The following is a 576,716-nucleotide window of genomic DNA, read 5'->3' on the forward strand; positions in this document are numbered from 1 at the left end:
ATGAATTCACGGTGTTCTTATTTCAATTTCCAGGAGTGTAATTCCTGCGTCTTAAGATGGACAAAAAAACTTACATCACCCGCCCCTGGTGGAGATGATGTAAGTTGCGTTGCCTATTTTATGGTGCGTGAAATATTTTCCTGTCCAGTTTTGTCTTGCTCACCCTAAAGAACGCACAGTCCAGGACGTTAAGTGATGTATATCAGAACAAATGGGAAACATTCTCGAATTTAAAGACTAATTGTAACTATAATAGCTTCATAGATTCAGTGTCCACAATGTTTGTATTCATGGCCGTAGGACGCAACACTATCATATGAGGTAATGAGTACAACCTACACCATAATGGGATTTATTCTTTCACGGAGAAACACTTATCAACCACGAATAACCTGTCTCCACATGATCTAGTGTCCATGACGAAACACATGTGGATGTGGTCCCCTAACGGACTCGGAGACCATTTGGACCATAATTACTTTCGCTTGCGAGGTAAATAGTACAATTCCAGCAATACTAGAGCTGCACCTTTACACCAAGATTCTGCTTTTAACTGATATTACAAAGTAAAATTTTGTGTTGAAACGTGCTACTTCGTCTTTCGCAGCACCGTGGTGCAGCATGCTGCAGCTACATCAACGATCGTGGCAGAGTGACAGAGATACAACATGATGTGTCGTTGTCCAGCCAAATAAGTAGATCGTATCCAGTGATAGTGATTGATCCCATCTCCGATTAGAAAATAGACGCAAAACTCAAACCTGAGACGTGGCTTATCATTGGCCAAGGATCCATTACAGTGACCCTGTTTCATTCGAGAGTAACTTCAAGAGTTTTTCAATCATTTAGTATTCTTTTTTTACTTTAGCAGAGGCATACGATGATGGATTTCAGTACTTCTCAACATCTATCGCGCACAAACGTACAGTACGTTTTGTATGTGATCAACTCTGAATATTCTAAGTTATATGATCAAAACCCTCGGTACGTCAGTCCGACACAAAGCTGTCCACTGGCTCATATCCAGCGGTGGCAGGCCCTAGTGTGTTGGCCCACTCGCTGCTCGAACGGAATCCAGAGTCGCCGCCGACATATTTGCGGATGCTTCCTGGAGAACCACATTCTTTGCCAGGAGCTGGAACGAGGGCAGCTATTGAGGTGAGTCTTTCTGTGTGGGTCTGGGTTCTGGCGTCCCAAGTATCCAATAAATATTCAGCAGGATTCACGTCAGTCCATTAATGGTGTGTCGTCACGAAACCAGTCCCAAAAGACCGTGTAGTGTGGTCGTGTGTATACTAGCTCTATACAAGAGAAACAGCCCACTATTTGTCGTGACACTGCAAAATCTGCGAGTGATATAGATATTAGTGTCATTGATGTTGCGAAACAGTTGATATCACTAAAATATATCAGTGCTCACGGGCATGATGAAAACCTTACCAGATTCTATACAGAATTTGAGACTGAATGAGCACCTCGTTACATAATCAACCAACAGACCTTGCCCAGTAGTAGGAAGAAAGCACAGATCACAGTTGCACTCAAGAAGGATAGCAGAAATGATCTACAAGCTACCGTGCTGTATCCTTGAAGTTTACTTGTAGCATCTCAGAACATACTCTGCGCTCAAACGTAACGAGGTATCTCTCAAAACATTGACCTTTTCCATGTCAATCAGCATGGATTCAGAAAACATCGATCATCTGAAACCCAAATCACATTCTTCTCTCATGATATCGTGAGAGCCTTTGATAAAACAGTCAGGTAGATGCAGTATTTCTGGATTTCCTAAAAACATTTGACTCAGCAACAGGTCTACTCTTGTTATTAAAAGTACGGTCGTATGGGGAATCAAGAATAACTGTGACAGGGATGATTTCTTGGTAGGAAGGAAGCAGAAAATTATTCTGGATGGAGGTTCATCGAGAGATATAGAAGTAAATTCGGGTAAGCAACAGAGAAGGAAGTGTTGTGGGCCCTTTGTTGTTCACGTTGTAAAGAAATAAGCTTGCAGCCAATATAAGTAGTAACCTCAGACTTTTCACAGATGACGTAGCTATCTATAATCATATACTATCTGAAAAATGTTCCACAGTAATTAAGTCGGATTTCAGATTGTTGCGAAGACTGGGAATCAGCTTTAAAATTTCAGCGGTGTAAATTTGTGAACTTCACAAAACTTAAAAACACTGTGCCCTATGACTGCAGTATATAATGAGTCAAAATTTCAATCTTTCAAGTCGTGCAAATGCCTGGGTTTATTGTACAGATATGAAATGCAATTATCACATAGGCTCTGTTGCAGGTAGAATACTAGGGAAATGCAATCTGTCTACGAACGAGTTCGCTTAGAGTTCACTCGTGCGACACTTCCTAAAATATTGCCCAAGTACCTGTGACCTGTACCAAACTGGACTGCCGGCCGGAGTGGCCGAGCGGTTCTAGGCGCTACAGTCTGGAACCGCGCGACCGCGGGCATGGATGTGTGTGATGTCCTTAGATTAGTTAAGTTTAAGTAGTTCTAAGCTCTAGGGGACGGATGACCTCAGAAGTTAAGTCCCATATTGCTCAGAGCCATTTGAACCAGCCAAACAGGACTAACAGGGAATACTGAACGTATACAGAGAAGGGCAGCGCAGATAGGCACAAGTTTGTTTCACCCTTGGGGAAGTGTCTCAGAGATGATTCACGCTTGAAGATAAAAAAGAAATGGTTCAAATGGCTCTGAGCACTATGGGACTTAACATCTGAGGTCATCAGACCCTTAGAACTTAGAACTACTTAAACCTAACTAACCTAAGGACATCACACACATCCATGCCCGAGGCAGGATTCGAACCTGCGACCGTAGCGGTACGCTGTGCTAGACTAAAGCGCCTAGAACCGCCACATCGGCCGGCGATTGGAGATAGACGCAAACCATCTCGCGGAGGAGTACTTATAAAGTTTCAAGAACAAACCTGAAATGATGAATCATATACCACTATTCGCTATCGTTCCTGTAGGGTATCACAACTAATAATGTGAAGCTATACTGATCATTAATCGACCTTAATTGTTTCAAAAATAAGAAAAGTTTCACACCAGTCACAAAACTAGTTGATTAAAAAAATGGTTCAAAATGGCTCTGAGCACTATGGGACTCAACTGCTGAGGTCATTAGTCCCCTAGAACTTAGAACTAGTTAAACCTAACTAACCTAAGGACATCACAAACATCCATGCTCGAGGCAGGATTCGAACCTGCGACCGTAGCGGTCTTGCGGTTCCAGACTGCAGCGCCTTTAACCGCACGGCCACTTCGGCCGGCCAATTAGTTGATTACAAAATCATTTATTTGGCAACATGTTTGGAGGTCATACCTCATTATCAGGCTATATTGACATTACAAAAACATTTAACATAAGTGAACAGATATTAAAGTCACGTCAAGTCATCTCAAAAACCTTTATTATCTGTATACACTTATGTTAAATGTCTTTGTAATGTCAATGTAGGCTCATGATGAGTTATCTCTTCGAATTATGTTGCTAAATAAATAATTTAACAGCCAACAAATTCTGTGGCTGGTAGGGATCCGTTAAAACCTTTTTGTAATTAATTACATCTACATGACAACTTTACAATTCATAATTAAGTGCCTGGCAGATGGTCCATCGAACCTTTTTCACACTATGTCTCTAACATTTCACTCTCCAACTGTTGGTGGGAAAAAAGATTTAAATCTTTCCGTGTGAACTCTGATTTCATTTATTTTATTACTATGATCATTTCTCTCTCTGTAGATGGACGTCAAAAAGTATTTTCGCATTCAGAGGAGAAAGTTACTAATTAAAATTTCGTGAAAAGATGTCACCGCGTCGAAAAACGCCATTGTTTTAATTAATGCCACCCGAACTCCTATATCATATCCGTGACACACTATCTCTTGTTTCGCGATAATACGCTACATGCTGTCCTTCTTTAAACTTTTTAGAGATTCTCCGTCATTACTATCTGGCAAGGATTCCATGCTTCGCAGCGGTACTCCAGATGAGGACGAACAAATGTAGTGTGGGCAGTCTCTTCATTGAATTTGTTGAATATTCTCTAAGTGCTCTGCTAATAAAACGCCATCAAAACCGATATTTAACGTATTTCTTTTGGTGATCATCACAGTTTTCAATTTTTAGTGTCAACCGCCTCTTTTAGTACCTTACAGATATTTCTTATAAATCAGATTTCAATCGGTTTTAATCTTCTGATGATTTTACTGGAAGGTAAACGACAATAGCATCTGCTTACAACCTAAGATGCGTGCTCGTATTGTCTCCTAAATCACTTACATGCATTAGGAACAGTAGAGGACCAATAACACCTCCTTGGCGAACTCAAGATATCACGTTTTACTCGACAGCTTTCAGTCAGTTACTACGAACCGTGGCCTTTCTGATGGAAATTGGATGAAATTACAGTGCCCAATCGCCTTCCTAAGCTGCTCCTAGAAGCTTTTGGAAAGAGTCATCCTCAACCGAATCGGTCCAAAGATCCATGTAGTTATTCCCATCAAACAGGCAGGATTCAGATCAAACAGAAGCTGCGCGGACCAAGCGCTCAGCTTAACTACACAAATAGAAGCTGGATTCCAACGTCACCTTAAAACATCAGCGGCTTTTATTGATTTTACAGCTGCCTATGATACAGTTTGGAGACAAGGACTCCTGTACAAACTCGCCAGTGTTATACACTGCCAGACAACGATCATGCACATAAACAACATGCTACCGGAGAGATACTACCAAGTAGTCCTCGGCAACCAACTAAACAGACAGAAGAAATTTGATAATGATCTTCCTCAAGGGTCAGATTTGGCACCAATCCTGTTCAACTCGTATACATCTGACCTCCCTGAAACCGAGCCAAGGAAGTTCATCTATGCAGACGATCTGGTCTTGCCCACCCAACAGAGAACTCTTGAATCTCGAGAGGAGATCCTATCCGCTGATCTAAGCACAACAGTGGAGACTGATACCAAATCCAAAGAACAACAGAATGGCCAATGTGAAGTTGAATTGCACCTTTAATGGTCAGGTCCTTCACCACTAAGACTCCCAAGATATCTAGGAATGACTCTTGCTAGAACCCTTTCTTACAGGAAGCACATAGAAATCACCGCAGCAAAACTGAGATCACGCAATAACATCATCATACAGAAGCGCATGAGGCGCAAGAGCTACGACACTGCAATGGGCTGCCTTAGGATTGGTCCATTCTCTTGCCGAATACTTTGCCCCAGTGTGATTTAACAGCACACATGTGAATAAAATTGACGTGGAACTAAATGTAGCAGTGAGGACAATAACAGGCTGCACGAAATCTACTCCTCTATACCGGTTACCACCTCTAAGCAGCATGCGCCACCAGACCTAAGAAAACAGAACGCCATCCTCAAGGAATACCAAAAATTACTTAGAATCCCGGAGCTTCCAATGCACTCTGACTTCCTCGCACTGCGAATGAACCGATTAAAATCTAGGCAGCCATCTGTCCTACTTGCAGAATCGCTACAGGCCCATGAGGAACATTAGACCCTCCAAAGACCTGATACAACACCAGCCGGTATGGAAGTAACGCGACGTGCCTGGAAAGCAATTAATCGGATCCGCACAGGCCACGCCATCTGTGCTGAAAACCTCTACCGATAGGGAAGGGCTTCATCTTGTCAGTGTGACTGTGGAAATGAACACCAGACGGCCCATCACATTCTAACAAGCTGTAGCAGAAGTGCCTACCGTCGGAACTTGGAAGATATGTTTGAAGTGACAGAGGCGGCCTTTGAATGGATCGACAAATTAGATATTAATTTATAGATTAATTTTTTTAATTGTTGTTGTTGTTGTTGTGGTCTTCAGTCCCGAGACTGGTATGATGCAGCTCTCCATGCTACTCTATCCTGTGCAAGCTTCTTCATCTCCCAGTACCTACTGCAACCTACATCCTTCTGAATCTGCTTAGTGTATTCATCTCTTGGTCTCCCCCTACGATTTTTACCCTCCACGCTGCCCTCCAATACTAAATTGGTGATCCCTTGATGCCTCAGAACATGTCCTACCAACGGATCCCTTCTTCTAGTCAAGTTGTGCCACAAACTCCTCTTCTCCCTAATCCTATTCAATACTTCCTCATTAGTTATGTGATCTACCCATCTAATCTTCAGCATTCTTCTGTAGCACCACATTTCGAAAGCTTCTATTCTCTTCTTGTCCAAACTATTAACCGTCCATGTTTCACTTCCATACATGGCTACACTCCATACAAATACTTTCAGAAATGACTTCCTGACACTTAAATCTATACTCGATGTTAACAAATTTCTCTTCTTCAGAAACGCTTTCCTTGCCATTGCCAGTCTGCATTTTATATCCTCTCTACTTCGACCATCATCAGTTATTTTGCTCCCCAAATAGCAAAACTCCTTTACTACTTTAAGTGTGTCATTTCCTAACCTAATACCCTCAACATCACCCGACTTAATTCGACTACATTTCATCATCCTCGTTTTGCTTTTGTTGATGTTCATCTTATATCCTCCCTTCAAGACACCATCCATTCCGTTCAACTGCTCTCAACTGCTTCTTTTTTTAATTATGAATTATGAAATTAATAAATCCTTGCAAAATTTTGTAGAATTATGTAATTCAAAATTGTTAGTTGCTGTTCATATGTAATGACATATGCTAAATAAATAAATAAATTGCGCGCACATAGGCATTTGAATATTCTACACCAATTGTAAGGAGATCGGGGCATTTTGGTCGTAGGGAAACGATGGCCCATTGGTTTCATTCCGTTAAACTTCCGTTAGAATGCGCCACCGACCAAGGAGCTTGGTAGCAACGAGCCGTCGCCTTTCCATAAACGCACTAGTGCGGTTAGATTATCGAGCGAAGTGGGCATTCGTTTTATGTTTCCTTGTTGGTGAAAGTAGGTTTGGTTGCTCAAGATATTTTGTTGTGTTACTCCAAGGTAACGCTCTCACGAGACAAGTAAGTACAACGATTAAAGTTCGTAGATTAAGGATTATTTTGACATAGTACATGGTGACAAAAGTTTAAAGCTTTTTCGAAAAAGAACTAATATAATTGCAATGTGGCAACTGGGCACAATGGCCCACTTAAATAGGGGCACGTCGGCCCGCAAGACAAACCTGCCCAGCTGTCTTTTTGTGATTACTCTTCTTAACATTCATAGAACCAATGCAGTCAAAGTCTAGATCATATTCAATGCAATTTTTATTTAAGAAAATTGTGTTCTGAATTGACTTTACACTGGTAACTTTATTCTGTATTTGTATTACTCCTTTTTTGCCTTCCAAAACCAATAACTTTTCTTCATGTGTTCAACTAAAAAGATCCATTTATTACTTGTGGGACTTATTTGGAAACATCAGATCCAAGTGCATCTTCGAATGTAGCCACGTTTTCACTGATCGTAGTTCTGCCTTTTTTTTAAGGATGGCTCGAAGTTATGAAAAGGAATGTGAAAGGGGAAAAGTTTCTGAAGCAACTAAGAGATTAACAGTGATAAATGTTAGACGGAGTGGAAGATCAGTTAGGGAAGTGACCAGAGAAGTTCAGATGTCTAGAAAAACTTCAGCGAGGTACTGAAGAAAATTGACAGATTTTGCACGACAATGCGCGGGCGCATACAGCGCAGACTGGGCTGCTCTGTTCGGTCGATGGGACTGGGAAGTACTGCACCATCCACCATACTCCCCGGACTTTACTCCTGGTGACTTCGATTTGATTCCAAAGATGAAGGAACCACTTCGCGGCATTCGCTTCAGAAGTGTTCCAGAGATTCGACAGGCAGTAGACCGCTCCATTCGCACCATCAACAGAACAAGCTCTGTCAACGATATACTACGCCTTCCACATCACTGGCAACAGGTTCTACACAACGCTGGTGACTACTTTGAAGGACAGTAACAGGTGCAAACAGGTAATTCTTTTGTGTCGGTGGTGAATAAATAGTTGCCACTATTTCAGTTCCAACCCTCGTAGTTTTCATAAATGTTTCTCTTTGTGACCGATCTTAGGTCCTCCATATTTAACACTGCTGCGTCTCCTCGGCCACAAACGGCTTCCACTGGGTTTCCCTATGACGTAGGTTCTCTTCTGTCTCACTCGCACACTACAGCGCTTAGGCCTCAATAGACAATAGACGCCTGTGAGTTTCTCCATCTCGTGGTGAATTTGCGCCCTTTGTGGGACGCGGTCTTGGACGAAAGGGTTCGTTTCACAATTCCTGTAAGCTGAATCTTTCGGCCAGGTATTTAAATGGAAGCGCAATGCTCATTAACTCACAACATGCATGCAGTCTCGTACTTATACGCCACAAGACATCTCCGTAGTACAGCAGACAGTGAATTTTCGTTCGCATCAACGCAGTTCACTACACATTATTGATCCTTTATTCCGACTATGATCGGCAAATGGGCTGTTGGAATGGCTTTTAGCAATTTTCTACGCTTTAATTTCAGAAAGTAAGTTCACGTTATTTTGCCACCCCTAGCAACGTCTATTGAATGCTGCATTACACTTCAAACTGACACAGATGCATTACACTATATTTCAACGTAGTTACCAACCGACTGCAAACGACTGTCGGAACGTTCTACCAATCGTTCATCTCCTCGAAGAAAGAAATCGGCTTCTTGATCACGGAACCAGTCGAGGACCGCTTTGTGAACGTTCGCTATCGACGGAAGATATGCAACTGCTGCGAAACAGTTGTACTATTGGCTGGACATTATCGTCTGTGGTCGATGTCAGTAGCCTTCTTTCCTGATCAAAATCAGCCATTATGGTGCGACCTCCGTCATAATGTTAGCACCATTTAACTACAACTGGACGCACACTGCTTTTGGTACATACGTTGCCAGAATTTTAAGACGAATTTGTGTGCAAATTTAGAGGTTTTGGCCACAAGAAACGTATTGTCCCGTAAACTTCGACTTTACAGCACCATTTCACATCCACACTGTGATGGACCTGTTATCCTAACAGCTGTAGAGTCGTGTCTGCAGTAAATTCAGAACATACTCTTTTCTGACAATGCACAATGGCCTCACCGTGAGACGACATGGGTATCTTACATTTTTGGAAAGTGACTATCGACAGCCGTCAAGTAGTGTATAAAATGCATAACAAGTTTGTTTGTGTGGCCAAGACAATTATAAAATGCATGTCTGAGCATGAGCTGTTATTTTATTTAAAAACAAATATCGACTGGTTTCAGTCAAAGACCATCTTCACGGATACTATCTAAAGATACACAAAAATACATGTAGTACACAGGAAATGTTACAAATTTTTCCCGAGAAACTGCAAAATGTTTATGAATACCGCCAGAGTTAAACAGTTTAGGAACATAACGTTGCATCTGTCATTACTTAATTAATGGCCACGTCTCATATGTAGAGAGTACCATGAATTCCTGTATAACACACAGGACTTTTAAAGGCAATCATACCAACAACATGCGTTAACAGAGCGGTGCTGAACAGAAGATGAAATGTATAAGTGCTACAATTGTACAAAATATTGAGAAGTTGGTCAAAGAAATTTACAAAATATTTTTGACGTATGGTACAAAAATGTCGCGATGATACGTTTCTTGCTGAATGCAGGAGACTGAACTACCTAAGGCCAACATCTTTGGTATAGTTTCACTTGTAAACAGAAAAACGAATTTGTTATCTCCAAACATAGAATAACATCGATCTTACAACATGTTGTTGTTGTGGTCTTCAGTCCTGAGACTGGTTTGATGCAGCTCTCCATGCTACTCTATCCTGTGCAAGCTTCTTCATCTCCGAGTACCTACTGCAACCTACATCCTTCTGAATCTGCTTAGTGTATTCATCTCTTGGTCTCCCCCTACGATTTTTACCCTCCAGACTGCCCTCCAATACTAAATTGGTGATCCCTTGATGCCTCAGAACATGTCCTATCAACCGATCCCTTCTTCTGGTTAAGTTGTGCCACAAACTTCTCTTCTTCCCAATCCTATACAATACTTCCTCATTAGTTATGTGATCCACCCATCTAATCTACAGCATTCTTCTGTAGCACCACATTTCGAAAGCTTCTATTCTCTTCTTGTCCAAACTATTTACCGTCCAGGTTTCACTTCCATACATGGCTCCACTCCATACAAATACTTTCAGAAACGACTTCCTGACACTTAAATCTATACTCGATGTTAACAAATTTATCTTCTTCAGAAACGCTTTCCTTGCCATTGCCAGTCTACATTTTATATCCTCTCTACTTCCACCATCATCAGTTATTTTGCTCCCCAAATAGCAAAACTCCTTTAAGTGTGTCATTTCCTAACCTAATACCCTCAACATCACCCGACTTAATTCGACTACATTCCATTATCCTCGTTCTGCTTTTGTTGATGTTCATCTTATATCCTCCCTTCAAGACACCATCCATTCCATTCAACTGCTCTTCCAAGTCCTTTGCTGTCTCTGACAGAATTACAATGTCATCAGCGAACCTCAAAGTTTTTATTTCTTCTCCATGGATTTTAATACCTACTCCGAATTTTTCTTTTGTTTCCTTTACTGCTTGCTCAATATACAGATTGAATAACATCGAGGAGAGGCTACAACCCTGTCTTACTCCCTTCCCAACCACTGCTTCCCTTTCATGTCCCTCGACTCTTATAACTGCCATCTGGTTTCTGTACAAATTGTAAATAGCCTTTCGCTCCCTGTATTTTACCCCTGACAGCTTTAGAATTTGAAAGAGTGTATTCCAGTCAACATTGTCAAAAGCTTTCTCTAAGTCTACAAATGCTAGAAACGTAGGTTTGCCTTTCCTTAATCTTTCTTCTAAGATAAGTCGTAAGGTCAGTATTGCCTCACGTGTTCCAGTATTTCTACGGAATCCAAACTGATCTTCCCCGAGGTCGGCTTCTACTAGTTTTTCCATTCGTCTGCAAAGTATTCGTGTTAGTATTTTGCAGCTGTGGCTTATTAAACTGATTGTTCGGTAATTTTCACACCTGTCAACACCTGCTTTCTTTGGGATTGGAATTAATAAAAAAAAATAATAATTCTTACAACATAAGGTAGGAATAATTGTAAAACCCTGATGTTAAAAGTAGCATAATCATTCCATATACTCAATGAAATGTACGTATATAAACAAACATCATTTATGTAACATAAAACATGTTAAAATACCATGTTCGGAAATACGAGCAGTATGAAATGTCACCCAGCATTCATATGCATCTAACCATTACTGTAAAATATCAACTACGTTTAGAGGAAAATATAATATTAAATAAAATTGAGTTGAAATGCTTAATTGGAAGCGTAGTATATCAGTACTACTGATATTGTAAAGGAAGGGGGGAAGGAAGGGGGGCGGTAAAAAGCCACATAATTGAAATTTGCGCTTTAAATAAAAAAGCAGCTAATGGCGAAACGTGCATTTTATAAATTCCTTCATATTGTAGCACTACCGATTCAATAGGGAACTCTCTTTCTAGATACACTATGAGATTAAACTTCACGTTATTGTTCGTCTCACCTGGCTTGCCTGAAAACAAAAAAAAGAAAAAATCGTGTATGTTCTCATAATTTTCAGGGGAAAGATTTCCACTACATTCTGTAATGGCGAGTATTTTCTCATTACTAACGAACAGATTTCGTTGGCATTTTGAGTGAACTTCTGTGTCAGATAACGCTCTAGTTCACCGCAGGGATATCCGATGGGGCTCACACTGGAGCTTTGAGAATGCCAGTCTAGCCAGATATTTTTACGAACGATGATGTAATGGCCCTTGGTTCGTGGCCATCAGCATCAACAAGCGGATGTAGAAAATGTTTTGTCTTACACAGTAACATTCCCACACAAACAATTCTGAACAGGGGTGGTATGTATTATGTCAGCCCCTTCTTAATTTTCAGGAGTTACCGATCACTGTTGAAATTACACCATTGCATTTAAATCGGCATAAATGATTATGTATTTCGGTAGATTCAAGGATTACGATGACTGTCCACAGCACAGCCTGTGTGGTCTATGGAGCAATGTCTTATTCCGATATTTTCACTATTTCATTCTATTAGAGATTAACAGTTAGCTTACTTTCCCTGGATATTCACAAAGAGATATATAAGTAAATCTAACGTATGACAATAAGGTATTTAACTGTCACAAGAATTTAAATTCTGGAGCGAAACTTTGAAGTACCGCAACTTGACTGATTTTATGAGTTGGCCTAATAAGGAATCTCCCTGTCGACTCAGCATTCTATACCTCGTAGAAGAAAATAAATTTTAATCTTAAGTGAAAATCAACAAAAGCTGTTTTCAGTACCTCTTTTCCACTGAGATGGAAAATTCAGTTAGTTCGGTAATAAATGTCACCGTAATGTGACATTAGTTAAAGGAAATGCGCCAGATTACATAACCTGAAGGGACGCGTGACAAGCATTTATAGTATTATCATGAAGTGACATTAACACCGCAACTTTGACGTAAAGGGGAAGCGCGAAGTCAGAGTTATATACTGGACACCGAGGATGTTCTACGAGATAAGAGTCGGTGCGCAAGACACCATATGTGTTTGAAATGGTTTTCCTGACAGAAAATTAATTATGTGCTGGAGACGCCTTTAAGATCCAAGCTGAAATTACTGCTCGTAATGGAACGACTAGCACCAAGAATTTATGACCCTCGGTGTGGATCATAAAGTGAAGAACTGCATAATATTAAATGTAAAGATAAAAGTATTAACAGAAACAAATTTTAAATGAACACATAATTTATTCAATTAAAACGCATCTCACTATGAAATAACTTTAATTTTTATTGCAAATATGCTCTTTATGAATTAAACCAAAAGAACTTTCTGGTTTTCAGATTCACTTGCAGATGAATGAAGAAGTGCCCTTTAGATATAAGTAACACTCAAAAAATGACTCGTGAAATTCTAATTAAATTAACACGGTGACTGTTGGCTTCAGAGTCAGGTTGAGAAACGTATGCAACCACTGAATCAATGTTGGAATTGAGGCAGGTAAATGCAATAATCTGACTAAACACAGACAAAGGGCTGTCCTTAGGTACCGGTGCTGGAAATACCCCACCAAGAAAAGCGCATTACGTTGAAACTGGACTGAATTTCCGATTCACACCTAATTTTTTTTCAAAAGAAAATTTGTGCTTATGCACCGACTTTCCGACTCGAAAACATTTTTACGAATCGCACGTTTTCACACCCAGTAATTAGTCTTGCGTCAGAGGTCGCCTTGTGTCAGAGGTCCTCAGAAAGTAAAAAACTGCACCTGTGGCTGCGCCCTTATGTTTCGTCATGCCGCGTTTCTATAGGGAAGCATGATATTGCTATGTTCTAAGGACACTCTTCAAAACACCTAATGCTAACTGCTTATGTGAATGCTAGAGACCTCACTGGCCGATCGGCCCCAATTTTTTCATTATGTCGGACACTGCCTTGCCCGTCCCGGATCTAGTGTGTGCCCTGTTCCCACGTATTATCAGAAAGAAAAGAGAGAAAGAGGACCTGGACCATGCTGAATGTAGCTAAGATATGAAGTTATTAGGAAGATTGTACATTCAGTCCAATTCACTTTTTTAAAACATTATTATCATATTCTGCTCCCTCATAATCAACTAAGTAACGTGTCATTCTCATATTACATGAAAAGCAACATACAACAGTCTTGCCACTTTTCAGGTGTGCATCTGATTTCCAGAAAATGTAGGGTACTATCTACTGAGAGGAAGTACTCTTGCTAAAGTAGAAGTACCTAGTTAATATGTCTCCTACCAAAAGATAGTATTCTTGTTGTAAATAGCATAATAGTTTCCCACCCACATTCTACTGATCCCTTCCTCCCCTATGCCTACCCGCCGCCCCCTTTCCACATGTTCATCACATGTTATTGTTGTTATGGTCTTCAGTCCAGAGACTGGTTTGATGCAGCTCCCAACGCTACTCTGTCCTGTACAACCCTCTTCTAAAATGTAAACTTTCACGGCCGGAAATATCATGTCCATTATAATTATCCGGGCTGTTATGCCGTGGTCGGTTGATGAATGCTGTGGTGATTCCCAACGTTTCGTCTCCGACTGCGGGAGACATCTTCAAGGGGGTCCGTAGCTTGATGGAAGATGTGTGTGTTGGATCTTCCATCAAGCTACGGACCCCCTTGAAGATGTCTCCCGCAGTCGGAGACGAAACGTTGGGAATCACCACAGCATTCATCATCCGACCACGGCATAACAGCCCGGATAATTACGAGGGTCGGTCAAAAAGTAATGCCTCCCATTTTTTTTCTACTTAAAGAAATTAAGTTAAGTGAAAAATTTGAATTTGGCGCCATTCCTCAAACCTTCTTCTGCAATCCACTGCAGTAGTAACTTTCTGTGTCAACAGGTGGCAGCACAGCAGAAGTTTGTAAGATGGCCGACATCGATGTTCGTTTGAGACAGCGTTGTGTGATTGAATTCTTGAATGCAGAAGATGAAACGCCCATACGCATTCATGAAAGACTGAAGAAGGTGTATGGTGTTGTGACAGTGGATGTCAGCACTGTTAGACGATGGGTTCGTCGTTGTAAGGAAGCTGAAGGGCAAACACCGTTGACTGACGAAAAGCGGAGCGGCAGGCCGGTGAGTGCAGTGACTCCACACAACATTCAGCAAGTTGATGACATCATTCGTGGTGACCGTCGGGTGACTGCAGATGAAGTGTGTCGCATTATTTCTCTAAGTAAAGGCAGTGTGATCACGATTATTAAACAATTGGGGTACTCAAAAGTTTGTGCACGGTGGGTTCCAAGAATGTTAACCGATCAGAATAAAGAGGCAAGGAAAACAATAGCCTCCCAACACTTGCAGCGCTTCCGTTTGGAGGGAGATGAGTTTCTGAAAAAAATTGTGACCGGGGACGAAACATGGGTGCATTTTTTTGAACCCGAATCAAAGAGGCAGTCAATGGAGTGGCGTCACACAAGCTCGCCGAGGAAGAAAAAATTCAAAACTGTGCGATCGGCAGGGAAAGTTATGGCAACAGTTTTCTGGGATACAGAGGGTGTGATTCTGGTTGATTTTTTGGAGCAGGGATGCACAATAAATTCTGTTCAATACGTCACAACCCTCAACAAACTTAAAGCACGTCTTCAGCGAGTTCGCCCAACAAAATCAATGGCAGATGTTCTTCTTTTGCATGACAATGCAAGACCACACACCAGTCGTCACACCTCTGACGAGATTGTCAAAATTGGATGGGAAGTTTTGCCTCATCCCCCATACAGCCCTGACCTGGCACCATCAGACTTCCATCTGTTCGGGCCACTAAAAGAAGCTCATCGTGGGATTCATTTTGAAGATGAGGAGGCCGTCAAAACATCCGTGCGTCAATGGCTTAGGAAGCAGAGCTGTGATTTTTACCGTGCTGGGATACATGCCCTTGTTCAAAGATGGACCAAAACTGTAGAGATGGGCGGAGATTACATTGAAAAATGACAAAATGATCCTCAATGTTGTGGTTTTCAACCTATGTAATTGCATTTAAATTTCCTGACAATTAAACGTAGAAAAAAAAAATAGGAGGCATTACTTTTTGACTGACCCTCGTATAATGGACACAACCCTCTTCATCTCCGAATAACTACTGCAACCTATAGCCTTCTGAATCTGCTTACTGTATTCATCCCTTGGTCTCCCTCTGCGATTTTTAACCTTCACACTTCCCTTCAATACTAAATTGGTGATCCCTCGATGCCTCAGAACGTGTCCTACCAACCGATCCCTTCTTCTAGTCAAGTTGTGCCCAAGTTCCTCTTCTCCCCAATTCTCTTCAGTACTTCCTCTTTAGTTACGTGATCTGTGCGGTAGCGTTCTCGCTTCCCACGCCCGGGTTCCCGGGTTCGATTCCCGGCGGGGTCAGGGATTATCTCTGCCTCGTGATGGATGGGTGTTGTGTGCTGTCCTTAGGTTAGTTAGGTTTAAGTAGTTCTAGGTTCTAGGGGACTGATGACCATAGATGTTAAGTCCCATAGTGCTCAGAGCCATTTGAACCATTTTTGAGTTACGTGATCTACCCATCTAATCTTCAGCATTCTTCTTTAGCACCATATTTCGGAATTTTCTATTCTCTTCTTGTCTAAACGATTTATCGTCCATGTTTCACTTCCTTACAAGGCTACACACCATAGAAATAATTTCAGAAATGACTTCCTGATACCGGCCGTTGTGGCCGAGTGGTTCTAGGCGCTTCAGTCCGGAACCACGGTGCTGCTACTGTCGCAGGTTCGAATCTTCCCTCGGGCATGGATGTGTGTGATGTCCTTAGGTTAGTTAGGTTTAAGTAGGAAACTTCCTGGCAGATTAAAACAATATCCCGGACCGAGACTCGAACTCGGACCTTCGTCTTTCACGGGCAAGTGCTCTACCAACTGAGCTACCCAAGCACGACTCACGCACCGTCCTCACAGCTTTACTTCTGGCAGTACCTCGTCTCCTATCTTCCAAACTTCTCATTCTAGGTTTAAGTAGTTCTAAGTCTAGGAGACTGATGACCTTAGATGTTAAGTCCCATACTGCTCAGAGCCATTTCAACCATTTTTGACTACCTGACATTTATATCTGTACTAGATGTTAATAAATTTCTCTTCTTCAGAAATGCTTTTCTTGCCATTGCCAGTCTACATTTTAAATCATCTTTACTTCGACGATAATCAGTTATTAAGCCCCCCACATAGCAAAACTCATTTACTTCTTCAAGTGTCTCATGCCATAAGCTAATTCTCATACCATCACCTGATTTAATCCAACTGCACTCCATTAGCCGCGTTTTGCATTTGTTGATTTTCGTCTTATATCTGTCCTGTCCATTGCGATCAGCTGCTCTTCCAAGTCCTTTGATGTTTTTGGCAGAATTACAGTGTCAACAAATCGTCGGCAGACCTCAAAGTTTTTATTCCTTCTCCATGAATTTTAATTCCTACTCCTAATTTTTCTTATGTTTCCTTTACTGCTTGCTTAGTATACAGATTGAATTGCATCGGGGATAGGCTACAACCCTGTCTCACACCCTTCTCAAGCACTGCTACCCTTTCGTGCTCCTCAGTTCTTATAATTGCATTCTGGTTTCTGCACAAATTGTAAATAGCCTTCCTCTCCCTGTATTTTACCCCTGTCACCTTCAGAAAGAGAGTATTCCAACCAAGATTGTCAAAAGTTTTCTCTAAGTCTACAAATGCTAGAAACGTAGGTTTCCTTTTCCTTAACATGTAAGATAAGTCGTAGGGTCAGTTTGCCTCACGTATTCCAACATTTCTATGGAGTCCAAACTGATCTTACCCGAGATCGGCCTCTACATGTTTTCCATTAGTCTGTAAAGAATTTGTATTGGTATTTTCCAACCCTGGCTTATAAAACTGATGGTTCTGTAATTTTCGCACACGTCAACATCTGCTTCTTTTGGGAGTGCCATTACTGCATTGTGCTTGAACTTTGAGGGTATTTCGACTGTCTCATACATCTTGCCCACCAGATGGAAAAGTTTTTTCATGGCTGCCTCTCCCAAGGCTATCAATAGTTCTAATGGAATGTTGTCTATTACCAGGGCTTTGTTTCGACCTGGGTTTCTCAGTGCTTTGTCAAATTCCTTATGCAGTATTATATCTCCCATTTCGTCTTCATCAGCGTCTTCTTCCACTTACAAAACATTGCCCCCAAACACATCGCCCTCGCATAGACCCTCTATATACTCCTTCCACCTTTCTGTTTTCCCTTTTTTGATTATGACTGGTTTTTCACCTGAGCTCTTGATATTCATACAGATGTTCTTCTTTCTCCAAAAGTCTCTATAATTTTCCCGTATCTATCTTAGCCCTACTGATATATGCTTCTACATCCTTACATTTGTCCTCTAGCCATCCCTGTTTAGCTGTTTTGCACTTCCTGTCGCTCTCATTTTTGAGTCGTCTGTATTCCGTTTCGCCTGTTTCCTTTATTGCATTTTTATATTTTCCCCTTTCATCAGTTAAGTTCAATATCTCTTCTGTTACCCAAGGATTTACACTAGCACTAGTCTTTTTACCTGCTTGATCTTCTGCTGCCTGTACTATTTCATCTCTCAAAGATACCCATTCTTTTTCTACAAAATTTCTTTCCGCTGTTCTTGTCAATCGTTTCCTAATGCTCTCTCTGAAACTCTCTACAACCTCTGGTTCTTTCCGTGTATCTAAGTCCAATCTCCTTAAATTCCTACATTTTTGCAGTTTCTTCAGTTTTAATCTAATCATAACCAATAAATTGTGGTCAGAGTCTACATCTGCCTCTGGGAATGACTTACAATTTCAAACCTGGTTCCTAAATCTCTGTCTCACCATCATATAATCTATCTGAAACCATCCAGTGTATCCATGCCTCTTCCACGTATATAACCTTCTTTCATGATTCTTAATCCAAATGTTAACTGTGATTAAGTTACGCTCTGTGCAACATTCTACTAAGAGACCTACTCTTTATTCCTTAGCCCTAGTGCATTTTCACCTGCTAATTTTCCATCTCTTCCTTTTCCTAAAATCGAATTCCAGTCTCCCGTAAGTATTAAATTTTCGTCTCCCTTAACTATCTGAATAATTTCTTTTATCGCATCGTACCTTTTTTCAGTCTCTTCATCATCTACGGATAAACTTGTACTACTGTGGTAGGTATGGTTTTCGTGTCTATCTTAGCTACAATAATGCGTTCACTTTGCTGTTCGTAGTTGCTTATCCGCGTTCCTATTATCATTTTTATTCATTATGAAGCCTACTTCTGCATTACCCTTATTTGAGTTTGTATTTATAAGCCTGTATTCAACTGACCATAAGTCTTGTTCCTCCTGCCACCGAACTTCACTAGTTCCCACTATGTCTAACTTTAACCTATCCATTTCCCTTTTTAAATTTTCTGACCTACCTACCCAGTTAATAGAGCTGACCTTCCACGCTCCGATCCATAGAACGCCAGATTTGTTTCTCCTGATAACGATGTCTTCCTGAGAAGTCCCTTCCCGAATGGGGGACTATTATGCCTCCGGAATATTTTACCGAGGTGGACGCCATCATCATTTAATCATACAGTAAAGCTGCATGCCCTCGGTAAAAATTACGGCTATAGTTTCCACTTGCATTCAGCTGTTCGCAGTACTAGCACATCAAGGCCGTTTTGGTTGAGGTTAGAAGGCAGACAGTCAATCATCCGTACTGTTGCCCCTGCAACTACTAAAGAGGCTGCTGCCCCTCTTCAGGAACCACACGTTTGTCTGGCCCCTCCATTGTTGTTGCATCTACTTTACGGCTAGCAGTATCGCTGAGGCACGCAAACCTCCCCACCAACGACAAGGTCCATGATTCATGGGGCAGGGCGCTCATCACAGACACCAGTTAATTTGCCCATATAACATAGTGGTATGTGGCAGTATTCACGCGTGTATTGGTTTGGTCTATATTCTTATACTTTTAATTTAGGAAAATAATGTAATATAGGCACGATTTGTTCATTGCTTCTTTGTGTATTTTTTTATACCTGTGTTATTCCTATAGATATGTGGTCGTAAAACGTCACATATCATAAGCTCTGTTTGGATGGCCTGGCAATCGAAATCCGAGAGATGTTTTACACAGCGAACTATAAAGTAAATTTGCTTGTGGAGCATCAGTACTGTGTATTTAACTTTCTTATAAGAAATAAAATATGTTAGGATCGTTAAAATGTCTTGTTCGAGCATCTCCAGAGCTCCTCATCAATACACCTGCCGGACGAGTTGTGGAATTGGGACAGGGGAATTGATGGGTGATTTCTCGATCTTATCTGCACCCGAAATTCACTTTTTCGCAAATTTCAAAGGGCTCAGTTTACAGGACAGTGTTAGTAAAGCCTAATTTTGAGTCAGTTACAATATATGGATAGAGAATAGATGTCGCAATGGCTAACCCAAGGTAACAAACGGGACCGGCAGTTGATTGTGTAGCGGACTCGGACTCGGATTGTAGACTACATGGGAACTTAGTTGGTGGGATGCGGAGAGGAAATATGGCGCCCCCAGCGTCCGGTAACCACGTAGTTGTGGTGCAGGTGCGGCATGGAAAAGCACAATATTGCTAAAACTCTTTTTGAAAACCTGTGAGGCGGGGAAGATCATTGATGTTTATTTTTATGAGCAAGAATTGATGATCGCTTCTGACGGCTGTGGGCGATATAATTCCTAGCACAACCTATGTCGGAACAGTAACTCCCGTCAAGGAAGATAATAAATAATCCTTATATTTGGTTATTACGTCCTTATAAGAAAAGAAGCATCCTTTCTGTCCTATTTTTCCTCAAGTTTTTTCCTGAAGGTTTTTGAGCGCCCTACAAGTATGCAAAGCAGTGAGAGAGCCGTCAGGAGTGTTCCTGCAGTCGTGTAAGAAGGCAAATTTGCAGTAAGGCGGACTTCAGATGGGCACAGAACCTACGGCTCTCATAATCAAGTAGACTTAGCAGGTAGCAGGACCCATGCCTCCCGAACAAGTCTACTAGCAGGTACTAGTCCTGAGCCATCGCTGTCTCTTCAGAGTGGTAATTTGGGGGAGTTCATATGTCGCTTTATGGCAGATCGTTATAAACTCAAGAGCCAAAGAAACTGGTACACCTGCCTAATATCGAGTACGGTCCCAGCGAGCACGCAGAAGTGCTGCAACACGACGTGACATGGACTCGGCTAATGTCTGAAGTAGTGCTGGAGGGAACTGACACCATGAATCCTGCAGGGCTGTCCACCAATCCAAAAGAGTACGAGGGTGTGGAGATCCCTTCTGAAGAGAACGTTGCAAGGCATCTCAGATATGCTGAATAATATTCATGTCTGGGGAGTTTGGTGGCCAGTGGAAGAGTTTAAACTCGGAAGAGTGTTCCTGGAGCCACTCAGTAGCAATTCTGGACCTGTGGGGTGTCCCATTGTCCTGCTGGAATCGTCCAAGTCCTGTGGAATGCACAATGGACATGAATGGATGCAGGCGATCAGACAAAATGCTTACGTACGTGTGACCTGTCAGAGTCGTATTTACATGTATCAGGGGTCCCATATCACTGCAACTACACAAGCCCCATACCATTACAGAACTTCCACCAGCATGAATAATCCCCTGCTGACACGCAGGGAGCATGGATTCATAAGGATTTCTCTATACCCGTGCACGTCCATCCGCTCGATACAATTGAAATGAGACTCGTCCGACCAGACACCATGTTTCCAGCTATCAACAATCTAATGTCGGTATTGATGGGCCCAGGCGAGTCTTAAAGCATAGTGTCGTGCAGTCATCTAGGGTACACGAGTCGGCCTTCGGCTCCGAAAGCCCATATCGATGATGTTTCGTTGAATGGTTCCCACGATGACATTTGTTAATGGCCCAGCACTGGAATTTGCAGCAATTTGCGGAAGAGTTCCACTTCTGTCTCGTTGAACGGTACTCTTCAGTCGCCGTTGGTTCCGTTCTTGCAGGATCTATTTCGGGTCGCAGCGATGTTGGAGATTTGATCTTTAACCGGATTCCTGATATTCATGGTATACTCGTTGTAGTAACCAAAACCAACTGCAGGGACGCCTGGGCTGCGGATTGGAGCAGCCAGGCGGGGAAGCCGCCGGCGGTGGAGCACGCACCACCGGGTAAACACAAGGACGAGTTGAACGACAGACCAACGACAACTGACAACAACCGACCACGACCGACTATGACCGACACATATAAACAACGGAGGCTTGTGGAAACCACAACACCAAACACCAAACGTAAATCCACTCGGAACCAGAGCCAGGCAAATGTCAACAACGACCAGAACGCAGTACCGCCGAGATAGAACGAGATCCAGAGCGAGTACCAGACTAGCTGGACTAGGGCAGAGCGGGTCCCTATATACGAAACCGGAGGGAGCGGCTATTGGCCGCTGTCTGCACGTGGCGTAGCGGTGGCGCGAGAGTCGCTGTGCGGAATAGCCGCCGCGGAGGCGGAGCCCTCTATGGGCTGACCACGTCCATTTGTTCTGCCGCGTGTTCGACTTCCGCGGCGGAAGGTACTAGACTCGTGAAATGTGCATACGGGAATATCCCCACTTCGTCGCTACCTCGGAGATGCTGTGTACCTGCCATTGTAGCAGCAGTAACCGATGTAACAACTGCGCCAGACACTTATTGGCTTACACAATCACTGTCGACCGCAGCGCCGCATTCTGTCTGTTTACATATCTCTGTATTTGAATATGCATGCCTATCCCTGTTTCTTTGACGCTTTAGTGTGCAATGCATTAGCTCCATACTTAACATACTTAACCATCATATACAACCGTTCGCTCGACGAAAGATCCGTACCCTAAGACTGAAAAGTTGCACAGGTCACACCAATATTCAAGAAAGGTAGTAGGAGTAATCCACTAAATTACAGGCCCATATCGTTATGCAGCAGGATTTTAGAACATATATTGTGTTCGAACATTATGAATTACCTAGAATGAAACGGTCTATTGACACACAGTCAACATGGATTTAAAAAACATCGTTCCTGTGAAACACAACTAGCTCTTTACTCACATGAAGTGCTGAGTGCTATTGACAAGGGATTTCAGATCGTTTCTGTATTCCTTGATTTCCGGAAGGCTTTTGACACTGTAGCAGACAAGCGGCTCGTAGTAAAATTGCGTGCTTATGGAATATCGTCTCAGTTATGTGACTGGATTTGCGATTTCCTGTCAGAGAGGTCACAGTTCGTAGTATTTGACAGAAAGTCATCGAGTAAAACAGAAGCGATTTCAGGCGTTCCCCAAGGTAGTGTTATAGGCCCTTTGCTGTTCCTTATCTATATAAACGATTTGGGAGACAATCTGAGCAGCCATCTTCGGTTGTTTGCAGATGACGCTGTCGTTTATCGACTAATGAAGTCATCAGAAGATCAAAACTAACTGCAAAATGATTTAGAAAAAATATCTGAATAGTGCGAAAAGTGGCAGTTGACCCTAAATAACGAAAAGTGTGAGGTCGTCCACATGAGTGCTGAAAGGAACTCGTTAAACTTCGGTTACACGATAAATAAGTCTAATCTAAAAGCCGTAAATTCAGCTGAATACCTAGGTATTACAATTACAAACAAATTGGAAAGGATAAATAGAAAATGTTGTGGGGATGGTTAACCAAAGGCTGCGTTTTATTGGCAGGACACTTAGAAAATATAACACGCCTACTAAGGAGATAGCCTACACTACGCTTGCCCGTCGTCTTTTAGAATACTGCTGCTTGATGTGGGATCCTTACCAGATAAGACTGACGGAGTACATTGAAAAAGTTCAAAGAAAGGCAGCACGTTTTGTATTATCGCGAAATATGGGAGTGTCACAGAAATGATACAGGTTTTGGGCTGGAAATCATTAAAAGAAAGGCTGTTTTCGTTGCGACAGAATCTTCTCACGAAATTCCAAAGACTAACTTTCTCCTCCGATTGCGAAAATAATTTGTTGACACCGACCTACACAGGGCGGAACGATCACCACGATAAAATAAGGGAAATCAGAGCTCGTACGGAAAGATATAGGTGTTCATTCTTTCCGCGCGCTATACGAGATTGGAATAATAGAGAACTGTGAAGGTGGGTCGATGAACCCTCTGCCAAGCACTTAAATGTGATTTGCAGAGAATCCATGTAGATGTAGATGAATAGTCAACATAACCTTCGACGCTGTTGCAGTTACTCTCAGTAAGATGAGAGAGAAAATGCTTCTACAGAATGGTTACGCTTTCATATTCCAAGCATTGTCAGAAGGCGGTGTAGCGCGATGGATGTGCAACATTCAGAATGGTAAAAGTGTTATTAAAACTACCTCTATTGATGACACGGAGGTGCTCCAGAGTAAGGACGAGTACAACCACGCAGAAATAAATGATGGAAAAATTCAGAGGCAGAAAATAATTTGTGAACTATAGAGGAAAGCCACAGAAGATATAAGTGAGAGATCATTAATAGGATAATACAATCAACTGAAAGGTAACACACGGAAGAAATAATCACTAAATATGTCGACAGCTTATGAAAATCCGTTTACAAATCTTCGCAGAAAACTCTGCCGATATTACCTACGAGTATTTACGAAGTTAACATTGTTTTGAACGCATTAAGTGAGACAACTACATGTGGGGCGAGTTTGTTGCTGCATAATGATGCTGCAAAAAATATTGTCATAGTCTATGAAGATGAAAACCTCAAAATGCGTACACAGTCTGACACAATATATGTTGATAGAACTTACAAGCGTTGCACAAATTTTTTTGCCCGTTATTTACGATCAGTGGGCTTGTCAGTGGAAAGTATATTCCAACAGGTTTTTCTTTGTTGAACGATAGGAAAACATCTTATCAGAATGATATTTCAACAATTTTATCAAAACTAGACATAGTTGTCTCACTGGGAATTCCGCGATCATTCAATAAGTAAAATATGGAGTTTCAGTTTTCGATCGCTATTCTTTATTTTCAATTACCGGTTTCGGGCTAGCTGCCCATCTTCAGATCTGTTAGACAATGTTAAAAATGTAATTAATAAGAGAGATACAGTTAGTGAAAAACTATCTTAGTTTACAAATGAAATTTTGGAACATATAAAATGCCAACATACCATATGTTGCAGTTACAGAGTAACTTGTCCGTACAGAACACACTGTTCACTGTCATAAGTAAAGTAAATCTGTTAAAACATTATATCGCAGTATTTAAGAGTAATCTGATTGGTAACAGTAAAAAGTGCCCTCTACCTATAACAATTGTGCATCTGTTATTATTTCGCCGTATATATTATTGGCGAATATTCTTTTTAATAAAACAATTTTTTAAGGTAATAACAAATGAATAATCTTTTTGAGTGGACCATGAAACGAAAAATTTTTACATTAATTTAAAATTTCTTTATAAAGAAAAATAAATTATAATTAAAATGTAGATATCCTTCCGAAAATGTGCGTCTACTCTTCTTTGTTTTTGATTGGTGGTTGAGTGGATTTCCCTATGCCTGAGCGTATACAACGCCACGCCGAGTTGTCTTGCGCCGCGCCCAATTCACCTCGCCGCCAGTACGCTGAGGGCCGTTCCGCTGTAGCTGTTTCTTACTGGGGCGTGCTGCTGCGTTCAAGAGTAAGTCTAAAACAGGTCTTTGAAAATCTCATAATAATTCCTGTGCATAAAATCACTTTGCTCATTTAATAGGCCTGGGGTTTTTCTTTGATGTGCGTATATTTCAAGCTCTTCTAGCACGTTGAGATAGAGACTTTTTGGAGCTTTATGTAGCACCTCCATTTGTTGATTTATATTACTAACTTCATGTCTACTCTCTTTTACATGTGTTCCAAATGCTGTTCGATTGCTATGGCTACAATGTTCCCTGTATCGAATTTCAAAGTTCCGCCCTGTTTGTCCTATATAATAACTGTCACATTCAGCACATTTAATCTTATATACTCCGGAATTATTGTATTTAATTTGTTTCGTCGTTGCTGGTTTATGTCTTAATCTATGTGCCATTTGCCCTTCGTTCTGAAATGCCACTGCGATGTTTTTTGGAAAGCATTTAGCAATTCTTTCCGACACACGCCCTTTGTATGTCAGGGTGACAAACTTCTTCTTAACTTTAATTTTCCTAGAATCGCTAATGATGCCCGCGGATTTGTTTCTGATTTTGTTAAACATACGTGTAACATCTTGTGTCCTGTATCCGTTAGCTGCTGCTACTTGCTTAATAATACCCAGTTCTTTCTGCAACTCATCTTCCTGTAGTGGCAATCTGAGGGCTCTGTTGCACATTGCATGAAAGTACGCTCTTTTATGCTGCGCCGGGTGGTGCGACGTCGCTACTATGATGTTGTCGGAGCACGTGTCTTTTCTATAGACGCCGAAAACGTGCCTGCCTCCCTCCTTTCTGACAGTCAAATCTAAATAGTTAATCGTCCTGTTGTTTTCCATTTCTAGTGTGAATTGAATTTTTGGATGCTGCTCGTTTAAAACTTTAGTCATTTCCTCTACGTCTTCTTTTTCCCCTTTGAATAATAAAATAGTGTCGTCAACATACCGTCTGTAATAAATTAACTTCTCCTTAATTCCTGGAAAAGAGCTAAAAACTTTGTTCTCAAAGTCATTCATAAAAATTTCAGCTAAAATGCCTGATAGACTGTTACCCATAGCTAAACCTTCATCTTGAATAAAAACTTTATCGTTAAAGATAAAACTATTAAAACTCAGTGTGAACTCTAGCATATCTACGAGTTCGACGATTTCACCCATGCTCATTGACTTATTTTTTATCAGGTTTTTCCTTATAATTTGCAAAGTTTCTGGTATTGGTATATTAGTGTAGAGGTTCACGACGTCCAATGAGGCTAGGACTGCATCCTCTGGGATTGCAATGTCCTTCACTTCGTTCGCGAAACATACACTATTTTTTACGTTGTAAACTTGCTCGTATTTATACGCAGATTTTAACTTACGGTACAAAGCTTTATTCAAGAGCTCATTAACGGCTTCCTTCCCATTGCAAATAACACGCATTGGTTTATTCTCCTTGTGCAATTTTATTTGCGCTCTTGCTTCTGGTGTTCTTGGATTCATCTTTACTAATCTAGCTTTTTCATTTGGAGTGAATGAAAATTGTATTGCTTCTATCCTTGCCTTTAAATCTGTTTGAAACTTCTTTGTTAATCTTTTTTGACTTCTTTAATTCCATTTTCCTGAAAAAACCGCATTGTCTTATCTATATATTCCTTTTCGTAAATGACAACTGAGGTACTGCCCTTATCTGACTTAATCACGATTGCGTTATTAGAATCCAGTTTTAAGTTAATTTCTTTCACTAACCTCATCTCACTATATTTACCGTTATGTAAAGTTTTTTGGCATTCAGTTGCCTCTTTGGCTTTGATGGCGATACATGTCTCCTGGAATTTAGTTAACTTAGCATCCCTACATGCTACCTTAACTTCTGCGATCATTCTCTTGATGTCTCGATCTTGCAAGTTCGTTCGCGGATTATGCTTAAGCCCCTTATCCAAAAGCTTCTGCTCTTCTTTAGAAAAGACAATATCTGTTAGGTTAACGGTTCTGTCATAAAACTTATGTACATACTGTATTTTATCTGTTTCCCTCTCTGCCTTTGCTATTGCTCTACACAGATTAGTAATTTTCTTATTGTGTCTTTTTATGATTTCGTCCCTATGTACCTGGATTCTTGCTTCAATCTCATATTCAACTTGTCTAAACTGCAATGGCGACAATAGGTTACCTAACTTCATATGTAAATCGTGCGTGAGCTTATTGAGTTTGTCTTTCTCGATGTACCCTGATTTGATCTCCTGTCTTATCCATGACTGTTCTGCTCTCTTCTTAACTTTTGTGGCTGAGATACTGCTGTTATTTATCTTTACCCTTGCGTACTTCGGCACAACACCTAATTGCAAACAGTTCTTATTGAAATGTATTTTTAAATTGGCTTTCATTATATTAAGCTTAGCTTTAAAAAATGTTTTCACATCTCCCACAGCCTGACTAGGCACAAGTTTATCAAAACTAGACATACAAGATGTTACACGTATGTTTAACAAAATCAAAAACAAATCCGCGGGCATCATTAGCGATTCTAGGAAAATTAAAGTTAAGAAGAAGTTTGTCACCCTGACATACAAAGGGCGTGTGTCGGAAAGAATTGCTAAATGCTTTCCAAAAAACATCGCAGTGGCATTTCAGAACGAAGGGCAAATGGCACATAGATTAAGACATAAACCAGCAACGACGAAACAAATGAAATACAATAATTCCGGAGTATATAAGATTAAATGTGCTGAATGTGACAGTTATTATATAGGACAAACAGGGCGGAACTTTGAAATTCGATACAGGGAACATTGTAGCCATAGCAATCGAACAGCATTTGGAACACATGTAAAAGAGAGTAGACATGAAGTTAGTAATATAAATCAACAAATGGAGGTGCTACATAAAGCTCCAAAAAGTCTCTATCTCAACGTGCTAGAAGAGCTTGAAATATACGCACATCAAAGAAAAACCCCAGGCCTATTAAATGAGCAAAGTGATTTTATGCACAGGAATTATTATGAGATTTTTAAAGACCTGTTTTAGACTTACTCTTGAACGCAGCAGCACGCCCCAGTAAGAAACAGCTACAGCGGAACGGCCCTCAGCGTACTGGCGGCGAGGTGAATTGGGCGCGGCGCAAGACAACTCGGCGTGGCGTTGTATACGCTCAGGCATAGGGAAATCCACTCAACCACCAATCAAAAACAAAGAAGAGTAGACGCACATTTTCGGAAGGATATCTACATTTTAATTATAATTTATGTTTCTTTATAAAGAAATTTTAAATTAATGTAAAAAATTTTCGTTTCATGGTCCACTCAAAAAGATTATTCATTTGTTATTACCTAAAAAAATTGTTTTATTAAAAAGAATATTCGCCAATAATATATACGGTGAAATAATAACAGATGCACAATTGTTATAGGTAGAGGGCACTTTTTACTGTTACCAATCAGATTACTCTTAAATACTGCGATATAATGTTTTAACAGATTTACTTTACTTATGACAGTGAACAGTGTGTTCTGTACGGACAAGTTACTCTGTAACTGCAACATATGGTATGTTGGCATTTTATATGTTCCAAAATTTCATTTGTAAACTAAGATAGTTTTTCACTAACTGTATCTCTCTTATTAATTACATTTTTAACATTGTCTAACAGATCTGAAGATGGGCAGCTAGCCCGAAACCGGTAATTGAAAATAAAGAATAGCGATCGAAGACTGAAACTCCATATTTTTTTATTTTTTATTTCAACAATTATTGATAATGCGATAATCTAGGTCTGAAATTATCTCCATCAAAAATGTTTTCAGACTTTGAAGGAAGAGCTATGATAGTGAAGTGGAGACTGATGTCAGAATCTTAGCGCATCCTACCTTGCAACACCCTTACAAGTTTTTAAGGCTGCTTCTGACCATCATGTACAAACAAAATCACACTCTTTCCTCCATCCATGTCATCAGACTAATCTGCTGTAGACAGAGAACCAGCAATGCTTGCGAAAGGGTCCAAGGACAGTACAATATTCACATTATTCAGTTATATTCCTACAGCCCAGATATATAAAGGTTGCTTGTGATACTGAAGGAAACTCTTCTCCATATCTAAACTGGAATCATTTCTCAAAAATCAAGGAAGGTGAAAAGTCTGGTCCGGATTTAAAATTCATGAAGTAACAAGCGCCGAACTTCAAAGATGGAAGAATTACAAGAATGCGATACTGGATTTAGTTTCCTATAAAATAAAACCTGGAACTACAGACTAAAGTGAAAAGCATTGCCAGTTTTAAACACTGGCATACGCAGTAGGCTAGTACGACAATGAATTTGTAAGTAAACCTAAAAACACAAAAAATTGTAAATATGTAAAACATTTTAGGGTGTGAGACAGTACGTCTCTTCGTGATGCATCCAGGGTAACGCTAGGCGAATTGTTACGAAGAGAACTAATTCGTATTTAAGTATGAACGTCTCATTTACTTTTGATGTCAACATGCACTATAATGAGAGTGACTTACAACAGGAAACGTTTCACAACTTCGACTAATTGCTTTGAACAAGAGGACTGCGACGCTTTCTTGACGGCTGCAGTTGCGGGTCCTCTGCCGCAAATGGGGCCTTTCACACGGGACGAGGGATGTACTGTAAGATTAGTCCCATTCTGTTTGGTTGGACTCAAACGCAGATCGTTGTCTTCTGTGTGGAATGCTGTTAAAGGCAATTGTCCAAGGGCATCTCACGAACATACTGAAAGGATTACCTCTCTCCTGGTATTCAGATTAAAGGGGAGGTCCTATACGTACGATCTAGATAAAACGCTGCTGAGCGAAGGATAGATGAGACGGTCTTCTATACTGAGGTGATAAAAGTCATAGGATACCTCCTAATATCATGTCAGACCTTCCCTGGTATAGTGTAGCACCTAGAAGTCGCACTGACTCAACAAGTCTACATCTACATCTACATCCATACTCCGCAAGCCACCTGACGGTGTGTGGCGGAGGGTACCTTCAGTACCTCTATCGGTTCTCCCTTCTATTCCAGTCTCGTATTGTTCGTGGAAAGAAGGATTGTCGGTATGCCTCTGTGTGGGCTCTAATCTCTCTGATTTTATACTCATGGTCTCTTCGCGAGATATACGTAGGAGGGAGCAATATACTGCTTGACTCTTCGGTGAAGGTATGTTCTCGAAACTTTGACAAAAGCCCGTACCGAGTTACTGAGCGCCTCTCCTGCAGAGTCTTCCACTGGAGTTTATCTATCATCTCCGTAACGCTTTCGCGATTACTAAATGATCCTGTAACGAAGCGCGCTGCTCTCCGTTGGATCTTCTCTATGTCTTGTATCAACCCTATCTGGTACGGATCCCACACTGCTGAGCAGTATTCAAGCAGTGGGCGAACAAGCGTACTGTAACCTACTTCCTTTGTTTTCGGATTGCATTTCCTTAGGATTCTTCCAATGAATCTCAGTCTGGCATCTGCTTTACCGACAATCAACATTATATGATCATTCCATTTTAAATCACTCCTAATGCGTACTCCCAGATAATTTATGGTATTAACTGCTTCCAGTTGCTGACCTGCTATTTTGTAGCTAAATGATAAAGGATCTATCTTTCTGTGTATTCGCAGCACATTACACTTGTCTACATTGAGATTCAATTGCCATTCCCTGCACCAGGCGTCAATTCGCTGCAGATCCTCCTGCATTTCAGTACAATTTTCCATTGTTACAACCTCTCGATACACCACAGCATCATCTGCAAAAAGCCTCAGTGAACTTCCGATGTCATCCACCAGGTCATTTACGTATATTGTGAATAGCAACGGTCCTATGACACTCCCCTGCGGCACACCTGAAATCACTCTTACTTTCAAGCACCGGCAGAAATATTGCGTCATGGTGCCTCTATAACCAATCGTCCATAACTGCAAAAGTGTTTGCGATGCAGAATTTCGTGCAGGAGTTGATCTCTCGATTATGTCCCATAAATGTTCAATGCAAATCATTTCAAACGATCTGACTGGCCAAATCATTCTCCCGAATTGTCCAGAATGCTCTTCAAACCAATCACGAGCAACTGTGGCCAGGTGACATGGCGCATTGTGATCCATCCATAAAATTCCTGTCATTGAGTGGCTGCATATGGTCTCCAAGTAGTCTAACACAACCATTTACAGTCAATGGACGGTTCAGTTGAACCAGAGGACCCAGTCAATCCTCTGTAAACACAGCCCGCACCATTACGGGGTCACCACCAACTTGCACAGTGCCTTGTTGACAACTGGGATCCATGGCTTCGTAGGGTTTGCGCAACACTCGAACCCCACCATCAGCTCTTACCAACTGAAATCGGGACTCATCAGTCCTGACCACGGTTTTCCAGTCGTCTTGGATCCAACCGATATGGTCACGAGTCCAGGAGAGGCGCTGTGGGCGATGCGGTGCTGTTAGCAAAGGCACTTGCGTCGGTCGTCTGCTGCCATAATCCATTAACGGATACGTTCGTCGTACGTCCCACATTGATTTGTGCGGTTACTTCACCCAGTGTTACGTGTCTGCTAGCACTGATAACTCCATGCAAACGCCGCTGTTGTCGATCGTTCAGTTATGGCCATCGGCGACTGCGCTGTCAATGGTGAGAGATAATACAAGGTTTAACTAAAAAAATTATCCGATTTGGCACGTCTGTATTTCTGAAACTAATAAACATATACAATGAATTTTGTTTTTCAATGAACGGGAAACTCAAAAAGTTTTTTTTTCCATGTCTTTTCATAGGTGTTCATTATGCCCTCCTTAAGATGCACGGTATGTGTCAACGAGGTATTCAAATTGTTCTTAAGTGGAGCGAGCATGTCCTGATTTACAGCTTTCACAGCTACAGTTATGCATTGTCTCAGTTCATTCATTGTTGTTGGAAACGGAGGCAAATAAATGGAATCTTTTACTAAACCCCACAAGAAATAATCAGATACAGTTAGGTCCGGTGACCTTGGAGGCCGGCAATGTAGGGCCGAATCATTTGGTCCAGTACGACTGACCCATCTTGATTTAAAAATTCCCGTACTTCCAGATGCCAGTGCGGCGGTGCCCCATCCTGTCGGTAAATGAAGTCGTTAGAATCATCGGGGACATGTTGAGCTGCCGAGCTCCAAGTTGAATGGATTTCTGCGGACTTCTTTTGAAACATTGCTCTTTCCAACAGTACGTTGTTCACGATCTCAAATAACATAATAGTTGTAATTTTTTGAAAATCGGATAATTTTTTTTTATGTACCCGTATATGAAATACGGAACCATTGGCACACTTTTGACACCGTGGATCTCGGAATATTGAATTCCCTAACGGTTTCCGAAAAGGAATTTCCCATGCATCTGGCTCCATCTACCATTCCACATTCAAGGTCTGTTAATTCCCATCGACCGGCCATAAGAGCGTCGGAATTTTTTTCACCTGAACCACATGAGTACAATTCACAGTTCGGCCAAAGCAATTCCCTTTAATGCATTGTGTATGCAATACTACAGCGTTCTGTATATGTGCATATCTCTGTCCCATGACTTATCACCACAGTGCATATTGTAACGTTGTTGCTTTAATTTGCTATGAAAGCGGTGCTGCTATTCAAGACCATAAAATTGGGTTAAAAGCTGTGAGCTGTCTGAGGAAGTTAACCTTGCGTTACTGAACAACTGTTTGACCAGGTATCCAGTCTAGCTTACCAAATTCCCAACCAGACTAACATTAATTACAACCTTTCAATAGTCATACGACAACCGGTGATATGTATATAAAAAAGAGAATTTAAATAAAAAGAAATAAATCAATTTATATTTGGAAATTTATTTTAACATTGATCATTGAAATTTCAGCATATTAAACTCGATTCATAACTAAGCTGGTGCCTTATTTAGGATTGTGAAAATGTGAGATTGTAATCTTATGGAACACATCAAATATGGAGCCAAGACTGGGAGACAGCATACAACACTGCATTCATAACATAACACACGAAGAACGTTGAAACATATCCAAGAGGAAATCAACCACAACCAACTGATTCAATTTTAACCCAAAGAAGTTACGTTCGTAGCGTAATCCTGTCCGTCATGAAATTACCACACACTGGTATACTAAATTCATACTAACTCTTTGTGAAATTTTCCCGAAAAGAATAGCTGAGGGCTATTTGATGCTTACACCACATGCTTCACGTGGTCAACTTGGTTTACACAAAGAGTGTAACTCCACAATAATTTTGATAATTAAAGTAAATTACATCGAAACGCGAGTTACTAAAGAAAAACCTCGAACTGGTTACTATCGTCTTACTATTAACCTGATGGGTCAAACAACTGTATAAGCACGTGGTACTGGTTTCACAAAGTACACCCCACGTGGGTTGAACATAAAGAAAAGTTGCTATATTGAAAAATATTGTCAAGACAAGACGTTATAATCTCACGCACATTCGCACTGAAGATTGATGACGCTAGTTAGAGTTACTGATCAACACGTTGTTCCACTTTACTCCCAAAGTAGTGACAAAGCAACTTCCGGAAGATATTCTGAACTTCACACTCGAATTACACTGCGTTGCAATTTAAGATAACATTAGATATTTTAGAGCTAAACCTGAAATAAAGGTGATTAAATTTTCAGTTAGGCTGAACTTAAGAAATCCATTGTCCTACGGACTTAGCAGACACGCGCTTAGCCGGAGATCTTACCACTTCAGACGCTCGCCACGGACAGAATGACTTGGTCCCTTCCTGAGGGTGGCTCCCCACTACAAACGGAAGTGGCCAGAGGGGCAGCTTCCTATACCAACATGACAAGGGACGGACAGGACCATACTAAGGATAGAAACCTCTTTGCTTTTAGAAAGCGTAGCTACCTGTTCCGACGTTGGTCCTACTGTTCTCTAGCAGACAGGCTTGTCTGCTACCCTCCAGCATGCAACTAGAAATACATTTGCTCATTCATCCTCTCACACAGAAGGGAAGGGGGATGACAGTATCTTATCGTATACAGTATATAAAAGAAAGCGGATGTAGGTTCCGTATGAGACTGTGTGACATGAATTACATATAAACTGTGTTTTAAAGTGTAGTAGTGTGACAGATAGTTCTTGTTTATGTGTAAAAATAACACGTTTCACTGTTCATTCTCCTCCCAGATAGTCAGAAAGACCACAGTAAATTTAGAAGAGGAACTTATGCCGTCAATGACAACAGATTTAAGAAATTAACATGAAAGGAATCCAACAGAGACCTTTCAATATGACTCGACCTTCATAGTCTAATATCAGTGCTACTGTGATCGCTCAATGGAAGGCTTAAAACTCTTGAGTAACCGAAAGTCGCCGCCATTGTATTGTATACGCCTGTAGGCACACCTTCATATGGTTCGTGGTGGAGGAAGCGTTCAAATGGTTCAAATGGCTCTAAGCACTATGGGACTTAACATCTGAGGTCATCAGTCCCCTAGACTTAGAACTACTTAAAACTAACTAACCTAAGGACAAACAGCCATTCCCGAGGCAGGATTCGAACCTGCGTCCGTAGCAGCAGCGCGATTCCGGACTGATGCGCCTAGAATCGCTCGGTCACAGCGGCCGGCGGAGGAAGCGTAACTGGTGTTCCACCGGTACACTACTCACAGCATACTTGGAAGTGCGCATTTCGGAGGCAAATTGAGGGGTGCTTCTTGGTGACCGAGAGCCATCTCCTCAAACTGTACTACGCTTACAGTGTCGTTCCTAAAACTTTTGACTGGTCTTAGCAATGCGAACGATCAACTTTCTGCTAAGTCTCAAGCTGAGATGACAAATATCTTCCAGTCAGGTCATCCGAAAAAATAATTTTCTCTGAACATTCATTAAATTCATGTACATAGATTCCTGTAACGAATAATGCTTCGGCTTCCACAGCCTGTTACGAATTATAGGTAGTAGTAAACTGTGCCGTGGGCTCATCAATGATGGGCGCTCATTGTTTGCCACGGTAGCGCTACAGACGTCGATATCAGAGGAATAGTTTACTATGAAACTTAAGTGGTTGATCTTATTAGTTTCTACATGTTTGGTGACTACTGTCGTTATGCAGCTGTATATTCAATCAATGAAAGGCTGCAGTTGCTGCTGTGCACTTTAAGTCCACACAGGGTTTCAGCCTTCACATCTCGGTCATTTTCAAGTGGATCTGAACTGCATGGTATGATGGATACGCAAGTATTTAAGTACAAAGAGATGAAAAGCAAAGCTTACTTATGTAAAGTATAAGTACAGAAAGGACATACAGGAGGTCAGAAACATATTCAGAAGCTTTTAAACGTATTACGGGGGACTTTGTGCTAAGAAAGAATTGTTAAGAAAAAAAATTGATATGTTGCGCCATTTCTGAGTTAATTATCACTGAAGTTAGCCAACCAGGTCGTTGCTTTCACAAATGCAAGCACTTGCAGGAGCTAAAATGTGGTAATGCTCATACATCAGTGGGTCTGTGAGTTACTACATATTCAAGTGGTCATTACCAGTTAATGTGTTTCTTTTTCGGAAACCAAATAAAGAAGAAATCTGACGACACTGTCTCTGCTGGCAAGCTGCTTGAATCTGCGCACGCGATGACTTGATTGGATAATTTAAATGAGAAGTAATACGGAAAAAGGCGCTGCATATCGTACTTTTTTTTTGAACAATTATTTCTCAGCTCAACCTCCCCTGCAACATCCTACAGCCGTTTCAGACTGTTTCTAACCACCCTATCTACCTCACATGATGCTGTTGTGATGGAACGTCAGATTATGAAAAGAGATAAGTCTAGTGGATTTTAAAGCTACAGCCTCAGTGATATCGTGAGGAGGAATGAGCGTTTCACAATTATAAAACCTTTCCTTCAGGGTACTCCGCAAGTCGGCAGTGGGAAGGTAATGGTCAGCACAGAAGCTATTGTGTGGAAGTGACTATAGGGCAACACAACAGCAACACCATTCACTGTTAAAAAATTTAAACAGAAAATTTATTTAAGAGCAAGCTTAATTTGATATAACTTGTATTTATGATAGTGAAATCTCATGGGATATTTTTTCAGATCACACCCAACTTGAACAATCTCAGAAATATTTAAAGTAATAATCTCTTAAGAAAATAAAATTTTCTCAAAACACCATATCATAATTTTAACAAATCCCAAGTAAATGGTATTTTAACTAAGATGCTTTCTTTATATATTTAGCAATTATTAAGGGAGCCAACATCTTGAACTGAATTCGTGCCAAAACCTGAGGCTAACAAATACTGAAGTTAAGAAAATGACTGATTAAATTTGTAACATCTAGAATACTAAGACAAATAAGACATCAATCATATCTCAAGATACATAACGGGTAAAAGCGTAAAACCCATATTTCTCAGCTAGCTAGTAATAATTTACAGATATCAAACGTTATTAAATTGATATCATGCACTCGCACAGAATGCAAGAAAATACTGCTGGGCACGCACTTAAACACAATTCAGTTGCCAAGTGGCAACCAAATTAAGTAAGGCACTTTAACAAACTTGTAAACATATTTACATTTACAAGTGTTATGTACATAACTTACTCCATAATAATCCAAGGCCAAAGCGCCGACCCGTTCTCCTTTGTCACAGCAATGTTACAAATACGGTTACTGCATTGTCCAGTTTCTTTTGCCCATCAACTGATCAGCCCAGACCACTTGGACCGCCATAAACAACTTGAATTGCGAGCCAAAAAACATGGAGGGAAAGACGACCAATTACAGGACCAGAGTAGTATTGTACTGAAACAGACTAAGTTTATAATATTTTTAAGGAGCAGTAATGGACGACACTGAATGTTTGTATTTCCTAAAGGGGCGCTTGTGGTATGAGTGTTGATACAAGATTAAACGCCTTTATCTCACAATAATTAAACTTGAACGTACCAAAGCCACTGCCAGTCTACATTATTACGGTTCAACGTATGTAATTACAGCAAGAAGGACATGGCGAGGGAGCATCTACAGTTGCGAATAGTAACTGACTAGATCTTACAGGGTGTTTCAAAAATGACCGGTATATTTGAAACGGCAATAAAAACTAAACGAGCAGCGATAGAAATACACCGTTTGTTGCAATATGCTTGGGACAGCAGTACATTTTCAGGAGGACAAAGTTTCGAAATTACAGTAGTTACAATTTTCAACAACAGATGGCGCTGCAAGTGATGTGAAAGATATAGAAGACAACGCAGTCTGTGGGTGCGCCATTCTGTACGTCGTCTTTCTGCTGTAAGCGTGTGCTGTTCACAACGTGCAAGTGTGCTGTAGACAACATGGTTTATTCCTTAGAACAGAGGATTTTTCTGGTGTTGGAATTCCACCGCCTAGAACACAGTGTTGTTGCAACAAGACGAAGTTTTCAACGGAGGTTTAATGTAACCAAAGGACCGAAAAGCGATACAATAAAGGATCTGTTTGAAAAATTTCAACGGACTGGATAGCGTAACACATCAGACATCTGCACGATGAGTAAATTACTATACGTACAAGTTGAAAGGTAATAAAAAGATAACTTTCGGAATGAATGCTGTGACAGATCAGATTTCATACAAACTGTTTCATTGCTAGCAGCTGTAAAATACAATCACTGGCTAGCAGTAGAGATTGACAATATCATACTGTATCGGTGTTCTATCGATGTTAGTCTTCCGATATGGGTGGGGAGGTCAGTGCACAGCGTCTTACAAAGATTTGCCGGCAGAACAAATGAATGAACGAGTGGTGCTAACAGGATGTTCTCTGGTGGCATTGGTTTCACAACCCATCGGGGACGTTGAGTACTGGGCAAAGAGTGGAGCACATGCAGACATTTTGGCGGGCTGTTTGAAAGTATCGTCCACCACCGAGAGTACTAGGGAAATACTATGTTTTGTTAGTGCTGGTTGCCTACATCAGGTGCAGGTATGCACTCAGGGGCAAACCTATTGTTCTCCTTTGATTGACAAGTCATTAACCTATTGTTCTCCTTTGATTGACAGTTTCTTAACCTATTGTTCTGCTAAAAGGATCCCTCCTTTTGAATGACAGGTCCTTAACATACTGTTCCCCCACTCTCTCCCACTCCCCTCAGCCCACAGGAAACGTCCAACTCAACAAATCCCATCACTGCAACAGGTACACTTTCTGGTCTGAGTTATTCGAATAGCCCCTCTTACGCTTATCACTTCCATTAACTACTTAATTAAATTGATCAAATAAGTAACCCTCCCCCCTCTGGTAAACCCCTCCCCTCACACCCTCCCTCCCAGAAACTGGTGGGAAAATGACATAGTTTTTCGGTCATTTGGACGGAATTCGATTGCAGTGTATGGAATATTGTTTAAGCAATTTAGACAATGTATAGAATATTGTTTAATTACCTTTGGAAATGTATAGAATATAGTTTCTTTATTTAGTTAAAGAATTTGTCTGAAAATCGATTCCAGTGTACGGAATATACAGGGTGTTTCAAAAATGACCGGTATATTTGAAACGGCAATAAAAACTAAACGAGCAGCGATAGAAATACACCGTTTGTTGCAATATGCTTGGGACAACAGTACATTTTCTGGCAGACAAACTTTCGAAATTACAGTAGTTACAATTTTCAACAACAGATGGCGCTGCGGTCTGGGAAACTCTATAGTACGATATTTTCCACATATCCACCATGCGTAGCAATAATATAGCGTAGTCTCTGAACGAAATTACCCGAAACCTTTGACAACGTGTCTGGCGGAATGGCTTCACATGCAGATGAGATGTACTGCTTCAGCTGTTCAATTGTTTCTGGATTCTGGCGGACCACCTGGTCTTTAAAGTGTCCCCACAGAAAGAAGTCACAGGGGTTCATGTCTGGCGAGTAGGGAGGCCAATCCACGCCGCCTCCTGTATATTTCGGATAGCCCAAAGCAATCACACGATCATCGAAATATTCATTCAGGAAATGAAAGACGTCGGCCGTGCGATGTGGCCGGGCACCATCTTGCATAAACCACGAGGTGTTCGCAGTGTCGTCTAAGGCAGTTTGTACCGCCACAAATTCACGAAGAATGTCCAGACAGCGTGATGCAGTAATCGTTTAGGATCTGAAAAATGGGCCAATGATTCCTTTGGAAGAAATGGCAGCCCAGACCAGTACTTTTTGAGGATGCAGGGACGATGGGACTGCAACATGTGGCTTTTCGGTTCCCCATATGCGCCAGTTCTGTTTATTGACGAAGCCATCCAGGTAAAAATAAGCTTCGTCAGTAAACCAAATGCTGCCCACATGCATATCGCCGTCATCAATCCTGTGCACTATATCGTTAGCGAATGTCTCTCGTGCAGCAATGGTAGCGGCGCTGAGGGGTTGCCGCGTTTGAATTTTGTATGGATAGAGGTGTAAACTCTGGCGCATGAGACGATACGCGGACGTTGGCGTCATTTGGACCGCAGCTGCAACACGGCGAACGGAAACCCGAGGCCGCTGTTGGATCACCTGCTGCACTAGCTGCGCGTTGCCCTCTGTGGTTGCCGTATGCGGTCGCCCTATCTTTCCAGCACGTTCATCCGTCACGTTCCCAGTCTGTTGAAATTTTTCAAACAGATCCTTTATTGTACCGCTTTTCGGTCCTTTGGTTACATTAAACCTCCGTTGAAAACTTCGTCTTGTTGCAACAACACTGTGTTCTAGGCGGTGGAATTCCAACACCAGAAAAATCCTCTGTTCTAAGGAATAAACCATGTTGTCTACAGCACACTTGCACGTTGTGAACAGCACACGCTTACAGCAGAAAGACGACGTACAGAATGGCGCACCCACAGACTGCGTTGTCTTCTATATCTTTCACATCACTTGCAGCGCCATCTGTTGTTGAAAATTGTAACTACTGTAATTTCGAAAGTTTGTCCGCCTGAAAATGTACTGTTGTCCCAAGCATATTGCAACAAACGGTGTATTTCTATCGCTGCTCGTTTAGTTTTTATTGCCGTTTCAAATATACCGGTCATTTTTGAAACACCCTGTAGTTTATCTAATTATTTAAGGAACTTTTCAGGAAATCAATCCACCACCCTTCATGCCAACCAATCCCCTCCCTATCCCCTTCCCCTCTCTCCCTCTCTCCTCTGCGGAAATTGGCGGCTCTGCAGTGTAGGGGAAGTATCTCAGGAAGGGAAGTTCAAGAGTTTATTGATTGTTTATAAAAAAATCGGTTTGGAGGGGTTGGATTTCTCTTGCTCTTCATTCTGTGCTGCTTGGAAAGATGCACGTAATTAAAATGATCCCTTTGTTTATATCCCAATTATGCAAGGAAACACACATCATGAAACACACATCACACGTAATTACACAGTTAAAGATCTTTCGATCGCGGGGCATGCACCGCCTGCCATCTTCAGTCCGCTGGACCTCACAGAACGCCACCACACACACTCCCAGGAGCCGAAATGCACCGGCGGCCTCAGCAAAGCAATGACAGGGCCGTCAGCTGCCAAACCACACCCAGGTGTCAGTTCGGGTCCCACAAGCATAAGGCGGCGGCGTCCGTTTCATACCTGAAACTTGAGAAATACCCATCAAAACGCATGTCTACCTAGGCACCATTGCTGGCACAATGACACATAACCATTGTACCTGCGGTCCAGTGAGATATTTGCCTAGCAACTCACCATCTCAAGCACAGCGAAAAAGTTGTCAGTGTTATATTGATGTCGCAGGTCTATGTAAATAAGAGCCCAGTCTCCCTCTGGATGCGCCAGAGAAATGTTTTGGAATAGCAATAGCATAGGATGCATTCTTCCTAGCAATCCTAATGCAACATCCCATCCATTACTTATCAAACCTTCTTGGAATTAGTTAAGTGTTGCAGAAATAATTAATGACTGCTTTTATAGGAGTTTTCAGGATGCCTCAGTTTGTCTGCATGGAAATTCTTGTCCTAACAGCACCTGCTTACGAAAATAGCTCAGAATGACTCCGAATGCATTCTTCCTGGTGGTCCTAAAGGGACAGCTACCTTCTATCATGTCCCTTACTGAATTTCTCTATGAAAATGCTGCTGCTGCCGCCAGTGTGGGAGCACTTTCCGCCATTGTTTTCATCAGACTAGACTTTCACAGCAAAACTATCTTCAACAGATCGCCATATTGCATTAACAGCTAAACCCAGAGAAAGTGGTATATAGATCATCAAATACATCCCACACACTCACCGTGCCACAGTGCAGTCCGACGGAGGTAACTGCCGCTGTAAATGCAGCCCATGACTGCAGACAAAGAAGCATGTGTAAGCCACAGAGATGCCAGCTTGCCATAGGCGATCCCCCACCCCAGGAGGACCTGTGGTAGGATTTAGAATGCTTTCTAAACCTGCAGCACAAACAATCGTACTGAATCTACTCAAATTTATGCAGAATATACATATGACACACGAGGTCCTTAAGGCAACTTAACGTAAACTTGGTTGTAGTTCGCTATTCACCCATCCAGGGGGAGCCGTGAGCATCTGCTGAGATGCTGTTTCCTGGCCCGACCTGTTTGCTTGTTGCTGTGCTTTCTATGGTCATCTCCATACTCACAAGAATATTGGTAACCAGGCACATATTTATCAGTGTAACTACAATTAAATATTAGGATTGCTGCCTTAGTCTAACACCGAGCAATGCACAGGAAATGACTCCTCTTATCGCCTATGGCTCTGGAACGAATCACAATATCTATAGCACACATAATTTTCCATGTAAAAAAAGTCTTTCATTACCGTTACGGCTATTGATGTACTCAATCTATGCCACCTCCACGATAGGAGACACAGTAGCAACCACCAGACACTTGTACACACACTGCAAAGAGCGTTGTACAAACGATGGTTAGGTTCCCCTCGGCACTAAAGCGTTTTTTTTTCTGGCCCTGACCTGCTTGCTTTCTACACCCATTTCCAGACTCTAGGATGAGAAGTAAACATGTAATTTCACATGACTTGACTGAATATTATAACATTTACGCGATACTTCTCGACGTCAAGCACATAGCAACATTGCTTGCATAGCAATATACACTCCTGGAAATTGAAATAAGAACACCGTGAATTCATTGTCCCAGGAAGGGGAAACTTTATTGACACATTCCTGGGGTCAGATACATCACATGATAACATTGACAGAACCACAGGCACATAGACACAGGCAACAGAGCATGCACAATGTCGGCACTAGTACAGTGTATATCCACCTTTCGCAGCAATGCAGGCTGCTATTCTCCCATGGAGACGATCGTAGAGATGCTGGATGTAGTCCTGTGGAACGGCTTGCCATGCCATTTCCACCTGGCGCCTCAGTTGGACCAGCGTTCGTGCTGGACGTGCAGACCGCGTGAGACGACGCTTCATCCAGTCCCAAACATGCTCAATGGGGGACTGATCCGGAGATCTTGCTGGCCAGGGTAGTTGACTTACACCTTCTAGAGCACGTTGGGTGGCACGGGATACATGCGGACGTGCATTGTCCTGTTGGAACAGCAAGTTCCCTTGCCGGTCTAGGAATGGTAGAACGATGGGTTCGATGACGGTTTGGATGTACCGTGCACTATTCAGTGTCCCCTCGACGATCACCAGTGGTGTACGGCCAGTGTAGGAGATTGCTCCCCACACCATGATGCCGGGTGTTGGCCCTGTGTGCCTCGGTCGTATGCAGTCCTGATTGTGGCGCTCACCTGCACGGCGCCAAACACGCATACGACCATCATTGGCACCAAGGCAGAAGCGACTCTCATCGCTGAAGACGACACGTCTCCATTCGTCCCTCCATTCACGCCTGTCGCGACACCACTGGAGGCGGGCTGCACGATGTTGGGGCGTGAGCGGAAGACGGCCTAACGGTGTGCGGGACCGTAGCCCAGCTTCATGGAGACGGTTGCGAATGGTCCTCGCCGATACCCCAGGAGCAACAGTGTCCCTAATTTGCTGGGAAGTGGCGGTGCGGTCCCCTACGGCACTGCGTAGGATCCTACGGTCTTGGCGTGCATCCGTGCGTCGCTGCGGTCCGGTCCCAGGTCGACGGGCACGTGCACCTTCCGCCGACCACTGGCGACAACATCGATGTACTGTGGAGACCTCACGCCCCACGTGTTGAGCAATTCGGCGGTACGTCCACCCGGCCTCCCGCATGCCCACTATACGCCCTCGCTCAAAGTCCGTCAACTGCACATACGGTTCACGTCCACGCTGTCGCGGCATGCTACCTGTGTTAAAGACTGCGATGGAGCTCCGTATGCCACGGCAAACTGGCTGACACTGACGGCGGCGGTGCACAAATGCTGCGCAGCTAGCGCCATTCGACGGCCAACACCGTGGTTCCTGGTGTGTCCGCTGTGCCGTGCGTGTGATCATTGCTTGTACAGCCCTCTCGCAGTGTCCGGAGCAAGTATGGTGGGTCTGACACACCGGTGTCAATGTGTTCTTTTTTCCATTTCCAGGAGTGTACATATGACACACGAGGTCCTTAAGGCAACTTAACGTAAACTTGGTTGTAGTTCGCTATTCACCCATCCAGGGGGAGCCGTGAGCATCTGCTGAGATGCTGTTTCCTGGCCCGACCTGTTTGCTTGTTGCTGTGCTTTCTATGGTCATCTCCATACTCACAAAGAATATTGGTAACCAGGCACATATTTATCAGTGTAACTACAATTAAATATTAGGATTGCTGCCTTAGTCTAACACCGAGCAATGCACAGGAAATGACTCCTCTTATCGCCTATGGCTCTGGAACGAATCACAATATCTATAGCACACATAATTTTCCATGTAAAAAAAGTCTTTCATTACCGTTACGGCTATTGATGTACTCAATCTATGCCACCTCCACGATAGGAGACACAGTAGCAACCACCAGACACTTGTGCACACACTGCAAAGAGCGTTGTACAAACGATGGTTAGGTTCCCCTCGGCACTAAAGCGTATTTTTTTCTGGCCCTGACCTGCTTGCTTTCTACACCCATTTCCAGACTCTGGGATGAGAAGTAAACATGTAATTTCACATGATTTGACTGAATATTATAACATTTACGCGATACTTCTTGACGCCAAGCACATAGCAACATTACTTGCATAGCAATATAGTTTGCACTGTATAATTCCGAAGATATAGACAGGAAATTATACCTCTAGAAATTCGAAATATTAGCGAGGTGCAGCGTGCTGTAAACCACTGCGTAACTAGAAACTTATCCCGTCTGGGAAGACCTATAAGTGAAAGCTCGAAACTGATATTTTCTCCTGTGAATGCCGATGTCGGTGATGTAACAGATTCCAAATTATTCGTACATTTTCAAAGTCAGCTTAGGTATTTCTCATGTCTACAGAACCAGCAAATGTGTCCTCCACCCATCTTTCAACTGCTACATGCCCTCTCCACAGTCGATGTTCCCTGAACCGAACAAAGTCTGGACATGTGCAGACGATAATGGGAGGGAATAATGCTCAAGTGCAAACACACGTCTATATTGAATCTCCCCAAATTTCCATGGGGAACACACGCACTCACCAAAGCTGTCCAAAACATACATTCAGCAGTCTAGAGGACGACATGATTGCGTCAGCTACATTACTGCACCCCAACAGGCCGTTCCACTCTGACAGCTCCTGCAGTTAGCCGGAAACGTGAATCATTCCCGCAACAGACCACCGCCGCAGTGCATCACGCACCCCAGACAGAATCGTCCTAGGAAACTGGCTACATATATATTTTATTGTTGTACTTACAATTAAATATTATGATTGCAGTCTCCATTGGACGACATTCGACAATGATTGAGGTATCAGAAATACCCCCTGCTGACGGCTGTGACTCTGGATATACAAATACCTGTACCATTCTTATGCCTAGACATACTTTTATAAGTAAAAAGAAAGAAAGCTTCCAGTCCGTTTGCTATCGCAGTATTCCACGTCATATGCATACCTTCCTTACGACTATATACAGTCATTTTCTTTTCACATGATGGAAAACGCAAACACACACACACACACACACACACACACACACACACACACACATACACACACAGACTTCTTAAGCCTGATTCTCCAGGCAAACCTAATTTACATGTCACATAAGTTTTTCCTGCCCGTGATACCATTGTGTCTTAGAAAGAGAGACACAGTCGTCTTACAAACCGCCAGATGTTAGAAAACACGATCGCAGCGACCATATTACTATCAATATCGGGCTTGGTTCTATAGGTTCACACAAGGATAGCTAACGATACCCTTGTTAAATACACCTCAAGCCTTATAAATCGAGGTATGGCATTATCTCTGAATGAAGTGGTTTTTACAGACAAATACCGTGACAATGATTATAGACAATGATATCCGAAATGTAAACTATCCGACGAACAGTGCGATTACACACCGCCGATGGGTTTAAGTTCGTGATAAAAACACTGAATTTAGGAAGTGATTCGGCTAAGGAACGCGTTATTAAGCCAGTATTTGCAACTGCCTCATGCCGCTGCTAGATATTTCTCCACTGTCTGTAACGCATTCTATCTCTATGGCATGTCAGAGGTTGTGCGATATATCCACTGGATGATTGAGAAGGGTCACAAACAGTACATTGTGTGCTGATTGAGATCATAAGAAATGTACACAGGCTTTTCGGATCTCTATTGTTACGCTCTCTGGTAGAAATGCTGTCTGTGATTTGGAATTAACCACATACCTGCGTTGGATCCTATGGAGAAGTCCTTTAATGATTACAGCCACTAGAGAATGATATTCCAGACACTCTTATATCTCGAAGCAAATAACCTTTTCAAACCTGTCTGTGTACAGTAAAATTCCAACGTGGCTTTTTAGGCAGTCCCATGCCTCTCGCAACTGCAGACATTCCTGCAGCTTTGCACATGTGATCGTTCCAGTTTAAATCAGAACTGAGCAGAAGTCGCAGAGAGTTACATCTACCACCTTCCACAACCCTTCTAGAAATAGAGAGACCTGAATTAATGCGACAGGCACGTGTTTTGACCATTCGGAGGAAAAGGTAACCCATTGTTGTAGCTCTGCCAACAGTGTACAACGTGTAAGGCCAGCGCCAAATGAAGCCCGATTCTGCAACACAGCACAGTACGGGAACTGGGAGAACGACGAGGATTTCGCTACTGCATTGTAGTGCATCTCCAAATTCCATACAGGTGCTGGAGTTTGAAGCGGAGCCACGTCTCTTAAGCTCTATTCATTCACGAGAAGCAGAATGTAGCGGTCTACTTCTGGTCAAGTGCAGATGAAATTGGTAATGGTGCTGCAGGGCGGGTTGGTCAAAAACAGTGCACAGGGGTCTTTCAGTCTCTAAATTTACCCTAAGAATTCCAGAATGCCCTGTGATTCTCATCTGCATAGAGAAATATCGTAAATTATGCACTATCTTCGAGATGCTAGAAGTATGTAGATCGCCGGCTGGTATGCTTTGATAATGAATATGTTCGAGAAACTACATTCGCAATGATACTCGCAAAATAGAAGAGGGTGTGGTTTACAGATGATATTGAAACTGGAAAACATGCTGCGCATCATTGTTCGATGTTGAAATTACTGTAAAATTTCTAAAATTGACCACACTACCAACAGTACATCGATGGTGTCTTTTCCATCCCATCTGTCCCAAAGTACAGCGTTGGCAACCACTTAATGATTGCCTGACATCCCTTGTTTGTACTGGAGAAAGAGGAGGCCACGATTCTGGGGATGCCAAGCAAAGAAACAGTGATCGTGTACATGACTGTAATATGAGGAAACAATCGAAATGGAACGCAGATTCATCAACTACCCCATCACTGTGACAGATAAGTTTATATGTAGTAGTCGCTCTCCTTTGGAGAGCATTTTGGAAACGCTCCACGATGCCGCAAAACACTTCCAGTTTAATTATGTTGCAACTGCCGTTTATCTCAAATCATCCAGTGTGATTTTGTGTGTGTGTGTGTGTGTTATGGCAGCAGCAGCAACAACATAATCTACACCGTGGGATGACTAGTTTTCTGTGAGAGGCAATGGATCAGAACTTGTTAATGTTAGTTTAGAACCTGACACAGACCTCAAAGTCATGGCGGAAATAACACGAAATGCATGGCAGTGTGCAAAGCGTGTTAGAGCGAAAAAGAACAATGTTTCAAACAACGACACAGGGAGCGTCTCTTGTGACGTACAGTATAGTCTGTGGGAGATGGTCATCGTCCTACAGTACAGGCGATGAAACTTTTTACTGGTCTGTGCAATGGATAAGTACCTGTATATTTAATAGGATCGCCACATGTGTCCGATTACGGCATGCAGACAGTATTTGTTTTCGACGTGTGGGAGGAGAGAGATGCAGTAAAAATCCTGTCGAGTTCTCCATCAGATGACGTTAGAGGAGCTTTTAAAGTTCGTAATTTTTCTCTGTTAAATGATACAGAATGGTGGTGACGGAGTATTGGGGTCATAGATGTGAATGGATCTTGAGGGCCGTACATCCACTTCAGACTGCAGTACCTGTATTGAATTTGGAGATGCACCACAATGCAGTAGCAAAATCCTCGTCCTTCTCCCAGTTCCTCTACTAACTTTTGTACACCCTCCTGTTGCAGGATCGTGCTTCAATTTGGACTGACCTTACACATTGTACACTGTTGGTGGAGCTACAACAATGGGTTCAAAATTCCACAGAATGGTCAAAACATGGTCCTGTCGCACTAATTCAGGTCACTCTCTTTGTACACGGGTTGCGGAAGGTGGTAGCTACAGCTCTCTGCGACTTCTGCTAAGTTCCGACTTAAACTGGAACGATCGCAGCGTAAAGCTGCAAAATTGGCAGCACTCGCAACAGGCATAGGGACTGCCTAAAAAAGTCACGTTGAAATTTTATTGTAACAGGCAGGTTCGAGAATCGTGGGTCGTTTCGGGATATGAAAGTGCCATGAATATGATTCACTAGTGGCTGTAATCATTAAAGGATCCAATGCAGGTATGTGGTTCAATGAAAACACTTGGCTCCAAATCGAAGACAGCTTTCTACCAGAGAGCGTAACAATAGAGATCTGAAAAGCCAGTGTACATTTCTTACGAACTCAGTCAGCACATCATCTGCTATTTGTGACCCTTCTCAATCAACCATCGCCTATAACCCAGTGGATACATCGCAGAACCTCTTACATGTCATGAAGGTGAAATGGGCTACAAATAGTGGAGAAGTATCTAGCGGTGGCATGAGGTAGTTGCAAATACTGGCTTCATAACATGTTGCTTAGTCGAATCACTTTCTAAATTCAGTGATTTTTTCACGAACTGAAACCGGTCTGTAGCATCTAACAGCACTGTCGATCTGATAATATACACTCTGGCTATCACTGTCTATATTGAGTTTTGCGATATTTGTCTGGAAAAACCACTTCATTCGGAGGTAATGCCATACCTCGATTTATAACGTTGGTATTGTTTTTAATGAGGATATCGCTAGCGAGAAGAGAAACTTGTTAACATCGAGTATAGATTTAAGTGTCAGGAAGTCGTTTCTGAAAGTATTTGTATGGAGTGTAGCCATGTATGGAAGTGAAACATGGACAATAAACAGTTTGGACAAGAAGAAAATAGAAGCTTTCGAAATGTGGTGCTACAGAAGAATGTTGAAGATTAGGTGGGTAGATCACGTAACTAATGAGGAGGTATTGAATAGGATTGGGGAGAAGAAAAGTTTGTGACACAATTTGACTAGAAAAAGGGATCGGTTGGTAGGACATGTCCTGAGGCATCAAGGGATCACAAATTTAGCATTGGAGGGCAGCGTGGAGGGTAAAAATCGTAGAGGGAGACCAAGAGTTGAATACACTAAGCAGATTCAGAAGGACGTAGGTTGCAGTAGGTACTGGGAGATGAAGGAGCTTGCACAGGATAGATTAGCATGGAGAGCTGCATCAAACCAGTCTCAGGACTGAAGACCACAACAACAACATCGCTAGCCATCCTTGTGTGCACCTGTAGAACCAAGATCATTTGTGATAGTAATAGGGTCACTGCAGTCGTGTTTTTTAACATCTGGCGTTTTGTAAGAGGGCTGTGTCTCTCTTTCTAAGACATAGTGGTACCACTCGCAGGAAAAACGTATGAGATGCATCCACCCATCGCTGATTTTCGCTCAGTATTGTTATGTATCGCCAGCAATCAGTTATTGGCGAAGTATTATATTTAGTAGTAGATGATGCGTAGTAGGTTCGCCTTGAGCATCAGGCTCATAATGAATGTGTGTGTGTGTTCCGACATGGGCATTGAAAATTACTGTGTACAATCCTAAGGAAAGAATGGATTTGACGTGGAATACTGTGACAGAAAAAAGAAAGGAAGATTTTATTTTCTACTTGGAAAAGTAAGTCACAAAATGATACAGATATTCAAATTTCCCGAGCCACAGCCGTCAGCAGATTATTTCCGATATCTCACTCATTGTCGAATGTCGTCCAATTGAGACTGAAATGTTAATATTTAATTTTAAATATAGCAATCAAATATACAGGGTGGTCCAAAAGTCCGGAAACTCCCTGATAATATCCAAATGGAGTAGCAAACAAGGAAACAGAGTCTCTACACACGAGGAACGGGAAGGGGGAAACTTTATAGGCTATTTCACCAACATGGCGGCCATATTGAAACCCGAGATCTTGAATTCAACTCCAAAATTTCAAATGGGAATGTGGTAATGTGACATATCAAACAGATAGATAATTTCACCAGAAAAACAATGGCGTTGTTATTTTAAACATAGCTTTATTCATTCTCGGGTTATAGCCAATTACTTGCGGCAGCAGTGGGACACTCGGCAGCGTGAGTAGTACGTACTGAGAAGTCATAAAATGGAGTCTGAAACGGTGCAAAGTGACTATTCCATGCCTGATAAGTTACATGTGTTTAACTGTTAAATATCATTTACTCATGCTAACGTTTTAATCATTGCTTCCTTATTTACAGGTTACAAAATGTCCTTACCACATGAAGAACACGTTGAAATCATCTTGATATAAAGAGAAAGAAGCACATAGGTCATTGCTGAGGATTTCATCAGTCGTCACCCAACCAGACAGCCCATAACTCACAGCGCAGTTGCCAAGCTTTTGGCCAAATTCGGAGCAACAGGTTCTGTCGCAGATATACCTAAGGCTAGAAGACCAAAATCCGCCACCGATGAAGCAACAACAGTGAGGCGTGTTGGCATCATTTAGCAAGAGACCGCAACGGAGTACTCGTCGCCTGTCACAAGAATGTGCGGTTAGCCGTATCTCCATACTGAGAATTTTATCGCAGCACAAATGGCACTCGTACAAAATTCAGCTGCTCCAACACCTGAAGGAGGATGACCCAGACCGTCAGGTACAGTTCGCAGAATGGGTGACACAGCAGCTGCAGATAAACCCACGTTTCCCCTATCAGGTGCTCTTCAGTGATGAAGCCAATTTCTTTATCAATGGTGAAGTGAACAAGCAGAATCACAGATACTGGTCCAACACAAAACCGCACTGGGTCGATGCTTCCAAAACGGTCGACTCAGAAAAAGTGATGGACTGGTGTGGTGTGTGGGGTACTAAAGATGTTGGACCTTTTTTATTGATGGTACGTTAACAGCCAACGGTTATCTGAGGTTATTGTATGAAGAAGTGTGTCCGTCGTTGTTAATGGGGCCAGCCGCGGTGGTCTAGCGGTTCTGGCGCTGCAGTCCGGAACCGCGGGACTGCTACGGTCGCACGTTCGAATCCTGCCTCGGGCATGGGTGTGTGTGATGTCCTTAGGTTAGTTCGGTTTAAGTAGTTCTAAGTTCTAGGGGACTTATGACCTAAGATGTTGAGTCCCATAGTGCTCAGAGCCATTTGAACCATTTGTTGTTAATGGAGGACGGGACATTTCCGGAATTCTTCCAGCATGATGGAGCCCCACCACATTATGGGCACAATGTGCGAGCATACCTGGATGTGCAGTTCTCTCAAAAGTGGATTGGTCATAGGAGTGCTGTGGAGTGGCCACCACGTTCACCAGATTTGACTCCTTTGGATTTTTATCTTTGGGGTCATGCCAAAGCACTGCTTTATTCTGTGAAAATACGGGGAATTTGCATCATCTAAAGCAGCGCATTGTTGATGCGTGTGGTCAAATTCAGCCAGATGTGTTGGTCAAAGCTCATCAGGCCTGGGTTCGGAGGATAGCATTGACAATCCAACGTAATGGACGACATATTGAGCCATTCCTATGACTGTTGGTGGTCTCTCAGGACTGTAACATCAGCGTAATGTCTCTTCGACACATAACACACATGCTGCTGAGTGTCCCACCGCTGCCACACGTAACTGGCTATAACCCGAGAATGAATAATGCTATGTTTAAAATAACAACGGCCTTGTTTTTCTGGTGAAATTCTCTATCTGTTTTATATGTCACATGACCACATTCCCATTTGAAATTTTGGAGTTGAATCCAAGATTGCGGCTTTCAAGATGGCCGCCATGTTGGTGGCATAGCCTATAAAGTTTCCCCCTTCCCGTTCCTCGTGTGTAGGGACTGTTTCCTTGTTTGCTACTCCATTTGAATTTTATGAGGGTGTTTCCGGACTTTTGGGACCACCCTGTATATGTAGCCGGCTTCCTAAGGGCGATTCTATCTGGGGTGCGTGGTGCGTGACGGCTGTAGCCTGTGGCGAGAATGGTTGACATTTCTGGCTAACGGCAGGAACTTCCCGAATGGATAGGCCTGTTGGGGTGCAGTAATGTTATTTTAACACTCCGTTTCCTACTACTAACTTGTCTTCTTTGTAACTCAATGTTGTTACTGTTGGTTTCGTTGTTGAAAAGAAGTTTGGCTAGTAATGTGGAACGGTGCACCATTACATGTAAAACTATAAAATTTAAGACGTGTTTTTTACAATATAAGGCTGCAGGTCGTTATTCAAAATAACATGCTGCATGTCTTGAACGAATGAATAAATGAAATGAAATAAACAACCACATAATAAGAGTAACAAGTAGTTTACAAACACGTGCATTACGCACAATGCCCATTGTTGCCCTTACACTTCTCTGACGTATTTTGACTTACGGTCATTGGCTGCTCACTTCAGAATTCTCAGGCCTGCATCGTCCACCACCCATGCTGTCCTGGCCACCCTGTAAAACGGTGTAATAGGAGGGAATTACAGCTTTGTTTCCAATTCATACATTTCGAGCAAGCTTTTGACTGATTTTCTTGAAACTTGTTGGGAATGGAGCAGAACCATGTATGCAAAAGGCTTTGGAACCTGTATAGTGGAATGGCACTGTGATTCAGAAACAGTCATCAGATATCTCAAGACTGCGTCCTTTACATACATAAATAAACTTTTAACTTGGAGTGAATTTTAAGTTACGCATCAGTACTAAACTTTTACCTTGGTGCCAGCAGTAAAATGCCGGCTCATGTGGTTGTCTGTAAGGATTTCTTGGAGCAGCTAGTTCGCTCGTGATAACACACTGCATTGCGTTTTCCGTTTGAACTGGTGCAGTTTACTTACAACTGTGTGGTTTATGTACCGTAACCTGAGAGTGATGAAGAATCCTTGATGGATTCGGCCAAACAAAAGACAGTCATTAGATCTGAGGAACCAGCGAGTGGTTACTGTGTTGTCTACTGTTCCATTCAAATATTAGAAAAGTGTGTGTGTGTGTTTGCAAGCATTTAGAGCTACACAACTGGTGTGGCTCGCTTGACCTTCCGCTTTTTCAGAAAGAAGATACAGAGATGAAGACATCGTGCATTAATGTGGGCAGTAATTATTAATGATGCAGACTCAGTAGACGTTTAAGTCGTAAATCAACAATTCAAACGGCTGCCACTCACTTGCTGACTATTAGACTGCATTGCATATTAAAAAATAATACAACACCTTGAATCAGACGTTGACTTTCAGTCACTCTACCACAGCAAATACTTGACCGGCAGGCACAAGGCAGCGAATATCAATAGCAGAGACAACGGCAGTCTGAGGCAGAAATAGAGTACTTAAACCACACACAGGACAAATTTGTGACTGAATTCTTTGGAATGAAATTCTTTCTATTATTAAAATAGTGTTGCGAAGTTGATCACGAAGACTAACGCATTCCAAGCGAAGTACGGTGTTTACAAGGGGCCATCAAAAATTTACCGTTCGAAGGTCGTACAGTCGAAGATCGGTATGCCGATCAGGCAACATCGCCATGAACACTGAGGCAATCATCCTATCGGCGCACCAGGTTGAAAATCCACTTTGATAAAACACCGTGTCCTGCTGTGTAAAGGAAGCCAATAACTGCCTGCTACACATCCACGTCCGACAGGAATCGTCGACCCTTCAACGACCTTTGTAAGGGACCGAAGGCGTGATAATCGCATGGGGAGTGATCAGAACTATAAGGCGGGTGCTCGAGTGTCTCCCGCTGTAGTTGGCACAACTCCTGCGTTACGACATTTGCGATATGAGGAGTGCCTCATCATGAAGCCGCAGCAGCCCTGGTGACAGTTTCCATGGGCGTTTCACCTTAATTGCACGCTGTAACGTCTCCAGCATTGCATGTTACCGTTTCCCAGTGATGGAGACACCAGCTGACTTGAAATCAATAACAATTGGGCCTGGTAGTCAAACAGCAGGCAGACTATCACCTTTGGAGGAGATGGTTGGGATTTGGCGCACGACTCTACAATGGTGGTTTTCGACAGACGTGCTGGGCCACCCACATTCTTTATTCTCTGATGATTGTCCTTCGGTAGCCAAGAACAGAATAACAGCACGTTGGTCCCATTTGGACTCATTTGGCGATAACATCGCCATGGTTCGCTATTCCGCTTGTACAGTTCGCAGCCGGTAGATGCGCAATAGACAGGGCATTCATGGGGAGAGTGGTAGAGATGGGGGTTATGGGCAGGCTTTGTAAGGCAAATGCCGGGAGCTGGAGGGGAAGTGCCACTCTAAACTGAAGTCTTCGCTCACAGACTGAGCGCCTTCATGCCCACACTTGCATGTTCATTCAAAAAGATCCATCACCTCCACTTTGATTAGTAATTAAAACTACTTCCACTGAAAATGCAACAAATAGCGATTTATTTTCGCCTGGCTAGTTAACAATTTTAACTTTCAGAAAAGCGACATTAGTGCCAAATTTCGAGTAAAACCTATGCATTATTGCCACAATAAAATTTGCTTCTTTTGCCAAAACATAGTTAAGGTTACAAAGTGTCACCTCTCTAACTAATTTTGCCGATGCAGTTCTGAGATAATTCTTAAACAGTGGTTTATTAAGTTTATTAAGCGAGGAACTAACGAAAAAAAGGCCCACAGTTCATGTAAAAGCACATCCTTGGTACAAAAATAAATGTGCAATGTCTTAACTTGGGTAGTTCCAAAGCACTTAGTGTACAGCAAGCAAGGGTGAGGTTGTGGCTCTGTCTACAAGGTCAAACGTGTTACAGTGATGGTAGCAACAAATTGATCTCTTGTTGGGAAAAAATGTGTTCGCGGGCAGGGTAACTATGCTGAGCAATAAATGTGTAGACATGAAGAATAAAGATGTATAATGCTAGTAACGTTTTTTTTTATCTAAAAAGCTTTAAGATGTTTCCTATTAAAAATTCAGAGACACTGCATTTCAGCGCGTCGTTTCACCAGCTATCGATGACCCTTAAAAATTACATTATTTCTTCGAAAAAGTCTGTAGTTAGTGTAATAACATGGTACATAACGAATTTTTGCATAATAATGTTTCAGCAAAATAGTCTCCTCTTTGTAGGACTATGCTATCATTTGTCGAAATCTCATGTCAGCATTTCAAATCGTTTATGATATAAGGAGTGTTGTGGATATTTCTTTCTGGCCTTATCACTGCCTCTCGCGATCGCAAATGAGCGTGCTATGTCAGATCAATTTTCTCGAGACTAGTGACAGATAGAGATATCGACCCCAATCTGAAGTAGACTTCAATATGTCAGGTACAGTTTATATGCAGCAACATATTATGTAACATGCACCAAACACAAAATCATAGCGATCCCGATTTTTCATTGCAAACTTTTTCGAATTTCGCTCAATGTCTTACTTCCATGCTAATACCACAATAATAATGACCAGTAACAAACTGATGCGGACATTATCATGAAGCTCACAAGTAAAGCTATAAATAACGAGAGCATGAAATCGTTTTACCGAATAATTTGAGAAAGACTGCAGAGTGTACGCCTCGATACTGTAATCGCCGACTGGCCAAAAGGCGGCAAACACTTGTCGGCCTCCTCTTCCGAGCAAACGAATGAACTCGCCCACAGCTTTGGACGAAAACTGGTCATTGCACATTGGCCACCATATCCTGCATGGACTTACGTGCTTCGGAAAGACACGAATGCTGCACTTATCTCTTGCCTATGTGTCAGTGATTGTACAGCGTTGGCCACGTGGGAAAGTACATGCTCTGATGGATGACAATAATTCTCAACGAAAAACGTGATACGAACGTAAGCCTTTTTCTTATAAGTGTGCGAGGAAACGTATGAAACTATGGGTAATATGGCAAATGAAGTTGAAGGTGAACGAAATATTGTGATGTAATGTTTTGTTTAATTGTCTGTATTTCCTTACAAAAGGTATTCAAAAATTCCACAGTCAACTGCAGTGGATTTTGCAGCTCTTGTAGACAGCTACTGTGTTTCTGATCTGAGTTTCTTCGTATGGTTCTTTACTTGAGCACACACATGTAAATATATGCGATAAGTTCCTCTTTTGTGCCCACTTTGTGCACTGACATGAAATAGTTAAGACCACTCTACGTCGCCTAATGTCGCTTTGTGTGCTCGCACTTGAGTGGTAGTGAGTAAGTACATGTGACTTATGTCCACGATTTTCAAACGGCTCTATGTTTTATAAAGCTAAGAAAATGGAGTATGTTCAGTTGAAGCTGTTTGTTCAGAATCACCAATACTATCATCCCTCAAAGCATGTGCTTTTACTCCTGACTCACTCTGTATATGCACATCGGAGTTGCCCTACGTGCTACCCTGATGCGACACCCTCAAACGGTAAGTTTTTGATCATCCCTTATAGAGAGTGGGAAAAGGCTGTTAAACCATGACCAGTGCTGACTGTGAGCACCGTATGCTCATAGCTCTAATCAGGGATTGAGTCCCGGCCCGCTTACCACAATTTTAATCAATCTAAATTTTCTCTCATGGCATGCAATCTGGTGCTGAGCAAACGAGTCGTTCTGGAATATTCGTGCTACCTCCTCCTTGCATTAAACCTCTCGCACTACAACCTATTCAGAATACGCCGCCGCACCTCACTGTTTCTTTGCGAGCAGAGCTGTGGTAGAGTGAACAGTGGCTAATAGAATACAAAGATTACGCCAGCTCGAGATAAAGAAATCAAAGTCTGGCACCATTAGCGTGACGCGTCGTTGTTTCTTACTGCAAATGACGCAGCGCGCGTTTAGCGCGAGTAATGAGCGCATTTGTCACAGACCGCAGGCCGGCCGGCTGCGGGGGAAGCAGCAGGCAAGCGCTTTGTCGCCGCTTGCTGCCTGCCTGACAAATTAGCCCGCGACTCGCGCTGTGACTGCTTAATTGCGGCCCGGCATCTCTCCGCAGGCGTCGGCGTCGGCGAGATTCGCAGCTGCTCGCGGTCGAGTTCCGTTACTGCGAGAGGCGGCGGATGCGTCACCCTGTGGCGACATTTGAAAATTCCCTAAACTGATGGCAGGGTACTGTCATAACCCGGCGTGGGTCGCAACATTCTTGCGAGGGTGTGCTAAAAAGTAGTATCTCCGAATTTTTCATGTGGAAAATCCTGAAGGCTTCTTAAATAAAACAGTCGTTATTTGCGTTCTACATCTTTACTCGACATGTGTATTTGCAGCCCTCTGACGATAGAGGGCTCCGAAATGTAGTGTGTAACATGACTGTGTGTAAAGTAACTTTTTCGGCATGTGAGAAACACCCTGCTGAGTTTCGAATTCGAGTTCGCCCACCCTTTCCTTCAGCGCGACAAAGCCAGACCACACCCGACCGCTGCAACGTCTGCGACAATCCGACGCCTTGGGTTCATTGTCATCCATCATCCCTCATACTGACCTGATTTTGGTCCATTCGGTACCCATCTGTTTCAAAAACGTAAAGAACACTTTCGAGGACTTCGCTTTGATAGTGACGAAGCGGAGCACGCAGAGGTAAGATTGTGGCTCCGTCAACAAAGTCAAACGTTCTACAGTGACAGTATGAACAAGCTGGTCTCTTGATGGGAAAAATGTCTTCATCGCCAAGGTGACTATGTTGAGAAACAAATGTGTAAAAATGAAAAATAATAAAATATACCTTTTTTATTTAAAAAACTTTAAGATTTTTCATATCAAAAATTCGGAGACATTATGTTTCAGCACATCTTCGTACTTTGAATGGTAACTATCCCGGAGGTGAGACAGGATTTAGGTTATCCATTTCGGACATGCGAGCTGCTATGCCCAGAAGTTTGATGGTGGCTGGGATCAAGCTGAGCTGTATAAAGTCTCTGTGGTTAGAAAGACTACAAAGTAACTCGGATGTCAGGTTAAAGTGGTAGATGTGGCGGTAATGAGAAACTCACAATCTGGTTTGATTTTTTGTTTGCTTTTAATGTCCCTTCACGTGTCTACGTCAACATGCCGAAGGGCACAGACACTAGTTTCTCACTAGAGTGACTGTAAAAAATAGACAAGGCCTGTGACAAACTATATCAAGAAGCTCCAAAGAAATATCAGAAAAAATGGTCACGCCAGCCCAACACTCTAACAGGAATATGGTGCATTAAGTAAGTAGTAGGTCAAACTTCATTCTTCCCCACTCTCCATTGTTACCAAATTTATTCAAGATGGCGGATTCAAGATGGCAGCGATAGATATGGCAATGTTGCAATGAAGTCATGGCAGGAAGTTCAAATTTTTGTGGGGAGATATGTCAACTGGGCTACCTCCACTAACCTAATCCCCTCCCCCCTGCCCTCACTCCTCTCACCGCCTCCCCCAGAAAATGGTGGGAAGTTCAAATTCCATCAGGACAATGCAACACACCATGGTTACCTCCACTAACCTAAGTCACCTGACGTCCACCTCTTCCTAGGAATTTACAGGGAAAGGACTCAGCCTATGCTGGATAGGTTGGACATGAGTCTTTATTTAAACAGTTTTTATTTAAACAATTTGAGACAGTAGCTCCTTTCAGTTATCCAACATTGGGTCAAGAGTCCAACTCACGTAGTACACAGTACTGCCACCAAAGGGTGCTGTCATCCCTCCTGTGACATAATCTGAGACTGCAGTCTGGGAGGGGGGGGGGGGGGAATGGTGGAAACCAATAAGAACCCTTCATCCAGCCACACATTAGACTTCAGCCAATAGGATGGCAGTATCTGGTAATATCATTGGAGGGGATATAGGGCAGGCTCAGCAGCTCTGGGACCTCAGTCTTACTCAGTCGGCCAGCAGCAGTAGCAGAAGAAAAAGAAGAAAGAAGAAGAACCATGAAGTGTCAGCAACAGCTGCAATCCAACACAGCCATGTAGAAGAGGAAGAAATGGAAAAGTAAGTACCCCTATTACATCTTTTTTGGCTGTGGTTAGCATAACTATTATTATTATTGGTTGTCTTCATATCATAGTCCATATGTAGTGTTCCTCATCTTTGTTCAGCAGTGGCCCTCAACTCATCCAAGCCCACAGGGTCGAGCGCCAACAGACTGATCTCTGCTGCATCAAGACCTGTAGCAACCTCAGTTGCCATCTTGTCGAGAACTGCACTGACTTCTGATCCTGCAGCAGCATCAACCTCCAACATGTCTGAACCTGTAGTGGCCACATGGGATCCTGCAGTGCACAAAGGCCACTTGCTGGGCGAGGACTAGGAGCTGTTGTCTGTCCCACTCATCGATTTGTGTGATGAGGACAAGCGATATGCTCCCAACACATCAAATACTTTTGGCGGTCCTAAACAACAGCAAGATGGAGGACAGTACAGGTCACAAGCATACAGCCGGCTGGAGTGGCCGTGCGGTTCTAGGCGCTGCAGTCTGAAACCGAGCGACTGCTACGGTCGCAGGTTCGAATCCTGCCTCGGGCATGGACGTGTGTGATGTCCTTAGGTTAGTTAGGTTTAATTAGTTCTAAGTTCTAGACGACTGTGCTCCGAGCCTTTTGAGCCACAAGCATACAACCCATCCCAGCAGAGCATCCTTGTGCTGATGTAGGCATAGAGTGCAGATGCTGCGGATAAGAAGGCGTCGAGTGTACCCATGCATTTCAGTTCTACATACAGTTTAACTCCCAGTGAAACGAAGCGTGTAAACGTTGGTATAGACACATATCATGTCTGGAGCTTGCATGGGAGATCAGAAATTGAAAATGCATAGAAGGGTGTTAAAGTGCCAATATCCAAGTTAAACTGGGACGAAATATGTCGCGCAGAACGCTACATCAATAAGCAGATGACTACAGAGTATTATCCAACTCCTTCTCCCCCAGACATTCGCCATGCTGGTGTGACACTATCTATTACAACGGAGTATGATGACTGTGCACTATGTGTGAAATCGGGCGACTCCTGTGTTTATCTAAGGCACACCTCAGTTATGAACTTACACGATCTGGGTACTGCACTACGTCTTGCATTGGAAAGATTGAACCGTTCGTTGCCAAGCATAGACTCTGCATACAATAATGTTGTAAACTTCCTACGTGTGCATAGTGTACTTCTTAATGATTTGGACCAGTACCTTTGATTGTACAGGAATGCTGAACCAAAAGAGAAACAGATTAAATGTGTGTTTGAAACACCTGAGTACTGTGAGGTATCTATTGTCTTGAGGGAGATATGCGCGGAATTTGTGGCATATCAAAAAGCTTTGTTGGGGAAATACTTTGCAGGTGCGAAGAGAAAGAAGATATAGAAAGAGTCTGATGATTTTCTTGAAATACTGCATCCTATATGATATTTAAATAAATAAATAACGAGTGTATATGTAATCTCAGAAGGTGTTTGTGTTTTATTTCATACCTCTCTCATTATAGTCAAAGTATTACACTTAATAATATCATTACTTTTTCAATGTTACACCTATAATGATGCCACAGCAGAGAACTGTCCCAAACATCGCCCCACCAGTTATTGACATAATGAATGATCGAGTTACTCTTCATGAGTAAAATACAAATATAGCTGATTTCTCTGTGTAGCCAGTGTAGCTCAGTTGGTTAAGTGATGGAGCTATAGTGGCTACACGTATTATTACTGTCCCTTCAAGTGTATCTTTCTATATATGTCAACTACTTGTCAGTAGCAGGCGTAGTTAGTATCACAGCAGGGTGGGTGAAACATCCTCATCACAAGGACATTGTTGTGGGTGACTGGTCCTGTGAAGGGGCAACAGAAGATCTGAAGAAGAAGAACGGAATTCTCCTTCCCGATAATATATGAGCAATTATTGTAGATCCATCCAATTGTGGCAAGACTAATGTCTACATGATACTGTTAACACATGTAGATGGAGTCCTATTTGAATATGTTTGTGTATTCTCAAAAACACTGTTTCAACAGAAGGATGAGCTATTACAGGAGATAGTGAATGGTGCAGATGGTGCTACATACATGACATTCAGGGAAAGTGGTGATATGCCTCCAACTTAAAAAGCAAAACCAAACACTGTCTTCATATTTGACAATGTTGCTGAGGAAAACAAAGAACAATTCGAAACTATTTCTGTTTCGGTAGCCATATGGGTGCTGATGTATTTTATCTAAGCCAAACATATTGCAGAATCCTGAAACAGTTGGCTAGGGCTAATGCAAACGTCATTATTGCCTTCAAAAAAGATAATCTGAGTTTAAAGCAAATTTACCAGGGACATGTAGGAACTGATATGTCGTTCAATAATTTTGTAAATATATTTCAGATTTCTGGAATCATTCATAGTATGGGCTTCTCGTTATTGATAAAACAAGAAAACTGAGTGAGAATAGGTACAGACGAAACTTTCAAGAGCTTCTGCATATCTAGCACGGTAAGAGAGGTTAGTACATCAGTATACACCGCACCATGTACAAATTCGCGTGCATGTCTAGGTCTCAACCCGAGAGATCGTTGTACACAGACAGAACCTTCGCCTGTGCATGCATGCGAAACTTCAGGATATTGTGCATAAAGTTGAAAGTATGCACAGGGAACTACAGACGTATTACCAGACTCTTCTGAGAATGGAGAATGCGTTAAATGAGTTAGTTAACGAAGTCGGTAGGAAAGAAACCGACTTAACTGAGAATGTAGAGACTGTTGAGGGGAAAATAGATGTAGAGTTCCTTGTTGGAGAAGGGGGAGCAGGTGCATAGTAAGAGGAAGAAGAAGAACGAATATACAATGCCTCACACTGCGGAAATGTCTGATTAGTATTCACAGATGTCTACGAAGCAGAAAGTGATTCAAGCGCCGAAAGCAGTTCGAGAGAAATTTCAGTTACTAAGGTTAGGGCATATGGATCGACAGCAAAGACTAAGAGAAACCTTTGAGCCGGTTACTCAATTTCTCAGGTAGCTCTCAGCAAAAACAAAAACACCTGATAACCATGGTGTTGCCATTGACGAATTCATTATCCGTCACTCCCCTGGTCACGTAGATACGAGTAGAACGATCGACGTTAGCAGGGAAAGACCGTACTTGTTGGGCAAGCATCTTATAACTGTAACTGATGACACAATACAGACTGATAATGGGCGGTTTGTGAAAACACCTGGCTTAATGAATCTTATTTTCCTAAGACCTACCAAAACACCTATAAATTATTCAGTTAATGATAGGGAAACGTACCGTGAAATACCACACGTGACTGATTTACATAAGGTCGTGTAAGTCCTGAGCAACAACAACAAAAGCAGCGGTGATGGTATTGACATTGAGCATAAAGCAGTGAACAATCGAATCCCGCAGTATATATATTATGACGACCCCAAAAGGCTAATAAATCGACTACGGCTACTCGTGGCATCAGCTGCTGCAGGTAATACAGCTCATTCGAATGAGGCTGTTTCAGTAATCTCTGAGCTTAGAGAGAGAGAGGTATAATCGAATAAGTATAGAGACAGTAGTTCGAGAACTGCACAAACCAGCATACAAAACATACCCTGGTAGGCATGTTATGACTAAAGGTTTGGATGACTTATGGCAGGCTGATCTAGATATGAGGAAATATTCACATGAGAATAATGGATTCAAATATATTTTAATGGTTATTGATACATACTCCTAATTTGCCTGGGCATTACCTGTTAAAACAAAAACTGGTAGAAATGTCGCGGATGTTTGAGCGTTTGCTGCAAACAGGGACGAATCGATGTCCAGACAACCTCCAAACCGTTCATGGTGAAGAGTTTTACAATACGCATTTCAAGACCGTGATTCAGCGGTACAAAATACATCACTACTCGACATTCACTCACCTAAAGGCAAGCAAGAGTACAATAATAGGTCGAATGTGGATGCGATTTAACCTTCGCGGCTCATACAAATGAACAGATGTTCTCCCAGAAATAATTACTCAGTATAATCGAACCAAACATAGCAAAATAAAGATGAGACCAACTGACGTTCGTGATAATTGACTCATGGATACGGTATATTATCGCATTAAAATGCTGGATCCACGCAGACAGAAATTTCATGTAGGTGATTTGGTACGTATCTCGAAAGACAAGACAGCATTTGAGAAATCATACATACGGAACTGGTGAGCAGAGATATTTACAGTTTCAAAGGTGCAAAGAACGAATCCCAGAACTTATATATTGAGGGAAAGTAAAGGCAAGGAAACTGCAAGCTGCTTCTACACCGAGGAGTTGCAAAAAAGCTCAGAACCGAATGTATTTCTGGTTAAGAATGTCATAAGAAATAGAGCACTAGTCAAATGGCTTGGTTTTCCTGCTGCACAAAACAGTTGGATAGATGCTAACGCTTTGCTATATAATGGGGGAGCACAGTCCACAACAATCAAAGTAGCATAACATGCGTGCTAGGAGACGTATTAAAGGAGATGGTGGTACTCTAGACAAACTGCCAGTGGAATTAGACATTCCAGGGTATTACTACTGTGCACCTGGGACAAAGTATCAGAAACGCTTGGCACGAGGTGATGAGGGGGTTAATCTGCTCGACGAAGCGTGAATGGAACATGACATTGCATACACTGCAAATAAAGATCTCTCAATTCGTCACATTGCAGATAAGATTTTAGCTGATAAGGCTAAGGCGATACGGAAAAGAAAGGACACTTGTACAGGTCAACGCACTGCAGCATTTGCAGTTGATAAAACAATGCATGGGAAAATTAAGTTTGGTTTAGGAGTGATGAATTTCAAGCGAGTTATGAATGCTGCACGTTGTGTACTAAACAAGAAGAAGGATGAGGGTGGGAAGCAGAGCTGTGTGAAGAACTGTATCCTGACAGCGATGTATGCAGCTAAAAACGCACTGAAGCAGAAAGGTGCGGCAAAAAGAAGGAAAGGATCGGTTAAAGAACCTGGAGTTTTACCAGTACCCAAGACATCTGGTGGTTTTCTTCTATTTCTCATCCCAGCTGTATCAGCACTCTCGGCGGTAGGGTCTCTCGCTGGTGGTGCTGCAGCTATTGCTCGAACAGTCAAGTATGCGCAAAACTCCCTAGCACAGTTAGAAGAGGCAAGGAGACATAACCACATGATGGAAGCCACAGCCATCGGAAAAGGACTATACTTGAAACTATACAGATCAAAACTCACCGCACCTTGTGACCGTAATGGGCTCCAACATTGTACTGTACAGACATCTACATTTTGAAACGTCCCCTTAGAACAATTATACACGACTGTGCTTAAACTGACACACAATATTTTTTTTAGCGCAACGCAATCTGACTTTCAAAAATCCCTACAAAAGAATGGCCCTGACTAACATTAACCTGTACCTTTCACAAATCACTTACCTCACCAAAAATCTTCGTTATTCGAACTACTGCAATACAGCGAGCGCCACTACTGCCAGCTAAATAACAGATCCAAACTACGGAAGGCACTAACTACTAGTAGGCATAGTTAGCAAATGAAAGATTTTAATAGAGAACAAACATTGTATTTACCTTAATAGTCATAATATATATAGCAGTTCAAAACATCCATTCTTACAAATATCAAAACTCCGCCATTTCTCTCCCCACATCCACCACTGCTGGCGGCTCACCTCCAACTGCGCAACGCTAAGCGCTGTTCACATCCAGCTGCCGCTCCCCAACACTACAATGGCAGACAACAATGCAAACTAGCCACAGACTGAACACAGCACAGCCAGTGATTTTCATATAGAGTGCTACGTAACGTTGCCAATAAGAAAACATAAACAGCCTACTTACATAAAGAAAACATAAACAGCCTACTTACAATTTATACTGCGCAAGCCACCCAACGGTGTGTGGCGGAGGGCACTTGACGTGCCACTGTCATTACCTCCCTTTCCTGTTCCAGTTGCGTATAGTTCGCGGGAAGAACGACTGCTAGAAAGCCTGTGTGCGCGCTCGAATCTCTCTAATTTTACATCTTATCCAGAAACGCACCCTCTCGAAACCTGGACAGCAAGCTACACTGCGATGCAGAGCGCCTCTTTTGCAGAGTCTGCCACTTGAGTTTGCTAAAAATCACCGTAACGCTACCACGCTTACCAAACAACCCTGTGACGAAACGCGCCGCTCGTCTTTGGAGCTTCTCTATCTCCTCTGTCAACCCGACCTGGTACGGATCCCACACTAATGAGCAATACTCAAGTATAGGTCGGACGAGTGTTTTGTAAGCCATGCGATGTCCGCTATACTGACACCAAATGTAGTGGCAACTTCTGCCACCGAATGTATCACGATGACAAAATGTAGCGGAAAGAGGTAGAAGGCACTGTATTAAAACTCTGCGAGAACTTACCAAGTCATTTATTGTTTCCATTGTAATTCTGTCAGAGACAGCAAAGGACTTGGAAGAGCAGTTGAACGGAATGGATGGTATCTTGAAGGGAGGATATAAGATGAACATCAACAAAAGCAAAACGAGGATAATGGAATGTAGTCGAATTAAGTCGGGTGATGCTGAGGGAATTAGATTAGGAAATGAGACACTTAAAGTAGTAAAGGAGTTTTGCTATTTGGGGAGCAAAATAACTGATGATGGTCGAAGTAGAGAGGATATAAAATGTAGACTGGCAATGGCAAGGAAAGCGTTTCTGAAGAAGAGAAATTTGTTAACATCGAGTATAGATTTAAGTGTCAGGAAGTCATTTCTGAAAGTATTTGTATGGAGTGTAGCGATGTATGGAAGTGAAACACGGACGGTAAATAGTTTGGACAAGAAGAGAATAGAAGCTTTCGAAATGTGGTGCTACAAAAGAATGCTGAAGATTAGATGGGTAGATCACATAACTTATGAGGAAGTATTGAATAGGATTGGGGAGAAGAGAAGTTTGTGGCACAACTTGACCAGAAGAAGGGATCGGTTGGTAGGACATGTTCTGAGGCATCAAGGGATCACCAATTTAGTATTGGAGGGCAGCGTGGAGGGTAAAAATCGTAGGGGGAGACCAAGAGATGAATACACTAAGCAGATTCTGAAGAATGTAGGTTGCAGTAAGTACTGGGAGATGAAGAAGCTTGCACAGGATAGAGCAGCATGGAGAGCTGCATCAAACCAGTCTCAGGACTGAAGACCACAACAACAACAACAACAAACTACAGTGCCCTCATTCCTCCCGGTCTGTGTCACAGGGCTACGTGATGCTGAGGAAGCACCCCAGGGCTCGTGCAACACAATGCTGTCATGCCGTCCTTGGACAGCCGCGGAATTGTGACGGCATCAGGATGTGCCGACAGTTGGCTCAGCGGTCAGCGTCCCTGACAAGTGAGCGCTGCTCGGTGTGAGCCGCAGGCAGCCAGCTGCTGTTTCTTCTCGCTGGCAGGGCTGGGATCGCGGCGATGACAAGCACCCATGACCCAGTGTCCAACTCTGCGGCCCTCGCCTCGGGATGCCTCTGGCGTGTGTTGGAAGCCAGAATGACTGCCCGCAATGGCGAGTCGTGGAGTGGCCTGCCGCTGGCTGGCTGGCTACGCACTCTCTGTCGGCCTCAGTGAGTCGAACCAATGACCCGCCATGGACTGGAATTCAGGCACCCCATCTGCTGTTTTGGGTAGCTGGTGGTGTGACATGACCCACCATCCAGGAGTGCTGCCACACTTGAATGAATCTCACTAGTACATAGCACCTATTTATACTCAGCTGGGCACCTCTGTTTTGCCAAGCACGCCGCTTCGCGTCAGTTACTCATAACAGGCTAGGTTAGTCAGTGGACCCCTTCTGCGTGCGACGTGTGACATGCAAAACAGCTACGTATACCTTTTCAGCAATTTGACGGCCCCGTAGCCTCTGTTCTACTTCGCAACTGTTGGTATGCGCAACTCCCTGCAATCTGGCCCTCAACTGGCTGAAACTTGTGCACAGAATGTTGCACAAAACTAACTTTCCCTATCCTAAATGGTGGTGCCAATACAATTTTGCTATCATACATCTTAAACTTCACCTCCTTAATGGCACTCATCTTCAGCCAAACTAACTTCATTTGTGACCTGCACAGCCAGACATGCATATAGGCCAACATATACATATACATACATAATGCAATAGGAGATAACGTTTTTGTAAATAACAACAACAAAGACGTATGGTTTCCTCGGTTATTCAGTTCAAACAAATACAGTATAGTTCTTGAGGCACGGTACAATTTTTGAGGTACGACGTAGTTTTTCAGATACAATAAAGTATTCTTGAGGTATAAACTGACTTTGCTATTATATGCAGAAATATTTTAACTTAAACGCCCTAACAGTAACCCTGGTCGGAATTTTTTAATATAAATCTACGCTAAAGGCTAATGTGGAGATACTTCCTTTGCTACAACTAAATTTCACTGCCTCAGTAGCATAGCTTTTGCAATAATACTGATGAATTGTACACGCTTAGAATCTAATTTCAACAGTCCCCAGTAGCAAACGTTTCTACTATAACAATTCTGCATTTCTACTATAACAATTCTGCACTTACAAACTATTCTGACTTCGATGGCTGGTGTCAGATGAAAAACTTAAAAACTATTCTATTTACAAGACGTACATATCTAATATTCTGCGTGGTGTCTGTTGTTCTAAGTCGTGTCTCCCTACCACTTTCGCGCAACGACGCTCTGAGCGTGTTTTTTAGGCAATTGACTAGTTTGAACCTGGGAACTGTTGCTGGTAAGGAGACGCCAGACCACACATGACATGTAGAGTTCAGAAGAGTTCAGTGAGACTAGGGATTATGTAGCCAAATACTTAATGATTTCAGCGTCAGCTCCACTGCACTCTCTGTAAAAGAATCTTAATACTAACTAAATTTAGTGGAAAGGGTTCAAGGCTTTCCCATTTATAGTAAGCTGGCAAAATAACGTCGAAAAAGTTTACCATTGGAAATTTTATTCTACTCACAAAACATTGTTTATAAATTGCACTATTCATAAAAGGAAATACACTCCTGGAAATTGAAATAAGAACACCGTGAATTCATTGTCCCAGGAAGGGGAACCTTTATTGACACATTCCTGGGGTCAGATACATCACATGATCACACTGACAGAACCACAGGCACATAAAAACAGGCAACAGAGCATGCACAATGTCGGCACTAGTACAGTGTATATCCACCTTTCGCAGCAATGCAGGCTGCTATTCTCCCATGCAGACGATCGTAGAGATGCTGGATGTAGTCCTGTGGAACGGCTTGCCATGCCATTTCCACCTGGCGCCTCAGTTGGACCAGCGTTCGTGCTGGACGTGCAGACCGCGTGGGACGACGCTTCATCCAGTCCCAAACATGCTCAATGGGGGACAGATCCGGAGATCTTGCTGGCCAGGGTAGTTGACTTACACCTTCTAGAGCACGTTGGGTGGCACGGGATACATGCGGACGTGCATTGTCCTGTTGGAACAGCAAGTTCCCTTGCCGGTCTAGGAATGGTAGAACGATGGGTTCGATGACGGTTTGGATGTACCGTGCACTATTCAGTGTCCCCTCGACGATCACCAGTGGTGTACGGCCAGTGTAGGAGATCGCTCCCCACACCATGATGCCGGGTGTTGGCCCTGTGTGCCTCGGTCATATGCAGTCCTGATTGTGGCGCTCACCTGCACGGCGCCAAACACGCATACGACCATCATTGGCACCAAGGCAGAAGCGACTCTCATCGCTGAAGACGACACGTCTCCATTCGTCCCACCATTCACGCCTGTCGCGACACCACTGCAGGCGGGCTGCACGATGTTGGGGCGTGAGCGGAAGACGGCCTAACGGTGTGCGGGACCGTAGCCCAGTTTCATGGAGACGGTTGCGGATGGTCCTCGCCGATACCCCAGGAGCAACAGTGTCCCTAATTTGCTGGGAAGTGGCGGTGCGGTCCCCTACGGCACTGCGTAGGATCCTACGGTCTTGGCGTGCATCCGTGCGTCGCTGCGGTCCGGTCCCAGGTCGACGGGCACGTGCACCTTCCGCCGACCACTGGCGACAACATCGATGTACTGTGGAGACCTCACGCCCCACGTGTTGAGCAATTCGGCGGTACGTCCACCCGGCCTCCCGCATGCCCACTATACGCCCTCGCTCAAAGTCCGTCAACTGCACATACGGTTCACGACCATGCTGTCGCGGCATGCTATCAGTGTTAAAGACTGCGATGGAGCTCCGTATGCCACGGCAAACTGGCTGACACTGACGGCGGCGGTGCACAAATGCTGCACAGCTAGCGCCATTCGACGGCCAACACCGCGGTTCCTGGTGTGTCCGCTGTGCCGTGCGTGTGATCATTGCTTGTACAGCCCTCTCGCAGTGTCCGGAGCAAGTATGGTGGGTCTGACACACCGGTTTCAATGGGTTCTTTTTTCCATTTCCAGGAGTGTATTTTAATACAGGATAATAAAAACCAACTGCAATCAACAAAAATGTGAACGAATATTCCCTGAGTGGGCTTCCAAGTTCTACAATGGATCGAAGGATGACCTATGCCATATCACATCAATAATCTAGGTTTAAATTAAGTCTCACAAAAGAGAAAACTATCAAAATGGTCTACAGTGACCCTCAATTATCTTTAATTACTTATCTAACTCGTCGTAAAGTACAGTGGCCGATGTGGCTTCTCAATAATTATATAACAGAAAAATCAACGCGTTTCAGATTTTAACTTACGTATCAAATGTGAATACCATGAGCTTTAATTGACGATCGACACTAGCAAAACGGGGGTGTAACAGATGAGACTTCTGCAGGTCTGAGTGAAGCTTTATACGCTGTTATGCGGCATCATGTGCATTAATTACCTTGTCGTTGGTTAGGCAGTGTCAGGGGGGCAGCGGGCGGCGCAGCTCCATACAGCTCGCCGTCTCGGAAGCAACTCTCCAGTAACTTCTCCTTACTACAATTTTCCGAAGTTGGTTTAAAAAAAAAACTATCTGGCTGTGTTTTTATCTGACCAATCAGGGTCTCAATGTTAACCTTAAGCTCCGCCTACAAAAATTCTGTCTATCCAATGAGAAACGTTATACTTTTCGTGGTGGGGCAATGTTTTTAACGTTTGCAACATTACAGAGATGCGAAAAAGTCTCACGCTAAAACTTGCGGCTTGTGTAGCCCTTTTAGTGTTATCATAAGATCTATACTGTTCTTCTGGCGGGCTCTAGCTTTTAACATGGGCTGGGGGGTGGTCCTGGCGGTTACTTTTCGTGGTGGGGCAATGTTTTTAATGTTTGCAATGTAACAGAGACGCGAAAAAGTCTCACGCTAAAACTTGGGGCTGTTGTGGCCCTTTTAGTGTTATCGTAAGATCTATACTGTTCTTCTGGAGGGCTCTAGCTTTTAACATGTCCTGGTGGTTAGTTGTCAACGTGGGTGTCCGTCCGTTATCGTAGGGCCTTCTAGCTTAACACGGTTCTGCTCTCGGCTTCTGTTCTCGTTTCTCCCCTCGGAACTGTGTCTGTCTCACGGTGGGAAGGCTCTAGCTTTTAACATGGGCTCGGGGGTGGTCCTGGCGGTTACTTTTCATGGTGGGGCAATGTTTTTAATGTTTGCAATGTAACAGAGACGCGAAAAAGTCTCACGCTAAAACTTGGGGCTGTTGTGGCCCTTTTAGTGTTATCGTAAGATCTATACTGTTCTTCTGGAGGGCTCTAGCTTTTAACATGTCCTGGTGGTTAGTTGTCAACGTGGGTGTCCGTCCCTTGTCGTAGGGCCTTCTAGCTTAACACGGTTCTGCTCTCGGCTTCTGTTCTCGTTTCTCCCCTCGGAACTGTGTCTGTCTCACGGTGGGAAGGTATGACATGCATTTAGCCATTCTTGTGTTAGTCTGTGGTATTCCATTTGCTCACTCGTTACTCGTATTACTTTGGTTAATTTAATGTCACGATTTATTCGGAGCTATGTGACATACTACTGGATTTGCTTATCATGTCAGGGTTTTCATGGAAGGTGTTGGGTTTGCCTGACACCTACATCTCACCACCCCTCGAACTTAATTTTTGCACTGAAGTTAGGCAATGATTGAATTGTTGTCTAAGTTAGTAAAAAATTATTCCTTTATCTAAATTTTGTTGCCTACTGTTCAGCCACGTTATTCTGGTTCTATGCTAGTATGTATTACTAATTTCTATTTTTATATTCTTCCACATTATTCTCAAAAATATGTTTATATTGACAAGAGAAGAATATTTTTATGCTATTATTATTATTATTAATTTTTAATTATTTTCTTTCTTTATTTAAGTGTGAAGTTTGTTTTCTAAGAAGTTGGTTATCGAAAGTGAGGAGTCTTTCACATCGATTTTCTTAGAAATACTTTTTTTTTATAAATGTAGTAATTAAGTAAAATCTATTCCTGACACATTTTCTAAATATCATATACAAGTAAAATATTTTTGTTTCTAGACACTCATTTCAACATTGTTAGACTAACAAATAAGAATTATTTCCAAGGATTGCTTTGACAAAGAAATATACATACACAAGTATTGAGATATTATCCTACAAATGGTACAAATGTTAAAAAAAGGGGAAACATCCAACAAGATAATTTTTTATTCTTTGTTTTTATAAGGAGAAAATAAGTAAAATATAGTTATTATTTTATTTTTATGAGGAGAAAATAAGTGGCATATAATTTTAGTGTTTATTATACCTTACTTTTGTTCTTTATATACTGTCCATTTCAGAACTAATGACTTATTTTTATCGATAGTCTATTTTTTACTTAAGTCCATAGTCAATGACTGTTATTTTGTAGTTTATTAGGTGTGTGGTGTGCTTAACTTATTAAGTTTTTCACACATTTCTTTCGCACAATTCCTACATCACATAATTTGATTTCACACATTCACACAATCCTATGAATGTTTAAGCATGAGGTTGGCGAATGTTTTTGCACAAAGGTGATGGACCTGAGCGAGATGGATGTGGGCAAGTATTTGATGTACAGCTTCGTTCGCCGTTCCTTGTTGGCTTTGCAAGTGTGTGTTGCTATTGTGGAGGTCCCATAATGGAATGGAGCTGTGAGTGCAGAATCTCGTGGTTTACTGGCTTGGTATGCGTGAAAGTCATCGTTATGTGTTGCTGAAAGCGGTCGTTTTTCGTTGTAATACTTCGCAGACGACTAGTTTACAATAGCATAGGGATTTGGGAAGGTATGTCGTCTATTGTTCACCCATCTTCTTTCTTGGTCCCAATCTTGCGAATCTTCAACTTCTGTTCGTCCTGCTTTTTCTCTGCTTCTTACTTGCTTCTTGGTTCTTCTCTGGGCAGGATATGGAAATATTTATTGATAACTAGTCGCTTTGAAGTTCTCCTCTTAGTAACAGTTTGATAAATTGTTTGGGCATGTCATTTTTTACTTTGTGGAAGTTTTCTTCAGTTTTGTGTATCAGCGTGCTGTTTAATAGCAGTAGTGTGACTTTTACACATATATTTTTGCCAGTGGTGGCTTCCCCAAGCGGACTTCCCGTTGGGCCGTTTTTTGTTCGCTCCATTATGTCGGGGCGTTCCATGACCCTCTTGGCCTTCCGTGTTTCGCCACTCTGTGGTTCCGTGTTCTGTCCCACCACCCTGTGGTTCAGCAGATTTACTGCCCACTTCGGCTACAAGGGCCCTCTTTTGGTCTCATTGTCCTTTCCCTTCCCTCGACACTTCTGCCTTGTAGGAATCGTGTCTTGCTAATTATGTCCTTTTCTTTCTTGACACTTCTCACGTTGCAACTTGTGGGTCATGGCATCTGGTCTTTGCTGGAGTTTTTACAATGGTTCTTACAAAAAGTTTTACTTATAATCATCTAACATATCTCTAGTACCTACATTGTTTTACGCCTTCTTAAAAAGCTTTACAAATTTCAGCACCCTTTCCATGTTACAATTCTAAGATATTTTGAGTCTTAACTTCTACAAGAATCCTCAAATTCATTTTTTATTTTTGTATAGTGTCGTGGCGTATAGCATTTTAGTATTTCATGCTGTTAGACTATCTACGCTTTATCCCTACACCTTAATCTATGCTACTATTAGTGTTATTTTTGTTTTTGATTTTATTGAAACTACTTTCTTTTTCCCTCCTTCCTCTTTCTTCATTTTTCTTTCTCCTGACGATCTTATCTGCAACATAAACTTGAAATATTGTGCTAATTATTTACCAGTAATAAAATTAATCTTCAAACTTTTTGATATGGCTCACATGGTGAAGTCCTAAGGTTTTGCCTGTTTTTGGGTTCATTAGTTCCACAGCATTATCATGAGCAATTCGGCTAATTGTGACAGGTCCTTTGTATGCAGCATAAAACTTATGTATTTTGTGTTTCTGTTTGCTGGAGAGATGATGTGTTTTTACAAATACTTTCTGGCCTACTGAGTATGTTCTTTTAATTGCTGTTCTATCTCCTCTTTCTTTTCTTTTAATGGCTGCCTTTCTGATGTTGGAGAGTGCTGTTGCTATGACTTGTTTGTGCTGCCTACGTGGTACAATAGGAGATCTAACATTTTCTCTGGTTATGTTTGGGGGTTCACTATTTTTAAGTACAGTAACTGGAAGTAGTAGTGTAGTGCTATGTGGCATTTCATTTATTACTTCTTGAAAATCTTTAAGGTATATATCGCAAGTGTTGTGTCTTTTGCCTGCATACAATCGGCATAAAGTGCCTATGTCCTTCATAGATCGTGCTGCTGGATTTACGCTAGGTTTGTAGTTAGATATGTAGATGGGTTTTATTTTGTGTTGTTTTAACATGTTCTGCCATTGCACTGATTTGTATTGTGGACCATTATCCGATATTATTCGTTCCACTCGACCTACTTGTCTGAGAAAATCTTGTCTAAATGCTTTACTTATAGTAAGACTGTTGCCCATTTTAATGGTGTCAGGTAACATATTTAGAAGTAAGTTCCAAAACGACAAATATGAAAATATATACATTTTTGTGCGTGGGAGGGGCCCCATCAAATCTGTTGCAGCTATTTGTTTTAATTTTTTAGGGATTACTGGAAACGTAGGTGGTTTGGTTTGGAAAGTGACATGTTTAGCCATCATACATTTTTTGCATTTGACTAATATTGTTCTAATTCGTCTTTCCATATTAGGAAAATGGCTTGTTTGTTTTATTTTTAAAAAGCATTTCTTTGATCCAAAGTGGCCATTACTTAAATGTGTATACCATATGTACTTATTAATTAGTTCATCTGGGCTATAAATGAACCATTCATTCGTTGCAACATTTTGTCTAAAAAATAATACATTGCTTTTTATGAGATAGTGCTGTTGAATGTCTGGAAAATCCTTACTTCTGTACTTGTGTTTGATTCCTAGTATTTCGGGATCCTTGTCCTGTTCTTTGCCTATGTTTTTCAATGTTGTCGTAATGTAGTTTTCGAAAGGTACTTGTTTCATATAGTACATTGTAAACTGGTCTTCTGCTGCTTCCTAACCTATCTTATTGGATGCACCCTGTGGACATCGTGATAAAGCATCTGCTAATACATTCGCTGGTCCTGGTATGTGTGTAATAGTGAAGTCAAATTCTTGTAGTATTAACATCCATCTGGCTAACCTCCCATGAGTTAGTTTGGTGGATAACAGAAATTCTAATGCTTTGTGGTCAGTGTATACTTTTTCTTCCGAATAGGAAGTATCGAAAACGTTGGAAGCCCCATACAATGGCCAGTGCTTCCAGCTCCGTGACTGAATAGTTTTTCTCGCTTTTTGTGAGTACCCGACTGGCAAATGCATTTGTTCTATATGATCTTAGCCCTGCCTGTTCGTATTCTTCGAATAAAACAACTCCTAAACCTGTTTTCGCGCTATCAGTGGCAACACACAAATTTTGTCAGATCAGGATGTGCTAAAATCGGTGCTGTTGTTAGTGCGTTTTTCACTTCTAAAAATTCTTCATTGGCTTGTTGACCCCATACCCATGGCGTGTTTTTTCCAGTCAATGCACATATGCGTGGTGTTGCGAGAGAGTGGATCCAAATAAATTTTTTATAGAATCGGGTGAGACCTAGAAATCCTCTGAGAGTTTTCTTATTATATGGAGTACAGAATTCTTTGATTGCCGTTAGTTTTTCCGGGTCGGGCATTACCCCTTTCTCCGAAAATATGTGTCCTAGAAATTTGACCTCTCGCCTTACAAATTTGGATTTTGTTATATTTACTGTGACCCTATGCTCTTTCATGATCTGGAAAAACTGATTTAATGTGTGTTCTGATGTTCCCAAGAGGGTTCTGCTATAATCACATCATACACATAACAAGTGATTTTTTGTAAAATTTCAGGACAGTATAGTATTAAATTCCCAAATAAACGCTGCTGATGATATGTTTAAACCAAATGGCAATCGTTTAAACTGGTAACATCTACCGAATACAATAAATGCTGTAAATTTTCTACATTCTGGGGCCAATTCTATATGCCAGAAACTACTCCGTAAATCAATTGATGAAAATATCTTAGCCCCGTGGAAGTTTTGTATCAATTCGTCTAATTTTTCTGGGCGATCTCTCTCAGTGATTATGATTGTGTTGATCTGTCTGGAATCATGCACTAACCTGATGCTCCCATCTCGTTTTTGTACAATATGGAGCGGGCTGTTATATGTGGAGGTAGCTGGTTCAATAATATCATCATATAACATTTTAGGTATTTCCTGGAATACTTTATTCCTGTAGCTTAATGGGATTGTATAGGGTGGCACTCTAAATGGTTTGTGCTGTTTTGCTTCAAACTTGTACTGAAAGTGTTTAATACTGCCAGTCTTAGGTAAAAATACCTCTGCTTTATCTCGTAAATAACCTCTAATTTTCTTTTACTGTGTTCCGAAATACCTTGAACATCTTGCAATTTTCTCGATTTCTTTATGGACTTCTAACATGAGTTGAGGCGATTCCCCCTTTTGTGCATACCATTCTAATTCTTCCTCCTCTTTATCTATCGTCATTCCTAATTGTTTGTTTATAACTGGTATTTCTTCTAATTTTAGGTTTGCTCAAAGAGAAGTGATAATTCCCGAATGTTTCGCTACCTTTCCCCATATCTATCATCGCTCGTCTCTCATTTAAAAAATCTGCATCTATAATCAAATCTACAATTAGTTTAGGTATAATCACGACCTTCGATCTTTTGACCTTGACACGAAAGAGTTAACCTTGTTTCTCTCATAACTTCCGCAGCATTGTTTCTAATAGGACCTCTTACTTTAAACTTACGTGTTTTCAGAACTGGCAATTCCTCATTGGCATTACACTGCATGAATAAATTTTCTGAGATCGCAGTCAGTTCACTTCCGCTATCAATTACAATATTTACTGGGATATGCTTTACCATGGCCTTCACAATTGGTTGAATTTGAAAGGGTTGGTTCTGTTCTTCTTCTTCTTGCATCAACGAATCCTCCAAGGAATCACACGAGTCTTTTCAGGAATTTCCCTTGTGAATTCGAACTTTCTGTAGGATAAGCTTCGACTGCTACTTCTCTCTCTTTTGTTTCCTCTGCTCTATTTCTTCCTTCATTTACGCTTTCTTCAACATCCTCTACTTTTTCCTTATCCTCGTCTATCTTCTCCTTCTTCGTCGCTACTTCCACATAATCACATCTAAATGCTCTAATTATCGCTTCATAACTTCCTTCACTATATACGTTGGTTTGTGTGCCCACTAGTAACTTATTTTCAACTTCTGTCAACTGCGCATTATCATCATCGAATTCGCTTTACCTGGTTTCTATCTCAAATAGCTCTGCAATACTCATTACTTCGTCCTTTCCTCCTACATTCGTAGTGCATGCCTCTGGTGATTCATCTGCCTCGTCAGTATTCTCCTAATTAATTTCGTCGCAACACGATATTGTTATTTGCCTGTCTTCGTTTTCATCTGGTCCCTGCGGTTTTGTTTCTTCCTTCTTCTCTTCTCGTGATAAGGTATTTACTTCTCTGTTCAAGGTGCTGCCATTGTCCAGGGTCGGTGCGTCATTCTGCGTCATTCTCTTTGGCATGGGCGCTTAGCTGTCAATTCGAACGTTTATCGGGGTTTGGTGGTCTTACCTCCGCCTCTTCTGTCTGTATTCTCTTTTCTTGTTCAGCTTGTTGACAGTGGTTTCTTTGTTGATAATTTGTCGGTCTATTGGCGCTCCAATACCCGTTCAGGTTGTCGTTATTTCCCGTGTAATAATTGTTGCCGTTCCTAGGTGAATTATAGTTATTGCCATATTCTCTTCTAAATCCATAACCGGTTCTTTGTTGAAATCTATTGTCGTTTCTTGGTGCGAAGTTATCATATGGTTCGTAATTATTGTTTCCTCGTACTGTGTCTTGTGGATACCACTGCTTTTTGCTTTCGTTTTCACGTGCGCTTCGTCTTTTTCTTGCGTCATCTTCCGAAAATATGAACTCTAGTTCCCTTAGAATACCTTTAAATGCTTCAACGTCATTGCCTCCGCGCCCTACTAATGATTGCTGGTATTTCAATGGTAACTTCATCGTGCATAATTTAATCAACTCTCCGTCACTATATGGTACATCTAAGCATTGATTTTTCATTGCCATTAATTCGAAAAATTTCACGGGACTCTTCTCTCCTGAATTTTCAAAATATGGGTTCTGTAATAATTCGTACTTCACTCTGTTCTGTGATTCGCTGGACCAATATCGTGAGACAAACTTCTCTCTGAAATCTTCGTACGATCGGCATGTCGCTGCAACATTTTGCATGGTTTCTGCAACTGTTCCTAACATGTGTGAACATATAAAGTCTAATTTGTGTGCTAGCGTCCAGTGTTCTGGTAATCCTACTCGGAATTGATCAATAAAAGTTCGTGGATGTAGTGAGTTTCCTTCTCGAAAGTGTTGAAATTTACTGACTGTGAGAAAATGATCGTCGTCGTACTTCGTCATAGTTCCATATGAAATTTGCGATTCTTCGCCACTTTTGTTTCTGATCATTTCTCCCGTCGTTCTTTCCGGCTGTGGTAGACCCATTGGATATTGTCCACTGTAACTTTCGCCTACCCTTGCGTAGTATCGTTGGACTGGTACGCAATAATATTCTTCCATCGGTTGTGAACGTGTAGCTGAATGCATTGCACCGTACTCTTCGCGACCTGTCACGTATTGGTTGGGTATCTTGTCTGGCTAACCATGCCGCTTCATTGCACGATCCAAACTGTCTTGAAACATACACTCCTGGAAACTGAAATAAGAACACCGTGAATTCATTGTCCCAGGAAGGGGAAACTTTATTGACACATTCCTGGGGTCAGATACATCACATGATCACACTGACAGAACCACAGGCACATAGAGACAGGCAACAGAGCATGCACAATGTCGGCACTAGTACAGTGTATATCCACCTTTCGCAGCAATGCAGGCTGCTATTCTCCCATGGAGACGATCGTAGAGATGCTGGATGTAGTCCTGTGGAACGGCTTGCCATGCCATTTCCACCTGGCGCCTCAGTTGGACCAGCGTTCGTGCTGGACGTGCAGACCGCGTGAGACGACGCTTCATCCAGTCCCAAACATGCTCAATTGGGGACAGATCCGGAGATCTTGCTGGCCAGGGTAGTTGACTTACACCTTCTAGAGCACGTTGGGTGGCACGGGATACATGCGGACGTGCATTGTCCTGTTGGAACAGCAAGTTCCCTTGCGGGTCTAGGAATGTTAGAACGATGGGTTCGATGACGGTTTGGATGTACCGTGCACTATTCAGTGTCCCCTCGACGATCACCAGTGGTGTACGGCCAGTGTAGGAGATCGCTCCCCACACCATGATGCCGGGTGTTGGCCCTGTGTGCCTCGGTCGTATGCAGTCCTGATTGTGGCGCTCACCTGCACGGCGCCAAACACGCATACGACCATCATTGGCACCAAGGCAGAAGCGACTCTCATCGCTGAAGACGACACGTCTCCATTCGTCCCTCCATTCACGCCTGTCGCGACACCACTGCAGGCGGGCTGCACGATGTTGGGGCGTGAGCGGAAGACGGCCTAACGGTGTGCGGGACCGTAGCCCAGCTTCATGGAGACGGTTGCGAATGGTCCTCGCCGATACCCCAGGAGCAACAGTGTCCCTAATTTGCTGGGAAGTGGCGGTGCGGTCCCCTACGGCACTGCGTAGGATCCTACGGTCTTGGCGTGCATCCGTGCGTCGCTGCGGTCCGGTCCCAGGTCGACGGGCACGTGCACCTTCCGCCGACCACTGGCGACAACATCGATGTACTGTGGAGACCTCACGCCCCACGTGTTGAGCAATTCGGCGGTACGTCCACCCGGCCTCCCTCATGCCCACTATACGCCCTCGCTCAAAGTCCGTCAACTGCACATACGGTTCACGTCCACGCTGTCGCGGCATGCTACCAGTGTTAAAGACTGCGATGGAGCTCCGTATGCCACGGCAAACTGGCCGACACTGACGGCGGCGGTGCACAAATGCTGCGCAGCTAGCGCCATTCGACGGCCAACACCGCGGTTCCTGGTGTGTTCGCTGTGCCGTGCGTGTGATCATTGCTTGTGCAGCCCTCTCGCAGTGTCCGGAGCAAGTATGGTGGGTCTGACACACCGGTGTCAATGTGTTCTTTTTTCCATTTCCAGGAGTGTACATTTGTGGTTACGCATGTGTTCGTGGTGCCATTTGTTCATCAAGAATTTTGAAACGTGTTTGTTGCTGTGCAGGCTGTCTGATTTCACGGGTTACTTTCCGCCTGTGACTGGAATCGCAAATGCGTAATATCTTCGTTAATTGCTTGTTTTTCCGGTGCTGTTACAGATACGGATGTGGTTGCAGACGCAGTGCTTGTTAGATCCTGTTCACTACGCTCTTCAATAGTTTGCAACAACTCTGTTCGCAATTTCTGAAATTCTCGCTTCGTTTGCGCTTCTACACTCCTGGAAATGGAAAAAAGAACACATTGACACCGGTGTGTCAGACCCACCATACTTGCTCCGGACACTGCGAGAGGGCTGTACAAGCAATGATCACACGCACGGCACAGCGGACACACCAGGAACCGCGGTGTTGGCCGTCGAATGGCGCTAGCTGCGCAGCATTTGTGCACCGCCGCCGTCAGTGTCAGCCAGTTTGCCGTGGCATACGGAGCTCCATCGCAGTCTTTAACACTGGTAGCATGCCGCGACAGCGTGGACGTGAACCGTATGTGCAGTTGACGGACTTTGAGCGAGGGCGTATAGTGGGCATGCGGGAGGCCGGGTGGACGTACCGCCGAATTGCTCAACACGTGGGGCGTGAGGTCTCCACAGTACATCGATGTTGTCGCCAGTGGTCGGCGGAAGGTGCACGTGCCCGTCGACCTGGGACCGGACCGCAGCGACGCACGGATGCACGCCAAGACCGTAGGATCCTACGCAGTGCCGTAGGGGACCGCACCGCCACTTCCCAGCAAATTAGGGACACTGTTGCTCCTGGGGTATCGGCGAGGACCATTCGCAACCGTCTCCATGAAGCTGGGCTAGGGTCCCGCACACCGTTAGGCCGTCTTCCGCTCACGCCCCAACATCGTGCAGCCCGCATCCAGTGGTGTCGCGACAGGCGTGAATGGAGGGACGAATGGAGACGTGTAGTCTTCAGCGATGAGAGTCGCTTCTGCCTTGATGCCAATGATGGTCGTATGCGTGTTTGGCGCCGTGCAGGTGAGCGCCACAATCAGGACTGCATACGACCGAGGCACACAGGGCCAACACCCGGCATCATGGTGTGGGGAGCGATCTCCTACACTGGCCGTACACCACTGGTGATCGTCGAGGGGACACTGAATAGTGCACGGTACATCCAAACCATCATCGAACCCATCGTTCTAACATTCCTAGACCGGCAAGGGAACTTGCTGTTCCAACAGGACAATGCACGTCCGCATGTATCCCGTGCCACCCAACGTGCTCTAGAAGGTGTAAGTCAACTACCATGGTCAGCAAGATCTCCGGATCTGTCCCCCATTGAGCATGTTTGGGACTGGATGAAGCGTCGTCTCACGCGGTCTGCACGTCCAGCACGAACGCTGGTCCAACTGAGGCGCCAGGTGGAAATGGCATGGCAAGCCGTTCCACAGGACTACATCCAGCATCTCTACGATCGTCTCCATGGGAGAATAGCAGCCTGCATTGCTGCGAAAGGTGGATATACACTGTACTAATGCCGACATTGTGCATGCTCTGTTGCTTGTGTCTATGTGCCTGTGGTTCTGTCAGTGTGATCATGTGATGTACCTGACCCCAGGAATGTGTCAATAAAGTTTCCCCTTCCTGGGACAATGAATTCACGGTGTTCTTATTTCAATTTCCAGGAGTGTATTTTGACTATGCGGTTATCATATCTTTTTAGCACTGCTTTTGTGATATGCTTGTGTAGCACACTGTTTTCAACAATTTCACGCGCTGTACCTGCTGCTTGTCTAGTAATTACGTTTATCTGTTTCTCTAGTTTCTTGACTTCTCCCTGTTACGTAATGTTTTGATCTCGTTCTGAGTGTCATTACGTAATGTTTGTACGTCCGCTTGTACCTTGTAAATGTCTGTTCTCAAGTGATTGTGACCTGTTACTAAGTTTCCTATCACTTCTCGAGATTCTTTTGCCTCGTCTCCAATATGACTTAGGTGTAACTGAATTTTTTTGTTTTGTTCTTGAATCTCACGCATTTGTCTCGTGATTCTTGCAATTTGGTTAGTCTTTTCTGCATTCTGAATTTTAATTTGGTTCGCAATTTCTTTATTTTGTCTTGTCATGGTTTCCGTAATTTGTTGTAATAATTCTGCCGGATTGGTGGGCCCTATTGCGTTTTCTTCTGACGTCTTACGCTCTGTGTTTTCACCCAAGAGTTGGTTTGCAACCGATTGCATTGAACTGTGCGGTGACACGCTTCTACTCGCATTCCTTGTACTCTGTGGTGAGGGAACTCTGATTACTTGTACTATGTGTTCTACGTGTTCAAGACGCAAGTTAGAATCCTCATCGGCTGTCTCTCTACTTTCCTGCTCCCCTGTCATATGCTGACCTATGTTTTCTGTGCCTTGGCGTACATTATCCTCGTTATGGTGCGTTATCTGTCCTATTTCTCGCGATACTGCATCGTCTGTTGTACTGTCCTCTATTCTCTGTCCATCTTCATGTTGGGTCTCTACCTCAATTCGGTCAAGGTCTCGATCTCCCATTGCTAATCATTCCGAATCCCTTCTTTTCTGTTTTAAAAGCAACTCACGCGGCCTACTTCCCGTCAACATGCGCTCATACGATCTCACGCGTTTCATAAACTTTTTGCACACACGACTTGACAATTAATTCACTTGCTTGTTGGGTCAGAACCAACTTGTCAACGATATATCCGCCACCTGTGCGCTTGCATTGGAGAAAAAACTTAATTCTAACAATATTAAAATTCACAACTTAATTATGCTATGGTCTCTGCCAGAATGTCTCACTTTTATTGCGTACTTTCTTACTATCTATCGCTGCAGCTACTGTTTTCGACTATTTATGACTTTAGGAAAAAAATTTTTACTACGAAAATTCTTCAACAGGATATTTTTCTGACCTAGTTAGGCATGTGGTCGCTCTTCAATCACGGTATTTTACTATCCTGGCAAGGTCGTCATTCTCTAACATTGTGCATGGTGACTGTTGTTCTAAGTCGTGTCTCCCTACCACTTTCGCGCAATGACGCTCTGAGCGTGTTTTTTAGGGAATTGACTAGTTTGAACCTGCGACATGTTGCTGGTAAGGAGACGCCAGACCACAAATGATATGTAGAGTTCAGAAGAGTTCAGTGAGACTAGCGATGACATAACCAAATACTTAATGATTTCAGCATCAGCTCCACTGCACTCCCTGTAAAAGAATCTTAATACTAACTAAATTTAGTGGAAAGGGTTCAAGGCTTTCCTATTTTTAGTTAGCTGGTAAAATAACGTCGAAAACGCAGTTAAGTTTACCATTGGAAATTTTATTCTACTCACAAAACATTGTTCACAAATTGCACTATTGATAAAAGGAAATATTTTAATACGGGATGATGAAAACCAACTGCGTTCAACAAAAATGTGAACGAATATTCCCTGAGTGGGTTTCCAAGTTCCACAATGGATCGAAGGATGACCTATGCCATATCACATCTATAATCTAGGTTTAAATTAAGTTTCACAAAAGAGAAATGGTCTACAGTGACCCTCAATTATCTTTAATTAGTTATCTAACTCGTCGTAAAGTACAGTGGCTGATGAGGCTTCTCAATAATTATATAACAGAAAAATCATCGCATTTCAGATTTTAACTTATGTAGCAAATGTGAATACCAAGAGCTTTAATTGACAATCGACACTAGTATTACGCAAACCGGGGGTGTAACAGATGAGACTTCTGCAGTTCTGAGTGAAGCTTTATGCGCTGCTATGCGGCATCGTGTGCATTCATTACGTTGTCATTGGTTAGGCAGTGTCAGGGGGGCAGCGGCGGCGCAGCTCCATACAGCTCGCCATCTCAGAAGCAACCCTAACTTCTCCTTACTACAATTTACCGAAGTTGGTTTAATGAAAAAAACTATCTGGCTGTGTTTTCATCTGACCAATCAGGGTCTCAATGTTAACCTTAAGCTCCGCCTACAAAAATTCTGTCTATCCAATGAGAAACGTTGTACATTTCATGGTGGGGCAATGCTTTTAAAGTTTCCAACGTAACAGAGACGCGAAAAGCCTATTTTAGACTGCAGCACAGTGTACACCTCGTGTCCTCTCGATCGAATACTCGTCTGTCGTACCATATATGGCGGCTGCGGTGCAGCACCGTGAACGCCACTGCACAGGCGCCTTGATAGAGAGGGCTCTTTATGCCACACGGTGCACGCCCTTAGCCGGCCTCTGGGTGGCACCTTCCAATGTGCGATACACATATATTTTTGAGCATAGACCAACAAACTCCACAATCGGCAATCCATTCGTCTCGTCCTTCATAAGGCCGATGACTTTCTTGTTCTGTGGGATAATAGCATAAGGATTATTGGCCGTATCTGAGGATGTGTTGAATTCATTACAGCAACATCTTATTACTTCATATGGATCACAGTTCTTCGCACAATAGGTGAAGCTATCTGTATCCGTATAAAGTAATTTACGATCTGCAGGACGAGTGTTCACAAACTAATAATGAAAGAGGTACATGTGGAGTTTGGGTATGCCTAATATGCACATCCCCACTTAAAAAGGTTTCGTAAACTCTACTGTAGACTTTGCCATCTCCACGGCAACAAAGATCTTATTGAATACAGTACCCCGCTTAAAATTTGATCTGGCAATACATTTTATTACGCCATAACGCCCATCCCATTCGGTGCTAATCAAAATTTCACGTCGTCCCCTCAAATTCTCCATTGTTATACCGAAAATTGAATTATTCATTAATTTATAAAAATCTTTCTCAAAGTCAAACGTCGCAGAAGCTTTCTGTCTCATATTACAATCAATATACTCCTCAATATACTCCTTCAACCAGGGGGACTGCTTGAAGGAGATAGTCTGGGTGATTGTAACCAGCTCCATACCCAAGGTGACACTGCTGGAGATTACGATAATGAATAATGTATCTCCGCTTATCCCCCAGCATTGTCATCAGTTTTGGTGTGGAGCCACGTCATGGAACTAGTTACCCTGGACATACAGGCAAATTAGTGTGTGCATCATGCATACTAATAGGGTATGTGAGTTATGCCTCTATCAAATAACCTACATCAGAGTCAGATACCATAGCCCCCCGTCCCCCCAATGATTTTTCCACCTAATCCCTTGCATTCGTCCACAGGTACTCCTCGAACCTCACCAATCGGCGGTGATTGAGGCATGGCTTGCTCATATAATTTATTTGCGTCCAGGTATATTATGTAACTCAAATCAAGGGATGCGTTGAAGCTGTCGCACATCCATGGGTTATTTTCCTTCTCGTGCCTATGGACACGATCCCCACAGATCCCTCGCGCAAAGAAAAGAAACATTTCAGCTTCAATCTATAATTCAATGTTGCACATAGTTTTCCTGGCCCTTGGAGGCACAGTCTACTAGATGCGCTGCTACTAACTCGTCTGGAGAGAAATAATCCAGACACCTTAAGCAAGTATGCTTTACACGATGAGCAGTTGATAGTTTGGAGGAAATGAGTCGGTACATGTCTTTCATGCCGGCTATTGTGGCCGAGTGGTTCTAGGCGCTTTAGTCCAGAACCGCGCGACCACTACGGTCGCAGGTTCGAATCCTGCCCCGGGCATGGATGTGTGTCATGTCCTTAGGTTAGTTAGGTTTAAGTAGTTCTACGTTCTAGGGGACTGATGACCTCAGATTTTAAGTCCCATAATGCTCAGAGCCATTTGAACCATGTCTTTGATACAAACATAGTGATAATTATCAGCTTCAGAGAGGAGCTGCATGTTTGCATGCACCTCACGCTTACCAGCAGATTTTGAGAAATGGAGGGTGCCGATAACAGTATTCTTGTCTTGCTCATCTGACTTGCTTTTCTTCTCCAGGCTGTATACATGATCTGATATTCTGGTATTATACGCCTGAAATTTATGTATGTCCTGGATCTTGACGGGAAATCGATACCATCAAAGTTATAACACCCACATGGTATGTACTCAGACGCTCATGATGAACCCTTCTATCGTACTTTCTTTCGCAAGCCAGGACTGACCATGCAAAACATGCCTGATCGTTTCTATTTTCGACATTAATACATGCATCCTTTTTAGCTATATCTTTAGTGAGATTGGTATAGCTTGACCCTCCATTCACCGGATGATAGACATGTGTATGGATATCCAGGTGTAGTATTTGGCTGAGTGCCTCAGCTGACTCTCTTGACTTCCACCTCGGAAAACTGGGCCAGTATAGCACTCAAGGTGAATTTACGAAACCACTCAGCGATTGATGTGCTCCGCATTATCACTCTATTTTCCCCCTAAAGATAACACCAGAATCTACTTGGGGGGAAGGGGTGGGAGGGGGTGCGATATCTCGATGCAGAGCACCACACTGCATTTAATGTCGGGATACTGCGGATCATTGTCTACCTTGAGGAGCTCCATTTTCACGACCGGAAGGCGTGCCCTTAGAAAACCAACAGGGTTGTGATACCCTCGTGCCGGGTTCTCGAGCCTGGTGAACAGGATTTGCTCCTCAGAAGTGTCTGCAATTACCAAGTGTTATAACTGCAGTATGGTATCACTGACCTGATGTCCTTCACTAAAAGGACAGGGGAGAGAACTGCCACTAGCCACAGGATCTTCTGTATTATTATTAATACCATTCAGAGTACCCCACTGATGATGGTGTTGGGGAGGGGCAAGTGGATATGCGTTGAGGCACACATACCTTTCATTTACGCTGATTCTGACGAGGCTCATCCGATGATGATGATGATAATGGAGGAGTATGTTGCAGTGTTACCGGGTGAGAGCGATGGGAACAGCCAGGCTGCGGCAATGGTTCCCAATGCTGTTGAAGTCACGACCCGGTAACTTGAGAGTTGGTGGTTCGTTGCTCAGCTCATGGACGTCAAAGCGGCGGTGCCAGGGCGGCGGCAGCTTCCCGTGCAGTGAGTAGCGGCGTCCTTATAGGCGAGGCATGCCTTACCAGACGCCACTTTGATGAGGAAGAAGGTGTAGCCCTCTCCAGTATGCATGCCACACTGTGTTGAGATTGCCGAGACGTGACCGCATAGAAGAAGAAGAGATGAAATAAATAATAATTAAGTACATTGCTTACAGTTGCTGGCGCAGTGAAAGAAAGATTTCTGACGATCAAAAGGTTATAAACAGAGTGAATAATTACCTTTCTCGCTCCGGCTCCAGGTCATTAATATTTCATTGGGCGATTCCACCACAACCCCAGGAAAAGCATCATCATCATCATCTCATAAGGCCAGATCAGAGCGCCTTTGTCTGACCCATTCAGGTATCTCGTTGTCCTCTGTGGCCTTTGGTCTGTCTCGCCTACAACAACAACAAGATACATAAACCGATTTGTTACAGAAAAAAACTTCCTATACTACTATCACTACTACTAAAGGTACGTACAAACGTAATCCTTTTTTCAAACTTACAGGTATGCTGCTCGGGCATCTCATAATTTGCTGGAGGCTGCTCCTGCATTTGCTGATGAAAAGCCTCCAGCTGCCTATCCAACAAATCGAACTCCTCTAGAGCTGTTCCTGGAACAGGATGAGGCATAATTTTATTTATTTCGAATATTGAGTTACACAGAAAGATCATACATCGACTTTTTTTTATATACTCACGTGAGTGTTGTTGGTTATTTGTAGCTGGAGGCTGTTCTATGTAGCATTACTGCTGCTGCAGTGGATAGTTCTTTTCAGTCCCCAGCTCTGCCTCCATCTCAGTTTGCATTTGCATCAAGTGAGATAGAGGAAAAAAAAACAAGTCTGAAATAAGAAAAGTTTGAATCGCTACTATACAGGAACAAATTACAATGAAAATTGTACTCACATGACAACTCTGGCTGTGAACCACCACAGGAGGCTGGTCTTAGAGTCTGCCGTGGTCCAGCCCCCTCCTGTCTCCAAGACAGAATCCTAGGGTTGTGCTATAACAAGAAGATCGAATTAATAAGGCGAATTTAACATACACACGAAAATTTACACTCAAAATAGAAATTATTTACTCACCTGGTAATCCTGTCTCTAGAAATTTAAGCCTCTTGCCGCTACACTCTGAAGCGTTGCTGCAGCTACCTCTCTTCATCTTGCAGAGAGAAAAGAACAATTACACACAGAGACGATGGAACACACAACAAGGCGGACAGCAGCGGACTGAGGACAATGGTGGTTGGTTGTGGTTTTATATATAGACTGAGGCGACCTATGAGAGAGCTTTATTTGAGTGTTCGGCCAATGGGAAGCTTTTATGGAATGTCACTATTTCTGGAAGGGCTTGACATGACAGTCATCTCTCTCTCTCTCCAAGTAACAAGAATATCTTGATGAATACTGGCGTTTTCGCAAGCATGCACATACATGATGAGGGCTTTTAGCGATGAGAAATTTACCGTTTTTGAGGCGTACGTTGAAAGCGGGATATCCCGATTTCCGGGAAGGGTAACACGTGATGCCTCATTGGGACCATTAGAAAGAGTGCCATCTGTGTTATTCCGGGCTATTTTCGTTAACAGGTCCTTTTAGGACAAGAATTTCCATTCAGACAAGCTAAAACGTCATGAAAGTTCCTACAAAAGCGACAGTTAACTATTTCTGCAGCACTTCACCAATTTCTATAAGGGACTGGTAAGTAATGGACAGGATGTCCCTTTAGCGTCGCGAGTGAGAAAGCAGTCGGTGTTATTCTGGGTTATTTTCGTTACCAGGTCCTGTTAGGACAAGAATTTCCATGCAAACAAGCAGAGACATCACGAAAGGCTTACAAAAACGATAGTTAACTATTTCTGCAGCACTTTACTATTTCCGAGAGGTTGACTCGGCTCTTATTTACATAGCCATGTGATTTCAGAATAACATTGAGAACTTTTTAGATGGTAAGTCACCATGCGAACATTTTGTGGCAATGCATCAGCCACAGTTGGCAGGTTAACATGCATGCACGGCTATATGCAGCTCACATGTCCCATTAGGATCACTAGGAACAATGCACCCTGTGCTATTGTGGGAAGCATCGGAACAATTTATGTAGCGCGACCTGTGACGTCAGTGTCCACAGGTAGAGAGGTATCACACCAGCAACGGTAGTTTGCAGCTCAGTAGGGTGTGTAATGCATTAATTAGGTAATTTATGAGTTGTTTGCTTGCCTGTACATCAGTGTACTACATTATTTCCGTGATTCACAAGTAGTTTGCAGCTCTGTAGGGTGTGCAACGCGATCCCAACCACTTCAGAGTGAGTGTTTTGTATCACTGTAATAAATAAGCTATGTCAAATCCATCCCTAATTAAACTGTTCCAAAATAAATAAAGTGCACTCTTTCCTCCCTCCAGTAGCCCAGTACAGGCTGGGTCCTTTTCACGCCATTTTTACCCCAACCACCATCTTGGATTATGACATGGAAGGGACAACAGTGCCCTCTGGTGGCGGTACTGTGTACTAGGTCAGTTGGACCACAGATCTCATGGTGAACACACTGAATGGAGGTACTGCCTCTAATTGTTTAGATAAAGAGCGCCTACAAAATAAAGACTTACATCCATCCTCTCCAGCAGCCAGCACAGGCTCGGTCCTTTCCCCATCAATTCCTAGGAATAGGTGGCGGTTGGGTGACTTAGGTTAGTGGAGGTAGTCCCAGTGCCCTTTTTTCCCGCCATTTTCTTAGGTTAGTGGAGCTAGCCATGATGGGTTGCATTGTCCTGCTGGAATTTGAACTTCCAGACATTTTCTGTTGGAGGGGTGGTGAGGAGAAAAGGTAGGGGGTTAGGTTAGTTGAGGAAGCCCAATTGACCTATCTTCCCGCCAAAATTTGAACTTCCTGCCATGATGTCATTGCAATGTTGCCATATCTATCACCGCCATCATGAATAAATCTGGCAACAGCGGAGAGTGGGGCAGAATGAAGTTGTCCTACTACTTAAATAATATCTAGAGACGGTATTTCAGATTACGCAACATGAAAGGAGACAGGTTCTGCTCCTCTAATTGAGCCCTTAATTAGAGTTACGCTTGCATGGGGGCTTATTTTAAATAAATAATGCAAATATTTTTAGAAGCTGTGAGTCCGTTTACGCAAGTCTCGTAAACGCCTGGCCCTAACTAGTTTTTGTACGCAATCTGACTGCATGTAACAACCATAAAGAATGAAATGAAAATTTCAGTTAATACAAATAATTAATTAAGTCCCCAGCAACTATAAAACCTACGAAACCAACAAAACACAAGTGTAGCTGTTCTGTATGTGGTAGTATGACTCAACGCACATCTGGCACGGTTCTTCTTCAATAAGACAAGAATTTTTAAATACCAATTATACTGACGTGATAAAAGAAAATTAGAAATACTATAATTGCGCAAGAAAACCAAAATTACACTCTAATACAAGAACACAAGCCAGATGCTTTGTTGACTGAACCTGTAATGACACATTATTCAGGTCACTGAAATAATGAGAGAGAAGAATAAAAGTAGTTTGTTACCTTAATTTATATTGACGAAATGCACTCTGATCATTACAATGTCTCCATTAGAATAACATCTGCTATCTCTCCCATCACATAGCTGCATAAAACATGGAACAAACACTCACTACTACCCCATCTCACTCCAACTTCAGCTACAAGCAGTGTCCACCACAACTTCTCGGCAAGAACAGCCTGCCGCTACGTCTCAATAATCACTGCCAGTGGAGGCGGCGGAACAATACTCTCTGGCGCGATTTCTGGCGCTGTGGCTCAGTGTAGCCACCTTTCACGCTTCACAAACTAAGTGATAAACAGCTACAGGTACATACAGGTAAACGTACAATTGAAGCTAATGACCACAGTCTAGAGGTGCGAACAGGCAAGTTTTACAAGTTCTGTTTAGTGTACAAGTTTAACTAACTATAAATGTGGTCGATCTCATAGTTTCTGCTGTCTGTTGCTAGTCATCCAAAGCATTGGTTTCGAAGTACATTGGGGTCGAACTTTACTGTTGTCTGGAACTATGTCCTGCTTCTCGATTGATGGTCTCTATATACGGCGTTTCCGCCTGTTTGCTTATAGATGGTGTGCGCCTACATCACATTTTACAATATTGCAATCAAAGAGCCTGAAATGGGCGATACTTTAATGTGTATGACCACGTACTGAACTGGCGAAAGCGACTAGCCCTGTCTGTCTCGATTGGAAGGCTTACTGCTCATATTCATGGGCTTGAAGATCGTGTCACGTCGCTCTTTTCTGTTCTGAGTGAACAGTGAGCACGTAAATATGCCTAGGAAATAGTGCCTCCCGCCAAGTATGAGGGCCTGGTGAGAGATTTAGCCTGATTTTCATGCAGCTCCCATAACACAACTCTCATACTGCTCAGTCTTCATGGCAATATTCGACCGCTCTCTGGAGGAGCAATAAAGATGTTACTGCAGTGTTTTCGATGGAAAGTATTTCATCACGTACAATACAGCCCGTTACTGGTTGCCCCTGGGTTCAGCTCTGCCGACACTTCCCACTGGCTCTGAAAATAACATTTTGGCAGAGTCAGCGAGCTGTGGACCAGCGTACAGACGTGGTGGAAAGCAAAGGCGGCTGCTTTCTACGACAAGAGTATTGGAAAGGTGGCACAATGCTATGACAAATGTGTAAGTCGGAGCAGCGATTGTGTAGAAAAGTATCTGTACATGTTGCAAATAAGACATTTTTGATTTTCGAAATGGTTTCCATTTCACATCCGAACGGAACTTACTTTCCGAACAGCCCTCCTATATCGGCTGCACAAGCAGATCTCTTAGTCACTTACGCATGGAGATACGATGTATCAAAACTTCCCCGTATTTTTGGTCCACCGCGCTTCTGAGAGCCGTAAGAAAAATACATGCTCCACTCTGGCGACGACAGTGCGCTGGAAAGCACAGTGTGAAATATTGTAACTGCGAATTCTATGGAGATACGGTGTGAGTGAATATTCGTGCTTTTGTGTTTTTGCATCGAGTTTATTCGGAATGTGAAGCAGTCGCACGATTCCTTCTAGCACGCCTCTACTGGACAATCGAAACCTGTTCCAAGCATGATGTCAATCTCTGTGGTCGCTGTTGCACAAACATTACAGTCAATTGGTAAGATATGAGCGAGATTTTACCGCGAGAGGAAAGTGTAACATGATGGTTGAAATACTGGCTATATTTTTAACCTTTTACAGTTGTGTGTTAGTTCCACCAAAGATGGTACCTCTCTTTGATCGATAAGTAAGAACTAGCTACAGTAGAAATCGAATGACACCGAAGGAAACAAGTGTGCGCTACTGGAGTTTACGTGTTGAGATCTGTCGCTTATGTTAAGAACCTGCATATCACAGACACAGAGATTTACAGTGTTTCTTGGTAGGCAAGGTGTCTGGGACTGTAGACGAAAGGTAGGTAGTTTTTATCGTCACAGCAGGTCGCTCTGTTCTCATACTGACTGCGTTTCACAAATCACACCTTTTTCATTGCTTATTGTGCTTAGAATAGTCGGCTTTACAGAAACTGTGGAGCAATGCCGATAGCAATGACAGGTTCTTTTCAGTTAAGTTATCGTTCGTACAATTAAAACCGACAAACTTTCTTGGATCCCTCTGAATTAGACGTACAAAGCTGGACATCAGTTCCTTTTCATTCAGATTAATAATTTACATAATTAATCTAATACAAACAAAAATAGTTCCAAAAAATAAAAAAGAAGTTACGATGTCTGCTACAATTTTCTTCTTTACAAAAACTGAAGGGAATTTTTCTAGACTGAACATTTAATACATTTTTTGTTGAAAAACACCCTACATAACTCCTTTCTTACTTAATCCCGTAGAAAATGATGAGGACCATTATAATTTATTGTTTTATTCAGAATATTGTTTCCATTTCTACAACTTTTATCTAAGAAAAAATATCGAACATTGGAGATTGCTAAGTTTTGTTACGTCACTGTCACAGTCATTTATTGTATGCTCTAAAGAAGGCAAGCTGATATCCTGCAAGTCTAACGTGATGTCACAGGAGTCAGTTCTTTTAAGATATTTGGAAAACATCTCGGATGCTGTAAACAAATGATTTCCTTCTGGATGTGCCTCACAACCTCAGTACATTTTAAGAAGGGCATTATTCCACCAGGCTGTGTATAAATATTTTTTTTTGCGCTAGTAGTTTCGATCACTGCTCATTCTCAAGTGTTTCTAAAAAACATAACGAAATACCACGAAAAAGAGAACAATTAAACATAAAATTCATACGCTTCTTTTTATGTAGTTTTAAACAAGTATAATAGTTACGAATGGTAACAGATACGGATACACCGTCGTCACTTCAAAAAATCGCGTGCCATACATATTTGAGGCGGGTCATACTTGTATTTTTACACTATGTCGCCGCATATGATGACTACACAGTATTTTAGATCTCGTCCACTATTCTCTAGGCGCTACAGTCTGGAACCAAGCGACCGCTACGGTCGCAGGTTCGAATCCTGCCTTGGGCATGGATGTATGTGATGTGCTTAGGTTAGTTCTAAGTTATAGGGGACTGATGACCTCAGAAGTTAAGTCCCACAGCGCTCAGAGCTATTTGAACTATTCTCTACACCAACAACAACACGTTTAGAGGTAACGTATGTCACCTGTGTAATGAACCTACCACGTTGCTGTTTATGTATCTTAGACTTATTTCCCTGCGAGAACTTTGTCAATGTGCTACGATATGTTTCTATATTTTTATCTTACCCATTGTATTTCATTTTATCCATTTACTTTTCTATCAACGTAATTATTATTATTCCGAACAAAATCAAGTTTGATTTTTTTCCGTATAACGTTCTCGCAAAGGAGCGGTTTCATGCAATATATATGCTATTGCGTTTATTTCTTAATTTTTCAAGTAGTTATATTGTACGAGATAGTTTTTACTCTGCTATTGGCAACCAGGAATACACACACATGCCCTTAGACACATACTGTACAGTAGAAAGATATGTATCATGTATAACTTGGTGTGCATGCTGATCTGTTAACAGTATTTGCTTTAGCTTAGAACCAATGTTACTATTTTATCTGCATTATTTTCCTAGTGCACCAGTTATCTATGAGGCCTAACAAGTACATTTTGCACACGCTTGATTATTGATTCTTACGATTCGATGTGCTATAGTTGTGAACGCTTCGTTCAGCGGTCAAGACAGTCATACATTCTTGAGTTTCATGAACTAAGATATTAGCTTTGAGATTAGACACAATATACATCGCTTACCGAAATTGTACCCAATATACACTACTGCCCATTAAAATTACTACACCACGAAGATGACGTGCTACAGACGCGAAATTTAACCGACAGGTAGAAGATCCCCTGATATGCAAATGATTAGCTTTCCAGAGCATTCACACAAGGTTGACGCCGGTGGCGACATCTACAACGTGCTGACATGAGGAAAGTTTCCAACATATTTCTCATACACAAACAGCAGGTGATCGGCGTTACCTGGTGAAACGTTGTAGTGATGCCTCGTGTAAGGAGGAGGAATGCGTACCATCAAGTTTCCGACTTTGATAATGGTCGGATTGTAGCCAATCGCGATTGTGGTTTATCGTATCGCGACATTGCTGCTCGCGTTGGTCGAGATCCAATGATTGTTATCAGAACATGGAATCGGTGGGTTCAGGAGGGTAATACGGAACGCCGTGCTGGATACCAACGGCCTCGTATCACTAGCAGTCAAGATGACAGGCATCTTATCCACATGACTGTAACGGATCGAGCAGCCACCTCTCGATCCCTGAGTCAACAGATGGGGACGTTTGCAAGACAACAACCATCTGCACGAACAGTTCGACGTCGTTTGCAGCAGCATGGACTATCATCTCGGAGACCATGGCTGCGGTTACCCTTGACGCTGCATCACAGACAGAATTGCCTGCGATGGTGTACTCAACGACGAACCTGGGTACGTGAATTGCAAGGCGTCATTTTTTCGGCTGAAACCAGGTTCTGTTTACAGCATCATGGTGGTCGCATCCGTGTTTGGCGACATCGTGGTGAACACACATTGGAAGTGTGTATTCGTCATCGACATAGTGGCGTATCACCAGGCGTGATTGTATGGAGTGCCATTGGTTACACGTCTCAGTCACCTCTTGTTCGCACTGACGGCACTTTGAACAGTGGACGTTACATTTCAGATGTGTTACGACCCGTGGCTCTACCCTTCATTCGATCCCTGTGAAATCCTACATTTCAGCAGGATAATGCACGACCGCATGTTGCAGGTCCTGTACGGGCCTTTCTGGATACAGAAAATGTTCGACTGCTGCCCTGGCCAGCGCATTCTCCAGATCTCTCACCCATTGAAAACGTCTGGTCAATGGTGGCCGAGCAACTGGCTCATCACTATACGCCAGTCACTACTCTTGATGAACTGTGGTATTGTGTTGAAGCTGCGTGGGCAGTTGTAACTCCACACGCCATCCAAGCTCCGTTTGACTCAATGCCCAGGCGTATCAAGGCCGTTATTATGGCCAGAGGTGGTTGTTCTGGGTACTTATTTCTCAGGATCTATGCACCCAAATTGCTTCAAAAAGGTAATCACATGTCAGTTCTAGTATAACATATTTGTCCAATGAATACCCGTTTATTATCTGCATTTCTTCTTGGTATAGCAGTTTTAATGGCCAGTAGTGCATTTATAAATATTTATCTTCTGTTAATGAAATTTGTTTTGACAACTGTACTAAAATTTAATGTACCGATGCTTATGTGTGTCACCGATTTGTGTATTGAAGTACCCATGTCCCCGACAAAGCTTGTAGTATAAGAGCGAGATATATCATGAAGTCTGAAATAATATATATAGTACAAAAAGTTTCTTGAGTTTTTACTCTCTCACTTGGTCATACCCATGTGACAGTTACTCGATCCAGCGTATAAGGGGTGATTCCTTGTAAACATTTCAAGGTAACACCAACTAAGAACGGCCATGCACCACCACCCACCGAATCAAGAAAGAACTATCAATCTGTCAATCCTTCCGGTTTCCTGGCCTGGTGAGGTTTCCCGTGTTGAGTCAAATTAAGCCGCAGGCTATTGCTCTCGGAAGCACTTTCATGTCATGCATCTTATATTTTACGTGATATCCTTTGACGGCAGTGCTGTGCACAAATATGCACTTAATGCGATTTATTTGTAAAATTTTGATTGCGAGGATGTATCCTCATGCGTTGCTATAGGTAACTACTATGTTTGTTTAATGCTACATCTAATGTAAGTTCATTTCTTCAGCTTTTTAGCTCGTATCTTTTTTGTAGTGTTTTGTTATGTTTTGCAGATGCACTTGAAAATGGGTAGCTCCCAAAACTAGATGCGCAAAAAAATTTTTGAAATAAAGAATGTTGTAAATGGTTGAATTTCCACTGAACATCCTCAGTTGATCTGCATTATTACATAACAAAGACGTACATTAGTAAAACTGTTTATCGTTGCAAGATAAGAACATTACAGAATCGTTGTATTTTATTACTAATCGCTGAAGTTGTGCCTAGCCGTATAACAAACAATTCTTCGTATTGGTGTACAACGACCTGGGCTGAAGAAGCCACTGGTTAGTGGCAAGCAAACAGTAAGACATTATTTGACACAGATCTTACTGTTTAATGTAGTAGCTTTAAAATTAAATGTTGTACAGCACGCGAAAGCAACTACTGAATACCTTCCGACATTACGCTACGGTTGAATGGTGCTGCAACAACAGCATCTCACGACAGTTATAGCATGGTTGAAATTTTATCACCGGAAGCTCAGCGAACGTGTCTGTCGCCACCCCTCTGTTTGTGTGCGGAGAGGAACACGACCCAAACCATGTGTTTGTGGCGTTACGGCGTCAAACCGAGCGCCTGTGTTTGAACCTTCACCCCACGGCCGACAGCTGAGATCGATACGCCACCTCATAACAGTGGTTCAACGCCAGCGGCGAAAGAGGGTGCCGAGGCGGATGACGCGAGGCAATTCGGCGCTCGGCAAGGAGGAGCTAATTGTCTTTCCGCTCGTCGACCAGGAGGGAATAAACGATCCCTGCACAGTGAAGTGAGGTGAACGAAGTACGTATGCCGATGTTGACTGTGGGCGGCCCTCGTCATGGATTTTTTTATATTTTTTATTTACACGTCAAGTTCCGTAGGACCAAAATGAGGAGCAAATCTCCAAGGTCATGGAACATGTCAGTACATGAAATTACAACATAAAAGTAACTACAGACAAAAATAAATGTTTTGAACCCGAAAACAGTCAGTCCATAATTTCAAAATGGTTCAAATGGCTCTGAGCACTATGGGTCTTAACTTCTGGGGGTCATCAGTCCCCTAGAACTTAGAACTACTTAAACCTAACAAATCTAAGGATATCACACACATCCATGCCTGAGGCAGGATTCGAAACTGCGACCGTAGCGGTCGCGCGGTTCCAGACTGTAGTGCCTAGAACCGAACGGCCACCCCGGCCGGCTAAGTTTAAATAAATGCAATCAACAATAACATAAGAATCAGCTTTTTTTCAAGGAACACCTCGACAGAATAGAAGGAGTTTCGGTTTGAAAGCGCGTGGATTACTGATAAGATTCTTGAATTCGAGTGGTAGCTTATTGAAAATGGATGCAGCAGTATAGTGCACACCTTTCTGCACAAGAGTTACGGAAGTCCGATCCAAACGCAGGTTTGATTTCTGCCGAGTACTGACCGCATGAAAGGTGCTTATACTTGGGAATAAGCTAATATTGTTAACAAGAAATGACAGTAAGGAATATATACAGGATGGTCCATTGATAGCGACCGGGCCAAATATCTCACGAAATAAGCGTCAAACGAAAAAACTACAAAGAACGAAACTTGTCTAGCTTGAAGGGTGAAACTAGATGGCGCTATGGTTGGCCCGCTACATAGCGCTGCCATAGGTGAAACGCATATCAACTACGTTTCTTAAAATAGGAACCCCCATAGTTTGTTAAATATTCATGTACTACGTAAAGAAATATGACTGTTTTATTTGGACCACTTTTTTCGCTTTGTGACAGATGGCGCTGTAATAGTCACAAACATATGGCTCACAATTTTAGACGATCAGTTGGTAACAGGTAGGTTTTTTAAATAACAATACAGAACGTAGGTACGTTAGAACATTTTATTTCGGTTGTTCCAATGTTATACACGTACCTTTGTGAACTTACCATTTCTGAGAACGCATGCTGTTACAGCGTGATTACCTGTAAATACCACATTAATGCAATAAATGCTCAAAACGATGTCCATCAACCTCAGTGTATTTGGCAATACGTGTAACGACTTTCCTCTCAACAGCGAGTAGTTCGCTTTCCGTAATGTTTACACATGCACTGACAATGCGCTGACGCAAGTTGTCAGGCGTTGTCGGTGGATCACGATGGCACATATCCTTCACCTTTCCCCACAGAAAGAAATTCGGGGACATCAGATTCAGTGAACGTGAGGGCCATGGTATGGTGCTTCGACGACCAATCCACCTGTCATGAAATATGCTATTCAATACCGCTTCAACCGCACGGGAGCTATGTGCTGGACATCCATCATGTTGGAAGTACATCACCAGTCTGTCACGCAGTGAAACATCTTGGCTCTGAGCACTATGGGACTCAACTGCTGTGGTCATAAGTCCCCTAGAACTTAGAACTACTTAAACCTAACTAATCTAAGGACAGCACACAACACCCAGCCATCACGAGGCAGAGAAAATCCCTGACCCCGCCGGGAATCGAACCCGGGAACCCGGGCGTGGGAAGCGAGAACGCTACCGCACGACCACGAGATGCGGGCAGTGAAACATCTTGTAGTAATATCGATAGAACATTACGTAGGAAATCAGCATACATTGTACCATTTAGATTGCCACCGATAAAATGGGAGCCTATTATCCTTCCTCCCATAATGCCGCACCATACATTAACACCGACATATTTGAGATTCCCCATTCTCGCGCAATTTGTCTGCTACTGATGTGCGGATTAGCCGCGACAGCAGATAAATGACCTACTTGGGCACCATCATTTGTTGCAGGTAGTGGCTGACGTTTCACATATGGCTGAACACTTCCTGTTTCCTTAAATAACGTAACTATCCGGCGAACTGTCCGCACACTTGAATGATGTCGTCCAGGATACCGAGCAGCATACATAGTACACGCCCGTTGGGCATTTTGATCACAACAGCCATACATCAACACGATAGCGACCTTTTCCGCAATTGTTAAACGGTCTATTTTAACACGGGTAATGTATCACGAAGCAAATACCGTCCGCACTGGCGGAATGTTACGTGATACCACGTACTTATACGTTTGTGACTATTACAGCGCCATCTATCACAAAGCGAAAAAAGTGGTCCAAATAAAACATTCATATTTCTTTACGTACTACACGAATATTTAATAAAATATGGGAGTTCCTATTTTAAAAAACGCAGTTGATATCCGTTTGACCTATGGCAGCGCTATGTAGCGTGCCAACCATAGCGCCATCTGTTTTCCCCCTTCAAGCTAGACGAGTTTCGTTCTTTGAAGTTTTATCGTTTGATGCTTATTTCGTGAGATATTTGGCCCGCTCACTATCAATGGAGCACCCTGTACATATTGAGAGGCCAATGTCAAAATACCCAGACTCGTGAACAGGGGTAGAACAAGAGGTTCGTAAACTTACACCACTTATTGCCTGAACCGCCCGTTTCTGTGCCAACAATATGCTTTTGGAATGGGAAGAGATACCCCCAAAATATAATACCATACGACATAAGCGAATGAAAATAAGCAAAGTAGACTTATTTTCGTGTCATACACTTCTGATACCGTTCGAATAGTAAAAATGGCAGCATTAAGTCTTTGAACAAGATCCAAAACTTGGGCTTTCCATGACAGATTACTGTTTAACTGAACACCTGGAAACTTGAACTGTTCAGTTTCACTAATCATATGGCCGTTCTGTGAAATTAAAACGTCAGGTTTTATTGAATTGTGTGTTAGAAACTGTAAAAACTGAGTCTTACTGTGACTTAGCGTTAGTTTATTTTCTACAGGCCATGTACTTGGGTCATGAGCTGCAGTATTTGAAACTGAGCCAATGTTGCACACAATATCCTTTACTACCAAGCTAGTGTCATCAGCAAACAGAAATATTTTAGACTTACCTGTAATACTAGAGAGCATATCATTTATATAAATAAGAAACAGGATTGACACCAACACTGATCCCTGAAACCACCACCCTCCACCCACTTGACAGTACCCGACACAGACCCCACATCACAGCCATTATCGTCATTGTGAATAATGACCTTTTGCTGTGTGTTGCTAAAGTAAGAGGTGACCCAATTCTGAGCTAATCCCCGCATTCCGTAATGGTCTAACTGCTGGAGCAATATTTCGTGATCAACACAATCAAATGGCTATGTTAAATCAAAAACTGGTCGAAGCGTTCGAAACCTTTTGTTTAACCCATCCAATAGCTCACAGAGAAAAGAGAATAAAGCATTTTCAGTTGTTAAACGACTTCTAAAGCCGAACCGTGCGTTTGATAGCAAATCGTGTGATAGAAAATGATCAATTATCCTTACATACACAGCCTTTTCAATAACGTTTGCAAACACTGATGGCATAGAAATATGTCTAAAATTATCTACGTTATCCCTTTCTTCCTTTTTATAAAGCGGCCTTACTACCGAGTACTTTAATCGCTCAGGAAACTGACTATTCCTAAAGGAAAAATTACAAATTCAGTGATTTAATTATTGACTCAGTGTTCCTCTTGTCTGTATCACAGAAGAGTATTTCAGACATCAGTCTCGGAAAGGCATTTGCCAAGAAAGTTACATGATTTCCAGTAGGAACTAAATTTTTATGTAATTCACCAGCAATGCTCAGAAAATTATTATGATTACGTTGTTAAGTTTCTGACGCCCGTGTATACTGCACATAAAAGCTTAAGAACTATTTAATCCTGGCTACAGCGATTACAAGACAACATGTTTGGACTCTCAGCCACTAAAATTTTCATTTACCTTGAACATTTTACGCAATAGATTTCGAATAACTGGCTCTAACTTGTCAGGCACGCATATACAGGGTGTTACAAAAAGGTACGGCCAAACTTTCAGTAAACATTCCTCACACACGAATAAAGAAAAGATGTTATGTGGACATGTGTCCGGAAACGCTTAATTTCCATGTTAGAGCTCATTTTAGTTTCGTCAGTATGTACTGTACTTCCTCGATTCACCGCCAGTTGGCCCAATTGAAGGACGGTAATGTTGACTTCGGTGCTTGTGTTGACATGCGACTCATTGCTCTACAGTAATAGCATCAAGCACATCAGTACGTAGCATCAACAGATTAGTATTCATCACGAACGTGGTTTTGCAGTCAGAACAATGTTTACAAATGCGGAGTTGGCATATGCCCATTTGATGTATGGATTAGCACGGGGCAATAGCCGTGGCGCGGTACGTTTGTATCGAGACAGATTTCCAGACGAAGGTGTCCTGACAGGAAGACGGTTCGAAGCAATGGATCGGCGTCTTAGGGAGCACGGAACATTTCAGCCTATGACTCGCGACTGGGGAAGACCTAGAACGACGAGGACACCTGTAATGGACGAGGCACTTCTTCGTGCAATTGACGATAACCCTAATGTTAGCGTCAGGGAAGTTGCTGCTGTACAAGGTAACGTTGACCACGCCACTGTATGGAGAGTTCTATGGGAGAACCAGTTGTTTCCGTACCATGTACAGTGTGTGCAGGCACTATCAGCAGCTGATTTTCCTCCACGGGTACACTTCTGCGAATGGTTCATCCAACAATATGTCAATCCTCATTTCAGTGCAAATGTTCTCTTTACGGATGAGGCTTCATTCCAACGTGATCAAATTGTAAATTTTCACAATCAACATGTGTGGGCTGACGAGAATCCGCACGCAATTGTGCAATCACGTCATCAACACAGATTTTCTGTGAACGTTTGGGCAGGCATTGTTGGTGCTGTCTTGATTGGGCCCCATGTTCTACCACCTACGCTCAATGGAGCACGTTATCATGATTTCATATGGGATGAAATGCTAGTGCTGTTAGAACATGTGCCTTTACAATTACGACATAACATGTGGTTCATGCACGATGGAGCTCCTTCACATTTCAGTCGAAGTGTTCGTACGCTTCTCAACAACAGATTCGGTGACCGATGGATTGGTAGAGGCGGACCAATTCCATGGCCTCCACGCTCTCCTCACCTCAACCCTCTTGACTTTAATTTATGGGGGCATTTGAAAGCTCTTGTCTACGCAACCCCGGTACCAAATGTAGAGACTCTTCGTGCTCGTATTGTGGACGGCTGTGATACAATATGCCATTCTCCAGGGCTGCATCAGCGCATCAGGGATTCCATGCGACGGAGGGTGGATACATGTGTCCTCGCTAACGGAGGACATTTTGAACATTTCCTGTAGCAAAGTGTTTGACGTCACGCTGGTACGTTGTGTTGCTGTGTGTTTCCATTCCATGATTAATGTGATTTGAAGAGAAGTAATAAAATGAGCTCTAACTCGGAAAGTAAGCGTTTCCGGACACATGTCCACATGAAATATTTTCTTTGTTTGTGTGTGAGGAATGTTTCCTGAAAGTTTGGCCGTACCTTTTTGTAACACCCTGTATAAGCTTTCAAATCAAGGAAGTGATGATTACGCTATAGTGTGGGCTTTGACCTTTCAGAACTCTTGAAAGGTTGTAATACTTAACACATCGAAACAATAATTTCCTTAAAATTTGATATTACTGACTACGATTTTAGTTTACTATCCCACATAAGCCGGCCGAAGTGGCCGAGCGGTTCTAGGCGCTACAGTCTGGAACCGCGAGACCACTACGGTCACAGGTTCGAATCCTGCCTCGGGCATGGATGTGAGTGGTGTCCTTAGGTTAGTTAGGTTTAAGTAGTTCTAAGTTCTAGGGGACTTATGACCTCTGCAGTTGAGTCCCATAGTGCTCAGAGCCATTTGAACAATTTTTTATCCCACAGACATTATTATAATTAAAATTATGATTCATCAAACAGTACGTAAACTACTCAAATATATTATAAAAGTTCATAATTTTCGCGATCTGCGATAGCCATGAAACTGGAAGACAGTTTTCTATTTTTTTTTCCGGAATTAATGTTTCAGTAATTCGCTCATTCAAATTGTGTTTTATACAACATGATGGAAAAATCGAATGGTACAGATAAGGCAGATTTTTCCCAGCAAAACGCGGAATTTATTTTCAATTTTGTTTTGCAAACAATGTAAGTAAGAGGAGCTATTACATTCAAAAGAGGATTATGACGGCTTATCGCGCAAATTATCTGCTTTGTTGGAGCGATCAACCTAAAAAATTGTAAGCTGGGCATGTCATTTTAATTTTTGTGTGTTATCGACGTGCACGTCAAAGAGAGAGCAAGTCACGTTACTGTTCAACAATCTTTGGCCTCGTCATGGCACTGTGTCTGCGCAGTGAGGTAGCTGATGGTCGTATTTAGTAGCGCTGTGTGCTCTTGTTATTCTATCTGTTAGACGAAGAAATATTGATTGCAACGGACAGCAAGGGTGAGGAAGACATATTTCTTAGAAAGCGAAGGGTATACAATTTTGTGAATAAAGTTATTACTTTTGAAGAGAAGAAGTCTGAGGTAAGACTGCAGCACGGCACACCTAATTTTGGGAAATGATTACTGGAAGTTAGTTAACTTTGTACTTGCTCTGAGCAGAGAGAAAGACCACCCCACCTCCCTGAGTCATGCATTAACATATTAACTCATTAAGCACCTTGAGTTTTATAGAAATCTCTGTTAACACTGTACCCTGTTTAAATCATTGTTTTCTTCGTTAAGAGGAAAACTGCTCAGACCTGTGTTATGTGTGAAGGTCACGCGAAGTTTTGCTCTGTCTTTTTGAATATACACTTCATTCTAAAATCGTTGTCTCGGAATATCATTTTATAGGAATATTTACTCTCCCCACCCATTATTTATCATTACGCATTTCCACATGTGATATTCAACAATTGGAAATTTTATTTAGAAAGAGAAAACTAGCTTAGCCGTGCCTGATTGTTGTTCGCTTTTATGCTTTGATTGTTGTTCGCTTTTATGCTTTCGTGAAATCTGCAACAATGTAGTCAGGACTAGAGACGGGTGGAACTTTTGATTAGGGCTAGGTAACAGTTCCACATCAGTCTCGCATTTAATGCGAAGACAAGTTGCATTCAGATCAGTTACAGTTCATTTCAAATTAGGTTCTGTTTAGTCAAGGTTAGCATACGAGTTTAAGTTGGATAACAGTTTGTGGGGACGTAGTTCTGGTAATACGTAGACTTTTATAGAGGGGAAGGTAAAGTTGGGATAAATTTCAGAGAGAAACAAATATGGCTGGGAGATTACACAATGTCTGTCCAGCATCCAGATTTACGCTTTCCATGAGTGACGTAATACGGATACCGGCTCTATCCCATTCAAAATGCACTTACGATTTCGTGCCTCATTGTTATATAGTCGGAATCCCAATGGTATAGACGTTGGATGAACCTATCTTCTTCTTTCCTTAAGCCACATCACTCACTGATTTACATACTTACTTAATTTATGTCAAAATGTTCCTTGCATAAATGTTTGAAGTTATAAAACACACATAGCAAGTTGCCTTTTTACTAACAAAAAGTTACTGAAGTATTAATGCATTGTTCAGATAAAGTAAAATGTTTATAATGTTGTATCTAAGGAATATTTTAACATTTCGAAGAGTGCGTCTTTCAGGTTTACTTGAATAGGCATGTTGCGGCCATTACCTTGCTGTTAGTTCTTAAAATATATCTGTTGGGACATGTTTTGCACTGTAAAAAAATAAGCTATTAAAGTGTATTTAAGAGGGAAAGAAAATAAATTTTATGGATCTTGTGCGGCGAATAATGAATAAATTATCCATTTTCCATATGCTCTTCGGTTCTAAGTTTCATGCAAATGGCTGTATATTACTTCCTCACGTTCTCTCTCTCTCTTTTTTTTGCGTAATGCTGTTTTCGTTGCGTTGTTTTTGTGCGTGGCACAGACTTTAAAAGTTCCCAGTTTGTTTCAGTCCTGGGCTTGCACTTCTTCGTTCTTACATCTGGTCAAGACGGCGTGTATATCCTTCGAAAGCTTTCGAAATAACGGTGCTTGTTTCAAATATGAGGCGTTGCATCCTGCTTTGTGGTCATCATAGAGACGTCTATGCTGCCGTATCGAATGGGAGATAATGAATGCCTCCCGCCAGTAAAACTCCAGTTACACGTTTAACAGCGGGAATGGCCGCCAGGGAACGGCGCACTGTTTAGTGTCCAGTGGGGCCGGCATTTCGTTAGTACACTAGTGTGGAAGCTGACGTGGAGCTGTGGGCGGAACAAAACTGAAAACCCAACCTTCGATCAGAGGCCTGGCTATAACAAGTAAGTCGGTAGCTATCATATCTTATTCAGATGCATCACTCTGACGTCGATTGTCTACTTTAATTGAAAGTAAAAAAATTGGACGAAGGTCTTTGAATACTGACTTTTCGGTAGTTTCGAAATGACAGCGAGTTGTACTAATGCGATTCGTATTTTATCATCATTCGATAGTGGCTGTGATAAGCCAATGATGAAGAGAGATCGACTTGAAAAGGGACCGCGCCAACTTGTCATCACTGATTTCGTCCAGATTTGTGGTATATGCAGGGCTTGGCCAGAAATGAAACTGGCACAAGTGGAAGCTCCAGACGACGAAGCGTTTAGGGGAAAATAACAGCACTTTTGTCGCAAGTCGAACAAAGCATGAGCCATTTACACACTGCGCAACGGCCGTCTCTTGAAGGCCTGAATAACCACCTTACAGGTTATAGCATACTGCCCTGTATACGAGTGGGTTACATTGTTCATATCTCGAATTCTTTGCAATGCAGCCTGCTGATTATGCTTCGGTACGCTTTTCACTGGGTCCACCTCAGCCTCGAAACGAAGTAAACCTCACTGGGTCATGCGTCACTCAACCGGTGCCAAAAATGCAGTTTTTTTTTTATGCGTATGGCCACCTGTAGTTCCCACTTTCATTTCTGGCCAAGCTCTGCGTATACCGCAAATTTGGGCAATATCGGTGATGATGAGCAGGGGGATTTCCTTGTTCTGGCAAGAAATATCGTAACCTGACTGTCGATGATCGGTTCTCGGTCACTGCGTGGTGGTTCTTTTATGTTTTGGTTTTTATATGTTATGAAAAGTTGTAGTTGGTGTTATTCTGGCTGCTTCACAACTGGAAAACTGTTTGCGTGAGTGACTCATTTGTGGTATATCTCGCAGTTAGTTTGTCCAACACGATCTTTTTATATTAAAAGACACCAACCTATCACCTCGGACTACAAGTCCATTAAAAAAAAAAAAAAAAAAAAAAAAAACCAACAGTGGTTGAAATTTACTGCCTCACCAACACAGTTAGACCGCAATAGACCGGTGATGCTGTATTGTAACATATCACCCCGGACAAGTCCATAAAAATAAACTAAAAAACCAACAGTGGTTTGATGCAGCTCTCCATGCTACCCTATCCTGTGCAAGCTTCTTCATCTCCCAGTACTTACTGCAACGCACATCCTTCTGAATCTGCTTTATATTAAAAGTCACCACTGACATGCATTAAAGAATATATATGGTTGTATTCTATATTGATGTTGTTGTTGTTCTGGTCTTCAGTCCTGAGACTGGTTTGATGCAGCTCTCCATGCTACCCTATCCTGTGCAAGCTTCATCATCTCCCAGTACTTACTGCAACCCACATCCTTCTGAATCCGCTTAGTGCGTTCATCGCTTGGTCTCCCTCTACGATTTTTACCCTCCACGCTGCACTCCAATACTAAATTTGTGATCAATTGATGCCTCAGAACATGTCCTACCAACCGATTCCTTCTTCTAGTCAAGTTGTGCCACAAACTCCGCTTCTCCCCAATTCTATTCAATACTTCATCATTAGTTATGTGATCTACCCATCTAATCTTCAACATTCCTCTGTAGCACCACATTTCGAAAGCTTCTATTCTCTTCTTGTCCAAACTATTTATCGTCCATGTTTCACTTCCATACATGGCTAAACTCCATACAAATACTTAAGGAAACGGCTTCCTGACACTTAAATCTATACTCGATTTTAACAAATTTCTCTTCTTCAGAAACACTTTCCTTGTCATTGCCAGTCTACATTTCATATCCTCTCTACTTCGACCATCATCAGTTATTTTGCTCCCCAAACAGCAAAACTCCTTTATCACTTTAAGTGTCTCATTTCCTGATCTGATTCCCGCAATATCACCCGACATAATCCGACTACATTCCATGATCCTCGTTTTGCTTTTGTTGATGTTCATCTTATATTCTTTCAAGACACTATCCAATCCGTTCAACTGCTCTTCCAAGTCCTTTCCTGTATCTGACAGAATTACAATGTCATCGGCGAATCTCAAAGTTTTTATTTCTTCTCCATAGATTTTAATACCTACTCCGAATTTTTCTTTTGTTTCCTTTACTGCTTGCTCAATATACAGGTCGAATAACATCGGGGAGAGGCTACAACCCTGTCTCACTCCCTTCCCAACCACTGCTTCCCTTTCATGCCCCTCGACTCTTATAACTGCCATCTGGTTTCTGTACAGATTGTAAATAGCCTTTCGCTCCCTGTATTTTAACCCTGCCACCCTTAGAATTTGAAAGAGAGTATTCGAGTCAACATTGTCAAAAGCTTTCTCTAGGTCTACAAAAGCTAGAAACGTAGGTTTGCCTTTCCTTAATCTTTCTTCTAAGATAAGTCGTAAGGTCAGAATTGTCTCACGTCTTCCAACATTTCTACGGAATCCAAACTGATCTTTCCCGAGGTCGGCTTCTACCAGTTTTTCCATTCGTCTGTAAAGAATTCTCGTTAGTATTTTGCAGCTGTGACTTATTAAACTGATAGTTCGGTAATTTTCACATTTGTTAACACCTGCTTTCTTTGGGATTGGAATTATTATATTCTTCTTGAAGTCTGAGGGTATTTCGCCTGTCTCATACGTCTTGCTCACCAGATGGTAGCGTTTTGTCAGGACTGGCTCTCCCAAGGCCGTGAGTAGTTCCAATGGAATGTTGTCTACTCCCGGGGCCTTGTTTCGACTCAGGTCTTTCAGTGCTCTGTCAAACTCTTCACGCAGTATCGTATCTCCCATTTCATCTTCATCTACATCCTCTTCCATTTCCATAATATTGTCCTCAAGTACATCGCCCTTGTATAGACCCTCTATATACTCCTTCCACCTTTCTGCTTTCCTTTCTTTTCTTAGAACTGGGTTTCCATCTGTGCTCTTGATATTCATACAAGTGGTTCTCTTTTCTCCAAAGGTCTCTTTAATTTTCCTGTGGGCAGTATCTATCCTCCCCCTAGTGAGATAAGCCTCTACATTCTTACATTTGTCCTCTAGCCATCCCTGCTTAGCCATTTTGTACTTCCTGTCGATCTCATTTTTGAGACGTCTGTATTCCTTTTTGCCTGCTTCATTTACTGCATTTTTATATTTTCTCCTTTCATCAATAAACTTCAATGTTTCTTCTGTTACCCAAGGAGTTCTACTAGCCCTCGTCTTTTTACCTATTTGATCCTTTGCTGCTTTCACTACTTCATCCCTCAGAGCTACCCAGTATTCTTCTACTGTACTTCTTTCCCGCATTCCTGTCAATTGTTCCCTTATGCTCTCCCTGAAACTCTGTACAACCTCTGGTTCTTTCAGTTTCTCCAGGTACCATCTCCTTAAATTCCCACCTTTTTGCAGTTTCTTCAGTTTTAATCTACAGTTCATAAACAATAGATTGTGGTCAGAGTCCAAATCTGCCCCTGGAAATGTCTTACAATTTAAAACCTGGTTCCTAAATCTCAGTCTTTTCATTATATAATCTATCTGATACCTTTTAGTATCTCCAGGATTCTTCCATGTATACAACCTTCTTTCATGATTCTTGAACCAAGTGTTAGCTATGATTAAGTTATGCTCTGTGCAAAATTCTACCAGGCGGCTTCCTCTTTCATTTCTTAGCCCCAATCCATATTCACCTACTATGTTTCCTTCTCTCCCTTTTCCTACTCTCGCATTCCAGTCACCCATTACTATTAAATTTTCGTCTCCCTTCACTATCTGAATAATTTCTTTTATCTCATCATACATTTCTTCAATTTCTTCATTATCCGCAGAGCTAGTTGGCATGTAAACTTGTACTACTGCAGTAGGCGTGGGCTTCGTGTCTATCATGGCCACAATAATGCGTTCACTATGCTGTTTGTAGTAGCTTACCCGCATTCCCATTTTCCTATTCATTATTAAACCTACTCCTGCATTACCCCTATTTGATTTTGTGTTTATAACCCTGTATTCACCTGACCAAAAGTCTTGTTCCTCCTGCCACCGAACTTCACTAATTCCCACTATATCTAACTTTAACCTATCCATTTCCCTTTTTAAATTTTCTAATCTACCTGCTCGGTTAAGGGATCTGACATTCCACGCTCCGATCCGTAGAACGCCAGTTTTCTTTCTCCTGACAACGACGTCCTCTTGAGTAGTCCCCGCCCGAAGATCCGAATGGGGGACTATTTTACCTCCGAAATATTTTAACCAAGAGGATGCCATCATCATTTAATCATACAGTAAAGCTGCATGGCCTCGGGAAAAAACACGGTCGTAGTTTCCCCTTGCTTTCAGCCGTTCGCAGTACCAGCACAGCAAGGCCGTTTTGGTTAATGTTGAAAGTCCAGGTCAGTCAATCATCCAGACTGTTGCCCCTGCAGCTACTGAAAAGGCTGCTGCCTCTCTTCAGGAACCACACGTTTGTTTGGCTTCTCAACAGATACCCCTCCGTTGTGGTTGCACCTACGGTACGGCCATCTGTATCGCTGAGGCACGCAAGCCTCCCCACCAACGGCAAGGTCCATGGTTCATGGGGAAGGTCTATATTGATAATGAATTTGATTTTGGAAAATTAAGTTTTATTGTTATTATAATGCGAAGCTAATGGGATTCTCGTAATTTTGTTAAGCGTGGATCAAAAATTTAAGAAATTACTTAAGTCACTTTACCCTAATATGATTCAACATTGGATAAACTGATAACTTTTACTGTTTCAAAGGAAGAACAGCTAATCGAGAGAAACCTACTATATTTACATTTATTTTTATTTGTCAAAATCAGCTATTATTAACATATTTATTACGACTCTGGGCCGTTATCAGTTAGAGCAACGGCGCTGACCTCTACACTAATGTACCCCTACAATATTGCATAAAAACATTGATTTTGCCGCTTCATGAATATAGGAGCTGGTACCTGTAAAATTTTACAGCACTTTTAAGTAATATTGTTTATATTTAGGCTAAATATTACATGAAACTTACATGTTTTCGTGCCTCGTCACAAAATGGCACCTTACACTACGAAGAAACAAAGGGAAGAGAAAGCGATTCTTTTGCAAAAGAACAGAGATTGCAGTTACATTCGCAGATCATATTAATTAATTATAGAATCTTTTTGATTTTTCTGCGATAATGTTTATTTCGTTACGACGTCAGTTTTGCTATATTTGCGAAGTTATTCAATATCATTATTATCTCATTATGTGGCGTACCGCCACAACTGTTGTTTTCGATGGACGCGTTCGAAACGAGGTTTGGTTTTTGTAACTGAGCTCATGGAGCGGTGATGCTTGCATACACATTCAGATACGTACTTGTTGCTCAAAATAGGTGTCACCGCTCACAGCCACTGAATAGCTTTTGCCGACCGTAGTTTGGTCTCCGTAGGAAGTAGTCGCGCATGCAGTGTGCTTACAGCTAGCCATCTATGCTCTGAGTACGTTTCGTAACTGGGTTTCTCACTCATCAACAAATTATTTTTTTGTGCGTGCAATGAATTTTGTAATTAAATCGATTTACGTTCACACTTTTCATTGTCTTCCTTTTCTGAATCTGTCTGAATATTTTCTTCTGTTCATATCGTACTACCTGGCAGATCGAAACTGTGTGCCGAACGGAAAAGGGGCCTGGAATGTTACCTTCCACGAGCTGTGTTCTTACCGAATGAACTATCCAGACACGATTCAATATTACATGATGTGACTGTCGTCTTCAGGCCCGAAACAACTCTCCACGGCAATCCGTCTTGCAAGCGTCATCATCTGCAAACAACAACGGCAACCTACATCCATTTGAACCCGCTTACTGTTTTCTTTTCCCGCTTTCCCTCTATAACTTTCAACCCTCTCCTCTTCCCTGCATATTTCCCTCCAAATTGACGGTTCCTTCAAGCCTCAGGATATCGCCCATCAGCCGATCCCTACTTCCCTTTATTCATTTGTTCATTTAACCTGATCTGTTTAGAGCCATGACGCCCTCTCTCACATCGCACCAGTATTTCACAAATATAGTAGTACCTTTTTATCATCGTTACCTAAGAAGTTACAATTTTGACATCGCAGATAGTATTACAATGATCTGAGTTTCAATAGGGAAAACGCGAGTAAATTATGCTAACTTTGAGCTAGGAAAGTTAATACTGGCAGTATTTTTATTACTGCTGCTACTACCCCTAATAATCATAACAGCAATAATAATAATGACAATAATAACAACAATGATAGTAGAAAGTATAAAAATACATGTTTTCGAGGTAGCGAGTTCTGGGAAAGGAAATTTAAGGAGACTGCACTAACTAAGAATTCTGGGAACTGAGAAAGATCTAGTTGGAAAGATAGACCTACAGGGGTAATGGGTGCGTACGGGGACAATGACAGTCATTATTGTTACTTCAGTAGATATATCATAAACTGTCTTCCCAAACTGGAGATGTTATTCAGTTCTCTGAAATATTGTGGAAGGTTATTCCAGAGCTCGGTTCCTGCTATTGAGAATGACATAGAGAAAGTTGCTGAACGATGGAGGCGGACGGAAAGGATTTTGCTCCGATGGGAACGTGTGTTTCTGCAATGTTGTTTAGACAAAAGCGTTAAGTTCGAGGAGCGGGGAGGGGGGAGGAGAGGGGAGGAGGGTGTGACAGCGTACGTTGGTAAGACAATAAAGAAGAAAGATGGTGTGAAAATCTCTATGCTTGCCTGCACACAGCCAGGATAGCTGTCCATATGATGACGAAATATGCTCAACAATTCGAACAACACAAATATAATTAATTTCAGGCGTCATGGACTTCTCTGAGGAGGACCTTGCAATACAACATCGCTGTAACCAATAACTGGAAGTGTAAGTGTTTGTGCAAGTTTCTGTTTCAAGTAAAAGGGTAAAATGGTGTTGACCCGTCACTACCTGGCAATTCTGGACCGGGTTTTAAGAAGTTGTTCCTGGTTTAAGATTAATACCAGGACTTTTCCCGCTAATATCCTCCAGGTAAATTCCCTGTAGGGGAGCACAAGAACTTCCCCATTACCACTACTGGTATTACATCTCATTATTAAAGATGAAACACAGCACGTTGTGGGTGAAGAACAGTATTCCAGCTGACTTCACTGATACCAACGCTACCAAACTTGCAGATGAATTATTCAGAAGACAAAAAAGCTTCTCTCTAGGACATGGACCAGGTAGATGATTATCAAATGTTTTGAGAGATGGTAGTACTCATCGAAACAAGAAAAATAAGTCAAATAAACATGGGTCTGTAAATTCCTAGTTTCTGAGGTAAGTCCAATAAACATCGCTCCGGAAATGCATACTTTCCGCAATAAACGTGTATTTACAGAAGGTGTTAAACGTGACGTCCGTTCATGACAATGAATCCCTCTGCCCTCGACCATAAGGAATGACGCACCATTTGAAGTATACCCGGTTGTTGTTCTACCTGCTGGCATGCATTGAAGACGCGACCATGTGGTGTCTCCACATCGTTGGTTGGCGTGGTGTAGGCCAGTTTCTGAAAGTGTCCCCGGGACCAAAAATTTAGGGGACTGAGATCTGGGGAACAAGCAGAAGAAAGTGTGGGGCCCCCTCCGAACAATCCAGCAGTCCTGAAATACCTGCGTCAGGCAGTCACATACCTTGTGACGAAAGTGTGCTATTTCACCATCATGCGTGAGCCACCTTTGTATTCGTTGCCGCGTTGGCATAGCCTCCAGCAAGGTAGGCAATACATTAATGAGAAAGTCCAGATAATGAGCCCCAGTTTTCCTTTGTGGTAGCAAATGGTCCTATTAATCTATCGCGAAGTACGCCTGCCCATATGTCGATTGAGAATCGGTGTTGATGTCCTCTGTCCTGAATTGCTTGGAGATTTATATTTGCCAATACGTGCTGGTTACGGAAATTCACAACACCATCACCTGTGAACCCCGATTCATCGATAAATAAAATGTAAACAGTGGATCTTCGGCACACTTCTGCAACAGGCGTTGATAGAACTGCTGTCTACCATGATGATCCTGCTGCCTTAGATGATATTTGTACAGCAGTTGTTCCTGAAGTGAACCCCCACCCCTCCCTCCGGATAAGAACGACATGCCTTCTGCTGCTGCTAATCGTTGCACACTGGTCCCAGGAGATTTTTCCACTAAACAAGACTCACGTACCTACACGTCAGCCGTGCGGACCGTGCGGGCCCTCCCACCGCCAGTCTTCTGAGGTGCAAAAATGGTTCAAATGACTCTGTGCACTATGGGACTTAACATCTATGGTCATCAGTCCCCTAGGACTTAGAACTACTTAAACCTAACTAATCTAAGGACAGCACACAACACCCAGTCATCACGAGGCAGAGAAAATCCTTGACCCCGCCGGGAATCGAACCCGGGAACCCGGGCGTGTTCTGAGGTGCAAGGGTACCTATGTCCCTTAGACGCTGGAAAAGGCTGCCAAACAGGTTGTCAGCAGGCACTGTACACTTGGAAATTTTTCAGGATATGACCGTTTACTACATGGTAGCAGAATATCATATCTGCCATTTCACTAACTGAGTTGTAGGCTTCCATTGCTAAGAAGTGGTGGAAGAGAGAAAACGTAAATGTACTACACCATTATTACGTACAAACAGCGCAACAGCAGTAAACACATAAATGAATCCGCGCTTGGAAGATGGTAAAACACTAGGATACGTACCCAGGGTTGATGGTATTGCACAATGAGACACACAAACATGACTAAAACTAACGTAGCCGACAACACTACACGAACCACACAACCACACAACTGACTGTGGACCACCTAATGCCAGGCAGAGCTCTGTCAGTAACACATCGTAATACCCTGCCAATATATTTGACGGAGCGGCAATGCAATGACTGTGCTAATATCCACAACCAAGTGCTCCGTAGCCCTTCCAATAAACACATGTTTATCTCGGCAAGTATGCGTTTCCGGACCCATATTTCACTTATTTTTCTTGTTTCGATGATTACTACCACTTCTCAAAATATTCGACACTTTTTCCTAAACACCCTACACACACACACACACACACACACACACACACACACACCTCAGAAAATTGAGGTAACTGATCACCAAGAAAGGAAGGATTCATTACACCAAACCAAGCAGTGAGACTAATATACTGTGATCACCTACGAACCTCTTTAAGGCGCTAGAAATTCGAACTGCGTCGTCAAAACACATGGCACTGTTGGCTGGAAAACCCAAAAACCACAAATGCTTGTGTTGTATGACGATGATGAGAGAAGGGGGATGTAACAGCTGGTGCTGGCACGTTGCCTACTCCTCTCACATAGCATCAAGGGGGTTGCCGAGCTTAAGGCCCCCACCTGACAGACACATCACATTCAACAGCGTCACACGCCCTTACTTCATAAGACACTGCAGTGAAGTTTGGAATTTAATCCATTGCATTGCTACAAAAACTGGTGATCATGAACTTTACATCACCACTTCTTGTCCCATTGCCAGCCAAATACTGGCAATGTAAATTTCATCCACCACCAGGACTTTAACTGGCGTACGTCTCAGTTTAGCCCCACTGCACAAATTAGTTAGGTACATTTTTCATAGATCATTTGAACTATTCAATTTAGAGGAGTTTTTGAGTAATTTTACAGGATATGTATACATTATTACTGTTAAAATTAATGAACAGATCATTTTTTTAGTCCTACTCGAGTAGCAACACTTAAAAACACAGTTTTTTCATTTTTTTTTAATGGCTACCAGTTCTTAAGTGGAAATTTGTCAGTGAAATAGAAGTAGTTTTCCAGGAAAAATGATATAAAGCTAGATTTAAAACTTGCATTGCTGCCTGCCAGACATTTTATGTTAGTGTGAAAATGATCAAAACTTTTAGTTTCTGCTTATTGAACTCCTTTCTGGGCCACTAACTGTTTCAGTCATGGATAATAAAGATCATTTTTACCTCTAGTGTTGTAGGCAGGGGAATCACTGTTATTCTCAAGTTGTGACGCACTTCTATGCTCAATTCCATTAGTGAATATATATATTGTGACAAAGCAGTTCGAATGCCTATCGCCATACAGAGGTATCTACAAGACGTTTGTAGGTGAACGCAATATATTAGTCTTTCTGCTTGCTTTTGTGCAATGAATCCTATCATTCTCAGTGTTCGGTTACCCCAGAAAATGATTCTGCAAGACATTATTGGGTGGAAATATGGAAAATATGTCAGGAGAGTGATTCGTTTGTTTCCAAGATTAGCAGTTATACGAAGGCCGAAAGCAGCTGAACTTAATTTTTATTTAGCTCAGTAATATGCTTTTTCCATTTCAGGTTTTCGTCAATATGTACACCTGAAAAACATCAACTGTTTGTATGACTGTGTTTGTTGTACAGAACTGAATATAGTGTACTTCTCTTAAATTTAGGGAGAATACATTTTCCGATACACTTTATAATTTTTTGAAAAATATCGTTATCTCCTCTTCTGTCACTTTCTCTCTAATGGGATTTAATACAATGCTAGTGTCTTTTGCAAAAAGTAACGATGGTGATTGTTGAGAGTCAAGTAGAAGGACGTTCACAAATATAACGAATAAGAATGGCCCCTAAAATCGAACCCTGTGGGGCTCAGTGATTTCTCACCAGTCTCTAAAATTTTCTAGCCTTGCTACACTGTTTGAATCATTGAGCTCTACCTTTTAAATTCTCTTTGTTAAATACGATTTAAATCAGCTGTGCGTAAGGCCGTCAGTTCCGTAAAATTTGAGTTTTTCTATGAGAGTAACATGACCCACGCAATGAAACGTCTTCAAAAAAAGAAAAAAAAAAAGAAAAAATGACAACTGATGATATCCTATTATTTAAGACTTGTACTACTTGATGAGTGAATGTACAAAGAGCATTCTCGGATGACTAACTGTTCTGATATGTAAACTCTGATTTGCTAAGAAAATAATTGTTTCCACTTAAATCTAAGAATATTCTAGATTACACTACGTTTACTTAAGTCTGCCTTGACACCTTTCTTATGAAAAGATTTAATAATGCCGTATTTTAACCTGCCTCGAAAAATTCCCCTGGCCAGTGATGCAATGCATGTATTACAAAGGACATTATATATTAAGCTGGAACAATTTTTAGGAATTCTATTTGAAATTCCATCGATATCATATGAGATTTTGTGTTCTTGAATTTTTATAAATATATTAATTTCCGTGAAGGCACGTGTTAGTGACATCGGTTAATGAGGCCAGTTGTCCAATCAGTATTTATTCAATGACTATCAAGGATGGGTTTGGACATGTGTGAATTTCTCCAATAAAATTACAAACGTCGAAAGAATATGCTCATGAACTGTCCTCACAGCTTCGGTTCTGACAGCACCACTCTCCTTCTCTCCAAACTTTATAGTAGCTGTCCTGTTGGAGGAGCACCCCTGAGGAACTGGGTATCGCAGATATATGATATAGCCATGGTTTCGGAGTTTATTCTCGGAAAAATTCAAACACAGTTGTCAAATTCAACAATCCTTATAACTATAACATGAGACGATTGCAAAATTCGTCTACAGATCACGAAATATCGGAAGACACTTCCTCAATAACACTGCTCTGCCACTGACAACGGGAGCTTGAATATTTCAGCATGAAACATATCTCCAACCAGGCTATATATCACCACATTCGTATCTTGCGCCATGCAGAATCATCACTTCTGCATCCGGCATATAGTTAGTGACCACCAGACTCTCGTCCATAAACCACAAAGACAGATAGGATAAGGACATGGATAGTACATAGTTTTTCCAGCACTAGATATTTCCCGCGGGAACGGTAGGTCATCGACCACAGCCGATGGTCACAAGTCATCTGCCACAACACACAAACTGGCCCGACACATGACCAGAGCACCCTCAGTGGACCGAGGTCATTCCCCGAACTGTTGTACAAAGGTTGTGTTGGTTCCCTTGACACAAAGGCGTCACTGTTCCTGGTACCAACTTGGTTGCTTGCTTACATCCATCTCCAGTCTCTGACATTATGAAATGCCTGTATTTACACATGGTTTGTCAGAATATCATACCATTTACGTCATACTTCTAAATGTCAAGCAAGTAGCAGTATGTTACTGACCGCTCGCACAATATAATTCCGCAGATAGCGGCTGGAAATTATTTGCCTAGAAACTCGAAACTTTAGTGAGGTGCAGCGTGCTGTAAACCACTGAGTAACTAGAAACTTATCCTGTGTGTGAAGATCTTTATGTGAAAACTAGCAAAAGTGGAGGTAACTGATACTTCCACTCGCAAATAGCAATATCGGAGATATAACAGTTTCCAAATCATTTGTACAATTAGAAAGACAACTAAGGTGCTTCTCATGTCTGCAGAACCAGGAAACAAGGTTGGTAGCCCTGCACAAGGCCGCACGTACGGAGACAGAGCTCTCGTGAAAGATAAGTTATTTAGGTTGTAATTAATTGTAGTTGAACACTTTTAACTAATTAAATACGTTCTTTAGTGTACTCTTCAAGCTCACCATTAAGTTTTCTCTTATTTGCGTAGTGTTCTACACTCCTGGAAATGGAAAAAAGAACACATTGACACCGGTGTGTCAGACCCACCATACTTGCTCCGGACACTGCGAGAGGGCTGTACAAGCAATGATCACACGCACGGCACAGCGGACACACCAGGAACCGCGGTGTTGGCCGTCGAATGGCGCTAGCTGCACAGCATTTGTGCACCGCCGCCGTCAGTGTCAGCCAGTTTGCCGTGGCATACGGAGCTCCATCGCAGTCTTTAACACTGGTAGCATGCCGCGACAGCGTGGACGTGAACCGTATGTGCAGTTGACGGACTTTGAGCGTGGGCGTATAGTGGGCATGCGGGAGGCCGGGTGGACGTACCGCCGAATTGCTCAACACGTGGGGCGTGAGGTCTCCACAGTACATCGATGTTGTCGCCAGTGGTCGGCGGAAGGTGCACGTGCCCGTCGACCTGGGACCGGACCGCAGCGACGCACGGATGCACGCCAAGACCGTAGGATCCTACGCAGTGCCGTAGGGGACCGCACCGCCACTTCCCAGCAAATTAGGGACACTGTTGCTCCTGGGGTATCGGCGAGGACCATTCGCAACCGTCTCCATGAAGCTGGGCTACGGTCCCGCACACCGTTAGGCCGTCTTCCGCTCACGCCCCAACATCGTGCAGCCCGCCTCCAGTGGTGTCGCGACAGGCGTGAATGGAGGGACGAATGTAGACGTGTCGTCTTCAGCGATGAGAGTCGCTTCTGCCTTGGTGCCAATGATGGTCGTATGCGTGTTTGGCGCCGTGCAGGTGAGCGCCACAATCAGGACTGCATACGACCGAGGCACACAGGGCCAACACCCGGCATCATGGTGTGGGGAGCGATCTCCTACACTGGCCGTACACCACTGGTGATCGTCGAGGGGACACTGAATAGTGCACGGTACATCCAAACCGTCATCGAACCCATCGTTCTACCATTCCTAGACCGGCAAGGGAACTTGCTGTTCCAACAGGACAATGCATGTCCGCATGTATCCCGTGCCACCCAACGTGCTCTAGAAGGTGTAAGTCAACTACCCTGGCCAGCAAGATCTTCGGATCTGTCCCCCATTGAGCATGTTTGGGACTGGATGAAGCGTCGTCTCACGCGGTCTGCACGTCCAGCACGAACGCTGGTCCAACTGAGGCGCCAGGTGGAAATGGCATGGCAAGCCGTTCCACAGGACTACATCCAGCATCTCTACGATCGTCTCCATGGGAGAATAGCAGCCTGCATTGCTGCGAAAGGTGGATATACACTGTACTAGTGCCGACATTGTGCATGCTCTGTTGCCTGTGTCTATGTGCCTGTGGTTCTGTCAGTGTGATCATGTGATGTATCTGACCCCAGGAATGTGTCAATAAAGTTTCCCCTTCCTGGGACAATGAATTCACGGTGTTCTTATTTCAATTTCCAGGAGTGTAGTAATCGCGAAAAGTTCGTTTGTGTACTTACTGCTGCTTAGGCATAGGCTTACGTTTTCGAGTGTGCATATTTAGCTATATACCGCAATCTTAAGTGCATTTGGTATTGATTAACTAATTAAATACATTCATTAGTGTGCTCTTCAAGCTTGCCATTAAAGGTTTTTCTGTTGTTTACGTATTCTTCCACTTATCGCAAAACGTTCGTTTTGGTTACATTTGGCTGTTTAGGCCTAATTTTTGATCGTGCATATTTAGCGTTATACCACAAATTTAAGTGCATTTGGTAATAGTTTACTTACATATTAGTTTCCAAAATATATTTAGTGTCCTTTTGCATTTGTGTTTAATACATTATCGTTACACTTAGTAAATCTCTTAACTAATTTCCAAACTACCATGGATACTAAGTGTTGAGCTGCAGTAGGGAAGTTAGTTCGGGGGTTTTGTGCAGCTGTTGTGACAGGTGGTTTCATTGGGGAATTGGGGAAGCAAACGAGACTCTTCCATTCTTATGCAGGGTTTGCTCAAGAGATAGGATTATAGCTGAATAGGAGGAGAAAATTAGAGCCCTTCAGGCTGATTTGGACACAGCAGAGGACAGTGTCTGACAGTTGCCCAATTGGTGCAACCAGTAGATTGGCCTTGCTACCGCAGTTAAGTAAGGAAGAGGCTCCAGTAGAAGTAGATGTAGTTAAGATGCAACAGAATCTCACTAGAAAACCAACTGTTTCAAAAAAAAATAGGAAGTAAGAGGAAAGTTCTGTTGCTAGGAAGCAGCCATGGAAGAGCTGTGGGCCAGATTTTCCAGGAAAAATTAGGTGAAAGGTACCAGGTCACAAACTTTTTCAAGCCAAGTGCAAGCCTGGTGGTAGAGGATATAGGTTCCTTGTGCAAGGGATTCACAAAGCAGGATCATGTGATGGTAGTGGGTGGAGTGGGAAACAGTATTGATAGGGATCAGGGCTACAACATTGAGTGTTCAAAAAAAATGGTTCAAATGGCTCTGAGCACTATGGGACTTAACTGCTGTGGTCAGCAGTCCCCTAGAACTTAGAAATACTTAAACCCAACTAGCCTAAGGACACCACACACATCCATGCCCGAGGCAGGATTCGAACCTGCGACCGTAGCGGTCGCGCGGCTCCAGACTGTAGCGCCTAGAACCGCTCGGCCACATCGGCCGGCCAGCATTGAGTGTGACCTGATGAAAATACCCTCGGCAAAGACCCATACCAATGTTGGGCTTGTGCCTGCTTTCGTGCTGCATGATCAGCCTCAGTTGAACCATTCTGCCAGGAAGGTAAATATGGAGTTGGATCGGTTGCTTAGGGTGGCTACTCTGTCAGACATTGGATTGGTTCCTGTTGAGGCTATTGATAGGGGGGATTTCACAAGGCATGGCCTACACCTCAATAGGAAAGGGAAGGATAAACTGGCAGGGTTGATAGCGAAATCCATAAGGGGGGCACTAGTACTCGTGGATGTACCTCTTTTTTAGACTAATATCAGTGTCCAATGAGAAGTTCAGGCAGGCAGGTGCTAAAGCGGTCCAAAATTCACAAAATTCTCACAACAGGAAAGTAACTATTAATGTTACCACATTTAACCAAAATATTGGTGGATTAAAGAAAAAAGTAGATTCTCACAAAAGTAAAGTAAAAAATAGTGTTACCATTTTTCACCAAAATATTCCGGGATTGAAGAATAAAGTAGATGAGCTCCGGGTTTGTTTAGATGACACTGAATTTGATAATGTAATAGATATACTATGCCTGTCTGAGCATCACATTGTGTCTGATATGGAAAAGGTAAATATCAGTGGTTATAAATTAGCTGCACATATGAGCAGAGAGAATAAGGTGGGAGGAGGAGTTGCCACATACGTCAAAAGTTATCACTGTGTAGAAAGCTTATATACAAAAAAGTTTTGTCTAGAGCAACATATAAAAGCATGTGCCTGTCAACTTAAACTGAAGGAGAGCTCTTTTATAATTTTAACAGTATATATGTCCCCTTCAGGAAACTTTCATTTATTCCTGGAAAACTTGGATGCCTTGTTGTGCTATCTGTCAGATAGGGGAAAGCAAATTATTATTTGTGGGGACTTCAATGTTGATTCACTGAAAGAGTGTAATAGGAAGAATGACCTGGAATTCTTGCTCGGTTCTTTGAATTTGATAACTGTCATTAATTTCCTACTCGGGTAGTAAAGGACAGCAGCACATTGATAGATAACACTTTTATAGACCAAGATAGGTTTAAAAACATAAATTCTTGTCCTGTTGAGAATGGGCTTTCTGATCATAATGCTCAGCTAGGTACAGTATATGACGTAGCTACATTGAGTAATCAAAACCACCCTCCAAAGTTGTGCGTTCAGTTAATGACTCAACAATTAGAAATTTCAGAGAAAATCTTCAACAATTAGACTGGGATGAGGTGTACAAGGAACCCGATGCTAATTTGAAATATAACTTATTTCATAATACACTTGTAAGAGAATTTGAAAACTGTTTCCCCAAGAAAGTAGTTAAATCTAATTATAAGAAATTATGCAAAAAACCTTGGCTTACTAAAGGATTAAAAATATCTTGTAACCACAAAAGGGAACTGTATCTAACAACAAGAAACAGTAATGACCCAGAAACAGCCAAATATTATAAAAACTACTGTGCTACATTAAGAAAAGTTATTATAAAGTCCAGAAGCATGTGCATCATGTCTGAGATTAATACCTCTGATAACAAAATCAAAACAATTTGGAATATTATTACAAGGGAGACAGGACAACCAAGAGTACAGGATGATGGCATCACCATCAAAGTAAATGGAAACTTGATAAACAACAAGCTGGAAGTCGAAAACATTTTGAATAATAATTTGTTAAATGTTGTAGAGAAAATAGGATGTAAATGTTCATTAGAAGAAGCAAGGCAGTTAATGGAAGAGGCCTTATCCACACCATTTGATACAATTGAAATTCCACCCACCTCTCCTTCAGAAATTAGGAAGATAATAAACTCTCTCAAGAATAAAAGCTCACATGGAATTGAAGCCATTTCCAGCAGGATAATAAAAGCTTGTTCCAAAGAAATAAGTGGGATTCTTAGCCACATATGTAATAGGTCTCTGAAGCAGGGTATTTTCCTAGATAGGCTGAAGTATGCCATTGTTATACCACTGCATAAAAAAGGGGATACATCTGATGTCAACAACTACTGTCCAATCTCTCTTCTGACTGCCTTAGCCAAAATTCTGGGAAAAGTAATGTATTGTAGAGTAGCTTCACACCTTTGTAAAAATAAAGTTTTAACAAAATGTCATTTTGGTTTCCAGAAGGGTTTTTCAATGGAAAATGCTTTATATACTCTCACTAATGAAATATTAAATGCTCTGAGTAACCGGAAGTCACCCGTTGGGATTGTTTGTGATTTACCAAAGGCTTCTGATTGTGTAAATCACGGAATACTTCTAGATAAGCTCAAGTACTGTGGTATGAATGGGACAGTGCTCAAATGGTTTAAATCATACTTAACTGGAAGAGAGCAGAAAGTTGAAATAAACAGTTCACATAATATGCAAAATACTGGTGATTTCTCAAATTGGGGAACAATCAAGTATGGGGTGCCGCAAGATATGGTCTTGGGTCCTCTGCTGTTCTTAATATATATTAATGAATTGCCATTCTATATTCACGAAGATGCACAGCTGGTACTTTTTGCCGATGATACAAGTATAGCTATCACGCCCGACATACAAGAATTATCTGGTGAAATTGTAAACGAAGTTTTTCAGAAAATCATTAAGTGGTTCTCTGCAAATGGGCTCTCATTAAACTTTGACGAAACACAGTATATACAGTTCCACACAGTAAATGGAATGACCCCATTAATAAATATAGACTTAGATCAGAAATCGGTAGCTAAGGTAGAATATTCAAAATTTCTTGGTGTATGCATTCATGAGGGGTTGAACTGGAAAAAACACACTGAGGATCTGCTGAAACGTTTGAGTTCAGCTACGTATGCTATTAGGGTCATTGCAAATTTTGACGATATACATCTGAGTAAATTACCTTACCACATCTATTTTCATTCTCTGCTTTCGTATGGCATCATATTCTGGGGTAACTCATCATTGAGTAAAAGAGTGTTCATTGCACAAAAGCGTGTAATCAGAATAATTGCTGGAGCTCATCCAGGATCATCCAGCAGACACTTATTTAAAGAGTTAGAAACCTTCACTGTAGCTTCACAATATACACTCCTGGAAATGGAAAAAAAACACATTGACACCGGTGTGTCAGACCCACCATACTTGCTCCGGACACTGCGAGAGGGCTGTACAAGCAATGATCACACGCACGGCACAGCGGACACACCAGGAACCGCGGTGTTGGCCGTCGAATGGCGCTAGCTGCGCAGCATTTGTGCACCGCCGCCGTCAGTGTCAGCCAGTTTGCCGTGGCATACGGAGCTCCATCGCAGTCTTTAACACTGGTAGCATGCCGCGACAGCGTGGACGTGAACCGTATGTGCAGTTGACGGACTTTGAGCGAGGGCGTATAGTGGGCATGCGAGAGGCCGGGTGGACGTACCGCCGAATTGCTCAACACGTGGGGCGTGAGGTCTCCACAGTACATCGATGTTGTCGCCAGTGGTCGGCGGAAGGTGCACGTGCCCAACGACCTGGGACCGGACCGCAGCGACGCACGGATGCACGCCAAGACCGTAGGATCCTACGCAGTGCCGTAGGGGACCGCACCGCCACTTCCCAGCAAATTAGGAACACTGTTGCTCCTGGGGTATCGGCGAGGACCATTCGCAACCGTCTCCATGAAGCTGGGCTACGGTCCCGCACACCGTTAGGCCGTCTTCCGCTCACGCCCCAACATCGTGCAGCCCGCCTCCAGTGGTGTCGCGACAGGCGTGAATGGAGGGACGAATGTAGACGTGTCGTCTTCAGCGATGAGAGTCGCTTCTGCCTTGGTGCCAATGATGGTCGTATGCGTGTTTGGCGCCGTGCAGGTGAGCGCCACAATCAGGACTGCATACGACCGAGGCACACAGGGCCAACACCCGGCATCATGGTGTGGGGAGCGATCTCCTACACTGGCCGTACACCACTGGTGATCGTCGAGGGGACACTGAATAGTGCACGGTACATCCAAACCGTCATCGAACCCATCGTTCTACCATTCCTGGAACTTGCTGATCCAACAGGACAATGCACGTCCGCATGTATCCCGTGCCACCCAACGTGCTCTAGAAGGTGTAAGTCAACTACCCTGGCCAGAAAGATCTCCGGATCTGTCCCCCATTGAGCATGTTTGGGACTGGATGAAGCGTCGTCTCACGCGGTCTGCACGTCCAGCACGAACGCTGGTCCAACTGAGGCGCCAGGTGGAAATGGCATGGCAAGCCGTTCCACAGGACTACATCCAGCATCTCTACGATCGTCTCCATGGGAGAATAGCAGCCTGCATTGCTGCGAAAGGTGGATATACACTGTACTAGTGCCGACATTGTGCATGCTCTGTTGCCTGTGTCTATGTGCCTGTGGTTCTGTCAGTGTGATCATGTGATGTATCTGACCCCAGGAATGTGTCAATAAAGTTTCCCCTTCCTGGGACAATGAATTCATGGTGTTCTTATTTCAATTTCCAGGAGTGTATATATATTCACTTATGAAATTTGTTATTAACAATCTGAACGAATTCAAAAGTAATAATAGTGTTCATGGCTACAACACTAGTGGAAAGGATGATCTTCACTACTCAAGGTTAAATCTAACTTTGGCTTAGAAGGGGGTAAATTATGCTGCCACGAAAGTCTTTGGCCACTTACCTAATTGCATCAAAAGTCTGACAGATAGCCATGTAGCATTTAAAAGGAAATTAATTTGTTAATGGCAACTCCTTCTACTCATTAGATGAATTTTCGGATATAGTAAGTGGGTAATTTCCCAACCTCCACAAAAAAAGAAAAAAAATTAGAGCTAGTGAGTGTCATGTAATATTTTGTCTAATGTAACACCTTGTATAAACACCTTTTATTATCCTGACACGTTCCACATCATTACAGAGTGTCGTATTAATGATCTATGGAACAAGTACTAATCTAATCTAATCTAATCTCTAATCTCTACCCCTCTTTCACCTGCTACATACACACACCACAATCGATGTTCTCTCAACCAAATAAAGGCAGGAAATATGCAGAAGCAGCAAACTAAAAAATTTGCATGGGAGGGAGTAATGATCCAGTCCAAACACACATCCATACTGAATCTTCTCAAATTTCCACAAAAAATGCGATCACGAAGGCTGTCCAATACATAATGAGTATTGTTTCACTATTCAGCCATATAGAGGGCGAAACAGTTAAGTCAACTTCATTCCTGTACCCCAACTAGTCTTTCCATTCAAACGGCTCCTGCAGTTAACTGGGAATGGGAACCATTGCTGCCACAGGCCACCGCCGCCATTTACTCCTCGCGCACCAGGTAGAATCATCCTAGAAAACTGACCACATGTATTATATCACTGAACTTGCAGTCAAATATTACGATCGCGTCTCAATTGGATGACATTAGACAATGTGCGTTGTATCAGAAATATCCTCTGCTGACGGCAGTGCTTCCAGGGACAGAAATACCTGTACCATTCTTATGAAAAAATATTATTATATAAATTATTATATAAATTATTATATAAATTATTAAATAATATAAATATTATTATATAAAAAATATTATTTCATTCTCTTTGCAACTATCGCAGTATTCCGAGTCAAATCCATACTTTTCTTACAACTGCACGTATTCTTTATCTTTGCTCATGTCAGAACACACACACACACACACACACACACACACACACACACACACATACTTTATAAGCCTGATGTCTACGGCGAACCTGTCACACATCACCTACTACTAAGTGTAATTGTCTTACAATCCGCCAGACGTTAAAGAGCACTATCACAACAATTATGTTACTGTCACAAGCGGTCTTGGTTCTACAAGTGCTCACAAGTATCGCTAGCGATGTCCATGTCGAAAACTATACAAGTGTCATAAATTGAGGTATGACATTATCTCCGTATGAAATGGTTTCTCCCGACAAATACCATCACACTGAATATAGACGGTGATCGCCGGAGTGTATATTAACAGACCTATACTGCGATTACATATCACTGACAGTGTAAGCTCGTCATGAAACCACCGAATTTAGTAGGCGATTTGGCTAAGGAACGCGGCATGAAGCGATGTTTGAACTCCCTCATGCTGCCACTAGATATTTCACCAGTATTTGTAAGATATTCCGTCTCAAAGCCACATCAGAAGTTCTACAATGTATTCACTGGGTTATAGGTGATGGTTGATTGAAAATGATCACATACAGTAGACGGTGTGGTGATTGATGTCGTAAGAAATGCACACTAGCTTTTCTGATCTCTAGTGCTATGCTTTCCGATAGAAATGCAGTCTGTGATTTGGAATCAGGTACTTTCAGTCAACCACATACCTGCATTGGATCCTATGGAGAAGTCTTTTAATGATTACAACCACTAGAGAATCATATTTCTGGCACTCTTATGTATCAAAACGAATCACCTTTTCTGAACCCATCTGCTACAGTAAAATTCCAATGAGGTTATAGATATCTTCTATTCATCTTGCAACTGTTCCTGAGACTCTGCACTGCCATCCGTGCAGCTTTGCACATGTGATCGTTCCAGTTTAAATCGAAACTGAGCAGAAGGCGCGTGAGATATATATACCACATACTGCAGCCCATGTAGAAACAGGCTGAGTTAGCACTACAGGTCCATGTTTTGACGATTCGATAGAAATGAGAACATGCTGTCGTAGTTCTGACATCAGTGTAAAATGTGTAACGTCAGCACCAAAGAAGACCCACTCCTGGAACAGGAGGTAGTATAAAGACAGTAGAAAGAGTTATGGTGGTGTTTCCTATCGGTAAAATTAAGGAGACTGAACATCATACAGGTACTGCTGTCTGGAGAAGATCCGTGTCCCTCAGGGTCCATTCAAGTCTATGAAATGGAATGTCATGTGACGAGGGCCTCCCGTCGGGTAGACCGCTCGCCTGTTGCAAGTCTTTCGATTTGACGCCACTTTGGCGAATTGCGCGTCGATGGGGATGAAATGATGATTATTAGGACAACACAACACCCAGTCCCTGAGCGGAGAAAATCTCCGACCCAGCCGGGAATCGAACCCGGGCCCTTAGGATTAACAGTCTGTCGCGCTGACCACTTTTATTTTTTTATTTTTTTTATTGCACAAACGGAGAGTACATATATATATACACAAAGCAACAGTTCTTCAAGGTACCAGTTAAACATACAGAAATGAGTGTTAGGTAAACATATTGTTAGAATAACATTAAATACAACAAAATATAACACATCCTGTTTTCTTTGTTTTTTTTTTAATAATTTGTATTGAACAAACTAAAAGTAAATATATATTCACTATGCAAGAGTTCTTCAAGGTACCATTTAAACATATACAAATGACTGTTAGTTAAACAAAAAAAATATTAAAAAGAAAAACATTAAATACAACAAATTATAACATATTCTGTCTTTTTTTTTTTTTTTTTTTTTTTTTTGGTCGATGCATGAGAACGTGGATAAGGGTGTTGCATCATGTGACAGGTAGGCATGGTACACCCCAACTTTGAGGGGGCTCAAGGAAGACGCTGCGGAGATAACCGGCAAAAGTTTGTCGGTAAGATGATTTTCGGGTGAGGGATCTATGCGCGGTCACAACTTTGTACCAGAAGTCAAGGACTGTATGCAGACCACTCTGAAAGAGGTATTCTAAAGCCCGTCCTCGAAACCAGATGAGGGCATGGTGCTTAGCAAGAGGGTAGTGAAATGTCTGGGGCAACAACAGGAAATCCGGGGTTACCGTCGTTGGCGGGGCACGGAGGTACAAGCCCACGATTCGTTGGATGAGGAGCCATACGTTTTGTTTCAGGGGGCACGTAAGACGGTGCTCGTCGGTGTATTCGAGCTGACAGTCAGGGCAGAGTGGGGAGGTGGCCAGTCCTATGCGATAAAGTCGACTATGAGTCGGGAATTTTCCATAGACTAAAATATACTAGAGTGCAGACACAGACGACGGTAAAAAGGGTGCATGCACACACCCCCAAACCGTGCGCCAGTGAATTTCAGGATGCTGTAGCACCATGGGGTCGCAAGGGTTGGACAGCATAAACAAACGATAATAATCTTTTGTACGGGGAGGACGGGTGACTGGAAGATCGGCCCGAACGTAGCTGAGGTCTATGAAGCAATTGGCGACGTGGTACAATAATGGAGAAATAGGTGCCACATTGATCGGTGGATCGAGAGAAGCTGGTCGGAGGATATCTGCGTGTTAAGGACGGGACCGGCCCCTGCCAGTGTCGCAACAGAGTGTGGACAAAGAGTGCAGAAGATCGTGCCCGCACGTTGACGAGTCCGAGGCCACCTTTTGCAGGAGGCAGTGTTAGAGAGTTGTAGCGGACTTTGAAAAGTGCCCCTGCTGACACAAAATATCCAAAGGCTGATTGGATACGGCGGCCAAGGAGTAACGGCATTGGGAGGATCTGGGCGACGTGTACCAGTTTAGGGGCGACATACATGTTGACATAGGACACACGTTGGAGTTGGTTTAAGTTACGGTGCATTTGACCGCGGACATGGTGCCGAATCGACTGCAAAAGCCGCCGGTAAGCCAAGGCCACTGTGCGGTGTGTGGAGCTCGTAAATTCGATACCCAAGTAACGAAGGGTGGCACTGACTGGGAGTGGGGTCGGCACCATAGCCGGGAGGCCGCGCCCAATGTGCATCATAGTCGATTTGCGGACATTAAGAATGCTACCAGAAAGACGTCCATACTGGTGGATCCATTGGATGTCGTCATTGAGTTCCGTGGAGGAGCAGGTGAGAAAGAGGAGATCGTCCGCATAAGCCCTACAGTGAAAGGTGCAGTCACGCAAAGTGAGGCCCTGCAGTCTAGAGGTAAGTCCAGTGATGAGGGGATCTCAAGTGCAATGGCATATAGTAAAGTAGACATAGGGCATCCTTGACGCACAGAGCGGCGTATAGGAATCGGTCCTACAAGCCTCCCATTGACTTGTAGCATCGAGACCGCGGGAAGTAGTAACCGGCGAATGGCATCGACAAAAAGTAATGGGAACCCCATACGTGTCGCCACCATGAGGAGGAATGGGTGTCGAACGCGATCAAAGGCACTCGTGAATTCGACGGATACCAGTGCTGCACGAAGGCGACAAACCGACGCCAGTGCAATGAGGTCACGGCATTCTCCTAGGGCTGTTTGTAAGGTGACCCCACAACCACGTGCAGTCTGCTCAGGTGAAAGGACCGTAGGTAGGACGGTGCGTATGCGCGCTGCTAAGAGGCGTGCATAGATTTTATAGTCTGCATGCAGTAGTGTAAGGGGGCGATATGCAGAGACATGAGACCCTCCCTTCGGTTTAGGCACAGGTAGAAGAATGCCAGTGATGAATTCAGGTGGAATTGGGTAGGACGGAGTAAAGAGTTCCTGAATCATTTCCGTCCAGCGAGGAAGCATTAACGTGGTGAACGCCCGGTAAAACTCCAGCGGGAGATCATCCGGTCCGGGTGATTTGTTCTTGGCCCCTGTGTTGATCGCATCTACCACCTCTTCTGCGGTGATTGTAGACATCATGGACGTCGACTCCGCTACGGTGAGGGTCCGATCAGGGGAAGGACGGAGATCATCAGGAATGGGCGTGGCCATCGGTTCATCATTATAAAATTGGCGATAATGTTCAGCAAAGGCAGACACCACTGCCGCCTTTGTTGTGTGGTGAACACCATCGGAGGTCGTGATGTTGGAAACGAAAAGTCGACGTCGACGACTATGGTCGGATGCGGCATGGATTGTGGATGGGGTTTCGTCGTGGAGGTGGTCTTGTCGTCGGGAACGCACCACGACACCATGCAGTCGTGCACGTTGAAGAGAGAGGAGACGAGCTTTAGTACGTTGTCGTTCCCTATGGGTGTCAGGTGATGGAGGGAGTGCATCGAGCTCACGGAGGACGGCGTAGTGAAAATTTTTGGTGTCTCGATGCCATGCTGCTGCTTCCTTGCTACACTGTATGAAGGCCTTTCTGATTGCAGGTTTGGCACATCTGAGCCACCAGTGGAACGTGGATGTGTACTGCGGGAGGCGTCTTTCGCAAGACGCCCATGTAGTGGCAATACATTGTCGGCAGTGTGGATCATTAAGGAGGGAGGTATTAAGCTTCCAGTAACCTCTGCTGCGCCACACTGATTGAGGTGGCAGAGCCAGGGAGCAAATGACGGCGCAGTGGTCCGAAAATGCAATGGGCCATCGTTCAGCTTGGGCGACTGCATTGCCAAGTTGGGCAGAGACATAAAACCGGTCCAGTCTGCTCGCAGAATGTGCTGTATAATGGATAAAACCGGGGGTATTGCCATGAATGTTCTCCCAAACGTCCACTAGATGGAAATCTTCGATTAAGGTGAGCAGCGCCGGGCATGGCGAATAACCAGGCATTTGGTCCTGCGGATGGAGGACACAGTTGAAATCGCCTCCCATGATAAGGCGATCATAGCGTCCAGAAAACAGGGGCGCCACGTCATATCCGAAGAAAGTGGACCGCTGCCGACGGTTTGTGGAGCCAGACGGAGCGTAGATATTGATGACGCGCGTGTCGAAGATGGTAACAGCCATGCCTCTTCCACAGGGAAGGATTGTCGTGTCCCGGAGTGGGATTCCTTCGCGTATGTAGAAAGCCACTCCACGCCCTGATTGATCACATGTGGACGTGTATGAGTCGTAGCCGTAGACTGGTGGTAGTGTGGCAACGCGTACTTCCTGAAGAAGGGCGACGTCGACGTCAGAGGCCCGAAGCATGTCACATAGAAGTTTCAGCTTGGGTGCAGTGCCGATCATATTGATGTTCAATGTGGCAAACCGGTACGTTTGTTTCAGTGGTGGTGGACGCGCATCTTTCATCACCAAGGGAAGTAAGAGGAAGGCACCGACAGGAAGTCCCGTCCCATCAGCTGCAGTGCCTCGCTTTTGATGTTAACAGGCAGCCTTGTCCGGCGGAGGCAACTCATCCGGTGGAGGGGGCGTATCTCCGTCAGTGTCGTCGGCCCATGCTCCTGTGCCGTGGGTCTGTCCAATGTCCAATGTCGGCGGGGAGACAGGCGTCTTAACCGGCGCACCGATCATTACATTGTGCGTGGCGACCTCCATAGTGGTCCCGTCCTGCGAAACGTCTTGTTCATCGTGAAAGTTGTCTGCCGACCTCTGTGTGGAAACGTCGGCTGGTTGGGTGTCGTCTTCGTCGTCGCGGGTGGCGACGCTTTGAGAGCCCGTGGGTGAACGGCGACGGCGTTTGCGCCTACGTGGCGAGCGTTGTTTGCGCACGTGTTCCTCAGTGTCGGACGACGGCAAGGAGGAGCGTCGACCTGGTCCGAAGGCGTCGGTGGGTACAATGAAATTGTCAAACAGGTGTTGTGAAGAAGTGCTGTTCTCCTCAGCGTCCGGTGCGGTAGCCTGTTCGGCGGCAAGGTTGTCAGGTGGGACGTCCGCACCGTCCATAGGTGACTGGGACGGTGGGATTTGCCTATCGGAAGGACCGGGCGACGGACTGGACGAAACTGTAGACGTGGCGAGAGCCGCTGCGTAAGTGACCGGAAGGGCGGTTACCGTGGGTGTGACGGACACTTCCGACAACGGGAGCTGCGCGACACGTTGTTGAATGCATTCAGACCGTAGGTGACCTTCTTTCCCGCAACCGGAACAGGTCCGAGGTTGGCCGTCGTACATTATAATGGCACGGCAGCCTCCTATATGTAGATAGGAAGGCACGTGTTTCTGCAACTCGATGCGGACCTGTCGAACACCGTTTAAAACGGGATAGGTTTGAAATTGTACCCATCGTTCGGCAACATGTTCCAGAACGTTGCCATAGGGACGAAGCGCCTCGATGACGACGTCTGCAGGTAGTTCGAACGGCAGTTCGAAGATCCTTATCGTCCGTGTGCCGAGACCTGCGTGATCGACGGTAACGGGTCCGACGTTGCCGTCGGAATGACAGAAGCGCAGTCCACGTTTTGCCTCTTGAAGCAACTTGTCGCACGCCGCATCGTTGATCATTTTGACGTAGACGGTACTGCTAACTATGGACAAGTGGATACCAATTAGATCCGTTGGTGGTATTTTAACTTCATCGCGAATAAATCGTTCTGCTTCCAGGGCCTTGGGCTGGGCGAAGTCGGAACAAAAGTTGAAACGTAATGTTTTCTTCCCATAGTTGTGCGCCATGGTGGTCTAGAAGGGAAAACGCCACTTACAGCGGCCGAAGTAAACACAAACACACCGTGCGCGCCTCGCCCGCAGCGCTCTGGCGCGTGACCGCCTCGCAGCACTGCCGGCGACAGACTGACCACTCAGCTACCGTGGCGGACATTCAAATCTATCATAACAACATTCTATCATCGTTATTCTGTACCATCCAACAGAGGAAATTTGCAAAGTATATATCCTTTGCTGTCTTCTCCCGATAGAGACCTCGACATGATTTTTGCCGGATCTCTCTCTTCCCATACATCTAACACAAATACCATCTGCATGCCGGTATTGAACATATGTGGTGATCCTATTAAATATACGGGTACTGATCCATCGGAGAAGGCGGCTAGTGATCGAAGTCACTTGGACAGACCAGTGTAAAGTGTCAACGCCGGTACTGTAGGCAGAGAAGCATGACCATATGCCACAGTCTATATTGTCAGTTGCAAGAGAGGCTCTCTGTGTCGTTGTTTGAAACATTGTTTTTTTCTGTTTTAAGACGCTTTGTACACTGTCATACATTTTGTTTTTCCTGCCGTGACTTCGAGGTCTGTGTCAGGTTCTAAACTGATATTAACACATTCTGATCCACTGCCTCTCGCAGAAAACTAGATGTCGCACAGTGTAAATCATGTTGTCGCTGCTGCTACCACAACCCCCCCTACCCCTACATCCACGCCTACCTACCCACCCACCCACACATACGCACACACGCACACACACACACACACACACACACACACACACACACACACACACACACACACACACGCACACACACAGTGCATGATTTTAAATAAAAGACAGTCACAACGTAAGGAAACTAGAAGAGTTTTGCGGCATTGTGGAGCGTTTCCAAATGGCTGTCCAAAGGTGATTGATGACCTGTACATATCACCTCATCTGTCACAGTGTCGGGATAGCTGATGACTCTGTGTTCCATTTAGATTGATTCCTCATATTTCAGTCATGTACGGAATCACTGTTTCATTGCAAGCTATCTGCAGAAGGTGTTGCCCATCCACCAAGGTCCTTTCTCCATCTCAAACAAGAATGTCAGTCGATCATTATCTTGAAATCAACAGTGTACTAGTGGATAAATGAACTGGAATAGATATCGTCGATGTACTGTAATAAAAGCATCACAACTGATAGTGCGAATAATTTATCGATACTACAGGTATTTCAACAGCGAGCAACGATGCAACAGCATGCTTCCCAGTTTCACTGTCATTGCTTAACTGCCCCCTCCTCTACTTTGTGAGTACCATTGTCAATGTAGATAGACGACTGTGCTGTATGTCCAGTCACTGTTAATTCTCGAACATATACGAGATCAAAGTATACCAGACAGTGATCTACATATCTCTAGCACCTCGAGCATAGTGCGTGATTTACGATCATTCTCTATGAGCATGGGAGTGAAAGGGCACTCTCGCATTCTTAGGATGAAGTTAGAGACTGAAAGATCCCAATGACCGTCCCATCCTGCAGTACCGTTACTGATTTAATCTGCTGCTGACCAGTAGATCACTTCATTCCGCAACTTGCCGAATCCGTAACTCCTGCAACCGCCCAAGTGCACATTATTTCTCCAGATGCGCGCATGTCTAGGGGTTAGCACTTCGTATCGATGTATAGTAGTAGATTTGAAAGTGTTGTGATGTAATAGCAGACAGCTAAGAACAACAAGTAACGTGTGGTTTTAATGCACGATGGAGCGGCAGACGTATGAAGTTTGAAGCATTTTACGTAACTCAACTACGCTATCAATTCTAAAGTTTTGTTCTAGTGTCTGGGATCAGTACTGGGAAGGTATTGGCAAGACAGAAGACAAACACGTGCACTCCTAAGCCGACAAGGTAATGCGCTTAAAACAGTCTAGAATGTTAGATTGCTTCAATTTCCGACCTGTTAGTCATATGGAATGAAATTCTGTTAATATTCCAATGTAAGAAATGCATGACATACATCATTTTTGCAGGTTTCTCTATGATAAATTATGGTAACAACCTGCTAAGTGAAAAAGCTACTTCGTTAAAATATCGATTTTGTGTCATACATGCACAGTGTAGCTTTCCAGGGATGTACAGCGTCCACTGTTCACATCCGATAATGATTCAGAAATTATTCTATGCTCGCATCAGTCCTTTATAAAATGATCTTCAGTAATGGAGAATGCCTCTTACGAGGAAACACATAAACACGTGGCAGAGGCGTTTGATGTGTCGAATTACACATCATGCCATCACTAACTCTGTAAACAGGACATCTGACAAGCAGATGTATAGACGGGGATTGTAGTGCCTTACAAACACCTGTCGCTAACCAAATCACCTTAGTTACGAAACAGAAGTCCCGATTTTATACCCAATATGCGACAGGGGAATTGAGTACATCACGTGAATCTTCGTTCATGTAGAAGAATGTGTCGAAACAGGATGGTCACGTTTCATCACACATTGGATGGTAGTCCTCTGATGACTGAGAGGATTAGTGCTAACGATCGGTAGTAGACAGTGCTATAAGTCACACACAGAACATTTGATTGTAAACGAGTCAAATGCAGGCTATGTCACACATCTGATGCATCCTGACGGAACAAAGGAAAAATATGGTCAAATAACCTGCAGCAGTATCTCCCTCCCTCTCTAGAATGCATTATCAGTGTGCCAGTAAATCGTACCTCATTACAGCTCCGTCTCAACCGTTCACTTCATCCGCACTCTGTTACCCTATAATGCACATGCACGTAAGTTTAGAGGTGGATGGTTTTCTTGGAAAGCGTCAGATACAGTAATAAACTCTCTTGTAACACTGCTACCTCAACAGACATACAGTAAAATGCTGCCTAGACAGAAAAAAGCGACAGTTTCCCTGGTTCCTGGCGTTTGCATGTCGACGTTTTCTCGGATACCTCTTGCTGTACATACTCTTTCTCATGTACCAGAATTGTTCTGTGCCAACCAGAAGATACGCAAGTAGCTCCTCAATTTCCCCGGTGTATTTCTCCTCAATTTGTACGTATTTTCCCTTATTATTCGTAATTCTATCAATGTTATGTCACTGCTACCCATGCGATAATGACATTACTTCTCGTTCTGTGTTCTATAATTGCTTTTAAATGTAATACAGCTACCAACACCTGGAACAAATGCACTATTTTTCTGATGGGTGGCATAGTATAGTACTGTACTCGTTTGCATCCAGTCGCCTCTCTACACACACTCTACATGTGCAGTGCTTTTGTTCTGTTTTCTGTATGTCATTGTATGTGCATTTGTCGCAGATGGCTCCCAGGACGAGCAGTAGATCCAAGATAGTGTTCCATCGAATGGTCAAAATACAGTCTTGTCGCACGAACTCAGCTTCCCTCTTTCTTCATGGGCTGCAGAGTGTGGTAGAAATAGCTGTCTGCGACTTCAGCTCAGATCCGATTTAAATTGGAACTCTCACACGTACAAGGCTGTAGGGATGGCAGTGCAGACTCTGAGGCGCAGTTGCAAGATGCATAGGGGCTATCATAATCCACGTTGGAACTTTACTGTAGCAGATGGTTTCGGAATAGGTGATTCGTTTCGAGATATGAGAGTGCCAGAAATAGATTCACTACTGGCTGCAATCATTAAAAGACCTCTCCATAGGATCCAACGTAGGTATGTGGTTGACTGGGAGGACTTGATTCCAAATCACAGACACCATTTTTAGCGGATATCGTAGCACTAGGGATTTGAAAATCTAGTGAACATTTCTTAAGACCTCAACCAGCATACCATCTAGTGTATGTGATCATTCTCAGTCAAAAAACACTTATAACACAGTGGCTATATCGCAGAACCTCTGACGTGGCTTCGAGACAGAACCTGTTACAAATACTGGAAAAACATCTAGCGACGCCATTAGGGGGTTGCAAACACTGGCTTAATACCGCATTCCTTTGCCGAACAACTTTCTAAATTCGGAGATTTTATTACAAGCTTATATCATTGGCGACGCGTAACCACTCTGTTGGTCTCTTAATATAACCGCCTGCGATCACCGTCTATATCCAGGGTGATAGTATTTGACTGCGAAAACCACTTCATTCAGAGAAGATGCCACACCTCTATTTATAAGACCTGTATAGTTTTTGATATGGATATCTTTAGCGATACTTGTGAGCACCTGTAGAACCAAGGCCGCTTGTGACAGTAACATAGTCTTTACGATCGTGTTTTTAACGTCTCTCAGATTGTAGGACGGTTATGTTTCTCTTTCTAAGACACTGTGGTACCACTCGCAAGAAAACCTTATGAGACATGTCCACACATCGCTGATTTTCGTTCAGGATTGTTCCATATTGCCAGCAATCAGTTATTGGCAAAGTACTATACTTGGTGGTAGGCGATGCGCGATAGGTTTGCCGTAAGCATCAGGCTTATAAGTGTGTGTGTGTGTGTGTGTGTGTGTGTGTGTGTGTGTGTGTATGTGCAAAGGAAATCACTATGTCCAGTCACAAGGACGGTATGGATTTGACGTGGAATACTGCGACAGCCACAAAGGGAATAAAACATTTTTTTTACTTGGAAAAGTATGTCAAGTCATAGGAATGGTTCACATATTTCTGTCCCCAGAACCATTGCTGTCAGCAGGGGGTATTTCCGATTCTTCGCTCATTGTTGAACGTTGTACAATTGAGACGGTGATCGTAATATTCAACTGTAAGCACAGTGATAAAATGTATGTGGACGATTTCCTAGGACGATTCAATCTGGTGTGCGAGGAGTATGAGGGGGCGGTTGCCTGTGGCAGCAATGGTTCCCGTTTCCAGCTAACGGCAGGAGCCATCTGAGTGGAAAGAGCGGTTAGGGTACAGGAATGTAGCTGACTTAACCGTGTCACCCTCTAGATCGCTGAATAGTGAACCAATACTTACTATGTGTCTGACAGCATTCAAGATCGCATCTTTTCTCCACGGAAATTTGAGAAGATTCAGTATGCATGTGTGTTTGCATTGGACCATTACTCCCTCCCATGTAAATTGTCAGGTTGACTGCTACTGCATATTTCCCACCTTTATTTGGTTGAGAGAACATCGACTATGGTGTGCGCATCTAGCAGGTGAAAAATGGGTGGAAGTAACCTTTCCTCGTTTTGTAAACATGAGAAGCACCTAAGTTGAATTTCTGAATTATAGGATTGATTTGGAATCTGTTACATCGCCGACATCAGTAAGTACGAGTGGAATTATGTTTCCTCTATTTTTTCGAGTTTTCATGTAAAGATCTTCGCATTCGTTTTTAGTTACTTCGTGGTTTACAACACGCTGCACCTCGCTAAAGTTTCGTGTTTCTAGACAAATAATTTCCAGTCCATATCTTCGGAATTATACTGTGCAAGCGATCAGTAGCATACTGCTGTGTACCGGATATCGAGAAGTATGGCGTAAATGGTATGATATTCTGACAAACAATGTGAAAATACATGCATCCTTGTAATGCCAGAGACTGGAGATGGCTAAGCTGTAGAAAGCAAGCAACCAAGTTGGTACTAGAAAGAGTAACGCCTTTGTGCCAAGGGAACCGACCCAGCCTTTGTAGAGCAGTTCGGAGAGTGTCCTCAGTCCACTTGTAAGGTGTCAGGCAAATCCAACACCTTCCATGAAAACCCTGACACGATAAGCAAATCCTGTAGTATGTCACATTGCTCCGAATAAATCGTGACATTAAATTAACCAAAATAATACGAGTAATGAGTGAGCAAATGGAATACCACAGACTAACACAATAATTCCTAAATGCATGTCATACCTTCCCATGGTGAGACAGACGCAGTTCCAAGGGGAGAAACGAGAACAGAAGCCGAGAGCAGAACCGTGTTAAGTTAGAAGGCCCTACGATAAGGGTCGGACACCCACGTCGCCAGCTAACCGCTAAGACCACACCCCAGGCGCAAGTTTTAGCGTGAGACTTTTTCGCGTCTCTGTTACGTCAGGACCCCCCCCCCCCCCCAGCCATGTTAAAAGCTAGAGCCCTCCAAAAGAACACTATAGTTCTTATGATAACACAAAAAGGGCCACACCACCCGCAAGTTTTAGCGTGAGACTTTTTCGCGTCTCTGTTACGTCAGGACCACCCTCCAGCCCATGTTAAAAGATAGAGCCCTCCAGAAGAACAGTATAGATCTTACGATAACGCTAAAAGGACCACACCAGCTGCAAGTTTTAGCGTGACACTTTTTCGTGTCTCTGTTATGGTGCAAACTTTAAAAACATTGCCCCTGATTTGTCAGATGAAAACACAGCCTGATAGTTCTTTTTAACCAACTTCGGTAAATCGTAGAAAGGAGGAGTTAGGAGAGAGTTGCTTCTGAGAAGGCGAGGTGAGCGGAGCTGTGCTCTCCGCCGCCCCCTGACGAACACCGACAAGGTAATGAACGCACGTGATGCCGCATAACAGTGCATAAGGCTTCACTCAGAACTGCAGAAGTCTCATCTGTTACACCCCCTTTTTGCGTAATACTAGTGTCGATCGTCAATTAAAGCTCATGGTGTTCAAATTTGCCACTTGAAGTAAAAATCTGAAACGCGATGATTTTTCTGTTATATAGTTATTGAGAAGCCACATCATCCACTGTAATTTACGACAAGTTAGATAAGTAATTAAAGATAATTGAGGGTCACTGTAGACCATTTTGAAAGTTTTCTCTCTTGTGAAACTTAATTTAAACCTAGATTATAGATGTGATATGGCATAGGTCGTCCTTCCATCCATTGTAGAACTTGGAAACCCACTCTGGGAATGTTCGTTCACATTTTCGTTGAACGGAGTTGGTTGTTACCATCCTGTATTAAAACATTTCCTTTTATCAATAGTGCAATTTATAAACAATGTTTTGTGAGTGGAATAACATTTCCAATGGTAGACTTCTGCTTTTTCGACGTTATTTTACCAGCTAACTAAAAATAGGAAAGCCTTGAACCCCTTCCACTAAATTTAGTTACTATTAAGATTCTTTTACAGGGAGTGCAGTGGAGCTGACGCTGAAATCATTAAGTATTTGGTTATATCATCGCTAGTCTCACTGAACTCTTCTGAATTCTACATGTCATGTGTGGTCTGGCGTCTCTTTACCAGCAACAGGTCCCAGGTTCAAGCTAGTCAATTCCCTAAAAAACACACTCAGAGCGTCGTTGTGCGAAAGTGATAGGGAGATACGATATAGAACAAACAGACACCACGTAGAATGTTAGACACTGAGGTTGCTCTGATAATGCATCAGGCCAATTTGTGTGTGGGGGCAGATGAATTGCGACTGTTGGTTGCGGTGTATGACGCACCACCCTCATGGTACATATTTAGTGCTGCGAAGACTATATACGAACCATGTGCTTATCCAGTCTGTCTTTGCGGTATATGGGCGAGTGTTTGGTGGTAGCTAGCAAGATGCAGAAATGATGATTTTATATGGTGCATGATACGAATTGCGTACTTACTACATCGGTACGATTCGTGGTGATATATAGCCTGGTTGGAGATCGGTTTTATGCTGAAATACATAAGCTTTTGGGGCCAGTGTAATTGAGGAATTGTCTTCCCGTATTTCATGATCTGCAGATCACTTTTGCAATCTTTAACGGTCAGTGCAATATAGCAACCTATACAAAGTAGTGTTGCTGCTGAAAGTCTCGTCTGTAGAGAAACAAAAAAAAAGATCGGACAGTGCTTCCACACCAGTAGCGTCAGTAGTTTGGTGGGTAAATTCAGTAAGAACCAATCAGAATGCTCCATTCATTCGAAAGACATTCTCTGTTTTAGGACATTGGAGTCTCTAGTGCTTGTTCGAACGAGCTGGGGGTAAGGTATCTAGAGTAATGTGATGTCTTCTTCTTTGTTCAAGTGTTCAAAGATAAGTTGAAGCAGATTATCCATGTCTGTTGGGATGCTGTCCTCATCCACCCTTCTGGCATTAGGACACCTCCAGACCAACAGCTGTAGGACACCGAAAACTAAAGTCATTTTGTCCTCTGCAGGATAGAGCTTCGAAATTTGTGAACATAATTTTTCTGATTTTCCTCTCTGTGCTTAGACAGTGCTCTCTTTCCCAACAAGAAGAATTGTTCTATGAGTAACAGTGTTTTTGCAAGTGGATGGGATGGGCTGTCCCATTAGGATCATTAGGAGGAATGCATCTGGTCATCATTCCACCTTGGAACTGTGTAGGGAACAGTTTCCTGATATGTCTCAGTCGAATTTCTTAACAATAGTCCGAAATCATTGCTACATGCATTCAGTGTTCCTACACTGCAATATTCCAGCTGTTTAAGCATTGTGAGTGTGTTCACAGAACATTAAACATGCATTACTTTGCCCGTTTGAAGCATAGTGAACATGTCTGTGCATCAGTGTACTGCATTATTTTGTTAACAAGTCTATAGTCTAGGGTGTGCAATGCATTGTTTCGACAGTTCACAATTAGTGATTGTGTTTGCAGAGCATTATAGATGTATTATTTTGTCAATTTACGAGTTGTTTTCGTATCTGTACATCAATGTACTGCATTATTTCGGTGACTTACAAGTAGTCTGCGGATCTGTAGGCTGTGCAATGTGTTATTTCGACAGTTTAAAATTTTCGACCATGTTTGCAGAGCTTTTTACATGCATTATTTTGACAGTTTACCAGTTGTATTCGTGCCTGTAGATCGGTGTAGTGTATTATTTCGGGGATTTACGAGTAATTTTTATGTTGTGGGCTATTTACTGTGTCCCCAAGTACAGCAGGGTGAGGGTTTTGTATCAGCATAATAAATAAATAAACTATATGAAATCCATCCCTAAATAAATTGTTCCAACTTCCAACTGAAAATAAATAAGGTACACCCCTTCCTCTCTCGAGCAGCTGGACACAGATTTAGTCTTTTTCTGTCATTTTTCCCAGACTGACATGTTATGACAGCACCCTCTGGTATCAGTTCTGTGTACTAGGTCAGTTGGACTCCGGACCTTATGGTGAACATACTGAACGGAGCTATTGCCTATGACCACTCAAATTGTTTAAATAAACACTGTGTGCAAAATAAAGAGTTACATCCATCTCATCCAACAGACCAGCAGAAGCTGAGTGCTTTTCCTGCCAACTCCAAGGAATGAATGACTTAGGTTAGTGGAGATAGCCCAAGTGAGTTTTTTTCCAGCAAATTTGGCCACCATTTTCTTATGTTAGTGGAGGTAGCCCACGTGACCTTTTCCTCAGTAAAATTTGAAGTTTCCGCCAGTTTTTGGTGGAAAGGTGGAGAGGGGGGAGGGAAGGGCTTTGGGTTAATGGAGGTAACCTCATTGACCTATTTTCCATAATTAGAACTTCCCACCATGATGTAATTGCGATGTGGCCACATGTATCGTCTCCATCTTGGATACGCAAACTTGAATAAATGTGGCAACAATGTAGAGAGGGCATTACTGTCTCTTTGCCCTACTAATATCATTTATTTACGTAAAAAACAAGATGTGAACTGTGTTATAATGTACAATTATCGCATATCAAAACAAAACTGTATCTTTCACTGAGGATGTCTGAAAGTAAAAGCTGAAACGCGTCTCAAACAAGTAAAATACGTTCCAACATGAGAAAGGCGGTATTATCTACAAAAAGAATTTTTGAATTGTGTATTATAAATACTTTTTCAATGAAAATGTGAGTTTTGATTGGCTGGCCCGGCGGTAGTCCCTTCATCTTCTGTCGCAGGAGCTATTTAGATTATGATAAAATTGAGTAGGCTCTAGTTTTCACGATAAGTGTATTCATAGCACCATCGGTTGTTCGAACCTCATTCCACTTCCCTACGTCATGCATCTGACTCAGTATCTTTGCACAACTGCGAAGTGCTTCTGACAATAGAAGCGCTGCATGGTGCATTGATTTTCTCGGATTTCTTTCTAAGGCACCTCATAGATCTTCTACTCATGTTAAAAGTGACTAGACAACTGCCAAAGTCCGAACCACAGCCCAGAAAGCATGTGAGGATCGGGGTTTGTCTCCTCGGTACTGCTTGTTGTCTTGTATGGGAAGTATGTGTGTTTTTGAAACAATCACCGTTACTTCAAACGCTTTCTAAGGAAACGCTCGCTATCTAAAAAAGATCCAGAGAATCCAAGAATATTTCATTTTTATGGCAACCACAAGAAGAACAGAACGAAGACATTGATTCCAAATGCAATAAAAACGTGTGCAAGTGACATATTGTCTTTTACTCAAAACATGAAAGTGAGCAGCAGATGTAACTGGCTAATTTTTTGATTACTCGTCTTACGTGACACACATTTTCTTTCCTCGTCACTTGAATACACTCAGATGCATGGAGATGTATTCCATTGTGAGCGTGTGGGTGCTATTCTGTCATTCTGCGCAACAGATTCATCTGAGATGTACCCTTTACCCTGTGGTTCCTGCAAGATGCAATTTCCACCCCCACACTACTACAGACGCTCCTAACGCTCTAAAGAGAAATGCCTGAAAAACTTTCAGCAATAAATACCTTTTGGAGTCGTCCGCTGTAAGGAAATGACACAAAAATTAACAAAATTTCTTACGTAACTAGTGGGTACTAGGGTACTGGAGTAGTGCTAGTTAGTCTAAGAAACTAACGACAATTATTATTTTTTTGCAAAAATTCTGAGAAATGACAATGGCACTTTTAGTTATGAAATGAACAAGTTATTTCCAGGTTCTTTTTGGAATGTGAAGTTACCTCTTAAGCATAGGATTCGCTAATGAAATTTCTATACAAAGTTTAAGATTGTTATTGATTTGGCAGAATGGCTGAGAGCCACACCTACTCAACTTGAATAATTATCCGTTAGAATGTTGCTAGGTATGGTCGAGACTGTCGTGTGTGAAATGCAGTGAAGTGTACTGTTGTGGAGTAAATATGGGGCTCACAATAGCTGTAGCGCACAATACCGTAAGCTGCGATGACTGCTGTCTGCGCCGCTCGCTGCTGACAGATAAGATAACTCTCGTTCTATCTAGATTGACCTTCTCCAATCAAACTCTCCCTACGCCTTGATGAAGTCAGGGACTCCTATTTGCCCCTAGTCTAACTATTGGTGTGGTACACCGGTCAATAACCAGTCCACCACGATGCCACTCAAAAATTTGCTCGCAGTCGTTTAACTATAAATCTGTCTGTCCACACCACACAATAAGTGTGGCGGCCAACACAGTGAACAACACTCCGATTCGCTCTCGACAGAGTTGCTCTCCCAGTGAAGTACTGAGGAGAGACTTGTTCCTCACTCTTTGAGTACATGTACGAGTGCACGCACTCTCGTTACATGTTCTTGCTCCAACAGCGACAATGGAACGGCCCCTCTCCATGCCATTCGTGAAGGGGTATATCTTTCGGTCTCTTCCATTACTCCTTCAGCTCAGGAATATCGTCTGCCAATCAGCATTGCGCTTCTAAAGCGACGTTTCGTTTAAGGTGACCAATCCGGAAATCTGTAGCATCGGCGTTTGGCGTTTGCTGTCTCCCTGTGAAAACCTCTGAAATTGCGTGCTATGTTTGTAAAGAATGTATAGGCTGGGCGCTCCCACACAATGTAGCGGAATTTGCTTTTAAGCCGAACACGTGGTCATCCTCCCTTTCACTCGGGCAAACGCTGTCTGCTTTACATGTGGTTGCCAGCCAACGTGGATAGGTTGACTCATCCTCTGAAGGGACCAGCCTCCTGGCGTGCCGTTTCCCTCTCCCGAACTAAAAGATTTTGTGACCGTCGTGTCTTGAACGTGTGTGTGTACGCCAGCCTCGAGTATTTCAATCTCAGTGCGCACTTGCGATTTACTTGTTATTTGCATATTGTTTACATGAATTCATACAACATTGACTTTATCTTATCGAGTTTGGGTTCGAATGAAGCGTCTTGATGTGCAGAATATGATTGTGAGGGCGGAATGTGTAGGCAATGAAGGTCAGGAGACCACGACATCTTACACCGTCTTTACAGTTGTTAGGATGCAATACGCCCCGATGATTTTTGAAGCATGTAAGGAACGACGGAAAATGGATGAAATGAGACTTAAATGATTACATAAACGATTGTTTTTTACAAAATAAAACGTCTCAATGGAAATACATAAGTACTAACTGCAATGTAATTACAATAAATTGCCTATTTCACTTAACTTGAAAGGCGCACCATCGGAGGGATAAAACATTCGTTAGACACAATTTTATAAATTCGTGGTGTCAGGGCAAGAGGTATACATCAGGAATTGTTCATATTGCAGTGGCTATTAAGGTTTATTCGTTCAACACTGTAAGCAGGAGCTCAAACATTTTGTGCATGTTCTGCATTTCAATATTTGTTTGTAGCTCGACAGGTGTCGAAACATTGCTCAACTTCTCGCCACATGTCCATACGCATGACAGTTGTTTTCCTCTACTATGACGTACATCAGTTGTCTCATATCTAACAGATCATCAACCTTTGTTCTGTCAAAGATATCGCTGATAAACACTCAGGCGGTGAAATCCAACGGATTCGAAACGGGAGACTGAGGGGCAGGGCAATGGGACCACACTTTCCGATCCTACGCTCAGGAAACTTGTAATGGAGGAATGTAGTAACATCTCCAAGATAGTGTAGGGGAGGGTGTGAGGGCCCACAATAAAAATGAAATCGGGAGGCATCGCCACATGTCGAGACAGGTGTTCCCTATCACTGGTGCGCATGCGTTATGTAACTCAGTGCTGTTCATGAGATGGTGAGAATCACATCTTGCAGAATGCCTCTGTCCATTGCGTGTTTACCGAAAAACATAAACAGTAGGATTCTTTCGTTATGAGGACTTGTTCGTGGCTCAGTCTTGCCAGAACGCCCTCTACTTTACTTTATCAAAAACTGCGGTAACACTGCAGTTGACAGCGCATTAATAAGAGGGCGACTTGCAATGCGTATTCCCTCACGTCAGTCATCTACGGTAGGAAAATAAAATGTAAATGTAATACGGCTTTGTTTTTGGGATATCGCACTGAAACTCCTGTCGGAAATGATGTTCGTCCGCACAATTTGACACTTTTCATTATGAATATATGAGAGTTTTCCCCCCCAAGAACCATGGACCTTGCCATTGGTGGGGAGGCTTGCGTGACTCAGCGATACAGATAGCCGTTCCGTAGGTGCAACCACAACGGAGGGGTATCCGTTGAGAGGCCAGACAAACGTGTGGTTCCTGAAGAGGGGCAGCAGCCTTTTCAGTAGTTGCAGGGCCAACAGTCTGGATGATTAATCTGGCCTTGTTACACTAACCAAAACAGCCTTGCTGTGCTGGTACTGCGAACGGCTGAAAGCAAGGGGAAACTACGGCCGTAATTTTTCCCGAAGGCATGCAGCTTTACTGTATGATTAAATGATGATGGCGTCCTCTTGGGAAAAATATTCCGGAGGTAAAGTAGTACCCCATTAGGATCTCTGGGCGGGGACTACTCAGGAGGACGTCGTTATCAGGAGAAAGAAAACTGGTGTTCTACAGATCGGAGCGTGGAATGTCAGATCCCTTAATCGGGCAGGAAGGTTAGAAAATTTAAAAAGGGAAATGGATAGGTTAAAGCTAGATATAGTGGGAATTAGTGAAGTTCGGTGGCAGGAGGAACAAGACTTCTGGTCAGGTGAATACAGGGTTATAAACACAAAATCAAGTAGGGGTAATGCAGGAGTGGGTTTAATAATGAATAAAAAAAATAGGAGTGCGGGTAAGCTACTACAAACAGCATAGTGAACGCATTATTGTGGCCAAGATAGGCTCGAAGCCCACGCGTACTACAGTAGTTAAAGTTTATATGCCAACTAGCTCTGCAGATGACGAAGAAACTGAAGAAATCTATGATGAAACAAAAGAAATTATTCAGATAGTGAAGGGAGACGAAAATTTAGTAGTCATGGGTGACTGGAATTCGGTAGTAGGAAAAGAGAGAGAAGGAAACGTAGTAAGTGAATATGGATTGGGGCTAAGAAATGAAAGAGGAAGCCGCCTGATAGAATTTTGCACAGAGCACAACTTAATCATAGCTAACACTTGGTTCAAGAATAAAAAAAAGAAGGTTGTATACATGGAAGAAGCCTGGAGATACTGACAGGTTTCAAATAGATTATATAATTATAAGACAGAGATTTATGAACCAGGTTTTAAATTGTAAGACTTTTCCAGGGGCAGATGTGGACTCTGATCACAATCTATTGGTTATGAACTGTAGATTACAACTGAAGAAACTGCAAAGAGGTGGGAATTTAAGGAGATGGGACCTGGATAAACTGAAACAACCAGAGGTTGTGCAGAGTTTCAGGGAGAGCATAAGGGAACAATTGACAGGAATGTGGGAAAGATGTACAGTAGAAGAAGAATGGGTAGCTCTGAGGGATGAAGTAGTGAAAGCAGCAGAGGATCAAGTAGGTAAAAAGACGAGGGTTAGTAGAACTTCTTGGGTAACAGAAGAACTATTGAAGTTTATTGATGAAAGGAGAAAACATAAAACTGCAGTAAATGAAGCAGGCAAAAAGGAATACAAATGTCTCAAAAACGAGATCGACAGGAAGTGAAAAATCGCTAAGCACATCTGACTATTAGTAATTTACACAACTCTGACTGTACACCACGCACTGGCAATACCACATTTTCTCCTTTTCTTCTTCTTCTTTTTTTTTTTTTTTTTTTTTTTTTTTTTTAACGGCTTTGATCAACACGTGGCCATCGCACTGAATATGGATGGCGCACACATTATAAATTCTGGGTATCATGACAACATACTATTCGAAGGAAAAGGCCACCAATCTTTTTCTTTTCACTATCTTATTTATTGCGATAAATTCTATAATTCCGCCCAGTGGGCATAGCTTTCCATTGGTGATTCTCTATCTTATGGTCTCGTAATTATCTAACACTACAGTGCACTTTCTGGATAGGATGGTGGATCTTCTGCTATATCTCATACTTCGACTCTCACACCCATCATCACGAAAATTTCCTCTAGACCGAGCAGTACAAAAGGAACATGCATTACCCGCTACCTCTGAACCTATCTTGCTACTCTCCCATGCAAACTACACGTACTTAAATTACATGAAATACACCACACTGGCAACATGGAATACAACAAAAGGAATAGTCACAACGATATAATCACATCACTTTCAGCTTTCCCACTTCAATTAATATTCATCCCAGTTTCACACGACACTGCCCCACTTCGTAAATTTCCTTTCCTACTACGAACTCTGGAGGATATATGCACGTCTTCCTGTGCAATGCAAGCCAAGTGGCGTTCTGGATAGATGGCTGACTCACCTTGCTTCTCTCTCAGAGTATTATAGTTTGAATCAAGCGTCACACGGACACATAGAACGCAAAGTAATATTAAGAACATATTCATCACACACGCGAGTCCTCAATTGATACCATGGACGAGTACTTCTCTCTATCCTTTGTCTCATACACAGATTGAGACCCACACAGTACTCACCACGTGGAAGTACTGGTCTCTAATTTCAAGTCCTGCACACTCCATTCCTTAAATATTTCCAATTCATAGTACACACACTAGTAATTCTGCTTAACTTAAGCACTTGGAAGTATTTCCACTTATTGCTACACGTGGTTTCATTGTGACTGTTGATAACTTCCGAAGATTACTACGATCCCCTTAATATTACCTGCCTGCCATTTAATTCTCCCCACAAAAGTTCCTGAAATAGGGAAAATATTATTCCAAACTACTCTTAAGTATTTCACATGCATACCATGTCTCCACTCTTTTTTCTTTACGGAGCACACCTACGACAGGTCTTACCCACACTAGATCCAGAGGCAGAGTGCTGAAAACATGGCCATTCTTCAGGCCATCTCGCACCTCTGCCGAAGTGGGGGTGCACCATGTTACCGTATTGGTCAGCCACATTTCAGGCGCTCAAAGCTCAGGTAAATTTCATCTCTTTGGTTCCACCAAAGGTGACCAAAGGACCGTCTCAAAGATTATCATATATTGCACATTCACTATCTGTGGTTAGCAGACGGCCATACATTCATTCATTTCGCAGATCTCAGCAAATTGGATGTAGGGACTTATTTTGTGGGAGTGCACATGTGATCAATTAAATAAATTGTCATTCTTTCCTACACTGGTATCCGGCTTCAGTGTATTAAGTGAAATTGAGTTATTATTACAAAAAGTATGTTGTTCTGACAAGAATAACGAAGAATGTTGTACCTATTTTCAATGTCGAGTGGTACTGTACCCTTTCACCACCGGCTACCCATGCAGAAAAAAATGGCACGGTACTATCCTTGCAATGCGAGGGTATTTCCGAACATTTTTTTAAGAAAGCTGTCATCATAATAACCAGGACACCACCTTAGCCCCTGGTGACCTCAAATAGACGGCCAAATGCTGTTACTTTACCAAATTAGTGACACAGTTGTTGCATTATTGTACTCTCCACAATCCAGAGTAACTTACACATACAAATTTACAACAATCCAAATGACAAATAAAACATTACATCATACAAATAAAAAATAATAGTGAGATAAAAATTTGCTTAGTTACCGGGATCTCCGTTATTTTTAGGAGAAATCCAAACTTCACTAATTCTGTAACAAATAAAAATAGAAATACTAATTGTACTCATGAAATTTTAAATAGCTCAGCGTCCAAACACAGAGCAAGTAATCTGACATTCATAAATTGCGGGGTAATAATCTTTACACAGCAATGTCTAAATACAGAACAAAATCAACAAAAGAAAAAAATTGCGTACACTAGTTATATGTAGAATGTCAGGCTCCATATCATTACTCTAAAATGTACATCAAACCTGCAGAGAAATAAAACTGAGAAGAAAAAACAATGAAATATACCACTGGTTACATAATATAGCTCATGTAAGACATCATGTCATACCTCATCAAGTATCATCACATAAGCAATTGCCACCATTACTCAACTGTGAGTTTAACCTTATCCTTGTCCACCAGTACAAATACCTGCTGCTGAGCTAGTCAGTCCGTCAACTTTGATCAATACACGGAGTAAATAGTTAGAAATAAGTACTTGAATCTACCAGTAACTCTCGTATTTTACTCTACTGCTCATTTCTGTGTTGTTACACATTTAGACGACAAGAACTTGCATTTCGACTAGCCTCCATTACACTTCAATGTGAAATATCACCACTGTGATAATGAAAATAAATGGCTTCAGTCAACACACCAACAAGATTGTTACTGTCCACGACATCAAAATGCATTAGTTAATTCCGATATTTGTTGTGCAATGCAAACTCTTGTCCCCTGTGACAACCTTACTGACCAATGCAACAAGAGCCGCTACGTTAGTATTACGACACTGGCTAATAATTAAAGCATCCCTGTACCAAATATTCTAATAAACATGCTACATGAACTTGATAACCCAGAACAAACAAAAAACACTAACAATTCTAAACACATATGTTAATGAAATACAATTACACTTGCTGTCCCTTCAGGAATGAAACATATAATAACATTTACACAATTACAAATACAAATACATTATTTCCTATCTTGCGAGTCACACGGAATCATTTCGTTCTGTGATTTTCTTGGGGTCAAAAAAGTTGCTAACAGGTTCTCTAGAAGCACTGTCTCCGTATCAAAGCTCTCCGATGGTTGCCCAGACGAAAGTCTTTAGGTCACTCAAATCGGCATTTTGAACACGCACTGAACAGTAAACTGTGTGTCACATTAAACACAAGTGTCATAGTCACTCTCAGATTACCATACACATGAATCTGGTCGTACAGAAATGGCCCTACAACTACTATTACCCACGGTCCTGTCGTTTCAGTTCATAGTGTAATTAAAAGTCGTAATTTCCAACAAACAGCACTTATTCCCGCACCAATTAAAGAAATGTCTCCTGCTACAAATGCAAATGTCAATGTCCCACTTTAGTTTCTTGCATTCAGACAATAATTAGTCACTAAACGACAACTGTCCTCTTTAAGTATACCAAGCATCCCACATGCAATTTACAAAGCACACTTAACAAATCACTGCCAAAAGTTTATGGATCCCACCGCCTCCGCGGGATACTGACTCCAGTCGTAAGGGTGGCGCTACTTATGAATGGCCTGTTGTAGGTGCGCGTCGCCCTAGGCCGTTGACCTGTTGTAGTGGGCGCATGGAGTGTACCCCAACCGACAGGGGAGTGGGGAGCGACGCGGCTGTGTCGCCTCTCCCATGGCGACGTCAGCGGGCCTCCTTCATTTTTATGTAGGTACGGGCGCGTTCTGTGTGGGCATCTCAGCGCTACGACACCCAATCAGTTAGACCTTTCCGTGCATCTCGCAAAATTACAGACAAAAGGATATTCTTACAGTATTTAAATACTCATTGATTACCTGTATGATCTATTAGATACATTGGTACTAAATGAATCTTTGTTCTAAAAACCATAAAATCATACACCCTAGTTTTCTACACATACAACATCAACATTTATCCCTTTTCTATATACAGCCAACACTTGTGCTACTGATGGTACCTGTCGTCCCTCATTAATAACATTAAAGTGTTCAAAAAGAAAAGGAATAAGAAACAATCTATACAGCTCATAATTACAATATCAAATAGTAGACTACTTTTACATCCTATCACAGCGAACATATTAGAAACTGTTGATTCTAAAAACTACAATATACAACGCACCTTTGTGCTTGTGACAGACTGAAATTAATACCCCTTGTAAGTGTTCTAACAAAAAATAAGAAACAATCTATACAGCTCACGATTCCTACCACATAATGTTAAATAGTAAACTAGTTTAATATCCTAACACAATAAACATTTTAGAAACTGATGACTCTAAATCTACAACATACAGTGCACCTTTGTGCTTGTGACAGACAGAAATTAGTATCTCTTTACATATTTTACCTTTTATTATATATTACAACATTTCTAGGACATGTATGTACCATCCACATGACGTCATATCCTGACCTGCCATCGAGGTTCATCCAAATCAAACAACAAAGCACAATATTGTTTAGTTATGGATCGGTAGCATCCCCTTTACAGGAGCGTGCACATTGATCACACTACTCTACGACTCTCACTCAACTGACACTACGTTTCCTTCTCATTCAATCCATCAATCCATTAATACACCAACAGAATAGGTCTATAAGTCAGCTAACCTTAACACCACCACACTCACGTCAACATACCATACCTTTGCTCCCTTATACTCAACCACATAACACATAGAGTTGTTTCGGAAACAGCATTCCAGTCTCCGATTTCGTCCTTTCACTCCGGCACCTCTCTCCATCGGCATACCTCTGCATTCTCTTTACCGATTATTCATCCTGCCAAATATTAACTTATAATTGCGACATTTCATCTAAGAACAAAAAATGCACAAATTATTCATTCTGCAAAATAACTGTACACATTCTTGGCACCGTTTTGATTAGTTATACTGGTACCAGGCTTCAACAACAACAACAAAAATTATTTTTGTCATATTGCAAATGTTATGGTAAGAATTAGATTTACACTTATATTACATCTTACATCAGTATTCCACAACGTTTACCATCTGGATCGCATACTCCCTTTATGTCCTTTCACGTTGTGCAGTCGTCCTCTTCATTCGTATTTCGGCTCTCCGTCCGTCCATTACTCCATCATTTCCTGGTCTTCCTTCGCCATTGGCATCAATCTCTATTACAGCATACACAGGCCTCTCTGTAACATACATCTAAGGCATCTCCACATTATTAATTCTCCTCACCCTCATTTACCACTGTTTCATCACGTCGAATCTCTCTTTATTAATCACACTGCTTCACGTCGCTTCTCTCCTTAAATATCACCTTTATCCACTACTATTTATCACGTCGTTTCTCTCTCTATCTACCATCTTTATCCACTCATTAATCATCACGTCGTTTCTGCTTGATCCTTATTCATATGACAAAAAATACGTACATACACCACTCTGTCAACTCCTGTTCATGACTCATTCGACCAGTCTATTCCGTCATACTTCCTGACATCCCGCCTGAAAATTCTTATGTTCGATTTGACCCTGCACAACGTTACACACCACAAATAAATACACTGACCATCTACCATAGCTTGCCTACTTTCGATCTATCCTTAACTTTTTTATAATTTGATGTTAGATATGTGATGAAGCCCATGAGATTGTTTTCCCTTGATCGTCTCAATCAGTACAGCATTTTCATGGACAATCCGCCTCACTCTGAATGGTCCACTATACACAGTTAAGGATTTGCTAGTTAGGAATCTGTGCTTCTTTGATAATCGATGAGTTTTAATTAGAACCTTGTCTCCTACTGCTAATTCGATCTTACGGATCTTTCCTTTCTGCTTCTCCTGCCTATCCTTAGCTGTCTTCTTAATACGTTCTATCGCAATCTTGGCAATTTCTGTGTGCCTCTGCTTTCCTGATCGCGGAAAATCTACCGGCTCCCTGACTCGATCTGGTGGTGGTTCATTCTTCAGTACCGTAATTGGTGATAAACCAGTTGCTCCATGTGGTAGCTCATTGAGGATGTCCTGAAAATCTTTGAGAAAAATACTCCAACTTCTATGTTGCCTATGGCAATAGATCTTACACAACTTTCCCAGTTCTTTTACCACTCTTTGACTGGGGTTACTTGCAGCATGGTATCGAGATATGAACACCGGTTTTATCCTTCTTCTCTTCAGTGTGGTTATCCATTGTCTGGATCTATATTGTGGTCCATTGTCAGCTATGAACTTTTCTACAGTTCCTACTTCGCGCAAAAAGTTTTTAACGATCCGTGCTGCAACTGCCCTTCCCGTCGCACGTTTCAATGCGGTAAAAGTCACATACTTTGACACCAATTCCATTGCTACTAAAAAATATCTATATCCCTGCACTGACTTAGGTAGCGGGCCAAACAAATCTGTTGCTCCGAATTCCTTCAATCTACCTGGCGCTATCGGAAAAAGCGATGCTTTGCATGAGATAGTTAACGATTTTGCCTTCTGGCACAATTTGCAACCACCAAGCACGTTCTTGATCCTCCTCTCCATACTAATGAAATAAACTGATTCCCTTAACTTCGTACAGCATTTCCCTGCCCCGTAATGCCCGTAACTTAGATGCGTGTACCAGATCAGTTTGATGACTATTTCATTTGGTATACACAACACCCAGTCCTGTGTGTTCGGATTTCTACGGTCGAAAAGGACCCCGTTCTGAATTGTATAGAAGCGCGCTATATTGGCATCTAAGTTCGCTCTAACTCTGTCCTTCACCATTCTCCATGACGCGTGTTTATCCTGCTCTTTCGCGATATTTGTGAGTACCGCCCCTATGTATTTCGCGAACGGCACGCCCTGCATATACAATATGTCATATCTGTTCTCGTTTACCTCCTCATCAAAGCATTGACCATTACCTACTGGGTTCCTTGACAACGCATCTGCCACTATATTCCGTGGCCCAGGAATATACATGACCGGAAACTGAAACTCCTATAAATAGAGTGCCCACCTAGCGAATCGTCTATGGTTAAGTTTGGCCGATATCAGAAACTGTAGTGACTTGTGGTCAGTATAGATTTTAGTATGCCTCCCATACAAATAGTATCCAAACTTACTAAAACCCCATACTATTGCCTAAGCTTCAAGCTCAGTTACCGTGTAATATCTCTCAGCTTTGCTAAGCACTCGGCTCGCAAATGCAATAGGTTGTTGCATTACTTCTCCTCCTTGCTCTTGCTCTTGGAACAATGTTACCCCAAGTCCCCTACGAGAACTGTCTGTGGCCATAAAAAACTCTTTCCCTAGGTCTGGATGCCCGAGAAGAGGTGCCGATAGCAGTGCCTTCTTTAACGCCTCATACTCTTCCTGCGCGACAGAGTCCCAATTCCATACCGTTTTCTTTTCAGTCAGCTGACATCGTCTGGGTGTCGCTGCACCCCCAATCTTAATAAACCTCCTGTAAAAATTGATTAATCCTAAATAACCCCATAGCTGACGTTTTGTTCTTGGCACCGGAAAATCTCTGATTTCTTTTCGTCCAAATTCTGACTTTCCCAAATTCACGGTTACCCCATGTCTCTCCAATGCACCGAGCAATATGCTTAACGTTCTATTGTGGTCTTCCCAGTTTCTTTCTGCTATCAGGACATCATCCACGTACTGTGTTACCTTGTCTTTTATTTAATTAGGAATGACAGTATTTAGCGCTCTGATAAATGCAGCGGATGATACATTTAACCCAAATGGTAGTTTCCGGAATTGATACGATTTCCCGTAGCACAAGAAAGCAGTGTATTTTCTACACCCCGTATCTAACTCCACCTGCCAGAAACTCATTTTCAAATTAACTGAGCTGAGAACTCTGATCCCGTGAAACCTTTGCAGGAATTCGTCAAGTGTGAGTGGCCGATCTCTCTCTGGCTCTATTATCTTATTAATCCCTCTTGCATCCAAAACTAGTCTAATTGACCCATCCTTCTTTTCAACACAGACTAAGGGGCTGTTGTACGGACTGGATGCTGGTTCGATAATCACTTGTTCTAGCACGCTTTCGATCTCAGCTTCTACTCTTTCTTTGTACACAACAGTTGTCGGGTACACTTGGGCCCTAAACTGTTTATGAGGCTTGACCTTGAATCTATACACAAAATTTCTTATTGTACCCGCAGCATGTTTAAATACCTTTCTATTCTCGTATAAAATTTCCTGCAATTCCCCGTAGACCGTGGTCCCTCTTAAATGCCAGATTTTCTCCCTGATCTCCTCCTCCAAACATTTATGAATTTCCTTCTTCTCTTGTTCGAACCCCGTATTCTGTGCCTGTCTACCGGACTTTACCGCCAGACATAATGCTAAGTGTGCGTTATCCTTGGCACACTAGCAATCGTCGAATCTTAATGCAGTTTCCTCCGAATCTCGTTTCAACTCCATCGAACCATTTCTCATGTTAACGACTGCTTTATATTGGTTCAAAAAATTAACGCCTAATATCCCTTCAACAGTTAGAGACGACACAATCATGAACACTGTACTAAACCTCTTCGCCTGGCACACAAAGTCTACCTGCGCTTGTAACTTCCCCTCAATTCCCTTTCCTGTAACTGCCCCTCTCACTGTCGTCCTTTGCAATGGCAACGTTGGCCATGGTTTTGTAAGACTACAACACTGAAACACATCTTCCCTCAAAACACTCATTACACTGCCTGTGTCGATGACATAAAGTACGATTATATTATTTATTTCTACGCTAATTATTGGGTGGACTTCAGTCCCGACGTCTCCTACCTCCTCTAACAGGTTCTCCCTTAGTTTTCTGCAATCGATATACCTAATATTTACATCATTAATAGTCCTGGCTTGTACCTGTCTATCATGTAGTCACCTTCTTGTCGCTCCGTCATTGTGACAGTGATTGTCCTGTCGTGAACCCAACGACTGCCTATCTTCTCTTCGCCCATCATTTTCATTTTCCCATCTTCTTCCATCTCTGTCCCATCTTCTATTTTCCCGGTTTGACGGTCGATATACCCATGAATTCTGTCCCCTATTTCCTCGCCATCTTCCATTTCCGTCATTCCTCTGATTCCATGCTCTCCTGTCATTCTGATAGTTTCTGCCGTTCCTCGACTCTGTCTGACCTATGAGTCGCGTCTCCGTTCACAATGTTGCTCTCATTACCCAGTTCCTGTAACAAGTGCTGAAATGACGCAGAATCGTCTAAGCCTTTGCCTGCTATCTCTATATCTCTGCGCAATTTCACTGGCAACCTCGTTATACAGATCCTAATGAGCTCCCCAGGTTCGTATGGCACATTCAAATACCTATTTCGTCTCTGCATTTCCTGATAGCACGCCACTGGATCTCTTACACCACCTTCGTTACAATGTGGCATCATCAATATGCTTTGCTTCACCTGGTCCTGCTTACTTTTCGACCAAAATTCGTTTAAAAACTTGTCACAAAATTTCTTGTAGCTACTACAGTCTTCCTGCATTTTCGCTCTAGTCTCGTCCCTCAAACGGTTACACACGAACTTCATTTTGAGGAGCGGTCCCCACGATGAAGGTAACGAATCTTGAAATTGAGACAGCCACAGGCATGGATGTTGGTTGTTATCTGGATCCGGAAAACAAGTGTACGTTTGTACTGACACGAAGTGCCTCCTACATTCTTCTTCCGCATTTATGTTTTCCGACCTTGGACTATACCCAGTTGGGTTTGCCACCTGTTTTATCCGACACAACCGTTCTTCTAACTCTCTGAGTTCATCTTCCTCTTTCTGCCTATTTTCGTTTTTTGAATTTATCTCACTCTCCTTCTGCAATCTACCTGGTGGTGTTTCACCTTCGCTACTGCACGCTAATTGCAGCTGTGCTAGTTCTTCCCTATGTTTCCTATTTATTTCTAATTGTGCCTCTTTAAACTGTAATAGAGATTGTATCTCCTCCTGGTCGGCATAAACCTCTCGCTGTGTACTGTCAGAGCCTGTTTCGCCTCTTATACTGATCTTTTCTACATCTGCGCTAATCGTATTCATTCTGACCACTACCTCCGCAACTTCATCCCTGTGTTTATTTAGCGCCACTTCATGCCGGGTGACTTGAGCTTCCACGCTGTCTAATGCCACTTGTTTATCTGCAAGTAAGTCCTCCACTACCTCTTTGATTCGCTCGTCCGGCAACACGTCATTGCAGTCTGTAATATCACTCTCTATTGCAATTATTCGCACCTCCAAATTATTGGCTTTTTTCTGTCACGGCGTCACATACTTGCTTCAACGCACCCAGATTCTTCTCCCCCTCATCTAACCGATTATTAACTGCGGACAGTCGCTCATCGATAAGTTTGTGTAGCTTCCTCATTGCCTCTTTATTTATCTTATCCACTGCCTCCAATCTTTCCTTACTCTCTTTATCCATCGTTTCCAATCTTTCTTTATTATCTTTATCCATCACTTCCAATCTTTCCTTATTCGCCCTGTCTCTCTCCTTATTATCTCTATTCATCGCTTCCAATCTTTCCTTATTGTCTCTATCTCTCTCCTTATTATCTCTATTCATCGCTTCCAATCTTTCCTTATTGTCTCTATCCATCCTCTGTAAAAACTGCAGTAGCACATTGTCATTTGCTACTTTCGGTGCGCTCACCTCGTTCGCCTGAGAAACCGTAGCTTCGCTAAGGGTAGCTACAGTTTCACTGCATACCTGACCTAGTCCCGGCTCGCCCGCGTCGTCGGGAAAAGCCCCCAATTGTGGACAATGCCCACCGCCTAACGGATCGCCTAGACGCGGTCCGCTTACCAATTCAGCCCCTTCTGAATTCTCGCTCATTAACTCAAGGTCGACACCTACTTCCTGCTGCACTGCTACGTTCACCCCAGAATCACTATTCTCTATGGTGACTACACTTTTCGACTGCAACCTTGTTACTACGGACATTACGCAAAAAAAAATAAAATGTATACAACGATCTTCCAGCCTTGGACGACGTAGCAATCAATTACATAAAAAAATAAAAGATCCTCACCAATCTAGAAAGAAATTGCAAGCAAAAAGTTTTACTTCTTAGCGCTATCACAATATATGCCATAAAAAAAAATCTTAACAGCAAACCCTAACAGCACAATCGTGGCAGGGTCGAAATTATGAGAGGCACCCACATGCCTTGCTCATACTGTGGCATCAGGCAGTCAGACCAGCAAGATGAGTGATCTGCGAAGCGAGTGGACTCATTCTTATTTGTCGGAAACGCACGTCTTACTATTAGTAATTTACACAACTCTGACTGTTCACTATGCACTGGCAATACCACATTTTCTCCTTTCCTTTTTTTTTTTTTTTTAACGGCTTTGATCAACACGTGGCCACCGCACTGAATATGGATGGCGCACACATTATAAATTCTTGGTATCATGACAACATACTATTCGAAGGAAAAGGCCACCAATCTTTTTCTTTTCACTATCTTATTTATTCCGATAAATTCTATAACCTAAACACACAAATTCTATAGTCCACAACAATAACACTTGAGAAATTCCGCCCAGTGGGCATGGCTTTACATTGGTGATTCTCTATCTTATGGTTTCGTAATTATCTGCCTGACATTTAATTCTCACCACAAAAGTTCCTGAAATAGAGAAATTATTATTCCAAACTACTCTTAAGTACTCTCGGTTGGGCACACAGTTTTAATCTGCCAGGAAGTTTCATATCAGCGCACACACCGCTGCAGAGTGAAAATTTCATTCTGTCTACTCTTAAGTATTAAACATGCATACCATGTCTCAACTCTTTTTTCTCTATGGAGCACACCTACGACAGGTCTTACCAACACTAGATCCAGAGGCAGAGTGCTGAAAACATGGCCGTTCTTCAGGCCATCTCGCACCTCTGCCGAAGTGGGGGTGCACCATGTTACCATATTGGTCAGCCACATTCAGGCGTTCAAAGCTCAGGTAAATTTCATCTCTTTGGTTCTACCAAAAGTGACCAAAGGACCTTCTCAAAGATGATCATATATTGCACATTCACTATCTGTGGTTAGCAGACGACCATACATTCATTCATTTCGCAGATCTCACCAAATTGGATGTAGGGATTTATTTTGTGGGAGTGCACATGTGATCAATTAAATAAATAAATTGTCATTCTTTCCTACACTGGTATCCGGCTTCGGTGTATTAAGTGAAATTGAGTTATTACTACAAAAAATATGTTGTTCTGACTAGAATAACGAAGAATGTTGTACCTATTTTCGATGTCGGGCGGTACTGTACCCTTTCAATATGTGTTTAAGTAGTAAAACGTATTTTCCGATTTTGTAGAAAGATAATAAAAAACTCGCCGATGATGCCGAAACTTCAGCGAAACATGTCTAAAATAATAAAAAGGAAAATAAAAAGTGTGTTTTGATCAAGGTGGACCATCACCAAAAATTATTCTATTTGTAAGCTAACATGGACAGAAGAGCTTCAGCCTCAAGATGATAATACCGTTTATTTCTTTGCAAAAATGCATTACCCATTACATTTTCTACGACTGAACAATATTTATTTTAATACTATATTTAATTCATTTTAAGTGTCAAAGAATCACGTATTTTGAAAAAGTCGTTAAGCTAAACAGTCACAGTATAAATTCTGCCGGCCTGCCAGCCCCTACGTATGGAAGGGTGGGGGGGGGGGGGGATGGATGACTTTGACAACAAAGGAAAAAGAAGTAAAAGTGACTACAGAGGCATACAGGCAGACGATATCCGATCTGTGAACATGCGAACGGAACAGTACTTGAAGTTGCTGCGTTTACAAGAAGCGTCCGCTGCCAGCAAGGGTGTAGCCGCTTCCGGAGTATACAGGCAGATGTAGTCTTCGCTACAGAACTGCCCATGCAACGTGCAGAGCTATTATAAGTGGCTGCAGCGATTCCATAAATTCACTGTACCTACATCAACAGGTATATTGTCACAAAACTTGACACCAATGTAGTAAGACTCCAAAAATTTTGTATTGTTGCAGTCGCACTTCAGGTCTCTACCACAAGTGTGCGTAGTAATATATCCAAATTATCCATTAGTTATTGGCATCCATTGACTGGAAAATTACACGTTTACCAGAGGGGGCAGAAGCAAAGACTCGTGTGAAGTTATTCCAGGAGCGCTCTCAACATACAATTTTGGGCAATTGGTTAGAAAACCAACTCGAGATGGGAACATATCAGAAATCTTAGCGACAAACAGACGTGATATTTTTGAGGACGTTCATCTAGAAGAAGGTATTAGAGACCATAATGTCGTTGTGGCTTCTAAGTCAGTGGAAGTTGCAAGAAAACCAAAGAAACAGCGTACAGTTTTCTTATTTGGGAAAGCAAATAAAAGTGTCATTAAATATCTTCATAGTCAGCTCCAAGCATTCACCGCGGGACACAAAGATATTGAGCATTTTTGGTTGGAATTTAAAGGTATTGTCCAGCATGTACTAGTGAAGTATGTGCCTAGAAAAAATATAGGGGAGGGAAAGGATCCACCTTGGTACAACAAACATATTAGGAAGTTGCTGAGAAGCAGAGAATTTTGCACAGTCATTCCAAACGTAGTCACTGCCCCGTTGACAAACGGAAATTATGCCAAATGAAATCAGCTGTCAAAAGGTCAACGAGAGATTCTTTCAACGAATTTGAAAGCAATATTTCATCTGCAGATTCTAAAAATAACCCCAAAAAATTTTGGTAGAACGTCAAATCTATGAACGCTACAAATAATTTAATACATTCTCTTGCTGACACTATGGGTAACGTAGCGGATAATGATAAACAGAAGGCCTAAATTCTAAACCTAGCAGTTTAAAGCTTCAGGGTGGCTCTGAACAGGAAGTCAACTTGTCGGCCTGCAGTTAGTGAAGAAAAGGGTGATGGCGAGCGGGCAGGTTTCGGACGAAGCCCACTAAAATCGATTGAACATACCACAACTGAACATTCAGAAGAGCTTAAGGAAACGACTGAAGCTTAAGGCTTAGCGCTTAAAATTGTTACAAGTCCTGACTCCCGAAGATATATCAAACGCTTTAAATTTTCGAGAGCTATCGTGCCACACATTTTATATTCACCAGAAGTTAGTGTATTCTGTGCGGTCTCACCGTTTAAAGTTTACGATCCCTTTTTTTCCTCCGAAAAGACCGTTACAAAACATATATATCTAGAGATACTGGCAAATTGGCTCATGCCGTAACTGGAAAGCAACAGAGTCGATTTTATCTACCAACACGACGGTGTTTCATCCCACTTCCATCACGACGTTCGCGAACAGGGAACTGAGAAAACCGATGTATCGGCCATGGCGGGGTTGTCGATCAGAAACTTTATGTCGTGGTCTCCACGCTCTCCCGGCCTAACTACATGCGTCTCATTTTTTTTTTTTTTTTTTGTAAGGGTGTTAATTGAAACATTCAGAGTTTACATCTCCTCACGCACCAGACCTACCATAACTGCCAGCTGCTTTTGAACTGACTGATACGGGCATGCTGTGTCGAACGGGAAGAACATGATTATCTAATTGATATCTGCAAAATCAGTAGGGGCATATATTGAAAACTTGTAGTACGCCAAAAAAAAGTTTTTGAACTTCTCTATGTGCGTGCGAGGCCATGTTAAAACATATCAGTAAAATAACTGCAGCAAATCTGTAAAATAGCTTCAGTCATTTATAATACCTTGCATACGTGTAGCCAGACGAGAAACAACCACCAGAAATACATTATCTGTAGCGCCAATTAGTCTCTTCGTGCGTGAAAACTGAAATCTTTTTCCGTTAACATTTTTCGATGTTCCGTCTTTTTAGTTCGTCGCTGTAGAGGAGTTGAGAGAAGCGGTGTCTACACGAGCAGTAACCGTGTTGTGGAGAGCCTGTGGAGACGCAAGTCAGGGAGCGGACGAGCGGGTGAGAATGTAAACACGGCATAATGAGCTGTCCGCCGCTACTTGTCTCGAGCTCCACCTCCGCGCTGTCGGTGGCCGGGGTCAAAGTCCCGACGAGTGCGTTTACGGCGAGGGCGGAACGCGTTCAATGGAGGGGGCGGACGTCTCGTCGAGAGAGTCACACGCGCTGGTTTCCAGTAGTCGGAGGCTCTGTGTATGTCACAGCAACTGGAAGGAACCTTCAAATTTAAGGTAGAGGTTACCAAATACCGAGGTTAGGGGTCTGTTGACGGAAATTAGTTTTGTGTCAGTACAAATAGCGGAGCAACCAAAATTGCAGCTATTTTCTTTGTAACACGTGCAAATACACTGAGTACATGGAAGTCATGGGATAGCGATATGCAGAAATACAGGTGGCGGTAGTACCGCGTACACAAGCTACTAACGGGCAGTGCATTGGCGGAGTCGTCATTTGTACTGAGGTGATTCATGTGAAAAGGTTATGGTAGTTTCAGCTAGATGCATGGGATATTCCCACCCGGAAATCGTTAAGAATTCAGTATTCTGCAATCAACAGCGTCAAGAGCGTTTCGACGATACATTTAAGGCGTCACCTTTTACGACGGACGATAGAGTAGCCCACAGCCTCCACTTAACGACGGGGAGCAGCAGCTTTTGTGTAGGGCTGTCAGTGCTAAAAAGACATCCAACAATGCGTGAGATAACCACGGAAATCAGTGTGGGGCGTATTCGTTAGGACAGTGTGGCGAAATCTGGTGTTAATGGGCTAAGGCAGCAGATGACCGCCTACAGCGCTTCTCCTAGGCTCTTGATGGTATCGATTGCAACCTAGAAGACTGGAATACCGTGACCTGGTCGGATGAGTCCCGATTTCAGTTGGTAAGAGCTGATGGTGGTTCTCGAGTATAGCGCAGGCCGAACGAAGCCGTGGGCCCAAGTTGTCCACATGGCAGTCTACAAACAGGTGGTGACCCCACAATGACATGGTCTGTCTTTACATGGAATGAAATGGGCCCTCTGGTCCAAATGAACCAACTGAGACCATCGCGTTCCCAAATAACATGGAATTTTTTTAGGCCTCAATGTGGATTGTCTTTGGGACACAATTATTCACGACTGGTTTGATGAAAATTCTGCACAATTCGAGTGAATGATTTGGCCGCCCAGAGCACCCGACATGGTTCCCTTCAAAAATTTAGAGGACGTAACAGAGATGTCAGTTCTTGCACAAAATCCAGCACTGGCAACACTTTCGAAATTCTGCCCAGGGACTTGCAACGACTTGTTGAGTCTATCCCACGTCAAGCTGGTGCACTTTGCCAAAGAAAGGGAGATTCGACACAATATTAGGAAGTATCCCTCAGTGCATAGTCCACTGGAGAATGTGTTGCGGAAGCGATTTCAAGGTTCTAGCTTTTTTCAGGTGGATTGCGGTAGACGGAACAAAGCATAGAGGCATCTAACAGCTTTACAGCGCCCTCTGCGTAGACGTGAGCAGATATTACTCACACTTCCCAACAAAGCAGGTGAAGCACCCCGAATACGATGAAGAAACAAAATGAAACTTCACACATTGAGAAGGTATGTGACGTTATTTCAGTGATTATGATATCGAATCAGTTTTACAAAGCACTTGACAGTATTAGCCCACTTATTAGCACGTTATCTGGACTGGACACACACACTTATTCGATTGGGGTAGGTGTCATGATCTCAATGTATCCTCTACTGAGGCAAGCTGGCGTGCAACTGTTGTAGCTGGTCCTTGATATTCTGAATACTGGCTCTGGGATGGAACTGATATTCGAGCTGGTCCCACATATTTTCTATTGTACGATGGTCTGGTAATCTTTACGGCCACGGGAGTACCTTAGCGTCACTCAGGCAGTTCATAGAGACGCATGCCATGTGTGGGCGAGCATTGTATGCCGAAAAATGACAGCACGATAATGTCACATGGGAGGGTAGACGTGAGGACGAAGAATGTTCGTGAGGTATGGTTGTAGCTCTAGAGTTCCCTCCATCACTACCAGCCGAGACGTGAACTAATATCTGATGGATTCACAAACCATGACTCCAGGAGTAACATGGCTGTGATTCTGCAAACCACGGGAACAATGTGACCTCTCGTCAGGTCCCTCTCCCCCTCCTCGCCCCCCCCCCCTCAACGTACTCGCACAGGTATTATAAATTTTGTACCACGGTCTACACTTTGTTTGCGTTTACAGTGTTTGTGCTTCGCTGCTTGCGTTTGTATTTAATGTTTCACTCTAGTTCGTTCACAAAACATTCTCATTTAATTCCATATTTCATATCATATCCTACATAAGTTTATTTGGGTTAATGAGAAGTTGGACAATACACTACTTTGAGATTTTGTCAGTATCGATATTTATTTCCATTATTATCGAGATATCGAGGGGATGTAAGAGATAGAGATCGATAGCGAAATCGTATGGGTTTTGACCCTCGAACGACACTGGAACGTCCCTACTTCCACGACCTTTGTCAGGTTTGTTTAAAAGTACCAGTCAGGCCATTATACCGTTTCCTAAAACCAACAAAGGAATTTTTAGTTCTTCTGATTAAAAAAATTTAACTTAATATTATTTATTTAATTGAGCTTAATTTTATTTGTATTGCAATTGTAATACTAATAACCAGGGAACCTTTGATAAAAGGTAAACAACCTTTATTCTAATAAATAAAGATCTTCTTTTGCTGTAAAGGCTAAACATTAAAGTAAACGAACTGTAACAACCAGAATTTTGCGCAGGCCAGGAACATTTTAAAATCCCATTGTGTCCGAGGTAGGAATGAGTGAAATTTAGTATAACTATAAGCCGGCCGGTGTGGCCGAGCGGTTCTAGGCGCTTCAGTTTGGAACCGCGCGACCGCTACGGTCGCAGGTTCGAATCCTGCCTCGGGCATGGATGTGTGTGATGTCCTTAGTTTAGTTAGGTTTACGTAGTTCTAAGCTCTAGGGGACTGATGACCTCAGATGTTAAGTCCTATAGTGCTCAGAGCCATTGGAACCATATAACTATAAAATAACATAATGGAGAGAGGCGGTCAGGACAAAATGGTTCAAATGGCTCTCAGCACTATGGGACTCAACATCTGAGGTCATAAGTCCCCTAGAATTTAGAACTACTTAAACCTAACTAACCTAAGGACATCACACACATCCATGCCCGAGGCAGGATTCGAACCTGCGACCGTAGCGGTCACGCGGTTCCAAACTGAAGCGCTTAGAACCGCACGGCCACACCGGCCGGCCAGGCGGTCAGGTCAAAAAAAATTTGCGTGGTTTGTGTGATGTATGAGACAGGAGAAAAAAGAAAACCTTGACTACATGAAGAATGTAGCATTTCCAATATATCAGTGTAATAAGTCATGTTGTAAGCTTGCTATCCTATCTATCTTTACAGGAAATACTGAATATTCTCTTTCAAAAAACTTTCTCTTTTTGGAACATGTGGTTTGGCTATCATATTCAAATGCTGAGCAAAACTGACTGTTGATTGGCTCTGTGTTGCGCATGTGAACAATGCCGTGCAACAAAACATAGATTTAATGAAATTATAAATTTGAAATAGTGAAAACGAATATAATTAAACAGCAAGTCAAACTGATTATGTCCTCAAAGAAAACTATTTTAGTGACACTCGAGACCGAAGTAAATTACATAAGTAACGAAACATGAAGCTCACTGTACGACTTGATATATCCACAAAATAAAATAGTGCTCAACACGGAAGAAAATAACTATGTAGCATTACCTTCACTATTCACTTAAATTAATCTGCTTACTAAGTACAACACATGAAAATTCTGAAGACTTAGTGTTTGCTCACAAGAGACCTCCGTTGAAAGAAAAGTAACCTCTTCGTCAGCACGCTGTTTTGTGTCTGGTGTACTGACGTTCTAGAAAGCAAATTCAAATCACCAAACACCGTAGCTAAAGGAAAATATTCAACCCTATATTTTCCTTTACTTGTCGTAAATAATCTGTGGCTGCGTGTAGTGTAAGGTGCAATGTACACATGATAAAATATTTTGTTCACTAAGAATATAGGGAGCATTTTACTTTAATAAAAGTTTGATTATTGTCAAAACAGACAGTATAACACAAGAAGACTCTAAAAACTGTGAAATTCTCCGATTACAAAAATTACAGACATTTTAACCAATTGCGTAATTTGTGGTATAATGAAAACAAAGAGATGAAATGAACACAAAATGTGAGTATCATACAGAACAAAGATTTCCTTCAGTTGATAGTTCTGACAACAAATATTTGAGTCTTGCGCTTGCGTCGGTTTCCTTGAAATATTCCTCCAAAAGATCAGTACAATCAATAAAATAGCTTTATAAAGAACTTTTCGTCTTTAATATAAGGTATTACAGATAATTTCACAGATTCACAAAATAAGATCTCCTTCTCTAAACCTCAAATGCTCGCTACTATGCCTCTAATAATAATAATACTGCCCTAGCTCTCCATAACTGACTGGTGACCAAGCGCACCACAGCCCGCATTTAACACACTCAAGAATCTTATCTATTACTCGTGCAGTGCGCTCATGCATCATTGTACCATTAGAACAAAGGTGAATTATTCACAATGGCAGAAAGCACACGAAAACCCTACAGTGTTTGCAAAATACTGAAATGAATTTTTTGCAGAAGAAAAAATTGGTAGTCGTCAATTTCAAGGAAGAGCAGCTTGGTTTCTGGAGAAATGTATCAACACATGATCCAATACTTACCCTATGATTTAGCTTAGAATATAGAGAGGCAAAGATACGCTTATAGAGTTGGTGGATTTACAGAAAGTTTTGGACACTGTGGAATAGAAAACGCTATTCGGTATTCTGCAGGTAGCTGAGATAAAATACATAGAACGCAAGGTCATAAGACATTGCACAAAAACACGTCTACATTTATGAGTGTTGAAGGACAGATGTTTCATTTGGGAGAACGACGGTTCAAATCCGCGTCCGGCCATCCTGATTTAGGTTTTCCGTGATTTCCCTAAATCTCTTCAGATAAATGCCGGGGCGGTTCCTGTGAAAGCGCACGGCCGACTTCCTTCCCCATCTTTCCCTTATGCGATTGGACCGATGACCGCGATGTTTGGTCCCCTCACCCGAATAAACAAACTAACCAAGGAAAAAAGTATGTCGATCATATTACAGTTCTGTCAGAAACAGCAAAGGACTAGGAAGAGCAGTTGAAACGAATGAACAGAGTTTTGAAAAGAGGGGAAAGATGAACCTCAAGAAAAATAAAACGATGGCAATAGAATATTATTGAATTAAATCAGGTGATGCTAAGGAAATAATGTCAGGAAATGAGACACTAAAAGCAGTAATGAGTTTTGCTATTTGGAGATCAAAATAACTGAGGACGACTGAAGCAGAGAGGATGTAAAATGCAGACTAGCAACAGCAAGAAAACAGGGGCGGTCTGCCGAGCACTGAATCGCTCCAGCCAGCCGCGGTGGTCTAGCGGTTCAGGCGCTCAGCCCGGAACCGCGCGACTACTACGGTCGCAGGTTCGAATCCTGCCTCGGGCGTGGATGTGTGTGATGTCCTTAGGTTAGTAAGGTTTAAGTAGTTCTAAGTTCTCGGGGACTGATGACCACAGATGTTAAGTCCCATAGTGCTCAGAGCCATTTGAACCATTTTTGAATCGTCCCACTTTGGGACGACTCTATAACTCGGAAACTGTGACATGTATAGAGTTACAAGTGTGTTGTGTTTTCTTCACTGAAGAATGCACGAATACGCTACTACGAGTCTTAAGGAACTAAAAATTCACAATAATTTCTGCGAGTATACACAATGCTTAGAAACATTGCTACGATCATAAGAAGTATACGGTCTAGTCACATTAATGTAACTACCGCCTATGCTCGAAGTCAACGTGCAATAACCACTCACAGACCGTATGTGGCAGCACTAGCAGTGGAGTGTGTATCAAACGTGTCGGTGGTCGGTAGTGGGTTGGGGTGGGGGGGATGCTGGTGGGAAACTATGAAGACGCTGGGGTAATGTGATAACGGAGCAATTTCAGTGACGTCCAAAAGGACATGATCCATGCCTTATGGGACGAGGACGGAAACATTTCCAAAACAACATAGTCTGCCGATTGTTCACGTGCCGCCGTGATTAAAATATACCGTGCATGCCGAAATGGTGCCATCCAAAACCGGCATCAAGGCAACTATAGCGCACCAAGGGCAATCGGTGATCGTCTGAACGATGGTCGCGGAGATGTATGCTGTTGAGTCGTCGCTAAACTGTTAAGCCACGAACCACCTAAATCAATCTAGGGGCTGCAAGCAGTGACTCATCAACGACTGTCCACGAACGTTACTGTGTATGGTGCTCCGCTGCAGGTGACTGGTTCATGCACCGATGTTAACTGCGGTTCATTGGTGACGAAGTCTTCAATCTGGACGCCAATACCGCACTTTGCTGTCCACCGTGTGGCGACGGGCGGCCTTCTCAGACGAATCACATTCTGTGCTCCATTGGACAGATGGCAAACACCGTGCAAAAATCCTCGGAAGAGTCCAGGCAAAAGGAGGGAGAATGTTTCGCGGCATTCTCTGGGTGACGTCGTCATTCTGGAAGACAATAGATCAACACAAGTATACATCTACCACTGCGGACCATGTCCATCCCCACATGCAGTTGGTTTTTCCTCAGCAGAATGGTATCTACCAGCAGGTCAATTCAACTTGTCACATAGCTCGCAGTATATGCGCGTTGTTCGAAGAGCACCTGGGTGAGTAATACCCCCGTGGTCAGCAAACTCCCCGGGTTAAAACCTAATCGAGACTCAGTGAGGCAACCTAGATAAGACTATTCGCTTTGTGGGTGCTCAGCCGTGAAAGCTAGAGCAGCAGGGTATGGCACTGGAGTCGATATGACACCACGTACCTGGCGTACTTTCCAGAAGCTCATTGACTCTCTTCCTGCATGTCTCGCAGCGGTCCACGCTGGAAAAGGTGGCTATCCAGGTTTTTGGCAGGTGTTCGCATTAATGTAACTGGACAGTGTCACTTAGTAGTCTGAGTGGAAGTGTCAGCCTTCGTAGTATCTATTCAAGGGTTTGTCAACTGCCGTAATAATCGCGACACCCCGCTCAGCAGGTGACGTCCAATCAGCGACAGAGAGGTAGGGATGGCGGTTATAGCTGAAAAATACCGATTTTCGGTTCTAACGGTTCTTTTTCTCCAGTTTCAGCTGACTGTTAAAACAGCTCAAAATAACCGGTTTCTGAAATAATCGATTTTCGGTTCTTATTTTAGTATTACTTCCGGTGATAAAAGTATATTGCTAACAAAAACTTAAAAATTATTGTGAAGCTGAAGGTGATCGAGATCTTGATCGGTATGGGGTCCGGCCAACATAGCGAGGGAGAAGGAGATGGATGCGGCGGCAGCGAGAGCGAAATGTCGTAAGTTTATGACTTTACTGCATCGACACTTTGGTACAGTATGTTTTTCACCCCGAAGTAACCACAAAATTAAAGGTTCAGTTATTATAACAAGCTGACAGCACATCAAAAAATTAGTCTTACATCAGTCAAATTTACCTTTTCTTGTAAGGAGCAATGAGGGTGTTTTCTCCTTTCATGACATCGCAGGTTTGTTGTGCCTCATCCTGTTCGTAATCTTTTAAAGCAAATGGAGCATGGTATACCACTGCTACCATACTTCCCAAAATACTTATAGTTGTTATAGTTGACTCGCTGACGAACAGATTAATGAAATATGCACATTAATAAAGCTCATAACAGAACAAAATTACTTCCAATTCAATAATCAATTTTATTTACAAGACGCCAGATTACCAATGGTGTCTCCAGTTTCAGGAGACTTAGCAAATATTTTTATAAACGACACTGGACAAATCATCTTCAGAAATTAGTAACAAAAGATTACAACAAATTATATTGATTCAGGTATGTGGTTGACATCTTTTCTTAATTGATGAACCACAAACAAAGGTTGAAAAACTACTTATTTACAGCAACAAGATACAGGAAATTATAAAATTCACCATTGAATGAGAACAGAATAACCAAATTAAGTTTCTGAATAAAATAATCAAAAACCAAACAGTAAGCATATGTTTGGAATATACCATAAATCCACAACAGCATATATTATTGTTCCCCAATCCTCAAATCCCCATACTCACAAAAGCAAGCAGCACTTTGACACATGCACCATAGATAAACACAGTGCTACCTCACCAAAGAAAAGTATCAAAAAGACGTCACATAATAATGCAGATAGCACAAAACAATGGTTACAATGGCAACATAAACACAAAGCTAAGTAACAAAATTGAAAATATAATACTAGCAAGAAACACCAAACCTCAGACAACAACACAACAAAACGAAACACGAGCAGTCAGAACCACAACAACTACACATAACAATCAGAAAAATATGAAAGAAAACACAAGATGGCATACAATGACATACAAATAGACTTCTACAATATTTAAGGACCATGTTTTGGTGAGGCGCCCGATTTACACTGTTTTGCCAATTATGGCCTCTGTTATTTCCTCCGTTGTTCTCCTTCTTTTACTTTGCACGCCTCTCTGCCTATGTTTGTCTCGCGCCTGCTGCTCGTTGAAAGCGAACTCTGACTCTCTTAGGATAACCTTGAATACTTCTACATCGCTTCCACATCTGCCGACGAGCGTTTGCTGGCAGGAAATTGACATCTTCATGTAACACAATCTTATGATTTCAGCCGGTGTGCATGGGTCGTCCAAATAATGATTTTTCTAGGTCACGTTTTTGAGATACTTCACCAGACTACAGAACCTTGAGCTCACCAAGTCTCTGCTCATCATTATGTCTTGTTTGATCCTGTGCTGTGTCTCCTTGGACCAGTACTTGTTTTAAAATGCGTCACGAAACTCTTCGTATGACGTGCACGTTTTTGCAATGTTTCGCATGCATTCGGCCGATGTTCCCTCGATATGTGAACATACGAAATCCAGTTTGTACATCAGAGGCCAGTGTGGAGGTAATGAATTGTCCAATAAAATATTTTGGGTGTAAAACATTACCCTCGTCTTTGTAATGCGGGAATTTTCGTACAGAGATAAAAAGCTTAAATTCGATAATATCATTAGAATTTCTTCCCGCTCGGCCAACCACGTTCTCACTAGGCGCTAACGTTTCCTGTCTACCGCTAACTTGAGCATCCTCTCTTCTACTCCATATCACGTTTTCATCACAGGAAAAATGTCCCGTGGTGCGCATAATCGGGTAACATTTATGCATATGAAATATCTCATTGCTGTTATCCATATTCGCAATTTGCGACTCAGTCGTGCCCTGTTTAGATGAGGGGGGGGGGGGCATATTTCGTTACTCTGTAGATACGCTATCAGTCTGTAGTGGACGAACAACTCGTATATTCGAGCACATTCTACTATCGACTGGGCTTGGACACGTTCGTGCTGAGTTTGAACCGGCTCTTTCGGTTTCTGTTATTTCCAAATCATCTACTATTTCTTTCCTGAGATGTGATTTTTGACTAGGTTGCGACCTAACTTCCTGAGATAATTGCTTAATTTCGCTTTCTATATTTCGTATAAATTGTAAGAGCTACGCGGTCCATGTCTTATTTGGTGAAATTTCGGTCTTTTTTAGCCGCGTTATTTCTACTTTTTTCAAGCGCCTCTGCAACTTCGTTAATGATCCTCTACCTATCTTTGTCGTATTTTCTGTCTTCTCTAATGTTTCAGGAGCAATCCACTTTGCACCCCTCGCTAGTAATAGCTAGTAATAGAAATTCGTAGTACGTCTGACCTCCGCAATCTCTCGTTCTAGCTTTGTTCGAAGCATCACTACCTCATTTTTCATTTACCTCGTTTCATGTTTTATCGACTGAATCTCGACACGAATCTTTTGAATTTTACTTCCCATTTCAGCACTAACGTTTTGAATTTTATTTCCCATTTCATCACAAACGTTTTGAATGTTATTTCCCATTTCAGCACTAACGTTTTGAATTTTAGTTCCCATTTCTGAACTGACCTTCTGAATTTTACTTCACATTCCGCTGCCCATTGCTTTTAGGTATTCAAGGATGCCCAACACATCTGTGTTATCTAAAGCTTCTCTCCTGTTGTCACTTTCTCTTCCTCTACTCTCCTTTCCCAGTTCCGTTTCTTGGTATTCAAGAAACTGAGCACCGTACGCCCCTGATATGCTACCTTGTGACGATGTTACTGACGCCGATATAGGACGATTCTTAGTTGTTCCACGTTGACTGGGGCATTATAGTCCTTTATCTTTACGATTGTCTTAGTACGTCACTGTTCCTCATCTTCGCTATCAGTTTGCCCACCACGGGCTTGACTGTGTCTATCATCCTCAAAAAGTTCTCTTGGATCGGTAGTCTCCTCACCTGTGCCTTGTGCTGCTAGCGAAGCTAACGCTTCCTCATCCCATCGGCGTTCTTGACTACCTCGTGTATCTGCCATTTTTATATTGTTACAACTAGTGATCTGTTGTGATACTAAGAGCGCTTTCGCCCTAGTTATCATGGAGTGATTCCTGATAACAGTCCTCTCTTAAAAGTACACACAATTCACACTATCCACATTTATTATGTAGTGGGCATGTAACATAAAATATCTACAACAGAGTAGCCAAACTAGTGGCAACGTCGTGAACGAGCGGTGTCGTTACAATACAAACAAAATACAACGACAAATGACATAACATAAATATCAATAAATTGCAGCCAGTGGGCTGAAGGGCAACGACTTTGAAAAGAAATACAGTAAAATACACAAATTATATTTTTAATGTTATCGCGTGACTTTACCACTGAAACTATACACACAAGCTGGTGATCACTATCAACAACACATGAACATTTAAATTTGGAAAAAATCTGTTTTTGAAAAATCCGAGGTTTCAAACCACTTCATGACTACTATCAGAAGACTCTAAGTAGGATCCTGGTAGGGTAAGCCATATCCATGATGCCACTCCATGCGGGTGTAAAATGAATGTGCGCAACGGAAAATACAGAATGCGAAAAGCAAGATTTAGCCCTGTCTCACTACCCCCTGAAGCAGATCTTAGGATCACTTAATTGTGAAATTATTTTGTCCTTATTGCTCTTTAACAAATAAATTACAGCTTAAACGTAAATGAATGATTAAGGGAACTAGTAATTACTAAATGATAAACGTTGTTTCTGCTCATACACTTATTGATTATTAAAAACCCATTTATATTAAAAACGTTTATATTCCCTAATTAATATTACTGATCAATTGCCCAAATCTGCCCCCTTTTATGGCTACGCGATCTAATATAAATAACGCGTGATGACTGACATCATCTACCTACCAAACATTAGAAGACACTACTTTCAAGGATTATCTAAAGTGGTGTGCAACCTCAGTCGAAATAAAACTTACGTGATCACAGCTGTTTAGCCTTATAGCCCTAATAATCCGAAGCAGTTAGGAATATCACCGTATGTACTACGTCCGGTCCGTCAGAGTGAAAGTTCTCGTACACGTCTGAGACGATGGAAGAACTCCAACAAAAAAAAAAAAAAAAAAAAAAAAATCTCTTTCAAACAATAGGACAACAGAAGGCGGTCATCTGACTAGTATTCCCAAATACTATCTTCTCCTCTCTTTGTTCTACAGACAAGAAACGCGAACTCCCAGCCACAAGGACAGAATTCAGACAACGTCTCTATGTGAGTATAGAGAGAAGAAGTGCTCTCAATCACTGAACGCTACGTATTCAACGACGACTTCCTACCCGGAGGCGAAGTCCAGAGTTGTATAAGTTCGCAACAGTACAGCGCCTAACCGTCCTGACTATAAAATCTAATGAGAGCAAGTCCGTCTGTACCAAAAATAGTTGATACTGAGCGACCGTCAAACATGGCCGCTCAAAACGGAAGACCTCTTTCACTCCACCACTGGATTCCCAGCGAAGCTCGGCTTCCCTCCCTCGTAACTGCAGAAGGCGAATCATATTCTCGAAACCACGGTATTTTATCCTCTCTACAGATTCTTCCGATCGCTGAGCAACCACATTTTCGTCTTTGTCGTCCAGCGCGGTAAGTTTGCGAGGGAATACCTATCCTCGTTAATTAGGAATACGTAAATTGGTACGCTTCTCAGAATAAAAATCCTCGGAAATAACCCAGCCTGCATGAATTCCGAGGTAATGCTTTTTCGTTCCTTTCTGCTGCTTCCAAGATTTTCAGATTTTCCGAAGTATTGTCCAGTTATCCTTCCGGCCCCACTCAAAACGGGCCGGCCACTGCTGTGTTCAAAAAATGGCTCTGAGCACTATGGGACTAAACTTGTAATGTCATCAGTCTCCTAGAACTTAGAACTACTTAAACCTAACTAACCTAAGGACATCACATACATCCATGCCCGAAGCAGGATTCGAACCTGCGACCGAAGCGATCGCGCGGTTCCAGACTAAAGCGCCTAGAACCGCTCTGCCACTCCGGCTCACTGCTGTGTTGTTCTTCAGCATTCAGGTGGAACGACCGTTCGTCTGGGGCCACTTCCAGTGTTACGGAGGACCAACACACCTGTTCGGGCTTTCCCACCCAGGGCCTGAGTTACTTCTGCCGTTTCATTTCCACTAGCGTTCCAGCCTCTACTAGCATAGGCAATCATTCATTAAGCCGTTTTGATAATAAAGACACTCCATCAACTTTCATGCAATAAGTGTTAACAACCATTTACAAGGTGTATGCGACAATGTCGGTCTTCTTTATACGATGTACAACCTATCGAATGATTCCCAGTTCCGGTTTTAAATCACGGCAAAGCATGTAGATGAGTGCTTGTAAGGTGCGAAATTATAGCCACCTTACAATATATATATATATATATATATATATATATATATATATATATATATATATATAAACATCATGAATAGATTTTAGTTTTGAACATAGACTTCGTGAGGTTGGCAACATGTAGGTAAACTAACCAGACAGGAGGAAACACATAATAGATTCACAATAGTTACGTCTTTAAAAACACAGTTTTCGAACAAATAGCTGCAACTAGTCGCAAAAGAGTAATAGTGCACCGCAAAGAAGGAGGAGGAAGATGGTGAATAGTGTGAAAGAAAAGATCGGAATATAAAATTGTGCTTATACTTCGGAAACGAAGTGATAGTGCGACCTCCAGACCAGATGAGAGGAAACGCAGGTGCCAGCAAACAGTAAGTAATTTGCATAAAAAACGCGACGTCAACTGGTTGATATTCTAAAAAAATCATTCTCAATTTCACTGTAGATGCCTTACAGAAAGAAAAAGGCGAAGCGCGTCTCGTAAAAATTAATTATAGTTGCAACAAGAAAATCCTATATTATTTGCGAAACAAATATTTCTGTGCTTGCTGTGGAGGATGGCCACGCAGACGAACTTGTTATGATTTATTCTTTTTACTACCGCGGTTACCTTTATTAATAGGAAGATACCTTCACAGCAGTGAAAACATCTGTAATAGGACAACAGAAAACGCAGAGTAATGCAACAACCATGAAACACATGCAAAAGTGGTGTAATGGGGATAATGTCGATGGACGAACTTCTCAGCGTAATGTCGTTACACCGTTCTTCCACTGCATTCAGTGAACCATACAAGGGTTGCGTATTCAGCAAACTCTCAATCACTAACACTATCCGTAGTGCTGTGCAAAACTGTGAACGAACAACTAACTCAGCCGGAGGAAAAAAAAAAAAAGCGAGATGGACCCGAGCCGTACTAATTATTATTTTGAGGTCGAGAGTAAAGCCAGCAATAGATGCGACGAATCGAAGGAACAAACATTTCAAAACAAGACACACAGCGGCTACCATCAACACTTGCGGTGTTATGCAGATATTTTATGTGCGATGTAGATGCAAACATAAATCAGTGTATGAAATGAAACGAAATTCTACTGGTCTGGAACGAGGCATCGGAGACCACGGGACCCTTATACGAAAATTCTACAAAAAAAGTCCCCAAACAACTTTCGAAATTTTGTCGGTGGAATTCATTTCAGCCTGTACAGTTCGTTATTTATAGCTCTCCTTGACAGTTTCGAAACTGTTAAGTGTCCGTACTACTTGATTCATCGAAAGTTAGCGACCCTTTTCTTCCTGGTCTCACCTCATAGTGTCACGGGGTGCGCTTGTTATTCTCGACTTAGCAGTGTTAGTCATAGAGGATGCCGGATGCTCGTCCTATCGTCACCAGCCCCCTCCCCTCCGCCGCCCCCAGCTCTCCCGTCCCCACCCCTGGACGGAATTTTTCTACCCCATCTGTCTGAGTCCTACTATTCTGCCATGTGATTGTGTGATAAAGTTTTCAGGATATTCGCGGATCTTGCGAATCGTGTGGCAGAGGCAGGACAAGGTGATGAGCCGCATGTTCGCCCAATCGGATGTGACAAACCGCCTGGAAACCACATCCAGGTTTGCCAGCAGGCAGAACCTCGATCCTCCGAGCGGATTCGGTCTGAGACGGGCGAGGCTCCAGGAAACCCGGAAGTGGAATGCTCTTGCAGCAGCAGTTGCGTTGGTAGTTCGAGTGGAGCAGTCTATTGTCCGACGAATCTCTGCAAGAGTTTTGCAGCGAACGCCATGAAGTGTTTCCTTCATCTTAGGAATCAGGTTGAAGTCACTATGGCTTAATTACGACTGTGCGGCTGATCACGGCGGAGGTTCGAGTCCTCCTTCTGGCATGGGTGTGTGTGTTTGTCCTTAGGATAATTTACGTTCAGTAGTGCGTAAGCTTAGGGACTGATGACCTTAGCAGTTAAGTCCAATAAGATTTCACACCCATTTGAATATTTTTTGAGCTTAATTCCGTTTGAGCGGTGGGTGGTGCACCGTTTCCCCGCGTCACTCATCGAACAAATCAGTTATTACATGTGCCGTACCACCCTGGAAAATGTTGGGTTGGTCCTACAGAATACGTCACCGCTTCTTTGTTTAAGCTTGTTGCAGGCTATGTTCAAACAACAACCGTAAAGGTAAAATTAGAGAGACTCGAGCTCACACGGAGGCTTAACAATAGTTCTTTCCGCAAGGCATTCCTGACAAGAACAGGAAAAGAGGGAAGTCACATCGTACACGGAGTACCCTGTCCCACCCGCGCTGAAAGTGACTTGCGGGGTATGATAGTAGAGGCACAAAAGCGCAGAGGCGCAGTCAGAAAGCGATAACTTACAGACGTGATTGAGTCTGTGAAACTGTTGTTGTTGTGGTCTTCAGTCCTGAGACTGGTTTGATGCAGCTCTCCATGCTACTCTATCCTGTGCAAGCTTCTTCATCTCACAATACCTACTGCAGCCTACATCCTTCTGAATCTGCTTAGTGTATTCATCTCTTGGTCTCCCTCTACGATTTTTACCCTCCACGCTGCCCTCCTGTACTAAATTGGTGATCCCTTGATGCCTCAGAACATGTCCTACCAACCGATACCTTCTTCTTGTCAAGTTGTGCCACAAACTGCTCTTCTCCCCTATCCTATTCAATACTTCCTCATTAGTTACGTGATCTACCCATCTAATCTTCAGCATTCTTCTGTAGCACCACATTTCAAAGGCTTCTATTCTCTTCTTGTCCAAACTACGAGGGCTGTTCAGAAAGTAAGCTCCGATTGATCGCGAAATGGAAACGACTATGATAATCCGATAAAGCTTTGCACAGATGTGTTGGGCAGTGTCTCTAGTATGACCCTAGATAGCATCACGTCACTCCTCTCATTTCTGAACTCACAGTGATCGCGTAAAGTTGGCTAGAGAATAGTGTCTCCCGCCAAGTACGAGGACCTGGTGAGAAATTTCGCCTGAAGCTATACAGCCAACATTACATAACTGTCGTGCAGTTTCTTCTACAAGGCAATATTCTCAGCCGCATTCTGAAGGGGCAATGAAGATGCTCCTGCATCGTTTTCAATTGGAAATGTTTGACTACCCACAATACAGCCCGTAATTGACTCCCCCTGCGTTTCATTTTTGCTCACATGAACCGCTGGCTATGAATACAACATTTTGGCACAGAAAACGAACTGTAGGCCAGCGTAGAGAATTGGCGGAAAGCACTGGCGGCTGTCTTTTATGATGAGGGTATTGGAAAGTTGGTACAACGCTACGACAAATGTCTTAGTCAGAACGGCAACTACGTAGAGAAGTAGCTGGATGGTGTAGCTGACTGTTAAAAATAAAACATTTCTAATTTTCACTGTGGTTCCCATTTCGCGATCAATCGGAGCTTACTTTCTGAACAGCCCTCGTATTTATCGTCCACCTTTCACTTCCATACATGGCTACACTCCATACAAATACTTTCAGAAACGACTTCCTGACACTTACATCTATACTCGACGTTAACAAATTTCTCTTCTTCAGAAACGCTTTCCTTGCCATTGCCAGTCTACATATTATATCCTCTCTACTTCGACCATCATCAGTTACTTTTCTCCCCAAATAGCAAAAGTCCCTTACTACTTTCAGTGTCTCATTTCCTAATCTAATACCCTCAGCATCACCTGAAACTAGGTAACACTATATCCTGTTGAGCGGTGTAAGCCGTCTTACTTTAGAGTGGGTCGAAACAGAATCATCTGAGACAACAGTAGGAGGTCACAGCAACAGTGAAACGACGCAGGTGAACAGGCAAGCAGGGAAGCTCTGAGAACTGGTGAGCGAGCTGCGTTCAGAGCTACAGTACCCAGCAGGTAGACGGCCGTGCGCTGGCAGACTAGCTGGTCTATTCTGTTGGTCTGTGAGAGCTGCTTTGTTCACCCAAGCTGCGCCAGTCCCTATTGTAACGGTCTATTCTCTATACCAGTATTGTGAGTGGTCGCAGGGGGCAGTGTCTGACCGCCGCACTCCTTGACCGCAGTACGTGCCCCCTGGGTCGCATCCAACAGCGAGCCCTTTAGGCGGCTCGGGGACAAGCCAGGCTTGGACACGCCTCAGGGACTATCGCTCAGCCGGCTTTCGACATGCTACTATACTGAAGCCATGCAAGTGGCATGACGGCAGATATGGCCGTGGCGCCTCTGTCAAAATCCCATTTGTGACGTTTACTGTACTAAATCAAAAGTGGTTGCTCGGATGGACATTGGTTATGGCGTTAGAATAGTGAGACCAGAATCCTATAAGAAAAATAGAACGCATAAATATCGCATTTAGAAGTACACTACTGGCCATTAAAATTGCTACACCACGAAGATGACGTGCTACAGACGCGAAATTTAACCGACAGGAAGAAGATGCTGTGACATGGAAATGATTAGCTTTTCAGAGCATTCACACAAGGTTGGCGCCGGTGGCGACACCTACAACGTGCGCACATGAGGAAAGTTTCCAACCGATTTCCTCATACACTGAAACGTCCCCTTAGAACAATTATAGTACATGACTGTGCTTAAACTGACACACAATATTTTTTAGCGCAACGCAATCTGACTTTCAGAAATCCCTACAAAGGAATGGCCCTGACTAACATTAACCTGTACCTTTCACAAATCACTTACCTCACCAAAAATCTCCGTTACTCGAACTACTGCAATACAGCGAGCGCCACTACTGCCAGCTAAATAAAGGATTCAAACTACTGAAGGCACTAACTACTGATAGGCAGTTAGGAAATGAAAGATTTTAATAGATAACAAACAATGTATTTACCTTAATAATCATAATATATATGCCATCCAGTCTTACAAATTTCAAGTCTCCGCCATTTCTCCCCCCACATCCACCACTGCTGGCGGCTCACCTCCAACTGCGCGACGCTATGCGCTGTTCACGTCCAGCTGCCCAACACTACAATGGCAGACAACAATGCAAACTAGCCACAGACTGCACACAGCACAGCCAGTGATTTTCATACAGAGAGCGCTACGTGGCGGCGGCGTTACCAATATAAGAACCTAAACAGCCTACTTACATAGCCCCCATGCTCCCCACAAAAAATTTTACAAATTGTTTTGGGCACTGGGCAATACATATTTGTTAAAATTTTTCATAATTACAATAACAAAGAAATCAAATGCACACACTTATTGATACAATGTTGGTCAAAAGCTAAAATTTTCTCACAGTCCATAAAGATAGTCCTGATCATTCATCATAATAGGAATTACAGTTTTTTTTCACAAAGTCTCTTTAGTAAAAGAAATTGCACACAGAAGTAGTGGATTTCCATGCAGTCTTGAAGAAGTGGTGTTGTCCTTCCAATGGAAAGACAGTGCTGACTCTTCACATGCAGACAGGTAATGGGTCACAACTGAGCAAACCCACAGCAGAGTCAATCGAAGTTTGGAAGAATATTGGTAGGTAGGTCATCACAGAGTAGACCCACTGTAGTCCTGGTAGAGATTACGGTATTGGTGGGCCACCAGAGGTGCAGACCCACTGTAGTTCTGATAGAGATTGTGGTATTGGTGGGTCATCATAGATGCAGACCCACTGTAGTCCTTGTAGAGATGGCCAGCAGCCATCTGTTGCGACTGTGCAGGTCGCCATCGAAGAGTCTTGCAGAGAAGATAGCAAGTCCATAAACCACCACTTGTGCACACACAAAGTTTTTGGAAGTGTCCTTAGAACCAGCAATGCTGTTATCCAGTCCCTTGCTGAATTAGTAACACATGTGCAATCACTAACAGTCCCAACTTCTCACATATTGTGCATTACTAAGACCAACAGAAATGTGTGCAGTGAAATGAATGCTTACAAGTTACTTAATTTGATGAACTGGTGTCAATTACAATATTATAACATGAGAATACAATTACAAAGGTACAAAATACATCATTAAAGAATATAACAATACAGATAACATATGTGGTAATGCAGGCTTTACAAAAGAATAGAAATAAACATATACACCAGTGTTACAGGAATTATGACATAGGTAAATACATAAAAGATTAGAATAAATTTTGAAACATCAACTTTACACATGAGCATTAAAACAAAACAGAATAAATAATGTCTAAGCATATTTACAAGGTAAATAACATATTATTAGAAAAATTCTACAACATAGCTCTCATCAGCTAAACACATAAAGGCAGGAAAAACACAAATACACAAGGGTACACAAACATATAGAGGGATGACACAAAAGGAAAGGACAGGGTTTGTTTTCAGTGTAACATTTGGTACTACAGTCCAACCCAAAACTTCATTCCATAGATCTTTCACCTTATTTCAACATTTGTTTCCACCAAAAAAAGTCCAATCCAAGCATGCTTTCTGTATTTATATGTTCACATGCTTCTTACCACTACATTTATTTTCCATTATCTTACCTCATCATTTATTTCCAAGAAAATCCTATCTAAACCTGTTACCCTAAACCCTATTTTTCTGTTCATATCCTCTTTCAAAATACTTTTTCTCCACTGTGCACTACTTTTTTGGACAAACTATTTTCTTATAGCTTCTTAATGCATTTCTTCCAATTCATCATAGTTAGTTTCTTATATAGTCTACTCCCTCTTAAGCTAACTTAAATCTACTGAGCTCAGATGCTAAACTAAGGTACGAGGCAATGCAGCAGCACAAAACAATTAACACAAACAGCCAGGACAAAAAAACATATAAATTGGCAAAGTAAGCAACAATATTACAACTAATATAAGGCAATGAGCAGCAAACAAGAAAAATAAATCATTAATAAACTGGCTTAGCAGAGTAACACAAAGTCAAATTCAGTAACACTAAGCCTGGCAAACAGCAGCAGCAAGTGAAATAACTTATATCTAAACATGACATAGCTCAAGCAGAAAAAAAATCATTACATTAAAGACAATAATGCAGACAAGCGAAATGTATATTCACATCTTAATGTCTATGTAATTAATGTGGTGCACCACAACTTATTCTACAAAAGAAATTACCAAGTACTTGAAAAGAAAATTATATATGCAGTTATTGTTATTAGTCCCTTCTTATTGTTCTTTCCATTCCAAGAGCTCCTTTTTCGAAGAATGTGGGTCATAAAATAATTATTTAATAGATCTGTTGACAGAAAGTGTTCACATTAGCAAATGCATTTAATTTTATTTTATAAAACCAATGCTGCAACATAGCTGGAAACCAGATATCAAATGAAATAAGCAATTACGCAAACCAAAGCATAAAAATATCATTCAATAGTCATGTGACATTTCATAAGTTAGTAGAAATTCTCTCAACTCTCGTAGAAAGACACTTGTCATAATCAGGTGTGCAGATGTAAGTATCTCTCCAAGTAATGAGCGTGTTGTATTTGCGATGCTTTCTACAAAGGAATGTCAATAGCGAGGATAATGGCCTCCCCTTTTTTTTCTATCTGTGCCTCTGAAAACGCACACACTAATGGCTTTTTCTCCAGGCGTCTCACACAGCTGCGTGCCCATGACACATTACGTGCAGGTGGTCACTTAACTTTCTTACGGAAATATTTACGACAGCAGTTTCCGCTACAGTGACAGTCTCATATAAAAATATTTCACAGGTCAAGAATTTGCGTTGCAAATGTGTAGAAACAAAATCTTATGAATATAACAGTGTCCAAAAAATTTTCGCTGGCATTGTGAACCATTCACGCATTTACACACATTTCATAACTCTTAAAGTACGATTCTTGGTTTCCAACATCCTTTTTCACAAGGCAGAATCCCTAACCACTATTCATTACTCCTTACCTTATTCGTCCACACTTCTTCAATATTTCATCATAACAGATACATAGCATAATCAAATAACTCATATAGCATCAGCTTATTGATCCTAAACATACTGCAACAGCATAATACACATAGTCGTCGTAATAATAACATCATCACACCTCAGTCAACTCTCAAAATCGTCGTAGCTTCCTCCAATAATTTCAAAACCTAAAAAAGTTCTCTGCTCATGTCAAAAATGTCATCTGCCTCAAACGTACTTTAAAAATCGTGATCCCATACCAAATATATCATTCAAAGCTCTCATAGTATCACAATGGTTCAGAAAAAATATGAACAGTTCACAAAGTACAGACAAAATACAGTTTCATAAGTGTGAAGTTATCCAACTGTGTAATTGCGTAAACATCTGTCACTGATGTAGTAAAAAAGACATGTTTGTTTCTCAGTTAGATAATCAGATAGCTGTGTAGTTGGGTGTTGGAGAAACATGGTAGTGATGTGTAAAGTTGTATAAGCAAATACCATATTAGCTAGGGCTCCTTGTGCTTGCCAAACACATGGTACACAAAGTAAGCGTGTACACCCCTGAGGGTTAATGTAATTATACCCTCAGGTGTTACAGATTACAGCAATGGAATGAAATGTATCACGGAAAACTTTCTTTGTAATTCAAAAATCTTGAAAAATAAATGGTTTAAGTACAAAATTAATCATTCAAATGCGTGTTCTGTAGCGCTAAATGTGCATCTTGCTGTAAGATAATTCTGTGGGAGTGTCATAGTTATCGTCTTCTGTAAGCAAAGTTCTGCTGAAGTCAATGTACTTACCTCATTATAAACGAAAGTGAAATGCTTTGCATATAGATATCGTAGTTATTACGTACCTTACCATGATCAAGAAAGTACTATAACGTAACATATTGTTATGCTACGGAAAAAGCTATTTCATTGTAGCTATACCACAAAAGTTACTACTAAAACATGTTTTACTTTCCAGAATAATTCAGAAAAACTGTGCAGATATAAAACAGATACACCGCAAAAGCAACATTGTAAATTGTCACTCATTAGTAGTGTCATGATAAAATTGTGTAGCTGTCACATAAACTAACCACTGTGTCATCTGTTCACTATAACAATGCATTCGCAATTACTTTTCTAAGTTACCTATGCTCTTGACTGGATAGTTAGTTAGCTTTAAAACATAGTTGCATATTAACAGTTTGTAAGTGTGACAAAGAGTACTAGTAACATGAAGTGAAAAATTTTATAGCAAAGACTAAATAAAAAAACAGATTATCTCTCAATAAATGGTTTTACATGTGAAATGTGGTGTAACCCTTTGCTCTTCCTAGTATGCAGAATTTCAACTTTAATGCAATTATCATGTGGTATACGTCGGTAAGGAATCCTGGAATTTTTCTCAAGGTTAGCGTCTATGTTATTTTTCTCTGAGCCAGCCGGCGCTCGCGGCAGCCTGCGGTGCGAGTCATTGTCTGTTCCTTTGTTGGCGCACGTCGTTACTGGGATTTGGAGACCTAATTTCTACAAATTCACCGTGACGAGAAGGCCCTGCCCTGTTTGAAGCTCGCCAGTTCTGATGGAATTCAGATCTGTCGTTTTGTCGGTAGTTTACATAGTTTCTTGTTTGTCGGTTATGTGGTGGAGAATTTCTCCCGGAATCGTAACTGTGGGCTGAACTGTTGCGTCTGAAGTTATTCTGTCTGCCTTGGTAATAATTGTTTTTATTCCCATATTGTCTGTTTCTATGGTAATCTCTGTCATATTCATTACTACGGAAATGCGACCTTTCTCTGTAACTATTATTACTCTGCCAGTGGTTGTCATATGGGTGGTGTCTGTTTTGGTCACGATTTTCGTTGTAAGAATAGACTTGTCGTGTCCAGTTATTGTTTCTGTCGTCACGGAATTGTGACGGATGTGACCTGTAGTGATTGTTTTCCCGTTTTCGCATCCTGCGACTGTCTGTGTCAATTTTCAGTTCTTGTAACAGTCCCTGAAAAGCTTCAATGTCATCTTTGCAACGTCCTGCTAAAATAATATGTCGTAAATGTTCAGGCAGTTTGATTAAGCAAATGCAGATGAGTTCTGAAGCGCTGTACGGGTTTGAAAGATACTGATTCTTATGCAACATGTCTTCAAAATATTTCATAAGACTGGAAAATTCAGATTGTTCAAAACGTTTCATCATTATGATGCTATGTTTTACTCGGTCTTGTATAGCTTGAGACCAATACGCTGTGAGGAACGCATGATAAAATTCTCCTTCACTGTGACAATCGTGAATGATCGATCGCATTCTTACAGCTGGTTCATTCTCTAAGTAGCCACACATAAATTCTAATCTGTGTTCTAATGACCAGTTGGGAGGAAAACAATGAGAGAATTGATGGAGCCACCCTTGTGGATGAATGTCGTTGTCAGAATTCTTAAACGTTTTGAATTTACGTGTAGTAATGAACAGCTTATAGTCAAAATCATCGTGTCGGCGAGTAGCATATCGGTCACTGTAACGTCGTGTCGGCGGTTCCATCTCAAAATTCGGTGCACCTTGCCAATTTCTTTCATAATTTCCGAAATGCCCTGAGTTATTATTTTGTGGCTGTTCCGTATTTCTATGTCCCTCTTCCCGTATTGGAGCGCGAGTGGCCTCTGAAATACGTAATTCTTGTATTACCTGTGTCAGCTGATCTTGTATTTCCCAGATTTCTCTTTGGTGTTGCGTATTAATTTGATTCTGATTTTGTTTGAATTTCCTAATTTGTTCGCACTCTTCTGTGTCAATGATGGCTACAGGTCTTGTGTCATTAAGATCATCATCTACCTTTGCAGATAAGTTAGTGAACTGATCCGAAAGTTCGGCTACTTTAACCGATAGTGTACTTAATTCCACAGTGTGTTTTTCTGAACCAAGTTTCAGAGTGTCCATAATGGCTGCTTCGTGATACTGTAATGCATTTTCATGCTGCGAATAAATAGGTTGACAATGCTCACAAATTTGTGTTTTTACATCATTACAGACTTTTTGACATTTTGATTCAATGTTATGTAACTCAGTAGTTAAATCTTCACGTGTTTGTTCAAGCTTATGTTCCACTGAGTCTAACTTTTGAAGCTTTTGTTCCATTGTGTCTAACTTTTGAAGATTTTGTTCCATTGTGTCTAACTGTTGCTGTGTTTGTCTCTGATTTTGTTCCATTGTGTCTAACTTTTGAAGCTTTTGTCCCATTTGTTGCATTAATTGTAATAACAATGCACTGATGTCTGAAACATGTTCCTCAGTGCTTTTCGGCAGTGAATTTGCACCGGCAACATTCACATTTTGACAAGCGGAAAATGTGTCTTGACTCATTTGAGAAAACGGTGAGAACCCAAAACCTGAGTCTACAGTATTTCCAATATTGTGTTCAGTCATTCCCGATTCCTGGGGCGAGCTGTTGCCGACCGATCGATCGATAATGCTTCCCTGTTCACTACCTGTTTTGCTGTCTACACCATTATTTGACGCCCGCTCCATTTCCCTATGCACAGTTACCAAATTACTACTTTGAATATTAGTTAATTCATTCCATGGTGGCGTTAACACACTGCTTTCGTCTTCACTGTCATTTCTCAGTTTACTTTGGAGCCTAGTATTACGTTTTTCACACGCCATTATTGTCACAATATTTCACACGACAACACAGAAAAACACAATTTGAAGAGCAAAAATAGGGGAACACATTAACATAGCACTGAAAATAATATCTAGTTAATTGCAAGCGCAGCTGCGAAATACTTGGTGCAAATCTAATTGCATGCCACAACTGTTTTACTGTACAACAATGAAGGGCTGCAACTACAAAGGAGATTCTCTCTAAAATTACGCGCTAGCAATAAACAAAATCTACACTAATTACACAAACTACAAGATAAAATCAGAAGATTCCAGTGAGGTATCCTCGGCTATGGGTCGACATATGAAACGTCTCCTTAGAACAATTATACATGACTGTGCTTAAACTGACACACAATATTTTTTAGCGCAACGCAATCTGACTTTCAGAAATCCCTACAAAGGAATGGCCCTGACTAACATTAACCTGTACCTTTCACAAATCACTTACCTCACCAAAAATCTTCGTTACTCGAACTACTGCAATACAGCGAGCGCCACTACTACCAGCTAAATAAAGGATTCAAACTACTGAAGGCACTAACTACTGATAGGCATAGTTAGCAAATGAAAGATTTTAATAGAGAACAAACAATGTATTTACCTTAATAATCATAATATATATGCCATCCTGTCTTACAAATTTCAAGTCTCCGCCATTTCTCTCCCCACATCCACCACTGTTGGCGGCTCACCTCCAACTGCGCAACGCTATGCGCTGTTCACGTCCAGCTGCCCAACACTACAATGGCAGACAACAATGCAAACTAGCCACAGACTGCACACAGCACAGCCAGTGATTTTCATACAGAGAGCGCTACGTGGCGGCAGCGTTACCAATATAAGAACCTAAACAGCCTACTTACAACACAAACAGCAGTTGACCGTCGTTGCCTGGTGAAACGTTGTTGTGATGCCTCGTGTAAGGAGGAGAAATGCGTACCATCACGTTTCCGACTTTGATAAAGGTCGGATTGTAGCCTATCGCGATTGCGGTTTATCGTATCGCGACAATACTGCTCGCATTGATCGAGATCCAACGACTGTTAGCAGAATATGGAATCAGTGGGTTCAGGAGGGTAATACGGAACGCCGTGCTGGATCCCAACGGCCTCGTATCACTAGCAGTCGAGATGACTGGCATCTTATCCGCATGGCTGTAACGGATAGTGCAGCCACCTCTCGATCCGTGAGTTAACAGATGGGGACGTTTGCAAGACTACAACCATCTGCACGAACAGTTCGACGACGTTTGTACCGACATGGACTATCAGCTCGGAGACCATGGCTGCGGTTACCCTTGACGCTGCGTCACAGACGGTAGTGCCTGCGATGATGTACTCAACGAAGAACCTGGTTGCACGAATTGCAAAACGTCATTTTTTCGGATGAATCCAGGTTCTGTTTACAGCATCATGATAGGTGCATCCGTGTTTGGCGACATCGCGGTGAACGCACATTGGAAGCGTGTATTCGTCATCACCATACTGGCGTATCACCCGGCGTGATGGTATGGGGTGCCATTGGTTACACGTCTCAGTCACCTCTTGTTCGCAATGACGGCATTTTGAACAGTGGACGTTACATTTCAGATGTGTTACGACCCTTTGCGCTACCCTTCATTCGATCCCTGCGAAACCCTACATTTCAGCAGGATAGTACACGACCGCATGTTGCAGGTCCTGTGCGGGCCTTTCTGAATACAGAAAATGTTCGACTTGTGCGCTGGCCAGCACATTCTCCAGATCTCTCACCCATTGAAAACGTCTGGTCAATGGTGGCCTAGCAACTGGCTCGTCACAATATGCCAGTCACTACTGTTGATGAACTGTGGTATCGTGTTGAAGCTGCATGGGCAGCTGTACCTGTACACGCCATCCAAGCTCTGTTTGACTCAATGGCCAGGCGTATCAAGGTCGTTATTACGGCCAGAGGTGGTTGTTTTTGGTACTGATTTCTCAGAATCTATTCACCCAAATTGCGTGAAAATGTAATCACATGTCAGTTCTAATACAATATATTTGTCCAATGAATACCCGTTTATCATCTGCCTTTCTTCTTGGTGTAGCAATTATAATGGCCACTAGTGTATATTTCTGCATAGAAATAAAACCGGGCTTGCAGGTAGTAGGTTTCGTAAAGGAAGAACCAATCGTGAACCACTCTCGAATAAAAAAAACTAAATTTCGAATAGTTGTTGAGCAGCGTATGAAACGCAATTTAAGAAAGCTGATATCTGAATGAGAGATGCCGTACAGGTTCCAGTAAATCTGGAAGTGACATTTCGATATTAAACGTCTGTCGATTATCTGTCACCTCTCTAGTACACAGGGTAGACCAGAAGGCATATGACAGGAACGATCATTCGATGCAAAAAAAGTGTAGTAGTGTAAGAAGGCTGTTTATGTGTTTGTACGTTGGCAGCGCTATGTAGCGCTCTGCATTAATAACTCTGACAGCGCTGTGCGCACTCTGTAAGAGACTCTCTGTGGCTGTTTGGAATCGCACTTGGAGGTGAAGAGCCTGCAATGATGGAAGTTGGGTATGAGTAGTCAGCAGTGATGGAGGTTAGAAGTTAATAATTAGCAGTGTTGGAGGTTTGCGGTATGTGCGCAAGCGGACCGTCTGAATGTGCTTCCGTCATGGAGACTTATTAATGATGATTATATATTTTTTTGAGCTGGTGGTCACTTGATTAAGGTAATATCTGCTAAATACATTGTTTGCTGTGCAACAAAATCTTTCCTTTGCTAACCACATACCTATTAGTATTTAGAGTCTTCAGTAGTTAGAATCTCTTATTTAGGTGGCAGTATTGTCGCTTGTATCGCTGTAATGAAGATTTTCTGTGAGGTAAGTGACTTATGATACGTATGGGTTATTGTTAGGACTTCTTCTAATCCAGTGCCATTCTTTTTTACTGATTATTTGAAGTCAGGTTATCATGTTTGAATAGTCAGACTGCGTTGTGCCAGAATATTGTGGGTCAGTTTTGAGATGATATGAATAAGTAAAGTGACAGTAGGCTCAGTACGTTCAGTTTCAGAATTAAATTTTGCAGTTTCACCTTCTCAGTTATTGCAATTTAAGTAAAAAAATTATTAAATAAAGACTTTTCAGTAGACATGAGCTCCAAAATGCATGCGTTAAGACCTAAGAGCACTCCTTCAACTTCAATACTGTGAAACAAATCTCGTCTGCTGCAAGCTCCTTGCTTTCCATACTTTGAGAGGTGATAGTACGTATTAAAACAAAGGAACGAAATCTCGAGTGCACATGGTTTCTGAAGTCTGTACCTTAAGAGTTATGAACACTTCTCCACTTCACTAATGGGAAATACTTTTCTTCTACTGATTTTAATAGATCAGTTATGTTTGGTTAATCCTAGAACCACGATTTCCTATAACCACGATGAAAACTACTGCCCATATCAAGGCGAGCAGTACGACATCTCTTAACTAAGTCTGTAATCAGCGTTGGGCGCAGACGAAGGTATTTTTGGTGCAAGTTATGTTTGTTTTTCTCCATAAGCTTTTATTTCTGAATATCTAGGACAAATACACTAAATTCTCCATAACCTTTTATTATTCAATCATTAGGCCAATGATATTTAATTCTGAATAACTTTTCATAAATACAGCATATGTCAATATCGCGATAAGGGAACCTGTGCGAACGCAAATGTGACATGGGACGTATCGGTCGGGGGATACATAATAAATTGCGTAACTATTGTGTGACTGTCGCGAAATGAATTATCAAAGGATAGAACTGCTAAAGGAAACACACAGAATTATGGAAGCTACTACCTCGCACTGGTTGTGGAATTTGGAAGCAAGCCTTTCATTACCTCCAAGATAGCCGGCTGGTGTGGCCGAGCGGTTCTAGACGCTTCAGTCTGGAACCGCGCGACTGCCACGGTCATAGGTTCGAATCCTGCCTCGGACATGGATGTGTGTGATGTCTTTAGGTTAGTTAGGTTTAAGTAGTTCTAAGTTCTAGGGGACTGATGACCTCAGAAGTTAAGTCCCATAGTGCTCAGAGCCATTTGAACCTCCAAGATAAGCTGTAAGATATAAAATTGTAAGCGGATATGACTCTCCCCACACCTGACGTAGAAACTGCTCGGTCTCACCCTATTGTGGCTGCTGGTGGCAGAAATGCTACGGCCTCAATCTGCATCGGTGCCGGCGACCATTTAAGATCAAGTAATTACGTAGATCGTTGGTGGCTCTCTAATTTGAATATGGTGAATGTGCGTATGTTGAGGGTCCCTTCCAAAAACCGGCCCCGTAATACCCACCCACCAGGACAGATCTTAATGGAGATGATTAATTTGCAGCTGCTGTGATGAAATGTAGAGATAGTAACTGTGTGGAATAATTATTTCTGTGATACTGTTACCGGTGACATTTTTGTTTATTTTGTGTTTACTTTATTATAACATTACACGTTTCGAGTATGTTCTGATGATCTTCAGGCAAGTATCCATACAAACATGCATGTGATATAGTAATAGATTATCTTACTTAAATTACCGTAGAAATACTGCAGCTAGAAGTTCAACATGCAATTTTCAAAGATAAACGTGTACCTTTGAGTATGTGGGAGTTGCTTCATTTACGTGACATACACGGGAGGAAGGAAGAAAACTCACAGATAAGATTTCCGCCGTACTGACACCGAAATTAAGGTCATTAAGTCGGAACAGAAAGCACTGCTGATTAAGATGTAATTTCGAAAATTCGTTGGTATAACAAAAATGTTTGTAACCACAACAGACAAATTTAGTATGAAGCTTTCAGTTTCACCCGCTCCTTATCCTCTATGACCCTTCACGATGTATAGTCTTTGACGAGGTGAGTTGGCTTGCGGGCCTCTGCGACACAGATAACCGTGCCGTAGGTGGCACCACAACGGAGGGCGTATCCGCTAAGAGGCCAGACCAAATCATGAAGCGTGGCAGCAGCCTTTTTAGTAGCTACACGGGGAATGCCTGACTGACGTGGCCTTGTAACGGTAGCCAATGTGACTTTGTGATGTGGGAGCTGCGAACTGCTGAAAGTGAGGTGAAACTACAGTGTCACATTTCTCGAGGACTTTCATCTCTATTGTATGGCTTAATGACGAGGCATCATTCTGGGTACAATACTGAAGAGGTAAAGTAGTCCTCAGTTTGAATCACCGCGTGTTGAGTATTCATCAGCAAAGGTTTACACCGGAAAGACTATTGTGAAGAGCTACATCAAACCAGTATTCGGACTGTGACAAGAACAGGACCTGTGAATACCATAGAATTTATTACTATTTTTATTTTTATTATCTGGCTCATTTCGTCCCTTTAGGATCATGGGCGATTTGTTCAAGACATCTTCTTTCTTTCCAGTACCTCTTCATTCCCTCGCTCCTACTGGTTCTCTCTGCTGCCGTGGTCTTAATTTTAATTATGATCGGTCCACACATAATCTTGGACAGTGTTCCTATAGCTGGAACTATCCTGCAGTGCCGCGTACGGATTTGTCTCGCCTACTGTTTTCCATTCCCTTCTGACTGCTTGAATCCACTTGCTCCCTTATAAGCATGTTGCTTTCCGTATCTTCTAGGCAAGCCTATTTCCTCCATTCTCATGACACGCCCGCAAATCTCATTCTTCTCTTCCATACGATGGCTAAAATTGGTCGGACACCCTCAGAGAGTTTTTCTGCTATCAGGACTTCACATTGTTTTTTCGTGCGCCGGATGTCTCTGAAGACTTTCCGTTCCTCTTCCTCAAGCCGGATACAGGCTTTCTTGCACAAATTCGTCTTCTTCGTTGCGTACAAAATTTTTTCTCATCACTGACATGTAATGCCTGACTTTGGTGTTACTGGATTGGTTTTATTTTACATAGGTCGTCTTTGCAACATATCGTGATTTCTGCAGCATTTGAGATCTGTGTATTATGGCACTTGTTGATGTGTAACATGCCGGTTACGTTTCCACTACGTAACGGAAATGTTCACAATTCTCCACCATTGGACATTCAGCATTCCAATTGTTCTTTGCGTTCAGGGCTTTGGTGTTGTCCTATGCTTTCTTGAGGCTCGCTTTTGCTGCAACTGGAACAGTGTCCGTTTTGCGTCTTCTTCGTTCTCACACATCAGCGAGAACTTGGCCGTTGACTGGGGTGTTATGCTTTATTTTGTTCCCAATTTGCACACCTTCAATAGTCATGGTTTTGTTAATCTGTCTTGATTCATGGACCACTTCATACAGTACGAGCTGAAAAGAACTGGTGACGACCCACCTGCCTGACAAACTTCAGTCTTTATTTGAAAACCGTCCGACACGGAGCACTTGTTATATGGGTTGAGGTAATGTCAGAAACAGCTAGTAGCTGGATGCCCTTACTGACGTCACCAATCTCTCGAGACAGTGTCGCCGTCCGTCTGCGTCTAGAGTAAATCTTACGTTGAAGTATGATCACGTTTTCTGAATGTTTGCGTGGCGCGTATCTGAGTCGTGGCGTGAGTATCTGCCCGGTATCTACATAGTTGGATGTGGGAAACCGTCTAAATATCACATCTAGGGTAACCAGCTCACCGGACCTCGTCGTTAATCTGCGAGGTGTGTTCGCTCCAGCGAAGGTTCGCGTCCCCGTAACCTGTAAGCAGAGCGGTAATGCGCTCGGCTGACCGTGCGGTTCTTATGCCTTCCAAGGTTTACCTTACTAATTCGTAGTCTGCAGCTTGTGATGTAGTTGTTAGCGTCGATGTCTCGAAAACTCGGGGTGCAGGGTTATATTCACGCCTGGGTTGGAAAAATTTCTACCTATCGATGTCAGAGTGGTCTTACAGCGAGTGGTGTTTGGCTGGGGTCATCTCTGGGCAAGGGGGAAGTGAAGCAGCGTCGGCTAGTGCGGACTGTTCATATTTTAAAAAATATAGGTAATACAATATATCGATATTTTAAATGTATCATTACTAGCTCTTGATATATCGAAAGTGGGTATCGTCATATCGACGTAATAGATATCGACTTACTGGCCTATAAAAATATCGGCTGCACACTATAAAAAGACTGTCGGTTTTAGAGCTGTAAATTTAAGTATGGCTCTACTACTGGATATGCTGTACATCAACAAGTTAGCAGCCTGCCTATTCCCCTTATAGCAAAAGTTGAAAGGAAAACGTTAACGACATTGCTAACACTGGTAACGGTATGTAAGTCATACAATGAAAGGCGTCGGATGGGTCCGTCGTTCGGTTTCATCGGATTTATCCGGAACTCTTCATGTTGACTTCGATGTTTTTTTCATTTCTGCCAGCTCCAGAAATCTAGTAATTAAAAAAATGTTGAAATGTGTGTGAATTCCTAAGGGATCAAATTGCTGAGGTCACCGATCTCTAGACTTACACACGACTTAAACTAACTTGCGCTAAGAACAACACACACACCCTTGCCCGAGGGAAGACTCGAACCTCCGGCGGGTGGGGCCGCGTAATCCATGATGGTAGTGCATTGGTCTCTAATATGAGCGAGGGGCCTCTTTTCAATGCAAAAATTCTTTCTTGCTCGCCTCCAGTTTTAAAATTGGTCTTTCTTTTAGTTTTCTTTTGCTTGCATACGTCTACAGCCAGCTGTCTTGTATGTGATGCAAAAGACTATAAATGTTTATTGAGAGGTTAATTGCCGGCCGCGGTGGTCTAACGGTTCTAGGCGCGCAGTCCGGAACCGCGCGACTGCTACGGTCGCAGGTTCGAATCCTGCCTCGGGCATGGATGTGTGTGATGTCCTTAGGTTAGTTAGGTTTAAGTAGTTCTAAGTTCTAGGGGACTGATGACCACAGATGTTAAGTCCCATAGTGCTCAGAGCCATTTTTGAGAGGTTAATTTACGAAGCTTGTCACCATTTGTTTGCATTTAGGTATTTGCAACGCTGATAGCGACAAGATTGTGAAACAGATGGTTCAGTACAGGTGAACCATTTAAATGAGTAGAGTTTAGTGCGCCAGTTGCTCCAACGTAATGTCGAAATATAAATGATCACTTATCTTTTTAGAGGGTTTTTATTCGGAGATTTACTTTTAAAGCTTTTTTTCCATCATAAGTCATCAGCAGTCTGTTTGATACGGCACGCTGTTAAAAGCCGATGCTAAATTTATCTGGGGTGGTTCATTAGAAGATTCTTTCGATGTTCTGCGAAAGGCGCTGACGACTGACCCTGTACTCGGTCTGTATGATGAGAGAGCACCTACAGAACTACAGACAGATGCCAGTGGATATGGCATCGGTGCTGTTCTGGTGCTAATTTCGGATGGAAGCGAGAACGTTATAGCCTATGCTTCTAGGACACACACAAAAGCCGAGAGAAACTACTCAACTACAGAAACAGAATGTCTTACTGCGATCTGGGCCATGTGCAAAATTCGACAGTGTCTATATAGAAGGTCATTCACAGTTCTTACAGACCATCATTCACTTTGTTGGTTGACAGGTCTTAAGGATCCAACAGGACGACTCGGCAGGTGGGCATTACGTCTTCAAGAGTATGACATTATCATAGTGTACAAAAGAGGAAGAAAACACCAAGATGCCGACTGTCTCTCAAGGAATCCTGTGCAAAACCATCAAGACTTTGATGAAGATAGTGACTGTCTCGCTGCACTCCAGGATCTCTCTGCCGAACAGAAGAAGGACGCCAAGATATCAGAAATTATGCTTGCCTTAAATCGGTCAGAGGATGTGAAAGGACAATTTAAAGTAGTTAATGGGTTACTTTGCAAAAAACACTTTGATCCGTTTGGAAAGAGGTGGCTACCAGTGAATCCTAAACACACGCTCTTAGATGTTTTACAGAAATTCTATGACACACCTGAGGCCGAACATTTAGGCTTTATTAAGACGTACGACAGGATTCGCAAGATATTTTTCTGGCCACGTTTATTTAGGAGTGTCCGTCACTATGTGTCGAACTGTTGAGAGTGCCAGAGGAGAAAAGCAGTTCCTTAGAAACCACTTGGCCGACTAATATCAATTCCACCAGCCCAAACACCTTTCCAGCGTGTTGGGATTAACCTCCTCGGACGATTTCCAACGTTTGCTAATGGCAATAGGAGGATTATTATTTGCACTGATTATCTGACATGATATGCCATTACAAAAGACGTGAAAACAGCCGAAGCATCCGATGTAGCCAAATTCATCCTGGAAGACATTGTATTAAAACACGGTGCGCCAGGGTCGTTAATCACGGATCGAGGGAAAGTTTTTCAATCTTGTGACAGATAAACTGTCGGTGCAACATTACTCATCACATGACGACTGCCTACCATCCGCAAACTAACGGGCTTACTGAACGCCTTAATAAGACCTTGGCCGACATGCTATGAATGTTCGTCATTGTTGAGCAGAGCAACTGGGATGGGGTGCTACCATTCGTGACGTTTGCTTACAACACCGCCAAGCAAGACACCACAGGATTTACGTCGTTTTTCCTGGTGCATGGGCGTGAGGCTACTACGACGATGGACACTGTGTTTCCGTTACATCCTGCCGACGTGGACGACGACTTCATCGGCCAGGTGTTAACCAGAGCTGAGGAAGCTCGGCAGTTAGCTCGACTCCGCACGCTGCAGGCTCAAGGAAACGATCGCCGAAGGTATGATGCGAGCCATCGCCCTGTTGTCTACCTGGCTGGTGACCTCGTCTGGATCTTCACTCCTGTTCGGAAGGTTGGTCTCGCTGAGAAGCTCCTCAGGCGCTACTTTGGACCTTACAAGGTTGTAAGACAGTTGTCTGATATTACTTATGAAGCTGAAGATTTCGACCCCGACACAAGACGACGAAAGCTCAGGGATACGGTCCACGTCCTTTGAACGAAGCCCTGTAAGGATCCTGCAACCCAGGGTATATTCGAAGCTCCAGCGACAGGCAAAAAGCGGAAAAGCGACGAAGAGCGTAGTGGCAAAGGAAGTTCTAAGAAGATCACCGCAAAGGCGAACATCAGTCATTGGGAGTTGGAGTATGCAGTACCGATGACTCGATCCGGAGGACGTAACACCGTTCTATCAACAGGGGAGCAATGTCGCACAAGAAGCTGTAGTGGTTATGATACTAGGCCGTTGAATGGAAGGTCGTGAGTTTGAAACTCACCTGCACTGTAACATTTTAATTTCTATATTCGGTTCGAGTGCACTGTAGAAGTAATGCCAGGAACCATTGTACTGGAATGTTCTCTAACTGTATATATACAGTATGTGCTCTGGCCGGAGGCAGTTCGCTCCACTCTCTTGTATGTGCAAGAGCGGAATAAACCTTCGTTATGTGAAGTTAGTGTTCGTCATTTATCTAATTACACCTTCTTCTACGTGGCAATATCTTAACACAAGCTGTGCCAGCATGTCACTTCTTCTTGTCAGTATTTTCCATATATTCCTTTGCTCGCCGATTCTGCGGTGTATTTCCTCATACCTTGCCTTATCAGTCCGTCTAATTTTCGACATTATTTTGTGCACTATATCTCAAATGCTTCGACTCTCTTCTTTTACTATTTTCCTACAGTCCACGTAAATATCTTACGTAGCTGTTAAGGAGAAAACACCACTGGTTGCGAAGTTGCTGTTACTGCAACTTTCATAATTTGTGGTAACATTCTTTGTTTCGAAATTTATCGTCAGTCTTCAGTTTGTTGCCAGTGTTTATGAGTGATTGTAATAATCGGCTATGGAGTGTGATCAGAAACAGTCCGAAAAACTTGGATGGGTGATGCAGCATAGGTTGCGCAAAAATAATTATTCAGAATGAAATTCGATACATTGCGCACTGTCAGAGTTAATTAGCACTGAATTTAGCCAATCTGGCCGTTTCGTGCAAATTCAAGCGGACCGTCAGAGACAATGTTGCCAAATAAGCTCTTCCTTTGGTTTTCTAAATTGAACAAGAGAGTGATACAGAATTTGGCATGTGCCAGCAGTAAGGATCGAACCCGAGCTAACGGCTGAGCGCTCTCGTGCGTTATCGTCTGCGCTGTGAGAACAACTGAAAATAATGTATTTCTTGACTTTGCTCGCACATAAGTGTGATTGGCTATGTTCAGTCCTAATTAATTCGGAAACGGTGCAAAGTATCGAAATTTTCCTGGGCAGTTACTGCTCAGCGCAACCAACCTCTGCTACACCCATACAAGCTTTGCAGACTGTATAGGACCACACTGTATATGCCTGAGTATTGCTTCTTATAATATACCTGAAGTACTGCTGCAAGTATTTCCTTTACTACCAGTTTTCAGGTGACAAATTTGTATTGTTGTTGCTAAATGTGATGAAATATATCTGGAGATTAAACTGTGTTATGATCAGCTACGGTGACATCACTCACAAACCGAAACGTAATGTTCAGATTCCGTTTTCATTAATAAATGGTGAATTGATATTTGTCATCCAAAACCATGAGGACCTTCCACAGCCCCACGCCCTCTCTCCCTTCTGGCACAATTCCATTGCATATTAGGTCTACAACGTCGCTTTCGGCGTTTTTTCTCGTAATTAGAGGCTTCATTGTGAAAACTTACAAAAAAGTTACCACTCAAAGTATCAACGCTGACCACTAGTTTCTCCCATCTTTTGGGCTGCATACGAATCGCGCGACGGAAAAACTCTGTCTTTTGAGGAGATCCATGAATGAATACAGCTTTGCAATATTTGATATGACCGGAAATGCTGGTCAGATAAGTCGTGTGCCATTGATCGAAAAAGATGGTAGTCAGAGGGAGCCATATCTGGAGATTTACGGCGTGTGTGTCGAATGGCTTCCCATTTCAACATTGTTTTGACGCGTTTTGCGACTTGCAGTCGAGCACTGTCACCTTTGATGTCTATTTCTGTATTGCTGGAGTTTTTCTTTCGGTGATCGGTTCAAACGCCTTAACTGCTTTCGATAAAAATGCTTGCGTTTATTTCCGTCGGTTTTAGTAGCTTCGACAACTGTCTCTACTCCACCGTCATGCGACCTGCGACGTCAAAACTACCGTCCTTAAAGACTTGAAACCATACTCTGCACGTTATTTCAATAATAGGCGCCTCACCCTAGATCTTACCCAGCCACAGGTGCATATTTCCTCAAGTGAAAGCAGAAAATTAAAACTTCCCTGTCAGAGACAAGCAAAGGACCTGTAAGAACAAAAATGGTTCAAATGGCTCTGAGCACTATGGGACTCAACTGCTGAGGTCATTAGTCCCCTAGAACTTAGAGCTAGTTAAACCTAACTAACCTAAGGACATCAAAAACAGCCATGCCCGAGGCAGGATTCGAACCTGCGACCGTAGCGGTCTCGCGGACCTGGAAGAACAGCTGGAAGGAATGGACAGCGTCTTGAAAGGAGCATATTAGATGAACATCAACAAAAACAAAACGAGGATAATGGAATGTAGTCGAATTAAATCGGGTGATGCTGCGGGAATTAGATTAGGGTTCAAAATGGCTCTGAGCACTATGGTACTTAACTTCTGAGGTCATCAGTCCCCTAGAACTTAGAACTACTTAAACCTAACTAACCTAAGGACATCACACACATCCATGCCCGAGGTAGGATTCGAACCTGCGACGTAGCGGTCGCGCGGTTCCAGACTGTAGTGCCTAGAACCACTCGGCCACCACGGCCGGCATTGGATTAGGGAATGAGACGCTTTAAGTAATAAATGAGTTTTGCTATTTGGGGAGCAAAATAACTGATGATGGTCGAAGTAGAGAGGATATAAAATGTAGACTGGTAATGGCAAGGAAAGCGTTTCTGAAGAAGAGAAATTTGTTAACATCGAGTATAGATTTAAGTGTCAGGAAGTCGTTTCTGAAAGTATTTGTATGGAGTGTAGCCATGTATGGAAGTAAAACGTGGACGATAAATAGTTTATACAAGAAGAGAATAGACTCATTGGAAATGTGCTGCTACAGAAGAATACTGAAGATTAGATGGGTAGATCACATAACTAATGAGGAGGTATTGAATAGAATTGGAGAGAAGAGAAATTTGTGGCTCAACTTGACTAGAAGAAGGGATTGGTCGGTAGGGCATATTCTGAGACATCAACAGATCACCAATTAGTGTTGGAGGGCAGCGTGGAGGGTAAAGATCGTAGAGGGAGACCAAGAGATGAATACACTAAGTAGATTAAAAAGTATGTAGGTTGCAGTAGGTACTGGGAGATGAAGAAGCTTGTCCAAGATAGAGTAGCATGGAGAGCTGCATCAAACCAGTCTTAGGACTGAATACCACAACAACATGTTTCAAAACGCCGAACCTTGTTTTACGACACTCTCGATCTACCACCTGCAGCGCTACTTGCCGGTACTGCCATTATTGCATAGCAGCGGAAATTGTAGACGTAATACGCTGGCATGAAGTACAGTCACCAACACATTTCTGTCTAGAGAGTGTTCTACACCTACATCTACATCTACATTTATACTCCGCAAGCCACCCAACGGTGTGTGGCGGAGGGCACTTTACGTGCCACTGTCATTACCTCCCTTTCCTGCTCCAGTCGCGTATGGTTCGCGGAAAGAACGACTGTCTGAAAGCCTCCGTGCGCGCTCGAATCTCTCTAATTTTACATTCGAGATCTCCTCGGGAGTTATAAGTAGGGGAAGCAATATATTCGATACCTCATTCAGAAACGCCGCTCTCGAAACCTGGACAGCAAGCTACACTGCGATGCAGAGCGCCTCTCTTGCAGAGTCTGCCACTTGAGTTTGCTAAACATCTCCGCAACGCTATCACGCTTACCAAATAACCCTGTAACGAAACGCACCGCTCTTCTTTGGATCTTCTTTATCTCCTCTGTCAACCCGGCCTGGTACGGATCCCACACTGATGAGCAATACTCAAATATAGGTCAAACGAGTGTTTTGTAAGCCACATTTTCTAAGGGCTCTCCCAATGAATCTCAACCTGGCACCCGCCTTACCAACAATTAATTCTATATGATCATTCCACTTCAAATCGTTCCGCACGCATACTCCCAGATATTTTACAGAAATACTTGCCACCAGTGTTTGTTCAGGTATCATATAATCATACAATAAAGGATCCTTCTTTCTATGTATTCGCAATACATTACATTTGTCTATGTTAAGGGTCAGTTGCCACTCCCTGCAGCAGGTGCCTATCCGCTGCAGATCTTCCTGCATTTCGCTGCAATTTTCTAATGCTGCAACTTCTCTGTATACTACAGCATCATCTTCTGCGAAAAGCCGCATGGAACTTCCGACACTATCTACTAGGTCATTTATATATATTGTGAAAAGCAATGGTCCCATAACACTCCCTTGTGGCACGCCAGAGGTTACTTTAACGTCTGTAGAAGTCTCCCCAGTGAGAACAACATGCTGTGTTCTGTTTGCTAAAAACTCTTCAATCCAGCAACACAGTTACTTTGTTTATCAGGCGACAGTGCGGAACTGAATGTTGTTATTATTAAAATCGTAGGTAGCTGTGGCACGTTAAAGACGGGTCGCGGTAAGTCATACCTGCGGTTGGAATTGTCAGCCTAGTCCATATCCCAGAAACGAGCCCCGGAGTCGCGCGTGACACTTCGGCTCGTCGGTCGCTTAGTTGCGCGCGATGTGACGGGCAGGGCGTGGCCATCGAGACGCTGACACGAAGAAACGAAGAAACAAAGAAACCTTGCCCTCTCTGGCAGCAGGCGGCGACGGAAAGGAAAAGCGGCGAGAGAAACTCGGAGAGAAATAAAGAGCGGAACGCATCGCGGCAGCGGCGCGGCTTTGGCCGGCGTGTGCTGTGGGCGTCTGGTGGGGGGTGCTGCGACGCCCGGCCGCGTCGCCCGTCTCGTCGAGGCGCGTGAAATCGCATTCATATGGAAAGCGGAGGCCGGGCCCCTGCCGGGTGCGCGTGTCGGACAATAGGCGAGCCGTGCTCACGGCACACAGCGCTGCGCTCGTTTTCCGCGAGCCGGCGGCCGCGGCCGCGCTGCACCGCGCCGCGGCCCCGCCGGCAGCGGCTGTCTGCGCCAGCGCCAGCGCCGGCTCTGAATGGGCGCGTGGGCCGCATTGTCAGGCGCTGGCGCCGCGCCGCCGGCCCGCACCGCGCTCCCCGCTGCCCCGCTGCACACCGCGTGAAGGCACCCGCACAGTGGCACACCGCTCCCTCCCATCACCTCTCACCGGCCACTTCCGCGATGAGTCCTCTAATCGGGACAGTGTCTTAAGAGGGTACGATGTCAAACGGACCGACTTGGAGCAGGAGAGGCACCACAGGACATTTTAATTTCCACTGTCTGTACTTTTACAAGCAAATTCATGAAACTTTTTCAGCATGACCAGGAAGGATTCAAGATCCACACTCGTAGCAGCGGAAGTTCAAAAACGTAACAAAATAATTTTTTTTTACATCTCAAATTTCATCATTTTTTGACTTACTATTGGCTGCATTCGTTGCTATAGGTACACTTTTCTTCATAAGTAAGAGAGACTGTTCGATGAATTTTGCACAGCTTACAATCCATACTCACAGGTGTCTGAAACTCTAGAATCTATTTAATTTATGAAAAAATGAATGAGATGTTACGTTTTAAACTTCATGTTTAGAAAAAAAAAACAAATTTTGTAGATAATTATCTCATTTTCTACCACAGTTTTTAACAGATTTGGAAAATTCTAGAGTTTCATACACCTGTAAGTATCGTTTATATGCTGTGCAAAATTCATCAAAGAATCTCTCTTACTTGTGAAGAAAAATGTACCTATAGCAACAAATGCAGCCAACAGTAAGTAAAAAAATGATGAAATTTCATATCTAAAAAAAATTATTTTGGTATGTTTTTGCACTTCCACTGCTATGAGTTTTATGAATGTATTTGTAAAAGTATAGACAGTAGAAAACAAAATGTCCTGTGGTGCCTCTCCTGCTCCAAGTCGGCCCGTTTTACGTCCTACCACTCCCCCCCCCCCCCCCCCTTTAGGGGTGACGGAGGGCAAAAGGACTCAAAAAATCGATTTTTTGATGTTTGCGTATTTGAAATATCCGATATTTCCTGGTTAAAACATTTTTTGATCGTACACAGGAGAACCAAACAAACTCGTAAAAATGTCTAATATCGTGTAGGGCTCCAGCGAGCATGCAGAAGCTTCCGCAACACGACGTGGCATGGACTCGACTAATGTCTGAAGCAGTGCTGGAGGTAACTGACACCACCAGTCCTACACGGCAGTCCATAAATCTGTAAGAGTACGAGGGGTGGAGATCTCTTCTGAATAGTAAGTTGCAGAACATTCCACACATGCTCAATAACGTTAGTGTCTGGGGAGTTTGGTGGGCAGCGGAACTGTTTAAACTCAGCCAATCTGTCGCAATTCTGGACCTGTGGGATGTCGCATTGTCCTGCTGGAATTGTCCAAGTCCGTCGGAAAGCACAATCGACACGAATGGATACAGGAGATCGGACAAGACGTTTACATATGGCCGCGCGATATTAGTCGAGCGGACTAGGGCGCTGCAGTCATGAACTGTGCGGCTGGTCCCGGTGGAGGTTCGAGTCCTCCCTCGGGTATGGGTTTGTGTGTTTGTCCTTAGGATAATTTAGGTTAAGTAGTGTATAAGCTTAGGGACTGATGACCTTAGCAGCTACGTCTCGTAAGATTTCACACACATTAGAACATTTTTGTTTACATACATGTCACCTGTCAGAGTCGTATATAGACTATCAGGGGTCTCATATCACTCCAACTGCACACGCCCCACACCATTACAGAGCCTCCAGATTCATATGGTTGTCTCCATACCTGTACACGTCCATTCGCTCGATACAATTTGAAACGATACTTGTTCGACCAGGCAACATGTTTCCAGTCATCAAAAGTCGGATGTCGGTGTTGATGGGCCCACGAGAGGCGTCAAGGTTTGTGTCGTGCTGTCATCAAGGGGACACGAGTTGGCCTTCGGTTCCGAAACGCCATATCGATGATGTTTCGCTGAATGTTTCGTTGAATGTTTCGTACGCTTGTTGGTGACCCTGCATTGAAATCAGCAGCAGTTTGCGGAAGGGTTGCACTTGTCACGTTCAACGAGTCTCTTCAGTCGTCTTTGATTCCGTTATTGCAGGCCGCAGCGGTGTCGGAGATTTCATGTTTTATCGGATTCCTGATATTCACGGTGCCCTTGTGAAATTGTCGTACGGGAAAATCCACTCTTCATCACCACCCTGCGGATTCCTTGTCCCATCGCTCGCGTGCCGACTGTAACACTATGTCGGAACTCACTTAAATCTTGATAACCTGCCACTGTAGCAACAGTAACAGGTCTAGCAACTTCGCCATACACTTGTTGTGTTATGCTGGCTTTGTAGACCTCAGCACCGTATTCTGCCTGTTTTCATGTCTCTGTATTTGAATACGCATGCCTCTACCAGTTTCTTTGGCGCTTCAGCGTATAACAACGACAATGGTTTCCCTGATGCTCTGTGTGTTTTTGCATTTCAGTGCCACACCTTCCTTTTTGCACCATGCAGGCAGAGATAATGCACGTGTATCTTTTATCCTTTACGCATTATTCCTTGCTTCCATTTCTAAATTAGAATACACTGTGCATATCCAGAAGATAATAGGGTGTAGATTGAGAATATTGTTAAAATACAAGTAAAAAATAGTTCTGGAAGATGGTAGGAAGATAGGTGGTAAAGGTCGCCCGACCAATCTTGAAATAGGTATTACAGAACTATTATGTCTTGGCCATAAGAATAAATGTTGAGAATTTATAAACATGAAGAAAAGTTGTATGGGGTACCTTTTTCCATAAGCTTTCGACAAACGAAAATCCTTATCACTGTCTTTGATCGAATGACCCTGACACTTGGTGCAAGTACGTGGGAAGTGCAACATACTACCACAAATATTCTTTACTGCACCAGTAATGAATGAAATTAAACCTATATTTCGACATCTATGTAAAGAAATTTTGTTGAAGAAATGTCTTTATAGGAAAACGCAAAATATAAATGAACGTGTGCATTCTGTCATTTCGACCTAGTTACCGAAAACTGTATTTGTTCAGATCACAATCCTCAAATTTGGTGTTTATGATGCTATTCCATGCTTCAATGACGGTGTAACAAGAACACTGGATGTTTTGGAAGTATTGGGCATAAAATCTAGTGGGAATACTGCAAATCCTTGGTGCAAATGTGTGGTGCAGGAAAATATCAATGGTAAGTAATTCTCATCAATAACTACAATAAAATTGTAATACTAAACTTTAAATTGATTTCTCTTAAAATTACGGTTTTTTACTTTCACGTAGCCGGCCGGAGTGGCTGAGTGGTTCTAGGCGCTACAGTCCGGAACCGCGCGACTGCTCCGGTCGCAGGTTCGAATCCTGCTTTGGGCATGGATGTGTGTGATGTCCTTAGGTTTAAGTAGTTCTAAGTTCTAGGGGACTGATGACCTCAGATGTTAAGCCCCATAGTGCTCAGAGCCATTTGAACCATTTGAACTTTCAGGTACCATTATTTTCTTAACTAATTGGGTTACAAATATGAACTTTGGTCAATTTTTAATCAGAATTGTAATAAACTACTACAATTAAATTGAGAACCACCGATCCAACAGAAACTGTTTTATAATAATCAATTATTAAAAAAGTGAAATTTTATTACGGAAAGAATAAAAAATTGTTTTTCTTCAAATCAGTAAGAGGTATTTTCCCAAATTTTTTGTAAATGCAGGCATACATCTTATATACATTCAGTAAAAGTATCACTGTTTTAACACTTCCAGTTCTTTCAAAAGTGTACCTATTCAAATGGTGGATTAGCATTTGCGGAATAGGGATAAAAATTACCTTCCGTCTCCCCTTAATTCCCTTTTACACGATCCATTTTCCTGCCTCAGTCGACTACTGGGACAAATGAGCGTACTGAAGCGCATCTGGTGTTTTATTCATGTTCTTAATCTCGTCTGCTCCGAGTAGTCATTTTCTTTAACACGTCAGGGCCAAACTGAGTTTGTTGTGCTAGCTGTCTGCTGTGCAGTTTGATACCTGAACAGTGAAACAGAGTTTGTGATGGACTATCCTTTTTATGAAAAAGTCGCAATGTAGTAACGAAATGTAGGATCAAGCAATAACAATAGGGTTTTTAATGACCAAAGCGGAATTCACGGTGGAAGTTTGTGTCAAAGGTCGCGTAATAAATTCTTTACACGACTGAGAACTTAATGAATAGGAAAAGTGTCATCCAAACATTGTTTGCACGAGAAAATATCTACTTCCAAACAATATCAATAATGCAGTAAATAGTGCCTTTTTGGTACATCCTTTGTATCCTGATTTCTTCCTAAACCTAAGTGTCCAATAACACTGACTTTTTAACTATTAAAATAATTTCCATTACAGCACGTTTATTTACTCGAAGTCTTATTTATGCATGGTGTAGGCTTTTTCTCTGTAAAACACCTTTTCTGGCTTCAGAAACTTCGTGTCTCTTGTAGTAGAACAGTATTAAGAAGAAAATACCAGGACCTTGTTTAATCACAAAAAAAGCAAACAACCGAATAAAGATTAAAAAGACACGAAAGAACTAAATCCATTTATGCAATTGGAACCAGCTAGGCAACAACAGGTGAAATTCCGATGTCTTAGTCTCTTGTTTCTGCACATGCGCAGTTAGCAGCATACTCGGAAATTTAAAACTCCACACTTCGAACAATATCTAGATCACTGACGTCATAGACACACTCGCATTGACTGCATGTTGACTTACATGCAGGCACGAAAGGTGTGTCGATATTGACCAGAAAATCACGCGGGTAAAACGGGCTTTAGACCACATAACATACATTCCGCGCAAACGTCGGGTATTGAAAGATCCCGGTCAGCTATCTGGCGGCAGTTTCCATTTGCAGGCGACTTCTGAAATGCTGTCCGCCTCCATAGTTACCAAGGGAGTGTCTGATATGTGGGTTACCAGTTTTGACAAAGGTTCGCAAGGACGTTCTATATTGAAAATAGAGTCACGTGTTTTGGCTTCTTGCTAGAGACTCCCTAGGTATTGAAAAAATCGAGTTGATGACGGAAAGTTTTATTGTCAATGCTATACATCGAGAGATAAAAAAGTTGTCCGAGTTACTAACGCTTCTGCCGGCCGGAGTGGCCGAGCGGTTCTAGGCGCTACAGTCTGGAACCGCGCGACCTTACGGTCGCAGGTTCGACTCCTGCCTCGGGCATGGATGTGTGTGATGTCCTTAGGTTAGTTAGGTTTAAGTAGTTCTAAGTTCTAGGGGACTGATGACCTCAGAAGTTAAGTCCCATAGTGCTCAGAGCCATTTGAACCATTTACTAACGCTTCTTTGTTTTCACGCTGTAGCTTAGCTGCCCGTCATTGAATCTTCCTAGCAGCGCGAGATCGGTGATAGCTCTTACCAAATGAAATCGGGACTCATCTAACCAGGCCACTGTTTTCTAACCGTCTGGGACTGAACTGTCTGACTGACTGAACTGTCTGTGGTGAGAAGGAATGTCTGAAGTTTGATATTCTTGGCACACTCTTGAGACTGTGGAATACTGAGTTCCCTAACGATATCCGAAAGGGAATGCCATTGTGTGGCCACAATCACGTCGGAAACCTTTTAACATGAAGCACGTGAGTACAAATGACAGCTCCGCAATGCACTGCCCCTTTACATCTTGTGTTCGCGGTAGTATCGCAGACTTTATATGTGCATATTGTTTTCCTACGACTTTTGTCACCTCAGTATAGTGTATGCTGTACCAATTACTGTATATAGAAACCTTTGTATTAACCTTTTAGTGAATTATTTTTAAATAGTAAAAATGGCAATGAAAGAAACTATCTTCTGAGAAGTAGGGAATGAGCGCAGGTTAATAATTGTAGTAACGAATAATGGAAGTAGAGATAATATGCATGCAAATATAGACTGTAACAAATGAGTGTACTGAAAGGGCAAATTTTGTCTAATCTGACTACAATGACGTAGTAGATTTGAACGAAGACGCCAGGGACACAAAATCTGATGTCGAAATTTCAGATGGACTAACAGAAGATTTGCACAGGTTCAGCCAGGGAACTGAGACACCAGACACTTTGCCAAATGAGAATAACAGAGAAGAAATTAATGGTGTAGTGGAACAAAACCAAAATGTGGCATTAGAATTAGTATTGAACACACTAATGTGAGTAATGTCACAAACTAATTATAACTTAGAACCAAAAATAGCTGCAGAGGAAAAATAAATGAAAGAAGCTAACCGAAAGTTGAAGCAGGGAAAGGAGAAATAAAAAAGGTCAGTGCAAAAGAAATTGAGGTTAACAAGACCTTCAAGACCTTGGATCAAAAGATTACGAAATTTGATGCTGAAACAAAAATTACCGAGAAAATACATGCACAAACAAAAGAATGAATTAAAAGTTAAACGAGCAAAGGATAATGTAAATGAGAGGTTGAGTGAAGAAATTATAAACTGTGACGACGATTTTGAAGCCCAGGATGTTTACAGTAATTAAAAAAAAAGGAGGAAGCAGTAAAATCGAGAACAGCCGCATTGAAAATATTAAAATACTGTCTTATCCGGTTATCATCTGCTGATAAGCTGCAGCACACAGTAAATATGCCATTTCTATTCAAGTGCGACCTGGATATCTCACTAAAATTACATTTGTCTTCGAATGTGAGCCGGAAATCGTATTAAAACTAAGCCATTTCTCTTCAAATGCGTGCTGACACGGAAATAAAACGGACAGGATCATGTTTTTGTTCTGTAGTGCCCTCTGCATGACGAATGGAAAACAGTGTTAGTACTCAAATGACGGTCAGCTGCGCTACGACCAACTTAGAGAAGAGACGCAGATGCAAGTTTTCGACAGCACATGCTCTGATGTGACGTCATCCGCTCCGACACTATGAGTACTAAGCTGCTCACTGCACCAGATCAATATTTTTCTTTGCAAGTGCATGTAACATGTTGTGTATGCGTAGAGTATGAGGGATTTTAGAGGAGCGGTTCAAATTTTGCTGCAAAATCTCAGTGCTCAGGTCCACCAAATGGCGATCTTGTAGCTTGGGTTTTATTCATACTGCTACCTTTCTTTTCTTTTCATTTTTTTTTGTTTCCTCGCGATGTTTAAATGCGTTTAAAATGTTTAGTTCATGTAAGTAAAATTATTATGTTCAGTTTAGTTTAGATTACTACTTTTGTAAGTCAAAAGGCAATACGCCACCACACTGCAGCACAATGGTAAAATTTTGCACGAGATACCACTGTTAAGAAGGGGATTAAAAGGATGGAACGAAAAAAGGCTGCAGATTGTGTGAATGTAAATTCCACTAGTTCTCAATAAAAGCTAATAATTATACCCCATGGCATTCGTTTGACAGTTCCTGAACACTAACAAGAACAACAAAAAATTTAGTGCGTAGCCAGTAGGTTTGAAGGGACGTTATATAATGAAGAACAAGAGTCTCTGACCCATGAAAATAATATGATGAATACGTACACGCTTTTGTGAAGGATTACTGGTCTAGTAGTATGCAGAACAGCGGCAGAAGAGAAATATTTCAAGGTAGAGGCTTCGCCAGCACTGGTTGTGGTGGTTACAAGGAATTTTTCAAGTTGATCCATTAAAATCGTTGGACCTTATTACGATTATTATACTAAAATCGCAAGTGCGATTAACAGAAAAAACAATTTAGCTTTAATTAAGATGACGTTATTAACTTAATGAACGTCCTTGAGCAATTAGATTAGATTCGCTCCTGAAAATATGGAGAAGAAGTAGATGGCAAAACAGAGGCAACCGAGCGAAGAGGCATGACGGGCATCGCAGCAGGGAAGAGAATAGACACCGCTCAGAGTCCACCCCGCCAAGAACAGGGACTGGTACATTTCAGCGGGGCAGGTACAGAACTAGTTGCCGGCCGGAGTAGCCGTGCGGTTCTAGGCGCTACAGTCTGGAACCGAGCGACCGCTACGGTCTCAGGTTCGAATCCTGCCTCGGGCACGGATGTGTGTGATGCCCTTAGGTTAGTTAGGTTTAAGTAGTTCTGACTAATGACCTCACAAGTTAAGTCGTATAGTGCTCAGAGCCATTTTTTACACAACTAGTTAATAAGGAAGTAGCAAAGAGTACCAGAATACAAAATCGGGGGAACGGAACCGAAAGAGATGGAAGTTCTGATGCGGACGAGAATTGGTATAACAACTACAGGGAGGGGTTGAGGGGGGCGGGGGGCCGATAATATTTGCTGTGTCAGGTAACTGACATAAAGTCTTTATTATTTTTCACTATCGAAGATGAGAAAAGGAGTAATGAACTCTTGGATAAGTGTAGAAGAAGTAAGAAGGATAATTAGAAGTGAGTGAAGTACAATATATATTTGCCTGACGTGACATTACATGAATGACACTGAAGGGCCAGAGAAACTGGAGCATCTGCTTAATAACGTGTAGGGCCCGCACGAGCACTCAGAAGAGCCGCAACACGACGTTGCATGTAATCGACTAATGTCTGAACTAGTGCTGGAGGGGACTACACCATGGATAGTGCAGAGCTGTCAGTAAATCCGTATGAGTACGAGGTGTTGGAGATGTCTTCTGAACAGCACGTTCCGAGACATCCCAGATATGCTAAATAATATTCATGTGTGGGGAGTTTGGTGGCTAGTGAAAGTGTTTCAACGGGAAAAAGCGTTCCTGGAGCCAGTCTATAGCAATTTTGGACGTGTGGGGTGTTGCATTGTCCTGCTGGAATTGCCCAAGTCCGTGGGAACGCACAATGGGCATGAATGGATGCAGGTGATCTGACAGGGTGCCTATGTACATGTGATCTGTCGAAGTCGTACGTAGACGTATCGGGGTATCATATCATTCCAACTGCGCACGCTCCACACCATTACAAAGCCTCCACCAGCTTGAACAGTCCCCTGCTGACATGCAGGGTCCATGATTTCATGAGGTTGCTTCCATACCCGTACACGTCCATCCGCTCGATACAATTTGAAACGAGACACGTCCGACCAGTCTTTAACAGTTCAATGTCGGTGTTGACGGGCCCAGGGGAAGCATAAAGCTTTGTGTCGTGCAGTCATCAAGGTTACACGAGTTGGCCTTAGGCTCTGAAACCCAATTTAGTTGATGTTTCGTACGCTGACACTTATTGATGACCCATCATTGAAATCTGCAATAGGTTGCGGAAGAGTTGCACTTCTGTCACGTTGGACAATGTTCTTCACTCGTCGTTGGTCCCGTTCTTGCAGGATCTTTTTCCGACAGCAGAGATGCTGGAGATTTGATGTTTCACCGGGTTCATGATGTTCACGGTACGATCGTGAAATGATTTACGGGATAGTCCCCACTTCATCGCTACCTTAAAGAATCTGTGTCCCATCGCTCTTGCTTCGACTATAACACCACGTACAGACTCACTTAGATCTTGATAACCTGCCATTGTAGCAGCAGTAACCGATCTAACTGTGCCCGACACTTGTGTTATGTAGCCACTGCCTACCGCAGCGCCGTATTCTGCCTGTTTACATATTTCTGTATTTGAATACGCATGCCTATACCAGTCTCTTTAGCGCTTCACTGTGTATGGAATGTGTTCGCAGTTGCGAATACGAACAACCATCACCTGTGTAAGAGAATGACGCCAATGAAAATTTGTGTCTTAACGACTTTGGTTGTCCGTACACAACTCACGGCAAGATGCAAAATTCCATATGCTGTCGTTCCTGCATCACATCTGTCTGCAGAAATATTCCATCGTTCTTAACGACACAAGCACTACAATATCGTACTTGTCCACTTATACCAGACAGCGACGTTAAATCAAACTGCTCTCCCCTGTACGAGAATTACATCATGTGTGTACGAGTATAGCCGGCCGCTGTGGCCGAGTGGTTCTAGGCGCTTCAGTCCGAAACCGCGCCGCTGCTACGGTCGCAGGTTCGAATCCTGCCTCGAGCATGGATGTGTGTGGTATCTTTAGGTTAGTTAGGTTTAAGTAGTTCTAAGTCTAGGGGACTGATGACCTCAGACGTTAAGTCCCATAGCGATTAGAGCCATCTGAACCATTTTCACGAATATAGGTTGTGACATAGGAAGGACGACATGAAGTTTAGTTCCGGCCTTCAGCCGTCCACAGTGGCTAAGGAGACCGTCCGCGTAATGAGGGAAATCCGTGTTCGAATCCCGATACGACACAAATTTTCATTATCGTCATTCCCTTGAAAAGCTGATGGTTGTTAGTATTCCCAAATTCATGTATTTCTTAACGGATGTGGTCGCCACAATGCCTGTTCCATCGGCCATGCATGCATGTCCGAGCGAATATTGCGTCGCTCTTCCTAACAACACAGGCACTGCAATATCGCATTATATGCTTTGTATACGTGAATGTTGTATGAAAATAGCATGATACTATCGATATGTGACAATATTATACTAATATGTGACGTTGTTCTGCAGTGAGCTAAAACACCAATTTTGTGAACTTTCATTATATCTAGGATACATATTACCAAATGGATACAAGGGAAAGCGGTTTTTGGTGAAGAGAACAGATATTTATTTTTTAGATTACAGTAAATATGCTCATCAGTTAAATGAAATAAGTGTGAAATATTTGATGTCTCAAACCATACAGTGGAACAAGTTTTTCGTAGTAAACCGATATACAAACTCTTCAGTTTCACACGACATGTCAATGAAAACTGTTTATGAAGAAACGCATTTTTAAATAACAAAGACAGCTTAAAAGATTTAAGTCACCATCAGGAAGGCCTTTAAGGAACTTATCACAAGGAAGCAAGCGTTGTTGTACAGTATTATGTAAGTTCGCCACAGTAGAAGCAGTGGCTTATGCAGAATAAGGTAAGTGGTCATGACGAAATAACTAAGAAGTGAAGTAATACTAAGTTACAGGGGCGGTGTTCAGTTACACTGTCTCTTGGTCTTTATAAAGTTATGGTTATATTAACGATGGTACTGTTATAGTGAGAGTTTACTGGCCGACGTGTCGGAGTTGTGTTAATGTTGACAGACAAGAGAAGATCCTGCCAGTGAGGTTTCTGAGTATTTGGGAGAGATTTAGTAGGCGACAGGTAAGTCGGACGAAGACAGGTGCTGCTGTTGTGGATTAGAGGAGGAGGAGGATATTGGTGTTTAACGTCCCGTCGACAACGAGGTCATTAGAGACGGGTGGATTAGAGGATATTACTTTAGGAGACGGGTAATTCGGCCAGTTAATTAATGGAGTTGTGGTATTAGGCGATGTAGTTTCTGTCAAAGTTTAGTGAAGAGTTAGGAAAAAATACGGCGTGTGACAGAAAGAATCGTCAATATCCAAGCGTAAGCAGGAGATGGGAGCATGGGTGCTATTTTGATAACAAATTGATATGAGAATTAATTAAATAGATCAATTAACCAAATCCACACTCGACCACGTCCCCCACCCCCACCACCACTCCCACCAACACCCCTGGATTATGTTGTGTCATTTTCTGAGCCTGCACGTGGCCTCTCCCCCCTTCCCTCTCGACCCTCCCCCACCCCCACTCTCCCTATTGGCTGGAATTTCGAATTTTGACGGGATTTCGAATTTTGGTAGGAATTTCTGTGTCCCAGGGCTGTACTGACATCCCAACCCGCCCAGGAACTGGCCAGAAATTAAAATTGGCGTTACCCATTCTGCGACTCGAAGCCTGGTCCTCCTGGATGGAAAATGTCCACATGCAGGAGAGAAAGGTTAGGTTAGTGTACTTTATTTATTTTGGTCAGGAAAATGAAGTAAAGATAGGTCCTAATTACATAATTAATTATAAAGGTCAACCCAAACTATACGACTATATGCACAGCATTACACAAGCATGGCCTAAATTTGGAATACAGATCGAAATCCTGCTGGGAATAAATTTCGCAAAACTACTGACAGACACACTCAAACTCTACCCTTCATCTACAAGCTGGCGGGAAAAAGGCAGGTGGGTAAGCTACAATCTATTCTTTTTTGGCTGGAAATACATTCAAGCGACGAGATGCTGGTGTTGGATAGAGAGGAGTTAAAAAACTGTATTACCTGTAAGCATACAGCTGAGGACCGTATCTATCGTTGTCTGATGTCATACTTTGCTACAGTCACCTGCTCAAAACCTATCCTGCAGCCTAGGCAACCGAAGACAATACACACTGCCACAACCGATGGACATAATGCATCACAGTTCTAATCACACTTCGAAATTGTCATGAAAAAACCAGTACTCACAATGAATGGGTCATAAGCCAACGCATGTATTGGGCAAAATCGTCGTCCCAAAAGAGTACAGAGGGAGCAGTAATTGAACGTATGTTCTCCTCGAGAATCGTATACAAACTGCCGAAAATCGAATATCTCTCCCCTCCCTCTCTCCATCCACGTACAGGGGGAACACAGGTATTTTTAAACTGCCAGCTGCTCTGCCAACCACCACGTAGTTTTTCTGAGGCCAACAGCCATCCCCTCGTGGTCGCTGGCCGCACTCAGCCTTCCACCATGTCGCCGCCTTCTGGCAACGTTACTATGCCAACACAGTAGTGTGTATAGTCAACTAGATAAGAGGACGGTCGAATCAAACGCAACTAGTTCATCTAAAATATAGCGACACATCCCATACACTTCGCCCCCACGGTCAGATTGCATCTGTGTCCGGTGACCACTCCCAGTAGACACTTCCCCCTTTTCCCTCAGCAGCCTGCCATTCTGCGATGGAGAAGAAGTGTATTTAATGTCAACGTAACTCTTCCTTGCAATCTGTTAAAGGTATTTCTCAGAAAGGCTGGATCCCTCTAAAGCAACAATGAAATTCTGGAGCTTCAGATACCTTTTTCGAACGATCAGCTGCTACGCCGAGCGTCTTGTAGTTTTCCTGAGGCTCCACTGCCATACCTCTACGGTCACTGGTCACACCAAGCCCTCCTCTACCCTCTGCCGTCACTTGCGGCATGCGGCCTGTCTTGAGACGATGGTTTTAGCTAACACAAAAGGGAAATTCAGCAGCACCATACCGCCCCCGCCGCTCCAGATGGCTTTTCCAAAAGTTGACTGTTCTTGAAACAGGAAACCTTCTGCCTAAGGTGGACTCAGCCTGACACCGTATTGTCTCCAGTACAATGCGCTCCAGTAAGCATACTGCTGAGTGGTCAGCTTTATCGACGCTGTGAAAAGCTACACATAAACTAGGGCGTGACGCTCGCATCCCTCAGAAGAAAACCGTGATAAATGATGGCTATCCCGACACCAGGTTGTTTGTCTAAAGGGCCAGCCGCGACCTCTTAGGGAACTCGGTCAGCGAACACACCGTTCCCACTGCCAGACTGTGGCCTTGTATTTAACATCAAAGTGACTCCTATAACAATGCAACCACTAAAAAGAGGAAAACACAGATGTGACGATAGTAAATGTACTCTTTCCACGAATAAACGCACTGTCCATTTTCTTTTAGATTAATGAGCAAAATAGGAACAGGTTTTACATTCAACTTTGCAGCATCCAGCGGAGTCCACCGCCGCCTGTCTCAGATGATCACGTGCGTATTACAATGATTTTAGACACATAAAATAACATTAGAGAATACAATCTTTCACGCCATTATCTTATATATCATAAACAACACAAGCATTTTACGATCGACAACAACAAGCTACAACTGGAGAGGACTTAGCTGTTTTGTACACTATAGCCGGTCTGGTTCTACCATTGCTATGCTATATCATACAGACTTTTAGGAAACAAATCTTGAGTCTCCTATAAGATTTTATCATGCGACTCTTCCATTACATCAAACCAATTGCCATCTGCTTGCTTAGATTTGACATTTTTGATGCATTACTCAGCTCTGCCGACATGTCTGTATGGTTTCTGTCATGTCCGCCGCTCGTGGTCTCGCGGTAGCGTTCTCGCTTCCCGAGCACGGGGTCCCGGGTTCGATTCCCGGCGGGGTCAGGGATTTTCACCTGCCTCGAGATGACTGGGTGTTTGTGTTGTCCTCATCATTTCATCATCATCCAGGAAAGTGGCGAAATTGGACTGAGCAAAGATTGGGTAATTGTACGGGCGCTGATAACCACGCAGTTGAGCGCCCCACAAACCAAACATCATCATCATCGGTTTCTGTCATACAGCATCAGATTGTTGCGTTCTACTTTTGTAAGCCATTTGATCATCACAACTGGTTTCGCGTAATCTACTCACATGTCGGCAAAAAAAGCGACTATCATTTGTAGATGTCCTCCCCGATAGCTGAGTGGTCAGCGTGCTGGATTACCCTCCTACGGGCCCGGGTTCGATTCCCGACTAGGTCGCGGATTTTCTCCGCTCATGGACTGGGTGTTGTGTTGTCTCCATCATCATTTCGTTCCCATCTGGCGCGCAGGTCGCCCTGTGTGGCATCGAATGTAATAAGACCTGCACCAAGGCCGCCGGACCTGCCCCGTAAGGGGCCTCCCGCCCAAAGATGCCTAACGCTCATTTCCATTTTCCATTTCTAGATTCCACAATGAACTATAGTTAAAGTCGTGTCTAGTTTATATTTACAGGTTATGAAGTATGAAATGACATCTCTTTTTTAAATATGCAATCGTAAGGATAATAATAACAATCGAAAACAGTCGTGAGTCCATGAGAATAGAGACGGCAGATAGCTATTTGTTCTGTGAGCAAAATCAGTGCAGTTTTCAGAGAACTATCTCCTTCCGAACTTTAACCAGTTGTAGCGTTCCTTGTAATAGTACCTCCCACAAGACTTTGCCGCGTCTCTCTCTCCTAAATGTATCGAAAACCAATTACTGTCCACATTTTGTCACTGAACATATTACATATACCACATCACTCCATTGCAGCCAGAGGACAGTGGTCGAAGCCCTCTGTGCAGATCTGCACAAAATTTTGTCGTCTGTGGGACGTAGTCATTTCCTTTGCACATGTCGGAACACTCACATATTACATAGACCTGCTGCTCAAGGAGAATCTATCACGCATCTCCTAGTACTACTAAGCACAATACTTCACCAGTAACTGAATGCTGACGATATGAAACACTTATGGGTGAAAATCGCCGATGGATTGACATGTGTCATAAGTTTTATCCTTGCACATGGAACCACTGCATCTTGGAAAGAGAGGTATAATTGTCTTAGAAGCCGCCCAATGTTAAAAACAAGATTGCAACGCTCATGTTAATGCCACATGCAGTCTTGCTTCTACAGGTGCACACAAGTATTGTTAACAATATCCATGTTACAAACTACACAAGCCATCCAATTCAAGGTTTGGCATTACCTCTAGATACCTCAACATTGTATATAGACGCTGACCGCCGGAGTGCGTATTAACAGACCAACAGTGCTGTTACATGTCACAGATGATGTAAGCTTGTAATAAAATCATTCAATTTAGAAAGTGATTTGGCTAAGGAACGTGATACAAAGCCGTTATTTGCAACTCGCTCATCCTTCGGATAGATATTTCTCCAGTATTTGTAATGCCTCACATTCATGGCATTCCTGTATCTCGAAACGAGTCACCTGTTACAGTAAAATTCCAACATGGTTTTAGAGGGTCGCTATGGATCTTGTAACTGCTCCTCACACTGTCACCGAGCGAGGTGGCGCAGTGGTTAGCACACTGGACTCGCATTCGGGAGGACGACGGTTCAATCCCGTCTCCGGCCATCCTGATTTAGGTTTTCCGTGATTTTCCTAAATCGCTTCAGGCAAATGCCGGGATGGTTCCTTTGAAAGGGCACGGCCGATTTCCTTCCCCATCCTTCCCTCACCCGAGCTTGCGCTCCGTCTCTAATGACCTCGTTGTCGACGGGACGTTAAACACTAATATCCTCCTCCTCCTCCTCCTCCTCACACTGTCCGGCCATCCGTGCAGCTCTGCACATGTGATCATCACAATTTAAGTCTGAACTGAGGAGATGTCGGAAAGACCTATTTCTACCATATTATGTAACCCGTGTAGAAACAGAGTGAGCTGAGTTAAAGTACCGGCCTCTGTGGTCGAGCGGTTCTAGGCGCTTCAGTCCAGAACCACGCTGCTACTGTGGTCGCAGGTTCGAATCCCGCCTCGGGCATGGATGTGTGTGATGTCCTTAGGTTAGTTAGGTTTAAGTAGTTCTCGGGGACTGATGACCTCTGATGTTGAGTCCCATAGTGCTCAGAGCCATTTGAACTATTGAGTTAAAGCCATAGGACCATGTTTTGACTACTCAGTGGAAATGGAAACATGATGTTGTAGCTCTCCCAACCATATAGGATGGTTAAGGTCAGCGCCAAACGAAGCCTGTCCTGGAACATGAGGTAGGATAAAATACAGTACGAACAGTTGCAGTGGTGTTTGTTATTGGGAAAATTATTACGACTCAACATCATACAGGTGCTGCAGTTTGAAGCGGATCCGCAGCAGTCAGGGCCCAGTCACGTCTATCAACCAAATATTCCATCACTGTTATTCTGTACCATCCAACAGAGAAAAATAACGAACTAAAAAAGCTCCACTAACGTCATCCGATAGATTTTTACCGCATCTCTCTCTTCTGGTATAACGAAAACAAATCCCATCTGCGTGCCAGCATCGAGGATATGTGACGCTCCTATTAAATATACAGGAATTGATCCATTGTAGCAGGCGGCCAGTGATCGACGCCACTTGCACAGACCAGTGTAAAGTTTCATCGCCTACACTGTACGAGGACCATCTCTCACAGATCATCGGTTGCAAGAGAGGATACTTGTTTTGTTGTTTGATATGCCCCTTTTTCTGCTGTAACACGATTTGTATAATGCCATGAAATTTCTTTTTTCTGCCACAGCGTTAAGGTCTCTGCCAGGTACTAAACTGACATTAACACCTTTTGATCCATTGGCTCTCACAGACAACTAGACATTGCACGGTGTAAATCATGTTGTTGCTGCTGCTCGCACAACATACACACACACACACACACACACACACACACACACACACACACACACACTGAGTGATTGAAATTAAAGACAGTCACAACATGAGGAAACTGGAAGAGTTTTGAGGCATTGAGGAGCGTTTCCAAACTGCTGTCCGATGGTGATTGACGACCATTGTCTATAAACTCATCATTAAGAGAGGAAATAGTTGATGGCGCTGTGGTGCTTTTGTTTGTTTCCTCGTATTGCTGCCATGTACGCTATCACGGTTTTGGTGCTAGCCGCTCCTGGAAGGTGTTGCCCCCTCCATCAAGACTCTTTCTCCATCTCAGACAAAGGATGCCAATAATTCATTATGTGATATCAACAGCATACCATTTTATGGATGGGATGTAAAAGACACCGTCGATGTACTGTAATAATAAACATCATAGTTTATACTGCGACTCTTTCTCCGTCTCATACAAGGGATGCCAATCATTCATTGTGTGGTATCAATAGCATACCATTTTATGGATGGGATGGAAAAGACAGCGTCGATGTACTGTAATAACAAACATTATAGTTGATAGTGCGAAGAATTTTAGCAATTGTATCCCGATTTCAATATCGACCAATGACGCAGCAGTATGTTTCCCAAATTCTGTATCATTGCTTAACAGCCCCTCCACTACTTTGCCTATACTATTGTGGAATGTAAATAGATGACTGTACAGTACGTTCATTCATTGTTAATTCTCGAACATTTACACCAGAGTATACCAGACAACGACCTACATATCTCTAGCACTTCGATCATAGTGCGTAATACAATCTGTCTCTACGTGGATGTAAGTCACAGTGCATTCTCGCATTCTCAGGATAAAGCTAGACGCTGAAAGATATCCTCGCTTTGTCTTTGACCAACGCTCCGTGCGGCACTGGCAACGACTTTGTCTACAGCTGACCACAAGTAGACCACTGCATTTCACGTTTCGTGGAGGAACAGTTTGAACTGAGGCTGTAACTGCTGTGCCGCAACCATCCAAGAGTACGAGATTTCTCCAGATGAACGAATTTCGAGGTGGTTAGCACCCGTTATCGTTGTATAGTAAATACGAAACGGATGTGATGATGTAACAGACGGTTAAGAACAGAAAATGGTGGTTTTTATCCATGATGGACCTTTAGACGAACGGAGTTTGCAGCATTTTACGTAAATCAACTACGCTATCAATTCTACTATATTGTTTTAGTGTCTCGGGTCCTTACCAAGAGTGTATTGTTAAGAGAGAACATAACACATGTACTCCTAAGTCTGCGAAGTATTGCACTTACAACACGCTATAATGTTAGATCGCCGCGGTTTTTGAGCTATTAGTCATATGGAATGCAACGCTGTTACTATCCCAATGTAAGAAATATATTTCCAGCGCGTGTCATACATTCTCCTTGCAGGCTTCCCTCAGAAATGGAAAGGTGCAGCTCCAGTCTTCAATAATAATCTGGATCTGATTAATACTGAAGGAATAAATTCATGACAAACTATGGTGACAATCTGTAAAATGAAAAATTACCTCCTTAGAACATGGGTTGAAGAAAATGGTTCAAATGGCTCTGAGCACTACGGGACATAACATCTGAGGTCATCAGTTCCCTAGAACTTAGAACTACTTAAACCTAACTAACCTAAGGACACCACATACATCCATGCCCGAGGCAGGATTCGAACCTGCGACCGTAGCAGCAGCGCGGTTTCAGACTGAAGCGCTTAGAACTGCTCGGTCACACCGGCTGGCAACATGGGTTCCTTGTGATACATGTACAATATAGCTTTCGAAAGGTGTATAGCTCCCACTGTTCACATCCGATCACAGTTCAGAAGTTATACCATGCTTGCATCAGTCCTATATAAAACGATCGTTAGTAATGAAGAATGCCTCTTACAAAGTAAGAGAGAAACGCATAGTAGCGGTGTTTGACAAGTGAAATTATACGTCATGGCGCCACTAAGTCTGTATACAGGACATCTGTCAAGCAGATGTGTTCACGGAGATTGTAGTACCTCACAATCACCTGTCGCTAACTTAGAATCACCGTATTTATGGAACTGAAGACTCGACTTTATACCCAAAATGCGGCAGGGGAAACAACCGTAGCGCAAGTATAATCCTTGGTAGACTTCCGGGGGTCTTATAAGGGTCGTGTCAATAATCCAACATTTGTTGCACCCTTGTCACAGCATATGATGTTTCCCAGTGAAATTTTTTATATTTCTAAGCTCTAAGACTTTCGTTACATCTACAATCCTCAAATTTGTTTTACTTCCCGATTTCTTACCTATTCTGAGGAGTTTACTTGACGGCACAAAAATCTGTCACAGGTCTAAGAGGAATGTTCTGACTGTCTGCTAAATAACACAGGGTCTACATCATTTTACTTGTGGAATCACACCCATCACTTCAGATTCACTAGGTAATGTCCGTGGGTTACTACAACCTGTGACCTTTCAGAGAAGAAATCATGAAAGAAGGCAGTCGATAGGAAATAAATGAGGTTAAAAGCCGCATATGAGGAACGATATCAAAAGACTTTTTGGAACTCTATAAACACAGAATCCGTTTGAGAGCCCCTGTACGCATTACTTCATATGAATAAAGTGCCGGCTGTCTCTCAGAAGCGTGATCCTTTCCAAATACAAACTGGTTTGATGTCAATGGGTAATATATTTTGGGGTATTTCATAACGTTGGAACAAAGTATTTGTTCATGTGTCCTGCTAACTGTCCATATCAATTAAACAAATTTGTAACTCAGCGGATTACGTTTATTTTCTTTCATATGTATTGCAGTGGTCTGTGTAACTTTGCATACTTCTCCCTCACCTTAATAGGTACAATATTCCTCATGAAGTCGAAGGATGTACAGGGTGCCCTCCTATATAGTTAGTCCACTACTTCAGATAGGAATTGCCTACTTCAACTATAAAAAGGGTATGAAAACATAGTGAACATTTCTGGTGACGCTGTGATAGTTTCGCTACTTCCTGGAATGACAAAGAATTATCTTGCGAGATTCACTTGATATTTTCGAGGTATACCAATAAAAGACTCTACATGAATTCCACTTTGATGTGTTATCGATTTATCAAATATATGTTTACAGGCAGGAGAGGTTACTTTCAACCGGAAGCTATAACTAATCCCCCTGGCTACATTGTGAATTACGTGTATCAGCCATCAGAAGACAATGAGAAGGGGATGAACTCTGAAGTTGGTCGCTTGCTATGTGAGAATGTCGATACACTATAAAGACAAAAGGCAGTAGATCTCAATTCCAAACTGGCGCGAGAATAACATTTTACCTCCTGAGTAACAGAGCTACAAGCAGCTATATCGAACTCATACCTCCTGAGTAACAGAGCTACAAACAGCTATATCGAACTCAGAAAGACATCTTTAGAAATCTTGTCATTACAAGACACCTCGCTACATTCAGTAACCAGTAGATCTAGAGATAAGAAACATAAAATATTGTGGAACTGCTTCTGAAAACACACTAATCTGGTAATAAAATCGTATCACTGATTACTCTGATAACTGTGTTTCATTAAGCAACAACTACTCTCACAGCCACAGCGTTGTATTTACGTTGTAGTCTGGTAAAGCTACTTGAGTATGGCAAAAGACAACACATTTAACTATGATAGCCATTCGTTGTACGATATTACGGTGAGGCACCACTTGGAATACTTTAGTACATATTAATAGCATTTCCCATTAGATTACTGAAAAAAATAGACACAAATATCAGAGAAATTGACAACAATGTGTTGCACTTCATTATCGAAATCCTTCTGATGATGCGTAGGTAGTTATTTGATGCCATGCATGTAGTGACTTGCTGATTCGGAGTTAAGCCACATTAAGCGCAACAACCTGGACAAAACAAACAATAGAAAATAAAAACTATTTTTCTTGTTGGTTGATTGATAAGGGGTGAGAAATATAAACACATGCGGGTGCAAGATTAGAAAACATGCAACAGGCGCGTTTGCCACACAAGCTCCTTGGCACTGTCTTCCAGGTGGAAGTTGTTATTCTGCGACCGCAAGGGATTTCATTTGTTGGCAAAAAGTGTCAAATGCGAAAGACACATCCCTATGAAGCAGTCCGTAATACAAAATACCTTCATTTTGACACCAGATATAAATTAATAAGAACACATTTTTTGGATTTATACAGGCCATCGTTGAGATAAATGACTTACCCACTTTTATCTCCGGATAATGTTACCGTACATTACTTCAAGTCCCCAACAGGCTGCAATGACTTAGGTTTACAAATGTTAGACATTACTCCGCTTTAGACCCAGGCACTCCTTATAACGTCTAAATGAGAAATATTTAAGTTGTCATGGGAGGAGCTATACTACGAACTTGAGCAAAATACGCTTGCATCAACATGCCATCCAAAAACGCCACTGAGCATGCTGAAAAATAGTGTTATTTCATACGCAACGTTACACACTGTTACAAATGCTAATTCAAGCTCTGATCATGGGCCCAATCCGTCATGATCACTTGGGAGACGCCGGTCTGAGTCAACTGGACCCTGGATGGTGGCGCTGAAATTGGTGTTACCATGGCAGACACCCACGAACACTTTCACAAACATGCTTTCACAAAAATTTTCTATGTTCCCGCAAGATTTTTCTATTACTGTTTGGTTAGATAACGAACGAAACTGCCTCTCACCTTGTGTCAGAGTGATATCTTTAGCACACTGACGGAATAATGCTTAAAAATGAAAGAAAAGGATGGGTTTGATAACACGGCTTTGCGTTCGCACTACATGACGTTGACTGCAGGACTATGAGTAGGTTATTCACACAACAGCTCAAGTGGAGGTAAACACTCCTCGTACCATACGCTGCGTACCTCATTATAACAAAAAACATGGTGCAAACACGTTTGATATTCGGTGGTTCGTAGGTCAGAAGCTAGCTTGTAATGGCTAAGTTGTTGGTTCGATTCCTGCTGGGGCTACCAGTTTTAAACACGTACCCTCTTCACCTCCAGTAAATGCCAATTACAGAATGAAGTAATGTGCCATGATTCCAAATCAACATTGAACACGTCAATTTGCTACTAACTGGAAAAAAGTAGGATTAGTGTTGGCTTTCAAAGCGGAAGTCGCTGCTTGCAGAAAATCTGTCTCTAGTAAGCTTTATTACACTAGTAATGTTAATTGCATACATAGAAGAATCATGGAGATGCTAGAAGTTATCAGATAGATTATATAATGGTAAGACAGAGATTTAGGAACAGATTTTAAATTGTAAGAAGTTTCCAGGGACAGATGTGGACTCTGACCACATCTATTGGTTATGAAATGTAGATTAGAACTGAAGAAACTGCAAAAAGGTGGGAATTTAAGGAGATGGGACCTGGATAAACTGAAAGAACCAGAAATTGTACAGAGTTTCAGGGAGAGCATAAGGGAACAATTGACAGAAATGGGGGAAAGAAATACAGTAGAAGAAGAATGGGTAGCTTTGAGGGATGAAGTAGTGAAGGCAGCAGAGGATCAAGTAGGTAAAAAGACGAGGGCTAGTAGAAATCCTTGGGTAACAGAAGAAATATTGAATTTAATTGATGAAAGGGAGAAAATATAAAAATGCAGTAAATGAAGCAGGCAAAAAGGAATACAGACGTCTCAAAAATGAGATCGACAGGAAGTGCAAAATGGCTAAGCTGGGATGGCTAGAGATCAAATGTAAGGATGTAGAGGCTTATCTCACTAGGGGTAAAATAGATACTGCCTACAGGAAAATTAAAGAAACCTTTAGAGAAAAGAGAAACACTTGTATGAATATCAAGAGCTCAGATCGAAATCCAGTTCTAAGCAAAGAAGGGAAAGCAGAAAGGTGGAAAGAGTATATAGAGGGTCTATACAAGGGCGATGTAGTTGAGGACAATATTATGGAAATGGAAGAGGATTTAGATGAATATAAAATGGGAGAAACAATACTGCGTGAAGAGTTTGACTGAGTACTGTAAGACCTGAGTCGAAACAAGGCCTTGGGAGTAGACAACATTCCATTGGAACTACTGACGGCGTTGGGAGAGCCAGTCCTGACAAAACTCTACCATCTGGTGAGCAAGATGTATGAGACAGTCAAAATACCCTCAGACTTCAAGAAGAAAATGATAATTCCAATCTCAAAGAAAGCAGGTGTTGACAGATGTGAAAATTACCGAACTATCAGTTTAATAAGTCACTTCTACACAATCCCAACACGAATTCTGTACAGACGAATGGAAAAACTGGTAGAAGCCGACCTCAAGGAAGATAAGTTTCGATTCCGTAGAAATGTTGGAACACGTGAGGCAATACTGACCCTACGACTTATCTTAGAAGAAAGATTAAGGAAAGGCAAACCTACGTTTCTAGCATTTGTAGAATTAGAGAAAATTTTGACAATGTTGACTAGAATACTCTCTTTCAAATTCTAAAGGAGGCAGGAGTAAAATACAGGGAGCAAAAGGCTATGTACAATTTGTACAGAAACCAGATGGCAGTTATAAGAGTCGAGGGGCATGAAAGGGAAGCAGCAGTTGGGAAGGGAGTGAAACAGGGTTGTAGCCTCTCCGCGATGTTATTCAATCTGTATATTGAGCAAGCAGTAAAGGAAGCAAAAGAAAAATTCGGAGTAGGTATTAAAATCCATGGAGAAGAAATAAAAACTTTGAGGTTCGCCGATGGCATTGTAATTCTGTCAGAGACAGCAAAGGACTTGGAAAAGCAGTTGAACGGAATGGAAAGTGTCTTGAAAGGAGGATATAAGATGAACATCAACAAAAGCAAAACGAGGATAATGGAATGTAGTCGAATGAAGTCGAGTGATGCTGAGGGAATTAGATTAGGAAATGAGATACTTAAAGTAGTAAAGGAGTTTTGCTATTTGAGGAGCAAAATAACTGATGATGGTCGAAGTAGAGAGGATATAAAATGTAGACTGAATATGGCAAGGAAAGCGTTTCTGAAGAAGAGATATTTGTTAACATCGAGTATAGATTTAAGTGTCAGGAAGTCGTTTCTGAAAGTATTTTTATGGAGTGTAGCCATGAATGGAAGTGAAACATGGACGATAAATAGTTTGGACAAGAAGAGAATAGAAGCTTTCGAAATGTGGTGCTACAGAAGAATGCTGAAGATTGGATGGGTAGACCACATAACTAATGAGGATGTACTGAATAGAATTGAGGAGAAGAGGCGTTTGTGGCACGGTTGGTAGGACATGTTCTGAGGCATCAAGGGATCAGAAATTTAGCATTGGAGGGCGGCGTGGAGTGTAAAAATCGTAGAGGGAGACCAAGAGATGAATACACTAAGCAGATTCAGAAGGATGTAGGTTGCAGTAAGTACTGGGAGATGAAGAAGCTTGCACAGGATAGAGTAGCATGGAGAGCTCCATCAAACCAGTCTCTGGACTGAAGATACAACAACAACAACAGCAATGCTATTTTAGTTCAGTAAGAGATCTTCTTGTAAGGTCACAGGACCTTCATTTATTATTTCAAGTGACCTTGAGATTTTGAAAATGTATGCACTGGACTAGTATTCAAGCTCTGATTCCAATTTTTCTCGGGATTTGTACCATTCAAGATGATAGTGTCCAACTGTTTGTTGTTTCCTTACGATGTCATACTGTTTCAGGTGTCTTTGAATGGCACGATCCTAACTACTAATGAACGGGAATTTGATAGTTGACAGTTGATTGTGTGGGGTCAACAAACACAATATGGGTGGGGTTGGAGTCCTAGACAGCGTAGCGCTATTCGTTGTATTTCCACATGTGTACATCTCGCTACTGGAGAAGAAACGATAAATATTTCATGTTTACCTGTAAGGCAATAGAGATAGGTGTAAGGTTTGAATCCCTACGAAGCAAAAATATTCTGTGTCGTCGTTTCAGGTTGCAGTAGCATGTTATTGGTTAACATATTTCATGTCTGACATCAGAATGTGCTTAGTTAACAATTCATTCAATTGCTGTGTGCTACTAGCTGTCCATCACCGTAACTTTACTTCATGGTTTTTCACACTTGTGCATTGCACGTTATTACATACTTTTTGTGGTTATTTCTCAGGGGTAATATAAGCTTCATGGTGTCCCTTGTGCAGTGCTAAACATACCGTCATTTATTTCCAAGTTCGGAAATTCTGCCTTGTAAACTGATACTGGTGAGAACTTCGATATTTTACGTCAATTTATACCTTGTTGAGTATCAGTCAGACACACAAGCTTTGTTTGGTTACCAGTGCATACAGATTCAGGGCACGAATAACTCTCATGATGTCATTTAGTGGATATCATAATACTTCTGAGGAGTCACTTATTTTGATGAAGTTATTGAACTGTCTTATCACTAATAGTATGTTTTCTAATATTTGTTGTATCGCAGTACTAATTTAGATCTGGACTAACTGCGACAATGCACAGTGTTCTCCAGTAGTAACCATTACATATAGTCCAAAGACTGTACCCCTCAGGATTTCAGCGTTTAGAGGATCTGCGACACATACATTTGTTAGTTGCATTCAGCAATGGCCCACTTTCTTTGCTTTCAAGTGTACCTATGATATTCTTAACTACAATATTTTGTCGATTTGTATTATTTATCATCAAAAAGACCTTTGTTCTGTGAGATACGTTTAGTACAATTTTTAGAGTGCGTTATGTTGATTTTGAATCTAATTCGTTGAGGTATTGCATGTGCGATCGTAAAAAAACTAACTGTTACCTTATTTAATTACTTTTTGACAGTAATAAGTTTTTTCTTGAAGTGTTTTACAACACTTGCATCTTTCAAAAGCAGAGAATAGAGAGCTTTTTCCTGCCAAATAAAGAAAACCAAGTGCTACAATCTAAAGTTTATAAATAAACAATGTTATTATATTCTGTGCAATGTCATTGACATTGATTTTAGTTTCATGTTATGAGATACTTGCAGCCCTATAGTTCAGTGTAGATTGAACTTTTTCCGCCAATTTACAGGTAATAGAGGGGATAGGAGGTGGAATAAGGACAGTGGCAACTGGGGAGGGGAGGTGGTTGAGACTGGAGGGGAGAAAAATCTGTGATATCATCTGGTGACGTCATCAGTGTGACATTGCCACATCTACACCAGGGGCAGGGTTTGACGTAGGGTTAGGGTACGCCATCTTAAATAAATTAAAACAGTCCCTGAACTCTCTTTACCCACTTACTGTCATTATTTCTGTGCTCCATATATGAGCAGAACAGGAAAAATGCCCAATGGCTGCTGAATCCTCTGCTATGCACTTCACAAAGCTTTTCAGGTTATAGTATAGATAAAGATGCAGATGTAAGTTCCTAAGAGGCAAAATTTTCTCCTTACTTCACTATTTAAAAAAGTTGTTATTTCACACTAGCCTCAAAACAGAGACAATCACATAAACAGTGTTTTGGTGATCCAGAGGAGAGTCCACGAGCACCACTTACTCGCAAGTTACATTATTTATTCATAAGCAGAGTCCATAATGCCATATGGTGAAGAGCATGACGCACAATTGGTCGAATGTTACTCGGTAAGGACAGTGCAGTTCACAACAATGTCAAATGTACATAACTCGAGGCAGAGAGAGCACTACGAAAATCAAACACAAAGTCCCTGTAACCAGACAGTCAAGAGAGCCTCAGGGTGCGGTTGAAAATAAACGTTTTGGCTTTTCCTATGATCTTCGGATGGTCCTTTTGTTCGCAACATGCACAGCTGTCATTTTGATTCTGTTTTTTAAGTGCCTGGTGCTGATTGTGCCCATCCTCTTACAGACTGATTTTGCTAAATGGAGAGGAACTGCAGGACATGATCATACGGTAGCGCTACCCAGGTGGGCACTATGGTTGCTGGTGCTACATTCTCGTGCATTTGTTTGATGTGGGCATGACATCTACACGACTGACTGGCCTGACTGCCACATTTTGTTTTCATAATTATTTGGTGGCACCTGAAGACGAAGTTTTAGGATTCGAAACTTGTGGTGCAATAAATCAAGGAATTACTGGCAACTAAAGTACATTTGTTAATCTTTAAATATGTTCCTCAGTTACGGATGTTCGCCTGGTAGCATCAGGTGGATGGTCTGCCGGCATGGAGTAAGCAAGACGACCATTTGGAACATTGTCCTCGACATCTGCCACTACCCATATCACTCACCACGTGTGGAGGCCTTATTACCCATAGACTTGCCTCTGTAACGACGTTTTTGCCGCTTGTACTTTGCATAACCCTCCATGGACATAGGATTTCTGTCATCCACGCTATTCACAAATGAGGATACATTTATGAGGGATGGTACTGTCCACCTTCAAAACACCTTCATGATGGTTACTGACGATTGTGAAAGAACTGTGGGAATGAATCATCAGTATCAGATGAGAATCAGTGGGTAGGCAGGGATTTTTGGGGATCATCTTGTTGGAACAGGCATCCTTCTGTAACTCCTTACAGGGGAGACACATCTGCACTTGCAGCAGATGGCCCTGCCTCCCTTTGCTGGAATGCCTGTCTTTAAGTGGTATGAAGGGTAAGGTGGCCTCTACGTGATGGTGCTAAAGGAAGCTAAAACACTAGTCAGACAGAACATTCCCACTTGCCTGGTGTGTTCTCATGTTTAATTTCAGTCACTCAATCCTGCACTAAAAATCTTTTACCTCCCATGTACAACGATCTGGGCGTGGAATACCAGCGAAATATCCATATGCCACCTGCTCCTTATCGTCTCAGAGACAGTTTTGTTTGCCCCATTCAGCAAAATCACACTGTATGCAGCGGCACTACCCACATTACATGGAGCCACCAGTGTGGATTGGCTATCATGGGAAGGTTAGCGACGCCCTATTGGCTGTGTTCCCATAGTACAGGAACTAACATAAAGTTAGAAGTATCATCTATGTTGTTAGCAGTCAATTCTGTCATCAGCTACAAGTTTACATCTGACAGCTGTGTTTCTGCCTCAGCCATGCTGTCTCTGATATTGTGGTTTGTCTCCAGAAATAGCTCCAGATTCAAGTGTTCCCTTCAGGAAGGGGGTAGAGGACTTAAACTTGTAGCTGATTGTGTGGAAATCCAATACGAGAGAAACTGTAGTTCTTTCTCTCTCTCTCTCTCTCTCTCTCTCTCTCTCTCTCTGTGTGTGTGTATGTGTGTGTGTGTGTGTGTGTGTGCGTATACGTATGTGTGTGTGTGTGTGTGTGTGTGTGTGTGTGTGTGTGTACATGTGGGCATATGGGTGTACGTACGTATGCTTTTTTTGCTTGTAAGTGATTAAAATGCATGACCTAGTCAGATTAATGATTATGTTCGATGTTAGTGTGCAATAACCATTCACAAGCAGCAGGTGCCAGCACTAGCCATGGAGGGTATATAAAGCATGTTAGCAGGATGTGTAAAACAGTGAGTCATAGTTGTAATGCAGAAATAAGTGATTTATCTGACGTCGAAAAGGGCATAGTCATTGGTTTTCCACCCAAGAGTGGAAGCTTTTCTTACATGGCTGAGTTTAACAGTTCACATGCCACCATGGTTAAAGTACACCATGCATGTCAAAAAAGCGCTATCCAAAGCAATCGCTATAGCAACTGATGTATCACATACTGCAAATAACATGAGTGAATGATTTCTTTAGGAACGTGTACGGGTGAATAGATATGCAGTTGCTGAGCAACTGACCAGACAGATGAACCAATAAGCCACTAGTAGTGTTTCCTCAACGACTGTTACCATTCAATGAACGTTGCTACATATGGGTCTCCACAACAGGTGCCTGGTTCATGCACCCATGCTAACTGCTGCTCATTAGCTACAAAGACTGGACTTTCCACACCATTAGCGCAACTGGATGTCCACTGAGTGGCGACGGATGGCAACTGCAGATGTATCACGTTCTATGCTCCATCAGACAGATGGCTGTTAGTGTGTGTGGCGTGAAACGTCTGAAATCAAACAACTTGCAACCAGATGGGAGCATTATGATCTGGGGAGGGTTTTTGTGGCATTCCCTGGGTTATCTAATTATTCTGGAAGTTACAATGGTTCAAACGGCTCTGAGCACTATGCGACTTAACTTCTGAGGTCATCAGTCGCCTAGAACTTAGAACTAATTAAACCTAACTAACCTAAGGACATCACACACATCCATGCCCGAGGCAAGATTCCAACCTGCGACCGTAGCGGTCACGCGGTTCCAGACCGAAGCGCCTTCAGCCGCACGGCCACACCGGCCGGCAGTTACAAAGGATCAACATAAGTATGCATCTATCATTGGGGACCATGTCCACCCCTGTATGTAGTTTGTTCCCCTGGGCAGCATGGCCTCTACCAGCTGCACAACGCGACGTGTCACACAATCTCAGTGTACATGCAGTCCTGCCCAGCATGCTTTTGAAAAATCCCACTACCTTCGATGCGTGGCGCTGTCTGTCAATCTGACGCTCCCTGGCGGCTGTTTCTGCGACTTCATGCGTACAGCCGTCTGGGAGTAGAAATTTCTCACGCAGAACGTTCTTCAGTATGGAACAGGCTGGCAGCAGTTGCAATCATATTTACCTCGTTACGTTGCCGATGCAGTAGTGCTGTGAGACATGATGTCATGTGACAATTTAGTGGACTTTTGTTCCGTTTAGTATACTGCTTAGTAGCTACGATAAAGTAAGTGTGCGTAAGTGCCACACGAACTTCTTTCTGGTAACAACTGGGATAGCACCTTCTGCGTTGACCTCTTGACGTTGTACTGACATCTTCTGTCGAGCAGCGTAGTTGCTAAGTCGTCGCTGTGAAGTATCACGTCCTCTGACTAACCATCCGTTCGTCCGTAGAGGCGACGTCTCTTCGCGTCTCCTTTCTTCCCTCGAAGGACCCTCTCATGCCCGTTTGTCGGAGGTACGTATTCGGTATTTTCTCCAATGTTGCGAAGTTCCTAGGGCAACGACTGACTCTTCGGTCGTTGATATATGCGTGTCATGCTAGGCAGAAACGTGACCATGGTCGGCACGTGGCGGCTTTCCATTGTTGTGCCTCTGTGCTGGCGTCGTCGACCATGCCCTTTCGTCCTGTTCCGCATCGGCAGATACGTCACGCAGATGAGTTCCGTATGCTGACAGTTTCTGGACCATTGACCGCTGATGTGCGTACGGAGCTAGTCGTTGTTCTCCTTGGTTCTCCTGGGAATCATTGCCCGTCTGCTCCGTCGCTGAACCTTCTAAGTGCTGACTGCTGCTGCGCGAATTCCACTAGTCACCGGCCTCATTGTTCAACTGCTGCCACTTCCGAATATTGTGGCTTAAAGTATCAAAGTGTCTAAAATGTTCATTTAACCTATAATAACTCTTTACGTATTTTTCTGCGCGATCTCTGCTTTGAAAAACCATAAATAACACATAATTACTATACATAATTATTATACCCCCTACACAACAACGTGAAAGATAGTTCTTTATAATTTGGCTGTGTGCTATGTTGTATTGGTCTGTGTTAAGACTGTGTAGCTACTGCTCGAAATCTGGTTGATTCAGTGTCTTAGTTAAAGGATATGAGCAGTGTTCACTGATTATAAATCATTTCACGTTCCCGAGAACATGACGAGAAAGTATTGCCTGTGTGTACCAAGCGCCATTCCAGCTGCATGATACTTGCTTTCCGCAAAGCCTTGGCAGGCATCCTCAACTAGAAAATGGCACTTGTATCTTTTATGAAAGACGCCTACGACCGTTTGCATGAGCAAATATCACTACAAAAATTCTGATTATTGTTTAACCTTAAGCTGAGAGTTTGAATAACTTAACTGGAATGGTAACGCAAATAAGACGTTGCTGTAAGACAAAGAATTTTATATAACAACAACATTTTTATTTAATAAAATCATGAAAATAACTCCTTGCTCACTCACTTTACTTAATGGTACGGTTACATGGAATGCTCGCCCGTCATCAGTGATACCAAAAGAAAAATAGCAATTTGACGCACTATGTCCTAACTTATAGGAGCCGTCACGCAGAGCGTCTATGCTCACCAGAGTCTCAGCAGGGAATGCCTAACTGTCTCCTCTCGTCCGCGGTCCACACGCGGTGGCCGGAAGGGCTTAGAGTCTGCACAGCGGCTATTTGCCAACCTAACGGGGCCTGCTAAGAATGGAGGTAGCATAAGGGGAGATGGCGCTACAGACTTACGCTGTACGTTGTTTTGAAGCCAGTGGGCGGGTCCTGCCGCTATCTTGGATCACCCAAAACATTAGCAGACGAGTGTTTGCAATTGCTTCTTGTTTGATATTTCTGTCGTGTGCACGCGATATTTATTTTATATAGTAAGTGTTACACATGTTTTAGTGAACAACACAGCATAGGGACCACAGCGTCAAACGTTTTTCTGGTCTTAAATGCGTATTCGATACAATTATACGACACGATAATATGACGCTTCTGGCCTCAGTACTGTAATTCCTTTTTGTTTATACACTTCGAATAACCGAGAAGAAAGGTATGTGCTATGAAAATCGTGCTTTCGTAATCCATTTCTATTCACTTTCATTGTGCTTGTGTCGATAATTGATAAAGCCAGAACTCCAAAAGCAATGATTTATAGTTTAGAGGCACCGATTTGTATTCGTTGCATTTTCAAGTCAAATGCAAATTTTAAATGTTCGAGTTTGCAAGAAACTTACCTTATTTCCATTGGTGTCCCATAGATGTATGCAGGGATGATATAAACAAGCCAGCTGTCATGTCAACAAAGTAAAAGATTCGTAAATTACGAAGGAAAAGAACGGAATTTAAGATTGTCAGGCCCATTGTAGTTTACACATCTACTTCGTTTTGAAATTGTACCTACAAAGCGACATTCAGTGCCGCAAATAAAGGTAATTTACAGGGTAACACAACAACACGGTGATTAATGTAATGATCTCAATTGCCTGGACTTAGATAGAGTACGTTGCTTTAACAAATATGTAACCCTTTAAGTACTTATAATTTAACTACTGTAACAGGTGTTCCACACATTTTACTGAAGATTTAATTAACTATATGTAGTTACATTACTTGTATATTAAATTATCGCATTTTAAAACAGTCTCCATTTCCAGGATATTTCTTGCCAGGACTTTTCAGTTACTTGGGAATAACCAAGCATGAAAACCAAGCTCATCTCCAGAGATTCATAGGAAATCTAAAGTCAAATCACAGAAATAAAGCCATACTGTAAAACTTTACAGTGCATCAGAATTTCAAGTATATATAAGAAAATATCGCTTAAATAAGTCCACTTACGAATGAAATGTGATTTGTTTAAATTTTAGACTACAATCAGAACCATTAGTACACCCGTATTCGACGCAAGCCGACTTTTTTTTATCAAAAAACTTCATGACTACACAGAATCAAACCACCAGATGTGAATGTTTTGGGGTAGCTAAAATGGCGGATCTTCACTTGGGTCGGCTTCAAGTCTGTGACGTCATGACAGCTCCTCTTATTTTTACCTCCAAGCTGCTAACGCGCGGGGAACTTATGTCTCTCTGCTCCAGTGCAGTCGCACTGTACTTGATACAATGGTTGGGTAAACTGCATCTCCACATTCAGAGAACCCACAGCAGACAGCCCATGCATACGTCAGCAGACGACCGGCGTTCACATTTGCAGACTATACTAAGGGTGATAATCTAACATAATTCCGGCTTAAAATTCCCTGAGCGTAGGAAGGGCACCCAGGTGTGTTTTGAGCCTGTGACTCTTGTAACAAGCCATGTAGCGGCTCGCATGGAGCCGTTACACAGTCACTAAATTAAAACTGGAAGTACCACCGTTCGTTCGATGTCTAGTTGGCGGCGTATTGTGACAGCTGTATCTCACACCGTATTGTATTTATTTGGTTGGATTGTAGTTTGTTATGATTCGTTGTTCCTACATTGTAATTGCGTTGGTGTGTTTAAGGGTGTTGCCGTCGTGCTTCCTTGTATTGGTTTCATGTGTTCCGGTTCTAAATTGCCGATGCCTTCTCCGATTGATGTGTGGTCTCAAAATAGTTGTTGTGCGTATTGACTGCTACAAATAATTCGACGGCCTTGAGCCTCGTTGTATGAACATATTTTACGGTTGTCATGTGTCTGCTATGGGCGTCTCCACAGTTATTTAGTCGATTTCGTGTTGTACTAAGGAACGACGGGCGTGTATTTACTGTCGCCATCGTCCTGTTTGCGAGGTGCCGGGGCTAGCAGTGTTTTTAACACTCAATTCTTAGAGAATTTACATATGTACATGATGCTCTAAGCCCCCCCTTTTCTAACTCCAACTTTTCCTGTTGCACAAGGATAAAAAAAAAACGCGAACTGACTCTAATCAACCCTGCCAGTGGAGTAGAAGAGAGTTTGGCACCTGCAATAATTTAATTTGTTAAATAAGTTAATTAAACGAAGGTTTCATTAACATAGTGAGGAATGATGGGGTTGCTCTATCTATTAACAGAATGAAAGTTCTGTCCAAAATAACAATATGATTTATTAAGACTAAACACAAAATAATAAACAACAACACATGAAACATTAACAATATATCAAATTGGCTCTAATTGGATACTTAAACAAACGCTGTGAAATTGAAGTTGTCCCTAAACTAGATTGTGAGGATTATGACGAAGTGGTATGTGCAGCCAATTCCTAGCAACTCAATTCTTAGAGAAAACACATAGCCAACCCACCATTAATTGCTGCTACCCAAGACAGAACAAAGTTAGGAAAAAAAAGACGAACAGGCGCACTCTGCTGAGCTCTGATTGTCACCTAGGAAAATCCCTATCTGCCGGTGCTGCGGACATACATTACCAAACCGACTTCTTGACTCCCAGAACACGATCTGCCGTACCGGAGCCGTTGGCTGGTTGCTTCGACGTCCTCGACCGAAAGGCGAGAGACGACTACTCACAAGAGCACCCGTACCAAAACCGAACACAGAACATTCCCGCCCCCACGACAGTGGCCGTGGTTAAACGTTCCAATCAGCAACTCGAAAACCGGCGGAAATTCCACTCCATTGCCGGAACGCTACCATTCCACCAATGGAGATTCTTGGCGCCAATTTCTGCGCCGATCTTGCTACGTCACGGAGCTATGCCCTGAGCAAGCCAATCACAGTTACTATTTTGCAGAAAGTGCGGGAATTTTCCCGCCACAGCTGCCTGGGTACACAAGTCATTCCCACGCCTCGCTGGTAGCCCGCCAGAACGTGTTTTCGCTAAGTTTCTGCGAAGTAACGGAACCTCTAGCCCAGCCACTACTTCAAGCTCTGCGGGCGTGCCTCTTGACAATGTCGGTGTCTGCAAAGCATTCACTCGACTTCCTCACACCCATCGGCTTAAAGCTTTCCAGATCAGCAGAGCCCGCCTGTCACCGGACCACCCGGGTGACGAGAGACGCTGCGTGGGAAGTCCGCGCGTGAAGGAATAGCAACTTTCCACCGCATGCAATTATAGAGGAGAATCGTAAGATAGAAATATGAGAGGGGGCTCATGCCACCTCTCATGTTCTCTCACTGGCGGCCCTTACGTTAATTTTCTGGAGTCCTACGCCAGGAATTATACTCACTTGAGGACGCTTGAGTAACCTAAGACGCACATTACTACACCAATGGTCATTAAAATTGCTACACCACGATGATGACGTACTATAGACGCAAAATTTACCCGACTGGAAGAAGATGCTGTGATATGCAAATGACTAGTTTTTAGAGCATTCACACAAGGTTGGCGCCGGTGGCGACACCTACAACGTGGTGACATGAGAAAAGTTTCCAACCGATTTCTCATACACAAACAGCAGTTGACCGGCGTTGCCTGGTGAAACGTTGTTGTGATGCCTCGTATAAGGAGGAGAAATGCGTACCATCACGTTTCCGACTTTGATAAAGGTCGGATTGTAGCCTATCGCGATTGCGGTTTATCGTATCGCGACAATACTGCTCGCGTTGTTCGATATCCAAAGACTGTTAGCAGAATATGGAATCAGTAGGTTCAGAAGGGTAATACGAAACGCCGTGCTGGATCCCAATGGCCTCGTATCACTAGAAGTCGAGATGACTGGCATCTTATCCGCATGGCTGTAACGGATCGTGCAACCACGTCTCGATCCCTGAGTCAACAGATGGGGACGTTCGCAAGACAACAACCATCTGCACGAACAGTTCGCCGACGTTTGCAGCAGCATGGTCTATCAGCTCGGAGACCATGGCTGCGGTTACCCTTGATGCTGCATCACAGACAGGAGCGCATGCTATGGTGTACTCAACGACGAACCTGGGTACACGAATTGCAAGACGTAATTTTTTCGGATGAATCCAGGTTCTGTTTACAGCATCATATTGGTCGTATCCGTGTCTGGCGACATCGCGGTGAACGCACATTGGAAGCGTGTATTCGTCATCGCCGTATTGGCGTGTCACCCGGCGTGATGGTATGGGGTGCCATTGGTTACCCGTCTCGGTCACCTCTTGTTCGCATTGACGGCACTTTGAACAGTGGACGTTACATTTCAGATGTGTTACGACCCGTGGCTCTACCCTTCATTCGATCCCTGCGAAACCCTACATTTCAGCAGGATAATGCACGACCGCATGTTGCAGGTCCTGTACGGGCCTTTCTGGATACAGAAAATGTTCGACTACTGCGCTGGCCATCACATTCTCCAGATCTCTCACCAATTGAAAATGGTGGCCGAGCAACTGGCTCGTCACAATACGCCAGTCACCACTGTGATATCGTGTTGAAGCTGCATAGGCAGGTGTACTTGTACACGCTATCCAAGCTATGTTTGACTCAATGCCCTGGAATATCAAGGCCGTTATTACGGCCAGGGTTGGTTGTTCTGGGTACTGATTTCTCAGGATCTGTTGTTGTTGTTGTTGTTGTGGTCTTCAGTCCTGAGACTGGTTTGATGCAGCTCTCCATGCTAATCTATCCTGTGCAAGCTTCTTCATCTCCCAGTACCTACTGCAGCCTACATCCCGAATCTCCTTAGTGTATTCCTCTCTTGGTCTCCCTCTACGATTTTTACCCTCCACGCTGCCCTCCAATGCTAAATTTGTGATCCCTTGATGCCTCAGGACATGTCCTACCTATCGATCCCTTCTTCTAGTCAAGTTGTGCCACAAACTTCTCTTGTCCCCAATCCTATTCAATACCTCCTCATTAGTTACATGATCTACCACCTAAACTTCAACATTCTTCTTTTGAAAGCTTCTATTCTCTTCTTGTCCAAACTATTTATTGTCCATGTTTCACTTCCATACATGGCTACACTCCAGACAAATACTTTCAGAAACGACTTCCATACACTTAAATCTATACTCGATGTTAACAAATTTCTCTTCTTCAGAAATCCTTTCCTTGCCATTGCCAGTCTACATTTTATATCCTCTCTACTTCGACCATCATCAGTTATTTTGCTCCGCAAGTAGCAAAACTCCTTTACTACTTTAAGTGCCTCATTTCCTAATCTAGGGGCCTTGTTTCGACTCAGGTCTTTCAGTGCTCTGTCAAACTCTTCACGCAATATCGTATCTCCCATTTCATCTTCATCTACATCCTCTCCCATTTCCATAATATTGTCCTCAAGTACATAGGCCTTGTATAGAATCTCTACATACTCCTTCCACCTTTCTGCTTTCCCCTCTTTGCTTAGAACTGGGTTTCCGTCTGAGCTGTTGATAGTGGCTCTCTTTTCTCCAAAGGTCTCTTTAATTTTCCTGTAGGCTGTATCTATCTTACCCGTAGTGAGATTAGCCTCTACTTCCTTACATTTGTCCTCTAGCCATGCCTGCTGAGCCATTTTGCACTTCCTGTCGATCTCATTTTTGAGACGTTTGTATTCCTTTTTGCCTGCTTCATTTACTGTATTTTTATATTTTCTCCTTTCATCAATTAAATTTAATATTTCTTCTGTTACCCAAGGATTTCTACTAGCCCTCGTCTTTTTACCTACCTGATCCTCTGCTGCCTTCACTACTTCATCCCTCAGAGCTACCCATTCTTGTTCTACTGTATTTCTTTCCCCCATTCCTGTTAATTGTTCCCTTATGCTATCCCTGAAACTCTGTACAACCTCTGGTTCTTTCAGTTTATCCAGGTCGCATCTCTTTAAATTCCCACCTTTTTGCAATTTCTTCAGTTTTATTCTACTCTCAGGATCTATGCATCCAAATTGCGTGATAGTGTACACATGTCAATTCTAGTATAATATACTTGACCATTGAAAACCCGTTTATCATGTGAATTTCTTCTTGGTGTAGCAATTTTAATGGCCAGTAGAGTATTACAGTGCGATTTCAAGTTATGGCTAGTGCCCGTTTTGTTTTAAAGAGGCTGCCTAACTGAGAATCTGTGAGACCACCTCAGTGGTTTTTTTTTGCGCAATGGATCCTCAGCCTAGAAACCAGCGCAGCTGGCCGAGGCAGGGGAGTCGGCGTGTCGGTGCCCTTCCCGCCAGTCTCGCAGCGGTCTTTGCTAGTGGACACTCTAACATGACTTGGCAGTGTACATGCGAGGTAAAATTTGCCATTGCCGTTGTGCGTTGTCTCGCTGCCCTAGGCTACGCCAGCGACGTCGCTGCCGCTACGCTGAGATGGGTCGGACTGACGACTGGCCGGCTGCCCGAGACGCCAGAGACGTCCTCCGCCGCCGCCACCGCCGCGGGAGGACGACAGCTGTGGGCGTCGTTTACGAGGGCAACGCAAACAGTTGCGTCCGCTTCTCACCATTACGAGCCCTCGTCAGCCGCGAGTATTGTTATTCAAATAAGAGTGCGGACGGAACGAGGCGCGCTTTTCCGCCGGGGGTTTCTCATTGGCAGGGCGGGCCGGCGGGCCGAGGCAATCCCGCGGCCGGGTCGCCGCGCGCCACGTGGGCGGCGCCATCATCGTAAAGCGCTGATGGCCCTCGGCCGGCTGCGGGCCGGCGGATCCGACTGCTCGATGCAAACAATGGCGCGCCTTTCGTGTTTGCACTGCTTCACTCACTGCGCGACGCTCCGTTTCCGGGGAACTCGTCTTCAGCGCATGCAGGGCAGTAAAACCTCCGACTATTGAATTTTACCACGCAGCTCATTTCGTCCGACATGCAGAGTCCATTTTGATGGTGAGATTTTACGAACTCTTCACGTCCGTATCCGATCTACACTCCTGGAAATTGAAATAAGAACACCGTGAATTCATTGTCCCAGGAAGGGGAAACTTTATTGACACATTCCTGGGGTCAGATACATTACATGATCACACTGACAGAACCACAGGCACATAGACACAGGCAACAGAGCATGCACAATGTCGGCACTAGTACAGTGTATATCCACCTTTCGCAGCAATGCAGGCTGCTATTCTCCCATGGAGACGATCGTAGAGATGCTGGATGTAGTCCTGTGGAACGGCTTGCCATGCCATTTCCACCTGGCGCCTCAGTTGGACCAGCGTTCGTGCTGGACGTGCAGACCGCGTGGGACGACGCTTCATCCAGTCCCAAACATGCTCAATGGGGGACAGATCCGGAGATCTTGCTGGCCAGGGTAGTTGACTTACATCTTCTAGAGCACGTTGGGTGGCACGGGATACATGCGGACGTGCATTGTCCTGTTGGAACAGCAAGTTCCCTTGCCGGTCTAGGAATGGTAGAACGATGGGTTCTATGACGGTTTGGATGTACCGTGCACTATTCACTGTCCCCTCGACGATCACCAGTGGTGTACGGCCAGTGTAGGAGATCGCTCCCCACACCATGATGCCGGGTGTTGGCCCTGTGTGCCTCGGTCGTATGCAGTCCTGATTGTGGCGCTTACCTGCACGGCGCCAAACACGCATACGACCATCATTGGCACCAAGGCAGAAGCGACTCTCATCGCTGAAGACGACACGTCTCCATTCGTCCCTCCATTCACGCCTGTCGCGACACCACTGGAGGCGGGCTGCACGATGTTGGGGCGTGAGCGGAAGACGGCCTAACGGTGTGCGGGACCGTAGCCCAGCTTCATGGAGACGGTTGCGAATGGTCCTCGCCGATACCCCAGGAGCAACAGTGTCCCTAATTTGCTGGGAAGTGGCGGTGCGGTCCCCTACGGCACTGCGTAGGATCCTACGGTCTTGGCGTGCATCCGTCCGGTCCGTGCGGTCCGGTCCCAGGTCGACGGGCACGTGCACCTTCCGCCGACCACTGGCGACAACATCGATGTACTGTGGAGACCTCACGCCCCACGTGTTGAGCAATTCGGCGGTACGTCCACCCGGCCTCCCGCATGCCCACTATACGCCCTCGCTCAAAGTCCGTCAACTGCACATACGGTTCACGTCCACGCTGTCGCGGCATGCTACCAGTGTTAAAGACTGCGATGGAGCTCCGTATGCCACGGCAAACTGGCTGACACTGACGGCGGCGGTGCACAAATGCTGCGCAGCTAGCGCCATTCGACGGCCAACACCGCAGTTCCTGGTGTGTCCGCTGTGCCGTGCGTGTGATCATTGCTTGTACAGCCCTCTCGCAGTGTCCGGAGCAAGTATGGTGGGTCTGACACACCGGTGTCAATGTGTTCTTTTTTCCATTTCCAGGAGTGTATTAGCAAGTTCGACGTCACCACACAAAGGTGTACTGCACTTTCTAATCTAGTAAATTAAACCTTCATTACGCCATTTATTGCTACGTGCACTGATGGCATTTAGATTTCAAGACGGAGGCGGTGTTAGTAATAACACATGTTACACCGACATGGCACATTTGAAGAATGATTAGGTTCTTTAATTAAGAAGTACAGGGTTCAATACATTTCTTATGATCCGAAGATGCTCCGAGTTTGACTGAAATCGATATTCGAAAATAAAATAACTCTTTAACTAACAGTGTCCTCCCTTTGAGACGACCGCAAAGAATCATACTGTGGTGTCACCGCCAGACATCACACTTGCCAGGTGGTAGCCTTTAAATCGGCCGCGGTCCGTTAGTATACGTCGGACCCTTGTGTCGCCACTATCAGTGACTGCAGACCGAGCGCCGCCACACGGCAGGTCTAGTCTAGAGAGACTCCCTAGCGCTTCTAGTTGTACAGCTGACTTTGCTAGCGATGGTTGACTGGCTACATACGCTCTCATTTGCAAAGACGACAGTGTAGCACAGTCTTCAACTACGTCATTTGCTACGACCTAGCAAGGCGCCATATTCAGTTATTATGTCTTCTGAACAGATAATGTGTAATGTAATGTAACTCATGTACCGCAATGAGCGACGTTCATCATTAATTGATTAAAGTTAACAATCAAACTAATTACGGCCGCTTTCTGAATTCTAATTTCTTGTCATGTTCTAGACCTCACGTCAGTATAGTTCTTCCCTCCGCACGCCAGCCTGCGTGAGCTAAAACGCGCGCATTTCGGCCTCCACTAGTAACACGGTGTTGGCTCTTCTGATAACACAACACATAGAATAGGCGATTACAATATTGTATTATTGTAAGGTTTCTCGTCGACTATGTGGCACAACATCACTAAAATTTATTGGTTCAAATGGTTCAAATGGCTCTGAGCACTATGGGACTTAACATCTGAGGTCATCAGTCCCCTAGAACTTAGAACTACTTAAATATAACTACCCTAAAGACATTACATATATCCATGCCCGAGGCAGGATTCGAACCTGCGACCGCAGCAGCCGCGTGGTTCCGGACTGAAGCGCCTAGAATCGCTCGGACACAGAAGCCGACGAAATAGCTACATCCCTGTGCCATACGATTAATTTGAAGACTTGCCCTCATTTATCTAGCTTCATCGAGAAGCACACATGAGATTATGACCCTCGTTTTATTCCCTAAGATGTCATCCTTTTATATTAAATCTGGCTCACATGTAACTAAAGGCTATTTGTAAGTGTAACCTACTGCGTATAACAAGGCGAAAATCCCCATTAATGTATGAGTACAAAATAAATGATCGGTCTTTGGAAGCGGTAACATCAGTTAAGTATCTGGGTGTGAATATTCGAAATGATCTGAAATGGAATGATCAGATTACACAAGTAATGGGTAAGGCGAACTCTAGATTGCGGTTTATTGGTAGAATCCTGAAGCGATGCAGTCCTTCAACAAAGGAAGTAGCTTACAATACGTTAGTTCGTCCAGTCTTAGAGTATTGTTCGTCTGTATGGGACCGTTACCAGTTGGGTCTGATTCAAGAGATTGAGAAGGTACAAAGAAGAGCGGCAAGATTCGTGACTGGTACATTTAGCCATCGCGAGAGCCTTACAAATCTCATAAAAAGTTTGAAGTGGGACACACTTACAGACAGACGACGCGCTAAACAGAAGGGGCTGCTCACTAAATCCCGAAATCCAATTTTCGCCGAGGATGTAGAGCATATATTATTACCACCAACCTTCAAATCGCGTAATGATCATCATTCAAAGATAAGGGAAATAAGAGCTCGTACTGAGGCGTTCAGACAGTCGGTTTTTCCTCGCGCGATCCGCGAGTGGGACAGAGGGGGGGAGGGGTGGGGGGGTGGGAATATGACTTTGGCGCGAATTGTGCCCTCCGCCACACATCGCTTGGTGGCTAGCGGAGTATATATGTAGATGTAGATAAAGGCTATCTGACACGGATGACTAAAATTTCGGAGCTTTCGTATAACGCACTGTGAGAAAGGGGATTAATCAGAGTTAATCAAAAAAACTGGAATTAGAACTCACACTGGAGACCTCGTGCATCCACTAACTGTGTGTGTAAAGAAACTGTATCTTATAGAAATAATTTGAGCAAGACAATTTTTTGGGATGCCTGTGCTACACCACCAAATAATACTAAAAACCTCTGACGTTGTGTGATAAAAAGGATCACGTCGATTACACCGCCACCACCAGCACGTGCCTCGAAGTTCTTACACCACCCTACACTTACCTACGTATCTCGCTTAAAATTTGTACGTCATAAAATTGTGAACATTATTTCATTTAAACTTCTTCATCCGAGGTTTAAATACAGTTAAAATGTATGGGGTACGTTGCGATAACGTTCTTGACTGAACATATAAGGAGATATAGATGATTGGAAAAGAAAGGCCACGAAGAAGTGTAATAAAGTCGTAATATCGCAACTTTACTCGAAACTACCTAATTATCGATGTTCATACTCAGGCAAATATGGTTCATACATAAAAGCTGTTCAACTGCCTATGTTATTTATTTATTTCTCGTTCAGCTACAGGCAAAGCGTGATACACTTACAAACATCAACATAAAAATTTAAATTAACATTAACAATGATTTACAATAAAATTTTCAGGGTTTCCAGCCACAAAAGTGCTTGGTCACTTATCACATGTATGTCCATCAGATTGCCTCCCTTAAGTCCGTGTACGTCGCACTCAACTATATCCTGCATGGTTTGACTCTCTCCGCACTCACAATTGGGGTCCTGGGAGAAACCCCACTTTTTCAACAAATATCCGCACCGACCAACACCTGTCCGCAGACGATTTAGAGTTACCCACACTCTACGTTGGAGTTGGAAGCCTGGAACTCGTTGAGATGGGTCCTCAATAAGGAAACTGTTATTCACTTTGCTTTCCTGCCATTGCTGTTTCCACAGGTTATCGATATCAATCTGTTGTTTGAGTTCTTTCCAGAAGGGATTTCTTGACATCAATCTGTCAGGGGGAGGAGGTAGGTCCCTGAACTTTTCTTTGTACCTCTGGATTGCTCTTTCACGTCTAATCGAGGGTGGTTCGATATTGGCAAGGACGGGCAGCCAAGGTTTCGGGGTGGGTCTTACTGTTCCTGTTATGAGCCTCATTGTCTCGTTAAGTTGCACATCAATATATCTGACGTGCCTACTGCGGGCCCAGACGGGTGCGCAATATTCCGCTACACTATACAGAAGTGCCAGTGCTGATGTACGTAGAGTTTCAGTGGAACATCCCCAGGTTGTTCCTGCCAGTTTCATTATGATGTTGTTTCTTGTTTTCATTTTTTGGGCGACTTCGTACAGGTGGCTCTTATATGTGAGAGTGCGATCTAGCTTAACACCCAGATATTTTGGCGTTCTATCGTTTTTCAACAATTTACCTTTTATTTGCACTTTTAGCTCACGATTTGCATCTTTGTTACACAAGTGCATTATTGATGCCACGGATTTAGTCGGATTTACTTTGAGGTGCCAGTTGTCATAATATTATTGTAGTCGTTCCAGATCCCTGTTTAAAATTTCTTCCAGTTCTTCGAAAGTGTTGGCGTGAGCCGCGATAGCGATGTCATCTGCATACATAAAAGAACGAGATTCCAGGTTTGGGATGTCCGCTATGTATAAATTGAAAAGGCATGGAGCCAGCACAGACCCTTGGGGGAGACCATTTTGTAGTGTCCTGTAGCTGCTTGTTTTCCCATTCAGAGATACCTTGAATCTCCTGTTTATCAACATATTTCTGACTAGATCTATGATCTTCTTGCATTTCACGACTTTTGACAATTTATACAGTATCCCTTTTGTCCATACGGTGTCGTATGCTGAGGTGAGATCTAATAATACCATGCCCGTTTTCTTTTTGTTTTGGTAACCTCTTTCAATGAAAGTGGTTAGGGCGAGAACTTGGTCGCAGCAGTCTCTTCCTTTTCGAAAACCGCCTTGCTCTGGGGGAAGAGCAGCTTCTATTTTACTTTCTATTCTGCCTAGGATGACTCGTTCAAACAGCTTGTAAGTGGTGCACAATAAAGATATCGGTCTATAATCTTTAGCATTCTCTCCTGTTTTCCCTGGTTTCTGGATGGCTATGACTTGTGCGTTTTTCCATTGCTTTGGTAACCGGCTGGTATCTATGATATTAGAGAAAAGAGAAGACAGCCATACTCTTCCCTTTGGCCCGAGGTTCTTCAAGAATTCTGGAAGAAGGCCGTCACAGCCAGCTGCTTTACCAGGTGACATTTTCTTTAGTGCTATATTTATCTCTTCTTGTGTTACCCAGTTCGCTAAACCTGCTTCCTCCTCGCTTGCATCTAGCTCTTCGTTCATCAGTTGGTGCAGTTCTTTTTTCTTCGAGGCGGAGGCATGGATTCTGGATGTTTGTAGTATAGAAGAGCATATCTTGTTAGGGGTCATTTTATTATTGATGTTCCGTCCCTTGAATTGTGCTCCGCCAAGTTTCCTCAGTAGACTCCAGCTCTTCTGTGAGGAGTGCGTAAAGTCCATTTGTTCCATCCGCTTTTGCCATCTCTGTTTGCGTTCCTCGTCCATAGCTCTTATGAGCTGTTCTCCTAGTTCTGGATTCTCTGTTTTGTTATATTCATCGAGTAGTTGTTCGCACTCCTTTGTCCAGCATGGGATGTATTCTTTCCGCGCTCCTCTTGGTATTGAGTTATGTGCCGCTTTGATAATTAACTTCGTAAATCTGTCGTAATTTTCTGGAATTGGGGGAATTCTGTTTACATTATTTTCAATGGTATCTTTAAACTTAACCCAGTTAGCCTTCCTGAGGTTCCAGCGGGCTATAGGGGGGCTCTTTATTACTGGTATTTGGATCCCAAGGTCTATAATAACTGGTCTGTGTTGGCTCCGAGGAATACGGCTCAGTACAGTTCTCTTGGACGGAAGTGCTATTCCAGTTTCTCCAGATGAGACAAAACAAAGATCGGGCGTTGATGTTGTGCCCCACGCTCCTGAACAGAAGGTGGGGGTATCTTTTGCATCGTATATTAATGTATAATTATTTATATCTGCCCAGTCTGCCAGCATGAGTCCTTCTTTGTCGCAAGACTGATAGCCCTATCTGGGGTGATGGGAGTTACAATCGCCAATTATGACTGCAGGGTGTTGTGGGTTAGGTAAAACAGGTTGTTCCCATTTTTCTGAAGGTGGCTTGTACACGTTATACACAGTCATATCGTTTAGTTTGATTCCCACGGCAAATTCGTGGTGCATAGTTTCCTCAATATTATCAACCAGTTCTTTCTTGATCAGTGTTGCAATACCGTGTTTATTATGGGCTTTATAGCCCACAATTTCATAGCCTGGTATTAGAAGTCTCGAGGTATTTTCTTCTGATAGATGTGTTTCCTGCAAGGTCAGCACATCAATTTTTTCTTCTGTTAGTAGCTTTGTGAGGATGTCTCCTTTTGTCCTCGTGTATCCTTCTATGTTAACTTGGCATATACGTATTCGTCCACGCACTTGGCTCCGGGGGGGAAACTGAGGCATTTGTCTCGCTCTCTTGCGTAACTTCGCCTGTGAGGGCCGGGAGGTATTACTACGTCCGGCCGACGTTTGGTGGTGACATTTGCTTCTCGTGTCGCAGCTCGTTCTGAGCATTTCGATTTTCTTCTCGCAATGCGATCGTTGTGCGGCACGATACTGGGGGGGGGGGGGGGGGGGTAGGCCACGTCGAGGCTGTCACCATCTACCCACTGCCTATGTGTTTTACACCCACACGACACATGACAGACAAGAGGAACTACGAAACATTGATATTATTTTATGAAGCATGTTGTTACGAGTGGATGAGCATTAAAAGAATCCAGGGAAACTTTTAATGATTAATAACAGAAATTAATTCGAATCCCTACATGTTCTTACGAAGATGAGTACATGAACAAAGACCTAATGTTCCCTTGCCAAATACGACTGCAAAATGTACCGCGGAAAGAAGTCTATTTCTCCATGATCTGAAAGGCCACACAATTTACAGTAATAATCTTACAATATCCCAGACAAAGCCAGGTATATTATGTCAAAGTAGAGCATTGCTCAATACATCTACGTTCCTACTCAGGCAGAGGTCATTTAAGCAGTTGGAGGCACAGTTCCTTCCTCATTTATTACTCAGTTCTGGTGAAGTAAAGAGCTGGATTTACTTTTGCTTACAATTTTGACACCTACCAATCGCAATCTAAAGCGGTCGTATTTCACATAGCTACAGGAAATTGTATGTAACGGCAATTAACAATAACTCCAAGACTTGTAATTTAAGCACATTCAATAATCTGTGAAAATAAATATAAAAGAAACAGAAAATTTATAAAATATTAAATAAAAAGGAAAAACATCAGTAACCCTTACACCATGATACCAAATTTCATAATTACTTTCACTTCCACTGCAGGCGATGGCTTACTGGTAGTCCCTAATTTTAAGCATCGGAACACATCAAGGTTAAGGAAAGATGATTAAAGTGTACAAAGCAAGATTATAAGTACCAAAGAGAAGTTACAAGTAAATCAGAGAATACAAAGCCTGATTTTAACTATGCTGTGCCAGTGAGAAATAAGTTTGACGCCCTGGACACGTACGAGGGTAAAGAAAAGGCCAACAGCAACACCAGGGTCACAAGAAGATCTGTAAGTAAAAAAACAAACCAGGGGAGCTACATGTGCAGTCAACTTCGTTAGGCCTGAAGCAAATAAACGAAACATTTCCAAGACCAAGTAACGCCAAAACTAAAACCACAGCACTAAATACAGTCAGAATGGGAAACGGAGGAAAAATAATTTTGCATGACAGTCATGGACGTGATATGATCAAAACCATGAGAAGAAATTCGAGTGTGAAGGTATTTAGCTTTATTAAACCAGACACCACGTCAACTGAAATATTGAATATAACCAAATTTTCAATAGTAAACCATTTTAATCCGAGTGGTAGTACAGTGTTAATAAGCGCTCAAAGGACGTATGCAGAGATCAATCGCATATGGCTATTACAGCTATAAGAGATTGTACCGAAAACCTAAGATACGCGACTGTAAGAATCATAAACATTTCGCAACGCTTGGATACACCGTCATTGCCGTGTCTTCACACCGAAATCTGCAGACAAAACCTGCAAATAAAAATGTTTGCAGGACTTTTATGAATTTACAGATTACAGATATGAGATCCTTGGGATGAAGATTTTACAAGAAACGCTGACTGAACACTAAATACCAAGGAAAAACGTTACTCGCAACTAAAATATCTACTGGAGGGCAACTAAAAACTACAAGTTCCCTGAAAACAGAGTGTACCTATGCCGAAGTGCTGTCAAGTGCATCCAGTCAGCCAACCTACACAAATTATGCAAACGTATCAAATAAACGAGAACCTTGAGAAACGAACAAGAAAAACGCATAGTGAAGTGTCATCAAGTGCACCAGACCAGCCATCTCACACAAAAGTGTTATAAACTGTAGCAAACGGCCCATGCCAGGTAAATTATGTATGTAGTCTCAAACAGGACCGAGAAAACGTCGCAGAGAAATGATGTAAGCCCTCTACCACACCAAACATATGGACGAGCGCAAGGCAAATCCCTGTGTGCGGCTCAAATTTGTCCCAGGACACCATGCATCTTCCTTCTTGCAAAGAAAAATCAGTTTTATTTGTGCATATAAGTATTACGTCTCTGAAATGTAAAGCAGTTGATCTAAGTGCTACGCTGAATGGGATCAAAAGAATAATATTATGTATTAATGAACACTGGCCAAGGGAAGAAGAAATGAAACGGTATTTACCAACTGATTTTAATTTAACTACTACAGACGCAGCCAGGGGTATGGGGTTTCCTCAATATGTATCCGAAGGACTCATATGTTGAAGTTATTCTTGAAGCAGCTGCCATGCCACTGCTATCACTAAAATAGTTATTTCAATATACAACTCTCCTGACAGTGATGCCGAACAATTTGTAGAGTGATTAGATAAAGTTATTCTCCATACAGAAAAATACGCCAAACATAAGACGTTGATTTTTGAAAGTTAAAATTTTGAAGCAAAAATAAAATAAAATAAAATAAAAAGGACACCCTGATGTCATAATTTGGTCAACATGCTAAGATCTCATAATCTCTTCTGTGCAAATTACAGTCCCACAAGACAGTTCTCTTATACTGACAAATTTATTATTATTGTACATAAAGACGATCTTGTATTGGGGCTATAGTGTTCAGTATCTGACAGATCACAAAGCTATTCAGGCAAAACTAGTAATTAATAAACCAAAGAGGGGGAGGGGGGGTCGTGAACCAACAAACTGTGTCAGACTATTCAGTGATAAAAGTATAAAAAGTTTCAGGGAGAAGCTGAAGCTGCTAGCCTGCAATAACGTAATACATGCTTCCAGCAATTTTGAGGAGTTTTGTAACAGGTTTATTAGCACTCTATCTTAAATTTTCAGTACCTCCTGTGCAATAGATACCAAAAGAAACAAAAGTAAAGCAAGTAAGCGTGGCCAAACCTCGCTACATAAAGGGTTCACAGCACATTTAAAGTAGCTAATGTTGATAATTTTCATGTGTCATGATAAGATATAAAGTGGTAGCGTTGATAAAGCGAGATACATTAGCCTACAGATCACAAATCAGATTTGCTAAATGTAAAGCCAATGAGAACTCCTTTGTAAATTTCAATAATAATGGTAAAGCTTCATGGAGTGCCATGAAAGTATCAGATGCACGTAGACGTCGTGTAAAAGTTGCAGATTTTGTCATTGTCGCCCCAGATGAATGTAACTTCTTCTTTATCAGTATTGCAAACCCCTGTCCCTCATCTCCTCATAAGACGAGTTTGAAACCTGCACCGAAACGAAATTCACAGTCTCCTTATACAAACCAGTTTTTACAATATTTTGTTAATACTGTTCAGACTTGTAACTGGAGGAAAGTGAAAGTATGCGATGTAATAAACTAGAAGAAAAATTTAAGTGGCTCCAGATCAGAAGATATTTACAGTCTCTCAAATTTTGTGATTCAAATGGAATGGATTTAATATCACTCCCTCACTGCACACTTGCAAAATGGGTGTTTGTTAGTGGTATTTTTCTAGAATGTCTAAAAATGGGTGAAAATTCTGATCTAAAAGTTATCGTCCTCTGTTACCTACTTTCTCAAAAATAGTTTGCTTATGTATACAAAAGGAAATTTGCATGCATTTGTTAAAGACAATATATTGATTAAGTCTCAATATGGGATTAGCAGTTCAAAATGTTGTTTTTATTATGCATTCCTCTTTTGAATTGAAGTTTTCTGGTGAAGCCACACTAGTGTACTTCAGCAAGGCATTTGATTCCGTAAACCACAGAGTTGTATTGGAGAAAATATGGTGTTAAAGCTTTAGGGACCGGGAACTCTCACTCATCAAATCTCATCAAATCCTGTTTCAGCAACAGAAAAAAAAAATTGTAAGCTGCAATGGTCAAAAGTCACAGTTCCTGAATGTTACTAGGGGTGCTGCGCAACGATCAGCGCCTGGGCCTCTAATGATTATAAAATTTAGAAGTGACCTGCCCACCAATACACCACGAAAATCCGTGCTTTATGCAGATGATACAATTTCCATCGGTCCTGGAAAGAACGTAACTAAACAGAACGAGCAAAGTAAAGATTTCCTTGGATTATCGAATATGTAGTTTGAAGCCAATGTTTATCGAATATGTTGTTTGAAGCCAATGTGCTAACTATTAACTATGAAAAGACTGAAAATATTTCTTTGAGCTTATCGAAAGCTTTATCCACTTCTGCCAAAGTCTTGGTTATATACCTGGATACAAAATTAGCTCAGGAGAGTTCATATAGTTCAATATACCTCGAAATTTTTCACAAGTTGTCTGTCTACTGAAATAGTTACGCACATCTATTTTTGAGAACCTTCTGATTAACTCCTATTACCTTTTCTTTCACTGCATCCAAGTGAAGGCATTCTTTTATAGTGCAATTTTTCAGGGATCAGAAAAAATTTATTCGGCAGAAGAAAGTCATCAGGGCCATCTCATAGTGTTTGATTCAAATAATTGCAGATAATGACACTCCCACCCCATTTTATGTACACCATCCTTTTGTACACAACAGAAAACCTTAGGATGACTGCTCTTAGTCATACAAGCATTAAAGATAGACACACCTACAAACTAATCTCCACCCGAGCAGACCATGAAGGCATAACGGTACCGATCGGCCACCGTGTCATCCTCACCCCACAGGAGTCACCAGATGCGGATATGGAGGGCCATATGGTCAGCACACCGCTCTCCCAGCAGTATGTCAGTTGCCGAGACCAGAGCCACTACTTCTCAATCAAGTAGCTCCTCAGTTTCCCTCACAAGGGTTGAGTGTACCGCGCTTGCCAACAGCAGACTGGATGGTCACAAGTACTATCCCAGCCCGACAGCGCTTAACTTCGGTGTCTGGGGGGGACTGGTGTTACCACTGCGGCAACGCCGTTGGCAGACATACCTACAAGTCGACTTAAAAAAACACGAGGCAGTTACGAATACGTAGAAATAAAGTTTTTTAACACACTACCTGTGCCAGCACATGCTGCCTCTTTTAATAACTTTAAAAATAAGACCCAAAAATGGCTGAAAGGAAAAGCTTTTCACACTCGTTAGGTATTGGAAATCTCTTCAGAAGTAAATTTGATTTACTAAATAAATGATAATGATTTTTGTTTGCGATTGTACCTAGATACTGAAAATGGAAGAAAAAATAAGTAAATAAATATATTCTTCACTAAGCTCCTACTACAGAATTCTGCATGCACCACCAATGCTATCAAAACTTACTTCTATCTAAGTGAGTCCTCGATTGCTGAGGACAGCACCCTAAAGCTCCTAAATCTCTAGAACGGGAGTTCCATCCCCAAACAGTCCTGAACCCACAGCCCATCAGCCATGAGATAGGGCTGAATGTGAACTGGCGCCTTTGTTCAGGACCTAGCAGATCTACCACACTTGCCTACTTTTGCTGGGAGCCCATGTAAGTGAATTATTATAAGTTCCCATTCAATCTCCCATACCTGCCATGTTGTCCGTCGTACATTCACTGGCCGGCCTAAGTGACCGTGCGGTTCTAGGCGCTGCAGTCTAGCACCGCGAGACCGCTACGGTCGCAGGTTCGAATCCTGCCTCGGGCATGGATGTGTGTGATGTCCTTAGGTTAGTTAGGTTTAACTAGTTCTAAGTTCTAGGGGACTAATGACCTCAGAAGATGAGTCCCATAGTGCTCAGAGCCATTTGAGCCATTTTGCATCCACTGCTTTTGGTCGTCACTGTGTAGGAATTAATTCCAGTGTCAGTGAATCCTCCATGGTATTCAGTCTCTCATAGTATTCACCTCAGCATTATCACTAACAAATGGGTTTCTCTTATACTCTCCCAGATATCTTGTTCGCTAGTACTACATCAGCTGCCACTAGTTTATGTCTCTAACAGCGCCACTTGCGTATTAATGCCAGTTATTTGAGTCAGCAAATCTTTGTAGGCTAGGCACTCTAGTAAGACATGGTCTGCCATACCAACGTCGTCACCACACACACACATACACACACGCCGGAAGTGTCTTCATCGTGTAAAAATATTCGCAGTATGGTCCATGACTTGTCTGGTAGTGCATCACACCTCTAGATGGATTTACATCCATATAAGGATCCTCTTCTTGATGTCTGGAAATATACAGAATACTTTGAAACCTGTTTTGATATTAGTCCTGTCTCTTAGTCACGCATGCGTTTGCCATAGTTTTGTGTTTGGTTGGTATTTTCTATCACGTACTTTCTCTCACCTTGAGAAGGCTTCCTTTGTGAAGCCAGTAAAGAGATACTCTACTTCTAAATGTTATCTCTATTGGACACAGGCCTAGTACGACTAAAAGCGCCTCCACTTATGTAATTCTAATTGCTCCTGTGAGTTTTAGCGGCAAACTCCTCTATGTACGGCTTAAGAAGGATATATATCGGTTGCATCGCAGTTTGTGTGCCCAGAATCTGGCTATAAATCCGACAATATCAATGAGGATTGCATCGTAATAGAGAAGCAGTTGTGGTGGGATCTTAAAACAAATGGTGCTCAATCTTTCCAGTGTCTGAATAACATTGGTAGAGTCTTGACATATCCGAAAGATATGTGTGTAAGTTATACTTCTCGTCTATGGGTGTATTCAAATACTTACATACCTCACTGCGTCACATCGAAGCTCCCCTAATTATCAGAGTAGGACTCCGCGAGCGGTAGAGCCCGCCCTTGAGCGACAGATACACTAAGTGATCAAAAGTATCCGGACACCTGGCTGAAAATGACTTACAAGTCCGTGGCGCCCTCCATCGGCAATGCTGGAATTCAGTATGGTGTTGGCCCACCCTTAGCCTTGAAGACAGCTTCCACTCTCGCAGGCATACGTTCAATTAGGTGCTGGAAGGTTTCTTGGGAAATGGCAGCCCATTCTTCACGGAGTGCTGCACTGAGGAGAGGTATCGATATCGGTCGGTGAGGCCTGGCACGAGGTCGGCGTTCCAAAACATTTACAACGTGTTCAGTAGGATTCAGGTGAGGACCCTACGCTGGCCAGTCCATTACAGGGATGTTATTGTCGTGTAACCACTCCGCCACAGGCCGTGCGTTATGAACAATTGCTTGATCGTGTTGAAAGATGCAGTTACCATCCCCGTATTGCTCTTCAACAGTGGGAAGCAAGAAGGTACTTAAAACATCAGTGTAGGCCTGTGCTGTGATAGTTACACGCAAAACAACAACGGATTCAAGCCCCCTACATGAAAATCACGACCACACCATAACACCACCGCCTCACGCTGGCAGATGACGATCACCGGGTATTCGCCATACCCACATCCGGCCATCGGATCGACACATTGTGTACCGTGATTCGTCACTCCACACAACGTTTTTCCACTGTTCAATCGAGCAATGTTCACGCTTCTTACATAAAACGAGGCGTTGTTTGGCATTTACCGGCGTGGTGTGTTGCTCATGAGCAGCCGCTCGACCTCTCGCTTAATTGTCGTAGTACTTGAAGAGGATCCTGATGCAATTAGGAATCCCTGTGTGATGGTCTGGATAGATGTCTGCTTATTACAAATCACGACCCTCTTCAACTGTTAGTCAACAGATGAGGTGAGCCTGTACGCTTTTGCGCTGTACGTGTCCCTTCACATTTCCACTTCACTATCACATCGGAAACAGTGGACCTAGGGATGTTTAGGAGTGTGGAAATCTCGTGTACAGACGTATGACGCAAGTGACTCCCTTGACCTGGCCACATGCGAAGTCCATGAGTTCCGCGGAGCGCCCCATACTGCCCTCTCATGATTTCTAATGACTCCTGAGGTCGCCGATATGGAGTACCTGACAGCAGGTGTCAGCAAAATGCACCTAATATGAAAAACGTATGTTTCGGTTGGTGTCCAGATACTTTTGATCACATAGTGTCGGTTGTCTTACTGCTGTGGTTTCAGATTTATTACCTGACCAGCACTTTTGCATTTTAGGAAGAACATCAAACATATTTCTTTTTGAAGCCTGGCTCTTGAGTTCTCTGTCACCAGAACAAATATGTCATCAGTGGAGGCTATTCCTTCTGACACTTGATTATTTTCATTCGGAGTTGTTACCAGTGCCTCAAGAATTACGTCACAGTAAACTGATGCACCTATAGATCCCTGCGGACAGTCCTCAGTAATTCGCCTCACTAATTTACTGGATGCTTTGCACCATGTCACAGTGCGCTCTTCACAGTAATCTAGGAGGCTCTGATACAAACATTTTGAGACCTGTAATTGTCTCAGGCACGTACATGTAGCGAACCACCATAGGTTATCAAATGCACCCCCATCGTCAACCTTGATGCCTGTCACATACTGGCTGCTACAGTTGTGCACAATGCTGAGAGCACAGTTAGTTACGTCATTCTTTGATCAGTCCTTTCTGAAGACGCGTTGGCTCTGGTCAATGGACTGTAGTATGCTGAAGAGCAACAGCTCTTGTACTTTACTCAAGATTCTAAGAAGACAGATTGGTCTGTACCTCTTAGGAACCACTGGATGTCTATCCACGCTCTTCTGGAATATGAAGGTTTGCACAGACTTTAGGAATTCTTCGTTCTGTTAGCGACACATTCAATAAGTCTGTGAAGCACGCAATAATATTGTTATTTACTGCTTTCGGAGTTTACTTATGAATATAATTGGGTCAGAAAGCCTTTCCATTCTTTCGCTGAATGATAACAGCTACAACTTCTTGTGTAAATAGTAGAAACACACTTCGGCTTTCATATGGGGCAATATATACTTTCTCGTGCCTTTCTTTACAGATCGTCATCATTGTCACTGTTATCTTCTGGAAGAAACGACTTCAGCAGGCATTCAGCACAGACTCTCGGACCTCTAGTAATAGTCAGATTTTCATTAGAGAATGTATATAGCACGAGTTCATGTTTTTACTTTCTCTGTCGATATTCTACACAGAGTTGTCAAAAGTCTTGCGATATCTTTTAATATTGTTCCGGACTTCGTTTTGCTCGACGTTGTGCAGCAACTCGACAGGGTATGGAATCAACAAGTCGCTAGAAGTCGGCTGCAGAAATACCGACCCATGCTGCGTCTGTAGCCGTCCATAATTCTACATGTGTTGCCGCTGCATGGTTTTGTGCACGAATTGACCTCTCTCTGATGTCCTATAAATGTTCGATAGGGTTCAGGCGGGTGATCATGGTGGCCAAATCATTCGTTCGAACTGTCCAGAATGTTCTTCAAACAAATCCGAACAACTGTGATCCGGTGACACGGTGCGTAGTCACTTACAAGGGTGAAGTCCACGAATGGTTGCAAATGGTCTCCAAGTAGCCGAACATAACCATTTCTGGTCAATTATCGCTTCAGTTGGATCAGAGGACCCAGTCCATTCCATGTAAACACAGCCCGCACTAAAACGAAGACACCACCAGCTTCCACAGAGCCTTGTTGACAACTTGGGTCCTTACCTTCCTGAGGTCTGTGGCAGACTCGAACACTATCAGCAGGTCCTTGCTAACTGAAATATAGACTCATTTGACTAAGCCATGGTTTACTGTTGCCTAGGATCCAACTGATATTGTCATGAGGCCAGGAGAAGCGTTATGGCGATGCCATGCTGTTAACAAAGATACATGCGTAGGTCGTCTGCTGCCATAGGCCATTAACGTCAAATTTCGCCGCACCGTCCTAACGGATACGTTCGTCGCAAGTCCCACACTGATTTTTGTGGTTATTTCACGCAGAGTTACTTGTCTCTTAGCACAGAGAACTCTAGGCAAACGCTGCTGCTCTCGGTCACTGCGTTGTCTGCGGTGAGGAGTAGTGTCTGAAATTTGGTATTCTCGAAACACTCTTGACTCTGTGGATCTTGGAATATTGAATTTCCCAACGATTTCCGAAATGGAATGTCTAATGCGTCTAGTTACAATTTCCATTCCGCGTTCAAAGTCTGTTGATTCCGTCGTGGGACCATAGTCACAAGGGAAACCATTCCGCATGACACAACCGATATCTGTATATTTGCATATAGGTATCACATGACTTTTGTCACCTCCTTGTTCAGGGAGTGCCCCATGCGTCTGTTACTAGTTTTCTTTGAACGTATTGTCCTCACTGCCTATCTTCGTAGCAACTATGATAGCTTTGTATTCAGCTATCACTGAGATATACCATAGCCTAGCCTCTCTCTCTCATCGTCTTCTAAAACTCTTTGACAACATAAAGCTTTTTTTCAGATTTGTAAACTCTGCACCCGACGGTGTACCAAAATGTTTAGCTAGAAGATAACAAGTTAGGAGCTTCTGCAAACCGATTATCTTCTGTTAGTCTGATTGCACCATAGGGAGGTCACACGCAGCCACCATTCTGCGGCCACAACACATACCAAAATTTTATTACACCTGATTCCAACCCCATCTACCAAGTACGGTTTTCTCTTTCTCGTATGATGCGATTCTGTTTGTAATTATTAACGTGATTATGAATGAGTTTCATGAAAATCAGTCTAGAGCACTCGTGATGTATGGGGTAGCGTCTCTGATTAACAATCAACGGATTCGAAATCCGTCACAGCTTAAATTTTGGTTAATAATCGGTTTCGGCAGCTGAAGACTTCCGCCATAAGAAGTCACCCTTATTCTGCCAACGGCCTTGTCGGAGATGGCGGAGGCGCGGACAGAGGTTCAGGGCGCTCTCTTATTCTAGGGGTGGGGAACTGAGCCTAAATGCCAGAGAATCAGCAATGATCAACGGCAGAAGGATTCAGAAAGCAATGCAAAACAGCGCATTATAGACACACAATGTGGACACACATGACATATCTCCTGTAACTTAAAAAGTTTCATGATGATACTTCCATTGGAAAAAGTTTTCGTAGTAGTCCCCCATTCGGATCTCCGCGAGGGGACTGTCAAGGGGGAAGTGACAATGAGAAAAAGATTGAATAACCAACGAAATGATAACGTTCTACTAGTCAGGACGTGGAATGGCAGAAGCTTGAACGTGGTAGGGAAGCCAGAAATCCTGAAAAGGGAAATTCAAAGCCTCAATCTAGTTATAGTAGGTGTCAGAGAAACGAAATGAAATGAAGGCAAAATTTCTGGTCAGATGAGTATTGGGTAATGTCAACAGCAGCAGAAAATGGTGTAACAGGAGCAGAATTCCTTTGAATAGGTAGGACAGAGTGTGTGTTACTGTGAACAGTTCCGTGATACAGTTGTTTTTATCAGAATCGACAGCAAACCAGCTCCGACAATGATAGTTCATGTGTACATGTCGACGTCGCAAGCTGAAGATGAAGAGGCGGAAAAAGTATATGAGGATATCGGAAGGGTAATACAGTACGTAATGGGAGATGAAAATGTAATAGTCATGGGGACTGGAATGCGGTTGTAGGGGAAGTAGAAAGAAAGGTAACGCGAGAATAAGGGCTTGGGTAAGGAATATGAGAGGACAACGACTAATTGAGTTCTGTAATACAGTTCAGTTAGTAATCGCGAATATCCTGTTCGAGAATCACAAGAGGAGGAGGTATACTTGAAAAAGGCGGGGTGAAAAAGGAAGATTTCATTCAGATTACATCATGCTCAGACAGAGACCCGAAATCGGACACTAGATTGTAAGGCGGAGCAGATAGAGACTTAGATCACAATGTATTAGTGTTGAAGAATAGGCTGAAGTTTATGAAATTAATCAGGAAGAATAAAAACGCAAAACGTCCGCCCCCGGTAGCTGAGTGGTCAGCGCGACAGAATCTCAATGCTAAGTGCCCGTGTTCGATTCTCGGCTGCGTCGGAGATTTTCTCCTCTCGGAGACTGGGTGTTGTGTTGTCCTAATCATCATCATTTCATCCTCATCGACGCGCAAGTCGCCGAAGTGGTGTCAAATCGAAAGACTTGCACCTGGCGAACGGTCTACCCGACGGGAGGCCCTACGCACACGACATATACAACACGCAAAGAAGTGGTACACGGAAGTTCTAAGGAATGACGAGATACGCTTGAAGTTCTCCAGAGCTATATGTACAGCTATGAGGAGTAGCTCAGTAGCCAGTAAAGTTGAGGAGGAATGGACATGTCTAAAAAGGGCAATCAAAGAAGTTGGAAAGAAAAACATAGACGCAAAGAAGGTAACTGCGAAGAAACCACGGATAACAGAAGAAATACTTCTGTTGGTCCATGAAAGAAGGAAGGACAAAAATGCTCAGAGAAATTCAAGAGTACAAAAATACAAGTCGCTGAGAAACGAAATAAGTAGGAAGCGCAGGGAAGCTGAAACTAAATGGCTGATAGATATGAAGAAATCGAAATGATTTTCGGGACTGATTCAGCTTATGGGAAAGTCAAAATATCCCTCAGTAAAATTAAAAGAAAAGTTTGTAACACTAAGAGTGCAACGGAAATTCCGATCATAACGCAGAGGAGAGAGCGGATGGGTGGGAAGAGTACACTGAAGGCCTCTATGAGGGGGAAGATTTGTCTGATGTGATAGACGAAGAAACGGAGTCGATTTAGAAGAGATGGGGAATCCAGTATTAGAATCAAAATTTAAAAGAAATTTGGAGGACTTAAAATCAAATAAGACAGACAGAGAACATTCCGTCACAATTTCTAAAATCATTGGTAGAAGTGGCAACAAAACGATTATTCTCGTTGGTGTTTAGAGTGTATGAATCTGGCGACGTACCATCTGACTTTCGGGAAAATATCATCCACACAATTCCGAAGACTGCAAGAGCTGACAAGTGAAAGAACTGTCTTACAATCAGCTTAAAAGCTCATGCATCCAAGTTGCTGACAAGGATGATATACAGGAGACTGGAAAAGAAGAAAAAGAAGACTGACGATGTGTCAGATGACGATCAGTTTGGTTTTAGGAAAGGAAGGCACCAGAGACGCAATTCTGACGTTAAGGTTGATAATGCAATCAAGACACATTTATAGGATTTGTCGACATGGAAAAAGCGTTTGACAATGTAAAATGGTGCAAGAGGTCCGAAATTCCGAGAAAAATATGGGTAAGCTACAGGGAGAGACAGATTATATACAGTATGTCAAGGGCCAAGAGGGAATAGTGAGACTGGATGACCCAGAACGAAGTGCTCTGGTTAATAAGGGGTGTAAGACAGGGATATAGCCTTTCACCCCCATTGTTCAGTCGGTACATCGAAGAAGCAATAATGGAAGTAAAAGAAAGGTTCTGGAATAAAATTAAAATTCATGGTGAAGGGGCATCAATGATACGATTCACTCATGTCATTGCTATCCTGAGTGATAGTGAAGAAGAATTACATGTCAGTCTAATCAGAACATAATTTGGATTGAGAATAAATCGAAGAATCACGAAAGTAATGAGCAATAGCAGAAATGAGAACAGCGAGAAACTTAACATCAGGATTGATATTCAAGACATAGATGAAGTTAGGAATTCTACTATCTAGGCATCAAAATAACTAATGACAAACAGAGCAAGGAGGATATTAGAATCAGAGTAGCTCTGGCAAGAAGGGTATTTCTGACCAAAAGAACATAGGCCGTAATTTGACGAAGATATTTCTGACCAAAAGAACATAGGCCGTAATTTGACGAAGATATTTCTCTGAATGAACGTTTGAACACACTGTTATATGGTAGTTGAAACATGGACTGAGGGGAAACTGTAATTAAAGAGAATCAAGGCATTTGAGATGTGGTGCTACAGACGAATGTTGAAAATGAGGTGGACTGATAAGTTGAGGAATGAGGAGGTTCTGCGCAGAATCAGAGAGAAAAACACTTTCAAGGATAAGGGTAAGACGATAGGAAGTTTGTTAAGACGCCAGGAAATAACTTCTATGACACTAGAGAGAGCTGTAGAGGGCAAAACTGTAGAGGAAGACAGATATTGGAATACATCCAGAAAATTGTTAAGGACGAAGTTTGCAAGTGCTACTCTGAAATGAAGAGGTTGGCACAGGATAGGTATTCGTGACGGGCCGCATGAAACCAGTCAGAAGACTGAGTCAGAAAACTTGATGAGCCCCCCCCCCCCCACAAAAAAATTCCAAGACGAGTCATAGACCTGAATCTTTTGCTCACTGTAAACTGACCGTGCAAGCCAGCTTACTGTGTGATGCCGAGACTATTCCTTTATTACATTCACTTGCCACCTATGTCTGTTCCAGTCGCTAATGGTGTGCAGTGCAATATAGGAAACATCAAGTCTCTTCAGTAGCGACTGCATCGTGGTGAGAGAAATCTCACTGATACAAGGACAAAGAGCAGGCCAATTATGTTGGGTGTGAGGCCAGTTAGATACGTAGCTAGTCACTGATGTGGAACCCAGTGGAACAGTCCACAGCTCGTGGTCTAGTGGTCTAGTGGATAGCTTTACTGCCTCTGGATCATGGGGTCCTAGGTTCGATTTCCAGCTGGGTTGGGGATTTTCTCAGCCTGGAGACTGGGTGTTTGTGTTGTCCTCATCATTTTATCATCATCATCATTCGGACAGTGGCTCGAATGGACTGTCAAAGAAAATGGACTCTGTAAAATTTGAGACTTTGTGTGGACCCTGATGACCGCGCAGTTGAGCACCCCACAAACCAAACATCGTAATCACCAGTAGCGTAGCAGGGCAAACTACGTTCTGGGACGATTTATACCACATCCATAACAAATTAATTATGCAAAGTAATTAATTGGTCAATTAATCCCAGTTTCCCCTGATGATATGGGTCTTTCCCAACTTCCGCCTCCCCCACAAATTCTGTGACACTTTTTATATTTTGCCTACTTTCGAATGAGTTCTGGAACAATTTTTGTTTTGTCACTCCCTTAACCTACTGTTCGGTTTTGGGACACCTTTCCTCTTCCTCCTGTTCCTATTAATTCTTGTTCACTTTCTGAATTTTATGTGGTATTGGAAGATGTTTCTGGTGCACTCTCTTAGTCACCCTTCCCTGTCCCCCTCTCTGTATTCTGTCGTTGAAGACGAGCTGCCTTTCTCTATCTTGAAAACCTACACCAATTTTGATATCGAATGAACTGAGTAATTCCTTAAAGCTTTCATTAATAGTTCTGTCAACAGTTATAGTACTTATTTGGCGACTAATTTCGATCCCTTACAGGTTCATTTTTAACCCTAGTCTACTGAGACTACAGAAAGAGTGCTAGTTGTCAGTGAATAGTGAATACAAAATTGGTCTTATAATAAAAAGTTCAAATATAAGTAAAATTATTTATTTGAATACAAATGTATCTGCACTGACAGTTTCTGACCTTAATAATAAACACTGTGTGGCATCACAGGCTCTACAAGTGTCTACAGGCCGAATATCACAATCCACACATACCTGTCACCAAGTCAAAATCAAACTGAGGCTCAAATAACCATATTACAAATGACTGGTTGAGAAAGGTGCTGCAATACCCCCAATTTCAATTGCATGAATCTATTGGCTGTGGACTCAAACTTTAAATTAAATGCTAGTGTTCTGTTCAAACATGTAATCGATACTTGTTACACCAGTATCTCTATTTTTGTAATACCTGTACATTTGTTGTTGTCATTCACTGTACTCATGTCGGGCTTAATAAAGGTGTTTAGACGCACCCCCATAATAAAACGCAACATGCCCATTGGCTGTGGATGTGTGCTTGTCCATGAGGTGTGACATTAACGTCATTTAAAGTTTCCTGGACTGTTGGCTATTTTGACCTCCAGTTTTTAGTTTGACTTGATAACAGGCATGTGTGGATTGTGCGAATCATCCTGCAAACATTTATAGAGGATGTTTTGCCACTCAGCATTTATTATTAAGATCAGACACTGTCAGTGCAGGTATGTTTGCATTCAGATAATTAATTGCATTTGAACTTTTTTTAGTAATACCGCTTTTGTATTCACTGTTCACTGACAACTACTGCTGTTTTTGTAGCTTCAAATTTCCAGGTTTGCAGATGAACCTGTAAGGGTTCTAAACTTGTCGTTTAATAAATACTGCAACTGTTGACAAAATGCTTCAAGGAATTTAAATATCGGTGCTGTTCTGTTTCAAGAAAATGTTGAAACTAAGGAACTGACTAATCAGTGAAATTGATCGAAAGAAATTGGTGGAAAATAGCCTATTCTGCCACTTTCAGTATTCTTTGTTGAACATGACCTAATTCCGATTAATCAAATAGCCCATATCGCACCCCACCAAATTGATTGACTAATTAATTAAATCGTAATCCTTTTTAAGTGCTACACTTTCCCTTGATAGATACTGCCTGCTTCTGGAAATATTGACTGAAGCAGGAAATCGATTGCAGTGTATGGAATATTATTTTTTAAACAATTTTGGGATGCAATGTAGTCTGCGAAATTGCAGCGCTTTTTTGTTTCGATCGCGCAAGAGATACCATCGTGAAGCACGCGCTACACATTATTACATTGTCATACATCACTTAAACATGCCTGGTGGGATAAAGATCTCCCAACAGGGTACGTACATGTCCACCGGCAGCCAGTCTCACAGCTGCTAGAAGGTATGGCGTCCCAGATCGTGGAGCCGCCAGCAGGCCTGCCATGGCCGCAGGATTGTGCTAATGCCCCAAACAAAGTATTGGCCAGACACACTTTCTGTCACGTGCCACTGCTTTCGGGAATTCCACCCAACCTGTCCAAACCAGCAGACCACAGTGAACCAATCTGTCCCTGCCTGTCAACCAAGGTACACCAGCCAACTGCATCCTGAGTGGCTCCCACCAAACTAGTGTGTGGGGCTTGAGACTATATAAACCTTACCCCTCCACACCCGACTTTATTCTACCATTGTCACAGTCGCGTCAGCGCAATTTGATTTCTTCCTTGTGCATTACTAGTCTGTTTGCCTCGTCATCATCCTATTCTCCGTACCAACATGAAGCGTTCTGCAGTGGCATCAGGCAACAACAGAGGGAGTCCCAGTGGTGGGACACGCCCATAGCAGTGGCAGGAATGGCAATTACCTTGTAAGTACAGTACTAAATCGGCAACTGTTATTTTTTCTACACTAAGAATTTTATAACAGTGGTATTAAATACATTTCGTCTTGATGTTTCAGCATATGCCCAGCAAATTGTAGATGAGTTGGAGATGGAGAGGTTGAAGTGGGACCAATGGCATCGCAAGTAGTATATATATTTTTCTTCATATACATAACACGTTGCGGTTTTTTAGTTAGTGAACGAGTCTTTGTTGTTTTACATGATTTCGAAAGTCAAAATCGATAATTATAGCTTTTTCACTAAGAATGTCGTAGTATTGAATAAATGTTACCTTATTGTTTCAGTACAAGCCCAACATATAGCCGGCCACTGTGGCCAAGCAGTTCTGGGCGCTTAAGTCCGGAACCACACGGTAGCTAAGGTCGCAGATTCGAATTCTGCCTCGGGCATGGAAGTGTGTGATGTCCGTAGGTTAGTTGGGTTTAAGTATTTCTTAGTCTAGGGGACTGATGACCACAGATGTTAAGTCCCATAGCGCTTAGAGCCATTTGAACCATTTGAAATCAACATATAATTAGTGAGCTAGCTGCTTAAAGCCAGCAACAGCTGCAGCAGCAGCAGCAACAGCATTATAATTAGTACATATATATTTTTTCTTTTTAGTCCTGTGTATGTGTAGTACCTTGCTGATTGACAAAAATTTCATAGTATGTGTAATATTGTGTATATACTTTGTTGTTGTAGACAATTTCATGGCAGAAGAAGAGGAACAGAGAATAGTATGTGTCAAGGATAAGCATGAGCCACTGCTGATCTCCTGTAAGTGCATATTACAAAAAAAAAAAAAAAAAAAAAAAAAAAAAAAAAAAAAAAAAAAACCTCATAATTTTTTGCGTGTGTATATGTTTTTATTATTTAAAAAATTAATATTGAGTTGTAGGTGATATCAGTGAGATTGAAAGATGGCTCTTCCCCAGTTCAGCTGAGACCGACATGCTAGAGTGGGTGGAGGAAATGGAAAAAGACCATTGTTGGCTTGAGGAGGTGCTGGACAACTAGAGGGAGATGCCAAGTAGCCATAGCGAGATAGGTACTGTATATACATGTACTCATTCTACTTACAAATAATAATAATCAGTGTTCTTTCTTCCCTTGCAACTGCCACAGCTGGCAATGTGTGGGACATTCTATTTAATTTTTTCTTCATTATTCTCTCTCTTCTACAGCAGGGACGTCTGGAAGGGGGGGGGGGGGGAATCTCTGTAATATGCCATGGCATGCATTCCGGGGGCAACGAAGCCTGCTTTGGGCATCCATCACCAGCATGGGCACCACCAGCCACCAGGCTGCTCTTACTATCCTGATACTGCTGGAGTTACAATATTCGGTGTTTGCACATGCCTTTGAGGAGCGAATCTCGTTCACTATAATCAAGAATCCGACACGAGGACACTGCGACCCTGTGGGGTTTCTGAGAGTCAGACTTCCAGACGTGGAAATGGAGCTCCTCAAAGTGGTTAATGATATGTGGTATCCCACCATTAAACGTGGTGCAGTGTTGTAACCACACCCAGAGATATCTCTGTCATTGAAGAGACAAGTCTTTATTATCTTTAGGGGTACAGTGGCGTCATAACACAGAGCACATCAATCACTGACTCGTTTTGTGAATCCATCTTGAGTGCTGTAATAGGTCGGCTTTCCGAGATGGAAGTTAAGGGGTCAGCTAAAGCACTCAGCCGAACACTACACCTTGACATGCCTCCAGTAGATGGAGGGCCTAGCTTATCTAGTTACCTAAAGATATAGTAAATAAGAAGGCCTGCATTAACGTCAAACATGAAAGCGATCAGGCTTTTTTTAGATCGTCAATCCTTGCTTGCGAGAGAAATTAGGATGTATATCCTCAGTGGCCAACTCGATACAGTAATGAACTAAACACGCATGGTGTCACAACTCTAACGGCCCCACGTTTACCATCAAGATCCAGGACACGCCTAAGTTTGAGAGTCAGAATACAAGACTATCGGATCACGTTTATGGACTGGAGAAATGTAAGTCAGATGAGCAGAACGAGCAGAATAAACATATAGTCGACAGTCCCCCTCCATTTCGTAAAATATGCCAGTGTGCATAAGCTGCATCTAAACATGCTGCTATTCTCCAATGAGAAAAATAAGGAGATAGATATTTATCATTATGTTTGCCTCAAAGACATGTCCTGACTACTTCACCACCAATTGTCAACAGATTGTCAAGTAAAGCATATTTGCTTAAGGTGTCAGAACTATTTTCCTTCAGATAAGTTATTAGCATGATATCTAGTAGACTGAACTTCCAAAGACCCAGTATCTGTTGGTACGCCTACTGAGGAAAACAAATTCATAATGTTTAGAAATGCTCACCACCAGGAGCGATGCCTGTTTGTGGTGTACGCCGATTTTGAATGCCTCCTCGCTCCTGTGACACACTGTGAAGGTGATCTTACAGCCTTACATACCACTGTTACAGAAAAACACGTACCATATGTGGTAGTGTACCAATTCTATCATCCTATGATTAAAATATTAACCGCTACAAGCCATATGTCGGCGATAATCCTGCATCTGGCTGCTCACCGAGCTTGTGAAACTTTCGTGGGAGGTTCATAAGCTTTACAGCAAAAACGTTCCCATTACCAGATCGAAAGAGAACGACTTCTACAACAACACGGTCGTTTCTTTGGCTGATTTCAGCATGGAGAAAGATCAAGGCAGTGTCCTACCTGAGAACGTTGAGAAATATTCTCCAAAGGAATGGCGCCAAAAATTCCGCTCAGCTTCATTGACTCATTGATTAGTTGAAACTATACCTCAGGGTGATATGCACATCACTCAAGCTCATTTCCTCAGAAGGAAAAGTTTCCACTTTTGACTAGGAAGGGGGTTTTCCCACACAAGTACCTGGGTAGTATGCCAAAACTCAATGAAACCAGGCTTCCCAACATAATTGCATTCTCCAGCAACCTTTCAGGCGAAATCAAAACGAAGGCAGGGTATGAACATGTCTGGCTGGAATTCAACATCTCCACTTTAGGAGAGTACCCAGGGCTTTACATGAACACAGACATGTGCTTGCTTGCAGATTTCTTCGAGAAATTCTAGAGTCTATGTATGACCACATATTCTCTGTTTCCTGCTTTTTATTACATGCCACCTGGGTTGCCTTGAGGCGCAATGCTCAAGAAAACGAGTGCAACTTGGAATTATTGACCGATGCTGGCATGCTTCTCTTCTTTGAATGAGGGTTCCTTCGGGGACTTTGCCAATGTGTCCATAGGCATGCAAAGACAAATAACCCATGGATGGGTGACAGGCTCAATGCATCCGAGCTACATCATGTACTGGGCAGGCCATACAACAGTCTCTGCCAATTGGCGAGTTTCAGTGGGTGCTCGAACATGAATCCTGGGCATTAGTGGGAAAAATCAAGGGGTCTATAGTGGCTGATTTTGATGTAGGGCATGTGGCGAAGGCAGAACTCACATACCCTACAAGTTTGCTTGATGCACAGGCCGATTTGCTGGTGTGTCCAGAGCAACTAGTTCCATGAGGAGGCTCCACGTCAACACTGATGACAGTGCTGGGGAATAAGCAGAAAACATTATTTACCATCATAATCTCCAGCAGCGTCTCAGGTTTGGGACAGAGTTGGTTAGACTCACCTGATCAATCTTGTTCAAGCAGTCCCCTTGGCTGAAGGAGTATACTGATTTGAATACAAGACAGAGAGATTCTGTGACGTTCTACTTTCAGAGAGATTTTTTATAAATTAATGAATATTTCAATTTTTGGTAAAACTTTAGAGAATTTGAAGTATCGTCGTGAAACTTTGATTAGAACCGAATGGAGAGAGCATTATGGCATAAAAAAATGCATTGCCAGACCAAATTTTTTTTTAAAAAAAAAGGTCAAATGACACTGAGCACTACTGGACTTACCATCTGAGGTGATCTGTCTCCTAGAACTTAGAACTACTTAAGCCTAACTAACATCACACATATCCATGTCCGAGGCAGGAATCGAACCTGTGACCATAGCAGTCACGCGGTTCCGGACTGAAGCGCCTAGAACTGCTCGGCCACCGTCGCTGGCACCAAATTTTAAGTTGGTCACCATATTCAATGGGAACTTTTTTGCTGAGGAGATGGTGAATACTGCAGTAGACTTTAAGAAACCTATTTATGTGGGGACGTGCATACTACACCTATTAAAACTTCACCTATACCGATTCCACTATGAGTTTGCCAAAACTCATTTTCCCGGTCAAATTTACTTTATATGGATACAGATAGCTCCATCTATTGCATTAGAAACTGAAATCCATATGAAGTAATGAGATGCTACAGTGAAGAATTCGACATGTCTGGATACTCAGCTGATAGTCCTTATGGCACTGTTACACAGAACAAGAACATTGTCAACATTATGAAAGGCTAGGCGAGTGGTTACCAGTCGTGGAGTTCGTAGGTCTGAGATCAAAAATGTTTGCGTATCGCACATTGGAAGGTGCGAGCCAGAAGTGGGCAAAGTGTGTGCATCCTATGGCACTGAAGACTATTTGTAGTGTGTGTACAGTGGCGTTTACTGTGCTGCATCACAGCTGCTGCATATGGTACGGAAAATTAGTATTCACCCAGAGAACATGAGGTGTACATTGTCCTGCAGTCTAAAATCAGCCTGTCACATCATGATGATAATGGGGTCATTTCCGATTATGGGATTGAAACTCACCCATACTCATACTATTCACTTGCAGTGAGAGATGGCGTGTGGGTCTATGATGGAACGAGAGGGAGAGACTGAGTGAGAAAGAGTGTGTCTGTGTGTGTGTGGAGTAATATGATGCTTTTACTGTAGTGTGAGTAATTGTGTGTGTGTGTGTGCGTGTCTATCTGTCTCTAGCCGGCCGGAGTGGCCGTGCGGTTCTGGGCGCTACAGTCTGGAGCCGAGTGACCGCTACGGTCGCAGGTTCGAATCCTGCCTCGGGCATGGATGTGTGTGATGTCCTTAGGTTAGTTAGGTTTAAGTAGTTTTAACTTCTAGGTGACTGATGAAATCAGAAGTAAAGTCGCATAGTGCTCAGAGCCATTTGAACCATTTGTCTGTCTCTATGTGCGTGCACGTCGTGTAAGTATTTATTTAGTTATGATGTGAGGATTATATATCATGTACACACATTTATGCACACCAAGTGTGTATGTGTGCTATGAAAAAATAAAAATAAAAATAGGTAAAACGTTTCAAAAACTGTAAAAAAACGTAAATAAATATATATCCTCTAAATATTCGTTTATTCATACACAGTGCATTCGTCTGTGCACACAGGTGAATATATGTCTATAAACCAGGTACGTCATGTAAATATAATAGTTTTTAAGTTTCGTCAGCCACTAATTGTCCAAAACTGATTAGTTTTTAAGTGCATATAGCTCACAGTACATCAGAATTCTTATTCAGCCTATTTTGACTTTGGATTTTAGTTGTAGTAAAACAATTATCTTCACCTTAGATTTTAGTGTAGATTTCTAAAAATTGTAAAACATTCTTATCCAATGCTACCAGAGAAAAAACCGTAAAAATATTGTCAACCGCTGTTACTGTTAGGCGGGTCTTTTTTCCTGGTTATTATTAATAGGGTGTAAATTAAAAGTATCTTTGCATTGGAATATGAGACACAAATTTTGTCTCAAGGACTGAACTCTACCTCAAGAACTGAATTGAACCTCAAGAACTGAACTGCATCTCAAGAACTGGATTGTACCCAAATATAAATTGTAACCTCAAGAACTGAAATGTATCTCATGAACTGAATTGTATCTGTGAGTACAAAAATTAATAAATGAGAAAATTTGTTACATACCTCTCTGTTGTTTTTATTTACAGAAAACCTATTCCCTATTTCATTGTGTATATAAAGGGAGTGCAGGACAGATACGATTTTAGTTCTGAACATGAGTGTATTAAGGAGGAGACGTTTAAGATGGAGAATAACAAAATACATGTATTGGCTGCGCGTGTTTTCGCATATTGTGCTGCACGTGTTTCACTGTGAAAACAGATGGCAGGTGACCATCTCTGCTTCCAAAGATATATAGCAGACTTGTCTAAAATTCTACCTCCGGTCCTTGAAGAAAACTACAGACATAGCATCTGGAAAGATTGCATACTATGAAGGTGTGAGATGGATGGAAGTACACAGATTGTAAGGAAAAAATTCATTTATTTCTCATCAAACGTAAAAGTAATTTTACATTTTCTTAAGCAGATGCAATAACACTATTTTCGCACATTTAATTCTTGAGTAGACCAAGAGCAGGGCACCGATAGAATTCCATGTCTTGAATAGCAGCATACTTGAAGATTCTACGCATCTTTATAGGAGATACCAGAATCATCCCAGTGACGTCCACGGTACAAATGCATTAACTACCTTGCTCTCCTCCATGTTTTAGCACACTTCACATACTTGAAAGTCCTTGGCAATGCAATGCTTGCTGAGAATTTCTCTATTATCCTCGTATATTTTGTGTATCCTATGAATGCAACATCTTTAAATATGAACTGTTTGCGCGTATCATCATAGAAATCGTGAACGTCTGCAATGATGTTAACACCTCGAGATGCCATTATGAAATGCTCTGGGTATGGCCCACGACTTGTTCTGTCACACGGCTATGCAGAACTATAGCATACACTGCTGCATGTTCAGGGAAATTAGCAGAAGCTTCCAATTCAATCTGCTTGTCTGTGTGTCCTGATTTTATTATTTTGTTCTGCTTTGGGAAGCCTATTACGATGATCGGTGCCATTTCTGTGAATTTCCGTTGGTTGAGTAGACACCTCACCTCTTCATAGTAGAAAGCATAGAACTTCGCGTACATGTCAGATGCTAATCCGTATACATTTTCGTCCCACTATATGCGTAGCTTGTCATACAGATAGTATTCCGAATTCAAGTAGACTTTAGAATTAGTTGACTTGCAGCTGTCGAATTCGGTGCAATTCGTTACTATACTCCCCTTCTGTCGGTCTAGAACGCAAATTTTATGAGAATGGGTGTCTCCAATTGAATACAAGTTTTAATAACCCACGTTCTCCTGGTTGCCACCAGTACCACTGAGTGCTCAAAATCTCCCGTAAACAGAAACTTCAAGGAATAAATTCGCCAGTATTCAGAACTTTTAAAAGCTTCAAACGCTCCTCTTCCATTACAGTGATATGTGACATTTTCCATGTCATTTTACTGATCACGATTTTCTCCTCCTCTTGGGGTCCTTGAATGAATAAATTGCTATCCGTCGCACTCCCTATCAGAATAATCTCAGGTTCTCTATTCAAAATAATTCGTTGCATCTTCTCAAAGTAGTCCATGAGCAGGTTTAGAAATATGCGTGCAGTAAAATTCTTGTACTCCTCTGTTTTTCTACCCACTGTCTCGTCTGTGAACCATAAGGCATTTTCTAAACCATTCAAATCCGAGACATAAGTTTTAAGGTTTGATGCTGTGCCTACATTTCGTGTATGGTCAGTTCAAAATGGTTCAAATGGCTCTGAGCACTATGGTACTTAACATCTGAGGTCATCAGTCCCCTAGAACTTAGAACTACTTAAACCTAACTAACCTAAGGACATCACACACATCCATGCCCGAGGCAGGATTCGAACCTGCGACCGTAGCGGTCTCGCGCTTCCAGACTGAAGCGCCTAGAACCGTTCGACCACCCCGGCCGGCGCTGTTATAAGTCTCCAGCACTCTATTCACCATTGGTTAAATCAGTCGATGGGTAGTAATACCGACAACTGTTCTTTTAAAGTCAGAGTATACGACAGTACGTCTGAGCTTCAACTGATGAGTTGCTTTTTAGTGTACATCCTTATATGTCCATTGTCATAAATGTGTAGAGGATCATGATGCTTAGATGGTCACACAGGTAAGTATTAAGGTCTTGGTAGCGTTGAAAACTGTTGAAGACTTGTTTTCTGCTGGTGAAGTGTTGTAATTCTTCCGGAGATTCCAGGTCTCCAAATGAGTCGAAATAGCAGTACTGCTACCCATTGCCAGTCCAGGAAGATGGACTGGCAATGGGTAGTACTCTTGCAGGCTTGCTAGCAGACACATATATCAATAACCTTGAAAATAACTTTTTCCGGTCCCAAACCCAACTAAAAGATAAGCTGCTTTATTACAAACGCTATGTTGATGACACACTCATTCTGTTCAATGGAGCAACAGAAGAAATAGATAATCTAGCCAAAGAATTTAATAAAATACACAATAAAATCCAATTCACAGTAGGACATGAAACTCCAGAAGGCATTAAATATCTTGATCTAACAATCTCAAATAAAAATCAGAAGCATAAATTTCAAATTTTCAGAAAGCCAACAACCACCAATGTTACCATACACAAATCCTCTTGCTATCCAAACAAACATAAAAAGGCATTCTTCAGAACAATGGTTAATCGCATGCTTAAAATCCGAATGGACACAAATGAAAGACAAAAAGAAACAGAAATTATTAAGTCAATTGCCTCCACCAATGGGTACAACCCTGCAATAATAGATAAACTAATCCATACAGCAAAACTAAATCAACCAACTGCTGAACAACCACCCACAAACACGAAAACCACATTTGTTACCCTGCCTTTCCTAGGGAAGATTTCTCACCAAATTGCCAACCTCTTCAAGACATACAACATAAAAATAAGTTTCTTCACCAACAACAAAGTACAAAATAAAATCATACACAGCACCAAAACCACTATACAAAAATATCAAAAGTCAGGTGTGTACAAGCTCAATTGCAACTCATGTCCAAGCTGCTACATTGGACAGACTGGTAGAAGCTTCACAACAAGATTTAAAGAACACATGGATGCACCCCGTCTTAACAACCTGAACAAGTCCAGCTTTGCCTCACATCTTGCCCAACACAATCATTCTGCAAACAACATAGAACAGAATCTCCGAATACTACATTTTGCCAACAAAGGCACAATACTTGACCTTCTTGAAGGAATTGAAATATTTATCTACACAAATACAGCACCTGACTACCTACTCAATGATAAAACTGATCTGAGAAACAAATTTTTCCTTCAGAACTTTGAAGATCTATTAGTTCAAAACAAGTAACCACCCAACGAACCCTACACCGGCTCCCCAACCCCCCCCCCCTCCCAATGACCCACCCCCTCCCTCTCCTTACATCCTAACCACACCGGTGTCAATGTAATATACTACCACAGAATAAGATATGTACCATATCTCTAAATGTTAAAGCCCTCCATTGCTAACATAAATCAGTACTTTATAGATATTAATTCTAGCTAAAACAAACAGAAGCTGCCTTTACTAATATCCCAGATCACTCTAATGTTAGTATAAAAATAAGTCAACAGTTAAAGAATTTTTGTTCATGATTTTTAAAATATTAATTGTACAGCCATACAAACAGCTTTAATCCATTACAATCACTATAACTCTTATACATATACCTTTAGCCAAAATAAACAGAATCTGCTCTTGATAATACTCCAGATCACGTTAACGTAACAACAGAAATAAGCCAACAGTTCATCTGAAGATTTGTTATTAATTTAAATATACAGGTCGTAGTCATACAGACAGCTGCACCTCACTGCAGATACAATAACTCTGTATTATTGATTCCTTGGGATTCATGTTAATGTCAAACATGATAATTGCTATTAAAAAAAACTGCCTGTACATACTTTATATTCACCGCTTTCTGCTGCATCAGCTTTTACAGTTCTGTCGTTTACTTTCTTTTCAGTTACAGTAACCCTATCGTTTAATGCATTTACCTTCTTCAGAATGGACTGAGAGTATGTCAGTAGATCCTTGTCTACACCTCCAACTCTTCATTCGAGAGTCTGAATTCTTCCATTCATGTTTAAATGAATGTTCTGTCTATGTATACACATCTTCACAGTTTGAGTGGTCGACATCCATGTGAACTTGTCCATAATGTGATGTATCTTGATGTAATCACCCGTTTTTATAGCTGTATATGTAGAAACTCCAGGTAGTTCTGCCTATATGTACCATCATTCAGCTTTCTTGTTTCATAAATAACAAGAAACCTATACTGTGTATGATTCCAGCAATCTTCACATATCTTTAAAAATTCATTGAATGACATATAAGTTCTAAATCCCCTTGGTAAATGTGCTCTAAATTGAAAATGTCTTGTTTGAAGACTATAATGAGGTTTAAATTATCCCTCACCAACTGTTTTGGTATTCTGCTATTGATATGACTCGAATAAAATATGTTACCACCCATATGACGATCGAAATAAGAATATCTTCGAATCTCATGCTAGTTTTCCTCGGCATCATCATCAAATATGAACATGACGTTTGGCTTTGCTCTTTTCTGTGGGGGTTTTTCAATGTTTTCACTGAATGTCATGTATGTCACGCCATCAACACCTCACAATATCTCTTGTAAAGGTTGGTACTAGAGCTGAAAAATGCCTTTTGAGAACACACAGACATGCTCAAAGTTGAGTCCACTTGGGATGTTGGCAGCAATATGAGAACTTTTGTCTTCTCATAGTTGGATGGGCCTACAGTTATGGTTCATATATTATCATGAAGGATTATCTCATTCTTTTGTTTCTTCTGATCCTGTTCCACACCATCACCAGACCAATCACTTACAGTTCTGAGGTTTCACGCAGCCTGCTGTATTACAGATTATGTCAGGTACTGGCATGCAATGGATTTTTATATAGAAAATTCAAAATATTTGTTATCATTGTATTTCAACCAACAGAGAATTTAGCTACATATTGTTATTATCCTGCTGCTGCTGTTGCTGCTGCTGTGTGATTATAGGCAATGCAGCAAAAGTACTGGCAGCAATAGCCTTAATACCTGCAATATAATAATGATGATGAGAGGTATGAAACAAGAACACATACACAGTCTGAGATTAATTAACACTTTTTTTATTCCGCAATCATGCATGGGATGCAGTACATCAACTGGTTCTTTCTTTATGTTAACACCTGTACAGAATGTAAAAAATAAACCCTTCTTATAAACATAGAATTCAACATGTATTTCTCTCAAGCTTATTGACACTCCATTAGATTCTGTCAGCACCATATTGACATACTGTTCTAAATCTTCTGCATGCGCAATATTCGCATGGATATACTCAGAAATGTCTCCATACACAGTTTTAACGTAGGGCAGCCACCTGTTCAGTTTTTTCAGCGCAAGAGAAATCATCATCTGTACACTAAACAGGTTTGTAACGGTGGAGTGTTGTAGATAAATGAACAACTCCCCCTATTTCACATGTAAAGCAATGTCATTGTACACTGTTGTAAAAGCGATAGTTAGAGCACCAAACAAAATGTTCTGAGATGGGTCATAGCCAGTAGTTATAGCCTGCATGACGCAGTTCTTCCCAATCTGACTGGGTAAACTGCACTTTAACACCCTTCAACACATTATCAATCACCATCATCACACACCGGTCTTTATCTGCTGCTGCTTCTATTCATATGTTCAAATGCTTTGATACAGTATCACTTAAATTATGTGTAGAAGTAAATAGTAGTATTGAACTGGGAGATGCGATTGGTATCTTTTCATCCACTGACTGTCCATGCAGTATGACTGGAATGTTATGGAGTGGTGCATATGTTGGAGTCCAGTGCAGTCCTCCAGAGGCCACATCTGTATTTATCAGTTCCAACATGCTGAAGAGTTCCACTAAAGGATTACACGCAGCTGCAAGTCCCAGAGAGCTGGGTGTCGCCACCGCTCATGCTAGAGATAAAAAGAGGAAAAACCATAGCATATTATAATAGCAACTACACACAGAGAGACAAATGAAGATGTATTATCAAGCGAGGAGTACTTTGCTTTACCCTATTCTGCTTGGGGTCGATGCATGAACTCCACTGTTGATGCTTCGTCATTCTTCTTGTTCCAGAGACTGACTATGACTCAGACTGGTGAGCTGTTGTGTCCACCTTATATCTCCTACACCACAATCAAATGACCTGGAATTAATTAGTCAATCAAGTTATTGACTCCAGTATTACTTCTGGATCAAATACCAGTCAGTCATCTGCCTTGGAATTAGTCTTGGGTGTACCGGTATCTGACAAGGGAAGGGCTTGGTGGTTTCCCAGCAGTGTGCGATTTGCAGGGGGGGGGGGATGGGCGGGATTTCCCCCCTTCTGCATCAGACCATCCCCTCCTCTGGTTTTAGTTTGTGCATCCCAACCTGGGATGTTTATTTCCCAAGCACTGGAGTAAAACTTTACATATAATTTAAACTATTAATACTATTAGTATGTTTGCTTATTAATTTTGAAAAAGTGTTATGCAGTAGTTAAGCATTTCAATACATTTAGAACTAAATGACAAGACGACGCACGCCACATTTCCGTAGCATGCCACAGTGTTGCAAGACGTCGCCCCAGCGTAAACGAGGCTTTAGAGCCAGGTCTGTATTGTATGGTGGATGATATGTATTGGGTACGAAACTAAAACCTTAAATCAGATCCAAACGTCGTGGAAAACTGTGAAGAGGTGTCATCCTGCAGCAAGATAACGCTCGCCCATATTCTGCCCGACGCAATAAAGGAGTTGAGATTAGAGGTGCTGGAACATCCACTACACAGTCCAGGCCTGGTTCCATTTTCGCATGTTTGGACCATTAACGGAAGCACTACAGGGAAGAAGATTTGAAAGTGATGAAGACGTCATTTCTGCGGTGCAAAATAGGTTACAGATGCAACTTAAATACGTATTTTCTGATGAAATAAAAAACTCGTAAAACGTCGGGAAAACTGCATTGAAGTCCAGGGAGGTTACGTAGAAAAATAACGCATTTTTCAGTTTTCTATCATCAGAATAAGTACAGCTTTTCACAAATGTGCCCTTATTTTTTGAATTCCCCTCGTATACTTGTATGTAGATGATTTTGTAAATAAGCTTTATCTATAATGTATTTTTAAAGGTATAAGAAGGGATGGCTTTTCTGATAGTGCATACGCGTAAATAGTGAGTTTCGGCATTAACATCTATTTATAAATAACTGTTTAACCATGGGTAACGCCACGGTCCAAGCAACTAACATATATAATTATACTAACCCCCTAAGACATCCCCCCCACTGATAAAAGCACAAATCGCACACTGTTTCCCAGGTAAACACTGCTTTGTTCACGGTAGGGTCCGGCTGCTACCGATGGTGCATTTGGACTCAGAAGTGGGCCGCGGTGTGTATGGCTGATGCTTTGTTCAGGGGATTAGTGCAGCATTATGGTCACGGTGGGCCCGCTCCACACACAGGCACACTGTGCCTCCCAGCGATAGTGACTCCGGCAGCTGGTGCTAGCGCAAATACACTACCAGGAGATTTTTTGATTTTGCCAGATATGTTTAAGTGATCTGTGGCAGTGTAATTACGATTGGTGGGTGTTTCATGACAGTTTTCCTTGAGCAATAGGAGTGTAAGAGCGCTGCAATTCCATACACTGCTTTGTATGCTATAAACTGTTTAAATAAACAATATTCCACACAATGCAATCTGTTTCCCACTAATCAATCAATATTTCCAGAAGCGGCCAGTATCCGTCAAGGAAAATTGTACCACACAGAAAGGAGATCGATTTAATTAATTAGTCAATCAATTTGATGGGGTGGAGGGTGGGCTATTCAGTTAACTGGAAGCAGTTAATTTTCAACGACAGAATACCGAAAGTGGCACAAAAGGCTATTTTCTGCCAACTTTTTCAGATCAGTTTAATTAATTACTCAATTAATTCGATATCGGAAGTGGCACAGCGTTTTCGAAAGGGAGGAAGGCAGCTCATGTTCAACGAAGGAATACCGAGAGGGGAAGGGGGAGGGTGACAAAGAAAGTCTCAGTTGGTGATGGGGTCCCGGCGAATGCAGTAAAGATGGTGTCAGAAGTTCTCACTCGCGAGCAAATGCCTCGATAAAACTGAGACTACCCTTTTTCCCCCCAACTTGCGGGCAAGTATGAATGTGGTTTCCGTGTCAACGCAATGACTACCTTTAATTTTGTACAAATGTTTCAACAACTGATACCCCCTAGTCACTGAACGGATCTCAGTATCGCAAATGGAAGTCGGTTTCTCGATTTTTCTTATATTTACACTCGTCGATCCGGACAGCATCCTTAGTTAAGGACATTCACCTTCCCACACTGGAGTTTAATCCACGTTGACCATAATGATTTGCGATGTGTCGGTCTGGCAATTGCCCCAGTAGCGGCAGACTTATGAGGCCTCTAGAGGGGCAACCGAAGACCATGGCGGATATAGGTCTATCTTCCGCACGACTCGTTTTGTTCGCCACGAAATCATGGAGTTTCACAGGCACAAATGCGGTTCGGAGAATGACAACGTCTTTTAAAAGGCCCGTTTTCTTACTCAGGTTGGGACTCTCCGGGAGAGGGGAGGGAACGTGTCCTCTTAGTGCCCTTTTCTATACTTCCCCTTTTTCTGACCCCCACCCATCTTTCCGCTGAGAATACATCTCTGTTGTGACGTTTCCACACAGAAAGTATTTCGAATCGTGAAGTCCTTCAGATGTGCTTTCCACCGTGGTTCATGCGAGCTCAGGAATGAACTGGTGCATCACGTGGAACGTGTTTTGTGACCACTGCACTCTGCAGCGGCAGTGGCCGGCTATATGAGGCTCTGAAATCATAGTTTGTGTACGAAAATGGATGCGCGCAAAATTACTACTTTAGCTCTAGTTAAATTCTGATTTGCTTCCTCGTTCATATGGCAGCCATGTTGTTCTACCTGTATTACGCATAAATAGAGCTTCAATATCGATGAACGTAACAGAAGACAAAAAGGGAAGGTTCATGTCCAGTCAATAAATGTGCGATACAGATTTACAACAGCCTTCCACATAAGCTAAACGTCATTTCATCACTCCCAGTTTATAGTACTTGATACAATTGTTATTAGACCATAGCTTCCGTTCAGTAGCCGAGGTTTTAGAATATGAGAAATATAAGACTTTAAACAAGAAAGTGACGAATTTCCTACTGAAAGTAGTGCAATCACTCTTGTAGACAAAGACAAACACATCACAATTTACAACAGTTTACTGTTTGAGCCGTTGCGCAATCGACAGCTCGCACCATATCTTCTCCTGGAACACTATCTTTGGCGTGATGGGGGCGTGTCACGTTTGCCGCGAGCTGCATTGAGGTCGTTTTACGGGAGAAGCAGTGAGTGAAGCAGCACGGGTAGTGCAAGTTTGCAGGCCAACGGGCTGTCCGTATGTCCTACCCTCCTTGTGACTTCCAGACTGAGCATATTCTGGACACGAGCGACTTGTACTGGAAACGGGAGTGGGCACAGTATTCTTTTGACCGGCAAACCGGCCAGATTTGAAGTGAACGGGGGGTCGTCGTGAGCCACACATTTCCTAGCGGATAAAAGTTTCCCCACTGTTTGTCACCGCACGGCGAGTTGCGGTACTCGGCGAGCTACTTTTAGATCGTTGCCTCAGCGCCGAGATCACGTGGCATTCGTAAAGACTGGCCTTGCTGCCCGCTGTGAGCGTGATAATTGTGACTGGTTCGGTTCCTGCACGTGTTTGTGTCTTGCTGTTTCGACATCGGATTCGGAAGTCACTCGGACTCTGTTCACTCTCCTGTTGTTGTTGTTCCTTGTCCTAGGCGTTATGAGGAGCGTGTCGTTGGTGTGGAAGTATAATAGCTTCAATTTGGTACTTTTTATAGAGTTATTATTTGATTGCGTGTTCTAAAGTATTCCGGTTTTGGACTGCTTCGGGTTACGTAATTTTTTTTACATTTCGTGTGTCATTATCTGTGATGCTTAACTTTTTTCCCCCTAGTACATTGTGCACTAAATAATAAGGTCTTTTTTTTAATTTTTTAGTTATTTGCAGCACTCAAGCTTATGCATCTTACGGTGGGAGATATGTTGCATGTATTTTGGTGGGTTCTGCTTCCAAGCTTTTGTTTAACGTAGGTGAGGTACATCGGCCAACCGTTCGTGTGTTCCACCTACGTTTTACGCGCGGCGTTACGGTAAAGCACCGTTTCCGCCTCGTGGCGTGATTTGCAACTGAATCTCGGTTAGCCGCTGAAATTCCTTACAGTCACGTGGTTGCCTTGGCCTCGTATCTTATCATCTTCTAATGACTTGTTACAACTGTTTTACATGCGCTGCCAGCGTTTTACTTCAAAGCTACTTTTCTGTTCATCAGGCTATCATTGTATATGCTCGGAGCGTTTACCTACTGCTTGCCTAGAAAGGAGGAGTATGGCGAGCAGTGTATTGGGCCTGCGTTAAGTAATTCGTCCGACCCACATTCCCCGACGTCTGACGGTTTCATATCGAGCACCTTTAACTGTTTTTATTTCATTTTAATGAACTCGATTTAGGTCAACCTGAAATATTTGTTGTATTTTAGTCAGAGATATTCTAAACTAGACTCCGTCCGAACAGGCCTTAGAATGCCCAACGGTACCGATCGGCCGCCGTGTCACCCTCATCCCACAGCTGTCACTGGTTGCGGATATGGAGGGGCATGTGGTCAGCACACCGCTTCCCAGCAGTATGTCAGTTTACGAGACCGAAGCCGCTACTTCTTAATCAGGTAGCTCCTCAGTTTGCCCCACATGGGCTTAATGCACCCCGCTTGCCAACAGCGCTCGGCAGACTGGACGGTCACCCGTCCAAGTGCCAGCCCAGCCCAGCCCGACAACGCTTAACTACGGTGATCTGACGGGAACCGGTGTCGCCACTGCGGCAAGGGCGTTGTCCAGACATATTCTAAAGACGTTTATTGACTGCCTGTTCTAAAGATTGTTTTCGTATCATGTTATACTTGTTGCAAAATACGGATTTTTGTATGAATAAATGAATAAATACTGAATTGCAATCGAATGAGGCAGTGGCGTAAAAAGCAAGCTTGCAGTTTTGTGCTGTGTTCATAAAATCGAACGAACTGCCTGCTGAGAGAGGAGGGAGAGGGGGGGGGGGGGAGGGGGGAGGGCGGAAGGGAGAGAGAGTTCTTACACAGGTAGGGTCAAAAGTCGCAGAAGAGTTATGACTTGTATCATTAGCTTCCATTGCTATTTCACAGACATAAGGACCACATCTCTAGCAAAAGAAATCAGAAAATGTTAAATATACAGTTCCCCACAGTCGTTTAATGAACAAAGTAAGAGCATATGGACTATCAGACCAATTGTGTGATTGGATTGAAGGGTTTTTACATAACACAACGCAGCATGTTATTCTCAATGGAGAGAAGTCTTCCGAAGTAAGAGTGATTTCAGGTGTGCCGCAGGGGAGTGTTATAGGACCGTTTTCTATTCAGAATATATATAAATGACCTTGTGGGAGACATCGGAAGTTCACTGAGGCTTTTTGCGGATGATGCTTTGGTATATCGAGAGGTTGTAACAGTGGAAAATTGTACTGAAATGCAGGAGCATCTGCAACGAATTAACGCATGGTGCAGGGAATGGCAATTGAATCTCAATGTAGACAAGTGTAATGTGCTACGAATACATAGAAAGAAAGATCCATTATCATTTAGCTGCTATATAGCAGGTCAGCAACTGGAAGCAGTGAATTCCATAAATTATCTGGAAGTACGCATTAGGAGTGATTTAAAATGGAATGATCATATAAAGTTGATCGTCGGTAAAGCAGATGCCAGATAGATTCATTGGAAGAATCCTAAGGAAATGCAATCCGAAAACAAAGGAAGTAGGTTACAGTACACTTGTTCGCCCACTGCTTGAATACTGCTCAGCAGTGTGGGATCCGTACCAGATAGGGTTGATAGAAGAGGTAGAGAAGATCCAACGGAGAGCAGCGCGCTTCGTTACAGGATCATTTAGTAATCGCAAAAGCGTTACGGAGATGATAGATAAACTCCAGTGGAAGACTCTGCAGGGGAGACGCTCAGTAGCTCGGTACGGGCTTTTGTTGAAGTTTCGAGAACATACCTTCACCGAGGAGTCAAGCAGTATATTGCTCCCTCCTACGAATATCTCGCGAAGAGACCATGAGGATAAAATCAGAGAGATTAGAGCCCACACAGAGGCATACCGACAATCCTTCTTTCCACGAACAATACGAGACTGGAATAGAAGGGAGAACTGATAGAGGTACTCAAGATACCCTCCGCCACACACCGTCAGATGGCTTGCGGAATATGGATGTAGATGTAGATGTAGAATATCTTTCTCACAGTTGTAGCCCCTTCGTTACTTTTGTCTACTCTGTGTACATGGTGAACATTAATAAAACCGACAAATTGCAGTGACTGATTCGTGACTTTAAATGGAGGAAACAAGGTCCTGTGAACATGTGTCTGGAAATGCGTCGTTGCCACGGTGGATGGCGCCGACGAATGACATTCCCTCTGATCACGTGCCATGTATTCCTGCTCTGTAGGATTCCCCTGTTGTCTCCTACAACCCTCTAATTAACAACCACAAATTTCTGCTAGAAGATATGAGATCTAATGATGGTCAAGATCAACACAGCCGAATATTCGCAGACAGCGTCAAATGTACCCCTTAATTGGGAAGTCAGGCAACTATTTTAGTTTCTACCAACCCTAGCATCACGTTCGTTCCTTTATGTCTGCATGCTGGTGCTTTTGAACGGAATGTATTTATAGAAAGTGTAAGATAATACCAAACATGAGACTTAACGGCAAATGAAGTGATCCAATATGGCGTCTCCAAAGTTCTGTTTGTGACGTAAAACTGATCCCGCTTGCCATAGGCTACGTTCCTGCCCACGAATACTTTGATGTCTCGCGGAACGTCATCTTAGGGAGCAGATTTCCTACGAAAACGGTTGCCGTGGTGACAGGATTCCCACGTTTTATGTCTAGCTGGGCAGTTGTCGATGTATATTTGCCTCCGTCTCGTTCTGCGTGCGAGCGAGGGTAGGTACAATCGATACGTTGGTTTGCCGCAGACTTCTTGAGCATATTGCAGATTCGAATACAATGAAGTTCCTTGAGACAGAAAAGCATCTGTCCACAGATCGGCATGATTTTAGAAAGCAACGCTCGTGCAAAACACAGCTTACCCGTTTCTCGTACGATATAATGCGAACCATGAATGAAGGGCAACAGGCGATTCCATATGCCTAGACTTCCGGAAAGCTTTTCACACACTGACCCACAGCAGACTGTTAACGAAGGTCCGTGCATACAGAATAGTCTCCCATATACACAAGTGGCTCAAAGACATTTTAAGAGACAGTCTTCGACGGCGAGTGTTCATCAGGGACAAGGCGATCTTCAGTAGTGCCCCAGGCAAGCGTGACAGGACTGCTCTTCTTCTCTGCATATACAAGTGATCTGGCGGATAGGGTCAGCAACAAATTGCAGCTTTTTGCTGTTGTGGTGTATAGGAAGGTGTCTTCGTTGAGTGGCTGTTGGAGGATACAAGCTGGCTTGAACAGAAATCCTAGATGGTGTGATGAATGGTAGCTTGCTCTAAATGTAGAAAAAATGTAAAGCAAATAAGTAGGAAAAATAGACCTATAATGGTGAAACACCATGTTAGTGGTACTGTGGTTGACACAGTCACGTCGACGAAATATGTAAGCATAACACCGCAAAGAGGTATGAGATGGAACGAGCACGTAAGACTGGTTGCAGAGAAGGTGAATGGTTCATTAAGGTTTATTGGGAGAATTCTATGAAACTGCAGCTCTCCGCTAAACTTGACCGCGTATAGAAAGCTTACATGCTCGAGTGTTTCGAAACACCATCACGTTGGATTAGAAGAGGACGTGGAAGTAATTTAGAGTCGTGCTACTAGAATTTTCACTCGTATGTTTGATCAACAAGCGAGTACTAAGGTGATGTCTCTGAACTCAAAACGTGGAATTGAATAGAAATCCCCGGCGAGATGTTTTTTTTTTTTTCGGAACTGTATGTAGGTGTAGAATGACAGTGTAAAGTTGCGCTTTAACTTCGAATGACAATGTTAACACATGGTTCCACGTGGTCCTGGTCTGGATCTTAATGTTTCAGGGCAAGACTGTTTTAGGAGTTTTGTAACATCTGCACTCGCCGATCATGATAGTCCGCATAGTTAGGGAATCCACCTAACCGTTGCTGTGGACAGTAATCCATATTGATGAGAATCAGTTACGATGTCTTGGCTCGAGAACCCCCTCCAGCGCCGGAAGACTTCGAGAGCCTCTTGTGTGGTAACCGAGGCACACGGTGGAGATAAGCCTATCTTCCGCACGATTCGTTTTCTTCGGCACGAAATCACGGAGAGTCACAAGCAGAAAGGCGATTCGGAGAATGTCAACGGCTGTGATGAAAGACCAGTTTTCTTACTCACTCTGGGACTCGAGATTGGTTCTCTGAGACCTGGCAGAGCAGAGGGGTGCCCCTTTTCTATACTCCCCCGCCTCCATACGTTTTTTTTTTTCTCTCCCGGCTGAGACAACTTTGCGCAGAGAATGAGGCTGCCGCTTCCTGTGCGCCGCATCGCTCACGCACTGACGTTTTCGGCCCGCGCGTCTCGATCGCTGTGGCCTGCCGCCTGCTCCCCTTCCCTTCCCTTCCTTTGAGCGGGGCTGCTGCGTGTGAGTGCGTGCAGCGTGAGGTTTTGTGAGCTACCTGGCGCGGCGCGGCGCGGTGCTGAAGTGGCCGTGCCGTGTCAGGGGTCGCGGCCCGTGAATACAGCCAATCGCGGCCACAATGCGGCCGCGCGCTTTGTGTCGGGGTCGGGAGCAGCCGGTAAGGCGCAGGCGCGAGCCGGCACTGTGGGCCGAGGAATGCCGGCGGGGCAGGTCGCCGCACAACAGCTGCGCGCGCCGGCCGCGTCCCCACTGCCGCCAACACCTGTTGTACCGATCGCCACAAATTAGTACTACGCTGTCTCAGACGAAAAACTATCCCCATCTCGTTGCTGTACAACGTACTGTACTGAATTACTACTTCCTCTCGGCGGTCAGCACTTCCGAGGCCCCACAAGTCTCAATATTAGGTCCTCTATTGTTTCGCGTACATACTCTGCGCAAAGGAATTAAAGGGTAACTCATTTGAAACCACATCATTTTTCCCGCACGGGGATGCAGAAATTTGATTTTTCGTTCAAACGTGCATACATCCGTCTGTAATGGTCCAAAAGCGTGGCTCCCTGCGACACCACCTACATCTACATACATACTCCACAATCCACCACACGGTGCGTGGCGGAGGGTACCTCATGCCACAACTAGCATCTTCTCTCCCTGTTCCACTCCCAAACAGAACTAGAGAAAAATGCCTGCCTATATGTCTTTGCACGAGCCCTAATCTCTCTTATCTTTGTGGTCTTTCCGCGAATTATAAGTTGGCGGCAGTAAAATTGTACTGCAGTCAGCCTCAAATGCTGGTTCTCTAAATTTCCTCAGTAATGATTCACGAAAAGAATGCCTCCTTCCCTCCAGAGACTCCCACCCGACTTCCTGATGCATTTCCGTAACACTCGCGTGATGATCAAACCTACCAGTAACAAATCTAGCAGTCCGCCTCTGAATTGCTTCTATGTCCTCCCTCAATCCGACCTGGTTGGGGGCCCAAACACTCGAGCAGTACTCAAGAATAGGTCGTATTAGCGTTTTATAAGCGGTCTCCTTTCCAGATGAACCACATCTTCCCAAAATTCTACCAATGAACCGAAGACGACTATCCGCCAACCCCACAACTGCCATTACACGCTTGTCCCACTTCATATCGCTCTGCAATGTTACGCCCAAATATTTAATCGACGTGACTGTGTCAAGCGCTACACTACTAATGGAGTATTCAAACATTATGGGATTCTCTTTCCAATTCATCTACATTAATTTACATTTATCTACATATAGACACCACCATCGGTCTCGGAAATCCTTCATACAGCAAGATGTCGTTCCATGCTGAAAGAAGGCCAGAGCTCAAAAGTTCATGTGAGGTGTAATGTTGTTGTTGTTGTGTTCTTCAATCCAGAAACTGGTTTGATGCAGCTCTCCATGTTACTCTATCCTGTGCAACCTACTTCATCTCCCAGTAGCTACTGCAACCTACACCCTTATGAATCTGTTTAGTGGCCGGCCGGAGTGGCAGAGCGGTACTAGGCGCTTCAGTCTGGAACCGCTACGGTCGCAGGTTCGAATCCTGCCTTGGGCAAGGATGTGTCTGATGTCCTTAGGTTGGTTAGGTTTAAGTAGTTCTAAGTTCTAGGGGACTAATGACCTCAGATGTTAAGTCCCATAGTGCTCAGAGCCATTTGAACCATTTGAATCTGTTTAGTGCATTCATCTCTTGGTTTTCCTCTATGATTTTTACCCTCCGAGCTGCCCTCTAATACTAAACTGGTCGTCTCTCGATGCCTCAGAATATGTCCTACCAACCGATCCCTTCTTCTAGTCAAGTTGTGCCACAAATTTCTCTTCTCCCTATTTCTGTTCAATACCTCCTCATTAGTTATGTGATCAACCCATCTAATCTTCAACATTCTTCTGTAGTACCACATTTGGAAAGCTTCTATTCTCTTCTTGTCTAAACTATTTATCGTCCACGTTTCACTTCCATACATAGGCACCCTCCATACAAATACTTTCAGAAGAGACTTCCTGACTCTTAAATCTATACTCGATGTTAACAAATTTATCTTCTTCAGAAAGGCTTTCCTTGCTATTGCCACTCTACATTTTATATCCTCTCTACTTCGACCATCATCAGTTATTTCGCTCCCCAAATAGCAAAACTCATTTACTAACTTAAGCGTCTCAATTCCTAATCTAATATCCTCAGCATCACCCGATTTAATTCGTCTACATTCCATTATCCTCGTTTTACTTTTGTTGATGTTCATCTTATATCCGCCTTTCAAGACAGCTGCTCTTCCATGTTCTTTGCTGTCTCTGACAGAATTACAATGTCACCGGCGAACCTCAAAGTTGTAATTTATTCTCCATGGATTTTAATTCCTACTCAGAATTTTTCTTTCGTTTCCTTGACTGTGTAATATGTGTGTCACCCAGTTTCACCCCAATTCTTGCCGACGCCACTATGGACGTCTCATACGATGGGAAGGACTTCACCTCCTGCCACCCACCCTCCCCTGTCTTATCGACATCTCGCCCCATCTCCTGATGCCGCTGTGATGGTCAGAACCGCGGCGCTCAAAGTTGAAATCACGCGGTTTTCTTTTGGGCGGCCGAGGAAAGCTTCTCAGACTCACTGCCGTTCTGAACGGATACAAAAAGAGATGACAACAGAAGGTGTCAATGAAACCACCCCTTCCCTTAGGGGGTCCATTTACATACATTTTGCTCTCGGAAACGATAGTTCCCAGATCGATATGCAATAGAACGACTTTCTTGACAATCTTCAGCACTGTGAAGGCCTCTGGACGATTAAACCCTTCTATAATGACATGGTGGAGCTGCAACCCAAGTAGATGTGACCTGGACCTTTTCGAGTGTAGTGCGATTGCAAATTTTGCTATGGTATGCACGATGGAACCACCAGCGAACATTTAGAATCATTCCACGAAATACGAAGTTGCAAAGAGTGTTACTCCTCTTTCAGCCTTCTTGTTTCACACCCTCCTGCGGCGTGACGCAGGACACTGAAGCATGAATGCAACAGTGAGCGGTCCCGCTAAGACCAATCAGTTCGACAAAACCCTCGGTGCCACCTGTGAACCTTTGTTGAGCACTTTAAAAATGTACCTACACAGGAATGTAAAGAGATGGGGTGAGATGTAAGTAAGATGCGGGTGGAGGAGAACGAGCTCCTATTCTGACACATCCACCGTGGTATTGGGCAGAACTGTGGTGAAATTCCGTGCCAATGTGACCTCATTAACCGCATTACACCTCACAAGAACTTTTGAGCGCTAGCTTCACATTGCATGGGTCGACACCTTTTTGTCTGAAGCGTCGCCGAACCTGAGGATTAAATCGCAGGCCGCCATGATTTTGAACCATTGTAGGTAAGGCTTATAAATACCTTTAAGCCAAATTTAAAACTTCTGTGTCGCAGTGGTGGAAATTGACGGAGTATCGAAAAAATGACCCTTTAATTCTTTCGAGAAGTGTATAGACGACCTATCTAATACACAAGAAGCAGTATTAGTCCTTTTTGCAGATACCTTTCTGCAGCCTAAACATTAGTGTTTCCCTGAGGCCTGGAAACCGAGGCTAGCTAAGCCACTACCTATAAAGGACGCTGATACACCACCCTCTGATTACCGATCTATTTACATTCTTCCTACATTGAGAAGGGCCTTAGGATACATAGTCTACGAACGGCTAACGAATTAGCTAACAACAAACAAGCTACTACATAAGTACCAACTGTTTCCTTAATCGTCGTAGAATAGAATCTGCATTAATAAGGGTAACAAATAACCTGGAGCTTCCCATGGATGCACAAGAGAGGAGTACGAGGCTCCTCTGAGAATTCAGCAAATCCTTTGAACTGTCGACTTCGAAATTTTATTTGCCAAACTTAGCAGCCAAAATTTCTCACTAAGTGCGCTGCAATGCCTTCGCTCATACCTGACGTCTTGCCAGCAATGTCTCATGTGCGGCACCATAAAGTCACAGTGGAGACAGGTAGTATTGAGCGTTCTCCAGGTTTCGGTTGTATAATTACGTGTCATCAGTTTTGTCTTACTGTAAATACCACATGTAAGCTGATGGCCTACAGTTGCTTCTAAGTGCAAAACAAATAAACTGGTGGACAGCTATAGAGATTCTCAGTACCGACCAGTGTTCACTATCAAAATAGGCGCAGATTATAGAGTTAAAGCTTAACCCATCCAAAACCTGTGCTGTGCTGGTTGAGCATTCTAGGTTCATTAGCCCGAAATATCGGGTATCCTTACTATTTTTAACCCTAAATGTGACAAATGTCAACTTCTCTACTTCAGCTAAGAATGTAGGATTAATAATAGATGAAAATTTAAATTCGACTGAGCATGTAACTGCAATGTGCAAGAAGGGATCCGCAACTCTCCATGTCCTAAGAACGTATAAAAATCTCTTTCCTTTTGATCTGAAAAAGAAACTTGTACGAACATCTATACTTCCAAATATTAAATACAGCAATGTTATCCTGCAAAGCCTTTCTCAGGAAAAGTCACGGCTCCTGAAACCCGCTATAAATGCCTGTGTTCCCCGTTTACATAAGAACTAAATCCTCTATGTCCCACCCCATCCTTCAGTCACTTTCTCGATGTAATTCTCAGCAGCAGGAACCCGACTCCGGCATAATATTATAGAACCGACTAACAGCTCCAGCTTCAGAAGATAGTTAATGACATATATACTAAAGTAACAATGATGATTACCATTTTCCTGTACCTTACGCTTGTAAATCTTTTCCAAATAGATTTTTCTCATTTTCCAGTAATCTTATCTGGTGCAGTCTCCTTCAATTCCCTCTCCGTTTTGTACACCTATACATTCTCTCTATATCCTGCACTATAATTATCGTTACTATTGTCAATATTTTCAGTATTACTATCATTATTAGTGGCAGCAGCAGCCAATTGTAGAAATACTGCCAGCTTTAAATTTATTAGTTCGTAGTATTATTTGCTCACATTGTCTCTATAGACCCTAAAAACATTCTAGACTGTTTGTCATATTAACATTATTATTTCTTAGATAAGTATGATGTAGGAAACATACTGTATGTGCAAAAACCTGGTCCCATCTGAGAGAGAGTCTGACGGCCGTAATCAGATCAGGTTAAATAAATAAATAAATAAAGTAATATAAATAAGACTTGTGCTTCTCCTGGCGTAAGGAATGGTGACAGTTTCTTTTGCACTGCAGAAGAGCGCCGCAGAGATGCCGAAAAATCTGAGTTAGAATTCGCTTGCAGTTAGACACCAACAATCTCGTGAAAGCACACTCACGAAATTTGAAGAATTGGCTTCGAGTGAGGAATTAACGAGCGTAGGGTTAGGGCGGCCATAACGTCCACCCTAAAGTTTGGCGACTTTTAAGATAGTTGAAATCCGTTTAGAAACCCCACAGTCGAAGATCACAGCGTATACACTCATCCCGTCCTACCTGCCTGATTGTTTTCATTCTCATTAGACACGCGGAATAAACCTAAATGATCAATAACCGAAAAATACTCATTTGGTAATTGTGCCAGATTGGGAAAGTCACAATAGCAGTGTGGATAAAAATGGCTACATAAACGGAGAAAATTCCTTTTAACTTTGATATAGCGTTTTGAGAGAAAGAATAACTTATTTGCAGTACAAACTACATGTTGAGAGTAAAAATAATTGTTACATACTATAAATATTATATCTGTTAAAGAAAAAAGAAATGTTACTAGAGCGAAACAGTAAAGTAAAGTGACTCAGAAAAGTTAGGCTCCTTTTTAGCATAGTCATTGTCGTCCTGACCAATATCTGCGCACTGTTCGAGGGCCCACATTGGACATCCTGGGCATTTGACCTCAACCTTAAAAATTGAACCTTTTGAGGAAATCAGCAATCAACCATTTCTCAGGCATCCTAGCCTCGTTGCTGAAATAATGTGGAAGATTATTCCTCTCAGCCGTCTTTAACACTGCACGTACCAGATCCTCAACTGTCATACTGAAAACTCCTGTTTACAACAACAGGAAATTGTAGTAAATTTTCTTTTGTTTCGATGTAAAACTCACTGAGACACCCCAAATACTTTCTTGCTGTCAACAGCTTATACTTTTTCTTCAAAACTCATCTCTTCATCGTAGTGCGTGGACTTCGATAGATGATTGCAACTACTTTGAAAGCCATGTCCTCCATCATTACCTTCGATCTTCTCGCTGTGGCTCATGGATATCATGATTGACTGTTTTCTCTCTGCTTATATCCGAACACCATTGCTATACAGGAAAAAGCTAATTTTTTTCTTTATTTTTTAATATTGGTTAATTATGACATCTGTAATAGTCATTGAATTCAATACTGTTTATTATGATGCATCGTTTGTTACAGCTGCATTCCATTTTTGTTCACACAAATAACAGTAAAAACGGAAGAAAGGATTCAGTTCATAGCGCGTCACCGACCAGCGGCGGACACGTTGGCCATTGGCTCACCATTCGCCCGGGAGACACACCATTCCACAAAAGTTGTTAGTTGACGATAGCCCCCTACCGAGCACACGTCGACTTAGGAAGCACCCTTTCAAGGGAATTATGTTAGAAAGACGTAACATGTTATGTAAGTTTGTAGTATTTACATGAAGTGAAATTTACCTCACATCAGAAGTTCTGCAACCATACATAACGTGACTACGGACCAGTGCTATCCCAGGCTCCATCAAAAGCCTATGCGTAACTGAGGGGACTTCGAGTGTTATCTTATTGAGGTTACTGTAGGACTGCAGCACTGTATGGACTAATTGAAATGGCCGCTATGTTGCTTTGGACATTTTGGACATTTTGCCTACCCTTAGCTTGTTACGACCCTTATGTATCGCTTCCACACGGATCACGAAGACAAGTTTAGACTAATTACAGTTCGCACTTGCAAAGTACCTTTATTTGCAGATAAGAGAGCATTTTACTTTATTTCCAGTTTTGTTATTTCACATATGCGAAGTGAATGTATCATTGTTGCACTCCGTACCCGAGTGTGGAGAGAGTGGTAAGTTTCTAAGATGGCTATCAGAGGCTCCTGGCCATCTGGCGCTTACAGAGCCCGTGGGATGAGGTGCCCATGCAGAAATCGCTCGTGACGTCGGCAAAGAGATATGTAGGTAAATTACATTTACTCTGCCGCGATCAAGTAATTGTTTTGAATAAATATTTTGCAACAAAAGTTGCCCTTAGCCACTCAGACATTAAGAGAAGTCTACGGGTGGTAAATAGTGTCTTTCAATAATTTTACTATGCCAGGAAACATTGATATTAATCAATAAGAGAATAACTTTGGCATAACCGAAGATGTACGACCTTATCCGAACTATATCGATTTTACACTAAAGTTACAGACTGAGCGCCATAGACGGCAATCGTCGATAGGGTGCCTTTCGACCTAGTCATACGGTAGCCTTTAATAGTTAGCTTATAATCAGTGTGAACAATGTTTCTTAATTAAACGCACCATAATGGCATCTCACTTAAACATTATTTCCACAAAAAGAATTTTTCCCGATTCATTACATAAAACACCAACAGTGGTACTGCACTTTCAGAATCCGACGGTGCTGCTATGGTTCTGCAAGAGGACATGCACTGAAGGACCAAAGAAACTAGTAAACCTGTCTAATATCGTGTAGGGCCCGGTGGGCAAGCAGAAGTGAAACATCACAACGTGGCATAGACTCGCCTAATGTCTGAAGCACTGCTGGAGGAAATTGACACCATGAACGTTGTCCATAAATCCATAAGAGTTCCAGGGGTTGGAGATCTCTTCCGAACAGCACTTTGCAAGGCATCCCAGGTATCCTCAATAGTGTTCATGTCTGGTGAAAAATGGTTCAAATGGCTCTGAGCACTATGGGACTTAACAGCTGAGGTCATCAGTCCCTTAGAACTTAGAACTACTTAAACCTACCTAACCAAGGACATCACACACATCCATTCCAGAGGCAGGATTCGAACCTCTGACCGTAGCGGCCGCGCGGTTCCAGACTGTAGCACTTAGAACCGCTCGGCCACCCAGGCCGGTACATGTCTGGTGAGTTTTGTGGCCAGCGAAAACGTTTAAACTCAGAAGAGTGTTCCTGCAGCCACTCTGTAGCAGTTCTGGGAGTGTGGGGTGTCGCATTGTGCTGCTGGAATTTCCAAATCCGTCGGAATGCACAATGGATATCAATGAATGCAGGTGATCTGACAGGATGCTTACGTACGTGTCACCTGGCAGAGTCGAAACTAGACGTATCATGGATCCCATATCACTCCAACTGCACAGGTCACATACCGTTACAGAGGTTCCACCATCTTGAACACTCCCCATCTGACATGCAGGGTCATGGATTCATGAGGTTATCTCCACACCCATAGACGTCCATGCGCTCCATACAATTTGAAACGAGACTCGTCCGACGAGGCAACATGTTTCCAACCATTAACAGTCCAATGTCGGTTTGACGGGCCCACGTGACGTGTAAAGCTTTGTGTCGTGCAGTCATCAGGGTACACAAATGAGCCTCCGGTTCCGAATGCGCATATCGATGACATTTTGATGAATGGTTCGCAGGTTGACACTTGTTGATGGCCGAGCACTGAAATACGTAGCAATTTGTTACTTCTGTCACGTTGAACGACTCTCCTCAGTTGTCGTTCTTCCCATTCTTGCGTGATTTTACGGCCGCAGCGATGTCAGAATTTGATGTTTTACGGGATTCCTAATATTCACGGTACACTCATGAAATGATCATACGGGAAAATCCCCACTTCATCGGTACCTCAGAGATGCCGTATCCCGTGGCTTGTGTGCCGTTTAAACTCACTTAACTCTTAATAAGCTGCCATTGCAGCAGCAGTAACCGATCTAGCAAATGGCCGCGCGGGATTAGCCGAGCGGTCTTGGGCGCTGCAGTCATGGACTGTGCGGCTGGTCCCGGCGGAGGTTCGAGTCCTCCCTCGGACGTGGGTGTGTGTGTTTGTCCTTAGGGTAATTAAGGTTAAGTAGTGTGTAAGCTTAGGGCCTGATGACCTTAGCAGTTAAGTCTCATAAGATTTCACACACATTTGAACATTTTTTTGATCTAGCAACTGCCCCAGACATTTGTTCTCTTACATAGGCGTTGCCGACAACAGCGACGTATTCTGCCTGTTTACATATCTCTGTGTTTGAATATGCATGCCTATACCAGTTTGTTTTGGCGCTTCAGCATATAACTGCGAAAGCATCTCCACATATCGGATAGGAAGAATTCCTTATGCGGAGGCCCAGTAAGTCAGTTCAAGGACTGACTGGCTTAATTATTGCAAAACCCCGCATGGTAAAGCGTGGCCAGTTGTACTGTACCACCATCTATTGGTTCACCGGCTGAACTGAGAAATTTAGAGAGATTTTAGTACGAGTGCAGACTTCTTTTATGCTCAGACGTTTAACAAATTGTTTATTACGTGCTCCATACGTGAATGGAACGGGAAGATGTCCTAACAACCGATAGATTTGGAAGTACGTTCTGCCATCACTTCAAAATGGTTCATAGAGTATATATCTACATAAAGGTGAAAGAGTGTAAAACAGAAGTACATCCAGAAACACATTTCACTGAAGAACAAGTAATTCGAGAGCACCTTGGCTTCCTAGCAAATCAGCACAGTTAGTTGCGTTGACGTAAATATGTAACATAATGGCTGAAAGGAAATGAAATGATAGTATGGTATTTTTGTCCGGGTGAAAACTAATGGTGTATTTATCTGTCTGGCGCAAGTCCTTCTATGTGACGCCACATCGACAATCTGTTCGTCGATGGAGGTGGGAGGAAATGATGAGGACAACACGAACAGCCAGTCCCCGAGGGAAGAGAACTCCCCACCCAGCCATGAATCGAACCCGGAACCAGCAATTTAGAGACAGCGACGATAACCACTAGCCACAGACAGAATGAAAGTATCGCATCCGGACGATCCCATGACTACAGTATGAGCGAAGTTGTCTGATTTGTTGCTGTCCAACATATCAACGAGAAATGGTAAACCTCTGGCAGTCACTTATCACACATCAGAATAGTGGAAATAAAGAGGTCCTAATCGAGAAGGACCGAAGGCGAGCTTCACACCAAGTATATGACACCCGATTTCAAAACCCTACAGGAATGGGCGTTGTCAGTGAATGCAGGGTCATTTCTACTAGTTTCCAAGAGAGGCGAAGGGAACTTCATTTACTGGACTTTGGAGTTGGGTTCCTGTCAAAAGGTCATCGACCAGAGCGACACATAACACTGTACATCTTCAGTGTATCAAAAAATACACAGATACTGGATAGTGGCTGACTGGAGACGTGTAGTGTGGTCCCACGTGTTTCAATCTTCCCTCTTTCCAAATGACTCTAGGCGTCTAGAGCACTGATGGCCCCATGAGGCATTAAAGGCGCAGTGTGTGAAGGTTGTCATTCTTCGATGTTGTAAATGTGGTTTTTATATCATGACTTGGTCCCATTAATTTAAGTTACCGTGAACATGAGCCACGATGTTTATTTCAACATTCTAGGAGACCAAGGGCCCTTCTACATCTTTAGGATGAATGTGTTGCGGACGCTCGCGTCTTTCAAGACGAAAGCAAATGACTTCACAGAGCTGCACGCGTAGTTTCTGGCTTGATCTGCCTTATCGTACTTGGACTGGCTCATTACATTAGCCTATTTTAATGGTAAATACCTCGGAAATTCTGGAATAGCCAGTGGAACGCAGCTATCAATAGAGCAGATGAAAGTACCAGAGACTGGCTGTAGGAACTGAAGAAAAATGTCGGCACTCTTCCTCAGCGAATTGTGCGCATTATCACGTGTAAAGGCGAAACCGTATGGCTGTAATATCTCCTGGCAGTGTTTAATTTTTTGTCCATGGTATTAGCTTACTAATGGATCATTATTCGCCCTTTGATCTGTTTTGTTGTTGTTGTTGTTGCTGCTGTTGTCTTCAGTCCAAAGACCGGTTTGATGCAGCTCTCCATGCTACTGTATTCTGTCTCAGAATGTGTCCTGTCAACTGAGCCCGTTCTTTTACTCACGTTCTGCCAGTACTTTCTTTTCTCCTCAATACTGCTTAATATCTCCTCATTAGTTACACGAGCCACCCATCTAATGTTAGCATTCTTCTGTAGCACGTCATTTCAAATCTTCTATTCTCTTTTTGTCTTGATTATCATCCATGTTTACTTCCATACATCGCTGCACTCCATACAAATCACGACATAAAACATTCATAACGTTGAAATCTATACTCGATGCTAACAAGTTGCTCTTCTTCAGAGACGTTTTCTTTGTCATAGCCATTCTACATTTTATAGCCTCTCTACTTCAGCCATCATTGGTTATTTTGCTGCCCAAATAATAAAACTTACCTATTACTTTAAGTGTCTCGTTTCATAATCTAATTTCCTCAGCATCACCTAATTTACTTCGACTATGTTCCATTATTCTTGTTTGCTTCTGTTGATGTTCATCTTATACCCGCCTTTTATGACACTCACTTTCCATTCCGTTCAACTGCTCTTCCAAGTACTTTCCTGTCGCTGACAGAATTCCAGTGTCATCTGAAAGCTTTTACTTCTTGTCATTGAACTTTAATTCCTACTGCAAATTTTGTTTTGGTTCCCTTTACTGCTTGCTCAAGGTACCTACATTTCTGTGCGAGAAGTATCGTACAATCAGCTGAACAGCTCATGCATCGAAGTTGCTAACAACAATAATACACTGAATAATGGAAAGGAAAATTAGGGTCCTGTTAGAGGATATTAGTTTGGCTCCAGGAAAGGTAAAGGCACCAAAGGAACAGTTATAACTTTGCACTTGATAGATAACGAAAGCAAGACTTCAGAGAAATCAAGGATTTATAGAGCTGCAAAAAACCTTCGATAATTTTTTAAATGCTCGAAACTCACTAAAACGTAGGTGTACGCTACACGGGAAGACTGATAATATACAATATATTCAAATACCAGGGAGGGAAAATAAGAACTGAAGACCCGAGGACTAGTGGCTAGCGTTGCTTTCTTTGGATCACAGGGTCCCGGGTTAGATTCCCGGCCGGGTTGGGGATTTTCTCTGACCGGGGACTGCGTGTTTGTGTTGTCCTCGTTATTTCATCATCATTCATAAAAAGTGGCGAGATTAGACTGTGTTCAGATTGAGAATGTTAACGGGTGCTGTTGAGAGGCCCACAAACCAAACATCATTATCACCAGTGGGGAAGCCGCTGCACAATCTTGCCTTGCACACAGACTGCAAATGACTTTGCTCCCGTCTACATTGTGTGGAATGGCGGCTCGTGAGTATACATTCCGGGTGTTCACAAATTTTTACATTCAGATAAAGCTGAGAGTGTGAAATAGCGTCTGCTGTATAGTAGTTGTCATTATAAACCAATTCATACAACTGCAGTCATTACGAATAATAATAATCATCACTATTTGTGAAAGTTGCAGTTCTTACTTCCGTACTTGCTGAGAAAACTGGAGAGGAATGTAACATTTGTAGTTTTGTTTCCACCCGGACATGTTTTAGCACTTTTTGTGCTATTTTCAGTGGGTTTATGTGTGTATTTTGCTTCTCACATGAAGCTATTGGATAATTTTATTGGCTTCACGATTACTACACAGTCCCACAGTATGTCAAAGTTCTTGATGTTGAGGTGTTTTTACTTTGTCTGTGCCGAGGTATACGCTTATTTCTTTCACATTTGTCGTGACATATGCATTTTCTTCGACTTGTTCTCCTAGCTAGTCTGAAAAAGAAAGAATTATTTTTGTGGAATTTAGTTGTTTAGTATATAATTAAGTACAGTTTAGGACAAGAACAAAATAACGAGTAAGCTTTCGCATTTTTGTGCGAGTGAGTTTTCGTGGTTTTCTTTTTCGGACAAATGTATAAGTTCGCTAGCGCCGCTGTTAGCCCACGAATTAACTTCCAGGCTAAAAATCAGACATTCTTATGTAGCACGCACGCAACAGCTTATGTCTGTTGTACACATCTTTGGTAAAATGTGTTGACTTTTAGTCACGCTTATCTGATTTAGTCAGATTCTCTGTCAACAGATCTCGTGTTGGAGACCTTAGCCACTTTCTGGCTAACCTATGCTGGTAATTTACCTTCCTGTTAACACTTAAAATAGACTCAACATAGTACATATTGACACTGACGCACGCGTAGTAAACAACCAACTTTAAACACAACATCCCTTTTGTGTAAATCGTTAAATTCAAGTAGTAGTATCTACCAACATGGTCACTTGAATACAGGTAAAAAAAAAAAAACTCTAAACTGGTGAACAGTCCTGTTAGGAATACAAAAGGCTACCCACAAGAGAAAATTCAAAACTAAATATACAGCAGCTCACTAAGAAACACACAAAATAGATTTTTCTATCAATATAACTACAGTATACACTACTGGCCATAAAAATTGCTGCACCACGAAGATACGTGCTACAGACGAGAAATTTAACCGACAAGAAGACGATTCTGTGATATGCAAATGATTAGTTTTTCAGAGTATTCACACGAGGTTGGTGCTGGTGACGACACCTACAACCTGCTGACATGAGGAAAGTTTCCAATCGATTTCTCATACACAAAGAGCAGCTGACCGGCGTTGCCTGGTGAAACATTGTTGTGATGCCTCGTGTAAGCAGGAGAAACGCGTACCATCACATTTCCGACCTTGATAAAGGTCAGATTATAGCCTACCGCAATTGCGGTTTATCGTATCGCGCCATTGCTGCTCGCGTTGGTCGAGATCAAATAACTGTTACCAGAATATGGAATCGGTGGGTTCAGGAGGGTAATACAGGACGCCGTGCTGGATCCCAATGGCCTCGTATCTCTAGCAGTCGAGATGACAGGCATCTTATCCGCATGGCTGTAACGGATCGTGCAGCCACATCTCGATCCCTGAGTCGACACATGGGGACGTTTGCAAGACAACAACCATATCCACGAACAGTTCGACGACGTTTGCAGCAGCATGGACTATCAGCTCAGAGACCATGGCTGCGGTTACCCTTGACGCACCATCACAGACAGGAGCGCATGCGATGGTGTACTCAACGATGAACCTGGGTGCACGAATCGCAAAATGTCATTTTTTCGGATGAATCCAGGTTCTGTTTACAGCATCATGATGGTCGCATCCGTGTTTGGCGACATCGCGGTGAACGCACATTGAAAGCGTGTATTCGTCATCACCATACTGGTGTATCGCCCGGCGTGATGGTATGGGGTGCCACTGGTTACACGTCTCGGTCACCTCTTGTTCGCATTGACAGCACTTTGAACAGTGGACGTTACATTTCAGATGTGTTACGACCCGTGGCTCCACCCTTCATTCGATACCTGTGAAACACTACATTTCAGCAGGATAATGCACGACCACATGTTGCAGATCCTGTACGGGCCTTTCTGGATACAGAAAATGTTCGACTGCTGCCCTGGCCAGCACATTCTCCGGGTCTCTCATCAATTGAAAACGTCTGGTCAATGGTGGCCGAGCCACTGGCTCGTCACAATACGCCAGTCACTACTCTTCATGAACTGTGGTATCATGTTGAAGCTGCATGGGCAGCTGTACCTGTACACGCTATCCAAGCTCTGTTTGACTCAATGCCCAGGCGTATCAAGGCCGTTATTGCGGCAGAGCTGGTTGTTCTGGGTACTGATTTCTCAGGATCTATGCAGCCAAATTGCTTGAAAATGTAATCATATGTCAGTTCTAGTATAATATATTTGTCCAATGAATATCCGTTTATCGTTTGCATTTCTTCTTGGTGTAGCAATTTTAATGGATAGTAGTATATATTGACGTGAGATGAATTTTTACAGTTCAGTGAGTGAAGTGGTGTAGCTGAGGAGTATGCTACTCCCTAGCGGGACTGATACCAAGAGAACACGCACAAACGTCTGCTGCAGTGTGCTATGACCTACTGGCATTGAAGTACACTTGTAGAAGAGTGATAAAGGCTAAACTACCCACGCTATGAACAGTGCACGTTGGTTGCTAAATCAGTTGCTATTTGACCTCTGCCAGTTGCACATGCGCAAAAGCTCCTTAAAATGAGCACAACTGAAATTGTGTTCTTCATCCTGAGGCCAAGTCTCAAGGAATCTAGAGGAGTGGCAAGGTAGCATAGCGCGATTGGCTTCAGTGCTGTACATTTCAGATTATCGCATCTGTGTTATGCTCAACAGTTTTCAAAGCAAAATAACTAATAAATTCGCAAGGTGTCAAAAGTTAGGGTGTCCACGTGCTCTTGACCTCATACAAAGCAGCCGCTACTGATGGTGCGGTTGTGGTGACGTGCTAATCATTTGCATACCCTAGCGTGCCGTGCGCTAAATGATATTCTGCGGTTCGTTACATGCCGCCTTCATGATGTGGCAGTTTTAATGATCAGCATGGTGTCTATACACTGAAGCGCCAACGAAACTGATATAGGCACGCGTATTCAAATACAGAAACATATAAGCAGACAGGATACGGCGCTGCGGTCGGCAGCACGTACATAAGCCAACAAGTGTCTGGCGCAGTTGTTGGATCGGTTATTGCTGCTGCAGTGGCACGTTATCAAGATTTAAGTTAGTTTGAACGTTGTGTTATATTCGGAGCACGAGCGATGGGACACAGCATCTCCAAGGTAGCGACAAAGTGGGCATTTTCCCGTAAACCATTTCACGAGTGTACCGCGAATATCAGGAATCAGGTAAAACAACAAATCTCCGACATCGCTGCAGCGAGAAAAAGATCCTGCAAGAACGGGACGAAGGACAACTGAAGAAATCGTTCATCGTGACAGAAGTGCAACCATTTCGCAAATTCCTACAGATTTCAGTCCTGGGTCATCCACAAGAGTCAGCGCGCGAACCATTCAACGAAACATCATCGATATGTGCTTTGGGAGCCGAAGGCCCGCTAGTGTACCCTTGACGACTGCACGACAAAAAGCTTTACAACTCGCGTGGGCCCGTCAACACGGACATTGGACTATTGATGACTGGAAACATGTTGCCTGGTCGGACGAGTATCGTTTCAGATTGGATCGAGCGGATGGACGTGTACGAGTATAGAGATAACCTCATGGATCCACAGAACGTGCATGTCAGCGGGGGATTGTGCAAGTTGGTGGAGTGTCTGCAATGGTGTGGGGCGAGTGCAGTTGGAATGATGTGGGACCCTTAATAGGTCTACGATACTGACATGCGACAAGTACGTACGCATCCTGTCTAAACACATGTATCCATTCATGTCCGTTATGCATTCCGCGGGGCTTGCGCAACTTCAGTAGTACAGTGCGACATACCACACGTCCAGAATTGCTACAGAGTGGCTCCAGAAACACTCTTCTGAGTTTAAACATATTCGCTGGCCACGAAACTCTCCAGACATGACAATAATTGAGCATATCTGGAATTCCTTGCAACGTGCTGTTCAGAAGAGCTCTACATCTATATCTACATACATACTCCGCAATCCACCATACGGCGCGTGGTGGAGGGTACCTCGTACCACAACTAGCATCTTCTCTCCCTGTTGCACTTCCAAACAGAACGAGTGAAGAATGACTGCCTATATGCCTCCGTACGAGCCTTAATCTCTCTTATCTTATCTTTGTGGTCTTTCCGCGAAATGTAAGTTGGCGGCAGTGAGACTGTACTGCAGTCAGCCTCAAATGTTGGTTCTCTGAATTTCCTCAGTAGCGATTCACAAAAAGAACGCCTCCTTCCCCCTAGAGACTCCCACCCGAGTTCCTGAAGCATTTCCGTAACACTCGCATGATGATCAGACCTACCAGTAACAAACCTAGCAGTCCGCCTCTGAATTGCTTTAACGTTCTCCCTCAATGCGACTTGATAGGGATCCCAAACGCTCGAGCAGTACTCAAGAATAGGTCGTATTAGTGTTTTATAAGCGGTCTCCTTTACAGATGAACCACATCTTCCCAAAATTCTACCAATGAACCGAAGACGACTATCTGTCTTCCCCACAACTGCCATTACATGCTTGTCCCACTACATATCGCTCTGCAATGTTACGCCCAAATATTTAATCGACGTGACTGTGTCAAGCGCTACACTACTAATGGAGTATTCAAACATTACGAGATTCTCTTTCCCAATCATCTGCATTAATTTACATTTATCTATATTTAGAGTTAGCTGCCATTCTTTACACCAATCACAAATCCTGTCCAAGTCATCTTGTATCCTCCTACAGTCACTCAACGATGACAGCTTCTCGTACACCACAGCATCATCAGCAAACAACCGCACATTGCTATCCACCCTATCGAAAAGATCATTTATGTAGATAGAAAACAACAGCGGACCTTCCACACTTCCCTGGGGCACTCCAGATGATACCCTCACCTCCGATGAACACTCACCATCGTGGACAACGTACTGGGTTCTATTTCTTAAGAAGTCTTCGAGCCACTCACATACTTGGGAACCAATCGCATATGCTCGTACCTTAGTTAGGAGTCTGCAGTGGGGCACCGAGTCAAACACTTTCCGGAAGTCAAGGAATGTGGCATCCGTCTGATACCCTTCATCCATGGTTCGCAAGATATCATATGAAAAAAGGGCGAGTTGCGTTTCGCAGGAGCGATGCTTTCTAAAGCCGTGCTGATGCATGGACAGCAACTTCTCTGTCTCAAGGAAATTCGTTATATTCGAACTGAGAATATGTTAGAGAATCCTGCAACAAACCGATGTTCAGGATATTGGTCTGTAATTTTGAGGATCCGTCCTTCTACCCTTCTTATATACAGGCGTCATCTGTGCCTTTTTCCAGTCGCTCGGGACTTTACGTTGGGCAAGAGATTCGCGATAAATGCAAGCTAAGTAAGGAGCCAATGCAGCAGAGCACTCTCTGTAAAACCGAATTGTAATCCCATCAGGACCTGGCGATTTATTTATTTTCAACCCATTCCGCTGCTTCACAACCCCAGGGATGTCTATCACTATGTCCTCCATACGGGAATCTGTACGAGACTCAAACGGCGGTATGTTAGTACGATCGTTCTGCGTGAAAGATTTCTCATATGCTAAATTTAAAATTTCAGCTTTCGTTTTGCTGTCTTCAGTTGCCACGCCAGACTGATCAGTGAGTGACTGGATGGAAGCCTACGACCCGGTTACCGATTTTACGTAAGACCAGAATTTCCACCCCGTCGTAATCTTACTGATATATGGGCAGACCTGCAGGATTCACGGTGTCAGTTCCTTCCAGCACTACTTCAGACATTAGTCAAGTCCATGTCACGTCTCGTTGGGGCACTTGTGCGTGCTCGCCGGTGCCCTAGACGATATTAGGCAGGCGTACCAGTTTCTTTTGCTCTTCAGTGTACATTCTGAGCCTCTCACGTAGTCATTAAACAATGGAAACGAATGAAAATAAAGAGGAAAGGATATTACACATACAGGTGATTACTATATCGCAAAGACTTCGTACAGTGGTTAGTAAGCCCCACACGAAGCCAGGTGCTTCAGTACTGAGGTCATTACGGCGGCCGGCTTTTTTGTCACATGTGGACGGCGGAGGCCCAAAACGGATTTTGATCGATGGGCAGCGAGTGCCGCCCTCGGAATGCGTTGCGCGCCGCGACAGCCTGGAAGCCGCGTCAGACGGGGTCCCCGGCAGCCCGCCCTTGGCCGGCTCTGCTCTCCGGATGCGGGTGATCAGCGGCGGCGGCGGCCGCTACCTGTGCGTCTGCCGATGAATCGGCCTCATCAGACTCCCCTCCCCCTACCTCTCCCCTCCCCCCCTCTCCCCTCTCCACCTGCTTTGTGTGCCACGCAGAGACCCGGCCAAGGCCACACAGAGTCGCGTTTCGATCTGACCACTTTGTCCCGCGAGCGCACCGAAAGCCCATCCAATTCGTCTTCATTGATCATTACGGGGAAAGAAGTAGGCCGGCAGTGACACTGCGAAAGCACATTCGGGCAGGAGGTCTGAGGCGTGTGTCAAGGCGGTGCTACGTTCCCTCTCGTGATTTCCACATAGGAACCAGTCTGCTGGAGTCTTAAGACAAATATTAAAAATTTGTTATTTGTCTTTCTGTCCCCGTTGCACAATTGTACAGCCTGAAGAAAAGTGAAGCGTGTAGAAGAGTAGGAGGAGGAAATGAAACTTCACGGAATTACAGAATGCCTGATGTTATGGTTCAAATGGCTCTGAGCACTATGGGACAACATCTGAGGTCATCAGTCCCCTAGAACTTAGAACTACTTAAACCTAACTAACCTAAGGACATCACACTCATCCATGCCCGAGGCAGGATTCGAACCTGCGACCGTAGTGGTCGCGCGGTTCCAGACTGTAGCGCTTAGAACCGCTCGACCACCCCGGCCAGCACTGATGTTATTTCGGTGATTACAGTATCGAGCAAAAATTACAAACACCGTGGTAGTATGAGCTCACGTATCAGCTGCACCACCTCTGGTCTGGTTTGCATGCTCTGTGTCTTCGTGTCCTTTTCAGTAATCACTCAATATCTAACGTCGTTCACACCCCTTGTACGTATATCCTACGAAACATGGTACTGTTCTAGATGGTTAGTGTTCTAAACACGAGCAACGGTAATGCACACTGGTGGCGGTTCTACTTGTCACCGAAAACTCTAAACATTTACACACCCACTGATCGAGTGTACGAGTACGTAATTACATAGATATCCGCCTAATGTCATCCCGGTGCATAACAGTTTTCCTGTGCGTCTGCCGATAAATCGCCCTCATCAGACTCTCCTCCTCCTACTCCTCCCACCCCCTCTCCGCATGCTTTGTGTGCCACGCAGAGACCATGCTGTTAAAGACTTTTGACTAATGGAACAATAAATAAATACCACAAAGTTTCCTTTGCTTTACGTCTATGGTCACAAACTCTTTCTTAACGGATTACCGGTTTCGGTCTATAAGGACCATCATCAGATGTGTTTCATAAAAACAAAGTCCTAATGTACTGCATGCAGCCATAGTGGCATTGTCAAATGTTGAATGCCACTATGACTGCAGTTCATTAGGACTTTGTTTTTATGAAACAGATCTCATGATGGTCATTATAGACCGAAACCGGTATTCTGTTAACAAAATGTTTGTGACGATAGACGTTAAGTAAAGGAAACTTATTGCATATGCGGGTAATTGTTTTATTCGCGGCAATGTCGCAGCTTGTGAAATACCACAAAGTACCTAAACTGGTGACTGATGCAAGATGCGTTTAATAGAGTATTTAAAGCACTTGGAAGAAGTGTGTTTTGGCGTGATATAGTTATTGCTGTGAAAAGGATGGTCACGTGGTTTAAACATAATGTTGTAGTAATCGATGAGCAAAGAAAAAAAATCAGACCTCAGACTGATTCAAGAAGTATTACCTAGTTGGAATTCTACGTTTCATAATATTGAAAGATTTTTTGCAGGTGCCTCCAGTGCTTAATAATATCATTTATTGTCGAACTAGTGCATCAACTCAGACATTGCAGACCTGACAAATGTTTGTAACATTCATCGGCTTGTACAAGTGGCCATTCGTGAAATGTCCATAGGAAAGTATTTTGGAAGAAGTAAAGTAATGCCAAAATATCAGGTATGCAACTAATACAGACTGTTTGAGAGAATCTGAGGAGTAACAGCTGAAGAGAAATCAAGATACGAGTACCACGAACTGAACATATTAGCTATATCAAAGGTGTTCGGTAATATATACAGGAACATATACTTGACGATACTTTAGCATGTTCGAAGACAGTAAAAACCATCAACGATTTGCTGCTATTGGAATGACTGACATCGAGGATCGCCAACACGTCGATACATTATAGGTAAACAGAAGAACCGAGTTTTATTTATGGAGTTAACGTTATAAAATAGCACAAGTAAAGAATAAATCGCAAACCGGAACAAAAACAGACCTACAGTCATAGTCCAGTTATGAAGATACTGCCTTCTATATCTTAAACGAGATTCATTACAAGCCTCAAGTAGCATCATGTATCCGAAGCTACAAAAAACTGCACATAATAATTTGAGAATATAACCGCATCGTGTGATTCTGAAAGACTGTTTTCCAGAGCAGCACATGCTCTCTGTCAGCAACGTAAGACCGAAGGGGGATGACCTCGCAAAAATGATATTACTGATCAGAGTGTAGACAAAAAGTTATGCTCATTGAAATCTGGTTACGCAGGACAGAGGGGATCAGGTTGTGGATAGGGGCCAAGATCAGTTGCTGTTAGTTACACAGGAACAACAAGGATCAACTCACGGCTGAGGGCCCAAGTGACTTCTCAAACATAAGTTTAAATAATTCCTTTTAAAACGCAAGGATTTAGAGAAACGGCTGAAGGCCTTACTTAAGTAAAATTAAAATACAGTATCTTCTCGGCTAAAGGCCGAAATAATATTTCAGATCAGCAAAGGAAATTCTTTAAAAGGCAAGCATTTACAAATTTCGACTAAAAGCCATGTTAAGGAAAATTCAAATTAATTCCTCCGCTGAAAGCCCAATAATATTTCAACTTATTAAAAGGAAACCTTTAAAGATAAGCATTTACACAGTACAACAAAAAACCATCTTTAAAAAAACTTGAAATATCTTGACGGCTAAAGTCTCAAATAATTATTCAAAAACTTAAAAGACAAACCTTAAGATAAGCATCTACACAGTACGGCTTAAGGCCATTTTAAGAATTCAAGATAATTAAAGAGAAACCTTACAGGCAGGAACTTACATATTATGCCTGAACGTCACAAATTTTGAAACAAACGCGGCTGAAGGCCTAAATACAGGGCAAACAAGAATTTTAAATAAAAGACTGCTGAAGGCCTAATCTTAAATTACTTCACATGAGATTCGGCTGAAGCCCATATACTAAACATAGAATAGACAAAATTAATACACGACTGAAGGCCTGGCACAGTAGACCAAATACAATGACAATCACCAACAACAATGGTGCTCAGAAGTGCCCCAAGAGTCGGCCTGCGGAGGAAACTCTAACAACAGGCAGCCGAGCGTAACGCTAAGTAATTGGGTGGCAACACGATCTAGGGACGGCTGAAAAACCAACCAACAACCTAATCAGTTCGCTCTGACGCAACCGACAAACTGCCTACTCCAGTACGCAGACAGCATTCATCTGCTCAGTGGAAATCACAGAAGCTACACACAGTTTCACGTAAACACACTTGCACAAGAACTCGAACAATCGTAAAAGCAATCACTGTGGAACAACAAGGACGAATCAATTCGACACACAGAGAGTTTCCACACGCGGTCGGCGACCAAACACACGTCGTCCGATGAGACGACCGACCGAACGACGATCCCAGGTCGTTCCCACTCAAGTTACGTGTGTCCACAACGGTCGGGTGAGTCTTGGCCGTCCGAAGCTGACTGCAATTCCAACCCGACTCAACTCGGAACTCGGAGACAATGAGACCCGGGCACACTCGCTCGGACCCAACAATGCAGAGATAACTCTTGCCCATTGGCCACATCTCTGCACAAGGAAGGAACCGACCCAGATCCGGCAAGATGACCAACTGACGAGGGTCAGAAATGGTCAAAAGACCAAATACACGTCGCCCGATGAGACGACAAACCAAACGACTACCCAACGGTCGTCCCGCTCCAATTTCCTTCCGTCGGACAGATCATATGTGTCGCCAGACCCAGAAAATATTAGATACAGGCTCCCAGGTAGATGCTATTTTCCTTGACTTCCGGAAGACGTTCGATACAGTTCCGCACTGTCGCCTGATAAACAAAGTAAGAGCCTAAGGAATATCAGACCAGATGCGTGGCTGGATTGAAGAGCTTTTAGCAAACAGAACACAGCATGTTGTTATCAATGGGGAGACGTCTATAGACATTAAGGTAACTTCTGGCATGCCACAGGGGAGTGTTATGGGACCATTGCTTTTCACAATATATATAAATGACCTAGTAGATAGTGTCGGAAGTTCCATGCGGCTTTTCGCGGATGACGCTGTAGTATACAGAGAAGTTGCAGCATTACAAAATTGTAGCGAAATGCAGGAAGATCTGCAGCGGATAGGCACTTGGTGCAGGGAGTGGCAACTGACCCTTAACATAGACAAATGTAATGTATTGCGAATACATAGAAAGAAGGATCCTTTATTGTATGATTATATGATAGCGGAACAAACACTGGTAGCAGCTACTTCTGTAAAATATCTGGGAGTATGCGTGCGGAACGATTTGAAGTGGAATGATCATATAAAATTAATTGTTGGTAAGGCGGGTACCAGGTTGAGATTCATTGGGAGAGTCCTTAGAAAATGTAGTCCATCAACAAAGGAGGTGGCTTACAAAACACTCGTTCGACCTATACTTGAGTATTGCTCATCAGTGTGGGATCCGTAACATATCGGGTTGACGGAGGAGATAGAGAAGATCCAAAGAAGAGCGGCGCGTTTCGTCACAGGGTTATTTGGTAACCGTGATAGCGTTACGGAGATGTTTAGCAAACTCAAGTGGCAGACTCCGCAAGAGAGGCGCTCTGCATCGCGGTGTAGCTTGCTCGCCAGGTTTCGAGAGGGTACGTTTCTGGATGAGGTATCGAATATATTGCTTCCCCCTACTTATACCTCCCGAGGGGATCACGAATGTAAAATTAGAGAGATTAGAACGCGCACGGCGGCTTTCAGACAGTCGTTCTGCCCGCGAACCATACGCGACTGGAACAGAAAAGGGAGGTAATGACAGTGGCACGTAAAGTGCCCTCCGCCATACACCGTTAGGTGGCTTGCGGAGTATAAATGTAGATGTAGATGTAGAGCACTGGCTGTCCGCACCTCACTGCTGCCCCGTCCCCGACTGAACTCGCGACACACTACAAGCCGGAAATACTAGCGGTCGCTTCAAAGATAATACGACAGTGCTCTATCGATACGCGCTGCTGCTGCCACTCACGGGTACGCAAACCAAAAACTTAGTGACGCCAGTAAATCGAATTAAGGAGAAAACAAGGCGACAGAGCCATAAAAACAAGATGACGAGCAATAAACGGCATGACCGCGAGCCGCGCACGGCTCACTAATTACTGCTATATTAATCCATACATATTATAAAAATGCAAGTATGTGTGTGTGTATGTTCCATATCTCCTCCTAAACAACCTGACCTATTTCAATGAAACATGCTGCACATACTGTTTACTTCCACGCAACAATAGCTGTGGGAGTAAAACTACCTACCTTTCATAATTCAAGCGATATGACGTCATAAATAATGAGATGTGCGGAAAACTGCCGTGAACAACGTTTAAATTTATTACTTCTTTGTTACTGACTCTATTCACAACATATTTAGTAAACAGTATCCACATACTTACACAAATATATCACTGTACGACGGAGTCATAAACACTGATATTCGGGGAAAAATGCCGCATCATGCATAAAGCTTTAATACTTTTATTCGTTACTGTTAAGACACTCCTAGAATAGAGCTGACGTAAGGAAATCCCTGGCACCTGGCAGCGCCTTCGATATCTTTCGTCTACGAAGCATAGATTGGTGTAGGCGAAAACAATAGCCGTCTATAGAGCTATGAAGAGGCGTTGCCACAGAGATGTTTAAAGTGTCTCGTTGTAGCTCGTGGACATGTAACTGGATATTTTGTCTACAATCAAGTCCCGAGTTAAATAAACATTACAGAGAATTTGTATTTTGTATGCTATGTTTCTTAATTTGGATACTACACTTATACACTTATACACTTGTACATTATGCTTATTTCTTTGTACGACTGTTTCATTTGTAAAGGTGTTTTCACGAATACGTGGAAATGAAATTTTTCGATATTACCATAAACGCGAAGTTAATTTTTTTAAAATTTCTAACAGATTATTGCAAAATGAATAGCTGTATAACGTCGAGTTTGTCAGTTAGTTGATTAGCAAATTGATATTAGATTTGCTTGTAAATTGAATTTTTACGCAGTTCTATACATTCATTGTTTAGCATCGGTCTTAAGAATACTGATTTTTGGGGTCGATTACTATCGACCATCGACAATATGACAACATCGCACATCCCTACTTTGACTCTACTGCTAGCTGAGTTAGAGCTATTATTGTTGCCAGAGATGGTTGATCTGCGTACAAAATTCTGCATACCACGTACCACCACCTAAAAATCTGATGTATTTTCCTGATGTAATGTTTACACACAGTAACCGAGATTTCATTACTCTTGTCTTTCCCGATGTTATATTTCCGTGGTGCACTGGAAACTATCCGCTGAAACGCATTTGACAGTGACATCTATTGGTGTAGAGCTAGTATTTGTTCTCATAGATATAGCAGGGGCAGTCGAGAGTTTATGGTGGCCAACGATGTTTGGATGCCTTTAAGACCGGTTTCAGCCGGCGGCGCTATGCGAGATTTTTCTTGTCTATTGCAGAAATAGAATCGCCGTGGGTCGAGCGGGGACTCTGAAGATGATCAAAAATGTCACTAAGGGATGCCGCCAGGGCACGCTGCTAGCGAGTAGTGGTGTGAGCGCATCGACTTTGCACAGCATCTAACACTACGTAGATAAGGCGCGAAAGGAGGAGTGTGCTCCTATTTCCACCAGGAAGGCACTAGTGCTACATGATGCTGGTCATTTATCCGGTAGGGATGAGTGTTACCGCATTACTTTGGATGAAAAAGAATAGACCACACACAGATAAAAATCTCCCGTGGGAGGAAATACAGATCTTGAGAGAGCCCAAATCCATAAGATTTGATTCATATGAATCGGATTGAGAGAATTGCAAGAAAGCCTGTATTGGGTACGCATTCTTCCCAGCGTAAGGGAGCGGTTGAGCATGAAACACACACATCGAAAAAAATTTTGCATCATCCCGGTTCCCAGAACTCCTGAAGATAGACGTTGACCGTGGATATTGTATTGTATCTCCATTTGAATGTTTAGAGATGTCACTAAACCCGCCCCAAGATGTAAACAACCATGCATGAGCAGCGCCTATTAGACGGAGGGGGTCATACAGCTGATCAGTTCCATTCATTCCACCAGGAAGGAGGTACATGGCTGGAGTTGTCTTAGTTCAACCTTGCCTAGGCGGTCAATACCGCGGTTCGATTGTGTCCGCATTGTTACTTTCTGCCAGTAAGAGCTCTCAACAAGGGATGTGTCCAGGAGTCTCGGATTGAACCAAAGCGATGTTGTTCAGACATGGAGGAGACACAGAGAGACAGAAACTGTCGATGACATGCCTCGCTCAGACCGCCCATGGGCTACTACTGCAGTGGATAAGCACTACCTACAGATTATGGCTCGGAGGAACCCCGACAACAACGCCACCATGCTGAATAATGCTTTTCGTGCAGCCACAGGACGTCGTGTTACGACTTAAACTGTGCACAGTAGGTTGCACGATGCGCAGCTTCACTCCCGACGTCCATGGCGAGGTCTATCTTAGCAAACACGATACCATGCAGCGCGGTACAGATGGGCCCAACAACATGCGGAATGGACCGCACAGGATTGGCATCATGTTCTCTTCACCGATGTGTGTCGCATATGCCTTCAACCAGATAATCGTCGGAGACGTGTGTTTGGAGGCAACCCGACCAGGCTGAATGCCTTAGACACAATGTCCAGCGAGTGCAGCAAGGTGGAGGTTTCCTGATGTTTTGGGGTCGCATTATGTGGGGCCGGCGTGCGCCGCTGGTGGTCACGCCGTAACGGCTGTACGATATGTGAATGCCATCCTCCGACCGATAGTGCAAGCGTATCGGCAGCATATTGGTAATGCATTCGTCTTCATGGACGACAATTCGCGCCCCCATCGTGCACATATTGTGAATGACTTCCTTCAGGACAATAACATCACTCGAATAGACTGGCCAGTATGTTCTCCTGACATGAACCCTATCAAACATGCCTGGGATAGATTGAAGGCTGTTTATGGACGACGTGACCCATCAACCACTCTGAGGGATCCACGCCGAATCGCCGTTGACTGGTTCAAATGGCTCTGAGCACTATGGGACTTAACGTCTGAGGTCATCAGTCCCATACAACTTAGAACTACTTAAACGTAAGGACATCACACACATCCATGCCCGAGGCAGGATTGGAACCTGCGACCGTAGCGGTCGCGCGATTCCAGACCGTAGCGCCTAGAACCACTCGGCCACTTCGGCCGGCGCCGTTGAGGAGTGGGAAAATCTAGACTAACCGTCCCTTGGTGATCTGGACCACCAAGTTTGAAGGTCTCACTTTATGGTGGTACAACATGCAATGTGTGTTTTCCATGAGCAGTAAAAAGGGCAGAAATGATGTTTATGTTGATCTCTATTCGAATTTTCTGTACAGTTTCCGGTACTCTCGGAACCGAGGTGAAGTGAAACTTTTTTGATCCGTGTATAACCCTCCGCTGCGACATGGTTCATTTCTTAAAGCCACAGGCCATACACCACGCATTTGCTACTTTTAAACCTCAGCCAGTGCCTGTGGGGAGAGATGGACCCCAGAATACGTATTTCTGTACTGTGAAGGTTGCTCACGAGAATGACGAATAGCACACTCGTTCGAGGACATAACATTAGATACCAGACGTTGTCGACCGATATCAAGGAATGTGCGATTGCCGTAGAAAAGTAAGAGAGGACATCCGTCGCGCTTTCTTCAACAGTTGTTGGTCGAGGCGTCTGTACCACTTACAAATCTCTATCCCGTAGAGGCATAGCACAAATTGTTAAGGCTTTCGGCGCCACTTGCTGAGAAACTGCCTGTTGACTTCTGTCTCGGGTTCTTCGGCAGACGTTTGTCACGGTGCCGGGATGAAGGGCTACACCGATGTCCTTGGACTGTAAGCACCTCTTCACTACCGTCCAAGCACGTCGTATCTACGACAATAAGAAACGAGCTTTTCTTGCCGAGGGAATTCATGCAACGAGAGATACTTGGCAAGAACGGATGAGGAACTTTTGGACTTTTTCTATCAACTAAATAACAGAATGCATCTAGATGACTGGGATAAGAGTGGGCGTCCCCCGATGCAAGACCAACCCTGAAGAAATAGGAATCCTTCCAGCGAGCGCTGACACCTTTTGCGACTGCGGGGTTGAAGAAGATCCAAGCACCTACCTGGATGTCCCCTCATGGACAACCCGCGCACAGTACAAGATGTTTACGATAACGTACTGAGAAATAAGCGCACATCCGATGCAGCGGATCACACGGAAATCGAACCGGTTAATCAAGGCGATTTCTCTCTCAGCGGACATTCAGAGGAACCTACGCAACACTGAAGCGCTACCACCTCGGCTGTATGGATTAGCAAAGATCGATAAGAATACTGTTCCATTAAGACTGATCTTTATCGCTCCTGCCTCACCGACATATAAATTGGCAAAATACTTTGCCTCTCTGATTCAGCCGCACGTACAAAAGTGTGAAACATACATAAAGGATTCAAGGTATTTCCCTGAGAAGCTGTAGAATCTAGGACGTCGACTAAACCATATCCTACACAGCTTTGATGTTGATTCTTTGTTTACCAAAGTGACACTCAGTGACACTCTGGAGCACATCAGTTCCATTTTCCAGTAAGATATTAACAAGCTCTATCATGCATGTCTCACCACGAGCTATTTCAAGTGGAATGGAAACTTGTACGAACAGCTGGAAGGCGTCGCCGTGGGTATTCCTCTTAGTCCAATGGTGTCAACTTATTCATGGAACCTTTAGAAGTATAGGCACTGAATCTGGCACCCAGTGAACACAAGGTGTGTACAGATACGTCAATGATACCTTCATTGTGTGGAGCCATGGTGAGGAATAGGTAACTGACTTCCTAAGTCACTGCAACAGCCTCCATGCCAACATAAAATTCTCCATGGAAGTAGAAAAGGACAAACAGCTACCCTTTCTAGATGTGCTGATCCCTAGGGATAGTGAATACGTGGGACACAGCGTGTATCGAAAACCGACGCACACGGACCGACACCTTCACAAACTGTCAAATCACGACCCGAGCCGAAAATGAGGCATGATTAATACGCTTGTAACGCTAGCAAGACGAATATGCGAGCCACAGCACCTCAAACGCGAGATGCAACACCTGGAAAGCATTCTGAGGAACAATGGCACTCCACCAGCTATATAAGAAGTGTAACAGCCAAATACTCGGCGAGGTGACACATCGGAAAAAGAAATGTCAGGTACGGCCATTCTGGCATGCATTTCCAGAGTGACGCTCAGAATCGACCATATACTGCACAAACGCGGCGTAAAGACAATTTTAAAAACCGATAAAGGAGATCAAAGAGTGTCTGAGAGCGTCAAAGGAGAAAAGAGATCCACTTATAATGTCGGGAATATACCGCGTACCATGCACATCCGGAAAAGTTTGTTGGATTGACTGGACAATCAATCAACACCAGGATCACAGAACATAAGCGGCATTGCTGTCTGGGGCAGGTGGAGAAATCAGCCGTGGCACAGCACTCACTGTGTGAGGCCGACCACATAGCAAATTCGCCGACAGGGAAGTTCTGGCCGTAGAGAAGAACTATGACACCCGCTTGTTCAGAGAAGCTGTAGAAATACACAAACGCGAGAATAGATTCGGCGAGAAAGAAAAAAGCCTCAAGGTGAACGGATCCTGGGTTTCCATGCTGCACCGAACGACAGTACCAGGTAGCAAGAGCAGAACCTCACCTGAAATGACCGCGGAGAAGACCTTGGATGTTGGCAGGCCAGGTATGTATAGTCTGCGACCGCGATCTCGATTCAAGTCCACAACCAGCAATGGAGGGCGAAGCTTTGACAATGCCGCCCACGCGTGCTGGTTGAACTTTAGAAGAATCATCTGACAAACGTCGGCCGAAGAATCCGAGGCGGAAGAAAACAGGCAGTTTGTCAACAATGCTGTTGATCTTCGTGAGTGTCGACGCACTAAAGGAATACGGAGAGATTTTCTTTCCAAAAAAATGGCTCTGAGCACTATGGGACATATCATCTTAGGTCATCAGTCCCCTAGCACTTAGAACTACTTAAACCTAACTAACCTAAGGACATCACACACATCCATGCCCGAGGCAGGATACGAACCTGCGACCGTAGCAGTCCCACGGTTCCGGACTACAGCGCCTAGAACCGCACGGCAACCACGGCAGGCTGTTCTTTCCACACCGAAGTTGAACATGATTCGGACATTCGAATTAACTGGCGATCTGAAAGTTAGTCATGGGGGAGATACCACGAGCTGCTGTAGAAATTACTGTTACCATGTCTGTGAATGCTGGACGCAACGTGCAATCTTCAAGGAAAGCAAGAGTTGTACCACGACAGCTGAACATTCTATGGTTCCTCTGCTCGAAGTATGTTGCGAGCAGTTGTGAAACAGTATTTCTGATACGGTTCCACGCTACCGTGGCTGCACTTGGTGGTCACACTGTGCAGCGTTTCTCGCCTGGAACGTGAAGACGGTAAGCAATTAACAAATGTTTACCTCTCATGTGCACATTAAAATGTGTGTCTTTCAATGGTTTATGTTATGGACTGTCAAGGCAGCCAGTCCACAGTGACGGGTAGCCGATAGAAAGGCACGCGTACACACACGCCGACTGGCGTGATTTCTGGAACGGGATAATTAGTGAATGCGATAAAGAAAAGAACGTAGCTACTAGAACACTTAACTTTTATGCATCCTTTGGTATACAGCAATCTTGATGATACAAGTGAGACTCATTAAGATACATGCAATGTTACAAATGGCGCCTTGCTAGGTCGTAGCCATTAACTTAGCTGAAGGCTATTCTAACTGTCTCTCGGCAAATGAGAGTAAGGCTTCGTACGTCTAGTCGCTAGCAATGTCGTCCGTACAACTGGGGCGAGTGCTAGTCCGTCTTTCTAGACCTGCCATGTGGTGGCGCTAGGTCTGCAAGTACTGACAGTGGCGACACGCGGGTCCGACATGTACTAATGGACCGCGGCCGATTTAAAACTACCACCTAGCAAGTGTGGTGTCTGGCGGTGACACCACAGTTTATTCGTTATTCCCCTTGTTCATGACCTTAAAAATGTTTCCACAAAGTTTCATTGCTGTACGGACGCTCTTTTCTCTGGATGACCAGCTCAGTAACGACAGTTTTATTACAGAAACCCTGTATATGCACAATTTAATATTTGAACACAAGTGTTAGTCACTAGGTGGTAGGCCATTTGTAAATTGCAGTAAATTAAAAAAAAAATTGTACGGGCTGCTCTTGGAAAATGAACAAGGCGGTAGTGCCGGCCGGAATGACCGAGCGGCTCTAGGCGCTACAGTCAGGAGTCGCGCGACGGCTACGGTCGCAGGTTCGAATCCTGCCTCGGGCATGGATGTGTGTGATGTCCTTAGGTTAGTTAGGTTTAAGTAGTTCTAAGTTCTAGGGGACTGATGACCTCAGATGTTAAGTCCCATAGTGCTCAGAGCCATTTGAATTTGAACAAGGCGGTAGTGATTTGCGGTGACCGGCGGGAGGAAGAGACGTCAGCCGCGGGCTGTCTGGTCCTCACTGAGTCAGCCAGAACTGGGAGGGTCGCCCCCACGCTGGGCGCTGGGACCCGGGCTCTCGCCCGTCTGTCTCATCGGTGTCGGGGTGGTCCCGACCGGATACGGCTGCGGGGCGCGAGGTGGCACTGCACAGTACGTCGGGGACGCCAGCCTGGCCCGGATCGTAAAGCCGAGGGTCGTAACTCTGGCCCCGGTGCGGGCAGATCGGCGAGCCGCAAGCGCCCGCAGCGCCGGACATCTAGCGGCAGCGCGGGGAATTAAGCTGCTACCCTACTAGCGCTGAAATTTACGACAGCGCTCGCCACGCATGATCGCTGCTGGCGTGACATGTAGGCTGTAAGCAAGCTGCATTAAAACCTGCTGCACGAGGCCTGACGTATTACAATGTCAGTACTAGTCACTAACCGTGCGTAAATTTACCTTGTGTCCGCTTTATTGCTGCATTCAATTTGTTTCTACACGTTTTTCTCCCAACGCAAACCCAATACCCTGCCCCACCCTCCCCTGAAACTCCAACATCTCAACAATCTCTATTTTAAGGTATAAGCATTGGTGTATCTAAATCGGTCCTGTCAAATCACAGGCTACACGTGATTCGTCAGGCTACTACACTACTGGCCATTAAAATTGCTACACCACGAAGATGACGAGCCACAGACGCGAAATTTAACCAACAGGAAGAGACATTAAAAATACACGTTAATTTTCACTAGCAGGTCGGTGTGCACGTGATAGGGCCTGAAATGATATTATGAATATTTTTGTATTGGATCAGGAATCGGACCCACATACTTACCTTTGGAGATGACCTAGAGAAGATTGCAGTCTTGGAAAAGGGAATGAAATGATTGAACTATCCTGAGCCCTGTTCCTTTAAATGGCTATCGGTTCATGAAATAAAATAAAATTTTGTAATGTAAGTAAGTTTACTGGCGACAGTATTTCTGTTTACAGTGACCTCCGCCTACGTCATTTCCCAAACCAAACCGGCTCTGTCCAGTTGGGAATGAAGGAACGTGATGTTTAATGCAGATTCTGGATTATAACGTCTTTCTCTTGATGTTACCAGAAGTAAAGTAAATCTGTTTGTACCTCTTAAAAGTAAATGCTTGTACCCACGCATTGCACTTGTGATAGTTCGTTCCACCAGACCACATTTCCCAGCCCCAGGAGTGTGCTGTAACGGATGATGTGCTTAGCTTACAAAATTAGTCACGGTGGAAAAAATGCGAGTCTGTTACATGGTTAAGTAGAAGGAAGCTTCTGACGCGGAGATTATGCTATTCTCACGTCAGCACTATGTAAAGACTCTTCTAGGCATCGTAGCCTCGATGTGAAGCCATTTTGAAATTTTCACTAATTCAGGAAATATCTTAGTTCGAGAAAATCCACTGTGAAGTATGAAGTTACGGTATAATTCAATTATTACCGTACTTATTACTATCAGTTTCTTCATACTGCTGCTGGAACACATGTGCTTGAAGATCATTTAATGCCTTTTGGTCATTATGGAAGTAGATGCCCAAGAACAGGTTTTTCCCCGTCTACGGAATCCTTTTCATGTTAATATCAAACTTGAGCAATTACTCGTAGATTGCATTAAAACTAAAGTAATTGATGAAGACGTTATTTGATAACAAAAACGCGCTGCCTTTCTTTATTTACTTGCGGCTAGAAATGGCTGTCGAATATTGCCAAACCAAAAGCCAAGGCATCTTACTGCCTTCCGAAACACGTCGCTGTCAGTTCTTCCATATGATTTGGTGGACGTGACCTGTTTCAAGATGAGTATGACAGAGAATGTTTTAGAAAATCAATTGTATTCCTCTGCAATAAACAGAAAGATTTTCATTCTAAGCTATCCAAGTTAAAAATTTTCGAAATATTAGTTCAAATTTAATATTCGCTTCTATAATGTAGGAAAGTATTTTACAGTTGCAAAACCCACATCCGACTCATTGTCCTTACACTTAGTCGCTGACCATAAATTCTAGCTCAGATTGACACCAGTTTAAGTAACCTAATGTAGCGAAGACCGTTTCCCAGTGCTTTTTCTCATCGGAAAATATGCAATTGACTCATTGGGCTCCATTAGTACACTGTAACAGTAATTTCTGTGTGTATGAAATGCATACGGATTGAAGAATTCAGTGGTGCTCTCTCTTCCACTTCTATATACAATATGACTGACCTAAGCGGGTCTTTTATCATTACAGGCCCTGGGCGGTGCAACATCATACTGACAACAGTAATGTGCTTATACTGACCACCTCACTGTTCGTTTTACCTGATTTTGTAATCATTTAAATAAAACAACATGACCTTCCAGTGGAAGACATTGCGTCCCCCTTTTCCTCATGTGAAATTTGTCATTAAGCTTTTTGCCTTCCAACCAGCGAAATGCGGCAGAGTACGGCCGGTAAACGATTCACAAACCACGATCTAGTGCCGTTAAGACGATTTCTTTAAATATTGGCGTATCTGAAGGAATTTAATTTCTTCTTAAATCGTCTTATGCAACAACGTTCTTAGATATCCCAAATAGGAAAAGCTCTTTATACAGGTACGAAGATTGTAAGACAAACTTCCCACAGTTTGTGTCGGGTTGATCTTTTCGTCTGATAGCACTGCATAAGTATTTTGTCTAAGAGGTATCACAAGTAGTGTTCCTGTAGCTGTGGGAATCATTGGTTGAAAACTAGTTTAACACCAGTGGGTACAGCACTGGTAAATAATCAGAATGATTATCAACCTAAGTCTGAGTTCATCCACAAACTGAGGCGTATTTATAATATTGCAGCTAGACTGTGTATCGTTGTCTTCCTTGAGTGGACATCGGAAGACGTTTACACACACCTATACAATAAATAGAATGATGGCTTGCAGAAAATAAAGGCGAAACGCGTATGACACTAAAATTGTGTTTTATTCAGTTGCTGTCAGACGGTGCATAAGTAAAAATTATCAATATACCGTAATACAACTTACTGTGTCGAGCTATCAAGAGAATTTGATGTGTAAAGGTTTTCTCCTGATTTCGTTACAGAATTTTTTCGGAAATTCGCAGCCCCATAAAATAAATCAGAATAAAAGCTTATACATTCTGGCCCCTACCACAGTTAGAATTGCCGACTTATTGAGCCGTTGCGACACGAGACATGGGCGGTACCAAGGGGCTAAGGACATACTGCTAACAACACGCCACTTTAACCATGGTGTTAGTCGCTCAGCCTCATAATGCATCGTGAAAGATAACAAAAGTTATCACTTGTGTGAAGAACAGCATTCCTTTAGCCAAAAATTGAATTTTCTGCTCAAATGGAAAGGAACACTTCCTCTTTAAATTTCTGCATCCTACACTGATGGCAGTTCTGTGTAGGTGGCAGTTACATGATTTTATTTCGGTGATTACAAAATAGAGTCGAATGTATGCACTGGGTAGCCAAGGCAGCTAGTTCATGGCGACTCAGTCAACCAAGTAAATGAATGTACTGAACATTTTGCAAACCACTAGAGGGAGCCTGTGTGTCACAATTCTCATCGAGTGTGCCGCAACGGAGTTACGAAAGAAAAATGAGTCATACAGAAGATGATTTGGTGGTCTGTTCGATTGATAATGGGTTTCTATGACGATGGTCTTGGTTCGATTCCAACTTCTGCACGTCATTTTTAATAGGGAGAGACAGATTCTATTCTCTTCTGGCTACGCCAAGTGAAGAAGGTATAATGGTATTGTGGTCTGAAATTCACATTAAACATTATATTCTTTCTCTACCAAGTAGTCATTAGGCTGCTCCACAATAAAGTCATGAGTGGCGAAATGTGGGAACTCTGTCACCAGTAACCTTTCTTATACTAGTTATTTATTTATAGTGACGAATCAAACGCCATGTAGGGTCACAGGACCGTTATTCTTTTATTTGAGCTTCTGTATGTCGATAAAGTTGGTTCTGAACTTGGAATGCAACTCAGACCGCCCTTAACGCGGAATTTTATCCCTTCGTGACAATACAGCTCGACTACAATTTATTGTTTGTTCAAAACTGCACATTCCTCAACATCTCCATATATTGCGCATGAATGGACTCGAATGCTGTCCCGGCACTAAAGTTTTCATTATGTATTACCAAGCTCTAGCATGAGAACACCTATCTGCTGATGGATAATAATTTTGATTTTTAATGCATTTTCATTCGTTGTCAACACTAACGATATCTGACGTTTTTGACTCCCAGTGAGACACAGAACTATTTGAGAGATCACTCTAAGTTCAAGGAAGTTATTCCGAGCTGCTGGTGGAGAAAAATTCTGTAGCTGACGTCTCTTAATGTGTAGTCAACAACAGTATGTGCGGGGTTCGATTCCCAGTCAGCATTGAAATCTTCGTCATATTATTTCTAGTTCAAACATGCTCACATGTCGCTGCTGATGTAAGAAACCCATATTTAACGTTCGTTTTCTCAAATGTATAACAGCGATAGGTTCCGGGTTGGAGTCCTGGGAAGGAACAAATTAATGTTTCGTCTCGTCATTTCAGTTGTAACATCTAGCTACTGCCAAGAAAATCCGATATGTCACACTTGATTGTGCTTCGATAACAATCCGATTAGGTTCTGGGTTCGAATCCCCGTCCAACACAAAGATTTACATCACGGCATTTCAAGTAAGTTGCTTGTGAAGAAGCAATATTTAACATTTCTCATAGTTTGTTAACAGGGACAATAATAGATGCTGGGTAGGAATTCGCGTCCGTTAAAAATGTTTACGTTATGTAATTTAAAGTTGATATTTGCTAACTGATACTGTCTAAAATCGAGTTATATCACTCTCTGTATGCCTAGTCATGAATGACTGTTAGTTTCCGTCAGTCACGAAATCTTAGTCTGCATGACCTGGGTTTGAATCCAAATGCAGAACGAGACGGTTCGTCGTGTCATTTGAAGTTCATACATATTCTCAACTAGCTGCTCGTGAATAACTTAAATTTTTGATGTCATTTTGTGTTAAATAACAAGTACTGTATGTTACTTTGAAGATGAAATCATGAATACGACGGACTGACTACGTGCATTACCTATCTGACGTAATGATGAGAGTGGTAACATTTCAGGTATGTCATTTATTGCAATAAATGTGAGCTTACAAGCCTTAAGGACAGTCTTATCTGTGATAAGGTGTTCCCTGATATATGTAGTATCGTGGTATTACTTTACATCTTGAATTATTGCAATACAGAGCCAAGTTTTCTAGTGGTGACTTACTGGAGCCATTTTCAATGGTCAAAAGACTGTACCAAGGAGCGATTAGAGGACCTGCTAGACAGCTGTGTTATGTGGGTTGCATGCGAATTTGGCGAAATGCAATTCAGGTCGTTCGGATACTTTTGAGCACGACTGTACATATTAACATGGCGGACAATCTAATAAATAGAGACTAGGAACACAAACTAACAACAGAACCTATTCATCAACTGTTTTATCCAAATCTATAGTATACGCAGGGCTTGGCCAGAAATGAAAGTGACAGACGATGGGGGCTCCAGAAGGCCTAGGGTTTAGAGACATGAACCCTACCGAACATGCCTGGGATAGATTGAAAAAGCCGGCCGGTTCTAGGCGCCGAGCGGTTCTAGGCGCTTCAGTCTGGAACCGCGCGACCGCTACGGTCGCAGGTTCAAATCCTGCCCCGGGCATGGATGTGTGTGATGTCCTTAGGTTAGTTAGGTTTAAGTAGTTCTAAGTTCTAGGGCACTGATGACCTCAGACGTTAAGTCCCATAGTGCTCAGAGCCATTTGAGCCTTCCGATGAGCTCTGTTTCTGACGTCATCAAATCTCAGACATGTCAGCAATAAACGAAAACGGTTTATGCCCATTGAAAGTCTGAAGTACTCCACTCCAGTACCACCTGCGGCCCAGAGATCTAGTAAATCTGTGTGTGATGTTCGTAGCATACCCGCCAAGAAAAGGAGTCCGAAACAAGCTTTGATTTCTGTAACGTTAGTGTCTGCAGCATCTCTTTCTCTGGAATAATTTGAACGGATGGTAGCAATGTAAATATTAGTGCAGCGAACAATTTCTTCTAAAATGGCATCTGTGAAAAAAAGTTGTAAACAATCAATTGCTTTACCTATGACTCCCGGTAAATGCTTGACAATATTATGTTGAGGTCTTCTTACTCTTCTGTTTTGGATTAAAGGTCGATGGCTCCATTGCATACCGTCTTTCCCAAAATACAAGTCAAATTTTTTGATAGAATCACTTTCGTCCAGCGACTGTTCACTATCTGAATAGTGATCACTATCGAATATTGACTCCAGATCACTACATTCTTCATTACCAAGCTCTTCGTCCAACCACTGCAAAATCTGAGCATCATCCACCGTTCTTCTGAAAAAAAGCGTATAACTTATTTCACTAATCGGTGTTGGTCAATGAAAAGGCTCATAATTGTATGACAGTTTGGATAATAAATAAATAAATAAAGTTTATAAACGTAACTGTCTATGTTTTGTAATATTATGAAGGAAGAAACCTCCTTACCTGCAATACATAGTAACAGAACTGATGATTGAACCGCACCACTCGAATGCACACACGCGGACTGACACTCCGCACCTCATGAGACTGCTGCTTCTGGCAATAATGACTAACTTCTATTGTTTCCAATAATTCGTTACGGAAGGAGGGTAAGGTAGAAAAAGCCACTAATGGAAATCTTGAATTTATAAGTGATTGTTGATGGAAAGATAAAGCTGCGGACTCACAGTCCGCGGTGCGTGTAACGGAGGGTTCATCCTGCAATGTTCCCTCTGGTTTTCAGAGAAGGGCGACTGGGCGTCCAGTTCGCGGAGAACGGCGTTGAAATAGTCGGTAGTGTGCCGGCGCCATGCAGCTGTTTCCTTGCTATACTGAATCAAGGCATGTCGACTGGCAGGTTTGGCACATTCCAGCCACCAAATCAAGGTTGTACAGTAGTTAGGAAAGCGATGTTCAGAGGTGGCCTATGTATCGGTGAAAGGGTACAGTACCGCTCGACATTGAAAATAGGTACAACATACTTCATTATTTTTGTCAGAACAACACTTTTTTTGTAAAATAACTCAATTTCAATTAATACAGCGAAGCCGGATACCAGTGTGGGAAGAATGACAATTTATTTATTTAATTGATCACATGTGCACTCCCACAAAGTAAATCCCTACATCCACTTTGGTGAGATCTGTGAAATGAATGAGTGTATGGTTATCTGCTAACCGCAGATAGTGAATGTGAATATATGGTCATCTTTGAGACGATCCTTTGGCCACCTTTGGTGGGACCAAAGAGATGAAATTTACCTGAGCTTTGAGCGCCTGAAATGTGGCTGACCAATACGGCAGCAAGGTGCTCCCCCACTTCAGCAGAGGTGCGAGAGGACCTGAAGAACGGCCATGTTTCAGCACTCTGCGGCTTGATCTTGTGCTGTTAAGACCTGTCTTAGTTGTGCTCCGTAAAGACAAAAGAGTGGAGACATGGTATGCATGTGGAATATTTAAGAGTAGTTTGAAATAATAATTTCTCTATTTCAGGAACTTTTGTGGGGAGAATTAAATGTCAGGCAGGTAATACTAATGGGATCGTAGTAATCTTCGGAAGTGACCAACGGTCACAATGAAACCACGTGTAGCAATAAGTTGAAATACTTCCGTGTGCTTAAGTTAAGCTGAATTACTAGCATGTGTACAATAAGTTGAAATATTTAAGAGATAGCGTGTGCAGGACTTGAAATTAGAGTCGAGTACTTCCACGTAGTGAGTACTGTGTGAGTCTCAATCTGTGTATGAGACAAAGGATAAAGTGAAGTACTCGTCCATGGTATCAGTTGAGGACTCGCGTGTGTGATGAATATGTTCTTAATATAATATTACTTTGCATGATATGTTTCCGTGTGACGCTTGATTCAAACTATAAAACTCTGAGAGAGAAGCAAGGTGAGTCGGCCGTCTATCCAGCAACGCCACTTGGCTTGCATTGCACAGGAAGACGTGCATATATCTCCAGAGTTCATAGTAGGAAAGTAGAATTACAAAGTGGGGCAGTGTCGTGTGAAACTGGGATAAATATTAATTGAAGTGGGGAAAGCTGAAAGTGATAATGTTGTGACTAATCCCTGTGTTGTATTTCATGTTGTAGTGTGGTGTATGTCATGTAATTTAAGTATGTGTGGTTTGCATGGGAGAGTAGCAAGGTAGTTGCAGAGGTAGTGGGTTATGCGTGTTCCTTTTGTACTGCTCGGTCTGGAGGATAGTTTCGTGATGATGATTGTGAGAGTCGAAGTGTGAGAAATAATAAAAGATCCACCATCCTATCCTGAAAGTGCACTGTAGCGTTAAATAATTACGAGACCGTAAGATAGAGATTCACCAATGTAAAGCCATGCCCACTGGGCGGAATTTCTCATGTGTTATTGTTGTAGGTTATAGAATTTGTGTGTTTAGGTTATAGAATTTATCGGAATAAATAAGATAGTGAAAAGAAAAAGATTGGTGGACTTTTCTTTCGAATTGTATGTTATCATGATATCCAGAATTGATAATATGTGCGCCACTCATATTCAGTGCGATGGCCACGTGTTGATAAAAGCCGTTAAATAAAAAGGAAAGAAAATGTGGTATTGCCAGTGCGTAGTGAACAGTCAGAGTTCTGTAAATTACTGATAGTCAGATGCGTGTTTCCGTTGGGTATTGTTCATACAGGAGGATAATTTGTAACTAAATTGTGAGTACGAGAGTTCATGTTACTCGATAAATAAGAATGAATCCACTCGCTTGGCAGACCACTCATCTTGCAGGCCTGACTGCTTGATGCCACAGTATGAGCAAGGCATGTGGGTGCCTCTCATCGGTAACGCGTTGAAGACATTCGGTATCGTGAAGAGGGGAGGGTTTAGCTTCCACGGTGTAGCGCTGTGCCAGACCACTTCTTGCGGGCGGAGGATGTTGCAGATGTATGCACATTGGTGCAAAACGGTTAACGGCCAAACTTCTGCAGCTGGGAGTGCAGATAATTACCCACAGACGTAAATCCTATCAGGCGGCTCGTCTGATGAGTATCTCCAGATGCGTCGTCATGCCGAACTTCCCAAGTGTCGCAGAGCTACAGATCACGGACGACAAAACGCAGTTTTTGACAGGTCTTGTAGTGGGACATTTGATGCTTAGGGTGCAGGACGCAATTAAAATCATCCCCAAGCAAGTAATGATCAAAGCGCCCAAGAAAAAAGGGGTGCATTCTTTGAACAGAAATGTGCTCTGTCGCGTTGCAGGTGAAGCCTGGCGGAGAGTAAATGTTGACAGCGTATCCACGACAGTGACGGCCATGCCCCTGGCGGATGGAAGGTATGTGATATCAGCCACCTCAATGCCCTCTAGGGCGTAGATGACTACGCCGCGGATCAAGTGGTCACCAGCAGAAGGGTAAGATTACCTACATCATACTCCGCAAGCCGCCTAATGGTGTGTGGCGGAGAGTACTTCCAGTACCTGTATCTGATCTCTCGGGTCCTGCTTCACTCGCGAATAGCTAGAGTTAGGGGTGTATGTGGGGGAAATAATATGTTGTCCGACTGCTCCTGAAAAGTGCTATCCAGAAATTTCAGTAGTAATTCTGTCCGTGATGCACAACGCTTCTCTTGTAACGTCCGCCAGTTGAATCTGTTAAGCATCTCCGTAACGCTCTCTCGACAGCTAAACAATTCCGTGACGAAACGCACCACTCTTCGTTGGATCTTCTCTATCTCTCCTATCAATGTTATCTGATAGGGATCCCAGATAAATGAAAAATACTCAAGCATGAGGAACAAGCGCCTTATCAGCCACTTCTTTCGCAGATGAGCTACATTTTCTTAAGAGTCTTCCGATGAATCTGAGTCTGGTATCTACTTTACCATCTGTTTTATGTGGTCGTCCCACGTAAGGTCGCTCTGGTTAGATACGCCTAGTGTTTTACGGCAGAGGCTGCCTGCAGCTGTCGAATCGTGGAAAAGGCGGATTTGTGGGGCATTTGGATGCAAGAGTGGTCCAATCTACGGGTCTGGGAACGTGAGGGCAGGCCTACACATCGTCAAGTTTCTGGTTGACTCCGTCTCACCACCGCAGTGGGAGATCGTAATACTGTGCACCAAGCGCATCTTAGTCCCATCCCTTCTCAGCCTGCCACCTGAGAACAAGTAATGCACTCGCAGCACTGGTCAGAAACTACCAGTAGCCGGATTATGGACTTACTGCCCGTTAACAACACAACACAAACGGCTGCGTTTGTAGAGGTGCTGGGACAGGGAAGTATGGAATGCTGATGAATGACGTTACACTGTGTTTAGAGATGAACTGTAGTTCTAACCATCGTTGGTATGTACGACGACGATTTGGGGAGACGTTCCATTCTTTCAATTTTCTGGAGAGGTAAAGTGGTGAAACTTCATCTGAGATTGAAACTGAAGTGACACCGAAATGCGTGCTGTAAATGTGAAAAACTAGCTACGGTGACGTTATTACCAATGCGACCAAACAGGACCAATGCGCTATTATTCATTTCCTTGCTGCCAATCACCGGTAAACATCAATCGGAGTGTGATGAATGTTTATGGGGCAGCAGAAAACCACCGTTGTGTACAATGGGTGCTGCTGGTTCGTGACAACGCACGTCCCCATATCGCAAATGTTGTACCGCAGAAGCTACGCCAACTCAAGTGACAGACACTCGAGCATCCGCCCGATAGTCCTGCTTTCTGAAAATGCGAGTATGACGTCTTCGGTCCTTTAAAAAAGAGACTTTCGAGAATCGACGATTCCTGTCGGACGATAATGTGCAGCAGCAGGCAGTTACAGACCATCTCTCGTAAAAATACATACTGTTTTGCGAAACGGATATCTTCAACCTGATGCTTCGGTGAAATGATTGCCTCAATGCTGACTGGCGTATTGATCCTGGGCTGTATGGTCTTCCAACGGGAGATTTTTCATAGGCCAATACACATTCTGAAAGAGGAGATGTTTCAACAGTGATCAGTCTTTGGTGTATATGTTGGTCAAACTTTAGACGCGAACCTCGGACCTTTGCCTTTCGCGGGCACTTTTTCTACCAACTGAGCTATCCCAGCACGATTTATGACCATTCTCAATTTTACTTCCGCCAGTACCTCATCTTCTATCTTCCAAACTTCACAGAAGATATCCTGCGAAACTTGTAAGATTAGCACTCCTGGAAGAAAACATTGCAGATGCATGGCTTTGACAGGGCCTGGGGGATGTTTCCAGAATTAAATTTTCACTCTCTAGTGGAGTGTGCACTGATGTGGAAGATTCATTTTCTTTTCTTCTCCCCTTCTAGGAGATTCAATTGTTTTGTTATACGGTGTACAAGTCCGAAAGCTGCCATTTAAAGCACGTCTAAATGTTAGTTCTGGATACTAGTTATAGAAAACCAGTAGAGTTCATTATTACTCTCCTCGTTATTACGGTTTTGTCTCTTGCCTAGCCATTCATTGTTTTCTGCTGTTGTAAACAGAGAAATTCAACTGCTTTCGGAAATTCAGAGTTAATTTAACAATTTTCTATCAGTTATTACAAGCAAAGAGAACGTGAACACACAGTTTCACCTTACACGATATGAATAAAACCTGAAAATTCAGTTCCGGACGAGACGGTAGAAGAGTTGTCAGAAAATAGTGCCCCAGAGTAGTAATGCATGTTACGATTCCGGTTTTGGCGCTCCTCTGTCGTTGTTGCTCTGCGTCATCTTTGCCTGCAGATTTAATTTTACAGGAACAGAATCCAACTGGCAAGGGAACCGTTATCTTGAAGTTTGTCCGGAAAAGTGTAGCTTTGGCGACGATGTGCCGGGAAATGAGATTACATCAATATTTCTCTTCAGCCACTTCGGATGACACTTCTGTTTAGCATTTTCCACAATTTTGGAACTGAAGAAAAGTGAGCGAAGTAGAAACTGCAGTAACCACCAGTATCTAATAATTTTAACCATAGGTTAAAGGTGTAATATATTTATACAGGCCGTCATCGTAGGCTCGCACCAAGCGGGTTCTGACTGGTTGAGGTTGACTCCATGCAGTACTTTTCGTTCACGATGGTGGGTACGTACTGCGTACGTCATGATGTCAAGTCGCTACAGTGCGAGGTAACGAGTAATAACAACTGTTTTCCGAGTTATGTGCTCAGCGGCAGTCGTAACTCTTGTCTGTTGTCACAATGAAGTGCGTTTTCAAATACAGAGATATGTAACCTGGCAGAATACGGCACTGCGGTCGGCAACGCCTATATGAGACAATTGCCCGACACAGTTGTTAGATCGGTCACTGCTGCTATGGTGGCAGGTTATAAGGATTTAAGTGACTATGAACATGGTGCTATAGTCGGCGCACGAGCGATGGGACACAGCGTCTCCGAGGTAGCGATGATGTGGGGATTTTCCCGTACGCCTATTTCACGAGTGAACCGTGAATATCAGGAATCTCTGACATCGCTGCAGCCGGAGAAAGAACCTGCAAGAGCGGGACCAGCGACGTGACAGAAGTGCAACCGTTCCGCAAATTGCTGCAGATTTCAGTGCTGAGCCATCAACAAGTGTCAGCCTGCAAACCATTCCACGAAACAACATCGATATGGACTTTCAGAGCCGAAGACCCACTCGTGTACCCTTGATGACTGGACGACACAAAGCTTTGCGCCTCGCCTGGGCCCACCGACATTGGACTATTGATGACTGGACACATGTTGCCTGGCCGGACAAGTCTCGTTTCAAATTGTAACGAGCAGATGAACGTGTACAGGTACGGAGACAACCTCATGAATCCTTGGACCCTACATGTCAGCAGGGGACCATTCAAGCTGGTGAAGGCTCTGCAAAGGTGTGGGGCATGTACAGTTGGACTGATATGGGACCCCTGATATGTCGAGATACGACTCTAACAAGTGTCACGTACTAAGCATTCTGTCTCATCACCTACATCCATTCATGTCCATTGTGCACTTGGACAATTCCAGCAGGACAATGTGACACCCCACACATCCAGAATTGCTACAGGGTGGCTGCAGGAACATTCTTCTGAGCTTAAACACTTCCGCTAGCCACCAAACTCCCAGAAATGAACAATATTGACAATATTTGGGATGCTTTGCAACCTTCTGTTCAGAAGAGATCTCGAGCCCCTCGGACTTTTAGGGATTTATGGACAGCCGTGCAGGATTCATGGTGTTAATTGTCTCCAACACCACTTCAGACATTAGTAGAGCCCAGTGCACGTCGTGTTGCGGCACTTCGGTTTGCTCGCGTGGCCCTTACACGATATTAGGCAGATGTATCAGTTTCTTTGGCTCTTCAGTGTATATTCATGAAAATGAAACTGAGCATTCTCATTGTCTGCTACTTTATTTCTATAGCAGTGAGATAATAACGCAAACAATTTTTAATTAAAGAGAAATTTGTATGGCGTAGCAGCTTTGGGCTTTGAAATAATTCAAATAGCTGCACTTGAAAATTTGTGCAGTAGTGGGATTCGAAAACGGAAGCTCGCTTCTCTAGAAAGGTTTTCTTAAGCCTCAGCCATCCGGACACGCTTCCCTTCCCACCCAAAATCCTAAGCGCTACTCACCATTCATGTTGTGATCCTATTCATTTTCCCCGTTACTCGCAAGCTAACCGTAGTCCCGCAACATCTCCAAAAGAACAGACACCGCGTATATAATTGCAAATAGTTTTATATGTAACTACAACTGTGACTTGGTCATAAGACTCGTTGGTCAAGAGTGGGCGACAGCGGCGAATAAGACGAGGCGAAAGCGCAGGGACGTTGGCACAGTCTTCCAGGAACAGGATGTGCGTAAATCAGGGAAAATCATATTCAACGGAGCAAGCTGTGAAATATTTTTCCTAAGAAACTTAACTATTTTTGCCAGTGTTATTCGCATGTATTTGATTCTCACGTGCATACAGACTGGCAGACACAAGGTCATGTCTATTATCTGTAACACTCGATTTGTTGAGGACCAGCTTCATAAAAAAAAAAAAAAATGTTCATGTTGACTCGTTATATATGTGTGGCACCTATGTTTGATGGCATTCCTCTACGTCTGTTACTCTGTCTCCCTCTCTCATTCCATTAGAATACAAGCATTACACGAAAACAAATACGGACATAGACTCCAAAAATTTAAATACGGTATCCGTCTACCCCAATATTCCACCAACATCTACACCTAAGATTGACAACTGTTGAAAAATTGCCTTATTTGGAATGTGTAACGGACGATGAGGACTCCCCGGTTCGAAGGCCGTACAGCACAGAACCATTATGATAATCAGGCAAAATCACTGTGAGCTTTGAGGCTATCATCCCACCGATGCACCAGATTGACGACAACCGTTGGCTAAAACACCGTGTCCTACTGGATGAAGAAGTCTGTAACTGCCTGCGGCACACCGCGTAACATTACTCGTCGATTCTTCATGGCCTTTTTTTAAGGCACCGAGAGAGATCAGGACTATAGGGCGAGTGCTCGAGTGTTTCCCATTTGCCTTGGCGTAACTTCTGCGTTACGACATTGCGGTATGGGGACGTGTGTTGTCACGAAACAGCAGCACAGAAATGCTGCCCCCTACACGTTCATTATACTCCGATGGTTTCTACTGGTTTTGTACTCCGACAGCAAAGTAAAGAGTAACAGCATGTTGGTTCCGCTCGCGTATGGTACTACTATCGCCGTGGTTCACGTTTCCGCATTTATCCCACGCACGTCTGATAGACACGAATGCAACACTAATGCCTTGCCTACTTGTCCAAACTTATATACCCGCATCATAGTCGCGCTACGTTGTACTTCAGCTGCAGAAATGCTCTCAAATGGAAACTTCTCGATCGCTCCCTTATTGTAGTAGATGGAATGCTGATTTTTAGTTAATACACAGTACTAAGTAGTAGAAAGCTGATCAGCATACGGAGAGAGGCTTACACATAAAAGACAGAACAGACGCGTGGAAGACATTTACAATAAGAGAATGAGGGATGCCCAAATTATTGCAAAACATTGAGAGAAGGCCATGAACCATGAAATATTGGCTGTAGCCACTCGCGCTTAATCACTGTCGTTTGTGAACCAGCACGAAGCAGAGTCCAAAAATCCATTCTACGCACAGATGCTGAGCTATTAATATAGAAGAAAATGATAGCATAAAAATAAACTACAGGTAACTCATTAGAAAAACATTTACAGTAAGACTGACGCCGAACTGGCCCTTGTTAATGAACGTCCAAGAGGATGCTTCGGCATCATCGTTACGCAGTGCTCGATTTTTCCAACTATGAGAAGCGCGTAGTAAGCTCTGTCCGAGAGATACATAGTGTTTCAAAAATGACCAGTAAATTTGAAACGGCAATAAAAACTAAACGAGCAGCGATAGAAATACACCGTTTGTTGCAATATGCTTGGGACAACAGTACATTTTCAGGCAGACAAACTTTCGAAATTACAGTAGTTACAATTTTCAACAACAGATGGCGCTGCAAGTGATGTGAAAGATATAGAAGACAACGCAGTCTGTGGATGCGCCATTCTGTACGTCGTCTTTCTGCTGTAAGCGTGTGCTGTTCACAACGTGCAAGTGTGCTGTAGACAACATGGTTTATTCCTTAGAACAGAGGATTTTTCTGGTGTTGGAATTCCACCGCCTAGAACACAGTGTTGTTGCAACAAGACGAAGTTTTCAACGGAGGTTTAATGTAACCAAAGGACCGAAAAGCGATACAATAAAGGATCTGTTTGAAAAATTTCAACGGACTGGGAACGTGATGGATGAACGTGCTGGAAAGGTAGGGCGACCGCGTACGGCAACCGCAGAGGGCAACGCGCAGCTAGTGCAGCAGGTGATCCAACAGCAGCCTCGGGTTTCCGTTCGCCGTGTTGCAGCTGCGGTCCAAATGACGCCAACGTCCACGTATCGTCTCATGCGCCAGAGTTTACACCTCTATCCATACAAAATTCAAACGCGGCAACCCCTCAGCGCCGCTACCATTGCTGCACGAGAGATATTCGCTAACGATATAGTGCACAGGATTGATGACGGCGATATGCATGTGGGCAGCATTTGGTTTACTGACGAAGCTTATTTTTACCTGGACGGCTTCGTCAATAAACAGAACTGGCGCATATGGGGAACCGAAAAGCCCCATGTTGCAGTCCCATCGTCCCTGCATCCTCAAAAAGTACTGGTCTGGGCCGCCATTTCTTCCAAAGGAATCATTGGCCCATTTTTCAGATCCGAAACGATTACTGCATCACGCTATCTGGACATTCTTCGTGAATTTGTGGCGGTACAAACTGCCTTAGACGAGACTGCGAACACCTCGTGGTTTATGCAAGATGGTGCCCGACCACATCGCACGGCCGACGTCTTTAATTTCCTGAATGAATATTTCGATGATCGTGTGATTGCTTTGGGCTATCCGAAACATACAGGAGGCGGCGTGGATTGGCCTCCCTATTCGCCAGACATGAACCCCTGTGACTTCTTTCTGTGGGGACACTTGAAAGACCAGGTGTACCTCCAGAATCCAGAAACAATTGAACAGCTGAAGCAGTACATCTCATCTGCATGTGAAGCCATTCCGCCAGACACGTTGTCAAAGGTTTCGGGTAATTTCGTTTAGAGACTACGCCATATTATTGCTACGCATGGTGGATGTGTGGACAATATCGTACTATAGAGTTTCTCAGACCGCAGCGCCATCTGTTGTTGAAAATTGTAACTACTGTAATTTCGAAAGTTTGTCTGCCTGAAAATGTACTGTTGTCCCAAGCATATTGCAACAAACGGTGTATTTCTATCGCTGCTCGTTTAGTTTTTATTGCCGTTTCAAATATACCGGTCATTTTTGAAACACCCTGTATCAACGATATCCTTTTCAACCATCATCAGTAGCTCGTAGCTCCTGCAGTGTGTGATGACTATTTGAGAAGAACTGACCGTTAAATTTGCCATGCAGGTAAAAATCAGTGACGGAGAGATGAAGAGACCGAGGTGGGCATCAGAATGCTCTGCCTCTGCTGACTGTCCACTCTCAGCGAACACTTCATGCGCATGAGCGCATGAGTTGTCACGGTGGTGTGTGCTGCTGCTCCGACTTGCTGAAAATATTCCTAAAGTAATTCGTCTTCTGTGAGGTAACCCACATGTGGATTAAACAGTTTCTCATTAACATTGTGTTGTAACATTCGTGTAGCTATGCCGACATCAGACATTGCACACCAAACACCAATCTTCACTTTTTCATCGGCTATTCAAAGTACTGATGAGGATTTTCTGATGCATAATAGCCCATGTTCTGTGAGTCTGAACAAGCCTGCTCCTCTCACGTAACGACACAACGAAGTATTCTGGACAGAGCACGTGGGAGATGTGCATAGCAGACTTGTTACAGCAATTGATTAGTGCATCGAAATAATCGCTTACAACATTTTCTATGATAAGTTCTTCTGCTGTTCTTTATGAAAAGTCATTTGTATAAATTTAAAGAAAAGATTTCACCATTCTGATAAACATTTCAAGCAATTGTAACTGCCTCTAAATGAAGAGGAATGTAATCGTTTCCGCGAAGTAAAATAGTACGGTACGCGAATGTTCCGTGGTGAGTTTCACAATGATAATGTAGCTTTATATGAGAATAACTAGTGGATTTTTTTCGCAAGAGATCTGAGTACTGGTTAAGTTAGGTTAGTGTTGTTTAACGTCCCGTCGACAACGAGGTCATAGAGACGGAGCACAAGCTCGGGTTAGGGAAGGATGGGGAAGGAAATCGGCCGTGCCCTTTCAAAGGAACCATCCCGGCATTTGCCTGAAACGATTTAGGGAAATCACGGAAAACCTAAATCAGGATGGCTGGAGACGGGATTGAACCGTCTTCCTCCCGAATGCGAGTCCAGTGTGCTAAATCTGAGTACTATTGAAGCTTCAAATCTTTCCAATTTCACCAACTATTCAAAGTAATACAAATCTCATATAATATCACTTTCTCCAGTTACTATACTCATTCAAGAGTAACTGCCTAATAACAACCGACATCTCGCAGTTCGATAACGTGTATTTTATTAGTGATAGATGGGATACATAATGTCCGCTACGTCACTGGATTTCTCTGTAATACCAGCATGGACGGCCTCAAGTGGACCCACCGCCAGAGCTCAACGCAGCACCAAACAGTGTGGGCGGGAGAGTGAGCCGCGGCCGACGTCCCGGTATTTACCGTGCAGTCTCGCGCGGTTATTCTGTCATTGTTAAACCTACTGTCTACGATGTATTTTATAGGTCAAATACGGGGAAGCGAATTCCAGAACACTGAAGACATTGTATGCTAATTTTAATGCCGTCGATCGAATGACTATACCTTCCGGTAGAACACAGCGTCCTATAATTTTCACATGCATCAAAATTCATTACAGATTTATGTATAAAAGGCAAGTTTTTTGTTCGCTCTTCTATAGTTTCCTCGGAGTACGTCGTTTATCATAAGCCAGCAATAACCTTTTACTGCACTAAGAATAAACGTAGCGAACGACAATCGCATCCTAATGAAACTTTGAGAAAAGTGTGCGTTATGGCCTGAAATAGGTGATTTGTAAAAAATATTACTTCTGGAGGCAATCTAGAAAATCAGTGACAGCTTAACTTAGGCACTTATGGGGAAACATCGTCTAAATTAATCTACAGCTTGAAGCAAAAATGATTTGAGCATAGATTCAATTCTGCATCGTAGTGCTTTATTGTACATACACTTAAATATAATACGCTATTTTGAAAACCACTTGTACATTATAACACTGTGCCAACCAAGACTTGAACCGAGAACCTTACCTTTTACGAGCAATGTTCTAACCCAACTGAACTATTCTAGTTCCTCTCATCACCCGTTGCTGCTCCTTAACATGTGCCAATAGTTTCCCCGTGTGTCGTGTCTGGAAGACTCAGTTAAACAAGAACACTTTCCCTGCTCCTTAACATGTGCCAATAGTTTCCCCGTGTGTCGTGTCTGGAAGACTCAGTTAAACAAGAACACTTTCCATTAGACGAAATGATAAGGTTTGACTCCCGGGAGTGCACGCATTTTTAATGCGCAAGCAAGTTTCAAAACAGCCTAAAGCCCGCTACAGAATGAAATATTCGTTCAGGAAAGATCGGTTTTTTGTGTGGAGAATGTTTGACAGAAGGCCAGGGCAATGACTGCTTCCAGTCGGATCTAGGAGCTTTACATTAATGCGTCCTTGGATGTTGTTATCATGACTTGATAAGTGGTGTCGCTTTAGAGGATGGTAGTGGTGCGGAAGAGGGACAGTGTCACAGAAGTGAATTATGTCGTCAGATGAGATCAGTTTGGCAGCGGATACGAATAGTCTGCCGTAATAACACGGATAGTTAAGGGAGACGAAAATGTAATAGTCATGGGGACTGGAATTCGATAGTAGGGAGTGGGAGAGAAAGAAAAGTAATTGGCGAATATGAACTGAGGTTAAGGAATGAAAGAGGAAGCCGTCTGGTAGAATTTTGCATAGAGCATAACTTAATCATAGCTAACACTTCGTTTACGAATCACGAAAGGAGGTTATATACGTGGAAGAGGCCTGGAGACACTGGACGATTTCAGTTACATTTTATAATGGTAAGACAGAGTTGTTGAATGTATGGTCCGCCAGTTACGTAAAACACCATTTTTTTTTCAACTTCCCAAACATGTTGCAGTACTTCTGTGCCATCATCAGTGGGATTCTGTTTTATTTAATTTGTAATGTGAACATTTTTACTAAATGATTACAAAACTACGGACATATTTAGTTCAAAACGAGATCGACAGGAAGTTCAAAATGGCTCAGAAATGATGGCTAGAGGACAAACGTAAGGATGTAGAGGGATATATAACTAGGGGTAAAATGGATACTGACTACAGGAAAATTAAAGAGACAGCTTTGGAGAAAAGAGAACCACCCGTATAAATATCAAAAGCTCAGATGGAAAACCAGTCTTAAGCAAAGACAGGAAAGAACAAAGATGGAAGGAGTATATAGAGGGTCTTTACAAGGGCGATGTACTTGAGGGCAATATTATGGAAATGGAAGAGGACGTCGGTGAAGATGAAATGGGAGATATGATACAGCGTGAAGAATTTGACGAAGCACTGGAAGATCTAAGTCGAAACAAGGCCCCGGGAGTAGATAACACTGCATTAGAACTACTGATAGCATTGGGAGAGCGAGCCCTGACAAAACTCAACCGCTTGGTGAGCAAGATATATGAGACGGGCTAAATACCCCCCAGACTTCAAGAAGAGTATAATAACTCCAATCCCAAAGAAACCAGGTGTTGTCAGGTGTGAAAATTACCGAACAATAAGTTTAAAAAGTCACCGCTGCAAAATACTGACATGAATTTTTTACCGACGAATGGAAAAACTGGTAGAAGCCGACTTTGAGGAATATCAGTTTGGATTCCGTAGAAATGTTGGAACACGTGATGCAATACTGACCCTTCGACTTATCTTAGAAGATAGATTAAGGATAGGTAAACCTACGCTTCTACCATTTGTAGACTTAGAGAAAACTTCAAACAATGTTGACTGGATTACTCTCTTTCAAATTCTAAAGGTGGCAAGGGTAAAATACAGGGAGCGAAAGGCTGTTTACAATTTGTACAGAAACCCGATGGCAGTTATAAGAGTCGAGGAGCATGAAAGGGAAGCAGTGGTTGGGAAGGGAGTGAGACAGGATTGTAGACTCTCCCCGAAGTTATTCAATCTCTATATTGAGAAAGCAGTAAAGGAAACAAAAGAAAAATTCGGAGTAGGTATTAAAATCCATGGAGAAGAAATAAAAACTTTTGGGTTCGATTGCAATTCTGTCAGAGACGGCAAAGGACTTGGAAGAGTAGTTGAACGGAATGGACAGTGTCTTGAAAGGAGGATATAAGATGAACATCAACAAAACAAAACGAGGATAATGGAATGTAGTCGAATTAAGTCAGATGATGCTGACGGAAAAGAGACACTTAAAGTAGTAGACGAGTTTTGCTATTTAGGGAGCAAAGTAACTGATGATGCTCGAAGTATATAGGAAGGATATAAAATGTAGACTGGTAATGGCAAGAAAAACGTTTCTGAAGAATAGAAATTTGTAACATCGAGTATAAATTTTAGTACCAGGAAGTCTTTTCGTAAAATGTTTGCATGGAGTGTAGCTATGTCTGAAAGTGTAACGTGGACGATAAATACACTCCTGGAAATGGAAAAAAGAACACATTGACACCGGTGTGTCAGACCCACCATACTTGCTCCGGACACTGCGAGAGGGCTGTACAAGCAATGATCACACGCACGGCACAGCGGACACACCAGGAACCGCGGTGTTGGCCGTCGAATGGCGCTAGCTGCGCAACATTTGTGCACCGCCGCCGTCAGTGTCAGCCAGTTTGCCGTGGCATACGGAGCTCCATCGCAGTCTTTAACACTGGTAGCATGCCGCGACAGCGTGGACGTGAACCGAATGTGCAGTTGACGGACTTTGAGCGAGGGCGTATAGTGGACATGCGGGAGGCCGGGTGGATGTACCGCTGAATTGCTCAACACGTGGGGCGTGAGGTCTCCACAGTACATCGATGTTGTCGCCAGTGGTCGGCGGAGGGTGCACGTGCCCGTCGACCTGGTACCGGACCGCAGCGACGCACGGATGCTCGCCAAGACCGTAGGATCCTACGCAGTGCCGTAGGGGACCGCACCGCCACTTCCCAGCAAATTAGGGACACTGTTGCTCCTGGGGTATCGGCGAGGACCATTCGCAACCGTCTCCATGAAGCTGGGCTACGGTCCCGCACACCGTTAGGCCGTCTTCCGCTCACGCCCCAACATCGTGCAGCCCGCCTCCAGTGGTGTCGCGACAGGCGTGAATGGAGGGACGAATGGAGACGTGTCGTCTTCAGCGATGAGAGTCGCTTCTGCCTTGGTGCCAATGATGGTCGTATGCGTGTTTGGCGCCGTGCAGGTGAGCGCCACAATCAGGACCGCATACGACCGAGGCACACAGGGCAAACACCCGGCATCATGGTGTGGGGAGCGATCTCCTACACTGGCCGTACACCACTAGTGATCGTCGAGGGGACACTGAATAGTGCACGGTACATCCAAACCGTCATCGAACCCATCGTTCTACCATTCCTAGACCGGCAAGGGAACTTGCTGTTCCAACAGGACAATACACGTCCGCATGTAACCCGTGCCACCCAACGTGCTCTAGAAGGTGTAAGTCAACTACCCTGGCCAGCAAGATCTCCGGATCTGTCCCCCATTGAGCATGTTTGGGACTGGATGAAGCGTCGTCTCACGCGGTCTGCACGTCTAGCACGAACGCTGGTCCAACTGAGGCGCCAGGTGGAAATGGCATGGCAAGCCGTTCCACAGGACTACATCCAGCATCTCTACGATCGTCTCCATGGGAGAATAGCAGCCTGCATTGCTGCGAAAGGTGGATATACACTGTACTAGTGCCGACATTGTGCATGCTCTGTTGCCTGTGTCTATGTGCCTGTGGTTCTGTCAGTGTGATCATGTGATGTATCTGACCCCAGGAATGTGTCAATAAAGTTTCCCCTTCCTGGGACAATGAATTCACGGTGTTCTTATTTCAATTTCCAGGAGTGTAGTTTAGACAAGAAGAGAATATAAGCTTTCGAAATGCCGTGCTACAGAAGAACGTTGAAGATTAGATGGGTAATCATGTAACTAATGAGGAACTAATGAGTGGAACTGATGAGAAGAGGAATTTGTGGCACAACTTGTCTACAAGAAGGGATCGGATGGTAGGACATGTTCTGAGACATCAAGGGATCACCAAAGTATTGGAGGGCAGCGTGGAGGGTAAAAATCGTAGAGGGAGACCAAGAGAAGAATACACTAAGCAGATTCAGAAGGATGTAGGGTGCAGTAGTTACTTGGAAATGAAGAAGCTGGCACAGGATAGAATTGCATTGAGAACTGCATCAAACCAGTCTCTGGACTGAAAACTACCATCACCACAACAACAACAACTACAACATCAACAACATCATGGGTAGAGCCACAGCACCAGCCGTGCGGTAAGGTTCACCGAATTCTGCTACCCCCTTTTGAAGCCGAATCCTATACTGTGTTCAACATCAGAATAAACTTGTTGTAAACATTGCTCTATGTAGTTTTCTGCGTTTGATTGAATCACATTGGGTTTTATTTTACGTGGAGTGGAAGGCAAGCTGTATCCAGTACTGTCAAGTAGGATGCTGTGTTACATTCACATAGATTGAGTGACAATGCGCGAAAACAGCTTTACCAGGGCATTTAACTTCGACGGCACTGGCCAGCCAGCTGGTTAAACTAACATGCAATGATGTGCAGTTGCAGTTCAGACGTAAAAAACGACGAGCAGAGAAACAATATAGTTTCGAATGCCATTTAGTTTTTGAAAAAGAATGAAATAATATTCGGCAAAACTCCAGCACTACCGCAAACGTCTTAGGTGATCAGACGGAATGCATAAAATGCTATCGTTCTCACATAACATCGTATTCTAATTAGGCTACAAACAAGAGTGATGAAAATTCCTAACTTAACCAAAGAGTAATTTTTCTGAGCGTACGATATGTGATGAAAAAGCGCATTGCAAGAATTTCATCTTATTGTTGGATACTGCTGCCGCTGAAGCTATCGATTACAGATAGTGGTCTGGTAATCTATTAGCTCTCTGCTTATCCGAATCCGAGACATACTTTTCAGTTCTGGAACTGTCATCTGCAGCGTTGATAACGAGTCCATAAACAACACAATCCACGAAGCTACCCAGGCGCAGTATTTTCTCTTCTTCTTTTTTGGCGTGCCGTTCCGTATCCCGCCAGCGCTCGGCAGCGCCCTGTGAGAAAGCTGCGCGTTAGTCCCAGTACGTCTGGCCGCTTAGCCGCCTTGTTGTTTCTCGAGACAAATCCCTTAACTTGGCTCCAGATAAGTTCCGTTGCGTTCATATCGTAATGGAAAAGTGGCAAATGCAAAAATGCAACATTTGTGTGTTGCGCTCGATGCTGTGAAGATGATTGTTTCTCATGTTGTCACTCTGGTCTGTGTGAGATTACATCTGTAGCATAGAAAAACACTTGTAAAAATGAAGAGTATACGTCTCTTGATTTTTGTCCCAAAAATTAAATTATATTTTCTTAATTTAAGCAAACATAATCAAGGATCTTCCATAAAATATACACTCCTGGAAATGGAAAAAAGAACACATTGACACCGGTGTGTCAGACCCACCATACTTGCTCCGGACACTGCGAGAGGGCTGTACAAGCAATGATCACACGCACGGCACAGCGGACACACCAGGAACCGCGGTGTTGGCCGTCGAATGGCGCTAGCTGCGCAGCATTTGTGCACCGCCGCCGTCAGTGTCAGCCAGTTTGCCGTGGCATACGGAGCTCCATCGCAGTCTTTAACACTGGTAGCATGCCGCGACAGCGTGGACGTGAACCGTATGTGCAGTTGACGGACTTTGAGCGAGGGCGTATAGTGGGCATGCGGGAGGCCGGGTGGACGTACCGCCGAATTGCTCAACACGTGGGGCGTGAGGTCTCCACAGTACATCGATGTTGTCGCCAGTGGTCGGCGGAAGGTGCACGTGCCCGTCGACCTGGGACCGGACCGCAGCGACGCACGGATGCACGCCAAGACCGTAGGATCCTACGCAGTGCCGTAGGGGACCGCACCGCCACTTCCCAGCAAATTAGGGACACTGTTGCTCCTGGGGTATCGGCGAGGACCATTCGCAACCGTCTCCATGAAGCTGGGCTACGGTCCCGCACACCGTTAGGCCGTCTTCCGCTCACGCCCCAACATCGTGCAGCCCGCCTCCAGTGGTGTCGCGACAGGCGTGAATGGAGGGACGAATGGAGACGTGTCGTCTTCAGCGATGAGAGTCGCTTCTGCCTTGGTGCCAATGATGGTCGTATGCGTGTTTGGCGCCGTGCAGGTGAGCGCCACAATCAGGACTGCATACGATCGAGGCACACAGGGCAAACACCCGACATCATGGTGTGGGGAGCGATCTCCTACACTGGCCGTACACCACTGGTGATCGTCGAGGGGACACTGAATAGTGCACGGTACATCCAAACCGTCATCGAACCCATCGTTCTACCATTCCTAGACCGGCAAGGGAACTTGCTGTTCCAACAGGACAATGCACGTCCGCATGTATCCCGTGCCACCCAACGTGCTCTAGAAGGTGTAAGTCAACTACCCTGGCCAGCAAGATCTCCGGATCTGTCCCCCATTGAGCATGTTTGGGACTGGATGAAGCGTCGTCTCACGCGGTCTGCACGTCCAGCACGAACGCTGGTCCAACTGAAGCGCCAGGTGGAAATGGCATGGCAAGCCGTTCCACAGGACTACATCCAGCATCTCTACGATCGTCTCCATGGGAGAATAGCAGCCAGCATTGCTGCGAAAGGTGGATATACACTGTACTAGTGCCGACATAGTGCATGCTCTGTTGCCTGTGTCTATGTGCCTGTGGTTCTGTCAGTGTGATCATGTGATGTATCTGACCCCAGGAATGTGTCAATAAAGTTTCCCTTTCCTGGGACAATGAATTCACGGTGTTCTTATTTCAATTTCCAGGAGTGTACATTCCGCTGGAAAACTTCAAAGACGATTTTTTTTGTTTGTAATTGTATGAAAAACGTTAAGAACAACCTACTTGTCGGTACTTTTTAACCGTCTTCCACACGCGTGTCTCACTACGGAGCAGCAAGCAGCCTCAGCCATTTTCATATTGCGTTTTTGCAGCTGAACAATCCGAACACAACTGTACAGAGAAAGTGACAGTATACGATTTTTTAAATAAAAACTTTGTAGCTAAAGCGTGATTTAAAAAAAACGTTGATGTCTCCTAACACATTGCAATATCTTAATATTGTTGCACAAAGTTTGCAACATGTCACCTGATTATATAAACGATTATGAAGTGTAAGAAACCTGACAGGGTCGGATTTATATACCACCTGAAATATTTATTCGAACGCATGTATTCAACACCTGGAAACAAAGATCAAAATCCTTTAAAAGATATTACATAATAATGTTGTTACGATGTGTATTCTTTGACTTTGAGATAATGTTTCTCTTACGCTACTTGATCCTTGCACCAAATAATCTCCAGACGCCATCTCCCTTTGCAAAATATTACATATACATGTGATGTGTTACGACAGTGAAAGGAGCCTGTGACTATTGGAGTTATTCTATTTCAATTATTTTACACATACCGTTAGGTATGCGTCCAGTGTTTCGATACAAAAACTCGCAAACGTGTTCTGATATAGTGTTTTGTTTCTCCACCAGGCAGTACCACAAGTTCCTCCAAAAATGTAACACGACAGACACATATGTCATACTAACAAATGTGTATCCACCTGATTATAGAGCTTTAAACACTTGAAACGCCTCATTGAGACAAATAAACAGTGAGTAGTACCGGTAAACTTGTTGCTTCATTAGAAATTAAATTTCTAAAGCATAAGTAGAACTTACTTCCAAGAGCTTAACTCCACCAGTGTATGTGTGCTACGGCTTCTGACCAGTTATCGCGTTTGTGTTTGTTTACATCAGGTTTATTCTTATTATGAACAGAGCGTAGTTCTCATGGTGCAGTAGTCTCACTCGGAAGTGTTCGCAGTTGAAGTTACGTAACTACAGGTGTATCCTATCGCTCATTGTTGTTCTGTGAATGTGTCTACGTCAGTGGAGGTGTCCTCGGTTAAGAGTACGTTATTCTGTGCTAATTCCAGAATATGTCTTCGTGCTGTTTTTTAAATCCTTTATTTGTGTTGCGATTTCTACTACCTTCTCCAGTCCATTCAGATCAGTGGCTTCCTGCAAGTAGGGTCTTAGTACGAGGGTGAGTGAAATAAAAACCTTAAATTTGATATAACAAATCGAAATTTTGCGCCGTTATCCTGTAAGCTGGTAAGCGTGCTACAAACAGCGTGCAGAATGGCCTGTAGGTGGCAGCATAGTGCAGATGCACACATACCGTCGCAGTATCAGTAGAAAGATGGTCACCCCACTTGCGACTTTCACCAGGGAAGAACAGCGTTCTGTTATTCGGTTTTTGCATAGTGAAGGTGTGAAACCTATTGAAATACGTCGACGAATGAAGGTTCAGTAGGGTGGTGCATGTTTATCACAGCAGTAAGTCCACAAATGGAGTAGGAAGTTCGCAAATGGTGTGACTTCAGTGGGAGATGCTCCTCGTCCAGGTCAGGCACAACGAGTTGTGACTCCACAGAACATTGCAGCAGTTGAAGCCGTAGTAAGGGAAAACCGCCGAGTGACACTGAATGACATTGCAGCATGCTTATAGATTAGTCATGGGTCAGCGCACCACATTGTGCATGATGTGCTCCAGTCTCACAAAGTGTCTGCAAGATGGGTGCCACGGCAGCTGACTCCTGAAATGACAGAACGACGTGTTGATGCTTGTGAAGAACTGCTTCGGCGCTTTGAACGAGAAGGTGATGGCTTCCTTGCAAGAATCGTTACTGGGGACGAATCCTGGGTTCACTTCCACCAACCGGAAACGAAGAGAGCGAGCAAGGAATGGCGCCAGTCCTCATCACCAAAACCAAAGAAGTTTTGAACAGAACCATCAGCAGGGAAGGTTATGCTGACTATCCTTTGGGACGAAGAAGGTGTCATTTTGGAGCATTACATTTCTAGAGCGACCACTGTCGCCAGCGCATCATACACGGATCTCCTAAAAAATCATCTGCGGCCTGCAATTAAATCAAAGCGACGTCGATTGTTGTCAGCAGGTGTCCTTTTGCAACATGACAATGCAAGGCCCCACACTGCCCGTACAACAGTTGTAACAATCACAGACCTGCATTTTGAGTGTCTTCCTCATCCACCATACTCACCAGACCTAGCCCCAAGTGATTTCTATATGTTTGGACCACTCAAAGAAGCAATCGGAGGAAAGAAGTTGCGTACTGATGAAGAGGTACGCCACGCGGTGCATGAGTGGTTGCGCGGACTACCAAAAGAATTTTTTTCTAAAGGCATTTGTGCACCTTGTAAGCGCTTGGAGGACTTGCATTGAGTGTGGGGGAGATTATGTTGAAAAGTGATACAGCTTTGTACCACTTCTGCACAATAAACTGAGAGACACCCACATGCCTTGCTCATACTGTGGCATCAAGCAGTCAGACCTGCAAGAACAGTGGTCTGCCAAAAGAGTGGATTCATTCTTATTTATCGAGTAACATGAACTCTCGTACTCACAATTAAGTTACAAATTATCCTCCTGTATGAATAATACGCAACGGAAACGCACATCTGACTATCAGTGATTTACAGAACTCAGACTGTTCACTACGCACTGGCAATACCACATTTTCTTCATGTCTTTTATTTAACGGCTTTTATCAACACGTGGCCACCGCACTGAATATGAATGGCGCACACATTATAAATTCGGGACATCATGACAACATACAATTCTAAGGAAAAGTCCACCAATCTTTTTCTTTTCACTATCTTATTTATTCCGATAAATTCTATAACCTAAACACACAAATTCTATAACCTACAACAGTAACACATGAGAAATTCCGCCCAGTGGGCATGGCTTTACATTGGTGAATCTCTATATTATGGTCTCGAAATTATTTAACGTTACAGTGCACTTACTGGATAGGATGGTGGATCTTTTATTATTTCTCACACTTCGACTCTCACAATCATCATCACGAAACTTTCCTCCAGACCGAGCGGTACAAAAGGAACATGCATACCCACTACCTCAGAAACTACCTCGCTACTCTCCCATGCAAACCACACATACCCAAGCTACATGACATACACCACACTACAATATGAAATACTAAACAGGTAATAGTCACAACATTATCACTTTCAGCTTTCCCACTTCAATTAATATTTATCCCAGTTTCACACGACTCTGCCCCACTTCGTAATTCTACTTTCCTACTATGAACTCTGGAGATATATGCACGTCTTCCTGTGCAATGCAAGCCAAGTGGCGTTGCTGGATAGACGGCCGACTCACCTTGCTTCTCTCTCAGAGTTTGAATCTAGCGTCACACGGAATCATATCACGCAAAGTAATATTAAGAACGTATTCACCACACACGCGAGTCCTCAACTGATACCATGGACGAGTACTTCTCTATATCCTTTGTCTCATACACAGATTGAGACTCACACAGTACTCACCACGTGGAAGTACTCGTCTCTAATTTCAAGTCCTGCACACGGCATTTCTTAAATATTTCAACTTATGGTACACATGCTATTTCTTAAATATTTCAACTTATTGTACACACACTAGTAATTCAGCTTAACTTAAGCACACGGAAGTATTTCAACTTATTGCTACATGTGGTTTCATTGTGACCGTTGGTCACTTCCGAAGATTACTACAGTCCCATTAATATCACCTGCCTGACATTTAATTCTCCCCACAAAAGTTCCTGAAATAGAGAAACTATTATTTCAAACTACTCTTACATATTCCACATGCATACCATGTCTCCACTCTTTCGTCATTACGGAGCACAACTAAAACAGGTCATAACAGCACAAGATCAAGCGGCAGAGTGCTGAAACATGGCTGTTCTCGAGGTCCTCTCGCACCTCTGCTGAAGTGGGGGAGCACCTTGCTACCATTATTGGTCAGCCACATTTCAGGCGCTCAAAGCTCAGGTAAGTTTCATCTCTTTGGTCCCACCAAAGGATCGTCTCAAAGATGATCATATATTCACATTCACTATCTGCGGTTAGCAGACGACTATACATTCATTCATTTCACAGATCTCACCAAACTGGATGTAGGGATTTACTTTGTGGGAGTGCACATGTGATAAATTAAATAAATAAATTGTCATTCTTTCCCATACTGGTATCCGGCTTCGCTGTATTAATTGAAATTGAGTTATTTTACAAAAAAAATGTGTTTTTCTGACAAAAATAATGAAGTATGTTGTACCTATTTTCAGTGTCGGGCGGTACTGTACACTTTCAAAATAATATTTTAAAAAATATTTCAGATATTAACAGAATCTTCCGTCGGTTCTTGGTAGAACATTATAATAAATGAAAAGCACCAGTTTGCTTTTGTTCTACAAATGTAGAACAAAAGCAAACTGGTGCTTTTCATTTATTAAAATATTTAAGGTTTTCATTTGACCCATCCTCGTACGTGCTTTCCCACAGTCTGATAGTGGATAGATTAATAACATGAAACCCTGATGGCCTATCAGTACTTATCTCGCCCGCTAACTGGGACAAGCCTGGGATACGAAATCTGTGGCAGACAGTTAAGTGTGGCAGAGCGCTTTACTGCTTCTCTACTGGCAACACAATACTCCCCCCCCCCCCCCCCCCGCCTCTCGCCCTCCAATGGTGGTCCCGCCTCTCGTGGTATCTACTGGTCAATTCCTCATCCCGCAGGACTGTGTGGATACTTTCGGTCGGAGCAATAGACTTCCGAAGGTCACTCGAGGAAGCAGCTGCTGACCTTCATCCGTAGAACAGAGTCTGAAGGTGAATGTCGGAAATGGGACTACAGCAGATGGCGCAGGAACAGCGACTGCAGTGCACAGAGATCCGCCGCCGGTGGCTGCTGCTGCTTAGCTAATGGAGCAGTGGCGGGCAGACGGCGGCAATTACCAGTGCTCGCTTTACTGCGCCGGAGCCGGCCACTCGTGTCCTGCACCGCAACGCACAACGCCGCTCAGCGAGGCAGCGCGCTTTGGCGCTAATAGAAGTCGGCAATTATGCCGCTCCGCCGTCGCTGCCCGCGGCTAACCACTGTCGGCGGAGCTAGCCGTGGCTGGGGAAAGCACTGCTTTACCGTCTTCTCATTTACTAGTTCTGGTATTCATTGGTTTCCCACCTCCAAGCTAAGTTCTTTCATTCGGCCCAGTTCTCCAGACTCTCGTCGGTGTTTCCCAGGATCTGCTGTATTTATATCTTGCGCAATGAAGTCTTTCTTCCTTCTACAGCCCTAGCGCTGTCTTGATCAAAGGCTAGGCAGCGTATCTGACAGCGGGACATAGAACTTCTTGTGTACTACCTCGAACGCAACGGTAAGGAGAGGATGGCTACAGTATGGTGCAGCAACTTGAAACGTCTCTGTGAAGTCGTTTCATAAGACGCTTGTCGAATTCGGTACAACCTATTCATTTTACAACCCGATATTAGCTAAATTAATGAATTCTTCCAAAAAGACTGAGCACTCAAATAAGGTCTATTGATAATTATATGTGTGTTTTAATGTGGGTTTCGGTTTTGTTTCGTGGGAATCACTGAATTGGTCATCGTCTGCTGGGAGCAGATGATGTTGCTTCTCGTTCAAAGGAGAGCACAGGATGACCAACTTAGGTTTTCAATACCTGAACAGAGAGGTTTACCCATCTTAGTCGAGGGCTGTGTCGAAGGCTATTTTTGTGTGTGAGGTTGGTGACGGAGGGCTACCCGTCTGGTAGCTTCTGCTGCACGAGGAGCTAGGTAATCTGGAAAGAGAAACGGGGTCACTTCGGGAAACGCTGAGTACGGAGCGTAGCTCTTAAGGGGGGTTTCAGGTGATAGGAATCAGGTTGATTTAGGACATCGTAATGTTTTGACTGGTGAAATACTTATGAACTTCAGCTTAACTGAAGCGTGTGAAGCGAGTTATTTTTTTAATGATTTTTAATCTTATATTTTGTAGAAATTGCTTTTGTCTTTGTGTGTCAATTTTGTGCCACGTGTTTGGTAATCAATGACTCTTCTGGTCCACCATGGCACCGCAATAGGCTTTATTTTAACAGTTTGCTTGTTTAATGAGCTACAATTTCTGCAAGAATATCTGTCCTTTCGTGCGCCTTCTACAAAGCAGCACAACTGTTTGAGTCAGAAAGCACCACGTGCTCTAGTTCGGCTGTTTGCAAGCAGCAGGCGCAGTTAGTATGTTAAATAATTATCGCACAGCCTTGTGTATTGGTTAAACCTCTGTCCAGAATAGAGCATGCGTAGAATAGTAATGCAAAATATTTTTATGGTATTAATGCAAAGGAGATGATAGTATAATTGTCTCCCACCCCCGTCTTCTGTGTTTCTTCTTGCTGTAGTTAAATTTTGCTCTGTTTATTCTGACGTAATTCTTACTTAAATATTTCGAGTCAGGCGCCAGTTATGTGTAGTTAGGATGTGCAACCAAATATTTAGTTATAATAAATAATTTACGTGAAAGATAAACCCTTTGGTGTCGACCTGACCTCCTTACTCTGATTTCCATTCCTGCATTAATCAAGTTGCTTCATGCATGACATGGAGTGCTATTTATATGGCTGCTTATAGAAATTTGTGTACTTGTAATTAAATTAATAAAGTAATTACACTAATAATTTTCCAGCTCCGTTTTTTTCTAAATGGTTAGGAAGGGCTTAGGCTGGTGGCGACCCTGAATTTCTGAATTTTTATCATTATTTGTGTGAGAGAAGCAGCTAGAAATGCGAGATAACGTATATGGCTCGATGAGAAACGTCGTAAACATAGTAATACGTTACAAACTGTTACCACAAGAAAGCTGGACATGAGCAGAAATGTTCAAATGTTCAGATGTGTGTGAAATCTTATGGGACTTAACTGTTAAGGTCATCAGTCCCTAGGCTTACTCACTATTTAACCTAAATTATCCAAAGAACAAACACACGCACCCATGCCCGAGGGAGGACTCGAACCTCCGCTGGGACCAGCCGCACAGTCCATGACTGCAGCGCCTAAAACCGCTCGGCTAATCCCGCGCGGCGAGCAGAAATGATTAGTGAACAAGTTAATATAGAATACGGCAGTTTTACTTGTAGCTTTTTCCGAATGTACGAAGACTCTCTGCAAATGAGCATGCATCAGTTAAGTCCAGCTATACAACAGCAACTGAACATCATAGAGTGAAGCTCTCTCAACTAATGCACGAGTGATAGCGAGGGCCGCTACTGGACGGCGTCTCGGTGGCGATTCCATTTCGACTGGGCTGCGTCTCACTGCGAATGGGCCACGTGGCTGCCGCCGACCATCCTATGTCGCGACGGCTGAGAACGCTCGAGGTACGGAATCGCTATAGGCGTGACACAGTGGGCCTGCTCCATTGCGTCTGCCGGCTTTCGCACGGCTGCTATCAGCGTCTGACGGAAACTAATGATACTGTTACTAGCTTTGGGACACCAGTGGGGTGGTATCCACCTATGATATCACAGAACCCTGCTTCAGTCTGCAGTACTAACTTCCATTACACCAATGACATTGCTTGGGCTGCAATCTCCTGTTGACGAGTTCTTCCATGTTTACGAATTAAATTCGGCTTTTTAAACTTCACCGTGTTCAAAACGCAAGGTACGTCTTTCCCTCTACTTCTCAAAATAAAATTCGTTATTGAACTGGAAGTAATTTTGTTCTGTTGTGAGCTTTATTAGTGTGCATATATCTTTAATCTGTTTATCAGGGAGTTGATATAAGTTTTCAGGTTCTTATCTATAATTTCTGTTGTTTCTGGTACTGGTATGTTGGAATACATGTTTTCTATATCAAATAAGAGGAGTGTTGCTGCGTCTGAGATTTTTATATCTTTTATTTGTTGTATTAGCTGTGTAGTGTTTTTAATGGTTCTGTCTTCTTGTACTTTTAAATTTTCAGACAGTACTTTTAACATGTATCCTGCAAGCTTGTAAGTCGGGGATTTTCTGAAATCCAGTATTGGCCTCACAGGAATGTTCGGTTTGTAGATTTTTGGTTGGCTTCGGAGGACCGGTGCAGTGTCTGTGTCAACTTCCTTTTCTCTGTGTTATCCAGTATGATGTCAATATTTTTCAGAGCGTTTTTTACTTTCGTCTGGAATCTGTTTGTTGGGTCTGATTTTAATTTTGTAATGTTATATTGTGAGATGAATTCTTGTGTTTTTTCAATGTATTGTTCTTTGTCTGTCAGTACTACTGTGTTCCCCTTGTTTGCTTTAGAAATGATAACATTTTCATTTTGAAGTTTTCTCCTAAGTATTCTGAGTGTTGCAGCTTCTGTGTTTTTGTTGTTTTTGTGTTGTTTTGTTTTTATACTGGTTATTATATTCTGGATTTCTTTTTTTACTAGTTCTCTAGTTAATCCAATGTTGACACTGCTATTTTCATTACTATCTTCCCTTGTCAAAACACTTTCTGCTTCTATAATGAGATTTTCTAAGTAATTTTCATCTATTTCTGAATTTACATTGTATTTTAATCCTTTCCCCAACAGCTGTCTTTCTTTATTGCTTAACTGTGTGTCTGTAAGGTTCACTAATCTTGGGTAGAATTTGTGTGTGTGTTTTTCTTAGCTGTGTGTGAAAGTATCATGTTGTGACTGGAGGTTTTTGAGTTGGTTGATTTTCCTTCTATTAACTGTTTCCATTCTTTGTACAACAATTTTTGTGTGCTTTTCGACCTTGTTGATCAGATGGGAGAAAACTGCCATATTATTTATGGTGTCTGCGAGTTGTAAATGTGTAAAAAAAAAAAAAAAGTTGGCTATGTCCCCCTGCCCCTCTCTCTCCCACTCTCTCTCTCTCTCTCTCTCTCTCTCACGCACACACACACACACACACGGTTAGTATCGAACATATACTTCGTTAGGTTGGCAACAAATAGGTAAACATACGAAAGAAGATGAAACACGTAATGGAGTCGCAATATTTACGCTGTGAAAAGCAGTGTACGACGGAATAGTTGTATCGAGTGACAAAAGAACAATAGTCCACCACAAAAAATAGTGAGAAACATGAGGAACAGTGTGTGGAAGGCCAGAACACAAAGACGTGATTATATGGCAGTGATAAAAGTGGTAGTGCGACCTCCAGACCAAATGTGAGGAAACGCAGATCAGCAAATCGTAAGTAATTACTTTTTTTTTTTACAAAAAAGTAACAAAACTGTTTCGTTATAGATAAGTAACTAGCAGCAGGAAAAGGCAGTTTCATTTACAAAACAAAAACTTTATTACCATTGTACATCTTTATTCCTCATATCTGCATGCCGTTCTATATCTCAACGTGATCATCCTGCCATCGAACACATTTCAGCCAACGAGAGACCAATTTGTTGATACCATTTTTGTAGAATATTTGACGTTGATGACAGAACCGCAAACTAACAACTGCTTGCACGCTTCACCACTATCAACGTGAAGTCTTAGAAATTCTTCTTCAAGTCTTGGGAACAGAACAATATCGGATGGAGCCAAGTCGGGACTGTATCGTGTATGATCGATGATACGAAATGCAGGGCGTCGCATTGTTGCAGAAGACACAGCGCTCGTGTGTGGTCTAGCATTTCCATACTGAAGAAGAGGGTTGCTGCATGTGTGGAGTAACTGTTAGAATTCGTGCTTTCAGTTTTCTCACGCACCGACATAGTGGCAACACACACCACCATGTTACACGGAGCCCTCAGATTGCGTCAGCGATGCAGGGAAATCGACCGAGTAATATGCACAATATGTATTACATCAACCGATACTGACAACAGAATAAAGGATTTCGAAGCAATTCTTTCCAGCACTCCCTCATATTAGACAACGTTCACGGTTGTTCCTCTACTTTAAGCTAAAAACTATAACACATGTATTTTTCATTTTATTTCATTGATCGTCTGAAACTATGTTAATTGTAAACTGTGTTATGCCTTTTTGAGGGCAGATTGAAGAATAATTTTTTTGGAAACACTTTTTCGATAGTAGCAGAGGTGCGTCTCATGTACTTAACTTTTCAATGCCCTTGTTTATCTTTTGTGTAATTTCTTCTCTCGTAGTTGCGTGCACTGTTTTTCATACCTTTCCATATTTTACTCGCACGTGCTATCACACTTGTCTTTTACATGAAAAAGGGATTTTGGAGAACACTTACATCACCTGCTCATGCTCAGACGTTATGTCATAGTCATCCCTCACTTGTTCATCATTTGTTTCTTGGGGGCTGTTTTTGGGTAATCGTGGATATTGAGGGAGATTGGGTGTGGTACGGGTAATGGAGGGGGTTGTTTTAGGGTAATCGTGGATCTTTGACTCTATTACACTACCCGACTCTCAAACAACACTAAAATTATGTAGTCATTGTACATGCATTCCACTGGTATGCAAAACGCACCATAAATCTGTCATTTTATAACAGTGGCACTACAAGGAATACCTTGATGAGTAAGATAAATTAGCGTGTGGAGTACTTCCAGAAATGGAAAAAGATTTTCTTGTCATATGGGTAACGAAACGTCTAGAAAATTTGCGAAAGAACCTTTAAATGCGAACATTTTAGGTTAGTCTTTACCGTGACCGTTATCGATATTAATTGAAACTGAAAGTTTATTGTTACCACTCATTTTATTTCGTTTTGCCACTGTTGGCAATGTTTTTATTTTACATTTTTTGTCCACTTATCCTATTATAGACACCATATTTCCTTATTTCAGCGTTTTCTACGTCTATGTGACGCAAACACAGCAGAAAAAGGAACCTATGAACACTGAAGGCATTTTTAAATTTATATATTTTTTTCATATGTTCAGTACAAAATACTTCGAGCAGTGCACTACAACTGTTTTCGCATTTTGTCTTCTGCTGCAACATAGTGTCTCAGACTACCTCACAGTGGTGCAGAAAACACATACATGACGTAGTAATTCACATGAATTCAGACAGTGATGGGGGTTTAAATGCCTGAAAAGCAAAGTGGAAATAAAATATTGCTTATCTGGTAACAATAACTTGTAATTTAAATTGATTTCCCTTGAGCGATAGATACCATAACATCTACATCTACCTGCACATGGCTACTCTGCAATTCACATTTAAGTGCCTAGCAGAGGGTTCATAGAACCACTTTCACACTATTTCTTCACCGTTTTACTCCCCAAAAGCGAAAGCGAGCGGAAAAAACGAACACTTTACTCTTCCCACGTGAACTCTAATTTTTCTTCTTTTCTTACAAAGATGATTTCCCCCTATGTAGATTGGTGTCCACTAACTATTTCCGCATTCGAGAGAGAACATTCGAGACGAAAATTTCGTGAAAAGATCTCCTCAAAATGAAGAGCGCTTTGTTTCAATGATTGCCACCCGAACTCGCTTATCGTATCCGTGACACTGTCATGCTATTTCGCGATAATACAAAACGAGCTGCCCTTCTTTGAACTTTTTTGATGAGCTCTATCAGCCGTATCTAGTAGGATCTCATACCGCACAGGAGATCTTTAGCACAAGATGGACAAGCCTCATTAGTAGAATTTTTGCATCTTCAGTGTGTTCTACCAATAAAATCCAGCCTTTGGTTTGCTTGCCCCCCAACGTTATTTATGAGATCGTTGAAATTTAAGTCTTCCGTAATTGTAATTTCTAGGTATTTAGTTGAACTGACAGCCCTTAGAGTTGTGTGATTTATCGTTTAACAGAAATTTAACCTATTCATTTAAGTTCTCATGCGAATAACGTCACACCTTTCATTGCCGAGGGTAAAAAAAAAAAAATTGTTCAAATAGCCCTGAGCACTATGGGACTTAACAGCTGAGGTCACCAGTCCCCTAGAACTTAGAACTAATTAAACCTAACCAACCTAATGACACCACACACATCTAGGCCCGAGGCAGGATTCAAACTTGCGACCGTAGTGGTGGCGCGGTTCCAGAGTGAAGCGCCTAGAACAGGTCGGCCACTCCGGCCGGCTACCGAGGGCCAGCTGCCACTTTTTGCGCCATATATATATATATATATACCTCGTCTAAATCATTTTGCAACTGTTTTTATCTTATACCTTTACTACACGGTAAATGAAAGCGTTACTTAAAAAAATCTAAGCTTCTGTAATCATGTTTGGTAACCCAGTTGAAGGGAGCGTCAAGAAATAAGTGGGCCTGTGAAACTAACTGATCTAGCACCACTGGGGGACATTGCTGTAATGAAGTACGACAATGTAACCAGCATTTCACTAGTGTACTAAACGAATTAAGCCACGAAGGTTTAACAGTGCAAAACCTACAACTAAATCATAGATGCTTTAAACAGCACTCTACCAAAACTGGCTCAATGAACCTGCCGTACTGTGAGTGTGGTGAACTAAACGACTTCTACCACTTCGCACTCGCCTGCCAGCGATGGAAACAGGCCACGGATGATATTCTACTTCGTGTTTTGCTAAACATGCGCTTCAGTGGACCTCACAGCATTTAACGCTTCTCTCTATGACTGACGTAAGGTTCTTAGTCTTTATTACCACTGCGCGTTATTATTTTTACACCAGTACAGGTGGATATATGCTGGAAAGAGTGAGGTAGCAGGATCAAAATGTTGTAAAAATCTGATGCAAACGATAGTTTCTTTCTTTCTTGGGGCCTGTGTCCCGCTTCAGCGCAGGGTCGGGAGTGTTACTATTGATTTGGCAGTGTTAGTTGCAGAAGGTGGCTGGATGCATTTCCAGCCGCTACCCCGAGCGCTCCGGAATGGAATTAGTGTACCGCAGCTGTCTGCATCTAGTGTAAGCCGTGGAATAGTGTAAACGTTTTCAAATGTCTGTGTTTCGTCTAACTGTGACGGAACGTGCGTACCAGTCCAGTATTCACGTAGCGAGACTTGGAAAACCGCCTGAAAACCACATACAGGCTGGCTGGCATACTGGCCCTTGTCGTTAATCCGCCGGATGGATTCGATCTGGGGCAGCGCACCTACCTGAGCCCAGGAAGGATCGCATTAATGCTCTCAGCTACCCAGGAGGGTCTGCTGAAAACGATAGTGGTGATGAAATAATGTGTGGGAGAAAATCAGTGCAGAATCTGAAAAAAGATTATTTCACACACTCGTTCCAGGAAATTTACGACGTCCATTAGGCTACCCATTTACTAAAGTGATCTCAAAACCCTATTTGGATGCTTAGGTCTGATTTCAGTATTTAATTTTCCAGTTCCAGTGCATCAAAACAGCTGGAAACTAACTGGTAACATTTTTATAGACAGTGCTCAGGCTGAAACTTCTAATGTGTGCCCACTGTTAATTGATTGTCTAATTGCAATACATAATTAATGGAGATAAACTGTTTAATACCCAGTAATTCTCAGTTGTATTCATACAAAGCAGTGAAGCTTATAAAGCAGATTTGGATAGTGCTTGAAGAATAATTTAAACGAGGAGATGTGAATGACATATATAGAAACAGGTGCTATTGTGGAATTCAGTGTAATCCATAGTTAATTTGTGCCAATATCTGAAAGTACTTTCCTAAAAGGTTATGCATAAAGTCCATTAAGATAGCAAGTAAGTCATGGATAACTAGAGCGATTAAAAACTCATGTGAGAGGAAAAGGGAAATTTACGTAAAGGGCAGAACAAGTCAAGATCCAACGCTATTAACGTTCTACAAAACCATACTGTAATATTTAAGAACAGCCATTAAAGCATCCTGAAATATGTATATTCCAACACAATATAATAATGCACATAGTAAGAATTAAACTACATGGGATATTGTTAAAATGAGACAGGGCGACCCGTCATTGCATAGATACCATCACAATTGGGCTACATAACACTGATAATTCATAAGAAGCAGCTATTGTTCAGCACCACTCTCTAAATGCAGCAGTGAAGATGGCGTTAAATGGTCCAGTTTAAGAAGTAAGAGAATATTTAAAAATTTAATACATTAAAATATTATTCCCGAAAACTTTAAGGAACTAGAAGTAGGAACCACACCTGTCCTTGAAATTAAGCGAATTACAAACATCCTAAGAAGCAAAAGCTCATATGACGTTAATAGAATTTCAAACAGAATTCTGAAAATTAGTCTTGACTTCATAAGTAGTGATCGTATTCAAATATAATATATATTGCACCACTGGCGCAGGGATTGTTTCCATAGAGAATGAAATATGTCGTTGTTACATCCCTTTATAAAAAATATAACAAGAAAGAAATAATTATCGTCCGATTTCCTCAACGGCAACTTTTACCAAAATATTCCAAAAAGTAATGTACTCAAAAATGGCGACACATTTAAGTAGAAACAACTCACAAAGTTCATTACAGTTAAAATTGTAGAATGATTTCTGGACTGATAATACTGCTTGTACTTTTACTCACCAGAAATTAAGTGCCGTAATTAACAAAACATCGGCCGTTGGTGTGTTTGTGGTTTTACCAGGACATTTGATTCCTTAGTTCACATTGTTGCCTACGTTGTCGTTTTCATCGTCGTTATCGTCGTCGACGTCGTTGTTGTTGTTGCTGTTGTTGTGGTGGTGGTGGTCTTCAGTTCGAAACTGGTTTGATGCAGCTCTCTGCGCTATTCTGTACTGTGCAAGCCTCTTCCTCTCCAAATATATAATCAAAAATACCGTGTTCACTCCCTTGTCTCCCTCTGCAAATTTGCCCTGTACAATATCTTCCATAGTGAAATTTTGAGAAAACACACTATATACACAAAGCAGAATCATACCAACAATTGGTGTAGTACAAACTGGCCATTAAAATTGCTACACCAAGAAGAAATGCAACTAATAAACGGGTATTCATTGGACAAATATATTATACTAGAACTGACATGTGATTACATTTTCACGCAATTTGGGTGCATAGATCCTGAGAAATCAGTACCCAGAACAACCACCGCTGGCCGTAATAACGGCCTTGATACGCCTGGGCATTGAGTCAAACAGAGATTGGATGGTGTGTACAGGTACAGCTGCCCATGCAACTTCAACACGATACCACAGTTCATCAATAGTAGTGACTGGCGTATTGTGAAGAGCCAGTTGCTCGGCCGTTACTGACCAGACGTTTTCAATTGGTGACAGATCTGGAGTATGTGCTGGCCAGGGCAGCAGTCGAACATTTTCTGTATCCAGAAAGGCTCGTGCAGGACCTGCAACATGCTGTCGTGCATTATCCTGCTGAAATGTAGGGTTTCGCAGGGATCGAATGAAGGGGTCGTAACACATCTGAAATGTAACGTCCACTGTTGAAAGTGCCGTCAATGCGAATAAGAGGTGACCGAGACATGTAACCAATGGCACCCCATACCATCACGCCGGGTAATACGCCAGTACGGCGATGACGAATACACGCTTCCAATGTGCGTTCACCGCGATGTCGCCAAGCACGGATGCGACCATCATGATGCTGTAAACAGAACCTGGATTCATCCGAAAAAATGACGTTTTGCCATTCGTGCACCCAGGTTCGTCGTTGACTGCACCATCGCAGGCGCTCCTGTTTGTGATGCAGCGTCAAGGGTAACTGCAGCCATGGTCTCCGAGGTGATAGTCCGTGGTGCTGCAAACGTCGTCGAACTGTTCGTGCAGATGGTAGTTGTCTTGCAAACGTCCCCATTTGTTGACTCAAGGATTGAGACGTGGCTGCACGATCCGTTACAGCCATTCGGATAAGATGCCTGTTATCTCGACTGCCAGTGATACGAAGCCGTTGGGATCCAGCACGGCGTTCCGTATTACCCTCCTGAACCCACCGATTCCATATTCTCTAACAGTCATTGTATCTCGACCAACGCGATACGATAAACTGCAATCGCGATAGGCTACAATCCGACCTTTGTGAAAGTCGGAAACGCGATGGTACACATTTCTCCTACCTACACGAGGCATTACAACAGCTTTTCACCAGGCAACGCCGGTCAACTGCTGTTTGTGTATGAGAAATCAGTTGGAAACTTTCCTCATGTCAGCACGTTGTAGATGTCGCCACCGGCGCCAACGTTGTGTGAATGCTCTGAAAAGCTAATCATTTACATATCACAGCATCTTCTTCCTGTCGGTTAAATTTCGCGTCTGTAGCACGTCATCTTCGTGGTTTAGCAATTTTTATGGCCAGTAGTGTACGTGCTAAGGAGTCAAACATGGTAGAATGGTCCAAATTTTGGGGTGTGTATACCGATGGACACTTCACCTGGAAGAAGCATATGACTGAGCTGCTCAAACAATTAAGTTCAATTGCTTTTGCTAATCTTGAAGGCAAACGAGCGAACAGCGAAACATGTTTTGCGCGCTCCCACCCATTAATGTGTTATGGAATAAGTTTCTTGGGTAACACATTCCTTAGAAAGAAAGTAGAGACTGCAAAAAAAGTGAGCAGGAAGAATAATATGTGATATTCAACTGCAGTCATCTTGCAGGTACCTCTTCAAGGAGATAGATATTTTATATGCACCATCGCAGTACATACGAGTATTCGCTAATTGAATTAGTCGTAAATAATCCATCACAATTTGAGAAGACTTGTGAAGTATTTGCAACAATAGAAGAATTAATAATCTTTATTCGCCTTTATTAAAGTTGTTAGTGTAAGTAAAATGTTCAATATGCATCAACTAAATTCCTTCATTTGCCCAATAACATAAAAGTCTGACAGGTAGCGAATTCATTTCTTCTGGACAACTCTAATATTTCAAAGAATAATTTTTATTTAAAAACTAGTTACCTGTTAACAAAAGACGTAGTTTTCAAGTGTAGTTGCACGTGTTGAACTGAGAAATATTATATTTATTAATGTTAAAACCAAACCAGTTGACATTACGCACCGTATGTCTGTCCTAAGAGTCGGAAGGCGGATTGTCTCAGGCTTTTCGGCAGGTATTTCAGTTTCATTACCGCAGTGTGTCACTGTAGTCATCCTAAACAAAATACTAGTCATCGCGTCGGTCTAAAACGCCCATTGTCAAGAGAAAGTGCTTATTTCTTTCCCGTTAAAAGTAAAATACACTCCTGGAAATTGAAATAAGAACACCGTGAATTCATTGTCCCAGGAAGGGGAAACTTTATTGACACATTCCTGGGGTCAGATACATCACATGATCACACTGACAGAACCACAGGCACATAGACACAGGCAACAGAGCATGCACAATGTCGGCACTAGTACAGTGTATATCCACCTTTCGCAGCAATGCAGGCTGCTATTCTCCCATGGAGACGATCGTAGAGATGCTGGATGTAGTCCTGTGGAACGGCTTGCCATGCCATTTCCACCTGGCGCCTCAGTTGGACCAGCGTTCGTGCTGGACGTGCAGACCGCGTGAGACGACGCTTCATCCAGTCCCAAACATGCTCAATGGGGGACAGATCCGGAGATCTTGCTGGCCAGGGTAGTTGACTTACACCTTCTAGAGCACGTTGGGTGGCACGGGATACATGCGGACGTGCATTGTCCTGTTGGAACAGCAAGTTCCCTTGCCGGTCTAGGAATGGTAGAACGATGGGTTCGATGACGGTTTGGATGTACCGTGCACTATTCAGTGTCCCCTCGACGATCACCAGTGGTGTACGGCCAGTGTAGGAGATCGCTCCCCACACCATGATGCCGGGTGTTGGCCCTGTGTGCCTCGGTCGTATGCAGTCCTGATTGTGGCGCTCACCTGCACGGCGCCAAACACGCATACGACCATCATTGGCACCAAGGCAGAAGCGACTCTCATCGCTGAAGACGACACGTCTCCATTCGTCCCTCCATTCACGCCTGTCACGACACCACTGGAGGCGGGCTGCACGATGTTGGGGCGTGAGCGGAAGACGGCCTAACGGTGTGCGGGACCGTAGCCCAGCTTCATGGAGACGGTTGCGAATGGTCCTCGCCGATACCCCAGGAGCAACAGTGTCCCTAATTTGCTGGGAAGTGGCGGTGCGGTCCCCTACGGCACTGCGTAGGATCCTACGGTCTTGGCGTGCATCCGTTCGTTGCTGCGGTCCGGTCCCAGGTCGACGGGCACGTGCACCTTCCGCCGACCACTGGCGACAACATCGATGTACTGTGGAGACCTCACGCCCCACGTGTTGAGCAATTCGGCGGTACGTCCACCCGGCCTCCCGCATGCCCACTATACGCCCTCGCTCAAAGTCCGTCAACTGCACATACGGTTCACGTCCACGCTGTCGCGGCATGCTACCAGTGTTAAAGACTGCGATGGAGCTCCGTATGCCACGGCAAACTGGCTGACACTGACGGCGGCGGTGCACAAATGCTGCGCAGCTAGCGCCATTCGACGGCCAACACCGCGGTTCCTGGTGTGTCCGCTGTGCCGTGCGTGTGATCATTGCTTGTACAGCCCTCTCGCAGTGTCCGGAGCAAGTATGGTGGGTCTGACACACCGGTGTCAATGTGTTCTTTTTTCCATTTCCAGGAGTGTAGTTTTAAAGCGGAATATTACACGCACATTCAGTAGAGCGGTCCCAGATCAGTCGAGTCCAACATCTGGCTTTGAAATGTGTACTAACAGGGACAGTAAAACACAATAAAACCCTTGTCCGCCATTTTGTAGTTACCTTTCTCATCTGCCGTCCTGGCCGGCGCTGTCTCGCACCACCAAGCCACTGCGCTACTCAGCCTTTGCTTTAGTACCGGCCATTCTTTGTGTTTTACTGTCCCTTTTAATGTACATCCCTAAGCCAAATATCGCTCTACACTTGTCTGAGTCTGTTCTATCGAATGGTTCCATAATATTCCGCTTTAAAAATAATTTTGTTTGCCACAGGAAACATACCGGCAATTTCTGTTTAGACTGGGGCTGCATGAAAGATGTGGTGGGAGATGTTCGTTTCTGCCGACTCCATCTATGTACTGCAAAACGAAATTGAAAATATTTACCGAAACCAGCGAAAGTTGCTTAACAAAGCTTACCTCTACTTCCACACCACCATTTTGGAATCCATACGTAAGCGCCTGGTAGACTTTCCAACTATTTCGCTATTGTTACCCTCTGTAAACGTGCGCTCTAGAAACGAACGCTTGAGTACTTCCACGTGACCTCTGATTTCTCTTATTTTACTATATCGTTTCTTCCAATGTAGGGTGGTGTCAACAAAATCTTTTATCTATCGGAGGAGAGCGTTGGACACCGAAATTTCGTGTAATGATCTAGCTACAACAAAAAACCGCATTTATTTTATTGATTGCTTCTCCAACTCGCTTGTCATATCCGTAACAGTCTCTCTAACAGTTCGTGAAAGTATGAAACGAGCGTTCCGTCTTTGAGATCAGCGATGTCCTCCGATAATCCTATCCGGTAAGGACCCCGTAGTATGCAGTAGTATTGTAATAAACGACGGACAAGAGCTGTGTAGGCAGTCTCTTTAGAAGACCTGTTGTACCTCCTAGCCGTTCTGGCAATAAAACTCAATCTTCACTTTCCTCACAACAATGTCTATGTGATCATTCCAATTTAAGGTATTCGTAGTTCTAATCCCTACGTGTCTAGTTGAAAGGACAGTCGACAGCACGATCTGCAAAAATTCTAAGATGCTCAGATTAGCTCCTAAATCGTTTAAATGGATTAGAAACAGCAGGGAGTCTATATCATTTCCTAGCGAAACGCCAGATATCACTTCTGTTGTCCTCGACGACTTTCTGCCAATTGGAATTGGAAATATGTGGTAAGGTCTTATGGGACCAAACTGCTGGGGTTATCGGTCCATAATCTTACGTACTACTTAATCTAACTTAAACTAACCTACGCTAAGGACAACACACACACCCATGCCCGAAGAAGAACTCGAACCTCCGACGGGGGGAGCTGCGCTGACGGTGACAAGGCGCCCTAGACCGTACTATTCAGCGCGGCTTTCCGCCAATTAATACGACCTGCGACCTTTCTGACAGGAAATCACGAATCCAATTGCGCAACTGAGACAACACTTCATTTGATTAGAAACCGATGATTAGTAACGGTTTCAAGAGGAATTTGGTGATCTACAAATATGAAATGAATTTGAGGTATGCTGTACGAACACTCACTACTTCGTGAGAATAAACAGCTAGTAGTGTAGTTCCGTATTAATAGACCTTTTTCATCGAAGTAATTCATAACATTCGAACACAGTGTATATTCCAAAATCCTACTGCACATGGATGTCAGTGATATGGGTTTGTAATTTCTCGAGTATTGGTGTGTCCTGCGCAAATTTCCAGTCCTTAGGTACAGATCTTTCGTCTAGCGAGGCCTTGAATATGATTTAAAGTATGGAGCTATTACATCAGCATTATATGGAAGGAATCTAATTGGTATACAATATGGACCAGGAGACTTGCCTTTATTAAGTGATTTAAGAAGCTTCGCAGCACGCAGGATATTTAGTTCTAAGTTATTCATGTTGGCAGCTGTTCTTAATTCGAATTATGACTTATATTCTTCGTCTGGTTTGATGAACAAATTTCGGAAACCCGTACTTACTAACTCCGCTTTACTGGCACTGTCTTCGGTAACATTACCATCGCCGTAGCGCAGTGAAGGTATCGATTGTGTCTTGCAGTTGAAATGTTTCAAATATGACCAGAATATCTTTCGGTTTTCTTCAGATTTCGAGACAGAGTTTTGTCGCGGAACCTCACATTGAAGGTGGCGCTAAATTTCAATCTTTTGTACAACTTCACAAATCTTGGGATTTTGCGTTCTTTAAATTTGGGTTGCTTTTTCCGTTATTTCTACAACAATGCTGTCACCTGTTTGGTGCAGTACTAGGGGTCAGTTCTATCTCTTAATAATTTATTTGGTATAAATCTATCGCTCGCTGTCGATGTATTTTCTTCTAATTTAAGCCACACCTGGTCTCCATTTTCACAGTTGTTCTTGAAGAATTAAGACTATCCCTTAAGAAGGTGTCAAGGGAATTTTTACCTGTTTTCTTGAATAGATATATTATACCTTCATTTTTTGTGTATTTCGATGCTATGATATTCAGACTCGCTGCAAGGACCTTGTTGTCACCAGTATTCATCTTACTCCCCATTTGCCGGAGATTATTCGTTGCTAAAAGGTCCAGTATGTTTTGACAACCATTTGCACTTCGAGTGGGCTCTTGAACTAACTATGAGACTTAACATCTGAGGTCATCAATCCCCTAGAACTTAGAACTACTTAAACCTAACTAACCTAAGGGTACCACACACATCCATGCCCGAGGCAGAATGCGAACCTGCGACCGTAGCGGTTGCAAGTTTCCAGATTGTAGCGCCTAGAACCGCTCGGTCACTACGACCGGCTAGTTCGGTAACAGGAACCAATTATTGATTTATTGCGATTGTCAAATAAAATGTGGGGACATGCTAGTTCACAGAAACTACCTACTTCAATTTCAGTACAAGCGAGACTATTTCAACACACACGCCATCACCTACTGCATTTAGCCTAACCTTTCTGAATACGGTTAGTTTGTTTGTAAAGATTTCGGCTGAACATTTCTCCAGCCTTATTTAGCTTTCAGTATCTATACCGATTTGCGCCACAGTGCTTCCTATTAGGGTTCAAACGGCTCTGAGCACTATGGGACTTAACTACTCAGGTCATCAGTCCCCTAGAACTTAGAACTACTTAAACCTAACTAACCTAAGGACATCACACACATCCATGCCCGAGGCAGGATTCGAGCCTGCGACCGTAGCGGTCACGCGGTTCCAAACTGAAGCGCTTAGAACCGCACGGCCACACCGGCCGTCTCCTATTAGGGCCTGGAGCTCTCGTTCGTTCTTTCCGCATACAGCTACAACAGTTTACTGTTTTAATAGCTATGGTTGCTTGATGAACCCTTCTCTTGTGATTGCCCTGCATTCCTTGAAACTTAAACGCTTCTTTTATCTTTCCCGAGGTCCTCTAACGTTAAAACTTCCCAGTCCACTCAACATATCCTCTACTACTCGTGTAGTCACCTCCTGCATGTAGTGGACCCCTGACTTATTAGTCCGCAGCTCATGGTCGTGCGGTAGCGTTCTCGCTTCCCACGCCCGGGTTCCCGGGTTCGATTCCCGGCGGGATCAGGGATTTTCTCTGCCTCGTGATGACTGGGTGTTGTGTGATGTCCTGAGGTTAGTTAGGTTTAAGTAGTTCTAAGTTCTAGGGGACTGATGACCATAGATGTTAAGTCTCATAGTGCTCAGAGCCATTTGAACCATTTTGAACCTGACTTATTAAGCGCGAACCGATAACTCACCACCCTATGATGTAAGTCGGGGAGTCTGCAGCCTACATGGTTGCAGGACAGTCTGAGCCTCAGATTCAGATTCTCCACTCGGCTCTCTACAACAGGCACGTCATCGATGTTGTCGTCGATGCTACAGATGGTGAGCTCTGCTTTCATCTCGCAAGCAAGACTGGCAGTCTTTACCAACTCAGCTATGCGCCCGAAACCAGAGAGAATCTCTCGCGATCCAAAACGACACACATCAGTATTACCGACACGAGCCACCACCTGAAGTTGTATTCGCCATGTGTTCTTCATGGCAGCTGATATCACCCGTTTCATATCTTGAATGACTTCCCTCGATATGCATACAGAGTGCACACTGGATTCCTTCCCCTCCTTGGCAGCCATATCGCTAATGGTCCCAAGTACGCACCAATAACGCCACCCACCGTGACTGCCTGGATTTTGCAGACAGAGGGCTTCATCTAAAACAGAACAAACGACTGTATCTGGCTCAGGATATCTACCAGGCACAGGTAGTACCTTAGTCCTGTTTGTCAGATGTACCGCAGAGGTCTCTCGATCATCGCTCCGGAAAATCTTTCGCTGCCTGCTGCACCTTGGGACGTCCTAGCACTCGACAACCTCTTAGGAGGGGTACTCTGTATATCCTACAAACTGATTCGTTCCACATACTCTCGATAAAATAATCGTTCAATTGACCTAATGATTGTGTAACTGACTAATTTCTTAAGTTCTGTTATTTTCATGTCCCGTCTTAGTTCTATGCCGGAATATTTAAAACATATCTAACCTGCCAAGAATCCTAGTAACCAGACACTGTTGGAACTGCCTTTTTCTGGTCATTATCATCCATTTCTTTCACAATTAAAGAGAAATATTATTTCATACAACGAATGAGAACTATATTCACGTCTTTCATCATTCTCTGATGGTCGTTCAACGGCGTTACTTCCTTGTACGCTACAGCATAGTCTGCGATGAATCTGATAGTGCTGTAGTCTCTGTATGAAATATGAGAACTTTAACATCCTGTCCTTAGGGCACACCTACTGGTGTTGGACAAACGCATAGAAACACCAAAAACACGACACATTACCATGTCTAAAAAGGCATCAGTTGGCATTCCAAAAAATTTCCAGTCGTCTCGGAGTGGATAAATACAGGCCCTGTGTGGTTTTCGAGGGAAACTTACACCACTCTTCCTAAGAAATCGTGGCAAGATCAGTAACAATCATGGTCGTGGATAGTAATCGCGCACCCATCTCTCTCGCCAGCCGCGGTGGTCTAGCGGTTCTAGGCGCTCAGTACGGAACCGCGCGACTACTACGGTCGCAGATTCGAATCCTGCCTCGGGCATGGATGTGTATGATGTCCTTAGATTAGTTAGGTTTAAGAAGTTCTAAGTTCTAGGGGACTGATGACCACAGATGTTAAGTCCCATAGTGCTCAGAACAATTTGAACCATTTTTGAACCCATCTCTCCAATGTAGACAACAAAGGCTCGGTAATGTGGTGACCAGGGTAGACGCGGAATTTCATCCCTGTGCCCACAAAATCACTCCCTGACGATGCGAGCTGTGTCGCGTTAGAACACAGCATCACCATTGTGGAGCAAACATTGTACCATGGGCTGAACCTGATCATCCAAGATGGTCACACATTCCTTAATCCAGTAATACGAGTTCGGTGAGTAATCATGGGGTCCCTTGGAGTAACAAACAATTGCTGCCCAAATGACCACTAAATCCCCACCATGTTTCACTCTTTGGTCGTAAACTCGGCCATAAGTTGGAAACATTATGAAACAAGACTCATCCGACCTTATTATTTCGTCTGCAGCTCATGGTCGTGCGGTAGCCTTCTCGCTTGCCCCGCTCGGGTTCCCGGGTTCGATTCCCGGCGGGGTCAGGGATTTTCTCTGCCTCGTGATGACTGGGTGTTGTGTGATGTCCTTAGGTTAGTTAGGTTTAAGTAGTTCTAAGTTCTAGGGGACTGATGACCATAGATGTTAAGTCCCATAGTGCTCAGAGCCATTTTTAACCTTATTACTTCCTTCAATTGCTCCATAGTTTTATGATTTCAACACCATATTTTCCTGTATGAGGATTTACATGAGTAACGCGTATTTTTGGAATTCCAGTTCGCCCAACAGCTTCCTGCTTCTGGAGTTCCCTTCGTGTTGTTTTTGTGCTGACAGTTTTCGAGGGCGCCACATTCAGTTCTGTAGTGGCATTTACCGTTGTCTTTCTCTTTTTTTTTTGTCACAATCGTCTAGCATGATCGTCCGTCCTGTTCACTCAACACACACTTTCGTCCGCGTTGTGACTTAGCGGATAATGTTTCTCCGCTTTCTGTATATGCGGCATAAATCATCGAAACGGTGCCTATAGGAACACAAAACACTTCGTCCACATTGATTACAGCAGCATTCACCGTACAAGCAGCTACAATTACTTTAGCTCAGCCACAATGCACTCACAACTACACCTAATACTGTTTTGATCACGACTAATCCTTGGAACGTGTTGAGGAACCTAGCGAGGTGGTTGCTCCATAGTTATATGATTTCAACACCATATTTTCCTGTATGAGGATTTACATGAGTGACGCGTATTTTTGGAATTCCAGTTCGCCCAACAGCTTCCTGCTTCTGGAGTTCCCTTCGTGTTGTTTTTGTGCTGACAGTTTTCGAGGGCGCTCTCTGGACTCATATCGGGGATGTCGACCGTGAAAAGCCGTGAATTCCCTAAATAGTTTCAGGCAAATTCAGAGATTGTTCCTCTGAAAGTGTACGGCCGACTTGCTTTCCCATCCTTCCCTAATTCAAAAATGTTCAGATGTGTGTGAAATCTTATGGGACTTAACTGCTAAGGTCATCAGTCCCTAAGCTTACACACTACTTAACCTAAATTATCCTAAGGAGAAACACACACACACATCATGCCCGAGGGAGGACTCGAGCCTCCGCCGGGACCAGCCGCACAGTCCATGACTGCAGCGCCCTAGACCGCTCGGCTGATCCTCTGCGGCTTTCCCTAATTCGATAGGACCGATGACCCCTTCCCAAATAGACCAACCAACCAACCCTACTGAGAAAAATTTACTGGTGTCGTTCGTAATGAAATAAGACAGGGCAGCTTGCAGTCTTGACTAGCACCTGATTGATGTTCAAGCATAAATTTCTGGTGGTGACTCTACATTTTTGTTTTCTGCTGAACACCAGACTTCCAGTATCAGGTACTGTTTTCTTCTTGACAAAAACAGTCTGAGACGGTATTCCATATGGTTGTGTATTGATTATCTGATGAAACTGTGATATAATTTCGACAGAATGAATGAAAAGCGGAGATGAAGTATAATACAGTCTCATCTGCTAACGTAACTTCGTGTATATTATTTATTATCACCTGTGGAGGAGTAATGTTTCAGAAGTTAGTCCTCCGGCTACAGTTGGAAAATAGTAATTGTCCTCATATGAATATATCTGGTGCCCTCGATGTAGCGATGGGGCTTTGAGGTGAGGGGCAACGCTAGCGACCAGCAGTGCATTCACACAGAGCAGCGAAGTGGCGAATCAATCAGGCGTGGAGGTGAATGGCAGGCGCGCAGGTGAGAGGTCCGTGGGCCGCCGCTCTGCCTGGTCACGGCGGAAATGAGAGCTAGGGAGCGTCGCTCGAATTCGAAGGTCCACGCTTCAGTCCTCATTCGTTCCTACGATTTTTGTCTGGCACTTCCATTTCCAACAATGATTTCTGTCGTTGAAAAATTGCCAACTGCAGCATGGTTCTCAATCCGTTAAACTGTTCGTCCTCCAACAACAGGAAATGTAAACCAGTTGAACGGTGAGAGAAAAGCATTAAGACTGTGCTTTGTACTGTTGTTTAGCAGAATATTATTGACACATATCTGCGATATGTCCTCCGTTTTTAGCTACAGCAGTTTCTGCTTACTGTCCGACTACAGGATCATTATTACGGCATGCTGTTCTTCTGTTTAAGTCTCTATTATTATTATTTCTTCCTTACAATTACTTACTTTACCTAATAAGGTTATCAGATCTCGACGAAAAGATTTGTTTCGTGTTGTTCGAGGTGTCGTGAGTGGGTGCATATACTGTTATAACTACAATACGTAGCTCCTTATACTTTTTTCAGCTTGTAAAATGCGATAATTGATTTGTTATCACGATTTAGTGTTTGTCTTATACTTTTTCCTTAGCTGCAGAATTATCGGGTGTCCACCCGGTCACGTCATAAGTTCTCCACGATATTTCGGCAAACGTACTTATCGCCATCTTCAAGTGATTCCTAATGAGCAGTAAACAGGATACTTATTAACGGAGATTAATATGCTGTGCCTTAAATCCTTTTAATTGTCTTGAACGCAGTAATACGTAAATTACAACCTTTGATTATTAATTTCTATTGCTAGACAACTACACTCCTGGAAATGGAAAAAAGAACACATTGACACAGGTGTGTCAGACCCACCATACTTGCTCCGGACACTGCGAGAGGGCTGTACAAGCAATGATCACACGCACGGCACAGCGGACACACCAGGAACCGCGGTGTTGGCCGTCGAATGGCGCTAGCTGCGCAGCATTTGTGCACCGCCGCCGTCAGTGTCAGCCAGTTTGCCGTGGCATACGGAGCTCCATCGCAGTCTTTAACACTGGTAGCATGCCGCGACAGCGTGGACGTGAACCGTATGTGCAGTTGACGGACTTTGAGCGAGGGCGTATAGTGGGCATGCGGGAGGCCGGGTGGACGTACCGCCGAATTGCTCAACACGTAGGGCGTGAGGTCTCCACAGTACATCGATGTTGTCGCCAGTGGTCGGCGGAAGGTGCACGTGCCCGTCGACCTGGGACCGGACCGCAGCGACGCACGGATGCACGCCAAGACCGTAGGATCCTACGCAGTGCCGTAGGGGACCGCACCGCCACTTCCCAGCAAATTAGGGTCACTGTTGCTCCTGGGGTATCGGCGAGGACCATTCGCAACCGTCTCCATGAAGCTGGGCTACGGTCCCGCACACCGTTAGGCCGTCTTCCGCTCACGCCCCAAGATAGTGCAGCCCGCCTCCAGTGGTGTCGCGACAGGCGTGAATGGAGGGACGAATGGAGACGTGTCGTCTTCAGCGATGAGAGTCGCTTCTGCCTTGGTGCCAATGATGGTCGTATGCGTGTTTGGCGCCGTGCAGGTGAGCGCCACAATCAGGACTGCATACGACCGAGGCACACAGGGCCAACACCCGGTATCATGGTGTGGGGAGCGATCTCCTACACTGGCCGTACACCACTGGTGATCGTCGAGGGGACACTGAATAGTGCACGGTACATCCAAACCGTCATCGAACCCATCGTTCTACCATTCCTAGACCGGCAAGGGAACTTGCTGTTCCAACAGGACAATGCACGTCCGCATGTATCCCGTGCCACCCAACGTGCTCTAGAAGGTGTAAGTCAACTACCCTGGCCAGCAAGATCTCCGGATCTGTCCCCCATTGAACATGTTTGGGACTGGATGAAGCGTCGTCTCACGCGGTCTGCACGTCCAGCACGAACGCTGGTACAACTGAGGCGCCAGGTGGAAATGGCATGGCAAGCCGTTCCACAGGACTACATCCAGCATCTCTACGATCGTCTCCATGGGAGAATAGCAGCCTGCATTGCTGCGAAAGGTGGATATACACTGTACTAGTGCCGACATTGTGCATGCTCTGTTGCCTGTGTCTATGTGCCTGTGGTTCTGTCAGTGTGATCATGTGATGTATCTGACCCCAGGAATGTGTCAATAAAGTTTCCCCTTCCTGGGACAATGAATTCACGGTGTTCTTATTTCAATTTCCAGGAGTGTATTTCCAAATCATAAAAGTAACACATCTTAAAGAATGTACATTCATTCCAAATAATACAAAGAAAGGTATTAAAAATGTGCCAATTAGTAGGGACTCAGTGTCTATGTACATGTAGGCTACATACCATCTTAAGAGTACGTCGGAACTTTGTAAGCAAAGGGAAAATGCCTGTCAGTTAAAGTGAACGGTTAACACTCCTTAAGACATAAATTATATAAAACGTCTTGCAGCATAAAAGTAGCAAAAGTGCACTATGCTCAGTAAAGAGCCAGGCTTTAAATATACTGTTGCCCGCATCTCGTGGTCGTGCGGTAGCGTCCTCGCTTCCCACGCCCGGGTTCCCGGGTTCGATGTCCGGCGGGGTCAGGGATTTTCTCTGCCTCGTGATGGCTGGGTGTTGTGTGCTGTCCTTAGGTTAGTTAGGTTTAAGTAGTTCTAAGTTCTAGGGGGCTGATGACCATAGATGTTAAATCCCATAGTGCTCAGAGCCATTTGAACCAACCAAATACACTGTTGGCTGTAAAAACAAGCTTACTAAGCCCCATCCCGAACTAAGGAGTCAGCAGGAAAGTTACTTTCCAGTAAAAGTGAAAAACATAACCAGCTTTAATACATAAATTATTTATGAAAATACTAAAACCTGGAAAAAGTAGAATAAAGCGTACCACGCTCCCTGAGTACAACATTGGTGACATGTTTGTTGCCAAGTGTAACATGTAAATAAAAAAACGCTGAAGCAATGATTGTCAGCGCTTAACATGATCAAAGAACTGATCTGTGTGTGTGTGTGTGTGTGTGTGTGGGTGGGTGGGCGGGTGGGTGGGTGGGTGGGTGTGTGTTTCTGTGCGCATGTCCGTGGCATGTGTAGTTGAGGCAGATGCCATGTACTGCCGTTCTCGGATCTTCAACCTTCACGGAGGTGAGCACTTCGGAACTCACGATTGATTCCTCCAGCTGATTTCATGCGATTTCTTCCAGCCACTCTCCTAGGTGCTCGACGATCCCACTCCGTTAACACGTGAGGTCTGCTTAGCCTTGGTTTAGCTTTGGTTATTCCTTCGTGTTTCCACTTTACAATCGCAACACCAACAGTCAACAGAAGGTTGAAATGCCCCTGATATATGTATTACTCAGGTGACATCCAATGATTAGGACACACTCGAGGCTACTGACCTCTCCCACCTGATCCACTCTGATGCTATTGGGTCCTTACTGACAACACAATACTCCCCGCCTCCTCTTATAATGGCGGGTCCACTTCAAATAACAACTAGTGGTGAATGGCTCACTACACAGTGGTCTCCGAATGCTTTTGATCACATAGATACACGGTGTCTTTGTTTCTTCTCTGTTTTTTTTTTATTTATTTTTCCCCTTTGCCACTTTTATACATATGATATTCATTAGTTGTGTTCTTATTTCTTAAACTAATCGATATTAATTTTGTTTGAACTCTCAAATAAACGTAGGCGCACTACCCCATCGTCTCCAGAAGTAACAGCTTTGCATGTTAGGTAATATTCGATTAATAATTTGTCCACTGTTTGTCACGGTAACATCATCACACTGAAACAACAGCTGATTATATTTATTAAATATGGGTCGCTAATCATGGAAGAAGTGGTAGAAAGTAGATTTCGTAAATGAAAATCAGTTTAACTTTAACCAAAAGTTTATTCAAATTTAGAAAACAACATAAAATATTTCTCCTATGTTACTCTATAAAAACAAAAACACAGGAAACTAACACGGAATACTGAGCGCAATTGTATGATACTTTGATAGACATCGTCCGGAAGATTGAAAGAAGAACAAAATTAGAGTTCCTTATCTGTATAATTCACATTTTTAAATTAACAAGAGAAATAACGTAACACTGTGAACTCTCTTTCCAAGAAGCACAAACAACCAGTTAAGTGACAGATACTCAGAGTATGGACTCTGAAATGTGCAACTAACACCTCTTGATATTAACAAAAAAGCGACAATTATATCTTTAAACTGCACAGTTAGCTTGAGACGACAGCTAGGAAGCGAGTGAAAAGTATCCTTTTTTTCTCAGTTCGCCGGCCGCCGTGGCCAAGTGGTTCTAGGCGCTACAGTCCGGAACCGCGCGACTGCTACGGTCGCAGGTTCGAGTCCTGCCTCGGGCATGGATGTGTGTGATGTCCTTCGGTTAGTTAGGTTTAAGTAGTTCTAAGTTCTAGGGGACTGATGACCACAGAAGTTAAGTCCCATAGTGCTCAGAGCCATTTTTTTCTCAGTTGAATCTCTGTTGGAGCATACTTGTAGCAACGTCGAGAACATGAAAGTTCCTCTAAGCTTGAAATAATGGGAAAGATGGCAAAAGTTTCCGAGATATAACATACAAATACAAGAAACAATTTATATGGTTGTTACCGAGTCTGAACGGTCTTTTACTATTAATTGATGTAGCACACACGTTGTCTAGTAGGGTAGGCCACTCACCGGATTGTATGGATAGAAACTTTGTTGAGATAGTAAAAAATTTCTTACGTTTCATGGGAAGCGGAAATAGGTACGATCGTTGTTAACATCCACGCTGAGTAGACAGTCATCACATCTCAAATGGGTGCTTGGGAGATATGCACTCCTGTCAATTAAGGGGACCCAGAACGTCCTATACCTCCAATGTTAAATGTAAGGAACATTTTCATATGAACTATTAACACCAGAATGATGAAACTTTTACAGTATAATATTACATATATTTAATACCATGTACCATATGGGTTTTAATTTTATTGGTGTTTTTTGGGAAGATATTAATTACTTTGTTACTGAAAATAATTGACACATTTTTTGGCATAGTATCTTTGAAATAAAATCTGTTAACAATTATGTATCACACAAAGGCTATGATACAAGGTGTATATTGGCACTGTTTACATTCCTTGAAAATTTTAAGTCTTTATCTCTAATAGTTTCCTTATATGGCAAAAAAGTGAACTTGTGGAGTTTCAAAGTTTCACTAACATTCTAGTGGAGTCCAGCACCATATGAGGGGTTTTCACTGTCACTAGACATCTCCCCATCTAGCCTTCTTTTCACAGCTTTCATTCTTTGTCTGGCTTGCCTCTCACACTCCTTTTCTTTCCTTTCAGCATCCCGTTTCCTCTCATTGTCTATCGACATCATTGCACTCACCATGTACTTTCCGGGCATCACATCCAACTTCTGCAGCACATTGCACTTCGTAATGTTACCTTTGTTGTACGTAGCAATGGCATCATATTACTCCAAAATGAAGAGTATGAATTTCCACAAACACATTTTTTGGGATTCTGGTCCAAATTACAATATTCACACTGTCATTTTATTTTGTGTACGTCCATGGAGACATTTCTTCAAAAGTTCAGTTGCAGAAAGATCTCTGAAAATTGGTTTTATAGCCTTCGTGACAGTTTCTGGTAGACTGTAATGATACTTGTATACACGTTCAGATCGCTGATATTTGTTGTACTTGCACCAGGAATTGGGTCCCTGTGGGCATAGTCCATATAGTGGTTCCTCGGCAGTCGATAGGGTGTGGTAGTAAAGGGCCATTACAGCCTTTTCCATTGCATCAACACTGTGAGTATTTTGTCTTATTGCCAGTCCATAGTCTCTCTGCAATCTGTTGATTACCTCGTCTGTCAATCTTCTAGCTCCACCCAAAGGTTTTCCATCACTTAGTACTTGGCCTTTCATTGTGATCTTCAGTCGACGCAGCCTTGTTCCCATACGTTTCTGAACGTGACCTATGCACTCCTGTTTAGTAATGGTAACATCATTTCCATAAGGTTTCAGCTCAGATATAGCAGTAAAAGACTTAGAATCACCATCACCCAGGAACTGTAGGTATCTGACCTTGTACAACAGAAGAGAGCGACTGAAAATGTCTTTCACACCGGAAACTTCCATGGCCCCACTAGACCTACTGTAATTCCTTCGACAGTTTTCTGCCTGCTCATCCTTCACTCTTTTAGGACACCTACAGTGCTTGGATTTAATTACAACATCTATAACTTTTGTAGTATCAGCACCTGTTACCGTTACTATCCCATTATGTTAAGTGTGCCCGCGCTTCTGTCACGTACCATCTGGTGCGACAGCCAGGTCCCGATGATTCTGAACATCTGGAATTTCTTCATTCATCGCCACAGCCTCCTCCACTGCTTCTTTCATGGATTCTTGGGCAATATCTTCAACACAGGATCCAACAACCGAGTTATATTTTGAGAATTTCGTTGGTGCTGGTGGTAGATTCATTACACCACAAAACATTTGACCAGCAGAGTATCCCTTACTGATTGACCTTAGAGCATAAACACATCAAATATTTACACCATAGTACTTGCTTTTCTCACTATCAGTTTCACCTTGGTCTATTTCGACATATTCTGAGTTCCAAAATGAAACACTGTAATGACAACTAGGACAATGGAGACAGATTTCTGCTGCAAGTCCTATGTGTCGCTTGACATTTACTGACACACTCAATTTCCAACATTCCTTACACAGTACTGACCACTCAATCACCTTTGAGAGCAATGAAATGTTTATTATTTCGTTCACATTATCCTCACTACACTTCTCGAGTAAACTGCAGTATTTTTCAGTTGATCCATACAACTTCTTACTTGTGCTGGAGACGGGAGTAGATTTAACTTCATGAATAACCTCACTATTTTCAGAATCATTTCCCAAGGTCGGAGAAATTGTCACAGTTCCACTAGTGTACCTCGGAGGAGGCTTCTTCCTCTTGTAAACTCTGTTACTAAATCGAGGCATATTTGATAAGTTACAATTACGCAATAGAAATAAAACACAAATCGTGCAATAACCACCAAATGTTCAATGTAAACAACAGCATCCAAAGACTACAATACGCAGACAAAACAGTTGCCTATCAAATCGTGTTGCCAACATAATATAAAGTCTTTGGAAAGACCGCAAGCGACATGCCCTCTACAGGCACATTATTGAAAATAATATTTTCAGTACTTGGAGTTGAGCTACAGGTAAGATTAATATGTCATTTTAAAGAGGAAGATCTGTAGTATTTTATTTCACAATAAACTGAAAACCCAAAATTTCATCACTTTTAGGTTCCGGGTTACCTTAAAGCCCGAAAACTGGTGCTGTAGAATTCGGCTGGTGGGCTCTGGGGGGCTCCTAGACTGCCACCAAAGGTTTGAGAAAATATTTTCTGCCGCAACACGGCAGCAATCACGAGTAGACCCGTAATACTCTTCCCTCTCTGAGAACCTTTCAAGCCGGCCGATGTGGCCGTGCGGTTCTAGGCGCTTCAGTCTGGAACCGCGTGACCGCTACGGTCGCAGGTTCGAATCCTGCCTCGGGCATGGATGTGTGTGATGTCCTTAGGTTAGTTAGGTTTAAGTAGTTCTAAGTTCTAGGGGACTGATGACCTTAGAAGTTAAGTCCCATAGTGCTCAGAGCCATTTGAACCATTTTTTAGAACCTTTCAACCACCTCTTAACAGTCCGTAGCGCCCGCATTTCGCCTGTATCTACATGTGGGCTCCGTAGTTGACACTTAAGTGCGTGGATAAGGGCTCACTAGAGCACATTAAAATTATTTCTCTACCATACCACTCTTAAAGAGCGCTCGGAAAAAGCGAACACTTGAATCTTTCCGCAAATTTATGTTATTTTTATTACGATCATCTATGTAGACTATGGTCGTCTATGTAGACTGGCGATGACAAAACACTTACACACTCAGAGGAGAAAGTCGGTGTCTGCAATTTCGTGAAAAGACCTCCCCGCACCGAACAGAAAATTTGTTTTAATGATTACCGCCACAACTCCTGTATGACGTCTGTGACACCCTCTCCTCTATTTCGCGACAATAAGAAACAGGTTACCCCCTTTCGGTCTTTTTCGGTGTCCTCCGTGTGTCCTATGTGGTACTAATCCCATACAGTGCAACAGTATTTCAGGAGAGGAGGACATGCGTGGTGTAGGCAGTCTCTTTAGGACACCTGTTGTATCTTACAGCTGTTCTGCCACTAAAATGCAGTCTTTGGTTCTCCCTCCCCACAATAGTTTCTGTGTGACCGTTCCAATTTAAGTCGTTCGCGATTGTAATAGCTAGGTGTTTAATGGAGTAAAATCCTGTAGATCTGTGTGAATTAGCGTACAGAAAATATTTTATGGGTTCCTCTTAATGCTCATGTGGATGACTTCACAATCTTCATTACCACTTCTCGCACCGTAGAGATATATAATCTGATACATGTTTCAGTTCGTTTTGATTTTATGATGGCTATAGTAGACTGTAAACGACAGAATCACCTGCAAACAATCGGAGAGTGCTGCTCAGACTATCTCCTAAATCGTTTATATGGGTTAGGAAGAGCAAAGGGCCTGTAATAGTTCCTTGGGAAACACCTGATGTCAGTTACGTTTTACTCAATGACACACCGTCTATTTCTAGAAACTGTGGCCGTTCTGACATGAAATCACGAATATAATCGCATAACTGAGACGATACTCCACAAGCACACAATCTGATTATAAATCGCTTGTGAGGAACGGAGTGGAAAGTCTTCTGGAAATCTAGGAGTATTGAACGATTTTGAAATACCCTGTCGACAGGACTCGTTACTTTCTGTGAGTACAGAGCTAGTTGTGTATTACAAGCACGATATTTTCTGAATCCGTGGTGACTATGCCTCAATAAATGGTATTGTTTGTGATAATTCATAACGTTCGAACACAATATAAGTTTCAAAATTTTACTGCGTATCGACATCGCATGGATTCGTACCTAATCAGATGACTCCTATTTCCTTTTTATAGCGTTGTTGTGATCTGTACACCTTTTAGGTACGTATCTTTCGTCGAACGAACGGCTGTATATGATTGCTAAGTGTGGGGCTGTTATATTAAAATACACCAAAAGGAACTGCACTGGCGCTCTGGATATCAGGCGCTGACAGCGCCACGCGTAACTTACTCATCGTGCGGGTTGCAGTGAGCTTGGCCCCTACGGTGCAGACGACATGGAACTACGCAATCTCGGGACTTAATGCAAGACCGTCAGAGAGCGTCAACAGCAACCCGGCCACGTCACCAGTCAGCACACATGACGACGACAGAGGTCGCTGGCAAACCGCACCTCTCCAAGCACCCGCCGTGTCAAGTACCGGCGCACGAGCTCTGGAGAGCACTTCCGTCGCAGCCAGCAAGAGTATGTCGACTACACGGCGTCACAGACTGGGCATTCGACATCTGGACAGTACGCCGCCTCCTCAGCTGGAACTCTAAGAGATCAGTGACGTATTCGTTGAGACTCGGTATAATTATACTGCTTTTTTTCTAGCCGGCAAGATAGTGTCACATTGGAAGTTTCTATCCTTGTCGGACTTAGATGTTTCAATACGACTGGCTCTCAATACTTCTTCAGTGAAGTACACCATAAGAGTTATTAAGTGTTCATTCTTCTACACTAAAGCTTGAATTTGGAATGTCATTTAACTTCAGGTTATTAACACCCAGACTCTGCTCACTACAGAGCGTGTGACCACAGAAACTTAGTTCAATTATAGGATATGTTTCACCTTGAGGTCAAATATCATTCTGAGGTGCTACAGTAATTGCTAATTTATTGCCAGCAATCCTGTACTTAGGAACAGATTTAGTTCAGTTACTATAAGGAAGGTTTGCTGTTGGTAATGCAACATTAAATCGGTTCCTTACAGTTCATTTTGTATTACCGTTCATAATTGCTTTGTGATTCTGAAACTCTAAGTGAGCCCGTTTCAAATGAAAAGTCATTTAATTCTTTCACTAACTGAAGAGCCAGCATCCATTTTGTTTTACTTACTGAAGAGCAATCGCTCCTTTTGGTTCTCTGTAGACAGTATATTTGTGAAAATTGCAATCAATAAACTTTTGTTTGTTCTGTATACCTCAGCTGTTTACTTCTACCGACGCATCACGAACCTAAATGGCACACAATCTGGACTGCCAGACTTGCCTCTATTAAGGATTTAAGCTGCTTCCCTACACCTAGGATAACTACTTCTAGGTTACTCATGTTGGCAGCTGTTCTTGAATAGAATTATGGTATTTTTCTTCGTCGTCTTAATTTCAGGAAACCGTATTTAGTAACTGCTTTTGTCCCACTGCCATCGGTAACCTTATCGTTGTTATCGCACAATGAAAGTATTCCGAATGAGTTTAGAAGGTAGGAGAGCAGGTACTGGCAGAGGTAAAGCTGTGAGGACGGGGCGTGAGTTGTGCTTGGGTAGCTCAGTTGGTACAGCACTTGCCCGAGAAAGGCAATGGTCCCGAGTTCGAGTCTCGGTCCGACACACAGTTTTAATCTGCCAGGAAGTTTCAATGAAAGTGTTGTTTGTGTCCTGCCGTTGGTGTACTTCACATAAGACGAGAATCTCTTTAGGTTTTCTTCCAGATTTCCAGATAGTTTCGTTGTGAAGAATGTTAATAGCGTCTCGTAAGTCTATACTAAGTTTCGAACTTCAGTAAATCATTGCCAGTCCTGGAGATTTTGGTTTCTTTTAAACTTTGCACGCTCCTTTCGTTGCTTCTGCAGCAGTTTTCTGCTCTTTTTTGTGTGGTATGGGGGATCAGCTTCATATATTTTTAATTTAGTTTCTACAAACCTCTCAAAATTCAGGGATACTATTTCTCTGAATTTAAGGAACATTTGGGCTACCGGTTGCATAGTCCGGAACGAGTGGAAACTGCCTTTTTGGAAAGCTATGGTACAATCCTTTTCCCAGAATTCTTCATGAGTTGCCTGGTGGTCTGCCTTCGGTCATTCGATATCACCCTGCTACGTTATGGTTTCTCTTGTTTGGTAGGAAATTTTGCAGTATTGACCTGTAGTTTGAAATTTTCCCTGTCCTGTATGGTGTCTTGTGTGACATTAAACTTTCTCAAATTCCTTCCCGTCTCTTTCAGTCATTCCGTGGTGTAATTAAAATTGGAAATGAAATTTTATCCGTTTGCCTGTTGTCATTCAATTCGTAAGTATCACCATAAAACTTTATTCTCCTGTTCCTTATTGTGTCTGAGATTGTTGCTGTGTTTCTGTACAGACCTTCATTTCTTCTCTGCAACCAGTTATCATTGCTTTTCGTTTTTTGTAATCCAGTTTTAGTTGAGGTTTTGTGAAACATTTCTATCACTATCTTTACACCGTTTTGTCCGTAGATGCTCTTGTAATATCGTTTGCTTTTTCAAATAAGTTTCTAAAATAAAGATAAGTTCTGAATAGATTTGTACCGGAAAAATTACAAACTTTTCCAGATTTGCTTGTGATTTCCTTCGTATGTCTTGAGCCTATAATTATTATTTATTTCTTACCAATTTCCGTTTTCGGTTAGCTACGTCCACGTCTAAATTCGATTAAGACTTTTGCATTCCGACTCATTTCCTTATTTTGAATTACAGGTCTGTAGCATCAACCCCCATTTTTAAGACCAGGATTTTTAATTGGAATTTATTCACGTAAGGGACTTGGATTCTCTTCTAGAGAGACTGACTGTCTTTGCCTTGGCAGCCACCTGATATGGAATTGTCCGAGCACCGCTGTGGGTCCCATTGCGCTTCCCTCACCAGTCGACAGACGACAAGCTAATATACTTACATCTTCCCAACTGATGGTGTGATTCATTGATACTGAGCCCCCTCTAGCACTGATATGGTAGTGATCCCTGTTCCGTGGAGAGGATTAAACTAATAAATTTATCAATACCGCAAACACAATCTGTTCGCAGAATATACTCCTATTTGACGTTCTCCATGTTTGTCAACCCTCACAGATACGAGTGTGCTTCTTGGAAAAAATAAATAAATAAATAAAAATAAAAAGTAAGAAAGTTCCCGAAGCCAACCCCAAGCGGCGAAACATATCTATGACCTTCGGAAAGTTTTGCCGGTCACAACGGGGAACAGCTGTACGGAGAGTCAGTACTTTGTTTACATGAAGACGACAGGCATGACTGACGTGGACACATCACAATTGTGCAAAAAACTCAGCCGCTACTCTAGTTTCCCGTGGAATGGTTTTATATGTAGCACCCTCCAAGGGGTGCGAGGCACGTTAGAAAAATATTGAAAGACAGCAGCATTTGCCTTCGACAAACGAGCCCAGTGGATTCTTGAAGACAATTTTCATATGATTATCATCATCAAAGCTACCTTAATCAAGACATCTCCAGCTTGTAAGAAACGTCGTTTACAGCGTTCTACATATAGACACCTACACCGCAGGCAACCGTACGGTGCGTGGCGAAGGGAAAGTTGTGCCACTATTAGACATTTCCCTTAGAGTTCCACTCCCAAACAGAACGAAGGACAAACTACTGTTCTGTTCCTCCGTACGAGCCCTAATTTCTCTTATCATATGCTCATGGTCCTTAAGTGAAATGTACTTTGGCGGCGTCAGTATCGTTCAGCAATCCGCTTCAAATGGTGGTTCTCTAAATTTTCTGAGTAGTTTTCCTTGAAAAGAACGTCGTCTTCCCTCCAGCGATTACTATTTGAGTTTCCGAAGCATTCCGTAATACTTACGTCTTGATCGAACTTATCAGTAACAAATATATCAACCGGCTTTTGAATGTCTTCCATGTTTTCCTTTAATCCGACTCGGTGGTGACTGCAAATACTCGAGCAGTACCCAAATTTGGATATCACTAGTGTTCTACTTGCGGTCTCCTTCGCTCATGACTCACACATTCCTAAGCCTCCCTCAATAAACCGAAGTCGCTCATTCACCTTCCCCACTACAATCTTTACATGCTCGTTCCATATCGCTTTATAGAGTTACGATTAGATATTTAATACAAGTGATAGTTTCAAGCAGCACACTGCTAATGCTGCATTACAACATTAAAGGATTGTTTTTCCTACTTACCGGCATTTAGAACTGACTACCATTCATGAAAAAACTAGGAATTTGGTCTAAATAAGCTTCTGTCCTCCTACAGACCTCAGCGACCACACCTTCCTATACACCACAGCATCATCAGCTTCTTGCTCACCCCGTCCGTCAGATCATTTATGAACGTAGAGAATAACTGAGGTCTTGCCATACTTTTCTGGTGCACTGCTGACGAACCCTGTCTCTGATGAATACTCTCCTTCGAGGACAATGTGCTGGGTCCTACTACGTAATAATAAGCGCGAGCGTTTGTCTGAATTACTATATTCATTGTAGAGATAACTACACAGTTACGCAAGAGTCGATAGCGAACTTTCTACCGGTTTGTGCACAATAATTATGCTGTTCTTGTGATCTTTTTTAATTTTGGCGATTAGCGAGTGTTTGTACCGTTTCGGACTCATAGTGTTTAGCACTACATTTATCAAAATTATCACGTTATTTTACTTGGAGTCGAACAGCAAAGGTGACTGTCATTTTTGACAGTAAACGTGCATTTTACATCTCGTTCCGTTTGTGTTTCGAAACCGATTGTCTTGTTTCCCAGCTGTCTGGCCTATGACCACACTAGTAAAAGAAACTCATAAGTATACTGTAAAAGCCGATCCATGACACCAATATACGTAAACACCGACGAGCGAGAAAATTATGATCACGTGCTTAATAACTAATATGTCCACAATTGGAACAAAATACATCACTGATTCCTCATATCACGGATGCGATACTTTGTTAGCAGATTTGTGAAGGTATGTGGCATCAGCCGTCATGTAATTCACGTAAACAACGCGCCGCTGATTGGCATATGTGGTGACAATCTCCGATAGGGACACATATGGTTTCCATAGGATTTACATCAGTCAAATCTTGTCGCCGAGGCATCGACGTGAGTTCACTATAATGCTTCTGAAACCACTGTAGCACGTTTCTGGCTCGGAGACACGAACATTTATACTGCCGAAAGATGAATCGCCGTCGGAGAAGACATCAAGCATGAAGGGATGCAGGTGGTTCGCAACTGTCAGCGTGTCATTGATTACTACCATAGGTCCCATGCAAGCGCGGAGAATGTCTCCTGTAGCATAATATTTCACCCTTCAGCCTGCGTCCACGGTGCGCTGCAGATTTCAAGCCGCCGTTCACCTCGATGACGGCGCTTGCGGAGCGACCATATAGCTAGCGTAGCCAAAATGTGATTCATCCGAAGAGCCGACACGTTTCCATTGATCGACTACCGAATCACGTGAGTTCCATGGGGACTCCAATTGTAATTGACAATGTCGTTGCGTCACATATGAACAGGTATGGGTGGCCTGCCGCAGAGCTGCACGTTCAACTATGTACGATGAATCGTGTGCTATCGTGTGCTCCGAAACGCTCGCGCGTGCACCAACAGTTTGCTTTTCGGCAACCGGTTTCTCATACACAAACAGCAGTTGACCGACGTTGTCTGGTGAAATGTTGTTGTGAAGGCTCGTGTAAGGAGGAGAAATGCGTGCCATCAAGTTTCCGACTTTGATAAAGGTTGGATTGTAGCCTATCGCGATTGCGGTTTATCGTATCGCGACACTGCTGCTCGCGTTGGTCGAGATCCAATGACTATTAGCAGAATATGGAATCGGTGGGTTCAGGAGGGCAATACGGAACGCCATACTGGATCCCAACGGCCTCGTATCACCAGCAGTCGAGATGACAGGCATCTTATCCGCATGACTGTAACGGATCGTGCAGCCACGTCTCGATCCCTGAGTCAACAGATGGGGACGTTTTCAAGACAACAACCATCTGCACGAACAGTTCGACGACGATTCCTGCAGCATGGACTATCAGCTCGGAGACCATGGCTGCGGTTACTCTTGACGCTGCATCACAGACAGGAGCGCCTTCGATGGTGTACTCAACGACGAACCTGGGTGCACGAATGGCAAAACGTCATTTTTTCGGATGAATCCAGGTTCTTTTTACAACATCATGATGGTCGCATCCGTGTTTGGCGACATCGCGGTGAACGCCTGTTGAAAGCGTGTATTCGTCATCGCCATACTGGCGTATCACCCGGTGTGATGGTATGGGAAGCCATTGGTTATACGTCTCGGTCACCTCTTGTTCGCATTGACAGCACTATGAACAGTGGACGTTACATTTCAGATGTGTTACGAGCCGCGGCTCTAACCTTCATTCGATCCCAGTGAAACCCTACATTTCAGCAGGATAATGCACGACCGCATATTGCAGGTCCACTACGGGCCTTTCTGGATACAGAAAATGTTCGACTGCTGCTCTGGCCAGCACATTCTCCAGATCTCTCGCCTATTGAAAACGTCTGGTCAATGGTAGCCGAGCAACTGGCTTGTCACAATACGTCAGTCACTACTGATAATGAACTGTGGTATCGTGCTGAAGCTGCACGGGCAGCTGTATCTGTACACGGCACCCAAGCTCTGTTTGACTCAATGCCCAGGCGTATCAAGGCCGTTATTACGGCCAGAGGTGGTTGTTCTGGGTACTGATTTCTCAGGATCTATGCACCCAAATTGCGTGAAAATGTAATCAGATGTCAGTCCTAGTATAATATATTAGTCCAATGAATATTCGTTTATCATCTGCATTTCTTCTTGGTGTAGCAGTTTTGATTGCCAGTAGTGTATTTCCTTTGTCAAAGTCGCTTATCTTATATAAATGGATATCCTCACTTGCAACCCATATCTTCGCTAGGGTGATACTCCGTCCTTGTCTGCTCCTGACATACTTTTGTTACCGTGTCACGTGCCCGTAACGCCAACAGGCGGCTCCCACGTAGCGATGGGAAGTGGTCATAACGTTTTGGCTTATCAGTGAATTTATTTGAAATTAATTTGGCATTTTGAAGATTGTTGTGACCACACGAAACTACAATATGAAATATTAGGTCTGTTTATTACCTAAATGAATAAAACACGGAAGTTTGCTACAGTTCTTTGCCCCGAAAGTACTGGAAAATTTGCAACTGTTCAAAAATGGTTCAAATGGCTCTAAGCACTATGGGACTTAACTTCTAAGGTCATCAGTCCCCTAGAACTTAGAACTACTTCAACCTAACTAACCTAAGGACATCACACACATTCATGCCCGAGGCAGGATTCGAACCTGCGACCGTTGCGGTCGCGCGGTTCCAAACTGTAGCGCCTAGAACCGCTCGGCCACTCCAGCCGGCTTTGCTACTGTCATTGACTAGCAAAGCACCACTCCAGGCACTAATTAACTGTTCTTCTGTGGTAAAAATGTAACATTTATGAAAGTACATTTCATCAGAATCTTTGACTGTCACGTTGATCCTGTACTGTGGTACTGAGTCCTTTAGCTGAGATCTCGAGCTGGGGCAGAGCTGTTTCTAACTAGGCACTGTACTGACCTAAATGTGAGGGCACTGCTAAGCAGAGAGGCGAGGCGTAATCTTTGCCGCGCGGGGTAGCCGCGCAGTCTAGGGCGTCTTGTCCCGATCCGCGCGGCTCCCCCATCGAACGTTAGAGTTCTCCCTCGGGTATGGGTGCCTGTCACGTCCTTAACGTAAGTTTGTGTAAGGTAGATTAAGTAGTGTGTAAGCTTAGAGACCGATGGCCTCAGCAGTTTGGTCTCATAAGACCTTACCACAAACTTCCAAATTTTCAGTAGTCTTTAGGAGTGCCTCCCATATCGTTTTGGACTGCAGTGAGCCCTCGCTAATGTCTGTGGGATAGATTCGCGTTGCCAACTTTGGCGTGGAAACACGATCTTCGAACGAAAACACAGAAATAATATTTCGTCAGTAAACATAAATTCCAATTATGAATTACGATGGTTAGATTTAGGATTTCTTAGTTATTTGGGAAAAAGTACAGCTCCGATTCACCATCACTAGTATTATCCAACAACTCAAGAGCTGGTTCCTACCTTCTGCAACTGGGAGAGGCAGTGCTAGGACTGCCGGCCGGTGTGGCCGTGCGGTTCTAAGCGCTTCAGTTTGGAACCGCGTGACCGCTACGGTCGCAGGTTCGAATCCTGCCTCGGGCATGGATGTATGTGATGTCCTTAGGTTAGTTAGGTTTAAGTAGTTCTAAGTTCTAGGGGACTGATGACCTCAGTAGTTAAGTCCCATAGTGCTCAGAGCCATTTGAACCAACCAGTGCTAGGACTACAGTAGGGACTTGGAATCAAGGTTGTGTTTGCAATGCCAGATTTTCTTAAAATGTTGCAAAAACTGCGTATTGAAGAGAGAAAAGAATCACGGATAGTCTAAAGTAGAGATGTGATCTGAAATTCGATTTGGGTGACTGATCTTTTTAATAATTTTGAAGAAGAGAAGCTGGATTTTCTTAGTAAATCTCGTAACTCCGCCTGTCACATTTGCTTACAAGCGAAGTGAGGGAAATGTAGATTGTTTATAAAATGACTCCACCGGGATTTAATAATATATATTATGAATTCCGTGTGCGACTGACTGTTAGTGTGTGCGATAGTGTGACATTCCACATGAACTTCCAGTGGCAGTTCTTCAACAGTGCACAAGAGATTTGTAGTTGAAATTAGATTAAGGACTTGGAAGTAGTTTTTGATTTTACCATTCTGGGGATGTACATAATTTATTCTTAAAAAGCTATTATTTCAAGTATACGAGAACTAAATCCGGAAATAAATACGACTTACAGTGATGACCCAAAATATTATGAGCACTGCGGGACTGAATGCCTCCTGTTAATGACGAGGATACGTGTCGTTGTAAGGAAAGTATCTGAGTGAAGCAGAGACGAATAGGAAATCATTCTATCGACGATACAGACCGCATATATGCAGTAAATGAAGCAGGCAAAAAGGAATACAAACGTCTCAAAAATGAAATCGACAGGAAGTGCAAAATGACTAAGCAGGGATGGCTAGAGGACAAATGTAAGGATGTAGAGGCTTGTCTCACTAGGGGTAAGATAGATACTGCCTACAGGAAAATTAAAGAGACCTTTGGAGAGAAGAGAACCGCTTGTATGAATATCAAGAGCTCAGATGGCAACCCAGTTCTAAGCAAAGAAGGGAAAGCAGAAAGGTGGAAGGAGTATATAGAAGGTTTATACAAGGGCGATGTACTTGAGGACAATATTATGGAAATGGAAGAGGATGTAGATGAAGATGAAATGGGAGATAAGATACTGCGTGAAGAGTTTGACAGAGCACTGAAAGACCTGAGTCAAAACAAGGCCCCGGGAGTAGACAACATTCCATTAGAACTACTGATGGCCTCGGGAGAGCCAGTCATGACAAAACTCTACCATCTGGTGAGCACGATGTATGAGACAGGCGAAATACCCTCAGACTTTAAGAAGAATATAATAATTCCAATCCCAAAGAAAGCAGGTGTTGACAGATGTGAAAGTTACCGAACTATCAGTTTAATAAGTCACAGCTGCAAAATACTAACGCGAATTCTTTACAAACGAATGGAAAAACTGGTAGAAGCCGACCTCGGGGAAGATCAGTTTGGATTCCGTAGAAATGTTGGAACACGTGAGGCAATACTGACCTTACGACTTATCTTGGAAAAAAGATTAAGAAAAGGCAAACCTACGTTTCTAGCATTTTTAGAGAAAGCTTTTAACAATGTTGACTGGAATACTCTCTTTCAAATTCTGAAGGTGGCAGGGGTAAAATACAGGGAGCGAAAAGCTATTTACAATTTGTACAGAAACCAGATGGCAGTTATAAGAGTCGAGGGGCATGAAAGGGAAGCAGTGGTTGAGAAAGGAGTGAGACAGGGTTGTAGCCTCTCCCCGATGTTATTCAATCTGTATATTGAGCAAGCAGTAAAGGAAACAAAAGAAAAATTCGGAGTAGGTATTAAAATTCATGGAGAAGAAGTAAAAACTTTGAGGTTCGCCGATGACATTGTAATTCTGTCAGAGACAGCAAAGGACTTGGAAGAGCAGTTGAACGGAATGGACATTGTCTTGAAAGGAGGATATAAGATGAACATCAACAGAAGCAAAACGAGGATAATGGAATGTAGTCAAATTAAGTCGGGTGATGCTGAGGGAATTAGATTAGGAAATGAGACACTTAAAGTAGTAAAGGAGTTTTGCTATTTAGGGAGTAAAATAACCGATGATGGTCGAAGTAGAGAGGATATAAAATGTAGACTGGCAATGGCAAGGAAAGCGTTTCTCAAGAAGAGAAATTTGTTAACATCGAATATAGATTTAGGTGTCAGGAAGTCGTTTCTGAAAGTATTTGTATGGAGTGTAGCCATGTATGGAAGTGAGACATGGACGATAACTAGTTTGGACAAGAAGAGAATAGAAGCTTTCGAAATGTGGTGCTACAGAAGAATGCTGAAGATAAGGTGGGTAGATCACGTAACTAATGAGGAGGTATTGAATAGGATTGGGGAAAAGAGAAGTTTGTGGCACAACTTGACTAGAAGAAGGGATCGGTTGGTAGGACATGTTCTGAGGCATCGAGGGATCACAAATTTAGCATTGGAGGGCAGCGTGGAGGGTAAAAATCGTAGAGGGAGACCAAGAGATCAATACACTAAGCAGATTCAGAAGGATGTAGGTTGCAGTAGGTACTGGGAGATGAAGAAGCTTGCACAGGATAGAGTAGCATGGAGAGCTGCATCAAACCAGTCTCAGGACTGAAGACCACAACAACAACATATGGAAATCGAATGATATAAGCAATTTGTACGAATAACGGATGGTTATGGACCGGCACTGGAAATGAGAATCTAGGAAATGGCGGAAATAGTCAGCTGTTCGAGTGCGTCTTTCGTAAGCATGTATACAAAGTGGCTGAATGTCGCGCAGACGTCGAACGGGTGACAAGCTGTTGAACGTCCACGCCTCATCAGGAAATGTGGAGGTCGGGGGCATCTCACTTTGCAAAGAATGACAAGCGGCAGTCTGTAGCACATCTGATGACAAAGTACGATGACGCTGAAAGCGCAAGCAGTATGGACTCACATCGTGCAATGCACATTATTCGATATGGGATTCACCATCATCCAGGAAGATGTTGCTGGGAACGTTCACCATGCCACAAGCATGGAGAGGGGCCAGGGTGAGGCGGCGGGTTTATCATGGGGGACTTTTTCTGTCTTTCTGTCTTTCGATGGGTCCTGTGGTAGTAATGAGCGCAAAATGGCAGCCCTGGACTACGGGAATATTATTGCAGACTGCCTGGAGGCAGTTACTCTCCACATAACAAGGCCACAACCGTGCTGCACAGGTTCCAGAGGCTCCCACTGATGTCTTGTCTACCAAATTCTCCTGATCCTAACCCTACGAGGCACATATTGGACACTTTCGGGCGGCCGCTCGGTGCACGTCGTACCAGCGGCCCAGAATTTACCGGAATTGCATGACCTGCGCGTGGACATCTGGTGTAACATACCTCTGGAAACCTGCCAAAGACTTGTCGAATTCACATCACCCAAAGTCACTGGTGTTCTGCGTTCCAAAGGTGGACCATTAAGCTAATAAACAAGTGTACATAATGTTTTGACTCATCAGTGTATGATGCAGTCTAAGGACTTATGGAGTGCTGGCATAATTTTTCAAAGCCATTCATTTTTTGATGATTCTCTTTTTTCGGTGCGTTTTCAAAATGACTTAAGGTGACTCGTTCGTGACGCAAGGGAAAATCTTGAAAAATTTGTATGTTTTCTAAAGAGTGTAGCCCAAAGAATAGGAGTTATAAGGCCGTGTAATTCTTATCACCTAGTAACAGATCTTTTGGGAAAAATTTAATTTATGAAACACTGCTTTTTATGAATTGTATGTTGTGTTGCAGGTGAAATAAAGCATATTAATTATTTATGTACAGCATAGGTACACATATTCCGAAATACAAATAACGTAGAAACTTGATAATTCTTTCTGGAAATAATTTACACTATTATGTTTAAAGTAGACTTCCAAAAAGCTGTTCCTGTCGTAAATCATGGTTAAAAATTTTTTAAATAATGATAATCAAACATTTTAGTAACTCATAGTATTTCATTAAAAAGTCTTTGATTTTCAAATATAAGTCATTAGAAGAGTCTAATTTCTAGTTATATATGTTTTAGGACAATACAGAAAATGTAAGCCCTCTGTCTTTAATAGGAACATCAAGAAATGAACTTCCGGAAAATTCAAGTTAAACTTAAAGATTGTTTCTCTACCTGCCTTATGAAACACTGTCGCATCCCATGTCCCTATTCATCTTGTTTCTGGTGTTGTTCTCCCTCCCTTTTCTTTTTCAGACTTCTTATTCTTACTTACTTGGTGTCTTCCAACACACATTTCTCTCCCTCGAAGAATCTCCTACGGTCAATGAAAATTAAAGATCTTTGCATATTTAATCCATTAGGCACTCCCATCAATTTCATAGCCTTAAACCTTGACACTGCACTATGAATGAACATAACAGAGCATCCAGCACACCTGTTTTCAAAGTATATAGTCCTATCAAAACAGTTTTTGTTATCCGTTCCCATATACAGTTGTTAAAACTTTCATTTGGAGTTTGGGTTCTGCCACGTGATTACATCTGTAATAATCTTGTGTCACTAATAAATTAGAAACTATAATATCATAAAAAGCAAAGAAGAGAGAACAAATTTCTGTCTTTCACAGAGCTGTCTGCTTAAGATGAATGCATCGTCATGTGTGTGGACACTTTCAAATTTCCCTAATTTTGCGGCTTTCTTCTGTACAATTTCTTCGAAGTAAACTGCAGAAAACTACAGAGAATTTTTAACTCAAAAATTACGAAATCGATTTTTTGACACTTATTCGCGTACTAGTCGTCTTCAGACTACTTTGATAATGTCGTGAAACGGGAAGATAATGTCAGCTACTACTTGTGTTATGATACACGTGTGAGCCACCGCAATGATAAACTAATTGTGAGAAGCAGAAACGTGCCAAGAATCTTTCATAGCCTCCTGCGAAATAATATTCGCAGCTGTGGGCAGAATCCACGCACTCCGCTCCACAGATTTAAACGTAAACGTTTATTGGCGGATTCTAATCAATCTTCTGTTCTGCCAACCTGGTGCAAAAAGTTTAAATATTGGTCTTCGGTCTCTCTCTAACCCGCGAGACTGAGTTAAACGTCTTACAACTCCCAACTCAGTAATTAATTCCCTGTACCAAAGCAAATACTAGCAAAGATTTCGAGAATCGGTCAGTGGACTGAAATACGTTAGCCGTTTAGAGTTCCTATGCAGTCACCAACTGGCTCCTATGAACAGGTAAGAGCCACTGCTTGCTTCAGCTGCTGCTTAGAACCTCTGCTCTCAAGGAAAACCGGCAACAGGTCAAAATGGTACTTTTTTTTGTGGCCAACCAAACTATGTCACTTACATCAATTCTGGAAGTACCATTTCATAACGTAAAGTCGACAGACACTGGCGTCTTCTAACAGTCAGTTTCAACTTGATAGGTACCTACCCGAACGATAACGTCGAAATTTTAACGGGAATAGCCATGATTGCGGTAGTTGGTACCTTTTAATGGAAGTAATTATCGACTCACAAAAGAGGAAAACACCTCCATAACTGCATATCATCATTATCTATTTGTCATCTCTTGGTCACCCTCACACCACATATGTAACTGATAAGGTAAATTTCAGACTCATTAATCAAGTTTCCCGATTAAATTTTAACTTCAAGTACTTGATTTTCTTTAATTTAGGTAGCTGTAATTTACACTATGTGATCAAAAGTATCCCGACACCCACAAAAACATACGTTTTTCATATTAGGTGCATTGTGCTGACACGTACTGCCAGGTACTCCATATCAGCGACCTCACTAGTTATTAGACATCGTGAGAGAGCAGAATGCGGCGCTCCGCGAAACTCACGGACTGTGAACATGGTCAGGTGATTGGGTGTCTCTTGTGTCATACGTCTGTACCTTAGATTTCCACACTCCTAAACATCCCTAGGTCCACTGTTTCCGATGTCATTAGTGAAGTGGAAACGTGAAGGGACACGTACGGCATAAAAGCGCACAGGCCGACCTAGTCTGTTGACTGACAGAGACCGCCGAAAGTTGAAGAGGGTCGTAATGTGTAATAGGCAGACAGCTATCCAGACCATCACACAGGAATTTCAAACTGCATCAGGATCCCCTGCAAGTACTGTGGCAGGTGAGCGCGAGGCGAGAAAACTATGATTTCATTGTCGAGCGGCTGCTCATAAGCCACACATCACGCCGGTAAATGCCGAACGACGCCTAGCTTGCTGTAAGGACCGTCAACATTGGACGATTGAAAAGTGGAAAAACCTTGTGACGAAGCAGGGTACACAATGTGGCGATCCAATGGAAGGGTGTGGGTATGGCGAATGCTCGGTGACCCCGTCTGCCAACATGTGTAGTGCCAACAGATAAATTCGGAGGCAGTGGTGTTGTGATGTAGTCTTGTTTTTCTTGGAGCGGCTTGCACCCCTTGATGTTTTCCGTTGCACTATCTCAGAACAGGCCTGCATTGATGTTTTAAGCACCTTCTTGCTTCCCACTGTTGATCGAGCACCTGTTCATAATAAGCTGCCTGTGGTGGATTGGTTACACGATAGTAACATACCTGTAATAGACTGGCGTGCGCACAGTCCTGACCTGAATCCTATAGAACACATTTGGGAAGTTTGGGAGCGTCGTCTTAACGCCAGGCCTCTCCGACCGACATCAATACCTCTCCTTAGTGCAGCACACCGTGAAGAATGGGCTGCCATTCCCCAAGAAATCTTCCAGCACCTGACTGAACGTATGCCTGCGAGAGTGAGACCTGTCATCAAGACTAAGGATGGGCCAACACCATACTGAATTCCAGCATTACGGATGGAGAGCACCACGAACTTGCAAGTCATTTTCAGCCAGGTGTTCGGATGCTTTTGATCACATAGTGTATCATAGTTTTATTATCTTCCCTTGAGAGTTGGCAGCACACAATGGAAAAAGGAAATTTGCATTCAGAATGTTACAACTGGTACACAAACATTGGACCTCACGAGTGCTCTCAACGGAACAACACTCGAAGACAAGCGGTGATCTCTTCGAAGCCTGGGCTGCTTATGTAGCGGTCACCATCTCCTCACACAAATATTATTTCCTTCAAAATACGATAGCTTAATAAGCTGCCTACACTTTGCCATTCTAAAGTTAATCACAATTCTTTTACTTTCTCAATTTCTTCTTTTGGCACAAAATTATTTTTTAATTCTTTCGACCAATATGCTGTACTCGTAGATCAAAATTTTTCAAATGTACTGAGTAACGCTTCCTATCACGTTCACTATACCTAAAAAAATATTTAAAGTCACTACATCTAAAGGAGGTAGTCTGTGATGCTCTTCCCTTTATCGAACTTCTAGTCTCACTGCAGCTAGAGTGTAGACGTACATTCGCTGCGACACTAGGAGGGGGAGTGTGGGGACCCCATCACCACGAAAGACTTTTACTCTCGAGAAGAATCACCACTACACCCGACAGCATGGTGGGAGGACCTGTGGCCGACCTGGAGGGAATGGAAAGTAGAAAACTCTTTCTTCCTACTGGATACTGAACCTGCGACCTCCAAGGCCAGAGTCTGCTGCTCTACCTGTTAGGCAACCACGGCCATCGCACTGTATCTTGTCAGCTGGGAAGTCGCGACGGATGACGGATGAGATGGAGCTATCAGCCTTTTCTCTTCCTCCCCTTCGTAATTACTGGTCACAGGCTACGTGCCTTCTCATGGAGGCGACTGACATCTGCCGAAGTAAAATATCTTGGGGTCACTTTCAGAGATTCAGTACAGAGAGTAGCTTGTATACAACGCTGGCGTGCCGTCTGGTACACGCGATCATTCTTGTGGTAACGTTACCGTGTGTGCGTGTGCGTGTGCGTGTGTGTGTGTGTGTGTGTGTGTGAGTGAGTGAGAGAGAGAGGGGGGGGGGGGAGAAAGAGAGAGAGAAAACTAAGGCTGTAATTGTGTGCTTCTAAATGGGATGTTTACGCGCACATACTCGTTATGTTAAGGAAACGGCGCACGTGAATATTACTGGCTGTGATTTGCAATGTAGCTCGGAGTGTTGACTGTACCAGGTCTCGTAAGGTACGCCGTAACGTTAAGACACAGAGTGGTAGAGTGTGCATCTACAAATAGGCGAGCTGCCCACGGGTGGGCGTGTCTATTCTTACAGTCTAATGATGCTGCAGAGTGAATCTGTAGTGGTGTCTGCATGAGTCACTGTGCAGCACACCAGCTACTGAGTCATGGACACTGCCACCTCTCCTGAGGGTTAACAACCCGACGTTGCATATAGCCTCCAAGCAAAATGAATTTGTCTCGAAGCGAAGTGACACGAAAATGCATTTTTCATCAGGAAGGAGTAGCGGAGCACCAGTCATTTGGCTGGTTTGATGCGGTCCACCACGATATCCTCTCCTGTGTCGATTTATTCGTCTCAGCGTAGCATTTGTACTTTGTTCTATGTATTCCAGTCACTGTCCGTCTCTACAATTTTACTTTCCTCAACTCTAAGTCAAGCGCAGCAAAGCACTTCTTTTCTTTCTATTAATTTTAAATTCCTTACTAAAATAAAACGTACAACCATTGCAATGTTTCCAGACGAAATGTGACAATGATCTGAATTTGTCGATGTAAGCAACAACAGAAGCAATCTGGTTAACAATTTGAGAGACGCCACAATGCAAAGAGGCGAAAGGGAAGACACAGTTGTATTCGTCTCAAACAGGGCGACAGGATGCAGAGTATAACGTAAGCGTACTCACTCAGTCAGGAGGAAGAGGGAGACTTCAGTGCTCAGTTTCATTTCTAATCACATTATTCACAGATTTAAAATACATTTTAACGAAAACTGAGGCCGTGAACTGAATCTGAAAGGTAACAGCTACTCGGTCTTTGACTATAGCATTTGTACGACACACACTGTGAACAAGTATCGTGTGATTCCACCACCTCATTGGAATAAAGGACCGTAAAATACATTTTCTTATGTATATAGTTTCCTATAACAGTTTTAGACATATTCCTCAGCGGTAACTAGTTTTACATTGTTGCTTACTATGGCCGAGCGGTTCTAGTCTCTACAGACTGGAAATGCGCGACCGCTACTGTCGCAGGTTCGAATCCTGCCTCGGTCATGGATGTGTGTGATGTCCTTAGGTTAGTTAGGTTTAAGTAGTTCTAAGTTCTAGGGGACTAATGACCTCAGATGTTAAGTCCCATAGTGCTCAGAGCCAATTTTTTTTTTTTTTTTTGTTGGTTACTCCAGCATCTGAAAGTACATAATTAGTGAAAAATGTAAATATAAAACATTAAAAGCACATAAAAGTTCTCAAATACCCTGTACGTACAGATTACAGGTCATTAAAACGGCTGGAGGTGGCTGCGTTACGTTATTCAGCCTATACATAAGGCAAAAGCCAAACTTCAGAAGTAGTCATTCTATCGAAGGCTTCCTGCGATATATGTAGAAACGTTGAAAGTGTTGTCAATTCGCGACGCGGTAACTCACCCAGAAGAATTTTATTGAAACTACTATGCGAAGTTATGAACATATTAATTAATGAAATTACGCCTAAAATATCTATGGTGTAATATCTAACAGTTTGTTTCTGTATCTGAAGTACACATTCAGGTTGTCTGACCTTTGCATAGTTGAAAACCTTGCACTTTGTTGAAGTAATGCGTCACAATTACATTTGCGTATAAACATAACAGATTTTATAGATTTTTCCTTTTACACCAAGCTTCATGGAAACTGGTTGCAGAATTACCAATTGGGTTAAAAGTAAAATCATATAAATAGCACTATTATATTGACTACAGGCTATATAATAGTGTTAAGGGTGCAACACGAAGGAGTAACTAAACTTGTTACGTGATGTTGATTGCTCAATATGAAGACAAAAAAGACTTTAATTAGTATCTCGGTTGATGCAAGAAGGAAGAGTATTACCCATTCAACAAAATTACGTGCGCGTCTGCCAGTTACCGTGTACCGAAAATCTATCTTCGAGATCTTGCAATTTTCACAAAATGTGAGGTTAGATGGGTCAGCCTGTAGACATGGCAAGAGCCATCAGAATTGGTCATTCTGTTGAAGGCTCCATGCAATATAAACCAAAACACTGAAAGCGTTGTCACTTCATGACGCGGTCACACACTCAGAAGAATTTTATTTAAATTATCGTTCGAAATTTTGTACACATTAATTAATAAAAGATTGTTGGAGGACGAAGGATCCAGCGGTCTGTATTCTCCACTAATAATGCTTAATTGAACAGCAGCCGAAGAGTTCAGCATGGATAAAAGAACTGATTTTCTGTACAAAATAGTACACCACTGTTTAGTTAGACGTCGTAGGATACGGCCAATACAAGTACATCAATATTCAAATGTGCAAGTCTTAAAGGTTAAGCGCAAGTTAGACGCACATGGCACGTGTGACGTGACACTATTTTACCTCGTGATGTGCGCGTTCCACTCGCGTCGTGCGGACCTGCGCGTATTGAGACGCGTATGGCGAGTGTGTTTTTCAGTCAGGTTGACTCGCACATCACTGGCCTACTACTTATCGAACTAACAATGTGTGATTTGTGAATAAAAGAGTTATTACTGTTAGATTTGAGTTCCAAATCAGATTCGGTTAGTAATATTGAAGGCGAAATGCTGCATCATTCATTAATTAACAAAAAATGCAATCATAAAATAAATATATTTTGTCCGAAATGAAAAGAAGTGGACAGTTTCAAAGTACAACTAACATGAGTGACGCTGATATTACAGTTTATTTCACAATGACTAGAAAGAAGTTTTCTGATGTACGTGGAACCATACAGTACACTATTGACTGAGATGGATGTAACGCACAGGAGACAATTGCAACTGAACAAACACTGGCGGTATTTGTAAGGTAGCTGAGGTATTTTATTTCCATCCGACCGACGCAGAAAGTATCTCAAAGCTTCCTGTCTTGCCTCTCTGCCTCTACGAACTTATCGTCTGACACTGAAAAGTAAACTATTCATCCACTGCACAACAAGATGGTCTTGTACCGTCAATAGTTGAGAATAACGCACGTGACAGGAATGCGGAAGCTACCCAGGTGTGCCTTATGAGCAGAAGAGTTCACGTCGTTCGAACAACATTGTCATGAATTTAAGTCTGCTTTTGTCAGCAAGACATTTCAGCAAATGGCCACTCCCTATCAGGATACTTATACTTTCTGAATAATACCGAACACTTCTTAATTTGTATAGCCTGTTGTTCAATTAGTTTATTAATGCTGATATTGTGGTGTCACCGCCAGACACCACACTTGCTAGGTGGTAGCTTTTAAATCGTCCGCGGTCCGCTAGTATACGACGGACCCGCGTGTCGCCACTGTCAGTAATTGCAGACCGAGCGCCACCACACTGCAGGTGTGGTGAGACGTACTAGCACTCGCCCCAGCTGTACAGCCGACGTTGCTAGCCATGGTTCACTGAGAATTACGCTCTCATTTGCCGAGACGATAGTTAACATAGCCTTCAGCTACAGTTGCTACGACCTAGCAAGGCGCCGTATTCAATTGCTATAATACTTCCGTATCATCAAGAGCAATGTTCTACAAATGTTGATTAAAGTTAAGTATTCCAGAAGCTACGTACTTTTCTTAATAGCATTCATTACGTATCCTGTTTCAGACCTCATGCCAGACTGCTTGAGTTTAACGCGTGCATTTCGGCCTTCTCTAGCCATACAAAAAGAGGCGACGAGGACGGGATCCGAACCCACGCGTGCAGAGCACATTGGATTAGCAATATTTACAAACTGTTTGTGCGTCGGTCCCTACTGCTGCAAACTATCTGGACGATATTGTGATCTCCGGAAAGACAGCAGACGAACATTTAGACAATCTCCGAACATTATTTCAGGTCTTGCGACAAAATGGTCTTCGCTTGCGGAAGGACAAATGTGTGTTTTTTGCTCGTGATTTGCCATATCTGGGACATGTACTCAATGCCCAAGGCATACATCCCAGTCCAGAGCACCTTCGTGCCATACAAGACTTGCTTTCGCCGCAGAATTTGAAGCAGCTACAGAGTGTGCTGGGTAAAATGAATTACTATCATCGCTATGTTCCCCATGCCTCTTCCATTTCAGCTCCGCTTCATCGCTTACGCCGTAAAGGTGTTCCGTTCGTCTGGTCGACGGAATGCGAACGCGCCTTTCGCCAGTTGAAATCGGCGTTGCTTTCCACTACTTGCCTTACGCCATTCAATCCCCAGAAACCCCTTTTGTTGATGATTGATGCATCAGATTTCGGGATCGGAGCTGTGCTTGCGCACAAAGATGGTTCGCATGATCGCCCTATTGCCTTTGCGTCAAAATTGCTCTCATCAGCGCAAAGAAATTATTCACAGATAGAGAAAGAAGCTTTGGCTCTCGTATTTGGTGTTACCAAGTTTCATGATTTCTTGTATGGTCGTCACTTTACCATCATCACAGACCACAAACCTATGACATCGCTTTTTCATCCGAACAAGCCTGTACCTCCACGTACAGCGCAGAAATTCATTCGCTGGTCTATTTTCCTCTCGCAGTACCGCTACGATACCTTGTACCGGTCCACTGCTAAGCACGGAAACGCCGATGCGTTGTCCCGTTTGCCTGTTGCTGAGGATAGAGCATTCGATTCTTCTGAACTTGCTTGCATGTTCATTGATGCGGAAACTGATGACGTGGTCGAATCGTTTCCGATTGATTTTCGGCGTGTCGCTACAGCCACAGCAGTTGAACCTGTCCTTGCTACCGTTTTGCGTTTTGTTGCTACGCAATGGCCCTTGTCAAAGTCGCGGATCGAGGATCCGTTGGTTCGCCGATTTTTTGCTCACAAAGAGAGACTTTTTGTACGACGTGGTGTTTTGCTGTTGCGTTCTGATAATGATCAGTCCAGGGTCGTGGTCCCACGTTCGTTACAGTCCTCTGTCTTAAAGCTTCTCCACCAAGGACATTGGGGTATAGTGCGAACGAAACAACTTGCTCGTCAGCACTGTACTTGGTTCAGAATCGATGCTGCGATTACGAATATGTGCTCTTCTTGCATGGCGTGTGCCGAACAACAATCCGCGCCGCCGCGGAAATTCTTTGCATGGCCGAAAGCCACTTCCCCTTGGCAACGCTTACACATCGATTTTGCTGGTCCATTCTGGAATGCTCGATGGTTGGTTGTGGTCGATTCCTTCAGTAATTTTCCTTTTGTTGTCAGGATGTCTTCCACGACGTCTTCTGCCACAATTCAAGTGTTGTCCGCTATCTTTTGCATTGAAGGTCTACCACAGACTATTGTTTCCGACAATGGCCCACAATTCATGTCCGCAGAATTTCAGTCATTCTGCAAGGCCTATGGTATTCAACATCTGACAGCCGCGCCGTTTTCGCCTCAGTCAAACGGTGCCGCTGAACGATTGGTCCGGACTTTCAAGTCACAGATGTTGAAGTTGAAAGAGTCGCATTCTCGGGAACACGCGTTATTGCTCTTTTTGTCCTCGTATCGCTCTCAGCCCCGAGATGGTCGCTCGCCGGCTGAGTTGCTCCATGGTCGTCCTCATCGAACCTTGATGTCTTTGCTGCATCCGCCGCATCAGGTTCCTGTGCAGCGGCCGACTCCTGCTTTTGCTCCAGGCGACGTTGTATGGCTCGCAGGGCGCATTCTTCGCTGCCTCGGCCGCGCGATGTATTTGGTTTTGGGGGCCTCTCGTGAGGTGCGTCGGCATCTCAATCAGCTGTGCCTCTGTCGTCGCACGGGTTCTGCCGCTCCCCGTCTGCTTTCAGCGACGGTGCCGTCCGGTCAGCGCCCTGGGGACCCATCTACTGGCTCGTCTCATCCCCAGGTGTTACCGACGATGCCTTCCATTTTGCCCCATGGCGTCGCGCCGCCGCCGCAGCCGCCGCCGGCGCCGCCCGCAGTGGACGCGTCGCTGCAACAGCCGGGCGCCTCCCTGGGTCACGCGGCGCCGATCGCTTCCCGCGACCAGATGTCCTCCGCCATGGAACTCTTGCCCGCTCCGGACCAGCTGTCGTCTTCGCCAGTCGGGTGCTCCGACTCGATGGAGGTCGACCCTTCGGCCCCTCCTGATTATCTACGGGCGCATACACCTCATGTTGGCGTGCACCCAGGACTAGGTTTTCAGGCGTTTCCTATCTCCCCTCGGACCGAATGGCCGGGTGCGGGTGGCACAGCCTCGCCTGTTGTTAGGCTCCCCACCTCGTCGCATACGTCAACATGGGTCCCCCCCCCCCCCCCCCCCACGGCGGGCGGAAGCCGTATAACACAACCGTTCGCCGATTTGCGGGGGAGGAATGTGGTGTCACCGCCAGACACCACACTTGCTAGGTGGTAGCTTTTAAATCGGCCGCGGTCCGCTAGTATACGACGGACCCGCGTGTCGCCACTGTCAGTAATTGCAGACCGAGCGCCACCACACGGCCGGTCTGGTGAGACGTACTAGCACTCGCCCCAGTTGTAAAGCCGACGTTGCTAGCCATGGTTCACTGAGAATTACGCTCTCATTTGCCGAGACGATAGTTAACATAGCCTTCAGCTACAGTTGCTACGACCTAGCAAGGCGCCTTATTCAATTGCTATAATACTTCTGTATCATCAAGAGCAATGTTCTACAAATGTGGATTAAAGTTAAGTATTCGAGAAGCTACGTACTTTTCTTTATAGCATTCATTACGTATCCTGTTTCAGACCTCACGCCAGACTGCTTGAGTTTAACGCGTGCATTTCGGCCTTCTCTAGCCATACAAAAGATATTGTGTATGCAAACACTGAAATGTTTTTCCTCGTCTCGACGAGTCCATTAAAATATTGTCATTTGAGGGGATTACTCGGCTGTTTCTTGCTTGTAGTAGAAATTTGATATCCATATACATGTTGTATAATTTCTCGTATCACATCCACATCCAAATAATGACGGTGAAACTTACATACTTCAGATCTTCGACGCGTTTTACCAAGAACACAAATGGACCACACCTACGGAAATTACCACTTTTCGAATTTTTTTAGCAGATCGTACAACACATAGATTCCCTTTTTTCACTTTCCTGCCTTGTTTCTCGATCACATAATTTTATAATATTCCTTACCTCCCTACTTCACAACCCGAGCGATGAACCGGCTGTCCCTTCTTGCAATGTGAAAACATTGTGAAGGCAGAAGACGTAGTTCCAGTGGCTAATGGCTCACCTGTTATTGAACTGTGCATTGTTTGTGAATAAGAAAGAAAATCAAAACAAAATAATTATACACACATAAATAACTTATATAAGTGTAATGTCCTAACGAAAAAAAGTGTCAAAAAATGAAACACAATTGAATAACAGTAAAATTCCGAATTTTTACCAATGGAGTTCGTTTTCGCTATTTGAAAGTTATTTCTAGGCGTATGCAGGAGCATATGTAGACTCACTATCAGTACACAATTTAATTATGAGAGAGCGTAAACTGTAATCCAAGAGAATATTTCGGAGGAAACAAGTGGTGGTAAGGTGGGATACTCAAGGACTCAGGTGTGTTTGAAGTCCTCCGAGGTTATGGATGGCGCGATGAAAATTGTGCTGTAATAGTAAATTCAGTTGAAGTGGAATGGAAATATCTGAAAAAAATCAATCACATATGTTGGACGGACAAATATAGGAATGAGAAAGATAAATGTGAAAAAACAGGTGATTGAGAAAAGCAGAAAGCACAAAAACGTCCAGAAAAAGACAGGGATATAGAAGTGTAAGTCAGTTAGGAATAAAATGAACAAGAATGTCAGGAAACCAAGATGAAATGGCTGTAGGGAAAATGCGAAGAAGGAGCGAGAGGGACTGGCAGAGGTAATACATGGAAGCACCCAACGACGGGGAGAAACTGTCTGATTACGTGATAAGAAGAACTGTAAGTTCTTATGGAAGACACAGGGGATGCACTAAAAATGGCTCTGAGCACTATGGGACTTAACTGCTGTGGTCATCAGTCCCCTAGAACTTAGAACTACTTAAACCTAACTAACCTAAGGACATCACTCACATCCATGCCCGAGGCAGGATTCGAATCTGCGACCGTAGCAGTCGCGCGGCTCCAGACTGTAGCGCCTAGAACCACTCTGTCACAAAAGGTCGGCGGGATGCACTACTCGAACGAGAGTATAACGGAACTTTGGAAGACTTACGATCAAATAGGACGGATTGTACAGATAATATTCATGCGAAATTTGTAAAATACTCAGCGAAAATGACGTTCACACGACTATCGACGTTGGTTTGTAGAATCAATGAATCCCTAGTCATACCGACAGGCTCCAGGAAAAATATCATTCAGACAATCCTGAAGATAGCAAAAGCGCAAAAGTGAGAGAACTACTGACAAAATAATTTGCTTTTGCTTAACACCTTCTATAAGTATTTGTTTGGATTATATTCTAGCATCTGTATCTCTGTAACAAGAAAAAATTGGAAACGTGTAGTGTTGAACATCTTAGACCAATTAGCCTATACCACCATCTTGTGCCTCCTAGTTGCTGGAGAGAATAATTCGCCTTTCTTATTGAATGTTAGGCACTCTGATCCACATGTTGCTTGTGTTCAAATGGTTCAAATGGCTCTGAGCACTATAGGACTTTACACCTGAGGTCATCAGTCCCCTAGAACTTAGAACTACATAAAACTAACTAAAACAAGGACATAACACACATCCATGCCCGAGGCAGGATTCGAACCTGCGACCGTAGCGGTCGCACAGTTCCGGACTGAACCGCCTAGAACCGTTCGGCCACTGTTGCTTGTCTAATCTTCGCTTGTATGGATATTGATTTCTTATTGTAATAGTTTTGTGTTAACTTATATGAAAATTCTAACTTTTTTATTCTTTCTTTTTTTATTGTTTATCCAGCCCATTGGCTTGCATCCACTCCCAAGGTACTTGAATTTATCAACTCTCTTAATTTTTTCCAATTTGTGTTAATGAACTTTTCTGTATTATGTTTGTGTTCTACATACCCGGTTTTTTCATATGATATTTTTAGCCCAGTCTTTTCAGCAATCTAGTGTAACAGATCAAGCATAACTGTTGCATATGTTCGGTTCTCAGTTATCAATGCCATATCATCCGCAAAGGCTAAACATTTCACTTAAAATTTGTTCTTTCTTTGGCCCATGCTTACACTTTTTGTGCCTCTCTTTTTAATGTGCTTTCCCATGTTTTTACTATTTTATCTAAAACAAAGATAAAGAGAATTGAGAACAGTCTATTTCCTTGTCGAACACCAGTTTTGATTTTGAATGGTTCCGAAACTTCGTCTTGAAACTTATCCTTGATGTATCTGTGAGCGTTTGTTCAGTAAGTCTTCTGGTGTTTTCGTCTATCCCTGTTTCATAAAGTATCTGGAATAGTGCTTTTCTGTCAACTGAGTCGTAGGCCTTATTGAAGTCTACGAAAGTAACTAATGTATTTTTATTTTGTATAGCTCTCACTCTCAAAATAGTTTTTAAATTAAGACTCATTCTGCACGTGATCTACCTTTTCTACATCCTTCTTGTCTCCTGTATTAGATCCTGCTTGTTCCTCTATTCTATTTAAAACTGCTTTAGACAGTATTTTGTATGTTGCTGCTAACAAGGTGTCTGTTTAATCTCATTTTTTATGGAGAGGATGGACTAATGCGTGTGCCAGTCACTGGGTATGATTCCTTTTGTCCAAATGTCTTTAGTTATTTTGTGAATTTTCTGCCATGATGATAAGCTCCCTAATTTCCACAGTTCTGCTACTATTCTATCCTCACCTGGTGCTTTGTTATTCTTCAATGCTTTCATAATCTTTTCTGTTTCTTCTACTGTAGATGGTTCAGACAGTGAATTTTCATGTTGTGGTTTTTGAAATTGTAACTGTCATTAGGCTCTTCACAATTTAATAGATTTTCAAAGTATTCAGCTAAAATTAGGCTGTTCTCTTTTTTGCTTAAAACTATTTTTCCATTTCTATCTTTAAAATGTAAGCTTGGTGACTGAGAGCCTGTTAAAACTTCTTGGAAAATCTTATAGAAGTCTCTAGTGTTGTTCTTTTCAAAGTCTGAATCCATTTCTTCTAATCTATCTTTGTCATATTTTCTTTTCACTGATCTGATGATTTTTGCTGTTTCTTTTTCCTTTCTTCTTTAAACTCTTATTACTGTTCCATTTTTTCATGTCTTTAGTCGATTGTTAATTGCTTCATCACACAGCTCGTTGCACCAACTGTGTCTTCGTATTCTTCGTGGTTGTCCCATTTCTTTAACTGAGTCTAGCATTGTTTATTTGATTTCTTCCCAGCCATCCATTTTTATTGTGTTTAATATATCGCTGAATTTGTCTTGATTTTGCGTGAGAAATTTAGTGACTGCTCTTGGAAATCTTTTTGGTTTCTGTTTAGATTTGTTCGGTTGGAACATAGCCTTCATTTCAGTCAGATAATAGTCTGAGTCTATGTCTCACTCTGACATCCAAGTTTTCCTTGTAGGTTCCAGTCGTTATTGCCGCATGGTCTCATTGATATTCACTTTGATTTGGATTAGGTGATACGTTTTTTTTCTTTCTTGCAAGTTTCTTGAAAAAGTCTACATTACGTTATATTGTTTACAAAGGTCTATGAGTCTTTCCCAATTTCTGTGGTTCTTTCATGTGCTGGATAATCTCCAAATACTGACTTAAACTTTATTTCTTTGCCAGCTTGTGTATTAAAGTCGCCCACTAAAATTTTGATAAGGTCTTTTGGTAATCTGGATGTTTCGTATTCTAGCATTTCCCAAAAATCTTTCCACTTTTTCAAGATTTGTTCTGTTATGCTGGTTGATAGGTACATGTGCATTTATAATGATGTAACGTTTATTGCCCGACTTCAACGTCAGAAATGAAATTCGTTCTGATGGGGAACTCAAATTACTTATTGATTCCGTAAGTTGCTGTTTGACCATAAATGGTGTCGCTAATATAGTCGTATTATGGGAATTTTAATGGCTGTTTTTCCTTTGTAGATCCTGTATCCACCTGATCCAAATGCATTTTCATCCAGATACCATGTTTCTTGAAGTGCTAATACAAGTATGTTGCGTTGATTGTGGGCGTCAGTTAAGTGTTTTAGTTTTCCAACTTTCATAAGTGTGTTGATGTTCAGAGTCCCTAGTAGGTGTTTTCTCTTTGGTCTTATCTTTGAAGAACTTCTAGGAAGCTCCGACTCTTCCTTACATGATGTTCTAGGCTCTCCAAAATCCAAAGACCTAGTTGCATCGCCATGAATAGCGATGGAAGATGGACCACCTCCTGGACTAGCTTTCCTTTTGAGATTTACCATCATGTTTTAGGTTAAAATTTAGTTGGGGGAAAGGTAGTTGAACCTTTCCATGATAAAAATTCAAGCATTTAGCATAGAATTATAAGTGAGGCCGCCTTTTGTAGCCGCCCACTTTGGCAACAGTGTGCTTTTATACAAAAGCCTGCCCCTTCCGCCAGTTCCGCCACTCTGATGATTTTCATCGTCGCCTTCACTAACGTTGTGGTCTTCACCGTTTCCCTGTCAAGGGTCCCTCACGAGGTACTATCACGCGGGCAAAGTGAACCAAGGTTTTTTAACGAGGTGTTACTCCTCCCCCTCCTCCTTTTACAAAAGGGCTTGGAACCGACTTTGACTGAGTTATACACTACTCGCCATTAAAATTGCTACACCACGAAGATGACATGTTACAGACGCGAAATTTAACCAACAAGAAGAAGATGCTGTGATATCCAAATGATTAGCTTTTCAGAGCACTCACACAAGGTTGGCGCCGGTGGTGACCCCTACAACGTGCTGACATAAGGAAAGTTTCTAACCGATTTCTCATACACAAACAGCAGTTGACCGGCGTTTCCTGGTAAAACGTTGTTGTGATGCCTCGTGTAAGGAGGAGAAATGCATACCATCACGTTTGCGAATTTGATAAAGGTCGGATTGTAGCCTTTCGCGACATTGCTGCTCGCGTTGGTCGAGATCCAATGATTGTTAGCAGAATATGGAATCGGTGGGTTCAGGAGGGTAATACGGAACGCCGTGCTGGATCCCAACGGCCTCGTATCACTAGCAGTCGAGATGACAGGCATCTTATCCGCGTCGCTGTAACGGATCGTGCAGCCACGTCTCGATCCCTGAGTCATCAGATGGGGACGTTTGCAAGACAACAACCATCTGCACGAACAGTTCGACGACGTTTGCAGCAGGATGGACTATCGGCTCGTAGACCATGGCTGCGGTTTCCCTTGACGCTGCATCACAGACAGGAGCGCCTGCGATGGTGTACTCAACGATGAACCTGGCTGCACGAATGGCAAAACGTCATTTTTTCGGATGAATCCAGGTTCTGTTTACAGCATCATGATGGTCGCATCCATGTTTGGCGATATCACAGTGAACGCACATTGGAAACGTGTATTCGTCGTCGCCAGACTGTCGTATCACCCGGCCTGATGCTATGGGGTGTCATTGGTTACACGTCTCGGTTACCTCTTGTTCGCAGTGACGGCACTATGAACAGTGGACGTTACATTTCAGATGTGTTACGACCTGTGGCTCTACCCTTCATTCGATCCCTGCGAAACCCTACATTTCAGTAGGATAATGCACGACATGCACGACCGCACGTTGCACGTCCTGTACGGGCCTTACTGGATACAGAAAATGTTCGGCTGCTGCCCTGGCCAGTACATTCTCCAGATCTCTCACCAACTGAAAACGTCTGGTCAATGGTGGCCGAGCAACTGGCTCGTCGCAATACGCCAGTCACCACTCTTGATGAACTGTGGTATCGTGTTGAAGCTGCATGGGCAGCTGTACCTGTACACGCCATCTAAGCTCTGTTTGATTCAATGCCCAGGCGTACCAAGGCCGTTATTACGGCCAGAGGTGGTTGTTCTGAGTACTGATTTCTCAGGATCTATGCACCTAAATTGCGTGAAAATGTAATCACATGTCAGTTCTAGTATAATATATTTGTCCAATGAATACCCGTTTATCATCTGCTTTCCTTCTTGGTGTGGCAATTTTAATGGCCAGTAGTGTATGTGCCCCGGCGACATCGACTTCATTAGATAAGTAGTACAAGCTCGGATTGTGTCGTGTATGGGGAAGGAAATCGGCTGTGCAATTTCAAAGAAACCATCCCGGCATTTGCCTGGATCGATTTAGGTTAGTCACGGAAAACCTAAAACTGTCGTCCTGACGAATGCGAATGCAGTCCGCTAAGCACTGCGCCACCTCTCTCGGTATTAGTTTCGATACAGTTCATATAGCAGTGCTGATCAACGCAATGAAAAACTTAATCCTATAGTTATGAGCTCGGTGTTCGTAATGTCAGGTTCATCTGGCCGCGTCTTAACGCCCCGCCACCACCGCCTGCCGCTCGCCTCCCTCATGCTATTGTTGTCCACCTAGACACTGCGCGCTCCCCCGCCTCCCCCTCTCCGAGCTCGTTCATTCAGCACCGTTACGACTGCCTGTTTACCAAAGCGAACTCTGGGTCACTACCTGGCTATTCTCGGAAACACAGAGGACCGAAAAATGCTTTCCTTGTCGTTTGGGGAGTAACCTCAGGGGAGGCGATATCTGGAGTCCAGCCACGGCCGGCGCCAGTCAATGGCGACAGCACTACCTGAGACACACGTCACACCCTGTCTGGCGCCAGCAGCCGTAAAAGCGCACCCTCTCACACAGGAGGCACACCGCGTTGAAAGGACGTCCGCGAAGTGGAGAATGAAACCCCCGGTCGAGAACGAGTTCATTAGCGACGGAAAACAAGATCACGTCGGACAAAGGTGAGGTAGGAAATCGTCTGTGTCCATTTGTTAGAAAACTTAGTTCGACTTCCCGTAAAGGGCGATCCACATGGCTCGATTTGTTTGCACTTACATATATCGCCGTAAATTTGTTGCTTTCACACGGATTGTCTGCTGTCATTCGTCCACCTTAATGCAGGAACTGCTATTGTAGTCAGTATTTGACGCTTATTTCGGGGAAAAAAATGCAAAGAAAGCATCTAAGACGCAAGACATCTCTTGTCGGGGCAGTGTTGCGGAGTCCTCCAACGTAAGGTTACCTACATACGGTAAATTCAGGAGAGATGGTGCACGTTTTGAAAATCGCATATGTAAAGTGCCATGGTGCACTTTTAGTCAAACTTTTTTTTTTTGTACAATGACCTCATAAATTGTGCTATCTTCTTGTAAGCAGAACTTACAAGTAACCAAACATTTTTATCCTGGTTTCAAGTTAAATTCTCCGCACTCGTTACACCTATCGAAGTATACGTTTTTGATTCTTTTGTGTCGTTATCCGGGTCGCCGGGATCTAAAACGCTGTGGAGGCTAAGACATTTGGACGACAGTACAAACAAAAACGTTTTCACTTATTTAAAACTGTTAGTGATTTGTGCAGGACGTATGCCTAACGAAAAAAGTGCGATATATGTATCGTATTTTATTGCGGCATGTATCCCAATAAGTAGGGGAGAGACACCGCTCCTGGATAGCCAAGACGGCAGCACTAGAATAAAAACAGGCCCAACAGATCTTACTGTTAATATAGCTACTGAAACATTTGGAAATATTTAACAACTTAGCATACGTCAAGAATTAATCGTGAAGCTGAAAAATGTTTTGAAGGGTTATTTATAGCCTTAACTCAGTTATTCCCCCAGAGATTTAGTGAAACGTCCGCGATCGAAACGCAAACACTTTCATTGCGGCCTGGCGTCCAATGAGCAACTGCAGTGCCGGTACTCATACACTTTGTCGGAACTACGTCGGTTGCGGCGCCTCTCCTGTGTTTACCCTACATGTGATGATTTACTTTCGAAAACTGTCTGCGGTAAAGTATCCTCGAAGAATTTTTGGCACACTGATTGCTTCTGAGCTAATGTATTAATACACTCCTGGAAATTGAAATAAGAACACCGTGAATTCATTGTCCCAGGAAGGGGAAACTTTATTGACACATTCCTGGGGTCAGATACATCACATGATCACACTGACTGAACCACAGGCACATAGACACAGGCAACAGAGCATGCACAATGTCGGCACTAGTACAGTGTATATCCAGCTTTCGCAGAAATGCAGGCTGCTATTCTCCCATGGAGACGATCGTAGAGATGCTGTATGTAGTCCTGTGGAACGGCTTGCCATGCCATTTCCACCTGGCGCCTCAGTTGGACCAGCGTTCGTGCTGGACGTGCAGACCGCGTGAGACGACGCTTCATCCAGTCCCAAACATGCTCAATGGGGGACAGATCCGAAGATCTTGCTGGCCAGGGTAGTTGACTTCCACCTTCTAGAGCACGTTGGGTGGCACGGGATACATGCGGACGTGCATTGTCCTGTTGGAACAGCAAGTTCCCTTGCCGGTCTAGGAATGGTAGAACGATGGGTTCGATGACGGTTTGGATGTATCGTGCACTATTCAGTGTCCTCTCGACGATCACCAGTGGTGTACGGCCAGTGTAGGAGATCGCTCCACACACCATGATGCCGGGTGTTGGCCCTGTGTGCCTCGGTCGTATGCAGTCCTGATTGTGGCGCTCACCTGCACGGCGCCAAACACGCATACGACCATCATTGGCACCAAGGCAGAAGCGACTCTCATCGCTGAAGACGACACGTCTCCATTCGTCCCTCCATTCACGCCTGTCGCGACACCACTGGAGGCGGGCTGCACGATGTTGGGGCGTGAGCGGAAGACGGCCTAACTGTGTGCGGGACCGTAGCCCAGCTTCATGGAGACGGTTGCGAATGGTCCTCGCCGATAGCCCAGGAGCAACAGTGTCCCTAATTTGCTGGGAAGTGGCGGTGCGGTCCCCTACGGCACTGCGTAGGATCCTACGGTCTTGGCGTGCATCCGTGCGTCGCTGCGGTCCGGTCCCAGGTCGACGGGCACGTGCGCCTTCCGCCGACCACTGGCGACAACATCGATGTACTGTGGAGACCCCACGCCCCACGTGTTGAGCAATTCGGCGGTACGTCCACCCGGTCTCCCGCATGCCCACTATACGCCCTCGCTCAAAGTCCGTCAACGGTTCACGTCCACGCTGTCGCGGCATGCTACCAGTGTTAAAGACTGCGATGGAGCTCCGTATGCCACGGCAAACTGGCTGACACTGACGGCGGCGGTGCACAAATGCTGCACAGCTAGCGCCATTCGACGGCCAACACCGCGGTTCCTGGTGTGTCCGCTGTGCCGTGCGTGTGATCATTGCTTGTACAGCCCTCTCGCAGTGTCCGGAGCAAGTATGGTGGGTCTGACACATCGGTGTCAATGTGTTCTTTTTTCCATTTCCAGGAGTGTATTTTCGATGGATTTCTTATCCATGTATTGACTCACTGCCTTCCCTAAATCACATCATGGAGGAGATCATTCACGATAATGAAAAAAGTAAATTTTTACATTAACAGACAGGTGTAACGATTAACAGCTATTTCTGCTAAGCCACTAACAGACAGAAGCCACCACAGACGGCTGTTTCTGTAGATTTTTAAAATTCACTGCTCTTTCTCTTACATTGCACTAGTTGTCTTTATACACTACCATACATTACGCACTTTAATCTGTAGTTGATTTCAGAGGACAAATCTGGTTAAAGTTTTAAAAATCTACATAAAATGAACATTAATGCTACCTGTAATATACATCGGTAAGCCCAAATATTATAGGAAGGGCTTAAGGTACTCTCTTACTTTGCTTTTTAATGTCTGAGGGTTTACAGTTTTATAGCTGATGCCTGCCAGCAACTGGCTGAATTACTCGGCGCAGTCAATTCTCTCCGAACGCAATTTTCTTTACTTTTCACCATCCCAATGTTAGTTTCAGCGGTATGAGGAATTTAGTCGTACTACGAACCGAAATGAACATGACCGAAGTGGAATTTGTATCGACCTTTTGTCGTGTAAGTCTCGCTGAACCAAGCCACGACACGAGAACGTACTGGAAGTAGTCCTAACTACAACACCGGGAGTCAAGTTAATGGTACTGTAGATCTTTCCACTAGTCAGTCAATACATCGGAAGTTTGGAATTAATGTCAGCAAGTTTTTTTCACAAGAATTCTACCACTTCTGGCGAGATGTGGGTACTCCATCTAGCCAACACTGTTGCTTCTCATTACGTTAATAGGTTCTGTGTGTAACTTTCTTTTATGGAATTAAACCTTTTAAGATTACGTAGAATGAAGTCTGAACTGTGGAATGGCTACAGAACTCGAATTGTCGTGATGCTTGTTGTAAGAGCAAGTGGTGTGCTTACTCTGTCTCATTGTTAGCAAAACTTCACGAATCGATTGGGCAATGCAACTCCCAATACCAATAAAGTCACTGTAAAATACATTGAGCCCCTTAAGCACTGAATTATAAGACCCTGTTCAAAACTAATATGTTTGGTCTCTGTGCACATAACAAATAATTAAATTGTCTTACCTCTAGAGCAGCAACGGTGGAACGTGATATATTCTCGTCTCTCACAAAAAAGTAAAAAATAAAAAATAAAAATAAAATAAAGAAATGTGAATGCTAGCTACGGGCTCAGCAGTGTGCAATGCTGGCCATAATACTTCAAATGCACAAGAAATTCTTTTGGCTGATAAAGGAGAACATTTAAGAAAATTCAACTTGTAAAAAAAATATATGAACTGGACTGGGAGGCGGTACTAACACCCAGATTTTACCAAAATTATATTGCAAGTTAAGTTTGGCTTTTCAAAAACATCTGGCAATAGCAGTTAAATTACTCACAATTGATTCACAAACAATGAGATTTAAACAGCAAGTATTATCTAACTTCATTAATCCAACATAAATGCAAATCATCAAATTACACATAGGTCTGTTAACAAATCCTAAAAGCACTACAGAAATGAAATACCTAACTAGACCTTTTATCAAAACCGTTTACGTACATTCTGGGGTTACTCAACAATTACAAATTATCAACCAACTCATCTATGCTAACGCGCTGGCAAAAACAGAAATATTATTTAAATCTTTACCTTGGTTACATGAAGACTTCTGCTTCCATGTTTAACAATACTGATATATCTAAATTAATCTAACTCTTGGTGGCTTCACATAACACAACACAAAAACTGCCTACTCCATCGTCTTTCCCCTCACAGACAGCGCTCTCTTACTCCAACAAAGCAGTACAGTATCTTTGGCTCTCTCGTTGCCCGCAGTCAGCGATCCACATTATCGAGCCTCTCAGAGACTTTAATCGTTTATAGTATAATTGTTTCATTTTAATTTATTAATATTTTCATATTATTCCGGTGCCACATACAAGTGTGCCCCAGTATACGCATTTCATGTATATTACGCCTTCTCTCAACTATTTTCAAAGCAAGAAGACAGATATTTCTCACATTGCTGTTCAAGCAAGAGGGAACTATGTTATTGAAATGTGTTCCATGAGTGAAATTTGTGTGTGTCATGTATGTCGTACAAGGGGCGTTCAATATTTTTCTTCGCGACCAATTTCCGTTGAAAAACTACGAAATTTGTCGTGGGACATCGTGGAACATTCTCGATTCAGCCCGTGTAGTTCCGATAGATGGTGGCGCTATACGTAAGCTTCAAATTGGAGTCTGTAATGCAGGGGCGTTCCGAGCAGAGGGTTATCATTCTGTTTCTTTTGATGGAAAACGAGAGCATCGCAGATATTGCTCATCGCTTGCAGAATATCTACGCAGACCTGGCAGTGAACAAAAGCATGGTGAATCGATGGCCGGGGCGTCTGTCATCATCGCAGCGAGGAACGCGGAAAGCTGTTCCATCTCCGGCGCGAGCCGGCTGCACCCATCTGTGACTCATCAGTCACGCAACACGTGAACACCCTCATTCGAGGTTGTCGACGGATCAGAGTCGAACACTTCGCTGCACAACTGGCCGTCTCTGTTGGTAGTGGTGAGAGACTAGTCCACCAGTTGGCGTATTCCGAGGTGTTTGCCACCGCCCAACAGAAGACCATAAAGAGCAACGAAAGACCATCTGTACGGACCTGCTTGCACTTTACGAGACTGATCGTCACACTTTTTTTGTCGAACATCGTCACAGCCGACGAAACATGGGTTCATCTCTCTGAGCCGGAAACAAATTCGATCCACGGGGTGGCGCCACAGCATTTGTCCTCCGAAGAAAACGTCAAGCCGGCCGCGGTGGTCTAGCGGTTCTAGGCGCTCAGTCCGGAACCGCGCGACTGCTACGGTCGCAGGTTCGAATCCTGCCTCGGGCATGGATGTGTGTAGTGTCCTTAGGTTAGGTTTAAGTAGTTCTAAGTTCTAGGGGACTGATGACCACAGATGTTAAGTCCCATAGTGCTCAGAGCCATTTGAACCATTTTTTGAAAATTCAAAGCAGCACCCTCAGCCGATAGAGGTAGGGTGAAGGTCTTTTGGGAGGCGCAACAATCGACTCTGATGAGCATTGTGCTATCCCCAGGAAACTGAAGAAACGATTTCAGTGTGTTCGTGGCCACAAAAATGCAAACTAACTTCTCCTTAGTCGTGACAACGCAAGGCCTCACGCAAGTCCGTCCACCCGAGAGAAGCTTTCAAAACTTAATTGGACTGTTCTTCCTTATCGACCCTACGGACCGGATCTCGCACCTTCCTACTTCCATCTGAAGGATGCACTCCACGGAAAGCAGTGCGTGGATTATGGACAGGTTATTGAGGCCGCAAGGCGTTGGCTCTGACATCGACCGATAGAGTAATACCATGCGGATGTGTATGTCCTGCCGGTAAGGTGAAGTAAGACCGTTGCATTTAACGTAGGTTGTGTTGAAAAATACGGTTTTGTAGCCAAAAGAGTGGGGAACAAAATAGTGTATTGGAATCCTGCAAAAAAAATCTGCATTCAGATAAGAATGTCTTACATTATTTGTAGAACATACCTTGTAAATCCGGATGATTAGATCTTCCTCCACAGAATACTATGTACCAATACGCAAAGGAAGCTTCAAACTACGGAGGGTCGAGGAAAAGAGAGAATTAAGCGATGTAGAGCAAGGGGTCCAGTAGAGTTTAGCATGTAATTTGTGAAAACCCTGTGAGACTGCGTGATTGACTTCGATCGAAGCTTTTCACTAGCAGTAGCAATAACCAAGCTCCAGAAACTCACGCTATAAACAGTTCAAAGTCGTCCACAAGCAACTGAACGTATTTGATTAGTTCACAAAATGGCATGGACTACTCATACACTGCGTGATTTGTACGTCGCACGTGTCTTCAGTAAGCAGTGAAATTGTACTATTATTCGCCTTGTTTTAATTATTCAGTTTATTCTTCAGCATTGCATTCAGTTAAACTAAATTTGTCGAGTATGTCGTATGGTAGCGACTGCCTGTAACACTTCGCACTTTGCTGCCACATACTAGCTTGCTCCCGCGTCGGCAAGATATATACGCGCAGTTATGCAAAAATGAAATGACACGACCACAGTAATAAAAGTTAATCATCGTGATACCACACGATGCATTTTTATGTTTTAAAGATTCCTGCAAGTTTGTGTTGTTAGGTGCTATGTAAAAATTAATTAGGAAATTTGTTAGTAAACTTGCCTAGTTTGCCGAGGATTTCATATTACCACCTATCAAATGAAATGACGAAATCTAAAAATATAATTCTGTTGAACAGTGTCAAATTTAACCACGATGGTGAGGCCTGGTCTTTCACGGTAGCTCTATATAACGCTGTGTACGCAAATAAAAGAGAGTAAACAGCAGCCGTTAATGTTTTTTTATTCTTCTTTTTTTTATTTTGCACAATGCTTTTTGGAGAGAAATCCCCATCTTCACGACGTACTTTGTTTCATTCCTTTGCAGCACATACGAAATTTATAGCTAATTTCATACATGAAAATACACTGTCTGAGCAAAAATGTGAAAGACCCACAAATGACGGGGGATGGAACTCAAGGATACTTCATGGGTAGGAGGATATGTGATTTTATTTCAGTGATTACATAATCGAGTCATACGTATTTACAGGAAACGATTACAAGTGTGACAATGGAGACACTCTGACCAGGATGCATGCTGTTACTCGGATGGGCAGCATCTCATAAGGCGGTGGTATCGTCTGCTGAGGCAAGCTAGCCCACAATTGTTGTAACTAGTCCTTGACATCTTGGATTCTGGGACAGCGACGGAACTGACGTCCGAGCTAGACCCGCAAATCTTCTGTCGGGGAGAGATGAGGGTATCTTTGTGGCCATTCGAGTATCTCAAAATCACGCAAACAGTTCATAGAGATAAGTTCCATTTGCGCACGTGCCTTGTCCTGTGGAAAAGTGAAAAAGATACTGTCTCATGAGATGCAACACATGAGGGCACAGGGCGACTACGACGTACCGTCATGGCGACAGTGTCGTCTCTATCACTACCGGCTGTGCCCTGAAGACGTACCCCATGAGTCGTCACATCATGACTCTAACTGCAACATCGCCGTGCATCTCCAAATCCGTGAAAGAATGGAAACTCTCACCAGGTCACCCCCATAATCGCCGACGATGTTTATCCACGTTAATTCAGAGCTGTGTGTCATAAATGAACATAATGCGACGCCATTCGTCAACAGTCCACCCTTCACGTCCACGGCTCCATTCCAAATGCTGCCGTTAGCGTTTGGATGTTAACGGCGGCCTAAGTTTGTGACGAGGATTCCCTGTTTCGGCTGCTGCTACTCTCAGTCAAACGGCGTGGGATGACACAGAATGTTACGGGAAATCCATTACTTGTTCTCGAATGGCAGGCTTAGGTGTAAAAGGGTTTACTATGTGCTTGGGTGCATAACACACAATCATCCCTTGTCATCGTTAAACAAGGTTGACCGGACGAGCATGTCCGCCCTCGCGTTCCCATGGAGACCAATATCAGACCTCTGTGACATCGGAAAGTCCTACGAATCAAGTTACTGCCATTCAAATGGAGATCAATATGGGGCTCCTTTCAAACGCTTTTCAGGTGCTGATAACAACGTCTCACACGAGAACGCGGCATCTCTACGTCCGTCACAACGGTAACTCAACAACTGTCTCTGATCGCGATTATTATTATAAACCCTACCAGGCCTGGTAATAACACTAAATAGGAACAACACTAATACACTCTGGTGACGGTTGTACCTGACACAGGGAATCGCAAGTCTAAGCTTTTACTTACACGTCGATAGTGTGTACTTGTACGAAGTTACATTGACTTACAACCAAGCCCTCTGATGTCTTCTCGGTGCTCCACTTTTTCGATCAGGCCATGTTTGTATCTCTCAAAGGCTGTAGGTTTCGTATGCTAAGTTTTCAAACCGTAACACCAGATTTAGTTAAACTAACGTCACAGGGAACAGCATAAATGAAATAATCAAAAATAGATTACTTTAAGTTGAAGGTTACTCACCGAAAATTATAATTAAAAAACATATTCTGAAATTTTGAAACGTCTGTTTCGAATACTCGTTTTTGTGCTGACGTAATCTTTGTATCAATTACACGTGTATAAATACCCTGAATATCTCATTTACATGTATGTACGGGCATATGCGATATATTACGCTTCCAAAAGGTCTCTGAATTCATTATGGGTTCTTTGTTCAGCAGTAATTCCATAAACCCAGTCCTTTCCATTGGTTTGTGAGTATCTGGCATTTTTTCGTATTCTCTGCTAATCTCTTCACCTCTAAATCGCCCCTAAAATCCTTTACAGCGCTGGTTACCGATGTTCTACTTTTTCTCTTCCCTCCTATTTCTGGTCTCAAACTCCCATTCCAGCACAGTCGTAACTATTGCTGGCTGCCGTAGCAAATGTCCCTCCTTCTGTTAAGTGTTTTCACGGAAATATTTTCTCACCTATTTCTTTAATACTTCTCCATTTCATTCACTATATGTCCACTTAATTTCTAACATTCTTTGAAAAAACCATACTGCAAATGCTTCCAGTTTCTCTTTCACTTCGTGTACTATGATGCACGTTACACCAACACCCAAAGCTGCGGCTCAGAAGTACACGCTCTCTAGTAGGGAAAGAAGGTGGGGGAGAGGGCGGAATGAAGCGGGAAGCGGGACTGGGAGGGCGGTGGGGCGAAGTGTTAAGACTCTGAGTTCGTATTGGGAATGAATGTGGTTCAGATATTCGTCAAGGCAGCCATATTAGTTTCGATACATTGCGTAAAGGAAATGGGGCGATGGTTAGTTTTAAACAGAAGTACAGAGTCGGCTTTCTTTCCTAATACGAACCTACGCTCCGTCTCTGACCCCATTGTCCACGGGATGTTAAACCCCAATCGTCCCCTCTCCATCCTTACAAGCACTTTCCGGTACAGGTTCACATATACTAGTAGCGGCCTTCTGTTAGAGAAAGCTTTCTTAGCTGCTTCTAATGTCTTAATTGTGTCGATCATCCTGTGTAATCTTCCTTGCTAGATTCGAGAACTCCTCACGTGCTCCACAATCGTTAGAAATGTTTTTTTCTTAAACAAGTTGTTTTCCTCTCTTTTCTGCTAAAATTCATCATCATCCTCTCTCCATTGTTGGCCGGCCGTTGTGGCCGAGCGGTTCAAGGCGCTTCAGTCCGGAACCGCGCGACTGCTACGGTCGCAGGTTCGAATCCTGCCTCGGGCATGAATGTGTGTAATGTCCTTAAGTTACTTAGGTTTAAGTAGTTCTAAGTTCTAGGTGACTGATGACCTCAGATGTTAAGTCCCATAGTGCTCAGAGCAATTTTTTCCGTTGTTGTGGCCATACTTTGTATTCCGTTCATTGTGTCTTCTAAAGGTTGACTTACATTTGGCGTAATGCAACATGAAGGAAGTGACAATCTATGTGAACATACATACTCCACAAGCCTCCATATTGGTGCTTGGCGGAGGGTACCTTGTAACATCACTTGTAATTCCCTTTCCTGTTCCACTCGTAAATAGAGAGAGGGGAAATGGACTATCTATATGCCTCTGTATTAACACTAATTTCTCGTATCTTATCTTCGTAGCCCTTACATGCAATGTATGTTGGCGGCAGTAGAATCGTTCGGCAGTCAGCTTCAAATTCAGGTTCTCTAAATTTTCTCAGTAATGTTTCTCGAAACCATCGTTGCCTTCCCTTCAGGGACTCCCTATTTGAGTTTCCGAAGCAATTCAGTAGCACTTACATGTTGTTAGAACCTACCGGTAACAAATCTAGCCGCCCGCCTCTGAATTGTTTCGATGTCTTCCTTCAGTCTCCTTTACAGGTGAACCACTCTTTCCTAAAATTCTCCCAATAAAGCGACGTCGACCATTCGCCTTCCCTAAAACAGTTCTCACATGCTCGTTTCACCTCATATCGCTTTGCAACGTTGTGCCCAGATATTTAACCGACTTGACTGCATCCGAACGTTACAGGTTTTATCTTCCTGTTAGTCCGCATTAACTTACGTTTTGCCACAGTTAGGGCTATCTACCGCTCATCACACCTTCTGGAAATTTTGTCTAAGTTGTCTTTTATCTTCATACAGTCACTCAGCTTCGATACCACGGCATCATCAGCAAACAACCGCAACCTTGTCAGCCAAATCATTTGTGTATACAGAGAACAACAGCAGTCCTATCACACTTCCCTGGGGCACTCCTTCTCTCTAATGAAAATTCGCCGTCTAGAACAACGTACTGGGTTCTATTACTTAAGAAGTCTTCGAGCCACTCACATATCTGTGAACTTATTCCGTATGCTCGCACCTCCGTTAACAGTCTGCAGTGGGGAAACGCCTTCCAGAAATGTAGGTATTTGGAATATGCGTGTTGCACTTCATCCATAGTTCTCAGTATATGATGGGAGATAGGCAAACTGAGTTTCGCACGAGCGATGCTTTCTGAAACAGTGCTGATTCTTGCACATAAGCTTCTCAGTCTCAAGAAAGTTTATTATATTCGAACTGAGAATGTGTTCAAAGGTTATGCAGAGAAGTTTTCTTTTCTTGTATATTGGAGTCACCTGCGTTTTTTTCCAGTCGCTTGGAACTTTACACTGGGCAAGGGATTCACAATAAATGCAAGCTACGTAAGGGGCCAGTTATTTGCAAACTCGAACGGATTCCATCCGGACCTTGGGATTTATATGTTTTGAAATCCTTAAGTTGTTTCTCTACATCAGGTATGCTTATTACTGTGCTGTCCATACGGGAGTCTCTGCGATGGCCCAATGACGGTATGTTTGTACGGTTCTTCTGCGTGAACGATTTCTTAAAGGTGAAATTCAAAACTTCAGCTTCCGTTTTGCTATCTTCAACTGCCACAATAGACTGGTCACCAAGGGACTGAATGGGAGCCTTATACCCACTTAGCGATTTTATATACGACCAGAATTTTCTCGGGTTCTCTGCCAGATTTTTGTTAAGGTGTGACGGTGGTGGTTCTTGTAAGCTTCGCGCGTATACCTTTTCACAGACTCAGGAATGTCTACTAACCTTCGCTAATCCTCGTTTATAAGTTCCCTTTTGAACCGAGAGTGCAACAGCCTCAGCCGGCCGCCCGGCCGCTATGGCCGAGCGGTTCTAGGCGCTTCTGTCCGGAATTGCGCTGCTGCTACGGTCGCAGGTTAGAATCTTGCCTCGGGCTAGGATGTGTGTGATGTCCTTAGATTAGTTTGGCTTAAGTAGTTCTACGTCTAGAGGACTGATGACCTCAGATGTTAAGTCCCATAGCGCTTGAGCCATTTGAACCATTTTGCAACAGCCTCTGCTTTCTCAGCATCCACCGAATTTCGTTATTAAACCATGATGGGTCTTTCCCATCCTTCACCCTCTTACTAGTCACATAACTCTCCAGAACACTATTTGCAATCTGCTTAAACTTTGCCCATAATTCCTCTACATCCACCTTACTGGGACTAAGTGATGTCAATTCATTGTCTACGCTGATACCTTTAACAGTCTGCAGTGGGACATCGTGCCAAACACTTTTGGAAACCTAGCGTTATGGAATCGGCCACCTGTCCTTCATCATTGGTTCTCAGTATATCAATTAAGAAAAAGCCAATCTGAGCTTCGCACGAGCGACGCTTTCTCGAGCCGTGCTGATTTGTGAATAGCCCCTTTAACGTCTCAAGGTAATTTATTATACTCGAACTGAGAATATGTTCAACAACTCAGCAGCAAACCGATGATAACAATACTGGTCTGTAGTTTTTTGAGTCAGACCATTCACTCTTCTTATATAGAGGAGTCACCTGCGCTTTTATTCTAGTCACTTCGAGCTTTGCGCTGGAAGGGAGATTCACGAAAATGCACGTTAATGTTGTAGAATACTCTTTGTAAAATCGATTTGTGATTCCATAAGCATCTGGCAACTTTTTGTTTTCAACTTTTACAATTGCCTCTCTGTGCCAGGGACGCCTATTACTACACACCTGGAAATGGAAAAAAGAACACATTGACACCGGTGTGTCAGACCCACCATACTTGCTCCGGACACTGCGAGAGGGCTGTACAAGCAATGATCACACGCACGGCACAGCGGACACACCAGGAACCGCGGTGTTGGCCGTCGAATGGCGCTAGCTGCGCAGCATTTGTGCACCGCCGCCGTTAGTGTCAGCCAGTTTGCCGTGGCATACGGAGCTCCATCGCAGTCTTTAACACTGGTAGCATGCCGCGACAGCGTGGACGTGAACCGTATGTGCAGTTGACGGACTTTGAGCGAGGGCGTATAGTGGGCATGCGGGAGGCCGGGTGGACGTACCGCCGAATTGCTCAACACGTGGGGCGTGAGGTCTCCACAGTACATCGATGTTGTCGCCAGTGGTCGGCGGAAGGAGCACGTGCCCGTCGACCTGGGACCGGACCGCAGCGACGCACGGATGCACGCCAAGACCGTAGGATCCTACGCAGTGCCGTAGGGGACCGCACCGCCACTTCCCAGCAAATTAGGGACACTGTTGCTCCTGGGGTATCGGCGAGGACCATTCGCAACCGTCTCCATGAAGCTGGGCTACGGTCCCGCACACCGTTAGGCCGTCTTCCGCTCACGCCCCAACATCGTGCAGCCCGCCTCCAGTGGTGTCGCGACAGGCGTGAATGGAGGGACGAATGGAGACGTGTCGTCTTCAGCGATGAGAGTCGCTTCTGCCTTGGTGTCAATGATGGTCGTATGCGTGTTTGGCGCCGTGCAGGTGAGCGCCACAATCAGGACTGCATACGACCGAGGCACACAGGGCCAACACCCGGCATCATGGTGTGGGGAGCGATCTCCTACACTGGCCGTACACCACTGGTGATCGTCGAGGGGACACTGAATAGTGCACGGTACATCCAAACCGTCATCGAACCCATCGTTCTACCATTCCTAGACCGGCAAAGGAACTTGCTGTTCCAACAGGACAATGCACGTCCGCATGTATCCCGTGCCACCCAACGTGCTCTAGAAGGTGTAAGTCAACTACCCTGGCCAGCAAGATCTCCGGATCTGTCCCCCATTGAGCATGTTTGGGACTGGATGAAGCGTCGTCTCACGCGGTCTGCACGTCCAGCACGAACGCTGGTCCAACTGAGGCGCCAGGTGGAAATGGCATGGCAAGCCGTTCCACAGGACTACATCCAGCATCTCTACGATCGTCTCCATGGGAGAATAGCAGCCTGCATTGCTGCGAAAGGTGGATATACACTGTACTAGTGCCGACATTGTGCATGCTCTGTTGCCTGCGTCTATGTGCCTGTGGTTCTGTCAGTGTGATCATGTGATGTATCTGACCCCAGGAATGTGTCAATAAAGTTTCCCCTTCCTGGGACAATGAATTCACGGTGTTCTTATTTCAATTTCCAGGAGTGTATGTCCTGAATAGTGGAGTCTGTGCGATAGTCAAACAACAATATGTTTTTACGATCTTCTTGCGTGAACGATGTATTGAACGCGAAGTTTGAAACTTCATATTTTCTTTTGCTATCAACTATTGCCACACCAGGCGGGTCAACGAGTGACTGAATAGAAGCCTAAGCGATTTTATGTAGGACCAGAATTTTCTTGGGTTCTCGATTGTATCAACGTACTCTCCTAGCGTACTTGTTTGATTCTTTAACCTTAGTAACCGTCGTTGTTATGATGACATCATGATCATTAATCCCTTTCAGTCAATACACTACACCATAAATTTCAAGTGAGGCCGTTCACACAGAGCGTAAAAAGAACGCAACTGGACGGGATATCAAAGTCAAGTTTTTTTTTTTTTTTTTTTTTTTTTTTCTGTGTTGGAAAGAAAGTTTTGACGTTGGCGATAGTGGGACGAACGTTGTCGCCGTCTGCTAATATTAGAAGTGGATATTTTATAGAAGTGTATTCCGGGATTTTTAATCTTCTTAGTCTCAATTTCAATATTTTTTCCTTTTTGTATCACATTGTAGAAGTTCAGTGACGTGTAGGATTCTTTTCACAGTGAATGTTCTTCCATGAGAAAGGGCAGATTTCATGGAGCGATATATGATTTAGATTTTACAAGAACTGAACAGACGTGTAGTCTACACTGTGTTTAAATAAGAACAAGTTTGGATGAAATAACCACTTTCTAATTACGAAAATCAGTTCTATTTAAGAAGAAAAATATGGCTGTTTCTGACGTTATTTGCTACGTATGAGCCGGCCGGGGTGGCCGAGCGGTTCTAGGCGCTTCAGTCTGGAACCGCGTGACCGCTACGGTCGCAGGTTCGAATCCTGCCTTGGGCATGGATGTGTGTGATGTTCTTAGGTTGATTAGGTTGAATTAGTTCTAAGCTCTAGGCGACTGATGACCTCAGAAGTTATGTCGCATAGTGCTCAGAGCCACTTTTTTTTGTTGCTGTTTCCTTCCAACTGATATCATTCAGAGCATCTGCAGCTTTCTTTAAGACATCTTCACCTATATTTCTTGGCCTTCGCATGGGACTTTTTGTTGGAATGCGGGCAATGAGAGCTTGCTTAGGAAGACGAATGTTAGGCATACGGATTTCGTGACCTGCCTATGAAAGTCATCCGCTCTTTTGATTTTGTAAAACGTTGGACTGATTCATTATCTCATACAGTTCATTATTCACTCTTGTTTTTCAGATATCTCCGGTTATCACCGGGTATCTATTTTTGTCATTGTCTTTCTGTCAAATGTCAAAAGATTTAGCGTCCCCTTTTAGTGTCCAGCTTTCTGAACCATAGAGGGCAACGGAGCGTGCAAAGGCATTGTAGACCTTCAGTCTCGCAGTAAGTGCTATGACTTTAGACCTGAACGTATTTCTCAGGGCATATAGACACGTGGAGCCAGCAGATAGTCTATGATTTGCTTTCATGGGTATTTAATTACAACAGCTGTATAAACTTCCCAGGTATTGTACTCATCAACAGACTTGAACTTGTGTCCACTAATCGTGAAGTTCTCTTATCCATTTCTAGGCCGGCCGCGGTGGTCTAGCGGTTCTAGGCGCGCAGTCCGGAACCGCGCGGCTGCTACGGTCGCAGGTTCGAATCCTGCCTCGGGCATGGATGTATGTGATGTCCTTAGGTTAGTTAGGTTTAAGTAGTTCTAAGTTCTAGGGGACTAATGACCTCAGATGTTAAGTCCCATAGTGCTCAGAGCCATTTGAACCATTTTTGCATTTCTAATTGTGCCTACTTGTATATGTTTGTTTTTCTTTATTGATGTGCAGTCCTGTTTAACTTGGTGCTATGGCGATCCTTCGATCCCCCTGATTTTGTTCACTTTCGCTCACTAACAATGTGCCTTCTCATAAGAAAATACCTGAAACCTGCCACCGTCCGTTCGTAATTCATTCCACTCTTCAACTTCTCTCTCTTTTACTAGTTTCTCCAGACTGAGATTAAATAGTACGCATGACAGCGCATGCCCCTGTCTTAAACCAGTACTTATGGATAAAGATTGTGAGTATTCGTTCTTGATTCGAGCTTCTTTAGGATTGGAAACTTCTTCAGGAGTGCATAGAGTCTATCTCGATGAATAATTTCTCTTTGAAAATCTGTGAACAATACCTGGACTTTTTTATCACTTTCCCAATATTTCTCAAGTGTTTGCCTAATAGTAAACACTTTGTCAAGTAGTAGTTGAACGATTTGGATTGAGTCCAGTTGATATTCTCCTGTGATATTTTCTGCAGATGGTTTTATTTTTCCGAAAATGGTTATAGAAAGGGCTTTATATGCCAAGGTATGTAAACTGATTCTTCGGTGGTTATAGCAATCCACATTGCTTCCTTTTCTTGTGTGTTCGACAAGTGACTGCTGTCTTCCAACTGTCCGGTAACACTTCGGTGTTCCAAATGAGATGAATGAGTTTGCACAGCTAGGTCTGCAGAATGCTTCTATGTACTGATGTTTTTGTGTGTATTTTCGCTAGAAAAAAATGCCGAGGTTCTTAAGTGTTATCTCATTCTCTGCTGCCTATCATACAAAATTGATCAAGAAGTTAATCTTGAAGATTTCTTTGGCCATTAATAAACTTTATTATTGCTAGTTCTTTAATTCTCGAGCTATGTCATGACATTTTGTATCACGGACGGTGTATCATAATGGTTCAAATGGCTCTGATCACTATGGGACTTGACATCTGAAGTCATCAGTCCTCTACAACTTAGAACTAGTTACATCCAACTAAGTTAAGGACATCACACAGATCCATCCAGGATTCGAACCTGCGACCGTAGCAGTCGTGCGGTTCCAGAATGAAGCGCCTAGAACCGCTCGGCCACACCGGCCGGCGGCGTATCGTTCAATGCTAAGTGAATGGACGTCGCATTGACGTTCCATGTTGTGTGAAGACACCATTATTTGACGATAATGTCGAGTAAGGGTGCACTGACGTCTAGTGTGAATATGTGTTAAGTCTTCTTCACAGCAAGCTACAGTGACTATGATGTTAAAAAGAAAGTGTGTGAAATCTTATGGGACTTAACTGCTAAGGTCATCAGTCCCTAAGCTTACACACTACTTAACCTAAATTATCCTAAGGACAAACACACACACCCATGCCCGAGGGAGGACTCGAACCTCCGCCGGGACCGACTATGATATCTCCGAGCCTTAACATTAGTATCTTTTCCACTTGCACATTCAGCCGATTGTTGCCGTTTCTACTGCAACAAACACGATGACTTCAGAATACCACCACCGAGCAAAGTGAGCATTGATTGGATATTGGATTCGCATAGAGAAGGACAGCTGTTCAGTTCTCGGCCTGCTAAAAGGGTTTAGGTTTCTCGTGGTATCCCAAAATCACTGAAGACAAATAACGGGCCGATTCCTATGAAAATCAGAGTTTATGCACCGCCTCTAACAGCCTAACCCAACGTAAAACCAGCCTTCTGTCAGAACGCCGGAACTGCTCATCCTGTTCTCTTTTCTAAGGTAAATTCCTGTCCTTTATCCTTGGCGCTTCTCTTTAAGAGCTGATGGTATGCAAAAGCTGGGAGAAACTATGTGTATCCTTTATCATCGGCCAGCACGAGGGAGCGCCACCCCGTTTCTGTCCCCCTCGCCTCCTCCCCCGGTCGCTCTAGCAGCCACGTCGCCGAGGGTCGTCTTAATGACAAAAAAATGACGGCTGCGCGCCGGCTGCGCATTACCGGCCGTGATGTAGTGCTCACGTCTCTATTGGTGGGCACGGTTTATCGGACGGCGGTATCGCGCATATTTGGTCCCCCGCAGGGTGGGGGCGGGGGCGCCACCCCCGGCAGCCACACACCGAGTCGCGCAGCCGCCCCCCTCCCCCCCTCGTAAATCACAGGGTGGGCCACAAAGGGGCCGCATTAGCCGCCACTTGTGCGACCCGCAGCTGCGGCCGGTGCAGCGGGCGAGCAGCCAGTGCCGGGGAAAGGCAAACACAGACTGCGCTGCATCGCTTCGGCAAGCTGTAGCCAAGAGATACCGCGCAAGGTTGAAGAAATTATTTTGTTATGCAACACTTCTTTACACTTACCTTGTATCTATATTCTTTGTCACTACATGTGTAACAGTGGCCGTGCGGTTCTAGGCGCTTCAGTCCGGAACCGCGTGACCGCTACGGTCGCAGGTTCGAATCCTGCCTCGGGCATGGATGTGTGTGATGTCCTTAGTTCAGTTAGATTTAAGTAGTTCTACGTTCTAGGGGACTGATGACCACAGATGTTAAGTCCTATAGTGCACAGAGCCATTTGAACCACGTGTAACACATGGATCGATATTCAGACCAGTCTTGTTCTTTCGTAACAGCTTCCAGTCGTGTCTAAAACTAAAAACTAAACTCCACCGAACAGGACTCTGGAGGCCCAAGGGTACCGACCGAACACCGTGACATCCTCAGCCGATGTGTGTCATTGGATGCAGCATGTGGTCAGCTCACTGCTCCCCCACCCGTTATGAATTTTGTGACCGGCGTCGTTACTGCTCATCAAGTAGCTTCTCAACTGGCGTCATAAGGGCTTGAGTGCATCTACGCCCTCCCACCCCCTCCCTTGAAAACAGCGGGCGGTCACCTATCCAAGTTCCAAGTGCCAGCTAAGCCTAACGGACCTTAACCTTGGTCTGGTGAGACTCGTTACCGCTAAGGCACGGTCGTTGGTTTCCACTCGTCTCGGAACAGTTAAATGTAGATCCTGCGTGGTTTTCCAGGGAACCTTGTATGACGATGTTCGCAAAGGAAATCAAACTTTATTTTTTAAAGTGCAGAACTTTTATATTATCACGTTTGGCCGCTAGGAGCGCATAGAGCGAACATTACAGGGTCTGTACGTCAAGTGCTGTCACTGAACAAGTTCAAGACTAGTTTCAGCAGTGTTTATAGTTACAAATGTTTTCTGTAAGTGTCGTTTTTGCAATGGATCATTTCCGTAAATGCTGTTGGAGATGAAATTCAGCTTTTTGCTCGGAAAATGTCGAACAGAATCTCTTTAAATGTTAAAAACAGCGTAAGAGGACGATGCTAAGGGGGGTGTTTCGTGGTTTTCCCGTTTCAAAAATGGTGTAACGTTAATTGATAACAGACCTCTTTCTTGTCATTCTTCCATTGTTCGAACACGTGAGAATGTTGAAAAAATCTATGCAATCATCAACGAAGATCGACAAGGACCATTGAAGAAATTGTGGATCAGTCGGGAGTGACTTGGAATTCAGTGCAGCGAATTGTGACTTCACCTTTGGGAGTGAAAAGGATGGCTGTCAAATTCAGGTCACGACTTCTGACTGCTGAACAAAATCAAGGCCACATTGAAGCATGCTGTACTTTGAACGAAGAGTCCAGAAACGATTCAAACTTTTTACAAAAATTAACATGGTGCTATGCTTACGACCCTGAATGAAAGCAACAATCAAGCCAGTGGAAGACTTAGTGGTCACTTCGCCCAAAGAGAGCTCTTCAGATGGAATCAAACATTAATACAGTGCTTATTTGTTTTGTGTTACGAGAGGAGTCGTGCATTCAGTGTTTGTTATGCAGCGTCCGACAGTTAATCAAGCTTCCCAATTGGAAATTTTGAAAACATTGCATAACAACATGTGGCGGAAGCGTCCTGATATGCTATAGCCGGGTGACTGCTTTTTCCGTCATGAAAATACCCAAACTCACACAGTCCAGTCTGTACGACAATTCTTGCCCAAACTGGTATGACTCCTGTTCCTCACACCTCAGACTCACCCAACCTTGCTCCATGCAACTTTCTTTTTCGTGTTCCAGAATGAAAAGAGACATGAAAGAAATGTATTTTGATGATGTTTCTGAGGTGAAAAAGAAAGAAAGAAAACTTATAAATGGTAGAGCCCAACAATCAGTCGTCCTTTTTTTTTTTTGCAGGTTTTATTACGCAAATCCAGAACGACTGATTGCTGCGCTCTGTCATTTATAAATTACATAACAGTCGCTGAGTGCACCCACTATCCTAATGGAAAGTAACCTGATGAAGAAAGACAATGACGAAGGTCAAGTATCACAAAAGATGAAGTTCAAAAAAGTTTTGAAAAATGAAATAAAAGATTAGACAATTAGAGACTTTGAAAGGGGGGAATTCTGTGCTTACAATGTGAATAAATAAGTTAATATAACAGTTGTTTTGAAGTTAATAGAACAGTTGTTTTGAAGTTAATAGAACAGTTGTTTTGGTACGCCTTCATACTATTATTCCCGCAAAATAGTGGCAAGTTTAGGTACTGATTAAGGATGTGGGTAGCGATCACGTAGCCTTCTCTCCGAAGTAGAACACAAAGCCTAAATAATATTGAGAGCTTTTGACCGTGATGGCCAGAGAAGGCATGAAAGTTCATCTTCGTGCTCGCAAACCATCCCTGGCCAATGCGTGCACAGGGGACCTGTCGCCTTGTAACACAGCATCACGAGTGGGGAACAAACATTCTTCCAACGGAAAGATCTGATCAACCAAAATTGTCATACACTGCTGGCCATTAAAATTGCTTCACCAAGAAGAAATACAAATGGTAAACAGTTATTCATTGGACAAATATACTATACTGGAACTGACATGTGATTACATTTTCACGCAATTTGGGTACATATATCCTGAGAAATCAGTATCCAAAACAACCACCTCTGGCCGTAATAACGGCCTTGATACGCCTGGGCATTGAGTCAAACAGAGCTTGGATGGCGTGTACAGGTACAGCTGCCCATGCAGCTTCGACACGATACCACAGTTCATCAAGAGTAGTGATTGGCGTATTGCGACGAGCCAGTTGCTCGGCCACCATTGACCAGACGTTTTCATTTGGTGAGAGATCTGGAGAATGTGCTGGCCAGGGCAGCAGTCGAACATTTTCTGTGTCCGGAAAGGCCCGTACAGCACCTGCAATCTGCGGTCGTGCATTATCCTGCTGAAATGTAGGGTTTCGGAGGGATCGAGTGAAGCGTAGATCCACGGGCCGTAACACATCTAAAATGTAACGTCCACTGTTCAAAGTGCCGTCACTGCACTGTAACAAGAGGTGACCGAGACGTGTAACCAATGGCACCCCATACCATCACGCCGGGTGACACGACAGTATGGCGATGATGAATACACGCTTCCTATGTGCGTTCACCGCGATGTCGCCGAACACGGATGCGACCATCATGATGCTGTAAACAGAACCTGGATTCATCCGGAAAAATGACGTTTTGCCATTCGTGCACCCAGGTTCGTCGTTGAGTACACCGCCGCAGGCGCTCTTGTCTGTGATGCAACGTCGAGGGTAACCGCAGCCATGGTCTCCGAGCTGATAATCCATGCTGCTGCAAACGTCGTCGAACTGTTCGTGCAGATGGATGTTGTCTTGCAAACGTCCCCATCTGTTGACTCAGGAATCGAGACGTGGCTGCACGATCCTTTACAGCCATGCGGATAAGATGCCTGTCATGTCGACTGCTAGTGGTAAGAGGCCGTTAGGATTCAGCACGGCGTGAACCCACCGATTCCATATTCTGCTAACAGTCATTGGATCTCGAACAACGCGAGCAGCAATGTCGCGATACGATAAACCGCAATCGCGATAGGCTACAATCCGACCTTTATCAAAGTCGGAAACGCGCTGGTACGCATTTCTCCTCCTTACACGAGACATAACAACAACGTTTCACCAGGCAACGTCGTTCAACTCCTGTTTGTGTATGAGAAATCGGTTGGAAACTTTCCTCAAGTCAGCACGTTGTAGGTGTCGCCACCGGCGCCAACATTGTGTGAATGCTCTGAAAAGCGACTCATTTGCATATCACTGCATGTTCTTCCTGTCGGTTTAATTTCGCGTCTGTAGCACGTCGTCTTCGTGGTGTAACAGTTTTAATGGCCAGTAGTGTATAACCCTAGGCAGTCATGCGACCTCACAGAGTAAAGGTGGGATCCATGGAATACCGTGGTTTGGCGGTGCAAACCACGACCGAATGGAAACCGTGTTTCACTTTCAACTCGGCAAGAAGTTGGAAACGTTGTGAATCAGGACTCATTCGGCCAAATGACTTTCTTCCACTACTTCGTAGTCCAGGTTTCACGGAATGGCACCACGTTTTCCTCTTATGGGCATTTGCATCACTGATGAGTGGTTCTGGAAATCTTGGTCACCTTGCAAGTCCTTACTTTATGGCGGTCTCTTCTTTCTTTTTAAATTTTGTGTACACTGTCGACATGGTGCTTCTTGGAACATCAAACACTTCGGCTGCCTTGGTTACGGAAGCAACCACCATACGAGCCCCAACAAATTCGTTCGAATTAACTTAGCTCCGACACAATGCATTCACAGTTACGGGTAACACTATGATTCTTGAAACTTCCCTGGCGTAAAGTGCGTTCCACTGAAGACACACAACAGTGTTCTGACCACGACTGACACTTGAAATCTCATGCGGACATTCCAGAGACGTCGTTCGTTGTGAAATACAAGAGAGCAATCTACAAGTTTGGCTAGCGTCCGCATTTATGTTCAAGCATGCATTTCTCGCAGTGTGTCCATATTTTTGTCCAACCCAAGTATATCCCAGGAGCAGAAATAGTTCTCTTTGCTGACGATGCTAATATTTCAATCAATGGAGTAACATCAGCACTTAAAAACGTAAATTATTATTTATTCATTCTAACAGCTCTTTTACGCACCATGTTAAGTCAATATTTCAGTTCTTACCGCATACAGCTTTCTTCCTGTTTGTCCACATTTGTTTCATATGTTCTGATCTATGCTTTTGGTGGTAAGTTCCTTTGGGACAAAACTGCTGAGATCATCGGTCCCTAGGCTTGCACACAACATCTTTTTAAATGTTCAAATGTATGTGAATTCCTAAGGGACCAAACTACTGAGGTCATCGGGCCCTAGTCTTACACACTACTTAAACTAACTTAAGCTAACTTATGGCAGGAACAATACACACACACACACACACGTGCCCCGAGGGAGGACTCGAACCTCCGACGGTGGGAGCCACGCGAACCGTGGCAAGGCACCCAAGACCGTGCGGCTACCGCGCGTGGCTATCTATCCTTCCGGAGCTCTACAGTGTCATGAGCTATTTTCTTTTTCTTTCTCCTTCGTCCCTAAAGATCATTTTACTAACATAAATCCTAAATGAGTTCCTGTTATGTGTATCCATTATGTTGGTGTTTGATTCGGAGAGCTTATTTAGTGTTCGTGTAAAACGTATTGGTTGTCCTTTCAGCTTCACGATTTTACTGAAGATTTGTTTTGGGACACTCACATTATTTTGCGCTTATTTTAGTACGCAGTTTCTCATTTCCTGTGTGGAGCTCCTAATCTATAGAAATAAATCTTCACCTCGCACACACCCAGTACGGCACTTCTATGCATAATTGATTTACACACCCACAAATTGCAAAAGAAAACTATTGTCGTTGGTTTGCCACATGACAGATTACTTCCATTTATTCTACGTTCGTAACGCCCGTGAAAATATATATTACTTCTATATCTACATCTACATGGTTACTCCGCAATTCACACTTAAGTTCCTTACAGAGGGTTCATCGAACAATTTTCATACTACTTCTCTGCCATTCCACTGTAGAATGGCGCGTGGGAAAAAGGAACACTTCAGTCTTTTCGTTCGAGTTCTGATTTATCTTATTTTATTATGATGATCATTTCTCTCTATGTAGGTAGGTGTCAACAAAACATTTTCGCATTCGGAAGAGAAAGTTGGTGATTGAAATTTCCTAAATAGACCTTTCCGCAAAGAAAACCGCCTTTGTTTCAGTGACTGCCACCCCAACTCGTGTATCATGTCAGTGACACTCTCACCCCTATTGCGCGATAACACGAAATGAACTGCCCTTCTTTGCACTTTTTCGATGTCCTCCGTCAACTCTTTCCGTAAACAAACTGAAAACTAAGATATTGTGCTTTCCATGGCTGCGAGCTTCCTCAAAAGTGAATGAAGTTTGGGATGGTTTACCCTGAGTTGTAAACAAGTATTTCCGTTCAGCCTGCTACCCCCCCCCCCACTTCCCCCCACAACTTTATACAAGTAAGGCTCTATTCTATGTAGAAACGAGCTGTGTAAAATTCATATTGATTGGACAGTTAGATGGAAAAGAAACGATGACGGAGTAAAAATTAATGGTCCCCATAAAGAAACGATCACTAGTGAACAAGATCCCGAAGATAAACGAGTTTGCCCATCCATAATGGGAAGGACCCGTTGCCATGCTCTTCGCAGTAGTCTTGTTAGCTGACGCCAGTCGACTGTTTAAAAGGGACACGTTTGTCATGAACGCTCGGAAATGCAAAAACTATGCTTAGAAAACCATCTATCATAAAAAATAGTAGTCTACGTCATTTCCATTCAAAACGTTACATTTTACCACAGGTAATATTTTAATAGAGACAAACAAATTGCTAAGATATCAGTACCATAGAGGGAAAATATATGTAATTGAATTACGCCAGTATGATATACACTCCTGGAAATGGAAAAAAGAGCACATTGACACCGGTGTGTCAGACCCACCATACTTGCTCCGGACACTGCGAGAGGGCTGTACAAGCAATGATCACACGCACGGCACAGCGGACACACCAGGAACCGCGGTGTTGGCCGTCGAATGGCGCTAGCTGCGCAGCATTTGTGCGCCGCCGCCGTCAGTGTCAGCCAGTTTGCCGTGGCATACGGAGCTCCATCGCAGTCTTTAACACTGGTAGCATGCCGCGACAGCGTGGACGTGAACCGTATGTGCAGTTGACGGACTTTGAGCGAGGGCGTATAGTGGGCATGCGGGAGGCCGGGTGGACGTACCGCCGAACTGCTCAACACGTGGGGCGTGAGGTCTCCACAGTACATCGATGTTGTCGCCAGTGGTCGGCGGAAGGTGCACGTGCCTGTTGACCTGGGACCGGACCGCAGCGACGCACGGATGCACGCCAAGACCGTAGGATCCTACGCAGTGCCGTAGGGGACCGCACCGCCACTTCCCAGCAAATTAGGGACACTGTTGCTCCTGGGGTATCGGCGAGGACCATTCGCAACCGTCTCCATGAAGCTGGGCTACGGTCCCTCACACCGTTAGGCCGTCTTCCGCTCACGCCCCAACATCGTGCAGCCCGCCTCCAGTGGTGTCGCGACAGGCGTGAATGGAGGGACGAATGGAGACGTGTCGTCTTCAGCGATGAGAGTCGCTTCTGCCTTGGTGCCAATGATGGTCGTATGCGTGTTTGGCGCCGTGCAGGTGAGCGCCACAATCAGGACTGCATACGACCGAGGCACACAGGGCCAACACCCGGCATCATGGTGTGGGGAGCGATCTCCTACACTGGCCGTACACCACTGGTGATCGTCGAGGGGACACTGAATAGTGCACGGTACATCCAAACCGTCATCGAACCCATCGTTCTACCATTCCTAGACCGGCAAGGGAACTTGCTGTTCCAACAGGACAATGCACGTCCGCATGTATCCCGTGCCACCCAACGTGCTCTAGAAGGTGTAAGTCAACTACCCTGGCCAGCAAGATCTCCGGATCTGTCCCCCATTGAGCATGTTTGGGACTGGATGAAGCGTCGTCTCACGCGGTCTGCACGTCCAGCACGAACGCTGGTCCAACTGAGGCGCCAGGTGGAAATGGCATGGCAAGCCGTTCCACAGGACTACATCCAGCATCTCTACGATCGTCTCCATGGGAGAATAGCAGCCTGCATTGCTGCGAAAGGTGGATATACACTGTACTAGTGCCGACATTGTGCATGCTCTGTTGCCTGTGTCTATGTGCCTGTGGTTCTGTCAATGTGATCATGTGATGTATCTGACCCCGTCAATAAAGTTTCCCCTTCCTGGGACAATGAATTCACGGTGTTCTTATTTCAATTTCCAGGAGTGTATTTTCAGTCAATGACACCAAAACCCCTTTGTTTAAAGTAACTACAATTGCACAAAATACACATAGCCTACACATGAAAGTGCTTATATTAGTCCTCACAGTGCAGATGAGGGCTTTCGATGAAGTGGTTAACACAAAATGGCAGAGAACAATGTGCACATCTCACCAAAGCATCATTTTTACGTACATCACTTTGGCATTCAAGCATTCCAATATCAAAAGCCACATTAATTACAGTTTCAGATGATGATGTGAGCATACCTCTCTCTCGCCAAGCACACTGCAACACAGATGTATACGTCGGTGCAAAAAATTGATTGTAAATCACAGACTAAAGTTCGATGATGACATGATGACCACGTACCTCCACTTGTGGTTTGACGCACTGTAATCTTACAAACTCAGAAATCCTTCTGATATCAAGGGGATGGCGATATTTTGTTGTTTTCGGTGGCAATATCTTTAGCATAAGACCTGTGTTCTGAAAACTTGCACCTGGAAGTATATGATCTCTATGACATGACCAGAAATCAGACAGCAATAGGCTCTTTTCACTTGTTGCATGTTCGCTAAGGACTGAAGTTAGAAACAGTTTCACGTTTTCTTTAGTTATTTTTCCACTTTTGCTTATCCTCATATGAATGTTTCGTGGTCAGTTTGTTTGAAATATTCGGGCTCAAAGTGCCTTGTGCCTCTTGAAAACAGATGTACAACTTGTTTGCTAGCTTCCCTGTCACTGATAGAGGAACATCAGTTGTGTAGCTGTGGGTGGAGCTAAGTGCAGACTGCAAACACACTGGCTGTACTTTTCTCTTCTCTGTGAAACAGTTGATGATGAAGACATTTCACACTGGAATTCACTCTGGTCTTTGTTCCAAACATTTCCTTCCCCAGACTTACTCTGTCATGAACGTCTTCACTTCCTCCACAAAGTGTTGTGCCCTCTGACGTATACTATTTTCATCTTCTGACTTAGAGAAAGCTTTTGACAATGTTGACTGGAATACTCTCTTTCAAATTCTAAAGGTGGCAGGGGTAAAATACAGGGAGCGAAAGGCTATTTACAATTTGTACAGAAACCAGATGGCAGTTATAAGAGTCGAGGGACATGAAAGGGAAGCAGTGGTTGGGAAGGGAGTAAGACAGGGTTGTAGCCTCTCCCCAATGTTATTCAATCTGTATTATGAGCAAGCAGTAAAGGAAACAAAAGAAAAATTCGGAGTGGGTACTAAAATCCATGGAGAAGAAATAAAAACTTTGAGGTTTGCCGATGACATTGTAGTTCTGTCAGAGACAGCAAAGGACTTGGAAGAGCAGTTGAACGGAATGGATGGTGTCTTGAAGGGTGGATATAAGATGAACATCAACAAAAGCAAAACGAGGATAATGGAATGTAGTCGAATTAAGTCGGGTGATGTTGAGGGTATTAGATTAGGAAATGAGACACTTAAAGTAGTAAAGGAGTTTTGCTATTTGGGGAGCAAAATAACTGATGATGGTCGAAGTAGAGAGGATATAAAATGTAGACTGGCAATGGCAAGGAAAGCGTTTCTGAAGAAGAGAAATTTGTTAACATCGAGTATAGATTTAAGTGTCAGAAAGTCATTTCTGAAAGTATTTGTATGGAGTGTAGCCATATATGGAAGTGAAACATGGACGGTAAATAGTTTGGACAAGAAGAGAATAGAAGCTTTTGAAATGTGGTGCTACAGAAGAATGCTGAAGATTAGATGGGTAGATCACATAACTAATGAGGTGGTATTGAATAGGATTCGGGAGAAGAGAAGTTTGTGGCACAACTTGACCAGAAGAAGGGATCGGTTGGTAGTACATGTTCTGAGGCATCAAGGGATCACCAATTTAGTATTGGAGGGCAGCGTGGAGGGTAAAAATCGTAAGGGGAGACCAAGAGATGAATACACTAAGCAGATTCAGAAGGATGTAGGTTGCAGTAGGTACTGGGAGATAAAGAAGCTTGCACAGGATAGAGTAGCATGGAGAGCTGCATCAAACCAGTCTCAGGACTGAAGACCACAACAACAACAACAACAGGTCCTTAGCTGTGACAAACGTAGTAATATGCCTGGCCGAAACGCCATATTCAGTCTTAAGATTGTATATAAAGTGAATTGAAGCCAACCATTTTAGACGCTTCTTGAGCCCTCATTTGAAGATGTCAGCAGTGAACTGTAGATCCATTCGGCCTTGCTCTATGAAGTTGAGGTATTGCATGTGACAGTCTATTTCCCACGAAAGGAGCTCCTGCTCGCCTTTTGCTTGACACATAATTTAGAATTCATCTGCAATTTGACTTGGTGCACTTACAGCGCCTCATTAGTCTGCCATAGAAATTGAAACCAAGATCGTAATAGTCTTCATAAATGTTGTCTAGGACGCCTAATAGACGGGGCCTCGTCTGTTGGGTCGAGACAGTTCGTACTAACTTTGACTGGACTATTCATATTGCTCTGGAAATGAACGTCGTGTACTGCTTGAACGGCATCCTAGAGGTTCAGGTTCTTCCTGTCGTTCAAAATCAGTATAATTATCCAGTGTAACATCATGTATTTGCGTGTCATTCCCATTACGCTTCTGAAATACTATGTTGTACAATACATTCACGAACTTTCTATTTTCTACTCCGATAACATTGTTGTATTCAGCAGGTCGCCAATTTGTCCCTAATATTTGTACCACATTCATAGGATTAATTCTCTTGGTGATATCACTGTAAACAGTTTAAACAGTAACACGTATGGGAACACTGCGGGAGGCACATTTGTACTTCAACTATGTACCATTCACGCAACTCGAACATTTGTTACTGCAGCTACAACATGCCACCGACAGACGGCGCTATCACGAAAGTGCGGAATTTTGCATGGAACTAACGCAGGCCACTGAAGTTTTTTGATCGAGTGTTAGTCTAAGCATGGTTTCGTGCGATCAAAGGTAACCGTTGTTAATGAGAAGAGAACCGCGAGGTGACGAACGATCAATCTTGCTTCGTCTATGCGGATAGTGGGAAGTGAACTGTTATGTCGCGTGCCTTGTGCTGTCTACCGGGTGCAATTGCTCTCCCAGAGTCTGTAGCTCGCGAAATTTGTTTGCTGTGGCGATCCGGTCTTTATAGCTCTGCACGCAGTTTGAGTCACCTCCTATGATGGTTCGCTCAGTGTCGCTCTGAAGAAGTTTACAGATTTCTGTGCTGAAGAAACGACGCCACGCTTGTCTGCTGTCTGTGACTGAGCGCGCACAGATGTTAACAAGGCCCGTGTTCTTGATCGTCCATGAAATCCATCGTCCACTAGGCAAAGAAGTTACATGTAATATTTTTAGGTCTGGTTTGAATAAAATCTCGATTACACATTTAGTTTCTGGGTCTATGTTTAAGTGAGTGCCGTAGTTCGGTATCTTTTCTATTCATTTGTCACTTCCTGTAATAATATGACGATAGCTCCGACAAAGAAGATTAAATCAATTAGTGCTAATATTTTAAAATATACTTTATCCTGTTGATGTTTACTGAAAGGGATTAGAGGAGGGTCGTTTCAAAAGTATTTAAATGCAGGCGAGGTAGCCGGCCGCTGTGACCGAGTGGTTGTAGGTGCCTCAGTCCGGAACCTCACGGCTGCTAAGGTCGCAGTTTCGAATCCTGCCTCGGGCATGGATGTGCGTGATGTCCTTAGGTTAGTTAGGTTAAGTTGTTCTAAGTCTAGGGGACAGATGACTTCAGATGTTAAAGTTCCATAGTACTGAGAGCCATTTGAACCATTTTCAGCCAAGGTCAAAATAGTTCTTTCCTTTTTCGCCCCAACTGGTGATAAGTTCTTTAACGCTGTTGAGCAAGATGGGATCGTTTCGTATTCTTTCCCATAGTAATTTAGAATTGAAAAACATAAATCGGGTTAAATCGTCCCGCAATCGACGGTTCAAAACGTATTATATATGGGGCAAGTGTCCCAGTCTGCGTAAGTTTTTCAGTCTTTTGCTTGCTGTCTTTGCTGTTTTCATCCTACAGCTCACAGTGTAGTGTTGGTTACATGACTATAGACTTCCGATCGCCAAGGAGAGCTATTTACCCGTGGGACAGAGATCTAAAGGAAGTAGTCTGAGAATTACAGCTGTGGAAAGTAAAGACAACCCAGCAAGCAGTAACACCTGAGGTATTTTCCGAATGATCATTTTCAGTGAAGTTTGTTGTTTGTTTGCGAAATATTGCATAAATACACTTCCTAAAATTCAGATGAGCTTTAGTATTTAAAATTATGGCATGAGTAGACGTATTTTGTTTTAGGTATTCCAACCGACTTCCACATTTAAGTAATTTTGAGTCGATTGTAATCTCAAAGAAGGCAGATTCAGGCGTGGAAACATCCCAGTATTCTACCTGGTGGAAGCAAAAAAATAAGATGACAGCATACCGAACAAAGTGATACAAGCTCACAGATATACTTAAATGGCGGAAGTTACATCTCCAAACCCAAGAAGAACAGGAAAGTACTAAACAGGATAACGTAGTCGAATACCATTGATAAACCGAGAGAACTACCTAACACTGAGAAGGTGGATGTCAAAAAACTGTTGAAAACAATATTTGGAGCCAACTGCAAAGAGGTTGATAGTTTGCAGTTTTATGTTTCGGCACAAAAAATCGATGTGACATCAGCTGCAACTGGGAGGCCGACTTATGAGGTTGATGGCTGAGACTGTTTGCACGAGGAAAAGGGACTAAGTCCAGGACTGTAACACATCGATCTGCCATCAACAACGTGTTAATAACTTTATTTTCTTACGTGAAGGACTGTGTCCAATAAAAAAAACATTAAAAAATTGAAACGAACGTTTCAAATCATTTTATGTGAAAGTGTAATTGGACCAAAACGTGTTGAGTAAAGTGAATTCGTTCAGAACGTATTAAGTGCAGTTTAAAAATTAGAATAGTGTCTTCATGCAACTGGAAATGATTCCAGAAACGACTGACTGTGGAAACATGATCTAAATAGCTAGGACCTGCTGTCATGAATTTCGGTATATTTCACTTCATTAGGTAGAGAAACTTTTTTTTCCTGGAAAATTATGATCTATGCACGTAACACGATGTGCAACGAAACTTCTCATTACACCGGTGTTACGAAACTGGAGACTGCATTACAATTGTGCGTTACAACTCGAAGACACGTGAAGTTTGTATGTTTGGGTTAAGGTGAACGGTTTATTTGTCCATTGTTAGCAGTAACATTACATTTCCGACATGACATTATTGTATTACTACTTGTACGTTGGAACACGTGAGGCAATACTGACCCTACGACTTACCTTAGTAAATAGATTAAGGAAAGGCAAACCTACATTTCTAGCATTTGTAGACTTAGACAAAGCTTTTGACAATATTGACTGGAATATTCTCTTTCAAATTCTAAATGTGGCAGGGGTAAAATCCAGGGAGCGAAAGGCTATTTACAATTTGTACAGAAACCAGATGGCAGTTATAAGAGTCGAGGGACATGAAATGGAAGCAGTGGTGGGGAAGGGGTTGTAGCCTATCGCCGATGTTATTCAATCTGTATATTGAGCAAGCAGTAAAGGAGACAAAACAAAATTTCGGAGTAGGTATTAAAATCCATGTAGAAGAAATAAAAACTTTGAGGTTCGCCGATGACATTGTAATTCTGTGGGAGACAGTAAAGGACTTGGAAGAGCAGTTGAACGGAATGGACAGTGTCTTGAAAGGAGGATATAAGATGAATACCGACAAAAGCAAAACGAGGATAATGGAATGTAGTCGAATTAAGTCGGGTGATGCTGAGGGAATTATATTAGGAAATGAGACACTTAAAGTAGTAAAGGAGTTTTGTATTTGGGGAGCAAAATAACTGATGATGATGGAAGTAGAGTCCATGACTGCAGCGCCTGAGACCGCTCGGCTAATCCCGCGCGGCTTATTAGTAGTCGTATTGCTCAGACGACGATGCTCTCGCTTTGACAGCCATTTTGCTTGTGTTAAAAAACAAAAAAAAGAAAGACGGGCAACGTAATATAATGAGTGGTTAAAGAAACGAATAATTATTCTCATTTTGTTTTTTCGCAGTAGACACATTACGGAACTCTTGTCACAGTATTGCTGTATTTCTTCTCTTTCTCTCCATGTTGTATTCTTTGACTTGTCCTCTATTACAGTACAGCCTTTGTTTAGAATGTAATTGAAGAGTATCAAATAAAAATCAAATAACATCAAATGACTGACAAATGTTAGTAAAAGCCCGCTCTCATTGTTGATACACACGCTCTTTCATGCACAAGCTTGAACCCTTGCTCAAGCACGCATAATCGGAATCTGATCAAGCATCAAGCTGCTTTTACAATTCTACTGCTTGCGCATTATTTATCATACGCACGGTCAAGGACGCTTACGAAAGCACACTTGCGTATGCGCGCTTGCCGAGCATGCTGTTCGTTATGTTTGTTACGCGACCCGGCCAGTTTTTCGCTTTCGTACCCTGCGATAGCGCCCCGTCTTGCGTAGTTAATATTTTGCTCTTGTCCTCCATTTTACGTTAGCTGCTGCCACTGACAGTGTATGGTTTTTGGGCTATGACAGGTTCTGTGACATAGCTTCGGGGACTTCCACAACTTTTGCATTTTAAGACCGCCAGGAGGTTTGGACGTTGCGTGACTATCTGCGTGCTCATCTCTTCTCCGAGAGGCAGTTGTTTCTCTGTCTTGTCTGTTGTGTGCACCGTCATCAGAGCACTTGGCGGGACTGCTCCGTGACAGAAGTCGGTTTGGATTTTCTTGCAGTGTTCTTCCTGTGTCAGTCGGTTGTTTGTTTGCGGTGTGCGAGATTTCTGGGGTTGGTAGCTCCCCCCCTCCCCCCCCCCCCCCCAATTATCCCTCACTTCGAGCCACGTCCACGTACATTGTTTCTCTGTTGTTTCTCTTTTACTGCCTGCGTTGTCACGAGGAAATTGTGATGGCTTTCATGAAGCGAAATGTGCACGACCGAATTCTTTAATGTGATTTATCTTTGTCGTTTTGAGACGTTGTGCAGCATGCTGTAAGGATTTGCAGCATGAAACACGTCATAGTATGACGTTTTGCACACAGTTCTCAATGATGCTCTATTTGAGAACGGTCAGCTAACTGTCAAATTACCATATGACTTCATTTTACCACGATAAAAAGTGACAACTGGTGAAATATTTCATCGATGATGCAATATGTGCGTCTAGCCCAGATAGACGTCTACTTGATAATGGTAATTCCGCCGAAATACGCATGTTGTTGTTGTGCTCTTCAGTCCAGACATTGGTTTGATGCAGCTCTCCATGCTATTCTATCCTGTGCAAGCTTCTTCATCTCCCAGTACCTGCTGCAACTTACATTCTTCTGAATCTGCTTAGTGTATTCATCTCTTGGTCTCCCTCCACGATTTTTACCCTCCACGCTGCTCTCCAATACTAAATTGGTGATCCCGTGATGCCTCAGAACATGTCCTACCAACCGATCCCGTCTTCTAGTCAAGTTGTGCCACAAATTTCTCTTCTCCCCAACTCTGTTCAATACCTCCTCATTAGTTATGTGATCTACCCATCTAATCTTCAGCATTCTTCTGTAGCACCACATTTCGAAAGCTTCTATTCTCTTCTTGTCCAAACTATTTATCGTCCATATTTCACTCGATACAAATATTCACAAACGACTTCCTGACACCTACATCTATACTCGATGTTAACAAATTCCTCTTCTTCAGAAACGCTTTCCTTGCCATTGCCAGTCTACATTTTATATCCTCTCTACTTCGACCATCATCAGTTATTTTGCTCCCCAAATAGCAAAACTCCTTTCCTACTTTAAGTGTGTCATTTCCTAATCTAATTCCTTCAGCATCGCCCGACTTAATTCGACTACATTCCATTATCCTCGTATTACTTTTGATGATGTTCATCTTATATACTCCTTTCTAGACACTGTCCATTCCGTTCAATTGCTCTTCCAAGTCCTTTGCTGTCTCTGACAGAGTTACAATGTCATTGGCGAACCTCAAAGTTTTTATTTCTTCTACATGGATTTTAATACCTACTCCGAATTTTTTGTTTTGTCTCCTTTACTGCTTGCTCAATATACAGATTGAATAACATCGGGGATAGGCTACAACCCCTTCCCCACCACTGCTTCCCTTTCATGTCCCTCGACTCTTATAACTGCCTTCTGGTTTCTGTACAAATCGTAAATAGGCTTTCGCTCCCAGTATTTTACCCCTGACACCTTCAGGAAGAGAGTATTCCAGTGAACATTGTCAAAAGCGTTCTCTCCCTGCCACCTTCAGAAATTGAAAGAGAGTGTTCCAGTAAACATTGTCAGAAGCTGTCTCTAAGTCTACAAATGCTAGAAACATAGGTATCTTCTAAGATAAGTCATAGAGTCACTATTGCCTCACGTGTTCCAATATTTCTACGGAATCCAAACTGATCTTCCTCGAGGTGGGCTTCTACCAGTTTTTCCATTCGTCTGTGTAGAATTCACGTCAGTTATTTTATGAAACTGATAGTTCGGTAATTTTCACGTCTGTCGACACCTGCTTTCTTTGGGAATGGAATTATTATATTCTTATTGAAGTCTGAGGGTGTTTCGCCTGTCTCACTCATCTTCCTCACCAGATGATAGAGTTTTGTCAGGGCTGGCTTTCCCAAGGCTGTCAGTAATTATAATGGAATATTGTCTACTCCCGGGGCCTTGTTTCGATTAGGTCTTTCAGTGCTGTGTCAAACTCTTCACGCAGTGTCGTATCTCCCATTTCATTTCATCTACATCCTCTTCCATTTCCATAATATTGCCCTCAAGTACATCGCCCTTGTATAGACACTCTATATACTCCTTCCACCTTTCTGCTATCCCCTCTTTGCTTAGAACTGGGCTTCCACGTGAGCCCTTGATATTCATACAAGTTGTTCTCTTTTCTCCAAAGGTCTCTTTAATTTTCCTGTGGGCAGTATCTGTCTTACCCTTAGTGATATAGTGGACTACATCCTTACATTTGTCCTCTAGCTTTTCCTGCTTAGCCATTTTGCACTTCCTGTCGATCTCATTTTTGAAAGGTTTGTATTCCTTTTTGCCTGCTTCATTTACTGCATTTTTATATTTTCTCCTTTCATCAATTAAATTCAATATTTCTTTCGTTACCCAAGACTGATGACCTCAGATGTTAAGTCCCATAGTGCTCAGAGCCATTTGAACCATTTGGTACCCAAGGATTTGTACCAGCCCTCGTCTTTTTATCTACTTGATCCTCTGCTGACTTCACTACTTCATCACTCAAAGCTACCAATTCTTCTTCTACTGTATTTCTTTCCCCCATTCCTGTCAATCGTTCCCTTATGCTCTCCTTGAAACTCTGAACAACCTCTGCTCTAGTCAGTTTATCTTTTTTTTTTCTTTATTGTTATTTTCAAACCTGTTAACAGGCAGCCCAGCAGCAGCATGCTACGCCGCTCTTTGGCCTCAGAGAAAAACACAAGATACAAATGAGGACATCGAGAGAAAAAACATGGTGGACATAGAAACGGAGACAAACACTTTTTAAAATACATGGAGCCGTTCACGGGCGTAGAGTCCAAGATAAAATTTGTTCGGACACTTGGACAGAGACGAATATTGTCACACGTGAACGTAGGTGCACAAAAACGAATGAAACTGAACCACTTAAGGGGCTCCGGAACGCCCTATACTTGCAATGTTAAAATAACGCTTATAAATTACATCTTTCCTCACAAAGTATTTGAGGTAGGAAGTTGAACTTTTTACAGATTATTTATTGGAATATGGGCTACAACTTAACACAGGGATTTTACAAAATTTTAGTTCAGTTATTAAAGATGATTTTTTTCAATTGTAATGAAAATTCACAACATTTTTTTTTGCAATTTTTTATTTATATATTCAAAAATATACAGTTTTTTGGAAAAAGGCTGTGTTAAATTATGCAGAAGGTACTGTGTAACATTTACTGAAAGTTTGAAACAAATATGTTTGGAATATCCTTAGAAACATGTAATTAGTATGAGAAAATAAAAGTTTTGGGAATCGAGCGACAAAGATTGCATTAACTTTTTAGTGCATTCCAGGTCCATAGGATGGATTATCTTCATCCTCTGCAAACTCCTCCTCCAGCTTCCTCTTGTTCCTCCTCCTGTTTACTCTTGCTTGTAATTCTAGACTCTTTACAGCCCTGTCTGCAGCCCGAAGGCGTTCCTTGTCTAAAGCAATCATCGCTCGTACCATGTTAGAATGTTATTATTTACAGTAATAACACATACCTTTGGCTTTCCAACATTTCTCCTTTTCTTAAAAGCATTCAGAGGATTTCTAATAACTTTACTTTTACTCATTATTATACTTCAACAAAACAGAGACTCAAGAAACAGAATTAATTACGAATATTTTCGAGATAACGACAGATTAAATAAACATGAAACAATCGACAATCACACCAGCGATATATATTGAACCATTACAGGTTAGCCACAACACATACTTTATCTCACATCACTAAAATGTACCTGATGAACACGGACGTTAATAATAACACCATTTGACAGCAGTTTAACAGTGCCACAGTGGGTCACGGCCATGTAGAACACATTTCAAAAAAAAATTTAAAAATAGTTGTAATCTTCGGAATTGAATAAATTATATATCTATTAAAAGGTAATAGTCTGCAGATTCAGAAAATGCAAAAAAGTAAAAATTGAACTTTTCATGATTTTGAGCCTTTCCGGAGCCCCTTAAGCACCAAACGACGACACACGCAGAACACTAGGCGTTGATCTCCCGCGCGAATTATCACTAACGGTGTACGAGTCCGGGGACCTGTCAGTTTATCCAGGTCCCATCTCCTTAAATTTCCACCTTTTAGCAGTTTCTTCAGTTTTAATCTACAGTTCAGAACCAATAGATTGTGGTCAGAGTCCACAGCTGCTCCTGGAAATGTCTTACAATTTAAAACCTGGTTCCTAAATCTCTGTCTTACCATTATACAGGGTGGTCCATTGATAGTGACCGTGCCAAATATCTCACGAAATAAATATCAAACGAAAAAACTACAAAGAACGAAACTCGTCTAGCTTGAATGGGGAAACCAGATGGCGCTATGGCTGGCCCGCTAGATGGCGCTGCCATAGGTCAAACGGATATCAACTGCGTTTTTTAAAAATAGGAACCCCCATTTTTATTACATATTCGTGTAGTACGTAAAGAAATATGAATGTTTTAATTGGACCACTTTTTTCGCTTTCTGATAGATGGCGCTGTAATAGTCACAAACGTATAAGTACGTGGTATCGCGTAACATTCCGCCAGTGTGAACGTACTTGCTTCGTGATACATTACCCGTGTTATAATGGACCGTTTACCAATTGCGGAGGAGGTCGATATCGTGGTGATGTATGGCTATTGTGATCAAAATGCCCAACGGGCGTGTGCTATGTATGCTACTCGGTATCCTGGACGACATCATCCAAGTGTCCTGACCGTTCGCCGTATAGTTACGTTATTTAAGGAAACAGGAAGTGTACGGCCACATGTGAAACGACAGCCACGACCAGGAACAATTGATGATGCCCAAGTAGGTGTTTTAGCTGCTGTCGCGGCTAATCCGCACATCAGTAGCAGACAAATTGCGCGTGAATCGGGAATCCCAAAAACGTCGGTGTTGAGAATGCTAGATCAACATTGATTGCACCCTTACTATATTTCTATTCACCAGGAATTGCATGGCGACGACCTTGAACGTCGTGTACAGTTCTGCCACTGGGCGCAAGAGAAATTACGGTACGCACGCCTTCTATTTAGCGACGAAGCGTCATTCACCAACAGCGGTAACGTAAACCGGCATAATATGCGCTAATGGGCAACGGAAAATCCACGATGGCTGCGACAAGTGGAACATCAGCGACCTTGGCGGGTTAATGTGGGAGGAAGGATAATTGGCCCCCGTTTTATCGATGGCAATCTAAATGGTGCAATGTATGCTGATTTCCTACGTAATGTTCTACCGATGTTACTACAACATGTTTCACTGCATGACAGAATGGCGTTGTACTTCCAACATGGTGGATGTCCGTCACATAGCTCGCGTGCGGTTGAAGCGGTATTGAATAGCATATTTCATGACAGGTGGATTGGTCATCGAAGCACCATACCATGGCCCGCACGTTCACCAGATCTGACGTCCCCGGATTTCTTTCTGTGGGATAAGTTGAAGGATATTTGCTATCGTGATCCACCGACAACGCCTGACAACATGCGTCAGCGCATTGTCAATGCATGTGCGAACATTACGGAAGGCGAATTACTCGCTGTTGAGAGGAATGTCGTTACACGTATTGCCAACTGCATTGAGGTTGACGGACATAATTTTGAGCATTTATTGCATTCATGTGGCATTTACAGGTAATCACGCTGCAGCAGCATGCGTTCTCAGAAATGATAAGTTCACATAGGTACATGTATCACATTGGAACAACCGAAATAAAATGTTCAAACTTAGCTACGTTCTGTATTCTAATTTAAAAAGACTACCTGTTACCAACTGTTCGTCTAAAATTGTGAGCCATATGTTTCTGACTATTACACAGCACCATCTATCACAAAGAGAAAAAAGTTGTCCAACAAAACATTCATATTTCTTTACGTACTACACGAATACGTAATAAAAATGGGGGTTCCTATTTTAAAAACCGCAGTTGACATCCGTTTGACCTATGGCAGCGCCATCTAGCTTGCTAACCATAGCGCCATCTGGTTTCCACCTTCAAGCTAGACAAGTTTCGTTCTGTGTACTTTTTTCGTTTGACACTTATTTCGTGATATATTTGGCCCGGTCACGATCAATGGACCACCCTGTGTAATCTATGTGAAACCTTTCATTATCTCCCGGCTTCTTCCATACAACCTTCTTTTATGATTCTTGAACCAAGTATTAGCGATGATTAAGTTACGCTCTGTGCAAAATTCTCTCAGGGGGCTTCCTCTTTCATTTCTTGCCCTTTATTCATATTCAACCACTACGTTTCCTTCCCTTCCTTTTCCTACTATCGAATTCTAGTCACCCATGACAATTAAATTTTCGTCTCCCTTCACTATGTGAATAATTTCTTTTATGTCATCATACATTTCATCAATCTATTCGTCATCTGTGGAGCTAGTTGGCATATAAACTTGTACTACTCTAGTAGGCGTGGGTTTCGTGTCTATCTTGGCCACAATAATGCATTCACTATGCTGTTTGTAGTAGCTTACCTGCATTCTTATTTTTTTATTCATTTTTAAACCTACTCCAGCATTTCCTCTATTTGATTTTGTATTTATAACCCTGTATTAACCGATCTGGAGAACGACAGTTTTCTTTCTCCTGATAACGATGTGCTCTTGGATAGTTCCCACCCGGAGATCCGAATGGGGAACTATTTTACCTCCGGAATATTTTACCCAAGAGGACGGCATCATCCTTTAACCATATGCTTTCAGCCGTTCGCAGTACCAGCACAGCAAGGCCGTTTCGGTTAGTGTTACAAGGCCAGGTCAGTCAATCATCCATACTGTTGCCCCTGCAACTACTGAAAAGACAGCTGCCCCTCTTCAGGGACCCCACGTTTGTCTGGCCTCTCAACAGATAGGCCTATTGTACGAAATATAATAAAACTATTAGCAGCTACCTTGGAAGGTTCAGTTCAAAATATTTCGCAATTGTCTCATTCCGGAATTCGAAAGGCAAGTCGAATGCTGTGGACTCTAAAATTTCGTCTTCAACATGCAATACAGGTACATGACTTAGAGAACCGACAGTACGTCGAAATTTCCGTTTTCCGCCATTTTCTGTGACCCGTCTTCCACCAAAAAGAGAATTGTGAATGAAATACGGTTGGAGTCTTACTACATTACCGTCGGGTACCTATAATTCCTGATTTATCCATCCGTGAGTTACGTAATCAGACGGGAAGGCCGCGTTCCTATCAAATAGATACTGAGCAGTTGTTGTTCTATAGTATGAAAAAACTGTACTTACAAAATATCTGCAAACAAGGCGTGCGATGACCCTTCCAAGCTGCTAGCTTCCGCCAGTGAGCGTTGGAAACCCACCGACAGCCGCAGCGAACAGAGGAGATGGCATCATACGCAGCCAATGGTCGACAACTTCTCCAGTGAGCCCAAATAATTCAGCAGCGGACTTTGATGTCAGCTTTTGCAGAACGGCTGTTGCTAGGAGACGGTCCAACATTATTCCTCACATTGTTTTTCTCATTTAAATGACAGAACTTTAATGTGAGATGCTTATAACAGGTTCGACAACGAAACATTGTATCGAAACCTGTCAGAAATCCCAGAGAGACTCTATTCGTATGTAAAGTATGGTAACGGCAAGACACAATCAATGCTTTCTCTGCGCAATAACTATGGAAATACTATCGACGATAGTGCTGCCAAAGCCGAGTTACTAAACACAGCGTCCCGACATTCCTTCACCAAATACACTCCTGGAAATTGAAATAAGAACACCGTGAATTCATTGTCCCAGGAAGGGGAAACTTTATTGACACATTCCTGGGGTCAGATACATCACATGATCACACTGACAGAACCACAGGCACATACACACAGGCAACAGAGCATGCACAATGTCGGCACTAGTACAGTGTATATCCACCTTTCGCAGCAATGCAGGCTGCTATTCTCCCATGGAGACGATCGTAGAGATGCTGGATGTAGTCCTGTGGAACGGCTTGCCATGCCATTTCCACCTGGCGCCTCAGTTGGACCAGCGTTCGTGCTGGACGTGCAGACCGCGTGAGACGACGCTTCATCCAGTCCCAAACATGCTCAATGGGCGACAGATCCTGAGATCTTGCTGGCCAGGGTAGTTGACTTACACCTTCTAGAGCACGTTGGGTGGCACGGGATACATGCGGACGTGCATTGTCCTGTTGGAACAGCAAGTTCCCTTGCCGGTCTAGGAATGGTAGAACGATGGGTTCGATGACGGTTTGGATGTACCGTGCACTATTCAGTGTCCCCTCGACGATCACCAGTGGTGTACGGCCAGTGTAGGAGATAGCTCCCCACACCATGATGCCGGGTGTTGGCCCTGTGTGCCTCGGTCGTATGCAGTCCTGATTGTGGCGCTCACCTGCACGACGCCAAACACGCATACGACCATCATTGGCACCAAGGCAGAAGCGACTCTCATCGCTGAAGACGACACGTCTCCATTCGTCCCTCCATTCACGCCTGTCGCGACACCACTGGAGGCGGGCTGCACGATGTTGGGGCGTGAGCGGAAGACGGCCTAACGGTGTGCGGGACCGTAGCCCAGCTTCATGGAGACGGTTGCGAATGGTCCTCGCCGATACCCAGGAGCAACAGTGTCCCTAATTTGCTGGGAAGTGGCGGTGCGGTCCCCTACGGCACTGCGTAGGATTCTACGGTCTTGGCGTGCATCCGTGCGTCGCTGCGGTCCGGTCCCAGGTCGACGGGCACGTGCACCTTCCGCCGACCACTGGCGACAACATCGATGTACTGTGGAGACCTCACGCCCCACGTGTTGAGCAATTCGGCGGTACGTCCACCCGGCCTCCCGCAAGCCCACTATACGCCCTCGCTCAAAGTCCGTCAACTGCACATACGGTTCACGTCCACGCTGTCGCGGCATGCTACCAGTGTTAAAGACTGCGATGGAGCTCCGTATGCCACGGCAAACTGGCTGACACTGACGGGGGCGGTGCACAAATGCTGCGCAGCTAGCGCCATTCGACGGCCAACACCGCGGTTCCTGGTGTGTCCGCTGTGCCGTGCGTGTGATCATTGCTTGTACAGCCCTCTCGCAGTGTCCGGAGCAAGTATGGTGGGTCTGACACACCGGTGTCAATGTGTTCTTTTTTCTATTTCCAGGAGTGTATGACGAAGTAAATATTCTAGAATTCGACTCAAGAGCAGCTGACAACATGAGTAAATTAAAAGGAAATATCCTCGGAGTATTGAGGCTACATACAACACTTAATAAAAGCAAATCTTCCGGTCCAGACTATGTGCCAATTAGGTACCTTTTAGAGTGCGCTGAAGCAAAGTTCTGTACTTAAGAATCTTATATAGCCGCTCGCTCGACGAAAGATCCGTACCCAAAGACTGGGAATTTGCATAGGTCACACCAATATTCAATAAAGCTAGTATGAATAAGTCACTAAATTACAATTAATGTCGGTATGCAGCAGGATTTTGGAGCACGTATTGTGTTCGAAAATTATAAATTACCTCGAAGAGAACGGTCTATTGACACATAGTCAACACGAATTTAGAAAACATCGTTCGTGTGAAACACGAAGTGTTGAGCGATATATGGCCTTCCTCAAGGTAATGTCACAGGCCCTCGGCTGTTCTTATCTACATAAATGATTTAGGAGAGAATGCTGTTTGCAGATGACACTGTCGTCTACCACCTATTAATGTCATCAGAATATCAAAACAAATGGAAAAACGATTTAGAGAAGATATCTATATGGTGCAGCGATTGGCATTTGATAATAAATAATGAAAGCCCATCCACGTAAGTGCTAAGAGTAATCCGTTAAATTTCGGTTACACGATAAATCAGTCACATCTAAAGACTGTAAATTCGACTAGATACCTAGGAATTACAATTTACAATTGCGAACAAGTTAAATTGGAAAGGCAAACCAAAAATGTAACATATCAACTAAAGAGACTGTCTACACTACGCTTGTACATCCTATTTTGTAGTACTGCTGCGCGGTCTGAGGTCCTTATCAGATAGGATTAACGGAGGACATTGAAAAAGTTAAAAGAACAGCAGCACGTTTTGCATAATCGAGAAATAGGGGAGAAAGTGTCACTGACATGATAGAGGTTTTGGGGTGGTCGTCATTAAAAAAAAAAGGCGTTTTTAGTGGCAGCAGAATCTTCTCACGAAATTTCGCTCCCAAAAGTTCACCTCCCAATGAGAAAATATTTTGTCGTTGCCGACCTACATAGGAAGAAATGGTCACCATAATAAAATACGGCCGGGCGGTGTGGCCGAGCGGTTCTAGGCGCTACAGTCTGGAACCGCAAGACCGTTACGGTAGCAGGTTCGAATCCTGCCTCGGGCATGGGTGTATGTGCTGTCCTAAGGTTAGTTAGGTTAAGTAGTTCTAAGTTCTAGGGGACTGATTACCTCAGATCTTAAGTCCCACAGTGCTCAGAGCCATTTGAACCATTTGAATAAAACACATAAAATCAAATCTCGCTCGGGAAGATATAGGTGTTCGTTTTTTCAGCGCGCTCTTAGAGATTTGAATAATAGAGAACTATTGTGAAAGTGGTTCGATGAACCCTGTGCTAAGTGTTATATCCTAGCCAGTAATGCCAACCGAGCCCGCTGCCAAAAGGTTGGCAGCATCAAAGTCCGGACGCCGTCCGCATAAGCAGCGCCAGCGATACAGGAAATCGCCGCAAGTCTGCGCGCGCCACCGCTGGCTTCTGGCTTCTTAAGCGCTGGAGTCGCGAGCGCTAGGACAGTTCTGTATTCGCCGCTCAGTTGTATACTCGCCACCGACTTGTGTACTTGCTAGTCAGTTGTGTGTTCATCGCAGCAGAGTTGTTGTTTGTCGTCAGCCGACGCTGACCTAGCCGCTCCGACTCGAACTAGACAGATTTCTGTAGACACGGAGTTCACTACTGTGTTTCTGTATCTTCGTTAATAAAGATAAGTACCGACTTTTATTTAATCAGAGTGTTTGGGTTTTCATCTTTCTGTTCACTGTTCCAGCGGACCGGTCGGCCCGCTATTAAAAGTGTGGCGGTGACTTCGTAAGCCGTTTCTACAGCGAAGTGTTTGTCGCTACGAACGCCGCCACAAAACTAGGCACTTAAGTTTGATTTGTAGAATGTCCATGTAGATGCAAAAGTAAACGTGTTGTGAATTAAAAGTTAATTCCGAGTAGGACCTGATTCTCCGTTGCCCATAGCACGTGGGAGAGAATGAATATCTTGTTTCCCCCATAAGCGGAGTGTGGACGTATACGTCACACGTCCCGCGTACCTAATTCCGTTTGTTTCGGTATATGTTGGTAGAGGATAGAGGCTTCGACGGATGTTCATTTGCATTCCTTCCTCCCACCCACACCCATTTCCCCCCTCCTCCAATTAAATTTATAGTGGCAAGTACATCTCTCACATGCACCAGGCCAGCCTTCTGACTAAAGACCATTACAATAACAACAACATGACTCAGCGGGGTAGAGAAAGAGTCGCACACGAGGATTTCTGACTCTTGACCTTAGCCGCAGTGTGGCGTAAAACCAAATAGTTGGCGAGTCGGACGGCTGTCTGTGGGGCAGACGCTGGTGCGCAGGCGCGGAGTTCCCACGGGCGGTGCTAATCACTGGGTACACGACGCGGCTTCCTGGACCCAACCGCGGAGACACGATGACGGCCGTTGTCTTCGGCGCTGGGCGCTGCGGTCGTTGCCTCCTCGTGAAAAGTGAGACGACGGGTCTCTCAGAGCAAGGCTTTCGCGCGTTGCTAACGGGCGGACCTCCGCTGTTCTCACACACATCAAACTGTGCTCTCAGTGATTGTTGAGTTACACTTCTGGCCATGAAAATGGCAATTCCTGCAAAGATAGCCAGTACGTAACTGTACATAATACACCAGTACGAATAGACTGAATTCTGTATACCATTTGGGTATATAGGGTGCAAAAATGAGAACGCCAATTCGCGGCCTTTGAACCACTAATGACTTCAATGTGGATGAGAATCGAATCGATCTGAGCTTGAATAGCAGATTTGGCACAACATTCCATGCCGCTTCTACTCTTTGACAGAGTACATCAACTGTCATGACTGGCAAGTGGAGGCATGCTAGGCTTTCGTTAACCCACGAGAAGATGTTTTCGACTCCTGGGAGACCTAGAGAACGTGCTGGCCAGGGCTTTAGTCGACCACACTCCCTATCGAGTAATATCAGACCTGGACGGGAAATATGAGGTCTTGAGTTACACTGTAATAAAGGCACGTTTTATTTTTCTTTTAATCCTAATCATCTATTTTCTTAAGGTGACTTACTTGAACACGTTAATATTTTGGACTGTTATCATTTCTAAAGGGTGTAAGTTCATATCTAAAGTCACTGGGGTAAGTGACTACAAAATGACTATTTACATTGGTGCATAGAATGTATGCGTCTGGTGACAAACCATCTGATTTTAGGAAAAATATCATCTACGCAACTGCGAAGACTGCAAGAGCTGGTAGGTGCGAGAATTATCGCACAACCGGCTTAACAGGTCACGCATTTAAGTTCCTGTCAAGAACCATATACTGAAGAATGGAAAAGGAAATTGAGGATGTATTAGATGAGATCAGTTTGGCGTCAGGAAAGGTAGAGGCATCAGAGAGGCAATTCTGACGTGGTGGTTGATATTGGAAGCAGGACTAAAGAAAAATCAAGACACGTTGAGAAAAATTGTCGACCGGGAAAAAGCGTTCGACAATGTAAAATGGTGCGAGATTTTCGAAATTCTAAGAAAAACGGGGTAAGTTATAGGGAAATACGGGTAATATACAATATGTTCAACAGCCAAGAGAGAATAACAAGAGTGGACGACCAAGAACGAAGCGCTCGGATTAAAAACGGTGTAAGACCGGAATGTAGTCTTTCACCACTACTGTTCAATCTGTACATCGAAGAAGAACTGATTGAAATAAAAGAAAGGATCCAGAGTGACTTTAAAATTCGAGGTGAAGGGATAGTAATGATACAATTTGCTGATGACATTGCTATCCTGAGTGAAAGTGAAGAAGAATTACATGATCTGCGGAATCAAACGCACAGTCTTGTGTGTGCAGAATGTAGATTGAGAGTAAATCGAAGAGAGACGCAATTAATGGGAAGTAGCAGAAATGAGAACAGCGAGAAACTTGAAATGAGGATTTATCGTCACGAAGTAGATGAAGTTAACGAACTCTTCTGCCTGGGAAGCAAAATAACCAATGACGGACGGAACAAGGAGGACATCAAAAGCAGACTGGTACTGGAAAAAATGGGATTCCTCGCCAAGAGAAGTCTAGTAGTATCAAACATAGGCCTTAATTTGAGGAAGTACTTTCTGAAAATCTATGTCTGAAGCACAGCAGTGTATTTTAGTGATACATGGACTGTGGGAAAACTGGAACAGAAGAGAATAACCTATTTGAGATGCCATGCTACAGGCCAACGTTGAAAATTAGGTGGACTGATAAGGTAAAGAATGAGGAGGTTCTACCTAGAATCGGAAAGGAAAGAAATATGTGGGAAACACTAGCAAGGAGAAGGGATAGGATGATTGGACATCAGTAGTAGGGCAAAGAGAGCTCTACCCCACACTGCATTGTTGCGAAATTTATTCAATATAGCGGATTCAAGATGCTAGCGATATATATGGTAACATCACAATGACATATCGGGAAGTACAAATTTTGACGGAAAAATAGGTCAAATGGGGTAACCTATGTCATCGAACCACCACCTCATCCTTGGTAATCGTAGGAAAAGGACTCAACCTGTGCTGGGTTGCTGGAGAGGAAGGGCGTAAATTTTTATTTTCCATGCAGTGTCTATTTAAACAATTTGAGTCGTCATAGGCAGTAGCTTTATCCATTGTGTTCACCATGGCGTCCAATGTCCATTTCACCTAATACACAGTACTGCCATCAGACAACACTGTTGTCCCATGATGTTCAGGGGAAAATTGTGGGTCCGCAGCACGTGGTCCTGCGGTGGTCTCGTGGTCTCGCTTCCCGCGCCCGGGTTCCTGGGTTCGATTCCCGGCGGGGTCAGGGATTTTCTCTGCCTCGTGATGACTGGGTGTTGTGTGATGTCCTTAGGTTAGTTCAGTTTAAGTAGTTCTAAGTTCTAGGGGACTGATGACCATAGATGTTAAGTCCCATACTGCTCAGAGCCATTTGAACAATTTTTTTGAAAATGGTGGGAAGAGGACTCATTCAGTGTCCAGCTGCTAGAGAGACGAAGGAGTGTAGTTTATTTTGAAACAATATATTTAGAGATGGCTTTCATGTAGTAAATTTATTATGCTGATACAAAACACTTGTCCTGGCATGCTTGGGGTCACAGTAAATAGCCTACTGCAAACTGCTAGAAAATTACCGTAATAATGAAGTACACTGATGTAAAGACATGCAAACAACTCGTAAACTGTCAAAATGATGCATACTAAACGCTCTGCAAACACACTCACTAATTATAATCTGTCGAAATAATTCATTACACATCCTAAGCATCTGTTCACAAAATAATGCACATTCACTAGACGTAAAGGTGTCAAACATACACTACTGGTCACTAAAATTGCTACACCACGAAGATGACGTGCTACAGACGTGAAATTTAATCAATGGGAAGAACATGCTGTGATCTGCAAATGATTAGCTTTTCAGAGCATTCAAACAAGGTTGGCGCTGGTGGCGACACCTACAACGTGCTGACATGAGGAAAGTTTCCAACCGACCTCTCATACACAAACAGCCATTGACCGGCGTTGCCTGGTGAAATGTTGTTGTGATGCCTCACGTAAGGAGGAGAAATGCGTACCATCACGTTTCTGACTGTGATAAACGTCGGATTGTAGCCTATCGCGATTGTGGTTTATCGTATCATGACATTGCTGCTCTCATTGGTCGAGATCCAATGACTGTTAGCAAAATATGGAATCGGTGTGTTCAGGAGGGTGATACGGAACGCCGTGCTGGATCACAACGGCCTCATACCACTAGCAGTTGAGATGACAGGCATCTTATCTGCATGGATGTAACGGATCGTGCAGCCACGTCTCGATCCCTGAGTCCACAGATGGGGACGTTTGCAAGACAACAACCATCTGCATGAACAGTTCGGCGACGTTTGCAGCAGCTCAGAGACCATGGCTGCGGTTACCCTTGACACTGCATCACAGACAGGAGCACCTGCGATGGTGTACTCAACAACGAACCTGGGTGCACGAATGGCAAAACGTCATTTTTTCTGTTTACAACATCGTGATGGTAGTATCTGTGTTTAGCGAAATCGTGATGACCACACATCGCAAGCATGTATTCGTCATCACCATACTGGCGTATCACCCGGCATGATGGTATGGGGTGCCATTGGTTACACATCTCGGTCACCTCTTGTTCACAATGACGACACTTTGAACAGTGGACGTTACATTTCAGATGTGTTATGACCCGTGGCTCTACCCTCCATTCAATCCCAGCGAAACCCTACATTTCAGCAGGATAATGCACGACCGCAGATTGAAGGTGCTGTACAGGCCTTTCTGGACGCAGAAAATGTTGGACTGTTGCCCTGGCCAGCACATTCTCCATATCTCTCACCAGCTGAAAAGTCTGGTCAATGGTGGCCAAGCAACTGGCTCATCACAATACGCCAGTCACTACTCTTGATGAACTGTGGTATTGTGTCGAAGCTGAATGGGCAGCTGTACCTGTTTCCTCCTTCCAAGCTGTGTTTGACTCAATGCCGAGGCAAATCAAGGCCGTTATTATGGCCAGAGGTGGTTGTTCTGGGTACTGATTTCTCTGGATCTATGCACCCAAATTGCGTGAAAATGTAATCACATGTCAGTTCTAGTATAATATATTTGTGCAGTGAATACCCATTTAGCATCTGCATTTCTTCTTGGTGTAGCAATTTTAATGGCCAGTAGAGTAATTCACATATTATGTTCTGCTAACACGCTCACAATGTTTAAACCGCAGAAATAATACACTGCACAAACACTCATTGCACTTAAAAACGCATTCGAACTATTGCTAAGAAATTCGATCATTATGTATCAGTGACCTGTTCCCTATAGAGTTACAAGGTGGAATGATGACTGGATCCATTCTCCCTAGCGATTCTAACAGGACAGCCCATCCCACATTCGCACGTGTTTAGCTAGCCACTGTAGCTGATGCATAGCTCTCAGAGCTGTGAGTCCAATGCTGAGGGAGATGTTTGCATAGTAGCTCACCTTCACAGGTACAGTCTAAGCTCTGTCTAAGCACAGATGGGAAAATTAGAACAATTACACAAATAGAATTCGAATCACTGTTCTTCAGAAGAGGAAAATGACAGGAGTTGTTGGTGTACTACAGCTGTTAGTATGGAGATGTCTTAATGCAGCAATGGCGGATGAGGAATAGCATCCAGCCAGAGATGGATGGTCTGCTTCAACTTATCTTTCAAATGTTCAGATGTGAGTGAATTCCTAAGGCATCAAACCGCTGGGGTCATCGATGCCTAGACTTACACACTACTTAAACTAACTTAAAAACACGCACTAATGTAAACACACACACACCCATGCCTTACTGAATGTACATCCCAAATTACTGATGTTGCCAGTATGGAAGAACTGTCCACCTTTTTCTTCTGCAGACGAGCCTTACAGTGGCAAAACTATTTTGTACCTATCACCATATTGCAGTGACAGTTAAAACCTGCTGAAGTGGTCTACAGATCGTCAAATATGAGAAGACACTTCCTCAATGACACTGCCTTGCGACTAATGACTTAAGTTGGAATATTTGAGCCTGAAACCAATCTCCAACACGGCTGTATATCACGAAACAGTGTATCGATATAGTAAACACGCATTCATACCTGCGTGATACAAAATAATCACTTCAGCATGTTGCAAATAGCATATCGCATATAGCTATCATACTATAAACATGCCACATGCCTTATATTACACGTTATACAACATCTCGTTATATTTATATCTCAAATCGGTTTCTCATGCAGAATTTTGAAACTATATACAATTGAGTCTATTCAGTCATGATCACTACCATATTAGTCATCACTATATGGTCGTTGCGATAGAACAGCGTTGTCTGTTAATTCGAAAGACAGTATCACTTTTATTGGGTGCAGTAAGAAAAGTTGCCTGGAGTTTCCCTCAGCGTTACACTCGTTGTTGTCGATAGTAAAAAAGAGAAATATATGAGCAGTCCCCCCCCCCCCCATTCCCCCTCCTCTGCCACCAAAATAATTTTTTCGCTTTTTTGTGAGACTGAGACACCAGTCTTCTGACTGGATTGATACTGATGTGATCAGCCATGAATTCCACTCTTGTCCCAACCTCTTCATCTCAGAGTGCCACTTGCAACATATGTCCTCAACTATTTCCTGGATGTATTCCAATCTCTGTATTCGTCTACATTTTTGCCCTTTACAGTTCCACGAAAGCTCCACAGAAGTCATTCGCTAATATCTTAATACACTCGTGGAAATGGAAAAAAGAACACATTGACACCGGTGTGTCAGACCCACCATACTTGCTCCGGACACTGCGAGAGGGCTGTACAAGCAATGATCACACGCACGGCACAGCGGACACACCAGGAACCGCGGTGTTGGCCGTCGAATGGCGCTAGCTGCGCAGCATTTGTGCACCGCCGCCGTCAGTGTCAGCCAGTTTGCCGTGGCATACGGAGCTCCATCGCAGTCTTTAACACTGGTAGCATGCCGCGACAGCGTGGACGTGAACCGTATGTGCAGTTGACGGACTTTGAGCGAAGGCGTATAGTGGGCATGCGGGAGGCCGGGTGGACGTACCGCCGAATTGCTCAACACGTGGGGCGTGAGGTCTCCACAGTACATCGATGTTGTCGCTAGTGGTCGGCGGAAGGTGCACGTGCCCGTCGACCTGGGACCGGACCGCAGCGACGCACGGATGCACGCCAAGACCGTAGGATCCTACGCAGTGCCGTAGGGGACCGCACCGCCACTTCCCAGCAAATTAGGGACACTGTTGCTCCTGGGGTATCGGCGAGGACCATTCGCAACCGTCTCCATGAAGCTGGGCTACGGTCCCTCACACCGTTAGGCCGTCTTCCGCTCACGCCCCAACATCGTGCAGCCCGCCTCCAGTGGTGTCGCGACAGGCGTGAATGGAGGGACGAATGGAGACGTGTCGTCTTCAGCGATGAGAGTCGCTTCTGCCTTGGTGCCAATGATGGTCGTATGCGTGTTTGGCGCCGTGCAGGTGAGCGCCACAATCAGGACTGCATACGACCGAGGCACACAGGGCCAACACCCGGCATCATGGTGTGGGGAGCGATCTCCTACACTGGCCGTACACCACTGGTGATCGTCGAGGGGACACTGAATAGTGCACGGTACATCCAAACCGTCATCGAACCCATCGTTCTACCATTCCTAGACCGGTAAGGGAACTTGCTGTTCCAACAGGACAATGCACGTCCGCATGTATCCCGTGCCACCCAACGTGCTCTAGAAGGTGTAAGTCAACTACCCTGGCCAGCAAGATCTCCGGATCTGTCCCCCATTGAGCCTGTTTGGGACTGGATGAAGCGTCGTCTCACGCGGTCTGCACGTTCAGCACGAACGCTGGTCCAACTGAGGCGCCAGGTGGAAATGGCATGGCAAGCCGTTCCACAGGACTACATCCAGCATCTCTACGATCGTCTCCATGGGAGAATAGCAGCCTGCATTGCTGCGAAAGGTGGATATACACTGTACTAGTGCCGACATTGTGCATGCTCTGTTGCCTGTGTCTATGTGCCTGTGGTTCTGTCAGTGTGATCATGTGATGTATCTGACCCCAGGAATGTGTCAATAAAGTTTCCCCTTCCTGGGACAATGAATTCACGGTGTTCTTATTTCAATTTCCAGGAGTGTAGATGCCAGTCGTAAGGCAAAGAGAGCAATACCTCAATCTGCATTGTTGCCAAATTTATTCAAGATGGGAGATCCACATTGGCGCCGATAGATGCGGCAGTGTCGCTATGAGGTAATGGCGGGAAGTTCAAATTCTCATCCAACCACCCCAACATCCTGGCATTGCTGGGAAAAGTACTCAGTCTCTGTTGGGCTGCTGGAGAGGGAGGACAGAATCCTTTAGTTTCCATGCAGTGTAGATTTAAACAATTTGAGTTGTCATTGGCAGTAGCTTCAAACAGTGTATTCACCTAGAAGTCCACAGTCCAACTGAGCTGGTACACAGTACTGCCAGCGGACAGCAGTCGTCCCATGGCAGTTGGAGGAAAAGTGGCGGGAAAAGGACTTTGTGTCCAGCTGCTGGGGAGAGGAAGGAGTATAGTTTATTTATTTTGGAACACTTTATTTAGGGATAGCTTTCCTGCAGCTTATTTATCACGCTAATACAAAACACTCACCCTGGCATGTTTGGGCCCACAGTAAATAGCCTAGAGCAAACTGCCCATAACTTACTGTAATAATGCATTACAGTCAAGTACAGACAAGAACACTTGTTTTCTCAGAACTGTCTGTAAATACCTTCACCCATCTTGTTGGAACCAGTCTGTAGAGACTCCTATGTCCCAGCACAGAGGATGACTTGTGAATTAATGGAGTACCCTGATTGGCTGTTATTGAATTCATGTCCCAAATTACTGATGCTGATAGTGTGAAAGCACTGTCTGACTTTTTCTTCTGCAAACGAGCCTTACAGTGGCAAAACTATTTTGTACAGATCACCATATTGCATTGACAATTAAAACCTGCAAAAGTGGTCTACAGATTGTCAAATATGGGAAGACACTTATTCAATTACACTGCTCTGCCACTGACGACAGATGATTGAATATTTGAGCGTGAAACCGATCTAGAACCTGGTCTTACATCACCACACACCGTATCGATGTATCCTGTGCCATACAAAACCATCACTTCTGCATCGTGCATATAGCTAGCGACCACCAGACACTCTGTCTTCACGACAGACAGAATAGGCACATGGACCATATATAGACCTCGCAGCATTACATATATCCTGCGTGGATGGTAGATCGTCTGCCGCAGCTCATGGTTACAAGTCATGTGCACCCACACACACACTGGTCCGACATATGGCGAGAGCACCCTCGGTGAACTGTGTTCACTCTCAAAACTGTTGTACAGATCTTAGGTCAGTTCCCTTCAGCACAAATACACTACTGTTTCTGGCCTCGACGTAGTCGTTACATTGCTTTCTACACCTGTCTCCAGACTCAGGGATTACAAGAACATATTTATTATCATACGGTTTCCCCAAAGTCAAACCTTTTACGTGATACTTCTCGATATCAAGCACATATCAGTATGCTATTCCGAAGATATAGACTGGAAATTATTTCTCTAGAAACCCAAAACATTACCAAGGTGTAGCCTGCGGTAAACGACTGGGTAGCTAGTAAACACATCTCGTCTGTGATGATCTTTAGGTGAAAACGCGAGCAAAATAGAGCAAACTGAAGTTTCCACTCACTAATACCAATGTCGGTGATATAACAGATTCCAAATGATCCATATTATTTAGAAAGTCAACTAAGGTGCTTCTCAAGTTTAGAGAACCAGCAAATACGTCTTCACCCAGCTTTCACCTGCTAGATGTACACACCAAAACGATGTTCCCTCAACCAAATAAAGTAGGGAACTGTGCAGAAACAGTCAACCAGACAATTTAGATGGGATGGAATAATGGCTCAGCACAAACACACGTCCATATTGAGTCTTCTCAAATTTCCATGGAGAACACACGTGATCAGTAAGTGTGTCCAACACATAGTTGAGCATTAGTTCACTAATCAGCCATCTAGAGGGGGACACAGTTAAGTCAGCTATATTCTTGTACCCCAACTGGTCTCTCCATTCGGAAATCTCCTGCCCTTAACAGAAATGTGAATCATTCCCTCCATAGGCCATCGCCACCGCGCGATACCTCGCGCGCCACCCCTCCCAGAGAGAATCGTCCTAGGAAACCAGCTACATATATATTTTATCACTATACTGACAATCAAATATTACGATCGCGACCTCAATAAGACTATTTTCAACAATGAGCGAAGTATTGAAAACACCCCTTTCTAACGGCTCTGGCTGTGAAACACAAATATCTGGACCCTTCGCAGTTCGTCGTTTCTTTTGTCTCACAGTGTTTTTCTAGACCGAACGATACATATAGTAATTTTCTTGTTGTTGTTCGTTTTTGGCCCTTCGACTTTTCTAGACCGAATGACACATAGTAATTGTCTTGTTGTTGTTCGTTCGTGGCCCTTCGACTTTTTTTGTTTTGTCTTAGATTGTATTTTACATACTGTAAAAGAGCTTTGTAGGAGCACAGGAAACTGAAATTTTGCTTGACATGTTGTAAGTGTTTCATATGTGCTCGCCTACTGATTCTAGAGATATAAAATCGATAATCAGGTACTTACCATGTTTGGCTCAGAAATGTCCCTATCAATCTATTCAAAACCACTATTGATGAGAGTTCACAGTTCTGGTAAGTTTTCAGGTAGAGGAGACGCAAACATAGAACCTTTCACATGACACCACACAAAAATTCGCCCTAGGTTAGGTAACGAGGGCGCGGAGTCCATGACATGAATTGCTGATCATGAACCCCACCACGACCGATTCATCCGTTTCTCAGTTTGATCATTATGGGTGTGGGGTTGAGCACCACCCTGTTGGTAGACAAAGTCCACAACGTCGGTTTTCAGTTATGGCATGAGCCAGTTTTCCAGCATGCCCAGATACACGTGTCCCGTAACGGTCTCTTCGCAGAAGAAAAAGGGACCATTAGCTTTAAATCGAGCAGCTACACAGAACTTTTTGTGACTCTAGTATGTGCTGTGCTATAGCCTAGGGAGTCTCCCTCCCCCAGATTCGCAAATTGTACTTGTTCACTGTGTCACTAACCAAAGATGTTGCTTCGCTACTGAAGTTGAGTTTCTCACAAAAGACATCCTCTTCCATAAGCTGTTGTAATTGTGCCGAAAATTCAAAGCCTCTAAATTTGTCATCAGGAGGCAGGGCTTGTAGCAGTTGCAAGCGATGATACTTCAGCTACAGTAGTTTCCTTGAGATTTTCCACACGGTCGGTTATGGTGAGTTCAGCTCTCTACTTGCTCTTTTCCCCGATTTCGGTGGGCTACATGAGAAACTCGTCCGCACCCATTCAACGGTTTCTTTACTCACTGCAGGCCGATTTGTTGATTTCCCCTGGCAGAGACATCCTGAATTTTTAAACTGAGCATACCACCACCGAATGTACTTGGTGGTTTGCGGACATTTGTTGAAATTCGGTCTAAAGTGTTGTTGCCCTGTTACGGCAGACAGATGTGAATGCATTTCAAGCGCAATATACGGTTTCTCGGCGCCCTTTGCCATCTTGCCTAAATTCTCAATGCTGCACTCTCGTGGCAGATATCTGAAGGCTGGCTGTAACAATGCAAAACGTTTGAATTTTTTATATTTTTGTTGAATTTTTTACAACATATCAATGTAGCTACAGTGAATTTTTAAATTGCTTCAAAGTAATAACTTTGTATTTGAATCATAGTCATAGGTTCAATAACGGGTCAAATTAATTTATACTTATTTGTATTTAAGGTCAGCTGTCTATCTCTGCACCAGCTACCTCCCTCTGCACAACTGTGGTGCAGGGTTACGATCATCATCCTAACTATCGATACGCCCTCGGGTTAGGGACCACTTGTGTACCCAGTTGGAAAATCGTCTTAGTGTCACTAACCTACAGTACAGCAGCAAAATATGAGTAATACAGACTTCCTCCAGCTTAGGCAAACGGAGCAGATATGTTGGTTCTTTTCTCATTTGATGTGGTCAACAGTGGGCTTGATAGTAATTAAGGAGGCACCAAGTAAATGAGGGGCGGCTCCTTGGAAAAGACAGAGAAAGCGGACACCAGAAAATTAAAATCCAGCTGAGTGTTCCAAAACGGTTACGCAAAGCATATGGCTGAGATTTTTACGATATATTCGTAAGATCCCGATTTCGGTCTACCTTGAAAATTTTCTTTACATCTTTATCTGTTTCCAAGATACAGAGATTCGACTTTACCTCTACACATAAAATCCGGTACGAGGCGAAATGTAAATAATAAATAACCGCAGAAAATTGCTCAAAAACTCAACTGTATATTCTCTAGGCATTTTTCTAGAAGGACCATCATTATATTTCCTAAAATCTTTATCCCTTATCGAGAAACACCCCAAAAACTTGTTTTTTGGGTACCGAAATCCAGCCGCAGATTCCGAGACGGCTATACACAGAAAATGGCTGTAATTTTTACGATGTATGTGGAAGGTTCCGATCTCGAACTAGCTAGAAAATTTGTCTCATATCTTGTTCCATTCATGACATACAGGGGCTCAAAATTTCAGTGCTTGTACCATAATCAGGTGTGAGGCGAGAACATAGTTTCTAAAATGATACAGTACGGAGAAATATGCTGTAAAGTGTCTCCGTTATCATCTGAGAAACCAGGGTTTACTACAACACTGGTTTCTCAGATGATAACGAAGCACGCTCATAATTTTTTTCACGTAAAATCCAATCCGAGATGTAAAATTAGTTCCGTGTTATTTCAATTTCACGTAAGTAAAATATTTTAATCTTACTGACCAATAATTTCTTTTCGTATGAGTTACACACTCTACTGTAGCAGGGAAAAGAAGGGTACCAGCGAAAAGATGCTGTTACCGAAACATAAAAATGCGAATATGTTCTTGTTTATTCAAAAGAACATGACTGAAAAGCATGGTAGCAGCGGTCTCTTTCACCCTTCCTTAGCACCTTTAAAAACTTTCCCAAAAAATTTGGCTTACGAACGTATTTGCGCTTTGTTATGCTGAGAAAACGAAGGCCATGGCAGTGACAGACAGAAGACTAATAAACACAGGAGGATAGTAGACAATGGATAATGGTTGTGTAATGGAAAGAACGAAGGAGACAATGACAGTGTGGGAGAAAGAGAGAGAGAGGTAGAATGATAGTGGCAGAACAGTGCGAGGAAAAGAGTGAAGGAGACAGTTCCAGTGGAAACGAGAAGGGGGGGGGGGTGGAGAGGGGAAGGTATACAAAGAAGTGAGTGAGATTCGGTGATAATAAGAGACAGTGCCTGTGACACTGACAACGAAGAAGAGAGGGGCAGTAACAATAGGAAGAGACAGAAGCAGTGGGATGGATGAATGAGACAGTAGTAGTAAGCGAGAGTCAAAGGGAGACAGAGACATTAGTGGAGACATTAGTAGTAGGACAGTTGCAGAGAGACACAAAGAGATAATGGCAATGAGTTGGGCTGAATGAGTGGATAAGAAAGGGCAACTGGGAGTGGATGGTTATGAGCAACTCACAGCGATGGGCTTGTGGGTATGACTCAATTACAGTTAGGGGAGCTTGCGGGAGTTTTAGTTGAGTTGCATGTTAAATAAATTGCAAATATGCCAATATTTTTAGGAAAAATGTAAAGGTGCTGAGGCATGAGACGTGTGATACCCCACTTTTCAGACAAAGTCTTTTAAACATGAGCAAATTCGTCTTATTGTGCTCCGATAGGAACATTTTTCCATTGGTTTATCCTGATCGTGAATAGCAGCTCCTTATGTAACATCTCATTTCCGAGATGAGCCGGTCGGCAAGTGCTGGCCGCTATTGTAAACGCCAGCACCGGTTTTCCAGTTTCCGGGGGATGTGAACTGGCTCCAGTCTCGAGATAATGGGTCAGTCTTCCCTTAATCCTGCGAAATTGGTAGCGGTGCTGGCTGACCACGCTGTTTTCAGTATGAGTTATTTTCACAGGATTTCCGGTGGGTCCTAACACCATTTCGGAAAGAAACTTATCAACTGTTAGCAGGAAAAAGCACCTTACATCAATTACTACAATCGTAATAGGAAATGGCTAAACGGAAGAGCTGCAAGATTCGTCTCTATGGTCTTTTGTCACGGTTAGAGACACGCTTAACGATCGGCAGGAAGAGGGAGGGGAGGCGTTACAAGAATGATGTGCGCTTCGCGGAGAGACTTACTCATAAAATTTCAAACGCCCTCTTTCTGAAATGAGTCACGAAACGTATTACTTCCTTGAACATATATTCTGCGTAATGCCCTTGGCGCCCAAATTGGAGAATACACATATAGATTTTGAACTAAGGTCTACTGTTCCGCAATTCCACGTGTGGTACACACATAAACGTAAACTGTTTGAAATGTGGAGAATAAAGCGGAAGCAATACAATGTGGTGCAGTAGAAAGACGTTCAGAATCAAATAGGACCATGGGAATGAAAATTTACCAAATAGTGTAGTTCAAAGAAGTCTTGTACTTTAGGAAGTGAAACGCTGAAGAAACATAATCTGAGGTTTGAGCTCGCTGCAAATAAGCTTACACAGTTAATCAGCAACGCAGTACCTTACATACAGTGGGATAAGTTTCTTACCACTCCATTTTCGAAATTTTCACGATGGTTGTTATGAGGGCGTAATGAGTGTAACATGGAAAGGTTGATGACGCATGCAACATGTTGTGACTGACACATACCACAGACATAATTGTCTCTGACAGTGTTTATCATACCGTATTCACTTCGCAGGTCTTGTAAGACGTGTATATGTCGCCTCTTCAGCGGGACAATAGAAGTATCCAATTATCAGAAGAGTGTTAATAACAGGTATCTATACACATTATAAATTAAAGTCACTCACCATGTTTTTCTGTCTGCATGTGAACGAAAATCTCAGGACCTACGCAGGGGTTTTGATACCGTATTCACTAATTGAAATCTTGTTTTTTTGTGAATACAGTTTATTATCGCTATGCCAAACAAGTCAGCCCGCCATAGATACATTGTGCTACTTGGTTGAACCCAGGGCAGGTCGCTAGCATAACATAAAATACTGATGTCTGCCTGTTTAAGTGCAATATATCAGAAGACAAGAAGCTGAAATGACTTTTTGCCCATGAAGTACTTACTGCCATATAAGCACTGCATCTTCAGAATTTTTAACAACTTTTTACAATTTTATGTTGTATTATTATCTGTTAAAAGTATCAGATGGCAGATGTCCGCTTAGGCCGAAACCAGTAGCACGTTTCAATAGAGTTTACACGGTAGCTGATGGCGTATGTAAACGTGTCTTTTATTGACTAAGCCAAGGTGACAGGAAAAAAAAAGTAGTGAGGCAAAATTGTAGGAACAAGCCAAGATTTCCATCGATTTACGTAGTTCCATTTTTATGTCATCAGTCTTCTGACTGGTTTAATGCGGCCTGCCATGATTTCCTCTCGTGTGCCAATATGTTCATTGCAGAATAGAACCGAAGTCAACATTCTCCATCACTAATTTCTGTCTTCACCTTAAATGTTTGCCGTAGTTAGCTGCCTCTAATACTTCCGATCTCTGCACATGTCCTATCATTCTCTAACTCCAATGCATTTTTTTTTACGTACTCCTTTGCTTGCCGATTCTGCGGAGGGCCTCCACATTTCTTGTATTTCTATGGGATGAGAACTTCCGCCTTATGCAAGACACCTTTTTTCTTTTGTTTCACCCATACATGTTTCAGCACTTTTGTGCTATCATCAGTGGGTTCTATTTTTAGTTTTAACTTACATTATGTTATTGTCCTCTTGTTTTGGTAGCTGTTATGCTACACAATATACATGTCATAGTTTTGAAGTTGTGGTACGTTTTCCTGTTTTGTTGGCGATGTAAATAGGCTTACTTCTTTGCCTGTGTTCGCGTGGCAATGCAGTTTTTCGATTACTCAAAACATAGGTCTATGTTTTGAGTAATCGAAAAACTGCATTGCCACGCGAACACAGGCAAAGAAGTAAGCCTATTTACTTCGCCAACAAAACAGGAAAACGTACCACAACTTCAAAACTATGACATGTTGTATATTGTGTGGCATAACAGCTACCAAAACAAGAAGACAATAACATAATGTAAGTTAAAAATAAAAATAGACCGCACTGATGATAGCACAAAAGTGCTGAAACATGTGTGGGTGAAACAAAAGAAAAAAGGTGTCTTGCATAAGGCGGAACTTCTCATCCCATTTTCTTAGCAAGCACGGAGACAACAAGAAGAACTGCACCACAAGATGATTACCTGTATTTCTAATCTACGTAATTCTAAAGAGCCCTCTCTAGGCCTGAGTTCTCCTCCAATTTTCCCACTGTCCTTGATTTATTGCCACGCGATGATGTTCCGTTAATGTACGTTTCAGAAATATCTTTCTCAAGTTATGCCCTGCGTTTCACTCGAGCATCGAACATGTTAAATCCTCTCATGCTAGATTTAATTGGATTTAACACTGTGCGACTCCACTGCAACACAAGCCTACCTGTCGGTACTGTATATTCGAAGTCCACCAACACATACTCAAACCGTTGATATCACCAGCCCTTACATGTGGTGAAGTTGGTTCAAATGGTTCAAATGGCTCTGAGCACTATGGGACTTAACATCTATGGTCATCAGTCCCCTAGAACTTAGAACTACTTAAACCTAACTAACCTAAGGACAGCACACAACACCCAGTAATCACGAGGCAGAGAAAATCCCTGACCCCGCCGGGAATCGAACCCGGGAACCCGGGCGTGGGAAGCGAGAACGCTACCTCACGACCACGAGCTGCGGACATGGTGAAGTTGTTCACAGACTGTGCAATAACTTAGGTACTCCGATGGCGAAATGATCTAACACAACAACACTCTAGATGAAGTTGGTACACCGGAAAATTAAAAGTAAAAATATCTGGGAATATGTTAATATACTGTTGAGGCCCAGCGTCCTTCAGTTTGGAATATGAACATCCGTTACATCAGTTATGCAAAGGAGCTCAAGCGACCACAACCACTTTTGATCAACACGTCACTACCGCCATGAACGTAGCAGTTACTACCCTATGGATTTACAATTTTAAGCTTTCACAACGCTGCTATACTGTGCGACACTTGATTTATGCTCTGTGCTACGTGAGACTTAAGACCAAAACGCCAAGATAGTTTAAGAGCTGCTGGAAATATGCAAAACGACATTCTCCAAGGCACAAAATGCTCTAAACCTACTGGAATGACAAAGAGGTCATCAACGACATAAAGTAAAAAACTAAATATTTCGCACTGTCCCACTCACCGATGTGACATGGAGTATTGGCATATTGCACTGCATAAGCTGTGTTCATTATCTGTCATCGTCAAAGTCTGTGTTGGTTGTCACAATCAAAATATACTTTATCAATACCAACCTATGTGACTTCAGGGATGAGCCGAAACAAAGCTTATTGTACTGTCTCCCGACTGTGGTCCGAATTTTCCTTGAACAAAGTCTCGGTCAACTACACTGTTTTCCTGGACAATTCATTTTACAACTATTAGTCTTCATAATACAACGGTCTCACCGGACTGTTCCAGTGGAGACACTCGTAACGCTAACAAAACGTAATTTTAAGGTGGGCTATTTTCCTTTCTGTGCTGCACTGCCTTGAACTATTTCAGCTGGTCGTTGTTGAGGTAGCGTTCTCCCTAGCAGCCTGCCCGATGTTCTGCAAATGATTTAGACAAGATACACCTATGGTCCGAAAAGTAGTAACTGACGCTAAATAGCGAAAAGTGTGAATTCATCCTGATGAGTACTAAAAGGACTCCGCTAAATTTCCGTTACGTAACAAATCACACAAATCTAAAAGCTGTAAATTCAACTCATTACTTACAAGGGAACCTCCCCACCGCACCCCCCTCAGATTTAGTTATAAGGTGGCAAAGTGGATAGGCCTTGAAAAACTGAACACAGATCAATCGAGAAAACAGGAAGAATGTGCGTGGAACTATGAAAAAATAAGCAAAATATACAAACTGAGTAGTCCATGGGCAACATAGGCCACATCAAGGATGATCTGAACTCAAGAGCGCCGTGTTCCCGTGGTTAGCGTGAGCAGCTGCGGAACGAGAGGTCCTTGGTTCAAGTCTTCCCTCGAGTGAAAAGTTTAAATTTTTATTTTTCAGACAGTTATCAGAGTTCAGGCACTCACACGTAATCAACTTCGCTCTCTAAAATTCCAGGACTTGTTCAGATTTGCTTGGACATATGCAGGATTTGACGGTCTACACACGGCAAAATTTGAAAACGTTAAAAACATATGTTTTGACAGAGCACAGAGAAAACTGTGTGACTGTGAAACTGTTGCATTCATTTGTTGCAGTTTATGTGACACACTCTTATGTTTTCATCACTTTTTTGGGAGTGATTATCACATCCACAAAAAGCCTAAATCGTGCAAGGTAGAAGAATCTTTCTACCTATTAGCCAAGTGTACAAGTTAGGTGGGTCGACAACATATTGCTGTCATGTGACGCACATGCCGTCACCAGTGTCGTATAGAATATATCAGACGTGTTTTCCTGGATCAAATTTTTCGGTTCCCAATGGAGAGGCACGTCCTTTCGTCTACTAATCGCACGGTTTTGCGGTGCTGTCGCAAAACACAGACACTAAACTTATTACAGTGAACAGAGACGTCAATGAACGAACGGACAGATCATAACTTTGCAAAAATAAAGTAAGTAAACTCTTCGCTCGAGGGAAGACTTGAATCAAGGACCTCTCGTTCCGCAGCTGCTCACGCTAACCACAGGACCACCGCGCCTATGCTCACTTCATCCTTGATGTTGCCTATGTTGCCCATGAACTACTCAGTTTGTATATTTTGCTTATTTTTTCATAGTTCCACACACTTTCTTCCTGTTTTCTCGATTGATCTGTGTTCAGTTTTTCAAGGCCTATCCACTGTGCCAAATTATAACTAAATCTAAGGGGGGTGCGATGGGGATGTTCCCTTGTTAGGGAATACAGTTACGTATAACGTACGCTGTAGCGATTACATAGATAATGTTGTGGGGAAAGCAGACCAAAGACTGCGATTTATTGGCAGAACACTCAGAAAATGCAACAGATCTACAAAATACACTGTTTACGCTACGCTTGTCCGCCATGTCCTGGAGTATTGCTGTGCGGTGTGGGATCCGCATCAGACAGTGTTGACGGCAGACATCGAAAAGGTTCAAAGAAGGGGAGCTTGTGAAATAGTTGAGAGAGTGCCACGGACATGATGTGCGAATTAGGGTGGCAATCATTGAAAGAAGAGTATTTTTCGTAGAGGAAGGATCTTCTCATGAAACTTCAATCACTAACTTGCTCTCAGAAGTGCGAAAATATTTTGTTGGCGCACTCCTACATAAGTAAAAACGAACGTTATAATAAAATGAGAGACATCAGAGGTCTCACGGAAAGATTTCATGGTTCTCTTTTCCTGTACGCTGTTCGAAAATGGAATGGTAGAGAAATAGCTTGAAGGTGTTTCGATGAACCCTCTGTTCGGCACGTAACTGTGAGTCGCAGAGCCGTCATGTAGATATCGATGTAGATTTTTATTTTTCTCTATGCTGGTATTCTTACCACAACTCTCTAAACTTCCTGCGCTGCAGTCGGAACTTAAATTACAATGACTCTCGTCTTTTGTGTATACCTTCACTCTACTGCGTGTCACTGGTTTCACTTTGTCGCTACCTGGCACCCTCGATTTTGTTCACTACACCCAAACAAAATTCGAGTACCTCGTTATCCGAAGCTTGAATCTCGGACGGGTTTTCCCAAACCACTACACTAAAAAGTCACATCTATCTCCACAGCCACCCGGTTCCTTATCGTAATCACCATGGTAACCCCAAACTTACTCAAACTGCACAATGAGTCGGCGCAGTGAAATGACAAATCACTGCCACGTCTCAAGCAGACTTCATTTGTCAAAAATGCTCCCTTTGCTTGTGCCTGTCTGCTTCTCATGTATTTGGTGCATCATCTGTCACGCGCTCTTTTGATTCAAATGTAGCAGAATACCCTCACTTCCACCACGAGGTCTCCAATGTTGATCAATTTATACTTTGTGCTTATCTCTGTTTATTGTTGTAGAACTGAACAGATGAAAAAAGGAGCACGAGATAGGACGAGATAACACGTGTTTTCGTTCCTGTTGAAGAACTGAAAATAGGAAAGTAAAAGAAACTGACGAAGCACCATGCGTATTCACGAGAATATGTGGTTTTGTCGTTCGTTGGATACTTGTTACACTAGAAATCTACAGGTCTCGATCCCCAGTCGGTACTACAATTTCATCTCGTCATGTATTACTACTTTCACCTTTTTCGATTTTTTTCTAATATGAGTGATGTCAGTGTGCTGTTTCATACAGGACGCTCTAGAACGGAGTATCATAACATTCAACAAGGATTGAACTTCGCGGTTTGAGCGGAATAGTAGCGTCGTTAAATATCTGGACGAAGAAGTAGCCTTCACCCTGACCATGAATAAGAAAATAAACTGTTGAAACCATTTTCGTCAAAAATCCTTTATTTAACACTGTGAATGTCACTAGGTGTTTGCATAGTCCATTTCACAACGTTGTACCGGGCCCTTAGCGACGTGCGATTTAAATCAGCGGTGACATAACGGGCAAGCACATTGTTTTTAGAAAAACGAGTTAACACTATACGGAATACAGAAGACAGTTGGCTTCTCCCGACACTAAACATAAAAGAGGAAATTACTTTGGTATAGGAACGGCATTCAGAAATCAGTATTCTTATCTCTATCATAAATATAGAAAAGAATGCCTGTTCGTTGAACGCATGTTCGTCTACTGTCTCCTAAATGATGGATATATTCCAATATTGTACTGTAAAATTTGTGGCCTTTTCTTACGTTGTGTTTCCGCTAAAAGATATAAGCCTCCTCTGGAGCGTTGCGCCGCACTGCAACAATTCTTACTGTCCAGAATGAGATTTTCACTCTGCAGCGGAGTGTGCGCTGATATGAAACTTCCTGGCAGATTAAAACTGTGTGCCCGACCGAGACTCGAACTCGGGACCTTTGCCTTTCGCGGGCAAGTGCTCTACCAACTGAGCTACCGAAGCACGACTCACGCCCGGTACTCACAGCTTTACTTCTGCCAGTACCTCGTCTCCTACCTTCCAAACTTTACAGAAGCTCTCCTGCGAACCATGCAGAACTAGCACTCCTGAAAGAAAGGATATTGCGGAGACATGGCTTAGCCACAGCCTGGGGGATGTTTCCAGAATGAGATTTTCACTCTGCAGCCCCAGGCTGTGGCTAAGCCATGTCTCCGCAATATCCTTTCTTTCAGGAGTGCTAGTTCTGCATGGTTCGCAGGAGAGCTTCTGTAAAGTTTGGAAGGTAGGAGACGAGGTACTGGCAGAAGTAAAGCTGTGAGTACCGGGCGTGAGTCGTGCTTCGGTAGCTCAGTTGGTAGAGCACTTGCCCGCGAAAGGCAAAGGTCCCGAGTTCGAGTCTCGGTCGGGCACACAGTTTTAATCTGCCAGGAAGTTTCATATCAGCGCACACTCCGCTGCAGAGTGAAAATCTCATTCTGGAAACATCCCCCAGGCTGTGGCTAAGCCATGTCTCCGCAATATCCTTTCTTTCAGGAGTGCTAGTTCTGCATGGTTCGCAGGAGAGCTTCTGTAAAGTTTGGAAGGTAGGAGACGAGGTACTGGCAGAAGTAAAGCTGTGAGTACCGGGCGTGAGTCGTGCTTCGGTAGCTCAGTTGGTAGAGCACTTGCCCGCGAAAGGCAAAGGTCCCGAGTTCGAGTCTCGGTCGGGCACACAGTTTTAATCTGCCAGGAAGTTTCATATCAGCGCACACTCCGCTGCAGAGTGTTAATCTCATTCTGGAAACATCCCCCAGGCTGTGGCTAAGCCATGTCTCCGCAATATCCTTTCTTTCAGGAGTGCTAGTTCTGCATGGTTCGCAGGAGAGCTTCTGTAAAGTTTGGAAGGTAGGAGACGAGGTACTGGCAGAAGTAAAGCTGTGAGTACCGGGCGTGAGTCGTGCTTCGGTAGCTCAGTTGGTAGAGCACTTGCCCGCGAAAGGCAAAGGTCCCGAGTTCGAGTCTCGGTCGGGCACACAGTTTTAATCTGCCAGGAAGTTTCATATCAGCGCACACTCCGCTGCAGAGTGAAAATCTCATTCTGGAAACATCCCCCAGGCTGTGGCTAAGCCATGTCTCCGCAATATCCTTTCTTTCAGGAGTGCTAGTTCTGCATGGTTCGCAGGAGAGCTTCTGTAAAGTTTGGAAGGTAGGAGACGAGGTACTGGCAGAAGTAAAGCTGTGAGTACCGGGCGTGAGTCGTGCTTCGGTAGCTCAGTTGGTAGAGCACTTGCCCGCGAAAGGCAAAGGTCCCGAGTTCGAGTCTCGGTCGGGCACACAGTTTTAATCTGCCAGGAAGTTTCAATTCTTACTGTGCTAGGAATGTTCAAATGGTAATGGGGAATTTGTAATTTCAGGTGTTTTATTAATTCACTTCGCTCGACTTTTTCACCATTGTGTTGGTAAACAGATCTGTTAGCCATATCGAATATTTGGTCTACTGTCACTTGTTAAAACGGTTACATGTGTTTGGGTAGTAGCCTATCAGTGGTTCTATATTTTTTATAAGACGGTATCGAATAATGTGTGTTAAATTTTGCTTTAAGGACGGAATAAAGTGCATAATAGTTTTGTAAATGTTAAATATGGTTTTCGACGGATTTTCCATGAGTAAAACAACGAGTCTTCGAATGGTGTAAGTGTTTAGAAAGTGTGGCTGTCAGTCCTGTATCTTCGCAAAGAGACTCTGCTGGTTTTGTCGTTGAAAAGTGAATCTGCTACAGCTTATTTACCATTTTTTCTGCTCGGTAGTTGCTTTTATGCTCATTTCGTACTTCAACCATCCTCTTCGTAAGTGACCACAGCCGTTGACATTCAAATACTGTGGGATACAGTGAACGTATATTGCTGCATTTCGTACGCGGTGAACCAGTCAAATCCCACAAACTGTAGAGTTTATCAAAAATTTACTTTTTTGACGCGAGTGTATAGTACATGAACAGCAGTTAATAGTATACGCTTAAAGTTACCATTTTTTTAATTTCGTATCACGCACATGATGTCCTTGATTTCGCACACATTGTCAGAGTCTGAGACTGAATCCTCTCTTAACTTACCGTAGCATATCCGACGAAATGTTGTTTTGAGTTTCATTTTTTTCCGCCTTGCTGAATTAGTTGAATCAGATCATCTCTGGTTCTTGGATAGTTTTCTAGGAAAAAATTTTACTTGAGGTAACCCCATATCAAAAAGTCGATAAGTAAAGTGAATTCGAACATCGTGAAATGTAGTCATTTCTGTTGATGAGATGATCAGAAAATGTCAGTCCATCCAAATCCATTGACACTGTATCAGTATGGATCGTTGTACCAATCTGCTCGAACAGACCAAATACTGCACTGTGCCGTGTATCTGATTTTCGCGGACTTAGTAAAGCTTCTCGCACACGATCAATACTATCTTGGATCCGCTTCTTCTTTTACACTACCAACTCGTTGCTTTGTACTGCTGTTAGTGACTTACAGTTCAGTAGCGTTGGAAGACGACACGAGGACCCAGTGGGGTAAAATAAGCTCTCAACGGAAAGCGCATTGAGCTCAAACAAAAGTATCCGAGCTTTTGTAACACGCCTTTACAGCCAATGTAAGATACGCAGTTGATCACCGCTCCATGTCTGCTAAAACCCAACATGTCTGCACCCCCAAGATGAAGTTCCGAACTTCCATAATCTCCCACTACAACATCTATCCAGTCCTCAAATGAAGGCATTGGTGCAGTAGATAGATAAGTCACGATTACGTAGTTTCGATTAAAACATAAAACTTAATCAATTTCTCTTGTCTTTTCCCAACATTCGTTTATGCGATGAACACACTGTAATAACTTATTACAAAACTAAAGATTTATTGTGATATTTATTGAACTCTGAAAAAAATTCACTTGTCTCACTCTTGCAACAAACAGCTTTAGGTGTTGACTGTGGTGTCATAAAATAAACAAGTTATTAAGGAAAGAACAACTATTAGAAATTTACAGCTTCCTGAATATTATGAAGAGTATAAGACCTAAAATAGTGGATAGACAGATGTTGTTGTTGTGGTCTTCATTCCAGAGATTGGTTTGATGCAGCCCTCCATGCTATTCTATCCTGTGCAAGCTTCTTCATCTCCCAGTACCTACTGCAGCCTACATCCTTCTGAATCTGCTTAGTGTATTCATCTCTTGGTCTCCCTCCACGATTTTTACCCTCCACGCTGCCCTCCAATGCTAAATTTGTGATGCCTTGATGCCTCAGAACATGTCCTACCAACCGGTCCCTTCTTCTTGTCAAGTTGTGCCAACAACTCCTCTTCTTCCCAATTCTATTCAATACCTCCTCATTAGTTATGTGATCCACCCATCTAATTTTCAGCATTCTTCTGTAGCACCACATTTCGAAAGCTTCTATTCTCTTCTTGTCCAAACTATTTATCGTCCATGTTTCACTTCCATACATGGCTACACTCCATAGAAATATAGATAGGAAGATAGATATCCAGCGATCACAGGCCCTGCACACAATGCGCTGCTTCCACAAACTGCCTCCATTCCTTCCTGTTTTGTGTCCGTTTCCTCCAGGTGTCTTCAACCCCAGGGCTGCTATGTCCTTCACCAGGTCGTCCACCCAGCGCTGCCTTGGTCGTTCAATGGGGCGTTTGGTGTTTGGTTTCCCCACTAGTGCCCTGTTCACCTGTCTTCCATCTGTCATACGGGCTACATGGCCCACCCATTGTATTCCTTTGCTCTTTATCTTGTGTAGGATAGTTGGTTGTCGCATCAAAAGGTAGATTTCCTCGTTTTTCCTCCCCCTCCATTCTCCGTTATCTAAAACTGTTCCCCATGTCTTCCTCATTACTATTTCAAATATTAATAGTTAAAAAAGTGATAATCCCAATAAAAGTCACAGGTATGGGAAGTTAATAACAACTTCATTGTGCTTCTTCTTATGATCAGTTGTGTGAGGTATGTAGCGTGCATAGAACTTCTGTCACAGACAACCCTATCATAATGATCCATTCTGAGGCTAGCATATACATCTCGGTAAGCTTAGGTCAACACATTTCTCAGTTATAACTGGCAATGAAACTTCATAATGCTTGTGCTCAGGAGAAGTCAATGCTGTTGAGGCTCTCTGAATCACGAAATTGTGATAGATAAGTTGTGAAAATGATATACTACAGCGAATCACATGCTTCTGTGCAGCGGAGTGCTCAAATAACATGCGCTTCTGGTTATCAGCACTCTTGATATTAGACTGAAACAGCTTTTTGGATGGAAGAAGAAGTCTAAAAATTAACAAGACGGTGAGCTTCTTTCATCTACACTCCTGGAAATGGAAAAAAGAACACATTGACACCGGTGTGTCAGACCCACCATACTTTCTCCGGACACTGCGAGAGGGCTGTACAACCAATGATCACACGCACGGCACAGCGGACACACCAGGAACCGCGGTGTTGGCCGTCGAATGGCGCTAGCTGCGCAGCATTTGTGCACCGCCGCCGTCAGTGTCAGCCAGTTTGCCGTGGCATACGGAGCTCCATCGCAGTCTTTAACACTGGTAGCATATCGCGACAGCGTGGACGTGAACCGTATGTGCAGTTGACAGACTTTGAGCGAGGGCGTATAGTGGGCATGCGGGAGGCCGGGTGGACGTACCGCCGAATTGCTCAACACGTGGGGCGTGAGGTCTCCACAGTACATCGATGTTGTCGCCAGTGGTCGGCGGAAGGTGCACGTGCCCGTCGACCTGGGACTGGACCGCAGCGACGCACGGATGCACGCCAAGACCGTAGGATCCTACGCAGTGCCGTAGGGGACCGCACCGCCACTTCCCAGCAAATTAGGGACACTGTTGCTCCTGGGGTATCGGCGAGGACCATTCGCAACCGTCTCCATGAAGCTGGGCTACGGTCCCGCACACCGTTAGGCCGTCTTCCGCTCACGCCCCAACATCGTGCAGCCCGCATCCAGTGGTGTCGTGACAGGCGTGAATGGAGGGACGAATGGAGACGTGTCGTCTTCAGCGATGAGAGTCGCTTCTGCCTTGGTGCCAATGATGGTCGTATGCGTGTTTGGCGCCGTGCAGGTGAGCGCCACAATCAGGACTGCATACGACCGAGGCACACAGGGCCAACACCCGGCATCATGGTGTGGGGAGCGATCTCCTACACTGGCCGTACACCACTGGTGATCGTCGAGGGGACACTGAATAGTGCACGGTACATCCAAACCGTCATCGAACCCATCGTTCTACCATTCCTAGACCGGCAAGGGAACTTGCTGTTCCAACAGGACAATGCACGTCCGCATGTATCCCGTTCCACCCAACGTGCTCTAGAAGGTGTAAGTCAACTACCCTGGCCAGCAAGATCTCCGGATCTGTCCCCCATTGAGCATGTTTGGGACTGGTTGAAGCGTCGTCTCACGCGGTCTGCACGTCCAGCACGAACGCTGGTCCAACTGAGGCGCCAGGTGGAAATGGCATGGCAAGCCGTTCCACAGGACTACATCCAGCATCTCTACGATCGTCTCCATGGGAGAATAGCAGCCTGCATTGCTGCGAAAGGTGGATATACACTGTACTAGTGCCGACATTGTGCATGCTCTGTTGCCTGTGTCTATGTGCCTGTGGTTCTGTCAGTGTGATCATGTGATGTATCTGACCCCAGAATGTGTCAATAAAGTTTCCCCTTCCTGGGACAATGAATTCACGGTGTTCTTATTTCAATTTCCAGGAGTGTAGATTTTTGAGACATGGAAACGTCTTTGGAACTTTATAGTTTCATTCGATTAAAGCACCTTTGCCTCAGGCAGAATCCCCGGTTTCGTTCGATGCTGAGGTGCTATTCCAGTACAGTTGGAGAGCGTCTGTAATGCTGTTCGAGCGTAGGGGGAATACCGAGAGGGCTGAGGCGTGAATGGGAATTTGAACTGAGGAAGGAGGCGTGCTACAGTAGTATATGCAGTTGGGCAAAGCCACTGTGCCAGGATGACGTGGTGGTTAGTGCATCTGCTAGTGAGCAGGACACCCAGCTTCTAATCCTGGCCCTAATACAAATTTTCGTTGTTCACACCAGTCTGTTTATGCATGCAATGGTAGAAAAATATTATTTTCAGCCGAAGGTTGACATATCCGGTTATTGGATTAATGCCTTCAAATCTTTCCATATCACTGCTTCACTCTTTATTTTTCTACTGTTGGTTTCCATTAAAATCTATATTTTTCTTTCTTTCTCTTTACTTGTGAGAGGCACCCACATGCCTTGCTCATACTGTGGCATCAAGCAGTCAGGCCTGCAAGACGAGTGGTATGCCAAGCGAGTGGATTCATTCTTATTTATCAAGTAACATGAGCTCTAGTACTCACAATTAAGTTACAAATTATTCTCCTCTTTGAATATTACGCAACGGAAACGGATAACGCACGTCTGACTATTAGTAATTTACACAACTCTGACTGTTCACTACGTACTGGCAATACCACATTTTCTTTGTCGCCCAACGGCTTTGATCAACACGTGGCCATCGCACTAAATATGAATGGCGCACACATTATAAATTCTGGATGTCATGACAACATACTATCCGAAGGAAAATGCCACCAATCTTTTCACTATCTTTTTTATTCCGATAAATTCTATAACCTAAACACACCATTACGTTTTCTACAACAATTACACATGACAAACTCCTCCCAGTGGGCATGGCTTTACATTGGTGATTCTTTATCTTATGGTCTCGTAATTATTTAACGCTACAGTGCACTTTCTGGATAGGATGGTGAATCTTTTGCTATATCTCACGCTTCGACTCTCACACCGATCATCACGAAAATTTCCTCCACACCGAGCGGTACAAAAAGGAACATGCATAACCCACTGCCTCTGAAACTATCTTGCTACTCTCCCATGCAAACCACACATACTTAAATTACATGAAATACACCACACTGGCAACATGGAATACAACAAAAGGAATAGTCACAACGTTATAATCACATCACTTTCAGCTTTCCCACTTCAATTAGTATTCATTCAAAATGGTTCACATGGCTCTGAGCACTATGGGACTTAACATCTATGGTCACCAGTCCCCTAGGACTTAGAACTACTTAAACCTAACTACATCACACAACACCCAGTCATCACGAGGCAGAGAAAATCCCTGACCCCACCGGGAATCGAACCCGGGAACCCGGGCGCGGGAAACGAGAACGCTACCGCACGACCACGAGCTGCGGACTAGTATTCATTCCAGTTTCACACGACACTGCCCCACTTCGTAACTTTTCTTTCCTACTATGAACTCTGGAGGATATATGCACGTCTTCCTGTGGAATGCAAGCCAAGTGGCGTTGCTGGGTAGACGGCTGACTCACCTTGCTTCTCTCTCAGAGTATTAGAGTTAGAATCCAGCGTCACACGGAAACATAACACGCAAAGTAATATTAAGAACATATTCGTCACACACGCGAGTCCTCAACTGATACCATGGACGAGTACTTCTCTTTATCCTTTGTCTCATACACAGATTGAGACTCACACAGTACTCACTACGTGGAAGTACTCGTCTCTAATTTCAAGTCCTGCACACGCCATTTCTTAAATATTTCCAACTTTTAGTACACACGCTAGTAATTCAGCTTAACTTAAGCACTCGGAAGTATTTCAACTTATTGCTACACGTGGTTTCATTGTGAACGTTGGTCACTTCCGAAGATTACTACGATCCCCTTAATATTATCTACCTGACATTTAATTCTCCCCGCAAAAGTTCCTGAAGTAGAGAAATTATTATTCTAAACTACTCTTAAGTATTCCACATGCATACCATTCTCTCCACTCTTTTGTCTCTACGGAGCACACTTAAGACAGGTCTTACCAACACAAGATCCAGCGCCAGAGTCCTGGAATATGGCCGTTCTTCAGGTCATCTCGCACCTCCGTCGAGGTGGGGGAAGACCATGCTACCCATTGGTCAGCCACATTTCAGGTGCTCAAAGCTAAGGTAAATTTCATCTCTTTGGTTCTGACAAAGGTGACCAAAGACCGTCTCAAAGATGATCGTATATTGCACATTCACTATCTGCAGTTAGCAGACGACCATACTTTCATTCATTTCGCAGATCTCACCAAATTGGATGTAGGGATTTATTTTGTGGGAGTGCACATGTGATCAATTAAATAAATAAATTGTCCTTCTTTCCTACACTGGTATCCGGCTTCGGTGTATTAAGTGAAATTGAGTTATTATTACAAAAAATATGTTGTTCTGACAAGAATAACGAAGAATGTTGTACCTATTTTCAATGTCGGGCGGTACTGTACCCTTTCACTTTCTTTTGGTCATCAGAGGTAGATAGTTCCCAGGCGCCCTGGGGCATTTCCGCAGTTGCCACAGCCTAGTAACCACATGCTGGCATTCCGTTTCGTTGGCTGCTGTTGATGCCTTAATGACGATTCGATTGTAAGGCAGCTTAGAGGTTGGAGGAAGGCAAAGGCATTTCATATTCAGTACGACCTCGGTTGATGTCAGCTCTCCAGGAACGTATATACAGCTTTTGCATGGGAGGGGCTGGGGTGGGGGGGTCCCACACTATGATTTAGGAAGGTAAACCTGTCCTCGCGCACCACATAAAAAGGTTTTGCTATTAACACCAATAGAGTCAATCAAGCAGAAATTAAAAAACCCACAAAAACGTTAGCATTCATATTACGTGCGGGTAAAAATGTAGAGAAACACTAATTGATCCAAGCGTCTTTAAATAAAACATATGTATTGTAGCTGTTAGGTATTTATGAAAAAGCAACTAACTGTAAGCTAACATTGGAGGTAATTATATATTTTTGAATATCATTATTAATCATTTATATTAAGCAATAATATTATTATATTAGTCTTTGTACATAAATTGTGACACTTTGGCATTTTGCTGTAACTTCAGGTCGTAATTTAAAAATAAACATTAATTACTTTAATTTAAAGTATTATATTTAGCCTTTTACGTCTTACTAATAATTTCTTCACAATCTAGTTGCACCGCCAGATCACGATCAACACTCATTAGAGCAAGACCAGTACGTCTTTCACCTCCCATTTTATTCCTTATGTAAGTTTTTAGCCTCTTCGCAGTCGAGAAACATCTTTCAGGGTTCGCCGTTGACACTGGGAGTGTAGCTAATATGATAAGAACCTTTTTTATCGAAGGGAAAAACAGTTCATCACACTGATCAATAACTTCTATTGCAGTTCAGGTTTTTCCTCTACAGAGTTCCAGTGATTGTGCCATATCTCGTATTCACTCAGAATTGTTTTGCCTACATTCTCACCAAGAAATATTTGCGCTATCTTATTACGATTTTCTTTTGTCCTGAAGTCATTATTGGTTCTCTAGGCAGAAGCATCTGAATTCCTTCGCTTGTGTCTTCATGTGGTTTAAAACGAGCATTAAGTTCTGTGATCACATGTTCAATAAAAGGGTAAAATACATTTCGACAACATATTTCAGCAGTTTCTCCTGGTACATTGCTGCGCTGGTTCAAATGGTTGTGAGCACTATAGGACTTAACTTCTAAGGTCATCAGTCCCCTAGAACTTAGAACTACTTAAACCTAACTAACCTAAGGACATCACACACACATCCATGACCGACGCAGGATTCGAACCCGCGACCGTAGCGGTCGCGCGGCTTCAGACGGTAGCGCCTAGAACCGCTCGGCCACCCCGGCTGGCTGCTGCGCTGCGTTTGCCTTCTAGTGGTTCTTGGAACAGTTATGTCACTTGTGCTCATCTGCTTTGCCTGCTCTGCTCTAAAAGGAATGAGAACTCACTTCCATTCCGAATATTTTGAGAGTAGCGTAACGTTTCAATGTTTATTAAAATCACAGTGAAATGTATGTATATTTTGATCACCTACAGTTCTCAGATAATAACTGATACGTTTTTCAAATTTACGGAATGTTCCTCCGTAATTGTGTACGAAATATAATAATGATCAATAACGGTTCTTGTTTTGCATGTCTAGTCATACTTTCAACAAGTCACTTAACGTTTCTGCGAGTAGCTTAGTAAGTCTTTTAGCTTTAATGTCTGTCATCATGGAGAAAAACTGTTCGGTAACTGCATTCTCGTGCATATATAGGGTGCGTCAGAAAACTGTATACACACTTTGAACTGTCATAGACAATTTATTTCCCGTTCTACAACGTTAAATATCTGTGAGAAAGTAATGTTATGTTTCTTCAACAGGTGGCAGCAGTGGCAAGGAAGTAACTGCAACATGGCGGACGTGCGTTTGAGCTTTGAAGCGCGGAAGCAGATAATTAAGTGGTACTGGAAGTTTGAGAATGTAGCTGCGGTTCGAAGACAGTGGAGAAGTGAGTATGGTACAGAACCACCTTCAATGTTAACAATTACACACAAATTCGAAATTCATGGAACAGTGTGTGATGTGCATAAAAGTCGATCAGGGCGACCTCGTACAGCTACAAGTGATGATTCCACAACTGCGGTCTTGGAACTGTTTCAGCATTCGCCTCAAAAATCTTCAAGGCAAGCGGCACATGAGAGTAATATAAGTGCTAGTAGTGTGCTACGCATTCTGAAGAAAGGCAAGTTTCGTGTGTACCTTTGGTGCAACAGCTAAGTGACGACGATCCACATCGAAGGTTAGAATTTTGTGAATGGGTTCAGGAGATGGTGAGACGTGAACCGGGATTTATGGGTAGCATAATTTGGTCGGATGAAGCCCAAGTAAAACTCAATGGAACTTTCAATAGGCACAATTGTGTGTACTGGGGTGAAGATAATCCTCACATTACAGTTGAAAAGGCTGTGAATTTGCCTGTTGTAGATGTGTGGTGTGGTTTGTCTGCAAGGGAACTCATTGGGCCCTTCCGCTTTGGTGGTGCTGTTACTGGAAAAACGTACCTAACAATGCTTGCTGACTCCATATTCCCTGCCATTCGTGCATTATACGGTAATGATGAGTTTTATTTCCAACAAGATGGTGCCCCGCCGCACTATCATAGGGACGTACGAGCATACCTGGATCACAATGTGCCAGGCCAGTGGATAGGACGCAGGGGACCAATCGAGTTTCCTGCACGCTCTCCAGACCTCACAATTTTAGAATTTCGCCGCTACACCAAGAAGGCCAGAAAACTCCAATACGCGTAGCGGAATTCCTCTGTGATTGACAAGATTGCACTCACTTTCTTCTTATGGGGAACGGTAAACCACGTAAACCACGTAACCTGGACACACTTTGGAATGAGATTCAGGCGGTGTGCGCACGTTGTACGGAATCAGCAGTGACTCGTGCTCAGAAATGTATTGATGCTGAAGGTCACCAGTTTGAACATTTATCACATTTGCAAAGTACATTTATTTTTCCAATTGGACTTTAAGCTTTCCATTTCCAGAAATTTAACATTGAAGAACGAAAAATAAATTTTCAAAGACGCTTCAATGTGTGTATACATTTTTGTGACGCACCCTGTATTACATGTTTTGTACTTGGCAGTGAAAATTTACGAGGGTTTTACATTTCGACAAAGAAAGTTGAATTCCGCTACGTTTTTAACAATTTCAGAATTTCGCCGCTACACCACGAAGGCCAGAAAACTCCAATACGGGTAGCGGAATTCAGCTACGGTTCGCAAGATTGCATTCACTTCCGTTGCACACATAGTGAGGGTGGGGGTAGACACCCCGCCGCAGCGCACAGCTATTATTTGCAGCCTCATTCCTCCATGGCTTGTCACTACGTCAACCAAGAGCAGTGCGCGACTATTTTGTGGCGAGGGGTTTCAAAAGGTGTGCGGACATTTGCCACGCCGGACGTTTGCCACGCCGGACATTTGCCACGATTTTAGCTGCTCCGAAGGGTTAAATCCCTTGTCTCCCCCTCCATCTCCTCCTCCTCCTATATTATGTTTGCAGCTGTTCTTATTTCGAATTCTTGAATATTTACTTCATCTTCTTTGGAGAAGGAATTTCGGAAAACTGCATTTAGTAACTCCACTTTAGTGGCGCTGTCATCATTAACATTACCGTTGCTGTCGGGCAGTAGAGGTACTTACTGAGCCTTTCCGCTGGTTTACTTAACATAGGACCAGAATCACTTTGGATTTTCCGACACATTCTAGAGAGAGTTTCGTTGTGGAAACTATTAAATGCATCTCGCATTGAAATCCGCTGCAAATTTCGAGCCTTAGTAAAACTTCGCCAATCTTAGAGATTCTGCGATCGTCTAATTTATACGTGCCTTTTTCGGTGCTCCTGCAGCAGCTTTCAGTCGTGTTTTGTGTACCATGGGGGTTCATTTCCGTCTCTTATTAATTTATTTGGTATGAATCTCTCGTTTTCTGTTGATAATATTTTTTTGAACTTAAGCCACATATGGTCTTCACTTACATAGTTTGGAAGGATTGGAGAGTGTCTCTTAGAAAGACGTCAAGAAATTTTATCTGCTTCTATAAATAGATATATTTCGCATTTAGTTTTGGTGAATTTCTTTGTAACGGAATTGAGCCTCGCTACGACTGCGTGTTCACTAATCGCTGTATCCGTGGTGATACTCAGGATTATTTGTGGCTAAGAGGTCAAGTGTGTTTTCGTAACCATTTACAATTTGAATGGCATCGTGAACGAATTTTTCAAAATAATTTAAAAAAGAAGCATTTAGAACAATTACGGTTTTTCTATCTGCAATAGGGTCTGAAAATGTATTTTTGTCAACATACGGAAGGTAGATTGAAGTCACTGCCAACTATAATTGTATGAGTAGGGTACCTATTTGTGATGAGAGTCAAGTTTTCTTTGAACTGTTCAGCAACTGTTTTATCTGAGACTGGGGAACGGGAAAAGGAGCCAGTTATTAATTTATTCCGGTTGTCGAATATAAATTCTGCCCATCAGAGGAACTGTCGGCTTCAATGTCGCTTGTGAGCTGGAACACACATTACATTATTTTTCCTTAAGCTGTGCTTCTTGTTTCTGTTGTAGTGCGGATCATTACAATTACGGCTTTTCCCTGCAAAACCTAGGATGCTTCTGTGACCCTGTGAATATTAGAGCTAAACAATGTAGAACAACAACGTACGCTACAAGCATAGCATTCTGTATTACTTCATTTCCTTATTTCTAACATTTTAAAATTCTACGTCGACTTCAGATGACATGTCAATCATAGATATTCTTACCTCTATTTAGTGAACGTATTTTCAGTCATGTTTTTGAACACTGTCCCGCTACACTTTATTAACTTATGTCTCGCCGCAAGGGATATCGGATTTTAGAAAGTAAATTAATATGAAGTATGTCGTTCTTCTTTTCAAACATTCACATACCCATTTCTTCGTTCCTTATTGTCTTTTGGGCATGCAGCTGTAGTAATTAAAGTAGGCACAAATGCAGTGATCAAAAATTAATTATTAGCGTACATTCGCATTCTCTTTACATCGCTCCTTTCTTGTTGCTCTGATGCCGATGGACTGTTTCTATAGCAATCAGTAAGCGTGGAAGGAAGCTACCGTACAGACAGAGGGATCTATATTTATACTTGGTAGAACTAATTACATACTGACATAATCGTCGGTATTGCTTTCGTTTCCCGAAAACTATAAATATTTCGATTTCGGAAAAGAAGCTCTGTATTTCGCCAAGATGTCGAAGAAGGAGGTCCCTTACGTACTGGATGTATCGAGTAAGATGTGGGGACGGCGGTTTGAAAGCGAACAATAGAAGTTCGAGGAAGAGTGTCGCTTAAGCCCGTCTCACACGGAGCAAGATTCGCTGTAAGTTTCCTTGCTGGCTCACGCGACGGCTACCTTGCGGGCTCCGTCGTCTGTTAGCGGGCTACCTTGCTGGGAACCTTGGAAGATTTCCAGGATAGGTCCGGTGCTATTTTTCTTGTAAGGTTCCCTGCGTGCTACCTGCGTTGGACAATCATGAGACGTTTCGTTTGTGACGTCAGACGCGGAAAGCTTGGGCGGGAAGCCTTTGTTGATAGCCGCTTTTCTGCTGTTGTGAGGTGCGGTAGCAAGTTCTTATAATTATTAAATAATGGCACCGCAGTGGTCCAAGGAAGCGATTGAAGTACTGATATGTACTTGCAGGGAAGAACAGTGTCTGTACGTCGTGAAAAGCGCAAACTATGATAATAAACACTTGCGTGCAGAAGCACTCGAAAGAGTTGCAAAGGATGTACGACCTTCTATCCTATAAAATAAAGTCGTATATAACAGTCATTATGACCGAGCGAGGTGGCGCAGTGGTTAGCACACTGGACTCGCGTTCGGGAGGACGACGGTACAATCCCGTCTCCGGCCATCCTGATTTAGGTTTTCCGTGATTTCCCTAAATCGTTTCAGGCAAATGCCGGGATGGTTCCTTTGAAAGGGCACGGCCGATTTCCTTCCCAATCCTTCCCTAACCCGAGCTTGCGCTCCGTCTCTAATGACCTCGTTGTCGACGTGACGTTAAACACTAACCACCACCACCACCAACAGTCATTATTGGTATATTTATAAAGTCAAACAGCAATGAAATGGTGACACTTTTCAAACAAAAGTAGGTGTTATTCGAACTAACCTCAACTCTTTATGAAGCATGGAGAGCACACCTTTTCCAGCGTTTCTCTTCTTAGTCCAGTTTTTCGTCCATTCTTTTTTTTCTTCTTCTCTCATTAGCATGCATTTCTGCATCGTTTAGCACCGAAACAGCTAATAACTCCAGTTCGCTCTGATCATCTGTACCTGGAGCAGCCATCTTCGTTCGATACAACATGCAGCCGATCACAACACAACTAGCGGCCGATCTTGCACCGTGGGAGAGCTTCGGCATGGAAGATAGCCGGCTCCTTTCCCTGCACGCCAGCAAGCTTGCACGCCATCTCGCAAACTTGCGGCGAACCTTGCTCCGTGTGAGACGGGCTTTACCTGAGGGATCACTTACTGAAGCTACCTGGCGAGGGGGCAAGTGTGGCAAATGTCCGGCGTGGCAAATGTCCGGCGCGGCAAATGTCGGACATTCTTTCGAAAGCGGGTATTCTTCTAATATTGGCGTATTTTGTGTAAACTAAGAAAGGGGGGGAGGGGCGGTTCGGACCCCCTGGACTCCCCCCCCCCCAACCCTTATATACGTCCGTGCAGCTCTCCATTCCTTGACGCTGTCCGCGAGATTTTTCTCCTGGTGCCGCACGCCCGCGTTATATGGAAGCCGCCGGTACGGCGAGAGCGAGCAGTCGGAGCAGTTATAATGATGTCTGGAAGTGTCTCCCGGACAAAGATGAGGAGGCACGCGTGTTTTGTGGGGGCGCGCCGGTGGAAATGAAGGCCGGCCGGCGGCGGCGGCGGCGGCAGCGGCGCGTCGCGAAGCCCAGCCCCGCCTCGCCTCCCACGGGCGGCGCTGCGCCGCTTTTTGCGGCGATCAGCTGTCCTAAGAAAGCGCGGAATGCGCCCCGCCGTCCCCTGCGTGCCTGCGCCGCTGCCGCTGCCGCTGCCGGTGCCCTAGGTCCGGCATGGGCCCGGCCGCGAGCGCGGGCGCGGGCGGCATCCTAATGCCCGCTCATTTGTAGGCCCCGGCCGCAAAAACCACCTCGCCCTCCTCACAGCCCTGCCTACACGCGTACTCCGCGCTTCAACTGTCATTTCTCATTACTTCACTGAAACTAATGGACATTATTACGAGGTGCATTCAAGTTCTAAGGCCTCCGATTTTTTTTTTATTTTTATTAACTACTCACCCGAAATCGATGAAACTGGCGTTACTTCTCGACGTAATCGCCCTGCAGACGTACACATTTTTCACAACGCTGACGCCATGATTCCATGGCAGCGGCGAAGGCTTCTTTAGGAGTCTGTTTTGACCACTGGAAAATCGCTGAGGCAATAGCAGCACGGCTGGTGAATGTGCGGCCACAGAGAGTGTCTTTCATTGTTGGAAAAAGCCAAAAGTCACTAGAAGCCAGGTCAGGTGAGTAGGGAGCATGAGGAATCACTTCAAAGTTGTTATCACGAAGAAACTGTTGCGTAGCGTTAGCTCGATGTGCGGGTGCGTTGTCTTGGTGAAACAGCACACACGCATCCCACCTGGATGACACTTTTCGCATTTTCAGGTCGTCATGCAGGATTGTGTGCACAGAACCCACAGATATGCCAACTCTGGAGGCGATCTGTTCAACAGTCATTCGCCGATCCCCCGAAACAAATCTCTCCACTTTCTCGATCGTGTCGTCAGACCGGCTTGTGCGAGCCCGAGGTTGTTTCGGTTTGTTGTCACATGATGTTCTGCCTTCATTAAACTGTCGCACCCACGAACGCACTTTCGACACATACATAACTCCATCACCACATGTCTCCTTCAACTGTCGATGAATTTCAATTCGTTTCACACCACGCAAATTCAGAAAATGAATGATTGCACGCTGTTCAAGTAAGGAAAACGTCGCCATTTTAAGTATTTAACACAGTTCTTATTCTCGCCGCTGGCGGTAAAATTCCATCTGCCGTACGGTGCTGCCATCTCTGGGACGTATTGACAATGAACGTGGCCTCATTTTAAAACAATGTGCATGTTTCTATCTCTTTCCAGTCCGGAGAAAAAAAAATCGGAGGCCTTAGAACCTGAATGCACCCCATACACCTTGGAGCAAGAGTCCACAATTTATCTCAGTTTTGACAGAATATTGTGGCAGAAAATTGTGGTAGAATATGATACGATTTGAAGGTATGAGCTACTTTATAAACTACTACTGTACCTGGCGATGCTTCACAATTGATATAAATGTGTGGTAATTGGATACAGGTCCTAATCTTCTTTTCCCCATGCTAACAACAAATATAAGACACCACTTCCAGAATGAGATTTTCACTGTGCAGCGGAGTGTGCGCTGATATGAAACTTCCTGGCAGACTAAAACTGTTCGCAGGAGAGCTTCTGTAAAGTTTGGAAGGTAGGAGGCGAGGTACTGGCAGAAGTAAGGCTGTGAGGACGGGGCGTGAGTCGTGCTTGGGTAGCTCGGTTGGTAGAGCACTTGCCCGCGAAAGGCAAACGTCCCCAGTTCGAGTCTCGGTCCGGCACACAGTTTTAATCTGCCAGGAAGTTTCATATCAGCGCACACTCCGCTGCAGAGTGAAAATCTCATTCTGGAAACACCCCCCAGGCTGTGGCTAAGCCGTGTCTCCGCAGTATCCTTTCTTTCAGGGGTGCTTGTTCTGCAGGTTTCGCAGGAGAGCTTCTGTAAGGTTTGAAAGGTAGGATGCGAGGTACTGGCAGAAGTAAAGCTGTGAGGACGGGACGTGAGTCGTGCTTGGGTAGCTCGGTTGGTAGAGCAATTGCCCGCGAAAGGCAAAGGTCCCAAGTTCGAGTCTCGGTCCGGCACACAGTTTTAATCTGCCAGGAAGTTTCATAGACACCACTTTGCTCACACAGTAAAAAAGAGAGAAAAAAATCACAATAACAGAGCACAGTGTATTATTATAAATTACAATGTGAAAGTTGCCCTACATTCTACAGAAACCAGAAAGAACTCTCAGTGTACATTACAAATGCTCACCGATGCTTTCACGCTTAACCGCTTTGGTAAATCCTCAGTAGCTAACTACATGTTCTTGAAAACCACGGACTAAGCGGCTTCCACAACGGCCTAGCGGTACACCACAGAGAAAATAATGTCAGAAAACTTGATCTGCTGGAACAATTAGAAACACTGTTATACAAAGAGAAATTTTTCTGAAATCATGTTATGTTAAACAAAATAGTTTAACAGACACATTATTTTTCGTAATTTTAAAAGTTTATTTTTGCCTAAATAAACAATGTCTTGACAACTGCTACCATTTCATAACTTTCGGTCACATCAAGTATCTGTATAGATAACTGCTTTGCGGGTGAGAACTATGTACAAATGATTACATCTGAGTATAAATGGAAATGTAACATGTTTATATTCGGAAATTTTTTGACTTGTTTGAATTGTGTTTACAATTAGGTGTATTTGTACGCAAATATCTGGATCTACACCAAGCTTAGAAAGCATGTAGCCACTACTGGTAACAGTAGATAATTTTTCGGTTTTGTCTTAGTTTTGTATAAACTGTAGTCACGATGCGCCACCGTGTAATATGCCTATGTCCAGTTTCATAGCTCTGCATACCACAGCATTTTCTTTCGCGTGGTTGGTTTTAACAGAAAACCTATAAATTCTTCTTTAAAACAATATAGAGCCTGTGTCCGGCTGAATGTTTATTCGAGTACCATGTACAAATGTGCAATAAGTCTGTCAAGAACTTGTCGAGATTTTTGATAACAGTTTCTCCCTGTTAAATATTATAAGTATTAAGAAATGTAGGTTATGTCTATCCAAAACTAGAGTATCATGTACATACCTGAAGTGAATCGATCAAGAATATTTATAAATTTTTGCTAACAAAGTTTACCCTTTATATATCATACCTCTATATTGATGTGCCATATATGTTTGACAATATACACAAATATTACTTGTGGTAATCAAAACGGTTACTACAGGATCGTAAATCGGTGAAGAACTTTTTGAGATTTTTAGTGAGAACGTTTCTTCTTCATATATTCTTCTATATATTTTAATCTATATATTTTTAAGTCCTACCCCCATGAACCATGCACCTTGCCGTTGGTGGGGAGGCTTGCGTGACTCAGCGATATAGATGGCCGTACCGTAGGTGCAACCACAACGGAGGGGTATCTGTTGAGAGGCCAGACAAACGTGTGGTTCCTGAAGAGGGGCAGCAGCCTTTTCAGTAGTCGCAGGGGTAACAGTCTGGATGATTGACTGATCTTGCCTTGTAACACTAACCTAAACGGCCTTGCTGTGCTGGTACTGCGAACGGCTGAAAGCAAAGGGAAAATACAGCCGTAATTTTTCCCGAAGGCATGCAGCTTTACTGTATGGTTAAATGATGATGGCGTCCTCTTGGGTAAAATATTCCGGAGGTACAATAGTCCCCCATTCGGATCTCCGGGCGGGGACTACTCAAGAGGACGTCCTTATCAGGAGAAAGAAAACTGGCGTTCTACGGATCGGAGCGTGTAATGTCAGATCCCTTAATCGGGCAGGTAGGTTAGAAAATTTAAAAAGGGAAATGGATAGGTTGAAGTTAGATATAGTGGGAATTAGTGAAGTTTGGTGGCAGGAGGAACAAGACTTTTGGTCAGGTGAATACAGGGCTATAAACACGAAATCAAATAGGGGTGATGCAGGAGTAGGTTTAATAATTAATAAAAAATAGGGGTGCGGGTAAGCTACTACAAACAGCATAGTGAACGCATTATTGTGGCAAAGATAGACACGAAGTCCATGCCTACTACAGTAGTAGAAGATTATATGCCAACTAGCTCTGCAGATGATGAAGAAACTGAAGAAATGTATGATGAGATAAAATAAATTATTCAGGTAGTGAAGGGAGACGAAAATTTAATAGTCATGGGTGACTGGAATTCTAGAGTAGGAAAAGCGAAAGAAGGAAACTTAGTGGGTGAATATGGATTGGGGGAGCGAAATGAAAGAGGAAGCCGCCTGGTAGAATTTTGCACAGAGCCTAACTTAATTATAGCTAACACTTGGTTCAAGAATCATAAAAGAAAAATGCTGAAGATTAGATGGGTAGATCACATAACTAATGAGGAAGTATTGAATAGAATTGGGGAGAAGAGGAATTGTTGGCACAACTTGACAAGAAGGGACCGGTTGGTAGGACATGTTCTGAGGCATCAAGGGATCACAAATTTAGCATTGGAGGGCAGCATGGAGGGTAAAAATTGTAGAGGGAGACCAAGAGATGAATACACTAAGCAGATTCAGAAGGATGTAGGTGGCAGTAAGTACTGGGAGATGAAGAAGCTTGCACAGGATAGAGTAGCATAGAGAGCTGCATCAAATCAGTCTCAGGACTGAAGACAACAACAACAAGAACATTTTTATGTAGTGTATATATTAAAAATATGTAGCCTATATCGGTTCAAGCGTTTACTAGGATAATGGGTAAGAATTAAGTAAAGTGGTCAAGAAATATTCGCGCTTTCTGCTAACAAAAAAATGGCTCTGAGCACTATGGGACTCAACATCTTAGGTCATAAGTCCCCTAGAACTTAGAACTACTTAAACCTAACTAACCTAAGGACATCACACACACCCATGCCCGAGGCAGGATTCGAACCTGCGACCGTAGCAGTCCCGCGGTTCCGGACTGCAGCGCCAGAACCGCTAGACCACCGCGGCCGGCTTTCTGCTAACAACTCTTTCATTTATAGAGCTGATATGTATATACTAAATATATTAAAGAAATGGGCAGCCTACGTCTCTTCAAAAGCTTATTAGGGTGTCGTGTAAAGATATGTTGCACATCTCTCAAGAAATCTCTGAGATTTTTGATAACAACTTTAACTTTAACAATGAGTTGTCTTAATATAGTGGTATGGATTAGAACGTATTCCATGCAGACGTACAAGAAAACTAGCTGACAACATGTTATCTGTGACAAATGGCTCTGAGCACTAAGCGACTTGACGTCTGAGGTCACCAGTCGCCTAGAACTTAGAACTAATTAAACCTAACCAACCTAAGGACATCACACACATCCATGCCCGAGGCAGGATTCGAACCTGCGACCGTAGCTGGGACATATTTGCTTTAACTACCCCAGTCTAATGCCAAATGGTGTGATAAGAAAATTTAATGTGAGGATTACGATTATGGACAAGGAATGTGAAATCAGTAACGACGTTTATGAATTACAGTTAGCGCACTGACTGTATTTAATAATGTCAGTTTAGTTCGATGCAAGTGCTCTTCAGACATGTATGTTTTGGGTATTGTCATCTGCATGGTGTTATGAAGTATTCGCTTTTCTTTGAAATTGGATTTCGTATAATGCAACGTTAATAATGAGAACTAAATATACGGATGTGCTGGATACTTCAAGTTTCCAAGCAATACTAAATCACGATTTTTTACGTAATAATTAATGTAGTTAACGATTACCGAATACGCTATCTGAAGAGAAGTATCCGGAGACTCACACGTAATGCCAAATTGACCACTAGATATCACGAGGGGCAGACCCGCCAGTATAAGAGAAGGCGGGGAGTACTGCGTTGTCAGTAGAGAAGCAGTTACTGCAGAGTGGGCCGGACAGGACAGCTCAGTTACTTCGTACGCGGAGTAGTCACTGGATGTCATCTGAGTAACAAATTCATCACGGACATTTCAACTATTCCTCAATTTTATTATTTTCGTTCCAGGCCAGTATAATAAAATTATTGTTCACTCATGGTTCCAATAGGACCACGCGAGTTACAACCCATCAATGTGACGTTTGATAGTTGGCCTTTCTTTGTGCCGAAATTTGTTTCATCCTTTCAGAATGAAGTCTCTTTCTTTCATCAGACCACGGTGTTCCAGTCCCTTTCCTAACTTCTCTCTGGCCAAATTTCCAATCAAATATCTTTTCTCTGAATGTTTTCCTATCTGTAAGGTCTGCCTGAATTATACCGGCTGCTTTAAGATCCTCCTTAATCGCAGCAGTCCATTTCATTGTCTCAGTTTTGGCCTTACTTCTGTTTTTGTAGAATTCTACTATTTTTTTTTTTTGGCAACCTAGTGGGTGCCATTCTCTTAATGTGCCCATAAAATTCAAGCCTTCCTTTTCTCACGACACCATGTATGAGCCGTAGTTGTGTCCGGCTCTTCGAAAAGCTTGCCAGGCGGAGTACCTACGTTTCGCGTCTAGTGTTTGCGGTGGCGCTTTCGGTTTGGCGCGCTGTTTGGATCGCTTCCGCCCTCTGGCGGGAAGTTGAGCAAGTGTACGGTCGCGTGACGATCTAGGAGTACGTACTGGGCGGTGACCGAGAGAGGTTGTGGCGCGAGCGGGGAGCTGTTGTTGGGGGTCGTCAACTGCTCGCCACGTGCTTTGGCCGACCTCTTGGCTGTCAGGGGCTACGTCTGCCTTACCCGCATGTACGTGGCTTATGAAGCTTAGAAGCCGTGGTGCAGGAGATCAGCGCGTGGGACCGTATGTCTTCTTACCGGCCGTTGAAACCACTGACAGCGGTTGGCTCTGACGAACATTTGGAAATGTAACGTGTTCCCGGCGCTGTGGTGGAGTGTGAGAAGTGGAGTACTGGTTTTATGTAACAGAGTTAAGGGGTTATTCAAGTTCTAGTGAAGTGTATGAGTTTCTTCACTAGTGGTTTTGTTGGGGTCTTCACTCCACAGTTTTCGATTGCCTGTCCGCGGGAATGTGGTAATTGCTTCTTGGTCGGGCCGTTTCATTCACACCTTGATTGGGTGATTTAGGATCGGTGTCGTGTGTCTGTGGTTCAGAGTCTGTACAGGCACCGCCCTTGCTACATCTTCTAGTTTTGGGTAACTCAGGGAGATGGTGGCTTGTAGTGGAAGTTTTGGGGCTGATCTGCTGTGGTCCTGTAGACCACCGATAACTATTCCTCCTATTGTGATTTGGGCCCCTTTACAGTTGTCACTCCCTCACCGAGCTAAGGAAATTTTTTTCGTAACTGCCTTTAATGTGAAGGTTTGTGTGTTTGTGTGCTGGCTCATTCACATTTATCTTGTAATAACTGACAGGTGTAATATAAGTTATTTAACTGACGACAGACAACTATTTTAGCTTTAGTACAAACTAGCTACTTAAAGGTGTTTTTTTTAAAGGAATTGTTCTCTTATAGATATAACAAGTTTGAAATCTTATTATTGGGAAGGTGTTAATGTCATACCTTGCAGTATCCTTTACATAGAAAAAATTTGTCAACTACTTAAAAGTTTATTTAATGTTGTCTTTTATAAGTTAAAATCTTACTATTGGGAAGTTGTTAGCGTCTTATCTTGCAATCTCCTTTTCATAAAGAAAATTTTTCAGCTATTCGTAATTTGTCATCTATTCTCAACATATAAGTTTCTCCATCAGTGATTTTGAGACCTGATATTTTCCTAATAATCTTCTTTCTTTCTTTTGAATTTATTCAACATCCCTCTTCTTATTTACAATCAAAGATTCTACTCCATTCAAATACTCAGAAGACGACGGTTCAATCCCGCGTACGGCCATTCTGATTTAGGTTTTCCGTGATTTCCCTAAATCGCTCCAGGCGAATGCCGTGATGGTTCCTTTCAAAGGGTACGGCCGACTTCCTTCCCCGTCCTTCCCTAATCCGATGAGACCGATGACCTCGCTGTCTGGTCTCCTTCCCCAAAACAACCAACCAACCAAAACATTCAGGTTTGATTACAGTATACTGAATTTAGAAAGTGATTTTTTTTATTATAAATATTTTGTGCTAATCTGAATGCAGTTTCCATCTTTTGACAGCGAACATCATTTGCAGCTTTTTCCCGACTGTTTTCTTGTAATATTTCCTCTAAGTATTTAAACTGAGATACCCTTTTCATTTTTCCGCATTTAGAGTTGAAAACCTTTGGTGCTTGTTTGTTGCAGTCATGTATAAAATTGCATGCTCCATATCATGTATAAAATTATTTACAGATTCAAAACTCATACAATACGATAAAATATCTACTATATATCCGTTAGACGTTGTATATATCAGATTGATTTTGTAGTCCATATTCAGAAGTCTTGGTTGCTGGCGCGTTTGCTGAATCCAGGTCGTCCAGCGTGCAGGCTTCAGGCAACTCCTGGCAGACCAAGTGGTGTTCACTGTCTTGAAGTTCTCCATATTAGGAAGTCGCATCTCCAATAATGTTGCCACACCGCTTCAAGATTTATTAGCACCGCGTCACTTCAGTTCGCAGTCCGTTCAAAATCTTCCATGTCTGCTAGGGTAGCTGGAAACCAGCAACGGATTCTTCCTGTAGTATTTTTAATATTTTGCAAGTAGCCATAAGAAAGTGTCAGTTCCGACTCAGTTAAAAATCTATTTAATACCGAAGTTTAAATCATTTTCTTAGAGGAAAGACACCTGACTACACTACGAGATTTTTCATTTCCCTGAGAGTTGAAGGGAGGTCTGACCCTCCAGGCCGGCCGTTGTGGTCTAGCGGTTCTAGGCGCTTCAGTCTGGAACCGCGAGACCGCTATGGTCGCAGGTTCGAGTCCTGCCTCGGGCATGGATGTGTGTGATGTCCTTAGGTTGGTTAGGTTTAAGTAGTTCTAAGTTCTAGGGGACTGATGATCTCAGATGTTAAGTCTCATAGTGCTCAGAGCCATTTGAATCATTTTTTTTTGACCCCCAGACATGGTTGCCTTTGTGCGAAATAAAATGCCGGATTTATGCTTTAAAAAAGAGATAGGTAATACTAGTTTTATAATAGCTTATGTAATAATTTGATGTTCACTCTCAATTGACCGTCGGATGCAACCATTCTTTTCGCAGTTATAGCGAAACAAAAATTCAAAATAAGTCAAGACTTTGTTGTTTAAATATTACATGGTTTAATTATGACACGTTTTAGGGAGGAACACTTCTCGCTCCACATCTGTAACTAGTATGGTATAAGAATAAACGACAGAAAGGGTAAAGTAATGGTGTGTATTACCGGAGAAGATTATGAGAACGGGAAGAGAGGAGTTAAAAGTGATACAGGTGGTCAGGTGGTCACCTATTCGGGAAGCAGAATCACAGGGGATGGCAGAAACTGGAAAAAATAAATGAACAGAATACAGCAGGCTAAAATTGCATTTGATCTGAGAAAGAGAACATACTCAGCATCAAGAACGCGTCTGCAGATAAGGAAACGCGTCGTGAAAGCATTTGTCTCGAGTGTGGCCTTACACGTGTATGGACCTTGAGCAATAGGAAAACAAGACAGAAGGCGGCTAGAAGAACTAGAGATTTGGTGTTACAAAAAATATTGAGGATCAGCTGAAGAGACAGAATTATCAATGAATAGATGCTGAGAGGAATACAGCAAACTCTCGGACTGAACACTCAAAGAAGAAGAGGAAAGCTCGTCACTTTCGTTTACAAGGCATAAAAACGTAAGTGGAACAATGGCAGACGGAGCTATTGAGAGAGGGAATTGCTAGGTGCTACCAATGATGTCATACATTCAGCAGATTATGAGAGATGTCGGGTGTGCAATATACGATGGAATGAAAAGAAAGAAAACCAGAACAGTGTAATGGTGTACTGCTACAAAGCTGCCTCATGATTCGACACTATAGAAGAAGCAGCAGACGTGATTGAAACACGAAGAACGTGCCACCAAAAACACTCCTCAAAACAAGAGAGAAAGGCACAATTCCTAGCACCCTGTGTCTACTCTATACTTGTGCACCAGATAAGACTGTCAACCAGATTTTGAGCAGTAGAAGAAAAACAATCTTTGGGGAACGAGAGCGACGAGGAAGCAGAATGGCTTCCCACGCGACCGAATAGCAGTGTCGAACTGACACGTCCCGGAGCGGTAGCAGAAAAGGTCTGCAGCCGGATTCTTGGCGCCCAGAGCACAACAACAGGCCTCTTCACAAACACACACGGGCCGCCGGCTCGTGTTAAATTTCACATTAGGGCCCAGGATGAGGGTTCCCCCCGTGGCACGGTAACCTCTCACGCCGGCCGTCGCTCGCAGCCCAAATCCCTGGCCGCTGTCAGTGGGGACAGCTGTTCCCTCGCCGGGGATCGGCAGATAGCATCTGAGGGCGCCGCCCAGATGTTCGCCACTCCACGTCTCATAAAATCCCAAATCGAGCGGTACGCCGCGCCGCGATGCGATTTTGCCGCTCGATACAGGCGCGCAGATGGGGGAAATGCGGCGAAAGACTGAGCGCCGTGCCAAACTGTCGTCGCAACACCAGCACCGGCGAAAAGTGCGGGGTGCTTCTCACGGTCGCGTGGTGGGTAATTGAGCGTAACAACGTAACCTCTGAGCTGATAGCTCGTAGCAAACGGAGTACCACCTCGGCTCTGGTCATTGGTCTCCCTGCGCCTTGCCGTGATAAACAGTGTCGCATACTGAATCTATCAACTTCAACAGATAACAGGAACATGGCGAATGCAAGTATTTCTTCAACCCAGTTATGAAATACAACTACATAAACTGGAAATTACCACAGTATGTAACACCATAGACTGAATTCATTTTACAATGAAAATAATTTCCTGCAAGTGTACCCCGTTTCTTCTCTTTTTCCCTAGCGTCTTTCTCATTTATGGGTCCGCTTCTTCAGGCTTTGGCAGATTTTATTCTATTTCAACATTTAATTTTATGGCTGGATGCCGAAGCCAAAGTAACCTAAATAAGAGAATTCGTGTGGGTCATCTGTCTGTAAATCGTAAAAACTGCGTATATTTTCTGAAGCGGAATTTGGGGAATTGCCAGAATTCTCCTAGACGAGCATGGACAACCGTCTAAAACCACACTCAGGATTGCCAGTGAACCACTCTAAGGTCGTTAAAACGCTACGTCGGCTCGATTCGGGGTTGGTTCTTCTCCTTATCTCGCACGTTATTGCGCTGCACGTTACGCTATACTAGTAGGTGCGGAGTAAAATGCTAAAAGTTCTGAGACCATTAACTCGTCATATCTGGTGAAGCCAGCACCATCCAGCCTGCAGCCTAAAAGCTGATATTTAGATTGCAGAAAAATGAAAGACATCTTAGTGCCTCACTCTAAAGATTTTCCTTGAGATGTCACCAACAGTTTGCTTCCAAAACTCACTACAGGTGTGACATATTGCGTTCAATACTTTTGTCTTCTACCTTCAATGGTTTTGTTGTATATCAAAAAATTTCACGAATCTCACTAAGTACTTGCAGCTTTTTTTTCAGTTTCTCTACAACCCTATTGTCAAATTAGCATTTCCATAGGTTACAATTATCGAATGTTATGAAGAAATTGCCACAAATTCCCATTACTGAGTATAAGGCAACAACTGCCAATGAGAGTATGTGAATATCATTTTACCTTAACTGTTAATATCTGAGTTTTGATATGGAAACAAACCAAAGAAATTATAATATATGTATCAATTAATATTTTATTGTCGCCTCCAAACCCAGGCATATTACTATTCTTATGGAGTATCCTGCCACGTGTGGGCCAGTTTCTTCAGCATTCGACAGTAATTCGAATCCTCTACCCAGTCTGAGTATCTACAAAATTTTTGCAGGAGCATTTACTGTCTCAAATGTCTGTCCAGAAAAACTTCCGTCAACAGACTGCTAGCTGCCAAAGCCAGTCCTTATACAGGGTGTTACAAAACGGTGCGACCAAACTTTCAGGAAACATTCCTCGCACACAAATAAAGAAAAGATGTTATGTGGACATGTGTCCGGAAACGCTTAGTTTCCATGTTAGAGCTCATTTTAGTTTCGTCAGTATGTTCTTCCACCTACGCTCAATGGAGCACGTTATCATGATTTTGTACGGGATACTCTACCTGTGCTGCTAGAACATGTGGCTTTACAAGTACGACACAACATGTGGTTCATGCATCAGGGAGCTCCTGCACATTTCAGTCGAAGTGTTCGTACGCTTCTCAACAACAGATCGGTGACCGATGGATTGGTAGAGGTGGACCAATTCCATGGCCTCCACGCTCTCCTAACCTCAACCCTCTTGACTTTCATTTATGGGGGCATTTGAAAGCTCTTGTCTACGTAACCCCGGTACCAAATGTAGAGACTTTTCGTGCTCGTATTGTGAACGGCTGTGGTATAATACGCCATTCTCCAGGGCTGCATCAGCGCATCAGGGATTCCATGCGACGGAGGGTGGATGTTTGTATCCTCGCTAACGGAGGACATTTTGAACTTTTCCTGTAACAAAGTGTTTGGTACGTTCTGTTGCTGTGTGTTTCCATTCCATGATTAATGTGATTTGAAGAGAAGTAATAAAATGAGCTCTAACATGGAAAGTAAGCGTTTCCGGACACATGTCAACGTAACATATTTTCTTTCTTTGTGTGTGAGGAATGTTTCCTGAAAGTTTGGCCGTACCTTTTTGTAACACTCTGTATACACTCAAATGCTCGGATTGTGGTGAAGGTAAAGTGTGTTACAATGTTTGTTAGAACATCATAGATGAATGTGTTGACTTTAGCTATTTTAAATAAAGCTTTATTCTTAGCGATTTTTACAAAATCTGGCAGGCTGTCACCATTGCTGTAACATCATCTCCATCTAACAAAGGTGGTACCCATTTACTTTCTCTTACCTTGGTTAATGTATCATGGGTGAGTGTTGGCTTGTGGTGTGGCTACCTTATGATCAGAGGGAGGCAGTTTGATACCCCAATTTTGGTTTCCTCAGAACACCGCATTCATGGCTGCATGTGTGTCCTGGCACTGATTTGAGTTGAATAAATACTAGGAAATGAGTCTGATCCATTCAGTGCAAGTTCCAATTACGTGTCTGTGCTGTAAGGTCACATTCCTGTACTTTCCAAACCTTGAAAATTGACCTATGCATCGCCATGTGAAAGCAAAATTGTAAAAAAGTACCCCATACATCAGATAGTAACACGAAATTGTAGAAACATACACTTGGATCACGTACTGGTACTACTGATGTAACTTACAGGTTAAGCAGCAATTGTAGTCTTGCTTAGTTTGATCCTTCTAACATGCACTTAATAAATCTAAAATTTTGTGTATTATGTATCTAATACATAAAGATTTATTGTATGACACAGAAAAACACATATTGTACTACTGTTCATCTAACACACAGCTTTAAGTGCACTTGTGGACGAGAATGGATTGATCTTTGTAGCAAATTAAAACAGGATTATCCTCAGGCCTAGACTGTCAGTAAGATTTGCCGGATATACGTCTCAGCTGGGCTACTGTCCACATCAAAGGCAGAAATTCATTATAGTGACCTCCATGTTGAGATAAAAGAACTATCTTGCCGTAGGAAACATTTCTCATATTCTCCTAACATATGCAATAGTGCTTTAAACCACATCCGCTTTATCCCATACATCACAGTTTTACAGAAAAATTGTAGCAAATCGCCCCATTCCCTGTTCTCTTCAGTTACTTTACAATTGATGTTAAAGGAATATGATTTATCATGTATAAGTTGACTCTTTCAGATACGTCTTAATTGGATTCTTCGTGATCTAACGTTCTTTCTCAGTATCAGCAAGCTGTGTGTACCATGTATATGGACTCTCCTGTACTGCAAGCCGCTTGTTTGTGGTCGATACTGGCCTATATAATACTGATCTCAAATCTCTTAACAATATTACACTGCAGGGGATAAATAATGTTGATGGGTGGTGTTTTTTTAACCCTGTGGAAGACTGTAATGTGTTAAGTCACATCCTCTGACACCTTCCATCACCTGTCTGACAATTCCATAAGTTTCCTACGTTTTAGCAAAATTTTTTGTTTGAGCACATTACTACTTTGTCATGGAATACTGTAACCTTTGGTAATTGCAATTGAATTACTGTATGTTGCCTACAAACGACACAGCAGTAGTAACTGCATTATTAAAAGAAATGTCTTGCTTTAAAGAATGGTGTCATTACTGCTTTTGTAAGCAAAGGAGGCAATGGGAGAGTGGCAAAGATCCGTAAATAATAAGATAGGAGCACACGTTTCTAAATGTGTTACACAGCCCAGAACATAAAACTGTGGCCCAAAACTTCACAGAGCATGTATTTTGTAGTGAGTGCATCATCCTGGGACAGTCACTCTACGATTGCTACATGGGAGAACCACTTATGAGTGGTAGTAGAATACAATACTTGCATACGCCCACTGCACATTTGAGTAGTTTTTAATTGTAGCATTGTGCATATTACAGGATTTTTCATGTGGTTGTACAATTGTTATTATAATGATACCAATTAAACCTAAATCGTATTTACCATATTTTTCTTATGTTTGTTTTTGAGATACTGCAACTGTACAATGAATAAACTTTGTAGTTAAAATTGATTTTGTTGAGCTTTGTTCATCATTTTTGAGGTTGTAAATAAATTATACACAACTGCAACCAGTCACTTTTTCATTAATAATGCTTTATTACATTAACCGGTTTTCGAACCCTTTCAAGTTCATCTTCAGATGATTTCGGCAGAATCTGGGAAGTTACATCATTACTGGTAGTAGCATAATGCTGGGTGCTGGTTCTATGGCAGAAAGATGGGTCACACTTCAATGTATCGCCATGACTATACCTTATCTTTCGATATCGATGTAAATTTAGTTTTTACTTACTGCGACAGTATAGGCGGCTTTTTTCGTATCTGTCTGCCTCCATTTTGATGTCCAGAACACTTTCACATGAACTATATCAGTTCACACTTTAACAGTGACACTTTACCAGCATCCAGCATGCGCTTTACAACTGTTGCTTATAACAAAGATCTTGACAGAGAGATATAGCATAAGCCTACTTTGTACAGAGATGTAATTTGTTGTTCTTTACATGTGTTAAAGTCGATATAAGGGCAAGTTTTTTCATTAGAATGTTGATAACATGAGAGCACTAGAGAAAATAATAATAAACTACTACAAGAATAAATTTCAGGTGGTCTGTTATGTTATTTCTATTTGTATGTTACAGGCAGTTTTTTTTTATTTACATGAATCCCTAGGAAACAATAATACAGAGTTATTGGTTCTGCAGTGAGGTGCAGTTGTCTGTATGACTAGGACCTGTATATTTAAATTAATAACAAATCTTCAGATGAAATGTTGGCTTATTTCTGTTGTTACGTTAACGTGATCTGGAGTATTATCAAGAGCAGATTTTGTTTATTTTAGCTAAAGGTATATGTATAAGAGTTAAAGTGTTTGTAATGGATTAAAGCTGTTTGAATGGCTGCACATTTAATATACAGTCACGGTTCTAAAATATCCGTAATGGATAAGCATAATTTTTGAGGTTGTTCAGCATCTGTTTTTTTATTGGTTGCCTGATGGCATGTATGTGTGCACCACGATTATGGAGCTGTGACGAGAAATCTTATGTTGCTGTGAGTTTTTTTATGTAGATTTGACAGTTTATTCACTTCGTGATAACGACCTATGTAGTCAGTGATAAGTTGATCCCAAGACAACTTTCTGTCTCATATGATGGTACTCTTTCTTGGTGATAGGATTCCAAGAAAACCACCAAGGATACTACGCTATACTTCCTCGAAACCTAAACTTAAAATAAACGGAATGCCATTTGTAGTACAGGAGTGAGGTATCAGCACTGTAACACCATATGCGCATGTCTGAAACCGTCTAAAGCAAGTCTCGCACTGGCCTGTGTACCAGACAGATGGTCGCTAATTGCACTTGTGTGTTTCAGCGTTGTCGAACTCCATCTCTAGAAACATGACGAACTGTACATTTATCTATACAAGCGAGTAAAAACGGGGTAGAAAGAATGGAGCATATACCATTTGCCACATGATTGCACCTCCCAGGTTCTCTCCATGCAGTTGGCTTAATCATAGGGATAATTGTTGATCCATGACTCTCTAGTTCCTGCAGCACCTGTTCTCAATAAGTTACTGCATGGTAGTATAGTCAGACCATGGTTGCATTCTAGAGGCTCTAAGCTACTATTCGTTACCAACTAGACTTTGTTCTACCTTGGAGACAAAATGTAATTTTTATACATAATTTTTTTTTTTACTGCCAGTAACATTTTCTTTTTATGTTCGATGTAACTTTCGACTGATTGGTGGTGATTGTGATGCACTCTGTGCCATCTTCTTAGAGTATGACTATTGCACCACATGGAAAGAATTAACAATGTATTTATTAAACACGTGTTCTGGACTCTTACAGTTGCTCTCCGTTGTGCTGCCACATCATGGGAGCGTGTTGTACGAAATAATACTAGCCTGCAGGTACGATACTAAGCAACATACAAGTGTTACTAAGTTACATGTGGAATTCTCAAATGATGACAGGCCGTACTCTTAAGGGAACAGAAGAAATATGTGTTACACATCTAACTCCATTTGCCCCCTCGCCACTGGGGTTGCCAATGGATGCAATAAAAATTGTAATATTATTACAGTTGAAAAATCTGCCTGCATCTATGTATAAAAAAGTGCTGTGAGATGGATGCTGTGCGACCACTGGTTGTAATTTTCGTGTCATAACAAGCCTATGTTTATTTCAGGAGGAGATCGTGTGGTTGCTACAATACACATCGTTTATTAGTTCATTTTACCATGTATTTAATATAGAATACTTGTACGCATTTCAAGTCGACTTGAATAACAAAACATATTTATTACTGTCGCAGAGAAGAAGAATCTAGTACTAGGGTAGTACTAAAAGACAGTCACATATCGAAGCACTGCCGGATCTGAAGTTTATTCATCCTGCTCTTTTAGTCGGCATTCACAGACTGGAGTGATGCTCTTACATAGTAGAAATCCACCAGTGTCGACATATGGAGCCTCTTGCGTGGCTGCATCTTGCAGTGAGTGTCTTTAGCTTGTGGTGCCGTCGTGGGGTAGCAACTGTAACCTGCTACCTTATTCTTCAGATGACTAAACTAAACTCCATCCGAACATGCCTCAAAGACCCTTATGGTACTGACCGACCGCCGTGTCATCCTTAGCCTATAGGCGCCACTGGATGCGGATATGGAGGTGCGTGTGGTCAGCATACAGCTCTCAGGGCCGCTGTCAGTTTTCATGACCGGAGCCGCTATTTCTAAATCAAGTAGCTCCTCAATTTTCCTCACAAGGGCTGAGTACTACACCTCGCTTGCCGACAGTGCTCAGCAGACTGAACGGTCACACATCCAAGTGCACTCTTCAGATGACGCTCACTGAAATATCTATGCTTGTGTAGCAATTGTTATATACCACACTGTGTGTAAAGACACAGTCTAGCATTTTTATGTACAAGCACACTATAATACACTCCTGCAAATTGAAATAAGAACACCGTGAATTCATTGTCCCAGGAAGGGGAAACTTTATTGACACATTCCTGGGGTCAGATACATCACATGATCACACTGACAGAACCACAGGCACATAGACACAGGCAACAGAGCATGCACAATGTCGGCACTAGTACAGTGTATATCCACCTTTCGCAGCAATGCAGGCTGCTATTCTCCCATGGAGACGATCGTAGAGATGCTGGATGTAGTCCTGTGGAACGGCTTGCCATGCCATTTCCACCTGGCGCCTCAGTTGGACCAGCGTTCGTGCTGGACGTGCAGACCGCGTGAGACGACGCTTCATCCAGTCCCAAACATGCTCAATGGGGGACAGATCCGGAGATCTTGCTGGCCAGGGTAGTTGACTTACACCTTCTAGAGCACGTTGGTTGGCACGGGATACATGCGGACGTGCATTGTCCTGTTGGAACAGCAAGTTCCCTTGCCGGTCTAGGAATGGTAGAACGATGGGTTCGATGACGGTTTGGATGTACCGTGCACTATTCAGTGTCCCCTCGACGATCACCAGTGGTGTACGGCCAGTGTAGGAGATCGCTCCCCACACCATGATGCCGGGTGTTGGCCCTGTGTGCCTCGGTCGTATGCAGTCCTGATTGTGGCGCTCACCTGCACGGCGCCAAACACGCATACGACCATCATTGGCACCAAGGCAGAAGCGACTCTCATCGCTGAAGACGACACGTCTCCATTCGTCCCTCCATTCACGCCTGTCGCGACACCACTGGAGGTGGGCTGCACGATGTTGGGGCGTGAGCGGAAGACGGCCTAACGGTGTGCGGGACCGTAGCCCAGCTTCATGGAGACGGTTGCGAATGGTCCTCGCCGATACCCCAGGAGCAACAGTGTCCCTAATTTGCTGGGAAGTGGCGGTGCGGTCCCCTATGGCACTGCGTAGGATCCTACGGTCTTGGCGTGCATCCGTGCGTCGCTGCGGTCCGGTCCCAGGTCGACGGGCACGTGCACCTTCCGCCGACCACTGGCGACAACATCGATGTACTGTGGAGACCTCACGCCCCACGTGTTGAGCAATTCGGTGGTACGTCCACCCGGCCTCCCGCATGCCCACTATACGCCCTCGCTCAAAGTCCGTCAACTGCACATACGGTTCACGTCCACGCTGTCGCGGCATGCTACCAGTGTTAAAGACTGCGATGGAGCTCCGTATGCCACGGCAAACTGGCTGACACTGACGGCGGCGGTGCACAAATGCTGCGCAGCTAGCGCCATTCGACGGCCAACACCGCGGTTCCTGGTGTGTCCGCTGTGCCGTGCGTGTGATCATTGCTTGTACAGCCCTCTCGCAGTGTCCGGAGCAAGTATGGTGGGTCTGACACTCCGGTGTCAATGTGTTCTTTTTTCCATTTCCAGGAGTGTATGATAAGGTCCCTTTCAGAACGGCGCGGTTTCGTACACAGTGCAGCATGCTACTGCCTGCGATTGGTCCACAACTTCACAGCCCTCAGGCTAATGGAAAAATGACTCGCAAACACTGTCACATACCACATGCACCTCATATGACCTAAGAAGTATCAAACGTGAACAGAGATCCGATATTTTTAGAGCTATTTTTTGGGTTAGAGAAATAGTTATATTTTCACAAGTGGGCGCTATGCTGGTTCATGGCCTGCAGGATGATGAGGGCAAATAATGAGGGTCTAGCGTGGGGTGTGGGTTGTGATGGTGGCCTGCCGTCGAGGTGGTGTGGAGGGGACTAGGCAGCATGCGCTTGGAGTATGTGTGTGGCCAGTGGGCTGTGCATACTTGGTCACATAGTATGTGGCCATCTAGTGAACCTTGCTCATTCAGTAATAATGAAATACTGTTATGCAGATGTCAAGGACTCTCCGAATTCCAGAATGAGATTTTCACTCTGCAGCGGAGTGTGCGCTGATTGTTAAACATACAATCTTGGGGTGCTTTGAGGGTAATTTATATAAAAATGTGAATCCTACAACCCCACAGTGTAATTGTTACGTAACAAAAGTGTACTTGACTTAAACAATTAACACCAACGCCTCCACAATGTAATGACTATGTAGTAAAGGCTTTTTATTAATTCTCTTACACAGAGAAGTGGAATACACCTGCCCCATCTGGTTTCTCGTTGTTAATATTATTACAAAAGATAAAGAAGTCTTTATTAAGAGAAAATCATTCTGGACACCACAAGTGTGCTACACATTCCCTCCATATCGTATCATGTAATAATTGTTAATCATGGAGTCAGTTGCATGTGTTTGCCAGGACTGAGGAGTTCAAAACGTTCCATTTCAAACATGCTATGTCAGTTGGAGTTTCCTACCTTTTCACGCTGGGTTATGTTCATTGTGACATCATAGGGCGAACTTATACTACAATTAACGTTTGTGGCGCTTGACAACATCCCAGACGTGATCCGTCAGGTCCAGAGCAGATGTACTTAGTGGTGTAGGCATCACTGTGATTTTATTATCGTTCACCTTAAACCACTGAAGCATGACACTTGGCTTTTGATATAGGCATCCTGCTGTGAGATACCGCTGCTCTCAGGGAAGACATCAAATATGAATGGATACTGGTGGTTCGAAATAATGTTCAAGAAGTCCACAGCAGTCGTGGCGTCTTGGGTTGTTACCACAAGTCCCATGGAAGGCCTAGTAAATGTTCTCAATAACATAATGCTCTCCGATGGGTGTGTGTCTATAGCACAGTTTATTTTCCGAGAAGACATTCGCCAGGTGGACGGAGAAACTGAATACGACCATCAACGTGTTGTGACAAGAAACATGGTTCTTTCGACCAGACGCGTTTTCACTGATCAGTGGTGAAATTTTGTACCTCCGTGCCTGCTTCAACTGTACTTGCAGAACACGTAGTGTCTTCTACTGCAGCCCTCCATGTTCAACAATGTGCGCTAAACGGTGTGCTCCGAAATAATTGCTCCGGCAGTAGAGCTGTGCTGTTTCGTCAGATTTTTCACAGTTTGCCGCTTATCTTGTGCAGAAAAGGCTCGAATCTTCCAGTCATCTGATGAGGTGTGGACATCCGAAACTTCTCGCCTTTTACTGATTTTACCACTTGTCAGCCATTTTCAATATATGCTCACGGCAGTGGCATGCGTCCAGTCAACGAACTTCGCTGTTTTCTAGGTACTCATTACATGAAGAAGGGCCACTTCAGACTGCCCTTTGCCAAGGTATCTCATATTAGCGGATTTTCCCATTTGCCGCCCGTACCATCGCTAGAATAATTACTCATTTGCCTGGGCTCCTCTCATGTACTTCTCTTGCCGTACCACATGCCCACAAAGCCACCAGGCAGCCTGCAGTCTCGCAAAGGGAAGCGGTGAGAATGTTTTGGCTCTTCAATGTATTAAAAAAAAAAAACAGTCCGTCTTCAGACAACGAGTGGCCTACCGGGACCATCCGACCGCCGTGTCATCCTCAGAAGAGGATGCGGATAGGAGGGGCGTGGGGTCAGCACACCGCTCTCCCGGTCGTTATGACGGTATTCTTGACCGAAGCCGCTACTATTCAGTCGAGTAGCTCCTCAATTGGCATCACGAGGCTGAGTGCACCCCGAAAAATGGCAACAGTGCATGGCGGACTGGATGGTCACCCATCCAAGTGTCGGCCACGCCCGACATCGTTTAACTTCGGTGATCTCAAGGGAACCGGTATATCCATTGCGGCAAGGCCGTTGTCCTTCAATGAATAAGGCAATCAAAAAGTTTCCGTACAAAGGCCGTACAGTCCATAACTGATATACCAATCAGGCAAAACCACAGTAAACACTGAGGCAATCATCCCATGGACGCACCAGTTTGAAGAAATCCGTTTGGTAAAACACCATGTTCTGCTATCTGAAGAAGAAGCCCGTAATTGCTTGCTGCACTTCCTGGTCCGACAGGAATCGTCGACCATTCAAGACCTTTTTTTAGACCGAAGGAATAATAATCGTACAGAGAGAGACCAGGGCTATAGAGTGGGGAGGCTCGAATGCCTCCTACTTGAGTTGGCGTAGCTTCTACGTTACCACGTTTGAAATATGGGTACGTCGACCAGCAAGAAACTTGGTGCACAGTTTCACAACGGTGGTTTCCTAAAAGCATGGTGCTGCACCACACGTTCATTCTCCGACAGATGTCTACCGGTGTTTAGCCTTCAGCAACCAAGCACATTCGTTCCGTTAGGACGTATTTGGAAATTAAGTCGCCATGGTTTACGTTTCCACATTTACCGGAAGCACGCCGGAATGAAACGAATGCAACGTTTATCCCTTGCCTGTATGTAACTGCTTACATGCCCACATCGGAGCAGTGCTATGCTGCATATACACTCCTGGAAATGGAAAAAAGAACACATTGACACCGGTGTGTCAGACCCACCATACTTGCTCCGGACACTGCGAGAGGGCTGTACAAGCAATGATCACACGCACGGCACAGCGGACACACCAGGAACCGCGGTGTTGGCCGTCGAATGGCGCTAGCTGCGCAGCATTTGTGCACCGCCGCCGTCAGTGTCAGCCAGTTTGCCGTGGCATACGGAGCTCCATCGCAGTCTTTAACACTGGTAGCATGCCGCGACAGCGTGGACGTGAACCGTATGTGCAGTTGACGGACTTTGAGCGAGGGCGTATAGTGGGCATGCGGGAGGCCGGGTGGACGTACCGCCGAATTGCTCAACACGTGGGGCGTGAGGTCTCCACAGTACATCGATGTTGTCGCCAGTGGTCGGCGGAAGGTGCACGTGCCCGTCGACCTGGGACCGGACCGCAGCGACGCACGGATGCACGCCAAGACCGTAGGATCCTACGCAGTGCCGTAGGGGACCGCACCGCCACTTCCCAGCAAATTAGGGACACTGTTGCTCCTGGGGTATCGGCGAGGACCATTCGCAACCGTCTCCATGAACCTGGGCTGCGGTCCCGCCGTCTTCCGCTCACGCCCCAACATCGTGCAGCCCGCCTCCAGTGGTGTCACGACAGGCGTGAATGGAGGGACGAATGGAGACGTGTCGTCTTCAGCGATGAGAGTCGCTTCTGCCTTGATGCCAATGATGGTCGTATGCGTGTTTGGCGCATGCAGGTGAGCGCCACAATCAGGACTGCATACGACCGAGGCACACAGGGCCAACACCCGGCATCATGGTGTGGGGAGCGATCTCCTACACTGGCCGTACACCACTGGTGATCGTCGAGGGGACACTGAGTAGTGCACGGTACATCCAAACCGTCATCGAACCCATCGTTCTACCATTCCTAGACCGGCAAGGGAACTTTCTGTTCCAACAGGACAATGCACGTCCGCATGTATCCCGTGCCACCCAACGTGCTCTAGAAGGTGTAAGTCAACTACCCTGGCCAGCAAGATCTCCGGATCTGTCCCCCATTGAGCATGTTTGGGACTGGATGAAGCGCCGTCTCACGCGGTCTGCACGTCCAGCACGAACGCTGGTCCAACTGAGGCGCCAGGTGGAAATGGCATGGCAAGCCGTTTCACAGGACTACATCCAGCATCTCTACGATCGTCTCCATGGGAGAATAGCAGCCTGCATTGCTGCGAAAGGTGGATATACACTGTACTAGTGCCGACATTGTGCATGCTCTGTTGCCTGTGTCTATGTGCCTGTGGTTCAGTCAGTGTGATCATGTGATGTATCTGACCCCAGGAATGTGTCAATAAAGTTTCCCCTCCCTGGGACAATGAATTCACGGTGCTCTTATTTCAATTTCCAGGAGTGTAGATAGGATTACACGTGATAACTTTTTGATATCCTCCTATCTATTTACTTGGGTTGCAGGCCCCTTATAGGGCTTCATTCAAAGGACGTGGAGCGTATCTCTGATCTTTCGTCGTCTTCTGTCGGGGTCGAAATCTTCAACGTCATAAGTAACATCAGACAACTGTATTAAAACGTTATAAGGTCCAAAGTAGCACCTGAGGACGTTCTCAGAGAGACCAACCTTCCGAACAAGATCCAGACGAGGTCACCAGGGTGGTAGACAACAGGGCGGTGGCTCGATCACACCTTCGGCGTTCGTTCTCTTGAACCTGTAGCGTACGAAGTCGAGCTAACTTCCGAGCTTCCTCAGCTCTTGTTAACACCTGGCCGATGTAGTCATCGTCATCAGGATGTAACGGAAACACAGTGTCCATCGTCGTAGTCGCCTCACGCCCATGCACCAGAAAACATGACGTAAATCCTGTGGTGTCTTGTTTGGCGGTGTTGTAGGCAAACGTCACGAAAGGTAGCACCTCATCCCAGTTGCTCTGCTCAACATTGACGAACATTGATAGCATGCCGGCCAAGGTCTTATTAAGACGTTCAGTAAGCAAGTTAGTTTGCGGGTGGTAGGCAGTCATCATGCGATGAGTAATGTTGCACCGACGGTTTATCGCTGTCACAAGATTCGACTGAAAAACTTTCCCTCGATCCGTAATTAACGACCTTGGGGCAACGTGTTTTATTACAATGTCTTCCACGATGAATTTGGCTACGTCGAATTCTTCGCCTGTTTTCACGGCTTTTGTAATGGCATAGCGTGTCAGATAATCAGTGCAAACAATAATCCATCTATTGCCACTAGCAGACGTTGGAAATCGTCCAAGGAGATCAATCCCAGCACGCTGGAAAGGCGTTTCGGCTGGTGGAATTGGTATGTGAGGAGCAGGTGGTTTCTGAGGAACTGCCTTTCTCCTCTGGCACTCTCGACAGTGTGGCACTAGTGACGGACACTCCTAAATAAACCTGTCTAAGAAAATCTCTTGTGGATCCTATCGAATGTCTTAATATATCCTTAATGTCCAGCCTCAGGTGTGTCATGATATTTCTGTAGAACATGTAAGCGCATGTGTTTAGGTATCACTGGTAGCCAGCTCTTTTGAAACGGATCAAAGTTTTTCTTGCAAAGTAATCCATTAACTACCTTAAACTGTCCTTTCACATCCTCTGACCGATTTAAGGTAAGCATAATTTGAGATATCTTGGCGTCCTTCTCCTCAGCAGAGAGATCCTGGAGTGTAGCGAGACAGTCACGATCTTCATCAAAGTCTTGATTGTCTTGCACAGGGTCTTGGTGTTTTCTTTGACTTCCGTACACTATCTTAATGTCATACTCTTGAAGACGTAGTGACCATCTGGCGAGTCGTCCTGTTGGATCCTTAAGATCTGTCAAGCAACAAAGTTAATGATGTTCTGTAACAATCGTGAATGGCCTTCGATACAGATACTGTCGAAATTTGCACATGGCCCAGATCACAGCAAGGCATTCTCTTTCTGTAGCTGAGCAGTTTCTCTCGGCTTTTGTAAGTGTCTTAGAAGAATATGCTATAACCTTCACTTTTCCATCCGAAATTTGCACCAGAACAGCACCAATCCCATACCCACTGGCATCTGTGTGTAGTTCTGTAAGTGATCTCTCATCATACAGACCAAGTACAGGGTCAGTCGTCAGAGCTTTTCGCAGCACATCGAAATCTTTTTAGCACCACCCTAGATAAATTTAGCATCGGCTTTTAACAACACTTGGAGTGGCCTGGCTTTGATACAAAAGTCTTTGATAAAAAGAGGGTAATAACAACATAATCTGAGGAAGCTTCTCACATCTCTAATACTTTTAAGAATAGGAAATCCTGTTATAGATCTCACCTTTTCTAAATCTGGCCGCATACCTTCGTTTGACACAAGGTGTCCAAGTATTTTGATCTCTTTTGCTCGAAAGAGACACTTTCTTGGATTAAGTTTCAGTCCGCCTTGTTGGAGACACTTAAGAACGGCCCTCAGTCTTGTTATGTGTTCATCATAGGTCTCTGAGAACACTGTAATGTCACCTAAATAACAAAGACACATCATCCACTTCAGATGACTTAGATTATCCGTCATCCGTTCAAAAGTTGCTGGTGCATTACACAAACCAAACGGCATTACCTTAAACTCATACAGACCCTCAGTGGTGATGAATGCAGTTTTCTCACGATCAGCCTCATCTACTTCGATTTGCCAGTATCGTGAGTACATGTCCATGGTTGAGAAAAACTTAGCCCCCTTTAGACACTCTAGTGTATCATAAATTCGTGGAAGAGGGTAAACGTCCTTTTTAGTTGTCTTATTAAGCTTCCTGTAATCAACACAAAAGCGGCAACTGCCATCCTTCTTCCTGACGAGAACCACTGGTGACGACCATGGGAAGGCTGAATGATGTGATTCTTCATCATTTTCTCTACCTCGTCGCGAATTATTCGACTTTTCGTTGCTCACACGAGGTATGCTCTCTCGCTTATTGGTTGATGGTCTCCAGCGCTAATCCGGTGTTTTACCGCCGATTCGTCTAATTTGATCTTCACTTGTGGATTGAAGCATTCAGAGAACTCTTGAAGAATGGCAAGTAGCTTCTTCTGTTGTTCCTTAGTGAGCTCTTGTGATAGACGAGCTAGAAGATCTTGTCCCGTGGTGGTAGCGCTAATTTCGCCCACAGACTAGGCATGGGAGGTTTCTACGATACTCACCTGTTCTGCAATTAACGGCTCAGCGTTTGCTACGCACATGCGTGTTGGAAAGATCTGTGGTTCTCTGCGACAGTTAACTATCCGCAATACACCGAATCCGTTCTTAAACGAGACGACAGAGGCTGGGATGACAAAGTTATTCTTCAGTGTTACGCCTCTCTTACATTCCACTACAAGATCCATGGGTTGATGCATGGCATGACACATAACAGTTATCTTTCTAGCGCTGTCTGCAGGAATGATCACTTCATCAGCACACATAGGCTCCACACACTCGGATGCGCATCTTCCTGTCCACAGTATATCAACTCGTGTAGCATAATCTTCGAGCGGCCACAATCTATCTGAGAAGCTTTCTAAAAGTCCCATCCGAGAATGACGTCATGACTACACTCTTGTAAGATGATAATTTCTAAGGGCTGTATATGGCCACTGATACCCACACGAATGACACATCTTCCTATAGGTTTTACATATTTCCCATTAGCCACCTTCAGCAGAGATGTTTTGCTGTCGACGAATACGGTTTCCTGCAACTGGCGATGGTACTTCTCCGAAATGACTGAGTATGATGCTCCAGAGTCCACGTGCCATCCACAAGGCCATCCATGAGGATATCGACGTAGTTTCCTATCATTTTTTTAGTGATCGACGGCGGAGGAATTTTCTCTTCGGCGGCCTCACCTCCAAGGAAGGTCACACCCTTTAGTTTTCCAGGTTGCGGCGGCTAGGTGATTGGCTGGAGCTTCGAAACGGCGATGGAGAGCTTGATCGGCGTGTTGGGGAGCGTCCGCTCCAGCGACTAGCTAGCGGCGACGATGACCTCCTGCACCCACATCTTCTTGTTCATCTTCCTCGTCCCGGAGTTGGCGTCGGCTAAGATCGATCTGCTGTCTTCTGGTGCAGGCGTCATCAAATATCCGCCACCTTTCTCGTCAATAACGTACCACATGTCCCGGTCGTCCGCAGTGGAATCATACTGGTTGGTTATCCTGGGTCCTCCAGACGTCAGTCTTCCTTGGTGCCCAAAAAGCTTTCTCATGGGTCATTGTACGAACGTAACTTCGCCTGGGACTGGACTTTTTCACCGTTTTAAATAGAAATGAAAGACGAGAGATTGGGTTCAATGTCTGTTCAACTTCCTCCCTTATGACCTCTTGAAGCGTCTCGGTTTTTTGCTCGCCGTGCAATTCAAGTGCCTTCTTAACTTCCTCTCTCGTTATCTGACGAAACTTGTGAAACTAATTTTTTCCTCCATCACAGACGTCGATACGACGTTTGGAAGTCTTTCAGTCTTCCTGCGTGTAATTCTTTTTTGATGCATTGTCTCGATATACTGGCACCATTTTGTGAAGTCGTCTGCTGTCGAAACCTCCTTCAGGAGTAGGGCTTGGTACATGTCCTCTTCAACACCCTTCACGAGATGTGCAACCTCAACTTCCTCCTTCATTCTAGGATCCACCATTTTACACAGCTCTAAGACGTGTTGAATGTAGGATGCTGCAATTTCTTTTGGACGCTGTGCCCTGCACTTCAATTTATCTTCAGCCTTGCACTTCTGTCGTTGTGTGTCGCCGAAATACTTCCGACTGGAATACATCCCCGCTTGAGAACTTCTCCTCGTTGTCCTCATACCATTGCTTGGCAGTGCTCTCCAAGTAGAAAAATTGTTAGCCACACACACAGTGTCATCCAGTTTGTTAAATTTGGCTATACGCTCATGTACCTTCAGCCACTTGTTTGGATCTTGGCCATCGTCACCAGAGAACCCGGAAGGATGTCTCATGTGGTGGCACACAGTTGCTGTCATCGTAACGTCCTCTTCTTCTTCTGTCTCCGGTAGATTGGGATATGTTGAATATGGCTCGAACTCGGGTTTCTCGCCACGTAAACGGCGGCTCTGTCGTGGCCTGATGGGAGCCACTGTGTCGTCGATAATGTGCGCTTTCACAAGTCCCAATACCCGGCACCTGCACCAGAATAATGTCACGTAGAAGAACGTGTAACTAGATGAATGACGAACACTAACTTCACTGAACGAAGGTTTATTCAGAACTTGCACATACAAGAGCGGGGAGCGAACTGCCTCCGGCCAGAACGCATACGGTATATGTACAGTTACAGAACATTCCAGTACAATGATTCTTGACATTTGTGGATACTGCTGGAATGTACTTGAACCGAATATAGAAATTAAAGTTTTACAGTTCAGGTGAGTTCTGAACTCACGTCCCTACTTGCAACAGTCTAGTGTCATAATCACTACACCACAGTGACTGTGCTACAGAGCTTCATCTGCGACAATATCAATTAGGTATACAAGAGATCCTATAACACTTCTGTGAGGAATGACAGATATAACTTTTTTTTTATTCAATGACATTCCGTCAGTTACTACGAACTATCACCTATTCGACACGAAATCAAGAATCCATACGCACAACTGAAGGCATGTAATGTGATTAGAAGCCGCTATTGACGAACGATATCAAAAGCCTTTTGGTAATCTAGAGATATGGAATCAATTTAAGAAACCCTGCCCATAACACTTATTACTTCGCGAGAATTAAGAGCTAGATGCGTTTCACAGGAACGATATTTTCTGATCCGTGCAGACTGTGAGTCAACAGATCGTTTTCGTTGGGGTAATTCACAGTATTCGGACACGGTATATGTCAGAAAACCTGCTGCAAATCGACGTCAGTGATTTCATCGGATTACTCCTACTTCGTTTTTCTTGCCACGCTGAGTAGCCGCGCCGTCTGGGGCGCCTTGCGCAAGTTCACAAGGCTGCACCCGTCGGAGGTTCGAGTCCTCCCTCGAGCATGGGTGTGTGTATGTTGTCCTTAGCGTAAGTTAGTTTAAGTTAGAATAAACAGTGTATGAGGCTAGGAACGGATGACCTCAGCAGAATTTACCACAAATTTCCAAATTTCCTTTCTTCAATAGTAGTGTGACATGAGCAACTTTTCAGTCTTGGCTAAAGATCATTCGTAAAGCTAGCAGCTGAATATGTTTGCCAAATATGTAGATATGATATTAGCATGCTCTGAAGGAATCTAATTGGTATTCAACCGGGACGGGATGACTTGCCTTTATTAAGTGATTTAAACTGCTTTGCTACACCGAGAAAATCTCGTTCTAAGTCACTCAAATAGGCCGCAGATCTTCATTCGATTTCTGAACATTTAATTCGTCATCTTTGGCGGAACAACTACGGAAGGCTGCGTTTAGTAGCCCTACTTTATCAGCAGTGTCATAAATAGTATTTCCACTGGTATCGCGCAGGGAAGGCAATGATTGTGTCTTGCCGCTAGTATATTTTACATACGACCAGAATCTCTTGCGATTTTCTGCCAGGTCTCGAGACAAAGTTTCGTAGTCAAAACTGTTATAAGCATCTCCCACTGAAGTCTGCGCTAAATTCCGAGCTTCCATAAAAGGTTGTCAATCTTGGTGATATTGGTTCGTCTAAATTTTGCATGCTTTTTCGTTGTTTCTGCAACAGTGTTCTGACCTGTTTTGTGTATCATGGGGATCAGCTCTGTCGTTTGCTAATTTGTTTCGTATAAACCTCTCAATTGCTGTCCTTACTGTTTTGTCCGAATTCGTGCCACAACTGTTCTGCACTTACACTGTTAATTTGGAGGGAATGAAGAGTAAGTCTCAGGAAAGCGTCAGGGAATTTTTATCTCCTTTTTTTGAATAGATATACGTTCCGTTTATTTTTGATGGATATAGGAATTACGTTATTCAATCTGGCTACGACATACATGTGTTCACTAACATCTTTATCCGTTTTGACGCTCGTTATTAACTCAGGATTATTTGTTGTTAAGAGGACAGGTGTTTTTACACAACCGTTTACTATTCGAGTGGGCTCATGAACTAACTGCTTGAAATAGTTTTCAGAAAACGCGTTTGCACAATTTAGAATGATGTTCTATGCGTACCTCCAGATTTAAACATGTATTTTTGCCAGCATATCGAGGATAAATTGAAATCACCACCAACCATAATTGTATGAGTCAGGCACATGTTTGAAATTATACTGAAGTTTTCTTTGAATCTTTCAGCAATTGTTCCATCTGAGTTGGGAGGTCGGTAAAAGTATTTAAGTATCATTTTACTCCGGTTGCTAAGAATGACGTCTACCCATACAATCTCACAGGAAATATCTCCTTTAATTTCGCTACAGTATAGACTACTTCTAACCGTAACAAACACGCCACACAACCTGTATTTAATTGTTTCTTTATGGACATCGAAAACTCGTTCGCAAAAAAAAAAAAAAAAAAAAAAATCAACTGAACTTTTCTCCAGATTTAGCCAGTTTCCGCGTCCATAACGGTTTTTGCTTCAGTACTTTCTACTAGCGACTGGAACTCAGTATCTTCCCACCACAGCTACGACAGTTTGCTTCTGTAATGCCTGTGGTTCCTAGCTCAATCTTTGTCCTGTGTTTGAGCTTAACCCTTCCAGACTAAAACCCTTTTTGTTCTTTCGCGAGACCTTCTGAAGTAAAAAGCCACAAATGAGCTGCTGGCAGGTGCCTGCTGTCTTTGTCATCGCTGTTTCAGCCAGCACAATACAGGTGCCGACAAACACCGACACTAGGTGAACTTCAAGCCCCAGAGGCAACCTTCTTTTGAAAGGAGCTTAGTTTTGCGCAACAAAGCGGCGTAACTGAGCTGTGTCTTAGAGTAAGAAAAGGTTTTGCTCTTACATTAGACTAGATGAGGTTCAGTTTTCGTTCCACAGACTCAAAAATGAGATATTTCCTGTGTGTGTGGCACATGTCAGAAAGTGTAGCATAAAAAAGCTAGAATATTTGAATATAATACTCACTTCCCTGATCATTTGGCTAGATACTGTCAAAATACGCAAATACATTAAACTAAACTGGAACTACTAATATTTACACTATTAATCCATTGTCAGAATGAAACATACTTAAGCACTCTTGATAAATTTATCATACACAAAGTACCAAATCTTGACTGTTGCGAGAAAGTGCTGTCAAAAGTTAAATCAAACAATGTCTGCTTAAATTGGTAAACAGTCTTTGTTCAAATATCTATCTATAGAGAACCCGCTGTTTTGCGGAGATCAATTTTATGTACAAAATAAGTAGTTTATCTTTGAGCACTTTTGAACCACAAGAACTCTAAGTAATTCTTATTTGGCAAGATAAACAAGTAGCACATCCCACCATTGGATGATGTAATACAAGCTCACATCTACTACTCACTGGCTCATAGTTACTAGGTAAGAATTGCATTCGACCCCTTGATGTGAAGCTAGATTTCATTTTTGAGATTAGTTAATTTTTTGTCTTCGTGCACTCACGTAAATATATGTTACATGGCACAAAAGAGTAACAAGAAACTAATAGGTCTTTTATGGTGTACAGGACATTTGATACTAATTTAGAGGATTTTAGCTGATAGCCTCTAATGAGTCATCATGTTCACAATATGTCCTTCTGACACAAGTTTGCTACAGATCACATTTATGCAAACAAGCAACATTGTTACAGCAATAATGAAATCCCATTGTCGGGAATGAACATTTTATGACAACTAGCGTTTTGTTTTTTCAACAAAAAAGAAGAAAGAAAGAATGGTAGTTCCTAGTTCAGATACATAACTAATCATATATTCTTTTTCTTTTTAGAAAAGGGTGTTGGCATAATGATACAGCATCAATCTGAGATTGGCAGGCATTGGTCCATGCAAGATGCCTATTACTTACATATTTTGCATGGTGTAACACAAATATTTGATTGATGAAGTCGATGAAGACTATACTCTTAGAAGCTAGGCTGCACTGTGAACCCAGACTGAAAGGTGACATTATGATTATTGGATTTACAACATAATGAATGGAGATTCCTGGTGTTATCTTTTGATATTGATAATACATCTTATCTACGTAAAAACTTGAATTACCAAATTTATCTTCACTTCATGGTCTTGTTAGAAATCAAGCAGACAATATGACACCTTGTCGTTTTCTGTATCCTGATGGAAGCCTGTTAGTATTCCTTTTCTACCCTACCGCTTGTAAAAAGTGAAACACTCTAACCAGTTACCTGCAACACGCCACGGTAAGAGGAGTGGACAACAGTAGAATACGTGATTTAAATGGTAGAGAGGTGGCATGCACATAGGACCAACAGCACCCTCTTTCAGTGACCAGAGCCCACCGAGGCCGTAGGCTGCAGTAAGCACCTGAATGCCGGCATTGGGATGCTGAGTGGCAAAATGCAGTGTTTTCTGAAAGTCCCGTTTTCACTTTTCTTGTAATCACGGCCACATATGCGTTCCAAGCCGTCGTAGAGAACGCAACGGGCAGACTGTGTTACTGAGCGGCTTTGCGCACAAATGTGAAGTGTGATTGCCTGTAACACGCGATCTCGCCTCCTACATCTTGATGGCAATCTAAATAGCTTCCGCTACGTCAGGGGAGTTTTACAGCCCGTGATATTGCCCTTCCTTCCATATTTCAGCAGGACAATACCCAGCGGCATTTTCCTAGGAATGCGCAAGGCTTCTTCGAAGAACGACGAGTACCGCTACTTTCCTAGCCTGCGTGTCCGCCTGACGTGTCGCGCATCGAACTTGTTTGGTACATGTTTAGTCGGCAACTTGTTCGTTCGGGCCATTCTGCACCGCAACTGACGCTCTGTGGGCGCACCTACAAACCACGTGGCAGAATACTCACCAGCAGAATATTCAGACGCTCTTTGATTCCACGCCACAAACTCTAAAATATGGTTCAAATGGTTCTGAGCAATATGGGACTTAACTGCTGTGGTCATCAGTCCCCTAGAACTTAGAACTACTTAAACCTAACTAACCTAAGGACATCACACACATCCATGCCCGAGGCAGGATTCGAACCTGCGACCGTAGCGGTCACGCTGTACCAGACTGTAGCGCCTAGAACCGCACGGCCACTCCTGCCGGCACACACAAACTCTAGCGACTCGGATTGCAGCACTTGGTGGCACAACTCTGTAATAAATTTCAACACTCACAGTCTTTATACAGGTCTGTAACGCTACTCATTTGTGTAGTGTTATGTCTCTAATCGGTCGAATATATCCAAATCTCAATATGATCACATCTATTGGTATTGGTGTTTCACTTTTTTGAGACGTGAGTTTCAGTCACGTGGTTGTTTGAGTTAGGTAATTTCTGGGTCTTATACACCAGGTGACGAACATATACTGTAGTTTTGGGAGATTTTTATTCTTTTTCGAAAGAAGGACGGTAGGGTGACATGAGATGTGTGTCACATGTCGCTGATTGACATTGTTTTATTTTCCCACCACTGTTTCGTAGAAAACTTCATTGAGAGTACCGGACGTTTTCCTCAATGTTAATTTGCCCTTCTGGTGTGGTCTCTAGTTTCTGTTCTAAAGCAGTCACAGATTCGTGTTAGGACCGGAAAGCATGCCCAGGGGGCTAAGCAATGTTGCAGAAGCTCGGTCACAGCCTGTTCCATGCTTTCGTTCGCTAGATCCAGCACCTGTTCTTGGTGAGGGCAGAGACTACCTTCCCACCACTGCCATCCTCAAAATTGAGTATGAAAATGGTTCAAATGGCTCTGAGCACTATGGGACTTAACATCTGAGGTCATCAGTCCCCTAGAACTTAGAACTACTTAAACCTAACTAACCTAAGGGCATCACACACATACATGCCCGAGGCAGGATTCGAACCTGCGACCGTAGCAGTCGCGCGGTTCCAGACTGAAGTGCCAAGAACCGCTCGGCCACACCGGCCGGCTATGAGTATGATATTATTGCCTTTTCCGTATGGACATAATGCGGTAGAATATCATGGGTCTACCCGGGCAGCACGAGAAAGTCTGTTGCTTTCCCTCAAGATTTTTAGTGCATCCAATCGAAAGAGTTGCCCCTGCCACTGTTTTGGCGTGAAGAGGTAGAGCAATCGTCGAGACACTGTGGAAATTTTCTACTGCATTCCCCTGTTTTTTTCGTGAAGTAAGCTACCTGACTGCAACATTGGGAAAAAGTAAGTGTTGCAACTGCGGTAGTGCGAACGATATTCTGAGCAGCTCGCTACTAACTTGTTCTGCCACGCAATTTATGTTGCCTCTTTGGTTATAAATTTGTAGATTCTGTTGTCGCGTTAATTTTGAATTTTCAAAGTGCTCAAGTGAGGAAATCTTGTTGTGTTTTGTCCAGCCTTCCATTATAATTTGGTACCGCCCACAGTGTTAGCACCTTTTTATGAAATTTTTATTAATATTTTAAAGAAATTTCGCTTTCCGCCAATGATTCTGTGTGATCTCGTAGCTACCCCACAAATTAGTAAAAAAACAATCTAGATAGCAATGGTTATTTTATTTAAAATGACCGGTTTCGGCCTAGACTTGGGCCATCTTCAGAACAGCACTGTGAATGATAGAGACCATGCTAGTTACATAAAGAACCCAGTGAATTAAAGAAAAATAATTTATGCTTACTAAAATCAAATAGACTTTACCCATCAGCTGAAGTTGACGATGTCCACAACAGTCAGTAGACCTGAGTCGTTGAAACTGCTGCTGTTTGCAAGGCAGCACTGCGTCATATACATCTGTTGAGGGCGTCTTTGTGTTGTATGACGTCAATATCAGCTAATGACGAACGATTTACATAAATTATGTATCATTTAAAGATACAGTTTATCTAAAAATCTGTAATTATAAAAATTAGTGTCAATAGGATAGGGCAGATTGTTAAAAATAGTGAGTAACTGTAGTAGTAAGATTGTTTAAAAATTATTTCTCCTATTTCTTTTAGTACCGTCTGGCAGAAACAATTTATTTAATGAGTGTAATATGTCAATAGCTTCAACTATTTAATCAACAGAATATGTCTATATAATAAACAAATGAATTTATGTAAGGTAATTCTGATCTATGATAATTATGCAATAAGTAGTCTGATTTCTGAATAATAAAAAATTTAGTAGAACGTCGGCGCACTCTTCTGGCGTGGGAGACATAGTAAGACAACCAGCAAGTATCAGAGATGTGTATCATCGACGCCACGTGTTACTATAATGACTGAGGTCGATCGCAGCTGTCAAAGACAATGGGGATAGTGTCTTTTGAAGTGGTGCCAGTACAATTTGTACTCTAAATTGCTAGCAGAAAGCTAGTAGTAACAGAGACATGTTTTACAAAAGAACAAAAAAGAAACTGTTATTTGTGACGAAATTACGTCAACGTATACAATGTGATTATCAAATAGTGTCTGATCTTATAATAAAAGTGGAATGCTAGTCGCATTGTTTAATACAGAACTATTTTTTACAAACGTCAATGTAGTTGGAAGGTTATAAACGGTTATTTGTCGAGAAATTACTGCAGCGTATAAAATTTTATGATAAAAGAGCGTATGGTCATTTAATAAAAGCGGAAATATCCTAATGTGGTTACTCATGTTAACGTTTTGTTAACAAATTCACAACAACATTATATGCATCTACCTGCTACGAAATTTTAGTTTAAGAAATGAAAATACCAATGGAATTAAGACAAAACAGAAAATCAGCAGCCTATTTAAATGGTGTCTTCAAATAATTCGAAAAAAGCTTTTACTCGGAAATCCCCCTATTCATTATTTCTGAAATACACAAATATTTCTAATTCTTCCAGGGCGTTCAAGAAAAACCTTTTGAAATAGTATGGAGAATTTTGTGGTGATAATGGATATTTCTTTCTAAATGAATATTACAAATCAGATGTTGGCGAAAGACTGATTTATTACGTGCTGTTACCCAAGATATGTTCTTGAACGGTGTTGTAAAACTATGCCCAGTTTGACCAATATATATTTTGTGACAGTCACTGCACGTTAATTTATGAACTCCTCATCTACAATGGCGATTATTAATGTTGCCAATTACATGCTTCAGTTTGTTAAAAAATCGAGAGGTAGGAGTTGTAACACAGTTTACAAATAGTTTGTTTATTCTCTCAGGTATCATTCCCATGTATGTCATCTTTGTAAAGCTTGTTTCGTGGATGATTGTGGCTGTTTTAACTTAATTTTTTTAAACGTAATACCAACGATACATGGATCATAGTCATTCTTGAACGCAGTTTGTTTTATGATCAATAATTTTTTCTGCAACTGTAACGCAGATAAAGGTAATTTGATTATCCTATTTAACATTGATAAGAAAAAAGCTCTCTTATACTTTGCGGGATGACAGGAATTGAGATTACTGATGACATAAGTCGTAAGCTGTTTCCTAAAACTAGACTTAACTGTTTCTAATAAGAATGGTAAACATGCATTTGCGATTTATAGGAATAGCCAGTTTGGTGAGGCATAGGTTTCTACCTGCGACTGTACATTGATAGCTACCTTGAAATCCCTACACAAGGAAAGGGACGCATTCGGTTTCCAGACCCTGACTAGAGGCGTGGGCCATGCACTAGATTTGACGGATTCGACAACTTCAGCTGCCTGCAGGCGGTCTAACTCCTGCTTTACGGCAGCCCTCAAGCCCATAAGAATCGGTCTGACGCAGTAAAAACGAGGCGATGATGTGCACCTGAAAGTCTGAAGCATACCACAAATCCGGTTAAAAGAGAGACGAAAACTCTATGCAGAATACCCGTTCCTGAAAAGTGACTGTAGTGGAAACCCTCCTGACTTCATCGAGGCAGAAAATCTAATCGTCGTGAAGGTATCGGGACCAAAAATATTTGTAGCAGATCAATGATCGACGAAAAAAAGCTTCAAATGTCGAGTAACATATTTGTAAGATTCCGCAATAAAGAACTGCCGACGAAGAGGAATAGCACCGTCAGCACAGACCACCAAATAGCGCGAGGGTGGAGACAAGTCAGGTGAACCGAGTCGGACATCTCACCTGATTGGTCAAAGACATGGTAGCCCCAGTGGCCACCTGAAAACCCCGATGTCCCTGTGAGACATTCGAACGTGAGGAACAATTCTGCGTGAAGGGGTCGCCCAGGGGCTACCGTTTGCAGCGCGTGTACCGTGTCCTTGTGTACTCGTGGCACCAGGTGGGCCGGGTAGTGCGACTGTGGCCTAGGGAGCGCAGGTGACCCTCCTTGCGGCAACTTCTACAGGACTCTCAGCGACGTGGACAGTCTGCTTGGGAGTGTGGGGAAAAACACTGCAGGCACGAAGGGAGGCGGCACCCGTAGCCGTCGTCGGGGGGCGACTGGAGGCTCAGAGGTCATAGAGATACCACACAAAGTCCAAACAAAACGGGGTGGCGCACGTGATGGCACGTGAACTGCTGGCACTTGCTTCCTTGCCATGAGTCGTTCGTTAGCCACCTGTGTAACTGTGAACGAATCGGCGATGCACTATATGTCCTCTACTTCCAGTTTCCACGCCACCAGGCGCATCTCCGAGTGAAGAGCCAGTTGAAATGCCCTTCATGAATCAAGAAATCGGCATAGGAAGCCCAAAAACCACTATTACCACAAGTAAAATGACATTTTCGACTGAGTCAGTGACCACACGAGCGGTTTGACTGCCGCGACTGTTAATGGTATTGATGAAATTCTAGCATGGGGGCAGCTACATGGTAAATATTTCGAGTAGATTTCCCCACCATGTTATAGTACTGGGTGGAGATTTTAATTTGCCAGATATAGACTGGGAGACTCGAACGTTCATAACGGGTGGCAGGGTCAAAGAATCCTGTGAAATTTTTTTAAGTGCTTTATCTGAAAACTACCTTGAGCAGTTAAACAGAGAACCGACTCGTGGGGATAACATATTAGACCTTCTGGTGACAAACAGACCCGAACTATTTGAAAAAGTTAACGCAGAACAGAGAATCAGCGATCATAAAGCGGTTACGGCATCGATGATTTCAGCCGTAAATAGGAATACTAAAAAGGGTAGGAAGATTTTTCTGTTTAGAAAAAGTGACAAAAAGCAGATTTCAGAGTACCTGTTGGCTCAACACAAAAGTTTTGTCTCAAGTACAGATAGTGTTGAGGATCAGTGGACAAAGTTCAAAACCGTCGTACATTATGCGTTAGATGAGTATGTGCCAAGCAAGATCGTAAGAGATGGAAAAGAGCCACCGTGGTACAACAACCGAGTTAGAAAACTGCTGCGGAAGCAAAGGGAACTTCACAGCAAACACAAACATAGCCAAAGCCTTGCAGACAAACAAAAATTACGCGAAGTGAAATGTAGTCTGAGGAGGGCTATGCGAGAGGCGTTCAATGAATTCGAAAGTAAAGTTCTATGTACTGACATGGCAGAAAATCCTAAGAAATTCTGGTCTTATGTCAAAGCGGTAGGTGGATCAAAAGAAAATGTCCAGATACTCTGTGACCAAAATGGTACAGAAACAGAGGATGACAGACTAAAGGCTGAAATACTAAATGTCTTTTTCCAAAGCTGATTCACAGAGGAAGACTGCACTGTAGTTCCTTCTCTAGATTGTCGCACAGATGACAAAATGGTAGATATCGAAATAGACGACAGAGGGATAGAGAAACAATTAAAATCGCTCAAAAGAGGAAAGGCCTCTGGACCTGATGGGATACCAGTTCAATTTTACACAGAGTACGCGAAGGAACTTGCCCCCCTTCTTGCAGCGGTGTACCGTAGGTCTCTAGAAGAGCGTAGCGTTCCAAAGGATTGGAAAAGGGCACAGGTCATCCCCGTTTTCAAGAAGGGACGTCGAACAGATGTGCAGAACTATAGACCTATATCTCTAACGTCGATCAGTTGCAGAATTTTGGAACACGTATTGTGTTCGAGTATAATGACTTTTCTGGAGACTAGAAATCTACTCTGTAGGAATCAGCATGGGTTTCGAAAAAGACGGTCATGTGAAACCCAGCTCGCGCTATTCGTCCACGAGACTCAGAGGGCCATAGACACGGGTTCACAGGTAGATGCCGTGTTTCTTGACTTCCGCAAGGCGTTCGATACAGTTCCCCACAGACGTTTAATGAACAAAGTAAGAGCATATGGACTATTAGACCAATTGTGTGATTGGATTGAGGAGTTCCTAGATAACAGGACGCAGCATGTTATTCTCAATGGAGAGAAGTCTTCCGAAGTAAGAGTGATTTCAGGTGTGCCGCAGGGGAGTGTCATAGGACCGTTGCTATTCACAATATACATAAATGACCTGGTGGATGACATCGGAAGTTCACTGAGGCTTTTTGCAGATGATGCTGTGGTGTACCGAGAGGTTGTAACAATGGAAAATTGTACTGAAATGCAGGAGGATCTGCAGCGAATTGACGCATGGTGCAGGGAATGGCAATTGAATCTCAATGTAGACAAGTGTAATGTGCTGCGAATATACAGAAAGATAGATCCTTTATCATTTAGCTACAAAATAGCAGGTCAGCAACTGGAAGCAGTTAATACCATAAATTATCTGGGAGTACGCATTAGGAGTGATTTAAAATGGAATGATCATATAATGTTGATTGTCGGTAAAGCAGATGCCAGACTGAGATTCATTGGAAGAATCCTAAGGAAATGCAATTCGAAAACAAAGGAAGTAGGTTACAGTACGCTTGTTCGCCCACTGCTTGAATACTGCTCAGCAGTGTGGGATCCGTACCAGATAGGGTTGATAGAAGATATAGAGTAGATCCAACGGAGAGCAGCGCGCTTCGTTACAGGATCATTTAGTAATCGCGAAAGCGTTACGGAGATGATAGATAAACTCCAGTGGAAGACTCTGCAGTAGAGACGCTCAGTAGCTCGGTACGGGCTTTTGTCAAAGTTTCGAGAACATACCTTCACCGAAGAGTCAAGCAGTATATTGCTCCCTCCTACGTACATCTCGCGAAGAGACCATGAGGATAAAATCAGAGAGATTAGAGCCCACACAGAGGCATACCGACAATCCTTCTTTCCACGAACAATACGAGACTGGAATAGAAGGGAGAACCGATAGAGGTACTCAAGGTACCCTCCGCCAAACACCGTCAGGTGGCTTGCGGAGTATAGATGTATATGTAGATGTAGATGTAGACATAGGTGTTCAATTTTAGTACACTGCACTTGACTGACGCAGAATACATTTTTTCGTTTTCATGTTGTGTAGGTCCACTTATACTCAGTGCACTTCGTTTTGATACTGCGGGATGCTATCGTCTTTAATTTTATTCTGGTGGTTGTGGAGTTGTCCGTTCTCTCTCTCTCTTTCTCTCTCTCCCTTGTGTGTGTGTGTCTGTGTGTATTTCTTTTTTCAGCTTACATGTAACAACTCTTTCTCTTCCAGATGTGCTGCTATTTTTCAAGGAGGGAAAGATCAGGATCTTATAATCCAATGATGACATCAGAACCAGGAGATCAAGGGCATCACTCGGAATACAAGCATGTCATTGACAATTTCACAAACACGATTCTTTTTCCTTCTTGTCATTAAACACTGTTTGAGAACGAGAACCAGGGATTTCGTTTGATGCTACATCGTCACTTAACCAGACCAGGGAATGGCGGTATAAAACATCTGATCAAAAGTATTAGTAGATATTAATATGTGGTGTGTCCGCCTTTCGCCTTTGTGACGGATTGAATTCTACTGAGGGCAATTGAAATGGGGTGTCTGCATGACTGTGGAGGAATGGCGGCACATTCTTTCTCAACAACAGTAACTAGAGCTTGATAACTGACGTGGATCGAAGACGACTTTCTCACTCATCCTTCAGGTATTACATTGGATTACGGACTTTTGTTGTCCAAATAGCATTGCTTCACAGATTCTGCTTCGTAACTGAGCGCATTATCATGATGATACAATCAATCATTGTCTCGGAACAGTTCGTTTGTTGCATGCAGTGAGCGATACTATAACATGTGCTCAAATACTTCCGCATTTAGTATTTTCTTAATCGCTATAAGTGGATCACAACCACGAAAAGCCGCCTTATACCATAACGCCACCTCCTCCACACTTCATTGTTGGCAGTATACAACTTAAATTTCAACAACGAATAGCGTGATTCATCACTCCAAATCACTCTTTTTCAGTTGAGAGGTGGCATGAGCGCCCTCTCATATTTCTATCTTACGATTCTCCCCTCTAATTGCATGCGGTGGAAAGTTGCTATTCCTTCACACGCGGACTTCCCACGCAGCGTCTCTCGTCACCCGGGTGGTCCGGTGACAGGCGGGCTCTGCTGATCTGGAAAGCTTTAAGCCGACGGGTGTGAGGAAGTCGAGTGAATGCTTTGCAGTCGCCGACATTGTCAAGAGGCACGCCCGCAGGGCCTGAAGTAGTGGCTGGGCTAGAGGTTCCGTTACTTCGCAGAAACTTAGCGAAAACACTTTCTGGCGGGCTACCAGCGAGGCGTGGGAATGACTTGGGTACCCAGGCAGCTGTGGCGGGAAAATTCCCGCACTTTCTGCAAAATAGTAACTGTGATTGGCTTGCTCAGGGCATAGCTCCGTGACGTAGCAAGATCGGCGCAGAAATTGGCGCCAAGAATCTCCATTGGTGGAATGGTAGCGTTCCGGCAATGGAGTGGAATTTTCTGCCGGTTTTCGAGTTGCAGATTGGAACGTTTAACCACGGCCACTGTCGTGGGGGCGGGAATGTTCTGTGTTCGGTTTTGTACGGGTGCTCTTGTGTGTAGTCGGCTCTCGCCTTTCGGTCGAGGACATCGAAGCAACCAGCCAACAGCTCCGGTGCGCCAGATCGTGTCCTGGCAGTCAAAAAGACAGTTTGGTAATGTATGTCCGCAGCACCGGCAGATAGGGATTTTCCTAGGTGATAATCAGAGCTCAGCAGAGCGCGCCTGTTCGTCTTTTTTCTAACTTTGTTCTGTCATGGGTAGCAGCAATTAATGTTGGGTTGGCTATGTTTTTTCTCTAAGATTTGAGTTGGAAGGAATTGGCTGCACATACCACTTCATCATAATCCTCGCAATCTAGTTTAGGGACAACTTCACATTCACAGCGTTTGTTTGAGTATCCAATTTGAGCCAATTTGATGTATTGTAAATGTTCATGTGTCTTTGTTTATTATTTTGTGTTTAGTCTTAATAAATCATATTGTTATTTTGGACAGAACTTTCATTCTGTTAATCAGTAGAGCAACCCCATCGTTCCTCACTATGTTAATGAAACCTTCGTTTATTTAACTTATTTATCAAATTAAATTATTGCAGGTGCCAAACTCTCTTCTACTCCACTGGCAGGGTTGATTAGAGTCAGTTCGCGTATTTTTTTTATCCTTTTGCAACAGCAAAAGTTGGAGTTAGAATAGGGGGGGCTTAGAGCATCATGTACACATGTAGATTCTAGAAGAATTGAGTGTTAAATACACTGCTAGCCCCGGCACCTCGCACAGTCATCCATTGTCCAGTGAATTCACTCTGCACTATTTCAAGAGTCGCGTGGTGCTGGATATAGAGATATGAGGGACTTCTCAAGCACAGTAAATTGATCTTTTTAATTCTCTGCTCGCCTTTCGCCCGTGCCAGCCGGTGGGGACCGTGGATCAATCGTCTGGTCTGATCAGCTCAACGCCTTTTCAATAATTATCGCTTTTGAACATGTAGCGCGAGTTGTCGCGTTTCGCCTGCGCGAGTAAAATGTTTATTCATTGACTTAGCGTTGCTACATGGCGAGCGAAGAAAAGTAAGAAAATCGGAATGTGAGATGTCTTTGTTAGGAGACAGGTTAACGAGAGGACGTGTAGAAAGTGTGTGTAGTGAAACAGTCATTGTTAGCCGCAATATTGAATAATTTGTGTTTTTTGAGATTCACATGCGATATGTAATGTTAATGTGGAGCTTAGTAACGGCCATAATACAGTCTGTTGCATTTCAAAGGTAATTGGGCGTATTTAATTTTGATCAAAGGATTCTGTGATTAACTATTATGTACTACAAGCTTGTATAGGGCTTCGAAAATTTGGTGGTAGACGTTTGCTCTATAACCTGCTTTAATAACACGATATAAAGCATACAGAAAGTTTTCTCTTCTGAAAATAACTTATTTCACTCGCAGACAATCATCGAATGACCAAATGCGAATGGCCGCGTTCCAATTCGAGAAGATCCTATTGAAGTTTTCTTTCTTTACATTTCAAGAATTTTACTGGCAACCGTCGGAGTCGGAAGCTGCTTCTGTACCACGAGAGTAACTTGTCTACATGTACGAAATTACGTATGCAGTGGGAGTAGTCGACGCCGATCGAGAGAGTTTCCTTCACAGACATACAAAAAGAGACCATATACAGACTAATTCAATAACAACGAGTTTAATATTACCAGATTGAAAAACATTCATTTCTTCTTTTGATCAGAATAAAAATAATATAATTGTCTCTGAACAGTTCGTTTGTTGCATGCAGTGAACAATACCATAAAATGTGCTCATATCTTTCTGTATTTAGTGTTTTCTTAATCGGAATAAGTGGATCACAACCACGAAAAACAGCCTTATACGGTAACACCACCTTATCCACACTTCATTGTTGGCAATATACATTATGGCACGTAACGTTATCAGGGTATTCGCCAAACTCAAACTTCAACAACGAATAGTGTGATTCATGACTCCAACTCACTCGTTTTCAGTCATCCATTGTCCAGTGATGTTACTCTTTACACTACCTCAAGAGTCGCTTAGCACTTGCCATAGAAGTATGAGAAGCTGCTCAACCACAGTAAGTCTATCTTTTTAACGCCCTATGCGCTGTCTTTGTGTTAGGTGGACTGCTCTTAGCACTTTGGAACTGGCGTGTTATCCCTTCCGCTGATTTCGTTCGATGTTTTGCAACAACACCGTGCAATGCTGGACGGTACCAGTCTGTCTGCCTGGTCGTGGTTTACTTATAGTTGTTCCTTTACGTTTCCTCTTCACTCTTACATCACGAGCAGTTGTCTTACATCAGTAGCGGTCACTCAGAAGACATCCAGTGATTATTCCACGATACAAGCCAATGATATCGTCTGACTTGCCCAATCTCCGGTGACATCACAGCACTACATCCCTCGTTTCGTATTAGTGTGTCCGCTTCTCGTGACATCTAGTGGTCAATTCCGCAATTCCTGATACTTTGGATCAGTGATCGTGAACCATTTGAAATCTATGTATGTACTGTGTCACATTAGGGCAATTTGTTTGCTCTTATGGGCATTCAGTGTGGTGATCTCTCTGAGAATTCTCTTGTAATTTGCGTATTAAACTTTAATCTTATTATTTACTAGCTGAGAAAACCGGCATCGTCTACTTATTTAGTCATAGCTATGACCGAGACTTTGTACGTGTCGAACTTAATTTTGACGTACAAAATTTCTTTGAATACAAAGTTTGAAGTAGTGTGATTGGGGGGGAAATGAACGAAGAGCTTGTTTGCTTCATGAACATGGGAGAGATCCACACAGAGCTGACTGTGCGAAAAGCAACTGACACCCATGTCCACACCCGCAATATACAACGTTTGGCCTTGTTCTTTATTTATGATCATGCCAAAGCAAGCTCACTGGAAATTGTTCACTGTGCACGTTTAGAACTAAATGATATACTGTTATGATTATGTGGGCTTTGAGGTATAAACACTCCCTCGCATGCGCCACTGAGCGTCGAAGTTTCTACTTTGTTGGTGTTACGCTGGAGAGGATTGACTTTAAGTCTATGTGACTGAAGTGTTTTCAGGTGCGAGATAATGCATGACCCTCTCGATCAGAATTACCTTGCATCTCGCTTTCAGAAGGAGATTCAGAGAACGAGATAAAACCTGATGTTCTCGAAGTGTTACAACGATCTCCACTAGATTCCTGAGACCGCATAGTCCTCAGTCTTTTAGTCGTTCTGGTGTATTCAGGAAGACACATCCGTTTTCCAGGCATTTTTGTTCAGGAACAGAGCGAAATGAAAATGTATTGAGTAGGCACCCAGCTTCGAAAGCAAAACTTAATAAACTTTTCTTCCTAGCAAAGTATATAAATAAAACAGATTGAAAAGAAGGAAAGCGATATCGTTAAGTTCTTAAAACATCAAGTGAAATCAGTAAATCTTTATATCCTAGCCCCCTTTTACTTGAAATGGTGTATTGGGGTGAAATGGTGGGGCTTGATAGTGTCACTGCCGTAATCTTCCCAAAGTACGTACGTCACTGATTTAAAAACTCTAACAATGCCATATAATGGTCCTTTGGTGGTCTGTGAAATTAATAGTGCCATCTGTTGGTTCTTTGGGGAACTGCGCCGTGATGATCAAACATCAGAACAACTAAAGTGAGCAAACGGTTTCAGATAAAATTTTTAATTACTGTATCTTTCTCTTTTAGTTCCGATTTTAATTAAATAAATTACATATTATTCCCTAAGCTACGCTCAGGTTATCTACGGAAACTCCATGGAAATTCGTCTAGTAGTTTTCGAAATTAACGTGTTCAGACAGACACAACAGTTTCAGATAGAACTGCAAATCCCGATATCTTTTATTTTTTCGTAATCAGATTTTACTAAAATAAAACCTCTATCTTTCCCCAAGCTATTCGTCTGGTAGTTTTGGAAATTATTCTGTGGAAACGGAAAGACACGACGATTTTACATGAATTTTTAAATCATCATTTATTTTTTTCGTGATCTGATTTTGATGAAATAAAGCCTGTGTGTTGCCCCAAACTACACTCAAGTTAGCTTTGAAATCCTCATGAATATTCATGTAATAGTTTTGGAGATTAGCACTTCCAAACAGACCAGACAGACATGACTGTTTTATTATTAATACAGAAGATAGATATATCACTTTTTATAAGTAAATGTGAGTGTATTAAATATTTTGAAAGTGTTTTATGATACTGTAGTGCTTCTAGTTTGGCATAACGTTAGGTGTCGATATGTATGCTACTCTTACTTAATTACAAACAAATTAGTTTATTAATTATCCGCCCCCGGTAGCTGAGTGGTCAGCGCGACAGAACGTCAATCCTAAGGCCCCGGCTTCGATTCCCAGCTGGTTTTGAGATTTTTTCCGTTCAGGGACTGGGTATTGTGTTGTCCTAATCATCGTCATGTCATCCCCATCGACGTACAAGTCGCTGAAGTGGCGCCAAATCGAAAGACTTGCGCCGGGCGAACGATCTACCCGACGGGAGGCCCTCTTCACGCGACATTTGTTTATTTTAGTTGTATAACTATAACACCTCGTTCCAGTATGATATACTGTATTACAGTTCTGAGTAACTGTTCATCTGGTGACTGAAGTACTTTTTTTATGTATGTTTGCTTTCCAGTTTCCTTAATTATATACCTGACTAGCTTTCATTACCAACTGTCCAACGATACTTAGATTCTTGAAATGGGACTTTTTTTGATGTTTATAATACAAGTGCTAGTGCACTTCCCGTAGTTTCATTACGAGTAGCTTTTAAGACAATTGTAGCATGAGAAAGCCATTACAACCAGTAATTTTGTTGCTACATTTTCTGTAAGCTAGTGTACTAGGTGAGTGTATAGAGTATTGGTAACTTAGGTTAACTGTGTCTCTCTGTAGTATTATTCATCGTATTTCGCCATACTACCTGTATTCAGAAATGAAAGTCACTATACACTACTGACTTCTAACGTTCGTTAGATTTTATGCTACATCGGTGCTATTGACTCACTGGGGTAACGAGGTAGTTTCTTTCAACGGACCATACCTTCAGCTGTTCAGGTACTGTCTTAGCGCTCTTTTCCAGCTAGCAAAATTCACCAACACATTCGGCCAACCCGACGACCTGAGCAGAATTCACTTCGATTTGCAAAACTTAGTTTTCTTTCATTAACGAGTCCACGAGGAACTGCGCAGAGACGGTGCTTCCAGAATATCTGTGCAGCGATAGCGGTCCTAGGGATATAATGAGATAAGCCGAAGAGAAATACTAGCCTCAGGTGCTTTCTTCTTTTTCTGAACTAAATATTCATTGTAAAATGGCGATCGTTCCTTTACTGTTAACAATGAGACAACCACCAGAATGCTATCCTCTGTTTTGGGAACAGATCTTTGTGAAGAGAAATGTGGCTGGCTTTCGATATTGCGGGCCATTTTTACAACTGGATAGTCAATTGGCTTTCTCAAATCTATGCGAGTATAATTGACAACAAGAACAGGTAAGACATGAAGAACTCGGATCTAAATAATACACGCATCAACAAAGGTTTTGCATCACATCAGTCCCCAGAACTCCGCAAGATAGTAGTTGACTATGGGTATTGTATTACAGACACAGTCCCTTTGACCGTTCAGTGATGTCACTAAACCCACCCAAAGATGTAAACAACCATGCATGAGCAGCGCCTATTAGACGGAGGGTGTCCGACAGCCGATCAGTTCTATTCATACCACCAGGAAGGAGGCACACGGCTCGTGATGTCTGTAGTTCAACCATGCACAGACGGTCAATACCGCCGTTCTATCGCGTCCGCATTGTTACTTTGTGCCAGGAAGGGCTCTCAACAAGGGAAGTGTCCTGGCGTCTCGGAGTGAACCAAAGCGATGTTGTTCGGACATGGAGGAGGTACAGAGAGGCAGGAACTGTCCATGACATGCCTCGGTCAGGCCGCCCAAGGGCTACTACTGCTGCAGTGGATGACCACTACGTACGGATTTTGGCTCGGAGGAACTCTGACAGCAAGGCCACCATGTTTAATAATGCTTTTCGTGCAGCCACAGGACGTCGTGTTAACGACTCAGACTGTGCGCAGTAGGCTGCTTGATGCGCAAGTTCACTTCCTACGTCCATGACGAGATACACCTTTGCAACAACGACACCATGCAGTGTGGTACAGATGCGCCCAACAACATGTCGAATACATCGCTCAGGATTGTCATCACGTTCTCTTCACCGATGAGTGTCGCATATGCCTTCAACCAGACAAACGTCGGAGACGTGTTTGGAAGTAACCTGGTCAGGTTGACAGCCTTAGACACACTGTCCAGCGAGTGCAGCAAGGTGGAGGTTCCCTGCTGTTTTGGGATGGCATTATGTGGGGCCGACGTACGCCGCTGGTGGTCATGGAAGATGCCGTAACGGCTGAACGATACGTGATTGCCATCCACCGACCGATAGTGCACCCATATCGGCAGCATATTGCCGAGGCATTCGTCACCATGGAATACAATTCGCGGCCCCATCGTGCATTTCTTGTGAACGACTTCCTTCAGAACAACGAAATCGCTCGACTAGAGTGGTCAGCATGTTCTCCAGATATGAATCCTATCGACATGCCTGGGATAGATTCAAAAGGGCTGTTTACGGACGAAGTGGCCCACCAACTACTCTGAGGGATCTTCGTCGAATCGCCGTTGAGGAGTAGAACAATCTGGACCAACAGTGTCTAGATGAAGTTGTGGATAGTATGCCACGACGAACACGGGCATCCGTAAATGCATACTGGGTATTAAAGGTACCGGTGTGCACAGCAAACTGGACAAACTCGAGCACCACCTCTGAAGATCTCACTGTATGGTGGTAAAACATACAATGAGTGGTTTTCATGAGCAATAAAAAGGGCGGAAATGCTGTTTATGTTGATTTCTATTCCAATTTTCTGTACAGGTTCTGGAATTCTCGGAAACGAGATGACAAAACTTTTTTATGTGAGTAGTAATGGACAATCGATAGGAAAGAAAGTTGTTGCATGTAAAATATGCGACGTGGTGTGCTTTACTCATAGTAATTGATACTTTCACTATGAACCAGGAGACGGAAACACTGTCTCTTATTTCTGATACTTACTAAAGGCAACATTTTACGGATGTGTTCTTGTAAACAAACAGTGGTTAGTGACAAAAACCTTCTTGGAAAATCGTTTCACATAGCATGTAATTGAAATACCTTCTTTATTGATTTTACTGAAACTTTATAGTGCGTTTTTCCTAAACAACCAACTTGTCCCCCACCAGCATTTACAGCCGAGATCTTCATATATGAGAGTGGCGATATCTCCATAGAATTCAGAAACTATTAATTCCAGTTAGAAGAAGGCAGATCCTGACAGAACATACAATTAATTCAATACTTGATAGCTACAAAACAGAAAAATATTGACGAATATCGATCTCGTGGAAGACCAGAAATGTTGCAGAGAAATACGCGAATACGCGAAGAAATATTGACTGTACAAGTCATCTTAGAAACCTAAGTAAATAGATAACTAAGTAAACTTAGAAACCTAAGTAAATAGCATTTTCCGGCCGGTGTGGCCGTGCGGTTCTAGGCGCTTCAGTTTGGAACCGCGTGACCGCTACGGTCGCAGGTTCGAATCCTGCCTCGGGCATGGATGTGTGTGATGTCTTTAGGTTAGTTAGGTTTAAGTAGTTCTACGTTCTAGGGGACTAATGACCTCAGATGTTGAGTCCCATAGTGCTCCGAGCCATTTGAACCAAATAGCATTTGTAAATTTAGGGAAAGATTTTGACAATGTTGACTAGAACACATCATCATCAGCACCATCATATTGCAAGTATTCTACGACTGGCTCCGCTTCTCGCTCCCTGTGTTCCACCACCCCCGTTCATTCCAGTCTCTTTCTTGTAGTTCTCTGGCATCCATCGCGTAACGAAACTCTCGAACCCACCTTCTTCTAGGTCACCACGCCTTCTTCGTTCTGCTGAGATCCACTGCCACACTTTCTTTGGCCACTGTCCATCGATTACCGTCCATCCTTTCTTGATGTCTATACATTTTAAATGTTTCACCTCCATGCTGTTAATTGCTGCTTTATCGACACCTACAGTGTCTCTTAAGTTGATATTTGATACAAGGTACTGCTTGGAGATGCTACAGCTTCGCCACTTAAAATCTATCTAAAGTACAAGTAACTTGTTCCTCTGACGCTTGTTTACGTCCCATGTTTCAACTACATACGTAACGATGCTTTCAACAACTGAATGATGTCACACGCTTCGTCCTTTTTTCGTTATTCCAAAGGACCCAATTTAGTTGTCACATGGCTCTCTAACCCCGCGCAGTTTTATAGGGTGGTCGGAAATCCCCAATACAGTGGGGAGTTAGTGGATAATATTCTGAATAGGAATCCATGTTCAGAGACGTACCATTTCCGTGCTACAACCATTTGGAAACGTGTTGCTAATGCGACCACTATTACAAGTAGTTTGAAAGTATGTGCTAAGGTCTGAGCAGGGTAGATCCAGAAAACAAAGTCGATAGTTGCCAACTGCAGGGTGGAATGAGTATAATATCTTTGAGTAGGAGGATCTTTGATGGTTAAGAGAGCTGAGCGCGCGCAGTAAAATCCTCGGGAGTAGCAGCTAGGTGCCTGGAGGAAGCAGACGTGTGGTGACAGCTTTAAGGTAGGATTCGTGCTGCGCAGTTTACACTGAGTAAACTTTAGGATGTTAATGGGAGAAGATATAAAATTATTTCTAAATGGGTTTTATTAGATAATGTTCAGCGTTAGGATTTGTATGTCTAAGTTTTGATGCAGTAAGCATTTTCTAAACTTTTTTGTAAGAGTGATTCATGCTACAAAAATGTTGGAAATGGTAATTTTTGTATATGGCTCATATGGCTCTGAGCACTATGGGACAACTTCTGAGGTCACCAGTCCCTTACAACTCAGAACTACTTAAACCTAACTAACCTAAGGACGTCACACACATCCATGTCCGATGCTCGGCCCCTCCGGACGGTTTTTGTATATATATACAAATGGAAAAAAGAACACATTGACACCGGTGTGTCAGACCCACCATACTTGCTCCGGACACTGCGAGAGTGCTGTACAAGCAATGATCACACGCACGGCACAGCGGACACACCAGGAACCGCGGTGTTGGCCGTCGAATGGCGCTAGCTGCGCAGCATTTGAGCACCGCCGCCGAAGTGTCAGCCAGTTTGCCGTGGCATACGGAGCTCCATCGCAGTCTTTAACACTGGTAGCATGCCGCGACAGCGTGGACGTGAACCGTATGTGCAGTTGACGGACTTTGAGCGAGGGCGTATAGTGGGCATGCGGGAGGCCGGGTGGACGTACCGCCGAATTGCTCAATACGTGGGGCGTGAGGTCTCCACAGTACATCGATGTTGTCGCCAGTGGTCGGCGGAAGGCGCACGTGCCCATCGACCTGGGACCGGACCGCAGCGACGCACGGATGCACGCCAAGACCGTAGGATCCTACGCAGTGCCGTAGGGGACCGCACCGCCACTCCTCAGCAAATTAGGGACACTGTTGCTCCTGGGGTATCGGCGAGGACCATTCGCAACCGTCTCCATGAAGCTGGGCTACGGTCCCGCACACCCTTAGGCCGTCTTCCGCTCACGCCCCAACATCGTGCAGCCCGCCTCCAGTGGTGTCGCGACAGGCGTGAATGGAGGGACGAATGGAGACGTGTCGTCTTCAGCGATGAGAATCGCTTCTGCCTTGGTGCCAATGATGGTCGTATGCGTGTTTGGCGCCGTGCAGGTGAGCGCCACAATCAGGACTGCATACGACCGAGGCACACAAGGCCAACACCCGGCATCATGGTGTGGGGAGCGATCTCCTACACTGGCCAAACACCACTGGTGATCGTCGAGGGGACACTGAATAGTGCACGGTACATCCAAACCGTCATCGAACCCATCGTTCTACCATTCCTAGACCGGCAAGGGAACTTGCTGTTCCAACAGGACAATGCACGTCCGCATGTATCCCGTGCCACCCAACGTGCTCTAGAAGGTGTAAGTCAACTACCCTGGCCAGCAAGATCTCCGGATCTGTCCCCCATTGAGCATGTTTTGGACTGGATGAAGCGTCGTCTCACGCGGGCTGCACGTCCAGCACGAACGCTGGTCCAACTGAGGCGCCAGGTGGAAATGGCATGGCAAGCCGTTCCACAGGACTACATCCAGCATCTCTACGATCGTCTCCATGGGAGAATAGCAGCCTGCATTGCTGCGAAAGGGGGATATACACTGTACTAGTGCCGACATTGTGCATGCTCTGTTGCCTGTGTCTATGTGCCTGTGGTTCTGTCAGTGTGATCATGTGATGTATCTGACCCCAGGAATGTGTCAATAAAGTTTCCCCTTCCTGGGACAATGAATTCACGGTGTTCTTATTTCAATTTCCAGGAGTATATATATATATATATATATATATATATATCAACATTGTGTTTAAATCTAACAGCCTGAATCATAATACATATCCTTTGTTTGTACTGAATACGAAAAGGAGTAGTAAAGTAAAGTTACCCTCCAACAAAAGAACGTAAAGAAAATGAGGCCTCCATGCAATATATACGTGCAGTTCATGGTTTGAAATCAATTTGTGTATAACTTAAGTTATCAGAACAAAGTTATTTCAAATAACGAAATATATGCCATTGCACTACTGGCATTATTCAAGTCAAGATATAATTTCATTAAGTAAACATCAGGGCGAAAAGTTAATTTTTCATTACCATCTTAATGCCACTGCACAAATTGCATTATTCTATTAAACTTGATTGCTGAGTCAAATGCATGTTTCATTACTGGCAAAGTGGAGGAGTGCACGAAAAAAGTTCGCAGATGCAGTCAGGTGCAGGTTTGTTGAATAATTAATTTGGACCTCTCATTTCTATGCTTCTATTTTGTAACTTTTAATACTATTTGATACACTTCTATTTAGAAATCTAAGCATATTCTGCATTTTACCTCACATTCTACATGTCTGTATTGTAACTTTTGATGTTATTTGATACACTTCAACTTAAAAATCTAAATACCTTATGTGTTTTACCTCACATTGTTTTCTTCTGTTTTGTAAAGTCTGGACAGTATTTGATACATATCTTTTAACAATCTCAATGCCTCATGTCTTTGCCCTAAATTTATGTGTTTCTGTTTTGTACATTTTGATGTTCTTCAATTCACTGTGATTTGAAAATCAAATGATATTATGCATTTTACTTCACATTCTATGTTTCTGTTGGTAAATTTTATGCTGTGTAATACTCTTTTAATTTTAATACTATGTATATTTTTATTGTATATTACATTGTATTCTTTTACTAATTTTGTGGGGAAATCTGCACTAACTGCACAGATCCCTCCACAAAATTCTGGTCCAGCAGACCAGGGGCTTATGAAAGGCATGTGCTACAGTCTGATCAGGGTAGATCCAGAAAATAAAGTCGATAGTTGCCAACCGCAAGATGGAATGAGTATAATATCTTTGAGTAGAAGGATCTTTGATGGTTAAGAGAGGTGGGCATATGCAATAAAGAATTCAGGAGTCACAGCTATGTGCCCGGAGGAAGCAGATGTATGGTGACAGCTTTAAGGTAGGATCAGTGCTGCGCAGTTTACACTGAACAAACTTTAGGATGTTAATGGGAGAAGCTATAAAATGATTTCTAAATGGGTTTTGTTAGATAATGTTCAGAGTTAGGATTTGTATGTCCAAGTGATGCAGTAAGCGTTTTGTAAAATTTTTTGTAAGAGTGATTTGTGCTACAAAAATGTTGGAAATGGTAATTTTTGTATATGTCTTAAATTTTTAACAATATATATATATATATATATATATATATATATATATATATATATATATATATATATATATATATATATACACATATTGTTAAAATTTTTTAACAACATGTAATATATATATATATATATATATATATATATAAAAGTCATATAGAAAAATAACCATTTCCAACATATCTGTAGCACAAACCACTCTTACAAAAAATTTTACAAAACGCAATATATATATATATATATATATATATATATATATATATATACTATATATATATATATATATATATATATATATATATATATATATATATATATAGTAGTGGACTGACAAGACAGCCAGTCCACAGAGACGGGTAACCGAAAGTTACACGTTTACACACGCAGGCTTGGTTTAGGTCTGAAACAGGATACGTAATGAATGCTATAAAGAAAAGTACGTAGCTGCTGGAATACTTAACTTTAATACATCATTTGTATACAGCATTCTGGATGATACAAGTGAAACTCTCTCTAAAAATGGTTAATGGCGCCTTGCTAGGTCGTAGCCATGAACTTCGCTGAAGGCTATTCTAACTATCTCTCGGCTAATGAGAGAAAGGCTTCGTCAGTGTAGTCGCTAGCAAAGTCGTCGTACAACTGGGGCGAGTCCTAGTACGTCTCTCTAGACCTGCCGTGTGATGGCGCTCGGTCTGCAATTACTGACAGTGGCGACACGCGGGTCCGACATGTACTAATGGACCGCGGCCGATTTAAAGCTACCACCTAGCAAGTGTGGTGTCATGCGGTGAGACCATATATATTGAGATCAGCATTGTGTTTAAATCTAACAGCCTGAATCATAATCCACAACCTTTGCTTGTACTGAATATGAAAAGGTAGTAAAGTAAAGTTACCCTCCAACGAAAGAACGTAAAGAAAATGAAGGCTCTATGCAATATGTACGTGCAGTTCATGGTTAGGAATAGATTTTGTATAACTAAAGTTATCAGAGCAAAGTTATTTGAAATAACTAATTTTAGACCATTTCATTAAGTAAACATCAGGGGCAAAAGTTAATTTTTCAGTACCACCTTAATGCCATTGCACAAACGGCATTATTCTCTTAAACTTGATTGCTGAGTCAAATGCATGTTTTATTACTGGCAAAATGGAGGAATGCGCAAAACAAGTACTCAGACACAGTCTGATGCAGGTTTCTTGAATAATTAATTTCGAACAATTTTATCTTTGAGAGTTTCACTAATTAAAAAGGAAACAATTTTGGTTAGATACTTTCCCATTTACAGATATTTTTATCTATGATTCTTTCAAGTTGATTGGGTATGATCCAGTAAATCACTTGTCTTACAGTTCCACTCATTAATAGACAACGACACTACTCATGTACTTGTTGACAGGTTTCATGAACATGATGCACTAACGCCTCTTCCAGTTCTGGCCTGTGGGGCCTCGCTGGATCGGCACAGTCACGCCTGCTGCTGCTGAAGATACCGTTTCTTGAAACCGCTGCGTCATTGTGGCGAAAAGGGCAGCGATTTAGTATGAAGTTTTGGAGAACTATCTTGATAAAGGAGACGAGCAGCTCTTTCATTGCCATGAGCTTCGCCTTTCAGGAAGATCATGTCGGTGTTTTCTGTACTCAACCATGTTGCTCCAACACTGACGTATGCGTGAATGAGACTAAACAAGGTCAGTGAGGTAGGATAGGATGTCAAATAACATCAGCCGATCTGACGGAAGCAACCATCACTATGACTATCCTGTTGCAAACTTCACAAAGCAGCCAGCTTCAGATATTTACTTCACAGGCTGAACAAAATACCCATGAACAAGCATGACTACACACAAGAACTGAACACAATAAAACAAATTGCACAGGAGAATGGATATGATGCAAAGAAAGTAGACAAAATAAACCACAAAATACAAAAACAAACAGCACATAATCATGAAACACACACACATACAAACACAACTCATCACACAACAAATCAGCAGACAGTCAGCAACAAATGGCACATAATGACTTACAACAACAAAGTCACACACAGGGTGGGTAATATACTAAAGAAACCAGGATTCAACATAGCATACAGAACCAACAACTCAATACAGAGCAGACTCGGAAGAAATACCACCAACACTGACAAATACAGCCAGTCCGGCATCTACCAACTTACTTGCAACTGCTGTCAATCTGTATATGTGGGCCAAACATGTAGGACCTTCAGAACCAGATATAATGAACACCTCAGAATACTGAAAAGCAATAACACACACTCAACATTTGCAGACTACCTGGTAGCACACAACCACCACCCAACAAACATTTAAACTGACCTTCACATCCTAAAAACTAGAAGCAGCCTATACCAAAAATTAACTTTGGAAGAAAACTACCACATCCAAAAATCAATAGCCCAAGGAAAGAAAGTACTCAATGAATACACATCACTGTGCAACAAAACCCTCTTCGCCACAATAGAAGAACTATACAAGTAACACACACACACAAATCCTCTCTCTCTCTTTTCTTTCTTTCTTTCTTTCAGTCTCTCTCTCTCTCTCTCCCACAGTAATCACACACACGCAAACCCACACAAACCACGCACCACTAACACCAAATGCAAATCAAACTCGCGCGCCTCACCCAGCAGAACACTCTACGAAGCAAACGAACGCCACACAGCCACAACAACACGCAATGGCAGCGAAAACTCCGCCTATGTTTTGAGTAATCGGAAAAAGTGCATTGCCACGCGAACATAGGCAAAGAAGTAAGCCTATTTACTTCGCCAACAACACAGGAAAACGCACCACAACTTCAAAACTGTAAGTTACAGTAAGAAAACGTGATACAGTCTTATTTCCGTTCGTAAATGCATAACAAACAGAAAATAAATTACGTTTTGCTGTTTGCAGATGACAAGTTGTATATTGTGTAGCAGAACAGCTACCAAAACAAGTGGACAATAACATCACGTAAGGTATGTTACTTACGATTACACCCACTTTTCGCCAATTAAGTTATAAATGCAACTTTTACATAATGTTGTAAACGAAGCAAATGTTAATATGTTAACAACAAATTTACAGTTAAAAATAAAAAATAGAGCCCACTGACGATAGCACAAAAGTGCTGAAACATGTATGGGTGAAACAAAAGAAAAAAAGGTGTCTTGCATAAGGCGGAACTTCTCATCCCATTCTCCTTACTTGTTCACAAATTGATTTGTAGTACTGTACCATAGGTCTTTTGTAAATCCACGAATGCTAAATGGGTCTCTACCCATCTGCTAACTCTGTTCTCTATTTGATTCCGTAACGTGAATCTTACATCAATATATGGGCGTCCTGGTCTAAAACCATTCTGTTTTTCAGATATTCTAATCTTCATCTCCATCCTTGCTTTTCAGATTATTCCATAAGGTAGTGCTGGTTATGGCATCATGCTTATGTCCCAGTAACTTCCACAGTCCTATCCCTTCCCCTTCTTGTAGACTGAAGGAATGACAGGCTTTTTCCATTCCTTGCATACATGGTCCACTTCCAAACACTTGTTATACAAATGGGCCAAGGTGTAACACACAACCATAGCAACTGCCTTTCTTAACGCTGTGTTTATTCCTCCTGGACCCAGTGTTTTCCCATTTTTCTCATGCTTCATAGCTTAACAAATTTCTTGTGAGATGTCTAACATAAAGGGCTGGTGATACTTTACCCAATCCTCCATACTTATTAGAGTAATCCCAACACTACCTTTGTTTTTAACTTCCATCGTCTTCGGTATCTCCCACTCTTCTCTTGATTTAGTACCCTTAAAGTCTTATTTTATATCCTCTCGATCTTTCTAACATGCTTGATTTTCAGCTTCAGTAAATGGTCCATTTCGTTTTTGTTTTTTTTTTTTTTCATTCAGCTTTATATATTTTACGGTCTTCATCAAGCCGAGTGCTCACCCATTTATTATAGGCCCCCTTTTTTGTCTTCATTAATTTTCCGAGTTGTTACATCCAAAGAGCTTCAAAGGGAGCCTCATGTGTCGTTACTTTAGCTGATTGATACATGTTCTCATTTTTCATATGTTAGTCTAAGTTGTATATTCTTTGAAATTCTGAGGATAGTAAGTGTAAAACACAGGGAGCAAAAAGTTGTCCAAAACTTGAACAGAAACTAGATTGCAGTTATGAAACGAAGAGTATGAAATGGAATCAGCACTTGAGAATGGAGTGATACAGGGTTGCAAGGTATAACAGATCTTATCCAAACTTCAAACTGTATGCTGAACAAATAGTAAACGAAAAAAAGGAGGAATTTTGGAAGAAAACTGAATTTCGTAGAGAAGAAACAAAAACTTCGGAATTAGCCACTGACATAATTCTGTCAGGCATCAAAAGAAACTTTGAAGAGCAGTTGAACAGAATGTTAGTGTCTTGAGAAGAGTATTAAGATGAACAGCAACCAAAGTGTGCTGGTGTTAGCTGTCGCGAGCACACCAGGTGGCAAAGAGGTAGTGAGAAGCTTCCTGGCAGATTAAAACTGTGTGCCGGACCGAGACTCGAACTCAGAACCTTTGCTTTCGAGGGTAAGAACTCTAACCTGTGCTACCAAAGCACGACTCACACCCCATCCTCACAGCTTTACTTCCGCCAGTACCTCGTCTCCTACCTTGAGCACTTGCCTGCATAAGGCAAAGGTCGCGAGTTCAAGTCTTTATCTGACACACAGTTTTAATCTACCAGGAAGTTTCATATCAACGCACACTCCCCTGCAGAGTGAAAATTTCGTTCAGATTGTGAGAAGATCGACAGAGGCCAATGACCAACTCGCAAGAAAAGCGCTGCCAATGCCCTCTAGGCCGCCAGTATGTGGATCGCTGCCGCGGACCGGAGGGCCCAGCCAGTCAGCTCCAGTCAGTCATTCAGTAAGTCAACAAGTCGAGTCATCAGTCGCAGTCCAGTGGGAGTCGCAGTTAGCTCAGCCTCTAGCTCAGAGTCAGTCAGTACCAAGAGATCAGAGTGGGACTTACACTTCACCAGCAGTGAGACTAAAGTGGACTATTTGAGAAGTGCTTTTACCACAACACCTGGACTATCTTAAGCTCTCTGTTTATGTTAATAAAGATCACTATTAATGTGTGCAGTTTGTGTTATAGAGGAGGATACCAGCCACCAAACAAAACCTTTCCTTGCTTCCCATGGTACAAGTCTACAGTGAGAACGAGACGATACAAGAAAAAGTATATCAAAAGTGAAACTTCCTGGCAGATTAAAACTGTGTGCCCGACAGAGACTCGAACTCGGGACCTTTGCCTTTCGCGGGCAAGTGCTCTACCATCTGAGCTACCGAAGCACGGCTCACGCCCGGTACTCACTGCTTTACTTCTGCCAGTATCCGTCTCCTACCTTCCAAACTTTACAGAAGCTCTCCTGCGAACCTTGCAGAACTAGCACTCCTGAAAGAAAGGATACTGCGGAGACATGGCTTAGCCATAGCCTGGGGGATGTTTCCAGAATGAGATTTTCACTCTGCAGCGGAGTGTGCGCTGATATGAAACATCCTGGCAGATTAAAACTGTGTGCCCGACCGAGACTCGAACTTGGGACCTTTGCCTTTCGCGGGCAAGTGCTCTACCATTTGAGCTACCGAAGCACGACTCACGCCCGGCAGTAAAGCAGTGAGTACCGGGCGTGAGTCGTGCTTCGGTAGCTCAGATGGTAGAGCACTTGCCCGCGAAAGGCAAAGGTCCCGAGTTCGAGTCTCGGTCGGGCACACAGTTTTAATCTGCCAGGATGTTTCATATCAGCGCACACTCCGCTGCAGAGTGAAAATCTCATTCTATATCAAAGGTAGTGGGATGTAAACGAATGATGTAGAATCAGATAACGCACAAGGAATTTATAATATGAAATGAGAAACTAATAGTATTACTTCTGCTATTTGGGTAGCTAAATAACGATAGCTGGAGTGCAGAGGATGTTAAATGCAGAATGACAAGACATTGATCAGCCAGAACATTATGACCACGTACCTAATAGTCGTCATGTCCACCTTTGGCACGGATAGCAGTGGCGACTCGTCATGGTACGGAAGCTATGAGGCCTTCGTTGCTTGAGAGAATTGGCACCACACCCGCACACACAAATCACCCAATTCTCGTAAATTCCGGGGAGGTGGTCGATGAGCTCCGACGTCACGTTCAGCCACATCCCAGATGTGTTCTATCGTGTTCAGATCTGGCGACTTGGGAGACCAGTGCATCAACTGGATCTCGCCACTGTGTTCCTCGAACCACACCTTCACACTTCTGGCCTCGTGAAATGGCGCATTTTCTTGGTGAAAAATGGCACTGTCGCTGGGAAACATGACAGTCATGTGGGAACGTACGTGGTCTGCAATAAGTGGACGATAGCTCTTGGCCATCATGGTGCACTGTACGAGCTCCATTAGACCAGTGGACGGCCACGTGAATGTTCCACGGAGCATAATGGAGTCGCCGCCAACTTGTCTGCGTCCTGCAGTACAAGTTTCAAGTAGCTGACGCCCTGGAAGACGACGGATTCACGCTCTCCTTCTGGCATGATGAAGAAGGTATCAGGATACATCAGACCATGCAGCGCTTTGCGCAGCGCCAACGCTCAATGCCAATGACCACATGCCCATTGCAATTGTACACTCCTGGAAATGGAAAAAAGAACACATTGACACCGGTGTGTCAGACCCACCATACTTGCTCCGGACACTGCGAGAGGGCTGTACAAGCAATGATCACACGCACGGCACAGCGGACACACCAGGAACCGCGGTGTTGGCCGTCGAATGGCGCTAGCTGCGCAGCATTTGTGCACCGCCGCCGTCAGTGTCAGCCAGTTTGCCGTGGCATACGGAGCTCCATCGCAGTCTTTAACACTGGTAGCATGCCGCGACAGCGTGGACGTGAACCGTATGTGCAGTTGACGGACTTTGAGCAAGGGCGTATAGTGGGCATGCGGGAGGCCGGGTGGACGTACCGCCGAATTGCTCAACACGTGGGGCGTGAGGTCTCCACAGTACATCGATGTTGTCGCCAGTCTTCGGCGGAAGGTGCACGTGCCCGTCGACCTGGGACCGGACCGCAGCGACGCACGGATACACGCCAAGACCGTAGGATCCTACGCAGTGCCGTAGGGGACCGCACCGCCACTTCCCAGCAAATTAGGGACACTGTTGCTCCTGGGGTATCGGCGAGGACCATTCGCAACCGTCTCCATGAAGCTGGGCTACGGTCCCGCACACCGTTAGGCCGTCTTCCGCTCACGCCCCAACATCGTGCAGCCCGCCTCCAGTGGTGTCGCGACAGGCGTGAATGGAGGGACGAATGGAGACGTGTCGTCTTCAGCGATGAGAGTCGCTTCTGCCTTGGTGCCAATGATGGTCGTATGCGTGTTTGGCGCCGTGCAGGTGAGCGCCACAATCAGGACTGCATACGACCGAGGCACACAGGACCAACACCCGGCATCATGGTGTGGGGAGCGATCTCCTACACTGGCCGTACATCACTGGTGATCGTCGAGGGGACACTGAATAGTGCATGGTACATCCAAACCGTCATCGAACCCATCGTTCTACCATTCCTAGACCGGCAAGGGAACTTGCTGTTCCAACAGGACAATGCACGTCCGCATGTATCCCGTGCCACCCAACGTGCTCTAGAAGGTGTAAGTCAACTACCATGGCCAGCAAGATCTCCGGATCTGTCCCCCATTGAGCATGTTTGGGACTGGATGAAGCGTCGTCTCACCCGGTCTGCACGTCCGGCACGAACGCTGGTCCAACTGAGGCGCCAGGTGGAAATGGCATGGCAAGCCGTTCCACAGGACTACATCCAGCATCTCTACGATCGTCTCCATGGGAGAATAGCAGCCTGCATTGCTGCGAAAGGTGGATATACACTGTACTAGTGCCGACATTGTGCATGCTCTGTTGCCTGTGTCTAAGTGCCTGTGGTTCTGTCAGTGTGATCATGTGATGTATCTGACCCCAGGAATGTGTCAATAAAGTTTCCCCTTCCTGGGACAATGAATTGACGGTGTTCTTATTTCAATTTCCAGGAGTGTAGTTGCCGATGTCGCGGTGTTAACATGCATGAGGCGTCGGCTGCGGAGGCCCATCATTAGAAGTGTTCGGCCTCCTGTGCATTCAGACACATTTGTATTCTGCCAGCATTAAAGTCTGATGTTAGTTACGCCACAGTTTTCCGCCTCCCCATTTTGACAGTCCGCCAAGCCAACGCCGTCCGACATCTGTGAGGGAGTGGCCGCTCAGCCCCTCATCTCTGCACGTGATTGCACTTTGGTTTCGCCACGTGTTGAAGACACTTGTCGAATATCCGACAAGTCGTGCAGTTTCCGAAATCCTCGTGCTGAGCCTCCAGTGCATCACAATGTGCCCTTGGTACAACGCAGACAGATTCCGAGGTCTCCACGTTCTACCCACAAACAGCACGCTCACCGATACTACGGGCACCGTGCGTGTGACTAGTAGTCATTCCACGCCAGGAGACGCTGCTATCGTTTGGACGGGTTTGTATCGATAGCAGATCGGTGGTCATAATGTTCTGGATGATCAGAATTCTGAAAAAGAAAAATTAACATCTAATATGTGTTAGGAAGTCTTTTATAGAGGTATTAGTCTGAAGTGTAGTGTACAGGATTTTTCGATGGCATGAGGGAGGCGGGATATGCACATCTGAGAGAGCGAGAGAATCTCGGTTAAATAAGAACAAACATGTAAACATTAAGAGTGCAACGGGAATTCCACTGTTAAATGCAGAGGAGAGAGCAGATAGGTGGAAAGCATACATTGAAAGGCTCTATGAGGGTGAAGATTTGTCTGATGTGATAGAAGAAGAAACAGGAGTCGATTTAGAAGAGATAGGGGATCCAGTATTAGAATCGGAATTTAAAAGAGCTTTGGAGGACTTACGGTCAAATAAGGCAGAAGGGATAGATAACATTCCATCAGAATTTCTAAAATCATTGCGGGAAGTGATGAGTCTGGCGATATACCATCTGACTTTCGGAAAAGCATCATCCACACAATTCCGAAGACGGCAAGACCTGACAAGTGCGAGAATTATCGCACAATCAGCAAGCTGCTTACAAGAATGATATGCAGAAGAATGGAAAAGAAAATTGAGAATGCGCTAGGTGACGATCAGTTTGGCTTTAGGAAAAGTAAAGGGACGAGAGAGGCAATTCTGACGTTACGGCTAATAATGGAAGCAAGGCTAAAGAAAAATCAAGACACTTTCATAGGATTTGTCGACCTGGAAAAAGCGTTTAACAATATTAAACGGTGCAAGCAGTTCGAGATTCTGAAAACAGTTAGGGTAAGCTATAGGGAGAGACGGGTCATATACAATATGTACAACAACCAAGAGGGAATAATAAGAGTGGACGATCAAGAACGAAGTGCTCGTATTAAGAAGGGTGTAAGACAAGGCTGTAGCCTTTCGCCTCTACTCTTCAATCTGTACATCGAGGAAGCAATGATGGAAATAAAAGACAGGTTCAGGAGTGGAATTAAAATACAAGGTGAAAGGATATCAATGATACGATTCGCTGATGACATTGCTATCCTGAGTGAAAGTGAAGAAGAATTAAATGATCTGCTGAACGGAATGAACAGTCTAATGAGTACACAGTATGGTTTGAGAGTAAATCGGAGAAAGACGAAGGTAATGAGAAGTAGTAGAAATGAGAACAGCGAGAGACTTAACATCAGGATTAATGGTCACGAAGTCAATGAAGTTAAGGAATTCTGCTACCTAGGCAGTAAAATAACCAATGACGGACGGAGCAAGGAGGACATCAAAAGCAGACTCGCTATGGCAAAAAAGGCATTTCTGGCCAAGAGAAGTGTACTAATATCAAATAACGGCCTTAATTTGAAGAAGAAATTTCTGAGGACGTACGTCTGGAGTACAGCATTGTATGGTAGTGAAACATGGACTGTGGAAAACCGGAACAGAAGAGAATCGAAGCATTTGAGAAGTGGTGCTATAGACGAATGTCGAAAATTAGGTGGACTGATAAGGTAAGGAATGAGGAGGTTCTACGCAGAATCGGAGAGGAAAGGAATATGTGGACAACATTGATAAGGAGAAGGGGCAGGATGATAGGACATCTACTAAGACATAAGGGAATGACTTCCATGGTACTAGAGGGAGCTGTAGAGGGCAAAAACTGTAGAGGAAGACAGAGATTGGAATACGTCAAGCAAATAATTGAGGACGTAGGTTGCAAGTGCTACTCTGAGATGAAGAGGTTAGCACAGGAAAGGAATTCGTGGCGGGCTGCATCAAACCAGTCAGTAGACTGATGACCAAAAAAATAAAAGAATGTAAACAACTGACTGGAGGTTTATTTCAGTGACTCTAGTGACATCCGGTGTCGCACCGGCCTAAGTTCAGCCATAGGCATAGAGTAATGCACAGTTCTGTTGCATCGGAACGAAAAATTGGGAAAGTTAAAATCGTTGTCACCAATATACACTCCTGGAAATGGAAAAAAGAACACATTGACACCGGTGTGCCAGACCCACCATACTTGCTCCGGACACTGCGAGAGGGCTGTACAAGCAATGATCACACGCACGGCACAGCGGACACACCAGGAACCGCGGTGTTGGCCGTCGAATGGCGCTAGCTGCGCAGCATTTGTGCACCGCCGCCGTCAGTGTCAGCCAGTTTGCCGTGGCATACGGAGCTCCATCGCAGTCTTTAACACTGGTAGCATGCCGCGACAGCGTGGACGTGAACCGTATGTGCAGTTGACGGACTTTGAGCGAGGGCGTATAGTGGGCATGCGGGAGGCCGGGTGGACGTACCGCCGAATTGCTCAACACGTGGGGCGTGAGGTCTCCACAGTACATCGATGTTGTCGCCAGTGGTCGGCGGAAGGTGCACGTGCCCGTCGACCTGGGACCGGACCGCAGCGACGCACGGATGCACGCCAAGACCGTAGGATCCTACGCAGTGCCGTAGGGGACTGCACCGCCACTTCCCAGTAAATTAGGGACACTGTTGCTCCTGGGGTATCGGCGAGGACCATTCGCAACCGTCTCCATGAAGCTGGGCTACGGTCCCGCACACCGTTAGGCCGTCTTCCGCTCACGCCCCAACATCGTGCAGCCCGCCTCCAGTGGTGTCGCGACAGGCGTGAATGGAGGGACGAATGGAGACGTGTCGTCTTCAGCGATGAGAGTCGCTTCTGCCTTGGTGCCAATGATGGTCGTATGCGTGTTTGGCGCCGTGCAGGTGAGCGCCAAAATCAGGACTGCATACGACCGAGGCACACAGGGCCAACACCCGGCATCATGGTGTGGGGAGCGATCTCCTACACTGGCCGTACACCACTGGTGATCGTCGAGGGGACACTGAATAGTGCACGGTACATCCAAACCGTCATCGAACCCATCGTTCTACCATTCCTAGACCGGCAAGGGAACTTGCTGTTCCAACAGGACAATGCACGTCCGCATGTTTCCCGTGCCACCCAATGTGCTCTAGAAGGTGTAAGTCAACTACCCTGGCCAGCAAGATCTCCGGATCTGTCCCCCATTGAGCATGTTTGGGACTGGATGAAGCGTCGTCTCACGCGGTCTGCACGTCCAGCACGAACGCTGGTCCAACTGAGGCGCCAGGTGGAAATGGCATGGCAAGCCGTTCCACAGGACTACATCCAGCATCTGTACGATCGTCTCCATGGGAGAATAGCAGCCTGCATTGCTGCGAAAGGTGGATATACACTGTACTAGTGCCGACATTGTGCATGCTCTGTTGCCTGTGTCTATGTGCCTGTGGTTCTGTCAGTGTGATCATGTGATGTATCTGACCCCAGGAATGTGTCAATAAAGTTTCCCCTTCCTGGGACAATGAATTCACGGTGTTCTTATTTCAATCTCCAGGAGTGTACTTTTCGAGCCCAATCTGGAAATTCACCAAGCGCAGTAGTATTTTACGGAAATGAAACGTGAACGATGAGTAGTTCATGTGTTATCCTCTGCGAGAACGTCTTAATAGCTAAGTGGCCTGTCTGATTTTGCGTTTTATCATCCCCGGCTGCTTGCAAGTACATAGGTTCAGTGCGCCAATTACACTGTAGCTCTCGTGCTCCCTTACGTTCGTTTCTGACGACATTCTGGTTTCACCGACGTTGGCTTATTCACACCCACAGTCTCCCTTGTACACATCCGGAAAGTGTAGGGTAAATGTCTCGTCCTCGGCGAAGCCTGTCACATTCTGGATCTTGCGGGTGCTGCAGAAGACGAATAGCGAATGCATTTGCCAATTCGGCGCAGAGATACTATTCACCTAAGAACCCTGTTGACTGAGCTTTGTCGATACGTTGCCTGTTTTGAGTTCATTTATTCGTTTCCATGGCTATGAGGATCAATTTTCGGATGCGACCACGGACCAAGAAAGTCAGCTTTTGTGTTCTGTCGAGCTGAGGTGACATGAGAGACAATTATTTTACAAAATTTCGTTGCACCATACCCAAAAAGCTTCTACCTTAAGTGTCTGTGGGCGAGAAAGGTTGCACATTTACTATACGCATAACGAAACTTCGCCCCTTTCTGGGAGCAAAGGATATCCTGGAAGTCGGATAACTTCAAGCCAATAAGGACTGCTCCCATCCTCTGCCAGCCTTAGCTAATAAGCAATGCAACAAGCTGTAGCGCTGTAGTAGGCATTGCGAATGCAATTTTGATTCTAGTGTGCTGTCTAGCATATGAGAAAGAGACATGGCTTACTTCTCGTATAGGAGATGTCCCGATTCATGAGGGAAGATCCTATTTTTAGGAATGTCATGACACGCACTCCATAAGCCTTACCGACTTCCAGGCGCTGCTAAAAATTAGAAATATACATTTCAAAAATTTTGGAATACATGAAAGTTCTGAAACGAGGGCCTGAACGCATCGATGGTGGGAACAAAGAATATTAGAATATGATGCACCAGGAGGTGATGATCATCGGCTGATGAACCACGTACATGCCTGAACAGAACGTTTCGTAAAGCGCATGGATTCCATTGTTGTGTTATTGCCGTACGTCTCTGTTGCTTCCTGAATCGTATTTCCTATCCCCCCTCGCCAGTGAACAACCACAACTTCTGTTGTCGCGTAAATTACTACTTTGATAACTTGTGCTCAAACTTATGGGGAATTCCTTGTTACCAGCCTATAGTCGGTACTTTTCGAACAACAGAGCACTACTAGTGCAATGAAATAACGATGACTGAAAATTTACGTGGTTTATTTATGTGACGATTTTAAGATCCTTGCACCTAAGGCTCGATTTCCAGCAAACTAGATCGGACAATACTACCTATGCATCTGCTTCCCCTACAGCATCCCGTAACCCATGCCATGTTCACTTGGTAAAGCTCCCAGCAACCTGCAAATGGAACAAGTTATTCATGGTGAACCGAAATTTGTGCATTTGGCGCCACAGCACATTTCCTTGCGTACTAACAGTACAAAGATGTCTCTATAAATTTTCTTCCCGTGCGTAATTTCGATGGAAGGTTTACGTTGAAGAATGGCAACAGTGTAATCACATGTGCTGGAAATATCTTCATGCAGGAGTGAGTACTGGTGCTGCTCAGTGGGTAGAGTTTCGCATTAGAATACTTGAGTTAGATTCCGGGCCTTGGTTTAATTTGCTTTTATTTTTTGTACAATGCTTGATATGGTATCTGGCTTCCCAATACTTATACAGCAATTACACCTGGTGTTATACAAAACATGTGTAATTGTTTAATTTATTTATTTCTCGTCAGGAGCATTCATACATCATCAATACAGTAATTTAGTTACAGACGTCATGATAATTAAAACAGAAATGTACAGTAAGTTATATATACGTGTAATAATAAGTAAACAGAAATATTTATTTCACGTGTATTACATTTTATCGGAGCAATATTAAACCACATAGAGTTGGTTGAAGCTTTGGCAGATCTTCGGCAGTACATGTAGTTTGGCATAGGTTGCGTTCAAAAGGTGGTCTGTAGTCTATTCAGAACTCCCGAACAGCTTTGACTCCACTTGTGGTGACATCTACGTCGGTTATATTTGCACCTTATGACACCGCTTTGAAGCCGGCTGAGTATCATCCAAGTGACCCAGCCTTCTACGTGGCCAGATGGCATTCTCTCACCTGGTATCAGACATTCTTAGAAGTTCTGGCGCCTGGTGCGCCACTACTAAAGTCTTGCTTTCTTAAATGGCTCAGCAAGCGCCTCGGCTGCTCTCAGGAAGCTCTTCCTTGACTTAAGTATTGGTTGTGCAATCTGCTGTCCAAACAGCGGGTGGGCACCAGATGTTGTGGTTTCGGTCCTCTCTTTCCTAGCTGACGAAAGCCTTCGTAGGTCTGGGGGGCTATTCCAGCAAGGCTGTACATCCTTTCCAGAGGTGTAGAGTGGAGATAGCCTATGACGACACCGCATAATTAAGGGCTACGCAGACAGATTAGGATAGGCATATTCTTCAGTGGGGTACCACAGTGCAGGTGCGAATATTTTTACTGTCTCTGACTGCGGTCCACAAGGTGTTCCTATGACCTTCCGTAGTACATTCTTTCTTGCTTCCATATTCCCCTTCGTATTTGTGCAGTTTTCTTATATGTCAGCGCTAGGTTCGAAGGGATCACAAGTCATTTTGGGGCTATGCAGCGTTCCAGCAAAATTCCTTCTCAGGTAATCTACAGTCTTCTAGTGGTCTCCTTGTTCTTGAGATGGAAGGCACACGTCTGCATATTAGAAGGATTTGGCGTCAGTTGATTCGTCTGGAAGTAGGTTAACAGTAAGTCAAACCTGACAAACACGGCATTCCAGGATATTCATTTTGCCAATTCTCCATTAAAAACTAAAACAGAAATTATAGAGTGTAGCAATCAGTCGTCCTTTTTTAGATTTTTATTACGCAAATCCAGATTTCGGCTAATGGCTAGCCGTTCTGAATGCACTACTTTCTATTCTCGATGCATGGATTTGCGTAATAAAATCCAAAAGAGGACGACTGATTGCTGCACTCTGTGATTTATAAGCCACATAACAGTCGCAGAGTGCACCCACTTTCCGAATGGAAGGTAACCTGATAAAACAGAAATGAACTGTGTTTGTAGTGTAATATCGAGAAAGTGTCATTTCCATTTCTTCGTGAAAACAACTTTGCAATTATGAAACAGTTTCTGTTCGATCGGCGCAGCTGCTGCGCGTGTCCACGCCGAGATTTTGTGAACGCCTGTTGTTTTCGCCTACCGCTGTTTGCGCTTCACAGTTGAAAGCTGTCAAAAACGCTGCCAAGTTTCAGTGATTTCCATAAGTTGACACGACTGTAGGAGTTTCGAAATAGTAAAGAATAAATTTATTAAAACTTCATGCATCATTTCTTCACGCGTCTCAGTGTTAGCTCCTGAACTATGAGTGTTACCATGATATAATTTTGTAACTATATTTGGCGAAATTTATTGCGAATAGAGTTAGTAGCACAGAAGGAACAAATTTGGAAAGTAGTGCATGATGCGGCAGTTTCTCAGGCATTCATTTTTTATGGCTTCATTTTGCTTGAAGTGTCATTGATATGTGGTTCTTGCTCCCAGAGCGACTATTCCCTAACGGTAAGAGATCCGGTACGAAATATGGTTGAAATCTGTCCCGTGGTTTAGGAGATATGGAACCTAAACACGCCAGTGGAAAAGTGTTTCTATCGAAGCACGAGACAGGCGAATATGCTCCCGTTTGAAAGACTCTGTGTGAGAAGTGGGGTACCGGCTGCCTCTATTCCTTCCTCAGCACTTTAAAAATGTGTCCCAAAATCTCTGGCATGCCAACATATTTGCGCTCTTTGTAACGTAGAGTGCAGTATCTCCTCCCTGACGTAAGGGAGCGGTTGAGAATGAAACATATCAGTCCCATCCGTGGTATGGTACACTTCTTAACTGGAAACGGACCTAACCCCAAGCACTCACAACGTGTGACTCTGAGACAAATCCTCCTTCCACATGCGGGTAAGAAGGTTCCCCAGAACACAGTGTCTTCTTCTGCGGGCAATAAGCGAACACACTCAAATAACTTCCGGGAATTCAGTCAGGTGACAATTTCAGCTACCGCCGATATTTCGGCGGGAGAACACCCCGCCATTTTCAAGGCAAACTGCAACGGACAGGCGGCGTACATTAAATAACTTCCGGGAATTCAGCCAAGTAACACTTTCAGCGAACGCAGATATTTCGGCGGGAGAACACCCTTCCATTTTCATGCGCGCCGCCTGACCGTTGCAGTTTGCCTTGAAAATGGCGGGGTGTTCTCCCGCCGAAATATCGGCGGTCGCTGAAAGTGTTACGTAGCTGAATTCCCAGAAGTTATTTGAAAGTTGTATACGCCAGGAGAAACTCAGGTCTCAATAAGCGAACAGTAGACATACACTACACTTAAGCTGCACAGTAGCAGACATGTACACAGCAATAAGAGACGAAGAACAAAGGGTACAACTAAATGCATTGACAAACAGTATTTCAAAGACAACCATGAATGGTACCTGATGACACGACATAACAGACGTGCCTATACGCAGCGTAACAACAATGAAAACAGTGACACTGGAAGGGAACAGGAGGAGGAGGAGGAGGAAGACACCTAGAACTGTGAATCAGACATAACATGCCAAAATGCACTGGCAATATGTACCTATTAGTCAAATAATAATTAAGGATAGCGAATACTAGAGTAAATAAAGTGTAAGGTGCTGCCAATGTAGCCAAGAAATCAACTAACGGTGTACAAGGATGACTATCTGATGTTAATGCATAGAATTAGCAGTATCATTTTCTACTACTAAATGTAAACTATTTTGTTGCGATTGGCGGTCAGCAATTCGAAGAAACCATTCCGAGGTATTCATCGTCAGTCACTAACAAATCTCTCCTCTATCCCATCATCTTTTTACATTCTTCTTCTTCATCATCATCATCATCATCATCATTTAAGACTGATTATGCCTTTCATCGTTCAGTCTGGAGCATAGCCCCCCTTATACAGTTCCTCCATGATCCCCTATTCAGTGCTATCATTGGTGCCTCTTCTGATGTTAAACCTATTACTTCAAAATCATTCTTAACCGAATCCAGGTACCTTCTCCTCGGTCTGCCCTGACTCCTCCTCCCCCTCTACTGCTGAATCCATGAGTCTCTTGGGTAACCTTGCTTATCCCATGCGTGTAACATGACCCCACCATCTAAGCCTGTTCGCCCTGACTGCTACATCTATAAGTTCATTCCCAGTTTTTCTTTGATTTCCTCATTGTGGACACCCTCCTGCCATTGTTCCCATCTACTAGTACCTGCAATCATCCTAGCTGCTTTCATATCCGTAACCTCAACCTTGTTGATAAGGTAACCTGAATCCACCCAGCTTTCGCTCCCATACAACAAAGTTGGTCGAAAGATAGAACGGTGCACAGATAACTTAGTCTTGGTACTGACTTCCTTCTTGCAGAAGAGAGTAGATCGTAGCTGAGCGCTCACTGCATTAGCTTTGCTACACCTCGCTTCCAGTTCTTTCACTATGTTGCCATCCTGTGAGAATATGCATCCTAAGTGCTTGAAACCCTCCACCTGTTCTAACTTTGTTCCTTCTATTTGGCACTCAATCCGTTTATATTTCTTTCCCACTGACATTACTTTCGTTTTGGAAATGCTAATCTTCATACCATAGTCCTTACATTTCTGATCTAGCTCTGAAATATTACTTTGCAAACTTTCAATCGGATCTGCCATCACAACTAAGTCATCCGCATATGCAAGACTGCTTATTTTGTGTTCACATATCTTAATCTCACCCAGCCAGTCTATTGTTTTCAACATATGATCCATGAATAATATGAACAACAGTGGAGACAGGTTGCAGCCTTGTCTTACCCCTGAAACTACTCTGAACCATGAACTCAATTTACCGTCAACTCTAACTGGTGCCTGACTATCCATGTAAAGACCTTTAATTGCTTGCAAAAGTTTGCCTCCTATTCCATAATCTCGTAGAACAGACAATAACTTCCTCCTAGGAACCCGGTCATATGCCTTTTCTAGATTCTTCTTTAAACCACAAAATTTAATTTAAATTTAAATCTCAAGTTATTGTTATTTTGAAAGAGTATAATCATTTGGCACATGCAGCAGGTAAAAACAAAACAAAAAGCTACAAAAAAGATGATGAACAAAACAGTAATAAGTACGACCGACCTGTTTTAAAATATCAGGTAAATTAAATTTGGAACAAATAAATAAATATTTAAACTATGGGTAATAAATAGACCCCACAAGCTCTCCTAACTGTAATTCGTGCACCCCTGACGTTCACTGCCACGGTCGTCTACGTGTATCGATCAGTTTGCTGATACAGACGCTGCCGCTGTCAGCTGCGGCGCTGCTGATCGCACTGAGACCAATGCCGTGAATTTGACAGCTTCCAATTGGCGGTCCACCTTGTGTTCTACAGTTCCAGCTCAGGACGGACAAACTCTTTGCCAACCGCCTCTTCTCTTGTGCGCAGATGCCTCTGCTGCAGTGATCTTATTCATGTAGAATCCATATCTGCAAGCCCCGCCCAGTGCAGCTGGTCAGCCTCTTTTCTGTTTTATGTCCGAGGTCAGCGACCTTTGTGAGTCGCTGCCACTATCAGCTTATCGGTTGACTAGTGGTAGGACATTGCAAACATCCATACCATCTGCTGACAGCCCTACATATTATAGGCCGCCTGTCGTTTATGTCCGTTGATTTTTCCAAGTATCGTTACGTTTGCAGTAGATGATGAACAATAAATGAAAGCTTGAGAGGTGGCATGAGCCCCCTCTCATATTTCTATCTTACGATTTTCCTCTCTAATTGCATGCAGAGAAAAGTCGCTATTCCTTCACACGCGGACTTCCCACGCAGCGTCTCTCGTCACCCAGGTGGTCCGGTGACAGGCGGGCTCTGCTGATCTGGAAAGCGTTAAGCCGACGGGTGTGAGGAAGTCGAGTGAATGCTTGGCTGACGCCGACATTGTCAAAAGACACGCCCGGAGGGGTCTGAAGTAGCGGCTGGGCTAGAGGTTCCGTTACTTCGCAGAAACTTAGCGAAAACACTTTCTGGCGGGCTACCAGCGAGGCATGGGAATGACTTGTGTACCCAGGCAGTTGTGGCGGGAAAATTCCCGCGCTTTCTGCAAAATAGTAACTGTGATTGGCTTGCTCATGGCATAGCTCCGTGACGTAGCAAAATCAGCGCAGAAATTGGCGCCAAGAATCTCCATTGGTGGAATGGTAGTGCTCCGGCAATAGAGTGGAATTTACCGCCGGTTTTCGAGTTGCTGATTGGAACGTTTAACCACGGCCACTGTCGTGGGGGCGGGAATGTTGTGTGTTCAGCCTGTACAGGTGCTCTAAGTAGTCGGCTCTGGCCTTTCGGTCGAGGACGTCGAAGCAACCAGCCATCGCCTCCGGTACGCCAGATCGTGTTCTGGCAGTTAAGAAGACAGTTTGGTAATGTATGTCCGCAGCACCGGCAGATAGGAATTTTCCTAGGTGATAATCAGAGCTCAGCGCGCCTGTTCGTCTTTTTCTAACTTTGTTCTGTCTTGGGTAGGAGAATTTATGTTGGGTTGGCTATGTGTTTTCTCTAAGATTTGAGTTGCAAGGAATTGGCTGCACATACCACTTCGTCATAATCCTCACAATCTAGTTTAGGGACAACTTCACATTCACAGCGTTTGTTTGAGTATCCAATTTGAGCCAATTTGATGTATTATAAATGTATCATGTGTTTTTGTTTATTATTTTGTGTTTAGTCTTAATAAATCATGTTGTTATTTTGGGCAGAACTTTCATTCTGTTAATCGGTAGAGCAACCCCATCATTCCTCACTATGTTAATGAAACCTTCGTTTATTTAACTTATTTATCAAATTAAATTATTGCAGGTGCCAAACTCTCTTCTACTCCACTGGCAGGGTTGATTAGAGTCAGTTCGCGTATTTTTTTTAATCCTTGTGCAACAGCAAAAGTTGGAGTTAGAATAGGGGGGGCTTAGAGCATCATTTACATATGTAGATTCTAGAAGAATTGAGTGTTAAATACACTGCTAACCCCGGCACCTCGCAAGCTTTAACAATTATGTTTTCATGACGACTACCTGGCACTCACTCACCGCTCCGTTGGTGCCATGATGATAAACTACTGCCCCCGTTAACTCTGCCAAACCGAATTCACCACCCACCATAGTGACCTGATCCCAGGGCAGCGCCAGAATTTTGATTCATTGTCTACACTGAGGTGACAAGTCATGGGACAGCGACGTGCACTTGTAGAGGTGGCGGTGGTATCGCGTATACAAGGTGTAAAATAGCACTGCATTGTCTGAACTGTCTTTTGTACTCAAGCGATACATTTGAAAAGGTGTCACCGTGATCATGTCACCAGGACGGCAATTAATAGATTTTGAACGCGGAATAGTATATGGAGCTAAATACTTCTCACCACGGGAGGCGAAATGGCCGACGGCCTTCACTTAACGACACAGAGCAGTGGCGTTTGCGGAGAGTTGACAGTGCCTACAGGCAAGCAACACTGCGTGAAATAACCGCGGAAATTAATGTGGGGACGTATGGTGAACGTATCGTATCCATTACGACAGTGCAGCGAAATCTAGCACCAATGGGCTATAGCAGCAGACGAGCAACGCGAGTGTCTTTGTTAACGGAACACCAACGCCTCTCCTGGGCTCGTGACCATGTGAGTTGGACCCTAGACGACTGGAAAACCGTGGCCGGTTCAGATCAGTCCCGATTTCAGTTATTAAGAGCTGATGGTATGTTTCGAGTGTGGTGCAGACCTCACGAAGCCGTGGACCAAAGTTGTCAAGAAGGCACCGTTTAGGCTGGTGGTGGCTTCATAATGCTGTGGGCTGTGTTTAAATGGAATGGACAGCGTCCTCTGGCCAAATTGAACCGATTGTTTACTGGAAATGGAGATGTTCCGCTAATAGACCATTTTCTGCCACTCGTGGACTTCATGTTCCCAAACAACGATGGGATTTTTATGGATAACAATGCTCCATGTCACCCCACCACGTATGTTCGCAACTGGTTTGAAGAACATTCTGTACATTTTGAGCGAATGGTACGGCCACCCAGATCGCCCAACATGAATCTCATCGAATATTTATGGGGCATAATCGGAGGTCATTTCGCGTACAGAATCCTCCACCGGGAAACACTTTTGCAATTATGGACAGGTATAGAGGCAGCATGGCTCTTCACTTCTGCGGGGGACATCTAACGATTTGTCGAGTCCATGACACGTCGCGTTTCTGCACTACCTCTTAATTTCTGCGGGGGACATCTAACGATTTGTTGAGTCCATGACACGTCGCGTTTCTGCACTACCTCTTAATTTCTGTGGGGGACATCTAACAATTTGTTGAGTCCATGACACGTCGCATTTCTGCACTACCTCAGGGAGAAGGAGGTCCGCACAATATGAAGACGTATTCCATTACTTTTGTCAGTTCAGTGTATTATGCGTGAGCCGTGGTGCGCATCTTCTGCCACACCAGCTCTTTGGCCCGACACTATCGATTACCCGGCTGTACTAGGATCTTTGCCCCTGTAGTGATCTCGCGGGTATTTGGCTCTCGTGGCAGTTAGTGTTGCACTCGCTACGAGGTGCAAGGACGTGCTTGCGAGGACGGAAGAGGAAACCACGTGTGCTCGGCCAGCAGGGGCACGGCGGGCCTAGGTCTGCTCTGTAAGGCGGTCGCGAGTTTGTGGTGGACCTGCCTGATTTCAACTACGGACGCGGTTCGTCGCATTGCTTTGGTGCCTGTTTTCTCGGAGAGCCCCTTCCCTGCTCTCCATCGAAGGTGTAAGTGATTTTGGTGTCTTCATTTCGTAGAACGATTTGCGTTGCAGCGAGTGTACTTGTTGCTTGGTCGCCCTCATGTACGTGCTGTTGAAAAAAATGGCTCTGAGCACTATGCGACTTAACTTCTTAGGTCATCAGTCGCCTAGAACTTAGAACTAACTAAACCTAGGTAACCTAAGGACATCACACACATCCATGCCCGAGGCAGGATTCGAACCTGCGACCGTAGCGGTCGCTCGGTTCCAGACTGTAGCGCCCAGAACCGCACGGCCACTCCGGCCGGCCGTGCTGTTGAAGTAAGAGCAGCCGGCAAAGTGTGTAACCGTATGGAAACCAGCAGTTACTATTCCTTTTTAAATATCCACTGGTTGGATTACTATTAGCAAGATGATAAGATGATTAGCTCCAAGGTGTGTGCGCTTTTTTTTTTTTTTTTTTTTTGACGGTATCCAGAACAATGGCAGGAGGGTGTCCACAATGAAATCAAAGAAAAACTATAGATGTAGCAGTCAGGACGAACAGGCTTAGATGGTGGGGTCATGTTACACGCATGGGAGAAGCAAGGTTACCCAAGAGACTCATGGATTCAGCAGTAGAGGGTAGGAGGAGTCGGGGCAGACCGAGGAGAAGGTACCTGGATTCGGTTAAGAATGATTTTGAAGTAATAGGTTTAACATCAGAAGAGGCACCAATGTTAGCACTGAATAGGGGATCATGGAGGAACTGTATAAGGGGGGCTATGCTCCAGACTGAACGCTGAAAGGCATAATCAGTCTTAAATGATGATGATGATGATGATGATGATGATGATGGTATCCAGAAGTTTATTGTCTGTATTAGATTTTCAGTGTATTTTCAATGCCATCAAATCAACTTCCCTTGTATATTGCTGTAAAATATGGGTCACTTTTGTTGAAATCAGTTACTCAGTTATTAGTAAAGACTGGTATTCAGTAAAGCTAGGCATTTGTACGTGGTTCCTTTATATAAGTGCATTTCTTTGAGAGCATTCACTCAGTTATTAGTAAGGGCTCGTATTCTGTAAAAGGCGATCATTTGTACGTAGAGTTTTATACGCGTGCGTTTATTTCAATGCACTCACTCAGTATTAGGAAATGAGCAACTTATTCTTCATTTATTTGATGTTTATTGGTCTCTTAACTTATATTAAATCATGTTTGGTTGGTGTTTGTCGTGTCTTCTGCTGTCTGTTTGTGTTCCAGTTTTCTGCGAGTTGGGGTGTGTGCGAGCGGCACCACATTCCGCTTCGGTAAACAAAAGCTGTGACGTGCCGTCTAATGTGAAGTGACTCGTGGTTGCGCCCCAGGGTTTAGGTGTTGTTTTGGACGGCTGGTCTGCTGCTCCCGGCATTTTAAGTTGTCACCTTTTGCCCAGGGCAGCCTGGCGTCACTGCCTTTGGTAAACATTTCATGTATATTTAAAAATATATATGTAAGTGTTTTTAGTTTGCTTGGGAATGAATTGTATGAAATTGTAACTTTTGTGCTGCTTGCGTTATTTTGGGTTCTTAACTAACTGGTATGCGTTTCACAAATCTCTTTCATATTGCAGATTATTGCTCCTTTAAGTAAATTATCTTCGCCATATTTCTTTAAATCACTTTCTGATTGTAATTTATTGTTTCTTTAATTATTGAAATCTCTTTTGCTCATTTGTTTAAGTCAGTTTTCGTAATTGTAATTTGATGCCTTGCTCGAGAAGCAAGTTATCTGTGGTATTTTGGTATTGCCTTAAAGATGGCTACGTGTTGATTGTTTCTTAGTTGTTTTATAAATATTGCCTTCCATTAAAATGATAATTTATTGATTTGGTAGTTGTTGTGTTTAAGGAGTCACATTATAGGGGCCTTGACCTTCCATGCTAAGTGCACCCGCTCATCCCGACCATACGCATTGATGAACATATAAAAAGACTGAGAGCCGTTCTTAAGTTATCTGCAACAAGGCGGAATGAAACTTAATCCAAAAAGTGTCTCTTTGGAGCAAAAGAAATCAAAATACTTCCACACCTTGTGTCAAACGAAGGTTTGCGGCCAGACCCAGGAAATGTGAGATCTATAACGGGATTTCATGTTCCTTAAAGTATCAGAGATGTAAGAAGCTTCTTCGGATTATGTTCTTATTACCGTCGTTTTATCAAAGACTTTTGTATCAAAAGCAGGCCACTGTTAAAAGCTGATGCTAAATTTATCTGGGGTAGTGCTCAACAAGATTCTTTCGATGTCCTGCGAAAAGCTCTGACGACTGACCCTGTACTTGGTCTGTACGATGAGAGAGCCCCTACAGAACTATACACAGATGCCTGTGAGTATGGGATCGGTGCTGTTCTGGTGCAAATTTCGGATGGAAAAGAGATGGTTATAGCTTATGCTACTAGGACACTTACAAAAGCCAAGAGAAATTACTCAACTACAGAAAGAGAACGTCTTGCTGTGATCTGGACCATGTGCAAAGTTCGACAGTATCTCTACGGAAGGCCATTCACAGTTGTTGCAGACCATCATTCACTTTGTTGGCTGACAGGTCTTAAGAATCCAACAGGACGATTCGCCAGGTGGGCACTACGTCTTCAAGAGTATTTCATTACCATAGTGTCCAAAAGTGGAAGAAAACACCAAGATGATGACTGTCTCTCAAGAAACATTGTGCAAGACCATCAAGACTTTGATGAAGACAGTGACTGTCTGGCTGCACTCCAGGATCTCTCTGCTGAGCAGAAGTAGGATGCAAAGATATCTCAAATTGTGCTTGCCTTAAATCGCTCAGAAGATGTGATGCGTATGGTCAAAAATGTGTGTGAAATGTTATGGGAGTTAACTGCTAAGGTCATCAGTCCCTAAGCTTACACACTACTTAACCTAAATTATCCTAAGGACAAACACACACACCCATGCCCTAGGGAGGACTCGAAACTCCGCCGGCACCAGCCAAATGCATATGGTATATAAGAGTTCCAATGCTGCGTTCTCGTGGTATGTCAGTGCAATAAAATGTCTGGCTTCTTGCCGCGTCAATTCGCATTTAGAGCGCGACGTTTGGAATGGCACATTCCCTCCTTGCATATACAGGGTGTTTCAAAACACGGTAATTTGAAACGGTAATAAAACTAAACGAGCAGCGATAGAAATACACCGTTTGTTGCAATATGCTTGGGACAAGAGTACATTTTCAGGCAGACAAACTTTCGAAATTACAGTAGTTACAATTGTCAACAACAGATGGCGCTGCGGTCTGGGAAACTCTATAGTACGATATTTTCCACATATCCACCATGCGTAGCAATAATATGGCGTAGTCTCTGAATGAAATTACCCGAAACCTTTGACAACGTGTCTGGCGGAATGGCTTCACATGCAGATGAGATGCACTGCTTCAGCTGTTCAATTGTTTCTGGATTCTGGCGGTACACCTGGTCTTTCAAGTGTCCCCACAGAAAGAAGTCACAGGGGTTCATGTCTGGCGAATAGGGAGGCCAATCCACGCCGCCTCCTGTATGTTTCGGATAGCCCAAAGCAATCACACGATCATCGAAATATTCATTCAGGAAATTAAAGACGTCGGCCGTGCGATGTGGCCGGGCACCATCTTGCATAAACCACGAGGTGTTCGCAGTGTCGTCTAAGGCAGTTTGTACCGCCACAAATTCACGAAGAATGTCCAGATAGCGTGATGCAGTAATCGTTTCGGATCTGAAAAGTGGGCCAATGATTCCTTTGGAAGAAATGGCGGCCCAGACCAGTACTTTTTGAGGATGCAGGGACGATGGGACTGCAACATGGGGCTTTTCGGTTCCCCATATGCGCCAGTTCTGTTTATTGACGAAGCCGTCCAGGTAAAAATAAGCTTCGTCAGTAAACCAAATGCTGCCGACATGCATATCGCCGTCATCAATCCTGTGCACTATATCGTTAGCGAATGTCTCTCGTGCAGCAATGGTAGTGGCGCTGAGGGGTTGCCGCGTCTGAATTTTGTATGGATAGAGGTGTAAACTCTGGCGCACGAGACGATACGTGGACGTTGGCGTCATTTGGACCGCAGCTGCAACACGGCGAACGGAAACCCGAGGCCGCTGTTGGATCACCTGCTGCACTAGCTGCGCGTTGCCCTCTGTGGTTGCCATACGCGGTCGCCCTACCTTTCCAGCACGTTCATCCGTCACGTTCCCAGTCCGTTGAAATTTTTCAAACAGATCCTTTATTGTATCACTTTTCGGTCCTTTGGTTACATTAAACCTCCGTTGAAAACTTCGTCTTGTTGCAACAACGCTGTGCTCCAGGCGGTGGAATTCGAACACCAGAAAAATCCTCTGTTCTAAGGAATAAACCATGTTGTCCACAGCACACTTGCACGTTGTGAACAGCACACGCTTACAGCAGAAAGACGGCGTACAGAATGACGTACCCACAGACTGCGTTGTCTTCTATATCTTTCACATCACTTGCAGCGCCATCTGTTGTTGAAAATTGTAACTACTGTAATTTCGAAAGTTTGTCTGCCTGAAAATGTACTGTTGTCCCAAGCATATTGCAACGAACGGTGTATTTCTATCGCTGCTCGTTTAGTTTTTATTGCCGTTTCAAATATACCGGTCATTTTTGAAACACCCTGTAATAGCGAAGGAAATGGAAGTAGATGCTAAGGGGGAATACGTCTTGCGGACAAACGGCGGACTGACGCGGCGAGAAAGAAGACAACCGAGCAAATTGTAGTGCGTCTGCAGGAAGCGTTCCACGGACGACGGAGCGTAGACGGTCTGCGCCGCGCGGGCCCCGAGTCCCGCAGGCAGAGGAGGACGGCACGGGTGTGTCGCCCCGTTCGCGGAAGCTGGGCCGGCGAATCATTAATCTCCGGACAGCAGCAGAGATGCGAATCGGGCGCCGCATAAAGGTGCGGTAGCTGCGAGCCTCGCTGGGCCGCGCACGGCTAGCAGCGCCGAACGCCCATCAGTCTTCCCGGAACGCGGCGCTCGCTCGCCGGCTCGCCGCCCCGGGCGGCCACCTCTACGTGCCGATACTGCAGCTCACACACGCCCACACCCACACACACACAGTACGTGCCGATACACACACTCGCGTGCTGCCGCTATCAGCGCTCACGCCCACCACCTATCTCCCTTTCTTTCGGCTCGCCGTTCGCCCCTCGCCGCGCGCCTTTTTCCCCGTACTCCTGCCTCTTTATGTCCTCCCTGCGTCCTCGCCTGAGCTATATTCCGCCTTCTTTACTCCTGCCTCTTTATGTCCTCCCTGCGTCCTCGCCTGAGCTATATTCCGCCTTCTTATCGTTAACGAGCCGAGCGGCCGGCCCGGCAGCGGCGGGAAAAACACGCCACCCCCTCGGAGAATCGTGATGCGGCCGCGGTATTTGTTGTTTGCATGTTTTACAACGTCAGCTGTGTGTATCGTTCGTTAGCCGCGGCCGGGCGCGGGCACTTTAGATGGATCGCGCCTTTGACATTCGGCTGCGCCGCCCCGCGCCTGGAATTCACCCGCCCCCACCCCACCCCTCCGCGCCGGCTGCCGGCTATCGCCTCCCCACAAATTCTTCCCGAAAATAGCTGCACTTATCACGCATGCTGAGGCCAGCATTTTTCTGCTTACCCTCGGTAGAACCACTGAATCCCGATCGGACGATACTAGTTTGAACTGACATGGAGTCTCAGCGTTTTAACTGCAGCAACTGTGCAGTGCATACGACTACAATAGACAATAATCTTAATAGATGGGAAACAGCAGTTTTTTTCATAACAGTCTTGAACAAATGAGGCACTGGGGCTAAATAATGCTACGCCACATGCACTAAATTTTATGGCAGACACAAATGAAGATTGAAAAAAATTTCAGAAATCAGGTGATGGACATAAGAGATATGTTTGTTGTATTATAAGGTACAGTATCACCTCGATTAACGGAACTCAACGGGACGAAGCAGTTTCGGATAACATTTCTTTCGGTTAAGCCACATACCACAGTTCAAAAATGGTTCAAATGGCTCTGAGCACAATGGGACTTAACTTCTGAGGTCATTAGTCCCCGAGAACTTAGAACTACTTAAATCTAACTAACCAAGGGCATCACACACATCCATGCCCGAGGCAGGATTCGAACCTGTGACTGTAGCGCCTAGAACCGCTCGGCGCAACAACTCCACGTCTCAGGTTCGAATCCTGATTCGGATATGGATGTGTGTGATGTCCTTACGTTAGTTAGTTAAGTAGTTCTAAGTTCTAGGGGACTGATGACCTCAGATTTTAAGTCCCGTAGTGCTCAGAGCCATTTTTTTGTGAAAAATTTGGATTCTGGGTTAAGATTAAACTGCAATGCGCAACCTAATTAAAGTATCAGTTTTTCGAAACAACGTAATTGTCTCCTATTGAAATTAGAAATTTAGCTTAGGGTGCTTACAAATTTCATCTGTAATCGTCGCCGCGGGCTAGGTGACCGTTCAGACAGAAAGGCGTCAACTCCAGCGAGAAAAATATCCAGTGCGCAGAAGTTAATGTGAGTTGTAAGGCGCGTTAATGATACCCTGTTAGTTCCAAATTTCACCACAATTCTGCCAACGCCATTGTGGACGTATCATACGATGGGAACGCCGTCACAGCCCCCTCTTCACGACGCCCCGCCTTTAGATCAAGCAGTTTTCAAATGGCTGGCCAACGACAATATTTCACAGAGATCGTAACTCATAATCGACATGAAATCTTAGAGGTAGTGTAAAGTGCGGCAGTGAAACTATCCCTACCCTTGGAGCATTGATTTCCACGCATTTCACAGTCGAGAACGACAGGTCACAGTGTGCTGAGCAACACGACATTTTTTACAGCAATCGACACCGGTGATACCTCTCGGTCTATTCAACCTTCTGTAAATACACTGTGGGGCTGTAACTTCATTCAGCGTGGTCTGACCGCTCTGGAGCGTAGCTTTCGAACGCGAAATGTGTGGGAATTAAAGCGAAAGGGAAAGGTAGCAAGGCGCGTTTCATGCCCACGATATGCTTGAAACAGATATACTTGCTGCTGTAGAACCAGCGACACAGTGTGGACGCACAGGTAAGGCCGTATTGGTAGAACTTAGTTCTAGCTTCGATAATTAGTTTTATTTTGTTTCGAGATCTGAGCAATAAGGAATGCAAGTTTGAAAGTGAATAGTGAACAGGGCATTACAAAATTAAAAAATTGTAAAACGAGTCTTTTTTCCAAAGAAGACACACAGTGCAGACCGCCGACATTTGCACTGAAGTGCTTGCAAACTCACAGGACAAAAGTCAGTCACCACTAGAGAAATCATTACAAGCGTTCAATTCCTCTCTTCAACTTGATAACCGCATGGATTGGGTTATTACGTTAAGCCACTCGCTGAGGATTTGATCACGCAATTCCACCAAATTGCAGGGATGTTGGTGTCGGCGTTTTACCCGCTGTTCCAACATGTAGCACAGAGTTTCTATGAGGTTAAAGTCAGATGGTTTTGCAGGCCAGTCGAGTTGTAGTAAGGTGGAGGAGTGTTCAGAAAACCGGTCATATATTCTTCCAGCGCGACGAACTTTGCTTTAGTCGTCTTTAGGTGCCTGTATGAGCCATGGGCCTTTTGCGAGGCGACTGACTTCAAATGTTCGCTGCATGCAGTTCCCGTCGCAATATTGCATCGCAACATTTCGAGGTGGACCTTCATTCAGGGCCTGCCGTAATTCCTGTTGCGTCTGGAAGGGATTTTGATTCACAATTTGTTGAATGCGTCTACAGTCCCTCTCAGTTAGGTTCTTCTACAGACCACAGTTGTGACCACGTGCGTTACACCAGTGCTTGTATACACGCTGAACACTTCATCAAGAAAACCAAGAAATCCCATAACTTCACATACCGTATGGCCATTGGCACGCTCCTTTTAGCCGTCACGTCCTTGTATTTTCCCATGTTTACGTACAGTGTCCACTTAAATCATAAATGTCTCACTGACCGCTTTTTCCTTATGCTCATGTAGAGGCAGCGACTACACAGTTGAGCACGTAACTTAGTCTCTGCACCGTCTTTAATGACTTAATAATTCATTTGCGTGAGCACTCTGAGATGACTAATTTTTTGACAGCTGAGCTTATTTTCGGAGTGATAAAGAATTTTTGACTGGTAAGTTTATTTTCGGAGTAATAAAGATTCAAAGATAAATGGGGGTAAGAAATCGAAAAAAAATGCAATTGCTCTGTGCTGGAGATCAAAGGACCCATATACTATATAAACATCCCCCGAAATGGTGTCGGTAGGGTTCGGGTTTACCCCGTGCTGTATTTGCGGGCTATAGACCATTAGTCTGGCTGACCTGGGGTGCGAGCTCTGCAGGGGCAATATTGCGATAAGTATCCCGCAAAACAGCATTTTAGAGTGACTGTTGAATTAAAAGCTTATAAAACAGCGTTTAATAAGATTTGTTATTTAACTGAATACACTTTCTCAGTACAATTTATGTTTTAAATAACGACGGGCCCCATCTTCACATGGGTAGCAGCATAACATGGAGAGGTCTCCTTCGATCGACATTCTGAAACTATCTATGCGGAATACATGTTAAGAGCCCAGGTATCACACACTGCAGCTATTTATCCTGGTGGGCCCTCGTTTGCAAGTAACTGACCAAAAAAACGTATGTTCGGAATTTTCTGTAACACTCAGTAGCGTTGATAAAGTTGCGTTGCGTAGTGTGGTTGCGTGGTGTAATGGATAGGATAACAGCTTGTAAGGGGTCCGTAGGCCCTTACTATAACTTTGGACTTGGCACAGGTCGATAGGGCGAACAATCGATTGTGACGTGTTGCGAGAGCGAGTGTCGAGATGCGCCAGAGTGGTTGGCGGGAATGGTGTGTGTGTGGAGGCCATTATTGGAATACAGGGTTTTTAACCGAGAAGGTGTCACCATCTCCGTGGTTACCGGGAAAGTGATGAAGCATCTTTGTAAAAGTGATCAGTGACGTTACTAGTGCCGATATTTAGTTTCGCGTCTACCGCGCCGGCCTAATCTCGGATTGCAGTGTTGGATGCAGTGATGGATTAGCGTGTGACGATAATGGAAAATGAAGAAAGCCTGTGCTGAGATTAGCCGTAATTAGATATGTATGACGAAGGCAGTGGCTGTCTCCCTTTAGTGTTTTTGAGAAGAATATAAGTTCGTAATTAGTAAAACTGTGTTGGTGTTCCTTCAAAAATGGTTCAAATGGCTCTGAGCACTATGGGACTCAACATCTTAGGTCATAAGTCCCCTAGAACTTAGAACTACTTTAACCTAACTAACCTAAGGACATCACACACACCCATGCCCGAGGCAGGATTCGAACCTACGACCGTAGCAGTCCCGCGGTACCGGACTGCAGCGCCAGAACCGCACGGCCACCGCGGCCGGCTGGTGTTCCTTATTACCATAAATTCAGTATTATAGTATTGAACAGGACGAACTGGAAAGTAACAACTTCCGTAGCAGTCAATTCCGATTACCAGCCCCATTAGGTTCACGGTCATGTTAATAAAAAATATTCGGCTGCTATTCGATCAGATCAGGTCGGGATAAAAACGGAGGTGTTACAAGCTTCATATAGAGGAGGTTATGGATTTGAATCTCGTCAGATGCACTAAATTATTTTTTATTTTTAAATATTTATCGAAATTGCCTGATCATCATTTTTATTCAATTAACTGATTTAAGCGTAGTTTTTTAATTCCATTCCTTTTTCAAGTAGCAGTGGTTAGCACACTGGACTCGCATTCGGGAGGACGACGGTTCAATCCCACGTCCGGCCATACTGATTTAGGTTTACCGTGATATCCCTAAATCTCTTCAGGCAAATGCCGGGATGGTTCCTTCGAAAGAGCACGGCCGACTTCCTTCCCTAATCCGATGAGACCGATGACCTAGCAGTTTGGTCTCCTCCCACAAAACAACCAGCCAACCTTATACCACTCAACTACACTACATAGTGCACCTGTTTTAACGCTACTGAGTGTTACACAAAATTCTGAATGTTTTTTTTTCTTTTTTTGTCGATTACTTGCAAATGGGGGCCGACGAGGGCGAATGGCTGCAGTGTGTGATACCTGGGATCTTAACCCGCATCACCGTGTAGTTAGTTTCAAACAGTCGCTCACACCGCTGGGACATCTCCTTGTAAGTATCTCCCGTCGGACGACTTGTCTGGCGCAGCACTGATCTTGTTTAAGGCTCACTGCGTACAGTTATGATTAAAATTCAGTGATCTACGTTAAGTAACTGAACATCTTTTTCCGTATTTCGCATTGCTCTTCAAAAATATTAATTCAACACCAAAAAATATGTTCTTATCAGTATGAAATGTGACACGTGCTGCATCACAGACCATTTGCGGAGTTGACAGTAGCTCGCGAGTGAATAAAGCTACCTGAAAATGGGTTTCCCCTGCTTCAACAGCCTAAGAAACAGGAAGTCAAATATTGTTATGGGTTATGGTTTGGATGAAACGAAGTATACAAGAAATAAGGTCATCGCAAAATGGGGATCACTTCAAACTACCAGAATCTTTCATTACGTTTTGAAATTGTTTGCAAATTTTTTCGAAGTGTAGTACCACGAGTGTAGCCGGCCGCCACTGGGAATTTTCCAAGACGGACGGCAGGGTTTGAAAAATAATGAATGCCCATACAAGCTGCCCACTGAAAAATTCAACCTAATAATTTGCTTTTTGCATTGTTGTCTTCCGCAGCTATTGTTATAATCAATTGTTATTCGTTTTTCTGTCCTAAGCTTACCGCAATTAAACAGTTTTCCTTCATCAGATGCATTTCCCCTTTTTTTCCTTTTTTTTCTTTAAAAAAATTCTTCTGCAATCATTCAGGAAATAGGGATACATAATATGACTCCACGTTTTGATATAAGGATTAAATAAAGCTTTCCCTTATGGAAATGGCGTAAAATTTACTTGCCCTCTTTCCGCCTCTGGTTTACATTTTCTGCTGACCACTGTTTTTCGTTCGTTGTTAGCGGAGTTTGAGGTTGAAAGAAACTTGCTAGCACAGACTCGAAACACCACTCTCTCCCCTCCCCCTACCGCGCAAATTTCTGCTGGCCATCCAGTGTATCTTAGCTCACACAAACACAGACAGACGACTAGAGAAAAAAATGTATGCGTGCACCGGTTGCCAACACATCCCACACAGGAAATTGAATAAACGTAAACACTGAGCTCAGTACGGAACACGTGAAACTACTGTGATGCTTGTCTTCCAAAGTTAGACAAAAGTGAAGTCTAGTGGAAAAAGTCCAGTACAACGTAAGAAAATGATGGTTGAAAAACAATGAAAAATTGCAAAAAGTCAATGTGCAACTAAGTTTCTTTCGACCTCAAACTCCACTAAAAATGCAGGAACAACCAATAGCTTGAAGAATATGTAAACAAAAGGCAAAAATTACAGCAAGTATTGTAAGGAAATATGGCGTATTCCAAAATATACAGACAAATAATGTAATAATATTTCCAGGAAGACTATAGACAGTGCGTTATAAATGAAAGCATCGTGCACTTGGTACAAAATGCTCTGACTGCAGTAAGCTTAACACGGAAAAAATAATGTTAACTGATCAGCCAAATAAGCCAATAATTACATTTATGTCTTTCACAACAGTTAGACGTCCTGCAACACAGTATTAAAACTAAGATTTTTTAAATTCAGTTTCTTTACGAGTATGAGGACGTTTACACCCTAATGACCAAATTTTATTAGAATTACACAAAACTTATGGTATCTGAAACAATGAATTTGTATCCATTCTGTGGTGTCACCGTCAGACACCACACTTGCTAGGTGGTAGCTTTTAAATCGGCCGCGGTCCGCTAGTATATGACGGACTCGCGTGTCGCCACTGTCAGTAATTGCAGACCGAGCACCACCACACGGCAGGTCTAGAGAGACGTACTAGCACTCGCCCCAGTTGTACAGCCGATGTTGCTAGCCATGGTTCACTGAGAATTACGCTCTCATTTGCCGAGACGATAGTTAGCATAGCATTCATTACGTATCCTGTTTCAGACCTCACGCCAGCCTGCGTGAGTTTAAGCGCGTGCCTTTCGGCTCCCTCTCATTGTGTCTAGGCTGTCTTGTCTAGACACAACACATTCAAATGAGTTTGATGTCGAAGTGTCAACGATATTTCATTGCTACATGCTATGTTATTAATATGAATAAGAATGAAACCAGTTTAATTCAACGATCTTAAATTACATCCTATTCACGTTTAACTGCAGGGTATACAAAGTGTTGTTCGCAAAAAAATATTTTTTTCATGTACGAATAAAGTTAGGTTGTCACTGAAAATTAAAAAGCTGAAATTTAAGAAACTATGAACCATTAAGCATATTCTGTAGGATAGGAAACCTGCGCTATCAAATAATTCTCTACACTGATCTGCAGTGCATTGTCTTGAAATTTTGGGAAACGAGTCACTCAACACAGAGATTGTGAACCGACGATTTTCGGAATCGTCTGATCCACTTGCTGAACGACATCATCGGGTGATGCTCTCTTCCTACCCTACCCACCTGCATCACGAATGTCTGTATCTACTTTTTCGAAGTTACTGAATCAATGCCGCATTTGGCTGTTACACATGGCAGCTGTGTTACGCGGACTGCATGAAATCAGGCAGAACCCCTCAGCGTCAAGATACTGAGTGACATCACCCGCTTCACACTTGGAGCGAGACGCCATTGCTCTGGGCATTTTTCTGCCCTGGCTGTGCGCTCTGAAGTGAAGAATACGACTTGATGCGATCGGCGAGAGTGCTGGAGACACTGTGCAACACGCATCCGCAAAGCTTCTTAGGATTTTCGGGGTGACTTTAAAAGACTTCATCCCATAGACAGGTAAAATAAGTATATATTGTTAGAAATGTGTCTCAGATTTCAGGAGGTTGCCAGTGTCGTGTCATGTATCGATACCACCAAATGGGCGTTGTGAGGTTGGTAATGGACTTACAAGTGTCTGTTAGAAGACTATAGTGGTCATGCGAGAACCACTGGACCCAATAGAGAAAGCTCGCTGAGTTATGTCTCCAGCAGCTTTGGACTACGAGTGTTCTGTGAGACGCAATTTAGAACGGTTGGTGATAGCCGCTCAATCCACTAGCGTTAGGAGCCACTACGATATGACACCTTCGTTCGTGCTTAGGACAGCGAGTCTCATCCTAGATGAGATTGTATGAGACGGATTCTCGTTCTTGCAGCTAGTGTGGTATCGATAGCTACGATACCATGGGTAGGTGAAAGTTCGTAGGTTGGCACTACGACACCGACAACGACGACAGCGCCCTCTAGCCAGCGCTGTTCAGCCCTACGAACGTCGCTGCAGATTCTACCCATTTGATTCCCAGGAGACGACCTAGCAACATTGCTCCTATTTCACAGTGGGCTAACCACTACTTATAACTTACGAACTTGATGTACGGTTTCGCACCTACGTGCTCATCTGTAAGAAAAGTTAAGTAAAGGTGATTTTAGTTCACACTGCAGTGCCGAGAGTTCTACCTCACCTGCTCCTCCTAGCTTCCTACATTCGGCCTACCCTTCAGTTTTCAGGAGCAGACCCACGCGCCGTCTTCCAGGCGGGATACAAAAGCAAGAGTCTTCGTTCACTTGGTGAAATACAAGTTAATCTTCTGTTTGTTGTGTTAAACTATTTGATAACCATTTCTGCTAGTCTCCGGCTTTCCTACGGCAGTTACCGCTCCACCCTGTAGCCCACCTCCGCGTACCATGGTGTACGAAGTCGTACAACAGCCAGTGTCTTACCTTTCCTTATGGACGCCTTTGCTGCAGCCTAGACAATAAGGTGGGAATTTAGGGAGATGGGACCTGGACAAACTGAAAGAACTACAGGTTGTACAGAGCTTCAGGGAGAGCATAAGGGAACAATTGACAGCAATGGGGGAAAGAAATCAGTAGACGAAGAATGGGTAGCTTTGAGGAATGAAATAGTGACGGCAGCAGAGGATCAAGTAGGTAAAAAGACGAGGGCTAGTAGAAATCCTTCGATAAGAGATACTGAATTTAATTGATGAAAGGAGAAAATACAAAAATGCAGTAAGTGAAGCAGGCAAAAAGGAATACAAACGTCTCAAAAATGAGATCGACAGGAAGTGCAAAATGGCTAAGCAGGGATGGCTAGATGACAAATGTAAGGATGTAGAGCCTTATCTCATGAGGGGTAAGATAGATACTGCCTACAGGAAAATTAAAGAGACCTTTGGAGAAAAGAGAACCACTTGCATGAATATTAAGAGCTCGGATGGAAACTCAGTTCTAAGCAAAGAGAGGAAAAGAGGAAGGTGGGATTAGTATATAGAGGGTCTA

Source organism: Schistocerca cancellata, chromosome 9 (genome assembly GCF_023864275.1).
Source record: "Schistocerca cancellata isolate TAMUIC-IGC-003103 chromosome 9, iqSchCanc2.1, whole genome shotgun sequence".
Classification (NCBI taxonomy): Eukaryota; Metazoa; Arthropoda; class Insecta; order Orthoptera; family Acrididae; genus Schistocerca; species Schistocerca cancellata.